This window comes from Rhinolophus hipposideros (genome assembly GCF_964194185.1).
Source record: "Rhinolophus hipposideros genome assembly, chromosome: 1".
Lineage (NCBI taxonomy): Eukaryota > Metazoa > Chordata > Mammalia > Chiroptera > Rhinolophidae > Rhinolophus > Rhinolophus hipposideros.
Window position 1 is genome coordinate 11,878,056 of NC_138047.1, and position 573,208 is coordinate 12,451,263.

At 37.2% G+C, this 573,208-nt stretch overlaps 1 protein-coding gene across 1 annotated transcript; it reads right to left on the reverse strand.

The window, feature by feature from the left end:
- Positions 1–41,751: 41,751 nt before the first annotated feature.
- Positions 41,752–444,145, reverse strand: GPR158 (G protein-coupled receptor 158). The gene is made up of 11 exons (XM_081043867.1): positions 442,537–444,145; positions 398,502–398,607; positions 222,087–222,189; positions 198,313–198,536; positions 163,058–163,126; positions 97,875–97,984; positions 70,843–71,081; positions 56,165–56,303; positions 50,489–50,594; positions 46,893–47,039; positions 41,752–46,119 (listed from the first exon to the last, which is right to left on the reverse strand). The coding sequence occupies exons 1-11, from the start codon at positions 443,436–443,438 to the stop codon at positions 44,644–44,646; spliced, it is 3,621 nt and encodes a 1,206-aa protein (XP_080899993.1). The 5' UTR covers positions 443,439–444,145; the 3' UTR covers positions 41,752–44,643.
- Positions 444,146–573,208: the final 129,063 nt, after the last annotated feature.

The window sequence follows — 573,208 nt, forward strand, 5'->3', positions numbered from 1 at the left end:
AAACCAAGTCCTAGGATGAGCCCCAGCATGACTGATAAATCCTGAATAAAGGGTACTTTCACTGTCTTTTCAGTGAGTAGCCCTTGCTGGGCACTGCCCTCTCCCGAGGCATCCTGGATATCACCAGGGGAAGTGCTAATGTCTTCTCCCCTTCTTCCCTTGGGCCCACAGCCATAACAATAAGATACACAGTTGGGAAGCCACCCCATGTTTCTGCAGTGTCTCCTCACAGGAGCCAGCCCTCCCTCTGCTTACCCCAGGAGTAGGATCCATGCTTCTAGGATCCTCTCCTGGCTTTTAGCCCAGGTCTTGGAACTGCATGCTCTGGGTGATGCTTCCAAGTCTCCTGTTACTGGGGGAAGGAGAACGGAGTTCAAACACCTCTCTACAGTTGTTGAAATGCCACCCTTTCCTGGCAATATTCCCATCCACCCTCAATATTAAGAACCCTTTTTTTGCAAACTGCGCCTTTTTTTCTCTCTTCATTTCACCTTAGATCTGAAGCAAAGCAACGTCAGAACTTACCAGCTCAAGTTGCTGCTCTGTCCTCTGTGTCCAGGAAGCTGGAGAGAAATTTATCCATGACTGTCGTGCGGGGGACCCTGCTCGCTGCGCCATTTGTCGTGCGGGGTGGCCTGCGGGGTCTCTGCTCCCGCTCCCCTCATAAGAACGCAGGACACGGTAAGGCCAAAAAGGAACACCCACGGAGCCATAGGTAGGGGAGTCAAACCAATATATTCTCGCTGGCGGCTGGGCTGGAGACACAGGAAGCAGGATATACATAATCTGCAACCCGCCGTCCTAACAGCAGTCTGCGCTTGCCAGCCACCATCTCCTTGCTAGCCCACACTCTTTTTTTGCTAGCATAGCCACAGCCGTTATATTAGTGGCCAATGGCTTATGGGTTACAGCTGACGGCCAACTAGCCACAGCTGCTGGCCATCTGATCACAGTTGATGGCCATTTACTACCCGAGCCAGCACCTTTCTATGTGAGGCCGAGAGCCTGGAAACTGTTTTTTGGGGCTTTGTCCCCACAATGACTGATTTAAATAATCTTCCATGTTAGACCCTCACAGAAGACTATTAGAAATGTTTGGGTTGAAAAAGATTTTTATCCTTTTATCATAAAGAACAACTTCTTCACTTAAAATCATTGGGAACAATTTCCCCTGGAACCAAAATTATAAAATTTTACACTGAAAGAGGGGTAAGGAGTGAGGCAGAGTTGGGGGTGGGGAGAGGAGGGTGACAGGGTGGAAAATGAGTATTTGGGGAAAGGGAAAAGTTTGGATAAAATATTATTCATACAGATGGGCTCCTTTCCTAAGGCTAATAATGCAAGATGGAATTTGGCAAGTCTGAGTCTATCTGAGTATGGTTTCAAGAATTTGAGCACACAGGCAAAGGGCCTTAGTGGTGCATTTTCTACTCCGTTAATCCTGTTCACGTATGTCCTTTCTTCTGGGAATAATTTCCTCTTACAGTCTATCAAAGTCAACGATGAAATATTTGGAGTCTGTAGCTGTCCTTTTAGAGAAGTGTTGGATACAGTAAGGATGTAAGCTCCATCATTTAAGTGACTTTCACTCCACAGTTCCATAATTCAGGTCCCACAGAGGGGGGCTGACAAACTACACGGTCCTGTACCCAATCGTCTTTCCCCCTGTATGCAGTGTAGGCTGTATGTACCTGGGGTGATAATAAAGTTATTCTCTGAGAACAAAGTAACGGTGTGTGGACATGCCAAAATCAACCATACGTAAGAGAAGTCACCCTGTTATATTTGATGTAAGGGTGGATGTAGGTTATGAATAACCAAGGTCAGAGACCAAGATATAGTTAAGGAAGGGACTGGCCTCTGCGGGGCTCTCAAAACTGAAGGCTGGTTGAGAGTAAGCCTGTAACATAGCCCAGAACAGTCCTGGGGAAGGTGCACTGCTCTTCCAGCAGACAGGTGTGGGGACAAAGCCCCAAAAAACAGTTTCCAGGCTCTCGGCCTCATAATAGAAAGGTGCTGGCTCGGGTAGTAAATGGCCATCAACTGTGATCAGATGGCCAGTAGCTGTGGCTAGTTGGCCATAAGCCATTGGCCACTAATATAACAGTTGTGGCTACACTAGCAGAGAGAATGGGGGCTAGCAAGAAGATGGTGGCTGGCAAGTGCGGACTGCTATTAGGCAGATTATGTATATCCTGCTTCCTGTGTCTCCAGCCCAGCCGCCAGCGAGAATATATTGGTTTGACTCCCCTACTTATGGCTCCATGGGTGTTCCTGTTTGGCCTCACCATGTCCTGTGTTCTTGGGCGGGGAGTGGGAGCTGAGACCCTGCCTGACACCCTGCATGACAAATGGCACAGTGAGCAGGGTCCCCGGCACGACAGAGGTCACTGAGGTGCCTGTGCCTTCCCCTTCCTCCCCATCCCTGCACATCCTTTCCCGTTTTTTGTGCACTAGGTCTTCTGCTGTGCTTTCACTTCCAGCAGCCAGTACCTGCATCTCTTTATCTAAGTGCTGACCTTGAGCCAGTGCTGACTTTGAGTTCAGGTTGCCAGAGCCTGCTTTGCCTGCCGATTCTTACCCAATGACAATGGGTGTGGGGGTACAAGTACTCAGGCAACCTTACCCTTGCTTGGGACAGTTTCACCCAGGAACTACATTGTCTCCAGAGCTCTCCTGTGGGATTGACGCAAATTTACCTTCCTGAGGACTTTGCTGGCTCACTTAGCTTGCTGCCAATTCCTGTTTCACTTCCCTGCTCACCTCCCAGTTTTAACTGGAAACACATTCTAAAAAGTCACTTGCACATGAACTCTTGTCTCAGAGCCTGTCTGTTTCTGGAGAGCCCTATCTAAGACAGCATGCCTCCCAGAGTGCTTGGCAGACATTCTCTAATCAAGGCAGGTGAGCCAGGTTATTACAGCTTAGGTAGCCAATCAGATCATTCCATTTCCTCCCCTGCCCCCATGTTTGATTCCATGATCACCAAACAACCTTCAAATTATAATCCATCTTCCCCATGTGTTTCTCTTCTAAGGAGAGATGCTCATTAGCTAGAAAGAACATCTCAAATTCATTCTGGCAGTTTTATTTCTCACTGTACATTTGGAGTTCTGGATTATAGATCAGTCTCCCAAGTGTCATTAATGCACTCTGTTGCCAAGAGTCAGACCACCCATGGGAAATTGACAAATTGTATGTTAGAACCTTCAAGGCCGAGACATCTTGGAACCGCATTGGGTGCCGCCCTAAGAGGCCTTGTTTTGGAAGCAATTTGGTTTCTCTTGGTACTGCTCTATTGGACTCCTCTTTAGCCACCAGAAACTTCAACCCTTTGATGGGCAGAGTTGAGGATATGGTTGTAAATGTTGGCCTCACCTGCTTGAGAGGAATCCCTGCCCTTATTCCTCTGAGAGGCAGACACATTCTTTAGACTATTCAGAGATAGATCCAGATTTGGGGTTAAATCCCATGACTTGTGCAATTTGTAAAATCCCTTACATTCTGTGAGGCTTAGCATTTGGATATTAAGGGGAGAAATAAAATGTTATTCTTGTGGATACATGAAAGGTATGGAATAAAAATGTGAGCATAGATCTGGAGCACTTTTATCTGCTTCTGCCACAACAGTCACAACCCACTCTTTTGCTTCTGTGAATTCAGATTTGTGTATAGAAAGCTGTTGTTTTCTTTTTAAAGAAGAAGAAAGCTTGAATTTTCATTAACAAGTTAAGATATTTTGAGTGATTGATTATGATTAGTAAGTGTTTGTAGGCAGAGTCAAACACTGTTAGTTCAAATTAATCACAGTAATATATTTTCCCAAATAAACTTTTCTTCCCAAGAATCTTATCTGAGGGGAGGGTAGTACAATTTCATCTCATTTTTTTCTCTTTCTGGTCAGAAGTTCCAAATTCATGGGCAGCATGAATCTGTTCCATCTGTTCCAAACGCGGAGCTCAGGTGGGGCCACTCCCACTGGATTATAAACTGTAAACTGCGGGTGTAAAGAGAAGCGCAAAAGGAGGAAGCTACTCTCAGGCCCCCACGTGAAAGAAGCCAACCTTTCTGAGACAGGTTTGAAACGTTGCGTCCCGACCTCTGTCTCCTCCTCACAGCGCTCATCAGCAGGCAGCCGGTTCCCCCTGCAGTTCCGGCTGAATCCACTGAGGGACGCTGCTGCATCGAGTTCCACTCTGGAGAACCAAAACTGAAAGTTGGGAGAATCAATGACAATGAGATCACTTCCTCCGTGTCTTTGCATTTCTGGGAATAATTTTCAATTAAAACTCCAGACACAGATAATCATCATTCATGGCCTGCCTCCTTCGGAGCTCGGTTGGAGGCCAGGGTAGGCAGGACCAAGGCTCTTTATCTTGAGGAGCTGCGTGTGCTGTGGAAAGAGAAGCCAGAAATACACCTGGGAAAAGATAAGAGAATGGGGACTTAGCAGACGCTCAGAGCCGTTTTTCTTTATAAATATATCTGTCCACTTGCCACTCTCTTCCATGTCACTGCAGGCCATTAGCACTCTATTTCTGTCTCCGTGGAGGCTCTGGACCTGGCCCACCCTGCTTCCCCTTCTGGCAGATTATCTCATGAGGGCAGCACTCCTGGGCTGAGGGTTTGACATCATGAGTTATTTTTATCTCAGTAGATTGCAAAATTATAACAGCATACATCTTGTATCAAAGAATGGCCCCAAAGCTGACAAAGAGGAGAAATTACCTCAAAGGTAAACTCTTTGATCTCAAAATGCCTCTCAAGATACACTATTTAAAGTAACGAAAGTTTAAAGTGAGTCACAAAAATACACACATCTTGAGGGTGGCCTGGAAAACAATGTAATATAGTCTGCAGTTTCATAATCACTACAATAAGGCTTTGTAAACAAGGCTGTTAACCAAGGTGGCTCCTTGGTTAAGATTAGAAATTGGGGTCCATGAAAGGTGGCTCAATCACCCTAGATCCAAAGGTATTACCTCTGCTTTCCTGGTCTAATTAAAATTCTTCTACTGTGAACCCCTTAAATTGAGATCTGGGAAGCTGAATAATGCCCAAAGCTGCTACCTTGGTCCGTAAGTGGAGAACCGTGGATTTGGATGCTGGGGAAGGAAACAGTGGAAAATAGAGTCTAGCAAGAGGCCACTCCACAACGAGGCATCAGGAGAGGGTTGGTGTAAGAGGGAGAATGCCTGCAGCACCGACGGGGCACCGGAGATAAACCTGATTGCAGAGTTTAGAGCACCACATTGGACTCTGTGAAATAGCTTTTTCTTTTTGGCCAGAATCAGCTGAAAACTGGCATGGAGACAAGCAATCTGAATACAAGTGGGGCCTGCCAATGCTGGTGACCGGTTCTAATCTATGTCAGCTCCTGACTCAGAATGAGAAATGCCTGTATTTATCACCCCTTCCAGGCATCCTGGCATCGCTGCACTTTCTCTAAACTCTAAGTGGGTTTTAGTGTCAATTATCTTTAACCTTTTCTCTTCTTTAATACACCCAACAGATAACATCTCCATGCAAGACACCCCTATCAGTAAGTGAGGTAAGAATTTAGGCACATATCTTGGCCCACTGGCTCTATTCTGCCTTTCTTGTTCCCAATAGTCAGGTGACCCTGTTGTGTGGACCGAGGCCATTGAAGAACTGTTGGCCTATGAGGTCAGGAATGCAAGAGAATCTAGAAGGACAAAGTTTTATCAGGAAACTATCAGCTTCTCTAGATGAAAACTGCCCCATAAAGAAAGTCTAATTGGATTGGGCTTAATCTGAGGGTCTCTAGAAGATGGAATCATGATGTTGTCATTTTGCATGGAAATTTGCTAAAATAGGGACTATGGATGTGGAACACTCCAAAAAAGAGCCAACTCCTGTGGATGATGCTATACCCCTGGTCAAACCTAAGACACCATGACATGAGCGGCTGTCAATGGGAGGCTATAAACTGTGCTTTTGGTGACTCACTCAAAGTAGAATGCTGACACGAAGACTGAACTGGGTGCCGTAACTTCCTAAAGGGAAAGGAAAAAAGAAGATTCCACCTCCTATTTCTCAACTCTATCTCCTATTAACAAGAGAGCTGGACAGAGTAGGCAGGTATGCTACTGTGTAGGTCTCTGTGGAAGGGTGCTTCTGGATACCCCAGGCGACAAAAACCCAGAAGGCTCACATGGGACTGATCTGACAGATTCATAGACCCTTTTACTCTTCCATGTTCCAATTTGAGAATTTCCATAAAATCAGGTAGCAGAATTTAAGAATTTCTTAGAAATAGCATGGAATACACACCAAATACCCAACTCCAATCACATTCATAATGATTTTTTTAATGCTTATTTATTCCACTCTTCTTTCCACTTACTAGTGAATATTTGCAACATAATTATCCTGCTAAATGAATGTATGAACACTGCTGGGATTTAGCCCAAAGTTGTGTAGGTCCAGAAAGCCATCCTCTACACTATGACAAAGTGGTGATAACTCTTGGTGTTTTCATAACTATTAAAATATACTGAGCATGGGGTAGATTGTGCTTTTCATTTGACTACCTCAGAGTAAACAGATTCGTGAGGCGTGAATGTAAGATAATAAGGACGCTTCTTATAAACTCTATCTCAGGGTGATGCCAACAGTAGTGCTGAACATATTTTACCAACAGTCGCCTCATATTGGGAATGAGTGTATAGGCTCCCACAGAGACCAGCTTGAAGGAAAAAATACATTTGTTCAGTTAAGCGATGGTCTGTGCGTTCATAGATCAATTTCATTTCTCTAAATTCACAAATTTCTGGACTTTGATAGGTACACATCACTTTTAGACAGTGAATGTGTTCCATTAAAAAGACATTAAAAGTTAACTTTCAGCTTTTCTTTGCAGAGATTTCTCTAGTAACTAAGTTTAGCACAAGAGATTTTCAGCCAAGGGTTTTGGAGATATTGCATTTATGAGGGTGATAAATGCAGGTGTAACATTCAAAGAACCTAAGAGCAGGCTTTGGACCCAGCCAGCCCTGGATTTGGAGTAAGGCCACCAACCAATTCTGGCAGGCCCAATCTGAATTCAGGATAACTTGACTCCAGAGCTGTTTTTTTTTTTTTTTTTTAAACAATTTATGATTTCCAAAAATGGCCATTTCATATGATTCAATTCAATTTTAAGCTCTGCTGCCTTAGGTTTGAGCCTGTAATTATAATCATACACTAATATTTAGTTTTCATAGGCAGGTTACTGTACTTTGTGTAATGTTATAGAACAGAAGATACATAACATTTCTAAGTTCAGGAGCACAGTACATGCTTTTGAGTTCTTAGTAAATGTTACAAGGGGTTCATCAAGCCCCCTGTGTGACATTCAAACCATGTAAGACCAATAAGGGCCTCAGTATCAACTAGTATTTTAAATACTATTGGAACAATTTCTTATTTTTAGATAAAGAAGGCAAATGGAAATGGAATATCAACATTTCCTCCTAAACCTTAATGAATCATCTTACTCATTTGCTTGCCCACTGCTCCTAAGACCACTGGTTTAGATTACTGTCTTAAATTGGTCCATGAGGCTACTGGCTTCAGAATTATTCAAATTAATTATTTAAAATATAGATTCCCAGATTAAATACTTGAATGTAAGACCTGAAACCATAAAACTCCTAGAAGAAAACATAGGCAATAAACTCTCTGACATATCTTTTAGTAATATATATGTATGTATGGTATACATATATAGATATAGATACAGATATAGATATAGATAGATATATCTCCTCAGACAAGGGAAATGAGAAAAAATAAACAAATGGGACTACAACAGACCAAAAAGTTTTTGCACAGCCAAGGAAACCATCAACAAATTGAAAAGACAACCTACCAAATGGGAGGAGATTATTTGCCAATGATACATCCAATAAGGGGTTAATATCCAAAATTTATATATATATATATAAAAACCTCAAAAAACATGAAAAAAAACCAAGCAATCTAATTAAAAAAGGGGCAGGGCCCTGAACAGACATTTCTCCAAAGAGGACTTACAGATGGCCAATAGACATATGAAAAGATGCTCATCATTGCTAATATCAGAGAAATGCAAATTAAAACCACAATGACATGTCCCCTCACACCTGTCAGAATGGCTATCATCAATAAATCAACAAACAACAAGTGTTGGCGAGGATGTGGAGAAAAAGGAATCCTCGTTCACTGTTGGTGGGATTGCAAATTGGTGCACCATGATGGAAAACAGTATGGATGTCCCACAAAAAAAGAGAACTACCTGTGACCCAGCAATTCTACTTCTGGGTATTTATCTGAAGAAATCCCAAACAGGAAACAGTTAAGAACATCATCCACTTTTCACTCAATGTTTTCTATTTTAAGTTTCACATGAGAAATTTATTTCAAATGTAAGTGTACAGAAAAGAGTTCCTTTTGCTGACAAACTGGTATAACTTTTCTATATGCTGTAACATCTGGATATCTGTTCCAATCATAAACCTGATTCTCTCTTTCATCCATAGTTTCTCTAACTCTGGCTTACATTTTTCTATTTAACTGTGAATATTATTTATATTATTTTGTTACTTCAAATATTTTGTAAAATTAGATAGATAGATAAATGAGGTCTGACAATTAAGTTTGTGAACTTGTTACAACGTTGTTGCTAACCTTTTTTTTTGATATCAGAGGGATTATTCATTATGAATTTGTACCATCTGGACAAATAGTTAACCAAGTTTACTATTTGGAAGTGCTGAAAAGGCTGCGTGAAAAAGACGACCTGAACTTTTTGCCAACAATTCATGGCTCTTGCATCACGACAATGCACCAGCTCACACAGCACTGTCTGTGAGGGAGTTTTAGCCAGTAAACAAATAACTGTATTGGAACACCCTCCCTACTCACCTGATCTGGCCCCCTTTCTTTACCCAAAGAGAAAGGAAATATTGAAAGGAAGACATTTTGATGACTTTCAGAACACCAAAGGTAAATACGACAGCTCTGTTGGCCATTCCAGAAAAAGAGTTCCAAAATGTCTTTGAAGCGTGGACTAGATGCTGGCATCCGTGCATAGCTTCCCAAGGGGAGCACTTCGAAGGTGACTGTAGTAATATTCACCAACAAGGTATGTAGCACTTTTTCTAGGATGAGTTTGTGAACTTAAATGTCCAACCTTAACATTTAAGGTTGCTATGATTGATAGTATATCATTTTTAAAAATTAAAGAAGATGAGTTTCTTTCCCTTGTCATTTGTTCTATTCCTGAAAACTTCAGGCTGTGAAGGAAACCCCAGGCTGTGCAGACTTAATTATCTATAGTGCTACACTGTTATCTGATATATGTATCTTTTGATGCCTGTTGACTTAGATTACACACATAACATTTTATTATTAATATGATATTAATATTAACAATGTTAATATTATTAACATTACTGCTCAGTGTTTAAATGAATGCTCCATTATTTTAATCTTTGGTTCAGAAGTGACCATGAGCAAAAGCCCTCTTCCTTAGGTAATAAAAGTGAAAATATTTCATAAATGAGAAAGTACTGTGCAAATTTCTTCACGGTGGAAAGTGGCAGTAATGTTCAACAATGGTTCCTAAGCTCATAGTTCAAGACTTGCAATGCTGGCCTTGTACTTCAAAGAACGAGCTGTTCCTCCAGAAAGGAAATGTGTATTTTGTTGGTTCTATAACATAGGTAGATGACAAACACCCTGGGTAGCCATGTGGTGGAAAAGAATAAAATGTAGATCAGTATCTCTTAGATACACAGTTGTTAACACCTGGGACATTCATATAAAGGAAAACAGTGAGAGAACGAGAGACAGCAAGATGAATATATATGCATATATGTACACACACATATCTATGTATTCCCTCATTCTCCCACTATTCTCCTTTAGATATATAGATATCTGTATTTATATCTATATCTCCATGTGTCTTTCTTTAGAGTGAGATCTATATCTACATCTATATATCCCTCATTTATTGGGCTCCAATGTGTCCATTAGGTGTTTACAAATGTTATCTCATTTAATCTTTACCAGAATCTGAAGCTAGATATTGTTACACTTATTTTAAAAACTGAGGTTCAGAGAAGGTAGGTGACTCATGCAAAGTCACAAAGGTTGGAAATGACAAAATCAAGATTTGAACCTGGTCTGTCTGTCTTCCCAAATCTATAGCAATGATGAGTGAATAACACTGCATATCTATAGGGTCTATTTTAAATGAGCACTATATGAAAATTGGACTGGAGAAAGTCTCATTAGTAGACCCCATGAACATGTGACTTCACATAAAGAAGAAATGAAAACTACCAAGCAAGAGTCAGATTTACCAACCTTTATTTGGACAAAAAGTTTGTTAAATGGACCTCCCACTTGAGCAAACGTTCGTACTCATTTGATGAACGGAGCTGACTGCTGTGTTCGATCTCAACTTGAGGTTGAGTTCTGAGCGGGAAGAATGAAACGAGGAGACTGCTAACTGTCCACAACATCCACTCTCCCCTTCTCATATGTTAATGTAGCTACACCATGGCTACCCAGCTAGATTTCATGTTCTAGCCTTCCTTGTGGTTAGGTACGGCCAGGTGACTCCATTCTCACCAATGAAGTCTGAGTCTTTGCCTTAAACCATATAGATGTATTCTCCTCCACCATGTTTTGTCCCCTACAACTCGCTGTTGTGGCATAGAAAGTGTCAGAAATACACTTGCTATATGGGAAGGGGGGTTGGGGGGCTGAACGTAAAGGGATTAAGAACTATAAATTACTAGTTACAAAACATTCACAGGGATGTAAACTACAGCCTTGACCATGTAAGTGATGCTTCTTAGGGGTGACAGCAGAATGACTTGATAGGAACTTTGGAAGGAATTGCCCTGCTGACCCTGGACTGCTTACCTTGAAATTGTCAGCAGAGAGAGAAGTTTCCATATACTTCAAGGCACGATATTTTATGGTCTCTTTTCTGGCAGTTGTTTAGCTTTATCATAACTTAAATAGGAATGAAATAGTTCGGTAAGACTCCTTGGAGAAATGGACTTGAGTTGGACCTCGAAATATTCATTAAAGATTAATCAAATGGAAAGAAAAAAGACAAAGACAGAGAAAAAAGACTTCTTTATAACTGTCTTTAGTGATTAGATATTCCCCCGTCCATTATAAAATAGAACACTAAAATCTATCCTTAGCGAGAATCTCATTTTATGACAGAATAGAATTGCTCATAAAGTTAAAAAAACAAAAACAAAAAAACATACTCCAAATCCAAATTTTTAATAAAAGTAAATATCTTTACCTTTTATTAAAGTGTCTAGATCTGGCTCCTCTATCTACATTTTGGGAAATTTTTAATAGACAAAGAGGCATTAACGTGGTTTTATGCGTGGTTAAACAAAATTACAGAATAAAACTAACTTTAGTTTATGGTGCAAATAAAAAAAGAAAGAAAACCACAAGCAATTACAATTGTACTGCATCTGCACTATCCCTAATTATGTAACTTTTTACATTTTGTCTTTTTAAAAGGGATGTTTCGCTCAAGCCAAGATGGAGTAACAGGCACCAGACTTGCTGTCTTGCCATAAACAACTAGAAAACTTTTGAGTCACTAGACAAAAAGCAATATAGGACTGATATCCTGTGAGAAGGGAAACAAAAAAAGTGAGCCCTACCAGCACCCTGACTTTCTGTCTGGAAGCGTTTTCTGAGTAGCAGTTTAGTCAGGAGAAACTTGAGACCATGCTCTCAGTGTGTTGAAGAAACAGATTAAAGTCTGTAGGGGATGAGGTGAATGGAATTCGCAGTGGGAAGTACCAGAGAGGAGAAGACTGTGCAGAAAATGAGTTCCAGATATAATTGTGAGATCACCTTAGTATTGCAGAATACTAAATTGCACATGCAAAGGGTAAAATTCTATGAGGCTGACAAAAACAATGGCATGGGATTTGTATGCTAAACAATTCCAGAGTCCACACAGGGCTGGGAGATGTTCAACTTTCAACCAGCCAGAGTAGAGTAAATAAGTGGAGCATCCAGTAGTGTCCCCTGAAGGTCACAGTTTAGGAATAGGGTAAAACGATCCCCAAAGTAAAGGCAACACTGAATTTGCCCTCATATAGCTCTAAGACAGGTTGCAAAAGAATAAGCTGAGCCTCATGTAAATTTGGTACATCCAAGAACAAAATCTAATACTCTTTAAAGACAACAAAATCTAGCACTCAATGTCATACTAATCACAAAACCTAGTTTTAAGTACAAAATTACTAGACACAGGTAAAGCCAGTAAAAATGTAATTTGGGAAAAAACATGTCAAAGATCAAAATAGTCCCATATCTATTAAATTAATTTGAATGGAAAATGTCAGGTCAGATGGTTTCACTGATGAATTCTATCATACACTCAAAGAAGCAATAATACTAATTCTTCACAAACTCTTGGAAAATAGAAGAAGGAAGAACTCATACCAACCAATCTCATAAGGCCAGCCTTTCCCAAAATATTGTATAAGAAAAGTAAAGTACAGACTAGTATCTCTCATTACATAGATGTGAAATTCCTAAACAGAATATTAGAAAATTGAATCCAGGAGTATATGAAAAGGACAATGTGTCATAACCAAATGGAGTTTATTCAAGCAATAAGAAGTTTATTTAGTGTTTAAAATCCATGTAATTTACCATATTAAAAAGTAAAGCAGAAAAAATACATGTGATTATAATGATTATCTCAATAGATGCAGAAAATCATCTGAAAAATTTAACTCTCATTCTCATCAAATGCTTCAGGAAACTAAGAAGAGAAGGTGACTTCCTCAATACAGTAAAAGACAGCTTCAAAAAACCTGTATCCGTGATTATACTTAATGGTGAGAAACCAAGAGGAAGAAGACAAGGACACCACTGTCACCACCACCTGTTCGACACTGTACTCAAAGTCACAGCCAACGCAATAAGAGAAAAATAAATAAATACAATGCATATGGATTAAGAAAGAAACAAACTTTCTCTCTCTGCATGCAACATGCTCATATATGTAGAAGACCATAAGGAAACAAACAAACAGAAATCTGCCAAAGTCATAGGGTTCAAAGTCAATGTAAGAAGTCAATTTTACTTCTATATACTAAAAATAACTATTAGAAGATAAAATTTTATAAAACCATACCATTTAATATAGTGTCTAAAAACATAAGTAACTTACAAAAAATTTAACAAAATAATGGCAAGATATATACTCTATAAAGTAAAACACAGTTTGAAAGAAATTAAAGACGTTAATAAGTACAGAGATATGCCATGTTAATGGATTGGAAAACTCAGTATATTAAGGTATCAATTTTCATTGTGCCTATAGTTAATAATACAGCATTGTACACTTAAAATTTTGTTAAGAGGGTAGATCTCATGTTGACTTCTTACTACAATGAAATAAAATAAAATAAAACAAAACAACATAAAATAGTCAATCCTATGCAGCTGTCATTTAAATTGAATGCTATGCTAATCAAAATCCCAAAAGGTTTTTTTGGTAGAAATTGGTAAGCAGATAAAATTTATGTGGAACTGTTAAGGACGTAGAATAATCAAAATAATTCTGGGAAAAACATAAATTTGCAGGACTTATAGCTATCTTATTTCAAGACTATAATGCAACAGTAATCAAGATAGTGCAATACTTGCATATATATAGACATATAGCTCTATGGACTAGAATAGGAAGTTCAGAAATAGACCACATATGTAGGATAAATTGTTTATAAAGATGACAGGTAATTCCAGTAGGGTAGTTTTTCCAACAAGTAGTTCTCAGATAACTGAATAGGCATATATTAAATAAAAACCTCAACCTGTTTCTCAAGTCATAGGCAAAAATTTATCCAAAATAGAGAGGCTCTATTTGAGTTTACAAGCTGAAACTGTAAAGCTTCTAGCAGCTTAGAAAGTAAGCACAAAACACAAACTATAAAAATACGGAGCAATAGGATTTAATCAAAATTTAAAATACAGTGGCTTGAAAGACACCATTAATAAAATAAAAAGGCAACCCACAGACTGAAGGAAAGTATTCACAATACATATACCTCACAAGGGACTCTTACAAATCAATAATAATAAGACAAATGACTCTATTTTTAAAAAATAGGCAAAATATTTTATCAAACACTTTACCAAATAACTTAATGATGGCCAACAAATACATAGAAAAATACTCAACATTACTAGCCATCAGGGAAGTATAATTAAAGCCATAATGACATATACAGCTTTACACCTATTCCACTGGCTGTGGTTTGTAACAACTGGAAATCTTACCTATTACTAATGAGAATGTGAGGTGGTCCAGCCAGCTTGGAACAGTTGGTAATTTCTTATAAAGTTAAAAAAACATTTATTATATGACACACAGCAATTCCATCCTTAGGTACTTACCCAAGAGAAATGTGAACATATATCCACAAGAAATACTTGAATGCTAATATTCATAGTAGCTTTATTCATGATAGCCTAACCCAGAAAATAAACCAGATGTCCGTGGATTGCAGTATATTCATATAATAGAATACCTCACAGTAATAAAAAGGAATGGACGACCTATAGCCATACAACAACGTGGACTAAAACACATTAAGCTGAGCTTTTTAAAAGCCGTGATATTATTTCATTTATATGAAATTCTAGAAAAGGCAACACTAATTCATAGGGACAGAAAGCAAATCAGTGGTCGTTTATGAAGGGAGTTTGGGGCAGAGGTTACTGCAAAGGGAAACTATGGAACTTTCTGGAGTGTTTTAAGTGCTCCCTATCTTAATGCAGTTGCGGTTATGTGGCCGTATACATTTGTCACGTTCATTAAACTATAAAATAAATAAGGTTGATTTTTTTAAAGGGGAATGTTTCTCCTCTCTGTCCCTCCCGCTCTTGCTTTTCAGAATAAGATGCACCGGGCAGAGTTGCCTGGTTATTTTAAATCAGGAACTCCTTGAAAAGCCTCTTGATGAAGGGAGAATCACAATTAAGCGATCAGAGCAGCTTGATTTGACATTTAAACTTGGAAGTTTCCCGAGGGGGGGCGGGAGGAGGCGGGGGAATCACCATTTGAATTGTTGCCACGTAAAGAATGTCCTGAAAAGGATATGATAGTAGCATCATTACTGTGGGGCTCTTTTTCTCCGCAAATGAAGGGGGCATAGCACTACAGCTCATCATAAACGAGGATTCCAAAACTTCATTTCATTTTTGTTAATAAATCGTTTGTGTGGCAGAAGAGTAGCTAGTCTGATTCGAAACTTTCCTGTACGGAAGAAAGTGCACCAATTAACAATATTCATCTGTCAATTCAGCCCTGTAGGTTCAGGCTCATTTAATTTGATAAAAATAGCTCCTTTTTCCTGAGCAGGGAAAGTTTTTATCTGCCTCTAGTCCTGAGGCTGGTCAGCGATGGTGGAGTAATTTTATTGCAGCGGGCGTCACTTCCCCATCTCTAACGCTCTTTACTCAGCCACAGCGACAGACGCTGCCCGTTTCTGGATACCCATTTCAGGACCTTTGGTTTCTTGACCACAAAAGTCACTCTATGGACATCTTTTAGCCTAAAGTTCTACTGCAGGATTTTCTGTTTGTCTTTTTTCCTATTACTCTTAATGTATTCTTTTTCTCTTTACTTCCCTTTCTCCCTCCTTTCCCTTCTTCCCACCACCTCATACTTACTTTTTTTTTCTCCTTTTGCTTAGGCCTTCACCAGTGCCTAGCATTTTTCTAGCATATTTGTGGGGACAGAACCCCAGAGTGCAGTTTCTAGGCTCTTGGCCTCACATGGAAAGGTGCTGGCTCAGGTAGTAAATGGCCATCAACTGTGATTGGATGGCCATCAGCTATGGCTAGTTGGCAGTCAGCTATAACCAGTGAGCCATTGGCCACTAATATAACTGATGTGGCTACGCTAGCAAAAAAATGGGGGCTAGCAAGAAGATGGTGGCTGAGCCAGCAAGAGCAGATTGCAGTTAGGATGGCGGGTTGCGGACAGTGTGGATCCAGCCTCCAGTGAGACTATAGTGCTGCCAGCGAGAATATAGCGGTATGACTCCCCTATCTATGGCTCCATGGGTGTTCCTTTTTGGCCTCACCAGGACCTGCATTCTTATGTGGGGAGCAGGAGCAGAGACCCTGCAGGAGACCCCGCATGACAAAATTTTAAACCATTTGCCCATTTTATGGTATAATCATGGACTGGCTCCAGCCAAAGCTTATTAGGTTTTGTTTTTTTTTTTTCCATGCAGTTTCCTTACACAGAAGTGGTACCATCTCCATACACCCACTTACCTCTTCTCCATTTTGAATGTTGTATACTTGTCCCAAGTGACTGGCCAGTTCTCTGGTCACCTCAGCCCAACTTAAACACATAAGGACAGTAATTCAATTACAGAGCCTAAGTTTTCTGCATAAGAGGAAATCCTTTTTATGAAACCTATGAAAGTGGCACAAGTATCAATGACAATTTAAAAGACTAAAATGATAACTATCCATTGTGTTACAATGAACTTGATTCTAAAAAGAGAATTATTTGCTCTGTAGTGGAAACAGGCAGATTAAAAACAATGATAAAGACAGAGAATGAAAGTGGTGAGTGAAACTTCTAAGGGTGATACAATAGTTCATTAACTTAACGGTAGTGATGACTTCATGGGAGTTTATGTCAAAACTCACCAGATAGTACACTTTAAATATGGACAGTTTATTTACATCAATTATGCCTCAATAAAGTCGTAAAGCAGAGCAAACAGTAAGAAAAAAATCTATGACTTAGGTGTTATGAGCCAGGCTATTCTCACATGCAAACAAAAGTACATGGAACTTGTGGAGACAAAACCCCAAAAAACAGTTTCCAGGCTCTCGGCCTCACATAGAAAGGTGCTGGCTCGGGTAGTAAATGGCCATCAACTGTGATCAGATGGCCAGCAGCTGTGGCTAGTTGGCCGTCAGCTGTAACCCGTAAGCCATTGGCCACTAATATAACTGCTGTGGCTACGCTAGCAGAAAGGAATGGGGGCTAGCAAGAAGATGGTGGCTGGCAAGCGCGGACTGCTGTTAGGCAGATTATGTAGATCCTGCTTCCTGTGTCTCCAGCCCAGCCGCCAGCGAGAATATATTGGTTTGACTCCCCTATCTATGGCTCCGTGGGTGTTCCTTTTTGGCCTTACCGTGTCCTGCGTTCTTGGGCGGGGAGTGGGAGCTGAGACCCTGCACGACAAATGGCGCAGCGAGCAGGGCCCCCTGCGCAACAGAACTGTAGCCTTATTTTTAAGCCTTATTAATCAGTTGCAACCTTATCACATTAAAATCTCATTTTACCTTAAAAAATTAGGGTGTGAGGACATACCAGATGATTGTTAAGTGGGCCTTAGTTCTCCTGCAAGCTTGTTTCACTGTGAGCTGATGAATCAGCATAAAAGCTGAAGAATATCTTCTGTGATTAGTAGTGATTCACTTTTGCAAATAAGATTATTTTAACTCACTGTACCCATATGTTGAAGGGTACTGACTTTTGTGGAAATATAGGAAGCAGAGATGCTCTCTACCCTGAACCCCAGTAACTTTATTTCTAGTCCTATAATGTTATACACACTATTGGCGTCCTGAAGGCAGTTGGGGCTGTTGAGTGAAGGTGTACCCCTGGATCGATGCTCTCGACCACCTTGGATTGCAAGGAAAAGTTCCCATAGTCCATCTTCAAGTAGAAAAAAAATCTATGAGCACTCAAATATGAATGATGGATGGAACCTTATTCCACTATATTCTCTTATTTATTTATTTATTTATTTATTTATTTATTTATTTATTTATTTATTTATTTATTCATTCATTCATTCATTTACTTATTTCTTTATTTATCCACTCATTCATGCATTCATTTTCTCTTTTTAACAATTTATTATACTTAAAAATAGAAAATTTGGACAGGGATTACCAGATTACGTAGATCATCTACATTCTATGTGCTAGCCTCTTTTAACAATCCACGATTATGTTTTGTTCTGATTATAGCATATTATGGATTTGTGTTCCACTAACCCAATGTTTAGAAAATGGCTAAAATGTTTATTTGTTTCTCAAACAGCTTTATTGAGGTATAATTTATATACAAAGAACTGCACATAGTTAAGGTGTACAGTTTGATAACTTTGGAAATATGCAAATCCTTGGGATACCTCTCCCACAATCAATGTAATGGACATATCCAACACCTCCCAGAGTTTCCTTGTGTCCCTTTTTGTGTGCTTCTTTGTGGTGTGTGTGTGCGTGTGTGCATGTGTGTGTGTTTGTGTGTAGTAAGAACACTTAATGTGGGATCTGCTCTCTAAAAAAATTTTAAAGTGCATAATACCATAATATTAACTATAGGTTAACTCTGTTGATGTACAGCTGATCTCCAGAACTTATTCATCTAACATGAATGAAACTTTAGACCCATTAAAAAACCAACTCCATGTTTCCCCCTCCCCCAGCCACTGGCAACCACCATTCTCTATGAATTTGACTATTTCAGATACTTCATATAAGTGGAATCACGTAGTATTTGTCCCTCTGTCATTGACTTTTTTCACTTAGTATAATGTCCTCCGGGTTCATCCATGTTTTTGCAAATAGCAAGATTTCCTTCCTTTTTAAGGCTGAATAATATTGTATTTTCTTTACGCATGTATCCGTCAATGGACACTTTTCAAAAACTTCCCCTGAGCAACTGTAAAAGATAACTCTTAGTGATAATAATAATTTCTCCATTTTTGCCATGGAAGCTATGGCATGGAGCTATGAATCAGATGTACAGCTCAGTTTTTTAAGGTGTTAAACATGCATTATGGGTACTATCCTTACCCTCGCACTTATTTTTCCACCATTGTCTTCTCTTTATCCTGATTCTTTTATTATTTCTTTATTTAACTCCATTGTATTATAGCAAGCTTCTGCCAATTCTTCTAACAAGGTAGACATAAAAAAAAAAGAATAAAAAACTTCCCTTAAATGTGAGAAATGTGAATCTTTTAAAGTGTTATTTTCAAGACGTTCCAGGCAACACCAAGATAACAAAATAACATGAAACCTGTAGAGATAAACTGTGAATCTATGTGATCCCCAGGGTGGCTTTTCTTACAAATCATTCTTACTTCTCAGAGGGCTGGACAGACATAAGGGATTTGGAGACAAAGAACTCTGTGATCAAACTTCTATCTCCCCCCAAATGGCATATTTGCAGCACAACACTCTATTAAAGACTCTTGGGGGACATGGACATACTAGGGAGGGCAGTGGAATGGGAGGAAGTCCATTTCAGAGGGAAATGATTACAAGATCATCTTCAAGGCATAGCAATAGGTCATCAGTATTAACTGGTGAACTTGGCAGAGGAAAAAAAAATCAGTCATATGGAATCATGGATGATGTCCACAAAGGGCTGATTGTAGGCATGTTTCACCTGGATATGAAGATATTATAGACCCAGTATCTTGGTTTTTGTGGTTTCTATTCCTAGGGAGTTTTATACAATTATAAAGTAGAAGCATGGCCACTGCAGTAGTTACCAGCCATAAAGGTAAGCAACAACCTTGGTTGTCTTCACAATGTGTCAGTCCAGTACCATGTGTTCTTAGTGGGCCCAGAACACAGATGGAGTCTGGAAGAACACACAAAACAGCCTTTTGCCAAAAGTCAAGATTCCATTCTACTTTATAGCCCATACAGAATGCACAGAAGATGGAGATTGGATCTAATTCTGTTGAATTAATTAAACGAGGCAGCCATTAGACTGGTGTGCCTCCAATGCTATGGTGGTCTACATACACGAACCAAGATCTCAAGTTTGCAAAATGAAAATGCTAAAGACTATATAACAACCAATAACAAACAGCCAACTAGGCTTTAAGCTATTTCCTTTCTTTGCTTTCACATTTTCTGTATGTTAAGTTTTTCCCCTGGTTCCTGTCAGTGGAGTATTCCTAACCACTTTCAGTTCAGCATTGCATGATTTGAATTGATAAATACTCAAATAAACTCTTTAATTTTTAATATGCCTCAGTTTATCTTTTAACATCTTCATTCAGCTGATTCCCAAGTTCCTTAATGGACAGAAAGAGTCTCATTTCTAGACCCTCAAAGTGACTAACCCCTACTTGTTGATATGCCTTTTTGTGTGTTCTCCAGGGCCCGCAGTCTCTTTAACTCTTTTGATTCTTCTGAGTTTACCCCAGATTTGCCCAGTTGGTCTCAAGTGGGCTGGCAATCCGTTTCATGGGTTTTATTGCTAGATAGGTCAGGATTGGGTATCTATAAAACAATCAGATCCATCCCAATGCTGAGAATAATCTACTTTTAACAGCTACAACTCTTGAGATTTGCAAGTGAAAGAAAGCCCAGCCAGCCCAAGGGACTTGGGTACACTTCATCCACAGGCATTTGTGTATCCTTTAGGGTTCTAGTTTGTTCTTGGTGTCATCCACTCATCCACTCAACTTTTCCCCCCAGTTGCTGGCACGGCGACTCAATTGTGACGTATTTTCAACATCAGATGCAGAAATATGGCGCCTTGCATAGGCTCCTCTAGTAGCCACCATAATTCCATAAAATCTAATCCTTGTAATAAATCCCTTATTTTCTCACTCCTAGTGGTTCAGTTTCCTGATTGAATCTTGACTGATAACACCCGTAAGATACCAAAATCTTGGAGAAGTCAAAGTCTATTTAGATCTAATCTGCCCCTATCTCTTTGATTAAAAATCCCAATCCAGTTTAGATGGTTGGCTTTACCAATGTGGACGTTCCCTTTTTATATTTCACTGACGTAATTATAAAGCTTGATTCATTATTTAACATCACATCATAAGCATTATTCATGTTGTTATATAGTCTTTATAACCCTAATTTTTAAAAGGTTTTATATTAAATTGAGTGGATGCTCCATAATTTAATCATTTCCCATTGTTATATATGGTTTCTTTCCCAATATTTTCCTATTATGAATAGTGATCTGAAATACTTCTTTGTGCATACAATTTTTTCCATATTTTGGAATATTTTCTTAGGCTACAATTTCATAAGCTGAGGATAAAGTTATATAAAGGTGTGAATCTTTGTATTGCTCTGATTCATATTGCTTAATTGCTTTCGGAAAGGAGTAGGACAATTGCTAATGCTATTAGCAACTGATAATATCCTTAGTAACTTTGAGCAATATCATTTTAAGTAGTCTTTCTTTATTTAACCAAAAGAAGAAAATGTACGTGTGCAATGACAAAAAGATTCCATATGGCCTACTTTATACTGGTATCTGTTTTCTGCTTTGTAAGAGCTGGAGAACAAATAGTGATCCCATGTGGACTGCAAATATCCTAAAGACACTTTCTCTCCACCACAGCTGTTATTTCTGACTTGTGAATGGAACCTGCCCAAAATATAAGGATTTGACACTATATTTTCTAATTAAACTAAGATCTTTATTTGTATCACTTTGTGATTAGAGAGATTAAGAGAATCATCAGTGGAGATAGTGCGGAGGCAATGGAATCACTGTGCAATTAGTGTTCTTAGCTTTTTCATTTTAGGTAATAGCACTTCTGTTTTTCAGAATAGCATCTTTAGGGAAAGCATATTGAATTCAATCTGTTGTGTGAATATTTTCAGTTAAAGAAGGTACAGTATGTATGTATAAATGAATGTACAGACTGCTGATGACTTATTTTGGTTCTATAGCAGCCTTGGAAATAGAACTGAGTTTATATAGCATCTTCCAGAATCAGGGTAGCCCTAAGCTCTTTATGGAGCAGTGATTTGGGCTGTGTCTAAATAAGGCTCATCCCTGTAGTCAAAGACAAAAATTCAGATCATAAACCACTTCATTTTTCTATACAATGTCACATAAACAATTTGATTTGGGGTTTTCAAATTTGCATGGCTATTTTGGTTTCATGGATGCATCTTTGGCAAGTCCCAATGTCCTATAAATGTAGTAAAGCTGTCAAGGATGTCCTAGATAACTCCTGGGTAGGGGTTGGGAATGTCCCTTTTGGAAATCAGTCGTAGGATCAGCATGTAGTTGGTGACTTCAAGGTGTTGCCCAGGTATACTAGGACAGCTCTGTCCCCAAAGCAGCAGCTCTAGCTTATTCATGGTGAGGAAGTAACTGGAACAGTAATTACTGTGGATGATTTTTTTGGCCTGCCTACTGAGAAGACCCATCAGAACCCCTTATTGCCTGGTGGGCCAACGAATATATGGGACTCTTTCCTCCTTACGTTTAGGAATAAATTTAGCAGACATGTTTACCAAGAGTAGCCTTTTATAGCCTGAACCACACATTCTGGTCTGTGTTGTTATAGCAGTAACAATACTTTGCATTTGTATAGATGTTCAGATTTTCTTAAACCCAAAGTTCAAATATCCTATTTCCAAAAAGCTTTTCTCCCCAAATTGGGGATTCTTGGAGAATGTAAGACTCCCGTGAGGATCCACAGCTGAGGAAGCTTGGAGCCTGGAAGGAGCATCATTCCTCTGACTCCTTGTCCATCACTCCTGCCATAACTTGTGCCAACCTGTGATTCATAGCATTTCTCTGTCACTATGGAGATCCTAAATTATAGGGACGCTGTCTTCGATTTTTTTTTTCGTTATTTTAACTACAGTATTTAGGAAAATGGGGAGGATATTGCTGGTGTTAAATACTTTACTAGTAGTTAAAACTGATTCTGACAGGAAGGATTTTGATTATTTGAGAACTGACAAAGATGCGTGTTTAACCAGCTTCCATGGCACCATTCACCCTTGGGTTTCTTTTCTAAAAGGAGAGAGATCCCTTTCATACGGAGAAAGCTCCTCTTGCTACATACTTGTTTGAAAATACCCTAAAGACTTTCATTTAAAAAATGATCAGGTGCCTGATCACTGTACTGTACACATGAAGCTGAAGCTGAACAATAATGAATGTCAACTACAAGTTTGTGTGTGTGTGTGTGTGTGTGTGTGTGTCTGTGTGTGATGTATATAGTTACAAGAAGCGGAGTACAGCATTAGGAATAGAGACAGTGGAAATATAATAGCTGTGTGCAATGTCAGAGGGATAGTGGATGGGGAGTTCACACAATGTGAGGGATATAGATAATAAATGTCTAACTATTACATTGTTTTGTACACCTGAAACTAAAAAAAAAAAAAATCAATAAGAAACAAATAAACAAAAAAAAATCAGAAAACAACTCTTCTTGAGTTCTTTGATTTAAAAATGAAAGTATATTTTAGGCCCAGTTGCTACCCTCCAGTAATATTTCCTCTAAACTAGAGTATCACAGAATAAACAGATCATTTTTTCTCTGGGATATTTTTCTCATCCAAATGTTGTCTCGCAAATATAATTTTTATATCCATTTGTGACTTACTCTCACCTTTTTAACCTAGAGACTCCCCATTGTCTGATCTCCTCTGAGTTATTCATCCAAGTCTTTAGCATATTGAACACATATGGTGTGTGTCACCTTGGCCAGGCAAAACCAAACAGGAGTACTAAAAAAAGAAACAAACATTACTTTTCGTAACCATTAATAAGTGGTACACATTTGCATTTCAGATATTTTCATGGAGCTTTATTTTAGAATAATTAAATCACAAATTAGAAATAATTTTTAAAAATTATTCAGCTGCATAGCCTCACAGATGCATTAAATCCCCTTGGCTGTGTCTCCACCAAGCTTTATCCAGCCTCCATCTTACCAGTAGTGGGAATTGAGTCTCTCCTGGGGCTGCACCATCTTTGTACAGAATTCATTGTTATAAAGTTAAGTCTAAATTTCTGGATACTAACTTCATTAACAAGTAACATATGCTTTCATTCAGGTCATCAATTAAACCTTAAAGAGCCAAGAACCAAGCACAATGGTCAACTTCTAGAGAACTTGAGAACCATTAATCAACACATGCTGTGTCCTAAAACCTGGCCACAGAGCTAGATGAGGAAACCATGGGTCTTAGGCAATCAAGGTACCAATAGGTATTCTATTAGTATTCCAGGGTTACGTTCCCTAACCTAGGACATTTGGTGACCTCATGTTTTCCTCTGACATCATGTGTGGTGTAACTGCACATGAACTTCATTTCTTTAGCATGCATTCTGTTTTGATCCAGGCTAGCATGGTTTACCCTGATAGAACTACGACTTACTTGCATTCTCTTCCCCAAACCCTCCTACCTGTACATATATTGTACGTCCCTTCCTTTTAATCATCAAGCCTTCAGGACATTAAATTCTGGTCAGTGTCAAAGTCACTTAAGAATAAAACCTTTAGGTCTATCAACTATGACCAAACAAATCTCAAACTAGAATAAGTTTTAGTCAAACAAACACCATGGCCTCAGTTATGTTTCAGCACCAGACTCATGAAAACAGAACGGCCCCACGGACTGCATCCCTTGGAAACCAGACCAAACAATGTCATGACTGACACCAGGACCTGAAACCATGATCGACTGCTCCCTGCCTCAGCCTTGACTAATCAGTAGAGCCCGCAACCCCAACTCCTGTATTAACCATGATTAATGGTTTTCTCCTTTCATAAGCTAGCTACTAGAGGCCATCAGGGAGACATATTTGTTTGTTTTTTCTTTTTAATTAAATTTAATGGAGTGACAAGGGTTAGTAAAATTACATAGGTTTCAAATGTACAATTCTGTAATACATCATCTATATATCACATTGTATGCTCACCACCCAGAGTCAGTTCTCCTTGCATTACCATATATTTGACCCCCTTTACCCTTAACTACCACCCCCCACCCCCCTTACCCTCTGGTAACCACTGAGATGTTGTCTGTGTCTATGAGTTTTTGTTTCTTTATTTGTTTGTCTTGTTCCTTTGTTGCTTTTGGTTTTATATCCCACATATGAGTGAAAGCATATGGTTCTTGACTTTTTCTGTCTGAGCTTAGCACATCAAAACCTCAATGAGATATCACCTCACCCCAGTCAGAATGGCTATCATCAACAAGATAAATACTGACAAGTGTTGGAGAGGCTGTGAAGAAAAAGGAATCCTCATACACTGTTGGTGGGAATGCAGATTGGTACAGTCGCTATGAACAGCAGTGTGGAGTTTCCTCAAAAAATTAAGAATAGAATTACCATATGACCCAGCAATCCCTCTCCTGGGTATCTACCCAAGAAATCTGAAAACATTTATCCGTAAAGATATACGTGCTCCAATGTCCATTGCAGCTTCCTTTGTGGTGGCCAAGACATGGAAACAACCAAAGTGTCCTTCCATAGATGACTGGATAAAGAAGATGTCATATATACACAAAGGAGCCATGTGTTTGAGCACAGGCTCACCTGTATCTCCAGGCTTGGTGCCAACTCCTTAAATAAACCTTTAGTTTCTTTGTTGCAAACTCCAGCTTGTGTCTTTTTTGGCGTATATGTGCGCAGGCAAACGCACTTTGAGTCCTCGGTAATAATGCACAATGTTATTAAGTAGACTCAGCCCAAGCTAGGGATTTTACAAAGTTTATTATAGATTAAAACTCTTTCTCCCAGGGCAAAAATTTCAAAGCTCCCCAAATTTTCAAAATCCCAGAGTTTACCTTTCCCCTCCATAATAACACATATCATGACAATTGACAGGAGAGCTTGATAATTTGATTTCATCACAAATGGAGAGATGTTCGTGACTGCTTGGATCAGCTGGTAATGATATCTTCCTTCCATCCTGAGGCTCTTGGCATTTGGGGATGTGTAGGACTTGCTCAACAGCATTAGGAAAATCACCAGGTGAATCTAAATCTTCCCATTGCTCTCCTCCACTAAAGATATGTTTGTGTGTCTTCTCCCCAATATTTAGAATTTACAAACAAAACAAATCCTACAATCATGTAACTCCCATATCTCCTATTTGGAAAAGGTAAAGGACCTCAGCTGTAGAGGGGTTATAAAAAAAGGAATGTGGAGTCTCACTGGTTGGTTCCAGCCTTAGGTGGGAGGTGGAGGACTGAACAAAGCATAGGGCAGGGAAACAACGAGAGGAAAATATAGACAATCTAGGTTGGTTATGACTTTAAACTGGGTCACCTCAATATAGCTCACCTCAATTTTGTTGGAACATCCCTCTATTTTTGCATACAACAATAAAGGCTACATTTGTTTATAACCGTATGAAAAAGGAAATGAGGTTAGCCTGGTGTGACTTAGTTGTTCTAACTGAACCCATGCTGGCTGCTAATGATTGCTTTCTTTTTCAAATGCTCCCAAGCCATCTGTTTAATAATGTAATCTAGAATTTTGCCTGAGAAGAATCTCAATGCTGGTGAAGTGGAACAATCCCTAGGCAAAGATCATGAGACCCGGGTTCTAGTCTGTGCTCCACTACTAAATAGCTGAGAGCTGCTAGGCCAGCAGGACCTTTCTCTGTCTCATCCTGTTTCATCTTTAAAATGAGGGGTCAGAATAGATGATCTCTGTGGCTCCTGCTAGCTGTGAAGCCATGATTGCTTCATGACATTCACCTATAGTTCTTGGAATCTACTTTTCCCACTGTTGAAAATCAGGGCCTTAATCATTTTTAGCCTGAGTATTTCTGCTGTGTGTTCTAGATCCTTCCCTGCCACTAACTTGTTAATCGACTGGAGCAAGTTGTTAAAATTCTGTGGGTCTCTTACTTCACCATGAAGGAATTGAAATCAGATGATATCTAAATTTCTGAGTGTGAGTCCATAATGCCTAGACAATATCAAATATTGCTTTTGTGGTCATGTTCTGTGTATTCTTGGAGTAACCAAGTATTATGTGTTTGATCCTAGAAGATGGACACAGACTCATCAGAGTGGGCAGAAAGCTTAGACATTATCAAACAATTTATTGAGTAATATTAAAGTGGTCAGTTGTTCTTTTTCCTTGCCTTGGATTTAAGTAATCTTTAATTTTTACTTCACATTGAACTGTTTAAGTCTCCTCCCTTTCTCTTCCCATTGAAAGGTCTGCTGCTTGGCCCATTTGCAATGACTAAGGGCCATATGCTCATCTCCGAGAACGCCACAAAACTTCTAAGGTTATGGGAAGAGGAATCTCTAAAGCTGCTTCTGTTTCTTTATTTCACAGGTAATGAATGCTTTGGGTTGTAGAGCTATTTTATTCTGGCCTGATGGTGTTGCATGACTCAGAGTAGATGATTCCCACAGGAAGGTCTGATTTTTATCCTTTGACTGAAAACTAAAAATAGAGCCTTCAACTCATCCTGGACTCTCAGCTGTCATATGCCATAGAAACCTGGACACTTGGCACAGTTGCTTGTAGCTTTAAAAGAATCACTGCGGTTTTTCTTTTCTTTTCTTTTTTCTTTTGGTTAAAATATAGAACAAACAAACATAAGTATCTGAACCTGGAATGTCATTTCCTATTGTCTTTATTCTGGGTAAATTATGCAGCTGAAGGCAATTTTCCTTTCAAATTTATTTATATGCAATTCTTTTCCAAAGTGACTATGAGTAGGTATGGCCAGGAAAAGAGAGACTCTGATTAATCATGGAGTCTTGTGAAGTATATCTTCCTAAGAATAATAATAAATACTGATGGAAATTTATTGTTTACATAGTCTCATTTAGGGTGCAATCTGTCTCATCTGGTGTCATTTTACTTCGGGAACAAGCGGATTGAGGCCTAGTGAGTGCTTTGCCTCAAGTCACAGAACTAGTGAGTAGATGAGCTAGAACCAGAATAGGACTTATTACCCACTGCAAGTTGTTCCACTACTACCCTATGCCCATTCCACCACAGAAGGAAGTACAACAAAATATTAGGCAAAGTCAGTGCTCTCTTCTTCATGAGTCCTCTCCAGGGCATGTGGGCACACACAGGCCGTCCTCGCGTCTGAACATCTTCTGTAGTTAATGTTTGTGCCACACCATGGAGGCCCCTTCCTTAGCGCTTTGTAGCCCTCTCATAATTCTATGTCCTGGCTAGACTATTTCTTCTACAAGAGCCTCGCTCATCACTGAACAAAGAGCTGGGTCCAAAGAAGGTTAACTAGTTTAGTTCAGGAAAAATAGGCTTACAGGCCAGAAAAGAAGACTATCCCAAACCTGAAGTTAACACATGGGACCCCACTAGGGCTTAGCCTATTGTAGTAAGCCTTGTTCTAGTCATGAGGGTGGGTTGCTGTAATTCCATTTAATCATAGACTTATCATATTTCTGCTGTTGAAAGGAAAAAAGAGTTATTATACTTAAATTAAGTCCTTTGAGATCCTGGTTGATAAAATTATTTTCTTAAACATTTCATTCCAGTGTATCTCAAAAAATCCATTACATGATTGTGTGGTTAAGAAGTTAAATCAAATTGCAATAGCAACCAGTTTGACTATTTTGACTGAATTCATTGGTGAATTCACCATAACAGTTAATTAAATTTTAAAATATTCAAATTGGGTTTACATGCTCCTGTAGCTCATGTTTACTCCAAATTCAAATCTTCCTTTGTTTAGTGCTAGCTTATCATATATCTCCAACCAGCATCATCCAGCTGGTTTTACCACCTCCAGTAGTGGGAAATGACTCTCTCCTGGGGTTTTGCACAGAATTCACCGTCTTTGCACAGAATTCATTGTAAGAAATTTAAGTCTAAAAGTTTGGATTTGGACTCTGCTCCCTGGTACTGACACAGAGACATCAGGCTTCATTGTGCCTTAAAATTCCTCCAGGTTACATTAATTGAGTTAAGCAGGTCTTCTAGTTACCTGCAATACTGCAACATCCGCCTTCCCCATCCCTCACCTTTACTTGTCAAGGAAGAGTCATGTTCAAAAAGCCCAAATGATACGATCTGTCTCCAACGCTATGTGACACACAGAAGCAGAAAGTATTGACTGACTCATCACTATTGTTCGAAGTGAACATATCAAAATGGCTCTTGGAAACATTCTGTTGCTGCGTTGAAAAATACAGGTTATACAGTTTAAAATCTCCTAGATGTGTGTGAGATAATGTTATGGAAATCACCACCACTGCTATCATCATTTTTTGAAGGCTTTCTATGTGCCAAGAACATATTAAGTTATTAACACATATTACTTCATTTAATTCTTATAGCAAGCCAATAATGTAAGAGCTATGAGTATCCTCATTTGTATCAGTGAGGGCTTTCTAGAGAAACAGAACCAAGGGTGCCAAAAAATGGGTTCATATTTTAAGAAAGAAAAACTGTATTAAAATTGTAATACTCAATATATACCGATAACAGAAGATGTATACAAGTCACGTTTGACTGCTGCAATAACAAGAGGTGCTCAGAGTGGTTACCATCAGCATCCAGACACTTCTGACTATGGCAAACTGCTGCTGGAGAAACGTTGACCAAAGTGTCCAATTATATATATTTTTGGCACCCCCGGGGTGTGTGTGTGTGTGTGTATGTGTGTGTGTATGTGCATATATATATATATATATATATATATATATATATATATATACACACATGTCTACCTATCTCTCTCTCTCTCTCTCTCTCTATATATATATATATATAGAGAGAGAGAGAGAGAGAGAGAGAGACAGAGAGAGACAGAGAGACAGAGACAGAGAGACAGAGAGTCTATTTTAAGGTATTGGCTCATGCAATTGTGGAGGTTGGCAAGTTTGAAATCTAGAGTAGGCCAGCGTGCTGAAAACTAATACAGGAGTTGATGTTGTAGAGCTGAGTCTGAAATATGTAGGGTAGACCACCATCTGGAAACTAAATGGCCATAGTTAAATGTTCAGTTTTAAGCTAAGGCCCTAATACACGCGGTAGTAAGCCAAATGCTGTTTCTCAAAATGAGGGTAGTTATCTGCAGAGGATAGCAGCATTTTGCTCCCAAATCCTAAGCGTCTGAGCTGTGATTCACTTATTGAGCCTGCCAAATGCTCCAATCAGCATCTATCTGCCCCTGGCAATTCAAGCACCACTGGATCTGCTGGCCAAAGTGGCACAGCAGCTTGCAAGCAGCATAAGCCTGTTCCAGAACCTTCTCTTGTACTAGGCTCCACTCAGAACTAGCAGCTTTTCAGTATGAAATAAAAACTGCAAAATGGAGATGTTATTGTCAAAAGAGCAAGCTAAACTGGAGCCCGGATGCCTCTGGGAAGCTGAGTTAACTCACCTTCTCCATGTGGAACTCAACCTTTGAACTGGGATAAACTGCAATGGCTACATCCTGATACAGTTCCTGGAACTGGCTCTGCATCACTGAACTCTTCGATTAAAAAAATAAAATTTTCACCTACAACAGACATAAGCAATTAATCACGTATAGCATAGTATAAATCTTCTTGCCAGCACCAATCACAGCTCTTTCAAAGCAACTTATGTAATTCTTTTGAAAGCCCTCTCCCCTGTTTTTTCATGTCTTTATAAACTTTCTTTCTCCCTTGAAACACAGTTGGGTTTCTACCCAAATCAGTGTGTCCATCATTGCAATTTCTAAGACCCTCAAACAAAATTGTTTGCCTTGTAGCTCTTGGTCAAAATTGATCGACACTGTCACTCAGTAAATAGGCTGGAGTAGCACACCCAAATGAAGCATATGTTGTCCCCCAAATCCAGAAACCCATTAGACATTGTGCTTCTTTTTTTGGTTATAGTAAGGACCAAATGTAACAACTTATACTTCACCTTAAAAGGATATCTTGACATGCACACCACGGGACCCCCAGAACTTTCACTGAGGTGGAAAGCCTTTGAATTCTTCTCAGATCTTTTCCCCACCCTATGACATGCAAATGTATTGCCAATAAGTCTACAGCAGTTGCTACTTCTTCCTCAGTAACTCCAATCAGCATAATATCATCAATGTAAAGGATCAGTGTGATGTCTTAGAGAAAAGGGAGGCAATCAAGGTCTTTGAAGACTAAATTATGACACGGGGCTGGATAATTGATATACCCCCGAAGTAGGACAACGTAGGTGTATTTCTGGCCTTGCCAGCTAAAAGCAAACAGCTTCCATTGGTCTTTACTAACCAATGTGGAGAAAAAGCTTTCTCTAGGTCAATAGCTAAAGCTCACGTACAGGGAGATGTGTTAATTTGCTCAAGCAAGGAAACATTTGGAATAGCAGCTGCAAATGGAATCATCACCTGGTTAAGTTTATGCTGATCCATTGTCATTCTCCAGATACTATCTGTTTTCATCATGGACTGAAGCTGAATGAGGATGTCATGGAAATTATCATCCTGCATCCTTGGTGTCCTTAATGAGGCTGTTAATCTCTGCAATACCTTCAGGAAGGCAGTGTTGATTTTGGTTTGCTACATTGCTATGTAGAGGCAGTTTTAGGCAGTTCCATTTGGCCTGTCCTACCATGCTCCATAGATCTGAGTCCACAGTAGAGATTCTGTTGGTTGCTGAATATTTCTATTCTAGTGATGCATTTTGGAGAAATAACCACAGGATGGGCTCGGGGACCCACTGAAAGACAAACCTGAGCTAAGCCTCCACTGATCACCTGACCTCTATAAGCCCCTCATCTGTTGGAATGCAGTGCCATTTTGGGTCTTCTGGAATTAGTGTCAGTTCAGAACTAGTGTCCTGTCATCCCTGAAAAGTCTGATTATTTTTTCTCCCTAATGCACAGTCACCCTTGTAAAAGGCTGTAGGTCTTTTTGGGGAAGGCCAGGAGAAAGCTTAAAGGTATAAATTTTTGGCAGTGTCAGCGGATTCTCATTCAGAGGACCTGGTCTCCTCTTCATTTGAGGTCTGTAAACTGGCTCAAGAAAAGGATCAAGCTAATAGAGAATAAATAAAAATCCTTTCCCCGTGGCAGGACATGCTTAATATATAATCTTCTAAAAAAAAATCTAGAAAAGGATTGAAGGTAATGGAGAGTATACAGAAGCTCTGAGTGTCATAAATCTAGGAACAAATAATTGAAATAAAGGTCCCTCTGGGAAGAACAGGTGCACATTATTGTATGCAATAGGTGTGTTTCTGGAAAATCTGGTATCAACTGTATTTAAAAAGATCTTTAAAAAGGGAATTAGGGGACCTGTTTTCAAGAATCACTGTTTGCAGTCTCTTGCAAAGTGAGTAAGCAATTCCTGAATTGTGTTACACAAAGCTCGATTGTCACGTATCGGGTGTGCTTAAAGTGAGATCTCCCTGTGGTATTATAACGTGTCCTACCTGATCCCAAAGACAAACTCTTCCCTTTAACCTTTGTGCTATCAGCAGCCTTCATGACTTCTTTTTAATTTGCATGCTGTAAAATTCTCTCCTTTTCAATGTATGATTTGGTTGGTATTCATGTAAAATGTCATATTGGTATTAATATTTCAGATGGGAGAAGTTAGCATTTTTCCCCCCAGTTGTCTCTTATATACAGGTTAATTCTTGCAGTGAGTAGAAACTTGGGGTTGGAGGCAAAGGAGTGAAGTGAAACATACCTAAAAAACCACAGAGTAAGCATTTACTTATTATTATTATTTTTAGTAGCATGAGCCCTCTGGACAGCATTCTTATTTGATTTGAAGTTTAATTTTAACTGACACCACACTCTAGGTGACTTCATATTATCCCAGTAACTACTTCCCCGCCCCCCCCCCCTTATTTTCCTCTCATTCTCTCTCTTTTCTCTGGGAGAAATAGTGAAAAACCCTGTGGGCAAGTCAATGTACTGAAGTGCACAAGGTGAAACTAGTAACAGGTAAGAGAACTCAAAGAAAGTGAGAGTGGTCTGTAACTGCCCTCACTCAAGTTGGCTGCTCTTTCTATGTCAACACTCAGTTCTGTGACACAAGTCCTTTTCCCTGGGCAGGCATGCGTACGGTGTCATTTGGAGTCAGCCAAGTTCCATACATACCTGAGGTTTTTGAGGTGGTAGAAGGGAGGGTAGGGAGCTAAAGTTTCTTAAAGGGCAGCTACGTGTTAGATTCGTCATCCTCATTGGTCTACCAAGCCTTCCGTTGGTGCCACAATATAAACAAAACTTGTTAAGCAAAGCAACATATATAAATGCATTTTTATTTTCTTTTTGGTATCAACTGGTTTGTTACTCACTTAACAGTAGCATTTGAATCCAAGTAGAGTTAGGGTTGGGGTTAGGATTCAATTTAAGTTCAGGTCCCTGGGGTGAGGATTATCTCCATTTTCTAAAAAGATAATTGAATTTCAGAGAGATTAAAGAATGTTTCTCCTGTCACCCAGTGTATTTTTTTTTCTATAGCTACTGTGACAAATGATCAAAAATTTGGTAGTTCAGCAATTGCAGCAAAAAGAATAAAATACCTAGGAATAAACTTAACCAAGGACGTGAAGGATTTATATGCTGAAAACTATAAGACATTTTTGAAAGAAATTGAAGAAGACACAAAGAAATGGAAAGACATTCCTTGCTCATGGATTGGAAGAATCAACATAGTTAAAATGGCCATATTACCCAAAGCCATATACAGATTTAATGCAATCCCCATTAAAATCCCAATGGCATTTTTTAAAGAAATAGAACAAAAAAATCATCAGATTTGTTTGGAACCACAAAAGACCCCGAATAGCCAAAGCAATATTTAAAAAAAAGAACAATACTGGAGGTATCACACTCCCTGATTTTTGCTTGTACTACAGGGCTACAATAATCAAAACAGCTTGGTATTGGCGGAAAAACAGACACATAGACCAATGGAATAGAATTGAGAACCCAGAAATAAAACCACATAAGTATGGACAGATAATTTTTGACAAAGAAGCTAAAAACATACAATGGAGGAAAGACAGCCTCTTCAATAAATGGTGCTGGCAGAATTGGATAGCTACGTGCAAAAGAATGAAACTGGACTGCTATCTGTCACCATGTACCAAAATTAATTCAAAATGGATCAGAGACTTAAGCATAAGACCTGACACAATAAACTGCATTGAAAAAAACATAGGTACTAAACTTATGGACCTTGGGTTCAAAGAGCATTTTATGAATTTGACTCCAAAGGCAATGGAAGTAAAAACTAAAATAAACGAATGGGATTATATGAAACTGAAAAGCTTCTGCACAGCAAAAGAAACTATTGACAAAATAATGAGGCAACCAACTGAATGCGAGAAGATTTTTGCAAACAGTGCCTCTGATAAGGGGCTAATATCCAAAACATACAAGGAACTCATGAAACTCAACAACAAAAAAACAAACAACCCAATTGAAAAATGGACAGAGGACCTGAAGAGACATTTCTCCAAAGAGGATATACAAATGGCAAATAGACATATGAAAAAATGCTCAACATCGCTAATCATCAGAGAAATGCAAATGAAAACCACAATGAGATATCACCTCACCCCAGTCAGAATGGCTTTCATCAAGAAGACAAATAGTAACAAGTGTTGGAGAGGCTGTGGAGAAAAAGGAACCCTCATACACTGTTGGTGGGAGTGCAGACTGGTGCAGCCGCTATGGAAGGCAGTGTGGAGGTTTCTCAAGAAATTACGAATAGAATTACCATATGACCCAGCAATTGCTCTCCTGGGTATCTACCCAAAAAATCTGAAAGCATTTCTCTATAGAGACATGTGTACTCCAATGTTCATTGCAGCTTTGTTTACGGTGGCCAAGACATGGAAACAACCAAAATGTCCTTCAATAGATGAATGGATAAAGAAGTTGTGGTATATATACACCATGGAATACTATTCCGCGTTAAGGAAAGATGATATAGGAGCATTTGTGACAACATGGATGGATCTTGAGAGTATAATGCTAAGTGAAATAAGTCAGACAGACAAAGCAGAGAACCCTATGATTTCACTGATATGTGGTATATAAACCAAAAAGAACAAGACAAACAAATGAGAAAGAAAAACTCATAGACACAGACAATAATTTAGTGGTTACCAGAGGGTAAGGGGGTGGGGGGTGGGTGATGAGGGTAAAGGGGATCAAATATATGGTGATGGAAGGAGAACTGACTCTGGGTGGTGAACACACAATGGGATTTATAGACGATGTAATACAGAATTGTACCTGAAATCTATGTAAATTTACTAACAATTGTCACCCCAATAAATTTAATTAAAAAAAAATTGGTAGTTCAAAACAATTTTAAGTGACTTAAAACAAATGTACACAAATTTAGTGGCTTAAAACAACTTTATTCTCTTACAGCTCTGTAGGTTAGAAGTCCAAGTGGGTCTCACTAGTTCAAGATCAAGGTGTTCACAGGGCTGAGTTCCTCTCTGGAGGCTGTAAGGTTAAATTTGTTTCCTTGTCCTTTCTAGCTTCTAGAAGCTGCCTGCATTCTTGGATTCACTCCATGGTCAAAGTCAGCAACAGGTGGAGTCCTCACTGCTTTCCTCTGATCTCTTTTGCTTCCCTTCTCCACTTTGAAGTGGATTTGTGATTGCATTGGGCCCACCCAGATAATCCAGGATAATCTATTTTAAGATCAGTTGATCAGAAACCTTAATTTAAGCTACAATCTTAATTCTCCTTTGCCTTGTAACCTGACATATTCACAGATTTTGAGGATTAGGATGTAGAAGTCCTTGGGTGGTCATTATGTCTACCCCACACAATTATTTTATGAAAGGATTATGAGCATAGGGGTTTCTGATTTCACCTTTTCAGATAAAATAAATGAAAGCTCAGGGAACTGATAAAACGTGATGGGACAGGAGATTTCTGGACTAAGATTTCCATTCTCCAGAGGAGACCATTAAAGCTTGGAGAGATCAGGACACTTTCTTTATATCATTCAGTTGTGTGTGATTGGCGGGGGTGGGGGGGCAATTTTGGGTGTTATTTCTATTATCTGGAATAGTGAGATGAGGAACAGAAACAGAATTTAACTGAAGGAGGAGGCTGACTCACTTAACTTATACCGGTTTCAGTTTTCTTGTCTGGGAAGTAAAGGACATAAATTTACCTAGCCAAAGAATTATTATGAATTTAAATGGGTTAATATATGTAAAGTGCTTGACACAGTTTCTGACCTTTAGAAGCATTTAAAATCTGACCCTGATTAAATCTTTTGACATTTGTCCCTTGGTCCAAACGTTTATGACACATTTCTTTGTCTTTTCTTAATGAAAATACCTACAATCTCAATGGAAATGAAATAAAATGGCTAAATACCCAACCCAGCCTTAGGAAAAAAAAAAAAGAAAGTCTTGAAAACAAGAATTATTTTATACATAAATTATGATTGGTGAAATACAGTGGAATTCATGAAGCATTGTTGGAAATCAACAAAAGTGTGTGTGTGTGTGTGTGTGTGTGTGTGTGTGTGAGCTCAAAGTCTGAACTATGACAAGGCAATATAAGAATTCACTTTTGGGGATGATTATGCTAAGATATAAAGAGAAATTACAAATATTTAAAAAAAGAAAGCCATGCAACAGGACAGCTTTGAGGAGATGGTAATACCATCTCTGGGAAAAATATTTATGGAAAAAGTTGAAAAAGCCTGAATGTGTCATAGTCATCCCCCCAAAGAAACAGTACAGGGATTCTGTATCATGCAAAGGAGAGGAGGGTAGAGGACTCAGGAGAACATGATAATGGGAAGAGTCTGACGTAAGGCGAGCCACGTGGGTCCTCCAGAGAATTTTCAAGCACTCCAGCTCAAGAACTTTCCCCTTCAGCGTTACCCAAACAGTACTGCTCATTTCTAATTCTGAATACTGAACTCAAAACTTATTGAGTTCTTTTTAACTTTCATTTCTGTAGTATGCTTTCAATATTTATGTAACTTTTTTTTCCAAATTAATGTATTTTTCTCTTTTGTACTTTGAAAGCGACCATCTCCCTAGCAAGTCTGATACAGCCATCTGACTAAAATAAGGGTCCGGAGAAGGACTCTGCAGCAAGAATCTAAAAAGGAAGAGTTAATATGTGGTTCTGGAAGCCCCTTAAGCAAATCAATCGTTCTTAAATGAAAATTTAAAAAATTAAGTTTGACGGTAGGAATAATAACTGGATTATTCCATCTAACGATGGTAGATTTCTAGAAAACTGCTTTAATTACTCCTTTGGAACAGTTGCCATGGGATTTGATTCACGAAAAATTAAAACACCTTAAGTACATCTTTTTATGAAGTATGTATCTGTGAGATTTGTTTCATGTTTGCTGGATTTTGAACACCTAAAAGGGGAAAAGAATCGATTTTCTTACAGTGAGAATGACACATTTTATAGTGGTTTTACAATGCGAATTTAGTGATAGAGTTCCATTTTATTTACCACAAATATTAAGGGTATACAGGTTGGACAATTAAGTTCTCGAACTTTCCACCGTGTGCTTACACGATGGAAACTTCGCAAACTTAATTGACCGAACTTTCGTATGTTTAAACATGAGTGAAATACTTGTGTTGAGTATTGGAATATCTGCATAATTATTGTGCTATAGCATCATGCTTTTCACAGTTTGTTCAAGGTTCTGATTTTTTCCTACACTTCAGGACCTCAGACAGCCCCATTTGTTGAAGATACCTGATGCTACAATCAGTGGCTATGTATTTTGCCAACTCGTCTATTACTGTTAAGCTCAGTGTTATTTGCTCAATCTACAGTTTCAGCCCCCTTATTGTTTTGATTTATTCCTTGTTGCCCCTTATTCCCACCCCCAGCCTTTTTTTTTGTTTTTGCTTCTTTTCTGATACTTCTCAGTCTGATGCTGCTGACACTAGGCTTTCACAAGCTCCTCTAGTTACATCATGCCTATTATTTCACACTGGGCCTTCTGTACGTTTAGTTTTCCCAGCATTTCTTGCCATTTTTGGCTATCAGTCATTGTCAAGCACTAATTTACTTCCAGGTTTGGGGCTGTTCCTGAATTCTGAGACTGTTAGACCTCCCAAACATGGAAAATGCAGGTATTAAAAGGTAAAGAAAACAAAATACAAACAAAAAAACATACAAAAAAGCAAAAAATTAAGATGATTAAACCAAAACATCTGTCAGATGAAGCTTAAAAGGATTTTAAAAATCAAGAAAGTAAGGCTGCTAAATAGCAATAGATACTAAAGAATTTACTTCTATTTAATTTATGTTTGGAATACAAATGAAGCAACTAGATAATCAGCACTGTGATTTTTAAATGAATCTAGAAACAGGCATGTAAGTTCTCTCTCAATAAACCACGAAAAGGGGAATAGATAAGGCCTTAGAATAGGATGTGTCTTAAGGAGGACACACGTTTGAGTAAAACGCCTGTGAGAATTCCTGTTACAATAAGCTCTTTAAGCCGAGGAGAGAGGTGCTATGTAAATGCTAGGTTATTTTTATATCCTTGATAACTGAAGATGCTCCCAAAATGTCAAAATTAGCCAAACAAAACAGAATCTTGAGAATCCAGATATTTTCACCTTTCCATGGACCAGACCCATTCCTTTGAAGGAAGCATACTATCTTTAAGAGAAAGAAAAATATTTTTCATGTCTGCATTATTTGGCAAATTTCGATGCCTTTTATAATTTTCCAAGTTACAAACAAGTTGTATGGGTATGTGTATATCCATGTAATCTTTATATTTTTGTTCACATATGGAACAAAGTTATGTGCATGCACATTATGACTTTCTAATTAACATGAAATACATGGATAAGAAATTCTAAAGTCAGTTAAATATTTAAATAGTTTGTTCCAACTACTTATTTCTCAGAAGCATCTGAAAGACTAGCATCAGGATCTATTTTTATGTAGATGTTTTATATAGATCCTTCCATGCTTTATTTTCCAGAAAGAGTTCAAATAATTAAACATAAGTTCCCAAGCCAAAGTAAATATTTCTTATCTTTTATGACATATGGAAAAATGTTTTATAGCTCTAACAAACTGGGCCGTATCCCAAACCTTAGGCTTCTCCCTCCTAATGGTGACAAATCAATACTTACCGTATAATGCTTGGGAGTCAGAGTTAATGTGGTTGAGTCACGATCTGTGGATTTTCCAGGGACTGCCAGGATGTGGAGGGAAGACCAGATAGTCTTCAACATTTTAGAAACTATGGCAAGTTTCCCTGGGATGTCTCTTTCCCTTCAAGCATATTTTAGACAGTGATTAGTAATAAAAAATTTCAATTTGACAAATATTGATTGAACTCAGAGCAAAGCATATCCGTTGAAATTGGGGACTTTTATGAATTTAAAAAGCGCTTGCCCTCAAGGAGCTCTTACTTTAGCAGATAGTTCAGAGGGTATGGAACGAAACTGCTCGTCAAAGCAGTAATAGATTGAAGCAAATTCCCAAACAAGCACAGAAGGAGGAATTCATTCTGATTTGGGATGTGAGGAAAAACTTCACGGAGAGAGTGGGCCATTTATCCTTGCAGAGGGTAAACAAACAAACATCCGGGTTGCCTGGGAGAGTCCCAGTTTATGCTATTATCCAGGCATAATTATAATTCTGCATGTTTACTCTCCAAGTTTTGCTTTGGTCAATAAATTGTATGATCACACCAATATTGAAGCATACATAAGATGATGAAGGGAGAAGAAGAGAAAGAATTTCAGATAAAGCAAACAGCAAGACAAAAGGCCTGGGAGAATACAATCCCATGATTTGTTTGGGGGAAAACTCTTTACAAAGCCTTTCTCTTGTATATTCAACAGAGGGCACCCCCCCCCTCCTTTTCTATTGCTGTTTAAACTGAAATGGGAATATGTTCTTTTAACAATTGTCACGAAACTTGTATGGGGGTACCAGAAAAATGTATACATATGACTTGTATTCATCTTTCATTATCAGTATATACTGAGTATTACAATTTTCATAGTTTGTTCCTTTCTTAAAATGTGTATACATTTTTTTGGCACCCTCAGTATTTGCATATTTAACTTATTTTTCTTTCTAGAAATGTGGCTATTGAACAGCACAGACCATTTCCCGTATTTATCTCTTATTTTTCATTTTCATTTGATCAGACAATTTTATCTCTAGCAAAGTATTATTCTCACATCACAGAGAGAGGGAAGTTAAAAACCAAATCATACATTTCATTGTCTGCCTTCTAACCAGTTAATGCTGAGCTAGAACATACAATGTGCTTAGTTTGCCCTGCACTTTTCAAGAAACAAATGTTTAAAGAGAAAATGAGCAAAATTAGAAAGATATTATTTCTGTCTTCCCAACTATTCAAGGGAAAAGGATGGAATATACTGAAATAATAACATCTTTAACTTGCATTGTTTTAGAACGATACATATACATGATTATCTATTGTGTGACAAAGTCAATTTCTGATAGAAATATTTCCCTTAGGTATTTTTTAACATAAAGATCCTAAATTTAGAACAAAGAAACAACAATGATCAGTATGCATAAACATATGAAAAAAATACTACGGCCCCAACCAAGCAATGCTAACAAACACTGAAAGGACTCTCTCTTCCTTATCGTAGAAGAAATCACAATAGGTTTGATTTTCATGACTTGTTAATTCCCAAACACTTGTGTCTTAGCCTTTTAGGATCATTTAAAGAGCTTTAACCACTGACCCTATGTATAAGTACTAAGAGTCTATAGAATGTGGAATACACAATAGTGTGAAGAGATGGAAAAGGGCATTAGCTGTGAATCACTAAAAGGGAGTGTGAATGCAGGGACAAGGTGGGTCCAGCTCCCTTCTCTGCCCTCTAGCTACCCTGCTTCTCTTTCTGGAACTGCTTCAGAGAGCTGCCACTTGCAGATAGGAATTAAAGTCCATATTGCAGCAAGCCCTTTGTCACTTTCCCAGACCAGTTTGGTATCAAGGTTTCGCACAGAATGAAGCTGGTATCCTATCCCACCACTTTTCTCATGAGCAAATGATATGAACTCTACTGATTTTCAGAGAGGGCTTTTATAACTTTTGAAATTATCCAAAATGTCCACAAACTTAGGAGGAACATTTGTATTCGACATAGTTATCTAATTACTTGGACTTCATATGACTGTAACATAACAATAAACCCAGCTGAACGTGCTATTTTGATGAAATAACCAATACTCTTTTTCTCTCCTCCTTAGGCCCTTGCCGTCCTGTATCTTGACTTATACTGATCTTCTAATTGACATAGCTGCTTCTTGTCTTTTCCCACTTCAGTCCATTTCTGGGCTGCTCCCCAAATGGCCCTTCTAATCCATGACTTCATCACAGGCCTGTTTAACGTTTTTGGATCGCTCCCGGTACTCCAGGATAAAGCTGTAGTTAATCTGCAACATGGCATGCAAGGCTGTGCACACTTTTCTAGCCTCATAGTCCTCCCCTCTCTTAGCTGATGCCTCTGCAGAATCTCAGCCTGGTGAACTGGTCTTTCTGTGAAGCCTTCCCTGAATCTATGACCTGGTCATGAGTCATGAGTCGCTGGTGTGTTACCACAGCAGTGGCTGGATAGTGTTATTGGCTCTCCTGTTCATCTAAAGATCATCATAACGGCTCAGCTGATTGTCTGGTATGTGTGTTGAGTAACTTTAAAAAGGTAGCTGAATTAGTTCCCATCTGGCTAGAGGTTCCTTAAATCAAAACCACTAGTCCTAACAGGATTTATTGGTTCCTTAAATCAAAACCACCAGTCCTAATAGGATTTATTGGCTCCAAATGATTACCTGTATGTTTGAGGCCACATTTGGTTAATCGTGTATTCCTGCAGATAGGCAATAAGAGAATGTATGTGCATAAGTATGCCAAAGCCAAAGATATATGAGATTCCTTCAAAGTTGTTTGAGTGAAATAAATTCAATTCTCGACAGATAAATACATAAATCACTTTCATATAAATATTTTTTATTGCAGAGAAGTTATAATTATTTACATGCTGCAACACGTCACAACATAAATTTACCAAATATTTCATGGTGGGATGCTGTAGATTTCAGATCATAGTTTCAGAAGAAAGACAGATTAAGTGAAGAGACTTACAGCTTTATTGACTCTACAATTCTCAGTTGCTAAATGCTAGAAGTCAAAAGGCAGTGTTTTTTCAGTCCTACCTGTCATCACTTGCATGCAGAAACCTAGGAAGCAAATACAAGAGAACTGTCGAGTTTCAAATCCATATCGCCACCAAAGTTTACAATGGGCTGAGTTATAATTCATGTCATAAAGCATTTAATTCTTGCATAAAATATACAGTTCTATTAAGTTTGGTAGAAATCTACTTATTTATAAACCCTGGCTTAACAACAAGGACAGGAGGCAGCCCGCACATGCATCGAGAAGGACAACCTAGCAAATGTTTGTGACCATCACAGTGTCTATTCACTTTCTTATTATCAATCTGGGAAAATAACCTCAAGAACTGTAAATTTAAACTTCTCTTGCTGATAAGTAATGGCAATAACACTCTAGGAAAGACCCTAGGCACTCTTACTGATTTATGCTGGTGGAGAAAAATCTATGGACTAAGGTATAATTTGGCAAGTCTTCTTTAAGCCACATCTCTAGCAGGATTACCCTGAAGTGCAATAAAAAGTCATTGATGCTTGACTGCTTCGTTCTCAAAAAGTGAATAAAGTGCTGACAGATCTCAGACATAAATTAAACAAGTAGGTGCATCTGGAAACTGGTATACAAATAGACCTTAGAGTTGCATTCCAAGGTTACCAAGTAGACAGGCCTTGATTGAAAAGGAAGGGAAGAAGGAAATAATTGAAGGAAACACACACAAAAATAGAATTTCTGTCTCTTCAAACCTACCCCACCAACCTGAGTAATGCACAAAGCAAGGAAATGGGGGAGGGGGATTTGTGCACAGCTTTGCAAAACGGTGAAGTGCTCACTTACTCCTGAATAAAAATTATTGAGACAATTTGATGATGACTAAGAAGTCTTAGTTTTTGCCTTCCACTGAGGATGATATTCTCTAAGAACAGCCCTTTATCCAGCTTCTGATTCCCTTTCTCATCTTTTATCCTCCTAGTATGTTCTTGCTGCTCATGAAAGGCAGGAGTCATTTAGGCTGGAATGTCCTGGCTAAAAAAGCCCTTGAGACTTCAGTGTTTAGCGTGAGAAAAAGAAAAGTCTGGGTTCTATTTTTATGTGATTCGTCTTTAAATAAAACGAAACTGAGCTTTGAAATGCAATCTCTTTGCATGATCACATCAGTAGGGCTAAATCAGCAGATCAGGATTTTCATGCCAAACGATCAGTGTGGAATACAATACATCTTATAAAAGATGCTTTGGGGGGCCGTTTTGCCTTGCAAATAAACCTTCGTGTTTTACATTTTGAGCTAGGTGGCTCTGAAGGGCAATTTGCAGGACTTGTGAGTTTTCCAGTGCTTAGGAGAAGGAAGAGGCCGTACCACCAGATAGGCCTGGAATAAATCAGGTTATAAATCTCTTTGGGTTTTGAGACCAGCAAGTTCTACCTCTAGCTGAAGCAATGGATAAGAGTTTATGAGAATAAATAGTTTAAGGTCATTTAAAATATTATATATTCAGTATGCACAATAAAAATATATTCATCCAATGATCTTGATGCTATCATAATGTTTCTCTTTAAAAAAATAATCCCTTGAAAGTGCTATCAGGAGCTCCCTTTCTGTCTTTGTTTTGAAAGGCAAACTTCCTGGTTCTGCAGTACTGCTGTAATTCTCATGGCATACCTAATATCCCTTTCCCACGGTAATAGTAATGCACAGTATATTTCTCTCACTCTTAGCTTCTTCCTTACGAAATGCTGCTAAGTATGAAATACTAAAAGAGTTAAAAGGGAGGTTTCATTGGAATGAAGGCATTGTCTATCTTGGACTTCAAACAAACAGTAGATAAGTTGTCCTTAACTTTTTGAGACATACGACTATGTAGGACCACTGATCTCTGATATTAATAAAGCTTCTGAGTCCTAAGAACGAGTGCAAAACAAGTAACTCAACTTGTATAAAAAACCCTGATTGACAGTAGAACGCATGATGTGAAATAATAATCCAAATTCACAATATATAAACCACAGCCCAAACTAAAAGATTTTACAATAACAGTATGACTTCCCAAGCCAGAGAAAGCTTACTGTACTTTGAGAATCAACTAAAGTTGATAGATAGCAGGTATTCTGTATGTTGCAGTAGCAATTGAGTAGCTGCAGATTGCATAAATGTGTTGTGTCGCATAATATCAAAGTTATCTGCAAAAATTGTACAATCTGGAATGCTTGACTATGAGACACAACAATGTACTGAACCATACAATTATAAGAAAATGAGAGCAATCATTAATATAAAAGGTATTTGGGATGCATTAAGTTAGCAGTGCCTTCAAGGTTAAATAGGTAAAGTAAGTTCTTTCCAGTTAGCGATTTCGGTCATATTCATCTATCCCTTCTGTACAAATCTCGTACCTCTTCTGTGCCCTCTGGTTTGCCTTGTTTAGGATCTTCCAACTCCCACAGGTAAATATTGATCAGGGGCAGACATTGAGGGTTACTTCCTCTAAACATGCTGAAATGTAAAGATTTTCTTAGTATTACCAGGGGAAGGACCTTCTCCGTGATGACGTCTCTCTACGCTCCTTAGTCTTCTTCTGCCCATGCCTTTCACATTTCCCCTGAGTGACAAATATTCCTTGGGAATTTTTGATCCTTACATCTTCTGTCTTATATTGAATTCAGGGTTTCTTTGTTCTCCTTTTCTTTCTGGGGATGCTACATGTTAAAAAAGAGCCTCTTATTTCCGAGGCTCTGCTATCAGATTTGCATTTAAAACCAAAGAGGCAGGTAAAGCTACACTTCTTTCAATGTTTGGTTCATCTGGGGTCTCAAACTCCCAAGGACACACCTCCACTCGTGACGTTAAAGGTTGCTGAAAGTTATTACTGGAGTGATAGGTGCCAGGCCCAGTTTCCTTAGACGAAGATGTGTTTTTTTCCTGGTCTCCTAGTTGGGTGAGATTTTCATTCTCTACTTTGCATGCTACAGCTTTTGGGGGCAGTTCTTCATATTGCCCAGCGCACACATTGGCTGCAGAATGCTCACTTCCATTCTCCTCTTTTGCTCTCCCTGGGGGAACCTGAGTCTTGGAAATCAAATGCTTCTCATTTTCAAAACGGGTCTGACCTTGGCTCTCCCAAGGGCAGACCACAGCCTTGTCTATGCTCTTCTGATTGGATTGCTGACATAATTCAGCTGCCTTGGACTTGGGATGAGATGTCTCCTTTAAGGAAAAAGGTGGGTTTTTCTCCATTTCAGAAGCCACAATAGACACGTGCTTTTGAACTTTTGACTCTGAAGGCACAGGACCAGGGGTCAGGTCGTACATCTCCCAAGGGCATACTTCCCCTATGTCAAAGTTGTCCTTCTTCTGGGTGGTGCCAGGACTCATGTCAGACTTGGCAGTGGGGGGGTTGGCCCTCTGTGGCTTCATAATCCCTGATTTCTGAGGTTTTCTTGGCTCCTCCAAATGATTGGAGTTTGGGGGGGCACAATCTTTAGTCTCTGTGTTATCAGAATTGGAGTATTTTCTGTTTGTCGCTTTATCTTTGGGCAGAGGTTTCTGAGCTTTAGCACGTTCTTCCACACTTGACATTGGGGTTTTCCCAGCTAATCCAAGAGTCTTCTCCTTGGCACTCGCTATGACACTGAGAGACTTTTGTAACATGGACGTTCGTGGGTGCCCCGGCTTCTTCTCTGAGCTGAGGTTGTGAGCACTTGCAGACTTACACACCAGAGGCACAGACTCCGTGGACTCGGACTCGCTGTTTTCTTTCAGCGCTTGTGTTAGCTTTTTACCTGACAGAGACTCCAGTGTGGAATTTTCTGTGGCCTCCTCTTCTTGGCTTTCGGTGGGTAAGCTATTGGACTCTTCTGTTTGGTCTCTCACATGATCGTAAGTGCTGTGGGATTTCTTCAGGGAGAAGACACGGTTTTTCAGGGACTCCTCCTTGGGTTTCCCAGTGTTACCTGAAGACTCTTGTGGGTTCTTCCTGACGAGGGCAGTGCTTTTGGCCACAGTGTGGTCTGTGACGTCCTTGTCCTCTTTGGAACACTGCCTGCTGACCGTCTCTGGGATCTCGGTTATCCGCCTCATGATTGAACGGCCTAAGCCCTTCTTCGAGCACCGCTTTTTCTGGAGGTGGGGGTTATTTGTGATCATCTTCTTCCTTTTATATATTTCCAACTGGGCATAGAGTTTCTTCAGCTCATCCTGGCAGAACAAGAGTAAATTCAAAAGGTGTGGAACTTAGTGTTTCAGCCAGATAATCTCCCTGAAGATAATTTGAATTCAAGAAGCTTGAGCTCTTTCGGGAAATTGTTCTACAGAGATTCCTAACATCTCTACTCATCAACTCTCTCCTTAGGCTTACTTTCTGATTACTCTGTGTTTTGTTTCACATCGACTTGGAACTTTAAGCCATGAACCTATGCATTCTAGCCTTGCTTAATGGAGCAAGAGCTTTGAACTAGAGAGTTGTGTGGGCCAGACTGTGCCTGGACCATAACAAAACACAGTATATGGTCTACTGGTAAACCATCGCCCTGGAACAATATTGGAAGCATCACGTAGCCATTGATAAAGTTACACTTAATGTTAGTAAAGGTTTAGGGGACATCACATACTAAAAACATCTTCTTCCTCCAAGTGCTGAGATGTTGCCACAGATTACTTTAAATAATCCAGGCTCTTTGCTCACAGATCTATCCTACCTTCCCATCCTAACCCATATTATGGATCATGTAGAGCAGGCTCATCTCTATGACTACCAGCAAGTCCATTGAGACTATCAAGACTGGCCTGTGCGTCTTCATTTATATCATGATTATACATTTTAGAACTGGATTAACTCTTGAGTTCTGACACAAACACACATTCTCTCTCTCCTTTTCTTTGTAACACACATATGCACAGATGTGAGCACACACGCTTGCCTGTATAAATGGCCCTAGTCTGAAACAGGAAAGCAGAAATCCTGGTATTACCCGGATGTCCTCTGGATCCAAGCTGTGCTCACTCCAGGCTGAGTTGATACTGCTGTTCAGGTAGGATCCAGACCGGCCCATGTCCAGGTCATCTTCATACGCTTCTGTAGCAATGTCATCTCGTGGGTTATTGCCTGACTGTGAAAACTGAAACACATGTTCAGTATGAGCTCTAGATGTTACCCACAACAAGACACTGCATAATGTCTAAAGGTTCTAATATTAATATCACTTCTTCAGCTTAGATGAATTCATTCACTGAACTTCTTATAAAAGTGCGCTGCTATATTTAAGTTTTGCTTTCCATCTTACACATTCATGAGGTATTTTGTTCCCTCTCTGATTCCTATTTTCACCCTGGTCTTTTCTCTGGGCTCCCTGTGTTTAACTTCTATTACTTCTCTTTCATGATATTTGCATTTTGAAAATGGAAATAAGTATAAGAATCCAAAGAAATGTTCTTTAAGAGTAGCAATTTATATCTATTGGCAGCGAGATGGGGATATTTTTTGGAGCAGTGAGGTCTAGCACATGTTTGTCATTTTGCTTCCCTTAGGGGAGGCTGTATTTTATTTCTGGGCACAGTTAACTCTGATCACAGGAATGTGACTTTCAGTCTACTACATATAGCTTTAAAAAAGTCTACTTTCAAAAGATGAAGGGATTAAGAAGTAAAAAATGGCAGTTATAAAAACAGTTACAGGGACATAAGGTACAGCATAGGGAATATAGTCAATAATATTGCAATGACTATGTATGGTATTAGGGAGGTCCTAGACTTATTGGGGTGATTCTTTTGTAAGTTATATAAATGTTATACACCTGAAACTAACATAATATTATACGTCAATTGTACTTGCAAAAAAATTTTAAATTACATTAAAAAAACATCTACTTTCAAGACTCAGGAGACAAGAAATGTGAATTCCAGCCTCAACAGTGTTGACAGGGAGATCCTAAACAAGTCATGGGAGCTCTCTGGAGCATGGTGCCCTCCTACCTTAAAGAGCTCTGGGTTCGATGGTATCTAAATTTAACGTTCAAAGATTCAATGAAATTACAGGTTTTTTTCTCTTCAACTCATTATTCTTAGTTCCTCCTTTACATTTTGACATATTTTTATTATTTTCATGTGGCATTTTAATGTTTTTCAGTTTCATGTGCTCTTGCTATCTCTGTTCTTCAAAAGGAGAAGGGAGGAAGAGTGAATTGGGTAAGTGGTGGAGGGCAGGGAGAATCCAAATAATCCAGCCACCCTTCACACAATCTGTAAACCAAGTCATTGTCCTACGAAAATTGAGAGAACAGTTTAGAGAACATGGGTTCTCTTCTCCCAGCTTGTTATCAGATCTAATATTCCTTTATCAAATTAACAGCTCACTCTTTGATGGTAGCGAGTTTTTGATGTCAATGTTCGTTAAAATGTTCAGGTAGGCAGGTGAACATAAACATGAGATAACGTGAAGTGGTAATTCTCTATTTAAGTAACAATGAATGTTTTGTAATTGGGACTGGCTGAGAAACCACCGAAACGGATGAATCTTTCTTTCCCTGTTCTACTTATGTGTGTGGTTTCAACCTGTGCCATTAGCTTACGGCCATAAAGATGAAAAAAAATCTCACATGCTACTAGTTAAACCACTTGGAGCTTATTTATAAGAATGGAGTTGTTTTCTTGAGCAAAATCTTAGAGATTATCACGAGTTTAAGAAACAGTTATTTGTCATATATTGTCCATTTCCTGCTTTGTTATTTTCCTTCATGCTTATCTCTATCTAAAATACCATTTTAAATATTTATTTTATTTATCTTTTCTGTTTCCCCATCCTCTCCTCCAGAATATAAGCACCACAAGAGAACAGATTTTTATCTGTTCATTACTTTTACTCCAGGATCTAGAACAGTGCTTAGCAAAGCCCCCTCTCAGTATTTTCTTTATCTGTTGTTGAGATATAATTCACATACCATAAAATTCTCAATTCTAAATTGTTCAATTCCATGCCTTTTAGTATATTCAAAAAGTTAAATTACAGAATATTTTTATCATCCCAAAAAGAAACCTTGAACTCATTAAGCAGTCACTTCCATTTCCCCTTCCCGCAGCCCATGACAACCACTAACCTGCCTTCTGTCTCTACAGAGTTGCTTATTCTAGACTTTTCACCTAACTGTGTCTGGCTTCTTTCACTTGGCATAATGTTTTCAAGTTTTGTACAAGTTGTAGCACGTATCAATGCTTCATTCCTTTTTATTAATAAATAATATTCCATTGCATGGATAGACCACATTTTATTTATACATTTGTCAGTTGATGGAAATTTGGGTCATTTCCACTTTTTGAATAGTGGTGCTAGGAATGTTGAAGTACAATGAACATATGTTTTCAATTTTCTTTGGAGTTCTATAACAATTTATTGAATGAATGAGTAGTCTGAGCATGTGTATATCTAATAAAAGTGTTATTATATTATGCAAGTGTAACACGGTTAAGATACATTGCAATAACAGAGTAATCCGTGGAAATTGTGGCTATTTGGTGTAATTCAAGTAAAGAAGAAAAATAGGAATTTGGCCTATTTGGCCTTTTTAATCATTTGACCTTTTCAATTAGGCTGAATTTCAATGTTTTGGTTAATTCTGAAAAGTGAAGTAAAGCCTGGGGTGAAACACAAGAAATCACAGTTCTTGTTTCAGCAGTGTTAATGTTAGATTGCATGGCACCGATAAAGACTGATCACTTCGTAAGGTATATAAATGTCTAGTCACTGCGTTGTATACCTGAAACAAATATAATACTGTACATCAACTGTAATGGAAAAATAAATTCAAAAATAAATTCTTTTTCAAATAAATTGAAAAAGAAAAGAGATATATAATGTTCTAATATTTTGTTGTTCTATGTGTAAAAGAAAAATAATGATAATGCTATAGTTTGTATAATCTGTTTTTCCCCCAAACTCTGATATTACTGCATTCCAAGCAGCCTTATTGCTATCATGTCATAGATGAGGAAACTGAAACTCAGAGAGATGCAAAGTCTTGGCTAATATCATATTGTATAGCTAGTTTGTGGTACAGCATGAGTGCATAATCCTTGTGTCTGAGTCCTGGGCCATTTCCCTGCACTACATTATGCCGCCTATGTAAATCTTTGTCAGAATCTATCATTATTAAGCAAGACTTCTATACACAATATTATAATTATTTATTTCTATTTAAATAAAAAGTCTCTAAATGTTTAAAACACAATATTTCTCTGTATGAATTAAAAAAAACCAGAGAATTCTTAGAATAGGATAATTCTCTTTAAAAACGATGTTGATTTTACAACGAAAGCCACCTTGAATCCACAATAATTAAAACACAACTGGATCTCAAAACAGATGATGGGCTTTGAGCAAGTTAAGTCGCTTAATAATCATGTGAGATGTTTATTAAATTCCAAAAGGAAATAGACACCTAGTTTCCTGAGGAGGGAGCTTTAAAAACATTTTAGATGTCAAGCAAATCTCCACACCTCCTTTTGCCTATATCGCCAAATATTTTTTAAAGGAGAAATAACTCAATGCAAGAGAAAGGTAATGTGAGAGGAATACCTTTGGAATCAAAAGCAACCCAATGGTGACTGTCACCGTCAAATGAGTATGTGCAAAATACAGCATTAACATCCAATCGGGCTGAAGCCTCGAGGCAAGAACAAATCTGAAATGAGAATTCACCAAGTTAGCAATCTAACAAGATCTCTACTTGAAACACTGGATACTTGGAAATTTTTTACCTCAGTGTGCTAAGAAAAAGAAAGAAAGAGAGCGGGGGTGGAAGGGAGGAAAGGAGACAGGGAGGAAAGAAGGAAGAAGGAAGGAAGGAAGGAAGGAAGGAAGGAAGGAAGGAAGGAAGGAAGGAAGGAAGGAAGGAAGGATGGAAGGAAGGGAGGAAGGAAGGAAGGAGGAAAGAAGGAAGGAAGGAAGGAAGAAACGAAGAAAAGAATTGTATTGTTTCTATAGCATACATTTTCACCAGGGAAGATAAGGGTCTAAGTAATGCTAATTGGATACACAAGATGTGAACTACTTATAATTTATTAGTTTAAATTATCAAGTTAGAAAGACAGCATACACATGTATAATGTGCTAAACATTTCCTCAGATTATTATTTTGCACCTAACTTGAATCTGCAAAGCAAAAGCAGTGAACATATATGAATTAAAAATAAGAGCTGTTACAAACTGTTGGTTTCAGGCAAATTTCGGTTATAAGACATATCCAAACAACTCTTGACTCTAATATTCTTCATTTAAAAATATTAGTTAGAATTAAGAAAGAAAAGAGTGGGTTATTATCTGTCTTTGTGAATGATCCCAGAGGTTTAAATGGTAAGTAATGTAAGGAACAATATAAATACAGTAATGGTTTGTAAAATGCATCTTTTAAAATAAAAATTTTAGTTGCTATAAAGCATTAAGTTGTTTTAAAATAATTTAACACATAATATTTAAGATATTATTTTATTGAGGAATTTCTAAAGCTGTGTTCCAGGATATCCCTGTAAGACAAATGTGTAGGAATAATTCAGTACTGACATCTACTCTGGTAATTTCGAAATATTTTCATAAATCAACAGGTATATGTACAAACTAAAACTCATGTTCTAAGGACTCATCCTTATGCCAGAAACCACCTTTTGCTTTTATTAAGGTCATTTTTGCAATGATATCCTTTAAAATTTTTCCATATATTGCTATTCATGAAAGCTAAATATGAGATTTCAATGCTTTTGAAATTAGACAATTAGCATTTTGTTTCAATAATATACATCATCAAATTAGAAAAGCTAACATCGTAGGGAAAAGCTCATGATATAATCATAAAACAAACATACATGAATCTAAAAATAGAAGGAACTAATTTTTATATCTGCACTATACCATATTGGTAACAAATTTATTAAGTAAATTAATATTATAAATATTTGATACAAAATTTTCTTCAAGGGGTTTGTTTCTTCCTCATTTTCATCTCCATCTTGCCCCCTGTTTAACCTCTCCCCCTAAAAAAAAAACCCAACAAGCTAAAATGGAAGCTCAAGAGTTATCCAAAATGGAGAGTTATTTCTCCCTGTCTTGAGACATAAACAAAATAGACTCACAACATGCATAGAAGTGCAAAATGCTCATGGTAGTTCACATATACCCATAAATGATTTTCTGAATTACCATCTTCTCTAACTCCTTTGTGAGCAAAGTGGCCTTATACTTGCCTTGAATATGATTAAATATTCATTTTGTTTGGGGATAAGATAGTCTGTAAAGGTGAGATTTTTCTTTAAGCACTGAAATAGAATCGTCACATTCCAAAGCAAGTTATAGTGTCTGAGGCATAGTATTGAGGCATAGAGACAATATAAAATGTGCCCCAGAAATGTAATAAATCCCAACTTGCTGAGGCCATTGCCAGTACTGGAGCAGACAGTTCAATCGAAGGAGATGGATTTACAGTCTAAAAGCACCCTCATGTCCTGAGAATTCCTATCTCAAATGCCAGGACACCTGAACTTTAATTAGCCTGACAACATCCTGAAGGAAGAATGGTTACATATATTTTAAATTAAAATGATGGATCTTCCAAAAAATAATTTTGACATACACTGACATCAATTATTCTTGCATTAACCAGTTTTTAATTACTGCCAGGGTTTTCAGGTTGTAGGGCTGACTGGAAATATCTTAAGAAAAAATTGGGGTTTGCAGTAGTTTTAAAGCTTCATTTTTCAAAAAGAGTATGTCAACTTTTAAAAAATGAGTCAAAAAGTCAGGGGCACAGAAATAGTTGAAGATTGAGGTTAAGAATGAAAGCTAACTTTTAAATAATCTTGTACTTTCTCAAAGATTTGCTTTATGCTTAGTATTGAAAATAAGTAAAGGTTTAGAACAGACTGGGCAAAATGCCCTGTGCATTATTTCCCCTTCTAGACTTAATCCTTGCAATTTATTGATAGAGAATATCTTTGCTGATGTCAGAAGCCTTATTTAAATTGTGTTATTGCAGGAAAAAATTACCAAGATGGATCCCGCTGATTTAATATATTATGTTATCATTTCTTATTCTTGGACTTTATCAATATTAGAACCAAGCATATATGAATTCAATCCATGTGTAAATAAGAAATTGTATGTACTTGACTTAATTATTACTGCCTATTTATTACTTGCTCCCTACTCATTCCCCTAAAATCAGTGTTCTGCATAATTACTATGTTAAACTACAATTCCATCCTTGATCCTTTGTAGCCATATAAATTAAATTTCCAAAAGATAATAGCTAATATATACTGTGATTCTCTGAAGCCAAAATGCTACAGTCTAATCAAGTTCTGGTCATATGTAAAAAGTTAAGTCAGATTTGGAATTGTAAAATGTAGGGCTTCCCATTAGATTTGTTTGGGCTTGCCTAAGAAAATACCAAAGCTTACCAAGGCTGGGCACTCTGCTACCATTGGAAATCCTCCCTGCTCAAAACTGATAGAGGAACACATAGTTGTTTGGAAGAAAATTGATCTTGTGAAGCTCCTATGTGCAGTCAACACCAAATCTATTAAGTTCAACATGAACAATTAGGTCAGAGCTGTCTCCATGAAGTCAGCTCACTGTTTATGTGATTTGTCTTGCTGGGCTAATGGGTTGTTTGGGATTCTGTAGGAAAGAAAGATTTAAGCAAAGTAAGAAAGCTGTTTTCAATGAGTATATAATATTCAAAATTTTATTGTTCCCTATCACCTTGGCCCAGTATTAAAACAGTATTTCTTGAAGTGTGACTGCTTTTACCAGGTGTTAATTGAGGGTTGGGGGAATTCCCTGGTCGATTAAGTTTGGAAAAAAGCTGGTTAAACAAAGTTAAATATACTTCCTATGGCAGGACTTCTTGGTATGCTAGTTTGCATTGTGATGTTCCTAAAAGGGAGCTAGCAAATGCAATGTATCATACATATACACACACATATAAAAACTTCTAAAAGTGATATAGCAATATGTTAACAGTGCTTATTTTTGGCTGGTTGGATGCGGGAGTTTATTTTTTCTTTATCATTCTATGACATTTATGTAATGGACATCTATTGCCTTATTATTAAGAATTTTTTAAAAGTTCATTAATAAATAATTTACCTCACCTACCTCTGAAAGGATGTGAGTCACTTAAGAGTTTAAAATCCACTAAAAAAACACTGAATGATGAAAACTGAACATGGTAAATCAAGGAAGAAAAGGATATAGATCAATTTAGGTAACTGCTTGGAACAGATTTAATTTCTTGGGCAATTAATTTGGTTCTAAGAAAATACAGCAGGCAATTGTAGGGCAAAAGTGGGAAACCCTTTGCATGGAGTCACATTCTGACAAAAGAAGACGTTTACACTCATCTGTAATAAGCCTTCTTAAATGATTATAACTCTTTAGTTGGTTTGTTACTATAGCATTATAAATTGTTCTAGAGAAGCATGTTTGTTAGATCTTGAAACATATGTGTTTTATATTCTGGAAACAAACAACTAAAATGCAGCTTTTCTTGGGAGATGGTTTGGGAGAAAAGTAAAGGCTGTGGAGTGCTGGTACCACATTTTAGTGCTCACTACATTTTGGAACAAGGGTACCAGCTCTCAGATCCTTGAACACCAGTCTGTGTAGAACTAGGAAACACTCTCAGCCTATTTATAATTTCATATTTTGCTTCTCAACTTTCCTCCCTCTTCTCCTCTCTCTCTCTCTCTCTCTCTCTCTCTCTCTCTCTCTCTCTCTCTCTCTCTCTCTCTCTCTCTCTCTCTCTCTCTCTCTCTCTCTCTCTCTCTCTCTCTCTCTCAAGCAAGACAAAGCAAAGAGGCAAACTCCCTTGATTCCTGGCCTTTGATGGAGTTTCCAAGGTCAGATCGTAAATACTTCTTTTTCTTACTAAAAGTTTAAAAAGTGCAAGTTATGCCTATGGCCCGACTACTCTCTGCATCTTCTCTTCCTAGAAGGGCAAGATATCACTTGATGATCATTTACTAAAGTGAAAGGTGATAATTATCCTGCAAAACTTCCACAGATCCACAACCTCCCACCCTGACTCCCACTATAATTAATATCCACCTTTCCACTGAGGGCAAAGAAAAACATTCAGAATTTCTCATTACATTCCTAATTGTCCTAACTTTTAGTATTATGTCAAGGAATCGAATGGCATGTTTTTGTTGACTTTCAAATTATAGTATTCCTTTTGTTATTATTGTTCTCGCTGAAGTTTTCATTTCATTTTCAAATATGAATCAGGTGAAAATTCCCAGCAGATAAATCATACATATTTCATTGTTTTCACTTATCAAAAGCCACTTCCTTCCTCCTTTGTACCCATTGACTAGAGAAATACATGTGATATCAAAAAATGGCAGGCCAGGCCATACCTTCTTACCACTGAAAGTTATTGCTTAACTGTGAGGATGACAAAACCTCATTGCACACAAAAATCAGTCACATTTGGTTTCAAATTCGGCAGAATCGACACACACACATGTTGCCTGAGTAAAATTTTAAAAGTATAAAGCAGCACATTAAACATGAATGAAAACATAGACAATTTATCTATATCTACTTTATAACGTACGTATGTATTGCTTTATATCTTCAGAACAAAAAGTATTTCATATCGTAAACAATATCTAACAACATTCCCATATGTACAGTTAATGTACATAATACAATAACTGTACATTAACCTTCAAAATAAATCAAGGCAATAAATAACACATCAGAAGGAAATAAGAACAGCAGAGTTAAAACAAAAAACTATATTCATTTGTGATTTCTGGGACAAATTAATCAACTTATAAAACAGCATCCTTCCTAAATCTTTCCATGATGCATCTCATCCAATTCTGCTATTTAATGCTGCAATGGTCGGATATATCCAAATGAATATTTCCATCTGCTGACTGTGAATGGAAACATCCAGAAAGGGAGTTTAGGAAAGTAGATGTACATTTTTCTATATTTTTTGTGTTTTTCAAGAATGAATAACAGTAGGAAATTTTTATACATAAAAATGTCACTTATATACAAAGCAGCTCAAATTGTTATTATCAAATGCATAAAATACTTGAAATATCAAATTTTTGTTTTTTGTGGATTTCTGACACATTTTGAAAAAAACAACTTGAAATCAATGAATGCAGCAAAAGCATTAAATTAAACTATAACACAGCAGAAAAATAAGACAGTTATTTACTAGCTCTGCAGATTACTTGCCTAATTGTATGGAATATAGCAGAGATAATCAGCTCATTGTGAACTGCGACAGCCATGTAGCGTGGCTCATGAAATGCTGATGGGACTGTCCGCACTGCATAGCAGAGATAAACACCCCACAAGAGGAATAAAAATTCAGCTGTGTGAACAAAAACAAACAAACAAACAACTTTCCATTAGTTTTATAGGTGAAGAAAAAGTAAAATTTAAGTTCTTTAGCATCACTTTGTGCCTATTGTAGACACATAAATTTAGTTAGAAATAGATGCATGTAAAATATTCACATATGAATATAGATGCCATGCATTTAGTTTTAAATTTTATTCAGTGTACAGCAGGCTTTTTCAAAGGTATGTTTCATTTTATTATTTTTTTAAACAGTGTTTGGTATCTGAGGCTTTGGTGTTTTTATACTGATACCTGGCTTTTTCCTAAAACAAGTGTAAAATAATTTTCCACATCGCAGACCGTAGTTTAAGATGTGCATACAGCATCTGGGTCTGAAGGCAACAAAAGGCTTGTAATATATTTATATGCAGCTTCTATAAATTTAGATTCTTACTGCATCGAGTCTGGTTCAATACATAAAGATATTCTTTGCCAGAAATGTGAGAAAACAGGTTGCTAAACAGTCAGTGGCATATTTTATAAATGAACCATTATTTCTTCACACATGACAGATACCATATCTTTTGTGGGTGGAGTGCTGAAGGCTTAGTAAAATTCACAATTACCTTGTTTGCTCACTCAAGAGAGAAGAGACAAATACAGAGAAGCAGTTAAGGGTAAGGGCTTTAGAATCTCACTGGACCTCATTCAAATCCTAATTACCTTGCATAATCTGAAGCAATTTAACCTTTCCGGCCACAGTTTCCTTATCTGGAAAATGAGGATAATAAAAGTACATATTTCATGGGATCATTTGCTAATGAAATCAGATAACAGCTATAAAGCACTTAACATGGTTTTTGACATAGGTGTTAGATAAATAAATATATAAAAACATAGATGTTAAATAAATGGTCCTTGTCGTTAAACATGTCATTTGACTGAACGTTGTTATTTTAACTTATTCTGACCAATAACTCTGACAACCCATTTTATCATCTAAGTGACATGACCTCGTTGGAAGACAATATCTAATTAATAAGAAGAAAGCTTTAATTTGGAGAAAACATTTTATCAAATCATTACCTAGAGGTAACCCACTTATATACTGAAGCACTGATTTCGGTCCCCATGTGCCACGGTGTTTTACCTGCCAAAGTTTTAGCATATTTCTACCAGGATTTAAACAATAGGTAGTGCTCCAATTGTTGAAAATCCCTCACGTAAACACATCTGTTAGTGTTACTCTAAAATCCTGATGTGGTTAGAAGCCAAAGGCCAAAATGAACGTCACTCAGAGATCTCCCGGGACTTAGTGGAGGTTCCAATGACTCAGCACGTTGGCGCTTGGCCATGTGCTGTGAATGCGCTTTCCAACCAAGCTCTCCTGGATCAGGAAAAGCAAATCAGGAAATGCTGAGGTCTTCATGAATAACTTTCCTAACTCTTGTATTTCTGTCTATGGTACTACTATTGCATCTTTACCAGGGTTGAAGATTTGGAGCCTCCTTTCATTGGCACATTTCTACTTGGAGTTATTTCTCATATGCATTATTCCTCTCAATGCTCACCATTACAATCCCTGCCTAAGCCCCTTGTTACAACTATTTTTCAAATGCCCCATCAAAACCTGGTTTCACCCTGTGTTAATCTATTCTTCATAACAGTGACAGATTCAATTTTCTGAAACTCCACTTTGATCATGTCAGGATTTGTCCAAATCTCTGTGACTCCATTTTGGTTAACTGATTCATATTTCTATTAGAATATTCACTCATACCTACTGAGGATGCTGGAAATAATTCCTGCCCCCAAAGGAAGACTGTAAGGGGTTCCTTCCAGGGCAGACGTGTCCTCCTAACTTTTGAGATTTTCTTGCTGCATAGGCTTCGTGTAATCTGCGCACATTACTTGGCCTTGTTATTTTGTGCTTTATATTTCTTAGATCTTGACTTCTTGTCTAGTCTCTGACCCTCAGGCCCGCCTTTTGTGAAATACTGCATGCATCTTTATTCATAAATCTTTAGTAGCTCACCATTATTTGACAAATGCTTGGTCCTGGCATTCCCAGCCCTTTATGACGTTCTGTGACATTTCCAACATGATCTCCCAATGCTCCCCAACAGAACTCTAAGCTGACCCAACCCAGGAAGACTCATTGTGCTCTCAACACTCCAAAGATCTTTCTTGCTTTTGAATCTTTGTTCATGCTCTTGTTCACACAAGAAATCTCCTCTCACCCACATTTTCAAATCTTAACCAAGTTTTCAATGTCCATTTCAGGTCTCACGTCCATCACAAGGCCACCTGAAATGATTCTAGCCTACATTGAGTTTTCCTTCCTCTAATCTCTTATAGTCTTTGAATATCTACAGTCCACAATGTAGAGAATAATACCACACAATATATAATTAAGAGACTACTGTTCATGGAGACTTGTTAGTCACTCCCCTCCTCACGCCCAACTAGATGGGACCTCTTTCAGGGCAAGAATTGAGTCTTTCAATTATTTTTTTCTGCCTTTGCCCACACAGATAATAGTACCAGCAGTGAGCACATATATAAGATTTAATAACTATTTGTTGAAGGGAATAAACAGAAATTCTATCAGTTTCCCGTTAGTGGAGATGTAGACTTTCTGCTATTTGACCATTCCATCTCACAGTGCAGGGCCCACACAGGATCTGAAGATCACACTAATATTATTATTAATAGCAGTACTACCTATTTATAGCTGGACCGTAAACTGCGTGGGACTGCTTATTGGCAGTCAAGAATGGTAAGTACAGAAATATTATTAAAGAACACTAGCACAAACATATGCTGTAATGCAAGGATTCATGTGTAGCTGAATTGTCAAAACACTATCTCCTGCCAATCATCGCAGTGTTTTTATATAAGGTTATACTGAAGATTAAAAAAAAAAAAAGCAGTTATCAGATTAATTAGTGTGGTACGATGGAGAATTATATTTTAAAATATAAAACAAAATAAGACTCCTTATAATAGCTAAGCTGAACATTAAAGTCATTTCATTAGCAATATCAAACAATATGCTCTAGCTAAAAAATAATTTATTATTCAAAATACCAATTAAACTAAATGTGATATATATAAAAGTGGTTCTGGGGAGAAAAATCAGTTTGTTATAATTAACTTCAGATTAACACTGCAATCAGTAAAGAAAATATGCAGACGTTACCAAATTTTGCAGTGTTATTATGTGGGAGTTGAAATATGTGTTGTGCTTCTGCTTTAGAAAATAATTCTGGCGTTAAATGATTTTGAAGGAAGGCATGGGTATAGTTACAAAGGGAACTGCATTTACATTTCAAGATCCAAATAGGGTTTTTAGAAAACTGAGGTATTTTAATATCTTCAGATATTAAAATAGGATAACACTCAGTTTAAAAGTTAACTAGTACAGCCTTTAAAAAAATTAATGTACCATAATGAAAGTAATCTCAAGTTATCTTTCCAAAGGGCTGGGTAAAACAAAGAAGTGAGAAATGAGTATCAGTTCTTTGCTGCTGATATGTCCCAGCTCTGAGATCTAAGATCACCTACAAGAGCTGAGAGAAAACCAACTTCAAAGTACAAATGTCTCTCAAGCTGTGGCACCCTGGTTTGCCACATTGCGAAAACATTTTCTATTAACATTTTACCCTCCCTAGCCCCTTTGACAATTATTTATACATGGCATAAATACATACAATAATGAAGAAGCTTTGTGTTTTCAGTTTCCAAGTTTTTCTTTTAAAGTCCTCTTCTAGTTTTCTCTAAATATTATCCACTTAGAAAATTCATGGTGAAAAGAAACTTATTATGCTTTTATTCTAATAATATGGTGGGCAGTACAGAAGTTAAGTATTAAATCAAACAACTTTAATAATGCTTGAAAATAGCTCAAATCCTAGCTTCTTAGTGTTCAACTGGTATACAGACACATTGGTATTCTGAGGCTAATTTGCCTTTTCTCTGCTCAGATAAGGACAATTATGAGAGTTACAATGGTAAAAACAACGAGAATGATACTTTTGAAAGCATTTTCATGTTGAAAGTGACTTTATTAGACCATGTAGCCTCGGGGAACATTTCAGAGTGTGTCTATGGCCACAAATGAGGGTGGTTGGTGACTCTGCTTGCCATGAGGTCAATTTATTCGGCGTGGGATGGAGAAGCATGGAGAAGAAGGTGGGTGGTGTGACATATTTCACAACTAGGACAATGGATGCTGGAACATCTGTTTCCTTCTCAGCAATCTGGGAGCAGTGAGCCCAGGGCTGGGCAGTGTTGAGCTCCAGGACACGCCTGCAGAGAACCTTGTTCCATCCAGTGGCGCTCATTGTGTGGGCAGCAGGACAGGACCTGGAACCCAGATCTTCTTGGTTCCGGACCAAGTTTTCTTAGTCATCTCCTTGGGCCCAGATTTGTCTTGGGCTCTGTTACTAACAAGAGGCTGAAACAAAACCCTTGGAAATATTTTTATCCTAATGAAAAAAACAAGTATTTTTCTAAGCAACAATATTTCTATTTCAAACAACTAATACGCTAATTAGAATAAGCCAGTGGTCATAAAAGGAATTCTACCAGTAAGTACTTTTTGTCCCCTCAGTTAACCCCTTTCAGTGGTAACATCTGTTGAAGTGCCAGACACTGTGCTAAATATACTTTGTATATTATTTATATTTGTGAAGGTTTTATTGTAGAACTGGTGACTCTTTTAAAATGGCTGGGGGGAAAATCTGAACGCTGAAATTTCAAGCTTGGGTCAGAGATCATGTGTGGTAATATTAAGGAATAATCTGTTAATTGCACCAACTACGCAGGTCATAGAGAGACTCAATTATTCTCTAACCCACTCATGGCTGGGAAGCGCTCTGAGGCAAGAACTGCCACAAATGATCATGTATTTTCATGTTGGCTTTTCTTTATTGCTTCCTTCCACATCTCTTTCTAGACCTTAGATCAAGTTCTTCACAATCTCCTCTGGATCTCAAGTGGGAAAGATAAAGTATACTTTTCTCTCTCTGTCTGGTATATACAACTTAAAATCTTTTAAGTCTGGTATGGGGTGACAGAAATTTAGTGAAACACATACTTCAGAGCTCTGCACCCACATTAACAATCATGAATGTGAGGAGAGCTCATAAAAAATAAAATTAGAGACCTCTCACCAGGTCACAGGGTCAACGTCAGGGCAGCAAGCTGTGTCTTCCAGGAACGTTCCTTCAGTTTTCCTCTTCCTGTTATGTGCAGGTATGTAGTTTTGGGGAGGAGGAGTTGGAATTGGGATTATTTGTTAACATTTTAAACATGTATTTTAAAATTTCAACCTGTCAGCATTGACATGATTTTCTTTAGCTGGGATATATCACTAGAAACACACATACCTTTTGAAGAGCTAATTTGAGTGGCTTTAGAGTGACTGTAGTGGGAGTTATATTTTTGTTTATTTATATTCCACCTCTGTGGAAAAATACTTCCCTTGCAGCCTCATTATTTGTATGATGCTAAAGGGCAAAGAGAAAGAATAAATTAAGTTATTTTATACCTTAATTTTATACTTACAGTGTGCCATCTCCTCTTTTGGAAGTTAAAGACATTTTAACTTCCTTGATAAATGTATAGCTTATAAAGTTTTTGAGACCATTTTGCTGAGTTAGGCTTGGCTCGGAACATTGCTTGACCAGTGAGTAAGGATTCATGTGGTCCTTACAAATCTTCTGCTGTTCTGATGGCCATATGGTCTCCAATAGTCCTTTTAATACAAGGAAAAGAGCTGGCAAAATCTTGACAACTGAGTTAATCTCTGGGACATCTCTGTTCAATCATCAAAAGAGAGCTTTCTTTCTTCTTACTGTTCTTCCCCCTTTAAAAGCTGAGGGTCCCACAGGGGAGCTGAAACTCCTTAGAAGAAATGGTAGTCACCACAGATATCTGAACTACTCTTGCTCCATGTTCCTCAAGCACTGTCCCAAGATAATCCCCACCTTTCCCACCAGATTTATTTTAACTTCCAAAAGGGAAAGATAGCACTATAAGTACAAAATTAATAAGTTAATTTACCCTTTTTCTCTGCTCTTTAGCACCATATATAAATAACTACTCTTTAAAGAAGTCCAATATTTTTCAGAAAAGAGAGCACATAAATAAACAAGAAAATAACTCCCACTTCAATCATCCAAAAAATACTCAAGCGAGAACTTCAAAAAGTGTGTTTGTTTCCAGTGATACAGCCCAAGCCAAGGTAAATGAACCGCCAATGCCGTCCAACTTTTGTCATTGGACTGAAAATTAAAAATGCATTTTAAAAAATGGTAGCAAGTAATGCAGCATGGATTAAGGCACGTGGTACATTAGAATAAAAGACGATGCATATAAATGAACTAAATAATGAACATGAATCTAAGTCAGATAAAGAGAAAACCTAAATCTATTTTCCTCAATACTCATGAAATGGTGCTTATATTGCGTGTCATCAGTCATAACATGGCCTAATTTTCTAGGGTAATTAAGTATGTAAATCCTTAGGAACAAATGTTATTTTAGAATTTCCCAATATAACTCGGTAAGAGAGTTATTGTATTCCTTCTAGTTCCTTCTAAGCATTGGCATGTTGACTAATTAAGTTACTGAACACATTGTCTGTTTCGCGTGTGTTCTCAATATTTTATCAGGAAGGAGGAGAACAAAGAAGAGTATGTCACTGGAGAAGAAAAAAGTAAAGATTATATTTCATGTAGTGAAAACAATCCATGTGAAATTCATGGAAACGAATTAGTACTTTCGAATAGTGTAACCAATAGGTAACCAATATTGCTATACCCTGAAAGTATATATTTAAAAATTCCCAAATGGAGTGGGAATCCAAGCCTAGCATACCTGTATAATTATTGCTCAGATTTTTCTCTGTCTTTCTTTCAAACTTGGTAAATAAAATATATAGCAAGGGATGTCAAGCTCTGAGGAATTTCTAGAACCACAAATATCTCATGTATTGGTGGACTTTTCACAACCATGAAGAGATGAAGGGAGATCTTAATTCATGAGAGTCCTTGTCAAAGACTAGTAATTAGATCATATAAATGCAGTTGAGAAAAGTTAGGCCCAATCAGTGATACAGAAAGATGTAGAGAAGAACAGAAAATAAAGAAGATATATTCTTGTGCTAAGTTAGAGAAGGACGCAAAATAGCTTTATTCTCAATTATGTACCTTATCACATTAGACATCATTACCTAACTCTGGAAGAAACTGAGAAAACATTTCGATGTTTACCTAAATCTGCACTAAAGTTTGACACAGAGAATTAGCCGTGGAATGGAAGTTCTAAATGTCCCAGATGTTACCATATATCAGTCACTTTTCCGTAGCCTTGTTGTTTTTTTGTAGCTAAGAATCTGCCCACTTATTCTAACTTAACTTGGTCAGTGGTAGTGCTTTGATATCGTCAGTATATGTTCTGAATATGTAGTCAGAAATTGACTGCTAACCAACTAAATGTACTCAAGAATGAACTCCTCTGTATCACAACCTCTATGATTAAATTTATGTGTTCATAATGTGAAAGCCCTAGACTGCAGAACCCTGCTGGCAACTCTAAATCTAGGTGTCGAGATGTGGTCTTCCTGACTCTAGGGTTGAAATTATAATGGTTAATTCAGGCATGAGAAGTTAACTCTACTCATGTGTCAGTTTGTACCAAGCAAGTAGGAAACTCATAGGTAACACAGTTTTAACTTTTTCAACATGACACATTTTAATGCTATTTTTAAAAATCCTGAACATGGACAACTGATTACCAACTTATCAACTAGGGTAACTGGATTTAAGGGAAGAAAACAGAACAAAAGAAACAAAAACCCACCTGGTAATCCTAAATTTAATATTTTTCAAAATGAGTATGACTTGGGATAGTTTTTGCTTTCTCTATGAAGAGAATGTTTCCCAATCCCAACCCCTTTATTCTTTACATAGCTCTAGGAGAATGGTGGGGAGAAAAAAGTTAGCAAAAGCAAATCAGTTTTATTCTACTTCAGTATTTATAAATGCACTATGGAATATTTAAAAAATGATACTTCTGATTCGCCATGCCAAATTTGTACCAGTCTTTGATTGTTGGACAAGTCAGAGGTAGAATTTCATAAAAGAGCTGGGCATTGCCTGTTTAGTTCATATAATTTGCTCAAAAATACCTCTCCAAATATGAACATACACTTTTACTGATAAAATGAAACTGGATTTTTAGATTTAACATGTTTTTTAATACTGGTCTAATCCTGGCCATAGAAAGTGTCACAGGATAAAGGGAGCTGAAGTCGTTCTTTGTTCTTTCAGCAAATATTCATCAAAAGCCTCCAACTGACAGATGCTTTGTTAGGTGTCAGGAAGGTAGTGCGAGCAATGTATAGGCAATGGTGCTGAGGAGCACACAGCTACTAGGCTGGGAAAGGAAAGAGGAGTTAGCAGATGGAAGAATCAAATTTTTCTTTTGCCTTCGGTGAGCTACAAATAATACACTTAAACAAATCAAATGCTGAGTCGTATAACGATGAACGGTTTAAGTACAGCAGTATTATTTTATTACAGATATTCTCAAAGAGGTATGGCAGTTTAAGTGTTTATAGGTATTCTAGTCTGATCTAGAAATATTGTCGAACTGTCAAATTTTGAAATTCTCTTTCCAAAAAAAAGCATTAAAACAAACAAACACACAAACACACAAACAAAATCAGCCTGCTGTAAAAAGTCTCAAATTGTCCAATGTTCTGTGTTCCATAATCTCGATGTTTATATACTTGTTTGTTTTTATATACTTGTTTATATACTTGTTTGTTTTCCATTAAAGCTTACCTCACAATTTTTATACAGGACAAACAATGGCTATTGAAAACTACAAATAGATGTAAATAACAATGGGATTCTTATTCCCTTTCTATATATTTTTCAAATATTTCCTCAAAGAAGAAACAGGCTCACAGAGGCTTGGAGAGTTTTCTAGCTGTTTTCTATATGTTTCTTCCTTCAGAAACACTTGCGTTAAGAAAATCACCTACCTGAGCAGTTTTGGAGCAGCCCTAAACAGTAAGCTAAAATGGAATGGACTTATTCTTTAAATTTATTTCTAAATTTAATGCTAAGTTTAATATGGATGGAGCCATATTTCTAACTACAGTTTTACCTTCGTGAAAAAAACTAGTATTGCACTCTTTCAAATGGTTATTTTGTACTTTTAACAAAACATTGCTTTCGACAGGTATATCTGATCCAGCATGCACGTTTATCAATGTATTTACCAACTTTTCCTTTTTTTATATAGATTGATTTCTGACACAAATATAAATATCCACAGCTTCTTGACAAAAATTTCCCACAATCTCAAAGTAAAACCTACTTCCTGTCTCTCCACAGCATCTCCCCTATATAGAAACATTTTTGTTGAGGAAACAGGGTATTATTTAGTTTTTAGTACAAGTTTCTTTTTGGCTGTCTGAAGATACATGAGTTTATTCTTGAATAAGAGCCTGAATATAAAAAAATCTAATGGTAAACCTGCTACTTATGGAAATATATATATATATATATGTAACATATATATTAAATATATATTAATATGTATTAAATATATATACATATATTTATATATATACACATATACACACACACATATATAAAGAGAACTGCAAAGATGTGTATGCCACACATTAGAAAACATAAATCAACAGCAGTTAAATACAGAAGAACGCTACAAGCTGAAAGATAAAGAAAACAGCTGTGAGGTACTAGAAAAAAACTTGCAGCAACCACATGTCTCTGATTTTTCAGGACAGTCCAATTTCAAATAGTTGTTCCTCTTGTGATATCATGTGCTTAGTTTTTCTTTAGAGAATTGTGTCACTGCCGAAAAAAATGTGTTATTGAAACTAAAGTGTTCCAGTAGTTTATAGGACAAAAATAATGACTGGGAGATAACAAAAACACTACCCTCAAACAAATTTAACTTCCTCTTGGTCTCTGCACTCTATCACTAGTCTTTCATTTTCTAAGAGACCCTAATGTTATCATTCAACACCTTTGGGAGTATTAGTTTAACTAATTCCTGCCTCTCCAGTCTTGTTACTTCTATCTCACTCCTAAAGCCATGACCTAGATCTTCCCATCATAACCAATCTGTTGTTTTAGCTTCTCTCTACCTCCTTACCTTAATTTAGACCTGGTTATTGTCGAAGAGGCTTCATCCCCTGCAGCCCTCTCAAGCCATGGATCTTGCTTCTCTCTTGTTCTACCCACCTCGGGGTCCTCAGGAAAGTGAGCTCAGGGTCCTTCTTGCTCTCTATGTCCCCCTCCCTGGCATTATCCAGAATTAACATGTTTAAAAAATGCCTACTTTTTTCATAGCTTCTTCCTTGCTAGTGGAAAAAGTTGCTGCCTCATAAGTTTTTTCGCTGGAGGAAGGAAGAACTTAGTGGCAGTAAAGTACAGTAAAAATAGCTCATGACACCAAAGAGCTATTAGAGAGGGAGTAGTTAAACAAATAAGCCAGGAGAGAGAGTTGTGGTCAGAATGAAATTCTTCACGGAGTGATTTGGGAGGTGTGGGAGTTTCAGATGAAACTCACATAAACATAGGTTTCAGATGAAACCTTTCACATAAAGTGAGAGGTTCCTGGAGATAAGGAGGTCAGTGTTGGATGAGTGTGACACAGAAGTTAGCTTAGGTAATATGATGGGGAAAAATGAAAATGGGAAGAATACAGAAAGATTTGTGGATATATAGGCGAGAATTGGAAGACACTCCTTTCTCATGGCTCCTACGTGAGTTTTTAAGGAGGAGTCATCTCAGACAAAAGAGAAACATGGATAGTTTGGAGGTATGAAGAGAGGATACGCATGAGACTTGAAATAATCATTGTGAAGACTGTTCTAGTGGTTGATCAGGGACACAGAGAGTATTAAGAAATGCACATAGCACAACTGAAATAGGTGATGATTATGTTGTAATAAGTTCCTTTTACTTCCTCTGAGTCAGTAGTTTTGTACTTTAGAGGCACGGCAGAATCACCTGGAAAATTTGTTAAACCCAGATTACTGGGCCCACTATCCCCAAGTGTTGAGGGAGTCTGCAGAGCAGTCCAGGAATCTGCAAGAATTCTAGCACATTCCCAGCTGGTGCTTGTCTGAGACCACACTGTGAGAACCATTGTTCTAGGTATTTCTCCATTCAAATGATTCCAACTCACAAATCACTGAATTTGGTACATCTCACTTAAAATACACACACACATACACACGTACGCACACAAGTGTGTGTGTATGTGTGTTTGTGTATCTCCTAAAAGCAATCTGGATTGAATTTATTTGATTCATCACACTGCTTTCCTGGTTCTCTGAATTCCTATAATAGATTTTCCAATACTCACAATAAACGTAACCATCCAGCATTATTCACAAGGTATTCCAACATAATCCTCTTTTTTTTTTTTCATAATCCTCTTTTTTAGTTAGGCATTTCCTTCAGGTTTCATATAATTCTCACCCACCTCCATCACTATTCCAATCAAAGGGAATGTTTTCTACACCTCTTTACAATAATCTAAATATTACCCATGGCTTAAAGAACTCTTTTATGAAGACTCCTGGGTTCTAGTCTAAACTGTTGTCTTCCTTTATTGAACTACTATTGTAACAAGAGTCTTTACCACCTAATTTTGCTTTTTAATCATTTTTAACAATTCTCATTTATCTATATAAGCCAATAGTAAGCTATTAGATGAAGGGAATGAGGCCCTTCACACATTTATATCTCCTACAAAGTACTTAACACAGCACTAGAGCATTATAGCTACTCAGAGCATCTTATTTATTGTATAAAATTCTCATTTATATATAAAGTTTATATAAATGAATTGCAGATTGCTATCAGTTATATATTCCTATTGATTTCTATAGAGATCATAAACGTGACCTTCTAAATAAGTTTTAAAACCATCTTGCATACATCTCAAAACAATTGTGTAAATGCTAGGTGAATAGGCCATGTTTTCCTTCTTTTTTTTTTTTTTTTTAATTAAAGGTCACTGGGGTGACAACTGTCAGCAAAGTTACATAGATTTCAGGTCACAATCCTGCACCACATTATCCATAAATCCCATTGTGTGTTCACCACCCAGATTCAGTAATCCTTCCATCACCATATATTTGATCCTTTTTACCTTCATCTACCATCCTCTTCTCCCCTTCCCCTCTGGTAACCACTAAACTATAGTCTGTGTTTATGAGTTTTTGTTTCTCATTTGTTTGTCTTGTTCTTTTGTTGTTTTTGGTTTATATACCACATATCAGTGAAATCATATGGTTCTATGCTTTTTCTGTCTGACTTATTTCACTTAGCATTATACTCTCAAGATCCATCCACGTTGTCACAAATGTTCCTATATCATCTTTTCTTACTGCCAAATAGTATTCCATTGTGTATATATACTACAACTTCTTTATCCATTCATCTATCGAAGGACATTTTGGTTGTTTCCATGTCTTGGCCACCGTAAGTAAAGCTGCAATGAACATTGGAGCACACGTGTCTTTATGTATAAATGTTTTCAGATTTTTTGGGTAGATACCCAGGAGAGGGATTGCTGGGTCATATGATAATTCTATTCATATTTTTTTGAGAAGCCTCCACACTGCCTTCCATAGCGGCTGCACCAGTCTGCATTCTCACCAACAGTGTATGAGGGTTCCTTTTTCTCCAAAGCCTCTTCAACACTTGTTACTATTTGTCTTGTTGATGAAAGCCAGTCTAACTGGTTTGAGGTGATATTTCATTGTGGTTTTGATTTGCATTTCGCTGATGATTAGTGATGTTGAGCATTTTTTCATATGTCTATTTGCCATTTGTATGTCCTCTGGAGAAATGTCTCTTCAGGTCGTCTGCCCATTTTTCAATTGGGTTGTTTGTTTTTTTGTTGTTGAGTTGCATGAGTTCCTTGCATATTTTGGATATTAGCCCCTTATTGGAAGCATTGTTTGCAACAGTCTTCTCCCATTCAGTTGGTTGCCTCTTTATTTTGTCAATGGTTTCTTTTGCTGTGCAGAAGCTTTTAAGTTTGATATAGTCCCTTTAGGCCACACTTTCTGCTTGTTTATTCCCCACCCAAATATGCCTCATTAAGTAATTTAAGTATTATATTCTTTGTAAAACAGAAAAGAAATATAGTGAGCTTTTCTTCATAGTAATACAGAGAAATGATTTTTCCTAGTTTAGTTAACTTGGATTGAAGAATGTAAAATAACGTTAGAAGTTTCTATTGAGTAAAAATTTTATATCTATACAATTTGTTTAATTTGCGTGTCCAGACTAAAGTCAGAATCAGAATTGCTTCCTACCTTAGTTCTATGCTTTTTCTTCTGCTATCTACTGATATGGATCTACTGATATCTTCTGGTATCGTCTTTGATATTGATCAAAATCAGGATGATTGGCTTTATATATTATTATTATAACCATTCCCTTTATATATTCATGCTGCTTTATAGATATCAGGCCTATAAGATTCCTAAAATATCTTGTCCAGAAAAATATTATTCTGGGTAAAGGGTAAACTAAATACACATTTTATTACCTTCCAGAAAAATACTAAACATGAATATTCAACCAACAATTGCCAAATATAGGAAGACAGAAAACAGGAATTAAACTCATGTGTTTATTTTTAACATCTGCCAAATAAAATTAAGATTTATCTCATGCCTTACTGAGGGGAATGTCAACAAGAAAATAATAAAGGTTTGTTTTCTTTTCTTTTCTTTTCTTTTCTTTTTTTTGGTATCTTTGGAGGCTTAGCTTAAAACAGCTGAATATTAAGAACAGAAACATTCCTATGGATGTCTCTTCTTCATTTTCCATAAAAGTGAGGCACCAGAAGAATAATCTGTGTTTTTGGCCAAAGTCACCATATGGTTCTTCCAAGGGCTTCGGTTTCTCAGGCACATAACTCTTACTACTTCTAAGCAGCCTGGCTTTGTTTTTGTGTAATACTGGACCTGCAGAGAATTTCTAAGAAATTATTTTTAGAGGAAAGATAAATTAGTTAGAGATTTAGCAGAGAAAATCTCCACACAAAAAGTGCCCTATATACCAAGTCTGATATACCGTAGGACCAAAAGTATAGAAAAAAATGCCAGCATGTTTCCTTTTTTCTCCCAATTAAAGAAATAAATCAAGAGAATAGCTACTGTTAATCAAATGGGAACACACTGGTAAGATGGAAAGCAGAAAGTCCTTCATACTGTACAAAGAAGTTGCCTTTATTTACTGTATAGCTCTTTCCTGATTTACTTGACTATATTTTCATAATAATGCTACATACCTTTGAAAAAGAATAGAAACTTTCAGAAAAAAGTTTACATTCCACATATCAGTATTGTCCTTTTCATGATATTGTTTTACTAAAACCATATTAGGTGAAATTCCTTTAGACTTTGTGAAAGGCTTCTAAAGAAGTTCATTTTAATGTTACTGGAAAAAAAAACACAACAAGACAATCATACCAAACAAGTGACCACATACCAACTGCTGTCATGTAATCCCAGCGCTCAATGAGGCAGATTTTGAAGATGAGGTGATTAGATGTTTGCCCTTGGCCAATCAGTGAAATCTGCCCCTCCAAATTCTGGCAAACAGATGAAGTCCAGCCAACAAGAAACCAAAATACTACCAGGAGTATTACTGCCAGCATCCTCATGACCCGTCCACCAGTCATATATGGAATCCGTTGGGCTGTTCGTGAAAGGAACACTTTCAAAACCCTAGAAAAACAAGACATCAAAATGTGAAGGCACACTAAAAATCAGAAAGTAAAATTCTAAAATATCTTATTTTCCTAGGTGAAATTTAAACCCACCAAAACCTATTTATGCAGAATTGAAATGAATAAAACCAGAAACAGTACTGCTTTTATTTTCACTTAATTTTATTCTAGTTTATCTTCCAATGGCAGAACAAATATCCTTCATGAGAGGACAGTGAGTCAATAGATTTGTATAGGATGGAATTCTTTTCAATATGTCATCATATTTCAAGACAAATTCTCAGGGCCATAGAAAGATCTAGGCAAACATTGCTCAAACAGGTTTCTGAGGGATCAAAAAATAGTCCTAAAAGACAGCAGTTGGATTTTACAATATTATACTAAGCTGAAAATTTCCTGAACCAGTTATTTTTTTTTTACAGTAGAATGTTATGAAAGGTATTTTCTGTAAATCAAATTATATGACTCCATCCATAGTCATTTTATCACATTGCCAAAAATAGTAATTAAATAAACATGAAAACAATGATAGGGGTATTTAAATACTAGGGTAACTGAATAAAATCACTACATTAAGGAAGAAATTGGGATGAGCTATAAGAAATGGAGTAATTTTTAAAATTTGAGGTTGTTTTCATGTAAATGTGACTCACATAAATAGCCAGGATTGAGATGAATTAGATAATATCTAAGAACTGTTCCATCTCTAAATATTGTGTGAAGATGAAATCCAACCTCACTGTAGTGATCCAAACACCCACTCTTCATTTAATTTCACTTCCAGAATATTCTTAATGATTTGAACTTCCACTCTCATTCTGATATTTTGTATCACAAAATTGTTACTTGAATAAACCACCGTAAGTAATTTAAAATACTATGAGGATATCTATAATCAATTTCCAAAAGGCAAAAATAAATTCATTTCCCCAACTTTTCTATTTCCTACTCCATCTTATTCTTTCAACATTTTTTTAATGAAGTATTCATATGAATTCTTCATACAAATCATTATAAATCAGTCTGGATGTATTATGTTATTTTTCTCTCTATATAAACCTTTGGTAGCTCTCCCTGAATTAATACAACACATACAGTAAAATTCTAGCAGATTCTTTTTTATCATTTCCCCTCTATATATTTAATGCCATTGTCCTACATCTAACCCAGGATGAAGTTATTTAATTCTAAATAAAATACTTACGCTCAATTTTTCTGTGGAGCAGTGTCAGAAAGATATGAGTATCAAATAAGAGTACAACAGATGATCTCTTTATTTTCCATTTAACTAGTTCACCAGATTAACAGTTATTTTCCATTCCCCATGTAGACATACAGAGCACTGCCAGCTAATGTACTACCTCTCTCTAGTATGCCTCAAGCACCTCTGCTCCAACCAGCTGAACTTCTGTTTGCTAAGAATCAGTTGTATTTGTCCCCAAGTTATGCCCATTGTTATAATCTTATATAATTTAGGTAAATCATAAATCAAATAATTATATGTGACTGAAACAAAAGGAGACTCATTTATATAAAATATCTTGAATACTTTGGTAAAACTCCATAAGGGTAAGTACCTAAAATGAGCTGTTAACATAGGGAAAAGTGAGGAAATATTAATACATTGGAGTGGTCAATAAACATAAAAACTAGAAAGAGTCTACACCCAAATGATTTAAATAAAAAACTCTTGAGAGTCTCACTACTCTTTAAAGAACCAACATTATGCATTATAGTAATTTATGCTAGAAAGAGAACAATACATGCCACACATCAGACCCATAGACAAAGAAAAGGCCTTATTTCAAAAATATTGGTGAATGATTATTTGTATGTTTTAAATTACTGTCTCTATACACTTCTTTAATGTCTTCCTGCCTTAAATAAAGTTATCAATGAATTGACCAATTACTAATCCCATAAGGAGGCTTCTATTATAATCAGTAAATCAAAAGAATCAAAGAACTCCATCTTAGAAATGAGAGAAGTTTCTTGGAAAATTAATATTTTTGCCATTGCCAATCTTATTTTCTCTAAGAGAAACTTGCAGCTACTATATACACATGTTTGTTTCTGGTTGTACCTGGATGAATTCTATATTTTGAATTACTAGAATTTCAAAAGAATAATATGACCCATTTTTCTGGTCTTCTATATTTTGACTATAACAGAAAAAAAAAGAATTATTTCAAATTCTAGTTTGACTTAATCTGAATATCTGAAATATGATTATAAAGAACAAACATTTATATAGTGATAACCATATGGTAGGTATCATGTTACATAACATGGGACTCATAAAATATAGTTTTTGTCTTCTAGAAACTTACAGTCTAACTAGAAATAAGTGTTCAAATAGCTACCCTATTAAACAGCATCTATTATATGTTTTTTGTAGCTAGTAAGTCTAATAACAATAGAATAGGTGGTATTGATCTGGGCCTTCATGGATATCAATAGGTAGAAATGAAAAAAAGTGGAGAAAACAAAAGGAGATAGAATACCCCATAACACAGTACAAACCAGAGAATATTACTTGTCATTGAGAGACAATGGGTGGAACTGTTTGGCAAGAGGGAAAGTTTTTTTCTTCAACCCACAGGAACTCATGGGGATTTTTCAAGTTATTCTGAGGGGTTTTCATCAGGTTGAGAATCATTGCTTCATAGAAAAATAGTTATGATTTATATTTTCTTTCCATGGACAAGATGTGGGAAATCATTTATTTTGTTGATACTTGAAGATTTTCACAATCCACATTGAAATGCTAAAACTCAAAGAAAGTTAATAACAGATTTAAAAACTAACTTTAAAATACTTCCTCAAATTACTTTAAAGTATTTCTTAACCAGATGAGTTTGTTTTTTGCAGAGGAATCTTATATGAACCCAGTTTGGTGACCTTTCAATAAAAAAATTCCACTTCTAAATTATCAGTTTTTTTATGTTTTTCAGATGACCCTTTGGATATTTATTGTATAGTCTGAGAATTCAAGATTGTTATAGATCCTACAATTTCATTTCCAGAGAGGAAAAACCAAAGCAGAAGTCCTCATGAGTCTCCTGTTATTGATTTTACTGGCTTTCAAATACTAGGAAACACAATAACACAACTCTGCACTTTGATATAAGCATTTCAGGATATTGGTTTTTGTAAAATGGAATAAGATGTATTTTTTAGAATTGTCTTAAAATAAAAGGAGAAAATTTTGTTGTATCTTTAAAACATGTGCTATTGTTAGTTTATATGGGTTCACTCCCTATAAACTAAGTTCAAAAAATGAAATCCTTAGGTATGCATTTGTATGAAATACAGCTGTGTAAAAATACAATCATTAAACTTCTTATACAGATTAATTTTTCTACTGTTTTTTTCATATATAAATCTTTAGGCTATCTTCTGTTGGAAGGTTTCACTATTTCTGTAACATACATAAGAGGACTGCGAGAAATTTCAAGGACTTAATATCAAAAGGCATTTAAAGTATACATTCAATACTCATCATTAATAGTAGGTTAGTTCATAGAAATTATGTTGAAATTATGAAAAAAATAGGGCAACCTAGGAATTGACTGTGACTGTATTGTCTGTCTCTACGTTTTCACTTTCCACACATTTCTGGTTTGAGCTCATAAAACTCCACTGTAAGGACTTGTACTTAGGTTATAAATTTCCTCCTTCTGATACAGTACCTAACTGATAGTGCTACTCCTCATTTTACTTGATCTCCCTTCAGCTTTTGGCACAGCTGGAGCACTTGGCTTCCATTATGTCACATTCTCTTGATTTTCTTCCCGTTCCTCTGACAGCAACTTTTTAGTCTCTATTGCAGATTCCTTTTCCTCAGTCTTTCCATTAAATGGCAGTGTCCCTCAAAAATCTCCTGAATGTAGCCATCTTCTATTTTTGTTCTACACCTTGTACCTAGAAAATTTGATCTACTCCCGTTTCAGTTACTTACATGCTGGCGAGTACCAAATCTGTATCTTCAGGTTAGATCACTCTCCTGAGCTCAAAATATGTATGCTCAATGACCTACTGGACATCAACAGGTCCCAAAATGAAATCATCCCTCTTTCCACTCCTCCCTTCTTTAACCCACTTTTCTCTGGTGTCACCTGTCTCAATGACTAGTACCACCTAATTGCTCAAAGCAGATAGTTTTCCCTCATCCCCATTGCAGATATCGAATGAATAAGGAAGAATTTAATTTCAACCTCTTAAATATCTTTCAAATCCTTCTATTTTTCCCTCCACCTTCACTGCCCCCACACAGTTCCTGACCATTAACCTGTTCCTAGAGTAGCTTCCTGACTATTCTCCTTATTGGTCTCACCCACCTTTAATCCACACTCTACACTGAAGCCACAAGGATCTTTCTAAATTGCACTTGTAATCATGTTGCGCTCCTGTTAACTGTCCTCCAGTGGTTCTCCATCCAAATCCTAGCTCCTTGGTACGGTAAAAGGCAGTTAAAAATTGGTTGCTCCTTGCCTCAGCAGTCTCATTTCTCGTCACGTCTTCTTCCTGTGGTCCCTGTGGATGATATGCAGGTTCTTCTATCTGAACTTTTGCACTTTCCTCACTGCACTTCCACCCTCATTCAACACCTAACTGAGCTAATTCCTACCTATTCCTTCATGGCCCAGTTTAGATGATTGCTATAGGCCAGTGGTTCCCAAACCAGGAGCATCAAACTATCTGGTAAGTTATTAAAAATGTGAATTCTTGGGTCCCATCCAGACCTACTCAGTCAGAAACTCCGGGGAGTAGAGCTCTGAACACTGGATTTTAACAAACCCTTTAGGTAAATTCTAATGAAGGCTACAGTTTGAGAACTGCTACTCTACTGTTTTCACCAACAGGCCTGAGACTGGTGCAGGTAGTCTTTCCAATGGGCTGACAGCTCTAGCCTGTCAGATACATTCTTGAGCTTTTATTATTTTGACACCAAAATTTAAACTGTCTTATAATGGACACTTTTCCATTTTCAGAATATTTGCATTTGTTTGTGATATTGAGGCATCTCTTTTGTTTACTAAAAGGAATATACATATACATCCTCCAGCCATCCAGTCTTCTGTTCTATGAATTTAATTGGAATAATCCTAAAGGTCTCCATTGGAGTCAAGTGTCTATTAATTTTACTGCCTTCCTAGAAATTCCAGAGAATAAATGCTTGTGATGAAAGGTAGGAGGTAATTATTACCTCTTACAAATGCAAAGCCACTCAGTTCTCCACAAGAAGCCTGAGAGTGAACCATACACAAAAAAAGCTGATGTTAGTTTGCTTTCAAAGGTCACAAGCCCTCATGTTCATTAAGCTTTTCACTGATTTCTCAAAATTTCATTTTCAGAAGTAAACTAAAGCTATTTCTTGACACATGACATAAACAAAATAAAACACAAAAATCATATAATTATATCAATAGATGCAGAAAATGCATTTGACAAGCTATAACATTCATTTATGATTAAAACACTTAATAAAATTGTTATAGCAGCAAAGTAACTTAAAATAGTAAAAGCCATATATGACAAACCCTCAGCTAATATCATACTTAATGGTGAAAAACTGAAAGCTTTTCCTCTACAATCTGCAACAAGACAGAGATGCCCCTCTCACCACTGTTATTCAACACAGTATTGGGAATCCTAGCCAGTGCAATCAGGCAAGAGAAAGAAATAAAGTGTATCCAAATTGGGATACCCTTTATACAGGGAATAAAAAACTCAAATTGTTACTTTCTGCAGATGACATGATGCTTTGTATAGAAAACCCTTAAGACTCCACCAAAAAACTATTAGGGACAATAAGTAAATACAGTAAAGTTGCAGGATACAAAATCAGTATACCAAAATCCACTGCATTCTTATATACTAACAATGAAATTTCTGAAAAAGAAATAAAAAAAACCAATTCCTTTTGCAGTTGCAACAAAAAGAATAAAATTCCTAGAATAAACTTAACAAAGGACGTGAGGGACTGAAAACTATAAGACATTATTAAAAGAAATTGAAGAAGACACAAAAAAATGGAAAGATGTTCCATGTTCATGGATTGGAAGAGTCAACATAGTTTAAATGGCCATAATACCCAAAGCAATATATAGGTTTAATGCAAATCCCCATCAGAATCCCAATGGCATTTTTTAAAGTAAAAAACACAAATCATCAGATTTGTGTGGAATCACAAAATACCCTGAAGAGCCAAAACAATCCTGAGAAAAAAGAACAAGGCTGGAGGTATCACACTCCCTGAGTTAAATTTATGCTACAAAGCGACAATAATCAAAAGAGCATGTTATTGACAGAAAAACAGGCACACAGACCAATGGAACAGAATTGAGAACCCAGAAATAAACCCACATATATGTGGACAGATAATTTTTGGCCAAGGGGCCAAAACATACAATGGAGAAAAGAAAGTCTCTTCAATAAGTGGTGCTGGGAAAACTGGAAACCACCTGCAAAAGAATGAAACTACACTGCTATCTGTTACCATATACCAAAATTAACTCAAAATGGGTCAAAGACCTAAATATAAGACCCAAAACTATAAATTGCACAAAAGAATTTATTGGTACTAAATTTATGGACCTTGGATTTAGAGAGGATTTTATGAATTTGACCTCAAGGGAGAAGGGAGTAAAAGCAAAATACATGAATGGGACTATATTAAATGACAAATCTTCTGCACAGCAAAAGAAATCATCAATAAAACAAAGAGGCAACCAACTGAATGGGAGAAGATAACAGTTTTGATAAGGAGCTAATATCCAAAATATATAAAGAACTCTTACAGCTCAACAACAAAAAAGCACAAATAATCCAATTTAAAACTGGGCAGAACTGAATAGACACTTCTCCCAAGAAGACATACAAATGGCCAACAGATATATAAAAAAAATTCTCAACTTCACTAGCTATTAGGGAAACACTAATCAAAAGCACAATGGCTCACACCAGCTTAGAATGGCTACTATCAACAAGACGAGTAATAACAAAGAGGAAAAGGAATCCTCATACACTACTGGTGGGAATGTAAATTGATACAGCCATTATGGAAAACAGTACTGCGGTTCCTCAGAAAAATAAGGACAGAATTACTAGATGACATAGCAATCCTTTTTCTGGGTATGTACCCCCAAAATCTGAAAACATTTATCCATATGAGATATAGTTACCCCTATGTTCATTTCAGCATTATTCACAGTAGCCAAGACATGGAAACAACAAAATTGCCTTCAATAGATGGCTGGATAAAGAAGATGTGGTACATATATACAATGGAATATCACTTGGCCATAAGAAAAGCTGAAATACTGCCATTTGTAACAACATGGATGGATTTTCAGATTATCATGCTAGGTAAATTAAGTCAGACAGAAAAAACTGAGAACCATATGATTTCATTCATGTGTAGCATATAAAACTGACAGCAACAAAGGAAGAAGACAAACAAAAACTCATAGACACAGACAAAAGTTTAGTGGTTACCAGAGGGTAAGGGGGTAAGTGTAAAGGGGGTCAAATATATAGTGATGGAAGGAGAACTGACTCTGGGTGGTGAACACACAATGCAATATATAGATGATGTATTACAGAAATATACACTTGAAACCCACATAATTTTACTAACCAATGTCACCCCAATAAATTTAATTAAAAATGTTGTCTTTTTGGATATTTCATGTAAATAGAATCATAGAATATGTAGCCTTTTATGTCTAGCTTCTTTTACTGTTCTATTGGCCATTTGTATATATTATTTTATGAGTCTGTTCAATTCTTTTATATTTTTGTTGTATTATTTGTATTTTCATAATTTGTAGAAGAACTTTACATATTATAAAGTCCTTTATCAGATATATGTTAATATTTTCTCCCTCTCTATGACTTGCCTTTTCCCCCCTTTTTAAAAATTGATGTATAATTGACAAATAACATTATATTAGTTTCAGGTATACAATATAATTATTTGATATTTGTATATATTGTGAAATGATAACCGCAATAAGTCTAGTTAACATTGTCACCATATATATAATTACACAATTTTTTTCTTGTGATGAGGACTTTTAAAATCTACTCTCTTAGTAACTTTCAAATGTGGAATACAGTATTATTAACTATAGTCACCAGGCTGTAGATTACATACCCATGAGTTATTTTATAACTGGAAGTTTGTACCTTTTGACTCTCTTTACCAGTTTTGCCCAATTTCCACCCCCCACCTCTGGCAACTACTAATCTGTTTCTTGTATCTATGAGCTCAGTTTGTTTTTTGTATTTTTTTTTTAAAAGTTCCACATAGATTGCCACGGGGATACAAAAGTTAGTTTGGGGAATATAATCAACAAGGTTGTAAATATTTTGTACGTTATCCAATGGACACTTGTTTTATTAGGGAGACCACTTCAGGGATGGTGTAGATGCCTGATCATTGTGCTGTACACCTGAAGCTGAAGCTGAATAATAATGAATGTCAACTATAATTTTTATATATATATATGTGTATATATGTATATATATGTGTATATATACACTTCTATACATATATGTATATGTATATATATACACATATGTATATATATAGTCACAAGAAGTGGAGTATAGCATTAGGAATAGAGACAGAGGAAATGTAACAACTGTATGCAATGTCAGAGGGGTAGTAGATTGGGGAGGGGGTTATCACTTTGTGAAGGGTATAAATGATAAATGTCTATTACATTCTTTTGTACACATTAAACTAATAAAAAAACCCACATATGTGATTATATGGTATTTGTCTTTCTCTGTCTGACTTATTTCACTTAGCATAGTGCCCTCAAGGTCTATCTGCGTTGTCACAAATGAGAAGATTTCCTTCTTTTTATAGCTGGATAATATTCCATTGTGTATTACCTGTCTATCTATCTATATATCTCTACATAGATACACACACACACACACACACACAAACACGTGCATATAATATTATACCATCTGCAAATAGTGTCAGTTTTACTTCCTCCTTTCCAATTTGGATGCCATTCATTTATTTATTTTTTATCTCTCTCTCTCTCTCTCTCTCTCTCTCTCTCTCTCTCTCTCTCTCTCTCTCTCTCTCTCTCTCTCTCTCCTCCTCCTCCTCCTCCTCCTCCTCCACCTCCTCTTCCTCCTCCTAAGTGGCTACAACTTCCAATCCTATGTTGAATAAAAGTGGTGAGAGTGGGTATCCTTGTCTTGTTCCTAATCTTAGAGGAAAAATTTTCAGCTTTTCAACATTGAGTACAATGCTAGCTGTGGGCTTGTGATCATATATGGCCTTTATTATGTTGGGGTATAGTCCCTTTATACCCACTTTGTTGAGTTTTTATCATATATGGATGCTGAATTTTGTCAAATGCTTTTTCTGCATTTATTGAGACAATCATATAATTTTTAACCTTCCTTTATCACTTTCTTGATAATATCATTTGATGTACCAAAGTTTTTCATTTGGTGAAGTCCAATATAATCTATTTTTCTTTTGTTGCTTGTGCTTTTGGTATCTCTCCAAGACTATAAATAGTTATACCTATTTTTATAATTTTAGCTCTTTGATCCATTTAAAATTAACTTTTGTATATGGTGTAAGGTAGAGGTCAATTGTTCTTTTGCCTGAGGATATCTGGCATTGATCTATATGTCTCTTCCTAGGCCAGCATCACAGTGTCTTGATTGCTGTAGCTTTGAAGTAAGTTTTAACAATCAGGAAATATGACTGCTCCAAATTTGTTCTTTTTTAAAAAACATATTGTTTTGGCTATTAGGGGTGCTTTGCATTTCCATGTGAATTTTAGGACCAACTTGTCATATTCTGCAAAATTGTCAACTGGGATTTTAATAGGGATTAGATTGAATCAATTTGAGAAGTATTGCAGTCTTAAGACACTAAGTTTTCCAAACCATGGTCAAGGGATGTCTTTCCATTTGTTTAGGTCTTCTTTAATTTCATTCAGTAGTCTGTAGAGTACCTGTCTAGCAGTTGTTTTTAAATTTATTCCTACATGTTTTATTTTTACACTACTATAAATGAAAATTTCCCTTAATTTCAGTTTCAGATTGTTGCTAATGTGTAGAAACACAACTGGTTTTTTTTGTATAGTGATCTTGTATACTGCAACATTACTAAACTTGTTTATGAGTTCTAATAGCTTTTTTGTAGATTCCTTAAAATTTTATCTACCAAAGATCATGTCATCTGCAATTATGTTTACTTTTTTCTCCAATTGGATGTATTTTATTTCTTTTAGGGGCTTACTTGCTCAGATGAGAACTTCCAAAACAATGTTAAATACAAGAAATAAAATCAACATTCTTTTCTTGTTTCTGAATATAGAAGGAAAGATTTCAGTCTTTCATCATTAAGCATGATGTCAGCTGTGGGTTTTTCATAGTTTTTAGCTAATTAGGAAGTTTCCTTCAATTTCTAGTTTGTTGAGTGTTTTTATCAGGATGAATGTGTTGATTTTGTCAAATGATTTTTCTTTATTTGTTAGGATGATCATATGGTTTAGGTTCTTTGTTATATTAACATATTCTATTACATGGACTGATTTTTGTATGTTGACTTACTTACATTCCTGGGCTAAATCCTACCTGGTTGTGATGTATAATCTCTTTTTATAGGTTGCTGGGTTCTGTTTGCTAATATTTTGTTGAGGTTATTGTGTCTATATTCATAAGAGATGTTAATCTGTAGTTTTGTTTTTTGGTGATATATTTGTCTGAGTTTTGGTGTCAGGGTAATGTGGGCCTAAGAATGGATAGGAAAGTGTTGTCTTGTCTATTTTTCAGGATGGTTTGTGAAGAGCTGGTGTTAATTCTTTAAATCCTTGGTATAATTCATCAATGAAGCCATCTAATACTGGGCTCAGTGTGTGTGTGTGTGTGTGTGTGTGTGTGTGTGTGTGTGTGAAGGGTTTTGATTTTTAATTCAGTGTCTTCACTTGTTTCAAGTTTGTTTAGATTTTCCATTTTTTCTTGAGTCAGTTTCTATAATTTGTGTCTATCTAGAAATTTCTAGAATATGTGTGCTTCTAGTATTAAATTCCTTGCTAGAGCAACTCCAGTCTTTTAGATTTGAGACATGTGAATTGTGAGTGCTGGGCTTTAGGGTAACCAGAGGATAGATAAGGAACACGGGTAATATTATATATAACACCATCAGATTATCAATTGCCATTTTTAATGTAGTCTAAATATATGAATTAAAAGGTAGAGGTTGTCAGATTAGATTTAAAAAGCAAGACTCAACTATATGTTTGTTTGTTTGTTTGTGTTTATAAGAAATACACTTTAAACATAAGACAAAAATAGGTTAAATGTAAAATGATGAAAAAAAGATATCCCATGCTAACTGTAGTCAAAAGCAATCTAGACTGGCTGTTAATATCAGACATGGTAGATTTCAGAGCAAAGAATATTACCAGGAATAATGAAGGTCATTTCATAATAATAAAGGAGTCGATCCATGAAGATAATATAACAACTCTAAATACTTATGCATCTAAGAACAGAATTTTAAAATACATAAGCAAAAACTGAAAGAAAAGTGAGGGAAATAGGCAAACAAGAAATTTCAAACTATTCTCTAAATTATTAATATGACAAGTTGAGAGGAAATTAGTAAGGATATAAAAGAGTTAAACATCACTGTGGAACAACCCCCAAACAAAGAAAACACATTCTTCGAAGTGCCTGTGAAACATTTACCAAGATAAATCATATTCTGGGCCATAAAACAAGCCTCAGTAAATTTAAGAGGATTCAAGCCATACAAAGTATGCGCTCTGACCAAATGGAATTGAATTAGAAATCAAAACCACAAAGATTTGTGGAAAATCCCTTAATGTTTGGAAACTAAATGGCACTTCTAAATAACCTGTGTGTCAAAGAATAAATTAAATTTGAAATTATTTGTACTGAATGAAAATGAGAATACAACTCAGATATTATGGACTGGACCCATGCGAATGCTAGGGGAGGGACAGCAGAATAACCAGAAGGTAGGTGAGCAGAGTCCATCAGAAGAGACAGAAGTGGTTCCATACAATAACACAAGCTGAGCCCTTGCCTTTGGGCTCCGAAACAGCAGGCAGGTGATGCAGCTAACAGCTTGTAGAAGCAGACCGTCTCACATTGGCCTTTAAAAGACTGTCTGTCCTTCTTTTTGCTACATGAAGGAATTGATCTTATTTCCCGCTTAATCTCTTACATCTCCGTCATCACATGAGGAAAAGAAATATTGCTACTTCAGTTCATCCAAGATTTATTACTTGCTAACAAAGAATATTGGGAGAAAGTATTTATCAGCTGTAGTCTCTAAAGTACTAATTATGAATTACCAGATGGGTTTTAATTCATAATTTTAAAGTTGATTAACACACACTCAAGTGCATACATACACATGCAAGCTGAAACCATACCAATCCAGGCAACAAAAAAAATCTCATGTTTCAAATTTGACATACAGACCCTAAATTGCATATTCTAATGCATGCCTCTTTCTAGAAATCTAGACATAAAATTCTGATGTTGTAATTAGAAATTAGAGCATATGTATATTACAAATGAAAAAAAAAAGTTTAACATTGAGAAGTTTGAATGCAGATGCTATTAAAATAGCATATTTCAAAGTAACGTGTCATAAAACAAATCAAGTAGGACATCTAAAGTTTGACAAAATAAGTAAAGTTTTAAGTCTCTTTAGTTTTCTGAGTAAGATATTTACTCAGTTCCTATTTTATTGATATATAATAGTTAATATGTTATGAAAAGAACAATTAAAAAATAAACTTTGCTTTTATTTTTAATTTTTTAAAAAAGATACTCATTGATTATAAAAGTTCTATGTGAATACACACCTTTAGTTAATAAAAGACATCTTTTATAAATGTGCTTATATTTCCCAATTTTTGTACCTCATATGTGTAGACTAAAAAAACATATTAATTTATAAATGGAATTTATAGTTCAAGGCAGAAACCTTTAATTAGCTTCTGAAAGTGACATGAATCTACCAACATAATTAATTGTATTTAGGGTCACTCAGGGAGGTCCTTTGGGAAACTAAACAGGGCAGTGTGACGAGAGTCATTAGAAGGGGCAGGGTAGGGTGGAATGAGCAGAGGGAATTGTCTTCTCTTCTAGCATTTCAGAGATTTTATAATAAGAGAGTAACTCATTGGAGCTTAGGAGATTTCGTTTTCATATTTTCTGGGGGAGCCAGTAATAATAAAAAGTTGTATGCAAAGTCCCATAGGACACAGACTCGGGCAGCTTTGCAAAAGATGAAAAGTTTTCCAAGAAAAGGAAAATGAGTGCAGGCAGAAGTGAGAGGGCATCTTTTGCTTATTTCTCAAATTTTCAAGGGCCTCCTTTCTTCTAGGTTCTTTCAAGCAAATGAGTGATGAGAATGACAAAAATGTAAGGCCTGCAAAGCTAAGAAATATAACTAGCAGTTATATAACTATTAGTTATATATCTAGTTATTCAGTATCTAGTTATTCATTTTTAGTTATTCAGAAAACGAATTAGAATCAGAATAACACACAAACAATTCTGTGCATTAGCATAAGCCTTTATGGTACATTCCACACCAGCGCTTCATGAACTCATGAAATTATGAAGCAAATTTACATTGTTAAAAGCATTACTTTTGATCTTTCTTGTTTCATAAAAAAAAAAAAAAATTAATGGCACAAATATCTCTAGGGAAATTGTTTTAATCTCAAAAAGCCCAGGTTGGCACATAATGAGTTAAGAAACAGAAAAACAGAAAGTCAAGTTATTTACAGATCTTTTTCTTTTTTAATTTCTTAAAATGTCAGTATTAGAGACAGTACTGAAACATCAAACTGAAATCTTTATTTTCTAAGATTTCATCTTAAGCATGTCATTTTTCTGTAGGGCATCTAGTTATTTTCTAGTATATGCTAAGCATGGGTATATGAGGTAAGTCTCAGATATTTTCTAATTTACCTCTGAAGCTAAGTATCTTTCTTTGGTTTTGGAATTTACTTAGTTTCCTATTGACAAAGATTCTCTCCTTAATTAAACTTTAGTCAGTCTCCTCTGAGCCCTCTCCTCAACTGGGCCCAACCTTTGTATTTCCCTGTCTTTGCATTGCCCAATTTTAATAAGAAATTTGTGAAGTCAATTTAGCAAGAATCTCTCACCCTTGATATCTGAGATCACCCTGTCTTGCCTTCATCAAGAACCCTGTCAAGTTGGTTTAGCCTGAAACTTTATCTTACTCATGATGTTTGCTCTTAGTAATTTTCTATCCACCGAAACCCACGCCCCTGCTCACTGACTGTACACCCCCACTTTTCCTCATTGTATTCGGAGTTGAGCCCAATCTCTCTCCTGTACTGGAAAACCACACTGCAGTTGTCCCACAGAATAGTCTGTCTTACTGTTCTTTAATAATTCTTTAAAGAATGTCAGAATGGATTCAGGATAAAAATGGCGGCATGAGGTAAGCCTCTGTAAATCTCCCCTAGAATTTACAACTAATTGAATAACTATAACTCCACAAAGGACTCCCTGCATAGCAGACAGGCAAGACGAAGAGGCCCACTACTGAATTTACCTCCAGGTGGGCAAATCGCATGAGCGAGGGAGGACGGAAGGGAGAAGTACAGGGACGAAGCCGCACGGGCCCAGGACACAGACCTAGCTCAGTGCTCCGAGCTCGCTGCATCCCAGAACTACCGCACCTGTGGGAGAGGGAAGAACTTGGACTGCTACGGCTCCGCTTACGGCCCACAGGGCTGAGGGGGCAGCATATAACACAGCTAAACCCAACGCTCACAGCAGAGACCTCGGAGAAAAGACTGAGAGAAGAAGGCTGAAAATGGTGGTTTAAGCCCTCACTGTCGAGCAGAGAACGGAAGCCTTAGGCACTGAGACTAGCCGCCCCCTCCCTCCCCTCCCAGAGCTCGCCCCACCCTCACCTGCCCAGTGCTAGAAGTGGAATAGTAGCAATGTCAGATCAAAAGAACAGAATATTTGCTGTTCTGAGAACTGTGGACTCCAGACACAGATTCGCAGCCCAACTAGTTTTGGCAAAAAAGAGGAAGCTGTGGAAGCGGGACCGGCTGTGATGGTGGTCGCCGCCATTGCTCTGGGCCACCTCTCACAACTCATCCAGCCCCTGGCCCCACCAATCTGGGAAGATCAGGAGTAAACAGAACTGCTGAAACATATGGGTTCTGAATCTGGTGCAGGAAGAGCTTTCGAAATTCAAAAGCTCTCCGCATACCCACACGGACACTGCGCCCTGTGACCCAGGTGAACTATTAACAGAGAAGAAGCCCGTCTCCCAGGAAATCTCCCCATTGTGTGAGAAGCTGGAATAGTGCAGAGAAAACAGCACTACTGTGTGAGAGAGAAAAAACGCTGCAGTCAGAGAGAAAATAAAACATTCTACCAACAAGTACTGGAAAACAAAAGAAAGACCTCTTCCTATCAACTTGTTGTAGAAGCCACTCCTGTAGATGTGTAGGAAGAGAAATAATAAATCAGTAATTGCCATGAATAACCAAGGCAACAAGACAGCTCAGAAAGAAAGTGAAAAGTCTCTAGAAAAGGAACTTAAAGATATGGAAATATGTGACTTAAATGACAGAGAATTCAAGATTGCAGTTCTGAAAAAACTCAATGAGATTCAAGAAAACACAGAAATGCAGTTTAATGAATTCAGAAACACAATCAAAGAACAACACAAGCATTTTATGAAAGAGATTGAAATTTTAAAATAGAACCAAATAGAATTTCTGGAGATTAAGAACTCAATAGAAGAAATGAAGAATGAAATAGCCAGCTTAGGTAGTAGAGTTGACCAGATGGAGGAAAGAATCAGTGACATCGAAGATAGAAACCTGAAAATGACACGGATGGAAGAAGAAAGAGACTTGAGACTTAAAAGAAATACAAGAACTTTCTGACTCCATCAGAAAGAGCAATGTAAGAATAATGGGCATACCAGAAGGAGAAGAAAAAGAGAAGGGAACAGAGAATATATTCAAGTTGTCGATGAGAACTTCCCAAACTTGTGGACAGAACTGGATCCTCGAATCCAAGAAGCAAATAGAACACCTAATTACCTCAATCCCAACAGGCCTTCTCTAAGACACATTGTATTGAAGCTGTCTAAAATCACGGACAAAGAAAGAATCCTCAAGGCAGCCAGGGAAAAGAAGATAGTAACCTACAAAGGAAAGCCCATTAGACTATCATCAGATTTTTCAGCAGAAACTCTACAAGCCAGGAGGGAGTGGAACCAAATATTCAAACTATTGAAAGAGAGAAATTATGAGCCAATAATAATATATCCAGCAAAAAAATAACCTTTAGATATGAAGGAGGAATAAAAACCTTTCCAGACATACAGAAGATGAGGGAATTTTCTAATACACGACCTGCACTACAAGAAATACTAAAGGAGGCTATTCGACCACCATCAACAGGGACAATTTGTGGCAACCAAAACATGAAAAGGGACAGAGTAAAGACCTGAACTGGAATATGGGAATGGAGAAAGTAAGCGTGCTGAAGAAAATGGAATACTGTAAATATCAAACTTTCTTTTACATAAACTTAAGGGTAACCACTCAAAAAAAAATCCAGAACTAAAATATGTACTCTAATAAAAGAAGAAACAGAGGGAAACATCATAGAATACCACCACACAGAAATAACAGACAACAACAAAAAAAAGGCAAAGAAACAATGGAGACACAGCCTTACCAGAAAACTAAAGATAGAATGACAGGAAATCCTCACATATCAATAATCACCCTAAATGTAAATGGACTGAACTTACCAATAAAGAGGCACAGAGCAGCAGATTGAATCGAAAAACTAAATCCAACCATATGCTGTCTCCAAGAGATACATCTCAGCTACAAGGACAAGCATAGATTCAAAGTGAAAGGGTGGAAATTGACACTCCAAGCAAATGGTATCCAGAGAAAATCAGGTGTAGCTATACTGATATCAGATGAAACAGACTTCAGGGTGAAAGAGGTAACAAGAGACAAAGATGGACATTTCATAATGGTAAAGGGGACTATGCAACAAGAAGACATAACAGTCATCAATATTTATGCCCCTAATCAGGGAGCACCGAAATATACCAAGCAACTACTAACAGAACTGAAGGGAGAAATTGACCAAAAGACAATTATACTAGGGGACTTAAATACATCCTTGACAGCTATGGATAGATCATCCAAACAGAACATAAATCACGAAATAGCAGCCCTAAATGACACATTAGATGAAATGGACATAATTGACATATATAGAGCACTTCATCCTAAAACATTAGGCTATATATTTTGTTCTAGTGTACATGGAACGTTCTCAAGGATAGACCATATATTGGGACATAAAATCAGCCTCAGCAAATTTAAGAAGATTGAAATCATATCAAGCATATTCTCTGATCACAAGGCTTTGAAATCAACTGCAAAAAGAAAGCAGGAAAAGACACAAATACATGGAGATATCAACTGCAAAAAGAAAGCAGGAAAAGACACAAATACATGGAGATTAAACAACATACTTTTAAGAACAATTGGGTCAAAGAAGAAATTAGAGGAGCGATCAAAAGATATAAAGAAACAAATGACAATGAAAATGCATCCTACCAAAATTTTTGGGATGCAGCGAAAGCAGTTTTAAGAGGGAAATTTATATCATTACAGGTCTATCTCAAGAAACAAGAAAAATCCCAAATAAATAACCTCATGTTACACCTTAGAGAACTAGAAAAAGAAGAACAAATGAAACCCAAAGTCAGCAGAAAAAAGGAAATAGCAAAAATCAGAGCAGAACTAAATGAAATAGAGAACAAAAAGACAATAGAAAAAATTAATGTGACAAAGAGCTGGTTCTTTGAAAAGATTAACAAAATTGACAAACCCTTGGCTAGACTCACTAAGATAAAAAGAGAGAAGACACTAATTAACAAAACCGGAAATGAAAAAGGGGAAGTTATCACGGACACCACAGAAATGCAAAGGATCATCCAAGAATATGTGAAGGACTATATGCCACCAAATTCAATAACGTAGAAGAAATGGACAAGGTCTTAGAAACATATAGCCTTCCAAGGCTGAACCATGAAGAACTGGAAAATCTAAACAGGCCGATCACCAGTAACGAAATTGAATCAGTCATCCAAAACCTTCCCAAAAGCAAAAGTCCTGGACCAGATGGCTTCACTAGCGAATTCTACCAAACCTTCAAAGAGGATCTAATACCAATCCTGCTCAAACTCTTCCAAAAAATTGAAGAAGAGACAGTACTCCCTAACTCATTTTATGAGGCCAACATTACCCTGATATTAAAACCTGGTAAGGACAATACAAAAAAAGAAAAGAACAGACCAATATCTCTGATGAATACAGACGCAAAATCCTAAACAAAATTCTAGCAAATCGAATACAATAATGTATTAAAAAGATTATTCATCACGACCAAGTGGGGTTCATCCCTGGGGCACAAGGATGGTTCAACATCTGCAAATCCATCAATGTGATACATCGCATTAACAAAATAAATGACAAAAATCATATGATTATATCAATTGATGCAGAGAAGGCATTTGACAAGATACAACATCCATTTATGATTAAAACACTTAATAAAATAGGTATAGAAGGAAAATACCTTAACATAATAAAGACCATATATGACAAACCCTCAGCTAATCTCATAATTAATAGTGAAAAAGTGAAGCCCTTTGCTCTATGTTCAGGAACACGACAGGGCTGTCTCCTCTGGTTTGATACTGGGACAGGCCAGAGTAGCCAGTAGGCTGAATTACGGGCTGTGTGGATGGCAATCAGCCACAAGCCTGGGCCCCTAGTTATTTGTACTGACAACTGGGCAGTGTTCCGGGGCCTAACGTTGTGGCTCCCTACATGGAAACACCAAAACTGGTTAGTAGGACACCGTCCACTGTGGGGTCAAGCCATGTGGCAGGACCTCTGGGACCTAGGGCAGAGAAAGGAGGTGACCCTAATGCATGTCACAGGTCACTCCCCCTTAGAGTCCCCAGGTAATGATGAAGCAGATGCCCTAGCACGGGTCCGATGGTTAGAATGGGCTCCTGCCACTGATATGGCTCATTGGCTGCATAGGAAATTGCAGCATGCCGGAAGCCGAACCATGTGGCAGGTGAGCAGACGCTAGGGTCTGCCTTTGAAATGGAAGGAGATAGGAGATCCCTGCTATGATTGTGCCATCTGTGCCCAGGACAGCCCCCAAAGGCGAAGGCTCCCCTGCGAGACACAGCAGATTACGCGAGGGAGGGTGCCCCTCACTCGCTGGCAAGTGGATTATATTGGACCTTTGCCTAAGGCCCGCAATGCTATGTTTACGTTCACAGCAGTGGATACTGCTAGGGGGTTGATGTTTGCTCGCCCGTGTCTGGCTGCGGATTAGCTGCATACAGTGGTCACTCTTACGTGGCTGTGCACCCTCTATGGGCACCCCAAGTCATTGAGTGATGGGTACCCATTTTAGGGGGCAAGAAGTGCATTGCTGGGCTGCCAGGATGGATGTGCAATGGTTGTTTCATGCTCCGTATAACCCACAAGCAGCTGGCATGATTGAACGCTATAATGGACTTTTGAAGCAAGGTGTTCGGGTGTCAAAACACCCTCCCACGATGCGTGACTGGGCCTCGCATCTATGGGACGTCCTGAGAGCCCCGGTTGAGTCCAGGAAGTCTGGCTGAGCCCAGAGAGAATGGCAGTGCCCTAAGAGGCCCTGGCTGTAGCCAGGGAGACTGGTGGTACCCTAAGAAGCCCAGGAAGTCTGGCCGTGCCCAGAAGGACTGGTGGTGCCCTGAGAAACCGTAGCTGTGCCCAGAGAGCCTGGCTGTGCCCAGGATATTGCATTCACCTCTAGGCTCCTCGCACAGGGACCCTCGCGGAAGACGCTTGTCGCATAGATTGTGAGGCGAGACCCTGTAGGGGTAGAGTGTGGGGACAGAGCCAGGAGTGCAGTTTCCAGGCTCTCTGCCCCATGTGGAGAGATGCTGGCTCGGGTAGTAGATGGCCGTCAGCTGTGGCTGGTTGGCCGTCAGCTGTAACCATTGAGCCATTGGCCACTAATATAACTGCCGCAGCTACGGAGGGAGGTTGAGGAGAGTGAAGGAGAGTGAAGGAGAGTCGAGGAGAGTCGAGGAGAGTAGGTCGGTTGGCAGCAAAGTGGACAGCAGGTCGCACATCGTGTGACTCCAGCCTCCAGTGAGACCACAGTGGTATGACTCCCCTACCTATGGCTCCGTGGGTCTTCCTTTTTGGCCTAGCCATATCCTACGTTCTTAGATGGGGAGCGGGAGCAGAGACCCCGCAGGCCATCCCACATGACAAACACACAATGGGATTTATAGATGATGTAATGCATAATTGTACACCTGAAATCTATGTAATTTTACTAATTGTCACCCCAATAAATTAAAAAAAAAGAATGTCAGAATGATTATTGTTTAATACGGTCTAAATAGTACACACTGCTAGCAAGGAAAGAGATGTTTCTTGGAAGCTTATGAATAAATCCCTTTCCTCTGGGACAACGTGGTTCTTAAGAAATGTCACTATGAGTAATTCTCCACTTGAAGGTACTCTACATCCAGAGTAGACAGCCAGTAAAGATGAGAAATCATGGTGAGCTCAGCAGAAAGGAGGGCCTGAAGTTCATATCATTACCAGGATTTTCCCATTTTCCAGTCAAAATGCAATGTCTACAGCTATATGTTCAAAGGACGCTTTACCGATACGTTATTTTGACTGAGGTAGGAACTGTAGAAAGACGTTTTGAAATTGTTTTACGTTAAAACCATTTGGGTCATAATTTGGGACCTTAAACATTCATCTGTGTGCTGGGGTGAATGCAAGAAGACTTTTAGAAGAATCTTGTGTATGCCCATGGGCATTGGCTCAGCCTCCTAAGAACAAAGGTTATTATCATAAACAGGCTTTCATAAATGAGGGTTAATCAACACCTTGTTCAATGGTCTCTTAAGGCAGATGGGTCTGCACTCAATAGACAAAGTCTAATAACGGTACTTCTGGCATTTGCCTAAGGCTCCATCTCAAATTTCCTGCCACCCAGTAGTTATCACAAGTTAAGGTACAGAAGACAATCTTCATTTCTTCATGAGCTCTTAGCTTTTCTACAAAGTCGCACACTTGCCTTCTTTATTTTGCTCTTTTAAAAATTTAGAATATCTTACGGTGTTTTATGTATCCTTATAAGAATACATAAAATAAATAAATATAAATATCTTCCACTTTTCAAATTGTACTAGGAAACATATATATATGTAAATATTTGGTGCTAATGAGCATGGCAGAGAAAAGTGCTGTGTACTATGCTGTATGCAGAGCAAAAAGTGCTGAATAATTCATGAAATGAAAATCCCTAGTCTAGAGCCAGAAGATGGCTTTTTCACAGCTTGCTTAAATATTCATTTTAAATACAGTACAAAAAAGTCTTGTGTTTTTTTTTTTGATTAGCCTTTGAATAAGGAAAAAGCAATTTGTTTTCAGCAACCATATTACAGGGAATAGAAAATATTCTTTTAGCATTAAGTTTCTTCATCTCTCTCTATTCCCTTTCACTTAAAACATTTCCTCATTTTGCCTCCTGAAAATATACTTGGCTTTTCTGAGCCTAAAGATATTGCCTTCCCAAGTTTCTTAAAACCAACCAACAACAACCAACAAAATCAACCAACCAACCAACCTAGCTTAGCAGATATTCTGTCACTTCACACATCCAGGCAGGTGCTAGATGTCCTATATCATTCATAAATCCAACGTATCTATGGTTACTGAATAAAGTTCCTTTTTCTAAATGAACTTTCTTTATTTTTGCCTACTTCACTTCTATTTTTCCTTATGATCCACAATTGAGTTGCTAAAACCTGTACCATTCTTCCTTATTTCTTTTTCCAAAGAGGCATAAACAATTTCAGGTTCAAGTAAATTGCTTTTGCAAAAATGGCCTGCCAGTGAGGTGGGGTGATGGGAGTGGTCTACCTCAAGTAAAGGTAAGAAAGGGGCCCATTTGTCTGTAGAGAATTTAAGACAATAATAAAGACAGTTAAAAGTTGGTCTGCTTTTTGTCACCACGATGTATATCCTAAATATCAATGATAAAATACTCCTCCCTGAAGAGAAGGATCACTCTCATCCCCTCCTCCAACGTATTACATGCTTGTATTACACTGTTAATAAACAAAGGACTCTTATTCAACTTTCCTTTGGATTGGTGTGGTAGTCTTTCCCTGTATGATTCTCAAATGTGGGGAGAGATGGCTAAAGAAACAAGTGGGAGATTTGGTAAAAGTGAATGAAATGTTCAAGTTCTCATCCCAGGCTAACAATATTTTTGTGACAGAGTGAGGTCCTGTTCATTTCTCACATTCGCTTCAAGTTTTTAGAGCTTCTGGAAGTCTGTAAATATTATAATCAAGCAGTGGGAGATCAAGAGATGAAGAAAGAAATGTGCAAAAGTTTTACTAAGCCTTGAGGAAAACGGCTGAAATAAAACAAAAACTCAAGTCCATCTTGCCTATTTGCTTGAGGGACTGCAACAGTCATTTTAAATATCAGTATTGATAATCTCCTTAGGATTTTTTTGCCTAGAGAGGTAGGATGTACTTTTTAAAAAAATCTTGAAATAAAAAATGAAGTTCCTATGAAAATGAGACTATGACATTCCAGGGACATTACTGCTTAGCCCAGGCTACCTTGATCCCTCAGTCTCCCTCGGGTCATGTCCTCTAAAGCTGGGTTCTTTAGCTGTCCCCATATCCTTCCAATAAATTTCCTTTTTGCTTACTTTAGCCATAGTTAGTGTCTGTAGTTTGCAACCAAAACTTCCTACTTGATGTATTTACATATATTGTAATCATGTTTAACCTTTACAACAACTTTACAGGTGAGGTGAAAAAATAATTCTTGGATTAAAGTAACTTATTCTTGGTTGTGTGACTAGTTAAAGGCAGAGTTGAAATACAATTTGGATTTGTTAGATTTATGTCTTTCTATCATGTTACTACAAAATCTTAGAAGTCCTTCCTCAGGGCCATATGTTGTTTGACTCTAAGAGATACCAACCAGAGGTCCTCCCTGCAGTTCCATTTACTAAAACTATCCACCTAGTTCCACTCACTATACCTATCCACTTAACAAATATCTGAATACAACTGACTCTTGAATAACATGGGTTTGTACCGTGTGAGTCCACTTATACATGGATTTTTTTTTTCAATAAGTACTATAAATGTACTTCCCTTCCTTTTGATTTCTTTAACAACAATTTGTTTTCTTTAGCTTACTTACTGTAAGAATACAGTGTACAATATATATAACATATAAAATATGTGCTAATTGACTGTTTATGTTATTGATAAGACTTCTGGTCACTAGTAGACTATTAGTAGTTAAGGTTTGGGGGAGTCCAAAGTTATACATGGATTTTTGACTCTGTAAGGATGGGAGCTGGCACTCCATCCTGCACGCTGTTCAAGGGTCAACTGTATGTAACACGGGCCAGCTGCCCATTAAGAAGGGAAGACAAAACTGGTTCAACCAGTTGCTTCCATTAGGCTGCTCACATTCCTCTGAAGTGCTGACTGTTCAGTTTGTAGACTTAGACAGTATTGGAATCGGTTACATTTAAGCAATATGAGAAAAAACACCAAACAGAATATAATATAAAGCCATATGGTAAAGACAGGATAAGAATCATTCAGCTCATTAAATTAGAAGCAGTTCCTCCTCAATGGAAGACTTCAGTGGGATAACTCTTCATTGCAATGACTTCTAGAGATGCACAATCACAGAGAAAACAGTTTTGATTCCAGTCTTTAAAATAAACAAAAGAAAGATGAAATAATCTGCTTTCCCAAATTCTAGTCCTTTGCAGACCATCCTCAAGATTTCTACCTATATTTGAACACCAGCTAATAGATTCTTTAAATCAATTTGTATCTATTGCTTTGAAATATTTTTTAAAAAACTTTATGATGAGGCAGAAAAAGAGTTAACAAGATGTGAGCCCGAGGGGAATCAGCAGAGGTGAGTTGATCAGTACTTTGCACCGCCCACATGCACTCTTGGGGACTCCCAGGCCTGTGACGATTCCCCTGGGACTGCCCAGGTTCAGCCCCTAAAGATAAATTTTTTTCTGTCAAAATACCCCTAGAAAAAAGAGATTAGATCATGACCAGAATTATCTGGTTTTTGGCACCTGCGCAGACTGCTGAAGTCTATCCTTAGCTGAACTCTGGCCTCATTATAATACAAATAAAATAAAATAAACATTAAATCTTGCCACCCCACACCCCACCCCACACCCCACCCCTGGGTTTTCTGTATGCATTCTGGGTAAGAGCATGTGCAGAAAGAAACCAGTTATATAACCTGCCCATGTCAATCAAATGACCTCAGTCTATACATCACATCCTCTGCTGTAAGAAAATTACCTATGCTTTTCTACACAAGAAAAACTAACCTGAAGATCAGCAGTTGTTTGCTCTATCTAGACTCTGCCCCAGCAGCTTCTCTGCTGGCATTTTTCCTCTTAAGTAAACTTTCTAACTTCTATTCCTTTGTGCCTTGTGAATTCTTTCACCACCTGTGAGTGGCCAGGACACTTTATATTGCTACTTTCAATAAAAAACAAACAAACTGATAATCTATACATAGAAAGTAACTATGAAATAAATACAGTGAAACAAAGTTAATAAATTTTATCTATATAGCATTGCAGTGGAAAGCTGTGAGCCTGAAGCTTGATCTGCTTCTTGTTGCAAAGGAAGATTAGGTGTTAAAGACCTATTAGTTCCACACTAACTTTTCTCCTGGAAATTATCAGGAGGATGGAAAGGGAACCTGAATGGAAGTAGTTTTCTCATTATGTGATCCAGTGCTATTTAATACTGTGCTTGCATCCCACCAAACAACCTCTTGTAAACCATAGTGTTATGTGTTCCAGAAACTTGAGGACACTCAGAGAGTTAGGGGAATATGAATGTATAATGTGTGGAAAGAACTGATGGAATCAGCGTCTAAGACTGCATCTGATATTTTCATTCATTTACTCAGCAACTAATATGTCTTAAACACCTCCTATGTGTCAGTCATTGTGCTAAGAGCTGGGGATCCAATAGTAAGACTCTCACTTCCAGGAGAAGGTAAGTTAGGTAAAAATGAAGAAGACAATTAAGTAAGCAAATCCAACAGATGCTAAGTGCTAGACTCACAGGGAGAGAGGTCACTTTCAGGTCTCAAGAGGCCACCCAATCTTTCAGGATTTCAGAAGGCTTATTGTCCATTATAAGCTGTCAAGGATTTCTCATTTCCTTTGGTGAGCACCAGTTGAAAAATAGCTATTATATAAGGAATGGAAACCAGAAGGTACTTGAATAGAAAGACACAAGAGCAAAGTGTGCTGTGATATGGAAAGAATAATGTAAGCATCAAAAACATTAGAGATTGGTCTAATCCTTTCCTGTTATAGGAAATTGAAGCCTACGATTTCTTAGAGTTAGAGGCTAAACAGATTTAAACTGAACCTCCTAAAATTCTTTGTACTATATGACACATATAAGAAAGAAATTTTAAGAATTAAGAATATTTACATTTGTTCCAGAAAGATAATGTGGAGCATTCCCAGTACCATCTACTCAAAAAAAAAAAAAAAAAAAAAAAAGGAAATGGAAATAAAATGCAGATTCACAACCACATTTTAAGAAAGGTTGAAAGAGGAGACATTTAAAGAAAAATATAACATATTATGGCAATTAAGATAAACTGTTGGATAAGCCACATTAAAATACTTTTATTGAGAAACACTTATGGTCAGATTAGTATGAAAATATGAATGGTGTGCCATGATTATCAAAACAACTTCAAAGCTGATGAGTATAAAGGGTTGCCTCTATAGAGCTCCAGTTTTATCCTGGAGGAGAAACTTGCATTTTCTCTCCTACACGCTTTGGCACCACCACATTGGGAAAACATGAAAACAGGAAGCAAGGGAAAGACCTGGAATCATTTCCAGCCATTCCTAGCCTTTGTGGATAGGTAACTCACTTTATTGCCTCTTTCTTCCTAATTTGATCATAGACATTTTTAAAAAGTAGGTGGTTTTGAGACTAAGTATAAGGGAATTGACAGTATTCTCTATTCTCCAATTTGCAAGGTTGATAATCAGTAGAGCACTTTGGTAAAGGAGGAAAGCCAAAAAGCACTCTTTAAAGAAAACTCGCCCATAGTATATCAGCAGGATTATCTGGGGGCGTGGAACCTGGCAATGGAGGACAGTAGTTTGAGTCAAGTATGCATCTTACTAAATCCTACTATATCGGATTCTTTGGTGGCTCTCGACCTGGATTATTATTTCAGCTGTATTGTCTTTGTATTTATTCCTATTCTTAGCTAGTAAACACTGTTGTGGATTTGTACTGAACTTATGGTTTATTCAGAATTAACCTTTCCATAACGAATGGCACATTTTATTAAAGAGTGTTGTTCAATTTCAGTTGTATTAAAGACTTTCCTAAAGAATCCTAAAGATACTGCCTTGAAAATGAAAAATGTATATCATCTTGCTACCTAAATTCTTGAGATTAAACCATTTAAGTGGCTGATCCAGCTTGCAATTACATACTAAGCCAAACACTTTGATCCTGCAGGAGAATAAAAACTAATAAAATGTAATATACCTGTGAAGCTTCAGAGTGACAGTTCCATAAGCAGTAGCAAACCCGAGAAGACGGACCCATCTTAGGAGAATACAGCGAAATGTGCTTGGCTCAAAATACAAAATAACAACCTGTGGGATGAGGAGAGAAAGAAAGAGACCTTCAGGATCATCTGATGACTCACAGATTAAAACAATTATTACATAATCTGATGTTTAATACATGTTAATTTTGATATAAACACATCCATTTGATTAAAACTTAAAAATATTATTTTGATCATTCATTAACCAAATCAGAGAACTATAGGATTTCAGATTAAATCTAAATTCTTTAATTCTAACTTTTAGGAGTTTCTATCAATTGTCTCTAAGTCTTTCATACGACCAAACTTAATTCTTTTTACTGCCCAAGATTGGCCAGCCAGGTCAGCCTCCATTGCCTTCCATCTGGAACCTTCCTTATTCCCGCCTTCACAATTCCTGCAATACCTAATCCCTGTCTAAAATAGCCCTGAGAGGATTATCCTCTACTACACCTCCCCAGTCATTCAATCTCTCCTTGTTCTAAAAGGTACCATTTTTATTGCAGTATAATTCCATCTCATCACCTCAATAAATTCTTTCCTAATCATTCCAGTCACTCCTTTTGAATTCTGATAATCATTTTTTGACTGTATACTTTTTCTACCTTATCTTACATTGTAATTATCTGTATGGGTATCTCCCTGAATCAAATGTAAAATCAGAGAAGGCACACTTCTCCATATATTCTGTGTGCTTTACACACCAAAAATACGTATATTAAATATTTGTTCAATGATCTAGTTTAGCTAATTTAATAAAGAAGATGTTATCTTCAAAACAGATTCTTTGAAAAATCCAATTAGGGTTCACTAAAATTGTGATTCTAATTCACACCTCCACTATTTATTTATATGTGTGAGGCAATAAGGGACTTCAAAGCCATAAACATAAATCAGATGTGGATTTGGTCCTCAAGTTATAGTTTAGAAGTAAATTTACATGTAAATGATAAAAATAATGGCACTATCATACCAAATATTTTATACAGCCCTATTGTTAGACACTAAATTAAACATTTGTGCACTATTTACTCATTTAATCCTCACAATACCTTATAAAGTTCGGTCTTTTATTTTAAAGAAGAGAAATGGAGCACAGAGAATTTAAGTGACACACACAGCTAAGAAGTGTCAGAGCTAGGATTTGAATCCAGGCAGTCTGGTTCCAGAGTTCATGCTCTGAAGAGTTCCACCTTCTTCCCTCTCTAAATAGTTCTGTTAGGTGAGGGAGGTGACACACGCTATCATACTGGGAATCTCATCATATTGAGGATTCAGAGAAAAGGAAATTACTCTCAGTGGAAACAAAGTGAGTTATAGTGGGAAGGCAGGTATCTGGGCAAGGACCTGAGGGAGGATCAGGTGTACGTGAGTAAGAAAGGGGAAAGGGGAGGGGCCCAGACACAGGCATGCATGTGGGAAAGTGCTGGACTGTGGAGTGTCCACGCCAGCCAGGAAGACATAGAGGAGAGCTGAAAATCAAGCTTTAAAAACTGAGATGGAGTCAGTTCATTATAAGCTTTGAACAGCAAGGTGAGGAATTCAGATTATATGCTGTGAGCAGACCTGCCATGAAATTTCTTTGAGTTGAGATCAGCAGTGTGTTCCATGGAGTTAACCTGGCAACTGTACGCCAGAGGGTTGGTTGGCTACGGACAGGAAATATGGACGGTGACACAAGTTGGGGGGGATAAAAAAAGAACAAAAAAAACCACCAAAACAAAGCTGCAGGAAAAAGGTAAAGAAGGAGATAACTAATGTAGTGAGAATGGGAATCCAGTCATTCATGGGCATAGAGGAAAGAAGATGCCGAATCAAGAAAATTGGGCTTGTTGAGGCAAAAGAGAATAAATAAAGCATCAAAGATAATGTGAAGATTTTAAGCCTGGGTGATTGGGAAGATGATTGTGTTTGAAAAGAAACAAAGGAAGAGGATGTGTAAATCTGGGGAAAGACATGTTACCCCACCTCATCCTCCATATCTCAGCTCAGAGATCTCAGCATCCATGACTTGCCCCAGCACTCCCAGACTATTTTCCATCTTATTTGCATGTCATTTACTTGTATTGAATTCTGAGCTTTCCTTCATCACACTCATCAACTCTATCTTGATACAATTATTTCTGTAATATATTTGTTGAATGTGTCTCACTAGCTAGTTTGTAAGTTGCATGAGGACAAGGATTGTAACTGTTTTCATGATTGTATGCCTATTCCCTAGTAGTGGACCTGAAAATAGTAGGTAACCCATAAATGGATGGGGAAGGAATGAGATTTTTTTTAAAAAAGGAAGGGAAGATGGGAAGAAGAGAGAGGAAGTGAGGAAGGACAGAAGATAGTAAGTTCATTTTTGGATATAATGAGTGTAAGTTGTGTATACGACGACCAATCCAGATCTAGCTTTGTAGCAGATAATACACTGTAATGAGAAAAAATGAGTGTAGAAAGTTTCAATGTCTTTCAAATCCCAATGTTTAACTTTTTCTTACTAAATATAATTTACATAAGTGTATAGTTTAACAAATCATTGTAAAATAAATACCCCTTCCCAAATCTAAGTTAATCAAAGACTTTGTAGGAGAAGAAATGGAGAAAAACTAAGCCACTGAGTTGAAGAATTTATGAATGATGATGATAATACTAATAGCTATCATTTTTATGTACCAATAAAAATGTACCAATAATATGTACCATGCTATTATTAGCTAAAAGAATACATTTGATGAAATGGGTGGATCATCTGTGCAGATTTGTCTGAAATGAAGAGAAAGCTTGGAAGACTATTTCCAAAACAGCAATGCTTTTAGAGAATACAATGCCTAGAGTATTCCACCATTAAGATCAGTCGATTCAATTTTGTAAGCATCTGATCATTATGCTAGATACATTACTTATATTTAGGGTCCAAGATATACTTTATTATCCCCAATTTAAATATAAAGAGACTGAATTTTAATGGGGTTAATAATTTATCCATGGTTAACAAAATAGTAAGTTTTTAAACCAGAATACATAAAACATTCCTTTACTGGAAGAACTGCCTGAGTTATATTTTCAAAGTACATATTTCAAGGGAAAACTTTCCCCATTCTCTTTCCAATGCTAGAGGCTAATGATAGATACCAAAATATCTTATTTAACATGTGAGAAGCAGGATGTAAGTGTACTTCTCTCATTAAGTAATGTAAGGACTGAAGAACATGCATAATTGCTGGATGAATGAGCACAGGGTATAAATTGTAGGTAGGTTTAGGAAGGTGGAGTGAGAGAAAAATAGACTCATTCAGGGTCAGCAAGAGAAAGCATGTCATACCAAAACCACCAATTTCCTTTTTTTATCTTTCATTCCTTTTGGGAAATCACTATTTGCGTAGAGGTTTGTTTCCCTTTTCTCATTGAGAGTAAGTCTCCAGCATGGAGATCTAGGGTAGGTGTACCCCTATACATGTTTTAAAGGACTTGGTTCTTCAACTCTGGAAGTTTTTTCAGAGGCTTACAAAATTCAATCAGCTGATCTTAGTGGTAGAATTCTCTAGGCATTGTCTTTTTAAGAAGCATTGCTGTTTTGGAAATAGTTTCCCAAGTTTTTCCCTCATGGGAAACAAATATGCACAGATTATCCATTCATATCACCAAATGTAATCTTTTTAGCTAATTTTGAAGTCAGCTTGATACTCTGTGGATACTGAATACAGCTAATGGGGACGAAAAGAGAACCACAAGAGAAAAGAGTATTAGGCTTTTCAAATATATATAAAATAGAAAACCACTTTTAAATAAAATAACTTTCTTTTGCAAATATAGACACAACAGCAGAGATAAAAAATAAACTTCTACTATGTCTGCTCATAGTCCAAGTCCAGTGATTTTAGAAGGCGAATGCTTAAAAGGTAAAATGGTCGGAAACCAGCACAATCCAATGCCGTTCCCAAAGCTCTGAGAGTAAAAGGTGTGAAGCTCTTGTTTTAGGCCTGATATTTTAAGGATCTGAACAACGGTTTTCTAATAATGTTGGGCATGTCAGTTCTACTTTCCCAATTGACTTGCCTAATGTTATTTTCTTCAGTTCAGTGAAATTGGCCGTGAATTAAACCACTTTTAGAGGTGAATGAGGTGTTACATGCTTTGGGGTTTGTGTTATTAAGTGTGTGTGTGTGAACAGTTTGTTTTATAAAAAAAAGGTTACTTGGGTAATGGGAGACAGTGACAGATGCCAGTGATGAGACTTGCCGATGAAGTTGTCCTTTGATAAGGATTTGAAGTACTTCTGGGGCTTGATGGACTCTCTCTACCACATCTACAGTGCTCTCCTCCTTCGTATAAGGAAAGGTCTCACTAGTCAAATATTTTCCAGGGTCACTCATCCCTCTCAAGTTTACTGTGCTCCCAGCAATCATTATTGAACAAGTGAAGAGTGAAGCTGATCTCTTTTCTCAATGGAGGACAATCCACAAAGGTAACATTTGGAAATAGCTAATATTAAAATCTAGCACTTAACCTATCCAGGTTTCCTATCCTTTGACGTAGGCTGCTGGAAATGAATCATTTAGGCAGAACAATGGACATTAAAGCACTTTTATACAGGATTTGCTTTAAAAATAAGTAGATTCAAAGTCTTTGGGTGTATTCTAAAATTATTATTTCTATATTTAACAAGATATATGATTCCATACACAGGAAATATTTAGGTTGAAAATGCATGTTCTATACATATATAACTATCTAAAGTTGTATTCATACTACAAAAAATAAAAATACTTAATACAACTTTACATTTATGCAATTACCATACACGTGAAAGGGTCTATGATTGAGATTATGTCTTACACAACCATAATCTAGAACTTATTACTTGCACTTGGCTCCTATTACTCTAAAGCGACAAAAAAAAGAGATAAATTAATAGACTAAAAATATTAAACACATACAAAACTTTTAAAAATTTGTAATATATAGAAGTAACATTTTGGGGTTATTGTGACAGCAGATGAGATATGCCTGACCCAGGCCCTCTAAAATTCCCACTGTAATATCCCTGAAAATATGAAAAGAAATTAACAGGATCGCTTCTCTAAAAACTAAAGGAAAAAAAAAATGACAAGATCCCAAAGTCTCAGTGGTGATCTACTCACTACTTGATAGATGGTGTCAAATTAACAAGCAACCTTTTAAATAAAACACCACATGCCTCTGAACCAGAATAAGATCTGAAAGCCCAAAGATAACAAAGAGACATTTTAATACATACTCGTTGTCAGGGTCTGATTCTGAGACCCACAGGCTTTTATTAAACAAAACAAACAAATTAAAAATCTTTGGGCATGCCCTAACTGTGCAAGAACTGTTTCTACATCAGCCTGTCCTGCAGCTTTCTAATCCATTATTATTTCCTTCCCCACCAGCTCCTCTCCTGTCCATCCACTCACAGATTAGAATGCTCAGGATGGAGCATTCAGAAACGCAGTACTCAGCTGCCGAAGGAAAAGCACAGCCCGGTGGAGAGCACTGAGAGGACACTGCTAGGAAGTTCAGGGAGGCTCCCTAGTCTCAATTTCCCCATCTCTCCACAGAAAAGGCGTTTTGTGGAAATACTCATCCCCACCAACATAATAAACATAAAACAAATGAGTATATTTTTTTCCTAAACTTTTACAACCTCAGTTTGTGTTCACAAGAAATAAGGTTGTGGTCAAGAATAAATTGTGGTGCATGATTTATGATAGAAAATTATACCATCCTTAACACTCGCGTTCTTGAAAATATTAATGAATATGGGAAAACTCTCAGGATGTATGTTAAGTAAAACAACTAGCAGCACATAAAACATATATACAGTTTACAGTGTGATATTGGTTATGCTTCAAGTGTATTTGCATATATGAATATATATGTACACATAAACACACACATAAATGAAAGTATACTTATTCCCTGCTTATTTTACCCTTAATTTAACACCCCTAACTAATTCCAGAAAACAAGGCATGAAGGGACTACTCATAAAAACCAATGGGAAAATGTATTTTTTGTGCATATTAAGAATTCCATCCAAAAATTATGTTTTCTATAACTATCAAAAAAGCATAACTAAAACAAACAAAAAATCTGAAACTATGATTCTCCCTCCTATTTTCTCTCCTGATGCTCTTATGAGCAAACTGCATCTTTTTCTGAGACAAAACACACACTAGTGAGCTAAGTAGTGAGATGACAACTAAAGTATTAATGTTGACATTGTTTTTTAGTTTTGTTACTATTAAAAACATTTACATTTTCTAGAAAGGACACCTTACTGTAAATATGTATTAAGCAAGTGTTGATTTTGAATAAATATAAATATATGTGTGTGCGTGCATGTCTCTCTCTCTCTCTCTCTCTCTCTCTCTCTCTATATATATATATATATATATATATATATATATATATATATATATCACAAAATTAACAGTGTTGACAGTGATTCAATGGTTTTAGTATTATGTATGCATATGCTTCTTAGTATTTTTAAATGCTTCTATAATTAGCAAAAACGGTTAACTTAAGTAAGAAACTAATATCTGTTACAGAAGCTCAATAAATGGTACAGTAAGGGATAACTGTCTTTTAGTGTACTCCATGCACATTATGGGAGCATAAAGTTAAACCTTCTGGGTCTTCTCCTAAAATGTGAGTATAAGGAAGATGTAGTCTTTTATTTATTATCTATGAGCTAATAAATTGGCAGAGAGGTAATATATATATATATATATATATATATATATATATATATATATATATATATATCTTGAGAAATGGACAATTTCAGAAACAAATGAGCTCTGGGTAAGATCAATGATCTACTGACTCAGTTTTTTTCTTTTTCTTTTTTGATAAAGGACAAAAATAGTACAAGAGTTGGTAAATAGAGTGGTAAAGAAAGGCCATTAGAAACTGGGATACTTCACTTAATTCAGAATACATAACACTTGTAGCATGTATCTCAGGAATTTTTGCTATGATTGCTGGCAGAATGACATACTTGGTGTAGAGCTAAATAAAACACACACACACACACACACACACACAAAATGAATTTAATTAGCTTTACGGAAAAAAATATGTGACAGGAAAAGAGATTTGATAAGACAAAAAAAATTTTTAATTTTAAATTTCATTTGTAAAATAGTGCAAATATATGAATTTTCTACCAGTCAGATGACGGGATCTGGCAGCCTAGTGCAATGGATGAAACAAAGGCTTTGGAGTCAGCGGCCCTAAATGCCAGTCTGAGTTCTACTTCTAATTAGGCATGTGACCTGGGACAAATCCCTTAAGTTCTATCGACCTCAGTTTCCTCAACCGTTTAATGATGGTAATGCCAAATCCTATAGTATTTATGGAAACACTTAATAAACCATAGATAAGTAGAGAAATGCTCATTTTATTATTAACATTGGAGAATTATGCTTTATATTTGTCACATTGAAATCAACAATTTGTTTCGTCCTCTTGTACATGTATCTTCAAATACTGATAGAAAAAAAGCTTGTGAATACTACACAGTTGAGAATGCAGTATCTAGAGAAAGGGAAAGAAACAGACAAGGCAAACTGAGCATCCTTAGAGCAGTAGCAGAGCTATTAGTGTGATGGGTAAGTGCAGGGGAAGCCAGGTGTATTAGTTACCTATTGATATATAACAAACCACCACAAACTTGGTGGCTTAAAACAACACACATCTATTATCTCATGCTATCTGTGGGTCAGCAACTAAAGCGTAATGGGTGTCAGGGTCTCTCACACGACTACAATTAAAGTACTGATCAGGGCTGGGGTCTCCTCTAAAGACTCAGATACTTCCAAGCTCATGTGCTTGTCGGTGGGTTTCAGTCCCTTGAGGCCAAGGGAACCAGGCCCTCAGTCTTTGCAGGCTGTTGGTGGGAGGCCACGCTCAGTTTCTTGCCACATGGATCTCTCCCACACAGCAACTTACTTCATCAAAGCCAGTAAGACAGAGTCCGCTAGCAAGATGGAAGTCATAACCTTTTATAACCTTATCATGGAAGTGACATTCAGTGTCAGTATGTTTTATTGACTAGAAACAGGTTAGTGGAAGGGAAAGGATTACACAGGCTGTGAATATCAGGAGGCAGGCATCATTGGAGCCATCTTTGAAGTTACTGACCCTAAAAGAAGACCCCACTTTTAAATAATCAGAAATACTGTTATCTACCTGGGTCCAAAGCAAACGATGTAAGAAGAGTATAGAATAAAAAGCCATTACGTATCTAGGGCATACATTTAGAGAAAGGATAATGTGAAAAATAATTTTAAAGGAGAAATTTTTAAAAGATGAAAAGAAAAGCAATCTACCAAGGCTGCCTTCTCCAGTGGGGCCCAATACACCATCAAGTTCACAATTCTGGGACGTTGCTCATAACTCATGACTAGGAACTGTTGAGAAATGACGTTTTTGGTTGTAATATTTTTAAACAATGGATGAGAAAAATATGAAATGGTCATAGTGGATTGGGGAAAATAATTTGAAACTTTTTAAGTACTTATGTCTGTGTTTAAATTGTGATGACGAAAGAATGAAGACTTCAAGTTAAACCTAGCAGGTTGAACGTGTTTATGTCTGCTACTTCTGGAAACTCTAGTTCAATGACTAAAATACTCAAGGCCAAAGAGTATGAATAGAAATGATAACAGATGATAGGTAGCAACAAAATACTGGAACATGGAAAGCAACGTATAACCAGATGAAGAGGTCAAAGAAAGTGGAAACACGCAACTGAAGAGAGGGAAGCCCCTTAGTTGTCTGTCTCATAATCTTTTTGGAGGGAGTTGGATAACATTAATAGCATATAATGAATGAATGCTATATTCCAATTACTTTTAAAGTGCCTCACATAAAACAGCTCACTTGTTCCTTACAACAATTCTTTGAGGTAGGCATTATTATTATCATCCTCACTTTACACATGGGGAAATGGAGGCACAGAAAATCCAAGGAATTTGTACAAGGTCACACTCCGAGTAAGTGGCAGAGCTGCTGTTATACTCAGCCTGAGTCGGGAGCCCAAAAATAGAGTAAGAAGGTCTCTGATGGAGCCCGAATAGAATGCCTGGTGCTCTAGAACGTGGACTGGCTTGTTCATTGTAGTGAACAGGAGGGCTTAAACGGGACATAGTTGTTTATCGGGTAAAAATGACTTTCAAGTGAAAAGAAATGAAAACAATACCAAAGATAAAGAATTTGAAGTTAGTAAGTGGAAAAATAAATGCTAAAAATCAAACCTTCAATAATTTATGAAAAGAAATTGTGAAAGAAAACAGTGACAGCCCAGAAACTGAAGAACTGGGTCAGAGGGAAGACATAGCCAGAAATCATGGGGAAAACTGGAAAATAGGAACCATTGGTCTTCAGCTCTGAATAAACATCAGAATCATGAAAGGAGAACTGACTCTGGGTGGTGAACACACAATGTGAGATATAGATGATGTATTACAGAATTGTACCTGATATCTATGTAACTTTACCAACAATTGTCACCCAAATAAACTTTAATGTAAAAAAAAAAAAAAGCAATCAGAGAACATGCAGCCAAAAGTAAGTATTTTAGGGACATGTCAGGCAGTTAACTAATTAATGAAAACAATGTGAAATGTTGAAACAAAATGAAATATTTTTGTAATGCTTATGATATTTGGCAGCTTTAAAAACATATTATTTGTTGTGATTTCTGTTCTCATTCTAAATCAAAATTTATTCTAATAACTGAAAAAAAACCAAAACATATGAAAGCCCAGACTTCCCCTGTGGAAATTTCGGTTCAGTAGTTCCAGGGCTCAGTCTGAACAATATACCATTTTTTTGTGTTCTACTGGTGATTTCAACTTAACAAGAGTTAGGGGCTGCAGACATCAGTTTGCAGCCCAGAAGCAAGGCATGCATGGAGCTTGTATGGCCACAGCTCAGACCAAGACTAGGGAAGTATGAGGAAAGTGTCTGAGAATGAATAAAACACAGTCAGAATTCTATTTCCAGAAAAATGTCCTACATATACACACATACAAAATATGCAAAGACTTTTGTCCAAGAATATTCCCTAAAGCACTGTTTGACACAGAGAAAACACTGAAGACATTCTTGGACCAGAGGGAATAGCTTAAATCTGTAATTCACATTACATCCATACAAAATGGATAATCATGAAATTTGAAGTAATTAAGTGGATCTGATTCTATTGCTGTAAATACATCTTTAAGAGAAATTGTTAAATGAAAAGAAAGTTGCAGAACAGTATTAAAATATGATTTTGTTTGTATACATGTAAAATTTCTGGCTTCACACTCAATAGACTTTTAAGACTACCTCTGGGGTAGGGGGATTGGGGATTGAGGAGACAGGGTGGGAGAGGGGAATTTTTATTTTTTAATTTACATCCTTTGGAACTAGTTGATTTTTTTTTTTTTTTACAATGAGAATACATTACTTTTAAAATAAAGAAATGAAAAAACAGCATGAAAAGATTTATAATTCATTGTAATCACTATACATGCCTGACTCTGAAAATGGGGTGTGGAAGGGTGTTTCTAAGTATTGGGGGTCAGAAAGCAAAATGGAGAAAGTACCATATTTAATGAGTATGAGGTGAAATTATATGCTGGTGGCAAGATATAAAAACAGATGATCTGAGAAAAACTGGAGAATCTTAGGCCTCGATAAAGAAACAAAGGCATACAACAGAGTTCACAGAAACAGAGTTGAAGTACAACATTTTGAGAAGGAGTAAAAAATGAGGAAGAGACATAATCTACAGTATAATAAGATGTTTATAAGTAAAAGCTTTTTGAAAGCCACGAACAGAATACACACAAAACGTAATCAGTGCACCATTTCCTTGTCTGTGGGCACCCCTCATCCCTTGGCAATGACCCTTCTGTTTACCTTAGCTTTGGGGATCGTCCTTTTCACAGTCTTGCATTGACCACTCTTTGGGAAAAACTGTCTTTGTTCAGAATCCAAAGAGTCTTCCCAATTTGTTAATGAAAGTGTACAGAATGTACAAAAACAGTAGGTTCTATAAACCACAACTTCAACTAAAAATCTAAAAAAGTGATTATTCAAGCTACAGTCAGAAGCCAGGTTCAGAACTGGCCTGTCAGTTGTGTCTCCCTCTATGGAGTTACCATTGTCAGTACCATATTTTAATACCCTGGGCAGAAATAAGCATATATTTCTTGAGAAGCAGAGGCAAATAGTGGAGACACACACAGGACTGCTCTACCACTTACTAACTGCATGACCTTGAGCAGATCATTCTGACCATGTCTGTCTTCATCTGCAACGCTGAGTTAATAACCCCTTCTCTCCCTCCCACACAGGATGGGGAAAATGTATATGAAAGCATAATGTCAGCTAGAGTGGTGTAATTGGTTCTCCTATATTTATTCCTTAAAGATTGATGCAAAATCCTTTTCATTTCTGTTTTAGGTGAGCATTAGGTGGTTCTGACCCTATAAATTCTCTCGCATTGGCAAATTAACATAAATAACATTTTCCTATGATGAGTGAACTACTTTGCCAGCCTAGTTCAGTCTGAGTCATTCATTGTCTCACCCCTTTTGGAGAGGACGCATTCTTACTGAATTCCAAATGAAGTGGCTGAAAATGGCTTAACTATAGGTTACCATAAGAGACTTTCAGAATTTGTCAGCAATAACAAATAGATTTTCTCAACCTATTTTTAATCCTCCTTCTACTTATTTTCCTGTTCTGGAGCACTCTGTTTAATGTAATCATTACTACTAATAAAAATCAACCTGTGCAAGGTATTTCTACTGGTTATCACATACTTGATTATTTCTTTTCCTGAATGGAGATGCTTAAGAGGTTAAGTGACTTGCCCAAGATTTAAACATGTCAAAGGTGGAATTACGGTGAATAGTCAACATTTTTAATGAACGTTCCTTCTCCTTCTTAATGAAAAATTGCTCTCCAAAAGTTGCACTTCCTTATTGGTAATAAAAGTCAAGTTCTAGTTGCCCCACAACCTACATATTTCAAAGTCAATGTTCTTCAGATAATTATTCTTCCACATTTAGACACAGACCTTCTCCCTTTGAAATTCTTCCAATATATTCCCCTTCCCCCACCCATCTCTATAAGAACTGAACTCTAAGGTATTTCACATGCACAGAACCTTCTTCTGTCAGCTCCTGCCATTATCCTTCGCACGTCCACGCACTAGAACTTCACAATTCCTCTACCTTCTCTACTCCATTGTCTTTCCTCTCTAGTCTTGCTCAGACTAGATGAAATCTACATCGCCACGTCCTGCATCACCTGAAAAATAGATATCAACTGGTAAAGTTGCCTTTTGGACCATATGCCACAGGATCAATGCCATAGAAATAAAGATATTTCTATGAATGCTACTTACTTGCAACCCTGAGAACAAGTTTGTGTCTGTGAGTGAAAGTTATACTCTATATTTTGCTAGAGGTTTTCTATCCAAAATACAAATCTGATAATATCTCACCCCTGCTTAGAAGCCACTTTGGGCCTCCTGTTTTTGAATTAGATAAAGTTTACACTGCTTATAATGGTACCCAAATTCCCTTTCTTCTACATCTCCACCATTCTTTAGTCTTCTCTTCCAACACAACCTAACATTTATCCATGTTCTAGCCACATGGAATTTCACAGACCTAAATGAGCACAAACACTCCTAACTCTATGCCAGTATTTGTGCCATTAATCCTAGAACATTCTTTTCCCTTTTTGCCCAGTAACCTCCCTATTTGTTATTCCTGAGAGCAAATATTTACTCATACTTCTTTCTGCAGCCTTTTGTGTTATTCCACAGCTCCTTTCTCTGTGTTCACAGAGTTTTTTGCTCATACTGTTTTTATGGAACATATTATATTACATTACAGTACTATTTTTGTATACCTCTCCTCCACTGGGCAGTATGTTCAATTTATTCTGCATGAATGAATGAACTTTTCTTGCATTTAGAAATCATCAGCTCCAAATTCAGCCGCCCTCTTTGGCTGAAAAAACTAAATGCACTAAGATCGACTCAGAATCAGGAGAATGTGTCCAAGTCACAAAGAAAAAGAAGAGCTCTTGGAATAACCTTTGGTAAGAGTCACTGAATAAGATTTGTCACTACGTTCTCATAATACATGCAAGTAGGATGTGTTATAAATAGTATAGTGTTAAAGGCTCCTGTAAAATGACATATTATTTTAAAATATTTTTCTTATTGATTGCCACAATGTCTAAAATACCTACCTACCATTGGAATCACTTTCTATGTCTTCAAAAGATCCCTAATGAAATTTACCAGAAAGGATTAGAGTGATGACAATGAACTGAAAGCCACTGAGGACAGAATAAGTTCTTGAAGGAATAGGCTCAGGTTGGGGACGTTTTGGTGGAGAGTAGAAAGAAAGCAACCATGCAGGACACGGTGTACTGCCCAGCTGGGGAGAGCCCAGTGAGGCAGGCTCCAGGACGCCTGAGGGAGCTGGTGGAGAGTTGGAAAAGGGTTTGGTACTGATGCAGGAAGACATGCTGCAAAGAGAGGTGGAGAGAGACTGACAAGGAGAGGAGCAGGGCCTTGGCTATTTTCCTGTCGCTTCTGGTACTGATGTCTTACCTCTCCAGGTATGTTGTCATATCCAATTGCTTAATTTAAGCAAGACCTTAAACAGAATTCTAGTATGCATTTACTATCTCTGTATACATGCTCATTTATCTGAATAACTCAAGAACATTGTTTATCTTATGTATTTTTAACCTTTCCTGCTTGTTGCTGACTCAGTAGCAATAGTGTTCTTGCCACAGCATGCTGTCCGTGGGGAGGTCGGGCAAAGACACTTAGCTGCAAAAGCTCCAAAGGGCCGTCAATGTCAAGGCAGGGGCTAAGTTCTGTGGATTCTACATCTGTAATAACATTTCATCATTCTAGGTCCATTAGGGTTGATCTTGAACTTCATTGAAATGTAATCGTTAAGTGTGTATTCCTGTGTGCTACGAATGACTATTACCTCCTTGGTGCAGTAACCAGCTTCACACTGGCATTATAATACTCCCAGGTCTTGGGAAGGCCTTTTGAATTTTTGAAAACTTTTCACATGTATGATATCACTTTAGAAGCTACACAGTTATAGTTCCACTTTGGCTTGGAGTGGGAGACCATCCCAGGAGTGTGACACAGATCCATGGTCGCCACCCAATCTCCCGACTCTCCCCCTACAGCCTACAATGGAACAGTGGGGGAGCTAGGTCTTTCTCTGGGTTAGCCTCCTGCTTATACTATTGCAGTAAAGTATTAAAGGCTTGACTATTACTTTCATTTTGGTTAGTTGCCTTAATCAGTTATTCTGACTCCTCGCAGCTCCATTCTCTAGTTCAGCTCAGCTCTCAACAGGACTCCTTAATGCAACTTTATCTCTTTATTTTGTGAACAGCTTTTAAAAACACAGAAATTTACTGAAAATGATATAAACTTGCCATTTGCACGCCACACAAATGAATATATGTGTCTACTTTTGTTATTAATTGCTATGGGTTTTGAAATAAAATTTAAAGCTTTACCTGTATCGAGTAAAAAAAAAAAGCTTTACCCTAACTCCCCTCCACAGCCCCATTGTTTCCTGCTTTCTCCAGAGACAAGAACTAAAATGAATCTGATGTATATGAGTACGCCTCCAGGTCATGTTTTTCTACTTTTGCTCCATTTATGTGTAGCCATAAATAATATACAACCTTATTTCGTGTTTTAAAATTTCTATATAAATTGTATATTAGCCTTTGCTAATACAGGTATGCTTTTACAGTGAATTAAGTGAAACTGATCCAATTTCCATCAAAGTGAAGTTAAATCCATTTCTAATCATTCTTTTCCCCCCAATTCCCAGATCTCATTACTAAGGCCAAGGAGAATCTGATGAAAGTTGGTGTTATCCTCAACAGGGTTACATGAAAAAAGGAGGCCATACCTTTATTGGATGATCTCTCTTCATGAAAAAGTAAACATGTAGTTTCCTTGAAAACAGAACTCAAATAGATTTCCAGAGCTCTTTAAAAGCCGGGGTTCTGTTATATTCCCTGACCATGGCAAGCTTTGGCCTCCCACTTGGGGAGTAACAGGATTAACAAAAACTAGTTGAATATGCTCATTTGAATACTTTTGGACATTTCCCTAAAATTGATAAAGAATTATAAAAGTGAAAGTGCTTCTGAGATCACCTGTGCCAACTGTGGTAACTTACAAAGCATGAAACTGAGACCCAAAAAGATTAACTGTCTTGTGCAAAGTCACACAGCCAGCCAGGGCTATCCTCAGCTCTCCTGATTCCTAGTTTACGTTCTTTACACTAATTACTGGTTACTCAGCTGGGCTTACGGGAGGCATCCCATGGGTGATTTGCTGGGATCAAAGAAGGATATCAAGCAAGTTAGTCTCTGGGCCCCTATCTCCTCCCACCCAGAGGCCTCAACTTTCAGTAACTGTCGTCATTTTCCCACAGCTACTATTTGTTTATGTGGGCTGCAATGACTTCTTAAGTGCATGCTGGCAATAATTTTCACATGAGCTACTATTTGTATGATGTTTTCTGCCATTGCTTTCACACCATCAGCAAGATGCCATTAGTTTTGCCAAGATGATTTGAAGGAGTCTCGAAAATTCATCTAAACACTTAGGTTTTACTGGGCCAAGTTACCAAGTAATATTATTAATGTCTTTGTATCATTTGCATATCATGCTAAAATAAGTAAAATGGAGGTGGTTTGGGTCTAGTTAAAAATGTAAAGCTTATACATAATATCATCTTTAGAATTGATGAACTCTCTAGGATACACATTCTTTATTCTCCTTTGGACTATTTTATCAAATAATGGTACATTAGTAAACACTGCTGTTTGTCTATCCAAACAGAACTCCCTTCTTCATTACTAACAGAACTCAGATGTCATTCAAGAGTCCATGTCTGTAGCATACTGTATTTTCCAAAGATGAGTACATTGATCTCTGTCCTATCCAACATGCTCTTCTCACAATGTGATATTTACATGCCTCCTCCAACCTTGTAACTGCTTTCTCCAATAGAGGATGCCGGGAGTGATGTTATTGGATATTGGAGGTAAGGTAATAAAAAGCACTACAGCTTACACACTGTCACCATTTTGTAAGGAAGCCAGTCATCCACATGGAAAGGCCAGAAATAAATGCTGCAGCCACACCTTCAGCTGTTATAATCTTCCAGACAACAGTGAGCATCAGCATTAGATGTGTGAGTGAGAAGGCTTCGGAAAATTTACCCTACGCCTTTAAGTCTTCTAGCTGAGGCGTCAGGCATTATGGAATAGACAGAAACCTTCCTGCTAAGTCCTGTTAGAATTCTTGACCCACAGATTCCATAAGCAGAATATGTGGTTGTTTGATGTCACTAAGTTTTGAGGTCATTTGTTATGCAGCCATAGTAACTGGAACAACACTGCACAATAAAGTCCATGATACTCAGGGACACTGATGCTATACCCATCCCCAGGGATGGACTCTAATTAAACTAAGCAAGAGGGTCTCAATCAGGTGCAATCATGCCCTCAAGTAACATTCAGAAATGTCTGGAGACATTTTTGGTTGTCACAACTGGGGAGATGGTACTTCTAGCACCCGGAGAGTGGAGGCCAGGGATGCTGTTAAACATCCTACGCTGCACAGGACAGCCCCTTCCAAGCCCCAATACAGAATTACCTACCCAGAATGCCAATATTGCCAATGTTGAGAATCCCTGAACTAAGGCAACCAACAGCCTTGTGTATACAGACCTTACCAATTAGCAACTACTTGTGAAAGAAATTATAACAGATAAGTGGAAGGAGAAAGATGCTAAGGTATCTTATCAAGAGGAAATTAAATCCCTAGTATCTAATTCCAAACATTAAAATGAAGTTGGACCAAAATTGTTGCTATACTCTGTTGTCTGATATGAGAATTCAGGTGAAAATGTATAGCTGTGATCATTCTTTCTGTTTTCCATTCTGGAAGGGAAGGGAAGGGAAGGGAGGGGAGGGGAGGGGAGGGGAGGGGAGGGGAGGGGAGGGGAGGGGAGGGGAGGGGAGGGGAGGGGAGGGAAGGGAAGGGAAGGGAAGGGAAGGGAAAAGAAAAGAAAAGAAGAACAACAAAAAAACCTGTCCTTAAAAAATTTCTGTACTGAAGGAATGGTGACAGCAGGGCGCACTTTTTGAGTTCTCCTCCAGATCTTATCACAAACGGGTCATATAACCCATCAAAGGACCCTCTGTTCATCACGCAGAACAGCTATGTGACTCGTGCAAGGATTACTTGCAGGTGGGCAAATTAGGCGAGCAGGGGAAGAGGGAAGGGAGCAGTGTGGAGACGCGGCCCGCACCTTCAGCTGTGGAAACGCGGCCGCAGGGGATCCCAAGAGGGAACAGAGAACACAAAAGCCAGGAGGTGGGCTCTTTCCCTGCATCCCACAGCTGATCTCTCCCGCCGTGGGGGCAGCATATCCAGCATTTGAGGCAATAACCGCAGCCAGGACCTCCAGTTGGGCCCTAGGTTGGACAAAGGACACAAACTCCATACCTGGGCCCCCCCCCCCCCCCGCTCTTCCAATCCTATCCCCACCCTTCCAGAGACTTAAACTGGCCCCTGAACTGAGGAGTAATGTCAGATTACAGAGGAGCCTTAGTGCTCAGGCTCTGGGAAGACTGGCAGTCAGCTCTGACCCAGGGAAGAGGATTGGAAGAGTGTGATTTTTGCTGGGCTAGGAGAGAAGAGACTCCTCTACCCCCAGCCACCACCTTTTCTGTCCTGCGGGAAGAGTGTGACACGGCTGGGCTGGGAGAGAGAAGACCCCTCCATCCCCAGCCCCCACCCTTTCTGGCCTGCCTAGGGTGGGGCAATTACAACTGCAGAGGCACTCCCAGGGATCAGCAGTAAGCGGTAGATGCAGCTCCCAGCTTTCAGCAGCTCAGAAATCTCCCGCCCGCCACACACACACACACACACACACACACACACACACACACGGAAGAAGTGTCCTAAGACTCAGGAGAACTGGGCACAGGGCTGGTGGTGCTACTCTCAGTGTGCATAGGTGCAGGCAAGGGCAGAAACTGTGCTGACTTTGTAAAAACTACCATCCAGACCCCTCAGCCACATGTATCTAAATCTGTAGTCCCAATGTCACTCTGGGCACCAGGTGACTGGCTCTGCCTGCACAATACGCAGGGGACTCTTTGGTACAGCAGAGGACAACCTGGAGATTACTTGGTGGGCTTAAGCCAAGACTGGCTCTGCTTTTTTTTTTTTTTGGTTTTGTCTTTACATCTTTGATATCTTTGCCTGTGTTGAGTGGGGATTGTCGGTTGTTTTTACATGTGAATGTATTTGATTTTTTCTTTGTTGTTGTTGTTGTTGTGCTTGGTGATTTGTTTTGTTCTGAAATTGCCCTACCAGGGCCCAGCTTAAGAGGCACAAGATTCAACATACCCAGAGGCCAACTCCAGACCAAACCAGAGTACTACCGGGTTTGACCTACAAGTCACACACCCAGAGGGAATTCTGTACAGGCACAAGAGCCCGTAGAGACCAAACCACATTTAAGCAGTCAACCCTCACGCAGCAGAACACCCTGCGGTGGGCATAGCCAAGTACCACAACTAGTCAGCCTAGGAATTAACCCCACCTACTCACAAGTGAAAAGCAATTAAAGATCTTCTTTAACAGGACAATATACACAACACAAGTGTCACCTTTGGAGCACACGCAGAGGAGAACAAAGTAGTGCAAATCAAATATAAAGGACACATACTACATGAGATAACCCAGCAAGAACTAAGAACTCTAGGGGATCTATCTAATACATCAAAGCAAACACAGAGAGTCAGCCAGAATGGGGAAACAAAGAAACATGTCCCAAATAAAAGAACAGAAGAAACCTCCAGAAGTGGAACCAAATGAAACAGAGGTAACCAACCTATCAGAGACAGAGTTCAGAACACTGATGATAAGAATGTTTAAGGAGCTTAGAGACGACATAAAGAAGGATGTAGAAATCATAACGAACAACCAGTTAGAACTAAAGAACACAATTACTGAAATAAACAACTCACTTGAAGCAATTACCAGCAGGTTAGATGAAGCAGAGGAACGAATCAGCGACTTAGAAGACAACTTAGCAGAGATCACCCAAACAGAACAACAGAAAGAAAAAACAATTGAAAGCAATGAAGATGGTTTAAGAGACCTGTGGGATAACATCAAGTGCAACAACATGCGCATCATAAGAATACCAGAAGGTGAAGAGAGGAAGCAAGGGATTGAGAACATATTTGAAGTAATAATGTCCGAAAACTTCCCTAATCTGTTGAAGGAAACCAACATACAAGCCCAGGAAGTGCAGAGAGTTCCAAGCAGGATAAACCCAAACAGGTCCACACCAAGACAAATTATAGTTAAAATGGCAAAGCTTAAAGACAAAGAGAGAATCCTAAAAGCAGCAAGAGAAAGACAGAGGTTTACATACAAGGGAACTCCCATAAGACTATCAAATGACTTTTCTACAAAAACATTGAAGGCCAGGAGGGAGTGGCAGGAGATACTCAAAGTGATGGAAAACAAAGGCCTACAACCTAGATTGCTTTATCCAGCAAGGCTATCATTTAAAGTTGATGGAGAGATAAAGAGCTTCCCAGAAAAGAATAAGCTAAAGGAATTTATTAGCACCAAGCCAGCATTGCAAGAAATACTAAAAGGACTTCTATAAATAAAAGAAAGATGAAAACAATCTAACTACAAATTTAAAAATGGCAATAACTATGTACCTATCAATAATCACTTTAAATGTAAACGGATTAAATGATCCAATCAAGAGACATAGGGTAGCTGAGTGGATAAGGAAGCAAGACCCTTGTATATGCTGTATACAAGAGACTCACCTCAGATCAAAAGACACACACAGGCTGAGGGTGAAGGGTTGGAGTAAGATATTTCATGCAAATGGAAGCGAGAAAAAAGCTGGAGTTGCAATACTTATATCTGACAAAATAGACTTTAAAATGAAGAACATATTAAAAGATAAAGATGGGCACTATGTAATAATAAAGGGATCAATCTGACAAGAGGACATAACCCTAATAAACATCTATGCACCTAACATAGGAGTGCCTAAATATGTAAAACAGGTACTGACTGACATAAAGACAGAGATCAACAGTAACACTATCATAGTAGGGGACTTCAACACACCTCTGACAAAAAAAGGACAGGTCCTCCAGACAGAAAATCAATATGGAAACAACAGCCATAAATGATACATTGGACCACTTGGATTTAATCGATATTTTCAGAGCATTTCACCCCAATGCTGCAGAATACACGTTCTTCTCAAGCACACATGGAACATGTTCCAAGATAGACCATATGTTAGGCCACAAAACAAGCCTTGATAAATTTAAGAAAATTGAAATCATACCAATTGTCTTCTCTGACCACAGTGCTATGGAATTAGAAATGAACTACAGGAAAAACTGGAAGACACACCAATTCATGGAGGTTGAACAACTTATTACTAAATAATGAATGGGTCAAGCAGGAGATCAAGGAAGAAAGCAAAAGATATCTCAAGACAAATGAGAATGAGAACACGATGACCCAAAATCTATGGGATGCCGCGAAAGCAGTCCTAGGAGGGAAATTCATAGCACTGCAGGCCTACCTAAAGAAACAAGAAACATCACTAATCGACAGTTTATCTTCACACTTAAGGGATCTGGAAAAAGAACAGCAAAATAAGCCCAAAGGGAGCACAAGGAAGGAGATAATAAAGATCAGAGCAGAAATTAATGAAATAGAAACCAGAAAAACAATACAAAAGATTAATGAATCCAAGAGTTGGTTCTTAGAGAAGATAAACAAAATTGACAAACCTTTAGCCAGACTCATTAAAAAAAAAAAAAAACAGGAGAGAGAGGACCCAAATTAATAAAATCTGAAATGAAAGAGGAGAAGTGACAACAGACACCGCAGAAATACAAAAAATTTTAAGAAACTACTATGAGCAACTATATGCCAACAAATTTGGCAATCTGGAAGAAATGGACAATTTTCTAGAGGCGTACAACCTTCCAAGGCTAACTCAAGAAGAAACAGAGAACCTGAATAGACTGATTACCATCAGGGAAATTGAATCAGTAATCAAAATTCTCCCAACAAACAAAAACCCTGGACCAGATGGCTTTACAGGTGAATTTTTCAAAACGTTCAAAAAAGAATTATCACCTATTCTCCTCAAGCTCTTCCAGAAAATCCAGAAGGAGGGAAGCCTCCCAAACACTTTTTACGAAGCCACTATCATCCTGATCCCAAAATCAGACAAAGACGCTACAAAAAAAGAAAACTACAGGCCGATATCTCTAATGAACATAGATGCAAAAATCCTCAACAAAATATTAGCGAACAGAATTCAGCAATACATTAAAATGATCGTTCACCATGTTCAAGTGGGATTCATCCCTGGTATACAAGGGTGGTTCGACATCCGCAAATCAATTAATGTCATACACCACATTAACAAAATGAAAAATAAAAATCACATGATCATATCAATAGATGCAGAAAAAGCATTTGATAAAATCCAGCAACCGTTTATGATAAAAACCCTTAAGAAAGTGGGAATAGAGGGATCATATCTCAACATAATAAAGGCCATATATGACAAACCCACAGCTAACATCAAACTCAATGGGGAAAAGCTAAAACCATTCCCCCTAAGATCAGGAACAAGGCAAAGTTGCCCACTATCTCCACTTCTATTCAACATAGTGCTGCAAGTTCTAGCCACAGCAATCAGACAAGAAAAAGAAATAAAGGGCATCCAAATTGGTAAGGAGGAAGTAAAATTATCATTATATGCAGATGATATGATACTATATAGAGAGAACCCTAAAGACTCCACCAATTAGAGCTGATAGATGAATTTAGTAAAGTAGCAGGATACAAAATTAATATTCAGAAATCAGTTGCATTTGTATATACCAATGATAAAATATCAGAAGGAGAAATTAAGAAAACAATTCCATTTACAATTGCTCCAAAGACTATAAAATACCTGGGAATAAATTTAACCAAAGAAGTAAAAGATCTGTACTCAGAAAATTATAAGACACTGAAGAAAGAAATGAAAGAAGACATAAATAGATGGAAACACATTCCATGTTCATGGATAGGAAGAATTAATATAGTTAAAATGTCCATACTGCCTAAGGCAATATACATATTCAACGCAATTCCTATCAAACTACCTATGGCGTTTTTCACAGAAACAGAACATATAATCCTAAAATTTATATGGGACCATAAAAGACCCTGGATAGCCTCAGCAATCTTGAGAAATAAGAACAAAGTCGGAGGTATAACGATACCTGACTTCAAATTATACTACAAGGCTACAGTAATCAAAACAGCATGGTACTGGCATAAAAACAGACACATATATCAATGGAACAGAATAGAGAGTCCAGAAATAAATCCATGCCTATATGGCCATTTAATCTACGACAATGGAAGCAAGAATGTACGATGGGGTAAAGACAGTCTATTCAATAAATGGTGCTGGGAAACCTGGACGGACACATGCAAAAAAACAAAGCTGGACCACCTCCTTACACCATATACAAAAATAAATTTAAAATGGCTTAAAGACTTAAATGTAAGATCTGAAACCATAAAATACCTAGAAGAAAATATAGGAAGAAACTTCACAGACATTACCCGGAGTAAGATTTTTACTGATATATCCCCTCGTGCAAGAGAAGTAAGAGAAAAAATAAACATGTGGATTACACGAAACTAAAAAGTTTTTTCACAGCAAAGGAAACTGTCAATAAAACAAAAAGGGATCCTACTGAATGGGAAAAGATATTTGCCAATGATATATCTGATAAGGGGTTAATATTATAAATCTATAAAAAACTCACTCAACTCAACTCCAGAAAACACAAACAACCCAATTAAAAAATGGGCAGAGGACATGAAAAGACATTCTTCAGACATATGAAGAAATGCTCAACCTCACTAACCATCAGAGAAATGCAAATAAAAACCACAATGAGATACCACCTCACCCCAGTCAAAATGGCTATCATCAATAAATCAACAAACAAGTGCTGGCACCGATATGGAGAAAAGGGAACGCTTGTGCACTGTTGGTGGGATTGCAGATTGGTGCAGCCACTATGGAAAACAGTATGGAGGTATCTCAAAATGGAACTACCTTATGATCCAGATCTCCTAGGTATTTATCTGGAGAAACCCAAAACTCCAATTCAAAAGTCTTTATGCACTCCTATGTTTATTGCAGCACTATACACAATAGCCAAGACATGGAAACAACCGAAATGCCCACCGGTAGATGACTGGATTAAGAAGCTGTGGTACATTTATACAATGGAGTATTACTCAGTCATAAAGAAGTAAGAAATCTTACCATTTGCAACAACATGGATGGACCTAGAGAACATTATGTTAAGTGAAATAAGTCAGACAGAGAAAGACAAATACCATATGATCTCACTTGTATGCAGAATCTAAAGAAAGATAAGTGAATGAACTGATCAGAAACAGTTTTGGAGACAAAGAGGTAAAACTGAGGGTTGCTAGATGGGCGGGGAGGTGGGGATAAGGGGGAAGGTGAGGGGATTAGAAAACAGTCGGTAACCACAAGATGGCCATGGGGTTTTGAAAATTAATTCGGGGTATCTGATGGACACGTGTCCCATTTGGGAGACCACCTCAGGGCTGATGTAGATGCCTGATCACTGCACTGTACATCTGAAGCTGAACAATAATGAATGGCAACTATAATTTTATATATATATGTATATATGTATATGTATATATATGTATATATATGTATGTATATACTTACAAGAAGCGGAGTACAGCATTAGGAATAGAGACAGTGGAAATGTAATGGCTCTGTGCGATCTCTGAGGGATAGTGGATGGGAGAAGGGGGGTTCACACAGTGTGAGGGAATAAATGATAAATGTCTAAGTATTACTTTGTCTTATGCACCTGAAACAAATAAAAATAAATTTCTGTAGAAGAATACTAAATTAAAGAAACTTGTACATCAGAAATTATGGGCACATTCATTCTATGGATATATTTTTAATATTTCAAGTTCTTTTCTGAATATTTAAATTGGTTGCCCTGGGTAATAATATTCAGACTGGAATCCCAGATTTCTGAAAGTATAAATATTTGAATATTTTTGTTAGTCAAAGAGCTTTGGAATGTCCCTCTTCCCCCTTTGGTATAAAGAGAAATTAACTGATGACTCTGGTAGTTTTATCTTAAAATAATGTGTTTGAGTGACTACTGTCATGTCAGATAACTTTTGTAATATAATTAGAGTGTTTAAAAAGATTTTTCCCTGATGGAGTGTATCTTTTCCTCATTTATGATCTATAACTTGCCTTGAAGAATGTTATAAATATATTTTTATAGTCACATTTATGTTTCTTTCTATTTTTCTTTTTTTGGTAGAATCTGTGAGACATGGAATTGGATTTCTTGAATTGTCCAAGATATACCATGAAAATTACTGCTTTGTAGCATATATAGTTGGGCCCTCAATCACCTAGAGCTATAGAGAGTATTGAACCCCACCCTGGTTCAGAGAGAAATATTAATTAGCTCTGAGTGTGTGTACTTCCTGGTTCCATCTTCTTTCTGAAGGGTGGTGACTTTTGAACCAGACTCCTCAACTTTGTATAGTAATCATCAGTGCTGGTCACAAATTTCCTCTCTCTCTCCTTCCATGCAATGGTAAGATTACCCTTCCACTCTATTAAAATTAGGAATGGCGTGTGACTTTTGTCAGGAGCTGGAAGAGCCAGTGTGTGTTTTGCCACATTCCCTTCCGTCTGTCCTTATGGCCGGCGACGCTCCATACAGCTGCCTGGGTCCCACATGAGGCCAAGAAATAACACATGGACCCGAGCTCCTGGGTGATCTGTGATAGAGGTATAGCATGAATGAAAAATAGATCTTTTCATTTTAAGCTACTACTGAGAGTTTGGGATTGTTCATGACCACAGCATAGCCTAGTCTATTTTATGTGATACGTTTTGATAAAATGGACATTAGCCAAACATCTTTTGTAATAATTAGATCCTCAAATAATAAAACATAACATCTGTTCTTTGAGTGTAAGAGTATAAACTCTTACATTCCACGCTAATCAATATAGAGCAAAAGCTAAGTTGTAAAAAACAATGATAACAATAACTCTTCTAGATACTCTTAAGTATATAATTCAAAGCATACTATCAGAGTACTACATGTTGAGCCCTTAAAGATTTTGCTGAACTGAATACTCATGTCATGTTATCAGCCTCAGTGATGATGATCGCAGGAAATACCTGTAAGGGAACTCACTGCTGCATTCGTCAGAGGAATATGGAAGCACAATAGAGCTGTCTCTATGAGAATCAATCCCTGAGACTCAGTACCCTAAAAGTGGTTTGTTTTTTATCTCAGGGATGCTCTAGGTCCTGTAACTATGTTTCCCATTTTGTGCTACCTGTTAGCAAGTTCCAAGACAAATGTGTGGTCCATTTCTAGTCAAGTTATAAAACCACAGAACCATATGAAATATATCTAAAGAGCTAACAAGTTGTAATCATTTTTTCCTACTAAACTTTTTTTTCCTTTTGATTTCTGCACTAAATTGCTACGTTTTAATTTCTGAATGATTTTTATTATTGTATTGTTCTGTAGATATCTCTATAAACTTTTTAAAAATTCTTTTTTGTGTTTCGTAATTTTCAAATTATTTGGTTAAGTTTTGGGAGAGATTTTGGGAAGCTTTTCCATATCTTTGTTTTTCGTATGTCACAGATTAGAAATTAAATCAATCAGTATCAGTGTAGCTCTTTCATTGTTACTTGATACACTTATATTTTGAGTGGCATACTCCCACCTATATTTTAAGACTGCATAGCAATAAACAGTATTTTAAAAGGGGATAGATAGATAGATAGATAGATAGATAGATAGATAGATACATACATACATACATACATACATACATACATACACATATATATATATATATATTTAACTTCTTGTTTTGCCAAAATAGATTAAGATGCTTCAAAAGTTACCTTCTTCTTCACTTACATTTTTATATTTTTAATTTGCTATCGTGCTGTTGGGTTAAATTAGAAATATACCAAAGGATACCCACTCCTTCAGCTTGAGTTAGGGTCCACTTTCTGGAAGATAGTTTTTAAATGACCTCTGTATAACTATAACTTAATGAGTCATCATAGACTGTACCTTTCAAGGTAATATTTAGGAAAGGCACACCTTATTTTCTTAATGCTATCAGCACCTTAAACATTTTCTGCAATTCCTCTTTGATGGTTCTTTTTAAAAGTATGTAAACTACATAACCAAATTTGTTCCGTGACTGGCTATGGTGGAACTATCGCATCTAAAGACAAATCACAATTTCGTGATACATATCAAACCTGGCATCAAGTTTTCAAAGAGATACAAAATAGTTCAATTCAACATTGATTGACTGATTGATTGAAATGTGTTAGACCCTGTGTTTAGAGAAAACTAAGATCTGCCTTTGCCATGGAGTAGTAAAGGAGGGAATAAATCTGTGCTCAAATAATTTCACTACAACAAAGGTGTTTTGATTGAGGGACATGTACAGAGAAGAGACCCTAACTCAGTCAGAAAATTTCTTTGATGAGAAGAAAACCTGTTGAGTCTTAAAGGACTAGTAGGAGTTATCCAGTTGAAGAGGAACGGGGCATTTTCATGAGGTAAGTACAGAGGCATGAAGCATGGGATAGTATCATGATTACAGAAAAGTGTAAGCACTTTCTTATTTGCTTATGCACAAAATGTGAAGTAGTGAGTGGTAAGAGAGAGGCTAGATCTGAAGATGGGACCAAGTCATTAAGGGTCTTGTACACCACACCAAGGAATCGAAATTTCATCCAAAAGTTGATCAAAAACCACGGAGGAGTTTTAAGCAGTAGAGTAACATAGTTGAATTTACATTTTTAAAAATTCATCCTGGCAATTGTGTAGAAGATGGATGGAATTGATAAAAAAGATGCAAGAGAAATACAGAGATGAGAGAAACAAAGGGACTTGGAGAGTCATTAGGTGAAGACTTTAAGGTGGATCTTGAAATTTAGAAACTTGGTAGGCAGAGAAGAGAGTAGAGGACCTCTATTCAGTGGAAAATGTCTTATTTAAAGCATGAGGCAAGTGTAAAAATGGCTTGCATATCAGAAAGAGACTGTTTTGAATTTGCCTTCACTTCATGTTAAGAAGTTATCCTACAATTTAGAATTCTGTGCTTAGAGAGAAACAAACATAGACTCTTGAATTTGGTTGGATCTGCAAAAGACCATAGAGCTTATCTCATACAGCTCTTTTACTTTAAAAACAAAAACAGAGAGCAGAAAATATATAGATAGGCTTTAGTTGTCATTAACATCATCAAAATAAAAATTAATGTTTATATAACATGTCTTATGTGTTACACATAGTTCTATGGTTTACACATATCCTCTCTATTATTATTCACATTTTACAGATAAGAAAACTGAGGCATATAAAGATTAAATCATTTTCCTGAAATTGCACAGCTAGTAAGTGGTAGAAGTGGGATTCTATTCCAGGTAGTATCACCTTAGGGTTCATGTTTGCAATTCTACATTTAATTACATCTAAACCACAAAGCAAATGGTTTATCCCCAATTAATATTCAGGTTGCTAATCGAGTGCACACTACAACATGATAGAATAAAAATTTTACTATTAAAAGATAAAAACATGTTTACATGAATTTAAAGTTAAAATATCCAGCCATGATGAAAAGGGTTGGATCAGCAGAGAAAGACCACATTCCTGCATGTAGGAGGTGATACGTCATCTAAAGAGCTAGGTTCTCTAAAGAGCTAGTAATGCCAATCACTCTGGGAAGAACACCTCTCCACAGAGCGCAAAACTCAGTAGGAATACTCTAGATAGCCACAAAGTTGAACCGTACCTCTGTTGGTCTTGACTCTGAAGGGAGAAGGATTTAAAGGCATCTCTCAGATGGTGGACTGTAAGATGGTTGTCACCATGTGGCATGTGGCCAGGGGTTAGGAAAGCATGGAGCCATGCAAAGCTGAGATTGGGGTCTATTCTCATGCCACAGGACTAAAGGAATACATTTCTTGGAGCTAATGAGAATCAAAGCAAGTTAAGTTGGGGGGCTCAGAATATTTATAAAAAGGCAGAAGTACTTGGTTGACCACCATGTCACACTAGTTCCTTAATTCTATCATTCAGTCACTATTTATTTAACAAATATTTGAGTTTATGTGACAGGCCTTGTGCTAGGCAAAGGGTAATGCATTAGTAAATAAAAAATGTAGTCCGGGAACTCATGGAGTTGAAACCAAATGAAGGACAGACCCATAATTAAGTAAACAAAATGGTATAGGTCATAAATTATTATAAATGGGACTGAAGAAATAAACAGCATGCAAAGATAGAAAACATCAGTGAGGGAGGTTAGGAGGGAAAGTGGGCCAGAAGGCCTCCCTGAAGAAGTGACATTTAAGGTGGGAGGACAGGAAGTCAGTCTTTAGTCCTCTGAAGAGAAGTGAACAGTAATTCCAGGCTGAGATCACCTCATGTCTATTTGTGCAGAGTTGGTATGTTCTGAAAAACTGGGAAGAAGTTAAAACACCCACATAGCGTCCTCCTGTAGCCAAATCCCTTCTGATATTAATGCCCCTAGTATTTTGGCAGCTAGAATTAAATAATTTAATTTTTAATTAGGCTTTTGTTCATATGTTAACCACTCTTCTTGCTCAACTCCTTTTGTTATCACAGTATAATTTTGCGTTGCTGATGTGCTGTTTCTTTTTCAAGCAGGAGGAGATAACTTCAGGGTCTTGAGAATTTATGAGCCTGGTTTACAGGACAGAATGCCCCCAAGGTAGCTGCCAGCAGGGGGCGCCGAGGGGTCCAATGTGAAAAAGTGTTATCTATAAGTAAAGAAACACAGACTTCTCTCTCAGTTCCCTGGAATTCCCCCTCTCATTTCCCCTTTTAAAACTCTTTTTCTTAGTCCTGAACTTCGGAGATGGGCTTTGAACATTAGTCCACTATGTTCCCAGGCTGCCAGCTTCCTGAATAAAGCAACCTTTCCTCTCCACTCAATACTTGGGGTCTCTTGAGTATTGGCTTTCCAGCAGTGAGCAGCCGAATTTGTTTTTCTGTTCCCCCCCCACCTCTCATAACACTTATAATAGTAACATACTGGAGATTTTGCTTTAGTGAAGGAGCTAAATTCCTTTGCCCATCCTGGCTACACAAGCACTGACTTCACTTCTCGTTTTCTCCACTCTTAATAATAATGTAGAATCTGTTACAAGGACAAAGAGTCACATGTCCTTAAATAGTTAAGATATCTATGATCAAGGTTGGGGTTTTTGATTAATGTTACAATAGGACTGAATTAAATTTCGGTTTCATATCTACCTGCCTACAGACCATGTACTTGGGAGTTGCTACCTCTTGTCCTCTTGGTTTTGTACATTGTACTTTTTGCAGGCTAGACATCCGATGTTGGAAACCTGCCAACTATATAGGGCATCATTGCTGAGCAGGGGCAGAGAAAACAAACCAGCTTATTTTCAGTGCTTGGAGGACTACCAGACTACAACATGGTCCCAACTTGACCCTCAGTCACAATGCCAGTTACAGAGTAACCCCTTAAATTTGATTCTCAATCAAAGCATCACTCAGAGCTTTGGCCGGATCCCACACTTACTTTGGTTCACCTTATATGGGATTCTTTTTATTATTACTATTAAAGTTTATTGGGGGTGACAATGGTTAGTAAAGTTACATAGGTTTCAAGTGTACAATTCTGTGATACATCATCTATGTATCCCATTGTGTGTTCGCCACCCAGAGTCCGTTCTCCATCCATCACCATGTATTTGCTGCAAAGTGCTTGGCACATGGCAGTGTTCTCCCCTGTGGAAGATCCTGGGGCGGTAGTTTATTGTGCAAACACCCTAGCTGTATCTACTTTAATCTGCTCTGCAGGGAGCTTTGAAAATCATGACTGTTCCGTGGTTATAGAAGCCTATTTCTGTCTTAGGGGAAGCTTAAAATAGTCTTAGACTCAGGCATTCGTTCTTTGGGACTAGCCTTGGGCTCCAATGTCTCCTTGCAAGAAGCAATAATCAGAGTTGGGAATCTTCCAGGGCAAAGGGTGTGTGTGATACGGCAGCGCCTGGGGGGAGACTCAGCGGATTGACTTTGGAGGCTGAAGCTTTACAAAATACTGGGACAAGTCCCTGCCACTCAGTGCAGGGAAAGACAACAGTTTGCAGCTCTGCTGAGAGTGCCAGGTACATGGAAAGCAGTGTCAGGAGATGAGAAGGAAGGGCCTGGTCTGGGAGTTCAAGTCCTGGCTCTACAATTTATTTGCTAGGCAAGTTGGATATTTTCTTTCACATTTGGTCCTGTTTTCTCAACACTAAAATGGGAACTCCAATGTTTCCCAGTCTATTTCATAGGATATTCGATTCTATGAGGGAGAATCAGGCACCCTCACCAACCTGACCTTCTGCAGGTTCTAGTCTGATCCCCTCAGGTTATGTGAGTGTGGACTTTTCCTCTCTGCATGCACCCTGACCAAATATACATTCCCAAGGCTGTCGCATGTGAGGCACAACCCAGTCCACTACAGTTTTCAGAGTGTTTTCCTCCAGGCTCTGCATATTCATTCAACAAATATTTTATTTATTTATTTATTTACCTGCCTACTAGTATCTGCCAGGCAGGGTTAAGTGCTGAATTAATTGCAGGAAATACACTGACAAAGAAAACATGGCCCTGCCCCAGGGCAAATTGTGGTTCATTTAGTAAGGAAGAGGGACGATAAACACATAAACACAGAATAAACATATAGTTTCAAATTGTCATGAAGGAATAAAACACTAAGCTCACTGGTAGGAAATAACAAAAGGAGAGGTTTTGGGTAAGATGGTCAGGAATGGTCCCTTGGAGGAAGTGGCCTCGAAGCTGAGGCTCGGAGGATGAACCCGTACATTGTGCCCTCTAGTGGGACTGCAGTACCACTTCCCTGTGAGGAATCCCTGTACTTCCTCGTGCTAACCTCCCCTCTCCCCCACAAAGCAATTCTCTTCTCAAAGCTGCCCTTGACTTTCTCTGTTCTGAGCCATGAGCTGGGGGATTTCTCCTGCCTAGTTTTCTCAAGGCAGGTCTGTGCCCTGCTCTTTCCTCTGCCCCTTTCTGGCTTTCACCTCCTACCAGAAATTGTTTCCATAAAGCAACCATCGATTTATGTGCATGGTAGACTGAAACCACTGCGTGCTACATAACTTCAAGTCTTAAAGAGCGTTTTCCTTTCATTGTGAATGTGGCCCAATGCCAAACACAGCCGGAGACCTCCAAGCGAATTGTTTTCAGAGGAATAAAATGTCCAAATGATTTCCAAATTAATTTGATCTCACACAGCAACCTAATTTTTTCTTCCATTCTTCTACCTTGCAGCAGTTTAATTTATATGCCAATAAGCTGCCATGTGCAATAACTTTGCCATTGTGAGCCCTGTTCATTTATCAGTCACTTCACTTTGTGTATGCCTCTCCAAGATTTAAATGCCTGAGTCAGCCTCAATATAAGGCCAACCATTTCCATGTGTCAACAAAGGAAACATCCAGATAAGTAAATCTACCAGCATTTATGCTTTCATTCTAAATAAGTAAATAAACACTTGATCATTTAGTTAAGTGATTTATTTAGTCAAATAAATCACTGTGTAAAGGTTTTCTGTGTCGCATTCTAGAATAACTTCGTAAGGGTCCTGTCTGACTTTCTTTCCAGGATTTAAAAGTGATAGGTAGCCAGTCTATGCTTTCATTTCTTCCCTTTTTCTGCCCAAAGGCATAGAGTGATCCCCAGGTGTTTTGAAAAAGTCAAAGTAGACCATCAAATGAAAAGTAAATATCATTCTAAAATTCAGTGAAGGTCTCACACCAGCGCTCCCTTCCATATTTGTCTACAGTACACAGGGAATGTAATTTTATAAAATACCGGTTTTCAAGAAAACATGAGCTCTGAGCAAACCCAATTCAATTAAAGTCATTATTACAACAGACCAGAAGCTCAATGGTTACCAGGGTAAAGGGCAAGCATTCAAACACACGTCTTTCTCGTGTCTTCCATTGAAAGCATGGAGCTAATCCTCCTAAGGTTAACATGGAGCTGAAGAGAAGATTCCCAAATGTCTCATCTTCTGAGAAAAAGGATTCGTTCTTTCTTTTTCTTTTTTTAATCTGGTTAATTGTATATTAAATCACATCAAGTAAAGGCAATCACCTGTTGGACTCAAAAGCTTCCACTCACGTAAAATAAAGTCCAAACTTCTTCTACCTCCAAGGCCATCCACCACTTAGCCTGTCTACTTCTGGGATCACCTCCCAAGCGCTTCCCCATTGTTCATGGTACTCCAGGCACTCTGGGCTGCTTTTGGATCCTCAGTCATGTCTAAGTCTATTCCTGCCTCAAGGCTTTGCCGCTTGCTGTCCTTTTTGCTTGCAATACTGTTGCTGTAGGAGTTTGCTAAAATGGCGCCATCTCTTCCTTTGCATCTCGCCTCAGAGCCCACCTCCTCAGAGTGGGCTTCTAATGCCGTTTCTCCTGTTTTGTATTTTCCACAGCATATAGACATGGAATGCAGGTCCAACCGCATTTTAGAGAAGGTAAATTGTCCTTTCATTGAATCTTAAATGAACCTCTTCCAGACTCTGCAAATTGCAATTTATCATTTGTAAAAGTTCTTTCAAAATTTTACTAACTTCAGAAATTTTTGTGAAAAAATGAAGAAAAAGAAATGAGATGTATACGCTTGTATCAGCTTGCTGCTGAGTCAATCTGCAGCCTAAAATGAAACTAAATTTCATGGAATTCAGATGCTTCTGCACTTTCCACTTATGCAGATTCCCAAGAACTCAACTCTGTCAAGTCTGAAATATCTTAGTCACGCCTGTAGGCTTCCTTAGGCCCTGAAAAGAAAATCACCCGGGTCCCCAGGGCCATCTCCAGGCCCTGCACGCTTCCAGAGACTCCTAAAGATCTCAAGAAAATTATTCACTGCTCTCCAGACTCAGTGCCTGGGACATAATGCCTTTTGACACAAATCTGACACTCTGCAATCTACTACCTGATGACATTCCAACATCTTATAAGCAGAGGCTGTTCTAAAGCAAGGCAACCCTATTTACCTCCCACATAGTCCCGAATTAAAAAATGGTTTGCTGCCCAGGTGACAGATCGTGGGAGGGTTATTAGTCACATATAATATCTACTTCTTCTGCCAAATGACAACCTAAAATCTAGTCACAGAAAGCCCAGGTTTACAAATATTAGTCACACAGTTGGGCATAAAGCTAGCTCCAATATTATGTAAACATCTATGGCTTTACTTTCAACACATTGCAGTAGTGGTTCTCATCATTGGGTGCACATTACAATCATCTGGAGAGCTTTTAAAATGCAAATTGCCAAGGCCCCACCTCACACCAATTACTTTAAGTATCTCTTTGGGTGGGACTTAGATGTGAGTTGTTTTTAAAGCTCCTAGGTACTGCCAATATGTGACCAAGTTTGAGAACCACTGAATTAAAGAAAGATCTGTATTTAGGACCAAATGTGCCTGCTTGGCTTCCTTTAAAACTCTATATAATGAGTGACTGCATTTATAAACAACATACACACACACACACACACACACACATACACACAGGCATACACACATAGACAAACTGAATCTATGCTGAAAATGCTGGGATAGTGGTTACTCTGGTGGGCATGAAAGGTTGTCACTAAAAGGGACCTGAGAAGTGCTGTGGGGGGCTGTTAACAATCTATTTTTGTTTTGTTTACATAGGTGTGTTAAGTTTGTGAAAATTAATCAAGCTGCATATATAATATATCAAACAAAAGTAAAAACAAAATGATTAAAAACTCCTTCTCTTTCTCTCCTCCTTATACACCCTTTCTTTTCTCCTCATTAATATTTTTAAATGTTATTTCCAAAATGCTAAACTGGTCAAAAATTAAGTAAATAAAGCTACACTGAAATCAGCATTGTTAAATTCTTTTAACAAGATTTAGTGATATTGCTAATATTAAAACATACTTCTTCATGACATATTTAAAAGGAAATGAAAAGATCTCTTTCAGCATTAATGTTCAACAGAAAAAGTAGAAGCGTACTCTTTCTCTTTTCTTTCTTTCTTTTTAAACAGCACTCATAAAAATTTAAATCTACACTTGACTTTTTTCTGTAGTTTCTAAACTCCATAATGGCAGGGACCATTTCTCCCTTCTTCACTATTTTATTCACCTCGCTTAGCACACAGCATATAGTACTTGCTTAATAAATATTTGTGAAGAGATGAAAGAATGAAAAAAAAATACCTAGAACAGAGCTCTCTCATCTCCTGTTTCAAAAACATAATTAAAGCTGTTTTCTTATCAAATTGCAAAGTCTAAGTGGTTCCACTCTCAGTTAATAAATATTTTTTCCTTATAACCCACCCCTATACCTACCTTCCTATCACATGTATTTGTAAATGCTAACTGAAACAAAGTTAGCCATGACATTTAAATATCAATTTTGCATTTTAAGTCACTAGAGAGCATCTACATTTAGCATGCAATACTTCCTGTTTATTTCACCACAGAATACTTTATTTAAAGGGCATCTTTTGGGATGGCAGAGTTGGTAAATGCTGTGCTTGCCTCCTCTCACAACCAGATCAAAAGTACAATGAAACTACAGAACAACCATCACTAAGAATCACCTGACATCTAGCTGAACCAAAGCCCTACAACTAAAGACATACAAAAGAAGCCATCTAGAGACTGGTAGAAGGGGCAGAGATGCAGGATGGCTGATCCCACATCCACATGTAACCATTAAAAATTAGGAGGGTTATCTTAGCTGGGGAGGTCCTCCCTGGAGGAGTGAGGGGTCCCAGCACCACACCAGTGTCCCCAGCCCAGGGTTCAAGTGCCAGGGAGAGAAGTCCCCATCATTTCTGGCTGTGAAAACCAGTGGAGATTGTGGCTAAGGGACACAGGGCTGGCTGGAGTCCCAGGTGCTCCTCTTAAAGGGCCTGTACATGGACTTACTAGTTGACAGACTCACTCACCCTGAGCTCCAGTGCTGGGGCAGCAGATTGAAAGGCACCAGGGACATTTGGGAAGGAACTGAGTTGTCCAGCTTCAGGGCAAGGGTTGGAGGGGCAGTTTTTTTCCAGAAGGAGAAACTGGTGGAAGCCATTTCTTGTCTTGAGCCTACCCCCTCCTGGCATGCAGACCCAGATGGCTACCATATCTGAGTCTCCATCAAACTGGCTAACACCAAGTTCACCCTACCCTGGTGATACCCTGTAAATTTTGCCCCACCCAACTTGTAGAACCACCCAAGCCACTTCCATATAAATGCCCTATCTTGGCTCATACTGTGGACTTTCCTAAAATCTCTCAAGGGTTCACAAAACCCAAACAAGGAACATCTAGCTTTGGCATGGTTAGTACCTCTGCTTGAGTAGCCCTAAGCCCAGCACTAGTGACAGCCAGACTTGATTTGCAGCTTGGCCTCTCCAGGTACCTCCAAGCCCAGCATGGGTAGTGGCCATCTGCAGATTGCTTTGTGGCTCATATCAGGTGGTTCTAGGCAGCACACAGACTGTGGCTGAACTTGACCTGTAGTGGGGCTTCTGCTACGAGACTCCAGAGCTGGAATGCCCAGTGGTCAACTTCAGACCCAACCAGAACATCACTGAGGCACCTCCAAGGATGACACACCCAAAGGGCAGACTGGGCAGGCACCAGAGCCCTGCTAAAGTGAATCCTGCTCTGTAGGGTCAGCCTTTGTACAACAGCTTCACCACTGTAGTCATGGCCAGTCCTCACAACCAATCAGCCCAACGGTCAATCCCTTCCATTGACATGCAAACAGCAACCAAGTTTCAATTACAACAGGAGGGCACACACAATCCACACAAGGGACATATCTGGAGTACCTGGCTCAGGTGACCAGGGAGACTGAGCCCCCAGGTCACTCTACTAAGACTGGGAGTCATAGTAGCCCTACCTAACACATAGAAACAAACACAGGGAGATGGCCAAAATGGGGAGAAAAGGAAACATGTCCCAAATAAAAGAACAGAACAAAGCTCCAGAAAAAGAACTAAACAAAGTGGAGACAAGCAGTCTACTAGATGTAGTGCAGAGTTCAAAATACTGGTTATAGGATGATCTCAATGATCTCAGGGAGAACTTCAACAAAGAGAAAAATAAAAATGGAAATAGAAAATATAAATAAGAACCAGTCAGAAATAAAGAATACAATAACTGACATGAAGAATACATTAGAAGGAATCAACTGTAGATTAGAGGAAGCAGATGACTGAATCAGTGATTTAGAAGATAAGGTAGCAGAAAACAGCCAAACAGCAAAAAGAAAAAAAGGAATCCAAAAACATAAGGATAGTTTAAGTGGCCTCTGGGATGACATCAAGCATACCAACATTTGCATCATAGGGCTACCAGGAGAACAAAGAGAGAGCAAGGAATTGAAAACCTATTTGAAGAAATAATGACTGAAAACATCCCTAACCTGGTGAAGGAAATGAACATTCAAGCCCAGGAAGTGCAGACAGTCTTAAACAAGATGAACCCCAAAAGTCCCACACTAGGACACATTATAATTAAAATGCCAAAGTTTCAAGACAAAGAAAAAATCTTAAAAGAAGCAAGAGAAAAGTAGTTACCTACAAGGGAGCTCCCATAAGACTATCAGCTGATTTCTCAAAAGAAACTCTGCAGGCACAAAATATTCAAAGTGATTAAAAGCAGGGACCTATAACCAAGATTACTCTATCCAGCAAAGCTATCATTTAGAGTTGAAGGACAGATAAAGAGCTTCCCAGACAAGAAAAAACTGAAGGAGTTCATCACCACCAAACAAGTATTACAAGGAATCTTAGAGGGACTTCTTTAAGACAAATAATAATAATAATAAAAAGACCAAAAATATGACTAACAAAATGGCAATAACTATGCATCTATCAACAATTACTTTGAATGTAAATGGACTAAATGCTCCAATCAAAAGATAGGGTGGCTGAATGGATAAGAAAACAAGATCTTTATATTTCTGCCTACAAGAGACTCACTTTAGATCAAAAGACACACACAGACTGAAAGTAAAGAGATGGAAAAAGATAATTCATGAAAAAGGAAACAGAATAAAAAGCTGTGGTAGCAATACTTATACCAGACAAAATGACTTTAGAACAAAGGTTATAACAAGAGACAAAGAAGGATCCAGTAATCCCACTTCTGGGTATTTAGCTGAAGAAACCCAAAATGCTCCTTTGAGGGGAGGTGTGCATCCATATGTTCATTGCAATATTGTTTAAATGGCCAAGATGTGAAGGTGACGTGGCTGTCTGTCAATTGATAAATAGATAAAGAGGAGGTGGTTCATATATACAGTGAAATATTGCTTGACCAGGGAAGGGAATGGGTTCTTGCCATCTGCAGTAGCATGGATGGACCTGGAGAGCATTGTGCTGAGTGGAGTGTGTCAGACAGAGAAAGACAGATGCAATGTGATTTTGCTTATATGTAGAATCTAAAGAACAAAATCAACAAACAAAGCCCAATCAAACTCATAGATATAGAGTTGATGGTTGCCAGATGGGTGGGAGTGTGGTTGGGTATGGGCGAAAAAGGGAAGATATTACGAAGTACAAATTGGTTGTCACACAGTAGTCATGGGGATATAGAGAATAGCATAAAGAATATAGTCAATAATCTTGTAATAACTAGGTATGTTGTCAAATGGGTAGTAGATTTATTGGTGTGACAGAAGGGAGGGGGTTGGGGCAGGGTTAAAAAGGTGAAGAGATTACGAAGTACAATTTGGTAGTTACAGAATAGTCATGGGGACATAAAGTAAAATATAGGAAATACAGTCAATAATGTGGTAATATCTATGTATAGTTCCAGCAGAGTACTAGACTAGTCAAGGGGATCACTTCTTAAATTATATAAATGTCTAACCATATGCTGTACACCTGAAATTAATTTTAATATTGAATGTCAAAAAAAGACATCTCCTGGGATTGTTTCACAGAATCCAGTTTTAGAAACACTAGCTTCCACTAATCAGATTTCCTTAACTTGATATTCAAGGACCTCACAGGTCTGGCTGAACTCACACTGTCCTTCTGGCTTTATTTCTCAATTCTACACACTAAATAAGCCTTGACCTCTCTTATCTCAGCCTGTTAATGTACGCCATCTTCCTTGACTGGAATTCTTTTCCTTACCTCCTTTTCCTATCTCTACTCTAAGATCAGGTCCTAGCTTTTCTAACCCACATATTTGACCATTCTAGTCTGCATTATTCTCTCATAAATTCCTATTGTCTGTTTGACTCATTTGGCAACTGACGAAATACGTACTTCCAATTGATGAAATAATGTTTCTCACTGATAATAATATTATCCACCTGTAAAAATGTTTGTATATAATTTCCTCCAAGATTATAAGCTCCAGGAGAACCACTCTGCTCTCTTCTTATTGTTTCTCCCCCAGATGATCTGGCACAGTATCTTTAGTCCAGTGACTGTTGAACATGGATTAATAATTGTTTCTAAGGTATATATACTCACTAGCCTGTCTTGGAAGACAATCCTTATCTAACCCAAAATGATAATGAGGACAGATAGCTATTTCAGCGGTTAAAGTTCTTTCTCTCAAGTGCTTCCTAATTATTTCAAGCATTCTTTCCCAGGTAGTTGGAAAAGCACCAATGATTTCTACTAACTTGCAAATTCCTCAGAGTCCTCTACTTTTAACCTTGCTAAACACCTGCTTACATGTAGAAGTTAAATTAAGTCTGCTTCACTTGTTTTGAATAAGGTCTAGCAGAAAGTCATGTGTGGTTAAATGCCTTCTACAACGTTGTAAGGAGAATTGTGGTTCTTTATGCAAAGTGTCTGTCCATTTCTCATGGTCCAAGACAGTGACATTCCAGAGGGTGCCTCAGTTCAGTTGAAGTTTAGAAGTGACTGGCATGCATATGGACATGTGACAGCCAAGGCCTCTCAAAATCTACCTCACCAGTTAGAATCACAGCAGGACAGAAAGGCCAGTGCCTAATAATCAAAAGAATACGCAAGTGATTGAGGGGGAGACGTGTATAAGGAAAATAGCGATAATATAGTTAAGTCCTGGATTATCTTTTAAGTTAGTGGTTCTCAACTGGGAGTGATTTTGCCACTAAAAGGACATCTGGCGATATCTGGAGACATTTTTGGTTGTCACAACTGGGGCTGTGACATCTAGTGGGTTGAGGCTAGAGATGCTGCTAAACATCCCACAGTGCACAGGACCAGTCCCCACAACATGTCAATGATCTGGAGGTTGAAAAGCCCTGCTCTCAGATAAATAATGGCAGCTAATGAAGCATGGACATTCCTCAGCTGAGGGACGGAAGAAAAGAGGTTATTGTTTAGTTTAAAAGCATATCAATTATTTTATAATGCAGGGTGCTAATAATTTTAGGGACTCTTCAATGTTTTATATAATAAGTAGAGACCAAAGCTGTGGCAACACTTACTAGGAAAAAGACTTAGCATACAACTCATCATCATTTGGCAATTTCTCCTTACTGTTCAATGACACAGCAGCACACAAGAGCAATATATATATATATATATATATATATATATATATATATATATATACACATATATATATATATATATAGCAATATATATATATGTATATATATATGTATGTATCAGAAAAGAGTGATACCTTAAAATAATCTCAAAATAGCAAAAGTGGTAGAGTTACTCTTGCCAGCTAAGGCAATAAATAAATCTAACTAAACTGAATTTGTTCCTCATGTGTCTAGTGGGGAGGAGGGGGTAGAAGAGGGTAAACGGGCTCAAACATATGGTGATGGAAGGAGAACTGACTCTGGGTGGTGAACACACAATGTGATATACACATGATGTATTACACAATTATACACTTGAAACCTGTGTAGTTTTGTTGACCGTTGTCATCCCAATAAATTTAATTTAAAAAAAAGTATGTTATACATCTCAAAATGGTAAGATTATTTCCTTCTCTTTGCTTATCTATACTTTCTAAATTTTCTGCAGTGAATCAATTCTCACCATTCACCTCTGGCTCCAGGCATCTGCTACTTTCCATTACTATATATTAGGCTTGTCTTTCCTGGGGGTTCATATAGATGGAATTATATACTATATACTCTTTTGAATGGCAATATGCTCGTGTTGGTGAACCTTTATGTTGTTTCTAGTATTGGGCTGTTATGAATAAATAAAAAATAAACTTATTCTTAAAATAAATACATACATACATACATAAATCTTTTTTAAAAAATAGTAGATTACCTTAAAATATTTATACTTTTAAACATAAAAGAGTTCATATTCTTTAATCCACTCATAGAGTGATGTACTTTACAGACACAATTAGAGATTCAGATAAGTGGTCACATACAAAGCACTTCACTGTGAAATAGTTTAAAATAGCCTCAAACATTAGGGAGACTAGAAAAGAAAAGAAAAAGAAAGAAAAGCTAAGGGTCCAGGAATAGCTAAATAAATATTGGTACTATAGCACATCCTTTGGTGGACTACTATGTAACCATTATAAACTATGTTGATGAATACTTACTGATAATAGTTAAATGACAAAAAAAAAAGAGAGAGAGAGAAACATTGTCTACAGGATTCCAATTGTTCCACTTAGACAAAAATAGTACTGACCAAAATGCATGATTATGCTAATAGATATCTCTGAGTGATAGGATATGGATGATCTTTATTTTTTCTTCCTACAGCTTTACATTTAATGAATTTCTAAGTGAAGCATAAAAATTTATGATAGAAAAATTAAAATTCATTGAAATACTAGTGAACAAGTATCAGAATTCAAATTAATTCATAACATAGACCAGTGAGTTATCTTTGTATACTGATTCATGCTATACAAAACAAGTATTATTTAGTAATGCCATTACACATACAAAGATTCCTCCCCCCTACCCTAGGGTGTCTTGATGGGTTTTATTGTTGTCTTTCCTTTCCCTTCCTTTTTCCTCAAATTAGTATCTGGGCAACTGAGGACCCCACCTGCAGAAGCTAGTTTTCCTCTACAGTGTGCAACACTTTTGTGACTTTATTATGGATGAATTTGTTTTAACTCTAAAACACTGTAAAGGTTAAATAATATTTGCTTTTGTGTTACATTTCTTTAAATGATTTAAATCTTAAAGGCAGTCATTTAGAATTGATTTAAATATCATAGGCTATGTAGGAACATCTAAGGAAAAACTTTAACACAATAAACAAATAACTACAAAATCACCTCATATATTTTTTTGTACATAAATAAGACAGCCCTCAAGGGTTATCTCTTTTTTCAATTCTGGATAAAAAATCTAAATCTGACTGAACTGTCACAAACCATACATTCTCATAGCCTTGAGATTCAAATTATAAGCTATACTTGTATTATCAACACTTAATTCACTAGTCTGAATGGTTAACGTTGTTTGAATAACTTCCCAGTACAGATACAGATTATTTGTGACAGACGAGGTTACTAAGAAACCTGAGCCTGTATCAGACTTTGCAGATCTGTTCTTCTCAGTGTCACCTAACAAGTCTAGTGAGGTTCCTGAGTCAATAACAGGCTATCTGCTCTGTCTCCAGATGCTCTCCTGAAAGGTGAAAAAAAGAAAAGAAAAAGCCCTTACCCAAAGTAGCCTTCAGAGGGAATTCAGTCAGTGAACCCTTTAAAAAGTAACTCTTTCAAAAAAACACCCTAAGACAGTCTTCTTCTAAGAATGACATTTACAAAGAGCAGCATGGAGCTTATCTGAGTGGTGCAGAGATAAACTTGGCTAGAATAGAATGGCGCTGGGTTATACAAAAGGGAGAGGGGACTAAGTGAGAAATGCTGAAGCCAGACCAGAGAGGACAAAGGCAGAGTACAGGGCATTCACTACAATTGTGTTTAAGTAGGCCCCATACTAGGGGACCTCTCAAAGTCTAGCTTCTCAATGCTGCTTGAACAAAAAGGCCTACGATTCAACAATAAACTCACCTTAACCTCTCTTTTTGTGAAAGGGCTATATGTCAATACATTTAAAAAAAAATCTACCAGGAAGTATGGTTTGCTCTAAAGTTGAAATTCTGTATATGAAGGTCTATATAGTCATTGTGATTTCACTCTTTATAAATGATAATTTTTACTAAAATCCAATAAATCATTTTTAATATAAAAAATGCCAGAAAGGGGAATTTAGGAAGAATTTGGTCCACAAATTTATTGTATTGGATAATAAATATCTTTAGTACCAAGACAGAAAAACTTTTTCATTAATTGGATAGGTTGAATTGCCTATTATTTGTTACAAGGCCAGTAAAATAAGCTCATTATGATGAATGTTATAATGTTTATTCTTTCATGTGAAATATCTTGGTTTATCATTTGAGTGTGGACAGTCTTCCCCTGGAATGTTCAAAGAGCCTTGGCCACATGCAGATAAAGCAGAGTCAAACATCTGTAATGTTTTGGTTTAGAGCATAAGGTTAAGAGCTTAGAGTCCACATATGCAACTGTTTCCCTTTCAAGGTAGCGTTTAATCTAAGGCTAAAGGATGAAAAAGGAGTGAACTAGGAAAAACAACTCTTGTTACCTACAACACACTCACAGTAGACGAGTAGTGCATTTTAACAGTGATGTGTCTTAAACAGCATGTGACAAATAAAAAAATAGTGTCATTGAAAAAGCTAGAGATGGTGTAGGAAAGTCTGCAAGCAAGGGATAGTTTTTACAGAAGAAACTCAACATCCTCTTTTCTGTTTGAATAGTATTTTTGATGCAAGTATATTCTTAATAGCACTAATTATGACAAATATAGAAAACCACATAAATGTCCAATAATTAGGAATATGTTAGATGCATTTTTGGTCCATCCACATAATGGTAAGCTAAATAGTTATTGAATAGAAAGTTTTTCAGTGATATGAAGAACAAATATATATTTAAGAAGACAAGAAACTAATGAAATTGTCATCAAGTTATCATTGTAGCAGAATTACAGGTCATTTTTATTCTATATTCTTATCTTCAATTCTTAAGCTTTCTAAAAATGATTTTTAAAAACCCACTAAAATTACATTTAAAAAAATTAGAGAATAAACGTGAATACTTTTAGGGACAGAGGGAGAACCCAGGTGTGTTTTAGTGAATCTTAAATGATAATTTATCAACAATTTTGAGAAATGTATATTTATTTGGAGATAGTTATTAGTCAATGTTCAATGAGGCTAAGATGCAGGAACAAATAAACTCTGAAATCCCAGTGATTTAAACAAAGCCTATATCTCACTTAAAGTCCAATGTGTTTCCTTCATCTTGGAGTCACCCCATGTGAAAAATGTGTCCTCCAAAACTGCCACTGCAGAGAAAGAGAAAGAAGAGGCACACTGGCTCTTACTCCATCTTACAATCATTTGTGTACATTTCATTGTCAGATCTACTCATATGGCTCTCAAATTTACTGCAAGGCAGACTGAGAAGTGTAAAGAAGCATGAATATTTGGTGAACAATAAAGTCTCTGCTACAAGGGTTTATAAGAAAACTAATTAAAAATAACTGAGTCATGATAATTTTAGGTACACACATGTGTATTAGCATACATACCCATTTTGAAAATCTACCTTGAATTTCACAAAACTCAAATTTGTGAAAAAATTCAATTTAAAAATTCTTTTTTTAAAGCTCAAATCTTTGTGCTTTTCTTTGGCTTCCAAAGTTTCTAAAATGAATATGTATTTATTATCTTTTCCTAATGGGTGCATAATTAGGAAATATTCACTATGAACATCCTTAAACATGTCTACTTATACAAGTGTGAGTCTTCCTCTAAAATATATATTTAGAAAAAGTATTTTTGGGTTGTATACTATATGTACTTTACATATACATATGCAAAATATATTTATATGTTTTTAATTTGTATAAATGCTGACAATTTGCATTCAAAAGTGGCTGTGCATACACATACAAGTGAGAATTTTGGTCTTGGTTTCCACACATCCCCACAACTGATAGATATGAAATAGTATCTCCATTTTAATTTGCATTTCCTTAATTGCATTTAAGATTGAGTATCTCTATACATGCACATTGCCCAGTTGGGTTTTCTCTTCCATAAATTTAATTTTGATATAGTTTTCTTTATCTCTATATATTTGTTCACACAGAAGTTCTAAACCTTTGTGGTTTTTGCTTTTTGTGTACTAGTCAAGAAATCTTTTGAAGGTCACAGAGATAGTCTTCTATATTTTCTCCTGGCAATTTTTTAAAATTTCCATATTTATATCTCTGATATATCTGGTACTTCTGAGTGTGTACGTGTGATGTGATGCAAGGATCTGATTTTCTTTTGTCCCCATATTTTATTTTCTCCCCTTGTCTCAATAGCATTCACTAAAGACTCTTTTCTTTACCCACTGTTTCTAAATGTCACCTTTTGTATATATTAAGTCCTCACATAGCTGTGAGGTGGGGACAAAGTGAAAAGGGAAGGTGATTGAACAGAGGGCAGCAGTTTGAGGAAGTCTCTGCTGAGAATTTGAAGTTTAAGTTGAGACCTGAAGGATAATAAGAAGTTAAACAGGTGAAGAGGGTAAGGTGCAGTTAGAGGTGAGGTGTACGGGGTGACCAAAGTTGGATACTTATTCAAAGAGGCATTCTAGTGTAAAACCCTTGTATTCTTTGAAAACTTAGTACCCCATTCAGTGCTCTACAATATCTTTGAATTCAATTTGTAGATGGCTTCTCAGAACATGTCTTAACACTTTTTAAATTCCTATTCTCACTCTGTACAGTATGAAACCTTACCACTGATATCTACTTAACTGAGTGAAAGAAAATTAGAAGTTGGAATGTAAATAGAAATAGAGGCAATGGCTAAATACATATGATGATAACCACCGCTTGCCAAAAGTCAGCCCTAGCCCTAATCCAGATAAAATTTCCAGTTTTAAAAGTGACGTTTCCTTAGACAAATGTCTGTAGCAACTCTTCCCATTTGAGATATCTCTAATTTCTAAACAGGCAGAAGTCTCGGTAGGTATTTATCTTGTTTTATTTTAGAAAAATTACTTGGAAGAAAAATTTTGTTTCAATATTTTCCTTTATAACCAGGGTATTAGGCACAACAGAAGTTTCAGTCTCCTTTTCACTTCTGACTTCAAAGAAATTCTAAGCACTGAAATTAGCAATTTGTTTCAATATTATCCTTATTTAAAAAAAAACTCATTTGGCACCTTATATCATGTTGTAAAGATTGTTGATTATATTCTATATTTCATATCCCCATGATTATATTGTGTCTACAGATGGGCATTGGACTTATCAGGGGGAATCACTTCATAGACTGTGTAGATGCCTGGCCAATGCACTGTACACCTAGAGCTGAAGTAGAATAATATTGTATGTCAACTATAATTAAATATATGTATATACATTTTCACAGGAGGTGGAGTATAGCTTAAGGAACATAGTCAATATTATTGTAACAGTTATATAAGATGTCAGAGGGGTAGTAACTTCGGGGACAGGGGTTATATTTGTGAGGGGTGTAAATGTCTAACTATTATGTTGCTTTGTACACCTGAAACTAATTTAAAAAAAAGAAGTCATTAAAAAAATACAAACTCATAGTAAAGGGAATGAAATAGAGTAAAATTATAGGGTCCCCCCTGCTCAGTTTTAACACACTGTACTTAGTGTGCCTACACTATAGCTTAAAATAATTCTCAAAGGTTTCTGAGCCACTGAAATTAGTGTACCCTAAAAAGAATTGAGCTGTTACCAGAAAAACCCATATGAGAAAATCCATTTTAGTTGAGTCCCTCTTAAAGTTATCTAATAGCCCCATAGATTAAGTAAGGGCTTTCTTTCCTGTCTGAATCACATCTATTACATAAGTACTTTCTTTTCAAGCAAGTGAAAGAAACAAGAAGGAGGAGTTATATAAAGATTGTAATTAATAATGATAGGCAGTTCTCCATTAAGTGAAGTCTGTACTGTGAGTTGTATAACCAGTACCTCAGCAACCCTAGTTCTCTCCCCAAAAGATATGCCTAGGCAGAGTCTAGGACTTCTTTCTCCTCATTTTTTTTTTTCCTTTTTATAAAGATAATATATATGCACTGAAGAAATGCAGAAAATACAAATCAGCAACTAGAAGAAAATAAAAAACGCTTGCATGGCAGAGATGAGGTCTTACAATATGCATAATTCCCTTCTTTCAGTTTTCCAGGTGACTAATGGCCACCTAGATAAAAAGACTATGTCCCAGCTTCCTTTAAAACTAAGAGTGGCCATGTAATTAAATTCTGACTAATGAGGTTAAATGAAAGAGAAATGCGGTATTTCGTCCTCTTTCCCCCTTTATTCCTGCCTGCTTCCATGGTTAAAGTTGTAAAGGTCAGAATAAAGTCAGTGGAACTGTAACAGCCACATATGATGTCAGAGGGGTAGTAGATTGGGGGAGGGGGATTATCACTTTGTGAGGGGTATAAATGTCTAACAATTACATTGTTTTGTACACCTGAAACTAATTAAAAACAACAACAACCTCTACAGTAGACACAGTCATTGTTTAGACTTAGATCAACAAAAGAATTTTGCAGGGAGGTGTATTTTATCACTGGCCAGAAGGGGTAGAAGGAATGGATCACTCAGAATCCCTGTAACTGTGAAATACAATTTAGAATGTTTAGCTTTCTTAGGTTCCTTTGTACTTGCAGCTAATCCTGATACTGTCACCTATCTAATCCTAATGCCACTATATTTTTGAGGTTTTTTTTTTTTGGTTTATTTTTTGTTTTTTAAAGATTTTATTGGAGAAGGGGAACGATTTTATTGGGGAATAGTGCATGTTTCCAGGACTTTATTGGGGAATAGTGTGTTTTCCCCAGGACCCATCAGCTCCAACTCCAGTTGTTGTCCTTTCAATCTTATTTGTGGAGGGCTCAGTTCAGCTCCAAGTCCAGTTGCCATTGTTCAATCTTTGTTGCCCGGGTCGCAGCCCACCATCCCTTGTAGTTGGACCGGCAAGCTTGTGGTTGAGAGCACGCGCTCCAACCAACTGAGCCATCCAGCTGCCCCCCTTTTGAGTTTTTAAATATCCACAATTGTGCACTACCTCTTTAATTTTGTATTTTTAGTTTAGTTAGTTTATTTATTTATTTTTACATTGGAAACTCATGGAGCATAAGAAAGCCTTCCTTAATTTAAATACAGTTTTATTCTTTTGAGTTGGAGTTTTAAGTAGGTGCCAGAGGAAGATGCTTTTCCTTTTTCTTGTCAAAACGTTTAATATTAGGGTCAACAAAATAAAATGCTATACTGAAAGCCAGAGAGTAACTTACTTAATGTGAATAAAGCAGGTCAGGCGGGACTGTGAAAAACTGGAATATCTAAGTACATTCTTAATGGGGACAGACATTGTGTTGAGGGAATGAGGGCCCAGTATTTATAATCAAGGAGGAAAATAATCTTTTTTTTGTGAGTGTAGCTAATTTTTAAATGAAGTTGGCAAGTAATTATGGAAAAATAAATTAATCTCTATGCAGGAGAGCAAACTTATCTGAGAGAAAAATTCATAGTATACACAGTGTAAAACAGAAGTTTTTTGTCCTTCAGGCTGATTACATTTAAAATCTGTCTGTGGATATTAGAATGTCTTAAAGATTAGTGGTAGCTTTGGTTGGATAGGTGTTGCCTGACTGGTATGTTGAATTCTAATTTTGATGAATACTGTGGCAGGCAGAATAATAGCACCCAAAGATACCCATATCTTAACCCCAGGAACCTATGAATATGGTATGTCTTGGTCTCCGCTTCAAAGAGTGTCAAAGATAGGATGATAAAATACCAAAGGGACTAGCCTAATGTGGAACATGAGGGCATACATTCACTCTATTCGCTGTATGAATTCTCGCTCTTTCTGAAGGTATAAACAGAAAATTCCCATTCATCTGAAACAAAAGCAACTGAAAAACTCAAAGACCATCTTTTTGTTTTCATTTCACTTTCTGGTAATTCATAGTTATTATATTTTACCATAGAATTTGTCCATGACAGATTGGAATAAGTAAAACAAAACAAACAAGTGAAAAAGATCCATTCCTCCTCCACACATAGTTGGAAAAGCTCTAGTGTAGGCCAGTGGTTTTCAGTGTGGTCCAAAGACCATGCCCAGCAGTAACTTACTCAAAATGCAAATTTTCTGACCTTATCGCAGACTTAGTGAATGAGAAATTCAGGAATGGGGCCCAGCAATGTGGGATTTGACAAGTTGTAGGTGATTCTGATTCTTGGAAAGTTGGAGAATCACTGCTTTAGGGTATGCCACTTTGTTAACAAACACTTATGCAGAATGTGTGCTAGGCACTATTCTAAGCATTTTGCAGGCATAAAATAATCCAGTGATATTTCATTATCCTCATTTTACAGATGAGGCAGTAGAAGTCCAAAGAGATTAAATGACTAAACTAAGGACACACAGCTAATAAGTGTCAGTTACAGCAGCTCCACAGTCCGTGCTCTTAACCGCTACACTATAACGCCTAAGATTGATTGGATAAGTAAATAAGAGAGAAGGTGTCTACTAGCAAGTGTATTAAGCTTTTTTTCATGTACCTCTAGAAAGTTAAGAACAATTCTAATTTTGTTAGCATGTCAACCACAGAGACATATTTGGTAATATGGATGTGTCAGAGCCTTTTATATGATATTATCAGACCTTTTTATCATGTCAAAACTCTGCATTTGTTTGTTGGCACATCTAATTTCTGGTTTATAGGTAACTGAAAAAATATTTATTGTATTCTTACTATATGCCAGGCACTGTGCTACACCTTGGGGGATGAAAAGATGTATAAGACATAAGAAAATACCTATAAAGCACTTAGGATATAAATGCAGTAAATAAGATGGAAAGTCACACAATAAATGTCAACTCTCGTTATCATTGTCATGAAGCTGACCCGTCTGGTGTTGCTTATAATGGTGAGAGAAACATAAGAACTCAACTATAGAACCAAATAGAATACTGTAATATTATAGTAGAGAAACAAAAATTATAATACTTAGCTGTTTTGTATTTGTACTTTTACCCTAATTTTGTTAACAGTGTTAATAACAGAGATAATCTCCATCCTCCCTTTCTCTTTTTCTCCTTCCTCCTTCCTGAAACTCAGGATTCTGAATGCAAACTCCATCTCCTAATGTTTTTAGGATGTCACAAGATTTTTTTTTTCTAGAACTGAATCATGGATTAATTTCTCTCGAATACAACGATGCAGAAATAAAATATATTTTCCCAAGGAAGAACAGAGAAGATACGTAGAGATAAATGAGCCACTTCCTTGAAGCCAAGATTTCCAAGGTGAAAAGAATGCCTCAATTGAAACATTACCTAAAAATTGTACAGTTGGCCAACATTCAGCATTCAACTTTTACTTTCAACCGTCTGTTTGAGCAGAACAGGACAAGGTGGGGAAATACATGGCAAAAGGTTGACCAAGTGAAGGAAAAACAAGTTCAGCGCTTAGGGTTGTCAAGAGCTGCCCCAAAGCCTGAGCTATTAAGCATTTCATCCATTTTTTCAGCTTAAGTTTTTTTATTAAAATTCTATCTGAACTCATAGCGCACTTTCAGTCCTGAAGATCTATACTGCTTGTCCACATAGATCTGAATTACTAGACAATTGTCAAATTTTCAATTTGCTTCATAATAGCAAAAGTAGCCTAAATTATTAAATGACTGGTACCGTGACAGCCTCTGAAGAGTACGTGGGTCCAAACAGATCTGAATCTGGACTGACAAGGACCTGACAAACAGAAGCATCCTCTGGAGGGATGAGCCCATCAGAGACAGTCCTAGAATATACAGCAGTTTGGAGGAAAGGCATGAAGACACGTCATGGTACCGTACGGGATAGTTATCGAAAAGGCTGAGGAGTCACCACCAATGATCGAAATGTTGTAGTTCATTCATAAGGGGGGCCAATCTCAACTGCACCGAGATACTGCCTGACTCTAGTGTGAAGCCCTGAAACAGTAGGAAAATGAAAGAAACAGCCCCAAATTACACATTCTCAGAGATGTCCCAAGTTCTGATTTTCTTCCGGACCCCAGATTTTCATCTGATATTTATGGAAGAGAAGTCCTGGTACCTCCTTTTTCCTTTCACAACGAATGAACTGGCTGTGTTCTGATCTCAGTTTGAGCTCTCCACTTTCTCGTTGGATCCCATATGCAAATGTCTATTTAAGGGCTTTCCCGAATGACAATATTCACTTCTCTCCTGCACCATCGTATTCCGTTTCTATGTGGCCATTCCCAATGCAAACATGTTGTACTTTCTCTTATTAAACAGAGGAAACAAACTCACTTGATGTACAACTTCCTCTAGTACCCCAATTCTCTACTTTCCTTTACTGCAAAACTTGTAAAAAGAATGGTCTCTACTTGCTGTCTCTAATCCGGTCTCTCTTTGGAATCACAGTTAGGCTTTTTATCACCCACCACTGCACCAAAACTGATCTTATCCACCTCAACATGGCCAAATTCAACGGGCAGGTCTCACTTCCCATCTTATAAGACTAAGCAGCAGCATCTGAAGGAACTCTTTTCTCTCTCCTTGAAATGCGTATGTCCACTCAATGATTCTCCTACTTCACTGCTAGGTCATTCCCACTCCCTTCTGCTGGATTGTCTTCGTATTCTGGACTTCTACTCATCACGACATCTGTGTGTGTGTGTGTGTGTATTCATTATGATTTTATACATAGATACAATAAATAGTCATACCCATTTACCCACCACTCAGTTTAAGAATACTACTATTACCTAGAAGTTCCCTTTATGCCCTTCTTCCTCTTTGATCACAACCTCTTCCTTTACCTCTTAAAGGTAACCATGATCCTAAATTTTGTGTTGTCATTCTCTTGCTTACTTATAGTTTACCTCATGCTCATATCACACACACACACACACACACACACACACACACACACACACAGTTTCACTCCATATAAACGGAATAATAGTTCTGCAATATTATATGATTTTTAACATGTATTCTTTAAGGCAAACGTTGTAGGATTTATATTATTAATTACAACTATTGTAATAGGTGCTATGTGAGAAAAGGTATAATGAAATCAAGCAAGATGGGGGAAATACTCGGTTTCAAACACGTCCTTTACTGCATATCTCAAAGCCGTTAATAACTAATGTTCACTGTGACTCCCCAAATAGAAGCATTTGCCAAATATACTTGACCTTTTCTTCTTTAGAGCATGTTTTAGTGTATATCGTCTGATGAGATGCTGTGCTTTACATGAAAAGACAAATGTGCAACTGTTTTGAGAGCAACGCATACAAACAGCAAAGCCTCTCAGACCATCGTCACAGAGAACAGCAGTCCTTGTGTGGGGGCTGCCACTTAGGTCACATCCAGACTCCAACAGCACAACTCACTGGATGAAGTGGACAAGACCATCGAGCAGAACAAGTATTTTCCCCATACTCCTGTAAGCATGATGCAAAGCCAATATTGGTTACAGACATGAAAGTATGAAGAATGAAGAAAGTCAAAGTAGAATTGAATGTAAGTTTTGTATCAGAATGTCATCTGAACATGTCTGTATTTGAATTAATCATATTTATATTATCTCCAAGGCCTAGAGATGGTATTCGAAATAAATCTCAATTTGGAATACTCCAGGATAGACAAATCATGGAGATTATACACATCTAATCATAAATAACATTTCCTTAAGAAAATTTATATTTCCTCTACAGTTCCATCAATAGTAATTACACTTTCACAAAAAATTAGTCTATTTTATTCATATTACAGAAATTATAACATTCAATGTTCATATACAATAATATCAGCTTTTAGATAAACATATAACTCAAATAAACATATACATTGACATGCTTCTCTGATATATTCTAGGAAAGCAATCTGTTCTTTCTCCTAAATGTTCATGTTGACCTTTGTAGTTATGGTTACAGGTCCAAATGCTTCCTTCAATCACAGTTTTACCAGGCTCTGGGTATACTGAGGATCGGTTTTTATTAATATCATTCCCTTAAGTATTATACCTTTATATTTTTCCTCTTTCTATTTTCTTTAAGTAATATATCTACTTTATTGAATTGTGACTCTTTAGTGACATTGTGTAGCTCCTGACATTTAAGATATAATTTGCCGTGTCAAAACATCATCTTCTTGTCGTTTTCAAAAGAATACTTGCTACCATTTAAAATAGTAAAAAAGTGTTTCTAAGTCTTCTACAATGTTTCCCCCCCCACCCAACAGCTTGGAAGAAGCAACGATTTTTCAGTAGACATTGCTAATTCCAACTCTGAAAAGTATTTTTCTGTTTTTAACTGCTTTCTTAATTATCTCTTGAACATCTCTAAGTGGCTTTACATCTTCTTAGGTCAAATTGTTCATGTATAAGACCACAGATATTGGTAGACTGCTAGTGTAAATGTCTGACAATTCAGAGCCTGTTTCCCAGAGACTATTAAAGTTCTCTAAAATCACATGTTCACATAAAATACCTAAATTCTAACGTATAAATGTGTTAGCCTTTTTATTAACTGAAAAGTACTTACCAAACTTCAGAAACAGCTACTATGTGTCTTGGGCCTGCACAGGAAAATTCAAGATGTATTTTTGTAATGGGGGCAAATAGTAACACTGAAAAAGAGACAGAGTTCCTGCCACATGTTTCCCACAAACTCTAGTAAGCGAATTAGAAATGAACTGATACTTTATCCTTTCTTTTTTCTTTTCTTTCTTTTTTTCACTAGAGAGCTAAAACATGCTAGCTATGACATGGCTGCAGAGTTGCAATTTCTTATCTTTCAACTCAAACCATCTGACTGTCAAGTTCTCTGTCATTGCCAGAGCCAGCACCTCCTCACTGATTACTGTGAAGGTATTCTCAGGATAATTTCTTATGTTCTTAGTCTACTGACAAATTGTGACATTTCTGTCTCCACGTCATCGCTGAATCTGTCTCCATTTGGCCTTGTTAGAAATTCTCTGCAATTGTAATGGCTTATTCTCACCTTAATGTCATAATTTTTTAATTAACCTCTCCCTGTTTATTCCAAATTAATGAGTTCTCTAGCTTCCTTTCACTGAGAGAGAGAGAGAGAGAGAGAGAGAGGGAGAGGCAGAGAGTAGTGGAGTTTGAGGTCAAAGAGGTAAAGAGTGGCCAGGTCATATAAGACTTCATAAGTTACTATTCAAGTATTTTTATTATTGGTCTAGATTCCTTTCTATCTCCCCATAGAGAAATTAGAGATAAAGACAGAGATCTAGAAACAGAGAGACACAAAAATAAAGACGCATGTGAGTAATTGCTTCAGTTAGAATTATATTGAAATTCAACAAATTTTTAATGTGCTGTGATCGACATAGATGTAACAGACATGATCTTGCTCTTGAAAGATTTACAATTACAAATATGATTACAGCTAAAACCACAAAAAAAGAATTTTTAAAAGGTATGAAAATCCATCATTAATAATGCAAGGGAAGAACCACACTCTGTATGTTAATCTATAAAGAATGTCTGAAAAATATTCAGTCATTCAAAAAATATTTGTTGAGTACCCACTATGTGCCAGGGACCGTTCCAAGGACTGAAATACAGACATGAACTTAAATTCTAGTGTGTGTGTGTGTGTGGGGGGGACAAAAAATAAAAAAAAATATGTGTAAGAAATAAAGATAATAAAAGTGATATGGTATATATAAATTCATAAATTCAATGCAAAAAGAATGACCAGGGTGAGAGCAATCAGAAGTACTGTGAGGAGTAGGCTAAGATGCCATTCAAAGTAAACGGGTGAATAGGTATTGTAGTAGTTCTATAAGATGTCAGAGGGGTGGCAGCTTGGGGAATGGGGGTTATCACTATGTGAGGGGTGCAAATGTCTGTTATGTTGCTTTGTACACCTGAAACAAACAAACAAACAAATAAATAACGTAAACAGGGTGAATATGATCTCACTTATACGTGAAATCTAAAGAACAAAATAAACAAACAAACAAAACAGAAACAGACTCACATATACAGAGAACAAACTGATAGTCAGATGGAAGGAGGCTTGGGGGCCTGGGTGAAAAAGCAGAAGGGACTAGGAAATACAAACTGGCAGTTACAAGACAGTCACGGAGAAGTAAACTACAGCACAGGAAATATAGTCAATGATATTATAATAACTATAGTGCCAGGTGGCTACTAGCCTAATCAGGGGGATCACTTCGTAAGTATATCGATGTCTAACTATTATGCTACATGCACCTGAAGCTCATGTAAAATAATATTGAATGTCAACGGTAATTGGAAAACAAAAACAAAAACAGGGTACGCTTCACTGAGAAGATATTTCAGCAAAGACATGAAGGAAGTAAGGAAGTTGTCACATAGATAATGGGAAGAAGAGAGCCACACACAAAGGAAATAGCCAGTGTAAGGGCTTTAAGATGGAAGTGTGCCTGGCCTGTTTGGGACCACTTGTAGAAACATAGTGTTACCCCATATTGAAGAGAGATTGGAAATATGCCATCTTTGTTGCTGAACCTAAATATAACCTTAGCCGAGGAAGATAGCCAGAGCTAACATGTGGTAAAAGAGAGAGGCAAAGCCTCAGATTACAACACAGCTTAAATTTTGGGCTTCATGGGATCTCAAAATTAAGAGGTAACTTGTCTCAAACTGTTCCTCTTGCTGCTCTTGACATGATTCTTCATAAAACAGTTATCTGAAAAACTGCTTCATTCAAAAATGAAAAGTAGCAAATCAAAACCACAATGAGATACCACTTCACACCCATTAGGATAACTGTAAAATGAAACAATGAAAAAAAAAATACAAGTTTTGATAAGGATGTGAAGAAACTGAAACCCTCATGCATTGCTGGTGGGAATGAAAATTGCTTAAGTTACTATGGAAAACAGTTTGGCAGTTCCTCAAATATTAAACATAAAATTACCACATGATCTAGCAATTTCACTCCTACATATTATATATACCCAAAAAATTGAAAGCAGGAACTCAGAAACTTCTACACCAATTTACATTGCAGCATTACTTACAATAGCCAAAAGGTGAAAACAATCCAAATATTCATCAACAGATAAATGGTAAACAAAATGTGGTATACACATAGAACAAAACAGTACTCAGCCATGAAAAGAAATAAAATTTTGACATATGCCATAACCTGGATGAACCCTGGAAACATTATGCTAAGTGAAATAAGCAAGGCACAAAAGGACAAACATTGTATAATTCCACTCATTTCAAGTACCTGGAATAGGCAAATTCATAGAGACAGAAAGTAGAATAGAAGTTAACAAGGGCTGGGAGTGAAGAAGGAATAGGAAATTATTATTTAATGGACACAGAGTTTTAATTTGATGATGAAAAACTTCTTGGAATGGATAATGGTGATGGTTGCACAACACTGTAATTGTACTTACTGTCACTGAATTGTACATTTAAAACTTATTAAAATGGTAAGCTTATGTTTATGTATATTTTGCCACAATAAAAAAGGATTATCAAAATAAAAAAGTTAAGCAAAATCAGAAAGGAACCAGTACAGACTCTTTGTTTAACTACTAGGGAGAAAAGACAGATGAAGAATGGACAACAAAAGTGATAGTACCCAAGAAAACTGATGAAAGTTCCAATAAGTAATTCTCACAGCCTCAGAGAAATTACAGAAAACATGTTCCCCCTGATAAAGAAGGTCAAAGAAAAAGATACTAGAGATCAAACAAGAGATGAGAAAAACAGAGAAAGAGATAAAGCTGCTCCAAGAAAGCTGGGGGAGTAGGGAGAAAATGAAAATGAAAATAAAATAAAAATATTAGAGACGTTATAGGAGTATTAGAATCAACTCAAGCAGAATAAACAACTGAGAATAGTGTAAAGGTCAGAGAATAAAGACTTGAGGGAAACACAAAACAAGATAGAAAAGGACAAAGATGCCCAAGTGATTAGAAACATTATAGATACAAAAGGAAAAGAAAATGCAATGTATACATAATTCGCATTCCTGAAGAAATTTAAAAAATTAAAGATGCAATTAAAAAAACATTCCAGGGATAAAAGCAGTCTTACATCTATGTATTGAAAAGAAACCATGATTCAAGAAAAAAAATGATACAGAATGATAAATTCCAAGGTAATTTTCCTAGTTTAATTATTTAATTGCATGACTAAAGAATGACTTATTGGCACATAGGCAAAAGTATCAAGTCATCGATAGGAGGGAGAAATCAGGCTATTTCAAGAGCTGGAAATATTCAGACAATGAATACAAAGTACAGAACAATGGAAAATACGTCTTGAAATATTTATACCCAGGGAAGTTATTCTTCATGTATCAGGGCAATGCATAGAGACTCTCAAGCATATAAAAACTCAAGAACTAAAGAACTCATTATTTCTTCACAAAACACCTGTTAATGAAAACCAAGGGACAAATCAAAATAAGAACTGAGGAATGAAGAAGTCAGGTTACATAGATTAGTGGAAAACATTAAATCTATTTAGATATAGAACTAAGACTGAACAACCATGAAAATAATAGTTTTAAAATTGCATGTTATATAGGAATGTTATAAATGTTAACAATTAAAAAATTAACTAACAAAATTCAAAAAGTGGGCGAGGAGGCAAAAGGAACTGTATTTGAGTTTGATTTCTTAGCTCTCATGGCTGAAGTCAAGTGACATTGTTGAGACTGAAAATATATTGCTAAGTAAAAAAAAATTAACCCAACTTATTAAACATTTTGTAATCCTTTTTAACTTTAGAAAGATCTTTTAGAACTATAATAATAATGCTTGTTGTGAAGATTCATTTATCTAAAAATCAGTAATCTTTTCAGATTCATTTCAGTTTCTTGTTGAAAATAATAAAGATTACACTTAATACTTTTTATTAAAAAATTAATATAATAATCCTACCTCTATCTCAATTTAAACCATGTATAAATTTTCTATTTCAATATGTGCCTGTATAGATGCTCAAATGATCAAATGTATACAATGATTATTTCTGGATGATAATGATCTTTTACCTTTGGTTGATCTTTTAGTCTTTTAGTTTTTCAATTTTGTTCTAGTTTGTACATAAGTAGTTATTATATTTCACAAAAATAACAAAGTGTTTTGAAGAGCTATATAGTATAATTGGTGTTTATTTTAGCAGAGACGAAAACACTGTTGCTTTTCAATGGCAAACTAAAGCCAGAGGTCCAATTCTCAGCTCTTCAGGGCTCTTTCAGTTTATTAAAACTTTTAGCTAAAGGAAGATTAACAGTTAATTTCTGACAAGTACCCTAGAATACGCAGACCAGATGGGATAACCTCACTGTCTAACTTGTCCACAGCCACTCCCACTAAGACTTGAGGGAAACACAAAACAAGATAGAAAAGGACAAAGATGTGCAAGTGACTAGAAACGTTATAGATACAAAAGGAAAAGAAAATGCTTCTTCTCTCTGGTGGGTTATTTGGGAAGAGGAACACAGGAAAAAGTAGATAAATGGAACTGCACAGAATTCCAGGATATTTATAGCCATTTCTTCTTTTCTTCTAATCTACCCTATAGAAGAGAACAAAGTGTTTTGGCCTTACGCTTTTCAAATTCCCTTGAAGGAGGTTGTCTAGTTCTCTGATGTCTTTTGTTCTCAATATTTTTAGCCAAAATCCCTGAAATCTTCTAGTTTGGGGATTGTCTTCTACTCCCACACTCTCTGAGCCACGTTGGCATGAAACAACTACTATTTTCTCAATAGTACTCTGATCCTCGCGAGTATTGAACTTTCCAATTTCCTTTTTCTCTTTTGCTATGTTATCAATCCAAATGGATTTAAATGACACTAAACACGATGCAGTCTAGATCAGACTTAAGGATGAAATCTTAGAGTTGAGGAGAAATCTTACAAAGATTCCTAGATAAATGAGGTCGAGAAATACTGGCCTCGTTGTAAAATTTGGACCTTTCTTCCCTATGTTTGGCACAAAGGAAGTGAATCTGTCTCAGAACTGAGTTGCTACCATTTCCCCCCAAAAAAGAACCAGGGCTCTTTGGAGAAAAGGCTGATTGATTCCAGGGCTGGGATAAGAAAGTACTATGTTCTGTTGCACTAGAAAATGGAGAAGTACTCAAAAAATGATGCTATTATATCAAAATAATGCAGGAGCTAGTTTGAAGGGGCTCCCACTGGGTTAATTTGAGCATCAAAATAAATAATAATAGTAACGAATTAAAAACTTGGCTGTTTTAGCTATGTTCTCATGGCCTTAATCTCACTCTTCTTCCCCACTTTTAATTCTCTTTCCTTTATTTCCTTCCCTTTAAGCTCTATGTATGGGAGCAACATGCTCTTGTTTTTCCTCTGCTTCTGGATACTATGTGTGTTTCACATTGGAGTAAAAAAAATCTGAGCTGAACTTTAGGCTTTGGGGTAGGGGGTGGAGGGTGGTAGACGAGATCAAATATATGGTGATGGAAGGAGAACTGACTGGGTGGTGAACACACAATGCGATATATAGATGAGGTTTTACAGAATTGTACACTTGAAATCTGTGTAACTTTACTAACCATTGTCATCCCAATAAACTTTATTTTTTTAAAAAATGAAAGCAACGTAAAATAAAATAAAGAACAAATTAGGAGGAAAAAAAAGTGGTCCTCTTAACTGACTTAGGTTCTGTGCCACTGAAGCCAACCTGATATGGTCTAACAGGATTATTTATTAGGTTGACACATAAAATTGCTATTTTTGTAGGTAAAATGCCTGAATATCAGACACTTCATTTGGTTCAACAATACAGTCCATCTGAGCTTATAGGAGTTTTATAGGGTCTTAGAGCCAAAACTCAAATTGGTTTCCTGGTTTATCCTCTGTGCCTTTTATTTCCTTGGAGACCTAATGAGAAAGGGTGTCTGACCAAGGTATACACGTGGGCCTCCCCGACTACCCTATATGATGCCTGCCGTCTGAATCTCACATCCACATCACCTATCAGAAGTATTGTCATAATAGGAAAAGAATGCTAGACTAGGAATCAAGAGACTAGATTCCATTCTTGGCTTTCTCATTACCCGGCTGAAAAAAATTGGATGAGTTGCAACTTCTCTCAGCCTCTTTTCATTCATTTGCCAAGCAGAGGCTGAATAAAGAATACGTTGTGTTTGATGTCCCTTCCAGTTCTAATATTTTGCAGTTCTTTTCTGTAGGACCTAGAGGGGTGAGGGTTGGGACAACCTGAAAATAAGTACGATATTTACACACATATTGATGTCCTTTATAGGAAGGATCATCAGCCAACCAAATAGATAACTAAGATTAGAGGAAAATATTCACCTTATTCACTGAAACTGGTGGTGTAATAAAAAAAAAAAGAAAAAAAGAAAAAAGAATACAAATTCTGAAGAGGCAAATATAGAAAGAAGGTCTGAAAAACCCCACAGAAGGCATGTTACAGAATTGAAAAGAAACAAACCTAATGAGGTATGTCAATGATGAGGAAACAATAAAAATTGCCATGTAAAAAAAAAAAAATTTAGATCCCGTATTACTTAATGTTTTACTGTCATTTTTTAAATGTAATTAACAAGAAAAATATACTCTCTTTGACGTTTTAAAGGTCTTTTTTTTCTTTCTTTGTGTGAATTGTATGAAAGTTTTTAGGTGATTATGAAGACTAATAATTCGTTCACAAATGTATGGGCTTCAAATAATGAGTCTCTTGAGAATCTGTTAGAAAATGTTTTAAGTGCTTTGGCTCTGTGCTATCCAATTATAACAATGCTAAATTTAGTCAGATTTTGGTTTGTCCTCATCTGCACAATGATGATAATCTCTAATTTGGACTTTCCAATATAAGCATTGTTATGAAATCGTCTGTAGTCTAAGATTGCTTAGAAAAGGCAAAAATAACCTTAATTCTTGCAAATCTGAACAACAATATGCAGCATAAAAAAAGAAAAGGCTCATTGCATAACAACTCAGTTAGAACAGTGACTATACCCAAAGACTCTTTCCATGGAGTTACCCAGCCCTAAAATTATTTCTACTTTATTCAAGCACACTTTTATCAAAAACAGTAACCCCCAGTAAAACTTTCATGAGCAAGTTTTGTATAGGCCACCAAGAACAGAGAAAGTAGGTAAGATATTTAACAAACTAGAAAAGTATAGGTCACATTTATATCATCAAATGATTAGACCTTTTGGCTCTATTAAGTTTACTTAACCACCTTTATCACTTAATACAGAGATCCTCCTTGCAGCAAAAATTTGACCAAAAGTTCTAATCTTCATTTCTGCAAAACGAAGGAAGCCAGTGAGCCCTGGTCCAACAACCAAGTTACTCTTCTTTTTAAGAATGTTTCATGCATGCACACCCATGTGCATATGTACATCCTATGTAGCCAGACTTAATGGTCTATTTCCAAGATATCATCTCCTCTTCTCTCATCTAAAATAACTATGCTTTCCAGGCTCAATCCAGAGGTATATTTTAACCTTCTTTATCCCTTTATAGCTTATGCTCCGTCAAATCTTCATTAACTATTTGGCCCTTTCTGTCTTCAGAGCATGGACAACAACTTATTTAAAACCAAGATACACAGTAAGAACCTGAGAGCTACACATTAACATCTCAAGCAGTTACAGAAAGAATTTATGCTGTGAAAGATGAAATCGACAGCTAAGTAAACATAAAGTCAACATGATGAGCTATCCTAGTGTTTCTGTTGGACAGAATTTATTTGGTAAGTCTTCTCTTCTGTTTGTTTGTTTGTTTGTTTCCCCTCTCGGGCATATTAGAATTATCAAGCAGAAGTGCTGTCTTTAATAGTTTAGTGGTTACCAGAGGGCAAGGGGGGAGGGGGGTGGGAGATGAGGGTAAGAGCGATCAAGTATATGGTGATGGAAGGAGAACTGACTCTGGGTGGTGAACACACAATGGGATTTATAGATGATGTAATACAGAATTGTACACCTGAAATCTATGTAATTTTACTAACAATTGTCACCCCAATAAATTTAATTTTTAAAAAAAGAAGTGCTGTCTTTAAATTCCTTCTAAGTTTCCATTTCTCTCCCACTGTTTCTCCGTATTTGATATCATCATAGACACACGCACATCAGATGCACTTCAAATTAGATCCCCATCAATGTAAGGGTCTATAACAATGGCTTTGAACACTTAGCAGCTAACCTTTATTATATTTTTGAAATGCCCTTCTTTTCTAGAGTATTTCTTGCATTCCAGAGGCATTAAAATTCTTCTATACTTTTTGGCCCAGACTCATTAATATGACCACTTCATATGAATAAATATGACTCTTATAAGTAAAAATAAACCAAACTTACACTAACACCTCAAAATAACATTAAAAAGTATTTTATTGCCTAACTGCAAGCATTGCACAAAGTAATATAAATAAGGACCACCATTCTAAGTCTTCCAAAATCAAGCAGATTCTTTGGAGGCTGCAACAGGACGCTAGTTTAGGGCATCGTTGTGAGTTTACCCAGCAGAGTCCCATTCCCTACCCCACTGCATATCTGCTGTGCTGTGACGATGGTGATAAGCCCTGGGCTAAACGCCGCCGATGCAACAGTGAGAGAAACAGAAACAGGACCTTCCTCTCACAGAACTAGAGTCTGTGCAGGAGAATGACATGAATCAAATAATTGCACTTCTGAAGGTATAATTACAAATTGAGATAGGTGCTGTCAAGAAAGAAAGTGGGGTTCCATGAGAAGTTATTATAAGGAGGTTGACTCAGATTGAGGGTCAAGAAAAGGTGTCCTGAGAAAGGGATACTAAAAATCTAAAGAATCTAAATCTAAAGAATGACTAGATACTATAATAATTAGGCAAAAGAACTAATGGGAGAGGGGTGGGGGAAATGTAAAGAAGAAGACTGTTTAAAACGGAAGGAAAAGCATGTGAAAACATCCTATGACAAGAGGCATATTCGTTTCCTATTGCTGCTGTAACATATTACTGCAGCACAGATTTACTATCTTACTGTTCTGGAGGTCAAAAGTCTGAAATGAATTTTAAAGAACTAAAATCAAGATGTTCCTTCTAGAGGCTCTAGGGAACAATCTGTTTCCTTGCCTTGTCCAGTTTCCAGAGGATGCCATATTCCTTGGCTTGTGGTCTCCTTTCTCCATTTTCAAAGCCAACAATAGCCAGTGCAATATTTGGTTCTCTCTCTTCTGCTTGTCTTTTTCACTTAGAACCCTTGCACCCATCCACATAACCCAGTATAATCTCCACATCTTGAAGTCTTCAAATTAATCACACCTGCAAAATTCCGTTTTGCATGTAAGGTAATATATTCACAGGTTCCAGGCATTAGAACTGTGGACATTGTTAGGAGCCATTATTATGCCTGTTGTGGGAGAGATTGTGTTTCTTTTAATAACTGAAAGAAGGTCAGGGTCGCTGAGTGAAGAAAGTGAGGAGAGAAGTGGTATTGAATGAGGCTGGGGAGGTGGGCAAAGACCACGCTATACATAACATTACGAACCATGTCAAGAGTTCTGATCTTCATTCTAAGAACACTGGGAAACTATAGAAGGGGTGACAAATTAGGCTTGATAGATCCTTCTGGCTAATGGGTAGAAATATATTTTCAACTAGTAGAAGTTCAGGAAAAAGAGGATGGTGGCAGCAATAACACATATTCAGATGATAAGATTATTATTAAAATTACTGAAGTCATTTCAGATCTTCACCTTTCTCACTGGGAAATTCTATGACTTTGGTTAAATACCTGTCTGGTAGTTCTTTGGGGAAGATGAAATGTTATGATGCACAACACACCATTTACATAGGAACAGTCCCAGGCATGAGAAACAGTCTTTGTATTATTATATTGGTTCTATTATTACCATGAATAACTCTATGCTAGTAAAGTAGAAGACTTAAGTAATATGGATGATTTTACATGAAACTAAAAACTGACTATACCTAAATAAATTTTTATTTTAAGGAGAAATATAAAATGTTATTCAAGAAGTAGAAAACTTGAATAGATTAAGAATGCTTATAAACAATGAGTGAGCGAAGAGGGTCCAAAAATGAGATATTAATAATAGAGGGGGCAGGATCCAAAACATGGCCTTTTGAGGCCATTGTAAGGATTTTGGCTTTTACTGTAAAAGCCAAATGTAAAATGTAAAAAAGCCAGAGGAAAATGGGGAACATCGTGAGAGTTTTGAGAAGAGCAATGCCATGATTTAACTTTGGTGTTCAAATTGGCTGATACTTTCAAAACAGACAGATTATAGCAGGTAAGCATGGAGGGAGAAGCCAGGAAAAGACTACGACAATAATCCAGAAAAGATTAATTGTGGTTTAGACCAGGGTGGAAACAGTGATTGTGATAGGAGTGATTAGATTCTTGCTATATTTTGAAAGATTTTCTGATGGATGTAATAAAAAGAGACAGATCAAGGATGACGTGACGCTCAGGTTTTTGGCCTCAATAACTTAAAGGGCAGAGTTGTCATCAATGGAGATAGGGAAACTGACTTTGGAGGTGAGGAAGGTCAGTAGCTCAGTTAGGAACATGACAGGAATTCAAATGGAGTTGTCAAGCAGTTGAATATGAGTTTGGAGCTCAGGTGAAAGGTGTATATTGGATATATAAACTTTGGAACCATTAGCATAGAAATAGTATTTAAAGGTAGATGAGATCACCAAGGCAGAGTAGATTGAGAAGAACTACAAGGACTGGGTCCTGAGGCACTCAAGTATTAAGAGGTGGGGAAAAAAATGTTAAGAATCAACAAAGAAGGCTGAAACGAAGCAGCTAGTGAGGCAAGGGGAAAACCAGAAAGAATATGGTATCCTGGCAGCCCTGTCGTTTCCTTCTCTAATAGCTACTCTTTCTCAGATCTCAGTCATTTTATTCCCCAGTGGTATTTTATTCCCCAGACTTGGTAAGGTGTCTCTTCTAAGTGCCCCCACAACGTCCTGCTTTTAATACTCTCTTAGCTATTGTGACATTATATCATAATTGCCTGTACTTGTTCATCTCCTTCTCTGAATTATATGCTTCTTGAGATGATAAATCAAGTTTATATTCTTATATAATATTTCCTGAAATTAGCATGGTGCTTGACACACCATAACTGCTGAATACAAATTGGTTGACTTGAATGAGTAAAATCCTTACTTATTTTCTGGTTACAGACACATTACTAGTATGATAGGAAGAGTCTACTGTGATTATCTATGCCACTAATACCACACATACATTTATTTTATTATGTTTATTTTCCTAGGTAACCATTTGGAATTTTCCAGCATTAACTAGTTGGTGTGTCTCATGGTTGTGATTCAGGTAGAGGAGGAAGAAGAAGGAAATTAATATTTATATGTATATACCAAGCATATATACCGAGCATGACTTCTGTATGTTAGTTCACTTAAGAATTTATTTAACCCTCATCATGAATTTGGGAAGAAAGATATAATTAGCTCCATTTTACAAAAGGCAACCAAAGTTTAGAAATGTTAATTAACATCTAAGATTATTCAATAGGTCAGAGCCAGGTATTAAGTATAAGTAAAATCCTTGCTTATCTATGTATATTATACAGATAGATATATGAAAAAGTAAATACACACACACACACACACACAAATTACTGCCTTGGCAAAATAAAATAAATGGCTACTTTTAAAATATAATTATGTTACTTACTGGAAAGTATAGAAGCAGAGACCCAAAAAGGATCGTTTCCAACAAGATAAGTCCCGATGCCCTGATGCTCTAAAAAACAAAATGAAAATGCCATTGTTAGACTTACATTTCTAGGCATGGAAGAATTTATACTATTGTAGCAATGCTTCAACCAGTAGAACAACATTCTTTGGGAAAAAACAAATGAAAACTGGCTGGTATTTCAGACAGGTGAACTTAACTAAAACACACAAAAAGACTGAATATTAAGGTGATGGAAGACTTAATGATATTTCCAGTGCCGTCTTGGAATTTCATTCTCTAAAATTTGAATCAATGAATAGTCTAAGCCTCTGAGAATGCTATCTACAGATCCTCTCAGTCTGAGCAATTCACAGACACAGGTCTTGCCTGTATTTCTGAAACATCAGCTACAAGTACATATTGAATTCTATCCCTAAGTCATTTCACAAATACCTGCATGATGGTTTCAGTGGATTAAACAAACTTATGCACAAGGTCTTGGCATCTCCGTGCTACATTTCTCACCAGGTCAAAATATAGTCCCCAGAATTCACTAATAGAGCTCCACTATGTGAATACCAGAAATCACGTCATATAGCAGAGGACTCTTACCTTGTAAACATGCTTAAATTATTCTTAACTCATAATTCAAAAGAATAAGTTTCTTATAAACTTATTGTATTTTTCAAATAAATTTCCTGAATTTTCAAAGTATGCTAAGATATTTTGTTGGACTCAATATACCATTATCTTCCCAAAACAAAATGCTTAGAGCTGTGGCAAGAAATAAAAGACTAAATGATCAATTTAATCTTCTAATAATACATTTTGCTTTGATGAGTTCAAATATCAATATAAAGTAAACATAACAATTAAGAATACAAACACAAAACAAGGTCATTCTAGAGTCCCTGTGTTTTGACTAAATGCAACATAAAATATATACACACCATTACACCTGGTGCAAATATTTATCTTAACAGGAAAATAATCTGACGTAGTAGCAATTAATTTTTCAACAACATAAAGAAGCTGAAAAGCCAAACCACAAAAGTCCATTACTTGAAAAGAAGAATCAGATAACTGGATAGTCAGAGGAAGAAAATTCTAATTCCTCTTCCCAAACTCTTAGTAGAACATTGTTAGATACATAGAACACGCTTACTTAATCCTTCAACAGAACTCAGGGCTTTTATTAATTTAAGAATCTGGGAATGGAAAAACAAGTTTTGTCAGTGAACAGACTTGATTATTCCAGAGGCTTCTCACTACTGATCTTTATTTTTAGCTGGCAGGTGCTTTTAGTGAGAAGAAAGTTTTTATCAGCAAGCCTTTAAATAGGTTTTTGCTGGTAGAATTTCCAAGATGGCAAATTACATTCATACATAATTATGAATAATCTATGGTTTATTTTTTAAACTTTCCAAGAAAATGACATGGAGAGTCCAAAATATTATGTCAGACTGCTTGTGAACAACCTATATTGTTTGAAAAAAGGGGCCATAAAAAGAAACTGCAAGGCTTAATGGAAATAACAGACTTTGGAATTAACATCATCTCAGTTTGAATATGAAACAACTACTTACAGTTAGGTGACCTTAAACTTCAATGGCCTCATCTGTAAAATGGGTTTCCTAATTTTTACCTTATTAAATCAGACAAGTTTAATAAAATAAGAAGCATACAAAATGGCTAGCATCATGCCAGATACTTACCTAGTAGGTATGTATTTTTCAAGGTAGAAAACAGCACTGGGATGATACACTTGAAAACCACAGAAGTACAAGTAGCTATCAAAAATTTTTTAATGCTGGGATACAAAATGACCCCAGAAAGAGCCAAAAGCCTGGTGGGTAGGGAACACAGCAGTTCTTTTTTTAGGGCCATTAGGTTTTTAACTGTGTTACAACCGTCGCTGTCATGTAACAACAGTGGTGATGGTACGTGCTCTTAGGTATTCTCAGAGCAAATAACCTGTTTCTTTTTCATTTGTAAATGTTGAGAAATCTTAACACTTCATTGCCGTACTCCTAGTGGAGTACAGGAACCCATAATTTCAAATTATAAATTGGAACTCCACTAAGTGGTTCAATAATCAAAACTAAGGCCTGTTCAAAGTACACACTTCATTTCAGAATATTCTCGGGCAGAGCTGGCTTCATGGCCTCACAGAATGAGCAGGTACCTAATAGGTGAGACTTTAGGGACAAAGAAGAAATCTCATGCTCCCTGAAATATCTCCCCATTTTTTAAATTGGTACTGGAAATTCTTTTAACTAAAACCAAGCCTTTCATTTTGTACTTGGTGCCAAGGATTAATATACAAGTCTTGTAAGTAATACCCGGACTTAAGTTCAAAGTGAAAAACAGGAATCTTTTCCTTAGAGTCCAAGTTATACGATAAGAATCTTTTCCTTAGAGTCCAAGCGATACGATAAGAAAGGTACTAAGTGTGTAAGCGAAAGAGGAAGGACTGAAAACTGAAGATGGATGAGGGGGTAATGAGCAAATTAATGGAAGCGCCTCCTTCAGAATTTGGCCTGAGATAGAAATGGCGGTATGGAAGTCTTTTTAACCAGAGTTGCTAACTGGGAAACTCTTGCAAAACTTCCTTAAAAGATGATCAACAATATGTAGTATGATTCTATTTATATAAAACACATATATACAAATCAACACCATACATTTTCTCTAGGTATACATAAATATATCAAATACAAGTCTAGAGTATACACCAAGCTGATAACAATGTTTTCTTCTAAAGATGTGAATAGATTTGGAAATATTCTGGATATATTTTAATTTCTTTGGAGCTGTAATCATACATTGCTGTATAATACACATTTTAATAATTAAATAAAATTAAAAACATCATCCAAAATGTGTCAATTCAACTATTAGAAAATTCAACATTAGGTATCATAATATGCACAGAAGTCTAAAAAAAGCCTTTCTTAACCAATATCTACTTAAAAGTTTGTATTCAGTACCAGCTGCATTATTAAATTAGCCAACATTATATTTGTGATACTCATAGATGAATATCAAACTGGGGGAGTTATAATGGAGCCTAACTCTCTGGGTTAGAATCCATAATGCCTAATAAATATAATTCCAGAGTTTACAATACAAGTGAGCAGATTCCATCTCTATTCCAGAAACCTTCCCCATTGCTCAAACTTTCAGAACTCTTACGAAGGTTTATAACAGTCAGACATCAAAACTGTGAACCAAAGAAAAGGGTTAATCTTATTAGACCAATTTTATGAAATTGTGTCGTCAATTTCTAAATTCCATAATCTTTGGATGCAAAGTACAGAGGCATAAAATGAAGCACAGCTGTCACAAGAAGATTTGCCCAGGATGTAAGCACCCAGAGGAAGTTAAGTCACTGGAAGGAATAAGATGATGAGAATGCTGAAGCCTGATTTTATTTTCAATAATTAAAATGGTTTGTCATTATTTTCTTGATTCTACAGGGACTAAGGACTTCATTCTTTTTTTAAACATTTTTCACCACTGGGGAAATTAATATGCTGCATATCTTGCTAAAACAGTGTACTTGTTTGGGACTGTAGTCAATTTCTTCAGCTTTGTAGCTATTAAAATTTATTTCTATTATAAAAGGAATCTCTGAGTATGAAAATATTTTTATACAGCTGAACCTCAAAATGTATGATGAAAACACGAGAGAAACAGGACACGATTCTGAAATGAATGAACTAGCATCCATTTGGATGATTAACCAAGACTCCATAAATCTATATCATTTATAAAAACAATTAGCCATGCTAGCATGAGCTGCACTTTTTCTTTTAATTCTATTTCTATAAAGAAATCCATGGACAGACAAATTACAAATGAAACCTGACAAACACCTGATGAAATAATTACACAATAATAAATTGCAAGTAAGATGGAAAAGGCAGTCTTGAAGAGAATCCTAGCATTGAGAAGCATGAGGAGATTACTTTTCAATAATTCTACTTACAATTATATAAATAGATGAGTACAGACTACATCCAGTTTGACAGATTACATGCAATTCGTTTGTCTCAAGAAAATCTGTGATTAAATGCCACAAAAAAACCCCAAAACAATCAGATATAGAAAAATTTGTCAAGGAACAATTCCCCAAAATGTGGTTAATTAAAACCAGTATCAGTTTTTCAGAAGAATTCTCAGCAATAAAAAAGGTACAAGAAAGCAGAGGAATATAGTCAGGGCAGAGATTCCCAAAGGGAAATATAAATAATTAAGAGAATTATCAACTCATGGAATGAAACACATAGGCTTTATATCCAGGTGGTTTGAAATCTCAGCATTGGCCGTTTAGTAGCTGTGCGACCTTGGGCAAGTTGCTTAACCTTTTGAGCTTCAGTGTCTTCATTTATGAAATGGGTGTAATGATGTCCACCTTGCAGTTGTGTTGTAAAGATTAGCAATAATGCTGCCTGGCAAAGAGCAGAAACTCAGTCAATGGTAGTTGATCGTAAGTCTTTCAAGGACAGCCAGAGGATGTGAGGTCAACAGGCTCTCTACTCTCTCTCAGCTGATGAGTGACAGAATAACGTCTGGTCATCCACAGCGGCTGACTCCCAAGTCAGTGCGATTTCCGCTGTACATCCAGTCTAACCCTCCATCGTTAATCTTACCCAAACTAAATGGAACAGAACTATATGCTATAGTATAATAACAAAAACATATAGCACTACTACAGTATTTAAAAATAAACTACAAGTAAGGGGTTTGGTTTACATGTTATAAAGAAATGTAATAGTCAATTTAAAATTCCAGACAGTTTTATGTAAAACATTACCAGACACTTTCACATTGCCTTAACTAGGAATTCTTTCTAATTTCCAAGACTTTACAAGAAAGCCTATTTTTCATGATAGGATAATTTGTAGTGGAGCTGTTTTAAGACCGTTTGGAAAAATAAGTTTATCCAAAAATAAAGTCCAGAATAACATATTTCATAGTTTCATATTTTTAAAAACCAGTACACTAAATAAAGAGAAAAATTAATGCTACTTTACACATGTGAAATTAGAAATAATGTTAGTCATTATTAACGTGATTTACCATTTCTTGCTGGACAGAAATTTATCATGACTGCTTTTGCAGGATTTACGTGAGACGCTTGCCAATTCACTTTGCTTTGTCTCAGATAACGCGAACATTTAGAGGTGTTTCCCCTAGTGTCTGTCTTTCAAAAGTTCAGTGACTGAGTTTATGGCTCCAAGTGAATGACTCTCACTGCAGCTGCAGAGGCAGAATAATTCAGATGCACAGGAGGGAAATGTTTGGACAACCTTTACTTAGCCAAGCTTATCCTTTTTGCTTATGTCCAAAACAATTTAATACCAAAGCACTTCCCATCAGACTTTTTCCCATCTGTCAGCCCTTTCCCCTGCTAAGATGCTACTAGAATGCATTCCCAAAATATGGATGATCATGTCCTTATTTGTCCTCATTTTTCCCCTGGCTTCTTTGCAAAAATATGCAAAAATAGCTGCTACTTCTCTGTAATTTATTTGAAACTTTCAATTCCTTTTTACTTTCAATAGCACTAAATAGAATAACTCATATTTCACTTAATGGAGATAAATGCTCTAAGTGTCAAAAAAGCATATAGAAGTGAACGGCACATACTAAGATATTACAAAAAGACTCTTGCCTTAAGAAGAAATATTGTATATGCTTAAATGAAGTGGCATGAAATTACTAAAACAAAATACGTCATTTGCTTAGACTTCTTTTATTGATTAAAGGCTGTTAAGATTAATTGATATATTTTTCAAATAAAAATAAGATCACTGAAAGAACAATGAATTCATTCTCATGAAAAAATCCTAATGAAATGATAATAATTAAAATACAATATTTTAAGTATTACAGAGCCAGTTTCTTCATGCCACACTTTGTCACCTCATCCAGGCCTGCCCTCCTCAAGCATGGCACATATTTCAAAGGAATTCCCTTATTCTTCCTAACCCCAACTTCTAATCTCTTCTATGCCTGAATCTTATCTACCAGTTATACACAAAATGGATACAATAAACGCCAAATAGAGTGTCAGTGATTAATGTTAATTTAATAGTTGCTCCTCCAGGTAGGATTTTGAAGACAACAGTTAACGTCTAAAGGCAAAGATCTTGAGCTTCTAAAGGTTGAGAGAGTGAGGTTGTCAGCACAGTGGGTCTTCTGGTACCCCCAACTATCACTGTCTATGAGTGTTTCCTCTGAGACTGTTCCTGTATGGAAGCCAACCAACGTACCTACATTCAATCAGAAACTGGGATGCAGACGTGCCTTTTAGAATGAAAGCAACCCCATCATCCTCATCTTCTGTTGAAGACTTTTTAAGGAAGCAATTCATATTTCAAAACAGTCTTTCCTTTCCAGTTGTGCATTTAAATTCCACCAAGGATAATTCTATGTAACTACAACTACCACACGTCTGTAACGCACTTAGCCTTCGTTGGGGGCAGGCTTAGCCAGTAGCTTCGCATCCCTTTATTCGCTTCTTTCTTTGAAGCAGAAGTTTCTACAATAAGGAAGTGCCTTTGAAATCTCCCTCTTATTATGTGACAGGTTTCATGACACGTTGTGTAGGTGTGCCTTCATTGTCCGGAACAGCAGCTCCCTTCCACCTCAACAAATAAACTCCATTCACTATGGTTGTCTCTTTGTTTCTTTTTTGGCTATATTTTTAAGACCATGAAAGAGATATAAATGCATAAATTCTGGGAATAAACAAGCCAACTTGCAGGAAAGGCTTGACAAACCAGATCACTGTACTGGGTACAACGGGGACCTAGAAGTATATCTGGCATTGCTAGTTTGCTCAATCAGTGGCATTTTCCCCAATAGAAGACACCTCTTGACTTTAACAAAACATTGAAAATAAAAGTGATAATAAGTAAAAACGACAATGATAACAACAATAATATCAGTCATTATTCTAGGCACTTTATATTAATAACCCTCAAAAACAATTTAATCCTCACAACAAATATAGGTACTATTATGATCTGCACTTTGTAAATGCTGAGCCTGAGGTTAAGAGGCGTTAAAAACTCGCCCAAGGAAACGGACAGAACTGACATTACACAGTGGTGTCACTCCATGTTGCCTCTATCACTTTCAAAATCCAACTCTGTAAAGTTGTCATTTAAAACAGCACCTGGATAACGGCTCCTGAAGCAACCTTTCCTAACCTCCCACTGAAATATAAAGACACATGTGAACTAGAATATCACAACCCTGCTGGGAAGAGGGAATTCAAAGCAGAAATACAAATAGAAATAAAAATGTGAGAAAGTGTTATTCATCTTCACGAAATAACTGGGAAATAAATGAAAATTATACTATTTCAGTTATAATCCATTAGATTGAAAAAGTTAAAAAGATTGGTAGTATCAAGCAGTGGTTAGCATGTTGGAAAAAGGACACTTTCATAGTGATAGAAATACAAATTGGTGGAGCCTGTGAGTAACCAGTTTTGAAGTGTTTATTAAATTTTAAGTGTCCACACTTGATTATACCAACTCCACTTCTAGAGGGTTTATCCTTTAGGATTCCTTGTATGTCTGCATAAAAATATATTCACGACGATGTTTACCAAAGCACTATTGGTACAATACCTGGTCAAAAAGCTGAAACAATCAGAATGTCCATCAATAGCAGAGAATGAAAACTGTGGCTCATCCACATGATGTGGTACTATGAAGCTATTTTAAAAATGAGAAAGCAATATATGTACAGGCAGGGAAAGAGCTCCAAGGACTTTATAGAAAAAATTTTAAAATAAAACCCTTTATTAGTGAAAGGCATGATATGAGTGTACGTGTATGATCAAACCCTTGATAGTACATATTTTCTGGGAAGAGAAGAAGTGGGACGAAATGGGGGAGGCTTTCATGTACTGCTTTATATTTTCTTTAGTGTTAATTTTGTACAACCATGTATGCGTTTATTACTTAAGTAATAATCAGCTAAAAATCTTAAATGCCAACAAAGGGAAAGAAGAAGAAAGAAAGTGAGGGATGAAGGGAGGGAGACAGGCAGATACTTAGAGTAGGTAAAAAACAAAAACAAAATACAACTAAACTAGAGTCTATTTATAAGAGACTAAACTATTAGTTTCAAGAAGAGAGGTTTCTGAAAATCATCTCTAGAGTCCGGCATGTAGTAACCATTTACATTGATGAGGGGAAAGGCAAGATAACACAAGGTTTAAAGGAAGGGAAGATAGAACAAGTAAAGTCCAGAAAAAAAAGGAATAAACAGGAATTATCATGTAAAGAAAAATAAAAGAATCAAAAGGCTAATATCTGTGAAGGTGAAATGTTAGGTAAAAAAGCATGAGAAAGGAAAAAGAGGCCATTTAATATCCATCAAAGTTATTTTCTTGGAAGTTATGACAGTCAAAAACCTGGCGAGAGCCATGTACCTCATGGCCCATGCTTCCTTGCCGTCCCACCTGGTACGCTGTTCCCCATTGCTCACCAGGCTTCAGCCAACCTGGCCACTTCTCATTTCTACAAATTCAGTTGCTCCCTACTTCGTGGCTGTCAGAGCTCATCCTGTTCCCTCGCCCTTGCCTATTTCCACTTCCCACCCTTACCCTCATCTGGCTAACTTCAACTCATTCCTCAGGTCTTAGTTCCATTGACTTTTCACACATTCCAGATTTTTTTGAGTGCCTTCTCTGTATCAGGCAAGGAGTTTCCAAAAAGACTTTTCTGAACTACCCAAACTGGGTGAGGTTTCCCACGTTTAATGCCCATTGCCATGAGTGGCACACTTACAACTGAAATTAATGTTGAAAGCAATATCCATAAGGATCACTCCCTAACAGAAAGAACATCCACCACTGAGGAACTGGCAAGTCTTAGTATTGAGGCGGGTACTCTTCTTAAAACCAGGCACGTGATAAAGACACCGGATAGTAACACTGGAATTTTATATTATTCTGGAATTTCTATTAAACACAAAGAGATGAAAAAAAGAAATAAGAGACAGGAAATGAGACATTATGATTTGGCAGGAAGTTGTCAAAAAAATAATCTGAATCAGTCACACGATTTAGTTATAAGAATGCTTCATTCACAGTATTATTCATATTTTAAAAAAAAACAGAAACAATCCACATCCCAAAAAGTAGACAAATGCTTAAATGAATTATACTATATTCTATGGTGTAATAATATGATGTCATACAATTCAAGGTTTTGGGAGTACATTTAATGATAAAGGAGTATATAATTATAATTTGATATATAGCGAAATATTTTATATTCAATATTTTTAAACACCAAATTGTAGACTTAGGTTATTTTTACATTATTACCTAAAATTTTCAGTATTTTCTAAACTCTGTAAAGTGTACATACTTGTTTCGCTTTTACAATATATAACAGTTTAAAACTGTAATCTCACAAAAGGTTTAAAAAGATTGAAGTCATAAAATGATACCTTCTAAAACTGTTAAAATTAAAGAGGCTGACATTACCAAATGTAGAGATTATTTAGAGCAAGTAAAATTTCCATACATTGCTAACGGGAATATAAAGTGGGAATTAAAAACTGTACAAACACTTTAGAAAATGGTTTGGCAGCCTCTTATAAAGTTAAAAATACATCTGTCCTGTGACCAAGCAATTCTACTTACAGATATTTATCTAAAATAAAGAAAAACATTTGATCACAAAAAAACTTGTAAAAGAATGTTCACAGAAACTTTATTTCTCATTTACCAAAAAGAAGAATAACCTAAATATTCATCCAACAGGAAAATGGAAAAACAAATTATCTAGAATTCATACAGTGAAATACCACTCAGAAATAGGAGAAAAGTGCTGGTCCACATGAGCAAGATGAATTGAAAAGCTGTATACGAAGGTCTGACAATTAAGTTCGTGAACTTTATTGCAATGATGTTGCTAACATTTTTTTGATATCAGAGGATTATGCATTATGACTTTGTACCAACTGGACAGTCATCCAAGTTTACTATTTGGAAGTGCTGAAAAGGCTGCGTGAAAAAGTCAAGACGACCTGAACTTTTCGCCAATAAATCATGGCTCTTGCATCATGACAATGCACCAGCTCACACGGCACTGTCCGTGAGGGAGCTTTTAGCCAGTAAACAAATAACTGCATTGGAACACCCTCCCTACTCACCTGATCTGGCCCCCAATGACTTCTTTCCTTACCGAAAGATAAAAGAAATATTGAAAGGAAGACATTCTGATGACATTCAGTACATCAAGGGTAATACGACGACAGCTCTGATAGCCATTCCAGAAAAAGAGTTTCAAAATTGCTTTGAAGGGTGGATTAGGCGCTGGCATCAGTACATAGCTTCCCATGGGGAGTACTTTGAAAGTGACCATAGTGACATTCAGCAATGACGTATGTACCACTTTTTCTAGGATGAGTTTGTGAACTTAATTGTCCTACTTCGTATACTAAAGAAGCCAGACACAAAGAGAATATATTACATGACACCATTTATATGAAGTTCTAGAACAGGCAAAACTAATCTACAGTGATAGAAATCTGAACAGTGGTCATCTCTGGTTAGGGACGTCAGAGGTGTGGGAATTGACTATGAAAGGCCTGAAAGAACTTTCTGGAGACAATGGAAACTTTGACATCTTCAGAAGGGTATGGATTCCATGGTTATGTGCATTTGTCAAACTCACTGCACCTTACAATTAAGATCAATTCATTTCACTGTATGTAAATTATACCTTCATAAAACATAAAGGATTTGAAAATCGCACTAAGGTGGTTAAAGATAAAAATCAATAGGCCATTTATTATTCCTCAAATATCATGATGTTGGCGCCACCAATTTGAAAGACTTACCACACAAGGGGTACACTAGCAAAGAAACCTATATTACATAATTTTCTGGGATTTCTACAATTTGTATTCACTTTGCATATTCTATTAGCTTGCATTTAGGCCAATGACATTTCCATACTTCTCATTCATTTACATTTATCTGATCACTTTGCAAAGATGGAAGGAAGTCCTGCAAGAAAAGGAAGAAATTAAGAGACAGAAGGTCTGAGTCCTCTACTTGTACTCAATGAAAGATACATAGGGTGGTAATTAATAAATAAGCTCTGAAGTCTTTATGACCTGAGTTTTGCATATTGGCTCTGCCGCTTACTGACTCTGTGCCTTCGGTCAAACTCTATTATATTAGTATTAATTTAAGTTTGTTTTAAAAGCTATCAAAAATTCAAGTCAAATCCAATTCTTCAAAGAAAACACTACTTACAGGAAAACGTACTTTAACTATATAAAAGAAATATGCCTGTTCATTTCTCAGTGTACATCAAAATTATTTTGAAAATAGTGTCTAGAAATCTATTGTTAAATTCTGATTCTGTTCTTTTAAGTATAAACTATTTAGCCATCCAATGAGTTCTTAAATTCAATTCTGATCTGAGTGAGTTTTTGTTATCATATTTCAATTGCATTTAAATTTAAAATAACATTTTTTATGACTTTTCACCTGGTAAGTCATTTTTCTTTCGGGCCTCAGCTAATGCCTTTTTCTAAAAGGGTACCATAAGTACAAGTAAAGCAACAAAAACCCCATTTCCATTATTAAAACTGACAGAAGATTTTGTTGTATTAGCTTCCCTATCTTATCTACCACTTTAAAATATCACCACAAAAATTGCTTATTTGTCTTATGGCTAATATAGAAAAAAATTGTATCCATTTGCTGGTGAACATTCAAATCTATCTATAAAAGAATCTGTTGGTGCTACCTAGTTATTACAATTGTTTTTTGCAGACACATTTTTAGGGTAACCCAATATAACAAGAAAATAAGTTACAATATAGACAACAGCACTGTATTATAATCATCAGACTTGTTAAGAGACTAGAACTTAATTATACCAACCACTAAAAAGAAACAATAATTAATATAATATGATAGAGGTGTTAATTAACACTACAATTGCAATATATTGCTACATATTTAAATATATAAATGTATCAAATTAACATATTCTAGACCTTAAATATAGATAATGCTATATGTCAAATATATTTCAATAAAAAAGTCTAGAAGTTGATGTCAATAATTAAATAGGATCTTTTTGGTTCATGTAATTAAAATGACCACTAATTACATGTCCAGCCATTAACATGAATGGGCCTTTTTGAAATATTAAAAGTTCTGAAATAATATCTATGAAAATCCATGGACAAAGTATGCTCTCGAGAGAATAAAGACCGTCATTAAAACAGAAGGATCTCATTAATGCTAAATCAGTTCAAAAACTGTCTACACTATATTCCAACTATCCTATTTTTCAATCATTCCTATTGGAAGACAAGAATCTCTCCATATGTGTTTGTGGTTTGAAAGAACATATTGTGAAGGCTATTCTCAAAGACTTGCAAAATTTACAGATGTTGTGACTTCCTGACTCACAGAGAGCTGTGCATAGATAAAAGTTATTTTAGGGCACTTCAACACTAGTTCTGACATCAACAGAATAAATAAATCATTCCAAATGAATATGAAGGTAATTTGATTACTTTCTCTTCCTAAATCTTAAAATACAAATCCTTCAGGTGATTTGAGTTTTGAATAAAGATTTAGAACAAGGGTTTTCTTATCTAAACCTTTCCTTGGTGATATACAATAAGAGTCTGCCTCTCTCCTTCATACCCTTTCTCTGGGGTACCTCTTTCATTCCCATTGCACCAGTTACCACTCCCTTGTGGTAACTCAAAATCTATCTCTAGTTCTGACCTCTTTTCTGAGCACCAGTCCTGGCTGCTCCAACTAGAGTTTCCCGGAAGACTTAATCTCATCATGTCGAAAACCAAACTTGTCTTTGTCCATTCAAACCTGTCCCTTCGAAATCCCCTCTTTGTTAGTCGCTTCCCAACACATGCAGAATATCAAATAAGAAACCTGAGAGCCATGCTAGACTCCTCTGTCTCTCAACACCATTGCCAATATCATATCTTTTTACTTCCGATTTGTCTTCAGAAATCATTCCTTTCCCCCACCCCTAGTGTCACTTCTTGAATCATGTTCTTCATTTCTCCTGGACACTATTATAATAGACCTGGTCTCTAGATTTCCAGTCCCACACGTTCTAGATTACCTCCCACATTCATCCAGAGAGATTTCCGTAAAACACAAATGTAACCACATCATTTTCTTTCTTAAATCCTTGTGATGGTTGCTATATATAAATCCAAATATCTTATTTCAGCATTAAAAGTTTATTCAAGACTCTTCCAACCTTTTTAGCTTGATCTCCAACACTCCATAAACCATATACTATGTCCCATCATGCTCGTTTAATCCCAAAAACTTTGCAGATTTTGTTTTTTGCCTAAAAATTCCTACTCATCTTTCAAAATTCAAATATTGCTCTTTTCTGGAAAGATGACCCTGATATCTCCATTTAGAATTAAGTGTTACTCCCTCTGTATACTGACTCCTATCTTTGTATTCACTTATTGTGTTTGTGTTTACCTTCTTTACCAGCCACTTGGAGTTGCTAGAAAACACCTCACAGAAGACATTAATCCTGTTACATTTTTAAAAGTATTTTGAAATATTTTTCTTTTTTTAATTAAAGTTTATTGGGGTGACAATGGTTAGTAAAGTTACATAGATTACAATTCTGTAATACATCATCTATATATCACATTGTATGCTCACGACCCGGAGTCAGTTCTCCTTCCATCACCATATTTTTGACCCCTTTACCCCTCCCCCTACCCCTTACTTCCTGGTCCTATTACATTTAAGAAAGCCTTTGTACTCCATCTCCATTTCAAGCTTAAACATTAGCTATGTTGTAGATATAGTTTTCCCCCAAATAATAATACCAAGTTGCCACATAGCTACATCAAGAATGTCCATGATTTTTAGGACGCTTATTTAGATGTAGGGAAGTTGAGTCTCCTCTTCAAGAAGCTTAACAAGCTGGAGATTCCAGTAATGGACCAGAAGCATATATCCTATGACTAATTTTCTCCAGTGAATTCTGCCTCGAGATTGCGCTGATTTGAAATTTGATAATATTATGGATGGAATTCAGAAATATCCTTCTGAACAAAAAAAAAGGAATGAACTTTGGAGATTAGAATTAAATAGTGGCTTTGTTTCCCATGTTTGGTGGTGTGACTTTTTTTCCCAATAGTGACATTATTCTCCTTAATGTTTAATGTTTTGTTTTTTTCCCCGCCATTCTTTCATTCAACACACACACACACACACACACACACACGCACGCACACTTCCTGCTCTCCCGGAGTATTCAGTTTTTGAGGAAAGATACATGACAGACTAAAGTAGAGGTCATTGCTCTAAAGCTCTGCTTGTCCATAGGTGTAACTTTGCCTCCCCCTCAGGGTATATTTGACAATGTGTGGGCACATTTTTTAATTGTCAGGACTTGCATCTAGTGGATAAAAAGTCAGGGATACTACTTATAATGTACAGGACAGCTCCCCACAACAAAGAATTATCTGATCCAGAATGTAAATAGTAGTACCTTCTGGTTGAGGATCCCTGTTCTATAGGAAAACTATTCAGAACTGCAATAGGACATAGAAAAGAAATCCAACCAGGAATGAGAGCTTGGCAGAGGCTTTACTGAGACTGATGGATGAGTTGAGGTCTGAGAAACTGGAAGGAGAAAAAGAAGCTGCGTAGGTGGGGTGGTGATGGAGAGGAAAGTAATAGTGTCCCCAGTAAAGGAATCTCAGGTATTGAGTCCCTGAGGTGCATGTCTCATCAAGTGACAGAAGAGTATGGCTGAAGTGCCAAAGGAAGGGGAGAGAAGTCAGCGTTGAAGCTGTAAAGAGAGACAATGTCAATCACACTGGTATTTATAAGTACAGTTTAGGATTTGGGTCTCTATCTTAGAGCACTGAATGGACACCAAAAAATTTTTGAAGTAAGGGACTGGTTTTAAGATGATAAAGCTGAATTTAGAAAAGACCTCTCTGGCTATAGGATAGAGAAGATACTGAAACAGAACTCAAATAAATGCAGGAGGATACCAGAAAAATCCAGAGATGAGATGATGGCATCTTGGACCAGGATGGTGGCAGAAAAGATTTTAAAAATGAGTCCATTTGAGGGTGCAAACTTGGCAGGAATGTGTGACAGACTGGCTGTGGAGACTAAGAGAAAAAGAAGGGTCAAAGGTGATATTGTGGTTCTAACTTGCCCTCTGATGGAGGGTGGTGGCATTCCCTGAGGCAGGAAAGAATGAAAGAGGATTAGTTTGGGCAGATCCAGAAGTTGGTTTTAAACATGCTCATATATTGAGACACAAACAGAAATATCAATTAGGCAGTTGGGACTATGGGTCCAGAGAGCAGAGGAAATGTCTGAGATTGTTTAGGCAGAGGTATAATAGGAGAAGAGAAGGTCTAGGGTTCAATGGAACTCCAGCTGCCTCTGTTATTTATATGTGATTCTCATCTGCTGTCTGTTTATATTACATCTGTCTTATGTCGTCATGTTTTGCAGCTTATTTCCCATATTTATCTCACTGGTGAGCCACCACTGCTTGCCTTCTGCATTGTTGCTTCATTTGTTGTTGTGCCTAACTGCTCATTTACTTTCAGGCAAGCATTTCTCTGTTTGCTTGTTTTGAAGGAAAAAAAAAAAAAACCACCCCAAACTTCCTTTCTAGTTGGTGTAGCTTTTATTGTCTCTATTAGTCACTTCATGCTGCTAACACCCAAAGTAGATTAATCAAAGTAGGAGGGCTTTCCTCCATATTTGTCTTCTTTTAGAATCAGCTTTCACATTTGTGTTCTCTCTATATTCACAGACATTTTAAAAGAAATTTTCCTTTTAGCTAGTTCATGGTCTGGAGTAAACAGCTCAGGAATTTAATTTCAGCAATGGAATCCTGAACAGTTCAAATAGCCCCTTCTCTCTCCACTGTGCTCCATTGTCTCTGAAATTCACTGCCCCAAAGGAATATCTCGCCGCTTGGTTTCATTTCTCTCTGACCGAGCAAAACCAAAAAGACAGATTACTATGATTTCTAAAAGGTTTAGTGTCTATGTGATTGTGAAAAGCACAAGAAAAAAAAAAATCTCATTTCTGCTTCCCCAGATGTGAAGAATTGTTTTTAGGTTTTATCTCCAGCCATAGAAGAGGACACAAAGGATCATTTTCAAGGACATCAGTCAATAGTTCCGAATCCAAGAGGTATATTAGACACGACCATGACAACTTTAAAAATTATACATGCATAGAAACCTCACTCCGAGAAATTCATTCATAACATCTGAGGAGGGGTCTGTTCAAATTTTAAAAGGCTGCACAAGGGATTCTGTTGATTGCCTAACAGATTTAATGACACACTCCCAATCTGAGTACATGAAACTTCACTGAAAATAGTCACTCACCATCTATGAGTGTCTAATAATAGTGTCTAAGTAGGCCAGCCAGGGCCTAGCAGTCAGGAGGGTGAGAATCGTGGAATGAATTCCAAAAACAGAAAGAGCAAACCACAAATCGCAAGGGCCAGAAGTAGGCAAAGTGGTGATTTCAGGATGCCAGCACATGCTAACTCAATCACGTGGAGAGACACCTTTAAACAGAATCTGGGAGCCATCAGAGCAGCACACAATAGCTTAGTGAAGGATTTGTGTGTGCTGAATTAAGGGGGCAGAGTTGAGTTGGAAGAAAAAAATCTAGAAATAAGAGTGCTGAAGCTCAAAGACAGAAGGCAAGTAAACAATAAATATGGATGCTAATGGCTCCCATAATAATTATGTATTAAGTTTCGACTGCCACAGGCCAATAAGCGTTATGGCCTTTTTCATCTCTTTTATTATTTGCTATTCTGCTATCATTATTTGCCTTGCCTCCCTATCCTTCCTATTTTTCATAAGAAAAATAAGGGCACATGTTTTAGAAATGAGACGATGAGTGCTACCTCTGATCTATTTTAAAGTTGGGTCCCGGAGCTCAAAATTGTCTGCATCACTGAAATGTCAAAAATGATCCTATCTGAATATTATAATCTGAAATAGAAAATAACGTATACCCTTAAGAGCCCTCAGCAGTATTACAGAAATGCTTTAAACTTAAATTTAGTAATATTTTATGGAGAAATAATAAAATAAATGGAAAAGTCATGAGAATGGGTAAACAAGCTTTAAAGACATTTTAATTTCTCAAAAGTCCTGCACATTTCTAGGACCTGTGATAAATAAGAACTCATCACTTTGCTAATTAGCATTATAAGGATAATTTAAGTCTCACAGATTTTGCAAAGCAAAAGAAGAGAAAAACAGTCAATGAGAATCCTAGTTCTCTGAACTTAAACTTCTCATCTATACTCAGCTTTCTTTCAAATGAAACAAATGTCTCCCTGTCAGATGTCTGTCAGGCACTATTGGTAGAGTGCTTTGTGAATAACTAAAAGGGAAAACAGAACCCCATGCTTTGCTTCTACAAACATTAACTAGCAAGCAGTGTATTAATGGAGGTGCTGTTTGAGAGGCCTTGCTTTTTGTCTTAGTGGCTGAAGCATGGTCAGTAGAGTCTTCTCTTAAGCAGCCTAACCTCCATTTCTCAGGCGTAAGCAGAGTTGGGCTCAGAAGGAAGATGGCGGCCAAGGCTCATGTGCTCGGCTAGTATTCAATCCATTTCTCTTTTATGAAGTGTGGTGCAGAGAGCAGGAGGGGAAATCCGGAGGAAGAGTTCAGACCCAATAGTGAAGCAAAACCCCAGAGGAATTTATCATTTTGAAATATTGCAGACAGGAACACCTAACAAAAACAGGTTCACCTTTTGCACCCAGGAAGCCAGCTATATATGTTGAGGTGTGTGGAGGATGGCACGATTTTTATAGATATGAAAGAGGAAGATAAGACAGAGCCTCAGTTTCATGAAAGCTCCTCTAAAAATCTCCGACAGAAAGAAAAAAGGGTATGACTCCTTGTCAGGGCTGCCCTTCCCATTGCCTTAGAGCCCTGGGATCCTATCTTGGAAAAGAGAGAAAGCCATAGAACAGAAAGTACCTAGACACAAATACGAGGAAGGGAGCTTGGCAGCCCCTCCAGGGATGCTGCCTGACCTCTAGTTGGAGAAACACTGATGCAGGAAATTATGAGCCTTCAGAATGTCTGGGAGACACACGGCACTCCAGCTGAGCAAGATCCATCCTCCAAAGCACTGACAAAGCTAAACTGAATACAAATTATCAGTGGACCAAGAGCTCATGGCCCAAACAAAATCTTATTTTAGTAAAAAAAAAAAACTTTAATAAAATTTAAAATTATGAACCCAGGCAGCCACACCATGGTTCTCCAGGCCAGCTTCTCTTAGAACCTGGCAATGGACTTGGGCTTTAATTATCTATGTTTGAAATACAGACTGAGACATCACTATCCTGTCTTCATGCTCAACCATTTTGCCTGTGAAAATTGTTTTTAAATTTTAAGTTCAGGATCTGAAGAGCCTGCTATGTCACAAAAAAGAACAGCAGGTCAAGAAACCAGCAAATGCTCCAAATTAGAATTACCTTTGTAGCTCACAGAAGTGACTGCATGGTGGAATGAAACGAAGCTAAGATGACCTTTCAGCCAAATGTATCCAGGCATCCTGACCTGAATCTGAAATTACATCATTGTACATTTAGTTATTCATTTGGGTGTAGGCTTTTTAGTGTTTAAGAGTTTCTTATTGAAAGACAAAAACACCTGGAACGTATAGTACCAACGAGCAAGGCACTGAGAGATGAAATGATGATGGAAGTTAGCCCAGGCAGGAGCTGTATTTTAAGTGACAGACACCTTTTTCAGTAAAGGGTCAGATCATAAATATCTTAGGCTTGTCAAATCATCTCCATCCCAACTAGTCAGTTCTGCTTTTTTAGTGTGAAATCAGTCAGAGACAACATGTAAACAAGCGTGTGTAGCTGTATTCCAATAAAACTTGATCTATGGACACTTGAAATTTGAATTCCATATAATTTCCACATGTCATGAAATAGTCTTCTTGTTCTGATTTATTTTTTCAAAGCAGGTAGCAGATCATAGTTTGCTGACTCCTGCTGTATTAGGAAATGAAACTCCCAAAATAAATCTCCCTGATTTCAGTTTTAATTGGGGTAGATCTAACAGTAACTACATACTGAGCTCCTATGACAGAAATGGCTCAAGACGCCATGCAACTATATACGCCCACTAAAGTCTTATAAAATATGCTCTTCTCATTGTATTTGGAGGATGTTGTTCATGTAATTATGAGTAAGCAGTGGTTTGCATTATGACCTCAGGGGTATCATCAGGCATCATTTTCTACATTTGAAACTGAAAATGCTAATTACTGTTATTTCTCTCCCTCCTGGGGATTTCTCTAAAACAAATTAATGGTCACACATATTAATGCTGTAAATGAACTAAGAAACTTACCGAGTAAACCTTTTGTAAATCCACTGTAAGAAAGAAACAAATGGACATAAAGTAAAATGCCACTCGCACAATATTCATAGTTCCTTGAATGATAACCATTCAGTAAACATAACTATCTATGCTAATGCGTTCTATCTTCAACTTTCTTTTTTTCCTTTCAATAGAACTTCAGAGAAACATCTGTGCTTTCCAATTTACTCCGGGCTCTCAGCAATCCTTTTATGTACACGTGGACTTACCCTTTCCTCCCATACAGTGGCTATACCAAACTATCAACAGTCTTCTCAAGTCTCTACCTCACTCCATTCAAGCACACTCAATAAATGACCTTATTCCAAATCTCAGACAGAAAATCCAAGGTAGAATTTCTTCAACTAGGTTGCCTCAACCCCAAATTATTGATATCTTCCTCATCAGCATCACCATTTCTCTAGTCTCAGAAACAATTCAGATCTTCTCCTGTCCACACTGGAAATCTCCACCTGCACTCAGGATCCTACTCCCTTCTGGTACTCAAGAGACCCTGTCCTGTCCAGTACTCCATTTTCCTTTATTATCAATCTGTCTTCTCTTCTTTCTCTAACAGTTTATAAATATGTTCGCATCTTTCAAGACAAAACTCCCTCCACCTTAAGTCACCTCTTTGATCATTTTGTCAGACACTCACTCTTTCTGCTTACCACACTTCTTGAAAGAATGCTGTATATTGATGTCCTCTGCTTTTCTATCCCCAATCTACCTCTGAGCTCACTACAAGCTGACTTCTGTACCTATCACTGCTCAGAAACTGCTCAAAAGTTTTCAATAACTTCGTAATCATCAAATACATAGTCATTTTCATCTGGAATCATTGCGAATGATATTAAGGATTAATATTGGATTTTTCTATATGACTACACAACTGTTCTAACACTCTTAAGTGCAATCCCAATCAAAATCCCAGTAGGGTTTTGCATTGAATTTGACAAACTTTTCCTAAATGCTAAATATGGAAGAGTAAAAACTGAAAATATCCAAAAGATTTTGAAGGTTAAAACTACCAGCTACCAACCACTTAAGTCCCAATAAAGTTATAATAACTAAAACTGTGACATGAGTATAGCAGTGAACTATTTTAGGCCTCATTTTTCTTCATCACTCTTTATCTGCTACTGTTAACAACTCCTTTTCTTTTGAGTTCCCTCTACTGGAGTTTTGAATAAATCTCATTCCTCTGTCGCTTTTCTCCTTTCTTTTCTTCTATCTATTTCAAACATTCTGTTTCAAATGTCTTCTTTTCTTACTCTAAACACTTTCCCGGGAAAGCTCAGAATTTGCCATGGTTTTAACTATCATTATCTAGTCAACGCCATATTTTTCTATTCCCTTCCCAAAGGATTCTAGAGTTTAGGGTACACATGCTTTCTCTACCTTCTCAATCATTGCATAAAAGTATACATCTAAGGCTGCCAATGACCTCTCTGTTGCCAAATCCAGTGCATTCTTTTGTCCCCTCATTTTATTCTATTACTCCATAATAGTCTCCATAGTTGGCCACACTGTCTTTTAGATTCTGTAGTATGACATTGATCTAGCTTCCCTCTATTCTCTTTGGCTATGCCTCAGTTATTTAAAAAGGGCTCTTGCATTCTACTTTACTTCAAAATGTTGAAGAGTCAGTCCTAAGTATTGTCTTCTTTTTTTTCTTTCTGCATTTCCTATGTGGGTGATCTGATCTCATTTATTCTTATAGCTTTAAACTCCTGGGTCTTAATGTTCATGATTCCTAATTTGTAGCTCTAGCCTAAACTCCTGCACTCGACTTCCAGCTCATATATCTAATGCCCTCTTGATATCTCCACTTTAATTTCTCACACGTCAGTTAACCATCAGAGTTCCCAGATAAAATAAAATCCAGATAAAATAATGCATATAAACCACAAAAATGGAGATCCAAGATGGTGGAGTAAATAAAAACTGTGCCTGCTTTCTTCCATGAACACATTAAAATTACAACTAAATTATAGATCAACCTGAAGAATCATCTGAAGTGTAGCTGAACAGAAGTTTTATAACTAAGGATATAAAGAAAAAGCCACATTGAGACAGGTAGGAGGGGCAGAGACGCAAAACAGTCTAGCCCCAAACCTCCCCGTGGTGGTTGAGAACTGGGAGGGATATCTCGGCTGCAGAGGTTCCCCCTGGAGGAGCAAAGGACCACAGCCACAAACAATCTCACAAGCCTAGAACACTGGTGCCAGGAAGAGAAGCCCCCACAACATCTGGCTGTGAAAAACAGTGGGGATTCTGACCATCCGGGTGGGACGGAAGGCTGTGAGAAACAGAAACATCCTCTTAAATGGCCTCGGCACAGACTCATTCACTCTCAGGCACTCATCTTGGGCTCCAGCAGAGGGACAGTTACTTGGGGGGTGTTGGAGATATATAGGGGGCAGATTGAGGTATGTGGCTTCGTAGTGAGGGTTGGAGAACAGTCGCCATTTTTTTCTGAATGGGGGGCTTCTCCCATGCAGCTGGCCAGCAGATGTCATCTTTTCTGTGTTGAGCCCTCCCCCACAGGCCAAATGTGAATCTGATTGGCCTGGTGAGCTCTCTACTTGCTCCACCCTGCTGACTCATCCAACTCACCCAACACCAGAGGCACTTCCTCCAAGAGCAGCCAGCTCCACCCAAATTGTATGCTTCCTTGGAAAACTATCAAAGTCCACGGACCCCAGGTGGGTGACAACAGGCCTGGCTGTGCTCTGAGATTTTTTCTGAGTAGCTCCAGGCTCAGCACTGGTACCAAACCAGAATCTACATTAACCTGGTGACCACATTGTTTATCTGAAATTCAAATTTGATTGGGCATTCTGTTTTTTTTTGTTTGTTTGTTTGTTTTACGTGCTAAATTTGGCAAACCTCATTAAATTTATGTTCCAAAATGGAACTCTTGATTTTTCCTATCCCACCCTTAAAACCATTCTCTTACCAGTTTTCCCATTTTCCTAATTGTAGTAGATGGCACAACTCTTCATCCAGTTCCTCAAGCTGTAAACAAACTTGAGGGAATCAAACTTCATTTTTCATTTTTCTTCTCCTCTCATATCAAATTCATCATCCAGTCCCATCAGTTCTACTTCCAAATGTATCTCAAATTCAGCCACTCCTCTCCATTCCCACGACCACCACTATCCCTTACCTAGACTAATTCAATAGACTTGTTATCATTTCCCCCCACTTTTACACTTGCCCCTTACTAATCTATTCTCCACAAAGCAGCTAGAGAAATTAGTTTAATACCTAAATGGGATCATTTATTCCCCAAATCACTAATGATTTATTAAAACCATTCAGCAGCTTCTGACTTCATAAAGTGAAATTCTTTACTCTGCCCGTAGACCTCTGAATTACTGGTACCTGACTATCTCTCTAAACTCTTCTTTCCACCCTCACACTCTGCTACTAATCATTGGCCTCCTTCAGTCCCTTGAACCCTGCAAGCTTTTTTATACTTTGGTACCTTCACAGATGTGGTTTTCTTTCCCTGTCTCTATTCTTCCCTACAAGAGACTATTCTTCAGTCTGTTGGTTGTCCTTGAGACTTCAAATTAAAGGATGATGCCTCCCAGAAGTCTTCCTAAACAATCTACTACATAGCTTGTCCCCAACCCCATTATATTAATATTTCCAAATCTATTATCCTTTCTCACTTTACTCTTCTATGTTCATTCATAGTAGTTATTAGTGCTCATAGTTATTAATTTATTTACTCACTTATCTTTACCCCAGAAGACTGAGAACTCTATTCATAGGATCACACACCATGCCTGTTTTGTTCACTGTCCAAAAGCAATGCTTGGGAACTTAGTGCACCCTCAAAAAACACGGACTGAATGAGTGAATCATTTACAAACCTACTTCTATGGTGCCAGATCCATATGTCTAACATCTTCAGCCAGCTCAATAATTTATCCCAACTGCCTATAGAATGAAGTCTAAAATGCTTAGCCAGGTTTTTCAGGATCCATACTGAAATATTTGAATTTCCCTGAATGTCTCGTGCTCCCTAATATCTCCGCATGTATGTCTTTCTGCCTAGTCTATCCTTCTTATGTCTAATCAGTCTGACCAGTGAAATTCATTTTGCAAGATTTTTCTCAACTGCCACTTCTTCTTTGAAGTCTCCCCAGACCACATTTAACCACTCTAATTTTTATGCTGCTATCTTTATATTTTGTACGTACCTCCTAGTAATAGCTAGATTTATTGAGCCCTTTCCACAGATCATTACTTATAATAAATTTATAAAGATTCCACACATTTCAATCTTCACCACAGCCGTGTGTGAATAGATTTATTATTATCCCCACATTACAGAGGCGAAAATTGAGGTAAAGAGAGGTTGGTAACTTACCAAAGGTTTAAGAGCTCTTATGTGAGAAGTCAGGAGAGGCACCAAGTTAGTCAAACTGTAAAGTCGATGACCCTAATCACTATCCCTTACTGCCTCATCAAGTACTGAGTACACTTTAGTACATGTTTTTATGGATCTCCTATTTCCTTATATTCATCTCCCCACTAGATTATTAGTCTCTTCTGGGCAAGCCAGTATCAAAATCATTTTAAAGTCTTTTGCTGACTTAATATTTGAATGGACTTTAAAAATGAAGATCCAAGAAATTTGGAAAAAACAGAGTGATCTTCTACAATATTTTTCAAATAGCAAGTAATTCAGTATACAAGTACATCAATTTTTAAAAAGTTATTTTTGGCATACTTAATATATAACTGGCTTTTCCATTCACATAAGCATAAGTAAATATAAGTGCCTCAAAAGAGGAATGGAGCTTTGGTAATTGTTAAGCATTTTATATCTCTTAAGGCACATATAAATGTGTCATAATCACTTTAGTTGTTCTTCATTAACTCATAATTAGTACTGCTGCCACCAGTAGAATAGGTTATTTAAATGACATTTTTAAAGAAGCACAGAAAGAAAGAGCTAAACTATTTTTCTCCACTTTCCTGCTTCTCCCCATATATACCCTTACCACTGGCATTCATATTCATTCACATACATACACACACATACCCCTATACCATTATACTATATGTATGTGTTTCTCCTTGGGCTAAGTCATTAAAGGATGCCATTAAAATGCAAAACTATGTAGTAACAAATGAGCAGAGCCAAGAAATATACAAGGCTATTAAAATGGTGCCTGTAGGCACTTAATTTATTCTGTTAACTAGCAGACATCTAGCAAGAATGAAGCATAGGACATGTAAGTTTTGACGAGTCATAAGGGAATGAGAAAGAAAGAAGAATTCATGCAGGCGTAGAACTTAGATTACTACAGCGGGGCCAGAATTGGCTGGGACTACTTTTTAGAATTTAAGATAAATATTTGCATTGTAACCACATGACAGTATAGCACAGTAGTTAAGAGTTGTAATGCAATATAAAGTTGAATAGACCTGAATGTTGATCCTAGCTTCCCCAAGTAACACTGAGTTGGATTTTCAATTCTCTATACTTTGGTTTATTCAAATATAAAATGAGGATAATACCAACTTACATAGCAGCTGTAAGAATTCTATAACTCCAAAGTTATACTCTGTCAAGTTTTACTATTTCATTTTGATCGCAGCACTTATTACCACCTGATACATTCCTTTTTATTTTTTTGTTGCCTATCTCCACCAGCCCCACACTGGAATATAAACTCCTAAAGGGCACAGATCTTGTTTGTTCTGTTCACCATTATATTCCCAATATGAGTAATAATTCCAAGCACTCACTAGGGGCTCAGCAGATAGATGATGAATGAAAAGAAGGAATGGAAAAAGGCATGCAGAGAGGAATTGAGTGAAAAAAAAGGTAAGAGAAGATTAAAAATGAAAAGCGCTGAAGTAAAATTTTAATACATGGTGGAAATGTGGTGGTGAAGGTTACATTAAATAACTATATAAAAACCATTTTCCCCATCATTTAGTATTCTATCATATCACTTTTGTAGGCTACATATTTAACAGTATGGATGACCTAACCCAATTTTGAACGTTTAATTGTTCCCAGTTTGTTTGCACCATAAACAGTGCTATGATAAACACGTCTGAATATATTTGTAAGTCCTGTGCACATATATGATTTCTTTAGTAGAGACTCCTAGAAGTAAAACTACTGTGCATTTTTATGTTTATTACACATAATTCCAAATTTCATTAAAAAGTTTCTTCGAATTTACACAACCATCAGCGATGGATGGGAGCACCTAAGTTCCTAACATCTTCACCAACACAGAAAATTACTGTTTTAAAAGTATATCTCATTGTTTTAATTTGCATTTTGTAATTATTCATGGATATAGATAATAGATTTTTATGTTTGTTTGTTTTGGGGTTTTTTTTTTACAAATTTCTGATGAATTTTATTTGCCTATTTTTCTGTTTGGTATTTTTTTGTAGTTCTTATTGATACCTAAAAGAGTTTGTTTTTAGATTAAGAATATCAATCCTTTACTATCATATCATATCAAAATACTTTTTCCAATTTACCTTTTAATTTTATTTTAATTGTTTGAATATTATATTTAGTTCTAAAGTGCATCCTTAGTAATTTGGAAAGACTCATGACCAGAAAAAGTCGACTGCTACCAGAAAACCAGAAAAAAAAACAGAAAAAGTTGATTGCTAACAAAAGTAGCTTTAAGAAAAAGTAACCTACCAACCAGAAAAAAAACAGAAAAGTTGATTGCTAACAAAAGTAGCTTTAAGAAAAAGTAATCTACAAATAAGCTAAATAATTTCCACAGTAATAAGAAAAAATAAAAGATCTGAAACTCTGAATTTGATCTGAGGACTGAACTCCACTCAGAACTCATAAAATATTTTCTTGTTGACAAAACACATTGGGGGATGCATGTTGTATGCTGGGATAGAGGCCATAATTTTTAAGATCAAATTTCTTCTACACAAAGAAATGGAAAGACATTCCGTGCTCATGGATTGGAAGAATCAACATAGTTAAAATGGCCATATTACCCAACGCCATATACAGATTTAATGCAATCTCCATTAAAATCCCAATGGCATTTTTTAAAGAAATAGAACAAAAAATCATCAGATTTGTTTGGAACCACAAAAGACCCCGAATAGCCAAAGCAATATTAAAAAAAAAGAACAATACTGGAGGTATCACACTCCCTGATTTTTGCTTGTACTACAGGGCTACAATAATCAAAACAGCTTGGTATTGGCGGAAAAACAGACATATAGACCAATGGAATAGAATTGAGAACCCAGAAATAAAACCACATAAATATGGACAAATAATTTTTGACAAAGAAGCTAAAAACATACAATGGAGGAAAGACAGCCTCTTCAATAAATGGTGCTGGCAGAATTGGATAGCTACGTGCAAAAGAATGAAACTGGACTGCTATCTGTCACCATGTACCAAAATTAATTCAAAATGGATCAAAGACTTAAGCATAAGACCTGACACAATAAACTGCATTGAAGAAAACATAGGTACTAAACTTATGGACCTTGGGTTCAAAGAGCATTTTATGAATCTGACTCCAAAGGCAATGGAAGTAAAAACTAAAATAAACAAATGGGATTATATGAAACTGAAAAGCTTCTGCACAGCAAAAGAAACTATTGACAAAATAATGAGGCAACCAACTGAATGAGAGAAGATTTTCGCAAACAGTTCCTCTGATAAGGGGCTAATATCCAAAATATACAAGGAACTCATCAAACTCAACAACAAAAAGACAAACAACCCAATTGAAAAATGAACAGAGGACCTGAGGAGACATTTCTCCAAAGAGGATATACAAATGGCAAATAGACATATGAAAAAATGCTCAACATCGCTAATCATCAGAGAAATGCAAATGAAAACCACAATGAGATATCACCTCACCCCAGTCAGAATGGCTTTCCTCAACAAAACAAATAGTAACAAGTGTTGGAGAGGCTGTGGAGAAAAAGGAACTCTCATACACTGTTGGTGGGAATGCAGACTGGTGCAGCCGCTATGGAAGGCAGTGTGGAGATTCCTCAAGAAATTACGAATAGAATTACCATATGACCCAGCAATCGCTCTCCTGGGTATCTACCCCAAAAATATAAAAGCATTTCTCTATAGAGACACGTGTACTCCAATGTTCATTGCAGCTTTGTTTACGGTGGCCAAGACATGGAAACAACCAAAATGTCCTTCGATAGATGAATGGATAAAGAAGTTGTGGTACATATACACAATGGAATACTATTCGGCGTTAAGGAAAGATGATATAGGAACATTTGTGACAACATGGATGGATCTTGAGAGTATAATGCTAAGTGAAATAAGTCAGACAGAAAAAGCAGAGAACCCTATGATTTCACTGATATGTGGTATATAAACCAAAAAGAACAAGACAAACAAATGAGAAAGAAAAACTCATAGACACAGACAATAATTTAGTGGTTACCAGAGGGTAAGGGGGTGGGGAGTGGGTGATGAGGGTAAAGGGGATCAAATATATGGTGATGGAAGGAGAACTGACTCTGGGTGGTGAACACACAATGGGATTTATAGACGATGTAATACAGAATTGTACACCTGAAATCTATGTAAATTTACTAACAATTGTCACCCCAATAAATTTAATTTAAAAAAAAAATTTCTTCTGGCACTTTTATTAACATATACCACATATACAGAGGGTGCCAAAAAAATGTATACACATTTTAAGTAAGGAAAAAACTGTATTAAAATTGTAATACTCAATATGTACCAATAACACAAGATGAATACAAGTCATGTTTGACTTCTGCAATGACAAGAAGTGCTCAAAGTGGTTACATCAGCGTCCAGACACTTCTGAGTATAGCAAACACTGTTTGGTAGACTTCTGTGGCGAGCATGTAAACTGTTCCAACACCACAGCAGAAGAAGCAGGACTTGTTGCTGTGCGAGGCCTCCCAGATCTTCCCTTGTGCACGTCACACACAGTACCGTGCGTCTCAGACTTATTATGAATGTATGCAATTGGTAGGCGTGTTGGGGTTCTGTTGCATACTCATGCCTCCCTTGTCGTATTTCCATAACGTTCTTGAATTTCAAATACCACTTCAAAATGGTCTTGTGCTCCTCGAACGAATGACAACCGTGCTTCTGCCATTTTCTTTGACTGTCCTGCCTGTCGCATGGTGACGCTAGCATTCATTTGATTAACACCATCTTCTGAACAAACATCATACTACACATCGCTACCGTAATTCAATTCAACTTCGAAAGGTAACACATAAATAACATCTCTTAAATGTGTATACATTTTTTGGCACCCCTGGTATTTGTCAGAAGAGAAGAAAAATGAATAAGAATTGAAAGCATTGTATTTTATTTGAAATACATTTACCTTCAACAATTTAGGGTAAATCACCTGTCAAAATACACTTCAGACTGTGTCAAGTTCAAAATACTTGAGAACTGGCTAGTAAATTGTGGAATGGTATATAGCACCTAGTACATCCGTTATTTCTTGGCTAGATATAGCAGTTCATCTTCTATAGACACCCTGAACTTTGATATAATTCTTCAAGAAGTGGGCTATTCCTAAACAAAACAGTTTCATGACTGTGCTTATCACAAAGATCCTCTCACATCCTCTATCGCTAGTTTTTCTTCCCTCACTATTTCGGTTGAGCCTGAAACTCCTAGGAAAAGAGTGAAAAACAGGAAGTAGGTGTTTCATTAGTTTCCTTGCTAACACTTATGTCAGCTAAAGTTAGCTAATAACAATCACCTTTCAGAATAAATCCATTAATTATGTCAGAATCCTTCATAACACAGTGCTCCAATAAACTGACAGGACGTAGCCATCATATTTTAGCTAAAGTTCCACTCATCGTTAGAACAACAACTACTCCTACTTAAACAATATCTGTATTTTATATATGAAGCCCTTAAAGTTCAGAAAGCTTTCAAGAGGCAAATATGTGAGGTCCTAACACTTTGGGGACAGGAGCATTGATGTTGGAATAGGAAGTCTTAGCCCACACTTCCTTCCTCACACTCTGCTCTCACCTAACTGTAATTCTGGGGCTGACCCTAATCAGACTTCTTAGGTCCTAAAAATGATCATTTGAAAGTTAATTCAGGAAACATGATTATACTTCACTATCTTTCAAGCCTAACACTTCAGGTTTCTTTACATATGTTTAAACATAGTTCATGGAAAGAAAAATTATACAAATAATATCAGGTATCGTGTTTCAAAATCAAACATTTCATTATAAATGATATAACTTTTACTTAGTTCTTGTCTTCTTACCTCCTATAAGGACAAAAGTGTAGAATTAAGAGTTTCAATACTTTCTCCTTTGGGTGTTCTTGCAATGGTTCAGAAATCCCTTCAGTGAATGAGTCTTTACATACACATAAGACATTGAAAAATTCATCTCACAAAGCTAGTATGACATGATTCTCATTTGTAGCTTCAATGCTCCCCTAAACTGCTTACTGCATTAATCAGGCTTGATTTTAAGAGTGCATACACAGTTGGTATTATTATTGTTTTCGAAACTCTTTAACCTGCTAAAAGAGTCATCTGGATCCAATGACAATTACATCCACAATCCATTAGCCCGTGAGATAATAGTCTCAGAATTGCTAGTTAATCTTTTTACAACAGTAATACACCATATTCAGAATTTGAATCTCTCAGATTCAAAGAATCATAGAATCTTAGTGCTTGAAAATTCTTTAGAAGTTACCTTGTCAAATCCATCATTTGAAAGAGAAAGGAAAAATAGAAGAATATTTAGTCTCTTAACTCCCAAGTCACTAAAACTAGACATTGAAAAAGATTTTGAATAATAGGATGTTGATGAATTGGATCCCTCATGAATTGTTGGTGAAAATATCAAATGGTCTGTATTCTGTGGAAAAGTTTGGTGGTTCCTCAAAAAGTTAAACACAGAAAGACCATATGATTCAGCAATTCCATACCAAGGTTATATTAAAAAGACTGAAATCAGGGACTCAGACAGACACTTGTACACTAATATTCATAGTAGTGTTATTCACAATAGTGGAAAGGTAGAAATTACCACATGCCCATTAAGAGATGAACTGATAAACAAAATGTGGTAAATACATACAATGGAATATTATTCGGAAATTAAAAGAAATCAAGTTTGGATACATATTATAACATGAATAAACTTTTAAAACATTATGCTAAGTAAAATAAGCCAGGCACACAAGGACAACTAAGTGTATGATTTCACTTATGAGGTACTCTGAAAAGACAAATTTACAGCTACAGAAAGTAGGGGAGAGGGGGATGTTTAATGGGTACAAAACTCAGTTTGGAATGATGAAAAAGTTCTGGAAATGAATAGTGGTGATGGTTGTACAATGATGTGAATGTACTCAATATCATTGAATTTTACACTTAAAATGGTAAATTTTATGTTATGTATATTTTACATAACAATAAAACGTGCTATGTTTTCCTTTATTTAACCAAAATAGGCATTAGAACACCAAAATTAGCCTACCAGAATTTCATTTAAAAATCAGACTCTGTATTAAAACATTTAATTTTCCAAACCAAAAATGAGCAGTTAAAAAATCCCTGTCAATTAATTTCTAATTAAAAAATAAATAAAAACTATCACAGGAATAGAAGGGAAAATACAATCCACAGTATGTTTAGTTTTTAAAAATGACTATCATTTTTTCCCCCAAACTATTAAGCTCAAACAAAAATGCTAAAATTTACTAAAAATAAACCAAAGCAAAAGATTGTTTTCAGAAGTGGAATAAGCTGCTCTTCCTTCCATTGTCTCTTTTATCTCTGAAATTTTCTTTTGAAAATAAATTGTACTAACACTTGACATTATTAAGCTGTAAGAAACTGTACTCTTGATTCAAAATAGCTAATAGAAAAATATGTTACTTGTCATAATATTTGGTGAAAATGTAGGAATAATTTGAAAACAATATTCAGGATCTTTAGAATACTGTTTTAAAATACTTTTTCTTTCAGAAGAACTCACTGCATTCAAAATCATTCAGTTTATTGATAGACTTAATCTTTAACAAAGGGCACAAGAACAAAGGTAATTAGTTACCCTAAATGTTTGTGTAGAGTAAAATATAATTTGCTCTTTGTGGTGTCATACCACAAGCCATACCCTAAAATGTAATGGAATCTAGTTCGTGTTGTTTAAAATGATAAAATATTAATGATAAATGATAAAATGACTTTTGACCAGTGATTATTGATACTTAGCAACTACAAAGTTGATTATTTTAGGCACAGGTAAACTTTATGCAACCAAATAGAATTTGAAAAAACAAAAAGAAAAACAAACTTCCCTTGCAGTCAAACACACTGAAAGACATAAATTTCCTTATCATCTTATATCTCTTGATATCATCAGCTAATATCTTATTTTAGAACTGAAAACTGCCTCTCTATTACCATTATAGCTATTTGCATGCTGCCTAGATGGACGAGATCAGCTGTTAGGTTTGACACTGTCATTTCTTTTCCCGTTTTCGATTTGTCAGTGTGGTTATTTCTGTCAATTCACAGAAGAGATAATCTAATACAAATAAAAGAGGCCTAAGTTCCCAAACAATCTATTTCTAATGCACCCTAAATGAAATATAGTTCATACACCAGAAGTATTTAAGGTGTCACATACCATGAATTCGGGTGAAACTGGATGAAAGAATCTGGTTCACACGCTAGAGAAAGAGGAAAGAGGGACGAGGCTCAGATTGTAGCTCAGGCTCATTGCCTAACCATGTGTTCCTCCAAGGATGTCTCCTTGTAGATGGGAGATTGGACTTCTCTTCAGGTGTGTGCCTGAGTAGATGTCTCAGCCTTCATTAGTGCATGTCAGTGCTACCCCCAGTTTGGTCACTATATATTATATTGTTATGCTATGTTATATTATGTTATGTGATGTTATGTTGTTATGTTTTATGTTACTTTACGTTATGTTATGTTACATTATACAGCTTCACACGCAACAGAAGGAAAAGCTGCCTCCAATCTTAACCGGGATTATAATCTCGAATTTGTTATCACTCAGTGGATACCTTTGGATAACTGAGTAAAGAGCAACTATGTTGAAGGAAGCTTATGTGAAGAATTTTCAGTCCTCCCATTTTTCTAGATCCAGGAAGGCAAGTAGATTATGCACAGACCCTGATTAAAGTCCTGCTTGATAGGAGGGTGACATGGGAGCTGATTCTGGATCACATGGGAAAGAGGACCCTCTGTGTGCACTGTGGCCTTGTGTGGTACATGTGTGCTGCATACTGACAAACTCTAATCTAGTTATTCTCAAAGTATCCCTGCATTAACATTAAACTACAAAGAACTGTGCATCAGGACCACATTTGTGATATCACCTACAGAACAGATTCGCCCGAGCTACGTTTAAGCATTAAAACTTTAGCACACATTCAGAAATATTGACAGAAACAAAGCTACCACAACTATTATTATTTCCTGGAAAGGTATTTATCATTTGCTACCTTTAATAATATTCTCTGTATAAGAATCCAGAGGAGAAATTTCTTTCAAGACTTAGTGCTAGAAATAATCAAGCTCCATCTGGCCGACTGGTCACTTTTTACCTCATGAACAATGACTTACTTTTTTCTCCTCTTTGCACTGCGCTTAGACCTCTCCTAGAAAGAAGCTCTTCTTTCTAGCACTGGGCAAGGACAGTACACCTGCCCTTATGGGATCCATTTCACATCTTAACGTCACCCTTGATTTCAACTAAGTTTCCTTATCCATATTTTCACTTAGCCTCAATTTATTCACTTACACTTTTCAATCTTCTACAAGCGTTTATTCTGAGTGCCAGAATAAGACAAAACATAAACATCCCAACCTAGATGCGTTACATGGGCAATTTACAATCTCTCAGAGGCTGGGATTTCTTTTCTATAAAACAAGAGGTTGTTCCCTTCTAGTTCTGAAATTGTGTCATATTTCTAAATAAAAACCAGGAAATTAGTAACACATTTATTGGTATGTTCACTGACTTTATTAATTTGTTTCCTAAAAATTTCTCCCTTTATGTCACAATCAGTGAAAACTGACTGATTCTTCAAAAGGTGACCATCTTAAAAATAAATAATGTCTAATTTATCTATTCCAACTAGTTTGTATGTGTAGAAATTTCACCAATGACATTTAAAGATATCTATTCTCATGGTAGCCCCATAAAGTAGAATTTCATATGAAGGCCCAGAGAAATTTGCATGGTTAATAACTTTGGAAATGTTAAGTAACATTAACGTAGATTAAGATATTCATCCAGCAAGGACCATCTTCATTTTCTTAATATCCAATGTAATATTCTACCCATAATATATCACTAACTCTATTTAGCACAGTAATAATTAAAATGCATAAAGAACTATGAGTTTACACTGTGTAAATGAATTATATTATTATTCACTGTGTAAATGAATTATATTATATAGAGAGATTTCAGAGCCATTTAATAAATAGACCTTTCAATTCTACCTTTTGTACCTGTGACAGGCTTTTAAAAAACCAATTATTTTTACTTGGTAACAATGATTAGATATTGCCCTACTCCATGTCTGCTACTTTATTATACGTACAATTTAACACATATTTTGTTGCAAAACAAAGACAAGTATGGGTTAAATGAAGAACCATTTGCCTGTGTACGTTTTCGGGATGACTTACAGCTTGATTTGTTTTGTGCTTCTGTTAATGAAACTATTTAAAATAACCATTAAAGTCTATAAATTAACATAATGGATACATTCTTTCAAAATCTCAACAGAGGTTTGTTGTTTTGTTGTTGTTGTTTTATGTTAACTTGAGGCTTTGTAATAGATATCATTCACAGAGTTGTTTTCTTTTTTTAATACCTAATGGAAACAATTTAGTTTCAATGAGCTCTGTAATCTGAACCAATTTGTACAATTTTGCTGACATAAAAGGGTCATTTAAATTCAGAAAAGGTGCAAACTTTAGGCTTTGTTTTTCTTTTCGATGACACAAATAAATTTCTGAAAGCAAAAGGATACAAATTCTGACCCAACACTGGCTACATATAATTAATTGAGTGACCACCAAAGACAGCTCCCCATACAGCCTTGCCCTGAACATTTTAGCATTTTGTCCACCCCTGACTGAGAAGCCTAAAAATGCTTATACTACTCTTTGATTTCTCAGAACAGAACCAAAGGACAGGTTCTCTCAATACTATATAAGCTTCTGAGATCACTATTATTCTGGGATACTAATGCAAGACCAAATATAAGGTCATGAATAAATTCATTCTTCAAAATATAATATGCTCAAAAATAGTTGAGTCTATTTACCATCTTCAAATATGGCTAAGAAAAATAAGAAATGAAATGTAATAAACATCACAAAGTTTTCTGGATATGGAAAAATTAACAAACTAATGGGTACTGGCAGAATATGTTTTTCAAGAGGCCAAAGAGTTGATGAAAAAGAGTCCTTTAAGGCAATGAAATACTTGAGCTCCAGGCTAAATAGGGGGAAACATTCTGTACAAGAAAATGTTATTATAAACTTTCATATTTTTAATCCCCATTTCTCCTGGGGAACTAAAAATGTAACTTTCATACTCTTGCCCGATCCTATTATAGTAAGATTTCTGTTTAACAGAGAAGATACTGGGCTTTGGAAAAACTCTATTTGCTTAAAGAAACAAGAGGTCATCTTCATAATAAAATGGAAGCTCATAACCAGGGTGCCCGTGTTTACCTTTGCTTTGCGGAAGTGGTAGACCACCAGCATGCTAAGAAAGTCCAGCAGCATACACAGGCCTTGGAAGGAGATGATGGCAAGTCTCAAATACTTATCCTCCTGGACAAAGCAGGGGCTGTCGTCAGCACAGTACGGGCAGCCCTCCCTGCAGGGTAGGCAGACATGGGCTTCTTCTGACACAGCTTTTGCTTTTCCTGCGAAATGGTAATCCGGACCCCTTCCTGAAAATTCCAAATAGAACCACAATGTCATTGCACCTCTGAGGTAGCTGAGACTGAGAACAGAGTTATAACACATCCTTACCTCTTCGTTCCTTTTTGCCTTTTTGCCAGAGGAGAGAGTTACTTTGCCTTTAGACTCAAACAAAATACTTTTTACCCCTTTGATTAAAAAAAAATTGTCATTCCAAATAACTGAGGAAAATTAGCAAAAATGAAAATAAAACTCCTCAAAGGCAGGGAAGAGTTTTCTATTTTATATCATTATCTACCACTCACCAACTGATACGCCCTATAGACAAATCATATTCCATAAATATCTGTTAAAGAAGGAAGGATAAGAAAGTCATGTATTTCCTGTACCAAGTAAATATACACAACACTTGGAACTTCTTGACCTAGCTGGCACAGAATCCAGAATGAAGCTTTGATTGCTCCTTGATTCAGCAGGGATCTCATCTACCAAGTTCATTAGGTCTAAATTGGATAAAACGGCACTTAATCAACAGTTGTTCAGTATGTAAATGCTTAATGATGGTGAATCCTTTGCCCAGAGTACAATCCATCCTTACAGCATACTGTGTAATTTCCTATTTTGCATACACATTGGACACTTCCACACTATAAACTAACTGGTCCTCCCTTTAATGTTGGATTCTTCTGTCTCAGTTATCGAGCTTAACTTAGCTCTGAAGTCCAACAGTTAAAGATTCTCTTTAATTGTTGAGGTTAACATTGAAAAATATCTGATTAATAACACATAGTAAAAAACAAACCCTATTTCCAATCTGAACTCAAGATGAAAGACATTAGTAAATATACACCCAGTTTAGCATTCAACACCACCACACACCACACAGTTCAGTATATAACACAACCTTGATTGAGGAATTTGGAAAAGAGGTTATTCTGGTTAACAGCATTGTAATAACACCAAGTTTAACAGTAGGTCTTTATTACTTCAAACTCTTGTTGAAGATTTACAGTTTTTCTAAAATGTATTTGTCTGCTTTCCTTCCTTAATACATACAATAGCAAAAACATAATTGAATATTTCTTTGATGATTCATGATACATTGCCTTTTAATAGTCATGCTATTACACAGAGAAAAGTGTACAAATTTTAGTGTCCAACATATGTAGTTTGCATCTCTAGACAACTCTGAGATATTAGTCCACTCTCTTGACCACTTTGGATCTTAGTTTACTAATGTATGAAATATGAATTGTTGTGGGGGAATAAATGATACAATGTATATTAATCACAGTGCCTAGCTTTCTCCTCCAAATATGGGAAATGTAAGAGGTTGATCAAACAATATGATGAATGTTGAAATAAAAAAAGATTTATTACAGTAAAAGTACACATTGACATTAATCCCCCTCAAACTACTCCCCCTTGCTTCTAACACACTTATTCCATCACTCTTTCCTGCAGCTTTCTGAAGCAGTTCTGGAAGCCCTCTTTCACGAGTGTCTTTAGTTGCGCTGTCATGGCTGCCTTGATGTCCTGAATCATTTTGACTTTGGGGAAGAGCTAGAAGTCGCATGGTGCCAGATCCAGTGAATAAGGTGGATGAGGACACACCGTAATGTTTTTATTTGACAGAAATTGCCACATACCAGAAGCAATGTGTGACATGGAGAGTTGTCATAATGGAGGTTGATTTACGGCACACTTTAAAACACACCTTCTCTCAATCGTAGCTCACACCCAACTGACTGCACCAAATGAGTTGAAACTTGTCACACACTGTTACTAAAATTCCACTTCCTATATTGAAGATCACTGCCTTTCTGTTGGATGGCACTCGGCAGCAGCATTCACTGTATTTGTTGATCACAATAAAAGGCTCCGTAAATATTACTTGTGGTACGACAATTTCTGTCAAATAAAAATTACAGTGTGTCCTCATTCATTTTATTAACTGGATCTGGCACCATGTGACTTCTGGCTCTTCCCCAAAGTCAAAATGACCATGAAAGGTAAATGTTTTGAACAGATTCAGGACATTGAGGCAGCCACAATAGTGCAACTAAAGACACTCACAAAACAGGACTTCCAGAACTGCTTCAGAAAGTGGCAAGAAAGAATGAAGGAATAAGTGTGTTCGAAGCAAGTGGGAGTATTTTGAGGGGGATTAATGGCAATGTGTCCTTTACTGTAATATATTTTTATTTAAACATTCACCGTATTTCTTGATCACACTTCATGAAGTGGAATTATGAATCCATTGGTGTCTTAAAGAAGACACCAATGTTGCTACTTGTTCAAAAACAAGAAAGTCAGAAGAAAGAGCTGAGGTATAGTATGGGTGAATAGAAAGGATAAGCTCCGTTTTATAAAAATTAAGTTTGAGGTTCAACTCATTGTCCAAGAGAAATATACAATAAGAAGTGAAAAGTACTATGACTGGGTTGTGAGAGAAGGACCAGTGTCAGAGAAAGAACCTACAGAGAGCTCTGGGAGGGGATGAGGTATTAATTAGGGAACGCAAAGAGGAAAAAGCTTGACAGACATAAGTTCTTACAGTGTCAAAAAAGAAAACTGGCATCGACTGGAACATGCTGGAATGTTATCAAAGATGATGACTGAGCAAAGGCTATGAGGTTTAATAGTTATTTTATCGTTCATTGACCATTAAGACAGTAGTTTCCAAAGAGTGGTAGAAATTGAAATTAGGTTATCTGGGGTTAAGGAACAAATATGTGATAAATTAAGATATTATTTCAATAAATGTTCAATTGAACAAAAAAAGAGAAAAGGTCATGGTTAATAGGAATAATGATGGGGTCAACAAAAGGATTTTGGTTTTTTTGCTTTGTTTCTTATATTATGGGTGAGATCTGAACATAGCTGTAGTCAGCAAAAGGAACCATTGAAAATCAAAGAAAGATATCAGAAGATTATTTAAGAAAGAACTTGAGATGTAATCAAGAGCATAGATGGGAGAAACTAACTCAAGGAAAATTGATGATATTTCTTCTAACACTGGAAACAATTAGAAGTGCATTAAAGACTTTTTTTTTAGGTTGTTTACTGCTTTGGAATATACAGCTTTTTTTTATTATAGTTTCAGGTATATAAAACAACATAACGATTAGACATTTACATACCTCACAAAGTGATAACCCTCACAAATCTACTATCTATTTAACACAATACATGGATACTACAAAACTATTAACTATATTCCCTATGCTGTACTTGACATCCTGTGACTACATATATATTTTATTTATTTATAGTTGACATTCAATATTATTTTATATCAGTTTCAGGAGTACAGCACAGTGGTTAGGCATTTACATAATTTATGAATTGATCCCAAAGATAAGTCTAGTACCCATCTGACACTATACATAGTTTTTCCATTATTGACTATATTCCCATACTACACTTCCCATCCCTATGACTATTTTGTGACTACCAATTTGTACTTCCTAGTGTATTAGAAAAGAATGTAAATTCTGCTGTTTAAGGGTGAAATGCTTTTAAAATATCTATTAAATCCATCCATCTGCTCTTTTCATGTAAGGCCGTTGTTTCTGTGTTGATTTTCTATCTGGAAGATCTATCCATTGGTGTCAGTGGGGTGTTAAAGTCCCCTACTATGACTGTGTTACTGTTGATCTCTGCCGTTATGTACATCAATATTTGTTTCATATATTTAGGTACTACTATGTTGGGTGCCTAGATGTTTACTAGGGTGATGTCCTCTTGTTGGATTGATCCTTTCATTATTATAATGTCCTTTGTCTCTTATTACAGTCTTCATTTTAAAGTTTATTTTGTCCAATATGAGTATTGCTACCCCAGTTTTTTTCTCATTTCCATTTGTGTGAAATACCTTTCCCATCCTTTTACTTTCTTTCTATGTGTGTCTTTTGATCTGAGGTGGGTCTTTTGAAAACAGCATATGTATGGGTCTCATTTTCTTATCCCTTCAGCTACCCTATGTCTTTTGATTGGAGCATTTAACCATTTACATTTAAAGTGATTATTGATATGTATACAGTCATTGCCATTTTATTATTCATATTTTTGACCTTCATTTGTTTGTCTTCTCTTTTCTTCTGCTTAAAGAAGTTCTTTTAACATTTCTTGTAATACTGGCTTGGTGGTAATGAATTCCTTCAGCTTTCTCTGGTCTGGGAAACTCTTTATCCCTCCAATTTTAAATGATAGCCTTGCGGAGTAGAGTAGTCTTGGTTGTAGCCCCTTGTTTTTCATTACTTATCAGCTCATAGTCTTATGGGAGCTCCTTTTTAAGTAACTAGTTGTCTTTCTCTTGCTGCTTTTAGGATTCTCTCTTTGTCTTTAACCTCTGCCATTTTAATTATGATGCGTCTTGGTGTGGGCCTATTTGGGTTCATCTTGTTTGGGACTCACTGTGCTTCCTGGGTTTGAATGTCTATTTCCTTTACCAGGTTAGGAAAGTTTTTAGTCATTATTTCTTCAGTTACGTTCTCGATCCCTTGTTCCTTCTCTTCTCCCGGTATTCCCATGATATGAATGTTGTGACTCTTGATGTTGTCCCAGAGGTCCCTTAAGCTATCTTTATTATTATTATTATTATTATTATTATTATTATTATTATTATTATTTGTTGAGGTTGTTCCAATTGGGTGTTTATGCTACCTTGTCTTCCAAATCACTGATTCAGTCCTCTGCTTCAACTAATCTTCTGTTGAGTCCTTGCAGTGTATTCTTCATTTCAGTATTGTATTCTTTATTTCTGACTGTTTTTTTAATGGTTTCTAAGTCATTCATTATGCTTACTATCTCCTTGTTATAATTCTCATGAAGTTCCTTAAGCATTCTTGTAATCAGTGTTTTAAACTCTGCCTCTGGTAGGTGGGTTGCCTCCATTTCACTTAGTTGTTTTTCTGGAGGTTCCTCCTATTTGGGACATGTTTTGTGTTTTTTTCCCCCCCTCATTCTGGCTGCCTCTCTGTGTTTGGTTGTATGTATTAGGTAGATCTCCTCTGTCTCTCAGTCTTTGCTGGTCTTATGTAGTATGTGTTCTGTGTGGTCCAGTGGTACAGTCTCCTTGATCTCTTGTGTGTGTGTTCTAGGAGTGTTCCTTGGGTGTGTTGTATACATTCTGATATAGTTGAGCTTTTATTGCTTTGGCGTATCAGTGGGTGGGATTGACTCTCAGGCTGACTGACTGTGAGGATTGGCTATGCCCATAGTGTATGAGCTACTGTGGGTTGCTGACCCCTCGGAGGGAGATTTGGCACTGTGGGCTCTTGTGCCCATCCTTTATGTTGCTGATTGTGGGGCCAACCAGGTAATGCTCTGGTGTAGTCTGAAGCTGGCCTCTGGGTGTGTTGTTTCTGGTGTCTTTTGGAAGGGGCTCCCTTGCAGGCCAATTTCAGCCTTGACTGTTAATGGCCTGCAGCTACCCAGTGGAGCTACAATGCTATATGTGGTTGGCAGCTGCCTGTGTTGGACCTGTTAGCATGTCGGGATGACCTCACTGTGAACCGAGTATGTCTGCCACCAGTATTGGGCCTGGGACAGTTTAGCAAAAGACCCAGGGCCCCCTAGGCATATTGCCACCTGCTGACTGTCTGTAAGGTTCAGCTGTTGAAAGACCCTCCTTAGGTGCACAGGCTGGGCTGGTTGAACCGGTCTTAAGAGTACCTTTGAGATATAGCTCTAGGTCGGCAGGGTGGGGTTCCAGGGAGCGACAGATTGTGGGCAGTAGTTGTACAGAGTTAATGCAGTTTTGTTTCTTGCAGCAGTGTCGGGCCTATGACGACTTTACAAAAATATCCTGAGAACACCACTGCCTTAGGCCTGCGGTCCCCAAGAATCACCTAAGAGTCACCCAAGAGATGCTGTGGCACAGGTTGTGGCTCACTGCCCACAGGCAAAGTTCTTTGGGCTGCCGTGGGCTATCTGCTGCTGTATTAGGCTTCGGCAGCTATGCGGTAGGGCTGGCTGCTCAGTAGCCAAGAGTATTCTGGGCAATGCAGTACTAGATGTGTGGGGTGGGGACACAGGGCATCACCAAGGTGGTGTGCACACGAGGATTTTACCAGAATGCAGTCTCAGAATGGCTCTTTGGGGGAGGGTTCTAGATAGAAAAGATGGAGCCCTTCTGTAAGCTACTTGTGAGGCAAGCTCCACACAGAGATAATGGCTGCTATCCGTCCAGCCCTTGCACCAAAGCCACACAACTCAGTCTTTCCCCACCTTTTTTGGCACCTCTCAAGTTACTGCCTCTCCAATGGGAACCAAGTGAGTTTTTGCAAGTGAATAAGTCTATGTGTGGGCCCTGTAAGAGGACGTTTGGGTTTCCAGCCACCTTCTATCTCACCACGATGGGCAGACAGAGTCCTCATTGATTTTCATTTCCAGATGTTTTGGAACTTCTCTTCCCAGCACAGGACCCCTGGGCTGAGAAGCTCAGTGTGGGTCTGGGACACCTCCCTCTTCTGGGGGGGATCCCTGCCACTGAGGTGTCCCTCCTGGTGTTCAACCACTATCTGTGGGTTTGGGGTCAGCCAATTTTGCATCTGCGACCCTTCCACCAGTTTCAATGTTGCCTCTTCTTTATATCCTTAGTTACAGGGGTTCTGTTTAGCTAGTATTCAGATAATTCTTGAAGTAGATTGTTCTATAATTTATTTGTAATTTTGGTGTCAGCCTGGCATGCAGTTTACCTAATCCACCATCTTGAACCAAAATTGGATTAAAGATGCTTTTTAAAGTATGCTTTTATAGTGGGAAGGAATCAGGTGAATACCATTATGAAGTATAGAAGAAAGTATGGAAGCCAATCTTGTAAAGTCTTATATTTCTCAACAACTCAAGAATGTGGCTTGAGAATGAAGAAAGCCAGTTTTAAGGATGAAGTTATGATAGATTAATGCAGCAACTTAATACAGGGTAACTAGCTGTATTACGTGGCAGAAAAATAATCAAATTAGGATAAGATACTATGATTTACTAAGAGATCCAGTCAAGGAAGTTTTTCAATTTTGTACAATTTTCAGTAGCCTAGAAACAAATGGGAAGGATAGAGCAATTGAGGGAAGAGAATAAGGAAAGAGGGTTGTAAAAATGGCATTGCAGGGAAGGAGGAAAAGCCAACACAAGGTTGTGTAATGGACCTGGAGCCTTTGCTCAATCCTCCAGGCCCTCCTGAGTCTGAGGATAACAAGGGATTAGAGAGAAATATTTCTCCATCATCAGCTTTCTCTTTGATCATAGGTGGCTTTCAGAGTCATTACCTATCATACATTTTCTGGGATATGAGTCCAGAGCAGGTTCCTGCGTCCTGTGCCATGACTTCAGCAGTGCCCCATAGCAGAGAAATTAAGTAGAAGTATGGCATGAGTTTCCAGTCTGCGACAAAGCATAACATATCTGTACTTATGCAAAATAACTCGACGCTTTCAGGAAACAGTCACAGCAGTGACTAGAGTAAGAAGTAGGGCCAAGTGGCATTTGAAGAGCTGAAAAACAGGTATCTTGTACAGACACAAACTTGAGGAATGATCAAGCACATACATCAAAAGCTATGACATATGAAATAGGACATGAAGAAAACAATGAATTAATTAACTCTTGAGTACAAACTGGAGAGTCATGTGAGTGAAGCCAGAAAGCTTCTCTGTGCCAAGTAAGATGAGAATGTTGGCAAGAATTCAGATAGTCTGATGAGAGTGACCAAAATGTCAAGAGCTCTAAGATCAGATTTGAGAGAGAGAGGTCAGGATTTCCCTTTTTGACCAAGATGGTAGAACAGGACTTAAATTTACCTTCCAATTAGAAATGAACAAACAAAAACTGGACAAAATATTAAAAAGTAATAGTTTTAAAAACACTGGACATCAGCAACAAAGAACAGTGATTCCTAATAACTGCAAACACTCCTCAAACAAATCAAGCTACCATAAACAGAACCACAACAAAAGTTAAGTTAGTAAAGAAAAAGTATCTATGCAAAATCTTTACTTTGCAAAATAGTCCTTCTTAACCCAGTTTTTGTTTTCTTGATTTAGCTAAATAAGTGGATATTTTCTCATTGGTTTAAGAAGCTCCTGGCTGTATATAAGCCAAGCAATATATATATTTATTATCAATACTAATTAAACTTGAAACTTCACCTGTATCTGCAAAGGTGTAATTCCCCCAGATGTTATGAATCAAGACTATTTGGCACCTTGAATCACGCAAACCTGAAAAATATTGCAGTATGTTAACTGCTTTGTGTATTTGACCTTGTTAGTATTTGAAAGATATGACTGTAACAAGCAGTCCCAGTCACATTTTAGCTATATTTGACAAGTATTTTGTAAATTTTTCAATCATTCTTAATCAAAATTTGAGAGTTCCTCTTTGCTTATGACCAAACTTATTGTCCCCTTCTAGTAAATGCAGAAAACCTAACCTTATCCCTGACTCGTTTCATGACCATTATTTCACTCTTGCCCAATTTCCTCATCATTAATTGTTACTCTGTTGCATAGTATATATTTCTGTAAGGCACTCCAAATCACTGTTTGAATAAGGTATGAGATAGAAAGAACTGAGAGTACCTCGAGGTGTACAGTGGTTGACAGAAACAAATTATTATTCAACTCAACAACTATTTTCTGAGTGTCAAATTATGTAGGCACTGTTTTAGTGGGATAAATAAGGGAATAAAACAAAGATCTCTGTGCCTGTGAAATTTATGTCCTAGAAAAGGAAACAGACACAACCAATCAACATAATAGGTAAATAATATTGTATGTTATACCTGAGAAGTGTCAACAGAAAAAATTAGTGGAGCAAGGTCAGGGGTATCTGACATGCTGGAGGTAGGACTTGGGAGTGAAGAGAATTTCAGGGAGGAGACACAGCCAGCACAAAAGCCCGGAGGTGAAAGCACCTGGCATATTTGAGGAAGTACAAAGAGGCTGTGTGGCTAGAGTGGGTTGAGCGTGGGGCAGTGTTATGGAGGATAAAGTCAAAGAAGTAATGGGACCAGGTCATACAGGGCTCTGTGGGCCTCTGTAGGGACTTGGATTTTTATCTTCAATCAAACAGAAAGCCATGGCAGGGTTTAGAGCAGGGCAGTGATATGACTTGTGTTATGTTGTTAAAGGATTGCTTTGATTGTGTAGAGAATATGCTGTAAGGGGTAAGGAAGCAGAGAGATTAGTGGGAAGCTATTGCAGTAATCCACATGAGACCTGATGATGGCTGGGGCCACAGCGTAACAGTAACAAGTGCTAGATTCAGATATAGTTTGAAGGTGGAATTGACAGGATTTTCTGATGAGTTGGCTATGGAATGAGAGGCAAAGAAAAGGGTCCAGGGTGACTCCTAAGTGTCTGGCATGAACAAGTGGATGGATGAAGTTACTATCAACCAAGATGTGGAAGAATGCATGTGGAGATGTTTTTGGAGAAGATCTTAAGTTCAAACTTGGCATTTTAGTTTGCGGATGTCTACTAGAGACCCAAGTCACGATGTCGAGTACGCATCTTGATATATAAGTCTGGAGTTTGGAAGAAAGGTCTGCATTGAAGACAAAGATATAAAAGCCATCAGCATTTATATACTATTTAGAATCATGAGACTGGATCAGATCACCTAGAGAATAAGTAGAGATAGAGAAGACTCCCAGGGCCCTCCGATATTCATGGCAAACAAAATCTTTAATCACACAATGTTTCCAGGCTCTCACTCATAAAAGCGTATTGCCTTCTTTCTTTCCATAACTGCAAATGCAAAAGGCAACCAACCAACAAACAAATATTTTCTCTGGATTTAAATATGCCTTAACACTATCATCAAGCTAAAGCTGATTTCTTGGTTTGGGTCTTTTGAAAGCAGAGCCTGAGAGAAGGGCTTGGATATAAATAACTGATTTGGGAGGTGATGCCTAAAAAGAGGAGTGAAGGATCAGGTAGAGTGAGACAGAGAAGAAGAAAAACGGCAGTAAAAAGTCCATTATGAACTTGGACATCACTGTGGGTAATGTGGCTCAGTCTTCCAGGAAGCTCTCTAAAAGCTTCACACAATGTCCCTCAGATGTATCTCTCCAAAGAACGGGAGGCGGGAGCATTTATGCAGCAACTATCAATCCCACTGGTGGACAGTTGTTCCCAGGGGACTTCAATTTCTCCACACTCCTGGTCAAGGGCTAAGCAAGCCTACAGGGTGTCAGAGAAAGTCTGAGGCAAAAAAGGGAAGAAATTATGTGGGCATTTGAGATGAGATAAGGGCAGCATGCCCAATAACTATCATAGTGACAAAAATCTGAGGTGGGTGAAGAGTATGTGAGGCAGGGCACACAAAAAAATGTATGCTCAGCTGGCCCGGTGGCTCAGGCGGTTAGAGCTCCATGCTCCTAACTCTGAAGGCTGCCGGTTCGATTCCCACATGGGACAGTGGGCTCTCAACCACAAGGTTGCCAGTTCAATTCCTCGACTCCCACAAGGGATGGTGGGCTGCACCCCCAGCAACTAGCAATGGCAACTGTACCTGAAGCTGAGCTGCGCCCTCCACAACTAAGACTAAAAGGACAACAACTTGAAGCTGAATGGCACCCTCCACAACTAAGATTGAAAGGACAACTTGACTTGGAAAAAAGTCCTGGAAGTACACACTGTTCCCCAATAAAGTCCTGTTCCCCTTCCCCAAATAAATCTTTAAAAAAAAATGTATGCTCGCTTCGAAGATCTAAAGTTAGCTGTCTGTGGCACCACTCGTATAGAATACAATTTGAATGGTGCCCCCTAGATTTGAGCAACATGCTAACCATATTCGTACTGTGCAAAGCTAGACTCAAATGTATCCTCTCTGACCCATTAGTCTCTTCACCAACCTGTTATCCAGAGAGCCACATCAACACAGAGTGATGTCTCTGTTTCTGTTCACTTCTCTTCCTGATGCTCCAAGACCTTGTGACTATCTTTATTTGCCTGTGTTCTTCTCCTCTGCTTACTGCTAGCATTCCAGAGCTCTATATGTTATAGCCAAGTAAACTGTGTGCTCCATAAGAATAGAACAATGGTTTTGTATCTTTGTTCTACACCTAGATTAAAATTGCAAAAGACCCAATATAATGGGCTGTAAAATACAATCAGGACTGCAGGACATACAACAGAAAAAGGCCATCCACTCCATTATCTTACTCAGGTAGGACAGAAGCAATAGTTAACAGGCATTATGTCTACTGAAATAATAGCAGCTAGATATAAGGTTGGAAATTGACGCAACGCCAAACCATTCTACTCATATATTTTGTGATATAGGTAAAACTAAATTATGTGATTAGATGAATGTTTCAATATTCATGGATAAAAAGGCAATTTGTGAGAAAATAAATTATGATCATATTTCATTCTTTGTGCTCAAAAGTATCACCAGATTAACTCACAAATGTCAGATAGTGAAGTACTATCACGAGAACCTTCCTCTTTAAAAACGACCTTAAAGTTATTTGACTAGGGAAAATCATGAGGTTGACTGGAGAGAAAACAAAACTGAAAGTCTTGTTTACCTGATTGCTAAAGCTCAAAATGGCTAAAATCAAAGAGAGAGCTTTCTACATTCTGAATTTCCTGTAGGATTCAAAGCATGATTAATCTTCTAGTTCCAAAAATATTTTACCAATTTATGCTGATAAATTATGTCTCTATCTAGGACAAGGGAATATATGCAGCTAGGAGAAATCATACTACTATTAAATAATAATGGGTTTTTGTTAATCTGCTGAATGGTACTTTATAATGGCTTAAAATTTTAAGTCCCTAAAGGATAGGAGCCATGATTTATACACTCAGAACTGAACATAGTGTTTTACACATATTGGATTCTCAGCAAATAATTGCTAATGATGAAAGTGCTCTCTGAAAAGAATAATTTAACTGATCTCTAATACAGCTGTATATTGAAAATAACATTGAACTCAATAAATCTTTCCTCATGCTCTTAAAGCACTTATGTTTAAGAATTTATTCGAAATGATATTTCTCAAGATGCTACATACACTCCATTGTCTTTCCAAAGTAGAAAAATATAAGTTATCACAGGTGTCTTGGGAAAATCTGTTTAGAAATCATCTTTTGTGATAATTTGATTTGGAAATTTCAGATCTGGGCAACTTGAAACATGTACCATGCACGGAATCCAGGTCTGCTTTGGTAAGGCTTGAAAATGAAGATGATACTTGGAACTTTCAGATAAAACAAATAGCAAATATGAAGAGCTATTAGCTTTGGCAACAGCAGCTTTTCAGTTCATTACATGGATGATCAAGTATTCTGGCTTGAGCATAAATTTAGAGAAGGACTTTGGGAGAAGGTTACAGTAGCAGCATAGGACATCTGAGAAAACTAAAACACTCACCTGTAAAGATGAGCCTGTCAAGATAAATTGTGACAATTTTAAATGCTATGTTAACCTATTTGCGTACTTTAATTTTACTACATTGACATCAGAAAAGCACAAAACCTCTGGACATTTTTTTCCATAAGTATAGTTTTATATTTACATAAACTATTAAAAACATAAACTTAAGAATGGGTAAGTAAACCAAGTACATTTACTCAATGGACTTCTATGTAACTATTAAAATAAAGTTGAAGAGAACTATGTATGATGTTGAAAATGAATATAATACCAAGTTTTTAGAAATATCATATACATACAGATATTCGTATACAAACATAAATTTAAAAAATTAAATGAGCAATAAATTTTCAAATGGCTTTTTAAATTCTACTTTTCTATACATTCCACAGTTTTTTAAATAAATGTGTAGTATTTTTATAATAAAAACATAAATATTTTAAAACCATGACCCTCTAGATATCAATGAATAACAAAGTGAATATTTGCTCCAAATCAAAAAACCCAAAAGACCCAAATTACCCACCAATGCTACAATTATTGAAAAATCTCAGACCTCTGAATTAAAACACAGACAATGTTCTGAAAATTAGGTTTTTGTAGTTTTTAATTTTGAATAATTTGAAATGTACAGAAAACTACAAGATTAATGCAAAGAAATCCCAAATAAATGGATAAAGAAGATGTAGTGTGTGTGTGTATTCATATATATATATGTATATATTTATATATATATATATATTCGTACATACATACATGTAGTATACACACACACACACACAATGGAATTATTATTCAGCTATGAGAAAAGAGGATGTCCTGCAATTTGCGACAACAAAGATTAACTTTGAGCACATAATGCTAAGTGGGATAAAGTCAGACAGAGTAAGCCAAGTTGTGTATGATATCACTTACATATGGAATCTGAAAAAGTCCAACCTGTAAAAAACAGAGAGTAAAATGCTGGTGACCAGTAAATGGGAGATGAATGGGAATAAGACTGATGGTGTTTAAGGGTACAAACTTACAACAAGTAGTAAATAAGCCTTAGAGACCTAATATACAGTATAATGAATACAGACAATACTATTGCATTATAATGATATGTGATAAATACTGCTTCAATGACAATCATATTACAATAGGAAAACACTAAATTTACACCTTAAATTTACAAAATGTAACATATCAAATTTATCAAATAAAAAAAGGAAATCCTATATATTCTTTATCCAGATTCACTAATTACTGACATTCTACAGTATTTACTTATCATTCATATTCCCATGACAGATTTATTTAAATGTACATTTATAAATTTAAATGTATATTTATAAATTTATATGTATACTGCTTTTTCGGGATCATGTCAGAGTAAATGTAAAGATATTGTGTCCCTTTATCCATAAACACTTCAGTTTATGGGTCCTAAGTAAAAAGCATTCTCATACAAAACCACATTTGATTATCAAAGTTGGGAAACTTAATATTGATAAAATATTTTTATGACTAGTCCATATTAAAATGTCATCCATTTTCATGGTAATGTCCTTTGTAGCTATTTTTAATCCAACCAGGATGAAATCCAGGATCGTATGTACATTTAGGTGCTACATCTCTAGTCTCTGATCTGGAACATGATTAAGACAATAAAGCATTTTTCCAGTCTTCAAAAAAACTTTTCTGATCAGTTTGTGAGTTCTGATGAGTTTGGTGATGTTTCTGTTTTATAAACTACGAATCAGCAAAATTTTAAGACTGTACCACATAGCAAACACACAACTGTTGAAAAACATTTATTATATGTTAAATGCATATAATAAATATTAAATTGGGTACCTGTATGTTACTGTTGACGACTTTGTTTTACATTGAATAATAAACTGCAATATTTTACTCTCCCTCATTAACCTAGTAAATGGAGATGATTTCTTAGAGAATACTTCATTCTGTTGTTCTTTGAAACTTCATACTACTTATTGATATTCTAATAAGATTAGAACAGTTTAACACTATTAACAATGTCTTTCTAAATATTTCATCCCATTTAGAGATTTTTAAAAATCTTCTATTGAAATAAGTTGAACAATTCAAAATAACCAAAAAAATGCAGAGATATAGTTTTAAATAATTTGCACAGACATCCTAACTATCACTTTATTAAATTTGAATTTCAGTTGTCATTCCTATCTAGCCATATCGGTTTCGACAAAAAAGTTCAGCAAATAATAAGCTTCATTAAAAGTTGTCCTTATAAATGATGTTAAGTATTAATATCTTAATTTTTTTCCTTCAGTTAGGCAATATTATCCTTTTCCTTTGAAGGAAACTGCAAATGAAATTAGAAGGTAACATTAGAAAACTTATGTGGCAAAATTCTATTTGACTGACTACTGCCCAAAAAACCCTTACATTTTGTGTATATTGAGAAATTTTTTCATCTACCATAAAAATCGAGGTGGCAGTTTCATCACTGCAGATGAATACTAGAATTTCCCAGAAATTTTCCTGAAATATACTATATATGTTTTTTGGTTTTTTGAACTGACGATTCAACTGAAGATTTGTTTAATGAACAAATTAAAGGGGGCGCTTTTCTCCCATTCCTCCTTTTTTTGATTTTAAAAAAACATGCATTTTTCTAACCTTTTAAATAGATATTTCCTTGGAATAAATTATAGAAGCATCAAACTGGTAGATCAAAATGTAGCCACATTTTTACGACTTGTGGCACATTGTCAAAATGCACCCCAGAAAGTTTTCTTCCTATGTTTTATGGAAGAAAAATACTGAATTCTGATCTAGAAAAGAATGAATTAAAGTGAGTAGTATAGAGTGAAGCAGAAGAGATATATTTCAGGTCCTCATAGTATAAACATTTAGAAATATCACCATAGTATTAAGGGTTTTGCTGATTAAGATTCTTAATAGGCACCAGTATAAAACTGTGTTTACGTAAGAGCAAAAGCACACAACATTTGGACATTTAAGTGTCTGAATAGAAGTCATGCCTTTAAGGTCCGTTAAACCTTAAAGCTTTTACATTGAACCTACACAGTAATAATATTGGACAGTGAGTTGCATTTTACTCAGGACTGCCCCCATTTGTTGTTTGGGGGTATTGAAATATGTTCTGGGACGATGTGGGTCTGTCCTGGAAGCTTAGAAACTTCACCTTTTTTATTCACTTATTTCTCCAGTTGCCAAAAATTGTCTGGCACACAGTGCTCAGTAATATTTTTGACAGATGGAGTTTCAGACATAAATTAATCAACCAGTGGATCAGAAGTCTATTCTTAGAGGTGTTGTGGCCCTCAGTGATAAGAATTGATTCTGACACAGGAAAATACAGCCTAGACCTTTGCAAGACCAGCCTCATGTGCCTATATGTCATGACCCCCTCCTCCTTCCATTCCACAAGCATGCAAAAAAAAAAAAAAGATGAGTCACAGACAATGAAAATAAGTCAGCCGAAAGTAATAAAGTACCAAGTCAGACATTGAGAGTCCAGCATTAGCTCTAGGTACAAATAACATTCATCTGAAATCATTATCAGGGTAAATATCTCCTTCCTTTCCATACACATGTTTGCTTTTTCACTAGAACTGGAGGGAACATATTCATCAATCAATGTTTGGAGTTAAAATGCTGCAATGAGCTAACCAGGGGAAGACATATTTGTTACTTGTTGTTTCATCTGTTTAGGATGATGAAGTAATATGTCTCCAATCTTCAGATAGATTAAATCACATCCAAAAATTAAGTGGAAAAAGGTGCATGCACATGAGTAGCTGCAATACACTGAGGAGATTTCTGTACATATTTGATTCAATATTTATAATACCAACAAAGAGAAAACAGCAGACTGTGGTTATACTTAGATAGTTTACAAAAAGATTCCCATTATTAGGACATGAGTATATATTTGCATATCCTGAAATCAGGATTAGCTAACATACTTTCATACACTTACATCATCAATGGCTAGCTGTAAAAATAGGTTCAAAATGAAGCCCAGGGCAAAATTTGAACATTTATTACTGTCACTATGTATATAGCTAGAGTTTAATCTTTCTTTGCATTTCTATATGTTTACCTATTTTTGACAGATGGAATTTCAGACATAAATTAATCAATAAACCACTCGATCAGAGGTCCATTCTTAGAGGTGTTGTGGCCCTCAGTGATAGGAATTGATTCTGACACAGGAAGATATAGCCTGGACTTTTGCAAGACCAGCCCCACGTGCCTATATGTCACGACCCCTCCACCTTCCAGTCCACAAGCATGAAAACAACAGATGAGTCACAGACAATGTAAATAACTCAGCTGCAATAATAAAGCACCAAGTCAGACATTGAGAGTCAGCATTAGCTAGACTTATTATATTCACTTTTCTGTTGACTCCCAGATTTTTATTTCTTACTAGTGACTTTAGTGGTATATTTCTTTTAACAAAAATACCACCTTAGACAGATCTTAGAAATATTCTGATATGAATTGTAAAATTATTAAACATATATGGATTTTTTTTGCCTATAAACAATTTATTCATTCAATCACCACAATGCCCAATATATAAGTACTATAAATAAAAGGACTAAATTCTCCCATATTTGTATTCATATAATAATCATTATAATTTGGGGGATATCATATGTGATCCCACTTACTCCTCACAACTACCAAGCCGATAGATTTCACTCTTGCTGCTGTATGAAGGAAGTCTCAGAATGTATGAAAAACTTGCCCAAGTCTCCTGCTAGTACGTAGAGACAAGATTCAAATACATCTGTCTGACTCAAAGGCTAGCCTCGTTCAAAGAGCCCACCAGCTTACAAATTGTTCCAACTCAACTATTTGGATTTGTCAACAATTTCCTCTAGAAAAAACACTATGGCCTACTGTGAACACTGGAATCGTTTTTCACTACTGCTGTATCACATTACCAAAAGCTTGGGGACCTCAAACAACACAAATTTATATTGCTTCTTACATGAACTATAATACAGTTCTATTCCTTCTTATACTTCTGTAGCTCAGAAGTCTGACATGGAGCTCATTGGTCTAAAATCAAGATGTCAGCAGGCCTGCATCTTTTCTAGAAGAAGTAGGGGAGACTCCATTTCCTTGCGTTTGCCTACATTCCATGGCTCATAGACCCATTCTTTCACCTCCAAAGCCAGCAATGTAGTCATTTCTCTGACCCTTTTTGTATCCTCACTTCTGCCTCTGACCACAGCCTGGAAAGGTTCTCTGCTTTTCAAGACTCATGTGATTAGATTGGGTCCACCTGGATAATCCAGGATAATCTCCTCATCTCAATGTTAATAACTTAATCACATCTGCAAAAAGTTCCTTTGTGCCATGTGAGGTAACATATTCATAGGTTGTGAAAATTGAGATGTGTACATCTTTGGGGGTCCCACTTTTCTGCATACCACAATGAGCGAATATGTGAATGATTGAGAGTCAGATTTCCCTACCAGACGTATTTTTAATATTTGGTGGAAAACGATTGTTAATATAAGTGAAACTCTAATCAGTGGTCTAATAATGTAAAATAATGTAAAAAAAATGAACATAATATAAATAAGGAAAATATCTAATAAAGTAAAATTTCAGCTCGTAGGGGAGAAGAAAGACTTTTGGAGAATTGAGTATTATATTACAGAACAGGGCCCATTTTAAGAACAAACTGACCTAAAAAAAATTGGGGACTTGGAAATATGTTCCTCTGCTGGGAAGTGGAGCAGATACTATGTGAAAAGGATGAAAATGGCAAAATGTTTGAGGAAAGTGGTTAACAAAATAAACACAAGCTTCAAAATAATGATCATAAAAATAACAATATTTTTGAGCATATGATATGTACCAACTATTATAATTAGAACTTTACATTCATACTTCTTTTAATCCTCATAACAATTCTATAAAACAGGTGATATTATATCAGTATATATAAATACTATATGAAACAGGTGATATTGTGCCATTATATATGATACAAATGAAGTTTAGGAAAGTTGAATAAATTAGAACAATGCAAGTAAGTAGCAGAGCCAGGATTCAAACCTAAGTCAGATTTATTCCAAAGACCATGCTCCTAATTACTGCGTTAAACAATGGTAGAAATTCAGCTGTGAGATTAGCAACAAGGGAAGTCTGACCTGGTATGGAGTATGTCCCAAGAGTTAAATAGATACACAAGAGATAAACAAGGTAAATGCGATAGTCAATAGTCCAAGAAGATTGGCAGCACTGTCAACTAACCCCATCTGCCAAACACATTTACTAACTGGATTCCGGTCCTATAAACAGGACAAATGAAAGAAGACAGGAAGATTGAAAATTAGCAAAATGACTGAGACAAAAACGTAAGCCCTAGCAGCTGGATGGAGAATTTTGCTACTCCAACAAAAGTAAAACTGATTAGAATTAGGTTTCTACAATATGGCAAAAGTGAACCAGACCACAAGGCTTAAAAACCAATAGCAAAAGGGATGATGCTGATTATGAGAATCTGATATTCAAGTTCTTTCCATCTGTTCCAAGTTTGGGGTTGGTACTTGAGACTGATACTGGACTTAATCTACAGAAAGCCAAGTATCTCAAGCTTTCCAGCTATGAAACAGAAGATAGGGAGCATGAGACCCAAGCACAACAAAAAGATGCTTATTGCAGAGATTGTTTTGCTTTGCTAAACAGTTTGCTTACAGCTCAGCATCCCTAGTTTGTACCTGCTTTCAAAGAGCTTCCCTTCTTTTTATTTCAAGACTATATATTATAAAAATGTCTACTTTTTTGTCTTCCCCCCCCCCCCACCATCAATAGCATCAGCGTTGGCAAAGCAGGGATTGTCATTTTTAGGTATGAGCCATTTGTAAATTGAGTTTATCTGGAAATGTACATGAATGAGCTGGAGTCAATCTAAAAGACAAGACAGGTAAGACTGGAAGGCGGGTAATGTGTCTACATAAAAAAGAAAAGAAGTTTCACTGAAGATAGAACTCAGATTAAGACAGATGGATTTAAGGAATATGAGCTTGTCATAAGCTTATAGTTCATCAATCTGGAAATGAGCAACCTGGATTTGAAGAGACGGTTACACATCGGTACTGGTTATTCTGAAATACTGCTACTGTCCAGATGTCAGATCCTGTTAGTTCTCAGATGACCACCGATTTCAAGAGATGTCAGGATCAAAGACTCTGGGCCTTCAGCACAATTTTAAAACTTGTCATTTCAACACTTGCTGGTCTTTACAAGCCCTTTGTTACTGTGGGCCTAGGTCCAAACAAAGACTTTAAATCACTTCATATTTAACAGGATTTTTTTTAATTATTATTTTTTTAGTTACAGTTGACATTCAATGTTATTTTATATTAGTTTCAGATGTAAAGCATCTGATAATTACGTAATTTATATAAAATCATATAATTTTATATAATTAACGCCTGATTAGTCTAATACCCAGATGGCACTATACATAGTTATCACCATATTATTGACTATATTCCCTATGCTGTACTTTAGATCTCTGTGACTATTTTGTAACTACGAATTTGTACTTCTTAATCCCTTCACCTTTTTCACCTTTTCCCCTCTTGCAACCATCAGTTTGTTCTCTGTATATATGTCTGTTTCTATTTTGCTCGTTCATTCATTTTGTTCTTTAGATTCACATATAAGTGAGATCATATGGTGTTTATCTTTCTCTGACTTATTTCACTTAGCATAACTTAACAGGATTTTTAACAGTCACACTTACATATTCTCTAACAGATCAGCACTACATCTTAGCTCCTCTACCCAAAAGGGATACAAGGCTAATAGATATGGGCATTTCAGGTCTTTTTCTAGATTTCCAACTATTAAGTAAATTAAGTAAGTTTTATACCATTTTCTTTATTAGGCCACTAACTTCCTCGTTGCCTCTCATTCCCACCTATTCTTCCTATTGCACTTCTCAATGCAGCACTGATTGTTACAGAATTTTGCTGTCCCATCTTCCTTCTGATCATGTAGAACTCATTCTCTAAAAGTTCTAGCTTAAAAGAATTCATCACCCTAATATGATAAAATATGTGCAACAAAGTGCTATTGACCATTGGTGCTTTACATATATCACTGATGTTTATTTATATGTGTGTGTATGTTTTTTGTTTGTTTATTAACTTATTCAACTACATCTATGAGCACTTATTAAGTGCCATGTACTGTGCTAGTAGTTTTCAAGGTGTTATCTCATTTATGGGATGTTCAATGCCTTCTTTACCTCTGGCCTCGGAGCTCTATGTGGTCATTCCTTACTTCATGGATCCCTCCTCAAGAACAATGAAAACAACTGCCCATATGAACTGCCTAGATACTATGATGAAACTTCATATATTAAATTATGATACTATGATGAACACTTAATATATTAAAGCAGAGAGATATGTAGTATATACTCCAATAATAAACTACAAATATAAAAAAATATTAGGAGATCCCTTGATAGATGACCCGGGTGAGTTACGATTCATATTCCTGGTCAGATTGTTGTAGTCTTTCTTTAGGACAGGAAGTGAATAATGTTGGCTTTTCATGCAATCTGACAAGATCATCAGGAAAGATATTGTGGTCAAAGAGCACTTTACTGACTTCAAATTATAACATGTAGCTAGCTTTCTGCTCTGTCATTGAGGAAAGTCAATTCTGGTCAATTATGTGCTGAACCACAGCTGTGACCAAATACAGATCCTCCTTCTGAAAACTGCGGTCTCTTTGCCATGGCTGCAGTATGTGCAACATGAAAATTAGACTTATGCCGACGAGCAGCCTTGTCTTAGAGAGAGTCAGTCCAGTGAAAAACACTGGCTTTTAAAATAAGGAAGAAAGTAGGAGTGTGAAAATTAAATACAGATAAGTTGTTAAAGGTTAACTAGTTCCTCCCGGTGGTGTTATAAGCAAATGTTAGAGTCATTCCCTGGTTCTACAATATTTAGATGTCTTATTTCAGTCACATAGTGGGAGCTGAGAACAAATGTGGGGAAACCAGAAACAAAATACCTTCACAGACATACACTAAAACCTATTCCCTTAATCCTTCAGGGTTGAATCATATGTTATGTCTGGACCATAAATGTGAAGAATGCCAAAGCAGCTCTGGTTTTGCCAGGCTTTGCTATACACACGTGCACGCAAGGAAAAGCATCCCATCCTGACAATGTCATCAACATTGCCAGTGTATCAGTTTTTTATTGCTGTAGAATAAATTACTGGAAAGTCAGGGGCTTAAAACTCCTATGTATTATATTGATCAGAGGTCTGGGCATAGTGAAGCTGGGCTCTCTCCTCTGGGGTCACTAGACTGGACCTCTGGAGCTCAGGGTCCTCTTCCAAGTGGATTCAGGCTGTTGGAAGAGTTTGGTTGCTTGCAGTTGTAGAACTGAAGTCCCTGTTTCCTTGCTGGCTTCCTTGAGCACTTAGCTCTTAGTACCCACCCTCAGATCCTAGCCATGCGGCCCTCTCACAACAAGGTAGTTTACTTCTTCAAAAGCCAGCACTAGAATCTCTCTCTAATCTGTTACTATGGGAAGGAGTCTGATTTAATGCAGTGTCATCACATGAGTTACGATACCATCACCTTTGCTATACAACAGAGCCTAAATAAGGGAGTGACTATCCCCTAGTATTCACAGGCCTTACCCATACTTAAGGGGAGGGGATTGTACAGCGCATATGGGAGCAGAATCTTGAAGGCCATCTTAGAATGATGCCTACAACAACTATTACTCAGAACATGAACTAAAGTTTGTGAACTATATGACAAAGGAGAGAGCAAAAGGTTACTTACTTCCAGAACCTAGACCTTAAAGGTAAACAATCTCAAGAACAAGAATAGCACTTTTCAAGGGAAAAACAAAAGAACCTATAAATGACTACCAAAATTCCAAAAAAAAGGTACTCAGGTCTCAATCTCAACAGACCCTTTGAACTATGCCTAGTAGAGATGCAAATTCCTATACAGACTGATAATAAGGCTGGCAAAGATTTGTGGATGACTATTTAAAAGATGCCTCAATTCTAGAAACATTAAATCTTAACTTCCCATGAAACAATCCCCCTATACCACTATCTCCTTTTTCTTAGTTATTATATCCAATAGCTAGCTGTAAACCAATGTGATAACAATATGTTCTCTACAGATAGAGTAAAAATCAACATTTAAATTGTAACTTTAACATTTTCTAGAGTAGGAATAAAATAACCAGATGACCAAATTTTGGTTCTGGCGTATACACCCTGTATAATCACCTCCCTGTGAATGTGGTATAGACCTGTAAATATGATAGGATAGTCTCTCCTTTGATTAGATTACATTATATGGTAAAATGATGGGATCATCACTCCCATGATTACATTATGGTGTGCAAGACTCCATCTGAGCAGACTGGAGAGATTCTCTTGTTAGCCTTGAAGAAGTAACCTGCAATGTTGTGAGAGGACCACATACCTGGCTGGGATTTAAGGAAAGTTTAAGGAGCTGAAAGTAAGCCTAAGCTGACATCTAGTAAGAAAACAGGGACCTCAGGCATAAAGTTGCAAAAACCAAATTCTGTCAATGGCCTGAATGAGCTTGAAAGAAAATCCTGAACTTCAGATCACATCACATCTCAGGTGACACCTGATTTTGGCCTGGTGAGACCCTGAACACAGGACCAGGCTAACTGGAAGGCTAACTAATGAAAACTGTGTGATAATAAATTTGGGTTCCTTTAAGCTGTTAACTTTGTGGTAATTCTTTATGCAGCACAGAAAACTGTGCTGTGCATATATAAGCACAGAAAACTGCATATATAAACAAATTGGTAAATAAAATAAACAAACTAGCAAAATTAGTTTTACCAACTTTCTGTAGCAAGAGCTCTCAATTTTAAAACCCAATTGGTTTTAACAAGTAGCTACAAAATTTTCAGACTTTTAAAATGTATTTAAAACTTATACCTGAAATAAACAGTTTTTGAGGTACTCCAGAGTATTGTATATAACAAATCAAAGCATAAACTCCTTAAGTTATGAAAAAATGGCAGACCAGTGGGCATTTAACCATGTAACTCCAACAAGTTAAAAGAAGATCTGAATAACTAATAATGGTAGCTATTATGTGTATTCAGATATACAAAGAGAAGAGCACTTACTCTGAGAGTTGTTCACTGAGAAGACTTGAGGGTGATAGAATCCTGCTTTGCAAATGCACTGATAGGCTCCAAGCACAAATCCTAGGCCTTTAATTGGCATACACTGTAAAAAAGAAAAGACAGCAAGATAGTTAATCAGAGTTTATTTCACAATATAATGACCTACAGATATCCATCACTGTAAACAGTAACAGAAATAACATATTTTTCAGAAATATAAGTATATAAGAAATATAAGTATCTTGTTTTTGAATTTTTATTTTAGTTCTTTTTTGCCAATAGCCATTTTTCAGAAGTAGCAAATTGAATTTCTTTTCCAAATATATGCCATTACAGCTGCAATTCCATCCACCTTTAACTCATTTGGTAGCCATAGGGAGTAATTACTAGACATAGTTTATGTCTTTAATGCTTCACACAACATCTTCTTGCTTTAAAAGATATTTCCAAAGCCTATAAAAATATTTTTAAAGTGATTCCATGTTAAATACTTCTATCAAAGCAAAAGTAGGTATATAAGTAGGTGGATAGACATATAAAATTTTACTTTTATATGTGGAAATTGCTTTAATGGATTAAATACTATCCTTGGAACACAATAACACAAATTGATGTAATAACAACACAAAAAATTATAGTGCAAATTTAGAAGAGAAAAAATAAATTAATGATCCCAAGGGGATCTAAAGATGTCTAAAATCTGTTACATAGATAAATGTTCTATATGTACATAAAAAGAAGAAAAACAATCATCAGCTTTCCAAACAGGTCACATTAGGAGACATAACAGACATCTTCCCAAACTTAAACTTGGCTTCTTTCAAGAGTATCAATTAATGCCAGCAAATTTCAGCTTAACGTACTTCATTTATGAAAGTAAAAAAGTATTTACATATAAGATAGTAAAAACTGATACATGTTCTAAATACACAGAGATATAGCAAGAAAATCTTTGAAAAAGAACTTTTTAAAAGACCTTTTTGAATATTTTATTTCACTAATACCTCTTTTTCATCCAATACACACTTATGTCCAATTATATCCTTCAATCCAGAGCAAATCCATGACCCAGAGTAAAATAAAAGAACAGTGGCAAGAATGATGGGATAAGTTTGTCTGAAGAGAGTGATGGCAATGTGTCTTTCACTGTAATATTTTTTTTTTATTTAAACATTCACCATACTTTTTTTTTAATAGTTTCAGGTGTACAAAACAATGTAATAGTTGGAAATTTATCATTTATATCCCTCACACAGTTGTAACCCCCCTTCCCCCATCTACTACGCCTTTGACATCTCATACAGCCATTACATTTCCACTCTCTGTATTCTTAAAGCTGTATTCCATTTCTTGTAAATATATATATATATATATATTTACACACATATATATAAAATTATAGTTGGCATTCACTATTGTTCAGCTTCACCATATGTTTTGACCACACCTCATACAATAATGTACTTTGATATTTTGCCTCACTGGAATTTAGGGGTTAATTCTATTCATTGAAACAACATTGATTCCCAGATAATATGATTCAGCCCTGCAACATCACTCAGTTGAGAAATTTAAATGTTTAACTCAAAATGGATTAAAGACCTAAGCATGATGCCTAAAACCATAAATCTCTTAGAAGAAAACACAGGGGAAAAACTTTATTACATTGGACTTGGGAACAAGTTCACAGATATGACACTAAAAGCACAGGCAACAAAAACAAAAACAGGCAAACGGGACTACAACAAACTTAAAAACTTTTGTGTGTCAAAGAATTCAATCAACAGACATTAAAATTACAGCTACGTTACAGAACAATCAAGCTGGAGAACCACCTGAAGTATAGATGAACAGATGTTTTATAACTAAGGATATAAAGAAGGAGCCACTTCGAGACTGGTAGGAAGGGCAGAGACTAGAAATGGGCTAGCCCCACACCTCCGTGTAGCAGATGAGAATCAAGAGGGATAGCTCAGCCATGGAGGTTCCCTCCAGTCTCCCTGGTCTGGAGAACTGGTGCCAGGAAGAGGAACTCCACAACATCTGGCTGTGAAAAACAGTGGGGATTCTGACCTCCTGGGTGGGATGAAAGCCTGCAGGAAACCCAGACGTCCTCTTAAACAGCCCGTGCACAGACTCACTCACAGGCAATCACCCAGGGCTCTGGCAGATGGACGGTGACTTAGAGGGTGTTGGAGGCATATGGGGGAAAGACTGAGGTGTGTGACTTCAAAGCGAGGGCTGGAGGGCAGCTGGCATTTTCTCTGTGATGGGGCCTACTGCAGAGCAGCCAGCATGGCAGGTGCCATCTTTCCTGGGTTGAGCCCTCCCCCACAGGCCAAATATGAATCTGATTGGCCTGGTGAGCTCCACTGCTCCACCCTGGTGAGCTCCTCTGGGACCCCACCACACCCATCTCCCCTAAGGCCTGGGGAACTTTCTCATTAACAGCTAGCTCCACCAGCATTGTACTCTTTCTTGGAAAAATATCAAACTCTGTGGGCCCCAGGCAGGTGGCAACTGGCCTCAGTGTGCTTTGATACTTTTGCTGAGTAACTCCAGGCTCAGCACTGACACCAAACCAGAGTCTACATTAACGTGGTGACCACAACTCTTCCCACTCTGGTGACTCCCTGAGACCTTGCCTGACACAACTCATGTACCGCATGAAGCTTTAGCAGTGGCTGAACCTTAAGGGAGCCAGCAGATAGCAGCAAGCCTTGGGGTGTGCTGGAATTTGTGGGGCTTCCCCAGGCCTGGTATTGGTGGCAACCATCCTCAGTTTGCAGTGTGGCTTCTCTCATGTACCTCCAACTTTAGAACAGGAAGCAAACAACTGCGGATCAATTTGTAGCTCCTATGTAGTCTCCAACAAGTCACAGGCAGTGGTTAACCTGAGCCTGCACCGGAGTGCCTCACAAGAAGGCCCAGAAACAACATACTTGGATGTTGGCTTCAGACCGTAGCAGAATACCACCTAATTAACCCCACAAGAAGCAAACACATAGGGTGGTCTCAAAAGGCACCAGAGCACGCTGGGGTGAATCCCACTCAGTGGAATAAGCCCCCTTCACAGCAGCCCCTAAGCTGTGGATGTGGCCATAACTCATAGCCAATCAGCCTGAAGGCCAGTCCCACCCACTAATGTGCCAATAGCAATAAAGGCTTAACTATAAAAGGAGAGCACACACAACCCACACTAGGGACACTCCTGGAGTACACAGAGCAAGTAACCAGGAAAAATGTGCCAGGGCCCCACAGGGCACTTACTACATAAGGCCACCTGTCCAAGTATAGGAGACATAGAAAACCTACCTAATATATAGAAACAAACACAGAGAGGCAGCCAAAATGAGGAAACAAAGAAACACATCTCAAATGAAAGAACAAGAGAAGACGCCAGAAAAATAATTAAATGAAATGGAAGCAAGCAATCTATCAGAGACAGAATTCAAAACAATGGTTATAAGGATGCTCAAGGAACTTAGTGAGAACTTAAACAAAGAGATATCAAGCATGAAAAACGGACTTAGAAACAATAAAAAAGTCACAAACCTTAAATCAGTCAGAAGTGAAGACTACAATAACTGAAATGAACAATGCACTAGAAGGAATCACCCGCAGACTAGATAAAGCAGAAGACTGAATCAGTGATTTGGAAGACAAGATAGCATAAAACATCCAATTGGAACAGTAAATAGAAAAAAAGAATCCAAAAATGAGGCTAGTTTAAAAAAACCTGTAGGACAACAAGTGTAACAACATTTACATCATAGGGGTACCAGAAGCAGAACAGAGAATGCAAGAGATGGAGAACCTATATGAAAAATAATGACTGAAAACTTTTCTAATCTGACACAGGAAATAGATATACAAGTCCAGGAAGCACAGAGTCTCAAACAAGATGAACTCAAACCATCCCACACCACGACACATTATAATTAAAATAGCAAAGATTATCAGTCTCATAAAATAGCAAAGATTAAAGACAAAGAAAGAATCTTAAAAACAGCAAGAAAAAGGCAACTCGTAACTTATAAGGGAGCCCCCATAAAATTGTCAGCTGATTTCTCAACAGAAACTTTGCAGGTCAGAATATTCAATGTGATGAAAAGCAAGGATCTACAAAGATTACTATACCCAGCAAAGCTATCATTTAAATCAAAGGACAGATAAAGAGCTTCCCAGGCAAGAAAAAACTAAAGGAGTTTATCAACACTAACCCAGTATTACAAGGAATGTTAGAGAGACTTCTTTCAGATGAAAAAAAAATGATCAGAAAGGTGAATAATAAAGTGGCAATAGCTACATATCTATCAGCAATTACTTTCAATGTAAATGGATTAAATACTCCACACTCAAAAGGCATAGGAGAGCTGATTGGATAATAAGACAATTCTCTTAAATATGCTGCCTACAAGAGACGCACTTAAGATTGAAAGACATACACAGACTAAAAGTAAAAGGATGAAAAAAGTTATTTCATGAAAATGAAAGACAAAAAAGCTGAGGTAGCAATACTTATACCAGACAAAACAGGCTTTAAAACAAAGGCTCTAACAAGAGACAAAGAAGGACCCAGTAATCCCACTTCTGGGTATTTATCTGAAGAAACCCAAAACGCTACTTCAACGGGACGTGTGCATCCATATGTTCACTGCAGCATTATTTACAATGACCAAGATGTGGAGGCAGCCTGGGTGTCCATCAATGGACAAATGGATAAGGAGGTGGTGGTACCTATATATACAGTGGAAAATTGCTCAGCCATAAAAGGGAATCGGTTCTTGCCATCTGTGGCAGCATGGATGGACTTGGAGGGTATTGTACTGAATAGAGTGTAAGACAGAGAAAGAAAGATGCGATGTCATTTCACTTATGTGGAATCTAAAGAACAAACACACACACACACAAACAGAAACAACCTCATAGATACAGAAAACATTTTGATAGTCGCCAGAGAAACAACCTCATAGATACAGAAAACATTTTGCTAGTCGCCAGATGGGAGAGGGGTTGGATGTGTGAATAAACAAAGGGGAAGAGATTAAGAAGTACAAATTGGTTGTTACACAATAGTCATGGGGATATAGGGTGTAGCATAAGAAATATAGTCAATAATATTGTAATAACTATGTATAGTGAAATATGGGTACTAGATTTATCAGGATGATAGATGAGGGAGGGTGGGGACAGGCTGAAAAAAAGTGATGGGATTAAGAAGTACAAATTCATAGTTACAAAATAGTCATGGGGATGTAAAATATAGGGAATATAATCAATAATATGATAATAATTATGTATAATGCAAGGTGGATACTAGACTAGTCAGGGGAATCACTTCTTAAATTATACAAATGTCTATTGTACACCTGAAATTAATATAAAATAATATTGAATTTCACTGTTATGGAAAATTAACAAAGGGGGGGGAGATAAAGGGAAATAAGAGGTTCAAACTTCCAGGTATAAAACAAATAAGTTATGGGGATACAATAATAATGTACAGTATCGGAGATATAGTTAATAATATTGTGATAGCATGACACGGTGTCAGGTAGTTGCTGTAGTTTTCATGCTGATCACTTCTTTAGGTATATAATTGTTGAATAATTATTGTGTACCTCTGAAACTAATATAATATTGTATGTTAGCTATATTTTCAATAAAAATCTATAATAAAAGAATACAATCAGCAGAACGAAAAAAAAACCTATCAAATGAGAAAAAAGACTGCAAATACTACAGGCATGACATAGAATCCATCTCAACTCCTGGTAAACATAATTGCACAGCAAAGCCTGGCCAACTTGACAGTCAATGATATTTTGTATGGAGGTATTATTGAGCAGTGAAATAGTTAACATAAAGGCAGAGGGTAAGTCTTATTTGGTATTTAATTGAAACAATGCTTGTACCTAAGGATCACATTTCCATATAATTCTGGGAGGGAAGAAAACTTATTTGAACTGAAAGGAGGAAGCAAAAAAGATGCAAGTACAATTCATATAATTCAAAATCCTCTAGAAACAGACCTTTAAATACCTTTTTTTGTGTTTTTTTTTTTGTTTTTTTTACTTTGTTTTGGAATCTTCCTAAAATATCAAACACTTTCTTGCTTCTCTGAACTGAACACCAGAAACAAAATTGACTATTTCTTCATGCATCAGAATCATTACTGTGAACAATAGGTACTGAACTGGGCTGAAACACACCAACCACACCAACGCCCTCTGGAGCTATTGGAGGTTTATGATTATTTTCTCATATACTACATAGCCCAGACTGTTGTACTTTTTGAGTTGTTATGCTTAGTATTTATGTTTTTCTTTTATTCTTTATTTTAAGTTACCAGTTGTCATATTTTAATTCTGAAATATGGACATCTTTCTAGAAGTGCCTTTTCCCTTCTAAATTATGGGTATGATTGCCTATATACACAAAAACTAGACCACCGGAACACAAATCAAGAGTATATAAGATAACACATAACAAAGTAAGAGGAAATAAGATAATAAATAATTCGTATTTACTGAGTGTTTACTATATGCCAGGCAGTGTTCTAAAGATTGCACAAGTATTAACACATTTAATCCTATATCAATTTTATTATCTCCATCTTAAAGATGAGAAAATTAAGGTAAAGACTGCTAAAGTAACTGCCCAAAGTCACACAGCTAGTAACTGGCAGAGCTAGGATTCAACTCCAGCGGTCTGGCTCCTGTCGCGTCCAGCGCAACATGGACAGTGAGAGAATGAGAAGGGGTGGCAAAGGGTTAAAAAAGAAACAGAAATCAAGAAAGTTTTGAAACAGGGGCCAAGGGTCTCACAGCCTCAAAGGACTGAGAGGCCCGAATCGGGCGACCTTGTGGCTTTTATTGTTGCACATACAAGGAAGTAGCATTGTTTTTTCTAGGGTCTATGAGTCCCATACACCACACCAGAAAACTGGTTCAAACCGATCACCCTTGCCTGCCGAAAGTCCCATGATGTATAAATAATTATTGTTTGTACCTCCCCAGGGGACAAAACCTTTATGTTGAAAACTTACTGAGATGGAGAACTGATGTTACCACTTCCCAAGCAGGTTGTGGGAAGGAATACAGCCACAGAGGCAGAAGCTCTCTTTAGATGGGGGAATGTGGGGGCTATGCCCAACTCTATCAACCCTGTGAATTCTCATGGTGGTCCCCACACGACTGTGCCTGTTTTAGGTCATTCCTTTCTTGAGGAATCTTACCCATCATTGGCTAGCCAGCCATCTTTTGGGGCCAAACAAGGAGATGGCATAAAGGTGAAGCAATGTACCCTGAAAGGAACAGTCTCACAGACTCTTCTTTCTTTTTAGGGGTAGGCACAAAGGGACCGACGGGCAGGCAGCTATGTGATAACAGGCTCCAAAGAGAGTAACAATTGCACAAAGTATAGTAGCAGGATTTCATACACAGGAGGAGCAGATGCTACTTTGGTCACTTTGGAATCTATTTTTATTGTTCCAAGACCTTTATTTTTCTATTCCAGGTTTCAAGCAATATTCCAAATGGATCAGTTTGCTGGATCATTAAGCTTCACATAAGTGAAATTTATTAATTTAAAAATGTATATATAAAATATATTTTAGGAAGCAGGTAATTCCTACACCTGTTACAAATTTTAAAAATAAACCTTTCCATTCTCAACGCAGAGTTCTCAGTTCAAATCTTAGAAAATGAATCTTCATTTGGAGGCACACAAGTAGAGTATCTCTCCTCTACGTGAGTCCTTGAAAATAGAAGCCACTCTGTGACTAAGGAGAATCATAAGGCCAGTTAGCAGACACTTAGTCCCAAATTAAATTCAACAAGCGTAGCATAGAAACCAGACGCTTTCATGGCAGTCGGATGTTCACTTCTTTTTCTTCGGTTGCAAAAATACAGCTCTGCTCTGCTTTGACAGAAAACTTATCTGACTCCAGAAAGGATTTCCTGCTATATTGAATTTACTGAGCCTTATTCAAAAAGCAGATGGCAACACTACAGAGCCATAAAAAAAGATGAAAGCCTTGATACTGGCAAGATGAAGTAGTATCTGTGTCTACTAGCATATTTTTAAAAGATGGCAGCATTTATTTTTCTTTTACCCCTATGTAACTTGTGAAGAAATACTGTGAAATGATGAATCTGTTAATTTGGGATTGGGTTTGGGGGAACCTGGTACTAAAACACATTAATTACACTAATATCCAGTGGCTCTAAACAACTACTTGCAAATTTATTAAAACAAAGGAAAACACTCAAACAGAGGAAATCTAAAAGGCCTCCAGGCAGTGATAGGGTGCACATCACCCACATATTTCATCAAACAATATTCAAAAACAAGTACTCCAAAATAACAAATACCACAGTATTTCACCAAAAGAAAAAAAAACACTACATTTTGTCTCTATGATTCATCAGCTGCCAGAACCTGGTTTAAAAGCATGATGGACTGGAGAAAGGGGTGGAGGGAGAGGATGTCTTCTTTTGTGATATAGTTAAAATTAAAAAGAAACTGTTTTGTATTCTTAATTTTTTAAATGTGTTTTTATATTCAGTGGAGCCACCTCTCACAAAACAGAGCTAAAGGATGACAGTGTAGTATCTGGGATGGACAAGTCTACAAACCTCACACTGACACACAGACTGATGCTTTGTGGGGCTTGAAACTGACTCAGGAACATGTCAGGATTATACTTGATTGACTGAGCAAGCCCATTTTTCTAGATCCTCCTACAGAAATAGCCCCAAAGGCTTGATAACCTGAAGTGCTTAATATGGTCAATGCTTTTAAAAAATGAAACAGTGCCTTTCACTAAACCACAAACTCACTATGATGCAACTATGCTCCACTTTTGACACCTTGTGCTTTTTGTGGTCACAGTTCACAAGCACTGGGGACTTCCTTTTCTTTTTTTTTTTTATTTTATTTTTTTTTTATTTATTTATTTTTTTTAATTAATTAATTTATTTATTAGTTTCAGGTGTACAAAACAAGGTAATACTTAGACGTTCATCATTTATATCCCTCATACTGTGAACCCCCCTCCCCCCATCCACTATCCCTCCGACCTCACACTGAACCATCACATTATATATATAAAATTATAGTTGGCATTCATTAATGTTTAGCTTCTGATGTACTTCCTTTTCATTCTTCTCTTAATTAAGCACCTGCGTACTGAACCCCATTGCATGTTATGTGTTGCAATGACAAAGAGGAACAAAGCCATGGTCTTGTTCTCAGAGAATTTACAATCCACAATAAAAGCAAATTCAGAGCCACTGTACGGTGCTCTACCCTCTTCACAACTGAAGGGCTTCATGCATGTAAGTTTGCTTTGGAGTAATCCATCGTTAGACATTTTTCTAGAATCAATCGTTTGTTAGAATACAAATCGTTCTACTAAGAACAGAGGTTAATAGAAGAATACATATCCTATGATTTCAATTTTATAAAATTCAAAAACATGTAAAACTTATAAATTATTGTTTAAGAACACATACATATGACATCATTAAAGTGCTAAATGGGGTACAAAAAAAGGTAGAATTATATTCCAAGAAAAAATATCTGTTCAAATGTTAATGAAAGGAAGGTATTTCAAGTCAAACAAAACTTGAAAAAAATTCCTCATCGCTAGACTTATGATAAAAGAAATGTTAAAGGAATTTTAAAACAAAAGGAAAATTATGCCAGGCAGAGCATTAAAATGCAGGATAGAATGAATAGCAATGGAAAGTAAATATATAGGTAAATCTAAATTAATACACACTGTATAAGAGAGTAATAGTAATGCTGCCTCATGGCTTTCATTATATCTTGAATTAAAATGTAATGCAAAAGTCAGGGGGAAGGTAAATGCAGTTGAAAAGTGCTGATACCTTATTTTGTCTGAGAAAGGTAAAAGGAATTACTTACATGAGTCTGTAGACACATGTTGTAATCCATAGAATAACTATGAAAAGTATATAAAAATAGTGTATAACTAACAGGGAAAGAGAAAAACAGTGGAATAATAATAATAAAAATATTAAATTAATGTCAAATAAAGCAGGGGGAGGGAGGGAGAGAGAGATGGAAATAAGGAGAGAAAGAGAGAGAGAGAAAAAATATAATGGGACAGCTAGAGAAAACATATTAAGAGGCCATACATGAATAAAATAAACAAGGAAGGGAAGAGAGAAAACAGGAATACAAGTATGCTGTCTGATATCTAACGGTGATTTCTTTCAAAATTTGCATTCATTGTTATGTGGTCTTTCCCGTAATGATTACAAAGCAATTTAAGACCATTCAACTTATAAGATGTACATTTACTTTTTTAGAAAAGAACAAAAGCAGGCAAAACTAATGTATGCTATTAGAAATCAGGATAGTCATTACCTTTGGGACATTGTTTACAAGAGAGCAAAAATGGACTTATTGTTGATAATATTCTCTTTTCCCATCTAAGTGTTTGTTAAGTATGATCATTTTATGCACTATTCTTTTAAGTATTTTTCATATCAATGAAAGTTTAAAAAAATATACAAGTACCACTATGGGAAACCACACCAACTAGGATGGCTAAAATTAAAAAAGGCAAACAATAACAAGTGTTGATGAAGATGCAGAGAAATTGGAACTCTCTTACATTGCTGAAGGGGTTGTACAACCGTATAGCCCCTTTGGGAAACAGAGTATCAGTCCCTTTAAATGTGCACAGAATTCGTAGCAGCATTATTCATAATAACCAAAAAATGAAAACAACTCAAATGTCCATCGGCTGATGAATGGGTAAATAAAATGTTCTATCCATATACAGTGAGTCCTCACTTAACATCATCAATAGGTTCTTGGAAACTGCAACTTTAAGCCAAATGATATAACAAAACCAAGGTTACCATAGGCTAATTGATATAAACAAGAGTGAAGTTGCTACCTTCTAAACAAAGGCTCCACAAACACTTCTATTATTAAACATTGAAATAAATGTCAGCTATATATATATATATATATATATATATATATATATATATATATATATATATTTAAGAAACATTAATAAAAACAAGTAAGATGATTATTTTCCAACTTGATTATTCCAGTTCAAGGTGGTGGGTGGCCAGAGCCTAGCCCAGCGGTGCAGGGCACCAGGTGGAAAACAACTCTGGACAAGATGCACTCTATCACAGAGAACACACACACACACACACACACACACACACACAGGCCGGGACAACTTAGATACGCCAGTTCACCTAACTGCACATCTTTGGGATATGGGAAGAAAGCAGAGGACTGGGAAAAAACCCACACAGACATGAAGAGAACATGTGAACTCCACACAGACAGTGGCCCCAGTGGGAATCAATTTTTTTGTTTCTCATTAACTTTGTAATAAAACAAACTTGAACAAATGATGTTACATGAGGACCTGCTGTAATGGAGTATTATTCAGTGATAAAAAGGAATGAAGTACTGATATGTGGTACAATATAAATGCATTAAATGAGTTAAAGAAGCCAGTCACACATAGAGGAAAAATTGAGGGTTGCTAGATGGGAGGGGGAGTGGGGGTAAGAGGGAAGGTGAGGGGATTAGAAAGCACAGTCAATAACCACAAGATTGCCATGGGATTACAAAAGTCAATTTGGGGAATGTAATCAATAATGTAAAGATTTTGTAGGGTATCCAATGGTCACTTGTCTCGTTAGGGAGACCACCTCAGGGATGATGTAGATGCCTGATCACTGCACTGTACACCTGAAGCTGAAGTTGAACAATAATGAATGTCAACAACAATTTTATATATACATATACTTACAAGAAGCGGAGTACAGCGTTAGGAATGGAGACAGTGGAAATGTAATAGCTGTGTCCGATGTCAGAGGGATAGTGGATGGGGGGAGGGGGGTTGTCACTGTGTGAGGGACATAGATGATAAATGTGTAACTATTACATTGTTTTGTGCACCTGAAGCTATTAATAAATAAATAAATAAATAAAAGCCAGTCACAAAAGAACTCATATTGCATAATTCACTTATATGAAATGTCCAGAATAGGAAAATCCATAGACACAGAAAATAGATTCGTGGTTGCCAAGTGTTGGGGAGAGATAAGAGGAGATACAGGGGTAATTTTTTTTGGGGGGGTGACAAAGATGTTCTGAAATTACATAATTGTAATAATTGCACAACTTTGAATATACATTTTAAAAGGGTGAATTTTATAGTATATAATTTATATTTGAATAAAGCTGTTATGAAAAGCGTCACTATACAAAAGACAACTAAGAAAATGAAAACAATAGAAACAAACATACATGCATGCAAATAAGGGCTATAAAATTTAAACATTTTTAGTAATGCTTTTTCTTTGTCATCTTTGACTGCTATAACCAAATACCATGGGCTGGGGAACTTAAACACAGAGGGTTAGAACCTCTGCATATGAACTTCAGGGGAACACAAACATTCAGTTCATAATATGATTAATGTGTACAAGAAGGTAAAAGACAAGATTGATAATGTTGACAGAGACTAGCAAAAAAGCAAATGAATTTCAATAAATGAAAAATGGTAACTAACTAAAAATTAAATTAATAGAGTAAACATCCATGAGACACAGATGAAGAAAGAATTATTACAGTGAAGGTTAGATCATAAAAAAGTCTATAATTGAACATAGAGAGAAAAAAATGGAGAATACAGAAAACAATACAGAAAAAATAGGGAACATACTGAAATTGTCTAACATACATGTGTATGGAGACTCTGAGGGGAAATGAGAGACAATGGAACAAAAGTACCATTTTAAAAGATAATGGTTGAAAAATTTCCAAAAGAGTTAATTAAGTTCAATGTTCAAGACGCACTAAAAACCTAAGGTAAATTAACACAAGGAAAATAACACCTAAACATATTAAATGCAAAGATAATCTTAAAAGCTTTACACACACATATGTATATGTATATACTAATATATATGTGTGTATATATATATATATATATATATATATGCAGAAAGAAAATAACTGCTAGTCTAGAGTTTATATACAGTAAAAATACCCTTCAAAAAATAAAAGTAAGCTAAAGATATTTGCAGAAAACCCAGAATCTGAAATCATTTTTCACCAGAAGACCAATTCTACATAAAATACTAAGGAGCATCCATCAGGCAGAAAGAAAATGATCTCAAATGAAAGCTTGAAAATAGAGAAATGAATCAAAAACCATGGAAAAGGTAAAACTGTGGTTCCTCTAAATTAATATTTACTGTTTAAATCACTGATGTAATTATGTATGTATTTTTAGGGACACCACTAAGAGAATACTAAGAAAATATAAAATACAAAGATGATACAAGTGATGAGAAATGACAGAAATACAGAAGAGGAACAAACAACTAGAAATAAATGAGTAAAACTGTATATGCAAAGTCATATATACTGTTAATTATATTAAACAAAAATAAAATCTAAAATATTTTCAGTAAAGTTGTTATAGACTAAATGTGTCCCCCTAAAATTCATGTTACAGTCCTAACTCACATCCAGTATTTGGAGATGGGGCCCTTAGGTAGTAATTAAGGTTACATAAGGTCATAAGTGTGAGGCCTTGATCTGATGAATTAAGGTCCTTGTAAGAGATTTCTTGCCCACCCCACCCCTCTCCGCAACCCATGTGAGGACAGGTGAGAAGGCAGCTCTCCATAAGCTAGGAAGAAAGCCCTCAACAGAAACCAAATCTTCTGGCATGTTAATCTTGGAGTTCTGTCTTTCAGAACGACGAGAAATATTTTGTTATGACAGCCCTAGCAAACTAACAGAGATTTGGGTACTGGGAGTGAGGTATTGCTTTAAAAAATTCCTAAAAACGTGGCAGAAGCTTCGGAACTGGCTAAAGGGTAGAGGCTGGAGGAGTTTTGAGGTTCATACTATAAAAAGCCTAGATTGTTGTGAAGGAACTACTGGTGTAGACTCAGAAAGAAAAAAAAGTAGAGGAAAAGCCTCCATCTTCTTACAGCGTGCATAAATAATCATGACCAGAATGTTGGTGTGTGTGTGTGTGTGTGTGTGTGTGTGTGTGTGTGTGTGTGTGTGTGCAGACTGTGGATAAAAGGTGGGGGCTGAAATAAATCTGAAAGTAACCTCACAGATCATAAATTCCTAACTGGGAAGTCATGGTGGATGGTGACACCCCAGGACTAATGAAAACGTTTATTTTTGCCTTAAGCTAGCCCTGTCCATTGTTCCTGGGCATTTAGGTTAACACACCTTTGAAATGCCTCTTGTTTAGACTCCTTGGAGATGTAACCACCCTCTAGGGAGCAGATAAGCTTATTAACTATCCTGTACCTTGCTCCGGGTTACCTGCATGTAATCTTCCTTGTGTTCCCCCCTAAATTCCAAATGTGTAAAAGGAACTGCAAGACTGTTATCTCCAGAGCACATGCGATCTTGCTTCCTGGTATGTCATCATTTGGGCTCAAATAAACGCATAGAAATTCTCTACAGGTTTGGACATTTCTTACACTGACAGGATGTTAAAGGCCATTCTAGTGAGGTATCAAATGGAAATGAGAAACACTACTGTAAACTGGAGGAAAGATGATCCTGTTATAAAGGGGCAAAGCACTTGGCACAGTTTTCTTCTAGTGTTTTGTGGAAGGTAGAACTTGCTAGCTGTGAAAATGAATATTTAGCTGGGGAGGTTTCTCAGCCTAATGTTGAAGGTGCAGTATGGGATCCTCCTGGCTGCTTACAGGAAAATGTGAGAGGAGAGCGATGAATTGACGAAGAAATTGTTAGGTAAAAAGGAACCAGAAGCTAAGATTAGGACAATTCTCACCCTGTCCATATTGCAAAAAATGAGAAAATGTGTTTGCAGGATACCAAGGAGGTACCACTCAACAGAGACATTAAGGGACTGTGGTCAATTTAAAATGAAGGAGATGGAGACAAGACAAAATGAAAGAAGGCTGTCACATTTCTTAAATTCAACAGGACAAGATGATAGAGCTATTCAGCTGTGAGCACACTTTATCCTTCAAAAGAAGGGAAGAATGTCCCCAATGGTAATTCAGAGATTATCAGGGCTGCCATTTCCACAACAGGCCCAAGGAATACAGTTGGTTCCTCCTTGCTTTCAAAATGTGGGTCCACCTCTTCAGTATCTGCTGGCAAGGGTGTCCCCACCCAGTGTCTCAGCTGGGTCCACCCTCACAGAGTCCTGACAGTGCATCGAAGGCAGAGCTGTAGGGGTCATACTGCCATCCCAGTGGCCTGGAGGGCTGAGAACCAAACCAAAGAGGAGTCTTCTCTGGCCTTAAGATCTAGTGGAATTTGCCTTGCTAAGTTTTACCCTTACTTGGGACCTTTCACCCCTTTCTTCCTTCTGACTTATGCCTTTTGGGGATGAATAGGAATGAGTCTGTCCTATCCCTATTCACTATTGTAGAAAGTCTTCAGAAAGGAAGACTGAAGAACATTTTGATTAACCCAAAAGAAGACACATAAATAAGAAAAAGTAAATGTAAAACAGATGGTAGATTTGAATCCTAACTATAGTATTTATATATATGTGTGTGTGTGTGTGTGTGTGTGTATATGTGTGTATATATATGAGATATGTACTTCAGCTAAAACATTAAAATTGTCAAATTGGACTAAACAAATTCAAAAAGCTGCTAACAGGAGACATATTTTAAATATAAGGACACAGAAATAGTCTACATAAAAGGATACAAATATATTTCTTTCTTGGGGATCCACCAGAAGCAAATCCTAGAATAAGGATTTGAATTGCAAATAGTTTATTTAGGAGATAATTCCATGAAAATGGAGAAAAGGAATACTGGAGACGGGAAAAAGAAGGCAGAATAAAATACATGATGCTTCATCAAGAGAGTTGCTGTCTGGTAACTGGAACTTAATTCCTTGAGGGAATTCTGGAAACCACCACAGAATAAGAGCTAAGCTACCTGAACCTCAGCTCAGAGCTACCCCACCTGAGTGTGGTTAAAAGCTGCTCTCAAGAACATGAAATCTCTGGCACTTGAACTTTCCATAATTAAGTCAACAGAACAGTCCTCAGGCCACTAGAAATCCAGCCTATGCACTATGGTCAATAGTGAGACTTGAAGGAATATGGTTGGGGCATTTGCACGTATACAAGGAACACACCATGCAAACAGAGCAAAGAAAGCTTGTATAACTATACTAATATCAGACAAAATAGATTTTAAGGCAAGACGCATTACCAGTGACAAAGAGGGACTTTCATAATAATAAAGATATCAATCTCTCAGGAATATATCACAATCCAAAATTATCTATATCTAAACATACAGCTCCAAAATATATAAAGTAATAAATGAAAGAGGTATCAGGGACCACTTGATACACAAAAAGCCTACCTTACTGAGGGAAATTTAAGACAATATAAATAAATGGAAGGATACACCCAGGTTCATGGATGGAAAGACGACTGTCAACATGTCCAATCTCCAAAAATTCACCTACGGATACAATGCACTGCCAAACTGACAATCTGATTCCAAATTTTATAGGGAAATGCAAAGGGCCGAGAATAGTAAAGAACTTGAAGAACGACAAAACTCAAAGAATTGCTCTGTGGGCCATCAAGACTCTTGTAAAGCAAGGGTAGTTATAACAAAGTGGCATTAGCACAAGTCAAGAAAAATTGTACAATGATCCAAAACAGTAAGTATAGAAAAAAAACTCAAAAAATGTGTGGATCTGTAATGCAGAGCAAAAAGAAAATGACAGTCTTTTTAATAAATGATGCTAGGTCCCTTGGATATTCAGATGGAAAAATAGGAAATTTTTTCCTATTTCCCAGCATATATAAAATTAAATTCTGGCTTGATTGTAGATCTAAAATATATAACATAAGACAAACTTCTAGAATATAGCATAGACGAGTATCTTCATGATTTGGCAGTAGTATTAAATATAAAGATTAAAAACCACTTTTGATCAATAGATACAATTTATAAAGTAAAAAGTCAAGTTGCCAAAAGGAGAAAGTGTTTGAACATACACATTAAAAAAAGAGGAGTTCATATCTAGAATATAAAACAACTCTTAAACATACATAAGAAAAAGACATTCCAATGTAAAATTGAACAAAAGTTTAAATAGAATGTCACAATGGTTAATGAACATGTAAAAAGTTTCCAACCTCATTAGTCATCAGAGAAAAGCAAATTTAAAATAACCAATGCATATCCACCGAAATGGCTAAAACTTAAAAATCTAACAATCTAAGTGTTAGTGAGGATATGGAATAAACAGAACCCTCGTATAGTACTGTCAGACATATAAATCTATACAATTTCTCTGGAAACAAATTTTGCATTACTTACTTTATTTGAAAATAACACATCCCTTTATCCAGCTATTTCAATCCTAGGTACATACCCAATGGAAAGACATGCAAACATGCTTCAATAGTAGCCACAATATTTGTAATAGTCATAAACTGTTAAAAAGCCAAATATTCATCTAAAGTAGAACAGGGAAATAAATTATGTTCTATTTATATAATAGAATCCTATAAAACAATGAAAATAAACTAATGCTATATGCAATAATGTAGAGAAATCCCTCAATGTTGAGCAAAATAAGTAATATATGTTGCATTATTCTATTGATATAATGTTCAAAAACAGGAAAATGCAATGTGTGGTCTTAGAAATCAGGGTATTTGTTAATTTGGGGCAAGAAGAGGAGGTGATGGGTAGGGGCACAAGAGGTCTTCTGAAGTGTTAGTATTTTTCTCTCAAACTGAGTGGCAGTTACACAGGTGTGTTCTCCTTGTGACAATTCACTGTGCTGTATACTCATGAGTACTTTTATGCAATGTTTTTATGTCAATAAAAGTAAAATGCCACATAAAATTATATAAAATTTTATATAAAATTAATATGCCACATTTCTTCCTCCTGCCCAAAAAATCTTTTAGTTCTCCTTTCTTTCACCTATCATAGAAATCCTACTTTTTATTATTCTGATTTATTTGAAGGAATTATTCCATTTTTCCTGATAGAGAATGGATATGCTGATTTTGAAGGAGAAAGCTTCTAGACATTAAAAGTAATTACATAAAAAAATTATGTAAAACTCATAATGTGTTCGTATGCACTCAGTACTTGGCTGCCTCTCAAGTATTTAAAATCTGAATGTACATTTGCATTTCCCCAGTAAAATTTTAGAGTTTTCAGTAGTAATTAGCAAATCAGCTGAAGAATAAAGGGCGTAGAGCTAACCCAAAAGCCAGGAACTACACTGCCTGTTAAATGCTAACTCAAACCTAAATGCTATATTCTCAAGTGGCACTGAGCTCTCTTTTACTATGGGGAAAATAAAATATTTATCACTCACAAAGAAAATCATTTTAATTGGTATAATTGGTATCATTCTCAGCTGAAAAATGTGCAAGCTTTTGAAAACAATTCATTTTATTCCAAAACAATTTCAAGATGCATAAATGTCCTTAGTTCATCATTGAACCACAAAAAATGTTTTGTTTGTTTGCTTTTAATGACAAATTTTGAGAAAATATGTAACATAAGAAAAGGTTTTCAAGTACTTTAGAAATATACATTTTTTTACATAGACAGGTAAATACTGGTTATAAGTCTTTATCATTAGAAGATACCCCTCTAAATAATCTCTATGGCTAATGTTCAAAGTCCTGCACACATACTTTAAAGTCACAGATCTTTGGTATGCTTTGCCTTACCTGCATCTCACCTATTTCTGACCAACAAAAGACATTTGGATGGAAATATAAAGTAGCTATGCCATTTTAGCATTCCTGATATCTGTGAGTGGGAATACCAACTATAATTAATATGCACCCCAGAAAATAGATTTTTAAAAACAGAACAAAAAATTATCCAGTATAAACACATAAAATTCAGAGAAAAAAGATATTCAGGAACACTGAGCAGCTCTCAAAAGCACCATTTTAACTACAGAATCAGGAAAACAAAATCAATTTAAGAAAGAAAATGGGTAATAAGCATTAGTACTAAGAGTTTAAAAATCTTAAGTTACCCTCATTTCCTGTTTGAGGAGTCTGCAATGACCAATCAGGTCATAGAAGGCATATGTATGGATTTCACCAACAAATTTTCCATGATTTTTATTTAAAATGTTTTAAATTCATGGAGAAATGGAAAAAAAGCCTTGAAGATATTATTGAATAATAATTTTTTAAAGGGGCTCTGATTAATACAGGGAAATTTATGGCAGTAAATTTCAAGAATGCTCCCGGCACACCTTTATTTAATGTGTTTAACAATGGTTTGTATAAAGCACTGAGAGGAGGATATTGGAGAATCAGTGGTCAAGAACACGGACTTTGGAATGAGATATATATGGTGTGATAAATAAAATATGGTAAATGCTTAAATAAAAAAAAATTACAGTAAAACAAACATTGCCATTAATCCCCCTCAAAATACACCCTCTCATTTCAAACGCACTTATCCCATCCTTCCTATCATTTTCTGAAACAGTTTTGGAAGTCCTCTTTCCTGAGTGTCTTAGTTGTGCTGGCGTGGCTCAATCAATTATCCTCAATCAATTCAAAACGTTTACCTCTCAGTCATTTTGACTTTGGGAAAGAGCCAGAAGTCACACGGTGCCAGATCCAATGAATAAGCTGAATGAGGACACATTGTGATGTTTTTATTTGACAGAAACTGCCATATACCAGAAGCAATGTGTGACACAGAGCCTTTCCATTGTGATCACAAAATACAGTGAATGCTGCTGCTGAATGCTATTCAACAGAAAGGCAGGGATCTTCAATACAGGAAGTGGCCCATGGAACATTAGTAACAATGGATGATAAGTTGCAACTTGTTCGTTCAGTGCAATCAGTCAGGTGTGAGCTATGGTTGAGAGAAGGTGTGTTTTAAAGTGGGCCATAAATCATCCTCCATCATGACAACGCTCCGTGTCACACATCCTTCTGGTATATGGCAATTTCTGTCAAATAAAAATATCCACCTTATTGACCAGACCAGGCACCATGCAATCTGGCTCTTCCCCAAAGTCAAAATGATTCAGGATGTCAAGGCAGCCACAACAGCACAACTAAAGACACTCGTGAAAGAAAACTTCCAGAACTGCTTCAGAAAGTGGCAAGAACAATGGGATAAGTGTGTTCAAAATAAGGGGGAGTATTTTAAGAGGGATTAATGGCAATGTGTCTTTTACTTACTTAAATATTCACTGTACTGTTTGATCACAACTTGCACTTTAGTTGAAGTCCCAGATTCACTACTTAATAGCACTGGAAATTGGGGCAAATTAGTTAATCTCTTTATATCTTATTATCCTTACTTACAAAATGGGATTAATACTTTCTATTTCATAGAATTGATTATTTCATTTTACAAATGCTTATATGGTATTTACTATATGGCATTTATTATATGGCATTGTTTTTAAATACTTTACAAATATTAATTCATTTAATCCTCATAGCAACCCAGTAAGCTAGATGTGATTATCATCATCTGCATTTTAAAGATGAGCAGACTAAGGCACAAAGGTTAAATAACTTGTCTCGGTCATACATCTAACAAGTGGCAGAGTGTAGTTTAGATAAACAGAATGCCCAGTTATACTCATTAAATGTTAGCACATATTATTATCACCATTGGAGTGATAGCAAATATATCAGATGATAAAAGCTGAAATTGAAAAAAATGATTGGTTAATTTGAACAAAATAAAATTCAACACAAAAATAAGATTGGATTCACAATAAAGCAGCCACATAAGTTGCCAAATTATGATATGGCTGCCCCCCAAATAATAAAACAACATTTGGCTGCATTAATGGTAATAAAATAATCTAGAATAATTATTCATAGATTATTAGTTTCATATTTAAAACCTCAGTTTAAACAGACTACAGTCAAACTGAAGAGACACAAAAAGGAATGATGCTCCTCTTCCCAAAACCTCTACAATTCAACTATGTGTTGTATATAAGAGGCACACTTTAGATTCAAACACAGAGTTTGAATCCAAAAGGACAGAAAAAAAAAAATACCATAAAACCAGTAAGCAAAAGAGAACTGGTGTGGTTATACTAATATCAGATACTACATAATTTAAAATAAGAGTTGGTTCTACAGATAAAGAAAGACAATTTATAAAGATAAATATGTCAATCAATAAAGAAAAATAACAATTATCAATATATATGCACATAAAAACAGGGCCCCAAAATACATGTAGCAAAAACTGACAAAATTGAAGGGAAAAATAAAAAATTCAAAAACTCTAGGAGTCTTCAACACACCACTTTTATAATGAATAGAACAATAGATAGAAGATCAACAGGAAAATAAAAGACTTGACCAACATTAAAATCAATCTGATCCAGCAGAAATCTAGAAAACATTCCATCCAACAGTAGCAGAATACACATTCTTCTCAAGTGCACATGAAACATTCTCCAGGATAAACCATGTATTAGGCCATAAAATAAGTCTCAATAAATTTAAAAGGACTGAAATTACATAAAATATGTTCTCTGATCAACATGGGATGAAACAGAAAATCGGTAACAAAAAAAAGTGAATATTCTCAAACGAGTAGGAATTAAACAACACACACTAAACAATGAATCCAAGAAAATATCATAAAGTAGATATGTTGGGATAAATGAAAATGAAAATATAACATACCAAAACTTAGAGGATATACCTAGGGCAGTGTATTGAAGAAAATGTATAACTGTAAATGGCTATATTAAAAATGAAAATTTCAAATTAATAACCGGAGGCTTTAAATTAAGAAAGTAAAAAAGAAGAGGAAATTAAACATAAAACAATCAGAAAGAAGAAAATAATAAATATTAGAGTGAGAATAAAACAGAATTTTTTTGAATAGAAAAAAAATCAATGAAAGTAACTATTAGTTCTTTGACAAGATCAACAAAATTGATACACCATTAGCTAGACTGATAAAGAAATAAAAAGACTAAAACTAGTAAAATCAAAAATGAAAGAGTTACTACCAACGTTACAGAAGTAAAAAGGATTATAAGGGAATACTATGAACAAGTGAATACTAACAAATTAGAAAGCCTAGATGAAATGGAAAAATTCCTAGAAAGATATGAACTGTCTTTGACTAAAAAAGAAATAGAAAATCTAGATAGACCAATTAACAGAAAAAGAGATTGAATTAATAATAAAAAATTAAAAGCCACAAGCCAAGCTGGCTTTACTGGTAAATTTTACTAAATCTTTAAAGAAGAATGAACACCAATCCTTCAGAAACTACTCTAACCATAGAAGAGGAGAGAATACTTCCAAACTCATTTAATTAAGCCAGTATTATCCTGATGCCAAAATCAAAGACAACACAAGGAAATAAAAACATATAACAATAGCTCTTAATACACAGACACAACGATCCAGAAAATACTACCAAATTAAATCCAGCAACATACAAAAAGGGCTATATACTATGATGATGTGTGATTTTTTAGAGGAATACAAGGTTGGTTCAACTTATGAAAATCAATGTAATGTACTGCATTAATAAAATAAAGACAGAGATCATATGTTCATATCAATAAACATAGAAAAAAACATTTGTCCAAATGAAATGTGATAAAACAATAAACAAACTAGGAATAGCAACTCCCTCAACTTGATAAAGGGTAGCTATGAAAACCCCACATCAAGCTTACTTGTGCAAGACTGAAAGTTTTCTGCTTAGATCAAGAACACACCACTTGCATTCAACACTGTACTAGAAGTTCTTGCCTGGGTGATTAGGTGAAAACAAAACAAAGCTATCCACATTGAAAAGGAATAAGTCAAACTATCTCGATTCTCAGCAGACATCATCTTAAAATCCTAAACAAACAAACAAACAACTATTTGAACTAATAAATACAGCAAGAATACAAAATTATAAGAAAAAAATCCATTTATAATAGTATCAAAAAGAATAAAATACTTAGGAATAAATATAACAAAAGAAGCGCAAAATTTATATTCTGAAAACCAAAAATCATGTTGAAACAAAAATTAAAGACCTAAATAAAAGGAAAGACATTCCGTATTCATATTTCGGAATACTTAATATTGACAAGATGGCAATATCCCTCAAATTGATCTACAGAGTGAATACAATCCCTCCCAAAATCCCAGCTCCCTTTCTGTTCAGAACTGACAAGCTGACCCTAAAATTATATAAAAATTCAAGAGTGCCAGAATAGCCAAAAAAAATCTTAAAAATAAAAAAATTTGGAGGAATTACACTTCCTGATTTCAAACTTACTACAACAGCCACAGTAATCAAGTGTGATGGTGTAATAGTGTCATGTGGATAGACATATTGATCAATGGAATAGAACTGAAGAGTCAAAAAATAAACCATTAGATTTATAGTCAACTAATTTTTTATTAGGATGCCAATGTAATTCAATGGGGGAAAGGTCTTTTCAATAAATGATGCTGAATATTCACATGCAAAAGAACAAAGTTACATTCCTACCTCACATCATATACAATAATTAACTCAAAATGAATCAAAGACCTAAATGTAAAAGATAAAACTATAAAAATCTTGGAGAAGGTCCAATGGCAGATTAGGTAAACAATATGCCTGCTGCCTGCCAGGATCACATCAAAATTATAAACAAATTATAGAACAGTCAACTTCAAAAACCACCTGAATATTCACTGAACAGACCCCTATATAAAGGATATAAAGAAGAGGCCATGTCAAGACTGGTAGGAGGCTGACCCCAAGATGTGAGACAGGCTGAACCCAAACGCACAGATAGTGGTTGAATACAGGGAGGGACACCTTGGTGGCAGAGGTACCCCTTGGAGAGACAGGGGTCCCAGCCCAGGCCAGACTCCCCAGTCCAGGTGTACTGTGTTGGGAAGGTGAGTTCCCACAACATCTGGAAGTGCAAATCAGTCAGGATTCGTTATCCCCATCCTGATGAGGCGGAACGCAGCTGGAAACCCAGATGCCCTCTTAGAGAGCCCACACATAGACTCATTTACTTGCAAACACTCACCTGGTCTCTGGTGGTGGGGAGGCAACTCAAGTAGCACCAGAGACATACGCAGAAAGTCTGAGTTGTGTGGCTTCAGGAGGAAGGATAGAGGGACAGCCACCATTACCCCTGTGTGGAGCCTGACTCATGTGTGGCCTACAGGAGGGCACCATCTTTTCTAGGTCGAACTATCCCACAAAGGGCCAAATATGAGACCACATTGGTCTGGTAAAATCCATGTATGCATGCGACCTTAGTGATGCCCTGCATCCCCATCTCATACAGCTAGTACTGCATCTTCTGGAGCACTCTTGAATACTGAGCATCCAGTCCGACCTCCACCCTCCACCCCCAAGCTGTGAAAGACTTTTACAGCAGTAGAAAAACAGAGACAGCCTGGGAATCTTTTGGTGTGGGGCAGTGACCCAAAACCTGTGCAGCAGTTCTCTCGGGCAGCTCATAGGGACCTGTGGGCCTGAGGCGAGCTGTGGCTGGCAGCAGTGTTTTCAGGATGTTTTTGCAAAGAAGTAATGGGCCTGGCACAGGTGCAAAAACTGAAACTGCATTAACTTTGTAAAAAAAAACAATGGCCCTGCTTCATGACTCCCTGAGACTATGATATGTCAAACCTTTGATATGATACCAAAAACATAAAAAAAAACAAAAGAAAAAATAAATTGGACATTATCAAAATTAAAATATTTTTGTACTTCAAAAATACATCAAGAGAGTGAAAAGACAACTCGCAGAATGGGATGAAATATTTGCAAGTACTATGTCTGACAAGGAAATCCAGAATATATAAGAATTCTAAAAACTCAACAATAAAAGAAAATAACCCAAAGAAAAAAATGGGCAAATAATTTGAGTAGACATTTCTCCAAAGAAGATATATAAAGGGCCAATAAGCAATGAAAAGATGTTCACCATCATTAATCATTAGGGAATGCAAATTAAAACCACAATGAGATACCATTCACACCCACTAGAATAACTATAATTAAAAAGACAAACAATAACAAATGTTGGTGAGGATGTGGAGAAATTGGAATCCTCATATCTTGCTGGTGGGAATGTAAAAAGGGTGCAGTCACTGTGGGGAAAAGTTTGGGGTCCCTCACAAAAGATAAAAATAGTGTTAACATATGATCCAGCAATTCCACTCCTAGGTATATACCCAAGAGAACTGAACCCACAGACTTGACACAAACATTTATAGCAGCATTAGTCACAATAGTCAAAAAGTAAAAAATAACCCAAATGTCCATCATCTGATGAATGGGTAAACAAAATGGGATATGCCTGTAGAGCAGAATATTATCTAGCCATAACTAGGAATGAATTACTGATACATTCTACAACATCAATAGCTTCTAAGTGAATGAAGCCAGACATAAAAGGGCACATATTGCATAATTCCGTTTATATGGAATATCTAAAATAGGTAAATCCCTAGAGACAGAAAGTAGATTAGTAGTTTCAAAGTCTCAGGAGAGAGGAGAATGGGATATAACTGCTAATAGGTATGAGATTTCCTTTTGTAGTGACAAAAATGCTCCAGAATTAGATAGTAGTGATGGTTTTACAACTTTGTGAATACACTAAAAACCACTGGACTGGACATTTTAGGAGAATAAAAAATAAACTTTAAGGAAAGAAAATAAAAGAATGATCAGCATGACATTATACAAGTTATTATAGATTTGAAGAAACCGGAAATATGTAGTCCAGAGAAAAGTAGAGACTCATTGAAAACATGAACACTGTCTAAAACACTTTAAAATCAAAAAGAATTATTAATATTTGCATTGCACAGACACATTAATGTATTTTCTAATCATTTCCAAAGGTGTTACATAAATGAGCCAAAGATAGCTCTTGTATATTGGCTCTGTGTTGTATTTCTTTACAACAGGCCCACCAATAGCAAAACTCACCAGGACCAAACTCAAACTTTTATACATCCAACTACTTTACATATTGTCCAAGTAAGCATATTTTTAATCATTTAGAGTCGGCTTGCTTTGCATACCCTGCAAAACGACTCCAAACATGTGCTAGGTTAAGACAAACCCTGGGGCTATAAAAGATCTCAAATGTCTGCTGCCTTTTGAAACTCTGACCTAGAAACTTGCTACTGAGTGACATCAGCTACACACATGAGCCCTCTCTCCAATTCCCCTCTCTCCCAGGAGTTCTCTTGACTTTGTGAACCTTTTGAGCGGTGATGCTGTCCCGACTCACTCTGGAAGGTCAGCTGTGAGGTACTTCCCCTCTCATGCAACCTGTCCAAAAAGCCACCAAATGTAGCACATTCTGTGTTCCGGACACCTCACGGTCATGTTTTTTCTTTGATCCATCCCCAAATTCTCCAATTCATCACAAAGTGGTTAAGTCTTTTGATTGAAACCCTATTTGGTCTCAATATAAAAGAACATCTAATAGTAAAAAATGGTCCAATTCAAATATATGATGTGTTGCTGGTCCATACAAGTATTCATGTTTTGGTGGGTAACCACTTATCAAAGAAGCTCTAAAAAAGAAAGAGCAACTAGATAAGTGGTTGAGACTAGAAGAACGTCGGTACAGCTCCCAACCTGATGTTTTAATTCTAGAAACTAATTCATGATCAAAACATTTTACCAGTTTGGATTGGTTATTTCACTAGTATATCCAAATAACTCAATTTAACTATAATAAACAACTTGTTTTCCTAATGGAAAATGAGGAAGTCCTAATATCTGAAAATTTGACGACGACTTTTTAAATTTTTATCACAGAAATAAAATATAATTCACCAATCATTATTACAAGTTGCTATAAATAATGCTAAACTTCATGAAGAAAACATAATGGTGATTTAAAAAAAAATTTTAATGATTTTTTTAAACAATTTTATTAACACAAATTGGTATCAAAGTTCCAATGATAATACATAAAGACTACATTTGGTAAATGGATACTGTGAGCCTATTAAATAATGATCAGCCATGAATATTAATTATATCATTTTTTCTTATATAAGAAATTAACATTTGTGTTAGAAATAGAAAGCAAAGATGATCACTTTTAAACAAAATAATTGTTAAATACTCACTACATAGTTTAACATGAGAAAAACAAGATGTTGACATAAAAACATACCTAATATCCCATATAGAACCGAGGTTAATGTGGGAATTTGAAGCAAGATACTTGGGGATTTTCACAAATGAAAGCATTTTACTATTGAGTTAAAATTTGTTACTTCACAGAACTGAAAAGATTAACTGGACATTGGTAAATCATCACTTCAACATATCTGAGCCTTCCTGTTGAGGAAAATTCTGTGATTTAATAGTGAGGGAGAGATCCTCTTCCAGTTCCACCATAAGATACAAGGAGGCAAACGTTCAAAGCTCTGAATTTTATATTTCAGTTTTAGGCTACCGTTCCAATTTTTATTATAAAAAATCAGTAACAGAAACTTTTAGTGATTTAAAAGAGAAGACCTGGCCTCTGTTTTGTGCTAGATTTAACAGTCCTAATTAGGCTAAATCCACCTTACGAAAGTGAGGTGTGGGAAATAATCATTGTAAAGCATTTTTTAAATACAAAGTATTACATAAATGTTAAATTACAAGCTTAAGTACTAAAAAAATTAACTATTAAATAAAAAATTGACTTTTCTTAGAGAACAAAGTACTCAACAGCAGAAGTCTATTTCCCCTAAATTGTAGATAGTTGTCAGCACTGCTCTTGCAGAATTTTAACAAGGTTTAACTGTAAAAGTAGGTATTAACACAACACTGTAATACAAAGGACACAAAGAAATACAAGCAAAGCTGCAGAATATTAGCTTCAGAATACCTCTTCTTTCTAGCACTGTATATGTAACGTTTTATATTTTTCTCTATTTCTTTGAGCATACAGTATTATATTCTTACAATGGCCTAGTTCAAGACTAAGAAACTTCAGGAAGAATCAGGAAAGTAATACATAAAATAGCTGTTCAGTGCATATTCTGCTTCCTTAAATTCCCAAATATTTAAGGGTCAGATACATCAGATACCAATAAACAAAATTCAGCAGCTTGTAGCACAGTGTGAAATTATGTCATTAGTCAGCTTTATCCTCTTAGACATGGAAGAGATCTCTTGAACTTGTGCCTGTAATCTGGGACAAGCATTGCTAATGGCAGGGTAGGTTTATAAGAATGAATAATTTGAGCCTTTGATATTCAGGTAGGCTCTGATGATTGTAAAGGCAGAAGCAACCAATCAGCACAGCCATATATGCCTTTTATTTTAATACAATAAACTTGTAAAAATAATATTAGCATAAACAAATAAAAAAGCTCCTACTCTACAAAAAAGGTTCTAGAAATTGAGATACATAAATGTTAAATTATAAGCTTAAGTACTAAAAAAATTAACTATTAAATAAAAAACTGGCTTTTCTTAGAGAACAAAGTACTCAACAGCAGAAGTCTATTTCCCCTAAATTGTAGACAGTTGTCAGCATTGCTCTTGCAGAATTTTAACAAGGTTGTTTAACTGTAAAAGTAGGTATTAACACAACACTGATACAAAGGACACAAAGAAATACAAGCAATTTTTTAAAGCAAGAATGAGTGTCAAGAAACATCCTAGAATTTTGCATGAGTTTCTTTGTTTATTTTAAATTGCTATCTCAACGATTCACTTTTTATCTGAAATAATTCAAGGACTTCCCTACCCTGCTGCTGGTCATTGTTGAGATTGCTGAGAAGTTGGCACCGTTGGTTTTCTATTAACTAAACTGATGGCCTCAACTTTTATCACTATAGGTTTCACTGGAGTAACATTCAAAATAGTTCATGACCACCATGGTCATTAAACAATACCAAACAATTAGAACAAACACTGGCCGTAGTACTAGAGCATGGTCCTGGAGGCCCCCCGCAGTTACAGAAGCCCTTTTTTAGTTGGGGAGAATTTCTGTCTTCTGAGGAAGGGGCCAGGGCTGGGACGGGGTAAAGTATCTGCATGGTTCTGGCAATGGCTGGATATTTACCCACTATTAAAAAACAAACAAGCAAACAAACAGAAAATATTGATTTGGCATCTTTGATGTATCAGGCCTGGGTGTCATTCTAAATAGAAGTTAAGTCCCCACCTGATTCAAACAAAAACTGGAATTTCAAATACAAGGAAATGGTAGCTACTTTTACTCCTTTATCCTTTGTATTTTTTTTAATCTGACACCATTTAATCCAACTCAGGAAGCCTGAAATCCCCTCACATCTTTGTTATATTCTATATTGTCTGAGTTTGATGTTTTATCATTTGTCCCAGGACAGGCATTGCCACCCCCCAACTCCCTAGGACAGTTTAACATGAAAATAAAGTTGTTTACTTGCTATCTACTTGCTATCGCTGCCACCCACAGCCTTCCACTAAAGCTGTCACACAGATTGGTTTAACCCTCCCTCCCTCAGTCTGTCTTAGTTAGAAATTCGTAAAGGGGTCATATTTTTATTTCAAATGTTAGAAACCTTAATTGAAAAAAAGAAAACAAAGTTTTAAACAGAATCCCAAGAATATTTTCTCTTCACAGACATATCTTGTGCTTAAGAGAGATTTCAAGTGACAGCACATGTAGGATGACAGGCTCTGTAAGAAAACACCTGTTCATGCTCATAAACTGCACAGGTGGCAGGCAACTCTTCTGTGAAAGAGTCTCATTTCACCTGAGGAGAGTTGACTATTTTCTTTTACCATTGTCACGCAGGGGACCCTGCTCGCTGCGCCATTTGTCGTGCAGGGTCTCAGCTCCCACTCCCCGCATAAGAACACAGGACACGGTAAGGCCAAAAAGGAACACCCATGGAGCCATAAGTAGGGGAGTCAAACCAATATATTCTCGCTGGCGGCTGGGCTGGAGACACAGGAAGCAGGATCTACATAATCTGCCTAACAGCAGTCCGTGCTTGCCAGCCACCATCTTCTTGCTAGCCCCCATTCCCTTCTCCTAGCATAGCCACAGCAGTTATATTAGTGGCCAATGGCTTACGGGTTACAGCTGACGGCCAACGAGCCACAGCTGCTGGCATCTGATCACAGTTGATGGCCATTTACTACCCGAGCCAGCACCTTTCTATGCTGGCCGAGAGCCTGGAAACTGTTTTTTTGGGGTTTTGTCCCCACACTCCACCCCTACAGGGTCTCGCCTCACAATCTACGCGACAAGCGTCTTCTGCGAGGGGCCCTGTGCAAGGAGCCTGGAGGTGAATGCACTATCCTGAACACAGCCAGGCTCTCTGGGCACAGCCAGGGTTTCTCAGGGCACCACCAGTACTTCTGGGCACAGCCAGACATCCTGGGCTTCTTAGGGTACCACCGGTCTCCCCGGGCACATCCAGGGTTTCTCAGGGCACCACCACAGTACTTCTGGGCACAGCCAGACATCCTGGGCTTCTTAGGGTACCACCTGTCTCCCCGGGCACAGCCAGAGTTTCTCAGGGCACTGCCACTCTCTCTGGACACAGCCAGACTTCCTGGACACAGCCAGGGCCTCTCAGGGCACTGCCACTCTCTCTGGACACAGCCAGACTTCCTGGACACAGCCAGGGCTCACAGGGCACTGCCACTCTCTCTGGGCACAGCCAGACTTCCTGGACTCAGCCAGGGCTCTCAGGGCACTGCCACTCTCTGGACACAGCCAGACTTCCTGGACACAGCCAGGGCCTCAGGGCACTGCCACTCTCTCTCTGGGCCTCTCGGGGTACTGTGCTGGAACAACAGCGGCTCACATCAAGGTGCTTACATATTATCAATGGCAGCCAGTCAAGACACAAAAGCAAACATTCTCGCCAGTCCCACTACATGGTGGTATGTTCCCAAATAGTCAAGCGTCCATTAAATTAGGGATGGAAGGCAATTCCCCATAGTCCATAGTCATTCGCTAAGGCTGTCCTGGGGGTGAGGGATGACCTTGACCTCACCCTCATCTCCCACGGAGGACTCAGCAAGCGTTTCCTCCTGGGACTAAAAGTCCTGCATCCGGGCTGCTCAGCAAGCAGTTCCCAGCTCACAGAGCAGCAACAACCTCCGCTTTCTCCGCTTTCTCCGGCCTCTGCTGGTTGGGGAACCATCCACTTCTTTCCACCCCTCCATGGGAATCAAGCTCTCCGGCAGCTGCTCCTCCTGGTCTTCCTCAGACTGAGCTTTCATACGCACAAACTGCTCCACTGCCCTTTGGAAAGCTTTGGCCAGCACCATATCCTGCCGACTACGCCATGTGTCACGCAGGGGACCCTGCTCGCTGCTCCATTTGTCGTGCAGGGTCTCAGCTCCCACTCCCCGCATAAGAACACAGGACACGGTAAGGCCAAAAAGGAACACCCATGGAGCCATAAGTAGGGGAGTCAAACCAATATATTCTCGCTGGCGGCTGGGCTGGAGACACAGGAAGCAGGATCTACATAATCTGCCTAACAGCAGTCCGTGCTTGCCAGCCACCATCTTCTTGCTAGCCCCCATTCCCTTCTCCTAGCATAGCCACAGCAGTTATATTAGTGGCCAATGGCTTACGGGTTACAGCTGACGGCCAACGAGCCACAGCTGCTGGCATCTGATCACAGTTGATGGCCATTTACTACCCGAGCCAGCACCTTTCTATGTGAGGCCGAGAGCCTGGAAACTGTTTTTTTGGGGTTTTGTCCCCACAACCATTTTGGTCTCATTTCTATTATACATCTTACAATACTCATTTTAAATCATTTATCTATAATCAGCGGAACTGGGAGTACCTGACAACCAAATATTTATTGAGTGAGTCAGTGAATAGATAAATGAACAAGTTAATGAATGAAAGAAACTGAAGTCCAGGAAATAAAGACACTCTGATGAGCACATGTGTATAAAAACATATATTCTGTTTTATACAGGAGGACGAGGGAAGAAAGGCAGATGAATCCTGGCAAAGGTAGAAAAGAGGTCACCAATGGACACTCACTCTCTAGCATTCAGGTCTGATCCTGAAACAACTGTCCTTCTCCAAGGCAACCAATTCTCAGGAAACATTTGGGAAATAAAGTTTGACTTCCCTGTTAATACATCACTCCTGGGAGTATGAACATGGGAAAGCTTCCATTCCCTCACCTTCACCATCATCCCCACTTCTGGTCCTGGCCTTAATCCTTTTAAAATTAGTACTATATAAAATTGGCCAATGGGCCAAGCCAAGAAAATATTATTGTAGCTCTACAAATAGCACCTTCAATACTATGCTGTGGGGACAGAGCTCCAGAGAGCAGTTTCCAGGCTCTCGGCCTCACGTGGAAAGGTGCTGGCTCGGGTAGTAGATGGCCATCAGCTGTGGCTAGTTGGCTGTCAGCTGTAACCCTTGAGTCACTGGCCACGAATATAACTGCTGCGGCTACGTTGGGGGGTAGAGTCGAGGGGAGTCAAGAAGAGTTCTCAGTCAGTTGGCAGAAAAGCGGACAGCAGGTCGCACATTGTGTGAATCCAGCCTCCAGTGAGACTATAGTGGTATGACTCCCCTACCTATGGCTCCGTGGGTGTTCCTTTTTGGCCTAGCCACATCCTGTGTTCTTATGTGGGGAGCAAGAGCAAAGACCCCGCAGGCCACCCCATGTGACATATGCTCACATGTAAAGAGTACATTAGAGAGAAGTGGAAAAAAATAAAAAGATCAATTCAGAGAAATTCTGACAGTTTTGATGACTATTGTCAAAGCATGTTAGCTAGAGAAAAAGGGTCCAAGGGAAATTTTAACTTATTTCTCCAATAGCCCTTTTCTGACTGTAATCCTGCCAACAAAACTTAATGACTACTACTCCATTTTTTAAATGTTGAATTTTATTAAAAGATATGAATTTCTGGATATTCGTAATATATAGTCACTAATGGAAGAGATCACCCCTCCATGTCCCATTAGGGGCAACCCAATTAGGATAAAGTCTATTCAAATTAATCCCTTTGTCAGCCAGGGCTGGACGTGGTTCACTAGCCAAAGGTGGAAATTCAGCCTCTGTCATCTCATCACTCCATAGTTCAACTTTATATAATTTTTATTGCCACCAGGATCACCTTTGCAACAAGAATCAAACTATCTCCACAAAGCAAGTCAGACAGATTTCCATGGTATTATTCCACCAGCAAAATTCCCAAATGAAAGTTTGGCAAGTACAGCTTTCCTTTAGTCTCACCAGAAAATATCACTAACTAGATTGCACTGGACACTGGGGTAGCTACCTTCTGTGGGCTAATAATGCCTCTCCCCAAAGATGACTGTATCCTAACCCCCCAAAACCTGTGAATATGTTACCTTATATGGAAAAGAAATTGCAGATGTGATTAAGTTAAGAATCTTGAAATGGGGAGTTTAATTCTAGGTTACTCGGGTGAGCCCAATAAAATCACAAGGTTTTTATAAGAGGGAAGCAGGTGGGTTAGACTTAGAGAAGAAAATGTGACAGAAAGAAGTGGAGATTGGAGCAATGCCAGAACGGGTCCACAATCAACAGAATACAAGCAGCCTCTAGAAGCTGGAAAATGCGAAGGAACAGATTCTTTCCTAAGACCTCCAGAAGGACCCAGTCCTGCTGACATCTTAACTTGAGTCCAACTGGACTGATTTCAGAATTCTGACCTCCAAAATAGTAAGATGATAAATTTATGTTGATTTTAGTCACTGTTTGCAGTAATTTGTTACAGCAGCTATAGGAAACTAATACATGTGTTCATAGTCAACTAGAATTATGTTGTCAACAGTTAAATAATGAGAAACATCAGGTTTCACGTTGATTGGTTTTCTTGAGGCTCCAAACTAGAATATGTTGTAAATTTAATAGCTGTTTGACTAAAGTGAATCTTCAAAGCAAGTTTCAGGTGACCTAAAGAGGCCTGTAACTGAAGCTTCCTCTTTTACATAACATGTCCTAGTCTCCCAGTTCAGTAATGAAATGTGGGGCTCTCCTGCCGAGAGAGGTACATGTATATTGGGTTAAAAAAGAGGGACCTGTTGGAATATTATAGATTCACTATTTGTGTATTCCAGTAACAATCTCCTTTTGGCTTCACCAAAGCAAGACAAATGCTCAGTTTCTACTTACTTGGCAATAGGTAGAGCCAAGAGCATTACCCCCATTAACTTGATAGACACCAGCATATTATTTGTAGCTTCTGAGCAATTAATAGTGTAACTTGTTTATGCAAAATTGAAATCATTTTTGATGAAAATTTAGTGTTTTTTCCAATATATGAATAGTATATGATGTGGCCTTCCTCTCTTCCTAAAATATCACTTTCGGGCAATATTTGTAATAACAATATGAATAACTTATAATGTTTTCTCTTGTCAGCATGGGTTTGTATCTTAGACATAAGAGAATATTCAGAAAGTCTACCCAGGAAGGTCTTCTACCCAAGATTGTCAAGAGTAAGCTTGAAACCTCCATCTACTCACGTGAAACTTGAAAATTATATAAACTACCCTTCATATGAGTATATCACAATTTTGAAGAATAAAGCAGTCATAGAATAGAAAAATCATGGAGAGTAATTGTGGGGACAAAGCCCCAGAAAGCAGTTTCCAGGCTCTCGGCCTCACATAGAAAGGTGCTGGCTCGGGTAGTAAATGGCCATCAACTGTGATCAGATGGCCATCAGCTGTGGCTAGTTGGCCGTCAGCTGTAACCCGTAAGCCATTGGCCACTAATATAACTGCTGTGGCTACGCTAGAAAAGGAATGGGGGCTAGCAAGAGCGGATTGCAGACAGGCGGATGCCGCCGGCGAGAATATATTGGTTTGACTCCCCTATCTATGGCTTCGTGGGTGTTCCTTTTTGGCCTAGCCACATCCTGTGTTCTTATGTGGGGAGCAGAAGCTGAGACCTCGCAGGCCGTCCCGCATGACAGTAATTCAAAGAAAATAGAATAATCCAGAAAATAGAAATAATTCAGAGCGCTGCATTAGCTCTTTGGCAACTTTCAGGTGAGCGCAGACCAGAGCACTCAGTGACAGCCAAGAAGTGTGGAAGAAGGCATACACACACCACAATGGGCACCAAGGTCCTTCAGTGGACATTTATACTGAAGACTTAGCAAGTGGGGTTCACAAAAAGGCTGGGTGTTGATAGTGGTGTTGGTGGGGGCAACATGGCAGACTAGAATAAGGACTACACTTGTCACACTCGCACTGCATCTAATAAGCTATATTTACTGTAGGCAGGGGATTCAACTTGCCTATTCTTCAGCTTTTGCATCTATAAAATTAGAATTGGAGCATATTATCACCAACATCATTTTTAACTTCAAAATGCCATAATTCTTCTGAAAAGCTCAAACTACTAGGTAAAAATGCATTAAAATATTGGGAAAATATAACACTTGAATTAGTTATTAAACTATGTAGCCTATACCATTATCTGTACCCCACAGAATCTTCCAATTTTCTAGAGAGTTTAGTAAATATACATATACCAGAGGGGCCAAAAAATGTATACACATTTTAAGAAAGGAAAACTGTATTAAAATTGTAATACTCAATAGACACCAATGACAAAAGATGAATACAAGCCACATCTGCCTTTTGCAATTACAAGAGGTGCTCAAAGTGGTTACCATCATTGTCCAGACACTTCTGATTATGGTGAAATACTGCTTGAGCAACACTGACCAAAGTGTCCACTTGTGTACATTTTTGGCACCCCCGGTATCTATATCTATATCATCTATATCTATCTCTATCTCTGTAGATAAGAGATAGAGATACGACGTGGACAATTAAGTTCGCAAACTCATCCTAAAAAATGTGCTACATACCTCACTGTTGAATATCACTACAGTCACCTTCGAAGTGCTCCCCTTGGGAAGCTATGCACTGACGCTAGCATCTAGTCCACCCTTCAAAGTAATTTTGGAACTCTTTTTCTGGAATGGCTATCAGAGCTGTTGTCGAATTACCCTTGATATCATGAATGTCATCAAAATGTCTTCTTTCAATATTTCCTTTATCTTCAGGTAAAGACAGAAGTCATTGGGGGCCAGATCAGGTGAGTAGGGAAGGTGTTCCAACGCAGTGATTTGTTTACTGGCTAAAAACTTCCTCACAGACAGTGCTGTGTGAGCTGGTGCATTGTCGTGATGCAAGAGCCATGAATTGTTGGCGAAAAGTTCAGGTTGTTTTTGTTTAACTTTTTCACTCAGCCTTTTCAGCACTTCCAGATAGTAAACTTGGTTAACTGTTGTTCATCCAGTTGGTACAAATTCATAATGAATCATCCCTATGATATCAAAAAAGTTTAGCAAAATCGTTGCAGCAATGCAGTTAAGTTTGCTAACTTAGTTGTCACACCTCGTGTATGTCTGGAAAGAGTTGGGTAAGTTGAATGTGCACCTAAGGACACTTCCAAAATGAAAAGCACTGTCTTGTCTGTTTGATTCCACCATTTAAAAAAATTTCTTAAAATTATGAATTATTTCAGACATATAAAAGAGAAAAGTTTGTTTATAAGGAACACTTGTAACTTTGAGGGGCTAGGAATAATTCCTAAATCTGTGTTAAAGTATTTTTCCTTTTGGGGGCAGTGTAGGCTGATGATTTTATTCTGTCAGGTGACTTAATGAGCATTAAAACTAAAATTGAATGAAGGTAGTATCCAGCTGTTTTGTCTTCCTAGAACTACATTTGTTTGTTCAAAATAAAGTAATTGTGAGAGCACCCGGAAACATGAGAGCTTTGTAAGAACTTAATACATGGCAATTTGAAACTCTTTTCTTATGAGTAATTTGGTGAAAATAGAACTCTCATCTATGACGTATACAAGCACAGCCTTATTACATCCATTTAGGGGTGGCTTGGTGAGGCAGTTCGGCTCCAGGCCTGAGACTTAGATGTTCTATATTTAAACTCCAGTTTCCCCATTATCTTAGGTGCCGTCTGCTCAGTATGCTCTACAAGCAGCACTGAGTGCTCCCAACACATTTGTAGGTACCACATCGCTTGCTACTCCCCCATCCCCACCCCATTCAAATGCCTTGCTGCCAACTCCCTAGCATTGCTAAAATGTATTATAATACCCTGCACCTCATTTGGGAGCTTTCTGGAATAGACTCAGTTCTTTGGAGCATCTCTCTCTTGGCTTCCCTATCTGTAAAATAAGGAAAGCCCTTACTCAGGCCCCTTACACAGCTGACGTACAAACTACGGTGAAATCAACATGAGCCAGTAAATTTCAATTGTCACAAGAGAAATCTAGCTAATATTAATAACCTCAAACAAAGACAAAATAAGCATATTTACAACATCATTAGTACATTTGTTGTTAGCACATTATTAATGGCCATAAATTACAAGGATTATAAAAATGGAGCTGATATCGTTCTATGCTTAACCAGCACATCCTTCACTTCTTTCCTTTGCAGTTTTTAATCTGGCTTATGTTTAAATTTTTTATTCATAAAAATACAACTGGCTGCATTACAGGATTACTAGAGATACGGATACTTTCCAGAATTAGCTTTAGGATTCACATGGGGTACTCTTGTTGCCTGATTTCATGAGAGATCAAAGTACTACATAGATGTTTTTCTCTTTTATTTTATGATAGAAGTCAGGAATCTTGTCAAGAGTTTTGCCACACAGTAAGATGGGCAGCAGAAAGTGCTCCACAAGAGAAAAACCTAGTTAGAGCTCCCACTGGCCAGCTAGCAGGGGAGTCCTTTTTGTCTCTGTTTGCAGAATATTTCCTGATGGCACCACTGAGGGGTAAGTTAGATATTCTGCTGTAGCAATACAGGATAGGTGGAGTTAAATGCAAATGGACATGGTTTCCACCTCAAGACACGGTCAAGTATAGCAAATGGCATTCATTTCCTGAATATAATAACTATGAGTAAATCTAGCATTCCCATGCTTAATGATGGTATACATGCTTCATGTTTAGACATTTATTTTTGTTAAATATAAAGCATTTGGAATATTTTATCTATGAATGAATCAAACTAGAAAGCAGTCTGAGATTTTGCAAACTCTTTTTTAAAAAATCAAGATGAGTAGTTCTTAATTTGAACTCCAGCCCCAAACAAAATAACACAAAAAATAATGCCAGTGAATTCTCTGTGTTCAAATTTTGAGTTCTATTTTCAGTTTAATGCTGCAAAATAGGAAGAGTGTTTCCAGCTGGTTGAACCTTTAAAGCAGTGAATAATGATGAATGTGTCTTCTGAGAAGAATGCCAAGCAGAGCACTAATGTAAATTCAGATACTATTAAAGCAAATATGACCCAGTAACTCCCAGATTAGTTTAGAAAGTCTGAGTTATCCTCTAACCTCTTTTACTAATTTTCTTTAATATGTATAATGATCTTAAGTAAAATACCTAATTTAATAGCATGTCCCACCTTTGTGACATGATAAGATTTTTTTTCTACTTCTTGGGAACATGCTGACAATTTTCAATGATCAGAAGTCCAGAGTGCTTGTGAATCTTCTAGCAAGGTAACTAACCACCTGCAAGGAGTCATATAAGTTAAACAATGGTATTCAAAAAATTATCCATGGAACACCTGTCTCAGAATTGTCAGGAGTGCTTGTCAAGCTTTCTGGACCCAGTTAGATCTATTGATTCAAAATATTTTGGGAATTAAGTCCAGGAATCTTAACTATTCAAAAGCACTTTAGGGGGAGAAGGTGAAGGGATTAGAAGTCCAAACTGGTGGTCACAAAATAGTCACGGGGATGTGAAATACAGTATGGAGATATAGTCAATAATGTTGTATATATTATGTATGGTGCCAGATGGGTACTAGACTTATCGGGGACCACTTCGTAGATTCTGTAGAAGCCTGACTTCTGCGCCATACACCTGAAACTAATATAAAATAATACTGAATGTCAACTATAATTAAATAAAAGTAAATAAATAAATAAGTACTTTAGATGATCTTTATGCATTCTGAAGTCCAGAAACTGCTAAATAAGGTTTTGATAAATCGAAGATGACTTATCAGATCGCCAACTCTAGGATTTTAGGGCCAACCCACAATAGAGCCATACACTAAATAAGTCAAGCGGCATAAAATTAGTAATATTATCTTTGTAAGCAGAATAATTAAATTATGCTAGTAGATTTACGTATTTTAATATCATCATAAGAACATACAGATAATAACAGAAGAAGTCGAAACAGGTCTTTTATTTCAACTTTAAGTGGGTTGAACAAAATGAAATGAATCAGGAATCTTATCAGGTTTTTGTCTCTTTCTCCTCCAATTAAGTCAAAATTTAGAAGCAAGAGTCACTTTCCTTACCTCTAAAAATGTCTAAACATCAAATTTTAGAAATTCTGGGTATCTAGCAGTTGCTTAAAAAGACAAACAACATTCATTTCTAATACCTGAGCAGATTAAAAGAGGCTACCAAAGCATCTTAAATTCATCTCCATATAAGATCTAACTCTCACTCTCCTAGAAAACAAGAAGTTTGCTAGTCATCTGAACAAAGTCTCATTTTGCTAAAATCAGAGACTTTCATTGATGCTTTACTTGACTCGATGAGTAGTTTATCTATCTGAAGACCTAAAAAGATGCACTCCTCTTCTTAGGTGAAGAAAGAGAGAGACCCACGTATCCCCAGTGTACTCCCCATGGGGAGGAGGCTGGCAACAAGAACTGCTCTGACTAGAGGCACTGAGCTTCTGTGAGTGCATTAAAACCAAGACTTATGCAAAATCATGAGTCCTGTGACAGATAATATAAGTTATTTGGAAAAATAAAAGACCTTAGTCCTCATTCTTAAACAACAATTTATATGCAACAGGTACTGTGTCACTATTCTAGGTATTTCCCACCCCCACCCCTACCTCCAGGCTAAGGGGAAAAACAGCACTAATCTCTGCTCCTATATAACCATCAGCAAAAAAGGATAAATTCCAGAGACCATGAGAATAACTGTCTGAAACAACAGAATGATGTGATACATGCTTCATGTTTAGACATGAATAGAAATTTTTTCTCCAAGAATATATACTAAAATTTTAATAGTGATTATCTAAGTATGGTAAGATACAGGTGCTCTTTCTTTGTTGCAATTCTCTATGCATCTCGAATTTTACAACAAAGTTAAATTACTTTTGTTATTAAAAAAATAGAGGTGTAAGAAGTAAGAGTTGAAAAGATGGTCAGTTATTTAGGAAAAGACATCTCTGCGAGTTATAAAAGAAAAAGAATATCAGGTAAGTCTCAAGATCCAAAGAAGGCAGCAGACTCCAGAGCTGAAGAAACAATAAAGGAACAGGACAGGGAAGATGTGAGGCCGTGAGGACTGAGAGCAAAGATGGCGGTCATTGCTGCCATCTAGGCTTTGAAAGGCTCCCTCCAGTATTTAAAGAATGGGCACACATCTCAGGGCTTATTGGTGAAAGTGAAGTGGGAGAAATAACAACTCTATGAGTTATTAGCACGCTGTTTTAGAGTGCTACTACTCAGGAATAAAATAAATTATGCTCAGACAGATGTGTATGCTAGATTTTAGCATATTTCAAGAAGATCTGGAAGTATGGTATATTTGTGATGCTGGAAAAGAAAAGAATTCAAGAACACTAAGTACCAGGAACTCTGTCAATAAAATCACATATGGTTATGGAGGGAAAACTGGAGGCATTTAAGGGGAGGTAGGGATCAGAAAGTCAGTCCTTCACATGCTTAGATTTTCATTTGTGTGTTTTTCATAATACATACTAAGGAGGGACTGAACTTTGGATAAATGCTACAAAAGATTGGCACAAGTCTGTAAGATGGTGGCAGGATAAAATCTAGAACAAATAAGACTTGGTAGAAAAATATTAAAAATAATGGTTTGTAAAGGAGAGGGGAAAACTACTAGTTTGCGTGTGCCAAAAAAGAGCACAAAGGAATTTCCACTGCTGGTAATATGACGGCCCAGATATTTTGATGGGTACAATACAAGTAAGTCCTCAATAGAATATACTTTTTTTCTTTCTTCTTTCTTTGATTACTCTCTTTGGGATTCATTATTTTTTATTTCATTTTTCCTATATAGCTTTATAGTTCTTTATTCTTTTACTTTTACTTTAAATGTTTCCCTAAAGTTTACAATATCCATCCTTGACTTATCCAAACCTAATATAATTTCTCTCCCTAGACAATGCATGGACATTAAAATATACAATTAACTTCCCTACCAATTTATATTCGATCACATTTTAACAGAACATTATTATTATTTAGTACAATCAATATTCATTTACATTTACCCATGCTTAATCTTTCTACTCCTCTTCATTCTTTCCTGTATCTCCAGACTTCCATTTGGATTTATGTTCCTTCTGCTTGAAGAATACTTATTAATATTTTCTTTTTTTTTTTAATTAATATTTTCTTTACTGCTCCTCTGATGCTGATGAATTTTCTGTCTTAGCTGGCCTGACAATGTATTTATTTCAATTTCATTTATTAAAGATATAGCATTCTAAGTCAGCAATTACTTTCTTTTGTCATTTGGAAGATGTCATTACATTGTCTTCTGGCTTCCACCCTGTTCGATGAAAAGTCAACTGTTGGTCTTGCTATAGTTCCCTTGATAATAATGTTTCTTTCTCTGGCTGCTTTTAAGATTGTTGTCTTTACATTTGCTTTTCACCCATTATACTATTATATGCATAGTTGTGGTTTTCTTTACTTTTTATCTTACTTAGGGTTGGTAGTACTTCCAAAATCTGTGGTCTGATGTTTCTCATCAGTATTCTCAGCTATGATGGCTTCAGTTACTGATTTTAGTCCATTCTCTCTCTCCTTTTCTTCTAGGACTTCAACTGCCCCTATGTTGTATATTCTCCTTGTATTCTGCTTCCTAAACTCTTTTCTACATAGTTCATCTTTTGTCTCTTCACACTTCATATGAGGCACCTTCTTCTGGCCGAACTTCTAATTCACTTTTTTCTTCAGCTCTCTAATCTGCTCTTCGATCTAAATATGAGGCTCTTGATAGCTAATTTATTTATTGTACTTTTATGTTCGACTATCTATTGCACTCTTTTCCTAGTTTCCAGTTCTCTGCTGAAATTTTTAATCTTGTTATTTAATTCCCTAAACATACTAGACATCGTTATTTAAAGTCTTTCTCTGACTGTAATTTCCCTGTTTAACATATACATTTAACAGAGGCCAAACATATTATTTCTTGTGAACCTTTTTAAACATATTGTGGAAATTCTCCTTCTAGCCATGAAAATAAAACTTGTTTCAAAGTAACCCTCTTGCTGAGACTAACCCTAAGACACTTACAAAAGAAAACAAACAAAAAGGACAACTGTTTGAAGGCTTTGGAGAGCAACCAAAGCAACCAGGATTTGAGTGGCCAAGATCCTAAGAAAAGAAATTTCATTGAGGTGAATGTTCTAATCGATACCTTTTTTTTTCCTTTCAAGACATTTGCAAGTTTGTACCAGGGGAGACAGAGTCCAAACAAAATGTGTAACCTAGAGACCATTTTGGACCTGGTGAAACAAAAACTGATGTTCAGTGCTAATGAGGCAAACAGAACTTGAGGGAGTAAGATCCAAGAGCAGAACTAAAAAGTAAGGAAACATTCTGTAAGCACTTTTTCCAAAAGCATTTCTAATTTCTAAGCTACATATGTGTGAGGAAAATAAATCTAGCAATATATAAAATGGTACTTAGAAAAAGTTGTGTTTATTCAAGAAGTACAAGATAAGTTTAACATTAAAAACCATTCAATATCATTCACCATGTTAACAGAATATAGTATGAAAATGATAGGATCATTCCAGTATTGCACCAAATGCAGAAAAAGTATCTGATAAACTTCAACTCCTTCGTGACAAAAGCTTTGCAAATGAGGAGAAGGAAACTTCCTTAATATGATAAATTTATCTACAAAAAACTTTCAGCAAACATCATACTTAATGATGGAATATTGAAGGTTTTCCCACTGAAACAGGGACAGAGATGGTTGCTGTCTTTGTATGACACCTTCTATTCAATACTGTATTTGAATTCCTAGCCAGTGCAATCAGGAAGAAAAACAAATTGAAGGTGTGAGAATCAGAAAGGAAGAAATAAACATATAATTAATTCAGAGATGACAAAACTGTGTATATAGGAATCCTAAAGGAATCACAAATAACTATTAGAATTAATAATCAATTTTATCTCTGTATATTAACAGGCCGCTACAGATGGTGTGTGTCTGTGTCCATCTGATTTATGTCCAAGCTGCCTCTGCAAAACACTGGGATCAACTGAATATACATATGGAAATGTACTTTTATCCCTCACACACACTGGTACAAAAATCAATTCCAGATGAATCAAGAAATAATAAATCTTCTAAAGATAACAAAGAAGGCTATCTTCATGACAGACTAGGCAAAAATTTCTTAGTTACAACACAAAAACAGAAAGGAAAACGCTAATAAATTGTAACTTATTGACTCTAAAATCTTATTTTTCTACAAAAATAGTAACTATAAAGGAAAAGGCTGATAAATTGCCCTTTACTGAAACTAAAACCTTATTTTTCTACAAAAGTATTATTAACAGAGTGAAAAGACAAGCTATATAGGGGGAGAAGATATTTCTATACCTGTATTTGACAAGATACGTACAACCAGCATATAAAACAAATTCCTACAAATCACTAATAACACATTTTGGGAAAAAAGTCAAGACAAATATAAACTTCAAAAAAGAGAATACCAAATGTTCGGTGAACATAAAAAGGCATGCAACCTCATTAATTATCAGGGAAATGAGGGAAGGGGGGTGGTAGACGAGGGTAAAAGGATCAAATACATGGTGATGGAAGGAGAACTGACCCTGGGTGGTGAACACACAATGTGATGTATAGATGATGTATTACAGAATTACATACCTGAAAACTATGTACAACTAACTTGACTAACAATTGTCACTCCAATAAACTTTAATTTAAAAAAAAAACTACAATGAGACAGCACAACAGAACATCAGATAGGCTAAAATTAAAATTGACAATATCATATTTGGACAAACATGTGGAGCAAATTTTACATTCCTATAGAGCTGGTAGAAGTATGTATTGATACAATCACTTCAGAAAACTCATTGATAATATCTGCTAAAGAGGAACATTTGCTTATCCTATGATCTAGCATTCCCCCACCTAATTATGTAGTCAATAAATATGTAGGAATATATATAACCAAGATGTGTATGACAATTTTCACAGCTCCATCGTTCACAATAGCCAAAAATATACCACAATCTATCCATGATGATGTATATTCATACACTGGAATACTAAATAGGAGTTACAATGAATTGCTGTTGCTATGCATGCCATGAATGACTTTCACACGCCAAACTGTTAAGCAAAAGAAGCCAGACACAAAAGGGTACATATTGCATGACTCAAATATATGACATTCAAAAACAGGAAAATTTATCTATCATGTTAGAAAAGTGGTTGTCCGTGGAATAAGGGAATATGTTGTTTTGGGGCGGAAAGCACAGGAAGATTTCTGGGAAGCTAATAATGGTCTTTATATTGATCTGGGTAGTGGTGTACATGGGTGTGTTCACTTTATAAAAACTGATTGTCAACTAAGGTATGTGCAGTTTACTGTGTGTGTGTGCATATATATATTATATACACTATATATAATATATAATTACTGTATATAATATATAATATATATTTACTGTATATATGTATATATAGCATATATACAGCACGATATGATATATAGATGATGTATTACAGGATTGTACATTTGAAACCTATGTACTTTTACTAACCATTGTCACCCCAATAAATTTTAATTTAAAAAAAAAGGATTTTTAAAGTTAAAAAATAAATTTTCAAAGTTAAAAAATATTTTGAAAGTTAAAAATTTTATTTAAATTTTAAAAATTTAAAAATATTGTCAAGTATTGCTAAGGCAACACTATAGAAGTGGTCCTACTTCTGTGTGAGAAAGGGCTGTCAAATGCTATTATTTTCTGAAAATATTCTGTATAAGAATTTAAGCATCTACAGAATCCCACACAGTTATAATTGCTTATATTTCCCATTTACATAATTTAACATGCTATTATAAGAAAAGGAAAATATGCAATGAGTAATAGTTAGGATACTTTCAGCTAATATTATTTAGGATGCTTTTAGCTGTATCAGAAAACCATGACTAAACTAAATGACACCAATAAGGAGTTCATTATCTTATAAAAGAACCCAAGAGGTTGGCAGTTGCAATGTTGGTTAATTCAATACTTTAACATCACCTTCAAAGACCCAAGTTTGCTTCATCTTACTGCTTTGCCATCTCCATGTATCAGTTTCGTCTTACAGTTTGTGACTTCATGGTCACAAGATAGCTACATTTCCAAGCATCATAGTATCTATTCAGAGGCAGAAAAGGAGGCCTTTCCTATTTTTAGAACAAATGAAACATTTCTCAGAATCCCTTTTGCTGATGTTCCCTCATGTCTCTTTACTTACAGCTTTATAATGTACAGCCCTTGCTTAAACCAATTATTGGCAAGGGGAATTGGGGAGGGCACCAAATTGGATAAGATCTATCAGGATCTAACCCTGAGTCACTGAGAGAAAAGCAGACACCTGAATAGAATCAGAATTCTGTTAATAAGGAAGAGGAAGGGGGAAGGGAGATTGTTGTTGAGGAGGCAACCAAAAGCATCTTCTATAACAGCCAACCGAATCACAACAAAAGAAGCACAACATAAATGGTTCTTTAGTTCAGAATATTTGTAATGCTATATTCAGAATATTTGTAACGCTATTAATTTTTAAATGTTCTCCCTACTTCTATTTTCTATGCATTTTTTTTATCTTGCAAGAATTATACAAAATTCAAATGTAAAACTTCAAATAATAGATTAGCTTATCTACATTTTGTGTCTTATTTTTATTAGACTGGTAGAAAAGTTAAATACAAGGATTCATTTTTTAGGAGTAGGGTTTGGTTGCTTTTAAACGTTTTTTGCAGTTACAATTGACATTTTTATATTAGTTTTATATTAGTTTTATATATTAGTTTTATATTAGTTTCAGGTGTACAGCGTAGTCGTTAGACATTTGTATAATTTATGCAGTGATGCACCTAATTGGTCTAGTACCCACCTGGCCCTATACACAGTTGTTGCAACATTATTGCCTATATTCCCTGTACTGCACTTTACATCCCCATGACTATTTTGTAATGGCCAATTTGTATTTCTTTATCCCTTGCCCATTCAACTATTGGAATAAATTCACATACAGCGCCATCACCAGATCTTTCCCAATTTTCGATCTTCACATTTGATAATAATAATGACAGCTAATTTTTATCAGATGCTTCCTATGTGAGGGCACTATGTTCAGCACTTAAAATTTAAGGAAATCATTGAATCTTCATAGGAAATCTTTTAGGTACTATGAATATCCCCCTTTTTAGCAACAATGGAACAGAATTACAGAAAAGTTCTTTAAATTTCCCAAAGTCACACAACTAATAAATGGTGGAGACATTTAGCCATATTTGTGATTAGCGATTTATAAAGATTATTAAGAGGCATGCAATATAATAAATTACTAATGCAGAACCTTTTTTTTTAAAATTCAGTGACTTCCTCTCAGAGAAGCAAACTTGATACAACCAAGGTACTAGGTTATCAATAAACTGTAAATAAAATAACACTGTTGTAGAAGCTTCAAGAAAAGAACAGATCTTATTAGAATAGCCTTCCTTCAGACTCTGTAACTGCCTGGACAGGGAAAGTAATTATCTGCAGAGAAGGTCTTAATTACGAGACAAAATACCAAAACAAGGTTGAACTACTGCATTCAGAAAAATTCCACAGGACCATAAAGCAACAGCAGTGGAACATTTTATACAACATGTAAGCTAGGAGATATTCCAGTTACCATTTTGAGATGTTTTAGATAAAATTCATGAATAAAATTAAAAAGTCAAAAAGTTATTTATAAAATTAAGATACCATCATTTATAATAACAAAAGAAACTTATTACATCATCTCAGAACACTAGAAATTTCTATTCCTATGCCAAAAGCTATTAGTGAGTAATGAAATATTAATAGCAAGAATGTAGTTGCATTTTTGGAATCTAACCAAGTTTAAGCCATTAGTAAGTCATGTATTTATGCCAAAAAATCCAAGTTTAGAACTCATTTGCTCTCTGTTCATAAACTCAAAAGTTTATGAGGGTACAGGGGATAAAATATATGGTAATGGAAAGAGAACTGACTCTGGGAGGTGAACACACAATGTGATACATAGATGTATTACAAAATTGTACACCTGAAATCTATGTACATTTACTAACAATTGTCACCCCAATAAACTTTAATTTTTAAAAAAAGTTATGTTGGATTATTCTCGAAATATAACATTGAGAAAATCTGTAGATTATATCCTGAACAATTTACTTATTTGTAACACTTGAGGTGTCCCAGTATCCTAGAGGTTTGCGCAGTATTCTCTATAAAAATATGGTAGAGAAAAATTATTTAAAATACTAAAATTTGCATTGACCTTTTTCATCTAATCAAGTCTTCAACATGAGACAGAGCCTTTTGTCCTGACCGTTCCTTTTTTTAAAAAATTAGTTTCAGGTGTACAAAACAATGTAATAGTTAGACATTTATCATTTATATCCCTCTCCCAGTGATAGCACCTGTCACACAGGGAGTCATGCAGGGTGGCATGCGTGGTCTCTAGTCCTGCTTCCCACATAAGAACGCAGGACATGGTGAGGCCAAAAAGGAACACCCACGGAGCCATAGGTAGGGGAGTCATACCACTATAGTCTCACTGGCAGCTGGGTTGGAGACACAGGAAGCAGGAGCCACACTAACCGCAACATGCGGTCCTCTTCTCTCTACCAACCAACCTCACTTGCTAGCTGCAATCCGCTGTGCTAACTGCAATCCAGTCTTGCTAGCTCAGCCACCGTCTTCTTGCTAGCCCCGATTTGCTGCTAGCGTAGCCACAGCAGTTATATTAGTGGCCAATAGCTCACTAGTTACAGCTGACGGCCAACTAGTTACTAGCTGACGGCCAACAGTTGATTGGATGAGCCAGCACCTTTCTATGTGAGGCCGAGAGCCTGGAAACTGCACTCCTGGCTCTGTCCCCACACTCCACCCCTACAGGGTCTCGCCTCACAATCTACGCAACAAGCATCTTCCGCGAGGGGCCCTGTGCGAGGAGCCTGGAGATGAATGCAGTATCCTGGACACAGCCAGGCTCTCTGGGAACAGGGTTTCTCAGGGCACCACTGGTCCTTCTGAGCACAGCCAGACTTCCTGGGCTTCTTAGGGTACCACCAGTCTCCCCGGGCACAGCCAGTGCCTTTTAGGGCACTGTCACTCTCTCTGGGCACAGATAGACTTCCTGGACACAGCCAGGGCCTCTCAGGGCACTGCCACTCTCTCTGGGCACAGCCAGACTTCCTGACTCAGCCTGGGTTCTTAGGGCACTGCCACTCTCTCTGGGCCTCTCGGGGTACTGTGCTGGAACAACAGCAGCTCACAGTCAAGGTGCTTACATATTCTCGATGGCGGCCGGTCAAGACACAAAAGCAAACATCCGCCAATTCCACTACATGGTGGTACATTCCCAAGCAAACAGTCAAGCGGTCCATTAAATCAGGGATAGAAGGCAATTCCCCATAGTCCATAGTCATTCGCCAGGACTGTCCTGGGGGTGAGGGACATCCTTGATCTCACCAGCATCTCCCACGGAGGACTCAGCAAGCGTTTCCTCCTGGGACAAGTCCTGCATCCAGGCTGCCTCAGCAAGAACTTCCCAGCCCACATGGCCACAACAACCTTCGCTTTCTCTGGCCTATGCTGGTTAGGGAATCGTCCACATCTTCCCACTCCAGCTCTGGCAGCTGCTCCACCTGGTCTTCCTGAGACTGAGTGTTCATACGCACAAACTGCTCCACTGCCCTTTGGAGAGTTTTGGCCAGCACCATACGCTGCCCGCTGTGCCATGTGTCATGCAGGGCATCATGCAGGGTGGCATGTGGGGTCTCTAGTCCCGCTCCCTACATAAGAACGCAGGATGTGGTGAGGACAAAAAGGAACACCCACGGAGCCTTAGATAAGGGAGTCATACCACTATAGTCTCACTGGCAGCTGGGTTGGAGACACAGGAAGCAGGAGCCACACTATCCACAACCTGCCGTCCACTTCTCTCTGCCAACCAACCTCACTTGCTAACTGCAATCCGCGCTTGCTAGCTCAGCCACCATCTTCTTGCTAGCCCCCATTTTTCTGCTCGCGTAGCCACGGCAGTTATATTAGTGGCCAATGGCTCACTGCTTACAGCTGACGGCCAACTAGCCACAGCTGATGGCCATCCAATCACAGTTGATGGCCATTTACTATCTGAGCCAGCACCTTTCCATGTGAGGCCAAGAGCCTGGAAACTGCACTCCTGACTCTATTCCCACAATGCCCCTCCCCCAATCTACTACCCCTCTGACATTGCACACAGCCATTATATTTCCACTGTCTCTATTCCTAATGCTGTACTCCACTTCTTGTAAATATATATATATATATATATATATACATATATATATGTATATATATATAAATATAAAATTGTAGTTGACCTTTCCATGACCTCACATTGATTCCTACCCATTCCCTGACTTGCACATCAGTAATGAAGATATATGTGACTGAATTTCGACACTAAAAATTTTGAAAAAGAAAATAAAAAAACAGTTTAGGATGGGAAAACCAATATATAAAAGCAGTGAAAAATCTCATTTCATATTTGTCTGGTACTTCTCTTTTCACATCTGGTATCAAATTTTATTCTCACAAGAACTTTACGCAGTGTAAAGGAGGTAATAGTTATACCACTTTATAAGGAGAACTGGGTCACAAAGAAGTTGAATGCCCGAGATGACCCAGCTGTTCAGAAACAACCATCAATGGAACCCAGGCCTGATCTAAGGCACAGGTTCTTCTGAATCACACCTTGCTTCCTTCAGATACTATACTTTTGGGCTCTGGTTGCATAGTATGAAAGAAATTGTCTTGCTCATTTAAAACTTAACCTAACCTGTCACAAGTAATAGACATCTAAGAAGGACCCCTAGTGTCAATTCTTTTGTCAGATAGATGCATTAAAGCTTCACAATGACAGGAGACCAAGCCAAGTGGGGGATATGTTTCCAGTAGGACAAAATTGATAATTATAAATTTAGGGTAAATGGCAATAATAGAATAAGCTGATAATGAATTCCATTTTGGGGTTTTATTTTAATATTTTAGCCAAGTTCTACTCATAATACTCCCTATCTAAATTCATAGATAGTTTTGCTAGCCACAAAATGAGTAGTTTCATACCTAAACTTTGGGGATATTATTATTGCTATTATTATTATTGCCAAAGCTTGAAATAAATCTACTTTCACTTTTAGTTGTCATTTTATACAAGTTGTCCATTGTCTTTCAATAATTCCATTTTAGCTTTTTATAGATAAAATACTCCCTTTCGTTTCTAATAGGAACCCACTCTCCTTTAAATGTTTTTGTAAGTGGAACTAATGCATTTTCTCCACCAGAACCATATTATATTCGAACTACAATATACAGGTTTAAAAAATAAAGTGACACCTGAGGAACTCCGTCAAGAATAGAGGGAGGAGGCTGGCTGAGGGCTGTCTACATTTGGTGCAGAACACTTGCAATTAAACTCAAATTTTATATATATATATAAAGTTCTTCCCAATCATTTTCTTTTTGTCAAAGCTCCAGGAATTTGCCCTGCAAGTAGATGGTTGATACTATCTTCTCTCAGCAAAAAAGAACCACCACCTGAGAGTAAAATATTTTAATATGTAACTTCTGCTTATATGCATAGTTAATGTCTTTGGACTCTTCTAATTTTGGAGGGAATTTAAAACCTAGTAAATAATTATTCTTGTCTTCTTGAATGGAAATTCGTTTTCAGTCATTGATTCTCCCATTTCCACTGTATCATGGCCAATTACTTACTTATTATGTTGGGACAAGTATTTAACTACAGCACTCACATCTTACAGTGGGGATGAGCTCTAACGTCACCAGTAGTAAAATATTACATAATTAAAAATAAGAAAATTTTAAATCTGCCTTAAAATACAGTATATATGTGTGTGTGTGTATAACTTTGTATCGTAATTATTTTACATATTAAATTTGAGGATCACTGGGTGTCCCTGCTCGCTCTGCCATTTGTTCTGCGGGGGACCCTGCTCGCTATGCCATTTGTTGTGCGGGGACCCTGCTCACTGCGCCATTTGTTGTGCGGGGACCCTGCTCACTGCGCCATTTGTTGTGCGGGAGACCCTGCTCGCTGCACCATTTGTTGTGCGAGGCGGCCTGCGGGTTCTCTGCTCCTGCTCCCCACATAAGAACGCAGGATGTGGCTAGGCCAAAAAGGAACACCCACGGAGTCATAGGTAGGGGAGTCATGCCACTATAGTCTCACTGGAGGCTGGATCCACACGACCTGCAAACTGCTGTCCACTTCTCTGCCTGCCAATCAACCAACTGACCAACCAACGCAGCCACGGCAGCTACACCAGTGGCCAATTGGTCAACTGGTTACAGCTGACGGCCAACTAGCCACAGCTGACGGCCATCTAATACCCGAGCCAGCACTCCCCCACGTGAGGCCGAGAGCCTGGAAACTGCTCTCTGGGACTCTGTTCCCATATTGGGATACCTAAAAAACTAACCAAGAGAAAGATTATCTGCAGAAGTGTAGGCATTCAAACCACTCTGCGTTTTAGACAACCACTAAATCCCTAGTCAATAGGCAATGATTAGAGTTTTCTAATGTCTTCCTGCTGGCCTACACTGTTTACTTCATTCTCTTTGGATATTAGGCCTCTACAACCTCAAACAATATAAAGCGAGATTTTTGTGGTTACAGGAGTTAGGAGAAACAAAAAAAGTCATATGGGGAAGAGTTATGTTCTAACGCTAAGCTTAAGTTAAAAAATAAAATCAACTGAACCCCAACATTCTTTAAGTGCTTTTGTCTGGATGGCCCTATGATCCTATGGACCCTAAGAAAGTGAACTTCCTGTCTGACATGTTTCTCTACACTTGCTCTCAAATGCCCAGTTCATTCTTGTAGAGACCAGTTAGTATCAGGCAAGGGTTAATAATTCAGGTATGTCATCTCTCCTCTGCTGCTCCAAACCATCTTTCTTCTTTAGATGTTGATGCTGGGTAACCCTAACGTGTATTGAAACCATTCTTAATATGGAGAGTAACTATCCTTCCTTAGTGGTAAACAGATGTTATTTTTAGAATTAGCCATTGTTCTTTTTCTTTTTAAGTTCTAAGGACAAATCCTCAATTTCGGAAATTAATTTTAAATTAAATGTTCTCTTTGTAGTTAAGTAGATTTATATAAAGTTGGAGGAAAGATAAGAAGAGAGGCAGCATGGTATGATAAAAGAATGAAATTAAAATGAGAAGACACAGACAAGTTTCTCCACGTCAGAAAAATACAACTTTTAGTTATTTCTGTGGTTCAAGTCCTTACTCAAACACAATGCCTGGCTTTTACAGATTTTCAATAAATACTTGCTAAATTTAGCTATTGAGTTTTGTGCCACATTCTCTGGAAGCCTCGATTTTTTAGTCTATAAAATAAAGAGAGTGGACAAGAGATGTCTAAATAAATTTTCATCTCTAATGTCCCATGAATTCTTTCTAGATCTCATTCCAAGGAAACCAGCATCACAGGCTACCAACTATGAAAAAGTGTCATAATTCTACCTTCAGAAACATTGTCAATTTTACAAAATTGGTGAACTTCACAAATTTTATCATTTTCTATCTTTTTTCTATCTTCATTGAATTCTGTTTTTCCCAAAATGGGTTTCATGACATAATGCAGCCAGTTAAAAGTGGCAATGGTTCCCATTGGAAAGCTGTTTCCCTCCCCAATTTACTAAATTGAAATCTCAGAGATGAGATCCCAGAAATGTATTTGCCAAAATCTCTTCTGGGTGATTCTGATAGACACATTCTATGAAGTTTCAAACCACAGAAATACACACACACACACACACACACACACACACACACACACACACACTATCAGACAATTAAGTTTGTGAACTTGTTGCAACAATGTTGCTAACCTTTTTTGATATCAGAAGGATGATTCATTATGAATTTGTACCAACTGGACAAACAGTTAGCCAAGTTTACTATTTGGAAGTGCTGAGAAGGCTGCGTGAAAAAGTTAGATGACCTGAACTTTTCACCATTTCTGGGCTCTTGCATCATGACAATGCACCAGCTCACACAGCACTGTCTGTACGGGAGTTTTTAGCCAGTAAACAAATAACTGTATTGGAACACCCTCCCTACTCACCTGATCTGGCCCCCAATGACTTCTTTATGTGAAGATAAAGAAAATATTGAAAGGAAGAAATTTTGATGACATTCAGGACATCAAGTGTAATACGACAACAGCTCTGATGGACATTCCAGAAAAAGAGTTCCAAAATTGCTTTGAAGGGTGGACTAGGCGCTAGCGTCAGTGCATAGCTTCCCAAAGGGAGTACTTCAAAGGTGACCGTAGTGATGTTCAGCAATGAGGTATGTAGCATCTTTTCGAGGATGAGTTCGTGAATGTATTAGGTTGGTGCAAAACTAATTACAGTTTAAAAGTTTAAAAATAATTGCAAGAACCACAATTACTTTTGCACCAACCTAATAATTGTCCACCATATATACATATATATGTAATTTTCTCCATGGATGCCATATGCTAACAAAGGACTTTTTCCTTTTACATCGTTTTCATTTCTACATTGTTTTGTTTTAACATTTCATTAGATATTTTTCAAACATATACAAAGTAGAGCAAAGAGTAAACCCCCATGGACCTTTCAACAATTATCAATTCATCGCTAGTCTTATTTTATCTGTACTGCCACTCTCACATGTTATTTTAAATCAAATCGCAGAGAGAGCAAAGGAGCTTTTTTGAACAGTGATAAAATAGTTTCTTCTCAAAATAATGTCACATCCGAACACTGTGGAGAATAGGGCTAGAATGACACAAGTCTCTAACCTGAATGCAGACGCTTGGATGAAACAGGCCAGATATACTGATGAAAGCAACAGGCAGTGCTGGCAACTTGTCTTCAGAGTCACTGCTTTTAGCCTTTCTTAATGTTAGCCTTTCGTAATGTTATTAGAATGTTATTCCCTCTTTAATGTGCTAGCACACCTCTTGGAGTAATGTTTAAGACAGTCTGTTTTTCTGCTATAGATAGAATTTTCTTGTTCATCCTCACCTGTAGTCATGATAAAGCTTACAAAGACCCAAACCAGAAGATCACACCAAAACAACACTAATGGTACAAAGTGTGACAATCGTTTAATTAACTGGAGTACTACAGCCGAGTCAGCAAAGGAAAAAATTACTGGAAATACCACAAAATGTGTCATACAACATCCTAAGAACAGCTGGTCTTCCTTTCTTTTTCTTGTCTGTAGCAGATCTGAAAGTGGTATTTACCCCATAGAGAAAAGGTACTTTTAAACAAATAAAAATACATACCGTATCTTGGCCGCCATGAATATATAATCAAATATAAATATGGTGACAGAACTAGACTTGACTTTGGTTGGTGAACACACAATGCAATATACAGATGATGCATTACAGAATTGTATACTTGCAACCTATGTAATCTTACCGTGTTTCCCCGAAAATAACACCTAGCCGGATAATCATCTCTAATGCGTCTTTTGTAGCAAAAATTAATAAGACCCTGGTCTTATTTTACTATAGCCCTGTGTTCTTTGATTTGGGTCTGTCTGTATTATACAGGAGCATAAAGAAACCTGAAATGCCTCCCCAAATTTGAGTTCCCTATGCTAAATTTCAGTACATGTGAAGTTGATTCTGTGCTTTTTCAGCAACCATAAAAGTTCTAGTTCAATAAATGTGAGTCATTACTGTAGGGACAACTGTAAAAAGAAGGGAAGTGTTTGGAATTTAAAAGTAAAAGGATAGCTTAGCTGTAAAGAAAGGTTTAAAAAGTTAAAGAGAATAAGCACAGATGTTATACGATCCTACATCTGTTAGCAAAGAGGTCCTGGATAACATACGTATTCGGCATTACGTATGTTATGAGAGTGAGACACAGTGGGAACCAAGAGCTGGATAATAAGTCCACATCATAAAATCTGAAAATCATTGAATATTTGTACAACAGGCTGGGTAATGGAAATAAAGTGCATGCACATTAGTATGCACATTATATACAACAAAGCAAAACAAATTAATAAGCATTTTAATCAAACTCCCAGGCAGAATGATACTAGAACATTTCCAGTGAATTAAGTAAGTAAATGGAAAGTAATCATATATGGAATTACTATTAAATTAAGATGTATAAAATGTCATTCACATTTTTTTAGGATTGTATGTTAATTGTTTCATTTCTGTGGACAAAAAGAAATCTTTATAATCGTTTTTATGGATTTAAGGATACAGTAGCTTCTAAATCATTGAAGATTATATTACGCTATCAATATATTTATTCTTCAGGGTTTCCAGAGACCAAGGAAGTACTCCAAAAAGACAAACATTAGGTACCAAATATTTACATAGTGGAATATTTATTTAATAAGTTACGATTATTGGCATTTAAAAATAATTTCCTATTAAAATGAATCAAGTTTATCAATAGCCACAGTCTTTCTGAATCTCTATGAGAACTCCACTTCATTCACAGGTCCAAATGTTGCCACAGGTGGGTTCTAGGATTAAAAATCACGAGGATTGCTCAATTTGTAACACGGAGTCCTGTCTGCCTGTAGTTCTCCTTCATTATCAAGACAGAAATTAGAGCCTTCTTATTCAGGAACATTTCAAGTAAATTAATTCTCAGACCCAATGTCTTAACCAAATTACAGAGAAAAATTATTTATTCTTTAGCATTATCTATAGAACACATTGTTAATACTGTCTTTTTATTTTTTAATCTTTGTCTTCAGTTTCAGAAACCAAGCCTATTAGAGGCATATAATCAACATAAATGTCTACTAATAAATTTATTGTAACAACAATATATACAGACTTCTAAAAAATACAAATTTAAAAAAGATTCTGATCATCTTGCCAAGTACAATAATAATAAAATTATTTGGTATTTCCAGCCAAATCATTCCGAATTTCAATCTTTTTTCTTCATTCTTTAGTTCTCTTCTAACTTTTTGGTAATTTTGTCAACTTCTCAGTTTCCAGTTAAGCTCAATAGTTAAAAACAAAGTACACAGGCAATTAACTCTCTCATCAATGGTTACAGTTATAAAAGCCAGTGTGGCAATTTACATTTGCTTAGTGCTTCATCGCTCCTGCCTTCCATCGCTAAGAATCATAAATCCCCAAAACCTTTCAGAATGCAAGTCTAGCACAGATGGAAGGAGTTTTATTTCACTTGGGAACTGAGAAGGTGAAGTCATTCCAAAGCGGGAGAGAACACAGCCAGTGCAGTGTGCACCATTTAATTCAATGTTTCCCTTGTGAGGTACTTCATTTGCTGGTGTACCGCTGACAGCAGAAATGCTGCTTAGCACAGCAATATATTAGCCATTTGTGAGACATTACATTAGCAAACACTTAAGGCCATGGAAAAACTGAAGAAGTCAATGGAATCAGGTTATGTGGGTAATGCTGAATCAAGACTTCAGGACTCTGGTTTTAAAAAAACAAAATGTGCCTGGGTACACAAGGTAACATGGCATTGCAGGTGTTTGGGCCGGTTTTTCTACATTCCACACTTCAGAATGAACAAAAGTTAAATGCCAATCACAAGTTTCTTTCCCTGTCACCCCATCTCTTCCCTTCCTGCCTTTTATTGTGCTGTATAGACTTTTCTATGGAAATTCTAGAGAAGGAAGGAAGAAAAGCTTACATAAAAAGCGCGCTCCTCACCTCGCACTTTCTGCCTGCCTCTCCTGATTTACTTTCTCCGTTGTTCTTGTGACCATCTGACAAATTTGACTTACAGGTATTATTATCCATGCATAGCAGGCACTCAAGAGAAAACAGATCTGTTGATTAAACAATCACTTTTGCCAAAAGTGACAGCGTGGTATAGGAGAAGCTTAATATTTTAAGTGTGTAAAGAAATAAAGAGTGGGAAGTCATGGCCATAATTAGCTCCAGGGAAGTCTCTGAAAGCTGTGACATTTTTCTGTAATGCTCCTGCCTTCTCATTTTATAGCCCATTACACCTCCATCAGCCGTACCTCTCCTCTGCCTATACACCCTGGTACCTAGCAGTCTCATGACGAGGATGAGAGCGATGAGGGTTACTATTTAGTGCTCAGGCTGTCCCAGGCACTGCAAAAGGCATTCCATATATTTCATCTAATCACCACAACATTTCTGTATGGTCAGAATGGTATACAGAAATAAGAATATCTCAAGTGATTTTTGGTAAGGATCAAATGAGTTAATATCTAGTAAGTGATGAGAACAGTGCCTAACTAAAATGATACATAAGCATTTGCTACTACAAGTATCATCATCGTTATTGTTTTATCTCCACTTTGGGCATGAGGAAATTGACATTCAGAGTGGTTACTGAGTTGACCAACAATACAGAGTGGAACTGGAAAAACCTGGATTGTAATCCAAGTCAAGATGGTTCCCAATCCACAGTTTTTCCACTATGTGACATTGATAATATTGTCTGCGCAAACTCCTGACCTAGTGTTACTATCAAGTCTGCACTCCTACTGGAGTAGCTCATGGCCTTGGTTTTGAAAGGAGAACTACTCCCAACTGGAGTAGTGCTCCCAAACTACTTTGCTGATATAATAAACGTGAGCTAAGATTTGACATGTGATATTGGTTCATTTACATTCTTCTCTAATAATGTACTTTTCTTTATTCAGCTTTTCCTAAAATGTTTTCCGTAAAACAATGCCTTATGTCCCTGGGCAACTAAGTTTGAGAAACAATGAGTTGTATATTTCTCTTAGAGCCACAAAGCATTCTGGCATTTTAACAGTTTTGAACAGTTTGGATAAAGAAATCAGTCTAACCCAGAGTTTTCTAATGTATTTGATGAGATTCTAAAAAAAAAAAAAAAAAAAAAAAAAAATTACTCTCTAAAGGACAATTTAAAAAAATGTTATTTTAATCCAATGGAATAGATCTAATACTGAGAATTTCAGACCACCAGGGAGACATTTTTTTACAAGGGGGTGTTCTTTATAGTGACAAAATGATAGCAGACTCCAGCAGTTCAATCCATGAGCCTGAGAGAGTGTTACACTGTAATCTATTGTAATAAGCTGGAGAATATTTTAATCAAATTCATATTTTTACATGAGAAATACAGGACTAGAACTGTTAAGGTACTTTCACACAATTTTTAAGTTATAAAATACTTTCAGAAATTGGTTTGAAAATAAGAAAGCCAATATTTTACTTCTGGCTGTAACAATTATTTGAAGCAGAGAAAATCAGTTAAACTCTCTATCCTTCCATTTTCCTTGATTGAAAAATGTTTTCTCTTCCCTTTACTACCAGAGAGGATGTCTTCAAAAATAGCCCAGATTGTTCAAGGCTACTCAAATTTTTAGGAAAAAAATCATTAGGCTCTTTAGAATAATGTTAAAATTAACCGATAACAACCGAATCAAGGCAGATTACAACTTTGAGGCTCTTTGCACAAACCTTTTTTCTTTTAACACTTAAAAAAGTTTTTTGAGATAATCACAAACTTAAAGAAAAACTCCAAGTTCAATACAAGGAACTTTTTTTTCTTGACTCATTAAGAAAAGGTTGCTAATCAGATACCCAATCATACTTGAATATTTTAGTGTATATTTCCTATAAAGACATTCTCCTACATAAACTCAATACAACCATCAAAATCAGAAACTTAATATTGATTGTTACCATCTAATACAGAGAGCCTGTTAGTCTCATCAGCTGTCCCCATACTTTTCACCATAGCAAAAAAAAAAAAAAGTTCATAATCATGTTTTCATGTCTTTTAAGTCCCCTTCAGGCTATAACAATTTCTCAGTATTCCTCTAACAATCCTTGATCCTTTTTGAAGATTATAGGTTAGTTTGTGGATGTAACTCAGTTTGGGTTTAATTGACGTTTCAGCATGAAGAGATTCAGCTTATGCATATTTGGCAGAAATATTACAGAAATGATGCTGCATTCTTCTCATTGGATTCTACCAGGTGGGACACAGGTTCAAACTGTCCCATTGCTATGATTACTTAATTAAGGTGGTATTTTCAGTGTTCTTCAATGTAAAATAGCTCTTTCCCCTTCATAATTAATAAATATTTTGTGGGGAAGTATTGTGAAACTATGTTAGTATACAATTTCTCATCAAACCTGTGTTTGTGTATATACATATATCATTCAACTTCTGGTTTCCTATATTATTCAATAGGTTAAAATCCATAATTATCATTACATATTCTGATGGAAAATTTAACCAGATTTAGAATGGCAAGCTGGATTCTATAAACTGTGGACATAGCCCATCATTCTTTGAGAATTTCCTTGATTTCTGATACAAGATATTCCAGGCTCATTTGTATTTTCACTACCTTTGTCCCAGAATCAGCCATTTCTCCAAGGAGCCCCCGTTCCTTTTAGTGGAGAAAGATATTTAAAGGAAAGACCTGGATGTTAGGTAAGTGTTGCTATTGGTAGATTGCTATTCCCAGACCCTCTTGGTGGACAGAATGAGGAAATATAAATACGCACCACACACATGAAGACACATGCAAATACCGACAGACATACAGATATTTACATAAATATTTTGTTCTCTGACAATGAAATTAATTTATGTCAATAAAAAAAGACCTGAATAAAAGAAAGATCCTTAATACTCAGAAACTGAAAAAGACAATTCTAAATAATAATCCATAGGTAAAAGAAAAATGACAAAAAGAAAATTAGAGAGCATTTGACCAAAATGAAAATAAAAACCGACATATCAAAATGTGTGGAATGTTAATAAAGTAATACTTAGGGGAAATTACAGCAGCTAATACCTACATCAGAAAAGAAAGGATGTCTCAAACCAAGGAATTCTGCTTCTACCTAAGGAAACTGGAAACAGAGTAACTAAAATCCAAAGAGTGCAGGGAAAGGAGATAATGCATAGTAGAGCAGAGAAATAAAAATAGGAAATACAGGAAAAAAAATAAATGAAACCAAAAGTTACCTATATGAAAAAAATCAATAATATTCACACACTTATACAAAGACTGGAAAATAAAGACTGAAGACACAAATTACCCATATGAGGAAGGAGATAGGGTTCCAATACAAATTCTACAGATATTAAAAGGATAAGAAAATATTACAAACAACCTTATTTCAATAAATTCAATAACTTAAGTGTAATGCACAAATTCCTTAAAGTATAAATACCAAAGTTCAATTAGGAAGAAATGAATAATCTGAGTAGCCTCATATCTATTAAAGGAATTAAGTTTGTAGTTTACAACTTTTCCACAAAGAAAAATCCATGCACGCATGGCTTCACCAGAGCATTCTAACAAACTTTTAAGGAAGATTAATATCAATTCTAACAAACTCTCGCACGAAATTAAAGAGGAGGGACTATTTTTCACACCCCTCTAAGGTCAACATTACTCTGAATCAAAGTCTGAAATAACAAGAAAAGAAACTACAAGCCAATACCCTTCATGAATATACACATAACACATGAAATAACAAAAAGAAAAAAATGAATACTACAGACCAGAATCTTTCATGAATGTATATATACAAATTCTAATGAAAATTTTATCAAATCAGACCTAACAATACATAAAGAGACTAACACATCCGGACCAAGTGGGATGCAAGGTTGGTTTAACATTTGAAAAATTAATCAATGTAGTTCACTATATTAACAAATTACAAAGGAAAGTTCATGTAATAATGTGAATAGTTGGAGAAAGGTCTGATAAAATCCAAATCTCAAGGGATTTGAAATGTCAAGATTGTTCTTCCAATAACACTAATATGTTACTTGCTGGTTCTACTGTATTGATACTTTCACTGATGATGCAATAGCATGGGGATTAAAATCAAGGTAACATCATCAGACTTTACTAATAACTATTGTATACTTCACTGTCAGGCACCAGAAGAAAAAAAAATTCACTCGAGAATGCCCGTAAGCAGTAATTATTAATATTATTAAATCTCAGTCTTTGAGTACTGTTCTTTTTAATTCTCACTGTGATGAAAGGGGAAGTAAGCATAAAGGACTTATGCTGCACACCAAATTATAATGCTTGTTTTAAGGCAAATAATTTGTATAACTGTTTCAGTTGTAAGCTGAGTTAGCACTTATTTTATGGAACACCATTTTCCATAAAAGAAAAATTGACAGATAAATTATAGTTATTGAGATTGACTATCTGGCAGACATTTTCTAGAGAAGGCACAAAGCAAACTTCAAGGAAAACAAGATGCAAGATTTTCTGCCAATGATAAAAATCAAGATTTTGCAATTGTACATCTACCACCATAAGCTTGACAGCTTCCCAATAATTAAACCCTTTTCTGATGAGATCAGTAATAATTTTAACAAATGTGATGTTTTAATATTTTCTAATGAAATATGTTAACATTTGAAATATTTAAATAACAGTGAAACAATGTTTCCAATACACATGTAACAAACTTATTCATGGGTAAAAGACCTATTCAAACTGCAAGATACACTAATGGGTTTTCATTAACATAGTATAAAAAGTTCATTGAAATGGTTTCAGATTCCACATTATAAAAAACATTAAGAAGTTACCACAGGTCAAGTTTTGGACTATACGGAGAACATCTACAATTTTCTGAAAATGTCATGAAAATATTCCTTTGTTTTCCCACTACATATGTGTATACAGCTAGACAATCTTTATATAGTTCAACCAGAAAAAATATTGCAATAGATTGAAAATGTTGCAGAAACAGATATACTTACCTCTTTTCTATTAAGCCAGATGTCAAAGAGATCTATAAAAATGCACAACAATGTCAATCTTGTCACTAAGTTAATAAAAGTAATTCATTCATTAAAAATATCAATGCCAGCATGCAATGGACTTACCATGTTACTTTAACATGAATTAATAAATAGGTGTAATTTTCTGAGTCTGAATGCTCATTAGGTAAATTTTAATAGATATAACCCACAACCAAAAGTCCTGAGGGTACCCAAAAATATTTCAGAGTATAAAGTGGTCCTGAGACCAGAAGATTTGAGAACTGCTGAATTATAGCATAGGAACATGGAAAGAAATAAAACTATCTCTAGTTGCAGAGTTTCTGAAAAACCACAGAGCATCAATGATAAAACAACCTTCAACAACAATGTAATTCAATAAAGTATCAGAACAGAAAATTAACATATAGAAATCAATATATTTTATATACACAAGCAATAACATGGTAGACTAGATTTAATGGTAAAATAAAAGCATTTAAAATAGCAAAGCAGGAAACAAAATACTTCAAGTGAAGTTAACAAAAATGCAAAGCCTATGTGAGAAAAACTTTAAAACACCTCTGAAAGACACAAAAATAGTCTTGAACAAATGGGAAGATGTCCCTTGTTCTTGGATAGGATGGTTCAACATCAAAAAGATGCAATGTCTCCTCAAGTTAATTTATAAATTAAAACAATTGCTATAAAGATACCAAAAACGTTTCTTTATAGAGCTACAAAGTTAACGTGGAAAAATAAGCATGTATGCAAAATTGAGAAAAACTGAAAAATAAAATCCACAAATATAATAGGAAGCTAGCTACTTAACTATTAAATTTTTAAAATTCTCTATTATTCAAACAGTGTTGTACTGATGTATGAATAGACAGATTGGGAAATAGAATAGAAGTAAACCATATATGGAATTTTAGCAAATTAAAGTGACATCTCAGATTACTAAATCTAAACTAAAAAAAGAGATGTATTAATAAATGGTGCTGAAACAACTAGATAGACATTTGGAGAAAGATGAAATCAGATCAATATCCCATAGCATACACAATTCCATGTATATTAGAGATGCAACATAAAAATAAAACCATACAAGCTCTAGAAAAAAATATTGGTAAATTCTAGTTTTCTTGTTTGTTTGTTTGTTTGCTTGCTTTGTTTTTTTTATTTGGGGAAGCAGAACAGGACCTTATTGGGAAAAGGTGTGTACTTCCAGTACTTATTCCGAGTCAAGTTGTTGTCCTTTCAATCTTAGTTGTAGAGGGTGCAGCTCAGCTCCAGGTCCAGCTGCCATTGTTAGTTGCAGAGAGCACAGCCCACCATCCCTTGCGGGAGTCCAGGAGTCGAATCGGCAACCTTGTGGTTGAGAGCCCGCGCTCCAACCAACTGAGCTATCTGGCACTGGACCATGTGGAAATCGCACTGGCAGCCTTCTGTGTTAGGAGCACGGAGCTCCAACCACCTGAGCCACCAGGCCAGAGCCGCCAGTAAATTCTAGTATTGACTTGTTGTAGCAGAGACTTTCTAACTATGACTCAAAATCCAGAAGTATGAACAAAAGAGAAATTTCACTACAAAATTTTGCATGGCAAAAATACAACAAGCAAAGTCAAAACACTATGTGACTGGATGAACAGATTTATAACATCTCTCACAGGTAAAATACTAACATCCCTCATAAATAAAGGATTCTGAAAAGCTTAAAGGTAGAACAATAAAAACCATAAAACATTGCTTTAAAATATTTAAGAAGCTATATATAAGTGGAAAGATATTCCATGTTCATAGACTGGAAGAGTTAATATTGTCAAAATGTTAATACTATCAAAAGTGATCTACAGATTAGTGCAATGTCTATCAAAATCCCAATGATGTCTTTTGCAGAAATAGAAAAACCCACCCCAAAATTGATATGGAATCTCAAGGGACCACAAATACGTAAAACAATCTTGAAAAAGAAGAACAAAACTGGAGGGATGACAGTTCCTGATTTAAAAACCTACTGCAAAGCTATGGTAATCAAAATAGTGGTACTGGCATAAAAACAGACATATAGGTCAATGGAATAGAACAGGGAGCCCCAAAATAAACCCTGACATATATGGCCAAATGATTTTTCATGAGGGTGCCAAGACCACTCGGTGGGGAAAAGACAGTCTTTTCAACAAACACTGCTGGTAAAACTAGATATCCACATGCAAAAGAATGAAGTTGAACCCTTACCTAATACCATATAAAAAATAAATGGATCAAAGACCTAAAAACTTAAGAATTAAAACTATAAAACTGTTAGAAGAAAACCGAGAGCAAAAGCTTCACAACATTAGATTTGACAGGTTTCTTGAATATGACACCAAAAGTACAGGCAACAAAAGAAAAATAAATGGACTTCATAAAAACTGAAAACTTTGGGATATCAACAGAAACTATGAACAGAATATAAGGCAACTCATAAAATTGGAGAATACATTTATAAATCATATATCTGATTAGGGATTAATATCCAGAATATATAGGAGTTCTCTAAAACTCAACATAAACAACCAGATTCAAAAATGGGCAAAGGACCTGAATGAATATTTCTCCAAAGAAGATACACAAATTGCCAAGAAGGACATGAAAAGATGTTTAACATCTCTAATCATTAGAGAAATGAAAATCAAAACCACAATGAGATACCACCTCACCCTGGTACATTAGGATAGCTACTATCAAAGGAAGGGAGGAAAGGAGGGAGGGAAGGAAGGAAGGAAAAAGGAAAGGGAAGGGAAAGGAAAGGAAGGGAAGGGAAGGGAGGGGAAGGGGAAAGGGAAGGGGAAGGGGAAGGGGAGGGGAAGGGGAAGCGGAAGGGGAAGGGGAAGGGGAAGGGAAGGGAAGGGAAGGGAAGGGGAAGGGGAAGGGGAAGGGGAAGGGGAAGGGGAAAAGAAAGGAAAGGAAAGGAAAGGAAAGGAAAGGAAAGGAAAGGAAAGGAAAGGAAAGGAAAGGAAAGGAAAGGAAAGAAAAGCAAAGGAAAGGAAAGCAAAGCAAAGCAAAGCAAAGCAAAGCAAAGGAAAGACGTGTTGGCAAGGATGTGGCAAAATTGGAACCCTTTTGTACTGTTGGTAGGAATGTAAACTCATAGAGCCTCTGTAAGAAATAATATAGCATTCTCAAAAAATTAAAAAATGTATTTACCATATGATCCAACAATTCTACTTCTGGCCACATATCCAAAAGAATTGAAAGCAGGGCCCTGAAGAGAAATTTGCACACCCATGTAAGTACTACTTACAATAGCTAAAACATAGAAGCAACCTGTGTCCATCGACACATACAATGTAATATGATTCAGCCTGAAAATGAAGGAAATTCTGTCATGTGATACGACATGGATAAACCTTGAGGACTTTACACTAACTGAAATAAGCCAGTCACAAAAAAACAAATACTGTGTGATTCCACTTACATGAGGCACCCAAAGTAGTCAAAATCAGAAGGTAGAATGGTTGCCAGGAGAGGGAGAATGGGGAATTATTATTTAATGGGTATAAAGTTTCAATTCTACAAAATAAAGAGTTCTAGAAATGGGTGGTGCTAACAGTTGCACAAAAATATGAATGTATTTAATACCACTGAACTGTATACTTAAAAATAACTAAAATGGTAAAATTTATGTTATGTACACTTTATAGTGAAAACAATTAAAGCTAAAGGGAAAAATGACCAAAATTTAAAAGTCTGGAAAACATGAATAGGTAATTGAAATATAGCCCATTACCATTTGAAAAGGTATTTACCTTCACTACAAATAAAATACACATAAACATACTGGGCTGAGATATTTCTCCTCTATCATATTGGCCACAATGTAAAAGCTTGACAACACATTATGTTAGTGAGGCTGTGGGAAAACCAAATGGCAGAGCCCATGTGGAGGGGATTTCACAATATCTAACAAAATAACATATGTTTACCTTTTGATGCAGTAATATGACTTTTGGGGATATTTCCTGAAGATACATCTCCAATAATAAATAAATAAATAAATAAATACATATTTACTTAAATATATTTATTTCATGTTTATATATTTTATATTTATATATTTATTTTATATTTATGTTATATGGTTATCTATTAGAAAACTGCAAGAAAACTTAACATATTAGAAACAATATAAAAGCTAAAACCGGGGTGGTGGGTTAGCTCAGTTGGTTAGAGCGCGGTGCTCTTAACGACAAGGTTGCCGGTTCGATTCCCACATGGGCCGCTGTGAGCTGCGCCCTCCACAACTAGATTGAAACAACTACTTGACTTGGAGCTCATGGGTCCTGGAAAAACACACTTAAATAAATAAAAGTTTAAAAAAATAAAGAAATAAAAGCTAAAACAGAAATATAATTAAATAAACTATGGAACATCTACGTAATGGAGCACCATACAGCTGTGGGAAAGTGTGAAGAAGAACTCTATGAACTAATATGGAATTATTTTCAAAATATATTGTTAAGTGAAAAGTAAAAATTGAGAAGAGTATGGAAAGTGTGGCATCTTTGGGGTAAGGAAAAAAGGGTGAATATAAGGGAGAGAGGGAGAGACAGAGGGAGAGGAAGGGAGAGAGAGGAGAGAGAGAGAGAGAGAGAGAGAGAGAGAGAGAGAGAGAGAGAGAGAGAGAGAGAGATTACTCATTTGTGCAAAAAGAAACAAATGACTAATAAACCAAACAAACTAGTGAAATTAGTTACCTACAGAAATGAGTGAAAGAGAGTGAAAAAGGGTTTTAAGGGATAGAGTAGGAATTACCCTTTTCTCAGAACTCCTTTTTGTAATTTTTTTTACTTTTGTAACATATTATTATGTTAGCATTCAAAAAATGAAAATACCAATAAAAATGGGGACCAAAATGCTAAAATTAAATACAAACAGATTTTTAAATAAATAACATAACCACAATATTTGGACTATATATCTTCAGATTAAAGACAAGAACTATTAACAAATACTGCACTTTAGTTAGTAGGCCTATTTATCACAGCGGATAGATTATTGGTTACATAACTGCTTTGGGCATATTATAGGATTGAGGATGAGGAGTGAGAGGTTTCCTTTGTTAGAGAAGAGAGTTACAAATGTGAAGAGTGAGAAGACCAAAATGGATCCTGTGGTGTTATTTGGAAGTAGAGGTGAAAATCTGGACTCATGGTATGTATGTGTGCATGTTGAAGACACACAGCTAGGAGAAAGAAGATGGGAAGAGAAAAGCACAAACAGATTTTCTGAGATATTCTAGAATGGATACCATCCCAGTAGCAATGAACACACATGATTTCACGATCTCTTTTTCTAAACAGCATTCTCCACTAAAAGGAATCAGGGCTCCACGGAGAAATGGCTAATTCTATGGTGGGGCCAATGCAGAGAAAGTACAAGATAGATGAGACTGGAACATCTTGTGCCAGAAAATAAGAAAATGCTCGTGGAATAGTGAATAGTGGGGACAGCTCAAAAGGACACAGGAGGCAGATTCAAGGGACTCCAACTGGCCAAATATAAAATAATTTGAGCACCAAAATATATAATCATAGCAATGGTTAATATTGGTTTTCTAGGGCTGCCAAAATACTATCGACTGGGTGACTTACAACAGAAACTTATCTTCTCACAATTCTGAAAGCTAGAAGTCTGAGATCAAGGTGTCAGGAGGGTTGATTTCTTCTGAGGCCTTTGTCCTTGGCTTGTAAATAGCCATCTCTCCCTACATCTTCATGTAGCCTTCCTTTGTGCACGTCTGTGTCCTAATCTCTTCTTCTTATAAAGACACCAATCATATTGGATGACTCATTTTAACTTAATCACCACTTTAAAAACTCTATCTCCAAGTACAGTCACATCCTTAAGTACTGGGGGTAGTACGTCTATGTATGAATTGTCAGGGATACAATTCAGCCCATAACAGATTATAACAGATTGTATAAAACAAAAACCATGAATCCATACTTACTTACATAAATGAATTATTTAATTGATGGGAAGAAGCAGAAGTTCTTTATAGTAGATATCCATTAAAGTAGAATTCCAATGGAATACCTATACAATCTCAAAGTATCTCTCCACAAATAACAGAGGAAAAAGTAGAAACTACACTGGCAAAAACTAGCAGGCACTAGGTGTAATCCAGGCTACAAAATTAACATCAACAATAAGAGGACAAATAGATATTTTATACCTTCTATTACGATGCACTGAAAACACATAAATTCTTACATTCTTGACAATAATGCATTACTTTAAACTAATTGTGAGGATGTATCAGATAAACCCAAACTGAGAAACATTCTACAAATCAACTGGACTATACGCTTCAAAATTATCCAAGTCATGACAGAGAAAACAGAACGAGAAACTGTTCCAAACGAGAAACTAAAGAGGCATGATACTTAAATGCTGGTTTGGATCCTGGCCCAGAAAAATTTTTTAAGCTATGAAAGTCAGTATTGGGACAATTGGTGAAATTAAAGTGCTGAGATTAGATAATAGCATTGTATTAATTTTAATTTCCTAATTTTGATGACTGTAATATAACAGATGGCCCTTGTTCTTAGGAAATAAACACTGAAGTATTTAAGGGTAAAAGTGAGAGGCAACTGCAATTTATTCATATAATTCAGAAAATTATAAAAATCCACATACAATCTTGGCCTCACGTGTGATCATTTTATCTTATAACTACTGTAGTTATCTATTGGCTTATGTATTGCCCCCCATGTACACTTTGAGTTCCCTGAAAATAGTGATTTGGTCTTACTCTTGTTAGTATCCCTGGCACTTAGCACATAGTAATGACTTAACAAATGGTTGGTGAATGAACCATTGACTGTTCCTGATCCAAATGTGCAGTGCTAGGTTTAAGGGAAAGCATTCTTTGGGGAAAGAGATAACACATCCCACCAAAGTGGGACAGATTTACTATCACACTGCTTCTGGAGTATAATAAACTGATTTCTGTTAACCAGTTCCCTCTCTCTGAGTTAAACTTACCAAGTTCCCCAGGGAGATAGGGTCAAGGAGACAACCAAGTACTGTACAGGATGATTATTTTGAAACTGTGCTTCATTAAAATGTTTTCAGAAGGAATCAAGCACACAAAGATGGGCTTGCGCTTGTCTAGGGCTTCGGCAGCTTCGCGAATTCCACATGCGAGGCCATCTTCAGCACCGCTTGTAAAGCAGTATTAAGGTCCATTCCCCTCCTGCAGCCAGGCCTCCCTCGGCGATGGCAGTGGAGCCGAATCTTGAATGCACCCAAGTCTCAGCCTTCGTGCTACACCCTGGCGGCAGGGAAAGAACTATTCCTGCCTGCCTCCCTGCCTCCCTTCCTTTTAGATGTTACTACAAACTTTCCAATTAAAGACTAGACATATTTTTTCTGTAGATAACTTATGATAATAGTGTTAGCCACATGGTAAACATAGAGGGCTATTATTTTAAATCTACGATTTTTGTTAACAAGAAATCTCTTTCTGGCTTTAGAGAACAGGTATGTATTTTTTTGGTGGAAAGAAATTAATATAGAAGGAATATGAATAAGTGGAAGACATGAGAGTGAGCCAATAGTAAGGCTAGGCTTCAGCTTAACTGTGAAATTACAGCTAAAACCTCCATTAGGCACTAGCTGTTTGGACCAGGCTCTGTCCAAGTGCCATGCGTGAGATAACTATGTTAGCCCACAACAGCCCTATGGGGCACATTCTATTTCATTCCTCTTTCACACACGTGAAAACAGGCACAGAGCACTTAAGTAGCATGTTAAAGGTCATACAGATGGTAAGAGTGGTAGATGAACTTGGCCTTCTCCTGGAACCGGAAACCTGAAACACTGTGTTAGGCAAGAGGTGAAACACCTTACACCGCTTCAATTTTCCCATCTGGCTACCCCAGTTTTGTATAAAAAGAAATATTTATCTCACATAACCCTTTCTTTCTGTACTCTTGAGTGTAGTTATCCCTGAGAATAATAGTATAAAACAATATCTAGTATTGTTTAGTTAAGGAAACTGAGACCTAGAGGGTTGGGACACTTGCTACGGTAAATAACTTTAACAAATTGTGAATTTGAGATTTTAAGCCAAATATTTCCACATGTAAGCTCTCTCTGTTACACAGTGATTGTTCACTTTTTTTTTTTTTTGCCATGCCCTTTCTTTTCATGAAAATTCCTGAGAAAGTCCACTATAAGGAATGAACATGAAGCTGCTTAGAAAGCCAACAAAGCACTCACAACTGAATTAAATAACACAGTGGTACCTCTTCAGGTATAGGTATTACACATGTATGGGTGTAGCCTAAACCAAAATAGCTTCTTGCCAGGAGAGAAGAGAATTACATTACTGACTCTACTGAGTCTATAATTGGCTAAAATCCCCAAGCCGTTTACACACAGGCTGCTTCCAGGCTAGATGTCACTATTCCTGTATTTCCAACAAATAATATAAATACCTAAAAGGTAGGGTTTTCCTTTTATACTTGTTAAACTTTATCTTTTTAGGTCTAATCCATCTCTCTAGGTTAATAAAGAAAATCAAACATATTGAATTAATCTAGGCTTTCTCAGAGCCTTTAATAAGCTGAGATGCATTTTGACTCACAAAGAATTAGTTACTTTTTTCAGCCAAGAAACAGATTTTTCATACACTACGTATTAATTAATTAACAGTTTGAGATACTATTACTCCAAAGATGCTGTCAAAATCTTTTGGGAAGCTGATTCAGTCATTTTATAATATTTATTTTCCTTCCCAGCTTTGTCTATAAATCTATAAATTATATAATCACATTCTCTTTATCTGTGTAATCTTTGTCTAAGTGATGATAAAAATGCTGGAGAACATAATTAAGGACAGAGTGCTTTCTCATGCCTCCTAGAGACCTCTCTCTCTGGCAGTGCTGTCCAATGAAGCTTTCTATGATAATAGAAATGTTCCAAATCTTCGTTATCCAATGTGGCAGCCACAAGCCACATGTAGTTATTGAGCATTTGAAATGTGGCTATTGCAGCCGAGGAACAGAAATTAATTTAACTTTAATTAATTTACATTTACATTTATATAGCTACATGTGGCTAGTGCTTGCTTATTGGACAGCACAGCAACTAATAGCACACCATGAATTGGTATTCACAGTACCAAAGCTTTGACCTAATTGCTACAACCAATTACCAATTAAGAATCTTTAATTGTCCTTAATTAAATCGAATTTCTCCATTTTGACATGAGGCTATTATGAAAGGCTTTCCCAAATGTCATGTATTAGGATTGCTGCATTTTATTCATCTAGCAGACTAGAAACTGAATCAAAGAAATATAATAGCCTGTATAATTTTTGCAGTACTTATTTTGGTATCATCTTTGAATGTATCACCCTTGTTTAATATAATCTCTGTCTCTCTTATGTTTCCTCTTGAAGTTGTTCACAAATAGTTTTTCAAATTCATGCTAGAGTTCTGTTCTCAATAACCACATGTGCCTAATGGCCACCATAATAGACAGCTCAGCTGCAAATATCATCACAGAAATTTCTATTGTCTGGCACTGACCGAAGGCAGGAACTGACAAACTACAGCCTGAAAGCCATATCCTACTTGCAGCCTGTTTTTATATGCCTAGTAAGCTAAGAATTTTTTAAACATATTTAAGGTTTGGTTAAAAAAAGGGGCAGGGGATATGTGACAGAGACCATATGTGGCTCAAAAATCCCCAAATATTTACTATCTGGACACTTAAGGAAAAATTGCTGACCCCTGTCTAAGAGTAAGATATATTCTACAACCCACCTAGCAAAGCCCAAAAGCAAGCTTCCAACAAGATTCACAGGGGAGACAGAGTTTTAATGTTGAGTCCTGCCCAATTAGTGATTAAGGAAATATCTTGAGCTTTCCAACGGAATACAACTCAGCAATGAAAAGGGAGACACTACTGGTAGATGTGACAAATAGATCAATCTTACAGACATTACACTTCACAAAAACTCAGACACAAAAGAGTATGTACTATATGATTCCATTTATATGAAATTCTCGAACAAATATCTAGTGACACGATCAGATCAGTAATTACCTGGCACAAGGGGTGGAAGGATTTGATTGCGAAGGAATACCAGAAGATTTTCTTGACAGACAAAAATTCTCTACATCTTCACTTGGGTGGTGCTTACACAGGTACATATCATTGTCAAAAGTACATGATCTTAAAATCGATTTTATTGGCTGGCTGGGAGGTGCGATGGCCCGATTCTTCTGTGCATCAATGTCACTGCATCAGGCTCACAGCCCCTGCACTCCAGGGTTGCATTGCTGGCATGAGCCATGTGAGGGAAAGAGAGAGGACAAATGAAGCCTGAGATTGATCCAGACCGGGCAGACATCACTTGTGAGGGGCAAGAGAAGATGACCGACCTGAGCTCCTGCTTTGAGCAGCTTTGCCACAAAGCTCAAACACTGTTCCACATCAACCATAAGCTGGAGAACAACCAACCTGGAGAACCATCTAAGTCTACCTGAACAAATGTTTTATAACTAAAGATGTAAAGAAGAAGCCACAATATGACTGGTAGGAGGGGCAGAAATGAGAAACAGCCCGGCCCCAAAACTTCATGCGGCAGTTGAGAATCAGGAGAGATATCTCAGCTACATAGCTCCTTCCTGGAGTGAGAGACCCTAGCCCCACACCCAGTTCCCCAGCCCAGAGTACTGGTGATGGTATGAGAAGCCCCCACAACATCTGGCTGAGAAAAACAGTGGGGATTCTGACAGTCTAAGTGGGGCAAAAAGCTGCGGGAAACCCAGATGTCCTCATAAATGGCCCACGCACAAACTCACTCTCAGGCACTCACCCTGGGCTACGGCTAGGGAAGGTGACTCAGGAGGCATCAGAAATATACAGGGAGATACTGAGTTATGTGGCTTCAGAACAAGAACTAGAGGGACAGTCACAATTTTCCCTGTGTAGAATTTTGTTCCTGTGCAGCCAGTGAGCAGGCACCATCTTTTCTGTGTTGAACTCTCCCCCAAATGACCACATATGAACCTGCACTGGCCTGGTAAACTATGCTCGCTCCATCCTAGTGACTCCCTGGATACTGCCCCAGACAACTCATGCAACGCCTGAGGCACTTTCTCAGTGAGCAGCCACCCCTGCCTGCATTGCACTCTTTCTTGGACAACTCTCAGATGTACGCTGGTTCCAGGTGGGCAGCAGCTGGACTCGGTGTGCTCTGAGACTATAAAGAAGTTATAATAAGACACAAAGAGGAATATTACATAATGATAAAAGGATCAATCCAACAAGAGGATGTGACACTTGTAAACATGTAGGCATCCAACATAGAAGCACCTAAATATATGAAGAAAATATTGATCGACATAAAGGGAGAGATCAAAAGTAATACAATGATAGTAGGAAGAGATTGAAAGTAATACAATCATAGTAGAGGACTTTAACACCCCAGTGACACTAATGGAAAAATCTTCCAGATAGGAAATCAACAAGGATGTGCTTGTTTCCGTAGCACATATACTAAAGTTGGAACGATACAGAGAAGATTAGCATGGCCCCTGTGCAAGGATGACACACGAATTAGTGAAGTGTTCCATATTTCATAGACTAGCAACTGAAAAAGATCTGTATTTTCAATTTATAACTCCCTTTTTAAGAGAAATTCTCATGTTTCTATTGATTCAATGTGTAGATATAGGACAAAATCAGGATAAACAATCAGATTTAAATTTATTTAAATTTAAATTAAAGAAATGTATTCATGGTAAAAATATAAATAATGTACTCCTTGAATTAAAATATCATGTGTTTTTTTCATTTGAAAAAAAATCAAAAAGGAAATACTAGCCTTAAATGACAAACTACACTAGATGGATTTAAATGATATTTTTAGAGTATTCCACCCTAAAACAGAATACATTCTTTTCAAATGCACATGGAACATTTTCCAAGATAGACCACATTAAGATATCTCGATCAATTTAAGAAGACTGAAATAATATCAAGTATTTTCTCTGACCACTATGGAATGAAACTAGAAATCAATTACAAGGAAAAAACTGAAAAACACACAAACATATGGAGGCTAAATAACATATTACTAAATAATTAATGGCCAACAATGAGATCAAGGAAAAAAATCAAAAGATACCTAGACAAGTGAAAAGGAAACACAACAACCCAAATTCTATGAACATAGCTCAACAGTCCTAAGGGGGAAATTCAGAGCAATATACAGGCTTACATCAAGAAACAAGAAAACCTCAAATAAACAATCCAATCCTACTCTTAAAAGAACTAGAAAAAGAAGAGTAAACAAAACCTAAAATGAGTAGGTGGAAGGAAATAATAAAGATCATAACAGACATAAATGAAATAGGGTCTAAAATACAATTAAAAAGATCAATGAAACCAAGAGTTGATTCTTTGAAAAGATAAATAAAATTGATAAATCTTTAGCTAGACTCTTCAAGAAAAAGAGAGAGAGGACCCAAATAAAATCAGAAATGAAAGAGGAGAAATGACAACGAACATCACTGAAATACAAAAAAAAATTTTTTTTAGAAAATACTATGAGCAATTATACGCCAACAAATTAGGCAATCTGGAAGAAATGAAAAAATTCCAAGAAGCATGCAATCTTCCAAGACTGAATAAAAAAGAAACAGAAAATCTGAACTGACCAATTAGTACTAATAAAATAGAATCAACAATGAACAAACAAAAGACCTGGACCAGATTGCTTCACAGGTGAATTTTACCAAGCATTCAAAAAAGAATTAACACTTATTCTCCTCAAACTATACCAAAAAATTCAAGAAGAGGGAAGGCTCCAACCTCATTTTACCAGGCCACCATTACTCTGATTCCAAAGCCAGACAAAGACATTACAAGAAAAAAGACAACTATAGACCAATAAAGCTAATGAACATAGATGCAAAAATCCTCAAAAAATATTCCCAAATAAAATATAGCAATACATTAAAAAGATCATACTCCACAATCAAGTGGGATTCATTTCTGGGATGCAAGTCTGGTTCAATATCCACAAATCAATTAATGTGATATACCACATAATCAAAATTAATAATTAAAATCACATGATCATATCAATAGATGCAGAAAAAGCATTTGAAAAAATCCATCATCCATTTATGGTAAAAGCTCTCAGCAAAGTGGGAACAGAGGCAACATATCTCAACATAACAAAGGCCATATATGACAAACCCACAGCTAACATCATATTCAACAGGGAAAAACTAAAAAGTCCTCCTTAAAATCAGGAACAAGACAAGGATGCCCACTTTCATCACTTTTATTCTACATAGTACTGGAAGTCCTAGACACAGAAAAAGAAATAAAAGGCATCCAAATGAAAAAGGAAGAAGTAAAACTGTCATAATTTGCAGATTATATGATACTATATGGAGAGAAAGAACATAAGAACCTATTAGAACTGTGCAATTTAGTAAAGCAGCAGGATACAAAATTAATATTCAGAAATCAGTTGCATTTTTATTCACCAATAATGAATTATCATAAAGAGAAATTAAGAAAATAATCCCATTTACAATTACATCGAAAACAATAAAATACTTAGGAATAAATTGAAGCAAGGAAGTAAAAGACTCAGAAAACTATGAGACACTGAAGAAAGAAATTGAAGAAGATATAAATACCATATATTTTGCGGTGTATAATATGCTCCCATATACAATGCACACCCACATTTTTGGCCCAAACTTTCAGGAGGAAAAATCTTTCATTTTAATATTTTAATGCAAATTGTTATTTGTTTACATTTAAGTACTTGTTTTTTGTATTATAAAAGAATTTTAGCATTTAGTTTTTAACATATTATGGTACAGGAAATTTAATGTAACAAATAATTAGAAAACACAAGAACAGATACAAGGTACAAGAATTTTTATGTACCGGTAAGAAATTTACAATATTTATATATCATAGAAAGCCATGAACTCTTTGTTGTTGCAAGTTTGTCATAAATTCAAAAAAACTGATTATCATATTCCAGGGTATTAGGATTTCTAGAGTTACACTTTTAACTCATAAGCATAAATAAAATAATTAAAAACATATAGATACGGAATTAGTACTACCCATGTATAACGTGCATCCTTATTTTTCCCTCACAAATTTGGGCAAAAATGTGTGCATTATACATGGCAAATACGGTAAATGAAATCATATTCTATGCTCATGGATATAAAGATTAACACCGGTAAAATGTTCTTACTACCCAAAGTAATCTATAGATTCAATGCAATCGCTATCAAAATACTAATGGCATTGTTTTACAAAACTAGAACAAATAATCCTAAAATTTATAAGGAATCACAAAAGAAACTGAATAGCCACAGCAATCTTGAGAAAGAACAAAATTGGAGGCATCATGCTGCCTGGTATCAAACTATACTACAAGACCATAGTAATCAAAACAGCATGGTACTGGCATAAAAATAGACACATAGATCAATGAATCAGAATAGAGAGCCCATAAACAAATCCATGCCTAAATGATCTTAATCTATGACAAAGTAGGCAAGAACATACACTGGCGTAAAGACAGCCTCTTCAAAAATTGGTATTGGGAAAACTGGACAGATACATGCAAAAAAATGAAACTGGACCACCTTCTCTTGCTATATGCAAGAATAAACTCAAAATGGATTAAAGACTTAAATGTAAGACCAAACACCATAAAATTCCTAGAAGAAAACATGGGCAGTAAACTCTCTGACATTGCTCTTAGTGATATTTTTTTTGTGATCTATTTCCTCAGGCAAAGAGAAAAAAATTAAAAATAAACAAATGGGATTATATCAAACTAAAAAGATTTTGCACAGCAAAGGAAATCATCAACAAAATGAAAAGACAGCCTATTGAACGGGAGAAGATATTTGCCAATGATACATCTGATAAGGCGTTAATATGGAAAGTTTATTTGGAAAAAAAAATCATACAACCCAACAACAAAGAAAAAAACAATCAATCAAATTAAATTATGGGCAGAGGACTTAAATAGACATTTATCCAAAGAGTACATATAGATGGTCAATAGACATATGAAAAGATGCTCATTACTAATCATCAGAGAAATGCAAATTAAAACTACAATGATGTATCACCTCAGGATGGCTATCATCAATAAATCAACAAACAGCAATGTTGGCAAGGATGTGAAGAAAAGGGAACCCTCATACACTGTTGGTGGAATGGCAAATTGATACAGCCACTATGGAAAACAGTCAATTAAAAGTTAAAATAATTAAAAATAGAACTAGCTTATGACCCAGCAATTCCACTTCTGGGTATTTATCCAAATAAACCCAAAGCACTAATTTGAAAAGATATATGCACCTCTATGTTCACTGCAGCACTATTTAAAATGGCCAAGTTATGGAACCAATCTAAGTGCCTATCAATAGATGACTGAATAAAGAAATGGTAGCACATATATACGATGGAACATTCCTCGGCCATAAAAATGAATGAAATCTTACCATTTGCAACATGGATTGACCAAGAGGGTATTATACTAAGAGAAGTGAGTCCCACAGAGAAAGACAAATACCATATGATCTCACTTATATGTGTCATCCTAAGAACAAAATAAATGAACAAAAAAAAAAAACAAAAAGGACTCACAGATCCAGAGAACAAACTGATGGTTGCCAGGGAGAGGGGTTTAGGGAGCTGGATGAAAAAGTTGAAGGGATTAAGAAATACAAATTTGTAGTTACAAAATAGTCACAGGGATGTAAAATACAGCACAGTGAAAATAGTCAATAATATTGCAAAAACTATGTTGAATGCCAGGGGCCCACCAGACTAATCGGGGGAATCACTGCATAAATTATACAAATGTCTAACCACTATGCTGTACACCTGAAACTAATATAAAATAATATTAAATGTCAACTGTAACTGAAAAAAAGTAAAAGAATAATTTTTAAATGTATTTTATTATACAGAAATTATGCCTCAATAAAGTCGATTTTTAAAATCTATTCTAGAATTTCATTTTTAAAAATCAATGCCAAAGGTTATCAATTTCCAATACATAGTATTCAATTACTGTCCCTTTCTGAAAATCAAGACATCCATTTCCTCCAGTCTTCTAATATCTTTCCAATTTTTTGCAAATCCCTCAAAATCCCAACACATAAGATATAATTTATAGAACAAGAAGTAATCCAAAGCAAATAAATGTTCACTTATGAGCTCTTCACTCAGTCTGGGTTGTTCTTTTATTTTATTTACTAGTATTCACTTTAACTTTCAGCCTGAAGATTTTTATCTGGGGAAAGAATACAGAATCAAAATAAAATTTGAGGAATTTCAACAATTAAATCAATATCTCTAGAGGTAGAGCCCAGACAATGACATTTTCTGTTTCATTTCTAATGAATAGCCAGGACGAGACTTTTAAAGCAGAACTAAGATCTTAAAAGGTCATCATTTTAGAGATGGAGAGATTAAGGAATGTGACATCATTTTTTATTAACTGAAATATTTTTTTGAGAAACACTATTTCTAAACAGTTCCTCCCCTTGTCAACTCTCAAATTCATAGATACACATACATTTTTCTAATTTCCCATAATATATTTTAAAAGGATTAACAATGGAAGGTATAAACATATGCAGATATCATAAAAAGTTTATGTTGATAGTGCACAAATGGGGGAAAATTGGAAAGAATAGCTGAATGAGATAATCTCAAATCCCACTAAACCACGTTCGTCTCAGCCTCCACCTGAAAAAGGCCAATCAATGAAGCAGTGATGTTTTTTACTCTGTCCTATCTGACTGTGCCTCATTTAGACAAAACCAAATGAATGCAATTAGTTCTGCTGTGTGACCCACCCTTGTTTAATACAGTCTCTGTCTCTCTTTCTCCTACCTCAGCCCGCCCCCACACACGGTCTCTCACACTATCTCTGTCTCTCCCCCTCCTGAAGTTCCTTTTACTTCCATGTTTTTCTTTCTTTGGAACAAGAAAGGGTTACCAGGGGATAAAAACAATTTAAAAGAATAAATTGGCTACTTTTACTCTCAATCTTGCCAAGGGTATATTTGCATCCTAATTAAAATCATTCTTATCTAGTCAGCAAAGAAAGTTATGGTGAGACTTTCTACCAAGCCAAATTTCCTTATTTATACTCAAGTGGAACAAAGAAAAGAATTTTAAATGTATGGTAAACAGAATAATGTTCCCCACACAAATGCCCAAATCCTAATCCCTACAACCTGTGAATGTTACTTTACATGGGAAAGGAAATATATTTGCAGATGGAATATAGTTTGCTATAGAGCTAAAACTGTTTACTTTACAATAGAGCGATTACCTTGGATTATCCAGGTGGGCACAATATAATCACAAGTGTCCTTGAAAGTGAAAGAGGGAGGCAGAAGAAGAGACTCAGAGGGAGACATAGAAGAAAGATCAGAGAGATGCAAATATCTGGAGAGAAAAGAAGCAGGCCACAAGCCAAAGAATGTATGCAGACTCTAGAAGCTGGAAAAGACAACAGATTCTCCCATCCAGCTTCCAGAAAGGAATGCTGCCCTGCAGAAACCCTGATTTTAGTCCAGTGATATCAGCGCCAGACTTCTAGAAGTGTAAAATAATATATTTGTGTTGTTTTAGACCACTAAATGTGGGTAATTTGTTACAGAAGCAATGGAAACGGATATGGAATGTTTCCTACATGTAATAAATTAAACTCGTCACTTGAAAAATCTGTGTGGAAAATATGTTCAACGACTCCAATTGAAGGATATAGCTGTTTTGCAAAACAAATTTGAAGAAAGCTTTTAAATTATTACGCTAACTACAACCTTGAATCATTGCTGACAAAACAGTCTAAAAAATAAGCAAGCAATATATATACATCAAGTTACACTTAGCTCAGCTAAAGAAATTTAAATAAAGGAAAGCAACTTAAAGTGAACAGCTCCTTCTGATTAGGGTAAATAAACAAAAATGGAGATTTTATCTTCTTAGCAACCTTATTAAGGGCTACAAGAGCAGAAAAATGGAAGCAGCAAACTAAAGAATTTATTTTAATGAGCTCAAGCCTAGGTAGGGAAAAATAGAAGATCTGTAACTGAGAGAAATTTTTTTTCAAAAAAAGAAGAAGAAAGAAAAAGAAGCAAAACTGCTAAGAAATACACAGGTCAGGATATCAAAGATTATGATTCATCCAAAGATTTGGACAACCCACCCTTTAATTCAAAGCCAGGATTCTGGCTGAACTGATAAGGGAAAATTTTTAAAATTAATGAGAGGGATAAAAATATATTATAAGCTGCTTAAGAGAACAAGCGTGTATTGTACCCTTAAGAGAATTAGAAGCTCCATTCTAGATTTAAAATATATATTCACATGTTAATTTAAAATAATTGTCTTTCAACAAAGCAAAGGCACTTGGTTACTTTGATGGCAAAATTAATTATTTATGAAATAATGGTGCCAGTTTAAATCAATTAAAAAAAAACTGTTTTAAAAGATTGCTCTGAAAATTATTTTGTTGCATAATGCTATTCAAGGTCAAAAGTTTGCTAAGTTAAAAAACACATTCAGTAATAAGACAAAATAGGAAATTAAAATTAAAGCAGCTAAATTTAAGCAGATAGTCTAATATCTGGAACCTTAGAATTAAGCTTTAATATAAAGCATAGCCAAATGATAGGAATAGTATCCAAGAAGAAGTAACCTATTAATGTTACAGAGTATAATCCAAATTACTTTTTTTGTGGTAGTGGTTATTAGCTAGCATTTGCTGAGTGTCTATAAATATTAATTGGCAACTCTGCTAGGCATAATTCTTGTAATATCTCCACATTTACTCAATTTATAGAGATGGAACCTGAGTTTCAGACATTTTAACTGCCTTGCCCAAGGCCCTCAGCTATTAAGGGGCAGGGATGGGATTGAAACCCATATATTTGTGTGACTGGCTTCCAAGTCTATGTGTACGACACAGCAAATGTTATATGAAAACTTCTGAGCTCACTGTTTTTACAGTATGTGTGTCAGTTCATCGGAAGGTATCTTAAAACACAATTACACAGCTACTGACACAAACAGAAATTCAAATTTCTGTCTCTTGCCTCCAAATCTAGTTTTCTTTCTATAGAGTATGTGCCTAGTCATTACACAGATTCACCCCAACATTTTGTATCTCCCTCTGAACTTTGGTGATATTAATCTGAAGGGAAATTGGGGATTAAGAGATAAAACAGAGCATGTTTCCTGGTTTCTGAAATGATACCCAAGTGGCACAACTGAAACAGGTAGCATATATTGAAAACAGTAAGAAATGCTTATGCTTCTGGTTAGGTCCATATCTTTTTATGCTTTCTGGCTTTCTGGTCCAAGAGTTAAAACAGCCCAAAACAATTCTTTGGAATCTCACATGATACTTACATTTGTTTCATTCATTTACTTATCTATTAATTCATTCATATAGGACACCTTAAAGACCATTATCAAACACTAATATGACTCAGACCCATAAATTTATTCATCTGGCTCAAACTGCTCACTTTACAAATAAAAAAAAACTGAGGTTAGAGAGACTAAGTAAAAGTTGTCCTGGTCCACAAAGATAGCAATGTCAGATCCAGAAGTAAAATCTTGTTCTTTCAACTCCTGGCAAAATATGGAATACATCAAACAATAAAGAAATAACTGAGCCATAAAGAGCTAATTAAAATAGAGGCTAATAAAGAAGAAAGAAATCTTACCATTTGCAACAACATGGATGGGCCTAGAGAACATTATGTTAAGTGAAATAAGTCAGACAGAGAAAGACAAATACCATATGATCTCACTTATATGTGGAATCTAAAGAAGAGAATAAGTGAATAAACTAATCGGAAACAGTTTCGGAGACATAGAGGAAAAACTGAGGGTTGCTAGATGGGGGGGTGGGGATAAGGGGGAAGGTGAGGGGATTAGAAAGCACAGTTAGTAACCACAAGATGGCCACGGGGTTACGAAAGTTAATTTGGGGAATGTAATCAATAATGTAAAGATTTTGGAGGGTATCCGATGGACACTCGTCTTATTAGGGAGACCACCTCAGGGATGATGTAGATGCCTGATCACTGCTCTGTACACCTGAAGCTGAAGCTGAACAATAATGAATGCCAACTATAATTATATATATATATATATATATATATATATATATATATATATATATATATGTATGTATATATTTACAAGAAGCGGAGTACAGCAATTAGGAATAGAGACAGTGGAAATGTGATGGCTGTGTGCAATGTCAGAGGGATAGTGGATGGGGGAGGTTCACACAGTGTGAGGGAATAAATGATAAACGGCTAAGTATTACTTTGTCTTGTGCACCTGAAACTAATAAAAAAAAAAAACAACCAGAGGCTAAAGTCATAAGCAAGAAGAAGGGTAGGCAGAATGCCAGTCTTTTGCTACCTAAGCCTGTGCTACAGACATGGGCACAGAAAGACACTGAAGAATGAATTTTACCGAAATTCCAATCCATTACTATGCTGACACCTAGAAAATGCCCGATGAGTTGAACTCAATTGACTCATTCCTTCAGCATTCAATGAGTGTCCATGGGAGGCAGGAAACAGCCTAGGATTGAACTATGGAATCACCAGTTCCTAAAAAACTAAGTGGGCAAGGTACTTAGCCCCTCTGCCTCAGTTTCTCACCTGTAAATGGGAATAAATGATAGTCACTTTCTTACAAAATTATGACGAGAATTCAATGAATGAATACCTAGAATGTTGTAAGCCCTTAATAAGTGTCAGTCGTGATTATTTTTATTTGATGCTTTTAATGTATTGAGTACTTATCTAGGCCCATCAGTCTGATGTGTTTCTTGAAATTGATTACCCTCGCTGAGTGAATAGAATAAATAAAGGGCAAGAGTGTAAGTAAGGCTGCCAATTAGGAGACCACTACAGAAGACGACATTAGACATTATGATGGTTTGGACTATGGTTTTAACAGTGGAGATTATGAGAAGTATGTGGATTTAGGATGTATTTTGAAGGGAGAGACAGAAGTTGATGATAAAATGAGAAGGTAATCAGAAAAAAGTTATATATAGCAATAAGCAAGACAAAATTCCTATCTTTGTCAAGTTTTTATTTTAACATTGGAAAGGCAAGATAGAGACACACACACACGTAGATACTATAATGACAGGTAAGAATAAATGTAATGAAAAGTTAAGCAGAGCACATAACTGAGGAGGCTACTTGGAGGGGATGCTGTTGGTATTCCCCCAGGTCCCTCGGTACCAGGTGAAGCACCCACTCACACCTGCTGTTGAGTATTGGCTGCTAAGGGCTCATAGCTGCCTCCCTCTATAGAAAATCACCCTCAACTGAATGGGAGCTGCTTCATCCAGGTGCAGCCCAGTACCACCATCCTGGGAGCAGCCAATGATTGACTGACATTGTGTCCAAATGGCCAGTCTGTCTGCCTTCAGGTGGGGAAGTCTATCATGTGATTTGTGCGCTAAGGCTCCCCATGCAACCAGCCTGAAGCAAGGCCTCAGCTGAGCGTACATTTTTTTTCTCTTTGTTCCCCTATCCTATAATGTTTCTCCTACATTCCTCCTCTCCTGAGAGCATGCCCTCAGTAAATGACTTCCACAGAAATACTTATTGTAGGCTCTGCTTCCAATGTCCTTGACCTAAGACAGTGTTTTTTTAAAGGTGGCCAAAAAAAGCCTCTTTGAAGAGTTGATATCTGAGCAGAGACCTGAAGAAGACAGCTTTGGAAAGAGTACATATGTTAAGCAAAGCAAACACCCTCAGTCTGGAGAGAATTTAGCATGTTCGAGGAACAAAAAGGTCCCAGTAGACCAGAAAGAGGTTTTTCAAGTTTTGTTTGAAGGATAAAAGGAAGGGAAGGCATTGGGAGATTTTGAGCAGGTGAGACACAGTCTGATGTGTTTCTTTAAATTGATTATCCTGGCTGAGTGAATAGTATATAGAAAGGGCAAGAGTGTAAGTAGGGCTGCCAATTAGGAGACCACTACAGAAGACCACATTATACATTATGATGGTGTGGACTATGGTTTTAACAGTGGAGATTATGAGAAGTATGTGGATTTAGGATGTATTTTGAAGGGAGAGACAGAAGTTGATAATAAAATGAGAAGGTAATCAGTAAAAAAGTTAAATATATTCTTAAAATTTTAGCTACAGGTTGGTGACATGGGGAGGTATTGACATGGGGAAGACTAGAAAGGAGTAGGTTGAAAAAGGGATAAATAATTAAAGGAAATCTGCAAATGAAACAGTGACAAAGCAGTCTATTTCTATGCCCTCTTCTTTTTAAAGTATTAACTCAATAGAGGTTAGAATATTATCAGATGTCAATGATTCTTCCTATTTTTACTTTCTGTTTTTATACATTTTATGCATTTAGAAGTTTACCTGACAAGTTAGACATCCTGACCAAGAATCTGATATCACATAAATCACACATAGGACCAATATTTTACCTCAGTGTGAACTTATGTTTTAAGAAGGCAAAAATTTTGCTTCCCTGTTCTTAGTCAAGAGTCAAAGAAGGAATTTCTTGGAAGTATTAGAACACCTGCTAGTGTAATATCTTTTTCACTACATAAATCATTGGCCCTTTAACTGATAGATGAGATTAGACCCAAATCATAGAGGTTGGCTTTTCTTTCTATATCCCTCTTCTTATCTATCCTGTCACCTGTGATGGTGCATTTTCTCAATTCATTACTAACCAAAGATAAAGCAATGATAGTCAGGTAGCCTTTTTCTCAGAAAATATGAAATGACTCACCATCATCAAAGCTAGCCCAGTGAATCAGAAGCACGACTCTGAAATCTCAGCAAGAAGATGACTTACGAAGTGAAATTACCTTGCTGAGCCAAGTAAATTGATTTAGAGGGATTTTCACTCCTTTGAGTTTCAAGAGAGTATTGAGATATGATTATAATATTGTTTAAAAATTCTGCTAAATGATGATGATACATAAAGTTTCTCCCAGTGTCTTCCTACTAAAGACGTTTTGTTTGCTTACTTTAAGTCAGCAGTCCCTCCCTTGGTTCAAATAACTGGAATCTCATTCATCTTTTATTAATTGGTTAATCAGCAGCAATATAAATGTCATTGATAAGTGAAAGCTAAAATAAACAAATGGGACTATATGAAACTTAAAAGCTTCTGCACAGCAAAATAAACCATCGACAAAATAAAGAGGCAACCAACTGAATGCGAGATTTTTGCAAACAGTGCCTCCGACAAGGGGCCAATATCCAAAATATACAAGGAACTCATACAACTCAACAACGAAAAAAACAAACAACCCAATTGAAAAATGGGCAGACGACCTGAAGAGACATTTCTCTAAAGAGGACATACAAATGGCAAATAGACATACGAAAGAATGCTCAACATCACTAATCATCAGGGAAATGCAAATCAAAACCACAATGAGATATCACCTCACCCCAGTCAGAATGGCTATCATCAACAAGACAAATAGTAAGAAGTGTTGAAGAGGCTGCGGAGAAAAAGGAACCCTCATACACAGTGGGTGGGAATGCAGACTGGTGCAGCCACTATGGAAGGCAGTGTGGAGGTTCCTCAAAAAATTAAAAATAGAATTACCATGTGACCCAGCAATCCCTCTCCTGGGTATCTACCCAAAAAATCTGAAAACATTTATCCATAAAGACACGTGTGCTCCAATGTTCACTACAGCTTTATTTACGGTGGCCAAGACATGGAAACAACCAAACTGTCCTTTTATAGATGAATGGATAAAGAAGTTGTGGTATATATACACAATGGAATACTATTCGGCGGTAAGAAAAGATGACATAGGAACATTTGTGACAACATGGATGGATCTTGAGAGTATAATGCTAAGCGAAATAAGTCAGACAGAAAAAGCAGAGAACCATATGATTTCACTGATATGTGGTATATAAACCAAACACAACAAAAGAACAAGACAAACAAATGAGAAACAAAAACTCATAGACACAGACAATAGTTTAGTGGTTACCAGAGGGGAAGGGGGATCAAATATATGGTGATGGAAGGAGAACGAACTCTGGGTGGTGAACACACAGTGGGATTTATAGATGATGTAATACAGAATTGTACACCTGAAATCTATGTAACTTTACTAACAATTGTCACCCCAATAGACTTTAATTTAAAAATAAATAAATAAATAAATAAGTAAATGTAGTTGATGCAACAATGGCAAGATACAAGAAAATCAATTTATTTGTAAGAAAACCTGCAAAGAAAAATTTAAAATATTTGAAGTTATAATATTAAAGAACTTTATTAAAATCTCTAGTTTAGGGTCAAGGAGACAGGATGATCCATAGAATCAAAAATATAACTGGCTATGAAGAAATGACATCTAACATTCTCTTTCTCCAATCCTAAACATTACCTAAACATTTACCTAGAAAAGCATGGTGCCTACAAGAACTTTGCAAGAAATTTGCTCACTATTTTTGTCAATTTGCTTCAAAAAATACACCATCAGCAATAATAATATGGCTACCACTTTTTGAGAGACTAACGTGTTAGATACGTGATGTCCTACTTTATCTTCAGGGATTAACAACCGTGTGAAGATGATCTCCATTTATTTAAAACCTACTGAGCCCAGGCAGACCACACCTACTACATAAGTGGAAGAGTCAGAAACAAGCTCAGTTTCATGGTCAGATATCTCCCCTAACTCCACAGAGCAGCCATCCTATAACAGGGTTTTCTTCAAAAGAGGAAAAAGTTTAAAAGTTGAGAATAAATAACTGTGCAAATTCCTCTGTTTTCTATTAGAAAGGAATGCTCATGAGGCAGCAGTGGATGAAGGATGTATCTTGTACAATTAATCCATAAAGAAAGAACTGCAAAATCTCAAGGGGTCATTTAGAAATCAATGAGCTTATATCCTTGGTCAGGAATGGTGGAACACAGATAATTTTTTTACTAACAGAAGGAGATACCTTTTGTCTACTCTCTTTGTAATTGATCAAATCTCTCATGCATTTCCTGATGGTGAAAACTACATTCAACTCACTGGGAATGATTTCTCCCATCATCTTACAACTCTTGTAATTTTTATCATCATTCATCACTGTTTACTTTCTTAATAAACCACATATTTCTGGACAAATAACTGTCTTTTGTATCAAATACATAGTAGTTCTCGGAGAAAATAAATCAGTCTAACCAGAAAAATACTGAGTTTTGTCCAGGAAATAAATTTCTTTCTCTTCTTATTTTTATATTTGTGTATGTGTGTGTATGTGTGCATGTGTATGCATATGTGCATTTATGTATAGAAAGATAAAAGCAATTCTTTGTATGAAATTTGAATCAAATTTGTACAATTTAGGTTAATACCTTTAAAATACATTCTTTTATTTATCGGCCTCAAATTTTGTGCTCTTTTCACAAGGCATTATATTAAACTTAGCTCTATCTATTTCTGGTTGCCAAACCCTTTACTCCCTCATTCAATGATTCTATTGTACAGAGCTAAACAAATAGTAATAAAAAAAGGAGTACAGGAAGGTTTCACTGAAAATCATAACTAGATCGAAGGTCAATTAAATGCTTTAAATTGTTTGATTATCAATGAAAAATTTAGCCAAAAGAAAAGAAAAAAAAGGTGTCCATTCAAAGTAATCTTGACAGATTTTATCAAGACAAAAGGAGCAACCAGCTCATTTCAAACAGACTTTCTAAATTCTAAAGCAAAGAGAATTATTAATGTAAATGTTTCATGAAAATACATTATGGTATGTTAACTTTGGGTCTATAGTATTTACCAACACTGAATATATAAAAATGTATGTTACATAAAGCAGCCCTATGAAACTCCTGGGTATATTTGATACCAGAGTGAGGTAGAAGCCATTGTATTCTCTTTATGATAATAAAAAAAAATTTCTCTGTGGTCTCAGGATTAAGGATATTTGTTGCTTCTCCTAAACAACTGGTCTTTTTAAATCTATTAGATGTCATAAATCAGGAATTGATCCCATTTCCCTCTTTGTGTGGCTATTCAAAGATAAATCTGTGACCTACATTTAGAATCTAATGGCTTATATTTCATTTATTGCTTTACACATTTCTTATTTTTTCTACCATTCCCTCTCTTCCTCCTGAATTCTTTGTCTATTCGTTTTTATTTAATATTACCTTGTTCTACTGTGCATATCTTTGCTGATAAATCTTTTTTTATAAGACGGAGAAATATGGCAATTCACAATACAAAAATTATCATGTAAAGATGAATACTATGACTGCAATTATGTTAAAAATACGGCTGCATGCAGAAGACAATGTTCAAATATTAAGATAATTCTATGAGGGTGTTGGTATTATAAACATTTTACTTTTTTCTAATTATGCCATATTCTTTTCATTAATTTTTTTAATATTTTGGTTATATTTTTATTACAGAATTTTATTTTTAATGTGCAGTGTGTTGGTGCCCCTGTACAACCAAAGAAATATAAAACATTTGGTTCAGTTAGGATTGGGTTTCAATTAAACATTTCAAACAGCAATTTCCTTTGCATAGCATATAGTTATCTAGGAGAACAGAAATAAACGAAAATTATCCTACTGAGGTTCAAAGTGAGAGAATATATACTAAGACAGATAAGTACAAGAAAACACTCTGTGAAATATCCTGCCTTAGACATATGAACACCTCCCTGTTACAAAGTCATTTACCACCTGATTATCTAGTATATTTCAATTGCTAATGACAAAAAAAACTACATTTTCTGACCATTATTTTATCTGAGTATGGATCTACTTCTTCCTTGGATGCTTTTTACTGCCCTTGCCTTTCCTTTTGAAATCACAGTTTCTTTTCCCCTTGCACTGATAAACTATTTCAAAGTTTTACTATCTTATAAATTGTCCTCTTTTTCTTTTAAGCTTTATCAGTGGATTCTGTAGACTGTTGGTACATCTTTAAACATTGGATTACATACATCAATAACCAAACTTGCCTTATATTATTCTTAATTCGCCCAGAGGATAGCAATAATAGGAATTCAATCATATTAGAAAAATCTGAGATAGTATATAGAATTCCTTTCTAAAAGTCAATGTTATGAAATGTCTTTGACATAATAGATAAAAAGAGTCATATTGAATCTGAGACAGTTTTCTTATCTCTTTCTACACTGTACGGATTTTGACTATAATGCCAGTGAAACCTATATTCACTTATTTAACCTTGACATTCTAAGCAATGTTAATTTCTGTTTGTTACAATTTTTGTGACCTCATAGGGTCACTAATTGTGTGATGATTTTATTGTCAAAATAATTAATAAAAAAGTTAATTAACACAGCTCATGATAATGAAAACTTGCAGGATCCAATTTCTTATGATTAATTACAATCTTGATTTGTCATTCTATCTCCATATTTTATTTGTGAATTTAAAACTAGCATTTCTCCAAGGTTATTACCAACAACCATAACAAGCTGGTTTTCAAAATTCAAATTAAATTTTTTTATAATCCTTTGATACACAGTTTCTTAAAAATGATTATAATCCCTCACATTTGAGAGTCTGCACCAGTTCTTGATGCACACTTAGAAAATATTTAAATGCTTTTCCCTATGCCTGGAATGCTTTCTCCTCACCTGCTTGGTGAACTTGTATTCGTATTTTAAAGCCACCCTCTGTGAATATTTTGATTCTTTCAGATCTCTCTCTCCTACATCAAACACACACATTTTGCTTCATGTCATAATTATGTACACAATAGTCCCCATACTAGAACATGAACTCACTGGGAAGTAGCAGTTATGTCCTATTCAACTTTGTGTCCTCAGTACGTCTGTCATATAACAGAAGTCCAACAAATGCTTGTGGGCTAAGAATATCTAGTTGATCATCATACACCATGAGGTGAAGGTGAGAAAACAGAAGCTCAAAAATACCAAAACATATGCAAGAGGCCACATTGCTATTGTGTTACAGACCATGATGAATACGTTTTCTGATTCCTGTCCCAACTATACTCTCCTGTGCGTATTTAACCATCATAGAATGGTGAATAAGGGAAAGAAAGAATATAAGATGAAAACTCTGCCCTTAAATTCTATATGAATTTCCATAAGCACTGCAGTAAGTTGAAGGGAAGAGTTAGGAATAGAGGTACGATAATGAGTGATTTATGACTCATTCATAGTACTAATAAGAGTTAGGCAGTTATTATGGGTAAAAAGGCCTGAGTGGAACAAATGGCTTCTATAATCAAATATATTAGTTAACAAATATCTAGAAAAAAACAACCTTTTGATAGAAAATTCTAATCTATGGGTATGTACTTTTTCCCCTGTCTGAACAAAGATGGATATTTTAAGTTTGAATGCCTTCTGTTCTTGGACAAGTAGAAGTGGATGTGATATAATTAAATGACAATCTGAAAATTACTTTCATCTCCACCACTTGCGCTGACCCTATAAATAAATTCTAACCTAAATATGTAATCATTAAAAATTGGATCTCAATGTCTAGAAAATCTAAAAAAGTTAAGTTACTATACTTGATGACATTTCCTCCCAGTAACATAAATTAAAGGAAAATCAAATAGATCTATTTAAATGAGTGCTGGAGCACTGGAACTGTACTCCCACTTTTAATCAACTGTTATAATTATATGAAAAGATGATGGGAAATGGAAAATCTTGACTCTACATTGGATCAGGTATAACTGTGTGTTTAACTTTGGATAGTCCTTTAACTCACCTAAGATTTCTCAATTGTAAAATAAAAGATCAGAACTAGACGATCTTCAGAATTCTAAATTACCCTGATTTGTCATCCTTTTATATTTTTTTGAGGTACAATAAGCTTAGTGATTGGAAACACCTGGGTTCAAATCCCAACTATACTACTTAAAAGGTGTGTTATCTTGAGCAAGTTACTTAGCCTCACTGGGCATCAATTTCTTTATCAGTAAAATGGAAGTTGTTGTGAGGATTAAATAAGTTGTTATCTGGAAAACATTTAAAATAGTTTTGGCACATAGTATGCACTGTGTATATTTTAGCTATTATCACTTTACCACTCCAACTTTCACAAATGGTGACAAGGTGGAAATGGGAATATAAAAAAGGTTATAATAAAATTTCTCTTTGAGCTAATCCAAACCCAAGGCCTTGGTGATTTGTATATATTCCATGAATATAAATTCTACGTTTTCAGGATCTCCCATTGAAATATAATGGATAGGTACTGTCAGCTTCTATGTGAGATTTAGAAAGTTGGAGAGAGCATTGTTCTACATTTAATACAATAAAAATAACCAATAAAATTCTGGAAAATCTGAAAACTCCCAACTTTTCTTGAATTCATCAGGAAGCTGATATAGCAGAGCAACAAACTCCAACGTAAAATCTATGGAAAGACAGGTATCTGCAAGGAGAAACAGGATGCGAATACTTACCTAGCACACAAACTGTCAGAAACCAGTAAGAATTCAACTAAAATTTTTAATAAATTGGTAAAGCTTAAAAAAGCGTTCACAAAAGAGTATAAGTTATTGGGGAGAGACATATGTAAAAAGAATTCACAGCACTTGCAGGCTCTTCACACTCCTGACCTAATGCTTATAAAAACAAACAAACAAACAAACAAACAAACCAAAAAAGATTGATGCGAGTCCTGAGAAAGCATCCTTCTTGGTGCAGGCATGGAGGAAGGCAACAACAGACATTTCAAAAAAAGACACAAAAGCCCACCCAGGTCTGTCTTCTCTTTTCCCCCCAAAATACAAGTGCCTTCCACTACTGGTGGAAGGCTAACAAAGATGTTCACCCTTTAGGCACTAGTGAAAACCCATTGAAATTGGGGAAAAATAAAAGGAAAGGGGAACAAAGCTTTATATCTGGAGCAGGGCCAGGAAGGAATACAAGCCAATCACAGACCTACAACTGTGCGTGGTACAGGAGCACTGACCCAGTCATACACCTGAGACTCATGGACATAGCACCTGCCTAAAACAGAAGCTTAATCAGAACTATAAAAAATGCCCTGAACTCTCACCATAAGCAGAAAGTAACAATAGTAGACTACAAGGAGAATGGGAAAGAATGTAGAGAGAAACTCTCTAATGCATGACACAAAGGGAAGATCTGAAATTAAGGGTATAATACTGAGAGGAGAAAACAATCCCTTGCAAACTACCATTACCCTAAACACAAAGTAAAAAACAGTAAAATCTGAAGCCTGTGGTACACTGAGTGTAAAGAGAAACAGCAATCCCAAATCTAAATCACCTCCTGTCCACATGGACTCAAAAGGACACTGAACACTTAACAGAAGTTAGGACATACACATTTTTAGGCTAATGTCTTACACCAGATGTCCAAACTTCAACAAAAAATTATGAACCATCAAAAAAGAAAATAAAAACACATCAATAGACAAAATGATCTAAAGAATAAGATTCAAACACAGCACAAATGTCATTACTATTAGGGAATCTAAAATGCTATTATTAATATGTTAAAGGCTCAGGGTGGTGGGTTAGCTCAGTTGGTTAGAGTGTGGTGCTAGTAGCACCAATGTTGCCGGTTTGATCCCCTCATGGGCCTTTGTGAGCTGCGTCCTCCTTTAAAAAAAAAAAAAGTTAAAGTTTCTAATGGAAAAAGTGGACAGCATACAAGGACAAATGGGTAATTTAATCATAGAGATTAAAGAATTAATGGAAGAAAAAAAAGAATTAATGGAAATGTTATAATGAGGATTATAGTAACAAAGATAAAGAATGTCTTTGACAGGCTAATCAGTAATCTCAACTCAGCCAAAGAAAGGATCAGTGAATTTGAAGATAGATCAATAGCACCAATCTAATACAACAGAAAATCAGAGGGGAATAAAAATAAAATCAGAACAGAACATCCAAGTGCTGAAGTCACCAGACAGGAAAGAAATATTACATAGATAAGAACAAAAATGAGAATTACAATAGACATCCAATAAGAAACAATTCAAGTCATAAGTCAATAGAATGTGGTCTTAAAGTGCTGAAAGACATAAAAAAACAAGTCAATCCAGAATTGTATAGCCAGTAAAAATATTTTTCAAGAATGAAGGAGAAACTAAGATTTTTCTCAAATAAACAAAAACAGAATTTTTATCAGTAAGCATACCAACAGTAAAAAAAAAAAACATTGGAAGAGTTCTTCAGCAGAAAGAATATGACACCAGACAGAAATCTGGATCTATGCCCCACAAAAAACAGAAAAGAAAAGAAGAAAAGAAGGAAGGAAAGAAGGAAAGAAGGAAAGAAGGAAAGAAGGAAAGAAGGAAGGGTAAAATAGAATAAATAAAAGAAAATATAAAATTTATTTTTCTTGTTTTTAATTGCTCTAAAAGATAACTGAGCCTAAAGGAAAAATAGTAGCATTATATTATGTGTTTATACTATACAGAAAAGTAAAATACTACTACAATAGCACAAAGATGAGAGGAAGGAATTGAAAAGAACTGTTGTACAGTCCTTACACTACATGTAAAATAGCAGAATATTTAAAGGTATACTCCAAGTAATTAAGATGTACATTATGAACCACAGAACAATCACTAAAATATTTTAAAGAAAATGGTTTACATATTAAGCCAATTGGAGATTAACATAACACCCAAAATTTTAAAAAGAGGTCAGAAAAAGAGGAAAAACAAGAACAGAAATAAAAACAGAAAATGCCTAGTAAGACATATTTTAATCCATACATATCACTAATTAAATGTAAATGATCTAAACACAAAGTAAAAAGCAGAGATTGTCAGAATGGATAAAATAACAAGACCCAAACACAAAGGGTGCCAAAAAACAAGTATACACATTTTAAGAAAAAATATTGTATTAAAATTGTAATACTCAATATACACTGATAACAAAAGATGAATACAAGTCATGTATATACATTTTTTTGGTACACCCACTATATTTTATGTATAAGAAAACGCATCTTAAATATAATAACAAAGATAGGTTTTAAAAAATAAGGACATAAAAAAGATATACTATTGAAACATGAATCAAAAAAAAAGCTGGAATAACTGCATAAATATCAGGGGGGAAAGACTTCATTCAGAACAAGGAATAATAACAGACATAAAGACCAATGATAATTAATGGTAAAGAAGTAATTCTCCAGGAAGACATAAAAATTCTAAAAATGTATGCAACTAACAAAGGAGCTTCAAAATACATTATGTAAAAACTGATCAAACTAAAAGGAGAAATAAACAAATTCACAATTAAAGTTGGAGACATCAATACTCCTCACTCAGTAATTGGCAGAATAAGTACACAGAAAATCAGTTAGGCTATAGAAGACCTGAACAACATTATGCACCAACTTGATCAACTTGGCATTTAAGTCGAGGGAAGTTTCAATGTAAATTAGAAAATATTTTAAACTAAATTAACATGAAAATGCAACATTATCAAAATTTATTAAAGCAAGTCTTCGAAGGAAATAAATAGCATTAAATGATTATATTAGAAAAGAACAGTCTCAACTTGGTAATCTTAGCTTCTGATATAAGAAACAAAAAGTAAGGAGAAAAAATAAAAACATAAGTAAAACTCAATGGAGATGTTTAGTTTTGTTTGTTTGTTTGTTTGTTTATTTGTTTGATGACTAATATAACTGCATGGTGTGGGATCAGTACATTACCAGTTCTTTAAAATTGGTTGAAATGTGATTTATGGCTTCATGGCCAATCTTTATAAATTATGTTTCCTGTGACTAAGAAAAATACATAGTCCATAATTTTCGGGTGCACATAATTCAGTGTATTCAGTGTATATTAAAAATACATAGTCCATAATTTTGGGATGCACATAATTCAGTGTATTCAGTGTATATTACATTCTCAACTAAGTGGTTAACAAAGATACTCCATTTCTGTATGAACTGTCTGCTTGACTCGTTAATTTCTGATATCACCCACCTTTATGATGGGTTTGTCAATTTCTCCAAGCAGTTCTATCAATTTTTGCTTTACATAATTTAAAGCTATTTTATTGGGTGCATACAAGCTTAAAATTGTTACCTCTTCCTGGTGTAGTGAACCTTTGTTTTTTATGTAGTAACTGTCTTTATAATCAATAATGCTCTTTGACTTCAAGTGTGTGTTATCCTACATTAATATGGTTATTTTAGTTTTCTTTTAGTTAGTGTTTGCCTGGCATATCTTTTCTCATCCTTATTCTGTCACATTCTCTGTGTTCCCTGTAGTTTGACTATGTCTTATCTAAACAGAATATAGCTGGATTTTTAAATTTTTAATCCAATCTGTCAATCTCTGTCCTTTAACAAGCAACATTTATTCACTACTGCAATCATTGGATTTATTTCTATCATCTTATTTTGTGCTTTTTATTTAGCCTGATTTTTCTATACTTTTTTGCAACTGCTAACAATTCCCCCTCCCTTACTCCACTTTTCTCTCATAGGTAGTTGTACACTAATTTTCTTTTAGTGGTTACCTTTTAAATTTTAGCAAGCATAAGACCTAAAATTAATCAGAAGTAGTACTACCTAGTGGTTAGGATCATAGAACTAAACCAGGTCACCTGGATTCAAATTCTATTTCACCTCTGTGGCTTCAGATTGTCAGTTTTATCATCTGTAAAATGGAGATAATAAGATCACTATCCTCATAGAGTTATTGTGGGCCCTAATGTAAGTTAATACACATATAGCAATCAGAATATGATTGGTGTATCACAAGCACTAAATTCATATAAGCTAGTAGTAATAATGTTATCATTTACGCTCTTGCAAATCCATGCAAGCTCAGACCTGATCAATTTCCTCCTAGCTTAAAATACTTGTTGAGTATTTTAATTACATTTTGAATATTTTCTAATATCATAAATTATATATCATTAATGTTTTATATATAAAGTTAATTTATAATTTCCCACATATGTAGTATTTTCATAGCTTACCTTTTTTTTTCAATGTCAGATCATCTTTCTGGGATCCCTTCTTTTTCCTTATGTCCCTCAGTATCTGCAGAGAACTGGTTCCAGGACACGCCCCCCCCCCCCACACACACACACAGATACCAAAATCCATGAATGCCCAAGTCCCTTATATAAAATGGCATAGAACAATGCATACAGTCAGCCCTTTGTATCTACAGATTCCCAACTGCAAATCGAAAATACTGGTTTTGATCTGTGCTTGGCTGAATGCGTAGATGCAAAACCTAAGGGTCAACTCTATATTCACTGAAAAAAAAAATCTGCGTATAAGTGGACCCACACAGTTCAAATCCATGTTATTCAGTGGTCAACTGTATATCCTTTAGAAGTTCTTTTAGTGAAGGTCTGCTAATAGTAAGTGCTCTCAGCTTATTTGGTTAACCCTTGTTATTGAAATATAGATTTGCTAGGCACTCAATTCTAGATAGACAGTTCTTTTATCTCAGCGCTATAAAGATATTAATTTTCTAATTATTAATCCTTTATACTAGTCATTTTTCACTCAGATTACTTTTAACATTTTATTTTTAAGAACTATTTTACAGTTTTACCATAATGTGTCTCGGTATGAGTTTCTTTTTATTTATTTTAAGTGAGATATACTGGGTTTTGCTGAGTCCAAGAATTTTTATCTTTCATCAGTTCTGGAAATTTCTAAGGCAGTTTCTTCAAATATTACCTCTTCCTCATTCTATTTTTTCACTCTCCTAATCTGAGTAGTCATATATCATAGCTCTTATTTAATTCTCCATTTGTCCTAAACTCTCATATTTTCCATCCATTTTTTTTTGTATTCTGGATAACTTAATTCCAATCTTCCAGTTCACCAACTCTCTCTTCACTTGAGTATAGATATGTTTAATTTGTGAGATTTTAATTAAGTATATTGTCATTTCTAGAAGTGTTTGTCTTTAAATCTGTGTGCCTTATTTGATAATCTCTTATGTATTACTCATTTTTTTCCTTTTATCTCTATATTTTAAGTATTAAGTATATTATACTACTTTGTTGGTATTTGTAAATCTAAATTTGTTGTCATTTTCATTATATCGCTCATGGTTTCATAATGCGGCTGTGATTTTTTTATCATGTACTATTTGGCTAACCACAGCCTGTGGGAATTCTGAGGTCTTGGGTGCCAGTGATTCTTCAGGGAAGACTTGTACTTGCTTCTGCTAGGTACCATAAGGGAGCCGTCAAACAAGAATTACTTTTAAAGAATGTCTTGGCTTAGATTTGTCCTACTAAGCAGATAATTTAAGTTCAAGCTCCAGACCCAAATGAGGGCAGGCCTGAAAACTGTAGTTGCAAATTCTCATGAAAGCTTCCTCCTGTTCCCCAAACCAGAGTCACCAAAGTATCAGACAGGTTCTTTTGTTTAATTTGCCAGTCAAGTGGAATTTTTTCTAGGTCACTCTGTGCTATCCCTTTGAGAGTCCAGGTTTAGCTACTTTTCATGGCCTTAGGTCTAGTCTCCACAGAATTCTTCACCAGAAAACAATTAATCCCCAAGACAAGTTTCCTCATACCAACATTTGTTCCCACAGTACCGGAAATCGCTTACTTTTTTTTTTTTTACAAAGTCAGACATTCAATTAAAATTATGTTTATTTTATTTTACCCAGCTTTTCAGAATATCATATTTATCATTCTGCCAGATACAGAAGTTTTTGGTTTTTATTTTACTTTGTCCATGTAGTAGCTGATAGATGTATGCTACCCGAAAAATACTGTTACTTTTTAGTTTTATTTGAAAAGTTTCAATTAAAATTAAATTAATAGGCATCTGCTTTCAGTACTCTAGGTATGGAGGAAAAAAATTCTCTAGGATATATGCTTCACTGCTCTCACTGCTTCCATGACAAATCTGTTTTCAAATGATTCTACTTGCCTTCACTTTTCTTGATTCAAAAATCTCTGGAATTAATTCAGGTGAGTTTCTTGCTTAGGTTTGTAATAGAAAAATCATTTTTCTTAGTGCAAAATGGTTTCTGTGCTCAGCAAATTCTGTTCTCCAGGACTACCATTTTTTATGTGCAAAACATGACATTTCTCTCGCTCAAGTCAGAGTATTCCTCTTGTCTTATAGCTTTCCAGATGAGGTCTGATTAGGAGTATTTCTACTGATCTGTTTGGGCTAATAAAACTCTTCTGTTTCTTAGCTGTCTGTCTAGATTTTTAGAGCAGTGTGATTTTATCGCTTCAGCAAGTTATATACAATGGCCTAAGTATTTAAATCCAAATTTAAATAATTACTCGATTGAATTGTGACATAATCAGGAAAGGCAAAAGACCTTATTACTGTATATATTCCACTAGACACTTTGAATATATCGAACAACCATCAATTAAACATTCCAAAAAAAGAAACAGAAAGCAGGATTTGTTTGCTTTTTTTTGAATGTATTTTTTTGCTTTTGTTTTTTGTTTAGTTTAGTTTTGTTTTTCTGTGTGTAGGGGGGGGGGGTGTTGTTTGTTTTTTTTTTCCTAAACAAAATTGAGCAAGAGAGAGAAGAGCCCAGTCAATATAAAAGCATGTGGGTGGATTCTGTTCAAAGTATAATAATTCTACCATCCACATTTACATCAACAAAATTCACATTGATCAGTGTTATTACAGTGAATGCTAATTAAATGTACCATGCCTTGACACCTGAAATAAAGTGTTACCAAATTCAACCTCAAGCAATAAGGATCCAATCCCTTTGAAAGCTACAATTTGTACAAAAGCTCACTCAGTAAGAAAGGTGTTTTTAAGCTGTTTTCCGACAACATATAATAAATAGAAACAGACCTGGTAAAGCATAGAAACAGACCTTGGAAAGTAGTAAGACTATTCAGAACAACAAATAATGATGTTCTACCTACAAAATAATTTGCTCTTCACAAAAATAACTGCAATATACAATATTTTTTATATTATCATGCCCTAAAAAGATCAATGGTCTGAGAGTCAGGATACCTGTGTTCCTAGTCTAGGTCTGCCAACAATTAATTAGGAGAGTGATCTTAAACAAATCATATAACATCTCTAGGCATCATTTTCTTTACCTATAAAATGACAGAATTGAGAGAAATGACCCAGGTTTCCTTCTAGGAACAAGTTATATGAATTTTTAAAAAATGTATAAGTGCTTTATAAATGAAAGTCACTGTCATGACCTTTTTTTGGTGCCATGTTTGAGTTTAGACAATGAAAGATGAATAAAGAGCCCTGCCAGCATTCAAATATTAAGCATCCACTTCTCAATCTTCCCTTTGAAAACCTCCCCAATCTCTCTCTTCCTGGAAGCATGTGAAAGAAGGGTGTTATGAACGTCTAAGTATTACCTTGTCTTGTACACCTGAAACTAATAAAAAAAAAAAAAGAAAGATTGTTATTGGTATAGTAACAACAACTTCTGCTATAGTAGTTGTTGATGAAAAGCTAAGGTAGAGAACACAGAGATGTTTCAAGAGTTAGTGGGAGGAGGTCTACACAGGCATACCTCGGAAACATTGCGGGTCCGGTTCCAGATCACCGCAATAAAACGAGTCAATCTTTGTGCTGGTGGAGGGTCTTGCCTTCAATTTGTAAAAAATGCAACATCTCTGAAGCATAATAAAGCGAAGCACAATAGAACGAGGTATGCCTGTAAAGGAAAAGGATTACTACTTAATAAAGCCATGGTTCTCGATATTAGTGGGTGTTCTCATTAAGTCAGGAATTTGGTAGGTTTGGGAAGAACTCAAAATCTGTGGTTTAGACAGGCACCCCAGATGTTTCTGATAAAGGAAATCATGGACTATATTTTAGAAACACATCTCTCAACAAAGTTCAAATTAGAAAAATTGCTATGGAATTGTGCAACAGTGCCTATGAAACTGAACTTTACAGAAATTTTTAAAGACGATTTAAACAATTTCCCCAGCACACAATCCTTTAATACCAAGAGGCTATAAGCAGGATTCTAGAACTTAAAATGTTATTAAGTTAGCATAATTTAATATAATTTTTCCTAAACAAGTGACAGCCCAACGACTGCTTTTGAACGAGGATAACTTTCTGTAATTCTAGCAGTATTGTTTCCCTGACACTTTAACTTCTGTTTCTTTGTCAACTTAACCCAGCTTTTATAAAGCTTCATTTCTCAGCACACACAAAAGTCAGAGTTCAACGTATAGAAGATGAAGAAGAATCTATATTTACAACTGGGGATTTACTTAGTTGATTATAATACATCACAGAACACAGTAAAGGTAGTTTAGTTCATTTCTGTAACACCTGGTAGAATGAAAATACTTCATAATATCTCTTCAGTTCTTAACTAAATAGTAATATGGCTTTGATGGTTTGGTGGTATTAGCAAAATTAGCTTTTAAAACATCTGTATTAATGAGTTTTTAGATATATCAAAGAGTGGGTCACATTCTGACTGACCTCAGAAACATATACTCCTCTACCTTGGAATCTGATCATTTGCTTTTCAGCTTTCACCCGTTTCCTCATGATAATCTGTGCGTAGTGAACACTGGGGAGCAAGGTGTTTTACAAGCCAGACTCAATTACTTATGTCGCTAACTAATACATAAGGATCAGAGGGTACATATAGTTAATCTTCAAAGAAAATTATCTCTTCAATTAAGCTCTGTAATTCCCTTTTTATATCATTACTATTTAAAGACATAGTGAATAGCATATTTTAGAAACAAGCTTATTTTATCATTCACATTTTATCACCCTGTGTTATAGAGGGTGATTTGACCACATGAAGTGTGTGCATGTGTTTTTGTTTTCTGAAGATATGAGGAAAATGACTATCTTCTAAAGAAGAAAAAAAAGGTTTAGAAAGAGTTGAGCAATGAAACCAAAACAATATTAGGTGTTGCGTAAACTTTTTAAAAAGTGTTGACTTCAAAAGCAGAATAAATGGGCTAGGTGGAGGGGAAAAGATCCAGTTGTAAAAGTATAATCACAGAAGATATGGTACACTACTGACTTGCTTCTTTTTCCAAACCGCCTAAATCAGAGAAAACTCATGCTAAGCAAAAATCATTTTCTTCAATGCATAAAGAAGGTAGGGAAGAGGCAGTGTGAATTGGGAAGCAAATACATGTTTTCTCCCTAATAAAAGTTCATAGTAGACCAACCTATCCAGACTTCTTGAAGTACTTTAGTTGTAGTAGGTATTAATTACCTCATCTTTTTATCCTAAAAATATGTTTAAAGTAAGGAGAATGCTATGTTCTACATGTAATGGGAAAACAGAACCCAGAAATTTTTACATCATGTTACATGTAAAAAAAAAAGTTAAGATATTAATCCCCTTAAGAAACTCTGGGTGGTGAACATACAATGTGATTGATATACAGAAATAAAAAGGAAAAGGAAAATAATAAAAAGAAAGTCCTTGAATATTCTTTAGGATAAATTTTCAACTGTAGCCCATTTGTCAAAACTACTTCTTCCTGGTAAAAGTGAGAATTCTCTATATTATATAATCCACTATGTCATTCTCCTCTAAGAGACGTTGCTATTGGCAATGAGCTTGTCAGTGTTGGAGGCGCGACAAAAATGGTGCCTGATTACAACATAAAGCAAACTAGAGAGGAATGGGAAGGACATAGGTGATATAGGAGGTGCATTTCCAGGAACCAGAAAACAATTCCAGTGCTTATGAGCAATAACACACTAAATGGCTTGGAAATCAGAATTACCTGAATTCTATTCCAGTTATGACACATTGTTTTGACTTTGGGTAAGATATAGACAGCCTTTCTTGTCTTAAGGAGTCTTCCAACTCTTACGTTCTAGAATCCCATGCAATTGTGATGTTGACATATGCATAGATCTTACCTATAATTCTAGGAGCTCAGCCCTGGCTTAAGGCAGTGCTGGGTAAAATTTTAAAAGTCTAGTACATCCCTGGATAACCTTCCTCTCATGTTGCAATTTGAAGGAACATTTCCTATTGTATTTCTTTGCCTCAAAAGCAGCCAACATTTGTCCTCCAAATTAGGCTTCCCCTCCCCATCCAAGCTCTGATTGCTGTGTTTATCCTAGTATATTTTGACTGCTTCTATTCCCATTCCATTCTGTACAAGAGGACCTACTTCTGTCTTGATGAATGAATCTCCTGAGAGAAGTAATCCATTTTTATAAATATTCTGGGAAAGTAACTTCCACTCAAAATAGAAAGCTGACATTTGTATATCTTTCCGTCTATATTTATGGATTGACTTAAGCATAAAAGCATGTAAATAAAAGATGGAGTCTTGAGACAAGATTTTTTAAAAGGGCTAATGAGAGGAAGACAAAGAAGGAGAGGAAATAGAAAACATGGGAAATACAAAATAAATCATCTGCCAGAGCAGTAAGACATTATGCCATCTCTCTTATCTGAATAAGCACCAAATAAAAATTTCCCTAGTTAAGAAAATGTGACAAGAGAATCAAAAAATAAAAAAGCAAACAATATGTTACTAAGAAACAATACATCAGAAGTTTAGCAAGAATTTGGAAAACTCAAGCCTAAATGATTTTAACTGTTTGGAAACATTACTAAATTACATTAATACCACTAGACTAAGTGGCTATATTATACTGTAGTTCAGAAATGTTTCTTTGCTCTCTGAGTATCACACGCTCTTGCTCACCACTGCTGATATGAATTTCATACAGCTACTTTCTGAGTTCTCTGATGGCAAAAAGTATGTGAGGTGGCTTAAGATGACCCAGGGGGCATTCATTATCACCAAAGAACCAATCAAGGGCACTACTAGGCATTTTTTTGGTCACAAAGAAACATCACAGTAACGTGATGTCATGTCTCTCACATATTCTGAAAAGAACTTTGTATACTCAGCATTCAAAAGTCCTTGGTTTCTGTAGCCACATTATAAATCCTTAACTTCATCTGCCAGGTGACTAATGTGTGATCGGGGTCCTGGAAGAGAGCATGTCCATCATCACTTCAAGGAACACAACTTAAGACAGACAATTCTCCAAAAATCTGGCAGTATGTAAATAAGAAGGCTTCCTGTAACGTCAATTTCTTCATTCACTCAATTTTTGAGTGACAGTTATGCTAAGCATTATGCTAAGGATTACAGATAAAATTAGGGGTGGAACAAATACATGCAACTTGGAATTTAATAGAAGAAACAGACACAGTACAATCATCATAAAAATAAATATAGATTAAAATGTATTATAAAACTGAAAAAATATTTGCCATGAAAACAGATAACACAGAAATCAAATGCAGTCTGAAGTCAGAAGCTTCTCTAGAAAATGCTGTTTGAGCAGATTCCTGAAGGAGACAATAAAGTAGGGAAAAATGGGAAAAAGAGAGATCCAAGCAGAGTTAACTGTGCACATAAGAGTCCTGAGGTACAAAAGAGCGTGAAACACTGGAGGAGCCAAATGATATTTTCATCACTGGGGTAAAAATACCTAAGAGCAGTGAGATAAAGAAGTGGTCAAGGCCAAAGCACACAGGAAATTATAGGCCACGACAAGGACTTGGAACCTTATCCTAAAAGCAGTGACAGCAGAAAAAACTAAACAGGAATGGCATATCAGTCTATTCACTCTCTTAACTGCAGTGAAAAGTACAGGGCAGATGAGACAACAACGGATGTGAGGAGATCCACTAGAAAGTTTGAGTTTACGTAATTTGAACTGAGGTGTTGCCGGGTAGATATTAAGACAATTAGACAAAAATGTTTACAAGGTCAAATCTTCAGGAAGAGAGAGATGTAAAGGAAGACTTATAGAGTTCTAGCTTGTGCAGGTTAGTAGGTGGTAATGTCATTCACTGGAATAGGGAGCATGGAGGAGGACGAGATTGCAACAGGATGGCGTTGATGAGATCAATTTTGGGTGTGTTGGTCTAATGTGCCTTCTGGACATCCAAAAGTAAATGGTTTGTAAGCACAAAGTGCTTGCCTGGTTTCCTGACCTTTCTCATCTCTCCTCCCCATATACTTCAAACAGGCCTTCTAGAAATTCCAAATTCTTCTCACTCTACGTATTTTATAGAAAAATTCAACAGGACCATTTCTACTTCCAAACTCAGCTCCCCCAATAGATGAAGAAAAACATCAAGGTGCTTAGGTAAAATAGAAAACCATCTATTCTTCAGTAACACAAAGACCCTATAGAATCTTCAAGCAGAACCACCTTCTTTGGAAGGCTTATATGCCTTTAAATAGCAGTATTTCCCTTTTACCCTAAGCATGGAAAAATAGGCAAATGAATTAACCTTTATGAAGGTACAAGGGAGTATACCTAAAGTATCTTATTTTACACCTTGATGAACATGTGTTTAAAATCTAAAATGACTAGAATCCAACTTTATATTCCCATTCTCCAACATGAACCATCTGCTCTATTCAAACTAAAATCAATCCATCAATTAAATAATTATTGAATATTATCAGAAATCCATTGATTCATTAAAAAAAAAATGAAGTATCAAGATGTGCCATGTCCTTTGTCAGGGTGTGAGATTTCAAGGTGTAAAGAGAAAACAACATTATTTCGACATTATAGATGAAGAAAATGAGACAAGAATTTTTAATTTGCTTAAATTCAGAAGTCAGTGCTTAAGTTATTGGCAAAAGGGTAAAGACCAGATTCCTTGGCTTCCACCCTACAGATCATCACAACAAAAGAGCATACACATTATGCTAAAATACTTATAGACTTCTTAACACAGCTTGCAGATCTTTATAAACTATTGCTTTATTTGAAAAAATGTACTGAATAGCGGGGACATTTTGTTGACCTTATTTGATCCTCATTGTCAAGGCCAATGTTGGCAACATGGTTATCTCATGACTAACCTACTCATCCATAGCCTACCCTAGTCTGCTGCCATTTCCATGTAGAACTATAAAAGTCTGCACACAAAAATTGAAACTATTTTGGTGGCATTCTAAAAGGAAGACAAAACTGAAAGAGAAAGATTCCATCTAGAAAATAAGGTGTCTTGCTGTCTGACACTACTACCTTTTAAAGCCTTTCACTGGGAATACTGCCTCATAGATTTTGGGGGAAGAGTCAGCTTAATTGAGGTACAATTTATACACAACAAATTCACCAGCTTCAACTACATAATTCAATGAATGTGAACAACTATCAATTTGTAAGTTCTTAGGATCATAGATTTCATTTATGAATCTGTTTTACTCCAGAAAGACTCGCCTTTGAAAAATGCATGTTTACCCAATATGTTACATGTATATAAAATTCAAAGATTTTGCAGATATCCTAAAGTCTATCCAGGTACCCTCTTAGATAGATTCTAGGTTAAGAATCCTTGGTCTAGAAATAACAAAGCACCTTAAGGGAATTATACTCAAGTAAACATTCTTTTCAGTTTCAACACTCTTCATACTGTTCAAAAGATAAAGACTATTCTTTTATCTCACTTGATTTAGTATTCAGTTTTTCTCACATAGAAAATATTCAGAAGATTGTGTGTAATACTGATTTATAGGTATGTTCAGATTACCTATAAAAGACCCACTTTTGCATATACTCTTTTTGAAAATACTGCTGGGGGAAAAAACACGCTTTAATAGTATAAAAACTGGTCAGTACTCACCACAATTCTAATTTGTATTAACTAGAAAATATTCAGTTACATTCTCCTATTTATAGTGGAAGGCATGTGATAATAAATGAAATTGACAGTATAAATTAAGAAAATCTAATTTTTGTAAAACTACCACCTCTGTGGTTAATTCTACAATTCAATTAACTCAAATAATATTTTTTTAAAAATTAAGATTTTTATTAAAGTATAGCTAACACAGTACTATATTAGTTTCAAGTGCACACCATTGTTATTCAACATTTACATACCTAAAGAGGTGATCATCATAGGTCCAGCAACCATTTCACACTGTATCATGCTATCACAATATTATTGACTATATTTCCTATACTCTACATTACATCACCATGACTTACTTGTTTTATACCTGGAAATTTGAACCTCTTATTCCCTTTCATCTATTTCTCCCCCCTTTTTTTTTAAATTTACAATTACAAGTGACATTCAATATTATTTTATATTAATTTTAAGTGTACAGCTTAGTGGGTAGATATTTACATAATTTAAGATGTGATTCCTCTGACTAGTCTAGTACCAACCTGCCATTATACATACCATGTTTCCCCGAAAATAGGACCTAGCCGGACAATCAACTCTAATGCGTCTTTTGGAGCAAAAATTAGTATAAGACCCAGTCTTATTTTACTATAATACAAGACCCAGTCTTTAACATAACATAACATAACATAACATAACATAACATAACATAACATAACATAACATAACATAACATAACATAACAACACTGGGTCTTGTATTAATTTTTGTTCCAAAAGACACATTAGAGCTGATTGTCCGGCGGGGTCTTATTTTTCAGGGAAACAGGGTAGTTATTACCATATTATTAACTATGTTGCCTATGCTTTGCTTTACATCCCCATGACTACTGTGTAACAACACAAACTTGTACTTCTTAATCCCTTCTCCTTTTTCACCCTCCCCCAACCCCCTCCCATCTGGCAACCATCAAAATGTTGTCTGTATCTATGAGTTTGTTTCTGTTTTGTTTGTTTTGTTCTTTAGATTCCACAAATAAGCAAAATCACATTCATCTGTCTTTCTCTGTCTGACATACTCCACTCAGCACAATATCTTCAGGTCCATCCATGCCGCCACAGATGGTGAGAACCCGTTTCCTTCCATAGCTGAGCAATATTCCATTGTATATATGTACCATTCTTCCTCTTTATCCTTTCTCCCATCAATGGACACCCAGGCTGACTCCCCATCTTGGCCATTGTAAACAATGCTGCAATGAACATATGGATGCACATGACTCCACATTTTGGGTTTCTTCGGATAAATACCCAGAAGGGAAAATACTGGGTCTTTGTCTTGTTATATAGCCTTTGCTTTAAAGTCTATTTTGTCAGGTATAAGTATTGCTACCCCAGCTTTTTGTTTGTTTCCATTTTCATGAAATATCTTTTTCCATCCCTTTACTTTCAGTCTGTGTGTGTCCTTCAGTCAAAAATGAGTCTTTTGTAGGCAGCATACGTATGTGTCTTGTTTTCTTATCCATTCAGCCACCCTATCTTTTGATTGGAGCATTTAATCTATTTACACTTAAAGTAATTGTTGATAAATGTGTAGTTATTGCCATTTTATTATTCATATTATTTTATATATATAAAATATATATATATACATATATATATGTGTATATATATATATATATATATATATATATATATATATAAAATAATTATTTTTTTTTCTTAAAGAAGTCCCTCCTTGTAATACTGGTTTTGTGGTAATTAACTCTTTTAGCTTTTTTTTGTCTTGGAAGTTCTTTATCTGTCCTTCCATTCTAAATGAGAGCTTTGCTGGGTAAAATAGTCTTGTTTGTAGGATCTTGCTTTTCATCACTTTGAATATTTCCTGCCAGTCCCTTCTGGCCTGCAAAGTTTCTATTGAGAAACTAGCTGACAGTCTTATGTGAGCTCCCTTGCAGGCAACGGGCTGCTTTTCTCTTGCTGCTTTTAAGATTCTTTGCCTTTAACCTTTGGCATTTTCATATGATGCGTCTTGATGTGGGCCTCTTTGGGTTCATCTTGTTTGGGACCCTTTTTCCTTCGTGGGCTTGTTTGTCTATTTCCTTCACCACATTAGGAAAGTTTTCCATCATTATGTCTTCAAGTAGGTTTCCAATTACTTGCTCTCTCTCCTCTCCCTCTGGTAACCCTACGATGAGAATGTTAGTACGCTTGATGAATCTCAGAGGCCCCTTTAACTCTCCTCATTTTTTTGTATTATTTTTTTTCTTTTTGCTGTTCTGACTGGGTGTTTTCTACGACCTTATCTTCTAAATCACTGACTCAATTCTCTGCTTCATCTAATCTACTGTTGATTCCCTCTAATATATTCATTTCAGTTATTGTATTCTTTATTTCTTCTGTATTCTTTATTCCTTACTGGTTCTTTTTTGTGTTTTCTACCTCCATTTTTATGTTTCCTGTCTCTTTGTTGAAGTATTCCCTGAGATAACTGAGCATCCTATAACCAATATTTTGAACTCCACGTCTGGTAGATTGCTGTCTCCATTTTGTTTAGTTCTTTTTCTGGAGCTCTGTTCTGTTCTTTTATTGGGGACATGTTTGTTTCCATATTTTGCGTCTGCTTCCCTGTACTTGTTTCTGTGTATTAGGTAGGGCTGCTATGCCTCCTGGTCTTAGTAGAGCAGCCTTATGTAGTAGGTGTCCAGTGGGGTCCAGTGCAGTGTCCCTTGTCACCGGAGCTGGGTGCTCCAGGTGTGTCCTTTGTGTGGGTTGTGTGTACCCTCCTGTTGTAGTTGAGCCTTGGTTGCTGTCTTCCCATCAACGGGAGGGATTGACCCTCAGGCTGATTTGTTGTGAGGACTGATGTGACTACAATGGAGGAGCTGTTATTCAGGGACTGATCTTATGGAGCAGGACGCACTTTTGCAGGGCTCTGCTGCGTGCCCAGTCTGCCGTTTAAGTGTGTCACTTTTGGAAGCAGCTGGGTGATGCTCTGGCTTAGTCTAAAACTGGCCATCAGGCATGCCATCCCCGGGGCCTCCTGGTATGAGCCACAAAGCAATCTGCAGATGGCCACCACCTGCACTGAGCTTGGAGGTACCTCAAGAAGCCAAGCTGTGAACTGAAGCTGGCTACTGCTAATTCAGGCCTGGGGTTGCTCAACAAGAGGTATGGGATACACTGAAGAAAGCTGCCCCTCTAGCCCTCGTCCTAAGGCCAGACAATTAAGTTCCTCCCCATATGTCCCTGGCACCTTTTGAGCTGCTGCACCCATTCTGGAGCTCAGAGCAAATGAGTCTGTCAGTGAGTTTGTCTGTGTGGGGGCCATTTAAGAGAAGCACCTGGGACTCCAGCCGCCTTTGTGTCCCTCAGCCACAATCTCCTCTGGTTTTCACAGCCAGAAGTTATGGGGACTTCTCTCCCCAGCACTGGAAATATGAGCTGAGGAGCCTGATGTGGGGCTGGGACCCCTCGCTTTTCTGAGGATAGGGGGAACTCTGCACTCAAGATATCTCTCCTGATTTTTAACAGTCACACACAGGTGTGGGACCAGATTGTTCCACATCTCTGCCCCTCCTACTAGTCTCAAAATGGCTTCTTCTGTGTGTCCTTATTGTAGGACTTTGGTTCAGCTAGACTCAGGCAATTCTCAATGATGTTTGTTCTGTAGTTTAGCTGGAATTTTTATGTGGTCAAGCACAGCATTTATCTATTCCGCCACCTTGATTGGAAAATATTTTATTATTTATCAACTCTAATAATATTTACTTAATACTTCCTATGTGCAAAGTATGTTACATACAGTGAAGGACACAAACAAACAAAATAATTCCCTACTCATGTAGTTTCAAAAAGTTGTAACCAAGAATTTGGACTCTGTTGTTAAATATGTAAAAAAAATTACATGTTACTGTGATTTGAAACAACACTGGGCTCAACCACAAATCCAAAATGAAGGCTAGGTTTCACAAAGAAGAAACTTGCCAAATTAAAAGGCACATTTGTAGCCAGTGAAATTATGGTGAGTTTTTGAATGTATTTCTTACATTCTATTTCAAAATAATTCCATGAAAATGATAACATACAACCTTCATAAACATTTTAGATATCCTTCATTCATGTTTTTTAAACTCTGTTATTTCATTTAATCATTTTTGCTTCCATGCTAAAATGCTAATAATCAGTTCTAGAAAAGAGGTTTTAGTTACATTTGATTGAAATTGAAAGAGGAATTGAGGGCAGACAAATAAAACACAGAAAGGAATAACACCATCTCTCTTAAGTATAAGATATGTGATAAAATATATATATATATATATATATATATATATATATATATATATATATGGTAAATGTTTAAATTTAAAAAAAAAACTATTACAGTAAGACATATTGCCTTTAATTCCCCTCAAAATACTCCCCCTCACTTTGAACACACTTATTCCATCGTTCTTGCCACTTTCTTAAGCAGTTCCAGAAGTCCTCTTCTGTGAGTGTCTTTACTCTGTCATGACTGCCTTGATGTCCTGAATCAATTCAAAATGTTTTCCTTTCATGGTCATTTTGACTTTGGGGAAGAGGCAGAAGTCACACAATGCCAGACCCAGTAAATAAGGTGAATGAGGACACACTGCAATGTCTTTATTTGACAGAAATTACCGTACCAGAAGCGATGTGTGACATGAAACTTTGTCATGATGGAGGATGAAATAAAGACAGTCACGAAAGAGGACTTCCAGAATTGCTTCAGAAAGTGGCAAGAATGATAGGATAAGTGTGTTTGAAGGGAAAGGATTATTTTGAAGGGGATTAATAGCAATGTGTCTTTTACTGTAATAATTTTTTTTTTAGTTAAACACACACCGTGTCTTTTGATCACACCTCATATGTTCTTAAGTGGCCAAATGAAAGGTAATGCCAATTATAATTTAATCCAAGTAAATAAGGTAGTATAGTGTCAAAATTAAGAAAAGACTATTACTGAATGTGAATTAAATACTTTGAAGCAGATGGCAGATTAAAATTTTTACTAGTATTTCAGAGGCAAAAAAGCATTCCTTCATGTGATTCTTTCCAAGACCATTCCCACACTCATCATCAAAAAATATTTACAAGGTTATGAACTGCTCCCAGTGCATTTTATAAAACATTACATTCAGTCATTCAACGCATATTTATTGAAAGCAATTACTATTTGTAGATTATATTTTCCAGGCTGTGTGTTAAGCTTCTTTTATCACTATAGCAAGAAAAAGAAACAAGGTTCTCAGGAAGTTTAAAACATAAAATAGACAACTAAAACTATACTATTCATGGAAAATGGTTGATCTCAATTTATTTAATTGCATTAAAAAAATCGAAGTCCATTAGAAAAGAAAACCCGTTGATCTGATTATGATATGGGCAACAATATGCAATAGATCAATTCTTCTTTTTTCCCCTTCAGATCCATTTGGGCTTCTGTGGCCTGTCACAGTAAAGGCCTATTAAGGTATTCGTTACACCTTCTATGTATTGGTTATTTCCTGGACACCGAGCATAAAAGGCCAAGGAAACACAAACAAGGTCTTACCCTCACAGAATGAGAAATAATTATACTTTAAAATGTAAATTATAAACTAAGGTGATTACTGTGAAGGAAGGCAAATAGGTTCTATGAATGACTCTAACAAAATACCTTAATGGTCAGAGCACAATTCCTGAATGTATAGACTGAGCTGAAATGTGAAGACTAAGTAGGATTAACAAGGAGAAGAGTGGGAGGTTGAAAGGATGGGGAATAAAGCAAAGCTTTCAGGTAAAGAAAGAACATACTCTCGGGTGTGTATAGGTCAGTGAAGAATGCCTTCTCTTCAATTCTTGCTGTTAAGTCATTATTTATGAGAGGAGAATATCTTAACTTATTGTAACAAGATAGGTTAGCTTACACTACATTTGAAAATTAATCCTGAAATCTCAGTGGATTTATACAACAAAAGTTTATTTCTTGTTCATATTACATGCCCATCTCAAGTCTATAAGAGACTCTGCTCTCCATAGCCACTAGGGATCCAGGATGTGAGACATGCTTCCATCTTGAAACTAACTATCCGGAACACATGGCTTTCTTGCTTACTATAGCAGTAGAAGAAAGAGTGTGAGATATTTTATGCCACTAATAAAATGCTTGGGATCAGAAATTATACATATCATTTTTGCTCACAGCCCATTTTTCATTGTCCAGAATCAGCCACATAACACAATCCAAATATAAAGGGGTTGGAAGGTGCAGTCTTCTGTGGGCTTAGAAGAAGAGAAGACCTAGATACTGGGAAACATTAATAAAACCTAATATACACTAAGAAAGGCCTTTTTACTTTCACAAGAATCCCATTATTTTAAGATATTCTATCTAAAGAAAACACTGCATTTAAGGATAACTCATTTCAATGAGACATACTGAGAGAATGATATATAGCCAACCAAAAGCAAAGATATGTGTTGTCTTAACTATGTAACCTTACTTTGGGTAAATGTACCATTCTGAGTAGGCTTCTTGAAATATTAAAAGTAGGCCACCATGTCAATTCTACTTTCAAGCAAGCATGAACCCCCTAGATAGCACTGGAAACTCGAAAATGTACTCTTTTAGATATCATCGTGACAAGTTTTGAGAACATCATCTTGGCATGTGAATACTATCTTGGTCTGATACTACCTGCAAAGGTAATCAAAATGAAGAAACAGTATGATGCCAGCGTAGAAATCAGTGTCAAAGCTTTCATTGCCCCTTGTTTGGGTTCTCTCTGCTGTATAACAAACCACCCCAAAGTTTAGGGATTTAAAACAATTTTTTTTCTCCCTCTCATAGTTCTATGTGTGAATTAGAGTCAGCTAGGAAGCTCTTGCTTGGGTTCTTTTAAGCAGTTGCAGATGACAGTTGGGCCTGTATTCATGAAGGCTTGACTGCTCTGGACACCCAAGAGGTTTCTACACTCACGTGTCTGGCATTTCAGCTGGGATGGTTGCAATACATGTGGTCTGGCCAACTCTCTCTCTCTCTCTCTCTCTCTCTCTCTCTCTCTCTCTCCACACACACACACACACACACACACACACACACACACACACACACACACGCGTGCGTGACCTCTTCAAATGTATCTCTTGAGCATCCTTGCAGCATGGAAGTCTCAGGTTAGCTGAACTTCCTACATGGCAGCTGGCTTTCCCCAGAGCAAGCATTCCAAGAAATCAGGGTGGAAGCTGCAGAGAGCTTCTTATGACCCGGCATCAATCTGGTTACAAAGAGCCAGCACAGATTCAATGTGTAAAAGACAAGGGCATAAATCCCAGGAGGCGTGATGCACTGGGAGATAAGGATCTTTGAAAACTAGTTACTACACAATTGGTTTGGGAAATAGGAGCCATCATTAGAAACACTGGCTGTGTGAAAATTAGGAAGGCCTTTCTTAAAAACGAATAGGCAATATATCCAATAAGATGAAAATTCAGGTCCCTGAATACCAAAAGATGACATTAACCAACATATGACATTTATGTAAAATTTATTGTGCCATATATTAGACCTTATAGCTACTTCTAGGCACATAGAATCATCAAACAGCAGCAGAATTTTTTAAAAATAGTAAGAAGCAGCATCTTCAAAGATGAAATAAAATTATAATGGCATCTTTGAAAAGAAACTAAACCTATTAACAAAATAAAGGGTCAGAAAATTATTTCACAAAATCTGGAAATAAAAACTTTCTCCCAGGCTTCCTTTACCCATACTCATTTTCTCCTGACATGCAGATACAAAATACCAAAAAGTTACTCAGATTGTCTTCCAAAGTGCACTGCAATCATTAATTAGTTATTCCACACAATGTCCCCCAAGGAAAATAATGGTAATTATCCATTATTATAGAAAGCAGTAATAGGCTTCTAAAGACAAACTTGCCCAAATACATACGCAAAGATTATGATTTTTTTCTAAAGCTTTCCAGACCTCAACTCTTACCATTAAATCATGAGAAGTCTGTCATTCCTGGTTAAGCCATCTGTTCACTTGGGGAGATATTTTATCTTGTAGACACTAAAATTAATGTGTTAAACTAGTCATTTGCTAATATTGTAGCTAGATCTCTATTTACTCTACTTGGTCCAAAGCCCTGAAAGAAAAACAGGGAAGCTGCAGAAAGTGAAACTACTTGTTTTACTTGCAGGAAATGTCATTATGACCTCCCCAGAAGAAATAATTAAAAATTTAAAATTACGCCACATTTTAGATACTCTAAGCACTACATTAAAGATAGCCATAAAACACAGCATTTTAATAAAATGTAATATCAATTAACATACTCTGACCTAGAAGAAAGTATGGTGACAACACCACCTCTCTGTTTTGCTACTCTTGTCAGTTATCTTCTCCTTTTCTATTAGCTACAAAAGGAAAAGGGTTATGGCAGTCATAATATTTAAAGGTGTGGATCATTTTACGGATAAAACAGAGTTTTATCTCTGTTTTACATGTCTGAACATATCTGCATTATTCAAAAAAAATAACTGACTCTGCCATGTTAATTGACTCTAATTTAGTCCATTGACATTACGTCATTTTCCGTGCTGAGCTATTCATAATTCAAGCATATCACACACTGATTTGCTGAAACTGTGAAACCAGTCTATCAGAATTAATTAGCAAATTAAGAGACTTTGCACTAAAAATTTCTCAGCAGAGGAAAACAAAATTGCATCAGCATAATGCAAAAAATGTAAAAAACATAGGTCATTGTAAAGAAAAATAAAACAAGCTGAACATTTTCCTATTCAGTTGACCACAGGTAGAGTAGATTTAGTTACACAAAAAGTATATTGGCTTGAAAAAGAGAATCAGGAGTATTAGAAATGGTGTTTTATGTGACTGTGGTCACCTGGCTTCTAAAGTAAACTATTTAGCTGAGCAAAGTGAATGGTGAAAGGCAAGTGAACAGAAATAGACATGAATCAAAATGAACAGCTAGATTTTAAGGAGTTGTTCTTAACCTTGGCTACACAATGGAATCCTGTGGGAGCTTTGAAAATTATTGATGCCTCAGATATTCTCACCTAATTTATCTAGAGTGTGGCCTGAACACTAGGATTTTTAAAAACTTCTAATGTGCGGCAAAGTTTGAGGACGATTGATTTAAAGGTTAGCCATGGTCAAATAGAATATAGCTCAGGACGGGAGTCTACCATTATGGGTAAAGTCAAAGGAGAAATACTGGATTGAGTAATATGGAAGAATAGATGTTCTCAGAAACCTCTCCTGGTATAGCACAATAAAAATGCTTGATAAGATATATATTTTTTTTCTTTTTGTTATCTTTATTAAATTTATTGGGTTGACATTGATTGGTAAAATTATGTAAGTTTCAAATGTACATTTCTATAATACATCATCTACAAATTGCACTGTGTGGTCACCACCCAGAGTCAGTTCTCCTTCCATCACCATGTATTTGATCCCCTTTACCCTCATCTACCACTCCCTTCCCCCCTTACCCTCTGGTAACCACTAAACTGTTGTCTGTGTCTCTGAGTTTTTGTTTCTTTGTTTGTCTTGTTTGTTTGTTGCTTTCAGTTTTATATCCCACATATGAGTGAAGTCATATGGTTCTCAACTTTTTCTGACTTATTTCACTTAGCATGATAATCTCAAGATTCATCCATGTTGTCGCAAATGGTAGTATTTCATCTTTTCTTACGGCCAAGTAATACTCCATTGTACATATGTACCACTTCTTCTTTATCCAATCATCTATTGAAGGACACTTTGATTGTTCCCATGTCTTGGTCATTGGGAATAATGATGCAATGAACATAGGGATACATATATCTTTACAGATAAATGTTTTCAGATTTTTTGAGTAGATACCAAGAAGAGGGATTGCTAGGCCACAGGATAATTCTATTCTTAATTTTTTGAGGAACTCCATACTGATTTCCACTGTAGCTGTACCAATTTACATTCCCACCAGCAGTGTATCAGGTTTACTTTTTCTCCACAACCTCTCCAACACTTGTTATTACTTGTCTTGTTGATAATAGCCATTCTAACAGATGTGAGGTGGTGTTTCATTGTAGTTTTCATTTGTATTTCCCTAACAGCTAGCGAAGTTGAGCATTTTTTCCTATATCTGCTGGCTGTTTGTATGTCTTCTTGGGAGAAGTGTACATTCAGATCATCTGCTCATTTTTTAATTGGATTGTTTGTTTTCTGTTGTTGTCGAGTTGTACAAGTTCTTTATATATTTTGGATATTAGCCCCTTATCGTAGGTGTTGTTTGCAAATATGTTTTCCTATTCAATTTGTTGCCTCTTTGTTTTGTTGATGGTTTCTTTTGCTGTGCAGAAGCTTCTTAGTTTGATATAGTTCCATTCGTTTATTTTTGCTTTTATTTCCCTGCCTTTGAGGTCAAATTCATAAAATTCTCTCTAAAACCAAGGTCCATAAGTTTACTAACTATGCTTTCTTCTATATAATTTATTGTTTCAGGTCTTATGTTTAGGTCTTTGATTCACTTTGAGTTAATTTTGGTATAGGGTGACAGCAGTCTACTTTCATTCTTTTCCAAGTAGCTTTCCAGTTTTCCCAGCAACATTTACTGATGAGACTGTCTTTTCTCCATTTTATGTTTTTGGCTCCTTTGTTGAAAATTATCTGCCCATATATATGTGGGTTTATTTCTGGATTCTCAGTTCTACTCCATTGGTCTGTGTGTCTGTTTTTCTGCCAGAACTATGCTGTTTTGATTACTATCCCTTTGTACTATAAAGTGATGTTACAAAGTGTGATACTTCCAGCCTTATTCTTTTTTTCTCAGGACTGCTTTGGCTATTCAGGGTCTTTTGTGATTCCATACAAGCCTGATGATTTTTTTCTTCCATTTCCTTAAAAAATGCCATTGTGATTTTGATGAGGATTGCATTAAATCTGAATATTGCTTTGGGTGGGGTGGGGTAACATGGCCATTTTAACTATGTTGATTCTTCCATTCCATGAACATGGAATATCTTTCCATTTCTTTGTGTCTTCTTTAATTTCTTTTAAACATGTCTTTTAGTTTTCAGTGTATATGTCATTCACATCCTTTGTTAAGTTTATTCCTAGGTATTTTATTCTTTTTGTTGCAATTGCAAAAGAAAATGGTTTCTTCACTTCTTTTTCTGAAATTTCACTGTTAGCATACAGAATGCAATGGATTTTGCACATTGATTTTGTATCCTACTTTACTGTCTTTGTTTATTGTTTCTAATAGCTTTTTTGTAAAGTATTTAGGGTTTTCTATATAAATAACCATGTCACCTGCAAAAAGTGACAATTTGACTTCTTCATTCCCAATTTAGGTGCCTTTTATTTCTTTCTCTTGCCTGATTGCTCTGGCTAAGCCTCCCAATACCATGCTGAATAACAGTGGTGATAGAGAGAATCCGTCTTCTTCCTGATCTTAGAGGAAAAGCTTTCAGTTTTTCACCATTAAGTTATTAGCTGATGATATCCTATATATGACCTTTGTTATGTTGAGGTACTTTCTTTCTGTACTCATTTTATTAAGTGTTTTAATCATAAATGAATCTACCTTGTCATGCTTTTTCTGCATCTATTGATATGATAATATGATTTTTGTCCTTTACTTTGTGTATATGGTTATCACATTGATCAATTTGCGTATTTTGACCCATCCTTGTGCTCCTGAAGTGAACCCCACCTGATTGTGATGTATAATCTCTTTAATGTATTGCTGTATTTGATTTGCTAGTATCCTGTTTAGGATTTTTATATCTGTATTCATTAGAGATATTGGTCTGTAGTTTTCTTTCCTTGTGTTATTCTTACCAGGTTTTGGTATGAGACCTCATAAAATGAGTTAGGAAGTCTTGCCTCTTCAATTTTTTGAAAGAGTTTGACAAGGACTTGTATTAAATCATTTTTGAATGTTTGGTAGAATTCACTAGTGAAAGCATCTGGTCCTGGACTTTTGCCTTTGGGGATGTTTTGGATGATTGTTTCAATTTCCTTACTCTTGAGTGGTTTATTTATTAATAGATTTTCCAGTTCTTCATGATTCAGTATAAGAAGGTTACATATTTCTAAGAACTTGTACATTTCTTCAAGGTTATTGAATTTGGTGGTATATAGTCCTTCATAGTATTCATGTATGATCTTTTGTATTTTTGTGGCATTTGTTGTAACTTCTTTCATTTCTGATTTTGTTTATTTGTATCTTTTCTCTTTTTTTTCCTTAGTGAATCTAGCCAGGGGTCTGTCAATTTTTTTAATCTTTTCATAGAACCAGCTCTTTGTTGCATTATTTTTTTCTATTGTCTTTTTGTTCTCTATTTCATTTAATTCTGCTCTAATTTTTATTATTTCCTTCCTTTTGCTAACTTTGGGATTCACTTGTTCTTCTTCTAGTTCCTTAAGATGTAATGGTAAGGTGTTTATGGGGATTTTTCTTGTATCTTGAGATAGGCCTGTAGTGATATAGATAATGTTTTCACAGTATCCCAATAATTTTGATATGACGTATTTTCATTCTCATTTGTTTCTATGTATCTTTTCATCAGTTCTTTTATTTCTTGTTTGACCCAGTCATTCTTTAGCAGCATGTTTAATTTCCACGTATTTGATTTTGTTGCTTTCGTTTTGCAGTTGATCTCCAATTTCAAAGCCTTGTGATCAAAGAATATACTTAGTATGATTCCAATCTTCTTCAATTTGTTTAGGCTAGTTTTGTGCCCCAACATATGGTCTATCCTTGAGAGTGTTCTATGTGCACTAGAAAAGAATGTATAGTGTGTTGTTCTAGGATGAAAGGCTCTGTAAATGCCAATTATGTCCATTTAGTCTAATGTGTCGTTTAAGGTTGATATTTCCTTACTGATTTTCTGTTTGGATGATCAATCTATAGCTATCAATGGCATATTTAGTTCCCCTACTACAATTGCATTTTTGTCAGTTTCTCTCATTAGTTCTGTTAGGAGTTGCTTTATATATTTTGGTGCTCCCTGATTGGGAGCATATATATTGATAAGTGTTGTACCTTCTTCTTGTATTGTCCCCTTTATCATGATGAAATGTCCTTCTTTATCTCTTGTTACCTTTTTTATCCTGAAGTCTGTTTTATCAGATATAAGTATAGATTCACCTGGTTTTTTTTTTTTTTCTGGATGCCATTTGCTTGGAGTATCATTTTCCACCCTTGCACTTTGAGTCTACATTTGTCCTTTCGGCTGAGAGATGTGTCTCTTGAAGATAGCAGATAATTAAGTTATGGTTTTTAATCCAATCTGCAACTCTGTGTCTTTTTAAAGGTGAGTTCAGTCCATTTAAATTTAGGGTGATTATTGATATATGAGGATTTCCTATAGCCATTTTATCTTTTGTTTTCTGGTAGTTCGGTGTCTCCATTATTGCCTTGTCTTTCTGTCTATTATTTTAGTTTGGTGGTTTTCTATGATCTCTTCCTCTGTTTCCTTTTTTTTTAATGTTATGTGCCTCATTTCGGGATTTTTTCCGAGTGGTTACCATTAAGTTTATGTAAAAAAATATATCTATATGTATATGCATATATATATGTATATATATACATATATATATATATATATATATATATATGCCAATATATTTATGGTGCCAAATATATATATACATTTTAAGAAAGGAAAAACTATTAAAATTGCAATGCTCAATATATACCAATAACAAAAGATGAATACAAGTCACATTTGACTTCTGCAGTTATAACACAAGAGGTGCTCAAAGTGGTTACCATAAGCATCCAGACATTTCTGATGATGGCAAACTGCTGCTTGAGCAATGTTGACCAAAGTGTCCACTTGTATACATTTTTTGACACCCCTGGTATGTATACCAAGGGTGCCAAAAAATGTATACACATTTTAAGAAAGGGAAACTGTATTAATTGTAATACTCAATATACCGATAACAAAAAGTGAATACAAGTCACATTTGACTTCTGCAATTACAAGAGGTCCTCAAAGCATTTACCATCACTGTCCAGACACTTCTGATTATGGTGAACTACTACTTGAACAGAGATGACATCTCTTAAAATGTATATACATTTTTTGGCACCCTCAGTGTGTGTGTGTGTGTGTATCCTTTTTCTTCAGCATGCATCTTATCTCCACTCCCCTTTACAAATTCAGACCTTTACCCCCACCCCTTTTATGTTTTTGTTGTAACAAATTATCCCTCTTTATGCTGTGAGTTCATTTTCAAATTGCAATAGCAAAATTGTCATTTTTTTATAAATGTTTTTATCTCCTTTACTCTTTATGTAATATTTAAGTGTATAGTGCCCTATTTTGTATAGTGGTTGCTATTTCCTGCTTCTGTCTGTCTGTTAGTAATCTTACTCATAGTTTTGTATCCTTTTGTCTTTTTGTTTCAGGTAGTGTAATCTCCTTCAGTATTTCCTGTAATGCAGGCTTTATGGTAGAAAACTCCCTCAGCTTCAATACGTCTGTAAAGGTTTTTATTTCTCTTCCATATCTAAAGGATAACTTTGCTAGATGTATTACTCTCGGCTGGTAATTTCTCTCCTTCAATAGTTTGAATATTTGGTTCCACTCCCTTCTGGCTTGTTGAATTTCTGCTGAAAAGTCCGATAATGACCTAATGGGATTTCCTATGTAGGTTAACATCTTTTTTCCTCTAACTGTCTTGATAATTCTTTCTTTGTCATTAATTTTTGACAGCTTCAATATAATGTGCCGTGGAGAAAGCTGTTTGGACTGAAGTAATTAGGTATTCTGTTTGTTTTTTTGGATTCAAGGATTCATTCCATAGCTTTGAAAAGTTCTCATTGACTATTTATTTGAATAGGCTCCCTGTGCCCTTCTCCTTTTCTTCTCCTTCTGGTACACCCATTATTCTTATATTGCTCTCTCTGGTGGAGTCAGAAAGTTCTTGTAGAGTTCTTTCATTTCTTTTAGATCCCAAGTCTCTTTCTTCTTCCATCCATGTCATTTCCAGGTTTCTATCTTCGATGTCACTGATTCTTTCCTCCATCTGGTCAACTCTACTACCTAAGCTGGCTATTTCATTCTTTCATTTCTTTTATTGAGTTCTTAATCTCCAGAAATTCTATTTCGTTCTGTTTTTTAAATTTCACTGTCTTTGGTAAAATGTTCATTTTGTTCTTCAATTGTGTTTCTGAGTTCATTAAACTGCTTGTCTGTGTTTTCTTGCATCTCATTGAGTTTTTTCAGAACTGCAATCTTGAATTCTCTGTCATTTAAGTCACATATTTCCATGTCTTTATTTTCTGAAGATTTTTCATTTTGTTTCTGAGCTGCCTTGTTACCTTGAATTACTTCTCTTCCTGGGCATCTACGTGAATGTATTCTGCAGCAGATTGATATGAAGAGGTCTTTCTTTTGTTTTCCAGCAGGTAGTGCTGTAGTGTTTTACTTTCTCTTGCCCTGTTCTGACTTCTCACAGTGGAAGATTTCCTGGGGAAGTAGGCATCTCCTGTGTGACCAAGTCAACTCACTCTCACGGCACCACCCCCATGGGAGGATGTGGTGGGCAATAGGGTTCTGAGCCCATGAAATCCCAGTGCTGCCCCTGTAGCCAGATGCAGATCTGTGCACTTCAGCAGTACTAGGTGTCCCCCTGGGATCAGCCCAGAAAGGTGGGTAGGCTGGGAGATGTGGCTGGTATGTTTGTGGCTTTGTTCTCCTCCAAGTAATGAGACTGCCAGACCACAGCTGCCTTTCCCTATTCTCCTCCCTTGTCACTGGGATTAGGTGCAGTTTGAGTGTGTTGCTGAGGAACTCTCTCTCTCCAGTCTCTGCGCTGTAGATGTTCTGCTACTGTTTTTTCTGGTGCCCACTGCTAACACTGACAGGCTGTTGGGTAGGTGAGCTCTGGGAGGGAGGGGGAAGGCAATCAGGCTTCATAGCATTTTTTCTGCCTGGCAGTAAGGGCTGTTAGACCACAGTTGTCACACTTCTGTACTTGGTGTTTTTGACTCACCCCCACTGCTGCCAGGTCTCTGCCTGATTGCTGGGTTCAGCTGTACTGTATGCTAATCATTCAGGTAGGATTGCTCGAGGTCATAGGGAGTGTACCTGCAGCCTTACTCCTCCCCTCTCCGGAACCACAGTGAGCTCTGGGATGCAGAATGGGCAGGGGGCGGGGGAATCTCTGCACTTCTCCCTTCCGTCCTCCTCTGGTTGCTCCAATTTGTCCACCTTCAGATATTTTGAGGCATCGATCTCTCATACATGTTTATGTGTTATGCAGGGAATCTTTTGTTGAACTATAGCTGTTCGACTTGTAACTTCAAGGGGAGAGATCAAGAGAGACCCCTCATGCTGCCACGTTTCTGACATTCTAAACATTTTTAAAGCATTGCCCAACTGACAAGAAATTAAGAGAAAACGAGGCCAGAATGAAAAAAAAAAAAAAGCATAAATCCTCAGAAATAAGTAGTATGTTACCTGGGAGTTGCTTTACAGTATATGGCAATTCTTGTTAACTTTGACCCTAAGTTTTACTCAGCTACATATGAAGACCAGAAGACCAAATCAAAGGCCCTTTTAGAGTAGAAGGATCAGATTAGAGATATTTCCTTAATCTTGTTGCCTCTAAAGGGCACCATCCTCAAAACATGACAGATTACTGGGGGGAGGGAGGGTGACAAAAACCAAAATAACTGTCCTACCAAATGAAGAACACAAATGAGTCTTAGACTTAATTCTGGATTCTTTGGAAGAAAAGATCTATTCTTTGTAGGAATTCATCTTAACTGTGTAACCTAAAATGTCTCAAGCCAAAAATGTCACGAAAGGGCTCCTGAGACAGTAGTGACCACATGAGCAGAAGCAAATATCATACAATTCCTCTCTGGAAGAATACACTTTGATCCAGGCCTAAAATATTTCTCCAGATGGTATTCTGAGAAATATCGCCTCACAATACATGAAAATATAAGCCACTTTGAGAGAATCATAAGGAAAAAAAGATGAAGAATCAAACCAAAAACTGCAATTATCAGGAACAAAATGGAAAAGAAAGCAAATTCCTTAACCTAATAAAGTATATCTTTCAAACAAATAAACAAACAAAAATCTATGAGAAATATTATATGCAGTAGTGAAACGGTTAAATCATTCTATAAAAAGCAGTGAAAATACAAGGATTCCTATTGTCAGTATTTCTATTTACCATTGTGCTGGAGGTTATATTCGGTGAAATAAAATATGATGAATAGAAAAATATGAGGAGTGGAAAGGAACAAACAAACCTGTCATTGTACACAAACAACAGGATAAACCTCAAAGAAAAGTATTAGAATTATTAAGAGAGGTTAGCCAGATAAATGTGTATAAGATCAGCATATAAATTCTGATTGAATTTCTACAGATCAACAATGAAGAGTTAGATAAAGCAATTTTTAGAAAGATACCACTTATCATAGTAACACAAAAGTAAGGTATCTAGAAATAAATCCAAAAGGTAATGTGCAGGACCTTGGAGAATATTATAAACTTTAATTCTAGACATGAAAGATTTATCTCTCCAAACAAAAGGAGAGATATAACATGTTCAAAAATAGGAATACACTGTTCTAATCTTAGTTCCCCTACCCCCAAACAGATGTAATACAATTAAAATTCTAAATGTAGTTTGTGTGGAACTTGACAAGCTGATTTTTAAGATTTATGTAGACGAGGGATAGACAAGAAAGGCCAAGATACATCTAAAGAAGAATCAGGAAGGAGTTTCTGTACTGCCAGCTATCAAATCTAATAATAAAGCTATAGTAATTAGGAAGTAGGATGCTAGAACAGGGATAGACAACTAAAACAATGAAGGGGAAAAAAACGGAGCTCAGAAACAGATTCAAACATGTACAGGAACATTATATAACAGAACAGACAGTGGACATCAGTGAGAAAAGAAAAACAAACTATTGTCTGAGACAATTAGTTATCCATATTGGGGGTTGGCAAACTACAGTCCACAGGCCAAATCTAGCCAGCTTCCTGTTTTGTAAATAGAGTTTTACTGGAGCATAACCATGCCCATTCATTCATGTTTTGTCCTTGGCTGCTTTTCTGCTACAATGGCAGTTAAGTATTACAACAGGGACCCTAGAACCTGAAAAGCCTAAAATAGTTACTGCCTTGTCCTTTACAGAAAGTTTACTGACGCTTGATTCATTTTTTTTTTTAAATCACAATGAATTTCTGCCTTCTACCATAACAAAAATCAATCCCAAATACATAAAGAACTGAAATGGGGATGGCAAAACTTTAAAACCCATAGGGGAAATTATAGAAAAATATTACCATGATCTTGGGGTAAGGAAGGATTTGTTAAATAAAATACAAAAAAAACCCAAAAACATAAATCATAAAGGAAACGTTTTTAAAAATCTAATAAAATTAACTTTGGTTCCTCAAAGACTCTACAAAGAGAATTTTTAAAAGACAAGCCACAATCAGAGGTAAGATATTTAATCACATTAAGCTACCAAAGCATTAGCCACTTCAGAGAATAATTTGGCACAGTCTATGATTCAGCAATTCTATTCCTTACAGGAATTCTTGCACATATGCACCAGGAGATGTGTCCAGGGATGCTTACTGAAGCATTGTTCCTGATTTAAAAAAAGGGAAAACTGAAAACAACAGAAATGTTCATTTCACTATAGAAATGATAGATTGTGGTATATTCATACAGAATACTATGTAGCAATGAAATAGAATGAATGTAGCTATACACATCCACAAGGCTGAATATCAAAACTTTTCTGCTAAAAAAGTATATATTGCATTTATAAAATATTTTACAAATCAAAACTAAAAATGTTATGGTTTAGAGATACATAGATTATAAAACTATGAAGAACAGCAAAGGTATTATATTTTAAAGATTTTTTTAAATCTCTCTTAATAGAAGTATTTATTGGTAGCTAGTAGCAGAAAGATGAATTTTGAAAGAAACTCACACGAGGCTTTAAGCATTTATTTTAGAAGTTTTATGGTATTTACATGGGCTTTCATTGGTCATTATTATTATTATTATTATTATTTATCTTGTTAATATAGCATATACATTCATTTGTATGCATGCTATATTTCATGATAAAAAAGGAAGCAAAGGAGGGAGGGAGCAGAGGAGAGAGGGAGGGATGGGAAGAGGGAGGAAGCCAGTCAGCCTAGCAGCCAAGTTTAAAGGCTAACAGAGGCCTCTGGTTCCACGGACATTGACTGCCCTGAGCATTCCTATTTCTAAGCTAGAGAAATTAAGATATTGGAATTATGAAAGTGCCTATAAAGTGGTGAAGTTTTATATGAAGTACATATTGAATGTATAAATGAATGAATGAGTGCATGCATGCATCTGTGATTTATGTACAGGCAATCTAGTACCCTGAATGAGCAGTTTCTTGCACTTAGTTTAAAACTCTGCTTGAAGTCTTTTATCTAAAATGTCTTACACCTCTCTACTTGGCTCTGGGCACCAAGTGAAATTCTCTAGAAGTTAAAATTATCTTCTAGAATTAGTTTCCTAGAAGCTAGATTATTTTTATTTCTTCAGTGTGTACAGCCTTAAAATCAACTGGTGGAACCACATTTTAATTCTATTGTGTAGAAGAGTGTGAAAGGCACTCACATCCCTTAGAGTCAGGAGGCCTCTAAGCGAAGAAAGATGAGCAACACAGGGGAGAGTTTTCATTCTCATTTTCTTTAACCCTCTTGGACAGGAGATAAGGCTGGGTTCAAGGACAAGAAAATTGCATAACAAGTGTAATTGTATAAGTGGATATACCCACATGAAAATGAGGCTATATAACTTGCAAACTGTAGCCAAAACTCAAGGGCCGTTCAAAATAAATGTTGGTAAAATTAATGATATTATGTAAATACACAGTGATTTATATTTAATAAGCAGAATACATAAAATGAGAATCCATAAATAGGTCTGAAAAATGTTTATACAGAAATTATTTTGGATAAGTTAGAAAAGAAAAAAGAGATAGCAGTTGATACTCTGTCAATTAGAAGATAGAACAGAATTGTTACTTCCCTTGACAACCATACATTACTATTGGCTCACCTGGAAGTCACTGTTCACCAAAATTTCTAAACCTTTTTCACACTTATTACGAGGTATGTTAAACCATCTACCCACCAACCTGTACCTGAGACAATGTTTTCCATTTAGGGAAAACAACAATGCAGGGCTTTATGTTTATCCTTATCAAAATTTATTTTGTTAATTTCAGCCAACTGTTTTTATTCTGTTAGAATATATTTTGGATCTCAATTCTGTAACTGTAGTACATTTCTTAATGCTATTAGCTTAGTTTCATCTGCAGATTTCTCCAGCATATCTATATGTTTAACTAAGACATGGGATAAGAAAACCAAGGATGAAAACTAAAGCACACTTTTTATTTTTAATTTCATATTACTTTCAGGTGTACAGCGCAGTGGTTAGGTATTTATAGAATCTATGGAGTGATCCTGCCAATAAGTCCAGTACCCATATGATACCTTACATAGTCTTTACAACAATACTAATTATATTTCCTATACTGTATTTCACACCCCCATAAAGCACATGACTTTTAAAGATCAGATTCTCCATATGGAATGTGTGATAAGATACACTTAATTCCAACAGAATCTTGGAAGTTATCTCTAAAAAAATACACGATTTTTTTTCTAAATATCTTCATAATATTTTAGGTTATGATAGTAATTTTAAAAGCTGATTAACATTTATTTTATTGTTAAAAATAAGTTTTTTTGGTCATCAAAATGGCGGCATGAGGTGATCCTCTGTAAAGCTCCGCTGGAATTTACGACTAATCGAACAACAACAACTCCACAAAGGACTCCCTGCACACCGGACAGGCAAGATGAAGAGTCCAACTATTGAAATAACCTAAAGGTGGGCGAATCGCACAAGCAGGAGAGTAGGGAAGGGAGAAGTGGGGAGACAGAGCTGCGCGGGCGCAGGACGCAGACCTAGCTCAGTGCTCCGAGCTCGCTGCATCCCGGAACTACCGCAGCTGCGGGAGAGGGAAGAACTCAGACTGCTAGGGCTCTGCTTATGGCCCACAGGGCTGAGGGGGCAGCATATAACAAGGCTGAACCAACGCTCATGGCAGAGACCTCGGAGAAAAGACTGAGGGAAGAAGACTGAAAACGATGGTTTAAGCCCTCACTGCCGAGCAGAGAACAGAAGCCTTAGACACTGAGACTAGCCACACCCTCCCTATCATCCCAGGGCTTGCCCCGCCCCCACCTGCTCCTTGCTAGAAGCGGAACAGTAGCCGTGTCAGATCAAAACAACAGAATACTTGCTGTTCTGAGAACTGTGGACCACAGACACAGATTCGCAGCCCAACTAGTTCCGGCAAAGGGGAGGGAGCTGTGGAAGCGGGACAGGCTGTGGTGGTGGTCGCTGCCATTGCTATGGGCCACCTCTCACAACTCATCCCACCCCGGCCCCACCTATCTGGGCAGATGCCTGCAGGAGTAAACAGAACTGCTGAAACATATGGGCTCTGAATCTGGTGCAGAAAGAGCTTTGGAACTTCAAAAGCTCTCCGCATACCCACAGGGTTGTGGCACCCTGTGACCCAGATGAACTGTTAACAGAGGAGAACCCCATTTACCAGGGAATCCCACCATTGTGTGAGAAGCTAGAATAATGCAGAGAAAACATAGCACTACTGTGTGAGAGAGGAAAAAAGAGGCTGCAGTCAGAGAGAAAATAAAACATTCCACCAACAAGTACTGGAAAACAAAAGAAAGATCTCTTCCTATCAACCTGTTGCAGAAGCCACTCCTGTAGATGTCTAGGAAGAAAATAATAAATCAGTAATTGCCATGAATAATCAAGAAAACAAGACAGCTCAGAAAGAAAGTAAAATGTCTCCAGAAAAGGAACTTAAAGATATGGAAATATGTGACTTAAATGACAGAGAATTCAAGATTGCAATTCTGAAAAAACTCAACAAGATGCAAGAAAACACAGAAAGGCAATTTAATGAACTCAGAAACGCAATCAAAGAACAACATGAGCATTTTACAAAAGAGATTGAAATTTTAAAAAAGAACCAAATGGAATTTCTGGAGATTAAGAACTCAATAGAAGAAATTAAGAATGAAATAACCAGCTTAGGTAGTACAGTTGACCAGATGGAGGAAAGAATCAGTGACATCGAAGATAGGAACCTGGAATTTACACAGATGGAAGAAGAAAGAGACTTGAGACTTAAAAGAAATGAAAGAACTCTACAAGAACTTTCTGACTCCATCAGAAACAGCAATATAAGAATAATGAGCATACCAGAAGGAGAAGAAAGAGAGAAGGGAACAGAGAATATATTCAAACAAATTGTCGGTGAGAACTTCCCAAACTTGTGGACAGAACTGGATCCTCGAATGCAAGAAGCAAATAGAACACCTAATTACCTCAATCCCAACAGGCCTTCTCCAAGGCACATTGTATTGAAGCTGTCTAAAATCAATGACAAAGAAAGAATCCTCAAGGCAGCCAGGGAAAAGAATACGGTAACCTACAAAGGAAAACCCATTAGATTATCATCAGATTTTTCAGCAGAAACTCTACAAGCCAGGAGGGAGTGGAACAAGATATTCAAACTATTGAAAGAGAGAAATTATGAGCCAAGAATAATATATCCAGCAAAGATATAATCAGCCTCAGCAAATTTAAGAAGATTGAAATCATACCAAGCATACCCTGTGATCACAAGGCTTTGAAATTGGATGTCAACTGCAAAAAAAAAGCAGGAAAAAACACAAATACATGGATATTAAACAACATACGTCTAAAAAACGACTGGGTCAAAGAAGAAATTAGAGGAGAGATCAAAAGATACATAGAAGCAAATGACAATGAAAATACATCCTACCAAAATTTTTGGGATGCAGCGAAAATAGTTTTAAGAGGGAAATTTATATCATTACAGGCCTATCTCAAGAAACAAGAAAAATCCCAAGTAACTAACCTCATGTTACACCTTAAAGAACTAAAAAGAAGAACAAGTGAAACCCAAGGTCAGCAGAAGAAAGGAAATAACAAAAATCAGAGCAAAACTGAATGAAATAGAGAACAAAAAGACAATAGAAAAAAGAAATGTGACAAAGAGCTGGTTCTTTGTAAAGATTAACAAAATCGACAAACCCTTGGCTAGACTCACTAAGATAAGAAGAGAGAAGACACTAATTAACAAAATCAGAAATGTAAAAGGAGAAGTTATCACGGACACCACAGAAATACAAAGGATCATCCAAGAATACTATGAAGGACTATATGCCACCAAATTCAATAACCTAGACAAAATGGCCAAGGTCTTAGAAACATATAGCCTTCCAACACTGAACCATGAAGAACTGGAAAAGCTAAACAGACCGATCACCAGTAACGAAATTGAAACAGTCATCCAAAACCTTCCCAAAAGCAAAAGTCCGGGACCAGATGGCTTCACTAGTGAACTCTACCAAACCTTCAAAGACGATCTAATACCAATCCTGCTCAAACTCTTCCAAAAAATTGAAGAAGAGGCAGTACTCCCTAACTCATTTTATGAGGCAAACATTACCCTGATACCAAAACCTGGTAAGGACAACACAAAAAGGAAAACTGCAGACCAATATCTCTGATGAATACAGATACAAAAATCCTAAACAAAATTCTAGCAAATCGAATACAACAATGCATTAAAAATATTATTCACCACGACCAAGTGGGGTTCCTCCCCGGGACACAAGGATAGTTCAAAATCCACAAATCCCTCAATGTGATACATCACATAAACAAAATAAAGGACAAAAATCATATGATTATATCAATTGATGCAAAAAAAGCATTTGACAAGATTCAACATCCATTTATGATTAAAACACTTAATAAAATAGGTATAGAAGGAAAATACCTTAACATAATAAAGGCCATATATGACAAACCCTCAGCTAATTAATGGTGAAAACCTGAAGCCCTTTGCTCTACGTTCAGGAACACAACAAGACTGTCCCTTATCACCTCTGCTTTTCAACATAGTGTTGGAAGTCCTTGCCAGAGCAATCAGGCAAGAGAAAGAAATAAAAGGCATCAAAATTGGGAATTAAGAAGTTAAATTTTCACTCTTTGCAGATGACATGATGCTATATATAGAAAACCCTAAAGACTTCACCACAAAGCTATTAGAAACAATCAATGAATACAGTAAAGTTGCTGGCTACAAAATCAACGTACAAAAGTACATTGCATTCCTATATACTAACAATGTAATATCAGAAAAAGAAATACAAAAAACAATTCCCTTTGCAATTGCAGCAAAAAGAATAAAATACCTAGGAATAAACTTAACCAAGGATGTGAAGGACCCATATGCTGAAAACTATAAGACATTTTTGAAAGAAATTGAAGAAGACACAAAGAAATGGAAAGACATTCCGTGCTCAAGGATTGGAAGAATCAACATAGTTAAAATGGCCATATTACCCAAAGCCATATACAGATTTAATGCAATCCCCATCAAAATCCCAATGGCATTTTTTAAAGAAATAGAACAAAAAATCATCAGATTTGTTTGGAACCACAAAAGACCCCGAATAGCCAAAGCAATATTAAAAAAAAAGAACAATACTGGAGGTATCACACTCCCTGATTTTTCCTTGTACTACAGGGCTACAATAATCAAAACAGCTTGGTATTGGTGGAAAAACTGACACATAGGCCAATGGAATAGAATTGAGAACGCAGAAATAAAACCACATAAATATGGACAGATAATTTTTGACAAAGAAGCTAAACACATACAATGGAAGAAAGACAGCCTCTTCAATAAATGGTGCTGCCAGAATTGGATAGCTACGTGCAAAAGAATGAAACGGGACTGCTATCTGTCACCATGTACCAAAATTAATTCAAAATAGATGAAAGACTTAAGCATAAGACCCGACACAATAAACTGCATAGACGAAAACATAGGTACTAACCTTATGGACCTTGGGTTCAAAGAGCATTTTATGAATTTGACTCCAAAGGCAATGGAAGTAAAAACTAAAATAAATGAATGGGATTATATGAAACTGAAAAACTTCTGCACAGCAAAAGAAACTATTGACAAAATAATGAGACAACCAACTGAATGGGAGAAGATTTTCGCAAACAGTGCCTCTGATAAGGGGTTAATATCCAAAATATACAAGGAACTCATGAAACTCAACAACAAAAAAACAAACAACCCAATTGAAAAATGGACAGAGGACCTGAAAAGACATTTCTCCAAAGAGGACATACAAATGGCAAATAGACATATGAAAAAATGCTCAACATCGCTAATCATCAGAGAAATGCAAATGAAAACTACAATGAGATATCACCTCACCCCAGTCAGAATGGCTTTCATCAACAAGACAAAGAGTAACAAGTATTGGAGAGGCTGTGGAGAAAAAGGAACTCTCATACACTGTTGGTGGGAATGCAGACTGGTGCAGCCCCTATGGAAGGCAGTGTGGAGGTTCCTCAAGAAATTAAAAATAGAATTACCATACGACCCAGCAATCGCTCTCCTGGGTATCTACCCAAAAAATCTGAAAGCATTTTTCTATAGAGACACGTGTACTCCAATGTTCATTGCAGCTTTGTTCACGGTGGCCAAGACATGGAAACAACCAAAATGTCCTTCGATAGATGAATGGATAAAGAAGTTGTGGTACATATACACAATGGAATACTATTCAGCGTTAAGGAAAGATGATATAGGAGCATTTGTGACAACATGGATGGATCTTGAGAGTATAATGCTAAGTGAAATAAGTCAGACAGAAAAAGCAGAGAACCCTATGATTTCACTGATATGTGGTATATAAACCAAAAACAACAAAAGAACAAGACAAACAAATGAGAAACAAAAACTCATAGACACAGACAATGGTTTAGTGGTTACCAGAGGGTAAGGGCGTGGGTGGTGGGTGATGAGGGTAAGGGGAATCATATATATGGTGATGGAAGGAGAACTGACTCTGGGTGGTGAACACACAATGGGATTTATAGATGATATAATACAGAATTGTACACCTGAAATCTATGTAAATTTACTAACAGTTGTCATCCCAATAAATCTAATTAATTAAAAAAAAAGAAACTTGAAAGCTTCTGCACAGCGAAAGAAACCATCGACAAAATAAAAAGGCAACCAATTGAATGGGAGAAGATTTTTGCAAACAGTGCCTCAAATAAGGGGTAATATCCAAAATATACAAGGAACTCATGAAACTCAACAACAACAAAAAAACCCAACTGAAAAATTGGCAGAGGACCTGAAGAGACATTTCTCCAAAGAGGACATACAAATGGCAAATAGACATATGAAAAAATGCTCAACATCACTAATCATCAGAGAAATGCAAATAAAACCCACAATGAGATATCACCTCACCCCAGTCAGAATGGCTGTCATCAATAAGACAAATAGTAACAAGTGTTGGAGAGTCTGTGGAGAAAAAGGAACCCTCGTCCACTGTTGGTGGGAATGCAGAGTGGTGCAGCCACTATGAAAGGCAGTGTGGACGTTCCTCAAAAAATTAAAAATAGAATTACCATATGACCCAGCAATCCCTCTCCTGGGTATCTACCCAAAATATCTGAAAATATTTATCCATAAAGACACATGTGCTCCAATGTTCATTGCAGCTTTGTTTACGGTGGCCAAGACATGGAAACAAACAAAATGTCCTGCGATAGATAAATGGATAAAGAAGTTGTGGTATATATACACAATGGAATACTATTCGGCGGTAAGAAAAGATGATATAGGAACATTTGTGACAACATGGATGGATCTTGAGAGTATAATGCTAAGCGAAATAAGTCAGAGAGAAAAAGCAGAGAACCCTATGATTTCACTGATATGGGTATATAAACCTAAAACAACAAAAGAACAAGACAAACAAATGAGAAACAAAAACTCATAGACACAGACAATAGTTTAGTGGTTATCAGAGGGTAAGGGGGGTGGTGGTGGTAGATGAGGGTAAGGGGGATCAAATATATGGTGATGGAAGGAGAACTGATTCTGGGTGGTGAACACACAGTGGGATTTATAGATGATGTAATACAGAATTGTACACCTGAAATCTATGTAATTTTACTAACAAATGTCACCCCAATAAATTTTTTAAAAAAGTAAGTCTTTTTAAAAGCTTAAAGTACTCACTAATTGTATGGTGAAGACTACAGGGTAATGATTGCAGATGGCAACCACGGGGTTAATATAGCAATGGACTCATAAGGCCTTCAGTCACAGCACTCACTGATACACCTTCAATTCAGCATTTTGATCATGAACCAATGCTAAAAATAGAACCCCATTCTGAAAATATATGGTATATGTAACCGACAGAATAGTAAGGTGACCCCCAAGAATCTAGCCCCTTGAGTATGGACAGGACTGTGAAAATGATGATCCTTCTTCCATAATTAAGTTACATTACATAAAAAAGATGAAGGAATTTTGCAGATATAATCCCAAATGAATTGATTTTGAGTGAGTCAAAAAGCAAGTTATCCTGGATGGACCTGACTTAATCAGGTGAGAGTGATACAAAAGAGACTGAGGTTCAAGGTAAAAGCAATTCTCCCGCTGGCTTTGAAAAAGTAAACCTTTATGTTGTAAAGAGCTACGTGACTAGGACCTGGGACAACTCCTCTAAGAAATTACAGTGACCTCTGGCTGACAGCCAGCAAAAAAAACAACAGGGACCGCAGTCCTACAACCACTAAAAGTGAATTCTGCTAAAGACTTGAAATGAGCTTAGAGGAAGATCCTAGACTCCTGAGAAGACTACAGCCCTAGCTGATGCCATGAGACCTGGGGAGATGTTAAGCAGAGCACCCAGGTAGGCTAAACCTACAGAAACTGTGAGATAAAAAACTTCCTTTGTTTCAAACTCTTATCATTGTGGTAATTTGTTATGCAGCAACACTAGATTAATACAGCACATAAGAAATAAGACAGCTATTCTTGACCTGCTGTCAAACAATGTACCTGGTGATTTGATGCACAAAGTTAAACTGAGATGTATTGAAAACTGTAAGGGAACCTGAGAGAAAAACAAAACTCGGCTATCACTGCAAACTTATCTACCTGGAGTAGTATTATGTTAGCACTGTTCTCAGTAAGAGAGCTCTTTGCAGAAAAAGAGAGAAACAGAGAGAGACAGAGAGAGATGGGGGAGAGAAGGTAAAAAAATGAATCATTTACATAACTGGAGAGGCTGATGAAAATAGCATCCAGGAATAGCAGGGAGTCCAGACCCATAAAACACTTGATGTCATTACAGGACCTGAAGCAAGAATTTCTGGGAAGTAACAGACTCAGCAGGACTATGCCTAAAACTTTCTATGTTGATTTCAAGGGCTGAGTATTAAAGTAGTTGAGCCTCCAAATTAGCTAACTCTCTTGAAAAGCAGATTTAGAATTTATCTGATAATTGGATATTTTTAAAACAGGAGAAAGTTAGTTTGCAAATAGCTTTAGAAATAATCAGAATAAAACAAACACATCACACCAAACTGCTTTCAAAATCACCTACTCAACTGTTTTCTAATCAAAATAGCGTATTCTGAATCTCGAGCTTTAAAATCTATTTCCCTTCCCATTGCCCTTCTTGAAATTCCTTGTTTTATTGTATATAATGCAATAACACCAATGCAATAATACTATTAGAAGTAGAATTTATTTTTCACTTCTAATTTATTTATTATTTTACAATTTAGTAATCTCCTATGAACTCATTCTTTTATGAGCCTTTTATTATAGAACAGAAAGAGTTTGTCCTCCCAGTGCCAGGAGATCCAAACACTAAATACCAAGCATTGCAGTGGAGAAATGTTGGCTATGTTACTGATGAATGGCGCCATCCAGGAGAACGGGAAGCTAATGCTCAATAGTCCAAATTCCCCGATGGCATTTAGATTACAGGTTATTTAGAGCAAAATCACAGGACACTATGGGTTAGGGGTCTGGGGTCGTGCTGGGAGCTAATTGGTTGGAGGTGAGATAAAGGTAATGAATCATTTCTTCAGGTCTTGAGGACAGTTCTGAGGTCTTTTCCGAGTCCCTCTGTCTGGTCTCATGGGAAAGTAGTCAGGGGGTCATTCCACCTTAGGGCTCAGGAACTGAAACATAACTTGGATCAAGATGTTACCTTTAGCCTGCCAGACGTCCCCATTGTGTGACCATTAGTCAGGTCTGAGCTGTCTTCTGCTGTGTGTGGGGGTTGCTGATTATCGGGGGAAAGGCTAGTTCTCTGAGTAGCATGGGGGGGAGTGATATGATTTCTAGAACTAGGATTTGAAACTACAAATCAAAGTCATCAGGACCCTTGGTTTCACTTTCAGAACTTTCTGATTCAGTGACTCTGCCAAAATATTGAAAGGAAACTTATACTAAGCATTTTTTTTAAAATAAGTAAATTGAATGGGGGCTAGCCAGAAGATGGTGGCTGAGCTAGCAAGCACAGATTGCAGCTAGCAAGTGAGGTTGGTTGGCAGAGAGAAGTGGACGGCAGGTTGTGTGACTCCTGCTTCCTGTGTCTCCAACCCAGCCGCCAGTGAGACTATAGTGGTATGGTTGCCCTCTATGGCTCTATGGGTGTTCCTTTTTGGCCTCACCACGTCCTGCGTTCTTATGGGGAAGCGGGACCAGAGACCCCACCTGACACCCTGCATGACAGACATTTACATACCTCACAAAGTGCTTAATGCAGCTACTGATGCTACAAGATCTTTACCTGGGCTTCCCCTCCCAGATTCCTAGGCCTCCTATTCAAAACAGAATCACTGCATGACATTTGAGTAAATTTTTAAACATCTAATTAAACTCATTTTGATTGCTGGTGTTAAAAAAAAAAGTAAATCAGAATTCTTCAGCAACAATACTGTTTTAAACTAAAGCATTTATGTTTCTGTCATGGGATAAAAAGCTTTACTCTTCAGGCTCATACAGTACTTTTATGAACCCATTTTTAGAGTCCATATTGGCTCACATCGTTTTGTAAATCAATCTGTCCTGCTTTACCAAGAAGAAAAAACTTTTATCAATGCATCTTTGCGGCTATTTCAATAGAAAAAAAAAGAAGAAGAAGAAAGTGAAATGAAATGAATAATTGATATAGGCAATCTTGGTTTTCGTCTATAGTATTTTATAAACACAGCAAACCAAGAGCCCAAGCCCAAAGTACAGGCAGTAGCAGAAACCTTAAAAAATAATAATAATAATGCTCCTTGTTCTTAGCCACAGAAGTTTTCTTTAATGATCGTAAATAAATGGCATACAGTAGTCAAAGCTCTTGGATTCATACACACTGGCGTTTCGTTTGAAAAAACAAGCTAAAGGCTAATTTAGAATTCAGACAACTATTTGAAAATGTCAAGAATAGAATGTGGTTTTTTTTGGTTTCTACAATTTTACCACTCTGATATTTATTTTTTATAACTACTAAATTAGCAAAGGAATGGACAATATTCACTTTGCTGATTTTGTCCCAAGGCAAATTATATAATTTGCTTCCAGAAGGGAAATCTTCTCATTTTCAGATAGTTATCCCATCAACAAATCAGAACCACTTTATACATCATTAATTAAAGCATAGCCCAGAAATGATCAAAGCAAATACATCCATACGCATGCACACACACACACACACACACACACACACACACACACACACATAAAACATGATTTTATCATGGCTCATATGCTTAAGCGCATCATTCATTGGAAAATTTTATCACATGTTACCAAAATCTTCTCCATAATAGGCTTGTGAAAATTAACATGTTTTCTATAATGATATCCTGCCTGTGTCAAAAAATTCTGAGTAATATTACCCATAATAATCAATTTCCTTCCAATCTCTTTAAAGTTGAGAGTAAAATCATAGATTTAGGATTCCCCTTAAGCTTTCCATGAATTTGAGGATGACTTTTCATAGTTCTTTTAAGCATGAATCAATATCCTTTAGTATTAGCTCCAATAAATAAACTGCTCACAGAGGGACCCCTACCCCATTATTCTAATGAAGAAATTTAAAATCATTGCAGGTTGTTGAAGAGATTATTTTGTATAAGACTAAGTTCAGGATTCAAAAGTATTTAAGGTAATAATTTGGTAATATAGTTCATGCAAGAACAATTTTTAAATCAATAAATAACAGATTGTCTTCTCAATGGTAAGTCAGAGTACAAATGACCTTCCCAGAAAGAGGAGAATCGCGCCCACTAGTGCTAGAAAGGTAGAAAAACCAAATCAGATCTTCGGGTACCATTTTTCTTATACTCCCCCAAATTCCAAAGTTGACTAAAAGTCACCATTGACCCTCACTGAAGCATCCCAGGCTTCCAAAGGAATGATTTCAAAATAATCAGTTAATTTGGAGACCATTCCACAAACCTATTCACAAACATATACAATGTCCTCGTTACTTGACAGAAACAGGCATTCTGAACATGTTAGCACATGATGAAAGCATGATGAAAAGTATCCTATGCTTGCCAAAGTGCCACATCCAAAAATCCTCATTTCTCAATCAGTTGCTTGACACAGTGACCACTTAACATAAAGAAGAATCATATTTTTCTGAAAGAATCACGAATAATAGCTTTAATTGCCAGGTCTTCTAGTAGTATTCAGGTTTCTTCATTGATCATCACTTACACATTGTTTATTCCATGTACACACCCTACCCCACTCCCAACGAAACTTCAAGGTCCTTGAAGGCAAGAACCATGTGTTTATCATTCTATGCTCCATAATGCTCAGCTCATAGTCTTTCACATGTTTGTTGAATTGAACTAACAGTGAATACTACAGCTTTGTGTTTAATTTTTCAATAGGGAGTACCTCAGTCAGAAGGTCTGATTAAAAAACATGTTTCTAAAATGAAAAGTGAGTCAATTTTTTAAGCCCTTGTAGCCATTTAAAAAATCACTGCGAATGAGCTTTTCCCAAGGAAAATGTATGTTAAAGATGTTAAATGGGGCAAAGGGAACTCACTCACCATCCTTATAAAGGACTTATCCTCAAAATATGAGTATATATCAATTTAGAGTAGATTTGTCATCAGGAAAAACATGGCTGTGTGCCAACAGAAGACCTGCCTGCTTTTAATGAGGAAAACTGAAGCAAACAAAAACAAACTTCTATTTTAAAACAAAAGTTCAAAATGGTTTTGTTGCCTCTTTCAATAATATTAGATAATGTCTAATTTAATGTCAAAACAACTACTGTAAAACATTTCAGAATTTTTAACGCTATCTTACATAGTTCTTCAGTTTTCACAATTTAGAATTGATTTCACAACCAGCCCCATTTCCCATCCTTCTCAGTATTCTTTAAAAATGACTAAAGTTAGGCCTGCTGTTTTTGTTTCAAATATAATTTCCAAAATCGCAGGAGAAAAGATAGTCTAAGTGGGAACTGATTAAACTGTATCTTGGTATACTCTTTAAAAAGTTCCATAACAGGACCGGCCCGGTGGCTCAGGCAGTTGGAGCTCTGTGCTCCTAACTCTAAAGGCTACTGGTTCGATTCCCCCATGGGCCAGTGGGCTCTCAACCACAAGGCTGCCAGTTCAATTCCTCGAGTCCCACAAGGGATGGTGGGCAGCGTCCCCTGCAACTAAGATCAAACAGGGTACCTTGAGCTGAGCTGCCACTGAGCTCCAGAATGGCTCAGTTGGTTGGAGCACATCCTCTCAGCCACAGGGTTGCTGGTTCGACTCCCACGGGGGATGGTAGGCTGTGCCCCCTGCAACTAGCAACGGCAACTGGACCCGGAGCTGAGCTGTGCCCTCCACAACTAAGACTGAAAGGACAACAACTTGAAGCTGAATGGCACCCTCCATAACTAAGATTGAAAGGACAACAATTTAACTTGGAAAAAAGTCCTGGAAGTACACACTGTTCCCCAATAAAGTCCTGTTCCCCTTCCCCAATACAAAAAAAAAAAAACAATCTGGGCCTGGGGGGGAAAAAAAAGTTCCGTAACATGAGTTTAGTAAGCAAATGATTTTAATTTATAGGCTTTAAAAAAAGAATTTTGCCACAGGCTTGGAGACTGTCAAAGTTGTCACAAACCAAAGTTGAGAATCACAGTTTTACACCCACCTTTCCCACGCACACATTCACACACACAATGGAACCAGAATTTAGTTTTAGTTGAAGAATGGGTCATATTCCAGAAATAGATCAACAGTTTCCAAGTTACTATTTATGGGTTTTTTAAAAATTCTTTCTGCCTCTTCTCTGAACATTCTACCTAAGTGCTAATGAAAAAAAGTAACCACCAAATCCCATGATCCTATGACTCATTCACAGGATTCACCAACAGGAGCCATGGCCTGAGCTAGGGCCACCCTTAAAGACCTAACGGAGGATGGATGGGCCTCTTCAGCGTGTCCCTGGGACAGGTTGTATGGCTGAGAACTGTACAGATTCCCCTGTCAGGCTCCTCCTTTAGCTCAACTGGCATTCCTTTTGAGTATCTTCGTGAACAAATGTGCTTTTGAAGACATTGCCATGTTCTCCAGAAGCAATTGCAGAACTAGTAGTTGAGAAAAAGTACAGTTTATGAATAAAAATTCTGAAGCAATGATGAGATAGGCAATGACCAAGGAGCCATTAAACATGGGATGTTCTTTCAAAGCTTGCCTAGAACCATAGCATTAACACATTCAAGTGACCAGACGAGCATCGGTCATGCCTTCCAAAATAAACACGCACCTCTGGTTGAGTAAACCAGAAACCCAAGAGAAAATAGGTTAAACACAGAGGTCCTGATGTCAGTAATAAAAAACATCTAGAGTGTAAAGATGTAAGGACCACTAGATGATGACTATCTCCATTGTGAGGAACAGCAAAACTTCTCCATTGATACTTGTTGCCCGTGACCCTCCAACATTTATATAGGAGGGTGAGAGGGTCAAGGGCATCTCTACTCCTCAAGCCTTTCACTAGATCAGGGCTGAGGACCAGGCTGTCTGGCATACCTGAAGCTGAGCTTGAGATGTGGAATGAGAATTCAGATCTGCTGTGAGGTCAGCACTTCAGCCACTATGAAGAGCGACTGACAGAAAGCAAGGAATCAAGCAACAGTGATTCTTGTAGATTCATCTGGATTTCTACACACCTTCCCTGATGTTGTTGGATGTCACTTTCTGCATTCTATGATACAAATTATACCCACATACTCGTAGATGGCACTATAGAGTTTAAACTTCTAGCACAAGTAGTGTACTCCTATTATAAGAGCTGATAGGCAGAAAAATATCATATAAAGAAAAAGCAGGGTGGCCGGTTTGCTCAGTGGTTGGAGCGTGGTGCTCATAACACCAAGGTCACTGGTTTGAGTCCCACATGGGCCAGTGAGCTGTGCCCTTCACAACTAGATTGAAAACAACGACTTAACTTAGAGCTGAGTTGCGCCCCCCCCACACACACACACACACAACTAGATTGAAAAAGAAACAATGACTTGACTTGGAGCTGAGCTATGCCACCCACAACTAGATTGAAAAAAAACAATGACTTGACATGGAGATGATGGGCCCTAGAAAAACACACTGTTCCCCAATATTCCCCAATAAAAAAAGAAGAGAAATAGAAAAGAAAAGAAAAAAGCAGCTCCTGCCATGGGATATACCTGGATTTACTTGAGATATGGGTCACAGACTGGAGAACGTATACATACGTGGCTACCGAATATATGAAGGCTGATAGAATAGTGAGAACGGCAGACTGGAGTAATCACTGAAGCCTTTTAATTATGAGCTAAGCAAGGGGGAGGGTGGAGTGTATTTATTTTCTCAAACCCAGATAATTTAAAAAATGAAATGTCTATAAATATGTAGATAGAAAGAATGACGCTTGTTCTAAGTGGATGGGGCAAGCCTAAAGTTCTTGGTACCCAGGATAGGAAAATTAGGCCTCCAAAAGTCTAGAAATATTTACTACCTATCAATTCTCCTTTAATAGTATTTAGCATTTCCTGTCTCTTTTCTTCCTTTACTCAGCTAGAATCACACAGAGACAAAGGCATCAATAATTAGAGTTGACCCTTGAACAATGTGGGACTTTGTGTGCCAATCCCCACAGAGTCGAAAATCCTTGTAAAACTTTGGACACTGCCCCCAAACATAACTACAGTCAGCCCTTCAGATCTGCATGTTTTGCATCCACAGATTCAACCAACTACAGATCAAAAACTTCGTATTTTCAAGCCGAAGTTGGGAATCCACAGGTGTGGAGGGCCAACTGTACTACTAATAGCCTATTGATGACCGCCTTACCGATATCACAAACAGTCGATTAACACAGATTTGCATGTTATATGTATTATATACTGTATTCTTACAATAAAACAACAGAAAATAAAATGCTAAGAAAATCATAAGAGAGACCACACTTACTGTATTTTTTTAAATCCGTGTATAAGTGGACCTGTGCAGTTCAAAGCCCTGTTCTTCAAGCATCAATTGCATTGTATCTTCCATATATAAACCTCTATGCTAAACATAAAGGACACATAAAGGGAACCTTCAAGTAACTTAATTTTACTAGAGGTGGAGGAGTCATAGTTTCAAAGTCCGTTAAACAAGCAATTTACTGGTTACCCATTTTGTGTCAAGCAACACATCCCTGGCTGGCTCAGGGAACATATTAATGAACAAGTAATAGAGTCCAGCTAATATAGCATAATATTTAAAAAGGATTAGAAACATAATTAAATGATATGTGCTATGAAAATATATTCAGTGCTATGAGAACTTACATTGAGGGAATCTCTCTTTGGAATAAAAAAATGTCTTCCCAGAGCAGGTGACATTTAACCTAGCTTTAAAGTATAAGTAGATGTTAGGTAGAGAATGACACAGGATCATATGCATTCAACTACTTTGCTAAAGAATGTCACATGTGGGGTAGGTAATTTGAGGAAGGCCTTCCAAAAAAGATCCATTTAAGATGAACTTTGTCTGACTTATTTCGCTTAGCATAATAATCTCAAAATCCATCCATGTCATAGCAAATGGCACTATTTCATCTTTCTTATGGCAGAGTAGTATTCCATTGTGTATATATACCATATCTTCTTTATTCAATCATCTATTGAAGGAAACTGGTTATTTCCATGTCTTGGCCACCGTAAATAAAGCTGCAATGAACATCAGCGCACATATACCTTTACAGATAAATGTTTTCAGGTTTTTTGGGTATACTCGTAAATCTATTCTTAACTTTTTGAGGAACCTCCACACTGCCTTCCATAGTGGCTGCACCAGACTGCATTCCCACCAACAGTGTATGAGGGTTCCTTTTTCTCCACAGTCTCTCTAACACTTCTTATTATTTGTCTTGTTGATGATAGCCATTCTAAATGAGGTGAGGTGATATCTCACTGTGGTTTTTATTTGCATTTCTTTGATAATTGAGCATCTTTTCATATGTCTGTTGGCCATGTGTATGTCCTCTTTGGAGAAATGTCTATTCAAGTCCTCTGCCCATAAGTCAGACAGAAAGTCGAGAACTATATGACTTCACTGATATGTGGGATATAAAACTGAAAGCAACAAAGGAACAAGACAAACATAAAGAAACAAAAACTCATAGACACAGACAATAGTTTAATGGTTACCAGAGAGTAAGGGCAGAGGGGGAATAAAGGAGGGTAAAGGTGGTCAAATATATGGTGATAAAAGGAGAATTGACTGTGGGTGGTGAACACACAATGTGATATATAGATGATGTAATACAGAATTGTACATTTGAAACCTATGTAATTTTACTAACCATTATCACCCCAATAAATGTAATTTAAAAAAAAATTGACTTTGAATCACATGCAGTAATTTATGTCGAACGCATGATTAAAGACCAAGTTGAACAGCATAACGTAGAAAACTCCTGTTGTAAATATAGGTTGTTTCTACTGATAATCAATGAACTGATAATCAATGGTCATTGAAGAACTAGTAAATTTAACAAGGATGAAAGAACATTATAGGCAGGGTGAACACAATAAACAAAGATCTTTTAAAAGGGAATTTTATGACGTCTGTGAGAGACATTATAGCTTGAGAAGAAGGTACTGGGGTGGCCGGTTAGCTCAGTTGGTTAGAGCGCGGTGCTCTTAACAACAAGGTTGCCAGTTCAATCCCCACATGGGCCACTGTGAGCTGCGCCCTCCACAACTAGATTGAAACAGCTACTTGACTTGGAGCTGATGGGTCCTGGAAAAACACGCTTAAATAAAAGTTACAAAAACAAAAAAAAGAAGGTACTGGGAGGAGGTTTAGTTAGCTAAATTGGATAAAATCAGTGTAGATGGCCTTGAGGGCCAGGATGACACAACTGCACTTGATTTAATGAGTCTCAACTTCAGTTTTATGAACTATGCCTGGGATCTGTCACTTACCAGGACTGTGAATTCCAAATCTAGTAAGGAAAATGGGTATGGCCACGAACTGGGCATTCAGTGGAGTAATGAGTTAAATGCAGACACTGCATTTTTTCTACTTCGGTGAGTTTCAAAACTGTCCACGTAATTATATTCTGAGATTTCCAGCACGCAACAGTTAAGTCTCCACTAATTAAGGTTTCATTGATTTAAAAAAAACTGTTTTGAGAAAGAGAGAATACAAGTGTTATTGAGTTAAGAGAAATAAAATTTTCATCTGTGAATTGTTACAGTATTAATCTTAAGAGAAGGAAAATATAGTCTATATATAAAAAATTTAAATCAAATGATGGATAACATTATCTGAATAAAGGGAGTAGATGAGAGCTTATCTGAAAGTCAACCTCAAATTTTCTGTTAACATTTAGTTCTAATAAATGATGCTTTTTTTTCTAGCATTAACCCTCCTCATATACCTTATTCATTTATCTGTCAGGAGGGACAAAAGATGAAGAACTGTATGTAGAAATCTTACTCTCAACCCAGCTTTCCATAAGGAATTCAAATACTCAGAAAATACTGAGGTCTCTGTTTGCTTGTATAACTTAATTTTTATTTTTACATCTTTTTAAAAATTCTATGATTTTAATCCATGGTTATATATTTCCATAAAAATCACGGTTACCTTTTTGTACTGGCCAGACTTTGAAATTTTATTTCAACATCTGGAGCCTTCCATCAAGCTTCTGATACTGTTTAATGAAATGAAGATTAACCAGGTCTATTTCCAGTATTTGTCTGCATCTGTGGATTAATTACACAGAGTGTGGCCTAAGTTGTTTTATGCTATCAACAGCTGCTTTCTCATCTTTAGGATTTCCATGCAAATTCCACAAACCCATATGGCAACTGAAAGGTCCTTTGCATTGGTAGTTTTCTTGGAAAATTGCCAAGTTTAGCTCCTATAACATTCCATTCATTTAAGCCATTCATTTAACTCATTTAGCCAATATTTATTAAGTGCATACTGGGGATTGGTGCGCAATGATTTATTAAGTACAAAAATTAAAAAATGCCTCCAATGAGATGTCACACCTAATGGGCCTAGGTACTGAAAAATGTATTTGAACTGTCCAGCAACTACCCAAGTGCCATAATAATTCAATTGTACCAAATTCAAAAATTAGTTGCATATATTAAGTTTACTGAAGTGCACCAAACCATATAACAAAATAAGGAAGCAGAGGAGAGTTATTATTTTATTCAATATAAAAGTAAAAGTTCAGCACTGGATAACTGAGTTAAAAATTATACAGGGAAAACAAAAATTTCTGAACAAATTTTTTTAGCACTAAAAGTAGCCATAATCCAAATGTCATTTTCAGAATTCATCCCTTTTCTACCCTCTTACTGAAAATAAGAGAAATTAATTTAAAGGAAGAAGTTCACTTAACCTCTTTAACTACTAATGATAGGTAAATACTCGTAAACCACTGAGAATGATGGTCAAAATCAGTTGGGTGTCTTTTTGAGTGTGTGTGTGTGTGTGTGGTGAAAACATTTAAGATCTACTCTCAGCAACATTCAAGCATACAACGACGTATTAACTATAGGCACCATCTTGTGCATTAGATCCTCAGAACTTCCTTTTCTTATAACCGAAAATCTATACCCTTTGTCCTAAATCTCCCCATTTCTCCCTCCCCCAGCCCTGGCAACCACCACTCTATTGCCTTCTTTTGTATGGCTGAATAATATTCTATTCTCTCTATATATCACATTTTCTTTATCCATTCATCCACTGAAGATTGTTTAGGTTGTTTCAGTATCTTGGCTGTTGTGAATTATGCTACAGTGAATATATCTTTTCAATATATATTGAATATATCTTTTCAATATATTGATTTCATTCCCTTTGGATCAACACTTAGAAGTGGAATTGCTAAATCATATGGTAGTTCTATCCTAAATTTTTTGAGAAAGCTCTATACTGTTTTCAATAATGGCTGTACCAATTTCCTACCAACAGTGCATAAAATTTCCCTTTTCTCCATATCCTTGCCAACATTTGCTATCTCGTGTTTTTTGATAATAGTCATCCTTAAAGGTGTCCTGACTTTCTTTTTTTTGATTTGTAGTTCCTGATGATTAGGTACCTTTTCATGTACCTATTGGCAATCTGTATTGCTTCTTTGGAAAATATTTATTCAGGTCCTTTGCCCATTTTTAATTAATTATTTACATTTTTGCTATTGAGTTGTATGAGTTCTTCATACATTTTTAATATTAACCTCTTATCGGATAAGGCTTGCAAATATTTTTCCCATTCTATAAATTGCCTTTTCAATCTATATTGTTTGTTTCCATGTTCAATGTTTATTGATTGTTTCCTTTGCTGCGCAAAAATTCTTTAGATTGATGTAGTCCACTTGTTCATTTTTAACTTTTGTTTCCTATGCTTTTGGAGTCTCATCAAAGAAACCACTGCCAAGACCAATTTCAAGGAGATTCTTCCCTATGTTTTCATCTAGAATTGTTATTGTTTCAGGTCTTACAATTAAGTCACTTTTTAATATAATTAAAGTTTATTGGGGTGACAACCGTTACTAAAGTTACATAGGTTTCAGGTGTACAATTCTGTAATACATCATCTATTACATCACATTGTGTGTTTACCACCCAGAGTCAGTTCTCCATTTTGACTTAATTTTTATGAGTGGTGTAAGATAGAGGTCCAGTTTCATACATTTATATGTGTATATTGTTTTCCCAACACCACTAATTAAAGACAGTATCTTTTACCATACTGTGTTCTTGACATCCTCGCCAAAACTTACTTTACCATACGAGGTCTGACAATTAAGTTCACGAACTTGTTGCAACAATGCTGCTAACCTTTTTTTTTTATATCAGAGGAACTATTCATTATGAATTTGTACCAACTGGACAAACAGTTACCTAAGTTTACTATTTCGAAGTGCTAAAAGGCTACATGTAAGTTAGATGAAAACAAACTGAACTTTTCACCAATAATTCATGGCTCTTGCATCACGACAATGCATCAGCTCACATGGCACTGTCTGTGAGGGAGTTTTGAGCCAGTAAACAAATAACTGTATTGGAACACCCTCCCTACTCATCTGATCTGGCCCCCAATGACTTCTTTCTTTACCTGAAGATAAAGGAAATATTGAAAGGAAGACATTTTGATGACATTCATAACATCAAGGGTAATACGACGACAGCGCTGATGGCCATTCCAGAAAAAGAGTTCCAAAATTGCTTTGAAGGGTGGACTAGGCGCTGGTGTCAGTGCATAGCTTCCCAAGGCGAGTACTTCGAAGGTGACCGTAGTGATATTCAGCAATGAGGTTTGTAGCATTTTTTCTAGGATGAGTTCGGGGAATGTTATTGTCAGACCTCGTATATGTGTGGGTTTATTTCTGGGATTTCTGTTCTGTCCCACTGGTCTATGTACATGTTTTTATGCTAGTACCATAGCTTTATAATATAGTTTGAAATCAGGAAGTATGACGCCTCTAGTTTTGTTCTTCTTTCTCAAGATTGCTTTAGCTATATGGGTTTTTTGTGGTTCCATACAAATTTTAAGAGTTTTTTTTATATTTCTGTGAAATACGCCACTGAAAATTTTATAGGGAATATATTGAATGTGTAGACTGCTTTGGGTAGTATGGATATTTTCACAGTATTAATTCTTCCAATCCAAGAACACAGGATATTTTTCCAATCATTTGTGTCTTCTTCAATTTCAATTCACCAGTGTCTTATAGCTTTCAGTGTGTACAGATCTTTCAGCTCTTTGGTTAAATGTATTCCTAAGTATTTTATTGCTTTTGATGCTATTCTGAATGGGATTGGTTTATTAAATTCTCTTTCAGATAGTTTGTTGTTAGTGTACAGAAACACAACTGACTTTTGTATGTTGATTTTCTATCCTGCAACTTGACTGAATTCATCTATTAATTATATAACAGTTTTTTGGTGTAGTCTTTAGCATTTTTTATATATAAGATCATGTCATCTACAAACAGAGACAATTTTAGTTCTTCCTTCTCTGTGTGTTTGCTTTTTATTTATTTATCTTGCCTATTTGCACTGCTATAAATGTCAGTACCAGGTTGACTAGAAGTGGCAAGAGTGGGTATCCTTGCCTTGTGCCTAATCTTAGAGAAAACACTTTTACCTTTCCACTATTGATTATAATGCTAGTTGTGGGGTTGTCATATATGACCTTTATTATGTCATGGTACATTTCTTCTATACCTAATATGTTGACTTTTTCTATCATGAAAGGATGCTGAATTTTGTCGAATCCTTTTTCTGCATCTATTTGTAGTCATATGATTTTTATCCATCATTCTGTTAATGTGGTATATCATGTTTATTGATTCACATATATTGAATCATCCTTGCATCCCAGAAATGAATCCCACTTGATCATGGTATATGATCCTATGCTCTTGCATTTGGTTTGCTAGTATTTTGTTGAAGATTTTTGCATCTATGCCCATCAGGGATATTAGCCTGTAATTTTCTTTTCTTGTAGTGTCCTTATCTAGCTTTAGTATCAGGGTACACTGACTTTGTAAAATGAGTTTGGAAGTGTTCCTTCCTCTTCATTATTTTGGAAGAGTTTGAGAAGGATTGGTGTTAATTCTCCTTTAAATGTTCGGTAGAACTCACCCACGCAGCCATCTGGTCCTAGTCTTTTATGTTGGGAGTTTTCTGATTACTGATTCAATCTCCTTACTAGCAATTGGTCTGTTCATATGTTCTATTTCGTCATGAATCAGTCTTGGGAGGTTGTATGTTTCTAGGAATGTATCCATTTCTTCTATATAATTATTCATGGTACCTTATGATCCTTTGTATTTATGTGATATTAGGTGTAATGTGTCCTCTTTCATTTATAATTTTATTAAGTCCTCTCTTTTTTTTTCCTGGTAAGTACAGCTAAAGGTCTGTCAATTTTGTTATATTTAAAAAAAAAAAAACAAGACCTTAGTTTTGTTTATCTTTTCTATTGCCTTCTAGGCTATATTTCATTTATTTCACTCTAATCTTTATTTTCTCCCCCTGCTAACTTTGGACTTAGTTTGTTCTCCTTTTTCTAGTTACTTGAGGTGTAAGGCTAGGTTATTTGAGATCTTCCCTTTTTCCTACTGTAGGATTTTATCACTATAAACTTTTCTCTTGGAATGCTTTTGCTGAATACCATAAATTTGGTATGATGTATTTCCATTTCCGTTTCAAAATACTTTTTTATTTCCCTTTTGATTTCTTCTTTGACCTACCACTTTTTCAGAAGTGTGTGATTTAATTTACATATATTTATCAAATATATGGTGATGGAAGGAGAACTGACTCTGGGTGGTGGACATAAAATGGGATTTATAGATGATGTAATACAGAATTGTACACTTGAAATCTATGTAACTTTACTAACAATTTTCACCCCAATAAACTTCAATTAAATAAAAAATTTACATATATTTGTAAATTTTCCAGCTTTCCTCTTGTTATTGATTTCTAGTTTCATTACCATTATGGTTAGAAAAGATACATGATATGATTTCAATCTTCATAAATTTGTTGACATGTTTTGTGATCTAATTAATGTATGATGTATCCTAGAAAATGTGTGCTTGAAAAGAATATGTATTCTGCTACTTACTATTAGATAAAATGTTCTGTATGTGGCTATTAGGTTCATTTGGTCTAAAGAGTCATTTGAGTCTTTTATTTCCTTATTCATTCTCTGTCTGAATTGTTAAAAGTGGGGTATTGCATTGCATTTTATTTTTGCCTTCAGAAAAGCTAATAATTGTGTAATACATTCAGGTGCTCCAACATTGAGTGTGTATATATTTACAGTTATTTTATTCTCTTAATGAGCTGACCCCTTTATCATTATATAATGGCCTCCTTTGTCTCTTGCTATAGCTTTTGACTTAATGTCTGTTTTATCAGATATAAGTACAATTGGCCCTCAGTGTCTGTGGAGAATTGGTTCCAGGACCTCCCATGGATACCAAAATCTTTGAATTCTAAATTCCCTTATATAAAATGTCATAGAACAATGCATACAGTTGGCCCTCCACTTCCACAGATTCACAACTACATATCAAAAATACTGTTTTCCCTTATATATGAGACATTTTTCTCTTGCTACTTGCAAAATTCTGTTTTTTATTTTTGTCTGAGAGTTTGATTATAAGGTGTCTCTATGAAGGTCTCTTCAGGTTGATCTGTTTGGGGAATCTGTGAGCTTCATTTCCCTGGATGGCCATATCTCTGCCCAAATTTGGGATGTTTTCAGCCATTATTTCTTTGAGTTTTCTGTCATTTTCTCTCTCTCTTCTTCTTCTGGGACATCCATAATACAAATGTTGCTTTGCTTGATGGTATCCCATAATTCATATATGCTTTCTTCACTCTTTTTTACTCCTATTTCTTTTTCTCCTATGAGTGGATAATTTCAAGATATCTATCTTGAAGTTTGAAGATTCTTCGTTCTGCTTGATTGAGCTAATGTTGAAGATCTCTATTGCATTTTTTCATTTTATTCATTGCATTCTTCAGTGCTAGAACTTCTGTTGGTTTGTTTTTTTGCAATTTCTGTTTGTTGAGCTTCTCATTTTTTCATGCATTGTTTTCCTGAGTTCATTGAATTGTCTCTCTGTGTTTTAATGAATCTCACTGAGCTTCCTTAAAATAATTACTTTGAATTATTTCACAGACAACTTGAAGATTTCTATTTATTTCGGGGTAATTTACTAGAAAATTATTGTGGTCCTTTGTTGGTGTCATATTTCCTTGCTTTTTCATGTTTCTGGTAGCTTTGTGTTGATGTCTATGCATTTGAGGGAGCAGTCACCTCTACAATAAATGAAATATTCATTTCTTTACTGTAAAATATTATAGTCACTAGCCACGCATGACAATAAAGCACTTCACATGAGATAGTGTAACTAAAAAATTGAATTTTAAGTTTATTTAATATTAATTAATTTAATGTTAAACTTAAGAGAGAGATGTGTAGCTTGTGGCAAAGAAATAGACATCTGTCAATAAATAAATTACCTTCTTAATAACTGTATAAAGTAGGTACTACCTTTATTGGTTCTTCATGTATGAGGAAAGGTAGAAAAAGAGAGATTAAATAACTTGCCTAAACTTCCACTGTTAGTGTATGGTGTAACCAGGATTTGAACCCAAGTATCTGTCCCTCAGACCCTACATTCATAATTATTATGTGGAAATCTGTTCTTTCAGATGATTTCAACTCAAATCTTCTGGTTTTCAATTTTTTTGGAAGTTTATCTAATGTTATAATGTATGATAATACAACAGATCATGTGCTCAGTACCAATAATTAATGTCTGAAAAGAGTTACAAACCTGCAGTGAATTATGTCTCAAGCATTTATGAAATCATATGAATTTGTTTCTTATACAAAACAATTAGTAATGTTATGCTTAAAAAGTAGTCTGATCCCTAAAATTCATAATAATCTGTGCTACTTCTTAAGAGTATATCTCTAGTCGGAGGGATAGTGGATGGGGGGAGGGGGGTTCACAGTATGAGGGATATAAATGATGAACGTCTAAGTATTACCTTGTTTTGTACACCTGAAACTAATAAATAAATTAATTAATTAAAAAAAAAAAAAAAAAAAGAGTATATCTCTAATGCAACAAGTGGTAAAGATCTCCAATGATCCTCCTCCTTAAACAAAGAAAGGAGAAAATTGTACCTATAGGACCAAGTCAGAGCTATACCAGTGGACAGACTGAAGGGAAAAGATTGAATGAGGGTAGATATTCCAGCAATGAAACTAAGACTTTTACCAGCCACAGGTGGAGAAAAAGGACACTAAGACTGCTTTGCTAATCAGACACTCTCAGAAAGGGCTGCAATGTTTCCAGGTCAGTAGTACTCCTTTTGTACAAAAAAACGAAGCAAATCCTGGGAAATTTTCCTCATTAGGACCACAGAACTTCCACTGAGTAACATCAAGCAATGAGCTCACAGACAAAAATATCAATCCCAAAAGAATGCCAGTTTTTATAACTGAGAACTAGAAGAAACAAAAAAGCAATATTTTTTTGACTCCCAAGAGTTGTTGATATAGAAACTGTAGGGGAAAACTACAGGATAGCTCTGCACATACTGCTTTAAAAAATAAAGGACATACTCATAAGGTTGGACATCAATACTATACTGTTAGAAATAAAACGATTGGAGAGAAAAAATAACACCTACCTATGGCAATTATAATTGTTGAAAGGTTTAAAAAATAGGAAAGAAAACTCTAAACCAGTTGATTAAAGAGCAGATTAGAAACAATTAGTTGTACTTGAAAATATGTCCAAAAATTACCGTTAGTATAGCAGAGAGAAACAAGGGATTGAAATGTAAGAAGGTACAGAGAATAAAAGGAAAGGTCTAGTATAATTCTCATGGGTTGTAAAAAAATAAAATAGTGAATGAATGGAGAAGTACTATCTATAGAGGTAATGAAGGTAAAATTTATAAAATTGATGAAAAATGTGAATCCATAAATCCAGGAAGTATAACATATCCCAGGTAGAATAAATTAAACAAGTCAAAACAAAGTAAAGTTCCTGCTTAAACATATTAATTAAAAAATAATAATAAACACTGACCTGACTTCTAGTCAAGATGATGGTCACCTCCTCCCACGACCACCTCAAAATTACAATTACACTACAGAAGAACTGCTCCAAGGTGAGTGGTGTCTGGCTGCAGTATTCTCAGGGCATTTTGTGAAATGGTCACAGGCCAAAAACTGGTGCAAGAATTGAATCTGCATTATCCTTGTAAAAACTACCAGCCATGCATAATGACTCCCTGGGACCTCACCCCACCCAGCTGGTGCTACATGTCCAAAGGCACTCTAACACCAGGTCAACCAGCCTGGCCTGCACACTTAAGGAGGCTCTTCCATTAGCTGAGCTTTATGGGCAGCAGGCAGGTGGCAATAGGCCTAGCAGGCCCTGGGCCTTTTACTAAACTACCCCAGGCCCAATACTGGTGGCAGGTATACTCAGTTCACAGTGAGGTCATCTTGACATGCCAACAGGTCCAAAATGGGCAGCAGCCAATGAAATGCAGCTTTGTAGCTCCTACCAGGTAGCCACGGACTGATCACAGGCAAGGCAAAAATTGGCCTGCAAGGGAGATCCCTCCCAAGAGACACAGGAAACAACACTCTCAGAGGCCAGCTTCAGACCACACTAGAACACAACCTGGTTAGCCCTACAAGCAGAAACCTAAAGGGTGGTCTCAACAAATACAAGAGCTCACAGCGGCAAATCCCACTCTGAAGGGTCAGCCCCCACACAGCAGCTCATACACTATGGGTGGAGCCAATCCATAGTCAGTTAGTCTGGGAGGCAATCCCACCCACTGACATGCCAAAAGAACTCAAGGCTCAACTACAACAGGAGACCGCACACAGCACACTCAAGAGACATTCCTGGAACATACACACTGGAACATACACTCCTGGAACATACAGGAGACCAGGGAGACTGCACCATTGGACAACACAAGACACATACTACATAAGGCCAACCAGCAAAGACTGAGATGCAAAGCATATCTACCTAATACATAGAAGCAAACATAGACAGGCAGCCAGAATGAAAGAAACAAAGAAACATGTCCCAAATAGAAAAACAGGAGAAACCTCCAGAAAAAGAACTGAATGAAATGGAGGCAACCAAATTACCAGAGACAGTTTAAAACACTGGTTATAAGAATGTTTAAGGACCTTAGAATTTCAACAAAGAGATAGTAAGCATAAAGAAGGACATAGAAACCATAAAAAAGAACCAGTTGGAAATAAGGAATACAATAATTGAAATGACTAATACACTAGAAGGAATCAGCAGCAGATTAAAGAAGGCAGAAGATTTAATCAGCATTTACAATACAAGGTAGCATAAAATATCCAATCAGAACAGCAAAAAGAAAAAAGAATTTAAAAAATGAAGCTTGTCTAAGGGACCTGTGGAACAACATCAAATGTAACAACATTTGCATCACAGAAGTACCAGAAAGAGAAGAAAGGGAGCAAGGGATCGAGAACCTATTTGAAGAAATAATGACTGAAAACTTCCCTACCCTGCAAAGGATATAGACATACAAGCCCAGGAAGCACTGAGTGTCCCAAACAAGATGAACCCAAACAGACCCACACCAAAACACATCATAATTACGATGACAACAGCTAAAGACAAAGACAGAATCCTAAAAGCAGCAAGAGAAAGACAACTAGGTACTTACAAGAAGTTCCCATAAGACTATTACCTGATTTCTCAACAGAAACTTTGCAGGCCAGAACGGAGTGGCAAGAAATATTCAAAATAATGAAAAATAAGAATCTACAACCAAGACTACTCTATTCAGCAAGATTATCAATTAAAATTGAAGGGGAGATAAAGAGCTTCTCAAGAAAGAAAAAGCTAAGGGAATTCATTACTACCAAGCCATTATCATAAGAAATGTTAAAAAAACTTCTTTAAGCAGAAGAAATAAGAAAACAAACAAAGATCAAAATATGAATAATAAATTGGCAATAACTATGTGCCTATTGATAATCACTTTAAATGTAAATGGATTAAATACTCCAATCAAAAAGCTCCCAACAAACATAAGTCCTGGACCAGATGGTTTCACTGGTGAAGTTTACCAAACATTCAAAAAAGAATTAACAACTATTCTCCTCAAGCTATTTCAAAAAATCCAGAAGGAAGGAAGGCTCACAAGCTCATTTTATGAGGCCACCATTACCCTCATTTCAAAACCAGACAGACATTACCAAAAAAAACAAAAACTAAAAGCTGATATCCTTAATGAACATAAAAGCAAAAATCCCCAACAAAATATTAGCAAGCGAAATTGAGCAACACATTAAAAAGATAATACACCATGACCACATGGCATTCATTCTTGGTATGCAAGGTTGGTTCAATATATGCAAATCAATTAACATGATAAACCACATAAACAAAATGAAAAATAAAAATCAGTGGTCATATTAATAGATGAAGGAAAAGCACTTGACAAAATCCAGCATCCGTTTCTGATAAAAACTCCCAGCAAAGTGGGAATAGAGGGGACACATCTCAACATAATAAAGGCCATATATGACAAACCCGCAGCTAATATCATATTCAATGGGGAAAAGCTAAAAGTATTCTCCTTAAGATCAGAAAAAATAAAAAAATGCAAACTTCCACCACTTTTGTTCAACATAGTACTGGAAGTCCTAGCCACAGCAATTAGATAAGAAAGGGGGGTTGGGGGGGAAGGCATCCAAATGAAAAAGGAAGAAGTAAAACTGTCAGTTTTTGGCAAATAACATGGTGCTATATAGAGAGAGAGCCCCAAAGATTCCACCTAGTTCTAAATAGTTCTAAAAACTATTCTAAAATAGTTGTAAATAGTTCTAAATATTCTGAATAGTTCTAAAAACCACTAGAACTAGTAAATGAATTTGGTAAAGTAGCAGGATACAAAACTAATGTTCAGAAATCAGTCACATTTTTATACATCAATAGTGAACTATCAGAAAGAGAAATTAAGAAAACAATCCCATTATAATTGTACAAAAAAAATAAAATATTTAGGAATAAATTTAACCAAGGAGGTACAAAACCTGTACTTAGAAAATTATAAGACATTGAAGAGAGAAATTAGAGAAGATACAAATAATTGGAAACATATACCATGCTTATGGATAGGAAGAGTAAACATTGTTAAAAGGTCCATACTACCCAAAGCAATCTATAGATTCAATGCAATGCCTATCAAAATACTAATGGCATTTATCGCAGAACTAGAACAAATCATCCTAAAATTTATATGGAACCATAAAAGACCCCGAATAGCCATGGCAATCTTAAGAAAGAAGAACAAAGCTAGAGATATCATGCTACCTAATATTAAATTATACTACAAGACCATAGTAATCAAAACAGCATGGTATAGGCATACAAACAAACACATAGATCAATGGAACAGAGCCCAGCCCAGAAATAAATCCACGTCTATATGGTCATTTAACTCATGACAAAAGATGCAAGAATTTACATTGTGGTAGACACAGTCTATTCAGTAAATGTACTGGGAAAACTGGACAGATACATGCCAAAAAAAAAAAATGAAACTTAACCACCTTCTTACACTGTGTACAAGAAATCCTCAAAATGGATTAAAGACTTAAATGTAAGACCTGAGACCATAAGACTCATAAAAGAAGATACAGAAGTAAACCTTAGACATTACTCTTCATAATATTTGTACTAATATATATCCTTAGACAAGGGAAACCAAATAAAAAATAAACAGATGGGACTACATCAAACTAAAATGTTATTTCACAGCAAAGGAAACCATCAGCAAAATGAAAAGACACCCTTCAATGGGAGAAGATATTTGCCAATGATACATCTGATAGGGGTTACTATGCAAAACTTATAAAAAACTCATACAACTCAACACCAAAAAACAATCCAATTAAATCATGGGCAGAAGACCTGAATAGACATTTCTCCAAAGAGGACATACAAATGGCAAATAGACATATGAAAAGATGCTCAACACCACTAATCATCAGAAAAATGCAAATAAAACCCACAATGAGATACCACCTCACTACTGTCAGAATGGCTACAACCAATAAATCAACAAATAACAAGTGTTGACGAGGATGCAGAGAAAGGTCATTGGTGGACTTGCAAATTGGTGCAGCCACTATGGAAAAGAGTTTGGAAGTTCCTCAAAAAATTAAAAATAGAACTACCTTATGACCCAACAATTCGACTCGTGGTTATTTATTTAAAGAAATCCAAAACAATAATTGAAAAAAATATATGCACCCCTATGTTTACTGCAGCACTATTCATAATAGCCAAGATACGGAAACAACCGAAATGCCCATCAACAGATGACTGGGTAAAGAAATTGTGGTACATTTATAGAATGGAGCATTACTCTGCCATAAAAAAGAATGAAATCTTACAATTTGCAACAACATGGATGGACCTAGAGGATATAATGCTAAGTGAAGTAAGTCAGACTGAGAAAGACAAATGCCATATGATCTCACTCACATGTGGAATCTAAAGAAACAGAATAAATGAACAAAACAGAAATAGAATCATACAAGCAGATACAGAGAACAAACTGATGGATGCTAGATGGGAAGGGGTTTGGGGAATGGATGAGAAACATGAAGGGATTAGGAAGTACAAATTGGTACTCACTAAAAAGTCACAGGGATGTGAAATGCATATGGGGAATATAATCAATAATGTAAAAACAATGTATGGTGTCAGATAGGCACTAGACTTATCAGTGGGATCGGTCCACAAATTATGTAAATGCCTAACCACTGTGCTATACACATGAAACTAATATAAAATAATATTGAATGTCAACTATAATTGATATATATGTATATATATACAGAAGGTGTTAATACAATGTATACACATTTTAAGAAAGTGAAAACTATTAAAATTATAATACTCAATATATACCGATAACAAAAAATGAATACATGTCATGTTTGAATTCTGCAATTACAAAAGGTGTTCAAAGTGGTTACCATCAGCACCCAGACACTTCTGATTATAGTGAACTACTGCTTGAACAACGTTAACCAAAGTGTCCACTTATATATATTTTTTGGCACCCCCGGTATATATATATATATATGTATGTATATGTATAATATGTATACACACACACACACACACTCGTATAGTACTTTACATCCCATGTACTTTGCGAGGATGTAAAATGTGAAGTACAACATAGGAAATATAGTCAATGGTGTGGTAGTAGCTATGTACCATTGTCAGACGGGTAGTAGACTTGTTGGAATTATCACTACTTTGTGAAGTGTGTCAATATCTAATCATTATATGGTTCTGTACACTGGAAACCAACAATCATTGTTTTTAAAAGCAGCAAGAGAAAAGCAGCCAGTTACCTACAAGGGAGCTCCCATTAGACTATGAGCTGATTTCTCAATAGAAATATTGCAGGTAAGAAGGGATTGGCACAAAATATTCAAAGTGATGAAAAGCAAGGACTTAAATGACCAAGACTACTCTACTCAGCAAAGCTATCATTTAGAATCAAAGGACAGATAAAAAGCTTTCCAGACAAGAAAATGCTAAAGGAGTTCATCACCACCAAACCAGTATTACAAGGAATCTTACAGAGACATCAAGTTAAAAAAAGATCAAAAATATGAATAATAAAATGGCAGCAATGACATACCTATCAACAATTACTTTTAATGTAAATGAATTAAATGCTCCAATCAAAAAATAGGGTTACTGAATGGATAAGAAAACAAGACCTTTACATATGCTGCCTAAAAGAGACTCATTTCAGATCGAAAGATATATACAGACTCAAAGTGAAGGGATAGAAAAAGGTATTTCATGAAATGGAAACAAACAAACAAAAATCTGAGGTAGCAATACTTATAGCAGACAAAATAGACTTTAAAACAAAGGCTATCTATAACAAGAGACAAAGAACGGACCCAATAATCCCACTTCTGTGTGTTTATCCAAAGAAACCCAAAACGCTAGTTCGAGATGTATGCATGCATATGTTCACTGCAGCATTGTTTACGGTGGCCAAGATGTGGAAGCAACCTGGGTGTCCATCAATGGATGAATGAATTAAGAGGAGGCGGTACATATATACAATGGAATATTGCTCAGCCAGGGAAGGGAATGGGTTCTTGCCATCTGCAGGAGCATGGATGGACCTGGAGGGTATTGTGCTGAGTGTACTGAGAGAAAGACAGATGCAATGTGATTTTGAATTTAAAGAACAAAATGACCAAACAAACAAAACAAAAAAACAGACTCCTAGATACAGGGAGCATTTTGATGGTGACCAGATGGGAGGGGTGGGGGGAAGGAGTTAAGGAATACAAATTGGTTGTTATGCAGTAGTCATGGGGATATAGGGTATAACATAAGGAATATAGTCAATAATATTGTAATAACTGTGTAATAGCTACGTACGATGTCAGATAGGTAGTAGACTTGGAGTTATCACCAATAACAATATTTGGTGTCAGATGGGTACTAGATTTGTTGGGGTGATAGATGGGAGGAGGTTGGGAGCAGGGTAGAAAGATGAGAGGATTAAAAAGTGCAAACTGGTAGTTACAAAACAGACATGGGGATGTAAAGTAAAGCACAGGGAATATAGTCAATAATATTGTGTTGTGTGATGTCAGATAGGTACTAGCTTTATTGGGGTGATCACTTTGTAAGTTTTATAAATGTCTAACCACTGTGTTGTACATCTGAAACTAATATAATATTGCATGTCAACTATAATTAAAAAATTATTAAAAAAAAAAAAGTCCTGAGAATAAAGAAGACAAAATTAAAAGCACCTACAGAGATGAGACAGGGCACCTACAAAATCAGGGCAATTAGAGAAACAGCAGACTTTTCAACAGCAATAATGAAAGCCAGAAGGCAGAAGAGTAGTACCTTTGAAGGACTGAAGGAAAAACACAGAATTGGGTGTCTGGCAAAGGTATCTTTCAAGAATGAAGATAAAATAAAATTATTTACAAATAAAAACACAGTTCACCACCAGGAAACCTCAAAAATGAATCTCAAAAGATACATTTCAGGAAGAATAAAAATGATGCCAGAAAGACAATCTAATGTTCAGCAAAGACAATGGTAATCATATGTAGTAATGCAAACAAGCGCTTTTTAAAAAATATTAAGTTATCATTAATACTATTTAATTTTTAATATTTCAAAAAACAAGTGGATTTCACCTCTAAGCATTATGGAATAACATATTTACCTTGCTGCCTTAGCCAAATATAAAACAGGAAACATAAATAAAACAACAATTTGAGAACAGGCAAAGCAGAAGAATATTCCCAAGAGAAGAAGAAAAAAAGAGGCAATCCCTATGATTGCTCTAGTTTACTGACGGCAGAGACTTCTCAGGCTACATCACAGAAAGGAGTAATCCCATCTCCCTGAATTAAAAAGACAGATTTGAGAATTCAGGAAGGCCAAAATGGTTAGAATTCCAAGGAATTATATAGTTGATAGAATTTGTACAAAGGGTTGTTAAAGAAGCTATTTTAAATAAGACTTCATATTTTTAAGAAGAGAGAAGCTTCAAAAAGGACAAACAACCCTCCTGAAATGAGGAGGCTGTGTTGGGAGGGTGTTAGGGAAGCTCTCTGGAAGGTGAGTCTGTCCCACTGGCACCCCAGCTGCCTGTGAGTGCTGTAAAACTTCACAGGAGAGTATGCATGTGGCACTGGGTGCCCCGCATGTCACTGGCTGAAGCTTACCCTCAGAGCAAGAATGAAAGAGCATTTTGGAACCAGGAAGAAAAGTTCCTTAAGGCAGTGTCTCTCCAATGTCACCTACTGAAAAGTTTCTTGTTGCCCCAGCTGGCAAAAGGGAGATGCTTAGAGGGTTCAACTCCAGTTATCGTAAAGCAAGGCAGAGAAGGATGGATTTGGACTAAAGAAATACATTCATAGCTTCTATAAGGAGCATACAAAAAACATTTAAATCGCTTGATTTCCACTTTTGACAGAAAAAATTCAGCATGTGTGTTCACCAATAGAGAGCTTTTTTAGCTTCAGGTAAAAGGATAATGAAAATATAACCAATGAATAGGAGCCAAACTCACTTCAGATTTTACCAGTAAAATGTTACATTTCCATTCCTATGTTTTCCCAGACTTAATTTCTAGGATTACAGGTAGTATAAATGGGAAATCTTACTAAAAGATATGATCTAGTCCAAACTATCAGATATTATATATTATATAAGATATATATTTCATTATATTCACAGAATTTCTTATTTACAATTATGTATACACACACCCACTCTCTTAACCTTATTAGTTTGCAAAGAAATAAACAAGCAACAATTAAGTAGATACTTTTACCCATTAAATTGACAAAAGTTATTATAACGGGTGAAATTCAAGACTGGGGAAAAGAGGAAAAATAGGAGGCATTTTTTTTTCTTTTTATATCTTTGTATTGTTTTCAAGACTGTAATGAATAATTATAACTATTTTAATTCTATAATTTTGGAACAATTTTATAAAAATAAAATTTTAAATTATGCAATCAACTATGGTCAACACCCTATTCGACTGATATTTAAATTATATTGGCTTCTCTGGACATTTACATTGGAATAATAACACAAAAATAGCTGGAAGAGGAAGACAAATTTAAACATTTTCCAAATTAGAAATAAATTTGATTGCAATTGATCATAATAACATGCCCAGTTTTTAAAACTCTAGGAAAAATGTTTTAAATTTTACTGGCAGAAACCTTTCAAATAAAGATACTTTATGGGCACCCAGATGGCTCACTTGGTTAGAGCGTGAGCTCTCAACAAAAGATAATGCGACCACTGCTCCAGGAATGTTTGAGGCTCCTAGGACGTTTCCATGCCATTTATTAGCACTTATTGGAAATCAGAGTTTCTAGCTTTCATTTTTCTTTCTGAGAGGCAGTGGAGATTTTTCTAAAAAGGAAGAGAAAAACAAGAATAGAATATTTTAAAAGCAAGAGAGTGAGAAAGGGAAAAGGAGAAAATAGGAAGACAAATAAGGAAGGAAGGGCAAAGGAAGAAAAGGATGGAAAGGGAACTAGAAAGGAGAGGCTAAAAATTAATGAAGATAAGTTTTTCCAATTATACATTTATACATACTGCAAAACTTGATGTCAAGGAAATAATCTAATTTTTAATTTAGTAGTTTAATTGTAGGAGGATTTATATGGAGTTAGCTGAATAGTATTCGTAAAGCTCTCCATTCTTATGTCAAAAAGAGATGCACTTTTTAAAGCATCATATGTTCGTTCATTCTTTCCAACCTAGACAAGTGACAAAAGTATTTGACAATGGTGAATTGATACTAATCACTAGACAGCATATAGAGCCACTGACTCTGAAATCTTTACAGCCTTTCACAAAATGCGTCTATCACAAGTGAAAAACAATAGAAACTAAAGTACATAACTAAGTCATTATGACATGTACAGAATTTTTATTTGATTCTAAAAATAACAGTTGATTATAGTACTTATAATAGAAGTTTCCTAACAAGAATTAAAACCATCAATTTAATTAAACTTCTATTCATTTTTAATTAGAACTGCTTACAATAAGTAAATGAAATCAATGAAGTTTTAAATGGAGTATAATATAAAACAAATTAAAAGTTAGACCTTCAATCTAAGTATCCAAGAAGCATTCAGTTACTAGGAAGAGTATCGTGAGTAACCAGACTCTATCTGGAATTTTTCATTTCTGAAGGAAGATGGAGTACTTGACAAGCTCTGGTACAATTCATCTAAATCTTTTTTATGGGAGTAACATAGTGATGAAACCAGTGACCATAAGAAATATTCTATTACATGAATACGATATTATACATGAATTTAAACCACAACAGCAGCCATACCAATCAGACGTATGAATAGGTCACGGCCCTTGCCTCAGGGTACTCTGGCTTCAGCATCAGTCCAAATTCTTAATTAACATGTCACCTACATTAATTTTTAAAAACCTCTGAGCCTCAGTTTCCTCATCTGTAAAATTAGAATTATAGGTATTTTCGAGGACTGTTTTGAGGATTAAATACACTTTTACATATACATATTTATATACATATGTATGTATATACACACACATACATATATGACACAATGAAAGGGCAGGCATCCCATAAATGTAGTTATTATAATTAACAGTACTCAAATCATTTTAATACAGTAGTATAGATGTTAAAATGGGAAATTTTATGTTATCTAAAAACAATTTTTAAAAAGAGCATGTGCAAATAAATGCGTGGAGACATGAAACACCATGGTAGAATCATGGAAGGCAAGTGGTTGGGTATTGTAGAATGAGAAGGAATTTAGATTTAGAAAGCCATACATATAAGGTGGCCTTTAATCCAGAGATTAAGGAGAGTCACTGAAGAATATTAAGCAGTCAAACCAAATACTTGTGGAGGAACTTTATCAGGGACATTGTTATGGCACCTGAGATACAATGGTATCATAGCTAATACCATTGGTTTCTTCATTTATCTTCATAGCTGACACCAATGGTAGCATAGCTGATATAGTTTCTGCCCTCATGGAGCTTACAACGTAGCATAGAAGATAGACATAAATAAATAATTACAAATAATTAATAACTTCAAAGTGCTATGGAAAATTGCAAATATTTCTAGACAATGTACTGTGCAAAGCATTTTATATACAACATAGAATCATTCCCATTTTAAGGAGGTTGAGGCACAGAAAGGTTCAGAACACATGCAGTCTGACTCCAAAGCCGTAACACGTTTAACTGCTATGTGATACTGTCTCAAGAAAAAATACAGGATGATATAATCAGCATACCATTTTTTAAAAAATCATGTTGGCAGCAGTGCAGATGATGAATTGGGGAGGAATAAAACTGAAGACAGGAGGGTACGAAAAAGTTCAAACAAGAATGATTAGGACTCACCTGAAATCTATGTAAATTTACTAACAATTGTCACCCCAATAAATTTAATAATAAAAAAAAAACATTTAAAAAAAAAGGCCCATGTAATCATGGGTTACACTTATGCAAGTACTTAGAAGAGGGATGGGGTGGTGCTGTGCTTTAGCACTGGTTAGCTCATTACTGTTATACTTCTACTTGGACAAGCTGGAATGTGTTTGGATACCTGCTAAGATGATAAAAAGCTTCTAGATTATGTAAGGTAATATAAAGAACTCTAAAGGAAAGACTTAAGAGATATCTGACAGCATTTTCCAATGCTGTCAGGAAAGATGACTTTATGAGAAGTCCATTCTGTATAGAATCAAGAGTTTAAATAAAGCATGAAAGCTATGGAAAAATACATCTCAACATAATAAAAAAAAAAAAAAAGAATGATTAGGACTAAAACTAAGTCAGTTGTAAGATGAGAGAAGAAAACAAATTGACAAGACACTGAGGTAAAATTAACAAGACTTCACAGTGACTGGATGTGGGAGCAAAGAAAAGAGAAAGCTTAACATATTGCCACCAGGGAACCTGGCTACCACAGCACTTTTATAAATTAAGATCGAATATTACTCAGCCATAAAAAAGAATGAAATCTTACCATTTATGACAACATGGATGGACCTACAGGGTATTATACTAAGTGAAATAAGTCAGATTGAGAAAGACAAATATTGTATGATTTCACTTATATGTGGAATCTAAAGAACAAGATAAATGAAGAAACAAAACAGAAACAGACTCAGATACAGAGAACAAACTGATGGTTGCCAGAGGGGACAGCGGGTTGCAGAGCTGGGTGAAAAAGGTGAAGCGTAGCCAAAATAGTCACTGGATATAAAGTACAGGATAGAGAATATAGTCAATAATGTTGCAACAACTATGTATAGTGCTAGGTGGATACTAGACTAATGGGGGCATCACTACATAAATTATGTAAATACCTACCCACTATGCTGTACACCTAAAACTAATACTGAATGTCAACTGTAACTGAAAAAAAAATTTTTTTAGAAGATCAAACCAACCCTGACCAAGGAGAAAAGCATTTCATTTCCTCTCATTCCCACTCACTACCCACCCTTAGCGGCAACACATGCATCCAATGATACATATTTCAAGGGTAACAAAATGTCATTGTATAGCTGTCAATCAAATAAAAGAAAACTGTGAAGTCTTTCACTTAAGGAAAAGATTCTAGGATCTCCGAACTATTTTAACAAAGGGAATAACATACTAAATTGACTTTTCATTTTGCACATATACATGATATTCATTTGGTCCTAAGAACGTCTTGGCTGAACACAAAAAAATGATGTTTACTTAATTCACAATCTGTTAATTCAAAACAAAAATTAATTAGCTGTTGACCAGATAACAAGTGATAGGAGTAAAACTTCAGACTAATCCTCAGAAGAAAATTTTGAGGCATTTACGTGAATATACCATTTATTAATAAATATCACTAGCTAAACATGTGCCATAGGTCTTTGTACATACTTAGGTTTGCAGAATTCTATACTGTTCAAATGATTTTTGATTTACATTGACAATTCCAATTTGAAAGGTGAAATACAGTATATTTTGTCCTTTGATGTTTTGGTCAAATTTGTTTAAAAATGAAATCAAAATTAAATTTTCTTTTTTATTCAAATTATCTAGTAAGTGAAATAACACATGATTTTTACCTGTAATGTATTCACTATCATTAGAAATACACACCAAACTTAATGTGTGAAATTTTATTTTAGACAGATTGTTATTTTAACTAATGTGAGTATTGTGTCATCCATCAATTCTGATGACAATGGGCTAAGAATTCAGTGGAGTCTCCGGCTGAAATGATCAGGAGGGAAGATGGGGTACAGAAGTATGTCAGTAAAATCTCAAAGTAAGGAAGAGAGAGAAGCATAGAAACCAGAAAGTGGAGCCAAGGCCAGAATCATGCAGTCGCTGATGAGTACACTACATCGGACCTCTCAAACTTTTTGGTCTTGTGATCCATTACACTCTTGAAAATTATTGACAATCCCAAAGAGCTTTCCTTTGTATTGGCTACATCCACTGATATTTGCCATATTAGATATTAAAACAGAGAAAATTTAAAAATAATTATTAATTCATTTTAAAATAACAATAAGCCCATAACATGTTAACATAGATAATGCATTTATGAAAAACAACTATAGTTTTCAAAACAAAAAATAAAAGCAAGGGTATCATTGTTTTACATTTCTGCAAATCTCCTCAAAATCTGGCTTATTAGAAGACAGATTCTCATATTTCTTTCTGCGTCCAACCTGTTTAAATATCATGTCATGTGTAGCTTCTGTACACCAATAAGAGAATAGAGAGCTCAAGAGGCAAATACGTCTCCATGTGTTGGTATTAGGAGGTAGGGCCTTTGGGACATGCTTAGAGGTCATGAGGGTAGATCTTTCATGAAAGGAATTAGGAGTCTTATAAAAGAGAGCCCCAAACCCCAGAACCACCTTGCCCCTTCCACCATGGGAGGTTACAAGAGAAAGATGGTCATCCATGAAACAGGAAGTGTATCCTCACCAGACACCAAATCTGCCATTGCCTTGATCTTCGACTTCCCAGCCTCCAGAGAAATAAATTTCTGTTGTTTATTAAAAAATAAAAATAAAAAATAAGAGGCAAATATGTCTTTGAATTGTTATGAAAACAGCTTTAATTTTAGTTTGTCTTGACCCAGGACCCCAGGACCACACTTTGAAAATGACTGCATTGGACAAACATGTTTTTAAAGGTAGCAAATGAAGGTGATTACAGACGAGCATGAAAACAAAGCCCATAAGCAAGCTGGCTTAAATTCTAAGTTTGTAAATTCTGGGCTTTAATAGAACTAGAATTTTAATGGTACCAAGCCTGTAGAGCCAGTTATCCTTTCTTCTATTTCTGGATGTAAATACGGAATCAACTCTATAGCATTTCTTCCAGGTGATCATAGAATTGTAGGCACCAGCAGGAAAAACTGATTTTGCATGCATGAACAGAGATTGTACTGACAAGCCTATAGTAAAATCTACTGAAATAATTACACAATCGAGATTAGGTCATGGCTTTACTTCATTACAACAATTAGGGTAAGATAATAGAAAGCATTGCTGAGGAACAGCTCTCTTTCCTGAGCTGGAAGTGTATCCTCACCAGCTATAAAAATAAAGTGGATATCATATTTTTAGAATAGTATAAAGATACTCCTTTCTAGAGACAGAGCATGAACCAAAAGTTTCTTAGAGTCTTCTCCAGACTTGTGAGTCCTTGAGTTTTTTTTTATCTCATTGAAATTGGCTCTGACCTATCTAACATTTCCCCCTTTACACACGTTTCTACTTCATGTACAATAATTGCTCTATATCTCCATTTATGGTTATTTGATTTTTTTCTCAAGCCTTCTGTTTTCATTCTTTTGGTGCTAATTCCAGCCCCTATTCTTATCCGTGTTTCACTAGTTACATTCACTGTTCTCTACACCTGTACATGAGCTTATATTTTGAAATACAACAAAAATAAATAATTTTACACATTCTTGTGCATTATAAAGACAATAGTAATCCAAACTATGACTAAGCTGAAAGGGGGGAAAACCACAATGACTTCAAATGACAAAAAATGACTTCCAATGACAAAAAAAAAAAAAAGAAAGAGACCTTTGCACATTACTTTGAGGGCAAATCATTTAAGTCATTTCAATACTTTATGCTCTGCTTGTATCGTCAACCACCCACTTGTTCTCTCTCCATCTATAAGCCTTGGGGAGGGAAAAACAATGATAAATTGAAACTTGTCCTGTATGAATACACATAAATGACTTGGTAAAAAACACACACACAAAAAGAAGGTGGTAAATAAATCTTTTCTCTTAGGGAAAAAAATAGTTATCAAGGAGTAGAGTTTAACTCTTGCATAATACAGTCAGTGAGAGCTTTCTAAATCAGCCAAGGGCTGTAACTAAGCAACATGATTCTCCACTGTGCTCAAAAAGGGGGCTGCCAAGCATTGGTAGCCTCATTTCTCACTGAAAGCTTTGACAAGTTTCCACCATATTTTATATAATTGTAGCAGAGGGAGTGCCAGATTAGATCTGATTTGCTGTCATAATGGGATTTTTTCCCACATAAACTAATGATGGAAAGCTATATTTAACCCCAAAGAAGTCACCCTCAGGCACTCACTGTATATTCTGATTGCTTCTCATATCTAGAATAGGACAAGCAGCAATTTTTCTGCTACTGAATGTGACAAAAGCAAAGGTTTAATAGGTAGAGACTTTTTTCCTGATTGACTCCATTATAAATTTAGCTACATATTCCAAATCTGTTCACTAGCTTCATATTTCATTAGAAGTTCTGTCCCTGAAATGACGAGATCAAAAAAGTCTGATATGTTGACTCGATATTCATTGGTATATGCGAGTGAATCCTCTTGACACAGCCTACTCTAGCCCAGCCGCATGCGCTGTTGATCTCCCACCCTTAAACTCAGCCCCACTCCAACCTTATGTCACAGAGAAGTTTGGCAGCATTTCAGTCGTTCTGTCACCAGCAATGGTTAGCATCTAAAATGTATTTATATATTATCATAACCACAGAGGATCCCCTTGGTATCCCTATATGCAGTGAACTGCAATCCTCCATACTCAACTTTGATTCCCATGTCTGATTTGTATTCTAATTCCCTGCAGGGAATGGGTCCTTTTCCTTAACACCTGCCCTATTACCTGATGTCCAGACAATGTATACAGCCCTCACCAACCTCTGTCAAAGGAAATGGATCTTATCCCTTGGATCCTATTTCAAATTGGACATTCCTACCATCCCAACTCACTGCCATATATTGAAACAAGAGTACCACTACTGGCAAGAAACTTCTGCTGCTGCTACTCACACACCTGCAAGATGGAACCTACTGTATATTGACCCTAATCCAAATTTGTATGTGAGCTTGCCACACTCTCTTGGGAATTTGTTTTTGCCATCTGAAAGGTAGATCAGTTCTTGTTTGATGTACACCTAATTTCCCACATAAGCAAGATTCTAGCATGCCTTTTGACTGAGCTCCCATGGGCAGAACCACAACAAGACTAATAATATTATCCCATGGGCCACTACCAGTGATTCTCTGTCCTATCAACCATTTATCACCTATACTACCTTCCTATAGTTCAAATTCCTGAACCACTATTTGCTAGTTTTATGACCTTAGTCAAGTTACTTAAAACCACTCTAAGTCTTAGTTTCCTCATCTAGAAAATAGAAATAACAAGGGTAATAAGTATTAAATGAATATGCCTTATTATTATTGAATAATAGTTTTCTTATACAGAGATTGAAAAACAAGCTTGTATCGATGGCACACTTCGCTCTTGGGGATTTCACAGACTCTTCAGACCTGGGCTAAAGAAAACTTAACTACTAGCAAATATTACCAAAAGTGCCTTTAACTATACCACTCACATGGAATAAAATCTTATACGGGTTTTTTAATTTTTCTTAAACATTCTATGCAATGCACAAAGTTGATAAAGTAGAAAGTTATAAATCAAGAAAATAATTTTATAGCTCAGATAGATGACAGATAGATAGATGATAGATAGATAGATATACATGATATAGATAGAGTTTATTCACCTTAGACAAACAGGTGGTGCTCTCCTTTTACATTCTAATTCAAACCCTTCAAAGGGCCCAATATTACATCAACAGGTTCAAGAAAGTTGGTGATATAATCCAGTGACATAGCATGTATACAAAGAAGTGTCATTCAGGAACAGATACCAAATACCATGACCTTCTCATAGCTGAAAAATGGGTTTATCTCCCACTGTAAGATATGTGATTTCTTTATAAGCAAGAGAAACAAATTACAGAAAAAAATTAATGACACTCCCCTCTATTGCCCCCTTTCTGGCTCAGATTATCCCAGATTTGCAATCGCGTGTCATCTAAACACCTTTTGGCTTTTCCTTCTCATTTCCATCCAAATTAATTAGTCCTGCATCAGTATCCCCAAAGTGCTTAATGAGTAACTAGAAATCAAATCCCAGAAGCTGGCTTGAATGAAGGTGGCAATGATAAATAATGGTTTGCTTTATCATTATCACAGAGAAAAATCAGAAAATCTCAGGTTTGGAAGGCCTCACATCCAATGTGAGAATTCAAGGTATTGCATTTGCAAGGACAATAAGTGTTGCTTTTGAATGGAAACGCCTTTTTGTGGATCCCTTTACAGTATGCTAGAAGTGTAAAATCTTAGGGTTGCAGAGAAACTTATAGCCAATGTTGCATGAAGTTTTTATGAGGCCTGCAAAGTTCTGTCAAGTGGTACCTTTCACTGTTGAAAATACCAAGGTCTATATCATCCTCACTAAGCAGTCATCCTGGCAATGTATGATTGAACAAATCTGACATTCACATTTACAATATACATTCTCAGTTAAAAACATACATTCTCAATTTTGGAACAATTCTGATTGTTAATAAGTTCCACTTACATTGAGCTAAACAGAGCCTTCTGTAGTTCTTGTTGGTTTACTGATAACTCACAACAGCCCCTGAGTCCTTTCAGATAAAGTATAAATATCCATACAATAGCTATTTTCATATTGGAAGGCAGTTGTCAGATCATCCATGAGTCTTCTCTTCCCTGGAAAACCTTCATGATTTCTTTGATTTTTCAAAAAACAAGATTTCAAAGTTCTTACCGTGTTTCCCCAAAAATAAGACCTAGCAGGACCATCAGCTCTAACGCATCTTTTGGAGAAAAAAATTAATATAAGACCCAGTCCTATTTTAATGTAAAACTGGGTATAATATAATATAATATAATATAACAGACTGCGTCTTACATTAATTTTTGCTCCAACAGACGCATTAGAGCTAATGGTCCGGCTAAGTCTTATTTTCGGGGAAACATGGTAGTAATACTATTTTTTCTCTTCTGAATGGGTTTCCATTTCTACGAGATGTGATCACAAAATACAGTGAATGTTTAAATTTTTAAAAGTTTATTACAGGAAAAGACACATTGCCATTAATCCCCTTCGCTTCAAACACACTTATCCCATCATTCTTGCCTCTTTCTGAGGCAGTTCTGGAAGTCCTCTTTCATAAGTGTCTTTAGTTGCGTTGTTGTGGCTGCCTTCATGACCTGAATCAATTCAAAATGTTTATCTTTCGTGGTCATTTTGACTAGAGAAGAGCCAGAAGTTGCATGGTGCCCAATCCAATGAATAAGGTGGATGAGGACACACCATAATGGTTTTATTTGACAGAAATTGCCATATCAGAGGTGATGTGTAACATAGACCATTATCATGATGGAGGATGAAACCGTTTGCCAATTTTGTGTTAATGCATTGTTCATGATCCATGATTTATGGCACACTTTAAAACACACCTTCTCTCAACTGTAGCTCACACGCGACTGACGGCACCAAACAAGTTGATACTTGTCACACACTATTACTAAGGTTCAATGTGCCGCTTCCGATATTGAAGATCCCTGCCTTTCCGTTGAATAGCACTTGGCAGCAGAATTCACCATATTTTGTGATCACACCTCGTATATTGAATTTCAATTCAATATACTGAATATTTATATATATATTCTATACCCAATATAGAATATTAAATATAAAGAATATATTCTATATTCAATTTCTATATTCTTTGTCACTCTATTCCAGAGTGTAAACTATTGCTAAGTTTACAATAGTGACATGTGAACCTCCCAAAATCTAGAAAACCACTTACAACTAAGTTGGCTTTTGCTATTATTGCTTTACAACCATATCATACTATTGAATCATACTGAACCTTCAAGTGTTCTCCCCAATATTGTTCACATGTGCTACAACTAAACCATATCATTCTTCCTATGCTTGCAAAGAAAGGTTTTTTGATTCACATTCAGGGTCTTACCATTGTTCCTATTAAGATGCATCTTGATAGACGTGTCCATTTCTCCAACTCAGCAGTGTCTTTTTAGTCTCTGATTTTTAACTGTTGATGAATGTGTTATTATTAATTACTTGTCTCCTGTATCATTATTCAAAGAATTGATGAACATTCTGATCAGTACAAGGCCCCAAATTAAAGTCTATAATGACTACAACCTTCACTGCAAGTTAACATCAATCCATACAATCGCTTCCTATGAATAGCCTTAGAATAGCCTTAGACTTAAACACAAATTCAGAGCCTAAGGAAACGTTAATTCCTTGCTTCACTAAGAGAGATGCTAGATTTTCCCAGAAGTTACTTAATATAATGCCTATGGACCATATCTAAAGTGACATCTGACATAGGGCAATATCTCCTAATCTCTGCTACCCAACACCCAAAGTTAAATGTAGTTTATAATCTAAAATTCCCTGTACATTCTCACTTCCAATCCTAAATGGATTTATCTGGTTACGTTCTGTAAAAAAAAAAAAAAAAAAAAAAAAAAAAGGCAAGTATAAGATAGTAGTATAAAAAAAAATATGTTATAGAATTAGACAAATCTGGATTCTAATTCCAGCTCTGCCAATTACTAATTGTGTGATTATGGGCAAGTTATTCAACATCTCTGGGTTTAGCTTTCTCATCAGTAAAATGGGAACTATAAAGATTAAGTTAATGTGTGTAAAACACATTGAACAAGTCTTGGCCCAAAGCAAGCGCTACTAAATAGTTGCAGCCATTGCAAGTATTAATATTAATTAGTAGCTTTATTTATAAGATTCTAATAAAATCTTTTGAGTTCAAACAACAGAAAAAGTGAAACCCATCCACAGTGTTTACGGTGGATTCATCTACTTCCTAGTGTAAAATCTGATTTTTTAGTTTTTGTTTGTTTGCATTAGTAATCCACCCTGTGAGTCAAAAAGGAAAAAGAAATATCTAAATATAGCAATGATCTATAACACCCTCTCAGAGATACTCTCGAGATTCTTCAAATTGACTTTCTCCATTCTCTGGTGTGTGACCTGGAAAATCTTTTCCCACACAAAGATGTTCTGATTATCTCAAAGTGAATTCTTTGTTTCTGAACTTAAAGATTAGTTATGCATTGCTTTTTACAAAAAAGACAAATGTTCCAAATTTTCGGACCAGCTCCCTGATGACAACTGGTTGTCAGCAGTGTCTACGCAGCAGGTATTTTCAAAAAAATATCTAAGCTCTTCCTTCAAATTAAAAGTGACATTTTAAGAATCCATAAGGAAAGCCTCTTGAAGTGAACATTTTGAAAATGGATATTTGGAAATGTTTTCAGTGATGTGTGGTTTTTGTTGCCAAAAGCTATAAATACTCACATAGCCATATAGTTTAAACTTGGAAATAAAACGTCCTAATCTGTTTGAAAATATTCCTCATGAAAGTTTGACTGAATTTTTAACCTACTCCTTTAAAATATTAAAATGCCAAGCATTCCAATTAGTTTTCAGGCACCAACTGACATCAGGTGAGATGAAAAATTGCCAGCTGTATTTCTGCAAAATTCTTTGCAAAATTGGTAGATGGAACTGACAAACGAATATTGTGATTTATCAAACACAGCCAACAATGTATTTCTTCGCCAAATGACATATCCTTGTGTGGTATATTTTCAACTAGGACAGATATTAACATTAAGTATAAAACTAAACTGAACTTAGAGACCTGTGAGTCACTGCATTATCAAGCATTAAACTAAGATTTTAAAAAATAATGAAGCAGATGCAATCATAACATTCTTACTAAAAATATTTCAAAAATTGTGATCAATTACATTGCTTTCATTAAAGATATACTTATTTTTATAAAATATAATCTACATGAAAATATTATTTCATTTTTACCTCAACCTGATTAACTTTTCTGACTTATAATATGTAGGATATATTAGTTTAACAAAAGATACATGTATACTTTGTAGGTAAAAAAATATACTGATGGTCATATTAAAGTACGTGTGGATACTTAAAGCATTTCTACTAATAGAACATAATAAAAACAGTTTCAAGGCCACTGTCCTAATGTTTCCTACTTCAAATAGTGATTTAAAAGTTTTTTGTTTTTTTTTATCATGGAAACAAAGCAAAAAAATACCTTTAGAAAAAAACCTTTAAATATCTTTAAAACAAAAAATACCTTTAATACAAAAATGAGCATTAATTTATTTTAATGTTTTAAATAAAGTATTCTGTAAGAGAAGATTTTGTATACTCAAAGCAAACAGGGATATGAAAATAGGTAAAGAATTATTTAAATGGATACTGACAACATGATCAAGTCCATATTGCAGTGACCTAAATCAGTTACAAAAACAGCCAGAATAATCCTGCAATCCAGTTCAAGGTTGTTGACTCAGATCTTGTTTTACTGTGCCCTTCAAAACATACCTAGTGGCCTCCTAGATCCTGTAATGAACCACACTCCCCATGAGTAATTATTTTCCTCACAAACCATGCCATGCCGTTCAAAAATGCTCCTGAGGCTTTTGTCATTGGTCACATATCACTTATCTGTTTCCAACATCAGACTCACTATCCTGGTTTAAGATACCTTGGAGGCTGAAAAATCAACAAACCACTGGAAGAATTTTTGCAATGAAAAGTTTGCTTCAATTATAACTTTGAAATTTGTCTATCTTCTAAATTTGTCTATTTATAAGAAAAAAAAGTTAAACACTAGCAAGATAAAACCCACAGTAAACATGATGCGTGTCTCTGTTTTTAATACTACAGACATTCATAAAGGCTGGCCTCAACACCCTACAACTATGATTCATGTGAACTGCTTCCCAAAATAAGCCAATTTACACAGTGATTCTTGGGGTCAGTAACAGATTTGTGACAAGGAACAAAAAGGAGAGCCAGTGCAGATGAAAAAATGCCCTGAACAAGAGATTTTTCTTTCCATTTTCCCAAGGAGTGAAAATTTCAAGAGAAGCCAGTTCTTAGTCTCCCATTCATATCAGTACGGAAGAAGTTGAAGGACTATTGCTAGTCTTCAGACTGGGAATGTGGTATGGAACTGATGCAGGTGGCCTGAGTGACCAGCACCGAATACAGGGCCTTACAGAAGCCCAGTCAAAAACGGGTGAAGAATTCCGTGACATCCATGTGTAAGTCAGAAGAAGCTCCGAGGGCCTCGTGGGCCCAGGCCAGAACACCAAGGTCTCCTAATCCCAACTCCAGTACCTGGCCAAGGAAAGGGGGCGGAGGGATCCAGAGTCTAAGTCTTACAGACATTTCAGTGTTTAATGATGTCATTTTTTTGATCATTGAACCTCTTTCCACAACATTTTCAAATGAGACTCATTGAACTGTTGGTTGTCTTGGAGGATATATTTTTCCAATTTTTCCTATAGGAATCAAATAAATATAATGGTCCCATATTCAATCCCCAAAGTTACACATTTCAAATCAATCTTGGTTAACCAGAATAGAGGATCATATTTTATCTTGAAATAACTTAGTTTATCTGAAAGTTTTAAAAAGACACAACACCTGGAAAGTTAATAATCCTGATGCAATGAAAATGAATCACTTTTCCAAAAGGAGAAAGTAATTATTTCAATATGGCCATCTAGTCAAATAAATAGATGTGTTATAAGGAAACAAAAACTACACCAAGATTATTAGAGGGAAGCAGTAACTAACAAACAGAAAAATAAATATCTCTTTGTTTCTTAACAGACTGCTTATTGAACCACCCAGGAACACCAAAGAAACAAGGCTATACAGAAATGAGCACATACAGATCAATATATATTATATGACACCCATGCAGAAAAAAATCCACTCTGGCTAAAACACAAAGCTAAGTGGCTATATAAACCATTGGCATGGAGATAATAACCAGGCTAAAGATATTCACCAAATCAGTAACTGAAATTAATATCTTTAGAAATGCCAGAATCAACCAAGGGAAAGTGGATACCCAGAAATGTTCCAAACTCTGAGAATAAATAGAGAAAGGAGGTGAAAAGAGGACCTTAACTTCTGAGAGCTGACAAGAAAGAAACATTTCCTTGAATAACTGGGTCCCAATTATAGGGGAGTGGAGGAAGTCAGAGCCAAATAGAGGTGTATGGAGATGTGGGAAGGGTATGGGGATGTGTGGGAAGTTCCATGGGGTACTGAGGAAGTGGGGGTCATGGGGACATGTGTAATGGATTTAGGGGGATGTGGAGAATCATGGGGGGTTCCGGGGAGTTTAGTGGGTGGGAAGGTTGAGGGATATTGTGGTGGGGAGTATGGAGGGACAGGTGGAGGTGTGTGTGTGGAGTGTAGGGGGAGTGTGTGAAACTGTAGGTTATTTGGGGAGTGGTATGGGTATGAAAGTATGTGGGTTCTGTATGGTAGAATATGTGAAGGGAAATATATAATGGGCATATGTACACGTATGTATAAATGCACATGTCTGTGTACATTTTTGTTTGTATAATGGCACAAATAAATGCTTATTGTTAATTTTCCCTCTGATTTAATATTCCTTACCTTAAAATTGCATTAGGTACAACCCTCTTTCACAAAGGGCAAAAAAAAAATAAAGATGTAGATTACTACGTTTATGGGACTATCCTCTCTTTCAAATAAATCAAGTAGGCTTTCCTCACAAATTCATGATCTCAATGTCAGGAGAGCCCAAGTATTTAAGATCAGGAACTTTATTGTACATTTGTTTCTTAACATTTTGGGACCTCAGAAATAGATTACTGAAAATGAAATCAGGATGTCATCACATTTCCTCTCTGAAACCACAAAGGACAAGTGACAGTCTTATTTCCAGATGTATGACCTCTATGCCTTTTCCTAACCAACCATAGGCCCATGAAATATAGCATGGATAGAAGCTGAAAATTGGAAACACACACACACAAATACACACATTTCCTTTCCAAGTCTCTGTATACAGTTTTCTCCTTATGTTGAAAATTTTCCTACTACATTTTCTCTATTGCTTTTCTAGCAGATGGCAGTGTGTCTGAATAAATAGCATCAAGGTTTAAACAAACATCATATTCCATTAAAATATGCATAATCTGGTTGACCCCTCCGGGACTGGTTTTTCACTTCACTGCTATTTTAATTTCCAGCCCCTTATGAAGAATAGGGTCAGCCTTTGACTAAAGCCAACTTTCAGACATGATTTCACTTTCAGCTTTCTCTTAGTTTTCAAATGAACAGTATTCTGCACAAATTTCATATACTACTCCTTTTTCAGTTCATTTAGCAACATTCAGACCTGCACAGATTTTTTTTCCCAGTAAGATGCCTCTTGTTCACTTACCCACAATAATATACTATATCAAAAGTAATACATTTCTGAGTTTCTGATTTCAGAGGGCTTTATTTTCAAGTTCTTACCTCTGAATTGTTAAGGTGACATTTGTGAGTTCCTGAAAACCAGCCATCACTCGAACACTGGTCAATATCCACTTTCTGAAGATTTATGTCAACTTTCATGACACCCCTTAAAAACAAAAAAAGATAAAAAGAACAAATTAATCTGATCTTTTACAGTTTCTAACCCTGTATTCTATCCTGGAAATCAGACAAATCAGCATGAAGAATGCACTAAAAGTTTTCAAGTTGCCCACTCATATTCAACTAAAGTATACCAAGACCCAATAGAACAAAATCAACAAGTTTTACGTAAAGGTCTCAAAGGTAGGAATTCTGTATTGTTTACTGTCTTCAGCTCCGCATATAATGCCTGGCACATAGTAGGTGCTCAATAAATATTTGTTGATTGACTGAAATCCAGAGAATATTTCTCTGAACATGGTAGCAAAGTTGACTCTGAAATAACACCTCCTCTGGTACCCCTTCTATTAAAATAAACCAAAACAAAGTCTTCATCTCATTTCTCTCCTTATTTTTACTCCTATGTTCCAGGCCAGATGGGGAGGGTTGAGAGGAGCGGGGTGGATGGTCAGGGAGCGAGGGCAATATCAGAAAATAAGGACCTCTTTCCTCTGATATTCTATAGCAATGATTTAAACAGCTCTTTAGGTCTCTCAGTGTCACACACCAGAGTTTGACATCATCTACAAAAACGCTTATTAGCATTTTTCTTTTAATTCTAGCAAAAAAACACTGCATTTCACTCAGCCATTTGAGAAAAGACACTAAGAAACAGAACTCACAAATTCAGAGCCAAAAGCATAACTGCAAAGAAAGCTACAACTTGATCTAAAATATCTCCATTTTTTCTCCCGCCAATCTCCCTACATTTTCCTAAGGTCCCTCTCTTCTATTTTTCACCACCACCAGCACCCTAGCAGCAGAAGCAGCAGAAGTATGTATCCTACATTGAATGGTCATACCTGGACTTGACTGAAGTCAATATTCTGTGTCCTGGGCCCCAACGCTCTAAGCTTTATCATTTTTCACAAATTTGATTGAAATATAAACACTTCACTCAAACTCACTAAAAGTAAAAACATTTTAAAGTCCCATATCCTAAACTTAAACTATTTCCATATGTTATTATTAAAAACGTACAAACATAAAGGTAGGCTCAAATTTCTCATATCATAGCTCTCACAGCTACCAAAAAACCCACAAAATTACAAAATAAATGTAAACAAAATTATAAAGCTAAAAAATTTTAAATTGAAAAAATATTAATTTTAAAACACTAACGATTATGCTTTGCTAAACTAAATCACCTCTCAGAACAAGAATATGCTAGTTCAGCAAGCATATTTTACCATGTTATGAATCATTTCTCTCATGTCTTTTCTCCTTTTAAACTACTGTGATATCATCTTCTGACAGAATGGCTTAATGTCATTTTGGGCTACATTTGTAGTGAATAAATCATTTACTTTTTCAGCCTGCCTCTGTTGTTTTCTGACTAACCTACAACAAAGTACTATACTATGTAGTGCTAACATGCTAGAGAGAGAGACAGAAAACGAACAGGGACACCAAAATCTTCTGTTAGTATTCGGTGATCCAGATAATCCAAAATATGAATAAGTTAATTTTTCAGATGAACACTGAATTGAAAAATCCAAAAATTATCGTAGCAAATTTGCAAATCCTTCAGAGAAGTAGACCCCAATATGCAAAACACTAGTTTCGTAGACCATAATTTCAGAAAACAAACGTTCACGTAAAAAATAACAGGGTTCCAAGATAACCTAATGGCCTTAACCCAGTCCACTCCTTTGCTCTTTCAACAAATGTTTATCGTCTGGTATGTACGTATCACTATAAGAGATGCTATGCATGTGAACCCCAGGGGCCCTGCCTCCGAGTAACACCAAAAGGTGTAATACATTTTTTAAAGTATCAGAATGTTTTATGGAAAACGGATGCTCAATGCTGTGGAATTTGGAAAGCTATCATGTAGGGTATAGTAGGGATTCAATAAACATTTGTTGACTTGTTCACTGTCTTCACTACGAGGACTTTCAATAGAGCTATGTTCCACATGTTATGCTAGTCATGCAAGCCCGTGCAGGCTGTACTTTATGCTCTTTGGAAAATAACATATTGATATTTTCATTAAATCAATAAATATTGAGTGCCTACTATGGGCGAAAATTGTTCTTGGCCTTTGAAATACATTAGTTAAGCAGGAAAAAAAATCCTGCCTTCCTGGAGCTTAACTCTAGTGTGGGATAGACAAACAATAAACAATGGCTATAATACATAAATAAGTTATGCTATACATTACAAAGTAAAAACTGCTATGGAGGAAAAACAAACTTGAAGCAGGTAAGAGGGATGGGAATAGAACCGTAGGTAAAACTCTTTTTAAAGAGTGGTCAGGATAAGCCTCACTGAAGTGAGATTTCTAACTCAATCAGCATTCAAGATGTAATTGCACCATATTCGTATTCACGCTCTTAAATTACCAGTCATCTTCTTCAGTGACATAAGCTTTCCCACTGGACTATTATTGTCCACAATATTTTGGTTTTCTTCCATGGACATCTTATTTGGAAGATGAAAGTAGTAAACTAATAAAAATATGCACTTTTATTTGTTCCACAATTGTTAGTAATAAAGAGGTCAAGTTCTCCTCAAATATACTGCTGCACTGAAAGAGTTTATTTGCAAAATAGTGGAAATCTCACAATCTTCCAGCTCTCCGCTCAGGGACATGGCTAATTTGGGATTCCAGAAGGCTGCAATTACTCTGTTCCCAACCCTGAGAAAACTGGCTTAAGAAATCGGTGTCTTGATCACTGAGAGTTTTCCCTCTTAACTCCTAATTTCCAGGTTCATGTATGGGAACCAAAAACTTACTGCAAATTTTAAACTCAGCTCACGAAGCTTTCCGGGTGCAAAACTACCCAAGGTAATGAGGCGTGTGTTTACCAGCTGGGAAATCAGCACTGACTCACCCTCATTAGCTCCCCTGCCTTAGCCTGGGACCTACAAAGCCCTCAGGAAGGTACATTGACTTCCGATGGAGAAACTGGAAGTTTGGACGATTAAGTGGGATGATGATGTTTTCTTTGGGGGGAGAAGTGTCCCGCCGAAAGCAATGCAGAAACTCAAACCCACACAGACCTTCATGAACGGCTGAAGGTTATGCCAGTTTGAGGCCCCCAGGGCACCTGCGCACTTACATCCCCTGAAAGTGCACCTGGAGGCAGAAGTGCTGCTCCCACATCCGGTGAGCACGTGCCATTGGAAGGCTCCAATGGTGAGGAAGTCATTGCTGTTTCAAGGGACCAAGGCCAGGAAAGCAAGGGCCAAAAACAGCCTGGTAAGTGGCCTCCAGAGAATGGAAAATATACTGTGATTCCCCCAAAAATAAGACCTAGCCGGAAAATCAGCTCTAATGCGTCTTTTGGAGCAAAAATTAATATAAGACCTGGTCTTATTTTACTATAAGACCGAGTCTTATATAAGACTGGGTATAATATAATATAACGTGATGTGACGTGACGTGATGTGATGTAATATATAATGTAATAATATAATATAATACCAGGTCTAACATAACATAACATAACATAACACAATATACTTGGTCTTATATTAATTTTTGCTCCAAAAGACGCATTAGAGATGATTGTTTGGCTAGGTCTTATTTTCCGGGAAACAACGTAGCAAATAATATCCTCCAAACACCTGGGTGCTTAGCTGAGCTGCAGACCAGCATTTTCCTCTGTTTGTCTCTCTGACACTTGAAATGCAAAATGCCCAAAACAGGGTTCACCCTCTGCTCAAATTTGCACTAATGTTCTCTCTCCATAAATGGGCTTCCATCCTCCCAATTATCCAAGTTGAGAACTTAAGTTTGTTATGAAACTCACCTCCCATCAAAACGTTTGCCAAGTTCCCTAGTTGTACTCCCAGAATGTTTCTTGTATTTTGACTCTTTCCCTCTATATCTGCTACCATTCATTGCCTTGGTTCATGCCTTCATCTCTAATGAGGCTAAAAAATTTTAATGATAGCTTATTAATTTGTTTAGCATTTCCTCAGGTAAAGATCCTGGTTTTTAGGTCCTGAAGCTTACACGATTTAGGATCCTTTAAGAAGCAAATACAAAATCATGAATACACATTACTATCACAATATGACCTTTGGCCCTACATCTTTGTGTTATAATTGCTGGATGGATAGTAAGATTATTACTAGAAGCCATTTCTATACCAGGATAGCTTTGCACAGAAGTAACCATAAACTACTTTGATATTTATTACTAAGCACAGACTAAATGATCCTGAACTTCCCCTTAGCTAATTTCCAAAATGCCCACAGCCTATATAAAGTGTAATGGAGGCAAGTTATAGTAGAAAGAGATCACTGCAGTTAAAATAGCTTCCTCCTGCATTTTACAAGAAACCATTGACCGCAGAATTGATTGTTAGTGCCCTTTTTAGGACTCTAGAAAGATCCCAAGCAAGCAAGTTCCCTAGAGCTTAAGCATCATACTACGCTGTCTTTGAAACATGGAATCTGATCCTGACAATTGCCTGCTCAAAACCAAGATTTCCCACTTGCATAAAGAATAAAAATCCAAGCTCCTTGGTATAACACTATGTTCAGGTCCCTCCTTCAAATTTTTCCAACCACACTTCTGCATACATTCTTTGTTCCAGACCATTCAGAATCACATGTGGGTCTAAAGAATTTGCTATCTCACAAAACTACTCCTTTACAGATGCCTTTATACCCTAAACTGTGCTTTATCTATTATAATTCCTACCTAACTCCTTTGTAAAGCCTTCTATGAACGCCACGTCTGATTTAGAAGTCACTTCCCTATTCTCCCCATAATACAGTGCTTAACGTCTTCATATCACTTAGTACACTATATTATATTATTTTACTTTTAATTATTTTTCCCACCAGAATAAATTTCCATGGCCCATGTCTTTACAACATTTTCCCTTAGCCCTTATATCAGCCTATTCCCATCATTAACTTTGAAGACGTTGTAGATGGTAAAGAGAAGCAAGGAGCAGCTAAACAAAGACAGAGGAAGAGGGAGGGACAGGGGTAGGGGAGGGAGAGGAAGAGATTGATTGGGTGAGAATACCCAAGTAACAGAAAACTATCATGAACTGCTATGGATGAATGGATGGAAAGAAAGACTGGATAGTTTGAAGGTATGTTTTGAGATTCTACTTTTGCTTCTTCCCCATGTTACCTTGGACAATAATTTCCTGCTCCATCACTACAAAAAATTGACAATAACATCACATATAGTCAATATTGATGGGCTATGAGGGCAGAAGTTACCCTGAAATAAAGAGTTGATAAAAACAGACCCTGGTAGAACAGTTGCCATCAGTCATTTTCTCCAGACAGTAGATAACTAGAACAGAATCTGGTGCCTAGAAGTGGGTTGCTGACATACCAAAAGCCTAAAACATGTGACACTGGGTTTGGGAGCTGGCAGAGATAGAAGCTGGAAGGGCCTCAAAGAGATGGCTAAGAAAAGTAGGACTATGTTGGTGAGTCTTAAAGGACAATAAGGAAATGGTATTGGAGGAAGAAGAAAAAGGAACCTTTGTTACATAGTAGGTAGAAAATTTGGCAACTCTGTCACCTGTGAACAAATGAAATTGTGGATCAGGCTAAGGAAGTTTCTAAGGCAGGGGTGTCCAAACTGCGGCCTGCGGGCCAACTGCGGCCCACAATCCATTTATAACTGGCCCGCAGCAAATTCCAAAAATATATTGAGTTTACTTAAATAAACCAGGTGAGGCAATACGTACTTCACCTCAAGTGAGTGGCCCGGCTGTTTGTGTATTTTACCGCATATGGCCCTTGGTAAAAAAACGTTGAAAATAGTTTGGACACCCATGTTCTAGGCAAAATGCAGAGAGTACTAACTGGCTTTATCTAGCTGAGGATGGTAGAATACAAAAAGGGAAACATGAGCTACAGAACGATCTACTTAGTTTTGTTTTTGGCTTTTTCAATTTTTTCATTGTGGTAAAATACTGTATACATAACAAAAAATGTATCATCTTAATCATTTTTAAGTGTATAGTTCAATAGTGTTGACTATAATCATACTGTTGTGCAACCCATCTCCAGGACTCTTTTCATCTTGCGAAATTACAATTCTACACCTATTAAACACCAATTTCCCATTCTCCGCTCTGCCCAGCTCCTGGATTACAACCACCATTCCAATTTCTACCTCTAAGAATTTGACTACTCTAGGTATTATATATAAGTGGAATCATATAATATTTACCTTTTTGTGGTTGGCTTATTTCTCAGTATAATGTCCTCAAGGTTCATCCATGTTGGTAGCATGTGTCAAAATTTCCTTTCTTTTTAATGGAATAACATTATAGTGTGTGCATGCACGTGTATACGTGAGGTGAGATCCAAAAAATATGGTGAATGTTTAAATTTTTAAAATTATTACAGTAAAAGACACCTTGCCATTAATCCCCCTCAAAATACTTCCCCTTGCTTCGAACACACTTATCCCATCATTTTTGCCACTTTCTGAAGAAGTTCTGGAAGTCCTCTTTCGTTACTGTCTTTATACTTTTTTTAATTATTTTATTTATTTATTGGGGTGACGATTGTTAGTAAAATTACATAGATTTCAGGTGTACAATTCTGTATTACATCATCTATAAATCCAATTGTGTGTTCACCACCCAGAGTCAGTTCTCCTTCCATCTATATATTTGATCCCCTTTACTCTCATCTACCACCCCTTTCCTTCCCACCTTACCCTCTGGTAACCACTAAACCATTGTCTGTGTCTATGAGATTTTCTTTCTCATTTGTTTGTCTTGTTCTTTTGTTGTTTTTGGTTTACATACCACATATCAGTGAAAACATATGGTTCTTGGCTTTTCTGTATGAGTTAATTCACGTCCATTATACTCTCAACATCCATTCATGTTGTCACAAATGTTCCCGTATCATCCTTTCTTACCGCCGAATAGTATTCCATTGTGTATATATACCACAACTTCTTTATCCATTCATCTATCGCAGGACATTTTGGTTGTTTCCATGTCTTGGCCACCGTAAACAAAGCTGCAATGAACATTGGAGCACACATATCTTTACGGATAAATGTTTTCAGATTTTTTGGGTAGATACCCAGGAGAGGGATTGCTGGGTCATATGGTAATTCCATTCGTAATTTTTTGAGGAACATCCACACTGCCTTCCATAGCGGCTGCACCAGTCTGCATTCCCACCAATAGTGTAGGAGGGTTCCTTTTTCTCCACAGACTCTCCAACACTTGTTACTATTTGTCTTGTTGATGACAGCCATTCTGACTGGAGTGAGGTGATATCTCTTTGTGGTTTTTATTTGCATTTCTCTGATAATTAGTGCTGTTGAGCATTTTTTCATATGTCTATTTGCCATTTGTATGTCCTCTTTGGAGAAATGTCCCTTAAGGTTGTCTGCCTATTTTTCATTTGGGTTGTTTGTTTTTTTGTGGTTGAGTTGCATGAGTTCCTTGTATAATTTGGATATTAGCCCCTTATTTGAGGCACTGTTTGCAAAAATCTTCTCCCATTCAGTTGGTTGCCTCTTTATTTTGTCAATGGTTTCTTTTGCTGTGCAGAAGCTTTTAAGTTTCATATAGTCCCATTTGTTTATTTTAGCTTTTACTTCCCTTGCCTTTGGAGTCAAATTCATAAAATGCTCTTTGAACCCAAGGTCCATAAGTTTAGTACCTATGTTTTCGTCTATGCAGTTTATTGTGTCGGGTCTTATGCTTAAGTCTTTGATCCATTTTTAATTAATTTTCGTACACAGTGACAGATAGCAGTCCAGTTTCATTCTTTTAAAGGTGGCTATCCAATTCTCCCAGCACCATTTATGGAAGAAGCTGTCTTTTCTCCATTGCATGTTTTTTGCTTCTTTGTCAAAAATTATCTGTCCATATTTATGTGGTTTTATTTCTGCGTTCTCAATTCTATTCCATTGGTCTATGTATCCGTTTTTCTGCCATTACCATGCTGTTTTGATTATTGCAGCCCTGTAGTACAAGCTAAAGTCAGGGAGTGTGATACCTCCAGTATTGTTCTTTTTTCTTAAGATTGCTTTGGCTATTCGGGGTCTTTTGTGGTTCCAAACAAATCTGATGATTTTTTTGTTCTATTTCTTAAAAAATGCCATTGGATTTTGATGGGGATTGCATTAAATCTGTATATTGCTTTGGGTAATATAGCCATTTTAACTATGTTGATTCTTCTAATCCATGAGCATGGAATGTCTTTCCATTTCTTTGTGTCTTCTTCAATTTCTTTTAAAAATGTCTTATAGTTTTCAGCATATACGTCTATCACATCCTTGGTTAAGTTTACTCCTAGGTATTTTATTCTTTTTTGCTGCAATTGCAAAAAGAATTGTTTTTTGTATTTCTTTTCCTGAGATTTCATTGTTAGTATATAGGAATGAAATGGAATTTTGTACGTTGATTTTGTAGCCAGGAACTTTACTGTATTCGTTGATTGTTTCTAATAGCTTTTTGGTGGAGTCTTTAGGGTTTTCTATATATACCATCATGTCATCTGCGAAGAGTGACAATTTAACTTCTTCATTCCCAATTTGGATGCCTTTTATTTCTTTCTCTGGCCTGATTGCTCTGGCAAGGACTTCCAACACTATATTGAAAAGCAGAAGTGATAGGGGACAGCCCTGTCGTGTTCCTGAACATAGAGCAAAGGGCTTCAGTTTTTTACCGTTAATTATGAGATTAGCTGAGGGTTTGTCATATATGGCCTTTATTATGTTATTTTCCTTCTATACCTATTTTATTAAGTGTTTTAATCATAAATGGATGCTGTATCTTCTCAAATGCTTTTTCTGCATCAATTGATATAATCATATGACTTTTGTCCTTTATTTTGTTTATGTGATGTTTCACATTGATGAATTTGCAGATGTTGAACCATCCTTGTGCCCCAGCAATGAACCCCACTTGGTTGTGATGAATAATCTTTTTAATGTATTGTTGTATTCGATTTGCTAGAATTTTGTTTAGGATTTTTGCATCTGTATTCATCAGAGATATTGGTCTGTAGTTTTCTTTTTTTGTGTTGTCCTTACCAGGTTTTGGTATCAGGGTAATGTTGACCTCATAAAATGAGTTAGGGAGTACTGCCTCTTCTTCAATTTTTTGGAAGAGTTTGAGCAGGATTGGTATTAATTCTCTTTGAAGGTTTGGTAGAATTCATTAGTGAAGCCATCTGGTCCCAAACTTTTGCTTTTGGGAAGGTTTTGGATGACTGATTCAATTTCGTTACTGGTGATCGGCCTGTTTAGATTTTCCAGTTCTTCATGGTTCAGTCTTGGAAGGCTATATGTTTCTAAGAACTTGTCCATTTCTTCTAGGTTATTAAATTTGGTGGCATAGAGTCCTTCATAGTATTCTTGGATGATCCTTTGTATTTCTGTGGTGTCCATGATAACGTCCCCTTTTTCATTTCTGATTTTGTTAATTAGTGTCTTCTCTCTTCTTATCTTAGTGAGTCTAGCCAAGGGTTTGTCAATTTTGTTAATCTTTTCAAAGAACCAGCTTTTTGTCACATTAATTTTTTCTATTGTCTTTTTGTTCTCTATTTCATTTAGTTCTGCTCTGATTTTTATTTCCTTTCTTCTGCTGACTTTGGGTTTCATTTGTTCTTCTTTTTCTAGTTCTTTAAGGTGTAACATGAGGTTATTTATTTGGGATTTTTCTTGTTTCTTGAGATAGGCCTGTAATGATATAAATTTCCCTCTTAAAACTACTTTCGCTGCATCCCAAAAATTTTGGTAGGATGCATTTTCATTGTCATTTGTTTCTATGTATCTTTTGATCTCTCCTCTAATTTCTTCTTTGACCCAGTCGTGTTTAAAAGTATGTTGTTTAATCTCCAGGTATTTGTGTTTTTTCCTGCTTTCTTTTTGCAGTTGATATCCAATTTCAAAGCCTTGTGATCAGAGAATATGCTTGGTATGATTTCAATCTTCTTAAATTTGCTGAGGCTGATTTTATGTCCCAATGTATGGTCTATCCTTGAGAACGTTCCATATACGCTAGAAAAGAATGTATAGTCTGATATTTTAGGATGAAGTGCTCTATATATATCAATAATGTACATTTCATCTACTGCGTCATTTAGGGCTGCTATTTTGTTATTTATTTTCTGTTTGGGTAATCTATTTAGAGCTGTCAATGATGTGTTTAAGTTCCCTAGTATAATTGTGTTTTGGTCAATTTCTCCCTTTAGTTCTGTTAGTAGTTGCTTGCTATATTTCGGTGCTCCCTGATTGGGAGCATAAATATTGATGATTGTTATGTTTTCTTGTTGTATAGTCCCTTTTACCATTATGAAATGTCCATCTTTGTCTCTTGTTACCTTTTTCACCCTGACGCCTGTTTCATCTGATGTCAGTATGGCTCCACCTGATTTTCTCTGAATACCATTTGCTTGGAGTGCCAATTTCCACCTTCATTTTGACTCTATGCTTGTCCTTGTAGCTGAGATGTGTCTCTTGGAGACAGCATATGGTTGGGTTTAGTTTTTGATCCAATCTGCTACTCTGTGCCTTTTTATTAGTGAGTTCAGTCCATTTACATTTAGGGTGATTATTGATACATGAGGATTTCCTGTCATTCTATCTTTAGTTTTCTGGTAAGGCTGTGTCTCCATTGTTTCTTTGCCTTTATGTTGTTGTCTATTATTTCTGTGTGGTCGTATTCTATGATGTTTCCCTCTGTTTCTTCTTTTATTATAGTATGTATTTCAGTTCTGGATTTTTTTTTTTGAGTAGTTACCCTTAAGTTTATGTCAAAGAAAGTTTGATATTTAGAGTATTCCATTTTTTTCAGCACGCTTACTTTCTCCATTCCCATATTCCGGTTCAGGCCTTTACTCTCCCCCTTTTTATGTTTTGGTTGCAACAAATTGTCCCTGTTGATGGCGGTCGAATAGCCTCCTTTAGTTTTCTTGTGGTGTAGGTCGTGTATTAGAAAATTCCCTCAGCTTCTGTATGTCTGGAAAGGTCTTTATTCCTCCTTCACATCTAAAGGATATCTTTGCTGGATATATTATTCTTCGCTCATAATTTCTGTCTTTCAATAGTTTGAATATTTGGTTCCACTCCCTCCTGGCTTGTAGAGTTTCTGCTGAAAAATCTGATGATAATCTAATGGGCTTTCCTTTGTAGGATACCGTCTTCTTTTCCCTGGCTGCCTTGAGGATTCTTTCTTTGTCGTTGATTTTAGACAGCTTCAATGCAATGTGCCTTGGAAAAGGCCTGTTGGGATTGAGGTAATTAGGTGTTCTATTTGCTTCTTGGATTCGAGGATCCAGTTCTGTCCACAAGTTTGGGAAGTTCTCACCGACAATTTGTTTGAATATATTCTCTGTTCCCTTCTCTCTTTGTTCTCCTTCTGGTATGCTCATTATTCTTATATTGCTGTTTCTGATGGAGTCAGAAAGTTCTTGTAGAGTTCTTTCATTTCTTTTAAGTCTCAAGTCTCTTTCTTCTTCCATCTGTGTAAATTCCAGGTTCCTATCTTCGATGTCACTGATTCTTTCCTCCATCTGGTCAACTGTACTACCTAAGCTGGCTATTTCATTCTTAAGTTCTTCTATTGAGTTCTTAATCTCTAGAAATTCCATTTGGTTCTTTTTTAAAATTTCAATCTCTTTCGTAAAATGCTCATGTTGTTCTTTGATTGTGTTTCTGAGTTCATTAAACTGCCTTTCTGTGTGTTTCTTGAATCTCTTTGAGTTTTTTCAGAACTACCATCTTGAATTCCCTGTCATTTAAATCACATATTTCCATATCTTTAAGTTCCTTTTCTGGAGACTTTTCCCTTTCTTTCTGAGCTATCTTGTTGCCTTGGTTATTCATGGCAATTACTGATTTATTATTTCTCTTCCTAGACATCTACAGCAGTGGATTCTGCAACAGGTTGATAGGAAGAGGTCTTTGTTTTGTTTTCCAGTACTTATTGGTAGAATGGTTTATTTTCTCTCTGACTGCAGCTTTTTTTCTCTGTCACACGGTAGTGCTTTGTTTTCTCGGCACTATTCCAGCTTCTCACACAATGGGGGGATTCCCTGGGAGATGGGCTTCTCCTCTGTTAATAGTTCTCCTGGGTCACAGGGCACAGTGTCTGTGTGGGTATGCGGAGAGCTTTTGAATTTCCAAAGCTCTTCCTGCACCAGATTCAGAGCCCGTATGTTTCAGCAGTTCTGTTTACTCCTGCAGGGGTCTGCCCAGATAGGTGGGGCCAGGTGTGGGTGAGTTGTGAGAGGTGACCCAGAGCAATGGCGGCGACCACCGCCACAGCCAATCCTGCTTCCACAGCTCCCTCCCCTTTGCTGGAACTAGTTGGTTTCCGAATCTGTGTCTGTGGTCCACAGTTCTCAGAACAGCAAATATTCTGTTCTTTTGATCTGACACTGCTACTGTTCCACTTCTAGCACCGGGCAGGTGGGGGCGGGGTGAGCTCTGGGAGTGTAAGGAGGGGGCTGCTAGTCTCAGTGCCTAAGGCTTCCGTTCTCTTCTCTGGTTTAAGTGAGGGCTTAAACCACTGTTTTCAGCCTTCTTTTCTCAGTTTTTGCTCCGAGGTCTCTGCCGTGAGCGTTGGGTTCAGCTGTATTATATGCTGTTCCCCTCAGCACTGTGGGCCGTAAGCAGAGCCCTAGCAGTCCGAGTTCTTCCCTCTCCCACAGCTGCGGTAGTTCCAGGATGCAACGGAGCTCAGAGCACTGAGCTAGGTCTGCGTCCTGTACCCGTGCGGCTCCGTCTCTGCACTTCTCCCTTCCCTCCTCCCCTGTCGTGCGATTCGCCCACCTTTAGGTGAATTCAGTAGTGGGCGTCTTCGTCCTGCCTGTCTGCTGTGCAGGGAGTCTTTTGTGGAGTTATAGTTGTTCGAGTAGTTGTAAATTCCAGGAGAGATTTACAGAGGCTCACCTCATGCCTCCATTTTGATGAAGTCTTTGTGAGTGTCTTTAGTTGCGCTGTCATGGCTGCCTCAATGTCCTGAATCAATTCAAAATGTTTACCTTTCATGGTCATTTTGACTTTGGGGAAGAACCAGAAGTTGCACCGTGCCAGGTCCTGTGAGTAAGATAGATGAGGATATACCATAATGTTTTTATTTGACAGAAATTGCAGTACCAGAAGTTTGACACAGCGCCTTTCCCGTGTGTGTGTGTGTGTGTGTGTGTGTGTGTGTGCACCATATTTTGTTTATTCATTCATTTATTGATAAACACTGAGTTGCTGCTACTTTTTGGCTATTGTGAATAACACTGCTATGAAGCTGCTTAGTTTTGATAAAATTTAGAGGAAATGTTAAAGAGCCAAGATTTGAAAGACAACTGTTGCACATCTCCAGTCTCTTCTAGCAATGGATTCTCAGAACATGAAATGGCTTCATGGCAAAGAGCTACCTCAGGGTGGGTAGGTTGATAGGAAGGGAAGGTTAATAGGTAGGTTGTAAAACCCTTTGTTAAGACCTCAGAAAAATCTAAGGCAGTGTCTCATAGAACCTTTTAGCTACACTAAAGGATTTAAAATGGTTTTAAAGTTATGTCTCGTAGACCCTCTCTGTTAAACAATAAGGATTCTAAGACACTCAAAATAGCCACAGAGCCCAAGATAGGAAGCTAGCTGTCTTAAAGAGATTTGCAAATGTGTCTTCTATCTAATAGAATGAAATTAAGTAAGACTCATAGAAAACCCACAACATTTTTCAGTGAATAGCATAGGTAGGAGCTCTTCATTTGACAGATAATTAACTTTCTGTTTTAACATGTACAGAATATTTACCAAATACTTACCAAAAGTAAACCAGAGACTATATTTCAGAGTGAATGTCAGATGCCAAAGGATCAATGTCATATACACTGTCCTTCAGTCATAATGCATTAAATTATAAATGAAGTTTCTTAAAAGAATAACTTAAGTACATCTCATGTTTGGAAAATGAAAACAAAGTCCTAAGTAACCCTTAGATTTAAAAAGAAATCAATAATTACTTAAAATTGAATGGCAGTGAAAACTCTATAAGTGAAAAAAAATATTTTAGAACATAGATAAAATAAAATTAGAAGGGAACTTTGTTGCATTAAATACTGTACAATTATCAAGAAACAAGATTTTTTAAAAGCTGAAATAACGTAATTCAAGAAAGTGAAAGTAAGGAAGCCCCAGAGAGAATAAAGATTCAGAATGATGAATAACAAAGATAGAGACAGGAGTCAGTGAAATGAAAAACAACAAAATTATGGAGAAAAAAACAAAACCAAAAACTAGTTCTTTGCCAGCACACCTCGCACCCATATAGTGGTTTCTAAATACCATTCGCCGTAAAATACAGAAGGGTTCCTGAGAGAAATTAATGATCCTAGGCCTGAGGCAGGGCAAAAAGATACACCTAAAGCATCATCAGAAAATAAGGACAAAGGCATTTCAAAGAACACAGGAGCCACCTTAAGAGACTTCGGAATTGCCAAAGTTGGAAAATTTAAGCAGCAAAATAAATAATGATTTGCATTTCCCTAATAGCTAGTGAAGTTAGGCATTTTATCATAAATCTGTTGGCCATTTGTATGTTTTCTTGGGAGAAGTTTCTGTTCATGTCCTCTGCCCATTTTTAAACTGGACTGTCTTTTTGTTGAGTTGTATGAGTTCCTTATATATTTTGGATATTAGCCCAACAACATGGATGGATCTTGAGATCATTATACTGAGTGAAATAAGTCAGACAGAAAAAGCTGAGACCCATGACTTCACTCATATATGGGATATAAAACTGAAATCAACAAAGGAACAAGACAAACAAATAAACAAACAAAAACTCAGACATAGACAACACTTTAGTGGTTACCAGAGGGTAAGGACGAGGATGATAGAAAAGGGTAAAGAGAGTCAAATATATGGTGATGGAAGGAGAACTGACTCTGGGTGGTGAACACACAATGTGATATATACATGATATATTATAGAATTGTACACCTGAAACCTATGTAATTTTATTAACCATTGTCACCCCAATATATTTAAATAAATAAATAAGTAAATAATAATGATAACTTTGTAATTTCAACCCAAAAAATAAATATCCATAAGACCATACTCATATAAATAATTAAATAAATAAATGAGAAAGGAAGGAAGAATTCCAATTGATAAATTTAGAAGGAATGAAAAGAAAAATCATTATAATATTAGTAATTGTTATATTATATATTATATATTATATATTATATATTATATATTATATATTATATATTATATACATATTATATTATATATTATATATAATATATATTATATATTATACTAATTATATTAGTAATTGTTGCAGGCAAGACAGCTGATAAATTCTAAAATTAGTGAGAAAAATTTTAAGAAGAAATAGGATATTTGAATAACCTCAAAGCGTCTCCCCCAAAACATTTATTCATCACTATGTAAATTAACATACGTTCATAGTATATCCAAAATTCTTTAACACTCCTATCTCCAGGAAGAAGTTACTTCACCTCCCTTTGAGTGTGGGCTTAACTAAGTGATTCACTTAGAACAAAGTATGGAAAGGGAAAAATAGTAACATTAGAGTGGAGAAAACTGGCCAACACTGCATTAACCAAGTGATCCAGGTTAACATTAGTAATAAAACATATTGATATTAGGTACTCTGTGATATGATGCAATGAGAATGGCAGTTCCCCTCTATTGTATTCTTCCCAAAAGTCCATAACCTCAGTCTAATCATGAGAAACCATCAGACAAATTCAAATGTAGAGACAGTCAACAAAACAACTTATCAGCACTCTTGAAAAGTGTCAACTGATAGTTGACAACATGAGAGAGTATATCTTATTAAATTTATTGGGATGACATTGGTTATTAAAATTATATAGGTTTCAAGTGTACAATTCTATAATATATAATCTCTATATGCATTGTGTGTTCATCACAAAAAGTAAAATCTCCTTCATCACCATATATTTGAGCCCCTTAACCCTGTTCCACCTCCCCTGTCCCCCGTGCCCCGCTCCTTTACCCCTTGGTAACCACTAAACTGTTCTCTGTGAGTTTTTGTTTCTTTGTTTGTTTTTCTTGCTGTTTGTTGCTTTCCTTCCACACCCTCTTTGCTCGGCTTATAGAGGACCATCTTCTCTTTGTGTATTCACATGGTCTTCCCTTTGCACATGTCTGTGTCCTAATTTCTTCTTCTTATAAGGACACCAGTCATACTGAATCAGGCCCCATCCTACTGACCTAATTTTAACTTAATTACCACTTCAAAGATCCTATCTCTAAATACAGTCACATTATAAGGTAGTGGGGGTTAAGACTTCAACATAGAGTTCTGGGGAAACACAAGTCAGCCTATAACATGGTATCCTGTTTTTGATCCCAGAAGTAACACTGGTCATTAGTGGAAATCTGAATAAAATTTGTAGTTTAGCTACTAGTGTTATACATTAGTACAACAAATTGTTTGTTTTGATAATTTTACTTGGTTATATAAGATGTAAATGTTTCAGGAAGTTGTATGAAAGGTATATGGGAACATTCTGTACTATATTTACTAATCTTCTGAAAGTCTAAAATTATTTCAAAATAGTTATGAGAATTACCTGAAGTCTAGCTGAACCAAAGCCCTACAACTAAGGATATACAGAAGAAATCACCTCGAGACTGGTACGAGAGGCACTGATACAGAATGGGCTGAACCCACACCTCCATGAGACCATTAAAAATTGGAAGGAATATCTCAACTGCAGAGGTACCCCATAAAGAGCAAGGGGTCCCAACCCCACACCAGGCTTCCCAGCCCAGGGTCCCACTTCTGGGTAGAGAAGTCACTATAACTTCTGGCTGTGAAAACCAGTGGAGATTGTAAGAGAGGGACATGAGGGTGGCTGGAATCCCAGGTGCTCCTCTTAAAGGGCCCGCACACAGATTTATTCATTGACAGACTCACTCTTTCTGAGCTCCAGCACTGAGGCAGCAGCTCAAAAGGCACCAGGGACATACAGGAAAGAAATTAATTGTCTGGCCTCAAGTGAGGGCTGGAGGCGCATCTTTCTCCTGGACAGAGGAGCTGGTGGAAGCCATTGTTTCTTTGTTGTGACCCCCTTCCAAAGGGCAGACACAGGCAGCCCCCATATCTAAGTCTCCATCAACCTGGCTAGCAATGTTCACTTGCCCTGCCCTGGTTATTCTGAGACCCACCACACCCAAATTGTGGACCTACCCACGCCTCCTCCAGTGGCTTTTCCATATAAACAGCCTGTCGTGGTTCATGCTACAGACTTTCTAAAATCTCTCAAAGTTTAACAAAATCCAACAAGCAGCATCTGGCTTTGGCATGTCCCATACCTCATGATGAGCAGCCTTAATCCCAGCACTAAATACAGCTGGTCTAGGATTCTGTCTGGGCCTTTTGAGGCACCTCCAAGCCCAGCACAGGTGGCAGCCATCTGGAGATTGCTTTGTGGCTTATGCCACCTGTCCCTGACAGGGCACAGGTTGTATCTGAACTAGGCCTACAGCAGGGACCCACAGGAGGCCCTGGGAATTTGGATGCCCAGAGGCCAGCTTTGGATTGAGCCAGAGCATCACCCGACTGCCTCTGAGGATGGCATACCCAAAGGGCACTCTGCGTAGGCACCAGAGCCCTGCTAAAGTGAATCCTGCTCTCTAGGGTCAGCCCCTGCACAGCAGCTCCTCCAGCGTAGTCAGAGCCAGTCCTCACAACCAATCATCCCAAAGGACAATCACTCCCCTTGATGTCCAAACAGTAACCAAGGTTCAAATACAACATGAGAGCACACACAACCCACAAAAGAGACACACCTGGAGCACCCGGCTCTGGTGATAAGGGAGATTGCACCACAGGGATTCACAGGACACCTACTACATAAGGCCGCTCTACTAAGACTAGGAAGCATAGCAGCCCTATCTAATACATAGAAACAAGCACAGGGAAGCAGACAAAATGGGGAGATAAAGAAACATGTCTCAAATAAAAGAACAAAACAAAGCTCCAAAGAAAGAACTAAACCAAACGGAGAAAAGCAATCTACCAGATGCAAAGTTCAAAACACTGGTTATAAGGATGCTCAGTGATCTCAGGGAAGACTTCAACAAAGAGATAGGAAACATAAAAATGAAGTTAGAAAACATAAAAAAGAACCAGTAAGAAATAAAGAATACAATAACTGAAATGAAGAATATATTAGAAGGAATCAACAGATGAAGCAGAGGATCGAATCAATGATTTAGAAGATAAGGTAGAAGAAAACACACAATCAGAACAGCATATGGAAAAAAGAATCCAAAAAAATGAGGACAGTTTAAGGGGCCTCTGAGACAATATCAAGTGTATCAACATATGAATCATAAGGTACCAGAAGAAAAAGAGAGAGAGCAAAAAACTGAAAACCTATTTGAAGAAATAATGACAGAAAACTTCCTTAACCTGGTGAAAGAAATAGGAAGCACATAGAGTCCCAAACAAAATGAACCCAAAGAGGCCCACACCAAGACACATCATAATTAAAATGCCAAAGGTTAAAGACAAAGAACCTTAAAAACAGCAAAAGAAAAGTAGTTAGTTAATTATAAGGGAGCTCCCATAAGACTGTTGGTTGATTACTCAACAGAAACTTTGCCGGCCAGAAGGGATTGACACAAAATATTCAAAATGATGAAAAGCAAGGACCTGGAACCAAAACTAGTCTACCTAGCAAAGCTATCATCTAGAATCGAAAGACAAATAAAGAGTTTCCCAGACAAGAAAAAGCTAAAGTAGTTTGTCACTAATAAGTCAGTATTATAGACTTCTTTAAGATGGGGAAAAAAATATCAAAAATATGAATAATAAAATGGCAATAACTATATATCTATCAATAATTACTCTTAATGTAAATGGATTAAATGCTCTAATCAAAAGATAGGGAGGCTAAATGTATAAGAAAACAAGATCCTACATATGCTGCCTACAAGAAACTCACTTCAGAACGAAAGACATACATAGACTCAAAGTGAAGGGATAGAAAAATATATTTCATGACATGGAAACAAACAGAAAAGGCTGGCGTAGCAATACTTTTACCAGACAAAATAGACTTTAAAACAAAGGCTATAACAAGAGACAAAGAAGGACCCAGTAATTCCACTTCTGGGTATTTACCTGAAGAAACCCAAAACGCTACTTTGAGGGGACATGTTCATCCATATGTTCATTGCAGCATTGTTTACAGTGGCCAAGATGTGGATGCAGCTTGGGTGTCTGTCTATGGAAGAATGGATAAAAAGGAGGTGGTACATATGTACAGTGGAATATTGCTCAGCCATGGGTGGGAATGATTTTTTGCTATCTGCAGCAGTATGGATGGACCTGGAGGGTATTGTACTGAGTAGAGTATATCAGACAGAAATAGAAAGATACAATGGGATTTTGCTTATATGTAGAATCTAAATAACAAAATGAACAAACAAACAAAACAGAAACACACTCATAGATGCAAAGAACATTTTGATGGTTGCCAGATGGGAAGGGGGTTGGAGGATGAAAAAGGGGAAGGGATTAAGTACAAATTAGTTGCTAAACAGTAGTCATGGGGATGTAGGGTATAGCATAAGGAATATAGTCAATGATATTGTAATAACTAGGTATTGTGTGAGATGGGTCCTAGATTATCAGAGTGAGAGATCAGAGGGCTTGGGGTCAGGGTGAAAAAGGTGAATGGATTAACAAGTACAAATTGGTAGTTACAAAATAGTCATGGGGCTGTAAAGTAAAGCATAGGGAATATAGTCAATAATATAGTAATAACTATGTGTAGAGCCAGGTGGGTACTAGACTAGTCAGGGGGATCACTTCTTAAAATTTATATAAATCTCTAACCACTATGCTGTATACCTGACATTAATATAAAGTAATATTGAATGTCAATTGTAATTGAGAAATTAAAAATTGGGGGAACGTTGAAGAGGAATAAAAAGTTCAAATTTCCAGGTATAAAATAAATAAGTTATGGGGATATAATGTACAGCATAGGGAACATAGTGAATAATATTGTGATAGCATGGTACGGTATCAGATGTTTGCTGGATTTATCATGGTGATCACTTCTTTTGGTATATAAATGTTTAATAACTATGGTATACACCTGAAACTAATATAATATTATATGTCAGCTATATTTTAATAAAAATCTTTTTAAAATAAAAGAAAAATACTGAAGTTCTTTAAAAAGATAGATAAGGGAGACTCAAGAATTAAAGACAAAATATGCAAATAAACAAAATAGCAAGCAATACACAGAATGAAAGATAGAAAGGAATGTTAAACAGTATTATGATTATTCATTAACACATTCTTAAGAACTAGAGGAAATGGATTAAAAGAATAAATTCATAAAAATATAAAATTCCAAGAGAAATATAAAACTTGAATAGGACAATAACATAAAAATTTAAATCATTCACTTCTTAGAAAAGCTTCAGACCTACATCCCAAATTCTTAAGAAACACTTAATTCTTATATTTTCACAAGTTTTTAAAACCAAATGAGAACAAAACTTATCCAATTCATTTTATGTGATTTTGATTCCAAACCACATGAGGACAATACAAAATAATAATAATACTAATGTAGTCCCATTTTAACTATGCATGTAAATCCAAGAATCCTAAAGGAAATAGTTGCTAAACAAATGTTAAAATATATTAAAATAATTATACATCATGATCCACTGCAGCACATCTCAAGAATAAAAGGATATTTTAATATTAGGAAATATATCAATGAAATTCACATTAATAGAAGAAATGAGAAATTATATGATTATTCTAATAAAGTATTAAGAGGCATTTTACAAAGTTGCAACACCTAATATTTGTTTAATGGTAAACTAGAAATAGAGTAAAACTTTCTTAACTTGGTATAGCTTGCCTCTATCAACATTATACATAAAAAGGAAATTTTTTCTTTAAAATGTTTCCTTTAAGTCAAGAATGATTATTATCACGATGCTGTTTAACATAGTACTTGAAGTCATGACTAATTCTATATATTAGAAAAAGAGAGATGTAAAGATCAGAAAAGATTAAACTGTCATTACTTGTTGATGATTTATCTAGCAATAAAATCAACAAATATGAGAATGAGAAAGTTCCGGATGGTTGATGGATACCAGATCAACATAGAAAAATCAATAGCATTTCTCTATATGAATAATCTCCAACAAAAATTTATAACTAAAAAGATGCCACTTAAAATAGCAACAGAACCCTAAATTCTCTAGTAGTTCATCAAGAATACATAAAACCTCTGGGAAATTTCTTTTTTAGTTTTGTTTATTGGGGTATAAAACTGAAAACCTCTGGGAAATTTTGAAACTAATGAAAGACAAAATAAATGACCTGAATAAAAAGACATCCCATGTTCTGAAAGGGAATAATTTACTATATTATAATTGTCAGTTCTCATCAAATGAAGCTTTAAATGTAATGCAGAACCAATCCAAATTGTAATGGATTTTTTAGAAACTTAACAGCTCACTTTAAGTTTAAGTAAAATAATAAAAATCAGCTGTGAAAAAGAAGGGGGAAAAGGTAGACCTTGCTCAAGCAAACAGTAAGATATACTACCCAACCATGGCAATAAAACATAATTGTATTGATAGGAAAACAAACATAGGAAAAAGTGGAACAAAATAGAGAGCTCAGAGACATACATATGCACATAAGGCACTTATATGGATGATAAGGATGATAGTGTTGGGAACCTGGCTCACTGAATGAATAAAAATAATAACTGGATCCCTATCCAATACCCTACACAACAATGACTCCAGATGTTAAAGATCTGACTGTGAGAAGTAAAACTTTAAAGTTAGTAGTTATTACATGAGTGAATAATTTTGTGACAAAGTATTGAAAGACTTGTTAAATGAAACCCAAAACATAAACATAAACTGTAAGGCAAAATTTTGGTAAATAACTAAAACTCAGAATTTTTAAAACAATTCTGTTCAAGGCAAAAGATTATGGACACAGTTAACTGAAAGATGATAGATTGGGCGATACTGCAATGTCTAAAAGTGAGAAGGAAATAATAACTAGACTATACCAGCATCTCTCACAATACAACAAAAACACAGGAATCATAATAGGAAATGGGCAAAGGACATAAATAAGCAGTCTACAAAAAAGTAAAATGAACAGGCTTATTACAAGCACATGAAGAGATGCTTAAGCTCATTAGTAACCAGAGAAATGCAAATTAAAACAATAGTGAGATATCATTTTACAGTAGTCCCCTTATCCACAGTTTCACTTTCTGTGGTTTCAATTACCTGTGGTCAACCTCGGTTCAAAAATATTAAATGGAAAATTCCAGAAATAATTCATAAGTTTTAAATTGCATACCATTCTGAGTAATGTGATGAAATCTTATGACATACCTCTCCCTACCTCTGAGGACGTGAATTATCCTTTTGTCCAACATATTCATGCTGTATATGTGCTCCGTGCCTATTAGTCACTTAGTAGCCATCTTGGTTATCAGATTGACTGTTGAAGTATGGCAATGCTTATATTCAGGTAACCCTTATTTTACTTAATAATGTCTCATTCACATAAGCATTTTATCATCTCACATCATCACAAGAAGGGTGAGCATATAGCATGAAATACTTTGAGAGAGACACCACATTCACGTAACTTTTATTACAGTATATTGTTATAATTGTTCTATTTTATTATTGTTTTCCATCTCTTACTGTGCCTAACTTACAAATTAAACTATCATAGATATGTACGTGCATATGTATGTATATATGTAAAGGAAAAAAGAGAATATATATAGTTTGGTACCATCCGTGGTTTCAGGAATCCACTGGGGGTCTTGGAGCATATTCCCCTAAAACAGGGGGAGACTGCTATACATTCATTAAATTGGCAAAATATTAGAAAGTTGTATAATGCCAAGTGTTGGCAGGAATATGAGGCTCTAAGAGCCCTTATGCCCTGCTCGTGGGTATGTAGACTAATGCACCCTGTCTAGCGATCAATCTTGTAATATTTTATAAGATTACATTTATTACTCCCCATGACCCAGAAATCCTGCTCTGCTGTTTATCTTTAAAAGAAGTCTCACTCGGGTCGTAAACGGGCATATAAGCAGAGTGTTATTGTAATGGCAGACAATCGAAGATGACCTGGGTGCCCATCCCTGAGACTGGACAGTTTCTGCACATCATGCCTTTGAGCAATAGAGAAATGGCCTGGTTGTATATGTAGCAACATGAAAAGATATTTAAAACAGAGTTGTGTGAATAAAAAGTAAACAAAATAATGAGATATATAGCTATTATATAATTCAACTTGTTTGCACACAAATAGCATATTGAACAGAAGAGCACACTTCACAGGTTAGTTGCAAAAGGGGTGGGATAAGGAAAATAAGACATTTTTAAAAAAGAATAACAAGTTTCTTTCTGTTGCCATCTAACTGTAGAAAAGTCTAGATTCATGTTTCAGTGACTTAAGTAATCTTTGGGTAAAGTCCTCACTTGGGGACTCTCATCCTCAGAAAACAATGTTCACAAAAACACCCAGCGTTGCTATCATTTAGCTAAGCTCCTAATGACAAAAAGTACAAGAGAACCAAGAACACAGTCTGATCTCCTCTAGAACATCTAGAAGAATTTGACAACAGTGTGACGTAAAGAAAATGTTCTCCTCCCCCACACTACTTTGCAGCAGACATATCCAGAGGATCTTGCCAAAACTTTACATAGTGACAAACGCCTTCCATCTGTCTGGCTTCTGGTTCTTGGAAGGTTTTTTGGAAATCAGGTCACACCTTCCTGGGGAAGATCTGTACATTTTGTGTGGAAGAAAAATAACTCATTTGATTTTAAGAAAGACAGAGAGAGAGAAAACCAATAAATATAAAATGAAGTAAGGTCAATCAGAAGGGACATCTATTCTCCATCCACAAACACAGTCTTGTATTTTGGGGCTCCTGAAGGTGATACTTTTTCAAAGTTAAATGCAGCACATCTCTTAAAATGGCTAGAGTTTAGAGTTTGATAACAGATGATTGTTTCCCTGAAAAATATATTCTGAGTCTGCTGCTTTTGCAGAGGTAGCTGACTGTCTCATTTTGTGGTTTTCCTTCACTGGAATAATTCTGAGCTACATTTTACTTCAATTTTAAATAACAAGAGGACAATTTATTTTATCAAACACATCCCCAGTGTTCCGTACATCATCTCTTTTAATGACAGTTTCTGAATGGGGTAGGACAATCCCTTCTCAGGGAACCAGGACAAAGAGATCACCTATATAGACTTACTTTGTTCAAATAACAATCCTATAAAAAAGGAAGTACTTTTTCCATTTTATAGAAGAGGAAAATAAGGTTCAGAGAATTTATATAATATGTCCAGTGTCACACTTTTTTTTAATTGCTAGGGAAGAAAAAATAATAAAGTATATTCTGTCAAACAAAATAAATGTCTAATGTGAACACTGTAACCTGCCTTAAAATATATAGTAATGACATACTTTGAGTTTCCTGGTGACTTAATTAAACATGCCATTTACGTTACCGTTTGGCTACAATATCTAAGTGAGCATGTATCTTTAGTTAATCTTATATTATTAAATTCCTCTTTTTTTTCTGTTGGCTCATAATCATAGCTTAAGTGAGATTACCCAGCTGATAATCTGCACGGTTTTATTTTAATTCTAAATGACTTTTTTCTAGACCCTAATATTTTATACAATAAAAATAAGTCCTCTGTTCATAATAATTTTTCAGAGAAAGATATTTCTATAGATTCTGCCAATGGACACTTCTGATCCAAAAATAACAATAGTGAATAAGACCATAAAGTATATAAAAAAAAATGTCCCCGTTGGAATTTAAAATAAGGAGCTTAAATTAAATACCCAAGATATGAACTAAATGTAGGGTTTGCTTGTGTGCTTTGAACCCTATGTTTTAAGTTACCATTTACTGGGTGCTCATTATGTGTCAGACATTATGCTAGGTGCCCTTAAAAAATCCTCATTGAAACTGTATGTGACTGCTGTTATTCTCCCCAATTTATATTGCAACTATATATGGTCAATATCATTCTCCCTAAATAATTGTTAAGAAATTTGGGACACAAAGAGATGAAATGGCTTACCTAATAAGTAAAAGAGCAGAATATGATGTTTATATCCTAGGTGTAAGGGTAAAAAAACTGGTAAGACGACCTGTGTTTGAGTTCTTATTCAAGCTGGTGAGTTGAGCATAGTTATCTCTACCTCATCATGTCACATCCGACCATACTGGCAGTAAATAAATACAAGAGGGAATGAGGAGAAGGATCTGACCAGACGTCTGACACAATTCTCCAGGATCACACTGATGACAAACCAGGGTGGTGGCAGCTAAGCTCAGGACACATTCGGGAGAAGGCTGGAACAAATCTCGGAGCTACCCTTCTAGCAAAGTGTCCAGAAAGATTTTAAGCTCAAAGTCAATTGGTTTTAAGAGTAGAAGCTGAAAATGAAGCAGACATCAAGGTCATGAATTGAAGGACTTCCTTCTCAGCAGTTACACGAGTTGTGTGCAGCGATAGCATTTACTCCCAAGCTTGAAACCAAGAACTATTCTGTAAAGAGATTGAAATGTCTGGGAAGAGCTAAAGCTTCTAAAATGGTTATTAGTTCTCACGGAGCAAAGGTTTAGAATGGGCCAGACTGACAGTTTTCATCTCAAACATCCAAAAGTGACTATAGCCGGAGAGTCAAGGGAGAGGGTCTACTGAGGAACTAGGCCTACTTATCTGTCACAAGAATCCATGCCATCTAGCTGCATAAATTAACAGCCCTTTGATCATAAAATTGATGATTAAGGATCACTTGAGGTGAACCGATAGCATCAACAGCAATAATTCAGGGATCAGAAAAGAAATTAATAGATATTTTAATTAATGTTCTCAAAGAGACTTAAGAAAATGAACATACAATTGTGAAAAAGAATCAGAGCAAGAAAAAGTTCAGGGAAATTAAAAGAAATTGCCAAATGAAAACTAATTTAATTTTTAAAAAGAAAAAAAAAGAAAATCTCATAGAAGGCAAAGTAAAGAGAGAGATGGAAAAATGTAAGAAAATTAAGAAATAGAGAGAGCTGTCAAGGAAGCCGAATACCTAATTGTAGGCATTCTAGAAAGCGAAAATGATAGGGGAAAATAATTTTAAGCAATCATAAAAAAAACAAAGAAACTTGTGAGTGGAAAAGTCTAAAAGGACCAACAAAGTGGTAAGGTTGATGAATAAAAAGAATCGCATGGAAGCACATCATCAGGAATATTCAGATCCTCAAGGAAAAAGAAAAGATCTCAAAAGTTTCTGTGAAAAGAATACCTACAAAGTTATAATAAATCAGATTAACATTAAACTTTTTACCAGCAACAATCAATGTCAAAAACAATATAACATCTTTAAAATTCTGAGGGCAAAATGCCTTTGAACCTATAATTCTGTATTCTGACAAATCATCAATCATGAATAAAGACACAGACATTTTCACACATGGGAAGACTTAGAATTTATGCCTTCCACAGATCCTTTCCGAAACTGTGCTCCAGTGGGTGAAAAAAAAAACTATGCTCCGGGGGTGAAAAAAAATCCTAGAAATAAGAGAAAAATGTGGACCCAAAATTTCAATAATTCGAAAAGATTTCCATAGTAGGTATTCTGCAGATGACCTAGAGCAACTTGTACAAATTATAGGACTCCAAGAAAAATGTCTTCAACAAAAATGTGAATTTTCTTTAACAAACAGAATCAGGTGATCTTAGACATAAGCAATAGATCCCTTTTGTTTCTTTAACATGAAAAAGAAAGGCAATTGGCAACTGCAAAAGGGGAAAATACGTGAGACATCTCGATGCAGACATACACAAACTGAAGGTAACGCAGTTTTGAGCAAATAACTGATCTGAAAAAAGAGAGAACCCATTGGACCTTGAAATTTGGAATAGTCTGAAAATGGCACAAAATCAGTTATTCAAGTTTCAATTCATAGAGGCAACTAACGTACAAAGCATAGAAGTTGTTTGGTTTTTACTGTAGTGACAGACTATAAATTTTACCATCTTTATCTAAAAATATTGGAATAGGCAATAAAAGTAGGAGAGTAAAGAAATAAAAGTAAAGAATAGAAAGCTAAGAGAAATAAGTCACACAGAAAAAGTCAAGAACCACATGATTTCACTGACATGTGGGATATAACAACGAAAGTGACAAAAGAACAAGACAAACAAATAAACAAAACTCATAGACACAGACAATAGTCTAGTGGTTACCAGAGGGTAAGGGGTCAGGGGGGTACAATGTGATATATAGATGATGTATTACAGAATTGTACAGTTGAAATCTATGCAATTTTACTAACCATTGTCACCCCAATAAATTTTAATTAGAAAAGAAGGTACTATTTAAAATTTATGGATGCAAAAATATAGGTAACCAATAGAAAAATTAAAAATAAAAAAATAATTACTAAAACAATGGAGATAGTAGGGAAAGGAAAAATGAAATACAAAGAAGTTAAATTCTACATTTGTCGGATTGGAGAAGCTAATGGTGATTTTATTTCCTAAAAACCATAATCCCCATTTTCCATTGTTAATACTCTTCATTACAGATACACTCCTGCCTATATTTATTTTCCTGTCATGCAAAGTCTGCTTTCTCCAAATTCATGTCCCAGATGTTTGTGGTCTTGCTTTTCTGACTCTTCCAATTGAGTTATGTGTCTTGTGTCTCTTACTGGCAGTTCTTCAGGCAGCCTCTGACCTCGACATTTTAGACCTCACCATAAAAGGCAACAGTGTGTCAGGAAATACCAAATTACAAGCCCTGCCACACACCAGCTTGAGGGAGGTCAGGGCCCTGCAGGATGTCATACCAGGCCTGCTGGTGAAGGAAAGAAAAAAAATGCCCATGAGTTTACCTGCTCTGCCTCTTCCCTATTCTCATTTCATCTGTATCTGCAAAGTGGTTCACTTTATAGCTTTAAACCAGGGATCAAGAAAAACACCCAACTGACTTTTGCAGGACATTCTGGATTTTCCATCTCTCCCTCCTTACCTCAAAAATATTCCAGCTTATCCATTCACATTCAAGAATGGAGCAATTAGAAGTAACTTATTCTTTAACTGAAATCTCATCAGAGAAACTGGAAACCCCAACTTCCGGAGCTTAGGGAGACCAGGACAGGCAGGCGAAGATGGAAAGTAGGAAAGAGAAATAGGCAGCCAAAATAAAACAACTCTACAATGAAATCATCCAAAGGAAAAAAATGAAAAGACATCCACAATTTACATATTACACAGGGGTAGAAATTTTTAAAGTACTTATCATGTGCTTTAAATTTTTCTATATTATTACACCATGTTAACCATTTATTGAGCACCTTGTGCATAAATTACTCTCATCTCCTACCTCATTACCCACCTCTCACTACATTCCCGCAACACTGACTTTTTTTATTATTATTATTAGCTTCAGGTGTACAAAATAATGTAATAGACATTTACACCCCTCACAAAGTGATAACCCTTTCCCCTAATCTATTACCCCCTGACATCATATGCAGCTGTTACAATTCCATTGATTCTATTCCCTATGCTGTACTCCACATACTGTGACCATATATGTATTAAATTATAGTTGACACTCATTGTTATTCAGCTTCAGCTTCAGGTGTACAGTGGAGTGGTCAGGCATCTACATCATCCCTGAAGTGGTCTCCCCAATAAGACAAGTGTCCATCGGATATCCTACAAAATCTTTACAACATTATTGATTATATTCCCCTAACTGTCTTTCATATCCTCGTGGCAATCTTGTGGTTACCATTTTATGCTTTCTAATCCTCTCACCTTCTCCCTCATCCCCAATCTGGCAACCCTGTTTTTCTCTGTATCTCTGAGACTGTTTCTGATTAGTTTGCTCATTTATTCTGTTCTTTAGATTCCACATATAAGTGAGATCATATGGTATTTGTCTTTCTCTGTCTGACATATTTCACTTAGCATAATGTTCTCTAGGTCCATCCATATCATTGCAAATGGTAATATTTCATTCTTCCTTATGGCCGAGTAATACTCCATTGTATAAATGTACAAAAGTGTCTTAATCCAATCATCTACCAATGGGCATTTCGGTTGTTTCCATGTCTTGGCTATTGTGAATAGCACTGAAATAAACATAGGGGTGCATATGTTTTCCAAATTTGCGTTTTGGATTTCTCTAGATAGATACTTAAGAGTGGAATTGCTAGGTCACGAGGTAGTTCCATTTCCAGTTTTTTGAGATACCTCCACACTGATTTCCATGGTGGCTGCACCAACCTGCAATCCCACCAACAGCGCATGAGGGTTCCCTTAACACTGACTTTCTTCCTGTTCTTAGACCACTTGAAACTCATTCCTGTCTCGGGGCCTTTGTTCATTCTGATTACCTCAGTTTTTTCCATGGCTGTCTCCTCATCCTTCATTTCTTAAGTTAGTCACTTTGCAGAGAGGTCTTTCCTGACCACTGTGTTTAATGCAGCTCACCCTACCTCACAGCCATTCTTTACCACATTCTCCTATTTATTTACCTATAGCACTTGTTTCTATCAAAAATTATTTATTATATTTATTTTGTTTGTTTATTACCTACCCCCTCCCACCACACATGCGCGCACACATCTGTGAGGAAAGGAAATTTTGTCTGTCATTTTCACTATTTTACCTTCAGCACTGACAGCCCTAGCTAGGCACATGTTATACACTCTATAATTTTTTAAAAGGAATAGTGCATTCCATACATTATACTAAGCTCTTTACACATATAGGATTGTTTACTCTTTACAACAATATACATTCTTTGCAGATAAGGCAATGGAGCCACAGAGGGAGTTAAATAACTTGCCCAGTGTCACAGTGTAAGTGAGAGTAGAAGCTCATGGATTCAACTCTAGGTTTATTATTCCAAAACCGTTTCTCCTAGACACTATCTCCCTGAAATATGCAAGGCACTTTCAAGAGGCACTGAATATGGGATGTCATGAAATGTGGTCCTTGCACTTGAAGGACATGTAGTACTGGCTGGGGACATAGGATGTTTACATACAGAGACAAATTATAACAACAGACAGCTATTCTGCTGATACCCCAATCTTAAAGGTGAGAAAAAAAAGAATAACCCAAAATAAAGTGAAGGTGAAACAGCATACAACTCAGTGGCTCCCCATTCCGAGGCTGAGGACCTGTGACCTCCCTGCCTTCATAAAGAGCTTGCCAATCATCCCCGCACCAAAAGGATCACACACAATATTGGAATGCTTCACTTATCCAGAATGCCCTGCAGCCAGATTTTTGGATGACTAAAGCTGAAGTGGCTAAGCATTTACAATGTTTACTTTGTATTCTTAAAATCTTATAAAAGTAATTACATGTTTGAAATAATGTCTACTTTTTCCCAAACTTGTCTTTAAGGACCAGCGACTTCTGAATTACAAAGAGTTTGTTTTTAATACAGACTTCGAACCTATCCCCGGATTACCTCATTCACAGGGTTTGGGGAGGGCCTATGAACATGTTATCAGGCTTTTCAGGTTATCCTGATGCCCAGCCAGGTTTGGAACCAATGGATAAGAAGCATAAATAAACATTTATTTGATGACTCAGGTTCTTTTTATTTGTGCCTATTATTGAACTGCACATTCACTGCAGCCATAGCTAGTGGGAATGATGGTTGCCACATCCCTGGGTCTCAATTTCCTCACCTGTAAAAGTCAAAATAAATTGGATTATATCATCCCTAAAATCCTTTTTACTTTTAAAATTCTAGTTCTTCAAAATGGAGCTTTCCCAGGATATCAACTAAAATGTTGCTTCTTTAATGAATACCCCCTGCGCTCGCGTACACACACACACACACACACACACACACACACATTTTTTTTAATTTATTGGGGTGACAATTGTTAGTAAAATTACATAGACTTCAGGTGTACAATTCTGTATTACACCATCTATATATCACATTGTGTTTTCAAAATGCATCCTTTAATGGGAACTAAAATATAAAACATTTAATCATAGAAGTAGTAAAACCATGTTAGCAACAGCTTCTGCAAATAATTTGGCCCATTCTTTTTGAGCCCTGATGACATATAAATCTAAATTAATTCATATTCCATTGATCCCTTAAAATTGTCTCGTTTTCACTTTGGTTTTGTCAGGCTCTATATGTGTAATAATCTTATGTTCCAAACAAACAAGAAAGTGAATGAATCAATGAATGAATGAATGATAAATAAATAAATAAACAGAAATGTGATCTGACAAACTCATACACACGTACACACACTCATTGACATACATATACCTGTACATACAGAATGTTGAAAATAAAGACAGTCCCAGAATAGCATCATTATATGTGTTCCCTCTACACAGCACTTTTCAACCACAGGCATTTTTTTTCTTTCTCGGGTATATTTGAAATGTCTGTGGACATTTTTGATTGCCACGTTGAGCAGGGAGGTTGCTACTGGCACCTAGTGTAGAGGCCAGGGTGCTGCTGAACATCTTCACAATGAACAGGACGGCCACCACAACAAAAGATTATCGGGCCCAAAAAGTCAATAGTGCTGAGGTTGAGAAACCTTTCTACTCTACAGAGTGGTCTGCGGCAGCAAATAAGGGGGAAACCAAGCTCTTCATTCCATTCCAGGCAGCTAGTTAGAAAAGAGAAAGAAAACACACTCACCTCTACAATTCCATGTAAATCTCCATTAACCAAAACCTGTTACTTGGCTATACCATGTAGTTTTCATTTCCACCCTGACATTTCTAAGCATTTTAGAAAGAAAAGACAGGTCTATTCCCTTCTATTTTGGATCTGTAAGTGGTCCTTTATTCTCACTGTCTAGGCATTTTCCCACAATGTGAGTGAAATTCTTTGCCAAATGGTGTGGGAAAGATTTTGATAATCCTTACCACACCTATTCTGGGGATAAAAGTTTCTGCAGCTTCTGGCCCAATATTTTACATATTTCACATACATTAAAAAGAAAATGTGGTTACATGTTTTAGTATAGCTTGTATTTTTTAACACAATTGTTATGAAGACAAATAGCAATCTAATTCATATATAACTTTAAGATCTAGATTTTGTGTTTCCATATATGCATATTTTGCTGAACTTTGATAACTTATAGATGATAAAAGAACTTTATAGTTGGAAAGACCTTGGAATTTCTTTTCCTACTTTCTAATACCATAGCTCATTAAATATAAGATGCCATTAATTGAAAGATACTCTATTATATTGTGTACCCCTTAAAAGGCAATGTATGTCAATTGAAAGTGACATGCCCTCAATCATAAGACACATCTCAATTTGAGAGATATTAAAATGTGGAAAAGGTGCATCTTAGAATTGATAAAATACACTGTTCTATACTATAATACCTTTTCCTCTTTCTCAGATAAAAATAATGTGTCATGTTATTCTATAAAAGTCCTTCCATAATAATGTCACAAGGCATACACATGGGACAAAACACATAAATGGTGAACAAAACTAGTTTAAAGAAGTAAACCAAAATCTTATATAATTCTAAGGTTCCTTTTGAGTTGTAGATGCACTGGATACTTTGTTAACTGAACAGGATTTCTAAAAATCTACTTATCATTTTTCTATGAGGGAAAATTATAGTTATAGTTCTAAAATGAGGAAAGTTACAACAGATAACTAGTTATCTAGTTATAGCTTTTAAATGGGGGAAGTTACAACAGGTATTATCATGAATAAAAATTAACTGGATCTCAATTAATTAGAAGTATTCGTTAACTGTGAGAGAGAATGAGACTGCCTTTGACAGAAAGGTAGGTAACAGGATTTTTGTTTAGGGAAAATGACCTCGGGGTCCGATCACATTTAATTCTGTGTTTTCTATAAATTCTACCTATAATGAAAGTAATGAAACCACAGTTGACCCATGAACAACCTGGGGCTTAGGTGTCCCAACAACTCCCGCCCCTACCATGTAGTAGAAGATCCGCATGTAACTTTTGACTCCCCAAAAACTTAACTACTAATAGCCTACTGTTGACTAGAAGCTTTACCGATAACAACAGTTGATTAACACAGATTTTGTATGTTAGATGTATTATAAACTGTATTCATACAATAAAGTAAGCTAAAGAAACTTTAAAAAATCATAAGGAGTAGAAAATATGTTTACAGTATTTATTGAAAAACATCCACCTGTAAGTGGACCCATGCAGTTCAAATCCATTTTGTTCAAGAGTCAACTGTAGATGTATCCTGTGATTGCTTTGAGGCACTATAATATCCTTTGGTATAAAAAAAAAAGTCAGTCTTGGTTCCTATAGTAAGTTTGGAGTTGTAGGAAAGGCGGGGGCGGGGGGGCGGAAGACTTGAAAAAAACTTTTAGAAGTACATCATAGAATAGCCTATCCACCTAAATATTTTCACAGGTCAAGATTTTTTCCTGTAAGAAGAAAGACTTGAATGAGTAAATGTCTAGCCAAAGTAGAAATCACACATAGAAATCGTTTTTTGGTTTCTTTGTTTGTTTGTTGTTGTTGTTTCTAGACGCTAAAAAGCAAATAAAGTTAAATACCAGCAAAACCAGTCCCACCAATACATATGCCAGAGCTGTACTGGGCAAGAGCTTAATGCTGTTGGCTGCAAACTCCCCCAAACACAGCCCAGCGCCAGTAAGCTGCCTGTTCGCACACAGTGGCCATCAAGCTGCCAAACTTATCAAAATCCCAACGTACTATTTTAGTAATTCTGCCTAAATAACCCTGTGAATACCAATCCAGAACTGAAGAAAGAAAACAAACAAGGCCCTCATGTTTCTGTACCAACCAACCGAGAGTAACAGCAACAACATATTTCTTGGCGTCCCAGTATGTCACAGTATAATCATAAAACACAGTGCATGTTGGAAAAGGGTAGCCTTAAAACCCTCAACGAACTGCTGCCTTTCTGAAGCTGAAAGTAAACTGTGACTTACCCAGCAGTTGAGGCTATCTAGTCAGTTGAGTGAGGGGACCAGTTACCTCTCCAGACGGTAGGCATATACTCTTGTTATTTATTTATCAGTCTTGGAAATCCCATTTCTGTTTCCAAATGCTGATTCTAGAAAAGGGCAAGTAATGTTGTGCCACTGCTGCCCACAATAAATAGCCCTTTTGGAAATTTTAAGGCCAACTACAGAGGGAAATTGAAACAGGTTGTTATAAGGATAAGTAAGGAACTTCAAAATATGCTTAAACATTGATTATCTTGAGGGAGGTAACACAGGTATACTGAGGCCCTTGGTTGAGAAATCTGAAACAGCTTCATGTTGATTTTAAGTGAATTCAGGGGATCTTTAAGATATGGAAACTCAGATCATGCTTATTCTTATTTTGAAGTGGAGTTCTCATTTCCATTAGTATATATATACACACGTGTGTGTGTGTGTGTGTGTGTGTGTGTGTGTGTATAACTCAGTGTACATGGAGAAGGCTTTCTCTAAATATTCTATGAATAAATGACCATGAAAAAAGTCAAACACTGGACATACATGAACTTAATCTGCATTTCAATGAGGACACATTAACAGATTTCAGAATTATAATCAAAAATTAAAGTGACATATTTGATTTTGTGCATAATCATATACGTTGAGGGATATAAGGAGCCCTACAGGTCACCTAGTCCAACCCCCTCAATTTACAGATGAGGAAACAGAGGATTAGAGCAGCAAGTGCAGCCCATGGTAACTACCACAAGCAAGGATATGGCCCAGGGTAGTGCCAATATCTTCCACCTCCAAGGCCAGTATTTGCACCAGGATTCACAATTATTACAAGCCTTCACAACAATTAGGAATGGAACTAAATCACCATATAAATTATAAGTTACTATAAATCACATAACTTTAATACAGCTAAATTAAGAAAGTTTATGTTCAGCTGAGGACAGTATTTGGGAAGACAGAAACTAAATACAGAATATTTACTGAACTTCATATATGATAACAGTTCTTCATTTAACCTTTGCAGAATCCCAAAGGACATACAGTTTAATATTCTTAGTTTAACAGATGAAATAATTGATACCCAAACGCCACAAAAGGAATGATCCAAGATGGCAGAGTAGATACACACTGTGCTTGCCTTATCCCACGAACATATCAAAATTACAACAAAATTAAAGAACAATCACCCTGGAGAACCATCGGAAGTCTAGCTGAACAGAAGTTTTATAACTAAGGATATAAAGAAGAAGTTGTGTTGAGATTGGCAGAAGGGGCAGAGACACGAAACGAGCTGACCCCAAACATCCACGTAGTGGATAAAAATTGGGAGGGATATCTCGGCCATGGAGGGTCCTCATGGAGGAGCAAGGGACCGCAGCCTCACACCAACTTCCCATCCAGGAATACTAGTGCCAGGAAAGGAGCTCCCACAACATCTGGCTGTGAAAAACAGTAGGGATTCTGACCATCCAGGTGGGACAGAAGGCGGTGGGAAACCCAGACATGCTCTGAAAGGGCCTGCACACTGACTCGCTCACAGCACTCCCCTGGGATCTGGCGAAGTGACAGTGACTTTGGAGCGTCAGAGACATAGGGGGGACAGACTGAGGTGTGTGGCCTCAGGGGGTGGCCTGGAGGACAGTCACCATTTTCCCTACTCCTGCTCCCACACAGCTGGCGGACAGACACCATCTTTCCTCTGTTGAGCCCACCCCTATGCTTATGGCCAAGTCTGAATCTGAAATGGCCTGGTAAGCTCCACAGCTCCACCCTGCTGATTCACTGGGACCCCCACCCTACTTAACACCATACAACAGGAGGCTTTATCTGCGGCTGAATCTTACCGGAGCGGGCAACCAACAATAGGCAGCAGCAAACCTCGGTGTCCCAGCTTTTTGCAGAGCTACCCCAAACCTGGTATTGGTGGCAGCCGTCCACAGTTTACATCGTGGCCTCTCCCACACTTCCATGTTCATCACAGGCAGCAACATACTGTGATCGCTTTGCAGCTCTCACCAGGTAGTCCCCAACCAGTAACAGGAAGTGGGTGACCTGGCCCTGCACCAGAGCTCCTCCCAAGAGGCTCAAGAACCATCATACTTGGAGGTTGGCTTCAGAAGACAGCAGAGCACTTCTGAGCACTTGTGGGGACAGCAGTTAACCCCACAAGTGGCTCACCCAAAGGGTGGTCTCAAAAGGCACTAGAGCCCGCTGAAGCAAATCCAGCTCCATGTGGTAAGCCCCCCAGCACAGCAGCCCATGAGCTGTGGCCAAACCCCACAAAATGTCAGCCTGAGGATCAGTCCCATCCACTGTTGTGCTGATAGCAATCAAGGCTAAACTGTAACAGGAGGGCACACACAACCCACACAAAGAATACTCCTGGAACACCCAGCTCACGTAACCAGGGAGACTGTGCCAGGACCCCACAAGGCAGCTACTGCATAAGGACACCCAGCAAGAGACCTAGCAGATCTACCTAACACATAGAAACAAACAGAGAGGCAGCCAAAATGAAGAAACAAAAAAATATGTCCCAAATGAAAAAATAAGAGAAACTCCAGAAAAAGAACTAAATGAAATGAAGGTAAGCAACTTACTACAGACAGCGTTCAAAACACTGGTTATAAGAATGCTCAAAGAACTTCAACAACAAGATAGCAAGCATTAAAAAAGACATAGAAACCATAAAAGAGAACCAGTCAAAAGTGAAGAATACAGTAACTGAAATGAAGAATGCACTAGAAGGAATCACCAGCAGACTAGATAAAGCAGAGGATTGAATCAATGATTTGAAAGACAAGGTAGCAGAAAACACTCAATTGGAACAGCAAAAGGAAAAAAAAAATCAAAAAATTATAATACTTTAAGAGACCTCTGGGACAACACCAAATGCACCAACATTCACATCATAGGGGTACCGGAAGGAGAAGAGAGAAAGCAAAGGATTGAGAACCTATTTGAAGATATAATCACTGAAAACTTTCCTAGCCTGGTAAAAGAAATAGACATAGCAGTCCAGGAAGTGCAGAGTCCCAAACAAGATGAACCCAAACCCAAAGACCACAAGACACATTATAATTAAAATGGCAACGGTTAAAAACAAAGAAAGAATTCTAAAAGCAGCAAGAGAAAGGCAACTAGTAATATATAAGGGAATTCCCATAATATAGTCTGCTGATTTCTCAACAGAAACATTGCAGGCCAGAAGGGATTGGCTCAAAATATTCAACATGATGAAAAGCAAGGATCTACAAACAAGACTACTCCACCCAGCAAGGCTATCATTTAGAGGGGAAGAACAGATAAAGAGCTTCCCAGACAAGAAAAGCTAGAGGAGTTCACCACAACCAAACAAGTATTACAAGGAATGTTAGAGGGACTCTTTGCAATGAAAAAAAATAAAAAAGATAAAAAATATGAATAATAAAATGTTATGTATCTATCAACAATTACTTTCAATGTAAATGGATTAAATGCTTCCATCAAAAACACACGGTGGCTGAAAGAAAACAAGAACCTTACATATGCTGCCTACAAGAGACTCACTTCAGATTGAAAGACACACACAGACTGAAAGTAAAGGGATGGAAAAAGCTATTTCACGAGAATGGAAATGGAAACAAAAAACAAAACCAAAAAAAAATAGCTGGGGTAGCGATAATTATACCAGACAAAATAAACTTTAAAACAAAGGCTACAACAAGAGACAAAGAAGGAGCCAGTAATGCCACTTCTGGGTATTTATCTGAAGAAACTCAAAACACTACTTTGAGGGAATGTGTACATCCCATATGTTCACTGCAGCATTGTGTACAGTGGCCCAGATATGGAGGGCGCCTGGGTGTCCACTGATGAAAGAACAGATAAAGAGCAGGTGGTACATATATATATATATATATAACGGAATATTGCTAGGCCATGGAAGAGAATCGGTTCTTGCCATCTGTGGCAGCATGGATGAACGTGGAGGATATTGTACTGAATATGTACTGGAATATGTCAGATAGAGAAAGATAAATGCAATGTGATTTCACTTATTTGTGGAATCTAAAGAATAAAGTTAACAAACAAAACAGAAACTCACTCATAGATACAAAGAACATTTTGATGGTTGCTAGATGGGAGGGGTGTTGAAGGGTGGGTGAAAAATAGGAAGGGATTAAGAAGTACGAATTGGTTGTTACAAAGTAGTCATGGGGATGTAAGTTATAACAGAAGGAACATAATCAATGATATTGTAATAACTATAGTGTCAGATGAGTACTAGATTTATTGGAGTGATAGATGGGAGGGGATTGGAGGACAGGGTGATGAAGGTGAAGGGGTTAAAAAGTACAAATTGGTAGTTACAAAATAGTCATGGGGATGTATAAAGTAAAGCATAAAGCATATAGTTAATAATATGGTAATAACCATGTATAGTGCCAGGTGGGTATTAAACTAGTCAGGGGGATCACTTCTTAAATTATACAAATGTCTAATCACTATGCTGTACACCTGGAATTAATACAAAATAATATCAAATGTTAACTGTAATTGAAAAATTAGAAAGGGGAGGAAATGCGAAGGGAGATTAGAAGTTCAAATTGCCAGGTATAAAATAAGTCACAGAGATGTAATGTACAGCATGGGGAACATAGTCAGTAATATTGTGATAGCATGGTACTGTATCAGATGGTTTCTGGACTTATGGTGATCACTTCTTTAAATATATAAATGTTGAACAACTGTGATGTATACCTGAAACTGACATAATATTGTATGTTAGCTATATAGATATATTTTTTTAAGTGTGTTTTTTCCAGGACCCCAAGTCAAGTAGTTATTTCAATCTAGTTGTGGAGAGCACAGCTCACAGTGGCCCATGTAGGGATCACACCTGCAACCTTGTTGTTAAGAGCACCACACTAACCAGCACAACAGAGCTAACCAGCAGCCCCAGCTATATTTTATAATAAAAACCTTTTTAAAAGAGCCCCAATAGCAGATGTCCTTCTATAACCCAGGTTAAGTATCTCTGTGCTGTTTGCACAAGGTAACGTGTTTACCACTAACACTACCCACAAGGGGGACATAAGGTTTATTTGGCCAGGAGCAAGATGGTCATTTCTTTTATACTATGTAAATTGCCCCCTCTTGTTGAAAGCAGAAATCTGTACTAGAATCACTGATGGAGGTGTGTGAGTGTACGTGTGTGAAGGAGAGAGAGTGAAGTGACCCCTCAGCAGCCAGCGAGTCATTGATACCAATGTTCGTTGTGTTCGTTTCCAAAAAGGGGTTTCCCCACAATTGTGATCTTTCCTTCATTGCCCTATTGCCTTTTTTTTAGCAAACACCAGGTCTGAAATTCATTGTTTCCTCTTCCACTTCATGTTACTTCCCCATCAATATCATTTCCACAAGGTATTGCGTTTGTGTATCAGCCCTCTGTCCAAAGCTTACTTGTTGACCCTTTGGATAGGTCATTTAAGAACTCACAGAACAAAGAGTTATAAAGCTATTTGGATACCATCAAATACCTTTGGATATCATTCCCACATTCTAATTGTGCAGAAACTGACTCCCAGACAGATAATAAAGCCAGTCAGAAACAAAGCTGGGACTTCAGGCAAAGTTCTGACTTAAGTCTAATACTTTTCTCACAACATTCCTGATTATATGATGGCCTAAAAAGAATAAGTGTGTATTACTTCCTTGGGCCACATATACTAATTATTTCAAGCCATTACCATGTTATGTTTTTAATAACAAGGTAAAAACAAAATTGGTAATCAGCAAAGGGTATCAGAAAGACAACACAAGCTTCGTAGCGAGATAGATATAAATTTGATTTGGGGCCCCTAATTTACTAGCTATGTTACCTTGGGCAGACTGCTCAACTTTGCTGACATTGTAACTACCTGAGAGTACTAAGCTTCAAATGCAGTGGTACATATAAAGCATCTAACATAGTAGGTGCTCAGCATAGATTGGTTCTCAATAATTCTAACCTACCACTAAAGAGCTGTGCCACTCTAGCAAATTTCTTGACCCCTTTGGGTCTCCGTTTCTTCCACTCTAAAATGAGAAGATGAAAAAAACCAAATGAATTCCAAAATCCCTTTCAGTTCATCAAGAAATAAGTAATTCCCAAATGTTCCTTCACCTTAATTTAAATTCAACAAACACTTAAGTAGCTACACCCATCCTAGGCACTGAGCAATTCCAACTACCACTAGAAAGTATGATTTCAGCAGAATGGGATCCAACTCCATGGCACCTTAAGTTCCACAAAGAAAAATGATTATGCAAAACCAAAGAACTTAACTGTAATGGAAAGTCTACAAGGATATAAAAATAATAATAAATAAACAAAAATAATGTAGGGTATACCTTATATTATTACTCTTGTTGTTGTTTTTTGCTAGGATGGAAGATGAGAACTAAAATATTTATACTATAGAACTATAACCAAGGACTCAGGAGACATTTAGTTAGAGCAACTAATACCATTTTTTGAAAAGGAAGAAATGAATAATAAACTTTTCTTCCCATGTGCATCTTATGCTAGACTTTAAAATGTAAGATATTTGTGTCATTCTGAAACAGAGGAGAATAACATTTATTCTGAGAGGTGTTTCACAGTGATAAACATTAATATAAGAAGGTAGTTGACCATATTCTCATATTATTTTTGAATTTCATGTTTTGGATTTACATTCTCTAAAAATAAAATATAATGTAATTTAAATGCTTGAATCTTATAAGCAAGATCTGGAGAAATACTAAATGATCTTAAATGAAAATTTTAACTATAAAGTTTTACCCCCTTTTCCCTTCCATAAGGAAATCATTATCAGTGGATTTTTTTTTGTTACAGGTAAGGCTTTTTACAAAAAACACACTATAGGTTCAAAATATATTTAAAATCATGATTAGAGCTCATAATCATGGTTTCCCAAAAATATATTTCAGGTTTACTCTGTTATAATACCTGTTCAACATTATTCACCTATGTTTTATAATATTAGAGTACACATCTGAGGTGATAAAACATTATCAATAACAACAACAAAACTGTGCCTTATGTGAATATGAAAAGACAGAAAAGGCCCTTTTAAATATTGTCTCAAATGTATGAAATAATATAATCTCCTTTTAAAAATCACCAGCTGTATTCTATGGGCTAATTGTTTTTTTGGTTTTTTTAGTCCTAAAAGATGAGTAAGAGTAAACTATGGGCTCCGGCATACTTTGTGTGTGAAGTTCCAGAGAGCCACAGAAATATGATTTAGGTATATACATATCAAGCACAGTGTGAACCAGAGGCATAAAGCCTGGATCCTATTTGTGGTGGTGTTACAATGTGATTTTTGGACAAGTCCCTTCACCTTTGTAGTTCTGTTTCTTTATCTGTGAAACAACAGGAGGATACATCTGATCTTTTTAAGGTTTCTTCCAGTTCCTATAATTACCATCTGTGTGAATCCTCAATACAGCATTTGCGGGGCACAAGACATGGGGCAAAAGCACTCACAGGAGAGAACTTATCCTGCTCTTCGTGCACGCTGCCAGGACAAGCCAGCTTCTGTAGGGAGCCAGGCACTAAATGGTTTGGCTTCATGCCTCGGCTAAAGAACACCATCGATGACTATGAAAGCACTTAAAGAGGCTCAGCCAGAGCAAACTATTTTCTGAATGCAGTCCAAAAAAATAGGTAGGGCATGTGTGAGTCCTGACAACCTCAGACCCTTTGTGTCCTCAGCCTTTCATCTTGGCTGGCAGAGGCACTGAGTTCATTTAGGTGACCTATGCTTTCTGAGCCTTAAAAGAAATAATAATTCTGAAAATGAATAGTTCTCATTCCCAGTCCCATTTCTGACCCTTGAAAATACACATATTTTTATGCAGCAGCTACATTCCATGTAACAGTCCTGGGACACCTTCATAAGGCAGTTTAACATTGTGGTTAAAAGTATGAAATGGGTTCGAATCCTGCCTCGACTACTTAATTGCTGTGTGATCTTGGAATAAAAGTTTAACCTCTCTGTGCTCCAGGTTCTTTTTCTGTAAAATAGGGAAACTAATAAAACCTAACTCATAGCGTTGTTGTGAAGATTAATTAAGATAATGCATGCAAAGCAGTTAGCACAGTGCCTGACATAAAGTAAAAGAAAGAAGGAAAGGGAGAAGGAAGGAAGATTGACTGATCCTGGGACCTGGAATGCCCTTTTCAGGTTTATCTTAAGGCCAAAATCAATTTGCTGGCAGCGAATGGCATCTGCTCATCTTTCTTCTTCTGAGCAAACAATATGGCAAAGACTCAAAGCTGGGGTTATCTCTTACTAATAGAATTCTGCAGAAGCCAGGAGGCAATGAGATTATCCTGAAAGTAGAAAAGAGTTACTCTGGTTTAAGACAAGATCTGTAAAAGAGATAGAAACACCCATAGACATGTATTATGGTCATACAGAATCAGAGAAAGGGGGTTGTTTTTCATTTATGCCTTCTCAAGTGTGGCCAGCATTAAAAGCTACAGAATTTTATAACTGGATGGCTCCCTAGAGACTATCTAGTTCAACTCCCTGACTTGATAGGTAAGTAGCTGAGGCCCAGAAAGGTTAAGCAACTTATCTGAGGTCATTCAGCAGTAAATGACAGTGCCAAGATGAAGAAACTTTCTGACTCCCGCATTTGCCCACACAGTACTTGGCAGTCTCGTATCCTGCCCTTGTTGTGCCAAACAAGGCATTAAGACACACATACACACACACAGGTTTCTCATTTTGCCCAGGTTCCCAATAAGCACATAAGCAATTTCAACTTCTAGATCTTCTTTCCGGAGCCTCTCATCACGGAAATTTGGGAGGATCCCCATCAATCTGTGGCCCCCTGCCAGGCCTTCTTTGGTGTTTTTCTCTCTCTTGGTTCCTTCCTCACATCAGCTTTTAGGTGCTGCTGTTAATTTCTCATCTCAAAAGTCAGGCACTTCCCAGGGCAGAAGTTACCACCTGCTAACTGGCGAATTCTCATCTTCCCACAAATGCTATACCTTGAGACAGGAAATACATAAGTGTTGCTAAATTTCCTCCAGGCTCCCTGAGTGAATTCAGCCAGAATTAAACTAACTCAACCAGGTTCCTTTACAAAGTGTGTGAGTTTGTGAAGGGCTGGGGAACCCTTCGGCACGCCCGACCCAGAGAACAGGAGAAAGAGGAGACCAAGGAAGAGGGCATGGATTGGAGGTAGGAGGGAAATGGGTAGAAGGAGTACACTGACAAAAAGAATGGAGACAGCTGTGCTGTTGAGACTGACTCACTGCTGAGGGGACAGAACTGCCAAGGGAATCGCGGTGTTTTAATTACAACAGACTGGTGCCCCAAACTACACACGTGGGAACAGGCAGAAGCTACCCCAAAGTGGCAGAAACAAGGAAGTCTCTCTTCCTCCTGCTCCCTTCTCTCTCATCTGATGCTGGCCATTCTGTGCCTGGCAGCCACACCCCAAAGTTCCCTAGCATCACCCCTCCAGGGAACCCCCCTCCCTACCCTCCCAAGGTCTGAAGAGCAGTATTAGGTCATCAGAGGTTACGCTCAGCTTTACCAACGGCGCCCCCGTCCCTTGATCTGAAAGAAGCTTTCCTGAGTGTCTGAAGGTGACAGACGTGAGGCGCTTCTTGTCCCTAAGTACATGCGCCCGCGTAGTGTGCCCCTCAGCCTAGGTCGCTGCGTCTCTGCTGTGAGGGTGGGAGGCGTAAGTATCAGCCAAATGTTCCTTCCCCACACACGCCTCCACCCACGAAACCGGAAGGAAGGCTTTCCTCTTGCCTTTTTCCCCTCCCTACCTGAATTCTGGGACCAAGTTAGGCTGCAACCCGTAGAAAGCAGCGGAGAGAGTGACCAGCCACCCGGGCTTATAACTCCCGTTCTCGCACTCCAGATAAGGCGGAGACCACTTAACGTGGCTCTTGTCCCCGCCAAGCCCGTCCCTGCGCCGCCAGCTATGGCCCAGGCCCCGGGGCCCCTGATTGGAACCGCGGCGGTGGACATGGGTCCTCCACTTGCGCCGGAGGCCATGAAACCACTCAGTCTCCAGCGTGGCGTTGGCCAAGTGGTGTGCGGAGGAGGACAGGTCCTGGAGCAGAATGCGACTCTCCTCACGCGTGGCCTGGAGGAAAACCTGCGGGGCCGACGCGGACAGCGACTCGGTGCTGAAGGTGATGGCCGCCCGGGAGATGCTGGGCTCGCCCTCCAGGAGACTCCGCACCAGTGCCTGGTACCACTCCAGGTCGTCCTGCAAGTTCTGCTCCCGCGACTTATTGCTCTGCAGCATCATGTTGAGGAAGTTGGTTGCGTGGGTCAGCGTGTCCAGCGCCCCGTGCAAGGAGGGATGGGTGCTGGCTAGGGCGGGCGACTTCCCTGGCAGGCCCGCCAACTCATAGCGGCTCGAGCAGTTGGCTAGCTTCAGCTGGTGGGAGTCCCCGGTGTGCAGGTAAGAGGCCACGTCCGTGGGCACCTCCTCGGCGAGTTTCTGCGCCAGGATGGTGCCGTCGGTGGAGCGGCTCCTGGGAGCCGAGGGGTCCGAGGCAGGGGCTCGGGCGGGCTGCTGGGCGTGCTGTTTGGCCCTGAGGGTCCTCTCTCGCGGGGAACCCTGCCGTCCCGCGGGATCACGGCTGGCGCCCACGGCCCCCAGTCCCAGAGGAGCGAGCAGGAAGCAGAAGAGTAAGAGACAAGCCATGGCTCCCATCTGCCTCGCAGAGAGGAGGGGAGGGGAGGTCGCGGTGGGGGTCACTTTAAATTTTGGTCGTCGATTTATCAGCAGTGAGACTTTTACTAGGAGACTTCCCTCTTCTCCAGACGGCACCCCGTCGAAAAGGACTTGAAATAAGAATGTCTCCAAATGAGCCCGCCGGCGAAGCTACCGTCACAGGAAATCGAATCACCTGTGGCCACGCTGGCCGCGGCCGCTCCGCGAGGGGTGGGCTGGGGATTACGCACCTCCCAGCCTGGAGCAGAACAGGTTACCTCCGCTCCGGCTCCCGGCGGCTCCACTTAGCCTGCTCGCGTCCTTCTGCTGGGCAGCTGCCACCGCCGCTCTCATGGAGGTGTGCTCCCGAGCTGCTGCTGCTGCTGCTGCCGCCGCGGCCGCGGAAGACGCTACTCCATCCTCTCAGCCGCGCAGGTCGTTCCCGCCTCCGGGGTCTGGCTCCTCCCCATTCGCTTCGCCCGGAGGCGCGGAGCGCGCGCGCCCCGGCCGGCCCCGCGGACCCAGCGGCCAGTCCCAGGGAGCCAAGATTTCTTTGAAGACGTTGCGTCCCTGGAGTCGAGAGGGCCAGACAGCTGGTGAAGCGGAGCCTGAGACGTGGCCGCAAACCACACGCCTGCCTCTCCCTGCTCTCGGGAGAAAAGCCCGTTTAAAAAGGCAGCCTGGCCGCAACCAAACCCTTGTAGGGCGGCTGCAAGTCGTCTTGTTCCCTGTTTGGTCGGCTCCGCTGTCAATCAGCCGTGTGTCCGGAACGGGGCGGGAGCTGTCCAGTGCTGAACCCGAGGCAGCACGGAGGAGGCGCGGGAGGAGACAGTGAAGCGGGAAGCAGCAGCTCCGACTCCTTGCACCCACTCGCGTTCCCTGATGGCTCGGAAACCTGAGGGGGTGGCATGCGGTGGGCGGGAGTGAGGGAAGAAGCAGAGCTTTTGTGGCTCAGAGCTTAGGAAACTTGAACGTACTGAAGAGGAGGGTGTTGGAGGCTTGCATGCTTAATTCAATCACGCTTAACTCTTTTGCCTGGAAAAGAGGGAGAAAGGAGTTTTCATGTCTGACTTAAATCGGAAGGGAGGGACGTAGGATGGAGATGTGTCCTCCCGAGCATCTGCTCATTTTTGGCCAATTATCAAATCCTCCTCGTTGTCGATTGAAGAAATGATTGAAACCTACTTGCAGAGTTCTTAGCTATGAGGAAGTAATGGAGACATGGCTGAGCTTTAAGGGAAAAGTGCCATATTCAAGGAAGCTCTACTTGAAAGGGGGCCAGGATGAAGGGGAACCTGTCAAAGTGTATGCAAGAGAAGATGTGGAAGGGAGAGAACCTGTGCAAAAGACAGGACTCATACTGTGAGCGAATGAGAATGGGTGAGTCTGTGTTGAATGAGAAGGGAAGCCATTCTTAGAGTTCCTAGAATTAATGAATATAAGAACTAAGACATCTGGTTAACTATAGATTGGGATATATAGAAGAGTTGAATAGGTATGCCAAGCCCCTCCCCTCCAATTAGTGGGAAATCCCTTAACACCCATCCAATTGTTTTCTTTGAAGCTTTAGAAGTGTATTCTTACATTCTGGAAATACTAATTAGTACTGGATATGTTGTTTTTTTACGCACTTCCACTTTCCATATGCACTCCATTTTCAAATTCCCCAAGAACGACACAAATAGAAAATCCCAAATTCACTTCAAATCCCAACTAATTTAAAAAAATGACACTCGTGGCATTCTATCATAGCACTGCTTCAATTTACTTTGCCATTTTATTACATTCTCCTCACTGAGAAAATACCTAAGCATTGAAATGTAAGCTCTAAAGAGCAAACGTTTGTCTGCATTGGTCACTGTAGTATCATGAGTACCTAGAACACAGAGAAATGCCTGACATGGAGTATGTCCTCACTAAATATTTGCTAAATTAATGAGTAAGCCAGAAGTTCATGGTGATGAAGCTAATTATTTAAAAATCTATCTCCATACCTGAGAAGTCTGCCTGGTATGTCAGCGATGGGGGCTTTTGGAATAAGACATAGCAACGATTTTTACACAGTCTCCAAGTGATTTTTTATAGCTATGCAAAGAATGGTTATTAGATTAGTATTTACTTACTAGTAGAGTTTGTCTTCATATCTCACTTTCTGTTTAAATTTTGCTTTGCAGTATGCTCCTTTGCTAAATAAAGGTCATCCCAGTTTAATGCTCTAGTATATGTGGCAAAAATAACAGAAGGAGTCTCGGTTTGTTTAATTTATCAGAGTGTGTAATATGATTTTCCATCTATTTAACCATCTAAAGACTGAACTGTAATTATATCATTACTTGATGTTTTTAGAAAATCTACATAATTTATTAACAGTTATTTAAAATTTTCTAGTCACTTAAAAAGGAAGATATAATTTTATTAGTAGGTCCTTCTATAAGTAATTCAATGTCACAGCATAATTCAAAGACTTGTGTTCTGGTCTCAGCAGTGTTTTAAACAAGACATGTAACCACTGGCAACACATTTAAAGTTTCTGTGTTTGGAGACACAAACTGCCTCTGGACCTCATGATTTGACATTAACGGAGTACTGAAATGGCACCTGAGCCACTCTCCAGGAGTGCCAGTCCTTCCCCTGGAGCACACCTAACAAGAAAGGAGTAGCCTATGAGAAGCTCGTGCAATTTTAGCATTCCCTTCAGTGGATCACCTTCAGTCTACATTGCCTAACAACTAGGGTGAACTAGTTGGGTCTAGAACAGCACTGCCCAGTAAAAATATAATGTGAGCCACAAATGTAATCCACATATATAATCTTAAATGTTCCAGCAGCACATTTAAAAAATCAAAAGAAAAAAGTGAATTTAATTTTAACAATATATTTTATTTAGCCCAATATATCCAAAACATTATCTCAATAAGTAAGCAACATAGTAATTATTAATGAGATATTTTTATACTAAATCTTTACAATATAATGTATACTTTACATTCACAGCACATAGCACTTCACACTAACCACATTTCAAGAGTTCAACCTGTGGCCCAAGGCCACCATAGAGGGCATGCTCTAGAAGATAGCGCATTGTGGTCTAAAATGTTCTAGAAAGCTGAGGTCCCCTCAAGACAAGCACCATGGTTCAAATGCTCTAGGAGGCTTGGTCCATTTATTAGGTTTGGAGTCAAGGTAACTGAGTAGGTAGACCACCCTTTGTCTATGTTAGTGCCCATCAATGAAGGAGATAAGCCAAAAGATGGTTTTATAAGGGACCAAGATTTACCACATGCAAACATACTTTTAAACAGACTATAAAATTCTACACAAACTCACAAAGACATATCACTCATTCAACAAATGTTTATTGAGTCTCTACTACATATCAGGCATTGTGCCTAGTACTGGGGCAAAATAGATACATCTTCTGTATGATAGACACATGGTCCTTACAATCAAGTGGGGTGGAGGGAAAAAGAGAAAAAAAATATGCAAACATATAAACAAAAAATTACATATTGTGATAAATGCCATGAAGAAATAAACACTGTAAATTAATAAAGAATGCAGGGTATGGGGGCAAGGAGCTTCTTCTATAAAGAGATAAAGGAAAGAAATATTTCTTGATGAGGAAATAGCTGAGCTGAGACCTAAAGAATGAGGAGTAGTTAACTAGATACTAAGTAGTAGTAGTGAACCATCTAAGGGTAAGATGGACAAAAACCTACCCTAGGTAGAGGGAGTAGTACTTGAGTGCATTAAAACTACAAATATTCCATTCTTAGCGGGAAAGAGGAACAGAAGAAGATAACTGCAATAAGCAGAAGTTCATATATAATATGAAAAGTACAAACAACTGAGACCAAAAGAAAATCATTTTATAAAATAAAGTGATCCTAACATGAATAGCACCCACTACCACAAATTATATGAACATAATTTGTAGCTGGAGATAAACATCCCTGTGTGACCTCAAAATTAAGAATGAAGCTGTCTAAATGCATACTGACACTGTGTAGGATCTTGACTGTAATAGAACAATATGTACAAGACATTAGGTTCTGTGTGAAAAAGACCAAAGCTTTTTCATCACAGTCTGAAACGCCAATCTAATTGCTTTAGAACAGTCAAATTTGCACTGTTCTAAAAGCAATATGCATTGGAGTTGTGAGTTCTTAGTTCTCATTATATAATTGATTGATCACTATTATTAAAAGGAAGATGTGATGTTAGCCTACCTTTAAGTAAAACAAACTAAAGGAGGTCAAAAACTGCTGAGACCAGATTTTCTGTGAGCAGTACAGGTATACTTATTTTTAAAATTTAAGTGCTGCTATAAATCATGTAAATAAGCAAGGATTAGGACAGTGGGATATAATGAAAGGACACTGGATTGGAAGTTGGGAGGCCCAACTCTACTCTTGGCTCTGCCATTATTTAGTCATGTGACTTTTGACAATTTTCTCAACTCTATGAGCCCTTTTGCTTTTTCAATAATGTAAGAGTGATGGATTAGATACATCACAACTGTAATAATTGCAGCTGAGTGATGGATAATGGTCCAGGTATATTTTCCAGGAACTCACTGTTCTGTACAGTTCTAGATTTACAAGGTAAATGTTATTTTTAGAGTAATTAATACTAGATCTCAGTAAAGTATTACAACTCCAATAAAATTCCTGATAAAGCAAATAAAACTACAAAGAGACAGCATAGTCTGTCAATATAACACAAAATGAGAAGTCCAGTTCTTGGAACTAAGTTCTAGGGAACTAAACTGATGCTAGCCCTGTGCTTCAAGTGATCATTTGCAAAATAAGAGTATAGTCATTGTTATCTAAGAGCAATGGTTTTAAAATTTAGGAATGCATAAGTATCATTAGAGAGTTCTGATCATCCCTGGGAATCTGAGTAGAATATGAGAATCTGCATTTTAATAAGCACCACAGGTAATTTTTGATACAAATGGAGCATATGCAGATAAATAATGCCTTGAGTCATGGGAAATAACTTTAAGATAATAGGAGGGAAGATCTCCTGGTAAACACAAAGCTTTGCAATATGAGGTCTGACAACTAAGTTCCTGAACTCATCCTTGAAAAAGTGCTACATACCTCATTGCTGAATATCACAATGATCATCTTTGAAGTACTCCCCTTGGGAAGTTATGCACTGACGCCAGTGCCTAGTCCACCTTTCAAAGCAATCTTGGAACTCTTTTTCTGGAATGACCATCAGAGCTGTCGTTGTATTACCCTGGATGTCCTGAATGTCATCAAAATGCCTTCCTTTCAATATTTCCTTTATCTTTGGGTAAAGAAAGAAGTCATTGGGGGCCAGATCAGGTGAGTAGGGAGGGTGCTCCAATACAATTATTTGTTTACTGGCTAAAAACTCCCTCACAGACAGTGCCATGTGAGCTGGTGCGTTGTGGTGATGCAAGAGCCATGAATTGTTGGTGAAAAGTTCAGGTCGACTAACTTTGTTTTTTTTAACTTTTATTTATTTTAAGTGTGTTTTTCCAGGACCCATCAGCTCAAGTCAAGTAGTTGTTTCAATCTGGTTGTGGAGGGCGCAGCTCACAGTGGCCCATGTGGAGATCGGACCGGCAAACTTGTTGTTAAGAGTAGTACCATGCTCTAACCAACTGAGCTAATCGGCCACTCCCAAGTTCATCTAACTTTTTCACGCAGCCTTTTCAGCACTTTCAAATAGTAAACTTGGTTAATTGTTTGTCAAGTTGTTACAAATTCATAATGAACAATCCCTCTGATATCAAAAAAAGTTTAGCAACATCATTGCAACACCTTCGCAAACTTAATAAACTGTGAAATGCAGGGGGAAAAAAGGAAAAGAACACCTGTAAAGAGTACCATCATCATCATCATCTAAACATTTCTATAGCACTTACAGTGGCCGGGTCTTATTCTATAGAATGGACCCACTTTAACTCATTTAGTCTTCGTTACTACACTGTGAGTTTAGTACTGTTACCATTGTATAGATGGGAAACAAAAATGAATTACCCTAAGTAATATAGCCATCTGGCTCCAGATGTCATACTCTCAATCATTATACCAGTGGTTCGCAAACGTTGATATGCATTAGAGTCACCTGGAGAGCTTCTGTTAGAGCACAAATTAGAGGCCTTTCCCCCAAAATTGCTGACTCAGTAGGTCTGAAATAGGGTTAAGAATGTGCATTTTTAACAAATTCCCAGGAGATGCTGATACACCTGATCTAGGGACCATACTTAGAACCACCGTTCTTCGCTGTGCTTTTCAACATTATAATCTATCACCTCTATATACTTACACGTTTCCATGTATATTACATGGGAAAGGAGACAGTCAACATTCATGGATGAAAAGATGCCTGAAATCTGCTAAGAAAAAAAACTCTCTGGTTTTCTATTTCTAACTTAGAAAGCTTAAGATGTTTATGTTTTTCACTTAGCAGTTTATTCTCATCTTCCTCCAGTTTACCCTTAAAACTCTTACTCCCTGTCAGCATCACTCCTTCTCTTTCTAGAGTCATCTCCTCTGCTTTTCACTGTGAAGTTTTGACTCGGGCTTTCTTGCATTCCCAGTGAAGTGAATTTTTATAAGTACTATGAAACACAGATTCACCAGTCACTAGGGCTTTGACCCAAATCGCCACTTCTCCCTAACCCCGCCCCCACCCCCATGCACACAAAATGATTCTGTAAACCTAAAGACACCTGAAGAACTTCCTGGGGAAGTTCAAGGGAAGAAAATACCAGGAAATAGCATTTATGCAGAAAAGTCCTGACTGTGCTAAGGCAAAGTATTTTCCTAAGCCACTTTCCATGGCACTGACCTGACATTCAGCAGTGCAAGAAAGGACAAATACAGCATTTGCGAAAAATCACACCAAGTTAGAAAACCCAACTGCAGTCAATACAAGCACTGGCTCCCTTTCTCCTTAAGGAATAAGGACAAAAAATTTTAAACAAAATTTACCAAAAAAGGACTTTGTGGATAGGAAGAGATGAAAAATTGATGATTTTGTCTTTCCTCAATTTTTGTCTGCTTCCCTTACTGGAGGGAAGTGCCTCTGGCAATATGTATGCATATGCTGTTGTAGCTTCTGATGGTTTCATCAGCATATGCATATTACCTTGGATATAATGGTGGTTTACTTCATGACCAATTCATGACTTGGCTTTCCATCTTAATACAGGGATTTTAGAAAGTTGGGAATTTCAAGTGTCGAGGACCAAGGCCTCGGGGCACATTGTGCACATATAGGAGACACTGATTAATGACAATTCCTCATTGATAAAGAACAGAAACTTGTAAATCCAAACAAACTTATAAAGAACAAGTTTAGAATAATAAATTGCTTGTAAAATGTTTGCAATTTTAAAAAGCTTGAAGGAAATGAATCCAGTAATATTAATATTATTGAATTTCAGGTATCATCTTAATGTCAGGATTGCTTGGAAAGTTAAACAAAGAAACATAACACAGAAATACATTCCAACAAACTGTAATGAAAGAAGAAAATCACTGCATGTGTTCCAATGGAAATATCTTCAGGCAAGAAAATGATGAACCAAAGTGTGAGTTCAGATCAAAACAGTTTTGCAGGTCTGTGATTTTGTTTTGACAGTAACATTATATATGCCTAGTTTTTTGTTTGTTTGTTTGTTTGTAATGTTTACTTCAAACCTCTACTTTCCCTAAAAAAAAAAAAAAAATGGAGGCAAAGAAATTTCTTGTTCAACCTCTGATCAGTTGGTCTCTCCTCTTCCCTCTTCTTTCTCTGACAGACATCAAGTGCTCAGTGACAAATTAGCTGTAAATCCGAATTGTCCCCAAAGAAAGGGAAGAGAGAACTTCCACATCTGTGAGGTACATATTGAAGTTCACTTAAAATTGTCTTCTTTTGATTGCTTTTGGTGCTAGATTTAAGTAGGTCTAATACACAAGCCTGAATCCTGTGACATATATAAATCATTTCTACTTGTCATTTTAATGTACCCTTTGAAATAAGTCGTTTCAGGGAAAACTTTGCCCAATCTTTACCAACAGCTCCCCTAGTCAGACAGAGGAGAATTTTAGGGAAGATTTGGCACAAGAAGATTTCAGCTCCTTTTGTTCACTGTGTCTATGAATGTTATACAATAACGGGGCTAAATTCAAGTATACATAACCATCACCTATCACAATATCTGGGGAGGAATTGATTCTTCATGAGTACTCTACAGAAATAACAAGTTGTTATATATTGCATAGAAAAAGCAGACTAGAGAACAGAGGCTAAAAAGAGAAACACTTTTCAAGAACCTGCAGTATCCTGAGTACCAAATGTAATGAAAAGTAGCTGTTTCAATTGTTTGTTTTTATATCTCAAACCAGGTATTTTAAGATTAAAAAAAAATTTAACTAAAATTCAAGGAAGAAATAAGAAATCTTTCCTGAATGTCAAGTTTTTTTAAACTGAAATGGGTTAACTAAGAACTGAAGAGAATCACTTTCCTTGAAGAAAAATTTGTGATCTCCAGTAGAAATTATATCTATGTATGAAAAATGAGTTATATTTAATCCTGCCTGGATAGACAGATGAACCAAATGGTCACTGGAATCTGTTCCTTTCCTACAGTTTTGTGAAAGACTCAGGAATATATCCTGTTATGTTCCCACACACAGGAAAACTAGTGCATACATATTTAACCCAAATATAATACTTCTTTGTGGCATTAAAATCTAGTCTCTTTTGCTATCACTCTTCTCATGTTGCATTACTCAACATGGCACTCAAGACTATTTACTAACTTTTTTGCCCATCTCACCAGTCCTTCATTACCTTTGGAGACCCTTCATCCTAACAAACCTGTGCTTTTTACACTTTCCTTTATAAGTAATTTACACACTACTGTCCTATGTCTGCCTTTATAGAAGCTAATTTGGTCTATTGAGAAAGCTTCCACAAATGCATATTTTCTCTCCTTTAAAACATTTAAAAACTACCAACTCTCTGAATGGACATTTCTCCAAAGATGTACAAGTGGCTACTAACTGCATAAAAAGAGGCTCAACATCATTAGTATTTAGGGAAATGAAAATTAAAACCACAAGGTACAATTACATATCCACTAGAAGGGCTATAATAAATAAGACAGACCATAACAAACACTGGTAAGGACATGGAAAAACATGAGCATTCGTACACTGCTGGTAGGAATGAAAAGTGGCACAGTTACTTTGGAAAACAGATTATCAGTTTCTTTAAAAAGTTCAGTATGAACTACCATATGACCCAGCAATTCTGCTCCTAGGCATTTATACAAGAGCAATGAAAACACGCCCACAGAAAGATATGCACATGAATGTTCACAGCAGCATTTTTCATGACAACCAAAATCTAGAAACAACCTAAAGGTACATCAAGTTGTGAATGGACAGATACAATGTGGTACAGTCATATAATATAAGGTGTGACCAAAAAATACGGTGAATGTTTAAATAAAAAATTTATTACAGTAAAAGACTCATTGTCATTAATCCCCCTCAAAATACTCCCCCTCACTTCAAACACCCTTATCCCCTCGTTCTTGCCCCTTTCTGAAGCGTTTCTGGAAGTCCTCTTTCATGAGTGCCTTTAGTTGCACTTTCATGTCTGCCTCAATGTCCTGAATCAATTCAAAACATTTACCTTTCATGGTCATTTTGGAAGAGCCAAAAGTCATAAGGTGCCAGATCCAGTGAATAAGGTGGATGAGGACACACGTAATATTTTTAATTTGACAGACATTTCTGTGTAACACAAGTGATGTGTGACACAGATCATGATGGAGGACGATTGACGGCACACTTTAAAACACACCTTCTCTCAACTGTAGCTCACACCCAACTGACGGCACCAAACAATTTGAAACTTGTTACACACTATTACACCACTTCCCGTATTAGAGATCCTGTCTTTCTGCTGCATGGCACTCAACAGCAGCATTCACTGCATGTGTGGGTCACACCTCATACAATACTATTCAGAGAGTGGTCCAAGATAGTGGAATAGGTAAATGCTATGCATGCAGCCTCCTAGAATCACATTAAACTTACAAATATATTATAGAACAATCAACCTCAAAAATCATCTGAAGACTAGCTGAACAGAGCACCTATAACTAAGGATCTAAAGGAGAGGCCAAATCAAGACTGGTAGCAGGGGCATAGATTCAAAAAAAAAACTAACCCCAAACCCACAGGTAGCTGTTGAGCAATGGGAGGGACACTTTAGCGGTGGAGGTCCCCCCTGAAGAAGGAGGGGTCCCAGGACCACAACAGGATCCCTAGCCAATGGGTCCTATGCCAGGAAGAGGAGTCCCCACAACATCTGGCAGTAAAAATCAGCAGGAACTCCATCAACCCATCCTTGTGAGAGGAAGGCAACTAGAAACCCAGATGTCCTCTTAAAGGTCACAAACAAAGTTATACTGACTTGCAAACACTCACCAGGGATCTGGTGGAAGGACAGCAACTCGAGAGACACCAAAGACTGAGTTATGCAGTTTCACGGTGATGGCTGAAGGGACAGCCACTATTGTCCTAGTGTGGAGCCCACCTCACAGGTAGCCTACAGAAGGGTGCCATCTTTCCTCCCCCAAAAGGCCAAATCTGAGACCTCATTGGTCTAGTAAAATCTGCATGTGTGCACCACTTTGGTGATACCCTGGGTCCCTGCTCCACCCAACTAGTGATGCATCGCCTGGGGCACCCTTAGCTCCTGGGCAGAAGCCCTGCCCCACGAGCTGTGGAAGGCTTTTACAGAAGTGGACTCGGTGGTGGCCCAGGGAACTTTCAGTGGCAGATAGTCAGTCACAGCTGGTGCTGAAGCCTCTCTTGGGCAGCTCTTGGGGATCTGTGTGCCTGGGGTGAGCAGTGGCTGGCCATGGTATGCTCAGGGAATTTTGTGGAATAGTCACAGGATTAGCACTGGTGAAAGAACTGAATCTACATTAACTTTGTAAAAACCACCGCCCACAACCCCTGACTCCCTGGGACCCAGCTTCGCCCAGCTACTGCTGCCTCACCAAAGGAACTCTCAACACTCGTTCAAACAGCCCTGCACATATTTAAGGAGACTCTTTCAACCGCTGGGCCTTACATCAGCAACTGAGGCTTAAGGGCAGCCAGCAAGTGGCAACAGGCCTAGGAGGTTCTGAGCCTTTTGTTAAGCTGTCCCAGGCTTAATACTGGAGGCAGGAGCCCTCAGTTCACAGCAAGGTCACCCCCACACACCTCCAGATCCACAATAGGCAGCAACCAATCATATATAGTTTTGGTAGTTCCTACCAGGTAGCCCAGGGCTGTCACAGGTAAGGTTGACATTAGTTTGCACACGAGTTACTCCCAAGAGACACCAGAAGAAACATATCTAGAGGCCAGCTTCAGAGCACTACTTACTAATGTACCAAAAGCAATCAAGGTTCAATAACAAGAGAACACACACAACACACTCAAGGGGCACTCCTGGAGCACATGCACAGGTCATCAGGGACACTGCACCTCTGGACCACACAGGACACATACTACATAGAGCCACCCAGCAAAAACTGAGAGACATAGAAGCAAACACAGAGAGGCAGCCATAATGAGGAAACAAAGAAACATGTCCCAAATAGAAGAACAGGAGAAACCTCCAGAAAAAGAACCAAATGGAATGGAGGCAACCAACTTACCAGAGATGAAGTTTGAAACACTAGTTATTAGAATGCTTGAGGAACCTAGGGACAACTTCAAGAAAGAGATAATAAGCATAAAGAAGGATATAGAAACTTCTTTAACTGGCCAGAAATAAAGCATACAATAACTGAAATAAAGAATACAATAGAAGGAACCAACAGCAGATTCCATGAAGCAGAACATCAAATCAGCGATTTAGAAGACAAAGTAGCAGAAGACACCCAATTGGAACAGCAACAACACAAAGAATTAAAAAAAAAATGAAGATAGTGTAAGGGACATTTGGAACAACATAAAGCATAACAACATTCACATCATAGGAGTACCAGAAGGAGAAGAGAAGAAGCAAGAGATTGAGAACCTATTTGAAGAAATAATGACTGAAAACTTTCCTAACCTGGTGAAGGAAATAGACTTACAAGCCCAGGAAGTACAGACAGTCCCAAACAAGATGAACCCAAAGAGGCCCACACCAAGACACATCATAATTGAAATGACAAAGGTTAAAGACAAAGACAGCATCCTGCAAGCAGCAAGGGGAAGAAAACTAGTTACTCATAAGGGAGCACCCATAAGACTATCAACTGATTTCTCAAAAGAAACTTTCTAGGCCAGAAGTTAATATTCAAAGTTATGAAAAACAAGGACCTACAACTCTACGAAGGAAGGCTATCATTTAAAATTGAAAGAGAGATAAGGAGCTTCCAGACAAGAAAAAGCTAAAGGAATTCATTACCACCAAGCCAGTATTACAAGAAATGTTAAAAGAACTTCTTAAAGAAGAAGGGGTAAAACAAAATACAAATAAAAGAAGATCAAAAATATGAATAATAAAATGGCAATAACTATGTACCTATCAATAATTACTTTAAATGTAAATGGATTAAGTGCTCCTACCAAAAGGCAAAGGATAGCTGAATGGACAAGAAAACAAGACCCATGTGTATTCTTTCTACAAGAGACTCATCTCAGATCAAAAGACATACATGGACTGAAAGTAAAGGGACAGAAAAAAGATATTTTACACAAATAGAAACAAGAAGAAAGCTGGGGTAGCACTACTTCTATCAGACAAAATAGATTTTAAAATGGCTACAACACAAGACAAAGAAGGACAATACAATGATAAAGGGATCAATTCAACAAGAGGACATCACCCTAGTAAACATCTATGCACCCAACATAGGAGCACCTAAATATATAAAACAAATATTGACAGACATAAAGGCAGAGATCAACAGTAACACAATCATAGTAGGGGACTTGAACATTTCACTGAAACCAATGGACAGATCTTCTAGATAGGAAATCAACAAGGAAACAGTGGCCTTAAATGACACACAGACCAGATGGATTTAATTAATATTTTTAGAGCATTTCACCCCAAAGCAGCAGAATATACATTCTTTTCAAGTGCACATGGAACATTTCCCAAAATAGATCACATGTTAGGCCACAAAACAAGTCTCAGTAAATTTAAGAATGAAATCATATCAAGCATCTTCTCTGACCACAATGGTATGAAATTAGAAATCAATTACAAGAAAAAAACTGAAATGCACAAAAACTCATGGAAGCTAAATAATATGCTGTTAAATAATGAATGGGTCAACAATGAAATCTAGGAAGAAATCAAAAGATAACTTGAGACAAATGAAAATGAAAACACAGTGACCCAAAATCTATGAGACACAATGAAACAGTCCTAAAAGGGAAATTCATAACAAGGCAGACCTACCTCAAGAAACAATAAAAATCTCAAATAAACAGTCTAACTTTACACCTAAGGGAAATGGAAAAAAGAAAAACACCAAACAAAGCCTAAAATGATTACAAGGAAGGAAACGATAAAGATGAGAGTGGAAATAAATGAAATGGAGACTAAAATATATATATACAAAAGATCAATGAAACAAAGAGCAGGTTCTTTGAAAAGATAAGCAAAATTGACAAACCTTTAACCAGACTCGTCAAGAAAAAAAAAGAGAGAGGACCCAAATAAATAAAATCAGAAATGAAAGAGGAGAATCAGAAATGAAAGAGAAGACAATTAACCACAAAACCACAAAAAGTTTTAAGAAAATACTGCAAGCAACTATACACCACAAGTTGGACAATCTGGAAGAAATGGATAAATTCATAGAAGCATATAATCTTCTAATGCTGAATCAAGAAGAAACAGAAAATCTGAACAGACCAATTACTACCAACAAAATTGAATCAGTAATCAACAAGATCCCAAAAAACAAAAGTCCTGGACTAGGTGTCTTCACAGGTGAATTTTACCAAATATTCAAAAAATAGTTAACACCTATTCTCCTCAAACTATTTTTAAATATTCCAAAGGGAAGAACCCTCGCTAGCTCATTTTACCAGGCCACCATCATGCTGATTCCAAAACCAAACAAAAACACTACAAAAAAAAGAAAACTATAAGCCGATATCCCTGACGAACATAGATGCAAAACTTTTCAACAAAATACTAGCAAACCAAATTCAGCAATATATTAAAAAGATCATACACCACAATCAAGTGGGATTTATTCCTCGTATGCAAGATTGGTTCAATATCTGCAAATCAATTAACATGATACACCACATAAAATGAAAAATAAAAATCAGTCATATCAATAAATGCAGAAAAAGCATTTGACAAAATCCAGCACCTATTTATGATTAAAAAAAACTCTCAGCAAAGTGGGAATAGAGGGAACATATCTAATAAAGACTATATATGACAGATCCACAGCTAATGTACTCAATGGGGAAAGATAAAAGCATTCTCCTTACGATCAGGAAAAAGACAAGGACGCCCACTTTCACCACATTTGTTCAACACGGTACTGGAAGTCCTAGCCAGTGCAATCAGACAAGAAAAAGAAACAAAAGGCATCCAAACTGGAGAAGAAGAAGTAAAGCTGTCATGATTTGCAAATGACATGATGCTATATAGAGAGAACCCCAAAGATTACACACAAGAAAAAAAAAAACTATTAGAACTGAGAAATAAATTTAGTAAAGTAACAGGATATAAAATTAATATTCAGAAATCAGTTGCATTTTTATACACCAATAACAAAGTATGAGAAAGAGAAATTAACAAAACAATCCCATTTACAATTGCACCAAAGGAAATAAAATACCTAGGAATAAATTTAACCAAAGAAGTAAAACACCTATAGTCAGAAAATCATAAGAAATTGAAGAGAGAAATTAAGGTACAAATAAAGGTACAAATAAATAAAAAGGTACAAATTAAGGTACAAATAAATGGAAGTATATATCATGCTCATGAATAGGAAGAATTAACATTGTTAAAATGTCCATGCTTCCCAAAGAAATCTGTAGATTCACTGTAATCCCTACCAAAATACCAATGGCATTTTTCACAGAACTAGAACAAATAATCTTAAAATTTATATGGAGCCACAAAAGATGTCGAAAGTCACAGCAATCCTGAGAAAGAAGAACAAAGCCAGAATATCACACTACCTGATACCAAATTATACTACAAGTCCACTGTAATCAAAACAGCATGGTATTGGCCTAATAACAGACACATAGATCAATGGAACAGACTAGAGGGCCCAGAAATAAATCCATGCCTATATGGTCATTTAATCTATGACAATGGAAGCAAGAATATATAGTCTGTTTGATAAATAATGCTGGGAAAGCTGGACAGATACATGCAAAAAAATGAAACTGGACTACCTTTCTATGCCATATACAAGGATAAACTTAAAACTGGATTAAAGGTTTTAAAGTAAGACCTGAAACCATTAAATTCCTAAAAGAAAATATATTAAGTAAACTCTATGACATTACCTTTAGTAATACTTTTGTTGTTATATCTCCTCGGGCAAGAAAAACAAACAAAAAAAATAAACAAATGAGATTATGTCATATTAAAATGTTTTTACAGAGCAAAGGAAACCATCAACAAAACAAAAAGACATCCCACTGAATGGGAGAAGGTATTTGCCAATGATACATCTAATAAGGGGTTAATGTCCAAAATTTATTTTTTTAAAAAAATCATACAACTCAACACCAAAAAACAAACAATTCAATTAAATTATGGGCAGAGGACCTAAATAGACAATTCTCCAAAGAGGACATACAGATGGCCAATAGACATATGAAAAGATGCTCAATGTTATCTAGATACTAATCATCAGAGAAATGCAAATAAAAACCACAATGAGATACAACCTCACTCCTGTCAGAATGGCTATGACTAATAAATCAACAAATAACAAGTGTTGGCAAAAATGTGGAGAAAAGGGAACCCTCATGTGTTGTTGCTGAAATTGCAAATTGGTGCAGCCACTATGGAAAACAGTATGGAGTTTCCTCAAAAAAATAAAAATAGAACTACCATATGATCCAGCAATGCCACTCCTTGGTATTTATCCAAAGAAATCCAAAACACTAATTTGAAAAGATATATGTACCCCTATGTTTAGTGCAGCACTATTCACTATAGCCAAGATATGGAAACAACTGAAATAGACGATCAGATAAAGAGGAGGTGGTATATATATACAATGGAGTATTACTCTACTATAAAAAAAAGAATGAAATTTTACCATTTGCAACAACATGGATGGACCTAGAGGATATTATGCTAAGTAAAATAAGTGAGACTGAGAAAGATAAATACCATATGATCTCACTAATATGTGGAATTTAAAGAACAGAATAAATGAACAAACAAAACTGAAATATACTCATAGACACAGAGAACAAACTGATAGTTACTAGATTGGAGGGAAGTCAGGAGACTGGGTGAGAAAGGGGAAGGGATTAAGAAGTACAAATTGGTAGTTACAAAATAGTCACCAGTATATACTCGTAAAGTACAGAATGGGGAATTTAGTCAATAATGTTATAAAAACTATGTATAGAGTCAGATGGGTATTAGACTTATTGAGGGGATTGCTTCATAAATTATATAAATGTCTAACCATTGTTCTGTACTCCTGTAACTAATGTAAAATAATATTGTATGTCAACTATAATTTTAAAAATAGTCACAGGGATATACAGTACCGCATAGGGAATATAGTCAATAATATTCTAATAATTATGTGTCAGATGGGTAATAGACATATTGGGGTTATCAATTTGTGAGGTATATAAATGTCTAATCACTATATTGTTTTATACACCTGAAACTGATAATAATAAAATAAATTTAAAAACTGACAAGAAAAATAGATTACTCTTTCCCCATAAAGATGAACAAAGTGCTGACACATGCTATGTCATGGATAAAGCTCAAAAACATACGAAATGAAAGAAAGTAGACACAAGAGACTGCATGCATATTGTGTTTATATAAATGATAGAAGAGGCAAATTTATGGAGACAAAAGGTACATTAGTGGTTGCCTGAGCTGAAAATGGGAACAAGAATCAACTGTAAATGGGCATGAGGGATTTTACCGAGGAGATGAATATTTTCTAAAGCTGATGATAAAAGCTGTACTACTTAGTCAATTGACTTGTACACTTGTAATATGTGAAATATAAAATGTACTTCAATGAAGTTTGTTTAAAAAAAAAATTCTAGATATTCTCTACAATTCACTTGATCTTCTAGAATCATCCTTTGATTCTGTCCTGAATCATCTTAGTTCTTATGAATCCATTTTGTATGACATGATTTATGTTTGCTGGTCTAATGCTATCTGTGAACAATCTATGTGGATATTTGAAAATGTTTTGGATAGCCTCCTCATCTATATTATTTTATTTAACAAAGAAATACTTATTGGGAGTCAACTATGTGCCAGATACTGTTCTAGATAAAGCAGTCAAGTTTCTGCCATCTTGGTGCTTACATTCCACAGAGGAGACCAACAGTAAAAAAAATGAAAAATAATATAACATAATTTTCAGATGTAATAAGTACTATGGGGAAAAATAATTAGGATAAGAAAGATAAGAAGATATATAAAGATTGGTAGTAAGGGAAAGCACCTCTCAGTAAGTGGTACTGAGTAGAAAAGTGAATGGTGTAATAGGATGATATATGGGAAGACTCAGGAGAACAACTTTCCCAGCAGAAAATAATGATCACAAAAGCCTTGAAAGAGAATCAAGCCTGGTCTGTCCCAGAAACAGCAAAAATGACTGTGTGGATAGAGGCCAAGGAAAGAGGGAGGGAAAGTGAAGGCAAGGATCAAATCACATAGGGCTTTTTGTGCTATGGCAATGAATTTCAGATTTATTACAAGGGCAATTGGAAGTCATGGGAGGATTTTGACAGAAGTGACAAAATCCTGACGGTTGTTATATGGGGGAGGGCAAGAGTAGAAGCAGAGAGACTACTTAGGAAACTGTTGCAGTAATCAAAGTAAGATGATGGTGGTTTGGACTAAAAGTGGATGGGAAAACAGGATGATAATGATCAAGATGGTTGAAAATTGTTGAATTCAGCACTGTCATTTTCTGAAGGTCAGGAACGTTGCCTATTAGTACCTTCTGCATATTGGATTCCTAGTTTAAGGGGAAAAAAAATACACACACACACACACACACACACACACACACACGGTGCCCAAAAAAAGTATACACATTTTAAGGAAGGAAAAAAACTGTAATAAAATTGTAATACTCAATATGTACTGATAACAAAAGATGAATACAAGTAATGTTTGACTTCTGCTACTACAAGAGATGCTCAAAGTGGTTGCCAACCGCGTCCAGACACTTCTGATTACGGCAAATTACTGCTTGAGCAACGTTGACCAAGGTGTTCATTTATATTGCTGTGCATGCCATTTCAATTTCTTCCCAAAGTACCTCCAGTGTAGCCGGTTTTCTATGGTACACCACATTTTTTAAGGTCCTCCATAGGTAGAAATCAAGAGGTGTTAAGTAAGGAGAACGTGGGAAACTCAACCACACCTCTTCATCTTCTCCATTGTCCTGGCAAATTCTCATCGAGGTAAGCTCTCACGTCTTGGTGGAAGTGCAGTGGGGCACCATCTTGTTGGAAGTAAAATCAATCATTCCCAAAAACATCTTTTGAGTGAATGTCATACTACACATTGCTACCATAATTCAATTCAACTTTTAAAAATAATACATAGATAACATGTCTTAAAATGTGTATACTTTTTGGCATATATATATATATATATAGATATAGATATAGATATGATATATATGTATATATATATATGTATATATAACTTGTGCAAACTCCATTTGGGAGTAGAATCCTAAGTTTAGATTAAAAGTTATTTTTATTTTTTAGAAATCACTGTTCCTACATATCAGTATAAAGGTACTTATATCCTAATTGGAAAATGAGCAGACGACATGAAAAGAAATTTCAAAATAAGAAACATATGGGACCATGTGAAGAAAATGTTCAACTTCAGTAGTGATTGTGGAAATGCAAATCAAAGCACGAAATACAAGTTAAATCTATATGATTGGCAAAAACTAAAAAGTCCAATATTGCCAAGCTATTGGCATTGGATGTAGAGAGAGGTTGAAAGAGATGTGCATCCGTAAAATTTCTTATACATTGCTTGTAAAAATGTAAATTAGTATGCTCATTTTGGAAAATAATTTTGCATTATCTTATTATGTCAAACAATTACCTACTCCATGATCCAGCACTTCCACTCTTGATTATACACAAAAGAAACTCTGGTGTATGTATACCCTCTGATATATATAAGACTGTTAATAACATCACTGTTTAAATAGCAAAATCCCGGAAAAACCTAAATGCTCATCAACAGGAGAACTGGTGGACACACACATGTGAAAATGAAAGCAAGGAAGTTCTGAACACAGAATTCGGGGAAATGGCTGAGCTCCTTGGGTGGGGTGAGGTCTGAGAATAAGATGTGGTACTAATTGGCAGAGTCACCAGTACTTATTTAAAATAATTAAGTAAATAAATCAGATCATGCACTGACCAATAATGAAAGTGTGTTGAACAAAGGATTATGGTAAAACCAAGGTCCGGAGGTCAATTAAAGATGCTGAAGAAAGGAAAGGAAAGGGAACAGAAAGGAAGGAAAGAAATAACTATCAATTTTTATTACATCTATGGCCTTGTCCCCAAATGAATGACCATCATGGGCTACATGACTCCCCACCCTTTGGGATTCACTGGGCTGACAAATCCAACAAAGCAGTGGTGTAAATATTCCAATAGGTGCCAACATATTACTCAGTCACAGTCAGTTTTTCTGACTGACTCACCCTAGTGGTCAACAATCTACTTGTGGAAAGTTTCGGTGCTCCAAAAGCGCTCTGGGGGAGGTATTTGGAATCAGGAAGGGTTTTCAAGTGCCCGCCTTCAACTAAATTTTTGTGTTAATGACAATTGTTATTCACACACTGCTGAGTCTTCATCTTTGACAGCAGTCCACTTCAGGCAGAAGTTTGATTTTATTCTCTGAGGGGTCAAGTCCTTTCTTCCCTTCCCTATCGGTCTCCAAACTTACAGAGTCTGTATCTAGCGCACTAAATCTAGGCCTCCAGTGTGTCATCTCAAAGACTGATTGACCCACTTTCCAGATGGAGCCAACATCGTCTTCTATCTGATCCATGAATCATGAACAGAAGGCTGAGGAAATGAGAAGCTGTGTACCCACTGGGAGAGGAGCTAAGCTTCCAGCGTGGGGGTGCAAAACAAGATCACAGAGGTACAACATAATTCTCCAGAAAGCCAGTTTTGATCAGTGACAGAACAGCCTGGTTCCCAATGAAATAATCCTGGATTTTAAACACAAATAAACAGTAACATTAAAATGATAAGACACTACAAATTTAGTCTGACATGTTTAATGATATGTATTATGATAACTATGGCACCTGAAAACTAGATATAAATAGTAAGCCATTCATATATTTGACAATAATAGTTATTTCTGAGATTCCCTCAGACAAAGATGCAAAAGAGAAATGATGAAGTTTGTGAGTGTTTCTCCTGCCCGAGGGCATAGGGCACTACTTTAGTCCTCCTTCCCTAAAAAGGATTTAAGGTGTGAACTCAGGAAAGAAGACTGACCTCACACAGTACCTGACCTAGAAGACCTTTCTTTAGTCCTTTTGGTAAAAGAAAATAGCTCCTCTCAATAACCCTAGAGAGGCCAATTTCAGTGTTCATTTAGAAGTCAAAAGTATCAGGTCAGGTCTCTCTGATAATGGATAAGAAGAAAGAAGCCCTGCCTGGGGGCTTTTTTTAAACATCAAGAAACTGTGGAGCAAGCTACTATTTAGTGAGAGATGGTAAGGAAGGATACCTAGATATAAACAAGCTGGGGAAAAAATAGGCATATTTTTGGTACAATATCATAATGTTTAGTCCAGATATTTCCTTAAAACTAAGCTTTTTACTACTTAACTCATTCCAAGTAAATTAGGAATTGAAGTGAAAAAGGCCAGATCACAGAATACCTCTTAAATATGGCAGAGGATTTTAGACTTCACAAAACAGTTCCTTGATCATTAATAAAATTGTCTCTAAAATCAACCTGTAGGTCACAGAAAGAGTAGTTCTCTGAAAAAAAGGGGAAAAAAAGAAAAAGGAAAAAAAGCCCAGGAATAGGTCTCTACATTGCCAAATGACTTCTGAATTGGTGGATTCCTAAAATCAAGGCAGAATTTTCTGCAAATTATAATGAAGTTGTTTTCACCTCCAGTGTACTGGCTCTGTACACAATGTCCATGGGAGAAGTTGGGTTTCTCCCATCCTGGTACCCACTCCCTCCTAGGATGAAGGCAGATTTGGGACCAGGACCAGGAAAGAACTTAGCCACAGTGCGAAGGGGTAGATATTTTTAAGTGTGAAAAGGATTTAAAAAAAAATTCTTGTCTGCACAATGTACCCACCTGAATTTCATTTTTGGATTCTTTTTTCCTTATTTAAACTTGTTATTTGAGCAGCTGAAGTAAAAATAGGAGCCCAGGATCTTCCTCCTGTGAGAGAAACACCTCCTCCCATGCAACATCCTCACCAAAACAAATCAATTAAAACAGCCTCCACTCAAAGGTCAAGAGGAAATCAGATGGGAGGTGGGAAAAAAGTAGCGTTGAGTATGTGGGTCAGCCCGGCTGGATCTTTCTAAGATCTCTAAGTTATGTCTCATAAGCTCTTTTTCTGGTTTGGTTTGACTTTTGTGGGTGTTTTTTCTCACCATAGGAGTGGTGAGGCATTAAAGTTTAGGCTGTGAGCCAAGAAGAGAAAGGCCAAGAAAACAACCTGGCTACTACCTGTAGGCTAGGCTTCTAAGCCATGGCGACAAAGAAGGCCTTGAAACATCTTATGGTCCAGTTGCACTCACCAGGCTCAGAAGACCTCATGCAGGTTGGAGTGAAAATTCTGTAGTAATAAACAAAATGTGGGGGCGGCCGGTTAGCTCAGCTGGTTAGAGTGTGGTGCTCTTAACAACAAGGTTGCCAGTTCATTCCCCTCATGGGCCACTGTGAGCTGCGCCCTCCACAACTATTTGAAAAAACTACTTGACTTGGAGCTGACAGGTCCTGGAAAAACACACTTAAAATAAATAAAAGTTTTTTAAAAAATAAACAAAATGTATGACTGCGGTGGGGGTCCACCTCTTACACAGATACCTCCCTGGGGAATCTCATTCCGTTGGGCTGAATTTGCAGATCCTGATGGTAACCACGTTCTTTATGACCAAGACTGACTAATATCTCCTACTGCCGTCATACAGCTGTGAGATGGCAGGCCGAATTGTTGCCTGTGACTAAGCAGGGTAACTTGGGTACATGTCCTGTGGGTCTGAGCTGGGCAGGTCTCTTCCTTTTATCAAGTACTCTGCAACTCAGAATCACCTCAGGGGACAATCTCAGATTCTCAGAGGAACCATAGGAGAAGATAGGTTCAAACATAGTAGTAGGCAGCTGTCAACATGCCTCCATACTGAATTCTTAGTTCAGCTCCTGCCCTACATAAACCAAGCCTTTCCTTGAGATTTGGCCATTGGGAAACAAGAGTTAAGCTGCTCATCACCCAGATTTTGAAACTCCAAACTTTTTTGTTTTTGTATCATCACAAGGTAAGAATCTCAGTTTACAAACTCAGATGTAAATGGAATATGGCTTTTAAATATCCTAGGAAACAAAGTAATTTTTACTTTAATATTTCATCTCACGAAAAAATCAGAAATTCAGCCTCAGACATTCTGGAAAGATCTCCCATACTAGCTTGGACCTGGGTAACAAGGGTTCACACAGTGACTGGATGTGGGGGCTTAGTCCTCAGGTAGCTGTTACTCTACTTACCACCAAAATATCCTCTGTCGGTGATTGTACAGACCCAGACCGTGGCTGTCTGACGTATGCCAGACCAAACGTGGGCCACAGGAATCTCTGCCCTGTGCCAAACTGAGCTCTGAGGTGCCTGTGATCTAGGGTTCCCAGATTTAGTAAAACAAACTAACAAACAAAAAGAACAGGACATCTAGTATAATTAGAATTTCAGATAAACAACAAATAATTTCTTAGTGTAAGTATACTCCATGCAATTTTTGGGACACATACCAAAAAATTATTCATTGTCTATGTGAATTTCCAGGTTAACTGGATGTCCTGTATTTTTTCTGACAAGCCTGCTGTGATCCCCTTCATATTTCTCAGACATCTTGCTCCCTACATGAGGCCTCTCCAGTAAATAGGACCTGGGTCAATGTTGCTTTAGGATTATGAGCCTCTTCTAATACTAGACCAGGGGAAATTTTTTTCTGGGGAATTATTGTTCTCATTAGGATTAAATTTTTTGAAACAAAGCCATAGACATCCTGCTGATGATTCTGCTTTCCACCTGTCACATACCTGTCCTGAGACAATGAGTTATAATCAGCTACCATGCAATAGAAGCGGGGAAGGGTTGGGATTAAGGTCTCAAATAGTTTATCTACTCTTCCTTATTTCCCTTTAGTTCCCTCTCTCAATTTCTCTCTCTCTTCCCTTTCTCTCCACTTTCTTTATGCAATATCAAAAGAAAGTGTTAGAAAAATGTATTTTTATTTAGGTCAAGAGATCAGGCATTTCTTACACTATGACAGAGATTTATAGAAATTCAATAAGACTGTTATAATCCCAGGAAGTCTGACTACCTTAGAGCACAAATACAAAGGAGTAGATGTGCCCACATCTCTCAAAAATATTTTTTTCTAAATTTACCTTTCAAGACCCTAGACATTTTCCATAAAAGTGTGATGTCAGTGTAACCCACAAGAAATTTACTAAGAAAATGCATTGTTCTCTGACAACTACATATACTTGTTTTTAAAAATATTTTAAATTTACTTGTTATGTATTTAATTTAATTGTTGACTGAATTAGTCCAAAAATCTAGGAATACATTCTAAGAAATTAATGAGACAACTGCACAAAAATGTATGAAAAAGCGAAGACCAGTTGAAGTGTCCTTCAGGCAAGTATTAATCAAATAAATTGTTCTATAATTACCTACTATGGCTATTAAACCTGATATTTATCATTATATCAAAGTTCCTAAAGCAAGGAAAAGAAGTTAAAAGATATAAGCAGTGGAAAAGAAGATCTAAAACTGTTGTTTTTCAATGACAACATAATTATGCATGTATGATATCCAAAACAATCTACAGATTATTTGAATTAATAAATAAGTTAAGTTTGCCAGATACAATGGCAATATACAAAAATAAGTTGTATTTTATACCAATATAAATAGTTTGAAAATGAAATATTTTTATTAATTTACAGCAACATTCTGAGAGAGACAAAGAGAGAGAGAGAGAGAGAGAGAGATTTTCAAGAAGTTTACACAGAAAATATACGTTATGTAGTGAAATTAAAGGAAACCAACATAAGGGAAGGCTTATGAGTATATCAAGTTCATGAATTACAAGACTCAATATTTTTAAAATGTCAGTGCTCTAATTGAATCTATAGATTCAATGTCAACAGAATCAAAAACTCAGTGGATTTTTTGTACGTGTGATACCTGATAAGCTAAATTTAGGACTGAAATAGAAATGCAAAGGGCCGAGAATAGCTAAGATTATGTTGGGAAACAGAAAGTCCCAGATATGAAAACTGATGATAAAGCTGCAGTAATTAAGACACCGCAGTGCTGGGTGAAGGAAGGATTGACAAAGAGACCAATAGAACAGAATAGATTTCAAAATCATACAGACCCCCATATATGGTCACTCAATGTATAACAAAGGTGACAATAAAGAACTGTGGGAATAGGACGAACTTTTCAATGAATGATGCTGAGTCAACTGGTTTACTCGGTTTTAGGACTGAGGAACCCATTTTCCCAGTTGCTGGGAAAGTTGGCTGCTGATGGCTTACAGCTGCATTTCTCTCCGGAAATTTCCACTAGCCAGAGAAAGTTGCTTCATCTAGGATTATATTCTCTCTCTCTCTCTCCCTCTGTCTCTCTCTCTCTCTCTCTCTCTCTCTCTCTCTCTCTCTCTCTCTGAGGGTATCTCACATCCAATGACTAGTTGATGCGTGGGTCCAAAATTCTGACTCTTGCCTACATTGGTCTTTGAGAGACAATTCCAGTTCAAGAGTCCCTCTTGTGAATAGCCTAGGTCACCAATTCAACTCTATTGCCAGAGTTTAGCATCTCTCTCCACCCAACCCTGCTTCCTCTGCTCCCTTCAGGTTGTCCCTGAGAGTTTTATCCCAGCAAAATGCCTGCACACAAATCTCAGGTTCTGTTCCTAGGGAATTCAACCTGGAAAACATTAACCTTGACCCTACCTCATACCTTACATACAACCTATTCCAGGTGAGAGATACCTAAATATGAGTGGTAAAAAATAACATTTCTAAGAGAGTTTCTAACATAACAGAGCCTCCACTATTTTGGAGTTGAGAAAGATTTCCTAAACAGGACACAAAAGCACTGACAACAAAGAAAAGGAGTGATAAATTGGACTACATTAAAATTTAGACCACCTGTTTACCAAAGGATACCTATAAGAGTGAAAAAGACAAGGCATAGAGTAAGAGGAGATATACACATTACCTATAATCCACAAAGGGCTTGTATCCATATATAAGACCCCTGGGATGGGGAGCCCAGTGTGGGACTGGGACCCGTCACCCTTCTGGGGGGGTACTCTGCTGGCAAGGTGTCCTTCCCAGTGCTCAACCTGGGGGATCGGGGTCAGCCCATTTCACGTCTCTGCCCCTCCTACCAGTCTCAATGTGACCTCTTCTTTATATCTTTAGTTATAGAGTGTCATGCGGGGTATTATGCAGGGTCTCAGTTCCCACTCCCCACATAAGAACACAGGACATGGTGAGGCCAAAAAGGAACACCCACGGAGCCATAGGTAGGGGAGTCATACTACTATAGTCTCGACGGCAGCTGGGTTGGAGACACAGGAAGCAGGAGCCACAATCTGCCTTCTGCTTGTCTGCCAACCAACCAACCCTTTGCTAACTGCAATCGTGCTTGCTGGCTTCGCCACAGCTGTTATATCAGTGGCCAATGGCTAACCGGTAATAGTTAATGGCCAACTAGTCACAGCTGATGGCCGTCTACTACCCGAGCCAGCACCTTTCCACGTGAGGCCGAGAGCCTGGCAATTGTTCTCTTGGCTCTGTCCCCACATAGGGGTTCTGTGCAGTTAGTCTTCAGACAATTCTCAAGGTTGATTGTTCTATAATTCAATTGTAATGTTAATGTGATCCTGGGAGGTGGCAGGCATAGCATTTACCTATTCTGCCATTTTGGACCGTCCTGTATCCAAAATATATAAAGGAAAAAAATTAATAACAAGATAGACTCTAAGAGAAAAAAAGAGAAAGAGAATTGAACAGGCACTTTCCCCCAAAAAAGATATCAAAATGGCTAGCAAACATATGAAAGGAAATTCAAACTTATTACATAGCTTATAAATAGAAATGAGCAGAACACAAGTAAAGTGATCTCTGCTTCTCTCACTTGTTCAGTGCAGTAGCCATACCCCACCACTGGCACCACTACCACTGGCCTGGTACCAGGCAACTTTCCTCAGTGCAGGCCTGTGGTAGTTAATTGGCTGGGCCATGGTGCCCAGATATTTAGTCAAATATCTTGGATGTATCTGTGAAGGTGTTTTGTGGGTGAGATTAACATTTATATTGGTGGACTTTGAGTAAAGAAGGTTGTCCTCCATAATGTGGTTGGGCGTCATGCAATCAGCAGAAGGCCTTAATAGAACAAAGACTAACGTCTCCTGAGCAAGAAGGGATTCGGCCAGAAGTAGGCTTTTGGATTCCAACTGCAACATGGCAACTCTTCCCTGAGTCTCCAGCCTGCTAGCCTACTCCATTAGATTTTGGACTTGCCAAGTTTCTACAATCATATGGGCCAATTCCTTATAACAAATCTCTCTCTCTCTCTCTCTCTCTCTCTCTCTCTCTCTCTCTCTCTCTCTCTTTCTCTCTCTCTCTCCACACACACACACACACACACCCTTGGTTTTATTTCTCTGGTAAAGCCTGACTAGTACAAGGTCTAATATCTGGGAAAAGTAAATCTTCCCACTTGGGTGAGGCTGGCATGAACATTAATGGCTTCATTACATTCCTAGTCCAAAGTGAAACCTGCTATGTAAATTCATCCAATCTCTCTGAAACTTAGAGTCCTTCCCTCCGTCTTTCCAACTCCAATATTTCTTCTGTATCTTTACAGGGACCAAATTGAAGACTACCTGCATTTTCTGCAAGATGTCAGAGGGGTGGTAGATTGGGGGAGGGGGTTATCACTGTGTGAGGGATATAAATGATATATGTTTAACTATTACATTGTTTTGTACACAGAAACTAATTTTTAAAAAAGAGCTGTGTCTCTGTGTCAAGTGCTGGTCCCTGATGTGCTTTAGTGTCTCTTCTGACATCTGGCTCTCCTCTGAGCAGGCTTTTCTCATCTTGAGTGTCCCCTGACACTCCAAATTTTTCAGGATCCTTCTCATTCTTTGACTTTTTGTTCAACAGATTGGAACTCTCTATAAACTAAACCCTCTCTTAAACATCAAAAGCATCTCAGAGTTCAATATTTTTCTTTAATAGAACCACATTTCCCAAGGTCAGTCTTGCTCAGCTCTGCTCCTGAACAAGACATGTCCTATGGTTACAGTTTTTTCCCTCTGGCCAGCTCCAGGAAATCCTTTCCAGCCCTAAGGTTGATTCACTAACTGACCATTCTCCAGCTGAGAGTCATGCTTTAAAAAACAGATGGCTTGGCCATACTCCCAGACTTTTTGACTCAGTAGGTCTGAGGTGGGGCCTAGGAATTCGCATTTCTAACAAGTTCCCAGGTGAGGCTGACGCTAGGGGCCCAGGGACCACACTTTGAGAACTACCGCTCTCGCTCATGAATTGCTGCCTCCTGAGCCTGTTCCTATGTCGATTCCCTTTACTCCCTAAATCTTTTATAGATATTCTCTCTGCTGGTCTAGTATGAAACTCAGAGTGGGGAACGGGAACGGTAGATTTCATATGGCCTTCCACTACAGGGATAGGCTAAGGAGAGGGGAAATTCAATTCAACGCCACAACCATTTTTTCTTTTTTTCTTTCTTTTCTTTATTCTTATTTTTTTTTTTTTTTGAGTGGCTGGTATGTTAGAAAGCACAGGTGGGAAGGGGGTTAAAAGATAAGTTTATGTTCTCAATAAACTTAACATATAATAAAGGGAAAGCCCAGCACAACAATTTAATATAAAGCAGAATGTATTGTATTATACTAAATGTAAAAGGACTGTGGGACTGTAACAGACATTGTTGGTGCTCCAAGCATATTCCCTAGGCCGACCTTAATGGTCAAGGACAAGAATCACTCTCAGGGTCATGCAAGTGCAGGCTCAGCAACTTCACAATCCTGAGTGAGTGTTTCCTTAAACTTGGTACTGTAGCGGCCTGACTTGTCTTCCCCTAGTCTCAGTTCTGCCAATGGTCACAACAGACACTTCCAGTATCCCTAATGGGTTCCAGCCTTTCTCTGTGCAAAGGGAGTCTCTACCAGAAGAGTCTACTTGGCCTGCATGCTGAGCAGGCCTGAACCGCACATCCAATGCTCAACCACAGATACAGCTGGTCATGGAGCCAAAGGCTCAAGAAATTACAATGCAAAGTGTATAGAGTAAGAAGAGCAAAGGCCCTAAGGCTGATATTTGAGGAATACTAACATTTAAGGGGTGGGATTTAGAAAGAGAAGCTTGCCATGTACTTCATTGCCTGAATGAAGTGTGCAAAACAAGACTTACCTTCGAGAAAGTTTCCTGGCTAGCAGAGGAAACAGGGTCCACACTTGAAAAGATAAATGTTCGGCCACCAAGCACCAAGCCAGTGTTGAGAACAGAATATGACAAACTGGAAGAAGCTAAAACCTGCCTTAACTTGAGCAATCTGATCCTCAAGTTTTCCATTAAAATGATGACACTTATGTTGATTGCACAGGGTTTATATGAAAATTAAGATAATTAATCTAAAGTTCTAAGAACAGTTGCCGGCTCATAGTAACCACTAAATAAATTGCTATTTTTATTGTAATTTCTGTTGTGGTGCTACTGATGATGGGTGAAGTTTAGGAGAGAGGGAGCGATAGTTGGGCTGCACTGGGATGATAGACAATGGACAATGAGGAGTTGGAATGGTCAGAATGTAAAACATGATTCACCTACATTCTGGGGCAAGATGCCTGAACAAAGAGCAAGGTCAGTAATTATATAAGTAGGGGGATGAGTCAGATAAGTTTGTTTAGAGTGTGTGCAGCTTGAGGAAGGAGGAATTAAGAATAGAAAATGGTGAGACTGGACTCTTGGGGTAAGAAGTTTTGGGTTTTCCCTAAAGTAAGTTCAGAATCTTTGAAGATTTATGACAAAATAGAAATAAACTTTGGGTGAGATTAATGTATAAATCTAAAATGGTATTAGGAAAACTGATGCCAGGTAACTCAGTATCTCAAATATAAAGTGATGCTAGGTTAATAATAGAAATGGAAATGAAGGAGAACGTTCAAGATATATGCAAAATAGAATATCATTGTAAAAGAGAAGAAGGTGTATTAGGTTTGGGTAGGAAGGCATGAATGAGAGTGGTAATCTCTTTTCTTCAGACTTGGATTCCAAGGTTAGGTTTCTGAGAGAATAGTTGTGTCAGTCAGTTCAGGCTTCCATAATAGAATTCCACAGACTGAGTGGTTTAAACAACAGATATTTATTTCCTCATAGTTCTGAAAGCCAAAAATCTAAGCTCAAGCTGCCATCAGGGTTGGTTTCTGGATCTTTCTACCTGGTTTACAGATTGCCACCTTCTCACTGAGTCCTCACGTGGTCTTTCTCCTGTGCAATGGGGGAAGAAAGACCTCTGGTGTTTCTTCCCCTTTTTAAAAGGACACCAGCCCTGTGGCATTAGGGCCCCACACTTAGGACTTCCTTTAACTTTACCTCCTTAAAGTCCCTATCTCCACAGACAGTCACATTGGGGAATTAGAGCTTCAACATGTGGATTGGGGGGAAGGGGAGGACACAATTCACTCCATCACAATGGTGCTACATGCTATTCTGAGACATAGGAAGTATGAGTTTGAGCTAATTGAGAGAAAGATCATTTTGGCTTTAGACATGATGGTTGGTTAATCTACAGCAGTAGCCAATAAAACATTCAGTAGTGATGAAAATGTTCTGTGTCAGCACTGTCCACTATGGTAGCCATGAATCCTAAGTGGCACCTGAATATTTGCATGTGGCTAGTGAGACTGATGAAGTGAATTTTAATTGTATACACTTGTAATTAAATTTAAATTGGACAGCACAAGTTGTAACTAGTGGAAACTTAGGCAGAGTAAAGAGGTCCTGTCAGTGATTAGATATTTAAGGCTCCTTCTAGTCCTTAAATTCTTATACTATAAATATTCAACTTTAAACCACTGCTTCTTATAGAAGGAAAACTGAAGCTCTGAAAAGATATGTGACTTTTCCAGATTAACAGTCGGTTACAGATCCTCAGTTAGAGCTTAAATATTTTTACGACAGCAATCATGCAATTAGGAATGTTTAACAAGCAGCTACAGATATGCAAATGTTTGTACAAGCCTGAGATCAATGCTTTGTAGTCTTCCTACGATTGTGACATTTGCAGCCATGAAAGTGGACATAATCTCAAAAGAGAAGAGAATGGGAATCTGTGTCAAGCCTGGAGAGATACTTACTTAAATAGAAGGAAAATAAAAACAAATCAGAAAAGGAACTAGATTTTCATTTGCCAAACTTATACTGACAATTCGATAGCCCCAGACTGCCACCACCTCAACATATTCAAAATTTATCTCAGAAAAGTGGGCACAATGATGAAGAGTGAGAGCTCTTACTCTCTTCACATCCCATCTCCACCATATTTTATCTGCATGACCAGAGCAAGACACTTAACTGTGCTTCAGTTTCTTCCTTTGTAAAATGTGGGAAATGACAAGACCAACTTCTGAAAGCTGTTGGAAAGATGAAGTGAGATGGCATTTAAAATGCCAAGAAAGCCCTGGCACAGAAAACATATTCTTTAAATTTTATATAAAAAAATAAAGCTTATTTTGTCCCCAATTTTGTTCATCTTCCTGTGGTGAATATCATTTCCCTTTATGTAGTCAGTCTTTCTGGAACCCTGAGTCATCTTTGATTCCTTCTTCTTCCTCATTCCCCACATCCAGCAATTCACCGAGTGTTATTGATTCTAGCTCCCCAGTGTCCTCCACACACATCCGCCTCTCTCTGTGACCTCCACTACTTCTTTCACTCTGGTCCTCAGCACCGCAATCGTGGTGGACTTTCTGTCAAAAGTGCCTGTGTTTCCAATGTGTTGGCTACACCCCAATTCTCTACACCATCTCCAGGGTGGTGTTGGTAAACTCTATATTATCTTGCAGCCCTCCACTGGCAGGTTGTTGTTGTTGTTTTGTTCGGACAGAATTAAGTTGATATTCCTCAGCTTGGCATTCAAGGCTCTATACCTCCCCATTTGGGGTGAAAAATATTTCACCTTTTACTTTGAACCAAGAATACATTCGTATGGCTTCAGTGCCAGATTTCAAAGATGTCACTTCCACAAATACACCTTCCTCTAGGAAATAAAAATAAGTGTCAAATAAGGATCCAAGATAGCAGAGTACATAAATGCTGTGCTTATCTCATATTGTGAACACATCAAAATTACAACTAAATTATAGAATAATCAACTTGGAGAACTATCTGAAGTCGAGCTGAAGAGAAGTTTTATAATAAGGATATAAAGAAGAAGTCACGTCAAGACTGGTAGGAGGGGCAGAGACACAAAATGGGCTAGCCCCAAACTTCTATGTGGCAGATGAAAATTGAGAGAGTTATCTCAGCCACAGAGATTCCGCACAGAGGAGTGGTGCTGGGAAGAGGAGCCCCCACATCTGGCTGTAAAAACACTAGGAATTCTGACTATTTTCAGTGGGACAGAAGGCTGTGGGAAACCCAGATATCCTCTTAAAGGGCTGCACAAACTCACTTATGGGCACTCACCTGGGCTCAAGAGGAGGGACAGTGACTTAGGGGGGAGGCATTGGAAACATTCAGGGGGCAAACTGAGGTGAGTATCTTTGAGTGAGAGCTGGAAGATAGTCACCATTTCCCTGTGTGGGGTCCTCTTCCAGAGCAGTCAGAAGGTGGGCACCATCTTTCCTGTGGTGAGCCCTCCCCCATGCCATGGCCAAGGCTGAATCTGAATTGGTCTGGTGAACTCTGCTTACTCCACCCAGTTGACTCACTGGATTCCATCACACCCATCTCCATACCATAGAAGGCACTATCAGCCACTGAACCTTACAGGAGCTGGCAAGTGGCAGCAGGGATGGGAGTGTCCTGACTTTTGGGAGAGATACCTCAGACCCAGCACTGGTGGCAGCCATCCTTGATTTGCAGGGTGGCCTCTCCCACAGACCCCCAGGTACAGCACAAGCAGTAATTAACCATGGATTATTTTGTAGCTCCTACCAGGTACTTCCTGGTCTGTCACAGGCAGTGGCTGACCTGGGCCTGCACTGGAGCCCCTCCCAAAAGGCCCCAGAACCAACATACTTAGAGTTTGGCTTCAAACCACAGCAGAGCACCACCCAACTAGCCCCACAAGTGGCACACACAAGGGACAGCCTCAACAGCACCAGAGCCCACTGGGGCAAATCCCCTCCTTGGGGTAAGCCCCCCAGCACAGTAGCCCATAAGCTGTGGATGTGGCCAAACTCCACAGTCACTCAGCCTGAGGGTCAATACCACCTACTGAAGTGCCAAGAACAATCAAGACTCAACTATAATAGGAGGGCACACACAATGGACACTCCCAGAGCACCCAGAGCAGGTGACCACGGAGACTGTGCCACTGGGCCCCACAGGACACCCACTACATAAGGCCACCCAGAAAGACAGGGAGATATAGCAGATCTACCTAATATATAGAAAAAAACACAAGAGAGGCAGCCAAAACGAAGAAACAAAGAGATACATCCCAAATGAAAGAACAGGAAAAAATTCCAGAAAAAGAATTAAATAAAACGGAGGCAATGAACCTCCCAGATACAGAGTACAAAAAAAATGGTTACATGGATGCTCAAGAAACTTAGTGATCCCTTCAACAAAGAGAGACAAAGCATAAAAAATGACACAGAAACCATAAAAAAGAACCAGTCAGAAGTAAGGTATATAATAATTGAAATGAAGAATGAACTAGAAGGAATCGCCAGCAGGCTAGATGAAGCAGAGGATTGAATCGGCGATTTGGAAGACTTGGTAGCATAACCAACCCAATTGAAACAGCAAAAAAACAAAAAGAATTAAAAAACAAATGAGGACCATTTAAGAGACTTCTGGGATAACATCAAGCATAATAACATTCACATCATAGGGGTAACAGAAGGAGAACAGAGAAAGCAAGGGATTGAGAACCAGTTTGTAGACATAATGACAGAAACGTCCCTAACCTGGCGAAGGAAATAGACATACAAGCCCAGGAAGTGCAGAGAGTCCCAGACAAGATGAACCCAAAGAGGCCCACACCAAGACACATTGTAATTAAAATGCCACAGGTTAAAGACAAGGAGAGAATCTTTAAAGCAGCAAGAGAAAAGCAACTAGTAAGTTATAATGGAGCTCCCGTGAGATTGTCAGCTGATTTCTCAACAGAAACGTTGCAGGCCAGAAGGGATTGGCAGGAAATATTCAAAATGATGAAAAGCAAGGATGTACGACCAAGACTGCTCCACCAAGCAAGGCTATCATTTAAAATCAAAGGATACATAAGGGCCTCCCGGACATGAGAAAGCTAAAGGAGTTCATTATCAACAAACCAGTACTACAAGGAATGTTAGAGAGATTTCTTTAAGATGGAAAAAAAACAAAAACAAAAACTATGAAAAATAAAATGGCAATAGGTACATTCCATCAACAATTATTTTCAGTATAAATGAATTAAATGCTCTGATCAAACACATAGGGTGGCTGAATGGATAAGAAAACAAGACCCTTCCATATGCTGCCTACAAGAGACTCGCTTCAGATTGAAAGACACACACAGACTGAAAGTAAAGGGATGGGGAAAGTTATTTTATGAAAATGGAAATGAAAAAAAAAAAAGTGGGGTAGCAATACTTATACCAGACAAAATAGACTTCAAAACAAATGCTGTACCAAGAGACAGAGAAGGACTCAGTAATCCCACTTCTGGGTAATTATCCAAAGAAACCCAAAACATTTCAAGGGAAGTGTGTATTTTTGTGTTCATTGAAGCATTATTTACAATAGCCAAGATGTGGAGGCAGCCTGGGTATCCATTGATGCATGAATAGAGAGAGAAGGTGGTACATATCTACAATGGAATATTGCTTGGCCATGGAAGGGAATGGGCTCTTGCCACCTACAGTGGCATGGATGGACCTGGAGGGTATTGTGCTAAGTGGAGTATGTCAGACAGAGAACGACAGATGCAATGTGATTTCACTTATATGTGGAATCTAAAGAACAAAACAAACAAACACACAGAAACACACTCATAGATATAAAGAACATTTTGATGGTTGCCAAATGGGAGGGGGATGAGGGTGGGTGAAAAAGGGGAAGAGATTAAGAAGTACAAATTGGTATTACAAAAACAGTGGGGATGTAAAGTAGAGCATAGGGTATATAGTCAATAATAGGGTAATAACTATGTATAATGCCACAGGGGTACTAGTCAGGGGGATCACTTCTTAAATTATACAAATGTCTAACCTTATGCTATACTCCTGAAACAAATATGAAATAATATTGAATGTTAACTGTAATTGAACAATTTAAAAATAGGGAGAAAGATGAAGGAGGATAAGAAGTTCAAATTTCCAGGTATAGGAAAAATAGGTCATGGGGATGTAATGTACAGCATAGAGAATATACGAAGTATGACAATTAAATTCGCAAATTCATCCTAGAAAAAGTGCTACATAATTTATTGCTGAATATCACTACGGTCACCTTCCATGTCCTCCCCTTGGGAAGCTATGTAACAACAGCAGTGCTTCGTCCATCCTTCAAAGCAATTTTGGAACTCTTTCTCTGGAATGGCCATCGGAACTGTCGTTGTATTACCCTTGATGTCCTGAATGTCATCAAAATGTCTTCCTTTCATTTTTCCTTTATCTTCAGGTAAAAAAGGCATTGGGGGCCAGATCAGGTGAGTAGGGAGGGTGTTCCAATACAGTTATTTGTTTACTGGCTAAAAACTTCCTCACAGACAGTGCTGTGTGAGCTGGTGCATTGTCATGATGCAAGAGCCATGAATTGTGAGTGAAAAGTTCAGGTCATCTAACTTTTTCACGCAGCCTTTTTAGCACTTTTAAATAATAAACTTGGTTAACTGTTTGTCCAAAATCATTCGTACAAGATCATTATGAATAATCCCTCTGATATCAAAAAGAGGTTAGCAACATTGTTGCAACAAGTTCATGAACTTAAATGTCCAACCTCACAGCCAATAATATTGTGATAGAATAGTACAGTGTCAGAGAGTTGCTGGACTTGTGGTGGTCACTTCTTTAGGTATATAAATGTTGAACAACTATAGTGTACACCTAAAATGATATAATGTATGCTAGCTATATTTTGTAATAAATTAAAAAAAAATACATCAGTATGAATCAGTATCCTTAAAAAATTCAAATGAATAAATGTTTGTGACTATCTATGGACCTGGAAGGAGGAAGCAGTGTTTTTTATTTGACTCCTAGAGAAAAACAAAAAAGAGGCAGAGAGATTCCTCACTGGTACCAGGGAGCTCGTGAGTCCTCGTTTGTCCAGGACAGTCCTTGTTTATAGCAGTTGATTTTATATAATTCTTAAGAATTCCCCTGTTTAATTTCTCAAAAGTGTGCTAGTTTGGGCCATAAGTTATGTGATCACTTAGAACCCACCTTGCCAAAATCAGTCAGAGAGATGCAGGGCAACAGCAGAATGACCGTCCCCCACCCATCTTTTTAGGCAGTTGGCTTTGAAGTCACTCTTCACCTCTGGCAGCATCTCCGACTTCCTTTTGGAACCACTTCAGGGCTGCTCAGTCCTGGCTGAAGCATCTCTTCCAAGGCATTGCTTCATGCTTCCCCAACCCCTTTATTAAAAGTCACCTCATGGCCCTGTTCTCTGAACCTAGTTAATGAGAAAAGCTAATAACTATAAAGTGGCTAGATTTTCCACCTTCTCAGAAAGCATTTATGAATTTTAAAAGGACCTTCGGAGTCCTGACCAAAGGAATGACTAATGGAGGCGTTTTAGGAAGACCATGTAAGTGTCAGCAATGTCATTCAAGTGATGAATCAGAGGCCGGAGATGGCATGAGGGACCAGGGATGACGTGAGCCGTTGCTCACACCAGAATGAAGGAGAATGAGTTGGGGGGTGGGGGGGAGGGAAGCACATAAGTAATGAATGATCCTGAAAATTAAGAGAAATGTGAAAATTAAAGAAAAGAATGACTCAGAAATTATGGGGGACTCTCGGGGCATGTATTTAGAAATTGAACATAAGAAAAAATAATGTCAGAAGTAGAAAATACCCAAGCTATTACAAAGAACCAGCTGTATTCTCACAAAGCCAAATCAGGTAGGCAAAGGGCAGCATGCACAGGGTGACAAGGGTTCTAGCTCTTGGGGCCCCCAAGCTCCCCTGTGTCTGCTCAGGACTGAGGGATGCTCTAGCACCAGCTTCCCCACACAATGCTACTCAGGAGAAATAAGTGGGGAAAAACCTTTCTAAAATGGAAAAGTGAAGAGCTGAATTCAGTCAAGAGAGTATTTAAAGGGTTCCAGAAAGGGAGATGCAAAGACGGAATAGATTCTGTTGGGAAGACTTTATAGACTATGACAAGAGAACAAACATTTCAGAATATTTTCAGTAATCTGTTTCTTTCCTTCCTTCCTTTCCTCCTTCACCTCCGACTTTTCCCTGTGCTTCATTGTCTTCTGCCCTTCCTTTTTTACCTGTCTTTCTAGTGTGGAAATGGGTTTTTGACTGGTGTGCCTTAGTCTGCAAACTGACTTGGGATGCACATGATAGATGCAGTGACCTCTAGCAAGGTGGAACCATCAGGAAAAGGGGGGGGGAGATAATGGGGGAGATTGATACAAGCAGGTCAGTGATAAATGTGACCTTTTCCCCCTTTTAATATAGAAAGGTTTGAGTATTATGTCTTTTTGAGGATCATATAGAAATTGGCCCAAACCTGGGTCATCATCTATGTGGAAGATGTGGGGAGGTTGGGTTCTTTCAGTCTGGAAAGACTATTCTCAAAATACTCAAATGCTAATTCATGGCTGATAACTTTATGGAAGAAAAACTCATTTATAATCAAGGGAGAAAAATAAAACAGAAATAAATGCCATTTTTGCATTTTTGTATTAGTAAAGGCTTAAAAGCAAAAATAGAAAATACCAAGATACGTGTGCTCCAATGTTCATTGCAGTTTTGTTTACGGTGGCCAAGACATGGAAACAACCAAAATGTCCTTCGATAGATATATGGTTAAAGAAGTTGTGGTATATATACACAATGGAATACTATTCGGCAGTAAGAAAAGATGATATAGGAACATTTGTGACAACATGGATGGATCTTGAGAGTATAATGCTAAGCGAAGTACGTCAGACAGAAAAAGCAGAGAACCCTATGATTTCACTGATATGTGGTATATAAACCAAAAACAACAAAAGAACAAGACAAACAAATGAGAAACAAAAACTCATAGACACAGACAATAGTTTAGTGGTTACCAGAGGGTGGGGGGGGGTGGGGGGAGGGAGATGAGGGTAAGGGGGATCAAATATATGGTGATGGAAGGAGAACTGACTCTGGGTGGTGAACACACAATGGGATTTATAGATGATGTAATACAGAATTGTACACCTGAAATCTATGTAATTTCACTAACAATTGTCACCCCAATAAATTTTAAAAAAGAGAGAGAGAAAATACCAAAGTTTATGAGAAAGGAGAAAAATAGTTAATCATATACTATTTGTGGAATTACAAATTGGAATAACCATTAGGAGAAGATTGAGAAATATGTATCAAAGCTCACAAAAGTTTATATAAAGAAAGCAATCATAAATATGCCAAAATAGCTGTATATGAAGATATTTATTGTAGTGTTATTTATAATAGTGAAAAAATAGGAAAAAAACTAAATATTCAACATTAAAGTATTTTTTATCTTATTCAAATATATTTGGCAAATAATATTGTGTAAACTTAAGGTGTGCAACATATTAGTGTGATACATTTGTATGTTATAATATGATTGCCACTGTAGCAATAATGAGCACATTCACATTACATAAGCAAATCAAAACCACAATAAGATATCACCTCATACCTGCTGGCATGGCTATAATCAAGAACACAGGAGATAACAAATGCTGGTCAGGATGTGGAGAAAATGGAACCCATGTGCACTGTTGGTGGAAATGTAAATTCGTTCAGCCACTATGGAAACCAATATGGAAGTTCCTAAAAAAAATTAAAAATAGATCTACCATATGATCCAACAATTCCACTTCTGGGTATATACCTAAAGTATTTATTAAATAAATTATGGGGCATGTGCTAGAATATTCAATTAAAAATCATAAGAAATATGAACATGAAAAATGTTTACATTGTATTTAATTTTTAGAAGCATTTTATGGAACAATATGACTTTTGACTTCAATTCTTGTCATATTGTACATACTTAGTAAAAAGTGGAGTTTTAAAGTCTGTCACTCCTACTTGAAGGTAAGCTATACCAGCAGCCAGACCATATTTCTTTTTGTTCACTATCATATTCTCATACTTAGCAAGTGCCTGACACATATTTTTGTATTCAGTAAATAGCTGTTGAATGAGTGAATGAATGAATGAATGTTTGAATATAAATAAATGAATGAGCATTAGGTTTATCCTAACTTGATCTTCTGGAACTCTTCCAGAGTAAATAATGCTCAAAATTGGTACAAACAAACAAACAAACCAAAAACCAATATGGATCCTCCAGGTTTGATGTGGTCTGAAGTCTAATAGTCCTCATCAACCAAGGGCATATATACCTAACATTCAACATACATTTATTCACCACCTATTATATAGTACAGAGGTTATGATCACAGATTCTAGGGTCAATGGCCTGGTTAAATACTTGTGTGACCAATGGGAAGTTAATTAACAATTCTGTGTCTCAATTTACTCATCAAATAACAGCAATTTCAATAATAAATAGCTCAAGAGGTTGTTGGAAAAAGTAAGTTAATAGAGACACATCACAGAGCCTGGCATGTGGCCACAGTATATGTTACTTATTGTCATCATTCAGTTTTTTTTTTTAATTAATTTTATTGGGGTGACAATTGTTAGTAAATTTACATAGATTTCAGGTGTACAATTCTGTATTACATCGTCTATAAATCCCATTGTGTGATCACCACCCAGAGTCAGTTCTCCTTCCATCACCATATATTTGATCCCCTTTACCCTCATCACCCACCCCCCACCCCCTTACCCTCTGGTAACCACTAAATTATTGTCTGTGTCTATGAGTTTTTGTTTCTCATTTGTTTGTCTTGTTCTTTTTGGTTTATATACCACATATCAGTGAAATCATAGGGTTCTCTGCTTTTTCTGTCTGACTTATTTCACTTAGCATTATTCTCTCGAGATCCATTCATTCAGTTTTTGTAACTGAAAGCCCTGGTATTATAGACTATGGAGGACACAAAAATAAATCCAGCAAGGTATTGCCCTATAAGAGCTTGTAGTGAAGTAGACAAGATAAGAAATGTAATAGTGGAGTGAACACAGAATGAAACAAGAATACTAAGAGAATTCAATGCTAAAGATGCAAGATGAATCCAAGGTGGATTCTTCTCTGGGCATCTGGTCAAAGACAAACTCTGATGTTGTTTAAACAGCAAGATATATCTTATTTACATTTTAATGATCTCAAATAAGTGTTCTTAATATAATTAGCCAAATTTTCCACCCACCTATTTAGTCACTTTAGCTCATTCAGGATGTAGTCACAGAAAAGGGCAAACACAGCTTTGTGCACATTTTGAAAGGATTCACACAGAAACACTTTCATACGGCTTGTCCTAAAGACAAACTGGCCAATGGTCATATACATCAGACTCAGAATACACGTCCAGCTGGCCAATAGTTCATTCTTCTACAGAAAATATTCTTGTTTTCACAAAGAATCTTGAACAAGAAGACTTCCCTGAACCTTGTTATATTGCTATTTAGCCTGATAGAAATGAGAGCACTCCTACTTTTGCTTAGCAATGACAGTTCTCTGCTAAGATAAGGTCTCACCACAGAAGATGATTATTACCTAATAAAACAGCTTGCCTAATTCAATATTAATTATGACTGAGTTATTTTATACAAACTGCTTAGAGAACTATCACCTCCTATACCCCAGTAGGAGTCCTTGTGTACATATTCTCTTTCAGCATAATAATCATCAACAATTAACAAAGGGCCATTACCGTGGAATATTGCTTGTAGGCAGATAGCCCCACCACTCTTCTCTGAATTCTCCCCACTACCACCATCACCCTCATCCCCACCCCTCACACATCTTTCCCTCATTCTAAAAACCCTATTTATTAGTCCCTCCATATGTTTACTGCACCTCGGTCTTTAGAGTGAGATCAGAGCAGCACACGTGGTGGACCGAAAGCAAAGTCTGTCAGATCCAAATGCAGTACAATTTAGACTGTAAATAGACCTAATGCATAGTATCTCAAATAAGTGTAAAGGAAATAAACAATCATTGAGATTGACGTTACTAGCTAATAGACTGATTAACCACATTAAAAGATAGACTACGTTTCCATAGTGCTGAGGCTAAGCAGAAGGCATATTTTTTCAAAAACTTATTATTCTTGAGAGATCCAAGATGGCAAAGTCAATAAACACTGTGCCTGCTTCCTTGCATGAATACATTAAAATTACAACTAAATTATAGAACAATCAACCTGGAGAATCATCTCAAGTCTGGCTGAACAGAATTTTTATAAGTAAGGACATAAAGAAGAAGCCACGTCAAAACAGCTAGCAGGGGCAGAGACACAGAATTGGCTAACTCCAAATCTCCATGTGGCAGTTGAAAACCCTGGAGGTTGTCCCCAGAGGAGTGAGGGACCTGAGCCCCACACTGGCCTCCCCAGTCCAGAGTATTAGTGCCAGGAAGAGAAGCCCCCACAATATCTGGCTGTGAAAAACAGTGGGGATTCTAACTGTTTGGGTGGGATAGAAGGTGGCAGGAAACACAGATCTTATCTTAAATGGCCCGTGCACAGATTCACTCACTCACAGGCATTCACCTTGGGCTCCAGCAGAGGATGGTGACTCGAAGGGCCTTTGGAGACATAAGGGGGGCAGACTGACGTGTGTGGCTTTAGGGGGAGGACTGGAGGACAGTCGGCATTTTCCATGTGGAGTTTTCCTCCTGTGCAGCTGGCAGGCAGGCACCATCTTTCCTATGTTGCCCTCCCCCACATGACCAAATCTGAATCTGATTGGTCTGGTGAGCTCCACAGCTCCACCCTGCTGACTCACGGGGACCCCACCCTACCCAACTCCGCCAACACCAGAGATACTTTGTCTAAGGGCAGCCAGCCCCATCTGCTCACATTGCACTCTTTCTTGGAAAACTATCAGAATCTGACAGACCCCAGGCAGGAAGTGACTGGTTTCAGTGTGCTTTGTACTTTTGCTGAGTAGCTTCAGGCTCAGCACTGACATCAAACCAGAATTTACATTAACCTGGTGACAACACTTCCCACTCTAGTGACTCCCTGAGACCCTGCCTCACCCAACTTGCATACCGCATGAGGCTTTATCAGTGGCTGAACCTTAAGGGAGTGGGCAGGTGGCAGCAATCCTTGGGGTGTCCTGGCATTTTGTGAAGATATCCCAAGCCCAGTACTGGTGGCAGATGTCCTCAGTTCACAGCATGGCCTCTCCCATGCACTTCCAGGGTTAGCACAGGCAGTGAACAACCATGGATCACTTTATAGCTCTTACCATGTAGTGCCTAGCCAGTTACCAGCAGTGGGTAACCTGGGCCTATATTGGAACCCCTTGCAAGAGGCCCCAGAGCCAACATACTTGAAGGTTAGCTTCAGACCACAACAGAGCACTGCCCAATTAGCCCCACAAGCAGCAAACACAAAAGGCAATCTCAACAGGCACCACAGCCCACTGGGGTGAATCCCACTCAGTGGAATAAGACCCTGTCACAGCAGCCTATAAGCTATGGACTTGACTAAACAGACAGCCAGTCAGCCAGAGAGTCAATACCACCCACTATTGTGCCAATAGCAACCAAAGCTCAACTATAACAGGAAGGCACATACAACCCATACAATGGACACTTCTGGAGCACCCAGTGTAAGTGACCAAGAACACTGTGCCAACTGGGCCCCACAGTACACCCACTACATAAGGCCACCTGGCCAAGAATAGGGGACGCCAATCTATCTCATACATAGAAACAAACATAGAGAGGCAGCCAAAATGAGGAAACAAAGAAATACATCCCAAATGAAAGAACAGGAGAAAACTCAGGAAAAAGAACTAAACAAAATAGAGGCAAGCAAACTACCAGATACAGACTTCAAAATAATACTATAAGGATACTCAAGAAACTTAGTGAGAACTTCAACAAAAAGATAGCAAGCATAAAAAAAGGACATAGAAACAATAAAAAAGAACCAGTCAGAATTGGAAAGTACAATAACTGAAAGGAAGAATACATTAGAGGGAATTAACAGTAGATCGAATGAGTGATTTAGAAGATAAGGTGGCATTACACAGCCAATCAGAACAACAAATAGAAAAAAGGAATCCAAAAAAATGAGGACAGTTTAAGGGACCTCTGGAACAATATCAAGCATACCAACATTCACATCATAGGGGTACTGAAGGAAAAGAAAGAGAGCTAGGAATTAAAAACCTATTTGAAGAAATAATGACAGAAAACTTCCCTAAGCTGGTGAAGAAAATGGATATTCAAGCCCAGAAAGAACAGAGAGTCCCAAAACAAGATCAATGCAAACAGGCCCACACCAAGACATATAATAATTAAAATGCCAAAGGTTAAAGACAAAGAAAAAGAGAAGTTACTTAGCAGGGAGCTCCCATAACGCTATCAGCTGATTTCTCCATAGGAACTTTGCCAGCCAGAAGGGACTGGCACAAAATATTCAAAGTGAAGAAAAGAAAGGAGTTACAACCAAGATTACCCAGCAAGGCTATCATTTAGAATCAAAAACCAGGTAAAGAGCATCCCAGACAAGAAAAAGTTAAGGGAGTTCATCACCACCAAACCGGTATCAACAAGGAATCTTGCAGGGACTTCTTTAAGACAGGGAAAAAAAGAATCAAAAATATGAATAATAAAATGGCAATACTACATCTCTATCAACAATTACTTTAAATCTAAATATATTAAATACTCTAATCAAACGACATATGGTGGCTAAATGGATAACACAACAAAACCCATACATATGCTGCCTACAAGAGACTCACTTCAGATCAAAAGATACACACAAACTGAGAGTAAAGGAATGGAAAAAATTATTTCATGAAAATGGAAATAAAATAAAGCTGGGATAGCAATACTTATAGCAGACAAAATAGACTTTAAAACAAAGGCTATAACAAGAGACAAAGAAAGACAACTTCAGGGTATTTATCTGAAGAATCCCAAACACTACTTCGAGTGGACGTATTTATCCGTATGTTCACTGCAGCGTTATTTACAGTAGCCAAGATATGAAGACAACCTGAGTGTCCCTGAATTGATGAATGGATGAAAAAGAGGTGGTGAATATATGCAATGGAATATTACTCAGCCATTAAAAAGAATAAAGTCTTGCCATCTGACACAACATAGGGGGTTGTGCTGAGTGTAGTAAGTCAGAGAGCAAAAGACAAATGTCATATAATTTCACTTATAAGTGGAATCTAAGGAACAAAATAAACAAATGAAACCGGCACAAATTCACAGATACTGAGAACATATTGATGGTTGCCCTATGGGAGATGGGGTGGGGGTGGGTGGAAAAGGGGAAGGGATTAATACAAATTGATTGTTACACAGTAGTCACGGGGATGTAGGGTACAGCATAAGGAATATAGTCAGTAATAGTGTAATAACTATGTATAGTCTCAGCGGGGTACTAGATCTATTGGGGTGATAGACGGGAGCAGTGTTGGGAAGAGGGCAGAAAAGGTGAAGGGATTAATACAAATTTGTATTTATAAAATAGTCATGGGGATGTAAAGCAAAGTACAGGGAATATAATCAATAATATGGTAATAACTATATATAGTGCCAGGTGGGTACTAGATTACTTGGGGGGTTCACTTCTTAAATTATACAAATGTCTAACCACAAAGCTGTACATTTGAAATTAATATAAAATAATATTGAATGTCAACAGTAACTGAAATTTTGAAACGGGGGAAAGATAGGAGTATAAGAGGTTCAAAGTTCCATGTGTAAAACAAGTCATGAGGCTATAATGTACAGCATAGAGAATATAGTCAATAATATGGTGATAGCGTGGTGTGGTATCAGATGGTTACTGGACTTATCATGGTGGTCACTTCTTTAGGTATATAAATGACGAATAACTTGTGTATACCTGAAACTAATGTAATACTGTATGTTAGCTATATTTTAATTAAAAATCTTTTAAAAAATAAATAATATCATTATTGGAATGCTTGTTCACATACTACCTCTGCAGACTGCCTGAGCTCAGGATTGTTTTGCCGCTGTTTCGCTGGCAGCTGCCCTTCTTGACAAGATTGTTATTGTGAGTCCAGCTGAGCTACAGAAGCCTGGAGGGTTCTTTAGCTCCTCATTCATCTCCGTGACATTTATTACCTATTTCATAACATACCCCCTCAACATCGAAAGAAAAGAAGATGTTTGGAAAGTCAGCAGCAATGGAATCAACACACCTCCTTGCAGCCCCTTCTCAACACACATAGAAACACCTTTCCAGGAATGGGCAGGCCCTTCATTGGTTCAGTATCTCTCATCACTCTTTTTTCTGAAGGGAGCAAACTGATTGTCACCTGCTTATCAGCTGCTGCCTTTTACCACAGACATGTCCACAAAGCCACACCATGTGGATGAGAATCCTGGTTTGGGAGTCATGTCAGCTGGCCATAATGTGGTATCTACAGTGTGGCCGCTGTCCTTTAATCACTCTGGGTCTCAGTTCCTCCTCTGTTAATTAGCTAATGCTATGCTATTAAGTTTTAGGATCTTAGGTTTTTATGATCCAAGGTAAACTTCCCTGGCAGAAAAGTCTCAATCCCAGTTCAAAATCAAAACGATGTTCAGTCTTACTACACGTGCTCCAGGAAACAGACGCCAACATGGAGATTTGTATGAGGAAGTTTGTGTGGAGGGCTCTTGGGATCAACACTCATGATGGAGAGAAGAAGTAGGTTTGGGGAACGGATGGGTTAAACAGCAGTGCAGTCGTAATGCAGACTTCAGCCATCATTGCGCAGGGAGCAGAAGAGCTGGACGGCCCTTCAGAGCCCAAAACAGAGCAACGGGGCTGGGATTTTTATCAACAAGGCATTGCCCTCCCTGATCTCCTCTGAAAGAAGGCCTGAACTTGGGCAAGGCAGTTCTTTTAAGCTATTGACAATTGCCTAGAAAGGACACAGTAGTGAACTTTCAGCGGCCAACACTCTTGAAAACCAGGGTGTGTGTCAGTCCCGAGTGGGGTTTGGGGATCTGAATGACTGACCACAGCAGCAACTACATGTCCCACTCCAATATCTGAATATGGGGACCAGGGCAACCAGGGGCCATGGCTCTTGCCTTTCCAGCCTCTGTCCCTGTGGGGACAGAGCCCCAGAGAGCAGTTTCCAGGCTCTCGGTCTCCCATAGAAAGGTGCTAGCTCAGGTAGTAAATGGCCATCAACTGTGATTGGATGGCCATCAGCTGTGGCTAGTTGGCCGTCAGCTGTAACCAGTGAGTCATTGACCACTAATATAAGTGCCGTGGCTACGCTAGCAGCAAATGGGGGCTAGCAAGAAGATGGTGGCTGGTAAGGCGGATTGCAGTTAGCACGGCCGGTTGCGAACAGTGTGGCTCCTGCTTCCTGTGTCTCCAATCCAGCCGCCAGTGAGACTATAGTGGTATGACTCCCCTACCTATGGCTCCATGGGTGTTCCTTTTTGGCCTCACCATGTCCTGCGTTCTTATGTGGGGAGCGGGACTAGAGACCCCACATGCCACCTCACGTGACACATGGTGCAGCGAGTAGGGTCTCCCTCACGACAGTCCCCATATGATGACCCAAGGTACCCAATTTTTCCTCTACTGATTCCCTGAAGGAACACTAATCCTGAAGTCTTCCCCTCACTTTCATCCTGTGGTGTGACTGAGTATAACCCAATTATACAGACAGCCCTCAGAGGAAAGCCAGCCTCCCTGGCATTGCAAAAAATGTTCCTTTGACCCTTGTGAGCTAATGCACTGCCTTTTAAAGGGCATATTAATTTATCCCCAGCAAAAAGGATTCTGATGCATGGAATGTTAACTTTGAGAACAGCTCTACTCTTAGATATTCTTGTAATGGTTGATAAACACTTTGCGTAATATTATTAACATTTCCTTAATTTATACCTGGGGAAATTAGAGGTCAGCTGCCTTTTTCGGGGGTGGGGGCTATATCTGAGGAGCTCTCTCCTTGTCGTTGCTAAGAGTGAGAAAAAAACCCTTTACAAACTGAGATAACTTAGCTAATTTTAACATTTGTTTGTCCTTTTCTTTATTTGCTATTTTTCTCTGATTTAACTATTTTAGAGTACACGTTTCTTATATTTCTGTCCTTTGGTTTTGAACAAAAGACACGTCTTAAAAATATCTAATCAATAAGGAAGATGCAATTCTATTATGCATCACTTCCCTTAATAGAACCTATTTTAAACTTGGACTTCCTGGAACTAAAATATCTAAAGGTTTATCAGAAATAATTAGACAGTTTGAATAAAGTATTTTCAGGTCCATAACTACCTCTATGGGTATAATTTTATACAAAGCCATCATAGGAATTCTCTTAAAGTTATTCCCCTTGAAATGACATCTTAATTCAAATGGAATCATCCTAATGTGATTGTTTAGGAAGAAGGATGTAGAGATAGAACCCCAAAAATTGTTGTTTTTAAACTCAAGCAGGAATTTAGGAGAATTCAACTTTCCAAATGTAACTGTATGTGTTAGAAGACATTTTCCTAACTGAGGAAATGCTCTCCATTATAAATGAATTGTAATGTTTTTACTGAGCGCTTATGCCCAACACTGCTAGTCAGAGCAGAGTATAACCAGAAGTATAAATAAAACTTCCTGCCCTTGAGTAATCTCACTGGGGAGAATAGACTAGCACATGAAACAATTAAAGCGTAGTTAAATCTAAAATGCTCTAGGTCTAGTGGTAGTTGGGGGGGGGCGGGGGGGGGATGCAATCCCTACCGGTGGATGTAGCTATGAAAGCTTTTACAAAGGGGTTAGGAGTGAAGCCTTTGAAAGCCCCAGCTGAACTGCAAAAATATGTTCTGGGAGGGGCAGTGTTTTAAGTGTTCATTACTCTTTAATGTCTTATCTATAAATTATTGATTATACTGCTGAACACTGAGTTGTACTTGAAAGGAATAGCCAACAGTGGGTCAGGTGAGCTTATAGGAAGGAAGGACCCAGGAGAGGTCTGAAAGCTATTGGCCCCACCTAAAGAAGAGCAGGCCTGGGTGAGGATCCCAGGGGTATTAACCCTCGGTCACCATGCAAAGAAAGGCTCAAAGAAGGGAAGGAGAGGAAACCAAGGGAAAGTTTCCCTAAAACCATCTCTGCCTACTCCAAAATTCAGGTCCAAATTTGCCGACCCTCCATGGAGTGTAAAGTGGTTTGAAAAGTTTACAATCTCTCTGGTCATTTCAAATAACCCCTGGTACTAGACATGGTCACTATCCGTAAGGGGGACTTGATGACCCCGCCCTTCTTTGCTAATTCTCAGCCTTTAAAAGTGCTAGAGAACATAAAGAGGAAGATGTGAGTCACAGTAGCATGACTTGGGACTTCCAAAGAGAAACCCAGAAGAGTGTAGAGTAGGCAATCAATAACAATAATTACCACTAACTGAATAGGTACCCTGCCTGGCACTGCTGTGTACATTTATAATAAGACCCTCATTTAATCTGCAAAATCATACTTTGAGACTGTAGCTATCCCATTGTACAGATGAGGAAAATGACCCTCCTGGAGGTTGTACAACGTGTCTTAAAGGAAGTATTAGAATGAATGCCATAATTTATTCATTGAACAAATAATTGAATGAACCAACCAATTGAGAATATGAAAATTACTAAAGTTATCAAGATTTTTAAAGTGCCTGAGTACTGACAAAGTCCATTCATCTATATTACCTCTCTTGAGTCTCACCACAATTATGCAAAGAAGACCTTACTTTTTCCTTCTGCAGATAAGAAAATGGACACCCAGAAAAGGTATGTGACTCGCCTGTGCTTTCTCATCTAGTAGGAATAGCTTGAAACATATTCAAATATGGGAATAGATTCAAACCCAGGTGTTTGAACACCAAAGCCACTTTTGTTCCCATCAGAGGTTCCAAATCCAGGAATATGAAAATAATCTGAGGGCTAAAGGGAGAGGGTGCCCTCACGTGGATGAACACAGTTACAACATACAGAATTGGCTCCACTTTCCCAGGATTGTTTTTCTTCCTATCGCCTTCTATCCCCATTATCTTGCATACAATACCTGCATTTTTCCAAAGGGGAAAGTTTTTGTGGAATTCTGGTAGACCAGCAGGGAAGGTGAGCACAGGCAAACACAGCCTCCTACCCTGAAACTAGTCTTGAGCAGGGGAAAGGCATAATTACAGTGATCTCAAGAATTCGCCAGCAGAAGCCCTGGGGCTTGTGGAAAAGAAGAAAAGGGAGCAGAAAACAAGAAGGGACTGGAAAGGTGACATTGGGGGCTTAACTGCGGAGAAGCCATCCTAAGTCCTTTAGGGATGTCACCATGGCAGTCCCTGGGAGGTCCCTGGGAACAGGACTCTTCAGCAGCCACCCCACAAGCCCACCCCTCTCTTGGAAAGACCACGCGGAAAAACATTAAGATAATGCATGTCCTTGCTGACTTTGCCATTGGGAGCACCAGGCGGATCCCTTGAGCCAGACGTTCTTCGAATGGAAGAACTAGAGGAGTTGCTGCCATGGCAACACAGCTCCCCCGCCCATTTACACCATCTGTGAGCTGGGGGAGATCCCTGGAGAAAGTGGTTCCCCACCTATTTCACCAAGGAAGGGACATCGCCAAGGACACACAGGTGGAGAAGAACCTTAGGGAACGGTCCCTCTAGCCTGCAATGACTGCTGGAAGTTACCATGGCAACCGGGTTCTTTGCCCACCAAACCATGAAGGAGAGAGACCGGCCTGTGCTGAAGGACTGCAGAAGAGCATGTGCAGCTCTGGGCTCCCGCTCCGGCTCTGTCATCCCTGGGAGCTCAGCCCTTTCCTGTAGTATCTGGAAAGACTGACTAGGTATTAGCTCTTTTCCATGACAGGACAGTGCTAGTGAAGCAGGAGGACAAAGGCATGAATAAAGAAAACACATGGATGGTTGCGGTCAATCTCACTAGACTTTGTCATTGGGACGCATTTGAATTGCATGTGTCCTACATAAATTTCCTTATCATTGTCTCTGTTTTTGAGTTTCCTTGGGTACATGCCTTAACTGTATCTAATCAAATAGGTGAGTTTTGCCTCTTGGGGGCAAAAGGAGTGGAAAGCAGAGCTGAGGGTGATTATAGGTTTGCTAGGTTCAAATTTGAATAGTCAAGTTATGTATGTGTGTGTGATTTATATGATTGAAATTTAGTCTAAACCATGCAAGGAATAGAAACAGAATTGTCTGAGGCGCCAAAGGGTATGGGTTCAAGAGTCTCAATACTGTTGGTAACAAGAAGTATATGACTCAGTTAAAGCATAGCCTTTGGAATCAGAGACCTCTGGATTGGTCTCCCTATCATTTACAATATCTATTAGTCAAGTCTAGAAATGAGGATGAGTGAAGGATGAATAAAATCATGTATAACTAATTGGGCTTTTTTTAGACAGCTTTACTGAGATATAATTGACATACAGTATACAGAGCATATTTAAAGTGTATCATTTGATAAGTTGTGACATATGCATACCCCCTGAAAACCATCCATGCACTCAAGTGAATATATATCCATCACCCGCAGGTCTCCTCAAGCCCTTTTGTAACTTCTTTCTCTCCTGCTTTGCTGCCCCCACACTTGTACAACTTTCTTATCTACTTTCTTTCAGCATAGATTCATTTGCATTTTCTGAAGTTTTATATAGATGTACTCATACAGTGTATACTTTGGGGGGATCTGATTTCTTTCATTCAGTATGATTATCGTGACATTCATCTATGTTATTCAGTGTACTACCAATACTTCTTTCCTTTTTATTGCTGGGTGTATTCCATTGTATGGAGGTACTGAAATTTGATTATCCACTCATCTATTGATGGCCATTTGGCTTGTGTCTAGTTTGGGGCTATAACCAACAAGCTACCATGAACAGTTATGGACAAGTCTTTGTATAAACATATATTTCCTGTTTGGGGGTAAAATTCTAGAAGTGGAATGGTTGGCTCATATGGTAGGTGTGTGTTTTACTTTTTAAGAAACTGCGAAATGTTTTCCTGAGTGAACCATTTCTTGATCTCACCGTCAGGAGTGTTTCGCGAATTCCATTTCCTCCACATCCCACTAACATTTGGTGCGGTCAGTCTTTTTAAATTTTAGCCATTCCAATAGGTATGCAGTGGTATTTTGGTGGATGATTGGTCTTTTTTACTGCATTTCCTCTAGTTGGGTCATTGCGTTGCCTTCTGGGTTCAGAAAACAGCACCACTTGAAACATAATGCGTGTGGGTGGTGAACTAAACTAGCTAACAAACCACATGGCTAAATTTGCATTAATGAAAACAAAGGAATTAGACTTACTTCACCATCATTTTTTACTGTCCAAGCATGATGGTGAGACACGGCACAGCAACCTTAGTACAAGACGCTGGCTACAGGATGACATTCTATGATCCAGGTGATGATATTTACGGCTATTATTTATTGGGTTCTTATTTTGCATCAGACACTGTGCTGAGGGCTTACATAAATTCTTTCTTTTCATCTACACATAAAGACAGTGAAGTAGGTACTATTATCCCCATATAGCAGTTCATGGAATTAACTAAGACATTAAGCAATCTTTGCCCATGGTCACTTGGGAGTAAGTAGAAAATGCTTATCCCAAAGCCAGCCCTAGGTGCAAAGCCCGTGCTCTTAATTGCTATGTTCTAAGCTTTCCAAGTGGTTATGTATATAGAAATTGCCTACCTCACGATGGCATCTGGATTCATCGGACTAGGATAATAAACATGAAATTGAGGCAATTATTCATTTCTTTCTCACATTTGTCATTTAGTCTTGAGTAGTCCAACAATGCCATTATTTCCTTACCAGCTTTAGGCTATTCCTCCCATGCTTCTTCTGCTGCTGCTATGTGTTTTGCTTCTATGATCTGCTTAGCTCTTAAACACCGCAACAATTCTGTGATTTATATCTCATCTCAATATATGTATAGAGTACCTACTCCTGAATGTACAAAGCTGTTTTATATCAGCTGTTTTAAGAAGAACCATAAAGACAAAAATATATATACAAGTCTTGTTTTAATATCCTAACAAATCAACTGGGAAAGTGAATATAATTCAGAACAATAACTCATCATTTGATCTGTCCAAATACCTATGTAGAAATACTCAAACTTACAATTATGCAAGGTTAATATCAGATACCATCAATTCTATGTCAATTATATCTCAGTAAATCTGAAGGGGAAATGTTTTTCATTAGAAAAGATCACAGACCAAATCTTTTTATTATCTCACTTTATCTATTTGCAGAGGTATGTTCCAAAACACACACACACACAATGCTAATGGACTTCTCATACACCACAGGTAGAATTTTGAAATTGCAACCATCTTTCTCAAAAGAAACTGGTAAAAATGTGTGTGTGTGTATACATATACTGAAATTTTGTCAAGTATTTATATTTTTGTTTTCAGGAAAATAAGATATGGAAAGAAAAACACCAAAATTTAAAAACAGTGATATTTTGTGGGATTTCAATTTTATTCTTGATGTTTTACCTGTATTTTTGACAGTCAAAATCAATACTTTTGTAGCCAGGAAAAAAATACTAGTTTTATTTTTTCAAAAGAAAATAAAAAAGCAAAATATAAATGAGCCAGGCTGTGACAATTCACTTCTTGACTTCCTACCTCATCTCATCCACAAATATAGGCCTAACTAAGGCTGAGAAGAACCACCCAAATTAGGAGCGCCATCATTACAGTGTGAAATGCAATGACTTTTCTACCGAGGCTCAGTAACCTAGATTTTTGCCCTCTAGACTCTGAAGACCACTGGTGGCTTGTATAGAAATGGCTTAATAAAAGCTGTCTTCAATAAGGTCATTACCCCTTCAAAGAATGAAGAAGGCTGTGTCATACCTATTTCTGGCACTCTCTTTTGTAAGTACAGCATGACTAGATTATCAGCAAAAGAATCTTAGGAAAAGGCCCTACCATTAAGGAGTCGAAGTCATGTGAAAGGGTCAGAGGAAGAAAGACCAAGGACTCTGTGTGGGAGGGACATCACAGACACACTGCACAACAGACAGAAAACAGGCATCCATTTATCAACTGCATTCCCCACTGTCACGGGGAGTAACTCATATCCTGTGACATTGCTTTCTGTCCTTGATTATCTCAAATACATGAAAATATTATCAATCAGCCTTTCTGAAAAATACCAGCTAATGAGCCACATTTCCTCTTCCTTCATTTGTCTGTGTTAGCAGTGTCAACGTAAACTTTCCAAAAATAGAAGCCAGCCAATTTCTTAAAACATTTTTTGATGAGGGGCCCTCCCTACTTTCCCTTTCCTATTATTTTCCATGTCCTCAGAAGAAAAATAAAAGAATTATTTAAAACTCTTTCCAATTGATTATGCTTTGGCGTGTGTGTGTGTGTGTGTTAAAGCTGTCTTTCCCAATTGGGTTATTTCCATAAGAAACTAAAAATAACTGTATTGGCAATATTAATAAGAACTTGGATAAAAACATGCTCAATCCATTTTGATGACCTATTCACAGGCATAAAGAAACATTCAAAGATGTTAATCATTGTCATGAGAAGATCAGAAAAACTATCATTTTCAAATGCAGTATTTATTAAATGCTTCCGTGCATTTAATCATCCCTCCAGCATTCACGCTGACGAGATTTAATTTAGTCAGTGGAAGCATTTGTGGAGCACCACAAGCAAAGCCTCTAAGAAACAGGGGGTGGGGTGAAGAAGCGTGCTTTGTATGATATGCCGGCCCAGGCCTGCCGGTGGAAAGCCTGTAAAAGGGCATAGTGGAAAAGTCCTAGGTCCTGAAATCACAGTGCAGGGAACGGGAGGTTGCAGAGGCCGCGGTGCATGTGCACAACAAGGAAGTTACATAAGTAAGGCAAACAAAGAATTTCAGGACCCATTCCCCCAAAACGAGGCCTGGAGAACACGTTTTTGCTGAGTAGCAGAACTGATGCCTTCTGCAGTAGGATAAAGTGTTTCTGGGTGCTGATGAGGCCTCTTAAAATGTAGATAAATTCCTGGAGTCCCTTTATGATGATACTCTCATGTGGGCAGGCTACTGACCATCACAGCTGACCTGAGCACAACCATATGCCAAAGAAGGACACCAGGAAGTCTACATCTGTGTCTTTGGAAAGAAAAATATTGCACAGAGAGAGTCTAGGGAGTTTTATTAAGCAACAGATTCATTGGTATCAATATAATCTAAAAGCCAAATTTCATTTAAAATCTACAGCTGTAGGGAACTTTAGATATGATTTCCAGATCCTCACAGATCCACTGATTTCAGAAAAGATTCTAAAATATTCCAGTTCTTTGGAAGAAATCTGGAAAAGTCCTTAGTTACATTTGGGGATTTAGATGATGATGGGATGCAGAATAGAGAGTCAGAGATCTTTGGGGCAATGTGGAGGAAGTGATTTAGGAATTTTATTGCGAATGTGTTAGGAATGTATCGGCAGAGAGAGATGAAGACTGGCTCTCCAAAGCAGGCCTGGGCTGGCATGATGATAAGCAGCTGGTGAGTCCACTTCGTCCACAGATCAGGAAGGGAGACATTCTGCTCAGGGTCAGCCTTGTTACTGAGATCTCTGGTCGCTCTGGGTCACATTAGGGCTCCCAAGTTGTTGTGGGTATGACCAACTTTCCTTTCTGAAGCAGCGTCTGCCCTATTCTAGGAATCAAAGATCTCTCAGAGATAACAGCTGTTCAGGACAGATCTCTGCAAATGCCTGAGATTAGAGCATTTGGTCAATCAGCTTCAATCTTTAAATTCATATTTGGATGGGAATTCAGTTTGTCAAAAGGTCGGGATCACAAGTTGAAGAACAAAATGAATGATTTGCAATGCTTATAAAAGGATACAGGGGGAAAGAGAAGCATGTGGCAGAGAAAAGCATTTGACATGATAGATAAAATAGATTGAGGTAGAATAATAGGATTCAGTTTACTCTTTAAATTGATGCCAAGCAATTAGAAATGAAAGGTAGAGTTTCTAGTCCTTTCTACTTATATACATTCAAAAGATGCAGAGAAATCAAAAATGTATATGTTCTCTGTCGCAGTTATCAGAGAGAACCAACCCCCACACGATAAATCTAAATAAAGAAAAAATGCCACCCCTGTGTACAGATAGGGAAGGGGAAAAGAAGGTCATTGCCAAGCAGGACAGAGGCACTTTCTTGTCACAGAAGGGCAGGTTTGCCATGGCCCATAATTCAAGGTGGTAGATACAGACTAAAGCAGTTTAATTCCAACGGACCAACATTTAGTGAGCACCTACTAAGTGCAAGTTCTGGAGAGTGGGAAATACCAAGATGCATAAGACGAGACGCCTCCCTTCTGGAGTTCACAATCAACTAGTGGGAACCAGATCAGAATAGGAATAAGATATAAGTAAACCCAGTTTTTAGGGTTGTTCTCCTCCAAACCATCTACAGGAGAACAGCAACCTGTTCCAATGTTAGCCAAAGGCAGTAGCTCTCAGCCCTGGCCAGCCTACCAAGTAGACATCACTTGTGAATTTTGGGGTCCTAACTTTAAAAACATCAAATGACCACCCTTCGTTGCTCCTTGCAAACCTGCAATCCAATGTTGAGCATCTCAAGCTTTTCAGTATCTCAGGCAAGGTATAATGGCTAAGAGTACAGGCTCTGGGGTAAACTCTCCCTGGGTTCAAACTGTGACTCCACCATCTAAGTGTGTGGTGTTGGGCAAGTGTCTTCACCTGTCTGTGCCTGAGCTGCATTATCTGTAAACTAAATACCTTCATCACAATCTAGTTGACAGAAGCAAGTGAGCTCATACTTGTAAAACATTTAGAAGAGTGATGGCACATAGTAAGCACTGACTAAATGTTAGCTACTTTTACTGAGGAAGCCCCTGATTCGGAAGTCCTCACTAATCCTTATCAGCCAATTAATGGGAATGAGCAAGAAGAGATAAAGCTTAAGAGGGTGGAGGTAGAAAAAAGTGGAGTGAGGGATTAAAAAAGTAGCAGAAATCAAAGAGCTGGCTGTTTGTCAGTGCTGCTGGGTACCTCCCACAAAGGCAATCCTGGGCTGGGACTAGGGGCAGGAAGAGAGTTGCCTGGGGCACTAAATAACAGCAAGCATTTGTTTAGTCTCAGGCTGTGCAAACCTAGGATTGCCCAGATGCCTCCTTGCCTCCCCCTAGTTCGGGCTCGGCCTAGCATTCCTGCTGGTTTCCTCCTAGGGTCGATTCCTTGGGTTTACCTGCTATCATCTTTGATGAAACAGGAAAGGATATGTGAGAGAAATAGAGAAAAGTCAGCCAACTGGGTAGTCACCACACATTCTGTAAAGCTCCATCCCATGAGAGATCTCGCGAATGACATCCACCGCCAAGAGCACGGCGTCTACCAGTGATCCAGTCTACAGGTAGGGCCTGAGGTGAGACTTCCCACCTTCTGGGGTTGGGGACTGCTAGGTTGGCAGCAGGGGGAGAAAAAGAGTTGCTGTGTCTCTTAGAATGGTTCAAGGTGACCTCATTTAATCCTGTAGAAGGATTTCTACCATGTTATTGCTTAGAATAGCTAGAACCATAATCTCAAGATTACAACCAGCAATCCATTCTATCAAAGAACACAGCTCATGTCCTGAAAGGGCCGCTTGCCTGGGAGCTATCCAGAATGTCAAGGCATCCTCAAGTGGTAAAGCTTTGGCTGCAGAGAGACTCACCCCTGGAATGCAAGATCCAGAAAGGTGATGGGAGGAAGGTTTGGAAATGTGCTTTCTCCCCTCCCCAGTGCAAATGGACATGCCAAATGCTTGCTGTGCCAGAGGTCATGTTGCCTCATCTCTGCCAGACAACAGGGGATGGATGAGATGCTAGCCACGCAAAGAGCCTGCACTGAATTTTCTGCTTGTTTTCTCAAGTAAACTTCCTATCCCTTATTAAACCTTCTCCTTAAGCAGTCTCTGGGTAAGGGAATAGGCACAACCTTTTTGGATGCTGAGCTTTTGGTTGCCTGCTTGTCCCGGAACAAACTGGAATCTCCCTGAAGCTGGATTGAGACTTCCTTCCTTTCTCCTGGTCCACAGGCTAGGAAAGGGGGTTGGAGGTGAAGCCTCAGGACCGGCTCAGAACATTAAGGCTGACCCCGACAGGCTTCCCTGTGGATTGACGCATTCGTCCTTGGTTCCTGGGCTGAGATTCAGTCATAGATTTTACTCATATTTATACTTAATTTTAATTGACTACTAGTTACAATAGTAAATATACTGATCACTTGAGGGATAGTTGTTAAACACACGGACTGTGGTGCCAAACTGCCCAGAATCAAATTTCATCTTTATTAGTTATCAGCTTTGTGACTTTGGAAAAATTACTTCATCTTTCTGTACTTCTCTTTTCTAATCTATAAATAGAGGATTACTCGGGACATATAAATAATAATAATAATAATAATAATAATAGTTATTATTCCAGGCATCCATTATTCCATTATTTCATTATTCTAGGCATCACCTTTTTAAATCTCCACAATCTTATTATTGTCTTTTCACAAATGAGGAAACTGAGGCAGAAAGTTGTCAAGTGTCTTGCCAAGGTCACAGTGTGAGTGGCTGTGTCAAGTAGGGGTTCAACCCTGGAACCCTTGTATATGCAATCACAGGAGTTCAGAGATTTGTAGGGTAAACTAGTCACCTAAACAAATACAGATAAGAAAGTGCGATCAGCACTCAAATAGAAATCTGAGTAGGGTATTGTGTGGTGGGTAAAAAGGGAAAATCAAGTGGGGAAGGAGGAGGAATTTGGAAATATTTCACTGAGGAGGAAAGGCTGGAGCTGGGCCATAAGAAATAGAAAAAAGGGGAAGAGAAGTACAAACATGTTGAGCAAAGTCAAAGATGTGTGAGGCAGCAAGACATGTTCCTAAAGGATGGCAAGTGTGGCTTGGGATGAGGAGCAGGATGAGATGGTCTTGGAGAGGAGAGGGGGAGTCAGATGGCGGATGCCTGTCACCCCAGGCTGCAGGAAAGGACTAATGGGTATGGGACAATGGAGAACCATTAGCAGGTCTTAATTAGGGATGGACAAGAAAGAACCAGAAAATCCACTTGTCTGTTCTCTTTTACAGTAATTATTTAAAATCCTGATGTGGATGAGAAGTTTTGATTTCCGTTTTGGACTTCACTGGCCTGAGATTTAGAAGTGCGAGTGTTTGGCATCCGGGCACCATCAGCCATCTTTCTGATTGGTTCTGACCAATTCTAGTCTGGTGGGAGATGAAAATGAAAATGAAATAGAAAAGAGCAACACAAGCACCTAGCCCCCTGTTACTCCCCCCCACACACACCCGGCTGAGTGAAATCTATGCAATGCACAGTTCCCCTGAGAGTCACTAAGATTGCAAGTCAAAAATGGTCCATGGCCTCTGTCATGCTTTCTGTTCAATCCTATCCTGACCTAACTTGTTCACTGGTACAGGCGGAAAGGACAATTCTAGGATCAAGGAATCTGCCTTTAAGGAATTTACAAGCTTATTAATCAAGGTCAAAATTAGGAATAGAAGAGATTGGGACACCCATTGATCCACTGAAACCGAGCACACTGTAGTCTTTAAGAAAAGAGCTTTCCCCCTACTTATCCTCAAGAGACCCGAGTACCACTTAGAAGACTTCCCATAACTGAGTCCACTGGTCACCAGCAAAATAATGGAGGTACAGATGACAGAGACACTTAGGGTTCTAGATTGAGCCTACCATCCCCACATCACATTCCAAAGCTTTATGGAATAGCCAGGGAAAGTGACAGGTAAAGTGGAGATCCACAATAATTTAAGTATAAATGCAGAAGAATCATGGTGACAGGGTGAAGCACCAGAAAAGAGCTAACCCTTTTCTTGACCTGTTTTGAATTGTATGAGTATGACTGATAGCAATAGTAGGGATGGTAATGACGAAAAGCACCACCTGGAAATCCATGATCAGCTGGGAATCCAGAATAGTCATTGGCAATAAGGTTTCTCCTATTTTTAACATCCTACAATAGCTCTCAACGCTAACCAACATTAGAATTACCTGGAGAGCTTTTACAAACTTTCCCTGGGTACCAGCCCAAACCTATTAAATCAAAATATCTGCAGGAGAGATCTGGGCTTCAGTGTTTTTACAAAATATCCCTGTATAAATTGATGGCAAACATCTGATAAGATATCTAGACCATCCTGATAGTAACAGTATCATTCACTTCATAATAGGAGTGAAATGTGATAGAAAGAATAAGGGCTAAGACTGTGGGTTCTCTAGCCAGCTCTGTAAACTGAAATCTCTGATCTTTCACTTAACAGTTGCACAGACAAGTTACTTAACCTCACTGAGTTGTAGCTCCTTCATTTGCAAAATGAGGATAATGTGGCCCTTTTTGAAGACTGAGGTGGGGAGCTAAATGCAATGTGTAGTGTTTGTCACATAGTAGGTGCTCACACAAAACTAGTTGTAATAGTAACTATCACTAGAAAACAAAGGAAGATGAAGAATGAAGATGTGTGAGTTCAATGAGATATGAGCGTTAAAGCCTCATCAGGGAAACTTCTTACACCCTCTGGGTCTAATCCCTGTTAAAATTTCCACAAATTGGAAAATTTGAGCTGGCTGTCCTGTGAGGCACCTGTCACCTCTAACAGTCAAAGAGCAGCAACAGGTGGAAAGGATCAACCTCTTATGAGGAACTTACTGAATACTGTTGTGTGATGATGAAGGAAAAGAAAGAACTGGAAGAAAAGGTAGCAGAAAGCTCTATGAGGCATGGCTCCTGAGCTGAGCTCTACCCTTCCCTGACAACATGTGAAATAGATGTCAGTGTCCCTTCTCCAGCGCCAACCGATGACTCCATCTATGTGCCCCACGTTCATCTGGTCTAGTTAGGTCCTTATCAGGCATCACGAAGTAATGACCTAGTGAGGGGGATATAAAAAGTGCTTAACTAGAAAACAGAAAGGCAGATTCTACCTGTTGCTCCAATACAGTTGGGTGGAGGTCACAACGTCTCTGTACTCCAAGTTCTCCTTTATACAATGGGAATGACAGGGGTAGCTCAGTTGGTTAGAGCGTGGTGCTGATAACACCAAGGTTGCCAGTTCGATTCCCACATGGGCCACTGTGAGATGCGCCCTCCTTAAAAGAAAAAAAAAAAAAGGTCTGTTACCAGAATGGGAATGACATTATCTACTGTTAAATAACAAAAATTCAACTGAGTAAATTTGAAGATCTAATTGGCTTTATTCAATGGTCCATGAATGAGGCAGCATCCCATTTAGCAGATAGAAAGGAGCTCCGAGGACCTATATAAAATGGAAGGCCTTTATTGGTAGAGGGGACAGTGACGAGGAAAGAGCGATTATCTCATCATTCTTTGGGGAATGGAAGACGTCTATCAGATGGATTAGCTCACTACTGCTGACCAGGAAATTCCAGGTTTAGTTAAAGGTCAAATTCCTGCAAGAGTCTAGAACTGCAATTAGGTTATATATTAAGTCTTGGCTTATTGGCTGAGCATAAGCAACTCCATTTTGGGCCTGTTATCTCTTTTCTTTAACACTCTTTCAGTATACTCCCCAGCAGTCTAGAGAAGGTAAATGATTTTGACTTAATAAAATTAACTTAAGGAACTTTGGAATATGGAGGAAAGAAAATGGAAACTCTGAATCAACTTCAGACAGACCTCTAAAGACCAGAAATGTACACAATTCCATTTCAACGAGGTCTTCAGTACAAAAAAAAAAATACTATTGTAAACTACAGGTGGCCTCAGAAAGCTGATAGTTATAATGCCAATTAATAGAACTGAAAGCTCAATGTGGATAATTTACAATAAAAAGAAATCATGTGTAAACATCCTGTACGGTCCCTCGGAGAGCTTCAAATTCCCATTCCAGGGTTCTCCAGGTTCCCTTGGACTCCTAGCCAGCCCTCTTGTCCACAGCAGCCTAAAGAATGTATTACTGTAGGTTTGCATATATTAGCATTATCAAGAATGCCAAATTGTCCTCTTATTATGTAAGCAGCCTCCGTTTAAACAGGCTGTCACTCAACTGCCTCCAGGCTTGGCAGCATCTAGTTTGTTGGCAGATAGAACATTCCAACCTGCTTTTTCCTGTCATGTTTTTGACAAACATTATCATAAGCCAGGTGCCTTTTTGAGCTGTCACCTCCTCTCTCAGGCATCTGCTTTATCCATCAAGTGGAGCACCTATTAAGAATTGGGGACATTATTTCAGCAGCTAATTAACCAAGCTAAATGAACATATAAATTCATTTTCAGTTCAGCTTTCTGTTTCTTCTTCCAGCTGCTAATAGAGGGAGCAGAGTCAGTAATGTGTTATGAATGGATGGTGCGTGAGGTTATGTCTTAATGAAAAACACACGTCCATGCAGATTTTTACAGCCAACAATTGTGAGAACTCTGACCTTTTTAAAACATCCACAACATATCAAAAAAAAGTACAATATTGCATCCGATAATTCTGAAAGATTGGTTATAAATATGAAATGTGTTTTTTTAAAGATTTTTAAATTGCATTTGCAATGGGAGGAAAATACACTTGAGTCACACTATGTGTCTGTCGTGCGGGAGACTGCTTGCTGCGCCATTTGCCGTGTGGGGCAGCCTGCGGGGCCTCTAGTCCCGCTCCCCACATAAGAACACAGGATATGGCTAGGCCAAAAAGGAACACCCACGGAGTCATAGGTAGGGAAGTCATACCACTATAGTCTCACTGGAGGCTGGATCCACACGACCCGCAACCTGCTGTCTGCTCCTCTGTCTGGCAACCAACCGACTGACCAACCAACGCAGCCTTGGCAGTTATATCAGTGGCTAATTGGCTAACTGGTTACAGCTGACGGCCAACTAGCCACAGCTGATGGCCATCTACTACCCGAGCCAGCATGGAAACTGCTCTCTGGGTCTCTGTCCCCACAGTGTCCCATAACAGCACCCTGTGAATCAGCATCTGAAGACTGCATCTCCCTTAAATGCCCCAAACCAGGACATTCTCTAGGAGAATGAACTGAGTGCCCTGCGTAAATACTTCTCAACATGTTGTATTTCAAAATGAATGGGAATGATAACAGTGTCTCTAAGTTTGGGCTTAATAGATGTTTCAAAGGAGAAGAATTTTGGGTTTGCAACCTACCCAGTCATTCCCTTCCCCCTAAGTGCAATCCAATTTAAATCATGTGAATGATAGCATTATGCTTTAGGCAATGAGTTTTCACTCAGAGCAAAAACAGCTCTGTGAAATTGAGAAGAATTTCCCAGAAAGGATGAAAGAGGAATCAAGGTGTCAGGCTGGGCTGAGGTCAAGCGTCACTATCTACTCCATTAGAAGGACAAGGCAGCATTCTGGAAAAATGGAAACTCCAATAAACTTGGGTGTGGGTTCTATTACGTGGTTAGCCGTTAACTCTTTCCCCAGCCCCAAAACCAAGGCTGAATGTGACAGGACCCTGCTTCAGAAGGGAACTCCTTCCCTCTAAGACAAGCTCATTAGTGAGTGCAGACTCATCCTGAACCTTGGGACTGAGAGTAAAGTCCAGGAGGTGGAAAGAAATCAAAGGTGGAGAGATTCCTGTCAAAACAGAAGCCAAGTGTCATTGGGGGGCAGCATGGCTGGACGGCCAGCACTCACGCGCAGAACGTGATGGCAAATAGGCACAGAATGGACAGTTTGGCAGATATTCAAAGTGTCCTGATTCTGTAGGGCCCTGTCAATCTATGTGCTGAGGAAGAATTGTGCTAATTGATAGGAAATGTGTGGGAAGAAAACGAGTATCACAAAGCAAATGCCACCCTCCCCTAAAGCCAGCACATCGTGGTCTATTGTAGATCCAGGTGAGGGAACAGACCCCCAATTCCAGGTGTCACTCTCTGCGCTGACTCCCTTGTCCTCTTCATCAGCTGGATGACTTGAAGTGACCGTTCGTTCACTGCCTCCTTCTAGAAAAGCTTATAGAATATCTAAAATGTTCCATGCGTCATGTTCCAGACCTGGCCCTCGGCCCTAAGCCTGCAGAAATGGGCCCAATCCTTGGCCTCAGTTTCACCGGAGACAACACTACTGTAACTGAGAAGTAATTAAGCCTGTGAGTAATTAAGAAGATGAGAACTGCTCTGTTCGCAGCAGGAATGTAGTAGTGACTTCTTAGAGAAAAGCCTCTGTCTACACTCCCTTCTTGGAAAACTGGCCATTCCCCAGAGGCCCTGGTGCAGGAGTGGGATGTCCTCTGGCCACAGGTGATAGCATTCGAGTTAGATATGGGACCCACAATGACGTGAGATTCTTTGTCTTGATAATTTGAATTGTAATCCTGAGACATGATCCCGGGCATTGTACTGAGAGATCCGAGAAGCTGGGGCTGAAACAGCCGTTTCCTACCACACTCACCTTGCTAAGCAGGCAGAGAATGTCTGGCTGTAGAAAAAGAGCAGAAAGAATGGGATACCCAGAGGGAAGAAGAGATAAGAAATTACCTCAGTGTCCCCCAGAGATGGAGGAGCGACTTCAGGTTCTGACTTGTTTGGCCCCAATGCAACCAGATGTACTTTCTACAGTGGGGTCCTATGACTTGGGCTGGATTGAGTGAGCCAAGGGGCCCCTTTAATAAGTCAAGGCAGACAGACCTGTGCGGGTGGGGAGAGGAGGGCTGATTCTGTGAGCAGGTGTGTGGGGCAGGGAGATTGGGCACTGATCTGGCAACCTTGCAATTTCATTCCATTCTTCTCAACAGACAGTCCTGGAGGGCCTCCCACATGGGCCGTCTGGCATGCTCTCACCGCTGACTTGGGCACAGAGGCTCTCTTTGCTGCCCAGCCTGGAGGGCACAGTGTGTGGCTGAGGAACAATCCTTGTTATAAGACACGGTTCCCATGACCTTGGCCTCATTTGTTCCCGTTTCCAGGTACTGACACTTTTATTTTCCCAAAAGAGCTCTGGAAATGTTCCCTGGTGGATACTTCCTAAGCAATGAATCAAAGCACCATAATCAGTCCCTCTGTGCACCCTAAGAAGCTGTTCTTTTGAACACTCAGCTGGTACTCCTTCATATCATGCTGCCTCAGGAGGGCTCAGAAGCTGCTTTGTAATCGTGAATGGTTTTCTATTTGTCATATATAAGGATGTCCTGCTCTCACAGTTATAAACTCCTTGAGAGCAAGGACTGTGCATTGTTCTTTTTAAAGCCTTAATAGTATATGATCACCTTGACGTGAGAATAAGTCCTTCATGAACAAACAACAACAAATCCTCTCAGGGCTCATCAGACATGCAGCGATGAACACATCTCTAGACTTCAGCTGGCCCACTTTTTGCCCATGAGCCCCTCCTGCCATCTACCCCAGGGCAGGACTAAACTTTAAAGGCCAACTTCTCAACACAGGAAGAGAGACCTTAGGGATCAAAAAGACCAATCCATATTTCAGAAAAGGAAACCAAAGCCCAGAGAATGGCGCCCTTTCCACGTCATCTGGCTCGTGAGTAGCGGTATCCCTTTCTAGTGGCCCCGGTGGCCTTTATCAAATAGGTGGCGCCTTTCTGCTTTATGATGAGGAAGTGGAAGCCAGTCTGATGGTTAACTTCCTCTACTTCTTTTTGAAAGCTGTGGGGAGCCTGGCTTCTGATGGGTTTCCTCTTTCAGATGCTAGACTGGCCCACTCCATATTGGCCAAGCTCTTGGTCACAGAGTCCAGCCCAGCAATGATCTGAAATGACTGGGCACAGGACTTCTCAAGATTTTTCTGATTTAAACCCCCTTCCTCCACATCTCCTCCTATTACGCCAACTAAGAAATTCATAAAATAAGGTGAGCTCACTTCATTCCAGCTTCCTGTCTTACTGTATAAAGGAGTTTGTTCTGGCTCTCTGACAGCAACCATTCACATACCACAGCTTAAAAATCAGCTCCTGGGGGAGGGTGTCACAGAGCCAGTTGCTCTACCCAAGTCCAACCTCAGACAAGGCACGTTATGCAAAGCAGGTCCAAGATAGACAGTTTGGCAGGAGTTCAGTTACCTTAGCTCATGGGAACTCTCACCAGGGTCTACGCAGAGGAAGTAGTGTGTTAATTAATGGAAAATTCATGTGAGGGAGGTTAGTGCCACATTTGATATCAAAGCCCCTCTCAGGAAACAGGGCTCTGAAGAGAGTCACGGTATTAGGCAGGTTGGGGGTGTCTGTAAAGGAAGAGGTGGTCCTGTCTTTGCTCTAGAGAACCACACAATCTCTCTGTCCCTCCTCCGCACACTATGAGACACTTTCCTCTTCATTGTCTCACACAGCAGCAGAAATGAGTCTTTTCAGAGTATTCAGCGCCAGCAGAACCCACCTCTGCAGTGCTGCACGGCCTGAGGTCAAATGCTTTTGGCCGCAAACACAGGCTCTAATGATGCTGATCAGCAGCCTGGGCTTCCCCCACTTCTCCCTGGGGTGTTTCTCCCCTATTAGCACCCCTTCTACCAGCTCCTTACAGAGCTGTGGTTTCTCTGTAATAGCCAGCCAAGCGGACACCTGGCCCTGATCACGCTGAAAGTCAACTGCAGCTTCAAACATCTGTCTCTCCCACAAGACTGTGCACTCCCTTAGCACACAACCCTGCCATGTTCATTGACCCATATTGTAGGATGATGAAACATGTTGAATAAATGAGTGGAAGAACAAATGACTAAACCCTCAGAAAGGCTCAATAAACTCCGAAAGATTAAAGTGAAAATCATCATTAGAACCAAGTTATACTACTCCAGAACATTTGCATTCTAAAAGCCTTTCACCAACCTCGTGAAAGGAATTAGAGAATTTTAAGCACCAGGTAGTTAGTTAGGAGGGAGAGGAATTTGGGGGAAATCCAGTGGCACATCAAGGGCAAAAGAACAAGGGGAGCCCTCAAGCCCAGGGTACAGGTGATAAAGTGACACATTATCTGGAGAGAATATAAAAGCAATAAGAAATCTGACCAAAATTAGTTTATTTTTATTATTGAAACAGAGCCCGGTTGGGACATCAATAGTAGAGGCCTTGCTGCATCCAAGGCCTCACCTTTCCTTGACCCACTTATAGCTTAACAATAGATCATCCCCTTGTAGCTTGAGCTCAGAATGTCCCCTGTCCCACCCAGTTCCCTGTTTTAGAAAATTACCCTGAAACTTATGATTAATACCTTTGTGCTAATTGATCACAATCTCAATGGTCTAGCATTTTTTCCAGGCTATTCCCAATAGTTCCTGGGTTGCTGATGCCACCAGAGAACCACGTTGCCAGAGGGAAGTTTCCATGCAGACACCAGAACCATCAAGTAGCCTTTAGAGGAATGCCCAGATTTTCCCTTAAATACCCTAAACCGGTCTGAGAATGTTAAGGCAGTTTTTGAAGGTGTTAACCCACTGTCTTCTCAGACCACCGGTGCCCTGATAATAAACGCTTATTCTGTGACCCAACTCCTGTGTCAGTCTATTGGCTGAGCGGTGCAGGCAGCATGGTCTCTGCAGCGCCGGCAGCGCGAGCCCGGGACTCAGTTATCCTCCAGTTGTCCTCAGTTGTCCTCCTAGCAATTTTAACGATGTCATTGATAAAATACCCCTCCACAGCAAAAAAATCTTGAACTGGTCTAAAATTTAAGAGATTGCGGTAATTTATTGCTGATATATAACGTGTTAACGATCACATTTTTATAATTTATTCTTTAATACATATTGTATTCTATATTGAATTTAATTGGGAGAAATGCCAGTTATATAATTGGCCCCCATAATGCCAACTCTGTTATACATGTTCCTTTGGAGAGTAGTTTTTCCGAGTTCAAAATCCCTTGTGTGTGCATTGGGTGAAGTTCATGCCTGCAATCTCCATGGTATTATGTGTTCTTGCATTTAAACATAGGTTCTAAACACAGTGATTACAAAGATGCATTTGACTTTCAATCCTGTCACTCTATGTGACCACTTGGAAGGACTTTTTTTTTGTATTTAATATTTAATTTTTAAAACAGTGAAACAGTGAAAACTATGAGGTACAATGTTTTTGTAGATGCAAACTTTAACTCATACATGATGTAGTTTACTGACTTTTAATACCTTTTAATATAAAATGTATTCATTTACTTGATAATTGTTTTGCAACTAAATAATTCATTCAGAAAAAAATGTAATATTAGTGATTCCGTGCTAAGGTCCGGTGGCCTCCCGCTTGAAAAAGTTAAAAATGGAGAGACATGGTTGGAAAGAAAAGCAGGTTTACTCAGAATTCTGGCATTCTGGAAGGATAGTGGACTCCTGTCCGAAGGCCACCCCTCCGTTCCTACAAAGGGCAGAAAGTTTCATAGGGACATAAGAAGAAGAACAAAGGTAAGGGGGAGTCAGTCAGACAGGTCCGAGGGCGGACATCCTTCCTGGTCTGTTTTAAGATAATGTTGTCTCTGGACTCCGGCTCAGCCTGGACCACCGAGGTCTGGGACTTTATGTGTATTTGGGTGTCTAGATGCCTGAGGATTGAGAAATTACCCTTTCCAGGTTAGGATTCTGTAGTCTTAAAAAAGGGAACAAAACAGAGTTCTTTTGTTAATCAGTGAGGGAAGAAACAGAGAAAATAGCTGAATGAATATCAGCGCGGATCTAACTGCAAACTAGCTAGGTTTTATTACAGGTGGCTAGATAGCCGTCTGTGCGGTGAGATAAACTGCAAACTTGGGGGGAGTGGGATTGACACAGTTTGAGGGATATAAATGATAAATATCTAACTATTATACTGTTTTGCGCACCTGAAACTAATTAAAAACAAAAACAAACAAAAAAGACTGCAAACTAGCTAAGTCTAATTACATTATTGATTTCTTGAATTTCACCCTTACATTGGTGGTATGATTTCATAGTTGCCTAAATTATACTTTTTGCAGCTCTTTCTATTTTACTCATATTCATTTACTCATTACTGGAAACTATTTACATAAAATATTATTATATCAGATTGTAACCAAATAATTGAACTTCAAACCACAAGGTAGACATAAAAATCTATTGAATAGTTGTGGGTTTTTTTGTTTTTTACTGTAATATTTATTTTATTAATTATTTATTTATTTATTGAATTTTATGAAGTTCAAGAAAAGAGAAATTTTACGATGTTTCTTTTCTGGATGTTTATTATTATTATTATTATTACAATTATTATTAAAAATAGTTTTGTTGTATAGGGGGAGGTGGTTGTTAAAATATTTCCTGGGGAAATCCAGGGCACTAAAATCATACCATGTAAGCAATGCTCCCACTCCAGACTACCTCTGCCGCTACCATCTGGTTTTACTTTTTGCATAGCATTTCTCACTAAGAGAAATTCTCTCCTCCTCCTCCTCCTTTCCTTTCTCACTCTCTCTCCTCCAACTAGAATATGACCTCAGTAGAACAGAGGCTGTGTTTGTCTTTGTACTGTATGTAGAAGGTGCTTAAAGAACACTTATTGGATTGATTAATTAATTAATTAACAACATAAACCTAAGGCAGATTTCTATTCCAGTCTGGAAATCTGACCCTCTTTATGGAATTTGGAGTCAGGGTGGGTGGACCTTCTCCTGCAGGCTGGGAATGTTCCACAGTGCCCTATCCTCTAATTAAGTTGCTGTTTTTGCTCAGTGATGCTATGATAGCTCAAGTCAAGTTGCTAAGGGCAACATACCTTTGCTTTTCCACCTTCATCTACTCCCCTCAAAAAAAGTATGAGAAAGATCTTTCAAAAGCTTCAGGAATGAAAAGCCGTCGGAGGAAGAAAAATGTCCTTCAACTATATTCTTATCCAGTTATAATTATAAAGATCTCAGTTCAATATTTTGAACAATTTGTTTTTCAGCTAACACATTAGCAAGCTTTAAAGGTATTTGCTTCTTACTCATTTTTACAGTTTATTGCAGTTATTACCCAACCCTCTTATTATGGGATTTTTTTGGGGGTAAAGAAACTTCAAGACATGAAGACATAAAAAGATACATTTCCAGCCTCTATGATTTGTTATCCCAGTTATTTAGGAGAGTAGGAAGGACCACCAGTAGCTTATCACAGCACTCTTAAAGTGAGGCTGACAACAGGACCCTAGATTTGACAATCATCAATTACTCCCTCTCCCTTTCCCCCACATTCAACAAATCTCCAATTCTTACAGATTATAATTCCAAACTATTTCTCAAATCTAACCCTCCCAGTTATTTATTAATCAACAGCCTTCTGGTTTCCCTGACTTCAATATTGTCGCCAATCTTCCAATTCCTTCTATCCAACAATAAGGCCATGACCCTGATTATATAAAACGCTCCAATAGCTCCTCCTTGCCTAGAAAGAAAGGTTCAAGCTCCTTAATGAGCCATAAAAAACGCTCTTCAGGACAGCACTGCCTTTTCTTGTCCCTCATCTTGCATTTAATGATATCGTAATCCCAATGTTACTGGTTCAAGGTCCATGTGCCCAACGCCTCAAAGGCTAATATTCAAAACATGAGAGTTTGGAGTAAGGAAAGGTTTATTGATCTAGAAGTCACCAGCTATGAGAAGATGGGTGGGGAGCCTTAGGATTTCCACAAATCCATCTTAAGTGAGCCCAGAATTCAGGCTTTTTTTATGTCAAGGAAAGGGAGAATGGGCAGGGCAAATCTCTTTGCTTCTGGTCTGTTGACGCTTGCTGACGTGAGTTCAGTCTTGAGGCTCTGGCAAATCTTTGACAGTCATTATTTTGCACACATTTCTCCACCTCCTCCAGAGAGGCATCCTCTGGCAAGGGGCTGTTCTGTTCTTGCAAAACCTCAAGCCCCAGGCAGAATTCCTCTAATAATTAGCATATCTATAGAAGGAGCTATTTGCCTGAAGGCCATGGGAGAATGTAGGCTAGAATTGAGATTGATTCTGAGAGAGTGAGCATTTCACTGTGTTACACTAGCTCTTCCAGTTCTCTGAACACCCTATGAGGCTTCTCACCTCCGTCTGTGTATAGGTTGACATTATGCTCGCTCATGATGCCCTTGTCCAACCTTCTTTTCTCTGGCTGATTCCTACTCACCTTTTTTTTTTTTTTTTTTTTTTTTTAATTAATTTATTTATTAGTTTCAGGTGTACAAAACAAGGTAATACTTAGACGTTCATCATTTATATCCCTCATACTGTGAACCCCCCTCCCCCCATCCACTATCCCTCCGACCTCACACTGAACCATCACATTATATATATAAAATTATAGTTGGCATTCATTAATGTTTAGCTTCTGATGTACAATGCCATGATCAGGTATCCACAGTATCCCTGAGGTGGTCTCCCAAATAGGACGCATGTCCATCGGATACCCAACAAAATCTTTACAACATTATAGAATACCTTCCCCAAATTAATTTTCAAAAGAAAAACCCTGAGGCCATCTTGTGGTTACCAGCTGCTTCCAAATCCCTTCACCTTTCCCCTTATCCCCAACCCCCTCCCACACACCCATCTAACCACTCTCGGTTTTTTCTCTGCGTCCCCAAAACTGACTCTGATTAGTTCATTCACATAGTCTTTTCTTTAGATTCCATATATAAGTGAGATCATATGGTACTTGTCTTTCTCTTTCTGACTTATTTCACTTAACATAATGTTCTCTAGATCCATCCATGTTGCTGCAAATGATAAGATTTCTTTCTTCTTTATGGCTGCGTAATACTCCATTGTATAAATGTACCACAGCTTCTTAATCCAGTCATCTACCGATGGGCATTTTGGTTGTTTCCATATCTTGGCTATTGTGTAAAGTGCTGCAATAAACATAGGAGTGCATACAGATTTTTGAATTGGAGTTTTGGATTTCTCCGGGTAGATGCCTAGGAGTGGAATTACTGGATCATAGGGTAGTTCCATTTTCAGATTCCTGAGATACCTCCATACTGTTTTCCATAGTGGCTGCACTAATCTGCAGTCCCACCAACAGTGCACTAGCGTTCCCTTTTCTCCACATCCGCGCCAGCATTTGTTGTTTGTTGATTTATTGATAATAGCCACTTTGACTGGAGTGAGGTGGTATCTCATTGTGGTTTTTATTTGCATTTCTCTGATGGTTAGTGAGGTTGAGCATTTCTTCATATGTCTTCTTGCCTTCTGTATGTCCTTTTTAGAGAAATGTCTCCCCAAGTCCTCTGCCCATTTCACCTTTTAAGACTCAATTTAAGTGTCCCCTCCTCCTTGGAAACTCTCTTCCCCCAGTCAGACGTAGGTCCTGTTCTCTGTATTCCCAAAGACTCCCCTGTCATTCTCTGTATGTTGTCCAATTACAATGATGTACATATGGACGCATTAACTTTATTAGACTGTAGAATTCCTGAAGTCAGAAATTATCTTATTCTTCTTTATCTTAGTGCCTAGAACAGTGTCTGGCATGTAGTTGGTACTGAATGGGTGCTTGATAAGTGAATGAAGTAAATGAATGTATGAAGGACGCAATAGTTTTTTCAACTTAAGTATATGTGATACAGGAGAGTTAGCATGTCCCAAGGAAGACAGGGAGGTCCCTGGTGGAATAGACAAAGACAGCCATGTCCTAAAACTCCAGGTTTTGAAATCACTCCTTCACTCCAGGACATAATGTAACAAGGTCTGAGGTTAATCATAAAATTCATTTTGGCTTGACAAATGGAGCTGATCTGATAGATAGAATGGGTTACTTTGCTAATTCCTTTAGGATGGGCAAGCATAACAAACCTGGTAGACGAATTTCTTTAAAAGGCGCCAGTTTCCTTCTTCAAACAAGTTCCCTTCTCCAAACAGCTCCCCTTCCCCAAGCAGGCAAGGGAAGTTATAAAAGTAAGAGCTTTTGCCTCAGTCATGGGGCACCTCCCATTCGGGACCCCCTCCCACTCGGGAACGGCAACCTCTTCTCCTGCCTCTTATAAACTATCCTCTTTTTAAAACTTTTTGCCTCTCTCTGGTCCGTGTTTCCATTCTTCGGCTTCACTAGACAAAATCCCAGCCCACACTCAGAAACTGCTAGCAGATCCAACATCACCTACATCATATGTTCTTAGAAAAATCTAAAATTGAAATTACATTTCATTATACATTTGAAGAAGTTCTGTAATGTACAAACAAAGTCAGGAACAGGAGCTCACTCTGGTCATTCTGTTGCAGAATCCAAGACCAGAAAGAACCCAAGCGGCACTCAGAGAGTTAGGAGTCAGCTTTATTATACCGGGGACTTAGCAGGACCCTTCCCAAAAGACTGACCCCCTAGCAAGGTTTTGAGCAGGTTTTTATGGGTTGGGGTCTTCCTTGAGTGGGGAAGGGGTAGGTGTCATCTGGTGATTGGCTCAAGGTATGGAGGAGGGGGTTATGCGGAAGTGGGCTAGGGCTTAGGCTGGGGACTTCTCTCTCCGCTGGGGCCACCATTTCAGCTCAGTTCCACATGGCAGGGAACCATTTTAAGGTCAGTTTCCCCATCAATTCTGGGAAAAGTTTGCCGAACAGCCAGTCCAACCCCTCCTAGCCTGGCATTCTCAAGTCCCAGAAAGGGACTCTTTGCCCCAATTTGTGTAGGGAGGATGTTTTCCTCCAAGGTTGCTTTTAACACTTCTCACGGGCACTGAAATAACTTACTTATCACTGGGTCTTGTTGCATCTAAGTTCAAAGCAGAAATAGAGACACAATGAGAGAGATACAAGACATGCTTATTTGGGAATTTACTGAAATCGTAATCTTGATCTTCAAGCTTCCCTGACATTAAATCTGTTTCTGGGGAGAGCTTGTTAACCTACATGCATCCCATGTGTTCCTTCAGTCCCGTTAGCTGCTCATCCCCCCAGTCCCCACCTCTGTACTTACTGGACTTTGACAGGCTCTCTGGGTTAAGAGCATGTATTTTCACAAGGCTTCCTAGTTACTCTAATATGTCCTCAGCATCACCCTGCTAAACACAGCCCACCTGGACAGATGACCACACTGTCCCTCCACTCATATAGTAGTGCTAGGGTTGAAGCAGGACCCGCTTGGGACCCCCATAGTAGCGGCCTCACCGCATCTCTGGCCTCACGTTTTCTTGATCTATTGCTTAATAATAGATTGTCCCCCTGTGGCTTGAACTTGGAATGTCCCTTGTCCCAGTTCCCTGCTTTAGAAAATTAACCCTGAAACTTATGATTAATACCCTTGGGCTTATTGATCACAATCTCTATGGTCTGGCATTCTTTCCAGGCTACTCCCATCATTGTTCCTGGGTTACCAACGCCACCGGAGAGCCATGTTACCAGAGGGAAGGCTCCATGCAGACCCTGAAACCATCAAGTAGCCTTTAAAAGAATGCCCAGATTTTCCCTTAAATATGCCAAGCTGGTCTGAGAATGTTAATGCAGTTTTTGCAGGTGTTAACCCACTGCCTTCTCAGACCACCGGTGCTCTGATGATAAACGCTTATTCTATAGCCCATCTCCTGTGTCGGTCTATTGGCTGAGCGGCGCAGGCAGCACGAGCGCCAGACTCAGTTGCCCTCCAATTTCAGGGTCAGAGCAGTGGCAGCAGGGTTTTCCTAGGGCTGGACACCTCACTTTTCCTCGTATCACAGTTCATTCCCAGCATTTCTACAGTATTTCCCTAAGAGAACAATAAGAATGAAGAAGATATGACATCGTGGGCCATTGGAAAGCACATAATCAGATGTGGGAGGAAAACGTGATTAGAGAATTCCACAGAAATAAGGACAGACTGGTCTTCTGAGATTGCACAACCAAAAATAGGGTTGTTTCTGGCCAGGACCAAGCCATGAATATGCCCTGTAACACCAATCCTGCAATCATGGTAAGGGCACACTTTTAATCCCTAATGAAAATACCCAAAGGCAGAGGGAAAAAATAAACAAAGAATAGTGATAGCAACTGCCATCTGTACTCCTTTAATAAAGTTGGGATTAGAAGAAGATTGTGCGAACACTGTAAACAAGGCTATTGTAGGCAGACATTGTCCTCATAACACTCATAAGGCCTCTAAATGTCTAGAAACGCAGCTAGCAAGATGTTTCAAGAATGTCCCGGAACTCTAGCAAACAAAACAAAAACAACACAATAAAAAACTTGTATCTGTTAGTCTTTCATTATCTGACAAACATTTATTGCATTCCCTCCATATGTCAAGCACCTGGCTAAAAGAGTGTGTCCCTTTTGTTTATTACTATATTCCCAACATTTAGCATAGTACCTGACATATTGTAGGTGCTCAGTAAAATATCCAAATAAATTTAAATGAAGATCAACTTCTAGTATGGCAGCTTGAGGAGCTCTGCAGACCAACTTCCCAGTGAATTTGGTGAAAATTATATTTTAAAGCTATTTAAAGCCCCTGAGTATGGTCTTAAGGGCATACAGTAAATGAAGGAACATCTGTGCAAGAAAACCTATAGAAATTCCGTAAGAAAAGGGAGTCTGCAGTATTTGAGCCAAGGACACACCCTTCCTGCCCCCCTGTTCAGCAAGGCAGGGACTCCACTCCACATTGAGGGAGCCAAGAGCACAGGGTTTCCTCTATTCCAGCACCCAATTCGAGGGCTTTGTACCTAGGAGGAGCAGGACATCAGCATTTCTCATTCTACCTCAACTTTTGCTGACACGAAGTTGTGGGCAAGTACAGTAGAGAGGTGAGAGCACCCTTAAGTCTGCACATGTGGAAAGTAGGCTTTACCTTGAGGGCAGTACTTCTAAGAATACTGGGTCCTCCATTACTCCTAGCCTGGCTTGTAAGGCAGTGGTTCCTTGCTAGGAGAGGCAAGCTAAGAAGGCCCCTGTCTACCAACTGCTCAACTCTTAAAGTGGGGGTACCACTCATGCAGGAGTGCCATTGTTCCCAGTCCCAGCTCCAGAGCCCTGGCTCAGAGATTTTGTCTGGAAGGAGAAACGGGTCATAAAACAGATAGCTCTAATTTCTTCCAAAGGAACTGGCTTCTTTTGCAACAGAGTGTAGAGAAGTTCAAGCCTAAGGGAGTTCTCGAGAACAGTGGATATTGTGGTTGGGGGCAATTAGGAGGAGGTGTGTGGATTTAGTGAAGATAGAGGCGAATTTTCTAAAGAGAGTTCAGTAACGAGATGGCTGGGAGGATTCCTTCTAGGGTCAGGACAAACATCAAAGAGTGACCTCAGGAACTTTTCCTTCAAGGGAATCTGAATGTAATTGGTTTTGTCTGTGGAGCATTTATGCCTCTGGGACAGGGGTGTCAAAACTATGGCCCACCGGCCTGCGATCAAATTTTTATTGGCCCGTAGCAAATTCCAAAAATATATTTAGTTTACTTAAATAAACCAGGTGAGGTAATACGTAATTCACCTCCAGTGAGTGACCCGGCTATTTGTGTATTTTACCGCATACGGCCCTTGGTGAAAAACGTTGAAAAAAGTTTGGACACCCTTGCTCTAGGATATTGTGGAAACCGATAGAGCAATTAATTAGCCAGTAATAGTGGAGCCTAAAAGCTGGGGTGGTCAAGGAAAGACTAAAGCCCCATGCAACCCACTGTCATCCCAGGCTGATGGTGGGCATACCCGGAGCTGTGCTTCCCTGAGGAGTAACATCAGAAACTTAATAATGTGTGTGGGGGTGGGGGTGGGGGGTGGGGAGTGGTGGTGTAGGGAGGTGGAGGTGGGAAGACGGGGTATGAAACTTCACTAAAATAATCCAGACAGTCACTGAAAAAACTAAACAAGCAAATAGTAATAATAAGCTCTGGGATGGGAGAGAAGGGAAGTACCCATAGGTGCTACAATACGTCCAGTTCCCAACAAAAAATTACAGAACATGCAAATAAACAGGAAAGTATGACCCATATACTGGGCAGACCTGGGAAACAACCTGTGAGAGCAAACAGATGGCAGAATTAACAGAAAAAGACTTCAAAGTTGCCTTAATAAAGCTCTTCAAAGAACTAAAGGAAACCATGATTAAAGAAGTAAAAAAAGGTATGATGATAGTGTCACGTCAAATAGAGTATACCAATAAAGAGATAGACATCAAATAAATTAATATATGAATAAATGAATGAATTCATGAATGAGTAAATGTTAGAATATAGACTTTTAGCAGCAGGCCCACCTCTAACATCTGCAGAGACTAAAATACTATAAAAATGGAGGCCTATCTACCATATGTCTAAATATTTAAAAATTATATTTAAAAATTATAAACAAACTGTTAAATAATGTTTTATCCTCACGCTTTGAAAAACGTATTTTATAATGACTTCGATACTGTGTTTCCCGGAAAATAAGACCTAGGCAGACAATCAGCTCTAATGCGTCTTTTGGAGCAAAAATTGATGTAAGACTTGACCTTATATTATATTATGTTAGATAAGACCCGGTCTTATATTACAGTAAAATAAGAGAGGGTCTTATATTAATTTTTGCTCCAAAAGGTGCATTAGAGCTGTTTGTCCGGCTAGGTCTTATTTTTGGGAAAACACGGTAATTGAGGTAGGTATAATTGTGAATAATTCAGCCCACCAGATCCAAGCTCTATCTCCCAACCTTCCTGCAAGAGCTGCTTTTGGCCTCTGGAGACACATCTATCCTCAGACCTAGGAAAGAGGCCTGTGCAAGCCTTGGAGGTGGGCTCAGAGCCATCTGAGCAGGAGTCTCTGGGTCGCTGGCATCACAAAGCATGGTCTAAATGAGGACAGCAGTTCTCAAACTTGAACAGGCATCAGAATCATCAAACGAGCTGTTAAAACACTGCTTGCTTGTCCCACCCTTAAAGTTTTTGATTCAGTACATAGTTCTGAATTGGGGTCCAATAATTTGCATTTCTAACAAACTCCTTGTCATGCAGGGTGGCATGTGGGGTCTCTGGTCCTGCTCCCCACATAAGAATGCAGGACATGGTGAGGTCAAAAAGGAACACCCACAGAGCCATAGATAGGGGAGTCATACCACTATATTCTCACTGGCAGCTGGGTTGGAGACACAGGAAGCAGGAGCCACACTTTCCGCAACCTGCCATCCACTTCTCTCTGCCAACCAACCTCACTTGCTAGCTGCAATCAGCCGTGCTAACTGCAATCCGCGCTTGCTAGCTCAGCCACCATCTCCTTGCTAGCCCCCATTTTCTGCTAGCGTAGCCACAGCAGTTATATTAGTGGCCAATGGCTCACTGGTTACAGCTGACGGCCAACTAGCCACAGCTGATGGCCATCCAATCACAGTTGATGGCCATTGTCTACCCGAGCCAGCACCTTTCCAGGTGAGGCTGAGAGCCTGGAAACTGCACTCCTGGCACTGTCCTCACACTCCTACATGATGTGATACTGCTGTTTTGGAGACCACATTCTGAGAACCACTGGCCTAGGAGGCAGAAAGGCCACCGGCTCTGGATAGACACAGGATCATTGCACTTCAGGGAGGGCTTCAGCCGGAAGAGAGCCAGAGCAGGTTCGTTTTCAGCACAGGGCCCTCTTCGCTACTTGGCAGCAGCATAATGTATACCAGGCAGCCTGGAAGATTGCAAGAGATAATGCATAATGGGGTGCCAGCACCTCTGAATGCAGCATTCTTCAACCCTGGAGTTCAATCATTTGATCAGGAGACACATACTCCCTAGCAACAGACCAGCCGCTTTACTCCAAGTCTAAGTGCCAAGGGGCACAAGGATACTCATTCCTTCTATCACCAGTCATGGGATGGCACAACAGCAGGGTCAACTGAGGTTCCACTGAGAACAGGGGTTACTTTGTTCACTCTGAAAAATGCCAACTAACGTCATTTGAGCACAGAACCCTTTTCTGGAGTATCATCTATTAACATCACGTGCAAACGTTTTGGGAACCGCGGTACTGCCCTGTTTTAACAGGAGGTTAACCTCCTCATTCATCAAACTATTGACAAGATAACCAAGTGATCAAATACAAGACTTATTTTCTTGCTTTCCTTAACCCAGACTTAAGAGTTGTCAAAGGACTAGGCTGTGAAGAGCAGAAGGAAAGACTGAAAACAGAATGACATGATTATTTCACAGTGTCAGTTGTCTGTACCTAAAGAAGCGGAGGACTGGTTCTCAAATAAACTCCACCCTGGTTAATTGCATTTTGTCCAACAAATTGATTTTATGATATAATCTCCAGTTATAGCCTTGCTTTACATTTGGGCACATCAAAGCAGGAGTAAGCTACTTTTTTTTATTTTTTTTTAAAGCTCACGCATGCTTTCAACAGGACTGCCATGTCTAAGGTCTGAAAACATCATCATGAATATGCTGCAAAGAGCTACTCTGTATGGATGGGCTCCTACCTCACCTACAACAGATTTTTGCATCTTGAACTTCTTTTTCTTCTTCGTCTGTCAGGAGGTCACATGAACCTTCTTATTTGCCAGACCAAGAATCAGCACACTGAAGAAGTGACTTTCTCAAAGCCACAAAGTAAGTCCTCACCCAGCCCTGAATGACCCTCTCCCGGGCGTCTGGGGGAGCAGCGTGGAGGGAATGTGTGACAGAAGACAAAGGGTTAACATGCAGCGTGGCCTCTTGAAACAAAACCCCCTGAATTCTCTCAAGGACATCTTTTAAATTCCTTTCCTCCAGCACTTTGTTTGCAAGCCCATAAATAGCTCCTCTTCAAACGCGTCCTGAAAGCCCAACCTCATAAACGAGGCAAAACTGTTTCTGCACTGAAGTGCGTATTGTATTTGCACAGGTCAGAGCTATAATGTTCACTGCTGTGATCTCAGCTTAAATAAAAGGCAAAGAATTCGAGTACAGCAGTCTCATTCTTGAGATTCCCATGAAATCCGGGCATTTTTCTTCCCCCACTGCCACTGCACATTAAGTGCTAGAAGGCTGCCTGCCTCCAATAAAGTACAGATTGAGATGCTCAGATGCCCTTGTTGTAACAGCGATGGAACATTTAGGGGACACTTGAGCTAAGAATTATAAAAAGGAAATGTCTCTGGCTTTGTGGTTGGAACTCGCCTTCACTCAGCAGGAAAAAGGCGACAGCGGATGACAGACGAAAGGAGTCTTCTGTAGATGGCTCTCTAAGAAGAGGCTAAGTGCTGTTTTCATGCCGCCTTAGAACTGCAAGAGTTGCTTACATGACATCTGATTCAGTCCTTGAACTTTACAAATAAGAAAATCTAAACCCAGAGCTTTTGAGTAGCTTGCCTTAGATAGATAGTAGGTAGGTGGATAGGAGATAGGTAGGTAGGAGATAAGTAAGAAGTATGGAGGTAGGTAGGTAGGTAGGAAGTAGGGTGGTAGGAAGGTAGGTAAGAGAAAGGTAAGTAGGTAAAAGGTAGGTAGGTAGGTAGGTAGGTAGGTAGTAAGGTGAGAGGGAGGGAGGTTCTGGGTAGGTGGATACCCTGCCAGGAACCAGGGCACCTCATCTGGCTATAGCTAGATTTCTTTATATGCACATAAAGAGATCAATAAAGGATTTAGACAAGTCACATACGGAAGCTTCTCAATTCATTCTGAAAGTAGCAACGCGGCTATCGGAGGTGATTGTCTAAACTGTGAAAAAGAATGTCATAGAGACTTTGGATAGAGCCCTAAATAAGTGACTTGCCAGTAACTCTTGTGATATTCTCTTTTGTTGTTCCTCAATGTTCTTAAAACTTTACACTTACAAAGAAAAAAATAATAATAAAGTGATTTTAGGACTTTTCCCAATAGTTTATATGAATTTCTGAGGTTCCCTGCTGCTTTATTCTAGGCTCTGTGCACATTAGCAACACTTCTTGCTCGTGACACAGCATGAAGTGAATGTGGACATAACAGTCTCTAACACTGGTGAAAAAGAAAGTAACTCAGTAGATTACTGAATTAATTAAAAGAAAAAGAGGCTGGGATACTGCCCTGAAGGAAAAAAACATCCCCTGATGTCTTGTCTTGTGGCAGCAGTAGGCACAGATGGCCTGTTAGAGACAAAAACTTCTGTGCAGTAGAAAGAGTCTCCTTCAGAAACACAGCTTCCATTATTTCAGGAGGGCATTTAAGGACACCGAATCTTGGCTTCTGGACCTTGCAGGACAGAATTAGCCTGTTTGCCTAGCGCTGACGTCCACTAGAGGGAGTCAGGGTCCTTCTGTGGATATCTGGGGGGGTGGGGGGGGAGTCGCAAAACTGCAGTCATCTAAACTACAAACACAACGATGGAAACTGAGAGAGAATGAACGTGTCACTCCTGTCTCAGACATGTCTGTCTTCGGAGAACGCTTAATTCATGAATTTAGTTTTTCCTACAACACACAGTCATTGAGGGGCGATATGATTTATGTCTAAAGTACCCTGGGAACACTGGACATCGACACACACCGAAGGGCCAGGCTTACTTCCATTTTGAAATGATGTATGGGAAGTGGAAGTTAGGAAGCCTGTGATCTTGATTTACTAGTGAAAATTAGTCAACTTTCAGCTCATGTAAATCTGACCTAAGTGATAACCTAATCATGTGTAACAAGTCAACAGTAGTTGCTTCATCTACCTCTGACTTTGGCCACACACAAAGGTAGTTAACCTTTAGCAAACAAATCAAGCAAGAGCCCCTTTTGCCTTAAAATTTATAACTCTTTCTTGTAATTAATTCCTCCAATTTTGTGTTAAAGAGACATTTGTTGGCGTCTTTAAGAATACCCAATTAAAATAGCATAGATATGCGCGGAAAAGGTATGTTATAGTAATATTTGCAATAGCAAAATCAGAAAGAGACTAGGTACTCCACACCAAGGGAACAATAAAATAAATTATGATGAAGCCACAGGATGTAATATGATGACTCTTTTAAAATCATGCTTTAATAATAATTTTAATGACATGAAAAATTATTACAAAATAGTGTTAAGTAAAATACAGCTAGCATATTGTAGTTCTGATATACAAAATGATCTCAACTCTTTTAATTAAAAAGGAAGCAAAGGCACCAAAATGCTAACACCAATATCCTTAAATATAACTGGACTTATATTTTCTGTCTTGCTTTTGTATTTTCAAAAATAAAAATCTTGTTAAAATGAATAATCACTAATTTTATAATGAAAAAGAATTTATTTTATGTGCCTGAGAAAAGTGATGGCTTACTTTTTGTAATTATCAAAAAAGGAGATTTAAACTGCTAACCAAGAACAAGGGATCCTTGATAAGAGACTATAGGGGCAGGCGTGCAGAGAGGGGGTGAGGAGGGAATGGAGGTAAAGGAAGATTGAGAAACGTGATAGTAGGATACTAAAGACTGGTTTTACCTGCCTCCCTGGTAGGAGGGCAGCACTGAACACAGTCAATCACTGTTCTCCAAGATCAAAAAATCAGAAGAAAAAAATGACAACATTGAAGACATTGCTTAATGAAAACAAGCCTTTTCAGTAAGAGACCAGTTAATATATGGACTTTGAGATCTTTGCTTTGATGGCTTTGCAAGGCAGAGAAAACAGAAAAATTAGTTACTATTTAAAATTTTATTTTTATTCTGCTTAGCTCAATTCATATTGATTATGAATGGCCCCAATAATGTTCAATGAGTTCTAACTGGTTTTCTGTTCTTCACAGAATCTATTTAGTCAGTTGCAAATGTCTGTGAATGGTGTGTTTTACAAATAGAAAGATACTTGTGTTTTATATATATATATATACATATATATATACATTTATATATATGTATAATGATGTTAGCAGGAAATTACTATTTGAAAGAACGACTTCCAGGTGCAGGAAGTCCTTCTTTGAGCTAATTTCTTTCCAAGACTTTGGCTGGGCTATGGGCAATCCAGAGAGGTAGCATCTGGAAGGAGAATGGTCTGAGAAGAAAGAGGCAAGACCACTAGAATGGCTTTCTAAGAATATCTGGAAATATGCAAATGATACCTAGGATTTGCTATTGAGCAAGGGTGTCCAAATAAAAATTGTACCAGCATCTGGCTATATGGAATGAAAAAGGTTATCAGGGACTGAAATAAGGTGAACAGCAAAGAGAAGTTTATGAAAATTTGGGGAATAAGTAGAGGATTTATCAATGGACAGATCTGTGAAGCTAAAGAGATTAAGTAATCAAAAACTATAAGTAATAAGCAAAAAAAAAAAAAAACAGAGGGAAAGTTGTAGAAGACAAAGAATTCTACAGTAAGTGTCAGAAGGTCCAACAGCTTAATAAGAATTTAATGCCATCCAATGATGAATCCTGAAACCATTCTTCCTGTTACCCTGTCATTGCCTTCAAGCCACAGCCCACACTGTCGGGGAAAGGGAAATCAATAAAATTGATCGTTTTGGCCAGGCAGACTAATCTCTAGACTTTGAACTTGTAAATGTTCCTATGTTGTTCTCCAACTTTCTTATCTCTTTGTGGTGGACCCTGTTTATCTGCCTAGACTTGAAATTGTAAATGATTAACTGCTAGAAACTAAACGTCTAATCCTTTTGGCAATTTCCCCAAACAGATACTTTCCCTCAGCCAATATTGTGGGTTTTTTTCAGAGAAACTTTTCTTTCAAGTTGTAAAAATCGGTCCCTTTGGAAAGTTCATTTTTATTTTATTTATAATTTCTTTACCTCCAAGAATCACTGTGTGTTCCTTCAGGGTAACATATAACACCCGTGTCATCGTGTCTCAGTGCAATCATCACAATCTCCTTGGAGGCTGACTGAGGAGGAATCAGTGTGCAGCCAAGACAAACAGAAAGACATGAAAGGGTGCTTTCCCTGGGGGAAGGAAAAAGACATCGGGCACTGTGAGAGGGTAAAAGACAACTACCCCTCATACGCCGGCAACCGCAGGAAATCAGAGTTGTAGCAATCACAGTACACCGAATAGGAACTGTATGGTAGGTTCTCTGAGAAGAGATCTCCATATTTTTGTAAATGTGTGACAGAATCTGAGACATGGTATTGAGCCACTTTCTAGTCAGTAATTCGACAGCAGGAACAATCTGATTCCAACGACTCTTAGATTACAACAAATGTTCCTGATAGCACACCTTCACTCTAAAATGATCCATTCCCCGCAACCCAAAACAAACAGGGAAAGGAAGAAACCAGGATCAGTTTCAAACAACAAAATGAACAAAAACAACCTCAAGGGTAAGCTATTTAAATGAAGGCTTTACAGGCATGGAATTCTTTAAATAAGAAGTAGGACGATAGCATAGAAAAACTCAACAATGCCCAACAGTTTTAGCTCAGGTTTTCTAGAAGCAGAGCCTGAAATGAGGATTCTTGCTCTCGTTATTTGTTGGCTTGGGCTCTCCAGACAGGGGAATAAGGGAAAAGAGTAGGTCCGGGGCAGGTGGGAGAAGCTAAGCAAGAATATAGCCTTAGCTGGCCCAGCTTCAGTATGGCTCCCACTGGGACACCCTGTAACACACATTGTACCACCTCCAGGTGAAAGGGCTGACTTGTGCCCATCTGTCATCTGCCAAGGTCTGTTAGGGTAGGTAGGTAGGCTACACAAGGATCCCAGGTTGGCTGGATCAGGGTGAGTGGGGGATTCTCCAGAATGGGAGCAACTATGAGTTCTTAGCAGCTCCAGGATGGGTGCAATGGCTGATAAAGAGGACTGGGTGGGGCACCGATGACATCTGCTCTGCCAAGCAAGTGTTAGAAGAACAGCATCAGCCAGGACCTGATGCACAGAGTAGGGCCTTGGTTGGGCAAAGCAGTGGCTGAACATGATAGGAAGCACTGTGGAGTAGATTCACTGAAATCTATTCCCATCTCAACAGAATCAAAGTCCTCCCTCCCCCACCCCCCACTGTTTTGGAAGTGCAGAAGATAAAGTAAAAGCAACACGAGGATTTGCAGGAATCAGGCAAATGTGGGCCACATGCCTAGTAGGTCTTTCAAGCTTTATAACATGGAGCAAGTTACTCTCTTTCTCTAAATCTCATTTTTCTCATTTACAAATTACTACAAAAAAATAAATTTATTATTAGAGATACTAATACTACTTTAGTTGTGGGTTAAGAATTAATCAAGATTTTGTATTATAATGAGCTTAGCTCAGTACCTGGCACTTAGTAAAGGCTCTATAATTAAAAGTTAATTATTATTAACTTGGAAGGCAATTTTCCAACAATACTTGTTTGATCAGAATTGTAAAATGATGCCCCACAAATGGGAAATCCCATAATTATACCAACCCCTAATATAGCATGTCTATGGTACTTTGCAGGGTACCATGTACTTATATAGTGTGGTCTCACCGAACCCGTTACACAGCTGAAGAAACAAAAACTCAACACTAGGAAAAGGCTCTGGAACCACTTCCACTAGTAGGAAGTCTCCTGTGGAACTTGCTTTTTTGGTGCTCACAAAGTTCCATCCACTCCTGGGAGGCAGATCTGTCAGCTTTTCTAAGGGATTGGGTGACATCCAAATTTCATGTTGAAAAGTACTGCTTAGTATTTTTTCCATCCTGGAATGAAAGAATCATTGAATCAACGAGGGAACATCACATATTCAATGACTTCCCAAAGATTTAAATGTTAATTTGTGTTACTGGCAGAGCCAGGCTCATTGGGAACCCTTATGCCCATAGGTTTAGCACATGAAGAGAATCTTATCTTTTCATCTGAGAACCAAGATCTGTAATCCAAAAGCAGTAAGAAAAAGCAAGAGACTCAACCCAAATGACCCCTACTTAGTCTTCCAACTCAAAAATTGGCCAACAAGAATGAAAAAGCCTAACATGTGAACACACATTGCTTTGCAATGTGCCATTGATGTCACCGCACACTGGAAAAAGTGAGGTAGATCCAAGTTTTCTCTTCAAATAACTAGTTCAAAAGCAAAAAAGCATATATTTTAAAATATTTTTTCTTTTTAAAACTACGTGATAGTAAACAACAATTTAGCTAACACTTTCCCCTACTGAATGTTTTTGAGTATCATGCAGTCATTCCTGCCGTCAAAGCACAAATTAGTTCACAGAGGTCAATAATTTATTTTTCTAAGTTGCAATTTTTCTTTGTAATCTATTCCTAAGCTTTACTATGTCTTTTCCAGGAATTTATTTCTCATATTAGACCTGAACCATTTCTCTCAAAGTTGTCTCATTTTGTCCTCAGAAAAAGTAAAGAACGTTATATTACTAAATACAGTTGAATAGGATGCCTTGCCCATGTGAAATATTAATCTATGTCCTCAAATTTCTCCCATGCAATTAACATAATCACACATTCCTAGCTTCTTCATCTCCTTCTTATATATTATTGTTGATACATGGGTGATATTTGTTGTTTCCAAAGTTCAAACAGTTTGGAGATTGTGCGATCCAGGATTGGTGTTCTCTTTTCAAGTTCTTGGTCTTGGTCAAAGATCTTCCACCGAGAGCCTGATTCAGGGCCACCTGGGCAGCAGCAATCCAGGATATTTGGGAGGCCCTGGTCTCCTCTGAAAATAGTGAAGACTGTAGGATTGGAGGCAAATAGATCTGGGTTTGACTTCCACCTATGCCGTTTACCGGTTGTTCATACTTGGACAGTAATTAACACCGCTGTGCTTGGAAAGTGAACTTAATAATTGTATCTATTTCATAAAAATTTTATAAAGATGGAAGGAGACAAAACTCTGAAATAATAGACACTCCAACAATAATATTAGCAACTGGTTGAATCAACTTTACTTTTTGTAATCATTATGTACTCATCTGCCACTTGCTTGAGTTCTACTGGTGAATTAAACAATATAAGATTTTGAATTCACACATAGTTCTTCCTCACCTTTTATTTTCCCTTTTGAATGTGTTGATATAATGAACGCCACTGATATTCTTGGGCCAAAGATATATCTTGTCTCCCTTGAGTCATTCAGAGAACCTTCTGGCTAGGTCACACCTAGAGTATATCATCATCTGAGTAGCACACTCAAGGCTTTCGGATGTGCAGGAGAAAAAGTAAGTCTTCTAGGAAGCCACTCTTCTAATAGCCATGTAATTGATCTCTGGCCCAGGTTCTGAAAGAAATTAATTCAGAGGGAAATTCATAAGAGGAAGTATTATTTAGATTTAGAATAATAGGATCTTCCAACATTATGGTTGGAAGTAATTGTAGAGGTCATCTTCACTTGACGCATAAATTCTCTTTACATTGTCCTTGAAAAGTAATTATTTGATTCAATCAACTTCCGGCAGGTTGCCTTGGTAGAAATTTTTTCTGTATTTTGAGCTAAAATATAATGACATCCACTCTGCCCTTAATATCCTTATATCTTTGAAGGTGAGTCAAATCCCTCAGCCATGGAACAGATCTTTCCTGCTGAAAACATCCATCTGGTCCCCCATACATCCTCCTCACCACCCTTGAGATCTTCATTTTCTTCAAATTAAATATCCCCAATTCTTTCATTAAAATGAAAAAAAAACACTCCAAACTTTGAACTTAAAGCAATCACTGAGTACCATTATAAAGGGCTATTAGAAATTTTATTATAAACACACACACACACACACACACACACACACACACGCACACTCTAACTCTGCCCCAGCTACCATTTTGTAGCCAAGAGCCTATAGTGTATTTTCCCCATATTCCTACCCAGCAGGACTGAGAAAAAGACAGATATTTGGGCCCCCAAAATATAATAGAGTGGACTGAATATTGCCATTCTATAGGGCACTTTATATGTGTTGTGGCTCACATAGAACAATAGCTTGCGTGGGTATGCCCAGAGTTCCTAGAATCAGTGGAAGTTGCCACACCATTTACAAAGATTCCCCATTCCAACCTCCTCCTTCCCAACTCTGCTTAAAGCATATAACGACATAGGCAACTTAGGAGGCCATTACAGTTTTCTACAACTACAGAGACGTCTTAATGTGCACTTTCCTTAACATGACAAATGTTTTTAATTTTAGGGGAGAAATTATTCCATGGAAAGAAATTACTGAGGTTTCTACTTTAAATATTTTGACACTAATAAGCATATTTAAGAAACAATTACAAGTAAAGAGGTCACTACTGTAGCCATACTGGACATTGGTAGTGGGACACAAAGAACCACCACAGAGTAAAGTGTTTCTCAGTAGTGGGGTGAGGTTCCTTATTTAGAATTCAATTTAAGATATTTTTGAGGAACAGCAAATAAACAGGGAGGGCCTAGATGGCATGTATGGTCACTCGTTTACTGTCCTGAACGCGCAGAGAATGTAATTCATACTCTGTGCAATGGTGCCCAAATAGAGCTGATTCATTTTGGATATGTCTCTGCTTAAAGATACACTGATATATATTTTCCCCAAAAAATGTTGCATTACATAGAATATCTCAAAGCTCAAGGCTGTTTTGATTTCAGTATTTAGGAGAAGTGGTAAGTAATTGAAATATTTGATTCTCTCATAGCTATCAATATTTTAGAATTCTCACAGTATTGCTTAATCTAAGAAAATTCTCACCTCTTGAACATTACCTCCAGGAAAGCTTTTATACATTTGAAGATATAACATTATTCCATGTATAGAATTATAGGCTTTTAAGGTAAGCTTTCAGCCAGACGTTAACTATTGGAATTCTTCTCCTCTTTCTTTATAGTAAGGAATCTTTTAGACAAGAAATGAAATTCTAAGTCTATCCAATGCTAAAAAGGCAAGAATTGATAAAATACAGTGGTGGCTTTTTTTTTAAGCCCATGCTATTTCCCTGGTTAAAAATATTAAAAATATTGTGAGCCTGATATTACCTTAGAATTCCTTTAAATTACGCCATTAAAAGCCATGACACATAGTTGTGAGTGAGGCACCCTTATGAGATTAATTTTACTATCCAGCTGTTGAGATGTCATTTTATTCACTCTGTTCTTCACATGGTATATTAGAAAATAAAATAAAAATGAAATCTTGGTACAATGAGATGGAGAATATTATTATCTTATCAACTTTATACAGTGGTCCCTGCTTATCTGCAGGGGATACATTCCAAGATCCATAATGGATGCCTGAAACTGTGAATAGTACAAAATCCTATATGTAGTATATTTCCTCCTACATATACATACCTTTGATAAACTTTAATTTATAAATGAGGCAATTTCACAGATAGAAGATTTGTTCTTACTGCAGATTTTATCAACCTCAGCATATAACTTCTTTTCTTTCCTTATTAAGTTGAGAACTTTAACCTTTTCAGTTAAAGGAAACACTGTGTGGCTTCTCTGTGGCATATCCGAACTGCCAGCATCACTACTCCAGTGCTTTGGGGCCACTATTAAATAAAATAAGGGTTTCTTGAACACGAGTACTCTGATATTGCAACAGTAGATCTGATAACCAAGTTGGCTCAGAGACTAATGGGCAGGACAGCGGGACAGTGCAAGATTTCATCACCCTACTCAGAACAGCGCACACTTTAAAACTTATCAATTGTTTCCTTCTGGAACTTTCCATTTTACATTTTCTGACTGCAGTCGACCATGAGTAACTGAAACCATAGAAAGCAAAACCGTGGATAAGGGGGGACTACTATACAATATGAAATCTTTTAAGAAACTTAGCAGAGTTTATCATGAGTCTCTCTTAACCACAATACGGTATATATTTTCAAATAATGAGATATCTGCACAAATCCTATAATGGCTTATTTTGTCTGTGGCTGTTAAGCCTCTTAGTTATTCATAGGCTTTTGCCAGAAATTTTAGTCTTCCTAATTTGATCCACAGGTGTGATCAGTTGTCACATTCATCAAGAAAAAGAATAGGACACTTATATTTTGTTAAATCCAAGGAAAATTCTTAGGGATGAATGTCAATAAACTCTATCTACAAGTCCACAGGTGGCATCAAAATACAGCCACTATTCTATTCATCTGACCAAAACAGGGAGCCAAACTGGATAATTCTCAAATCTATTCAAATCTTTTTCATGGAAAGTGTCACATTTCAGCTGCTTATGTTGGTCTTCATTCTCCTTGGTGCTAAAAAGAGTTACCTTAGTCTTAAAGCATAGCTTTCATCCTATCCTAGTCATTTGCCCAATTGTTGCAGAGAAAAATCTATACAGTAATGGGAAAAAATGCTGATAGGCTATAAATACTTGCAGTGATCTGATTCTTTCTGAAGACAATATGAGTTTCTCTGCTTTTCCAAAGAAGATGCAGAAAAAATTGTTAAATGTTTAATCCAATGTTACTGATTAATCAAAATGACAAGATCATTCTTGATGAGTGGATGAGACCTGTTTTTTTACGTATTCACAAAATGTCTGCTTAATGGAAAGCCCCTCCTGTGCTCCTCGGTGAGTAGAAAGACTTGCGCAGAGGCAGAGTGGGAGTTTCCTGGTTACATTACGTTTGTACACAAGCTATAGCTGAGGCTGGTCCCCATTTGATGATTAATTGGCTACTGCAAATTGGAAAGAATAACTTGGGCATTGGATTTATTTGTGGTTTGTCTATTCTCTGGAAGTTTTTTAAATTTTTTCAGCATTTAATGACATTCTGAATTTAAAGGTTTAGTTCAGCTCAAGATTTACCTAATTTTTTGTTTTAAAGCCATTTGGATAAAGGTCATTCTGACAACAAAAAAACAAACAATCCGCGTGATGTCATAGGAATGGTGGCAGCGGGGCACACTTTCTGAGTTCTCCTCCGAATCTTATTACAAATAGGACATATAACCCATCAAAGAACTCTTTGCTCATCACAAAGAACAGCTAAGAGACTCGTGGAAGGATTACTTGAAGGTGCGTAAATTGGGCGAACAGGGGAAGAAGGAAGGGAGCAGAGTGGAAAAGCAAGTTCCCGCGGTGGAATCACGACCTGCGGCAGCGATGGCAACACGGCCAGCACCCGCAGCTCCAGAGACGCAGGGGACCCCAGGGCGGAACAGAGAACACAAACGCCAGGAGAAGGGCTCTTTCCTTGCGTCCCACAGCTGATCTCTCCCGCGGGGCGGGGAGTGGGGGGCGGGGAATCCTAGCTTGGTTGGCCCTAAGGCGGACAAAGAACACAGACTCCATACCTGGGCCCCTCACCCCGCTCTTCCAGTTCTACCCCCGTCCTTCCAGAGACTTAAACTGGCCCCTGAACTGAGGAGTAGTGTCAGATTACAGAGGGGCCGTGGTGCTCAGGCTCTGGGAAGATTGACAGGCAGCTCTGACCCAGGGAAGAGGCTGGGAAGAGTATGATTTTGACTGGGTTAGGAGAGAAGAGACTCCTCCACCCCCAGCCACCACCTTTTCTGGCCTGCGGGAAGAGTGTGACGTGGCTGGGCTGGGAGAGAGAAGACCCCTCCATCCCCAGCCCCCACCCTTTCTGGCCTACCTAGGGCGGGGCAAGTGCAACTGTGGAGGCACTCCCAGAGATCAGCTGTAAGCAGCAGACGCAACTCCTGGCTTTCAGCAGCTCAGAAATCTCCCGCCCGCCACACACGCGCGCACACACACACACACACATACACACACGGAAGAAGTGCCCTAAGACTCAGGAGTACTGGACACAGGGCTGGTGTTGCTACTCTCAGTGTGCATATGTGCAGGCAAGGCCAGAAACTGCACTGACTTTGTAAAAACTATCATCCAGACCCCTCAGTACCACGCATTTAAATCTGCAGTCCCAAAGTCACTCTGGGCATCAGGTGACCAGTTCTTCCTGCAAAATAGGCAGGGGAATCTTTGCTACAGCAGAGGACAACCTAGAGATTACTTGGTGGGCTTGAGCCAAGACTGGTGCTGCTTTTTGTTTCGCTTTGTTTTGTTTTGTTTTGCTTTGTCTTTATATCTTTGACATCTTTGCCTGTGTTGAGTGGGGGTTATCGGATGTTTTTACATGTGAATGTATTTGATTTTTTTCTTTGTTGTTATTGTTGTTGTGCTTGATGATTTGCTTTGTTCTGAAATTGCCCTACCAGGGCCCAGCTTAAGAGGCACAAGATTCAACATACCCAGAGGCCAACTCCAGACCAAACCAGAGTACTACCCTGTTGACCTACAAGTCACACACCCAGAGGGAATTCTCTGAAGGCACAAGAGCCCATAGAGGCCAAACCACATTTAAATGGTCAATCCTCACACAGCAGAACACCCTGCGGTGGGCAGAGCCAAGTCTCACAACTAGTCAGCCTAGGCGTTAACCCCACCTACTCACAAGCAAAAAGCAATTAAAGATCTTCTTTAACAGGACAATATATACAACACAAGTGTCACCTTTGGAGCACATGCAGAGGAGAAGAACAAAGTAGTGCAACTCAAATATAAAGGACACATACTACATAAGATAACCCAGCAAGAACTCTAAGGGATCTACCTAATACATCAAAGCAAACACAGGGAGTCAGCCAGAATGGGGAAACAAAGAAACATGTCCCAAATAAAAGAACAGAAAGAACCTCCACAAGTGGAACCAAATGAAACAGAGGTAACCAACCTATCAGAGACAGAGTTCAGAACACTGGTGATAAGAATGTTCAAGGAGCTTAGAGAAGACATAAAGAAGGATATAGAAATCATAATGAACAACCAGTTAGAACTAAAGAACACAATTACCGAAATTAAGAACTCACTTGAAGGAATTACCAGCAGGTTAGATGAAGCAGAGGATCGAATCAGCGACTTAGAAGACAAGTTAGTAGAGATCACCCAAACAGAACAACAGAAAGAAAAAACAATAAAAAACAATGAAGATGGTTTAAGAGACCTCAGGGATAACATCAAGCACAACAACATGCGCTCATAGGAATACCAGAAGGTGAAGAGAGGAATCAAGGGATTGAGAACATATTTGAAGTAATAATGTCCGAAAACTTCCCTAACCTGATGAAGAAAACCAACATACAAGCCAAGGAAGCGCAGAGAGTTCCAACCAGGATAAACCCAAACAGGTCCACACCAAGACACATTATAGTTAAAATGGCAAAGCTTAAAGACAAAGAGAGAATCCTAAAAGCAGCAAGTGAAAGACAGAGGGTTATATACAAGGGAACTTCCAAAAGACTATCAAATAACTTTTTTACTGAAACATTGAAAGCCAGGAAGGAGTGGCAGGAGATACTCAAAGTGATGGAAAACAAAGGCCTACAACCTAGATTGCTTTATCCAGCAAGGCTATCATTTAAAGTTGATGGAGAGATAAAGAGCTTCCCAGAAAAGAATAAGCTAAAGGAATTTATTACCACCAAGCCAGCATTGCAAGAAATACTAAAAGGACTTCTGTAAATAGAAGAAACATGATAACAAACTAACTACAAATTTAAAAATGGCAATAACTATGTACCTATCAATAATCACTTTAAATGTAAACGGATTAAATGATCCAATCAAGAGACATAGGGTAGCTGAGTGGATAAGGAAGCAAGACCCTTGTATATGCTGTATACAAGAGACTCACCTCAGATCAAAAGACACACAGAGGCTGAAAGTGAAGGGTTGGAGTAAGATATTTCATGCAAATGGAAGCGAGAAAAAAGCTGGAGTTGCAACACTTATATCTGACAAAATAGACTTTAAAATGAAGAACGTATTAAAAGATAAAGATGGGCACTATATAATAATAAAGGGATCAATCCGACAAGAGGACATAACCCTAGTAAACATCTATGCACCCAACACAGGAGCACCTAAATATATAAAACAGATACTGACTGACATAAAGACAGAGATCAACAGTAACACTATCATAGTAGGGGACTTCAACACACCTCTGACAACAAGGAACAGGTCTTACAGACAGAAAATCAATATGGAAACAACAGTGTTAAATGATACATTGGACCACTTGGATTTAATCGATATTTTCAGAGCATTTCACCCCAATGCTGCAAAATACACGTTCTTCTCAAGCGCACGTGGAACATTTTCCAAAATAGACCATATGTTAGGTCACAAAACAAGTCTTGATAAATTTAAGAAAATTGAAATCATACCAATTGTCTTCTCTGACCACAGTGCTATGAAATTAGAAATGAACTACAGGAAAAAAACTGGAAGACACACCAATTCATGGAGGCTGAATAACTTATTACTAAATAATAAATGGGTCAAGAAGGAGATCAAGGAAGAAATCAAAAGATATCTCGAGACAAACTAAAATGAAAACACGATGACCCAAAATCTATGGGATGCTGCAAAAGCAGTCCTAGGAGGGAAATTCACAGCATTGCAGGCCTACCTAAAGAAACGAGAAACATCACTAATGAACAGTATATCTTCACACTTAAGGGATCTGGAAAAACAACAGCAAAATAAGCCCAAAGGGAGCACAAGGAAGGAGATAATAAAGATCAGAGCAGAAATAAATGAAATAGAAACCAGAAAAACAATACAAAAGATCAATGAATCCAAGAGTTGGTTCTTAGAGAAGATAAACAAAATTGACAAACCTTTAGCCAAACTCATTACAAAAACAGAGAGAGGACCCAAATTAATAAAATCGGAAATGAAAGAGGAGAAGTGACAACAGACACCGCAGAAATACAAAAAGTTTTAAGAAATTACTATGAGCAACTATATGCCAACAAATTGACAATCTGGAAGAAATGGACAATTTTCTAGAGGCGTACAACCTTCCAAGGGTAACTCAAGAAGAAACAGAAAACCTGAATATACTGATTACCACCAGGGAAATTGAATCAGTAATCAACAATCTCCCAATAAACAAAAGCTCTAGAACAGATGGCTTTACAGGTGAATTATACAAAACGTTCATATCAGAATTACCACCTATTCTTCTCTAGCTCTTCCAAAAAATCCAGAAGGAGGAAAGACTCCCAAACACTTTTTATGAAGCCACTATCACCCTGATGCTAAAATCAGACAAAGACACCACAAAAAAAGAAAACTACCGATATCTCTAATGAACATAGATGCAAAAATCCTCAACAAAATATCAGTGAACAGAATTCAGCAATACATTAAAAAAAGCATACACCATAATCAAGTGGGATTCATTCCTGGTATGCAAGGGTGGTTCAACATCCGCAAATCAATTAATATGATACACCACACTAACAAAATGAAAAATAAAAATCACATGATCATATCAATAGATGCAGAAAAAGTATTTGATAAAATCCAGCAGCCATTTATGATAAAAACCCTTAAGAAAGTGGGAATAGAGGGCTCATATCTCAACATAATAAAGGCCATATATGACAAACCCACAGCTAACATCATACTCAATGGGGAAAAGCTAAAACCATTCCCCCTAAGATCAGGAACAAGGCAAGGTTGCCCACTATCTCCACTTCTATTCAACATAGTGCTGGAAGTTCTAGCCACAGCAATCAGACAAGAAAAAGAAATAAAAGGCATCCAAATTGGTAAGGAGGAAGTAAAATTATCATTATATGCAGATGATATGATACTATATATAGAGAACTCTAAAGACTCCACCAAGAAACTATTAGAACTGATAGATGAATTTAGTAAAGTAGCAGGATACAAAATTAATATTCAGAAATCAGTTGCATTTGTATACACCAAAAATAAAACATCAGAAGGAGAAATTAAGAAAACAATCCCATTTACAATTGCTCCAAAGACTATAAAATACCTGGGAATAAATTTAACCAAAGAAGTAAAAGATCTGTACTCAGAAAATTATAAGACACTGAAGAAAGAAATGAAAGAAGATATAAATAGATGGAAACACAAATAATGTTCATGGATAGGAAGAATTAATATAGTTAAAATGTCCATACTGCCTAAGGCAATATACATATTCAACACAATTCCTATCTAACTACCAACGACATTTTTCACAGAAATAGAACATATAATCCTGAAATTTATATGGGACCATAAAAAACCCCAGATAGCCTCAGCAATCTTGAGAAATAAGAACAAAGTGGGAGGTATAACAATACCTGACTTCAAATTATACTACAAGGCTACAGTAATCAAAGCAGCATGGTACTGGCATAAAAACAGACACATAGATCAATGGAACAGAATAGAGAGTCCAGAAATAAAACCATGCTTATATGGCCATTTAACGACAATGGAAGGAAGAATGTACTGTGGTATAAAGACAGTCTATTCAATAAATGGTGCTGGAAAACCTGGACAGACACATGCAAAAAAATGAAGCTGGACCACCTCCTTACACCATATACAAAGATAAATTCAAAATGGCTTAAAGATTTAAATGTAAGATCTGAAAGCATAAAATTCCTAGAAGAAAATATAGGAAGAAATTTCACAGACATTACCCGGAGTAAGATTTTTACTGATATATCTCCTCAGGCATGGGAAGTAAGAGAAAAAATAAACATGTGGGATTACATCAAACTAAAAAGCTTTTTCACAGCAAAGGAAACCATCAATAAAACAAAAAGAGATCCTACTGAATGGGAAAAGATATTTGCCAATGATATATCTGATAAGGGGTTAATATCACAAATCTATAAAAAAAACTCACTCAACTCAAGTCCAAAAAAACAAACAACCCAATTAAAAAATGAGCAGAGGACTTGAAGAGACATTTTTCTAAAAAGGACATACAGATGCAAACAGACATATGAAGAAATGCTCAACCTCACTAACCATCAGAGAAATGCAAATAAAAACCACAATGAGATACCACCTGACCCCAGTCAAAATGGCTGTCATCAATAAATCCACAAACAACAAGTGCTGGCGCCGATGTGGAGAAAAGGGAACGCTTGTGCACTGTTGGTGGGATTGCAGATTGGTGCAGCCACTATGGAAAACAGTATGGAGGCATCTCAAAAATCTGAAAATAGAACTACCCTATGATCCAGTAATTCCACTCCTAGGTATCTATTCGGAGAAACCCAAAACTCCAATTCAAAAGTCTTTATGCACTCCTATGTTTATTGCAGCACTATACACAATAGCCAAGACATGGAAACAACCAAAATGCCCATCAGTAGATGACTGGATTAAGAAACAGTGGTACATTTATACAATGGAGTATTACGCAGCCATAAAGAAAAAATCTTACCATTTGCAACAATATGGATGGACCTAGAGAACATTATGTTAAGTGAAGACAGAGAAAGACAAGTACCGTATGATCTCACTTATATGTAGAATCTAAAGAAGAGAATAAGTGAATGAACTAATCAGAAACAGTTTTGGAGACAAAGAAGAAAAACTGAAGGTTGTTAGATGGGCGGGGGGGGGTGGGGATAAGGGGGAAGGTGAGGGGATTAGAGAACAGTCAGTAACCACAAGATGGCCACGGGGTTTTGAAAATTAATTTGGGGAACGTAATCAATAATGTAGTAAAGATTTTGTAGGGTATCCGATGGACACGTGTCCCATTTGGGAGATCACCTCAGGGATGATGTAGATGCCTGATCACTGCAATGTACACCTGAAGCTGAACAATAATGAATGCCAACTATAATTTTATATATATATGTATATATATATATGTATATATATATGTATGTATGTATGTATGTATGTATATACTACAAGAAGCAGAGTACAGCATTAGGAATAGAGACAGTGGAAATGTAATGGCTCTGTGCAATGTCAGAGGGATAGTGGATGGGGGAGGGGGGTACACAGTGTGAGGGATATAAATGATAAACATCTAAGTATTACTTTGTCTTGTGCACCTGAAACTAATTAAAAGAAACAACAAGAACAACAAATAACCCAATTAAAAAAATGGGCAGAGAACCTGAAGAGACATTTCTCCAAAGAGGACTTACAAATGGCAAATAGACATATGACAAAATGCTCAACATCATTAATCATCAGAGAAATGCAAATAAAAACCAAAATGAGATATCACCTCACCCCAATTAGAATGGCTATCATCAACAAGACAAATAATAACAAGTGTTGGAGAGGCTGTGGAGAAAAAGGAACCCTCATACACTGCTGGTGGGAATGCAGACGGGTGCAGACGCTATGGAAGGCAGTGTGGAGATTCCTCAAAATATTAACAATAGAATTACCATATGACCCAGCAATCCCTCTCCTGGGAATCAACACAAAAAATCTGAAAATATTTATCCATAAAAATATATGTGCTCTGATATTCTTTGCAGCTTTATTTGTGGTGACCAAGACATGGAAACAACCAAAGTGTCCTTCAATAGATGATTGGAGAAAGAAGTTGTGGTATATATACACAATGGAATACTATTCTGCCATAAGAAAAGATGAAATAGTACCATTTGGGACAACATGGATGGATTTTGAGATTATTATGCTGAGCGAAATAAATCAGACAGAAAAAGTCGAGAACCATGTGATTTCACTGATATGTAGTATATAAAACTGAAAACAACAAAAGAACAAGACAAACAAAGAAACAAAAACTCATAGACACAGACAATAGTTTAGTAGTTACCAGAGGGTAAGAGGGAAGGGGGGTGATTGATGAGAGTAAAGGGGGTCAAATATATGGTGATGGAACGAGAACTGACTCTCGGTGGTGAACACACAATTTTATATATAGATGATGTATTACAGAATTGTGCATAAGATCTTACGGGAAACAGCCTGATCTGTTTGAGTCACACATGTGGAACTGTGAAAGTGCGGCAGTGAGGCCTGCTCATGTGCGTAAGGAGGCTGCAGCCAAGCAATGTAGAATTAAATACTTTCGATTTAACTCCATAGCTATGAAAATTCTTGAAGGATCCTACACAGGACAGGAAATACTTGAGTATATTCATATGTGGAGGCTTTAGTTTGCTTACCTTTTATTTTATTTGAGACTTGGTATTGCCAATTTGCATGACTTGAATACCATCCATTCCACCAATGAAAATTTTACTTCTAACATCCCTTATGCTAATCAATACATCCTTTGTGGTAGAGGTTTAAGTGAGAATATTTGAAGAGCTAAGGAATCCCCTCTGAAATGTTGATTCCTAATTAGGTTATTTCAAATGTTAACTAACCACGTTTGGAATGTCGGCACCCAATTAGGACTCCTCAAATGCCTCCTCACTACTCTCAGGGTACAGATCATACCACATATTTTAAAGTAAATCAACACAAAGATAATGTAACCCCCAGGTAGGGCTTGCTACTAGAAACAAGAGGGAAAAGTGTCTCTTTGTGTGTGCGTGTTTGAGGCAATCTCCGCAAGGACCAGTAGAGACAGGCTCTGAGTGATGTGGCCCCAGTCATTTCCTTTTCCTGAATGGGTGTGCAGATGATGAGTTAGGAATGTGTGAGCCTCTGTACCCCTTTGTCTGCAAACCCTCGTGACACACTCTGGCTCTACAAACACAGCCATTATCCCTCATGCCTTTCCATAGCTGGGAGGTGCTGACGTAGAAAAGTCAAGGCACAGACAGGCTGAGCAATGAGAGCATATCTGAAACAAAGGCCCGGATGGCATCATGTTTCCGCGTGACTGGCCTTGAGACGGACTGCACATTCTCCGGGCTCTGCTGGGAAAGGAGGACTTATTCCAAGCAAAAGACAAAGCCCTGGCACCGCTGTGACAGCAGGGATGTGAGTGTGCCTTCCTTGGGGCGAGATCTGAACAAGATCTGGTTTACATTCCTTGTAAGTGTGACATCTTGAACTCAACATAGCACTTCAGAGATAACACAGAACCACATGGGACTTACAGAACCCCATAAAAGCTCTGGCCCCAATTCCCAGGAAAAAAAATTAAAGAGACATATACACAGACTCACGTGATTTTGTATATAATTTCAAGAGGGTCGAGGGCCTTTCCTTTTTCTAAAATGCTAGTTACTGTCTTTCAGTGCAGCCTAAAACAGAATTATCATTGAAGGCAAAAATATTACAATTAAGTGAGTAAATGTTACATCATTTTACCTCATGTCAAATCAGATATTAGCTGAAAATAAAGACAGAGTTGTCTGGCTTTTGGGGTGCCCAGCAGTGGCATAACCAGTCCTGAATTCCTTATTTCTGGTCATGTTTTGCTGAGGTTGGGTGTCACTTGATAGCAATGCTAGGGAGGGGATGCCCACACTGAATGGGAGATTGGGAACTAACAAGGAGAAGATTCTGGCATGTTCTTATTAAATTACAGCAGGCTGGAGGGTGGAAGGAAAAGACAAGAGAGGTTAATCAGTTAACAACTGCAGGGTGAAACCAACAAAAGACTGATAGCATTCCTGAGTGTATGTGGGAACTTTGAATTAACTTCCGAGTGGCTATTTCCACAATTATCTAGAGAGAATAGCCGAATAGACCACCAGGCGCCACCACATCTTGTTTTCACATGAAGTTTCCAGACTGTTGCCCACAACCAATCCAAAAGAGCAAAGACTTCTTCCTTACAGAGTGCGCACCTATCCCAGAACTAGCCTTGCTTTACCTTCTCCCACCTCCTTTATCTATAATCAATGTAAATCATTTCAAAACAACTGACATCTTTCTTCCCCCTACTTGATGTATCAAATAGCCATTAACACCAGGAGAGCGGACATGTTGTCTTCTCCATCTTCTTCTGCTGCTGCTGGTTTAGATTGCACATACCATGACCTGGTTCTTTTTCTAGCTAGCATATGGCTCAATACATTCTTTCTTTTAGAAAGGCTTCAGCTGCGGAAGTGTTTTTGTTTTAACAGGATGATGGCCTGCCTACACTTGGGCCTTTTGACTCTTATGAGTCTATGAGCTTCCATTTTTGAAGCATCTTTATGACCCCAGGGAAGGAGAGAGCTAGAAAATCTCCAGGAGTCACGGAGAATTCATTTCCCCACAGGCAGGTCAAAGGTCATTTGAAGTTTAGGTCTCTACACAGGATCAATGCTAACATCTCAGAGCTCAGTAGCCCCTTCCCATCAAGCCTACTCACTCCCACACGCCCTTAAATCCTCAGATTAGGGACTGGAGCATGGGACTGAGGGACAGGAAGAACAGGAAGCAGGAAGCAGGCCTAGGGATCAAACTTCCTCCAGGACTAAGAAGACAGAAATATGCCGTTAGGAGTATTTGCGGTCTAGAGGTCCACTTCTAGAAAGTAGAAGTTCAGTTTTCCTGTGGAATTTGTTTCCTCCTCACCCCCTTCCATACATACTCCCAACCCCCTGCAAAGAGAGTCATGGTTAAAAGATCCTTATTTGAAGAAAAAATAATGCATATACAAAAAATAAATAAATAAATAAAGCACACAAACGTTAAGACAACACAAAGAGGGACAATAAAATGTTAAGTAATTATTTTGGGGTTGTGAGTTATAAGTTATTTTGCCTATGTTTTCTGCAATGAACATTATGACTATTATTTTAAAAAGCAATAACAACATGCTTAGATACAAATTCTTGTTTAGAATTACAACCCATCGTTGTTGTTAGATGCAAACCTGGTAGGATAACTCAAGACTAGCTTAAATCATTCTGGGACATAGGGGCCCTTCGTTTCTTCGGATGGCTTGAGATAATTGCCAGTGCCATGAAGCATGAGCAATACAGCAATGCAGCTTAGCATTTAGCAAACTGAATTTTGCCAGGTAGAGTCTAAGCACAACCTGAGTACATTATACATTCAACTATAATAGCAGCTTCAGTGATAGAAAATCCCTTTTTGGCTTGGGGTTTCATTTCTTTGAATACCTTTTCTTTATCCTGGCACATTTCTAGCTTTTGCTCCTCCTGCAGGATTTGTAAGTAGCTTTAGGAGAGATGGAGAACAGCTGCGCTGGCCACCCTTTCGATTTCATTCTCACTGCGGCAGTCCGGTCTGGCTACTATGACCCTTTGCCTGAACTAGTGTAAGAATCTCTTCACCATTGTCTGCCTCTTTCATCTTTCCCACACTGCCAAAACCAGTTTCCGTCATGTGATTCCACCTTGCCTGGTGAATCAACACCTTGATCTGAAATCCAAGAGGAGGTGCTCTACCCTGCAAGCACTGATTTTCACTTACGTTGTTTCTAACATGAGTAACTTTATATAGAAAGACCCAGGAAAATTAGAAGCAGGAATTGCCTCATTGAAAAACATTTAACGACCCTCCCAAGCAACTGCAGGTAGTCAAGCCAGTGCTATTACCTATCTTCTCATTTCGGCCACGCTCTCTTTAGGACGAGGCTTTATGGCCCATAGGAATAGAGATGACATCTTCTATCTCTTTTGAATTCTCTGCCTCATCTATTGTAGAGCTGAACACTAAGTGGACACTTTATAAATTCTTACTGACATGGCGCAGGCATGGTGGCAGAGGAAATCTGCCAGTCTACTAATGGTGTACCCTCTGAACAATCATTGTGCTTGGAAGAGTGAATAAATTTGGAGCACATCTGAGGATGGAAACCTCACATCCTCTCCATGCATCTGCCTGGTGAGCTGAGGTCCTTTGTCCCGTGCACGCCGCAGTATTCTGTTTCCTTCCATAAACAGAGCATAGATGCTTACTGAGTGCCATTATATGCCAGCCCCTGGTGAGGTAACGTGGATCCAGAGATGAACAAGGGGCAGTCCCTCCCCTTGAGTGGTCCAAGTCTACTGGAGGTTGAGATATGCAAGAGCAACTGTGACACAATATAGTAATTGTCTTACGGAGTCTGAATTTATCCAAAGGGCTTCCCAGTTGCAAAGGGGAGCAGGAAACGTTTTAAAGGAGAGAAAACATTTGAATTGGGCTTTAAAACACAAGTAAGACCAAACCAATATAGTATTGAGGGAAGAGCATCAGAGGCAGAGGGAATGACATACAAAAGCACGACAGAGTGAGAAGCAAGTTACATATAGTGCAAGACGCATCTCCCATGTGGCTGGAGCATATGGTGATGTGGGAGGAGGGCAGCTGGCTCAGGGAGAAAGGGCAAGGCAGGAGGTGGGCCATAGGGCAGAGTGGGGTGGAGGCAGACAGTAGAGGTGGTGGGGAGGTGAGGGCATAGGGAGAGAGGACACTTCCTCTCCTGCCTCTTCCCTTCATGTCATTTCCCCACAATCCAGGTGACTAGGCTGTCTCCCACCATAATGTGACTCACTGCCTGTCTTCTCCGCCCCAGCCTGAGAGCAGCCTGATGGAGGTGAGTGCTATTACTAACATATTCCTTCGTACACAAATGTCAACAATTACTAATGGACAAGGCCAGGCCCCATGCGTGGGTCACCAGCTGCCAGAAAGCCGGCTCCAGAGGTGCCATCAACTCCCTGACTTTGCTTGCAGACAGGTTCCTGCCTCAGGAAACAGGACAACACACTCAGAAGGGACACACCAAGAGGAAAAATAGAAGGAAAATTACTGCAAGAGGCTGACCCAACACTTTCCAGACAGGGAGTGGCTGTGTAAAGCCCAAGGTTTTCCTCAAATATTCCAGAACAGTTTTTTAAAAAAAATACAGGCTTGGTTACTTTTGCTGTCCCTTCATGAAGGAACCTCAGTGGGAATGTGATGAAACAGCAAGAAGTTCCATTTGCTCGAGAGGAGAGTGATTAGCTAGATATCTGGGAACAGACTCATAAGCAGGGAAGAGGTTTCTCAAACTGGTGTCATTTGGGAGGTTCCTTCAAAAATACATCAACCAGGAGACTATGGGGCTATTAGAAATGCAGAGCCTATCCTTTGAGTGTACAGAAGTAACTGTAATCTGTAGTCAACTGCTGGCAGTTATTGTTATGTTAACTAGTGGTAGTTATTGTTCTGTTAACCAGTGGTAGTTATTGTTCTGTTATTCCTCTGTGCAAATATTCCCTAGAGAGTTGACAAATCTCTTGGTATTTTGCACTTTTGCAGTGTTTTACTCAGCAAATACTTATTGAGTGGCTACCATGTGCCAGACCTATTCTAGATATTGGTAACAGCCGTGAACAGCCAATTTATAATCCAGTGGTGTGAATTCGTTTATCCACATTTTACACTAACTTTTTCATACTGCCGAGATAGACAGAATGGAGATAAGAGTGTGCAGGCCAAGGTATTAGTAGTCAGAAGTCACTGGATGCCTGGATGTCGGGTGAAGGGAAGCCTGCAGGTAGGAGAGAGAAGAAAAGGGTTGTTGAAGAGTCTGCAGAGAAACTTGCTGACATTACCATTTGGTTTGAGACCCATCTTAGCCATAACCAGGACTTGGAAAAGGACCTAACCACTCAGTCCTCCTACCCAAAGGAAAGTTCACCCAAAGCTCATAGATCACCAAAGCTTTCTCCTCTCCTCTGTGGAACTGGAAATATGTGGGGAACATGAGACTCAGCCTGATAGTGAGGAGCAGAATGCTAATTACTACTGGAAGGGTTCTCCCTTACTCTCCTATGTGCTGTTCCTTCCCCTTCAGAGCCCAGATATGGAGGAAGCAAAAAAGGATAGAAGACCTGCCTTCAGCAAAGACGGTGGCTTCAGGAGAGGTGCAGGATGCAGAGCCCTGACCTTGCTCTTGGCACTGGACCTGGGATAAGGTTGATTTTCCTCGTCCGGATGTGTCTGGCAGCCGTTGACGACACAGCTGCAGACAAGGGCTGATCTCAGAGCTCAGGGCCTTGAAGCACATTCTGGCACCTGTGAGCTTCCCGTGGTGCTTGGCTGTCATGGAGCATGAGGACAGAGCAGGTGGCTGGAGGGGGCTTCCAGGTAACACTGACATTCTTGAGCTCAGAGATTTTGCATCTGAGCAGCCAGCCTAGCAGGGAAGCTGAGACACTTTCTTGTCTCATCAAAAGAAACATGAAGGTTTGACATCATCGCTATATTACATCCTATGCCCTGCTGTCTTTTCTTCCAACGAGTGAACTACCTACCTTTCAGTTCAGGCTCAGCTGCCAGTCAAGCTTTGTGCCTCAAAGGCCACAAAAACTGGGAAAGTTCCTTCCGAGAAAATAGCACCATATTTTTCATGTGGTGAGTACAGGGGAAAGCAGGTAATTGCTTCTTCAGTTCATTTAGTACTTTCAAGTGTTATATTGTCATTACTTGAGTGTACTTGTTGAGGATGAGAACTGTGTTTCTGCTAATGATCTATTTGGAGCCATTGAACAGCCTGGATTGATTTCTGGTTGCAGTACATTTGGCTCGTTGGTTGGGGCCTGTGTTGAAAATGGAGACCAGCGTTCCTCACCTGGCCTTTTCCAGCCCGGCCAGATTACCCGGGAGACTGGCACCCGGTCTGTTTGCACAGTACACATTTAGACTCTGAGTCACCTTAGGTTCTCTCCTTGCTATCACTTTGGATTAAACTCAACAGTGTCCTAGAACTTGGCTTCTCCTTATACAGACAGGTCGGCTTCCCAGGGCAGATAAAAGGGCTGCATATATTAGACGCCCACTCACCTGGGACAACCAGGGATTGGTATCGGAGTTTTATCACTGCCAGCCCTATAAAACTCACATAGGCTACCCGAGGCAAGAGAGTGAAACAAACCCAATTCATCCAAGATTTTTTTCCATCTCTCCTTATGGCAACACTAGCTAGCATATCCTTCCATTCCCACTAAAATATAGCTTCATGCAGTCAGTGTCTGTTGACATCTATTTTGCCAAGTGGTATGTGCCAGGCACTGGTCTAGGCACAGCCGACGTGACTGTGAACAGAATAAACAAAGCTCCTCCCTCTTGGGGTGTTGAAAGCTGCCATGATATCAGCGATATAAATCTTTCTTTATACTATGCATAGATCCTTGCACATAATATAAAAGTATACTGAGAAAAAATTTTTAAAAGTATACTGATAACGAAATGAACACTAGTCAAATATCCTCTCAAATAGAAAAGCAAGTTACAGTCTGAAGCATAGGGAGGGAAGTGGACACTGGCTTCTCAGAGCAGTTGGTTTGAATATGAGCCTTGGGTGGTCCCTGTGGCCTCCCCCACCCCTCAACCTGCCAGCCACAGCTTTCCTTCCTGAAGGCTGCCTTCTCTGTCAGCGGAAGGCAGCTCTCTCACTCCTAATCAGGACAAGATTATGTCAAAGGTAAGAGCCAGCCCCTGCTCTATTTAAAATTGAATGACAAAGGACGGGGGGGGGGGGGAGGGGCTGGCAATAGCCTACTTTAAATTATCTGAACACCAACAACACTCTCCCAACTCCAGACTTATACCTATATATCATTCTCTTTATCGGAACTACTCCACAGCGATATCTGATGAAGTTCTATCTTTTCAAGGCCCTCCTCAAATCCCTGGTTTCCCCCAAATGTCTTAATCTTCCCCCAGGCTCACAGGACATGTTACTAGTCCCTTTTTATAGCATTTCACACCACTGGCTCTGCACTAGAACTGCTTCTAGTGTGCCCTTTTCTTCCCATTGAACTGGGAACGCCGGGGCCTAAGGCAGGTATTGTTATCTCTGTATAGATTTTAGTCCATGGCACTGAAGTGACAGAGTGCTTCACAAATTACTCTTTGCACAGCACAGACTTTGTTTTTAGACAGAAGGATTCAAATTCTGACTCTGTTTTCTTACTAACAAGGTGAACTCAGGCCAGCTGATTAACCAACCTGAGCTTCAGTTCCTCATCTGTAAAATGCACATAACAATAGTTACCTTGGAGTCTAAGGACATGCCAGGAATATGGTAGTTACCCAGTATTACCCATGTTACCATGACCGCGATGACAACGGCAATGATGCAACATCCTGACCAACTTCTATGTATAAACAACATAATACAACTGACACCAACAGAAAACAACTATTCCATAAGAATTTCTAGAGTCTTCCTCACACCGGACATGCTAGAGTTGCTTCAGGTGATGGTTTGAATTTCTTCTAATGGTGGCACTGCAGGAATAGATAGATAAGTCATAATGTTTTGAGATGTCTTCAATGAAAGTAAAAAGAAGAACAACTGCAAAGATACAGAAAAGAACGCCACTGTGTTCTTTTATCAGCTACTCAAAAAGGAATATTAATGAATCAAAAAAGGACATTTTTTTGATCATCCGTGTTTTTGTAGAATCTTCTGACAAAGTTAACATTTCAACTGAGACAAAATCTAGAATCATCTTACTGAAAGTCTATTTTTTTGCCAATTTAGTTGCTCCCTGAAATTCAAATCTGTGGAGAGAGATTGTACTACATTAGAAGCAATTTCAGCACATTTTTGAAGCATAGAGCTTTCTGATAGCATCAGGTTAAAGCTATGCCTAGAGTCAGAATAAAGGCCGTGGCTAAAAAGGGAGGTGGTCATGGTGGTAAAACCTAAGACCCAGGATCACTTTTTAAAAGTAAAGTATAGTTGATATACAATATTATATTAATTTCAGGTGTACCACATACTGATTCGACATTTATATACTTTATGAAGTGATCACCATGGTAAGTCTAATAACCATCTTTGTAAAAATTTACCAAGTTATTATGATATTATTAACTGTATTCCCTGTGCTGTACTTATTTTATCACTAGCAGTTTGTACCTCTTATTCCGCTTCAACCATTTGACCCACTCCCCAACCCCTCTGGCAACCAGCAGTTTGTTCTCTGTATCTATGAGTCTGTTTCTGTTTGATTTGTTCATTTGTTTTGTTTTGTTAAATTCCACATGGAAGTGAAATCATAAAGTATTTGTCTTTCTCTGTCTGACTTATTTCACTTAGCATAATACCCTGTAGGTTAGGAACTTTTTTTTTTTTTGAGATGTGTCATCTAAGGTGAATGACACTGAATTTTTTCTCTCTACTCCACTTTTACACACAAGAAAAGTTGATTTAAAATAAACATGAAAATTGGAATGTAAATTGACAAGAAGTGACAAAAGGGCAAGGAGTGAGAAGGAAGCGTTGTCAGTGATTCTTGAGGATTTTGATGGGGAAGAATGATGGTGACATTGTGGAATATTTTAACAGAAAAACCACTGGATTTGGATTTGAAAGATCCACAAGTGAGTTCTGGCCCCTTCACTTGACAGCCAAGAGATGTCAAGATATTAATCCATCAGAACTTCTCATCCTCATCTCTAAAATGGAGATAAAAATAAGTCACCTACCAAAAAAATCACCTACCCCATAGAGATGCTGGGGAATTGAGTAAGATAGAAAACAAAGCACTTTGTAAATGAGAAAGCACCATTCAATTTAAAGCAATTGTTTTGAACACAGTTGATTTTTGTTTGTTTGCTGGGTTTTTTAATTAATTTTTATTAAATTTATTGGGGTGACATGGGTTAATAAAATTCTATAGGTTTCACGTGTACATTTCTATAATGCATCATCCATATATTGCATTGTGTGCTCACCAGCCAGAGTCAGTTCTCCTTCCATCACCACATATTTGACCTTCCTTTCCCTCTTCTACCACCCCCCTCCCTTACCCTCTGAAACCCAGTTGATTTTTTAAAGAGTGTAGTGAGAGAACCCAAGTAGATCAAAATGCTAACAATAGTTAATATTTCATAATGTTGTGTTTGGGCAATAATGTTGTTTGTATTTTTATTTATACTTCGCTATATTGCCAAACCTTCTACAACGAGCATGCATTACATTTGCAATCAGAGAAATTTATATTAAGTAGATAATATATTATTAACTATAATGTTATATTATAGTTATATATCATAGTTAATATAATGTTAAGTAGTTAATGTGTGGCTTCAAGATACATACCATGTATTGAAAGTGTAAAAGAATACAGAAGGATGATACATACTGATGTCAGGGTAAGATTACTGCTGGAAATAAGAAATGAGATGGAATAAAGAAGAATGCACAGGGATGCTAACTATATCAGTAAAGATTAATTTCTTATGCTAAATGGTAGGTACATAAGTATTTTTTAAATTATGATTTATGCCTCTGCGTGTTTTAAACATTTCCTTATAATTTCAAAAATAAAATGTCAGTTCTGGGTACAAAGGTTTATGTACAAGCATTTATTTTTTTTTGCTGGGTTACTTGCAACAGTAAAAATATTTTAATTTAAGTGTCCAACGATAGAAAGTTGGTTAAATAAATTATGGTGCAGGAAAACAAACAAGACAGTATTGTGAATATTACTATTATTGTGCTATGAACCTTAAGTCACCTAGTTTCACGGAGCTAGCTGCTGCACCTAGCTATTGTGGGTAGAAGATGACAGAAAATTGGTGTCGAATAGAAATTTTGATTCCTCCCATTTAATTTTCTGCAGTACTTTATTAAGCCCACGATGGGTGTAAATGTAGTCACCAGGTGAGTATTCCTCACTAGGTGAGGATTTAGAAATGTTCAGTCAGCATTGTAGCATTGTACATCTTGTCATGACAGATAAGAGTATTTAATACTTGAACAAGAAGACATGAAGAAGGAAACATTTGAAAAGCCCAAAGGAGGCCATCTACCCTCACCATCTACAGACCTCCGACTTTGGTATACTGGCCTCTTTACTTTCCAGAAGAGAAGGTTTGATTTTGGTTGACTTTTTGTTTCCTTCCTCTCATCAAATTGCTTATTAGGTTCCACGATGGATATTACATAGTAATGGGCCTCGCCAAGGATTTGAAATTTCTGTCCATCCCCTTTTACACAACTTACCCAAGAATTCTAAGGAAAGTAGCTTTCAAATCAATGATAAAGGACAATTAACTGGCTTTCTGTTTTGTTCTCAGGTGATTAAACTGTGATTTTGCATCTCAGTGTCAATTTTTCCATTTTAAAAAATCAATAGTAACATTATTTAATACTGTGTATGTTGCTAATGCAGACATGGCTAGCAACCGCTAGGTGTCATAAGAGTTAGGTACAGAATCTTTTCAGAGGATCATTAGGTTTTAAGCAGAAGAATGAGCTGGGTTTGTCTTCAGCCCTTTGAGACGCCTGTTTCTGCCGTTTGCTTCAACAAAGTGGTGCTTTGTGCCAAACTTTCAGGAAGGGACACAACAGAGCTTTTAGGGAATATATACATTTATGTACTGCTTTTCTCAGTAGTATTTGCATTTCAAAATTTATCTCAAATTGTTGAAATGTTTATTCTCTATTAATAATCCAAAACGTGTGTGTGTATGTGTGTGTGTGTGTAGTTTAACCATTTGACTCAGCTCCTCTTATTAGTTTTATTCTACATAAATAGCTGCGTTATTTCTCTTACATGCTGACAAAAAGTAAAAATGGGAACGTTTCATTAGTCACTTAGTAGCTATCTCAGGTATCAGATCAACCATTGCAGTGTCACAGTGATTGTTTTCAAGAAACCCTTATTTTACTTATAATGGCCCCAGTCGTGATGCTGGCAGTTCGGATATGCCACAGAGAAGTCCTAACGTGCTTCCTTTAAGTGAAAAGGTGTGGACAATATAATAAGATATTGAGAGAGAGAGAGAGAGAGAGAGAGAGAGAGAGAGAGAGAGAGAGAGAGAGAATACATTCACCTAACTCTTTTATATTGTTATAATTGTTCTATTTTATTATTAGTTCTTGTTAATCTCTTACTGTGTCTGATTTATAAATTAAACTTTATTGTAGGTGTGTATGTTTAGAAAAAAACACAGTATTTATAGGGTTCAGTACTGTTCGCGGTTTCAGGCACCCACTGGGCATCTTGGAAGGTACCCTCATGGATAAGGGGGGATGACTACACCATAACATGCCTCTCATAATGACATAGCTCTCTCCAAAAGACCCTTAATTTTCCTAGTTCCACAACTTAATTAGTTGGAAAATGATCTCATGACATCTGTCACTCAAATTAACATTTTTTTACCTTCCATAATTTTTTATTTACAGATCCTAATGTAGATTTTCAAATTCAGTTCACTTATTATCTCCTGAGATCATGAGGATTATGTGCATTTTGTTTACCACAGTTTTCCCGGCTCCTAGCAAAGTATCTGGCGCATTGTGGATGATCAATGACTACCTGCTGATAATATACCGAAAGCACAAAAGAACAGCTGAAGTGTATCAAGCACCCTCTCTGCGCAAGGTACTCTTCCAAGCAATGGACGGTTAAACCTCCCAGCAACCTCACAAGGAAGGACACTTACTCTATTATCCTCACTTCACAGATGGGACAGAAAACGTTCAACAACTTGCCCTGGTTTTTACTAGTTAGGATCTACCCTCAACTAGCAAATGGTAGAGATGGGGATTTACTGTATTGTGATTCCAAAGCCAGCCTTCTCCCTCCACACCCACCATCCCCCCGCCCCGCAGTGTTATTGAGATATAATTAACACATAACATTGTATGTGTTTTTGATGTACAACACAATGATATGACTCATGTACACATTGCACAGTGATCACCACAATCAGTTAACACATCTATCACCCCAGGAGGTAAGCCTCCTTAATTTCCATTTTATATACATGACCTCCTTGAGAACATTGAGTGCCTTCTTACTCCTCCTCCTTTCCTATTTCCATTTCGATTTCCTCCCTTTCTCCTAGAACACTGGACGTTTCCAAGACCATCTGTATCTGCCTTTAAGATAAAAACTTGAAGTTTTACCCTTACCCAAATCCCTGGTCCCAGCAAAACCCCAGAAGTCTGACACCTGAGAAGACTTTGCCAGAAACCCTTGTCTCTCCCTGGTTCGAAGCATGGTGTGCAATCCCGGCCTGCTTCACTCCCCCCACCCACACCCCTCAACCCCTTGAAGAATTACAAAAGCGGGGCTGGGAACAGCTCATGGGTCTCATTTGGTTCTGCTGCTGGTTTGGGCCTCTGCCTGTGCAGGACTCTGTTTCTCATCATCATCTCCTGCTTGCAGCGAATCCCCTGCCTGGGGCCTGAGCTTGGCTTTCCTTCTGCTTGATTGTTCTTCCTCATGTAGACCTTGGCCTGGTCACCTGTTGCTCGTCCCTTCATGCCTTGGAAGGCTCAGATTTAGAATTTGGCCTTGCTTTCCATAACTAATAAGACGATGTGCCCTTTTGATGTCTGTGAACATCTTGGCCTTGAACCTATATTTCTTTTCCAGGCTGTGTGGAGAAGTTCGAGTCCCAGTTCTGGTCCATTTAACCCCTCTTGGGCTGTCCCTATAGCCTGAGGCAGACATTTTTACCCTAGGATTTTCTCGTTTTCCCCCTTACAAATGAAGAGCCCTTAGTGTATTCCCTCAACTCATTCTTTTCTTCCTCTTCTTGCTAATATTCCTTGGCTTATTTCCACACTATTACCTCTGGTTTCATGAAAGAACCAGATGCAGACGTGGGGAACTTTCCTAATTTTTTCTGCAGAGTTGCTGTGGTGAAGCCATTTGTGCTAACAATATGATACACTTTTCTCTGTGGGGTAGAGTGGGGATAAGGAGGGTACAGGGTGTTGACTTTAAAGAATGCTTCAGAAACTGTATGTAAGAGATACACAGCGATACACAGAGATAAAAGGCAGAAATGAACAAAATTGTGACCAGGAGAATATTCTGAAAAAAATAAAATCCATTAAAATAAGATCTAATTGACTCCATTAGATATGCTTTCCTTTTGTACTATGTGTTTATGTCAGGGAAACTGCTGCGACCATCTGTTAAATGTTTATTTCCATTGTTGTTTCTGAGGTGCCAAAAAAGCCTGTAATGGGAAGAAAGAAGAAATAGCCTTTAAGGTGGTTGGAAAATGATCAAGAAAATAAAAGCCAGAAACCAAATTCAGACTCAAGTTTTACTCTCCTTTTTATAACCAGAAAGTTATAGAATAGGCAAGTCTACCTTTTCAAGGAATTATTACTTGGATCTCTGCTTTTTTCCTCATTATTGATACCACTCCTTTGTGGCAAAGGGAATGTGGGACTTGGGAGGAAGACATTTTGTAATTTGTCAATACTTTTTTGAAAGGACAGAGGAAATAGAGCAAAGACAGGAAACTAAACACTCTATTTGTTAGCTTTGCTAGAAAAAAAGTTTGAGAAGAAGGGTGAAGTTTTCAGCCAAAATAAGGTACAAGAGCTTGTCTGTACAATTTAATTATTCATGCTTCCCCTGCCCACAATTAGTCTGGATAATCAAATACTGGGTGACCCAGAAAGACTGAAAAACAATGAAGCATTTTCCAGTGACCTCACATACTCCTAAGGTTTAATCCTGCTTGCTGACATCCAAGAATAGCTTTATCATGGAAAAATTGAAGAAGAAAGTAATTAGCATTTCTGAACAAACCTTGAAACCTTGTGTTTACATTGGATTAAATTTCTAAGGGGAAAAATTGGGGTTTTCTGTTCCCTGAACTATAAGAATTTGTGTAGACAATACCTAAACTGCCGGCAGTTTCAGAGTCAATTACCCTGAATCCTGTTGCCAAAAACTAATTTTATTCGGTGAAAAGCAAAGTGAGTCTACTTGTTTAGCCAAACCTCAAATTAGCCTGCAAATGACAAATTCTCATTTTTTCCCACCTAAATAAAAAACCCTCTACTTAAACATTGTGAATTTCTAGGAGATTAAAACTTACTTTCAAGTACAGTAACCATTTAACAAAGATCTTTGGGCACATCAATAGAATAAATAAATAAACACTTTGGCTGGTGTACAACAGCAGAATTTGGTAAAAAAAAAAAAAGTCAATATGTTTAAAGAAAGTTATAATGAGATTTCAATATTTTATGAACTAAATTATTTTAGACTCATCCTATGGAAGGACCATGTTTTTGGTGAAACTAAAGATTGTAGTACTTAATATGCACTATCTCATGTGGTCCTCACATCCCAACAAGGCGGGGCTTTTTATCCATATGTTCTATCTCTCTTTTTCTTACACATTTCAGAGTAAATTGTAGATATGATGCCTCTTTACTTCTAAAAACTTTGGTGTAAATTTTCTGTTAACAAAGACTTATGTTCTTTTTATCAAAAGAGAAATAATGTCTGGTCCAGGATCCAATCTAGGATCACAGGTTGTATTTTGTTGTCACATCTTCTTGATGTCCTTTAATCTGGAATGCTTCCACATTGTTTTGTGTCTTTTATGTCCTTGGCATTTTTGAATGGTACAGGTCAGTTATCTTGTACACTGTCCCTCAAAATATGGGAAATCTCAGCAGAGAAATAAAAACAATGAAAAGAACCAAATGGAAGATTTAAAATTAAAAAATATAATAACTGATATAAGAAAATCACTGGATGAACTCATAAGAAGAATGGAGCTGACAGAGGAAAATATCAGTAAAGTTGATCATAGTTCAATCAAAATTATCTAATATGAAGTACATAGAGAAAAAAATTGTAAAACAAAACAAATAACACAACAAAATGTTGTAAAAAAGCAGAACCTCAAGAACCTTATGGAACATCATGAAAATGTCTAATATATATATATATATATATATATATCCAACATATATCTATCTATCTAATATATATATATATACATATATATCCAACGTTTATATATATATCTAACACATATATACATATATATTACAAATATATATGTATATATAACACACATATATATATATATATATATATATATATATATATGTCCTAAAAAAGAAAAGAGGGAGATTGAGACAGAATAAAAATATATATTTGAAAAATGATGGCCCAAAGCTTCCTCTATTTGGTGAAAGATATAAATTTATAGATTCAAGAAGTTTAAAAAACTCCAAACAGGAAAAATTCAAGAAAGCCATGGCTAGACACACCATAATCTGCTTGAAATAAATGATATAGAAAAAAGCCTTGAAAATAGCTGGAGGGAAAAAAAAAAGACACATTAGATACCTGGAAACAATGATCTGAATGACTGCAATTTCTTTTCAAAATTATGGAGATCAGAAAACAGTGAAACAACTTCTTTTCTGAAGGACAACATCAAATTTTTAAATGTTTCTACCCTTTATCTTAGAATTACACTTCTAGGAATTTGTTATAAATGAGTGTACCTAATATTGTTCATCACAGTATTGCTTAAAACAGCAAAAACTATGAAAAATATTTATCAACAGGGGAGGAATTATTGCATATCCATGTAAAGTACTATGCAGTCATTTAAAATTTTGTTCATATATTTATTGACATAGCTAGATACCCACAATCTTGTTAATTTTTTAAAGCAAGTTATTAAAAGGCATGCATAATATATTTTCTAAACCTATACACAGCAAGTTCTTATTAAAGTAAGGAAGAAACTTTGTCTAAGGAGAAAAGACCAAATGGCCAAAGTACCATTAGGTTCAGAAATTATGATTTTCAACATTATTTCATCTTAGTGTGAAAAATTTCAAACCATGGCCGAGAAGCCACGACACCTGGATTTCAGTGAGTTCCTCTTGAAAAGCTCATTTAATATAACTATGGTAGATTGTTTCAATTGGTCCCCCATGAATCATGCCTCCCTGAGTTCCCACCCCTTGTCTGTGACTTTACCGCTCCTTCCATCAAGAGGTGGAATGTATTTCCCTTTAGCCAACTGGCCTGGTGGCTTGCTTTGACCAATAGAAGGTAGTGGAAATGATGTTCTGGGATTTTTGAGCCTATACTTTAAGCAGCCTTACAGCTTCTGCTTCTGTTTTTTGGAACCTAGCAACTCAACTAAGTAAAGGCTATTCTACCTGAGAGACATCACATGAGGAGCAAGGTTCAGGAGGATGGGAGACCATGTGAAGAGAGAGGACACACAAAGGAGAATGGAGGCAGCACAGCTAATAGCCAGCACCAAGGCCCAGACTTGGGCATGAAGCTATTTGGAGTTCTCCAGCTCCAGTCACATTGTCCCAGCAGATACCATATGCCAACAAAGATGAACCATTTCCCTGAGTTCTGCCTGAACGCCTAATCCACAGGGTCAGTAGCAAACAGTGGTTGCTTTAAGCCTCTAAATTTTGTGGTATTTTGTTATACAGCAAGAAGTGACTAAAACAATACTGTTCAGCTAAAAAACTTGACATTAATTTATATACTGCTTATAGCTAGAGAAGAAGAAAATCTCAAGAACATAATATAGTGACCATTTGAATAAAAGTACAAAAGCAAAATTGTCCCTGTTAAAAATATTGAATTTGGGTATTCAAGCAAAGCTTAATGAATTTGCTTTCCAAGTAGGCAGCAATCATCAATATCCTATTATAAGAAAAAATAAATGGAAGCTTTAAGATTCTGGCACTGAGAATTGTTATGTAGCATGAAATTCATTTTACAAAGGTATAGTTGAAAATTCACAGTACCAGAGTAAAGAATTTAAAGCAACGTTCTGCTAAAATGACTATCATAATTCATGGCAGTGAAAATTTTGAGTTCATTGTACAGACATCTGCAATGCCAACAAATTATCAAAGTGATTGAACTCAGTGATGCTCAGTGTACACATCTGTATTTAAATAACTCATACTAGCTTTGACAACTATTGAAGCTTTCTTATTCCAACTCCTGAACAAGCAATGCAGGTCCGGTCATCCCACATAGTTGACATTATGAGAAACAGATACCATTCAGTAACTACAAAAAAAAACATAGTTTGAAACAAAAGTGTGCATTTAACATCATATTCTCCCAATTTTATTCCAGTGCCAATCACTGGTATTCATTTCAGAAATCAACCTAATATACGATTGTAGTGATTCTTCTTGAATACATTAAAATCATTCCCCCCAAAAGAAAACTACTACTAAAGAGACCACTATTCTTCTAAGATAAATTCTTTCCAAATTTAAGACAGTAAAATTAACAGCACTCATGAAAATAATATGCTGTGTTCTTTTTACAATCACCCATACACATTATTTTATTTGATCTTCATAATACCCTGTTTCTCCGAAAAATAAGACCTAGCTGGATAATCAGCTCTAATGCATCTTTTGGAGCAAAAATTAATATAAGACCTGGCATATTATATTATATTAATTATATTATATGTTATATTATATTATACTATATTATATTATATTATATTATATTATATTATATTATATTATATTATATTATATTATATTATATTATATTATATAGACCCAGTCTTATAGTAAAACAAGACCGGATCTTATATTAATTTTTGCTCCAAAAGACGCATTAGAGCTGATTGTCCGGCTAGGTCTTATTTTCGGGGAAACAGGGTACGTATATATCAGTTTTATAGATTAATCAACAAAGGCCTGTACAGATGAAAAAGGTGCTCACTGCCACTAGAATAACAGTATCTTTTACATTGTAAACCGGTTGCCTGAGAGTTAAGCAAATGTCTAATGCTTAATTCACGTGTTATAAGTGGGAGATGTCAACAAGTAGGCACAGCCAGCACTATCACACAGATAGGAGAGTGGGGATACAATGCTGTTCCATGTCTCTTTTAAAGCATAAATTTCATGAGAATCTTTCAAATGACTGTCAGACGTCTATCATTTTTCCTGATAACCAAGAAAGTAAAACAACCTTTTTAAAAGGAAACCATCATTTCCTATATTTCACCCTGTAAAACAACAAAAAAAACAGAAAATTGGGAGTAAATATTGAACAAAAATGATACCCAGATAGAATCTAAAACATCCTATAATATTCTGTACCTTAGAAAGTGACTGTAAGTTATAATGTTCCATTACGTAAAGAAAGCTGCCCCAAAAGCTTTAAAGTCAATAATTTATCATGGGAGCTATTTTGTTGCTAGTTATCAGAATGAAATATACCAAGAAGTCAATTAATCACAAGTTTATCTTTTAAACAATAATGTACTGACACACAGCAGATATCAAAGAATTTTAAATTCTAAGAAAATTTATAATTAAGTTGAAAATTATAAATACCTACAAGAAAGCCAGGATTTTAGCAAATTAACTGCAGAAGAGTTATGAACATATCATGAATGCTAAAATGATCAGGAATGGTGGTTTTGAGAAACAGATACCATTCAGTAACTACAAAAAACAAACAAAACATAGTTTGAAACAAAATAAACGACCAATAAAACGAAATCAATTCTGATTGCAACTTGAAAATGTTGACAAATGGACAGGATTTGGGAAATCATTTTTAGAACATGATAAAGAAAGGCAGGAAGAAAAAAGAACAAGACAGATTTGGAAGTTAAGGGAGAAATAGAAATGCATTTATTTGGAGGTAAAATTCTCCAAATTTCCCAGATGCTTTCATTAATAACTGCGTCATTTTCTTTTCTTTTCTTTGAAGAGGATTTGGAGATTATTTACTTTAAGATGTGATGGACAATTAAAGTGAAAATTAAATGTTCAGTGAGTTAGGCGTACAAAACCATCACCATCTCTTCTCTAGTCTATTCATCACTAAATCTGCATATCTTTCTCTATTCTTGATCTTTGTGAATGGTAAAACCATCCATCTGGTTTTTAAACCAGAATCCCTCTCCAAATCCTCTCATCGAATCTGCCACCAAATCCTATAAGGATAATATAGGATTATATTAATAATAATCCTAAATATTTCTTGAAACGACCTACTCCTTCTGGTTCCACCCTTTGAGTCCATGCCCTGGCCTCCTAATTGGTCTCGGGTCCATAAGTCTAATACCCAGTTGCCACCATGATCTTTCTAAAATAAAACATTGATTATGGTATTCTACTTAAAATCTCTCAGTGACACCTCATAGCTTTCAGAAAAGTGTTAACTCATGGATCTTGCCTGATTTTCTAGCCTCATCTTCCCAACCCCATACATATACATTTTGTCCCAGGCAAACTGAATAATGCATACTGTACTCCAAGTCATGTTATTCCCTCATGGGAAAAAGTTACGTATATAACTATCACCGGACATTTCAACTCTGATTCACATGTGATCATCTCTAGAATAGCTTCTTTAATCCCTCAATCTGATTTCTACATCTCTTCTCTTGGCTCCCATCCCACAGTCTCAGGTCTAAAACACAGTCATGGCCTGAAGTGGACTAGGGAAGAGCTAGCCAGGCAATTGTCCAGGGCACCAATCTTCAAGAAGACATATGTCATTAGGAATATTGCAGAGAGAAAAAATTGTTTATCAGTACTATATGTGGTTAGGAATACTTTGATCAGCTTCTAGAAATCAGAAGGTGAGAAGACCCAAGAATATGCTTGACTAGCAATACATTTCTAAACTACTTTCAAAGAGAATGAGTTTGGTTAGCTTCTGTGTTTTTGTTGTGGTAGATAGAGTTTGGAATTAGAGCTGAGCTGCTTAGGACAACACAGGAGAGGGAATCCTCTGCCAACAGAGATCCTTCTCCATTCTTCCCTGCACTGTTTGTGGTGGGGTGGTCTGTGTAAAACTATAGTCTCTCCCCAAAAGAGAAGTGGAACAATTACTTAAAGAAGTTTGGTTTAAAGGGGAACCAAATATCTAATTAGCTTTCTCAAAGTCACGCCATGTTTCTGCCTGGTCCCGATTACAATATTTATCAAACCATCTTGTAATAAGTCCAATTACTTGCCTAAATTCTCCATCAGCTTCCCAAGGACTGAGACTATGTCTTTTTTGTTTTGTAACACATCTGAAAAAGGCACATATTTACCCAAAGTGTTTGATCTTCAAGTATGTGTATAATGAACTGACACCCAGAGATCTTGATTTAGCGGTGTCTATCTAGCAACTGTCCAGAGAAGAATGACCTTCAGTCAAACAGATAAGAACATTCTGTTCACTGAACACGCATTCTTTATTGTGGAATAAATACAGATACTTGTAAGCGAAATATCCCTTAAAAACCATCCTTCTCTCTTTCGTTTTCCAAGTAAACTACTGATTGCTGTTTTCCTAGATATCTTTATATAAGGGATAAAGAGTCCTACACGGAAAAAACTAAATTTGTGGTCACTGGAAAAATATATCAACTATTATAAGTCAATACACTTACATTCTCAGGTATGTTTTACTCTCTTATAAGTGTGATTAGCAGGAGATAGGATCTCTAAATCTAATCAATTTTGTGTACATGAACAAAATTTAATTTCAGGACCTCTCAGTCTGGTGACCACATCAAAGCACTATCATCCTTCCTGAGGTCTTGAAAAAATCAAATCAAAAAGAAAAATTATATATATATATATATACACACATATATATATATATATATATATATACACACATATATATATATGATCATTTTCAAATTATAAAGCTCCTACACATATTTTTCCTTTTTGACAAGAATAACCTGCATATTTCAAAGAATATTTTAGCTTTGATTGTTTTCTCCCTAAAATTTCATTTCATTTTGGTAGTACTTTTGGCCAGTAGAAATTTTATTCTCTTGACCTGATTTAAACTAATATTTTCCTTCTTTCTGCTGCCAGTAAAATATTGTTATACTCAACTTTTCTCAAGAGAAAGATGTTCTGTATTTCTTCAGAGTAAACTACAACACTGAAGAAAATAAAGGGTACCTCTCGACCTGATGACTCTTTTTCTGGAAAATATACAGAATACTGTGAAAAACTAAGCTATTAAGATCTTTTAGGATTAAGTTGCATTACTTTAATAGAGAAGAACCCTACACAGATGTGGAATTTACAAGAAATGATGTATTTTCTGGGAATGACCCATGTTGATCTGGCAGTTGTTTAAATATTATGTCAACCAATTATATTTAAAATCTCAAGCAGATTGGAGAAAGAGTCCCAGAAAAAAGGTAATATCAAGGGCAAGTAAAATTATTCTCTGAAAACTTCTGTTACTTGACTTGAGCCTTGCAAAATTCAAAAAAAAATATGAATAATCTTAAATTTTGTCAACCTGGGATATTGAATCATTTTAATCAGGCCACTTGATCCATGGGGTAAATGTTTGGGAATTAAGAAATTTTCAGATTTTAGAAAGGTAATATCATGTTTGCCATATATTGAGTACAGTAGTAGTAAATGGCTCTCTGAAAAGAAAACTGTGTTTGTGCATACATAAGTTTATTATGATTTTATTACTGATTAAACAATGTATAACACAAAATTATAAATAGTAATAAAAAATAATATTCTTTCTTGTAATTTTATATAACCAATCAATTTTAACAGAATGTGTTAATGTTTGCCTAAGTCTTACATCTATCACCAACTTATGGTTATGATGAAAGAATGTAATTAAGTCATGAATGTTGGTTGATATTTTCCTTAATTCTTAAATCTTTTTTTTGGGGGGGAGGTATTATTAGTTCATTCTCTAGCTTCTTTAATTGAATACTTGATCATTTATTTTCATACACATGTATGTGTTCATACACAGATAGATATAGACATGCGAGGTCTGGCAATTAAGTTTGCGAAACTGTTGCAATGCTGTTGCTAACCTTTTTTTTATGTCAGGGGATTATTCGTTATGAATTTGTACCAACTGGACAAACAGTTAACCAAGTTTATTATTTGGAAGTGCTGAAAAGGCTGCATGAAAACGTTACACAAACTGAACTTTTCACCAACAATTCATGGCTCTTGCACCATGACAATGCACCAGCTCACACAGCACTGTCTGTGAGGGAGTTTTTAGCCAGTAAACAAATAACTGTATTGGAACACCCTCCCTACTCACCTGATCTGACCCCCAGTGACTTCTTTCTTTACCCAAAGATACAGGAAATATTGAAAGGAAGACATTTTGATGACATTCAGGACATCAAGTGTAATACGATGACAGCTCTGATGGCCATTCCAGAAAAAGAGTTCAAAAATTGCTTTGAAGGGTGGACTAGGCGCTGGCGTCTGTGCATAGCTTCCCAAGGGGAGGACTTCAAAGGTGACTGTAGTGACTGCAGTGATATTCAGCAATAAGGCCTGTAGCACTTTTTCTAGGATGAGTTCACGAACTTAATAGTCTAACCTCACATAAATAGACATATATACATGCACACATACATACATATACTCCACACATATTAAATATATTCTAGGCCTTACATTTCTAAGTTCCACTGTAGCTGCATATATACACATTTTATGTTGTATTATCATTATTGAGTTTTCATTTGACTCTCAAACAAGTTGGATTAAATTGTTTCTTGATCTTTAGAAAACAGTGGTGTGGAGACACTATTTTAAGTCCCATTAGATCTTTCCAAATTCCCCACCTTAATTTACCTATTCCAACATTTTTGAAGTGTGTCCAGCAAAATATTTACATTTTACTTCAATTGACAAGTAAGTTTGGGAAGAAAGTTGAAGTGAAATTGAAACAAGTTTCCTTAAGGCAGGATTAATATGCTAATATGCATTGTTAATCTATCTATGTATATATAAAAAGACATAGAATGCAACATTTCCACAAAACTATATGACCAAATATTTTTGTCTGTTTCTTACAAAATGCTTAAGTCTCATAGAATAATTTAGAGATGCTTAATGACTCTATCAGTATCAGTATCATTAATTCTACCTATTATCTCCATTTAGTAGTGTATTAGGCAGGGTTGTTAACTACAAATAATAGAAGTCACTCTGAACAAGTTTAAGCTTAAAATAAATTTATTAAAAGATAATAAGTAGAACAAAAAAATCCAGAGAATCAGCTTTAGAGGTTCGCACCAGAAATAATACCCAGGTTACATCACTGGATTACCTTTTGGCACCACTAAAATGGCAATAAAATCATTAAAAAAGAAAGTGACAAACTGACAAAAAAAAAAAAAAAAAAAGCAGGTGAAAAGACCAGCAGCAGCACAGTTTGGGAGCCAAACAGCAAGTGAATGACTGCTTACTTACTACTTTAACAGATTAGGAAGCATTGAATGTTTCTAGTATAAAAATTTCAAATATAGGCTGATTAAAACATAAGGATTCCAAAATAGTTCAAGAGTGAGAAGTACCATTTATCTCTGAAACTGGGGAAGGGTGAGAGGAGGAATATGGAACTAAAAATAAGATAATTCATTGATAACCTGTATAAAAAGCAATTTGGTCTTGGAAATGTCCCCGATACCATGTAGCAGGATGATTATTGATTAAGACTGCAGGTTTGTTCTATGGAGAGATTTCAGATACTGAGATACCAGGCATAGGTCATGGCAGAAACACAATACTAAAAAAAAGGGAGAAGTTCCATAATAAGAACTCTACATGTTGATGATAACAATCCACAGCCTCTCTGTCTCTCTCTACTTCAATTATACTTCCCTCTAGGAGTCCTTTCCAGGAAATCTAACCAGGCCAAAAGAAAATCCCTATAGACTGAGTTGAGGGTACCCACTAAAATGACCCAATCAGATCATCATACAGTGAAGACCAATAATTGACAAGTTCCATCCAGGAAATAGTTTCCAATCAGCTTCTTACTACTTAAAAATTAAATGTGAATGAGAGAGGAGGCTCACTAAACATTTAAGAAATACATCAATAGAAAAGACAGAAACCAAAACAAACAATCAAAAAGTGGACTTCAGAAGAAACAAAAACAGATTTCAAAAGAATTTTTAAACTGTAATTAAATTCCTTAAAAAGATGAAAGATGTTTACATTTGTGAAACAAGAATAGAAAACTATTAAAATTTTTCAGAGGACAAAAAAGAGATTGGGTATTAAAAACATGATCATGGAAATTAAACTTTTAATGGACGAGTTAAAAGAGAACTAAAACCAGTAAGTGGAATCCTTCTAAAAAAAGCATGTATGAATGAATTCAAAGAATAGAAAAGAAATGGGAACTGGAAAAAAAGATATTAGAGAATTAGAGGACATATCAGTTATTTGTTATTCCATAACAAATCACCTCCAAATTTAGTGGATTAAAACAATTTATTATTTCTCACAATTCTGTTGGTTGACTGGGTTCAGAATAGAAGTTCTTCTCAATTTCTGCTTAGGACAGTCATATAACCTCACCTGGGAACTTGCCTGGGGCTTTATAGTCCAAGATGCCCTCTCACCCTCCAAGGTCTCTCTCCACATCACCTCTCACTATTGAGTAACCTACTCCAAATTTCTTTACAGAAGAAAAAGAAGGAAGTAGAAGTGTCCAGTCCCCTTATGTCCTAAGCCTAGATGTCTTAGATATCATTTCTGCCACTTTCTATTGGTAAAGCAAGTCATAAGACCAGCCCAGATTCAATGAGAAAGACAATACACTTCATTCATTGATGTGAAGATCAGCAGGTGAATAAAGGGTGGGGAGGGATTGTTGTCCACTATTTTTATAGTGAATCTTCTACACCACATAAGATCACTTCAGGGATTTCCAAAATCCACAAAACAGGAGTTTAAGAAAGAAAGAACAGAAACAATGAGGAAAGGGTAGAAAGTTAGAAAATAAACATACTTTGTGAATTATCAGAATTGAAGGACATGATTTTCCAGATTAAGAAGGCCCAATGTGCTCCAACAGCAAAACAAACAAGCAAAAATGCCCATATTAAGAAACATAGTCATGAAATGTTAGAATCCTGATCATAAAGATCCTAAAAGCTTCTAAAGAAGAGAACAAATACGCTACATTAAAAAAAAAATTAAGAACCAGAATAACAGTAGACTTATCAAAAACAAACATAAAACCTAGAAAATGATAGAATAATAGCTTCAAAATTCAGAGGAGAAAAAATGACTTCCAACCTAGAATTCTATACCTACAGAAACTATCAAGCTAGTTTGAAATTGGATGAAAATATTGTTAAACAAGTAATTTCTCAAATAATTGAAATACCATTCATACTATTTCAGGAACTACTGGAGGATGGTTCTACCAAATTTAGTAAATAAACTAAGAAAGAGGAAGAAATTCGATCCAAATCAGGAGAAAGATAAAAGGACAACATGAATAGAAAGGAAAGATGACTGGAGATCCATGGCTAATACTTATGCACAACCCTAGTAGATCAACCAATTTGCACTGGACTAGAACAGAGGACTCCAAAAGGTAAATCTTATAGAAAAAGATAAAATTTATTCATTATCTAATGAATTTATTTATATTTTTAAAAAATTTCCAATATCAAATTTTATTTTAAGCTTTAGTAACTTAAGCAATATAATATTGGAATAGGAATAAAGTGAATCTTTGGACTAGAGTAGAAATTCCACATACTGGTATTTGTAGAAATTTAGTATATGCTAAAGGTGGCATTTCAAATTAGTGGGTAAATTATGTAATAAGTGGTGTTAGGCCAACTGGATATCCATTTGAAAAAACAAAATATATCTTTAATTCATGCTAGTTACAAAATGAATTCCAAATGGGTTAAAGTTCAAAGATGAGATAAATGTCTAAAAGTATCCAAAACAAATGAAAATATATGCATGACCTTGGGTGGATAGGTCCTTCTTAGGATACAAAAATAAAATAAAATAATAAAAGAGGAGGGACTGATAAAATTAGCTATTTCAAAATTAAAACCTTTATATGCCAAGTAATATCATGAATAAAAAGGTTTTTATAAAATGGTGGACTGGAAGATACTTCGACATATATGATAGATAATAAAATTGATTTCTGGAATAGACAAAGAAAAATCTCTAAAAATGGGAGGGAATGCAAACAGTCCCCTTCCCCCTTCCCCCAAATGCAAGCAGACAAAAATGCAAGAAGGGAAATAACAAGCTCAATTCCATTAGAAATAAAGAAAATGAAAATTAAAACAGTGATAGACCATTTTTAACCCATTAGATTGGCAAATTTTTAAATGTTTGATAATATAAACTGTAGGCAAGTATGTATTCTCACCACCAGCCAACAGAAATTTAAATGACGTATCTCATGTCCCAGTAAATTTACTCTTTAGTATCTTCCCTAAAGAAACATTTGCACTTATGACAAGAAGTCATGTTCAAGATACATAAGAGTGAATTTGGAAACACCATAAATGTTTACCATTAACGGAATGATCAAATAACCTAAGCACTTCTTCACTATGGTATATTATGCATCAATTAAAAATAGTAATAGCTGACATTTATGTGTGTAATAATTCATCCATTGTGGGACACTCGAGTTGCCTCCATATCTTGACCATTTTAAACAATGCTGCAATGAACATGTGAATGCACATGCCCTTTTGAAGTAGGGTTTTGGGTTTCTTTGGATAAATACCCAGAAGTGGGATTACTGGGTCTTTGTCTCTTGTTATAGCCTTTGTTATAAAGTTTATTTTGTCTGGTATAAGTATTGTTATTCAAGTTTTTGGGTTTTTTTGTTTGTTTCTATTTTCATGAAATATCGTTTTCCATCTCTTTACTTTCAGTCTCTGTGTATCTTTTGATCTGAAGAGTCTCTTGTAGGGAGCATATGTAAGGGTCTTGTTTTCTTATCCATTCAGCCTATGTTTTTTTTTTTCACCCCAGAAAACCATGTTCTTTTATTTTATTTGTTGCATTAAAAATTATTTATAACATAAGTAGTATGTGCTTTTGGGTGAACACTGCAGAATTCTGAGATTTTCTTTTTTAAATGAATTCTCCCACTACATCTCATTGCTTAATATTAACAGTTTGGTGTATCATTCCAGACACTTCTATGCATAAATGAACTATATAAACATTTATACATTTTTTGTACAAACAAAATCATAACTTATGTATGTTCTACAACATACCCTTTCAAGTCAGAACATGTCAGCACCTTCGTTGTTTGTATGATCGCATTAATGGGCATTTGGGTTATTTCCAGTTTTCCATTATTGCTAACAGTGCTGATATGACAATTTGTATTTAATCTTTGTGTACTTGTATGAATTTATCTACAAAGTAACTATCTAGAAGGAGAATTACTGAGTCAAAGAATATGCAAGATTAAAATGTTATAGAAATCGCCAAGCTGCTGAAATCAAATTCCGTCCATTTACATGTTCATATACATGGTGATGTGTGCAATTGTCTATTTCCCCACTTTATGGCCAAGTCATTTTTGAAATCTTTATTTATCTGTGAGTGAGGCTTGTATTGCAGTATTTTAATTTGCATTTCTTCAACTGTAAGTGAAGTTAAACACCTCTTCTTATATTTATGGGCCTTTTATAAATTTTCTGATATCCATTGCTCACTTTTGAATTGTCTGTTTCTTATTTGTTGTAAAAGTGCTTTACACATGAAGGACATCATCAAATTAATTTTTGGCTTGTCATAATTATTGGCAAATATTTTTCATGTTTGTTTACATCTCATTTCCAAAATATATAATAACAGTTATCAGTATTCCATTTATGGAGTCCTGGTTTCTTGCAGAGTTGTATTTGTAATACTAGAACCTCAGTAAGTGAGAAGGTACTTAATGCGCATATTGAGAGTATGCAGAGTTTTGCCACTCACACTGAAGAGCGAGAGGTGCAGAGGATCCTGTTCTTTGTTTGGTCTGGAATCTGATAACTGTAGGGAGACAAGAGATAGCATGGCATGATGGAGAGAAGTCCTAGACTTTAGTGCTCCTCTCTGATGCCCTGTCCTCCCATGGCCTCTGTTTCTCTAAATGAAATAAAATGGGGTTGAAAAAGTTTAACTCCAAGGTCATTTCCTGTTTTTGCATTTAATGCATCTGGTCATACACGGCGTGCCCTCAGACAGGTCACTGCCCTTCTTGGGAACTATTTCTCGTCTGCCATAAAAGGCAGAGATAGAAACAGGGTGATGGGGCATCACTGAAGACTCATGTCAGCCTATGTCTTTTGATTGGCACATTTAATCCATTTACATTTAAAGTAATTATTGATAGATATGTAGTTATTGCCATTTTATTATTCATAGTTTTGATCTTTTTTTCCCCTTCTTCTTAAAGAAGTTCCTTTAACATCTCTTGTAATACTGGTTTGGTGGTAATGAACTTTTTTTTTTAGTGTTTTCTTGTCTGGGAAGCTCTTTATCTGTCCTTTGGTTTTAAATTATAGCTTTGCTGGGTATTCTTAGTTGCAGGTCCTTGCTTTTCATCACTTTGAGTATTTCCTGCCAATCCCTTTGGCCTGCAAAGTTTCTGTTGAGAAATCAACTGATAGTCTTATGGGAGCTCGCTTGTAGGTAACTAACTGATCTTCTCTTGCTGCATAAGATTCTCTCTCTCTTTACTTTGGCATTTTAATTATGATGTGTCTTTGTCCACACAAAAACCCTCCTTGGGTTTATCTTCTTTGAGACTCTGAACTTCCTGGGTTTGTATATCTATTTTCTTTGCCAGGTTAAGAACGTTTTCTGTCATTTCTTCAAATAAGTTTTCAATTCCTTGCTCTCTCTTCTCTTTCTGGTACCCCTTTGATGCAATTGTTGTTACACCTGATGTTGTCCCAGAGGCCCCTTAAACTAGCCTCATTATTTTAGATTTTTTTCTTTTTGCTGTTCTGATTGGGTGTTCTCTGCTAACTCATTGATTTGGTCTTCTGCTTCACCTAATCTACCTTTGATTCCAATTATTCTTTATTTCAGTTATAGTATTCTTCATTTCTGACTTTTTGTTTTCTATCTCCATTTTTATGTTTCCTGTCTCTGTTGAAATTCTCACTGAGATCACTGAGCATCCTCATAACCACTGTTTTGAACTCTGCAACTAGTAGATAACTTGTCTCCATTTTGTTTAGTTCTTTTTCCAAGCTGCACGGGAGAGACTAAGCTGGGAACTAAGGCCTGTTTCTGCTAGTGCCACGCTAGGGACTACTTAGCAAGGGGTACAATGCATGCTGAGGCCACATGCTGCTTGTGTGGGGTTCGTGAACCTTTGAGAGATTTTAGAAAAGTTGGCAGCATGAGCCAAGACAGGCCATTTGTATGGAAAAACCACTGGAAGCTGCTTGAGTGGGCTCACAATTTGGGTGGGGCAGGGTGTCAAAGAATCACCAGGACAGGGCGAACAGTGTTAACCGGGTTGATGGAGATTCAGATATGGTGCCTGCCTACGTCTGCATGCTGGGAGGGGGAAGGTCTCAACAAAAGAACAATGGTTCTACCAGCACTTCTATCTGGAAGAAAGCTGCCCCTACAGCCCTTGCTCTGAAGCTAGACAATTCAGTTTTCCCTGTATGTACCTTTTGAGTTTCTGCCTGGGCACTAGAGCTCAAAGCAAGTGAGTCTGTCAGCGAGTAAATCCATGCATGGACCCTTTAGGAGGAACACCTGGGACTGCAGCAGCCCTCCTTCTCACTCAGCCACATTCTTTGCTGGTTTTCACAGCTAGTATTGTGGGAATTTCTCTTCCTGGCACTGGAACTCTAGGCTGGAAAGCCTGGTGTGGAGCTGGGACCCCTCACTCCTCATGGGGGACCTCTATAGCCAAGATAACCCTTCCAATTTTTAACAGTCACATGTGGGTGTGGGGCCAGCCCATCCCACATTTCTGCCCCTCCTACCATTCTCAATGTGGCTTCTTCTGTATATCCTTTGTTACAGGTCTTCTGTGCAACTATACGTCAGGCAGTTCTCAATGAAGTTGTTCTGTAGTTTAGAAATAATTGTGAGGCGGTCATGAGGACAGCACAGAGTTTACCTATTCCAGTATCTTGACTGGAAGCTCCCACTATCTAATGAATTTAATTGACATCTGTGCAACTGTAGAAAGTTTGGAGATGAATTTGTTACATATGAAGAAAGCTAAGCAAATGGAATAGATACAATTATGAATTCCAAAAATAAAAACTTACAGTATACAATGTAACTAAGCCATGGATGATATTTATAGTCGTAATAATGTAAACACTAATATCGGTCTAATCCAAAATGATAACATATCTTTATTGGGAAGATGCAATGTAAGGAAATGAGTGGGTAGTGGGGCAGGACAGAGGAAGTAGAACTAATTATCTTTCATACAAGAATGTAAACAGATAATGTATAAATCTAAAATTCAGAGTAGAAGTTAAGTACGTTATCAAGAAATAAGGAGGAAAAGTGCCAGAGCAAATAGCTGATTTGAAAGTGGTTACCTCTGGGGAATGAGTATAGAAAGATGTACATATAGGATGGTACTGATTCATTTTAGCTTTTTAAAAACAAGTTGACTTTTAAAACTAGGTATATCTATAATTTTGTTTTTCAAAACACAATTTAAAAATAACACAAGTTTCCACTGGCGGGACTATAAAATGGTGCAGCTGCTATGGAAACCAGTATGGCAGGTTCTCAAAAAGTTGAAAATAGAATTATGCTAAGATCCAGCAACTCCATTTCTTGGTGTATATTCAAAAGAACTGAAAGCAGGACCTTGAGGAAATATTTATACACCCAAGTTTATAGCAATGATAACTACAATAGCCAAAATGTGGAGGCAACCCAAATGACCATCAGTGGATGAATGGATAAACAAAGCATGTTATGACATGGATGGAAACTTGATGACAATGTGCTAAGTGAAATAAGCCAGTCACAAAAAGACAAATACTGTATGAGTCCACTTATATGAGGTTTCTAGAGTAATCAAACTCATAAGGCATTTGTTTAAAAAAAAAAAAACCTCAAAAGATACCATTAGATGGTATTAATTTTAGAATTCATTCATCAAATACGAAATTTTAAAACAATCTATTGTGAATTAATTTAGAATTATAAAGTCCCCTAATATTTATAAATGAAATTTAACCTCCCATTAGCATTTTATGGGCCACTAAAATCTCAATAAAGTCTATGATGATCACCAAAAAAGTAGTGCCACATCTGCACATGTAACTTCAGTGCAGTGACTTCTCAAGATAGTTATTACCAGTATGATGAAGAAAGTCATAAGAATTCAGAAAGAGATAAACAGTTTAAAAAGAAAAATAGTTAACTTGATTAATTGTACCCTTCTATAGGTCAACTTTTGGATGTAGGGCTCTGGCCAAAACATTGCCAATTGATCAGAATATTGCTATACATTGAACAATTTGATTGCTATACAATTTGATTTCTTCTCTTTGACCTCTTCAAGTTCTATATCCCCTGAAATGCTTTGTGACTGTTCTAAGATACTTGGCTTTATTTTGTTTTGAATCAGAGGAGCTTATTCTTTGATTTTGAAGGAGCCTATTTATTTTGAAAGTTTCAAAGAGATAAAACTAATGATTTTAGTGGCTGGAGAACACCAATAGGGCCCACATAAATGTTTCATAGATTTTACTCATGTTTCTGGATTGGGACAAAAACTGTATAATTTATGTTTCCATGGGTTTGAGGTTCACATGAAAACATTTTTTAAAAAATTTATTAAGTAGTCTGAATTATAAAATGTTTATAAATTGTTTAATGGATTGAAACAGTATTTGCCAAAAGTGAATT

Coding starts and splice junctions, on each gene's coding strand:
- GPR158 (XM_081043867.1), bottom strand. CDS start 443,438: ATGGGAGCCATGGCTTGTCTCTTACTCTTCTGCTTCCTGCTCGCTCCT. Junction 97,985..163,057: donor CTCTGCTTCTATACTTTCCA/GTAAGTAACATA, acceptor CTCATCCCACAG/GTTGTTATTTTGTATTTTGA. Junction 46,120..46,892: donor TGGATCCAGAGGACATCCGG/GTAATACCAGGA, acceptor TTGTTCTGCCAG/GATGAGCTGAAGAAACTCTA.